The sequence below is a fragment of the Microcaecilia unicolor genome, chromosome 13 (genome assembly GCF_901765095.1).
Source record: "Microcaecilia unicolor chromosome 13, aMicUni1.1, whole genome shotgun sequence".
Taxonomy (NCBI): Eukaryota; Metazoa; Chordata; class Amphibia; order Gymnophiona; family Siphonopidae; genus Microcaecilia; species Microcaecilia unicolor.
The window spans coordinates 99,457,118-100,033,833 of record NC_044043.1 but is presented as its reverse complement, the minus strand read 5'-3'; the positions used below and the strand labels follow the sequence as shown (position 1 = coordinate 100,033,833).

The 576,716-nt window shown below is 44.2% G+C and overlaps 8 protein-coding genes across 13 annotated transcripts; 3 read left to right on the top strand and 5 right to left on the bottom strand.

Moving 5' to 3' along the window:
• Positions 1–3,916: 3,916 nt before the first annotated feature.
• LOC115456865 (protein FAM131C-like) lies at positions 3,917–34,985 on the top strand. Its single transcript, XM_030186214.1, has 6 exons — positions 3,917–3,990; positions 20,699–20,844; positions 24,053–24,146; positions 29,232–29,414; positions 31,144–31,254; positions 34,639–34,985. Exons 1-6 carry the CDS (start codon positions 3,969–3,971, stop codon positions 34,953–34,955), a joined length of 873 nt encoding a protein of 290 aa, XP_030042074.1. The 5' UTR covers positions 3,917–3,968; the 3' UTR covers positions 34,956–34,985.
• Positions 34,986–43,207: 8,222 nt separating this feature from the next.
• On the bottom strand, positions 43,208–94,625 carry CLCNKA (chloride voltage-gated channel Ka). Of its 3 annotated transcripts, XM_030222104.1 has the most exons (20): positions 94,545–94,625; positions 90,529–90,694; positions 83,432–83,560; positions 80,927–81,055; positions 79,011–79,150; positions 74,699–74,776; positions 73,367–73,445; positions 69,702–69,827; positions 68,240–68,324; positions 67,258–67,359; positions 62,327–62,411; positions 61,792–61,965; positions 59,291–59,360; positions 54,631–54,741; positions 51,147–51,360; positions 49,220–49,353; positions 48,280–48,374; positions 47,588–47,671; positions 45,983–46,069; positions 43,208–43,703 (listed from the first exon to the last, which is right to left on the bottom strand). In XM_030222104.1, exons 2-20 carry the CDS (start codon positions 90,629–90,631, stop codon positions 43,656–43,658), a joined length of 2,073 nt encoding a protein of 690 aa, XP_030077964.1. In that variant the 5' UTR covers positions 90,632–90,694; positions 94,545–94,625; the 3' UTR covers positions 43,208–43,655. The 3 variants fall into 3 exon arrangements, with proteins under 3 accessions (XP_030077964.1, XP_030077966.1, XP_030077963.1); XM_030222103.1 differs by lacking the exons at positions 43,208–43,703; positions 45,983–46,069 and adding an exon at positions 47,165–47,463; XM_030222106.1 differs by lacking the exons at positions 43,208–43,703; positions 45,983–46,069; positions 83,432–83,560 and adding an exon at positions 47,160–47,463.
• A 13,768-nt stretch (positions 94,626–108,393) lies between these two features.
• Positions 108,394–119,147, top strand: HSPB7 (heat shock protein family B (small) member 7). Its single transcript, XM_030222107.1, has 3 exons — positions 108,394–108,790; positions 112,033–112,166; positions 118,386–119,147. Exons 1-3 carry the CDS (start codon positions 108,619–108,621, stop codon positions 118,569–118,571), a joined length of 492 nt encoding a protein of 163 aa, XP_030077967.1. The 5' UTR covers positions 108,394–108,618; the 3' UTR covers positions 118,572–119,147.
• Positions 119,148–160,195: 41,048 nt separating this feature from the next.
• Positions 160,196–163,007, bottom strand: SRARP (steroid receptor associated and regulated protein). The gene is made up of 2 exons (XM_030222406.1): positions 162,773–163,007; positions 160,196–160,840 (listed from the first exon to the last, which is right to left on the bottom strand). The coding sequence occupies exons 1-2, from the start codon at positions 162,801–162,803 to the stop codon at positions 160,356–160,358; spliced, it is 516 nt and encodes a 171-aa protein (XP_030078266.1). The 5' UTR covers positions 162,804–163,007; the 3' UTR covers positions 160,196–160,355.
• A 4,885-nt stretch (positions 163,008–167,892) lies between these two features.
• ZBTB17 (zinc finger and BTB domain containing 17) lies at positions 167,893–242,699 on the top strand. 4 transcript variants are annotated; one of them, XM_030222403.1, is made up of 19 exons: positions 167,893–167,956; positions 179,309–179,386; positions 184,251–184,413; positions 184,519–184,606; positions 187,859–187,931; positions 190,845–191,051; positions 191,524–191,715; positions 196,812–196,991; positions 204,080–204,196; positions 206,635–206,855; positions 213,416–213,558; positions 215,713–216,013; positions 217,540–217,627; positions 219,858–219,974; positions 222,710–222,830; positions 226,507–226,637; positions 235,310–235,540; positions 236,911–237,000; positions 242,238–242,699. In XM_030222403.1, the coding sequence occupies exons 6-19, from the start codon at positions 190,847–190,849 to the stop codon at positions 242,528–242,530; spliced, it is 2,430 nt and encodes an 809-aa protein (XP_030078263.1). In that variant the 5' UTR covers positions 167,893–167,956; positions 179,309–179,386; positions 184,251–184,413; positions 184,519–184,606; positions 187,859–187,931; positions 190,845–190,846; the 3' UTR covers positions 242,531–242,699. The 4 variants fall into 4 exon arrangements, with proteins under 4 accessions (XP_030078263.1, XP_030078265.1, XP_030078262.1 ...); XM_030222405.1 differs by having other exon boundaries at positions 184,224–184,413; positions 235,313–235,540; XM_030222402.1 differs by having other exon boundaries at positions 184,224–184,413.
• Positions 242,700–261,695: 18,996 nt separating this feature from the next.
• Positions 261,696–472,682, bottom strand: SPEN (spen family transcriptional repressor). Its single transcript, XM_030186169.1, has 15 exons — positions 472,582–472,682; positions 421,313–421,633; positions 408,058–408,534; positions 371,590–371,750; positions 358,200–358,400; positions 341,682–341,833; positions 314,608–314,733; positions 313,106–313,219; positions 311,522–311,635; positions 309,607–309,707; positions 292,712–300,629; positions 287,461–287,877; positions 279,308–279,502; positions 268,893–269,051; positions 261,696–262,664 (listed from the first exon to the last, which is right to left on the bottom strand). Exons 1-15 carry the CDS (start codon positions 472,662–472,664, stop codon positions 262,533–262,535), a joined length of 10,671 nt encoding a protein of 3,556 aa, XP_030042029.1. The 5' UTR covers positions 472,665–472,682; the 3' UTR covers positions 261,696–262,532.
• A 40,274-nt stretch (positions 472,683–512,956) lies between these two features.
• FBLIM1 (filamin binding LIM protein 1) lies at positions 512,957–551,462 on the bottom strand. The gene is made up of 8 exons (XM_030185903.1): positions 551,441–551,462; positions 542,377–542,629; positions 530,346–530,548; positions 528,941–529,064; positions 527,317–527,486; positions 521,071–521,249; positions 517,045–517,162; positions 512,957–514,705 (listed from the first exon to the last, which is right to left on the bottom strand). Exons 2-8 carry the CDS (start codon positions 542,612–542,614, stop codon positions 514,592–514,594), a joined length of 1,146 nt encoding a protein of 381 aa, XP_030041763.1. The 5' UTR covers positions 542,615–542,629; positions 551,441–551,462; the 3' UTR covers positions 512,957–514,591.
• Positions 551,463–559,823: 8,361 nt separating this feature from the next.
• TMEM82 (transmembrane protein 82) lies at positions 559,824–567,592 on the bottom strand. The gene is made up of 6 exons (XM_030186122.1): positions 567,461–567,592; positions 567,280–567,352; positions 566,124–566,298; positions 564,941–565,349; positions 563,083–563,270; positions 559,824–560,892 (listed from the first exon to the last, which is right to left on the bottom strand). The coding sequence occupies exons 1-6, from the start codon at positions 567,543–567,545 to the stop codon at positions 560,797–560,799; spliced, it is 1,026 nt and encodes a 341-aa protein (XP_030041982.1). The 5' UTR covers positions 567,546–567,592; the 3' UTR covers positions 559,824–560,796.
• Positions 567,593–576,716: the final 9,124 nt, after the last annotated feature.

Genomic DNA, 576,716 nt, shown 5'->3' with positions numbered 1-576,716 from the left:
CATTTAATAACGGTCTATGGACGTTTCCTTTAGGAAGCCGTCCAAACCTTTTTTAAACTCCGCTAAGCTAACCGCATTTACCACATTCTTATTCTGCTATACTTTTTTGGAGGATGCTGATAAAATTGAGGGCACTTTTGGGATAGGTGGGGAAAGCTGAGTTCATCATGAACAAGGAGGTATCAGTGGCTTTCAGGGATTCAGGCTCCTGAGGCAGAAATCCCATAAGCATATGCCATAGCAGTTGGCTTAAATGGAAAAATGGTGAATTTTGCCCTGATACAGTCTCAGACAGGAGATCCCGGATTTCCGACAATCCCATCCTGAAGTTTAAAGGCGCTAATTCTATACAGGATTTCTCACATGTAAAAGGCTTCTTGTGTAATTAACCCATGTGTTACATAGTAAATTCCTTGCAGCGACCATAATGTGAATGCTTTTATGTGACCCATGGGTGGTGTGGTTTGAATAGAGCATGGGCGGAGCCATAAATTACACACATAGGTTATAAAACACACACCTGCACACATACTTCAGCCACATATGTTCACACCTGCTCCTGAGCAGGCTCTGAATTAAGCGGCTGCATTGTGGCCATGGTTGTTGCAGCAGGTTTCATGAAGCTCCATTATAAAGACTGGTCAGGAGGGCCTCACTAAGAGAGGTTTCCGTCCTGTCTGAATATCAATCTTACCGGAATGCTGGAGCTTCTTCCTGGTCAGAGTGAGGCCTTAAACAGAGAAAATGCTGTGGTCCAGGACACAGAAGGGGAGAGCACAGGCCTGACACAGTCCCTCCCCAGCATTGACACTGCTTCTCTTTCCCATTAGTAGTTTTGAACTAGAGGGAGTTGTAATACAGCAAGGAAGTTGCAGTTGGCTTTAGACAAGGGGACCAGGAGAGCCCCCCCCAGAGCTCAAATCCAGGAAACCACAAAACAAGGTCCTCTAAAATGAGAATGCAACCCAACTTCAAAGCGTAAAGACAGAAGGAAGCACCAAGGGACTCGCTGATGAGATCGACTTCAGCAATTCCGAGGTAAAGAGATATTTGTGTATCCTGAAGCCAGTAGAGGAGAATTTACCTCCGCAAACCCACAACTCCTCATACCTGAAGGTGATGCACTGACGCAGGGTCTACTTCCTGCAAGGCAACTATTAGAGCAAAAGGGGCCCCCAGTGCTTAAGAGGTCCTTTTACTAAGCCGCGGTAAAAAGTGGCCTGTGGTTGTGTGTTTTTGGCACACGCTGGGCCATGTTTTTACCGTGGCTGGGGAAAAAGGGCTTTTCAAAATGGGGGCAGTACATAAGTACGTAAGTCAGTGGCGTTCCTAGAGGGGCTGACACCCGGGGCGGATCGCTGATGTGCCCCGCCCCTCGGTGCACGCCGCTGGGGGGGGGTGCCGCGCGCTGGTCAGCTTCGTTCGTTTCCATTCTCCCTCTGCCCCGGAACAGTGGAACAGATAGATGCGGAGTGTCTGTTTACGCTTTCCAAAAATACTAGGACAAGGGGGCATGCGATGAGCTGGAGTGCAGTAAGTTTAAAACAAATAAGAGAAAATTCGGCTCTGGAATTCGTTGCCGGAGAATGTGGTTAAGGCGGTTAGCTTAGCAGAGTTTAAGAAAGGTTTGGACGGCTTCCTGAAGGAAAAGGCTATAGAATGTTATTAAATGGACATAGGGAAAAATCCACTATTCCTGGGACAAGCAGTACAAAATGCTTTGCTCCGTGGATCTTGTCGGGTGATTGTGACCTGGATTGGCCACTGTCGGAGACAGGGTGCTGGGCTAGATGGACCTTTGGTCTGTCTCAGTGTGGCGATGCTTATGTCTTATTCAAATCAGAGGAGGAGGCTTGATTTGGGAGGTACCTGCCAGGGATATAAAACCCTGTGCACTGTTCAGTTCCTGTCTTTGGCTTCTTGCCTTCCTGACCAAAGAAGAGAGCCATCCAGCCTACAGACCCTACCATCCATGCACATTCAAGTATAGGAATTAGAAATACTTGGCTCCCCTAGTCAGGACAATTTCTAAGGAGAAGCCTAAGAGCATTTTCTGTGAAAGCAACAACTTAAGCTCGGTGTTGTGAATGGAACAATGGGAACAAGGAATATGCTGTACTCTGTAGAGGGAAAGCTTGGCTTAGTTGGATATTTCCAGCAAGGTAACCAGGACCACCTGTCATCTGTACCGGTTCCTGGAACATCTCAAGAGGCTGAGGAAGAAACTATTAAACCACTTACAGCTACAAATCTCCTGGGACTATTACACACCCCACCAGGACCATCTAAAGCACTGCTTAGAAGCCTCAGAATCCTTGAGTTCCCCCCCCCCCCCCCCCAAGACTCTCCAGCCAACCCTGGGACTCACATAGTGGATCAAGGCAGAAGTGATCACCTTCCCTCCTACCTGGTCTGGCTCTGGATGTCAAAATGGCAATGTCAATGTAAATTCAAACCAGGACTGGCCAAAAAAGTCTCCCTCCTGGAACTGGGTAACTTAGCTGACATCCGTTTGTTTTCCCTATATCTTTTATGCCCTGCCCTTACCATTGCCCTCTGAATCTGTTCTGGGCATGCTACATCCTCTCAAAGTCCTGGCTACTTCTGCAAGTATTGACCACTCTCGTAGTAAAGAAATATTTCTTCTGAGGCGTTATCTCTTCAACTTCATGTCATGACTTCTTGCCTTAAATTATATTTTTTCTATGAATGAAACATTTTTAGCTTAGAACAAATGATCTTTGAAGTGCTTCCCTCCAGCTAATGATGTTTCTTGGCTGAGTTCCTCCCGAGTGGAAGCTCAGCTGCCAGCCTTGTGCATTTCTTTGCAAATCCTAAAAGTTTATAGGGCTAAAACCAAGATTGACTTAGCCTGTCTGTTTATGACAGAAAGTTTGCTGGCCACAGATCAGCTTCACCTCTTTTGTCACCACTGTCCTTGAAAGACATCACACTTTGAAAATGTCACTCCCCCCCCCCCCCCCAGATCTAGACAGAAAAGAGCATTTGGTAGGGTCAGCCAGTGTGTCCATCTGTGCACTGTGGCCATTAGCTGTAAAATGAAATAAATTTATTTTATTTTTATTACATTTACCCTGTGCTTTCCCACTCATGGCAGGTTCAATGCAGCTTACATATTATATACAGGTACTTATTTGTACCTGGGGCAATGGAGGGTTAAAGTGACTTGCCCAGAGTCACAAGGAGCTGCCTGTGCCTGCAGTGGGAATCGAACCCAGTTCCCCAGGACCAAAGTCCACCACTCTAACCACTAGGCCACTCCTCACCTCTGCATAGGCAGTGCTGGACCCATTTTCCAGAGGTTCTGATCTACTGCGTAGGAGGCTGATCTCTGAAGCTTCAGCCACCTGTTTTGGGAAGACCTCAGAGCTCAACAAGTGTGATGTTTAAGGGTAGCATTAAACCTAACATCCAGATCCCACATCCAGACAGATTCCCTGCACTTCCAGGCAACCACAGAGATGGATGATATCAACCCAACCAGCTGAAAGGCTTTTTCTGTTCTCTTCCCAGAGAAGCAGAAACAGCTGATGGGGAGGGCAGAGAGGGGTGGTACAGGGCAGGCAGGAGCCATGCCTTGATCAGTTCCTCTTTCTCTCTGCCCCCCCCTCCCTCATATGTTCAGTACAGCCCCCCTCTCTCTCCCTCTGCTTCTTCTAGCTGCTGGCAGAGCCATAGCAAGGCATTCACGCCCTCCCCCTACCCGAGTCCCCAGCCCTCAAAGTTTAGCAGGATCCAGAGAAAGACAAAACACCAGGGATTCTTCCAGCTTCATTATTTCTAAATCGGTCTGGGCATCTGACAGCAGTGAGGCAGAATTTAATTCTTTTCTCTTTTTTCCGAAGCAGCAGCGGCTCAGTGTTTGCTTTCAGTGTGGCTGAGGAGGGGGAGATGAACCACTTCGCCTCCAAGAAGAGGAAGAGAAGCTGTTGCCTGGTGTCTCCGTAATGGGCTCCTGCATCTCCAGAGGTAGGTGAGGTGGTGGAGGGTGGGGATGGAATGATAGTGGTGGGTGGGGGTGGAGGAGAGAGAGCTCTGATTCAGATTTACTTTTACATGGAGAAATGAAGTGTGTTCGGGGTGGGGGGGGGGGGGGGGGGTTTGCACTGTTTTCCAGGCTTCAAGACTGACGTTCAAAACATCCATTTTAAAAGGGAAGAAGTGTGACCAGTTCACATTTGAAACCAGTAATTGAACTGGGATTGAACCGTCCCTTCTCAGCACTTGGCAGCTCTGGAGGGTGCATGTGGGATCTGTGAAAGCCTTGGGGGTCCCTGGGGCTGCTTTTGCATTTGTGGGTCTGCAGCTCTGGGGTTTAGAAATGATCAAAGGCCTAGGGTTGGGTCACCTCTCAACGTACCTGATGATTTAGAGGTGTTTTGTTTCCCCCCCCCCCGCGAAGAACCCTCCCCAGGTGTGACGTTACCCCCTTCAGGCTGAATGAAAACAGGCAGCGTGTCCCTCGCTCGCTGTGCAGCTTCTCCAGAAAGATTTCAGGCAAACTGTGTGATTTGTATTGTAGGGTGCTGGAAGCAGCAACACCTCATACTCGGACACATTTTAATATTTCGAGCTTTTCTGCAATTTAATCTATCCTGCTGATGACTAAAATTGCTCTGTAAAAATTATACCTTCACTGGCTGCTCAGTGACAGCAGCTCATTTGGCTGTACATAAAAATTTCAAATAAATAAACTGTTCAAACATTTTTCTGATCCTTTGAGTTTCAAACACAGTTAGAACCAGCCTCTAGTGGATACAATGCAAGGACCAGTTCTTTATTCACTTAATTTTATAAAGCTTCTTCCCTCCAACTCATCTTGCCATTACTGTGACAGCCTTTGGCCAGGGCTCTCTCCAGAAACTAATATGCAGGTGCATCGAGTCTGGCCTGTAGGTGTCACTCTTGTGCAATGGCAAAAACGCTCTTCCTCTCTCACCTTCTGCAGCATCTTCAACCTCGGCCTGCTCTGGAAGCAGAGTCTGGGCCCAGGGATTGATAGAAACAGAGAAAACCAAAGGCAGATAAAGAGCATATGGCCTATTCAGTCTGCTCATCCAAACCATCTACTCTTCCTATCGCTCCCTTAGAGATTCTAGGTACTTGTCCCAAGCTCTCTTTTCAGATACTGTTTTCATCTCCTCCACTTCCACCTGGAGGCTGTTCTATGAGTTCACCAGCTTTTCCGTGAAGAAATATTTTCTTAGGTTATTTCTGAGTCTATCCCCTTTCACCTTCATCCTATGCCCCCTCGTTCCAGAGCTTCCTCTCAATTGAAAGACTTACCTTTTATGCATTTATGTCACGTGACGTAGGTATTTAAATGTCTCTATTGTATCTCCCCTCTCCCACCTTTTTCCAAAGTACACATAATTGAGATCTTTGCCACAATATACTTTACGATGAAGTCACTGACCATTTTAGTAACTGTCCTCTGGACCAACTCCATCCTGTTTATATCTTTTTGAAGGTGCGTCTCCAGAATTGTACACGATATTCTAATTGAGGTCTCACCAGAGTCTTACACAGGGCATCATCACCTCCTTTTTCCTACTGGCCATTCCTCTCCCTAGCTTTCACTGTCGCCTACCTGTTTGGCCACCTTAAGATCATCACATAAATCACACCCGAGTCCCGCTCCTCTTTCATACACAGAAATGCTTCACCCGCTAAACTGCATTGCTTCCTCGAGTTTTCGTAGCCCAAATGCGTGACCCTGCATTTCTGGCATTAAATCTTAGATGCAAAATTCATGACCATTCTTCAAGTTTCACTAGGTCCCTTTTTCCGAACGGTAGCACTGCCACTGACAACCAGGGAAATAGGGAAGGGGTGTTGGCCAACCAAGCAGTCAAATCTCCAGACGTTGATGGTAGCAAAATGTATTGAGAAACCAGATACAATGGACTCGACACAGACCGTGTTTCGGCAATATACTTGCCTGCTTCAGAAGCCAAGTATCTGTTATGAAAGTCCAAATGCTTCAAGCATAATGGAAAAGAACAGGTGTTCGATAACTACTAGTTTCACAATCGTAAAGAGCCGAAATGTTCATACTTTCATGCACTTGGTTGGCCTACACCCCTTCCTTAATTCCTTGGTTGACTGTGTTTCTCTATAGGGAATCCTCTCTTGTTTTTGCAAGCGCTGCCACTGAGCCACCAAGAGAGCCCTAAATTCCATTTTTAAAGCCTGGGCTACTGCATAGTTAAAACGACATAGAAAGCTCAAGATGTATACTCCCTGTATATTTTATTATCAGAGAAGAAGCTATAAGCTGACGTCATTAAACACTGATTTTTCCTGGGTTTACGAAAACATGGATTGTAACCAATAAGCCTCTGCAGATGTGCACGGGAAGCCACAGGGCAGTCACGCGTCTAGTGAACAGCTGTGCACAGGAGCTGGTCTGGTGAGGATTTTAGTATTTCCCAAGCATACTGTTGGGAGGGAGTTATAGAGAGGATGAAATGAAAGGGCAGGATTAAGACCGGTGAGCCTGTCGTTGGTGCTGGACAAAAAACAAAATTACTGATCCTTTAGATAGACACAGCGTAATGGGAATGAGTCAGTGTGGGCTCAACAATGAGAAATGCTGCCTTGCCAATTTATTAGGTTTTTATACAAGGTGTGAACAAAATGGATAATAGGGAGCCAGTTGATAGGCTGTATTTGGATGTTCAGTAGGCGTTTGACAAAGTACCTTATGAGAGACTCTTCAGTAAATTAGAGAGTCTTTGGATAGGAGGCAGAACCTTTTGTGCTTGGAAGTTGTTTTTGATCAAGCCTGTGGCAGCCAGAATGATGGGAAATATTTCTGTATCCTTCTGCCATATGTTCTTGGTCTCAAACTTCATTTCTTGGTACTTGAGGATCTTCCCAGTATGACAATTCTTATGATCTTATGCACTTATGCACTGCTGTCTTTATCGTGGGCAGGGATAAGAAAGGAGGGTAGTACAGCTAGATAAGGGGAGGGGAGGTAGGTGACAGAGAGGAAGTACAGGAGGCGGAGAAAGGAGGTGGCCACCGGAAGCAGTATGGGGGGGGGGGAGTGATTGCAAAGGTGCAATCGCCATTTTTGCCTGCTGCGCCAACGGCTCACCCACCCCAGCCACCCTATGTCAGGGAGGTAGGGTCCGTCGCAGCATTAGGTGGTGGGTCCTACCCTGGTAGAGTTCACAGCAGTATGTCTCAGACCAAAGCAAGGTCAAATGTCAAGTGGCTGTGACTAAAGCAAGGTCAAATGCCAAATGGTTGTTGTCCCATGATAGCAGGGGTATGGATGATGTCTAAGGTTAAGATCAGTTGCCCCTCTTGTACGGAGGGTGGGCCAGTGCCAGAGTAACAAATCACCAACGGTGCTTACCTCAGACTTGCATGGAATGGGGAGGCTGAAAGCTTCAAAAGAGCGTCAATGGTTGCGAAGGGAACATGCTTTTACGACAATCCCCTGAGCAAAGTGTATAGTACATGCCCCAGGCACAGCAGAAAAGATACACTGTGATTAAGGCAAATAGAGGGATCTGACTGTGTGACTCAAAAGGCTAGGCCACTTTGCCCCAAAATGCTCTAGATTGATAATTGAGTTGTATATATCTGATTGCTTAGTACTGTAAGATGTAGACAGGAATGAAATTGTTTGATACTGTGATTGTCTTTACGTTATATAAGTTGGAGAACGCTGCGGGAGTAATAAATTCCACTCTTTCTCGGATGTTGATTTATGTTATGTATGGCTTGGGCATGAAAGGAGAGAACTAGGTGCCACCTGACCCCAGTTTGAGAATTATGGGTAGGGCTGCACTACCGTTTGCCAGTCCAGAATGATCAGACAGATGAAATATATTAATAGAAATGAGAAAAGCTGGCAATTTTGGCAAAAGTATAATAATGGGATTTTAATTACCCCAGTAATGACTGGTTAAATGCCACATCCAAATGGCAGATGAGATTCTACGTGATGCGTATTTTGGAAGAATAATCCAAATTATAGTTATTTAATGATACGTTCCTCCCTAGGAGTCAGCACCCAAGAAAAGATCTAGGTGTCATCATGGACAATACGCTGAAACCTTCTGCCCAGTATTCGGCGGCAGCCAAAAAAGCAAACAGAATGCTAGGAATTATTAGGAGAGGGATTGAAAATAAGACCAAGAATAATATAATGCCTCTGTATCGCTCCATGGTGCAACCCCACCTTGAGTATTGAGTTCAATTCTGGTTTTGTATCTTTAAAAATATATTGCCGAATTAGAAAAGGTTCAAAGAAGGGCGACTAAAAATGATTTAAGGGCTGGAACTCCTCTCATATGAGATAAGGCTTAACAGGTTAGGACTCTTCAGCTTGAAAAAGAGACGGCTGAGGTGTGATATGATTGAGCTCTACAAAATACTGAGAGGTGTAAAAGTGAATTGATTTTTTTACTCTTTCAAAAAGTACAAAGACCAGGGGACACTCAAGGAAGTTACATGATACTACTTTTAAAACGAACAGGAGGAAATATTTTTCACTCAATGAATATTTATTTATTTATTGGGATTTTTAGCCATACAGAAACACTCGCCCTTCCAAGCTTTGCCCCGGTCAAATTCTTTTGCAGCGTTGCATCATTATAATAGTGAAAAAAGAAGTACTGTGGTAGAACCAGAGGCAATGAAAATAGCACAACCCCAGAAACATCCCCCAACTAATGACAGAATTGTGAAAAGTAGAAACTTATTGCTGCTCGGAGACTCCATTATCAGAGGCGTTAACTTAGGAGCACAGTTCAGGGGTTCCAACCTAGTGAAATGTCTTCCAGGATCTTCAGCTACAAGATGTATAGACCAAATACGGAAAGTGATCCGAGAAGACAGCGAGGCTTCTAACGCTGATGTTGTAATTCACCTGGGGACAAATGACCTGGCCAACAATAGCAAGTTTACAGCACAGAGAGCATTCCAGAAGTTTGGTGAGGGACTGAAATCTTTGGTTCGGACTGTGGCTTTTTCTGAAGTAATTCCTATGTTGGGGAGGGGAGAGGAAAGACTACGCAAAACAGAGGAATTCAATAGTGGCTTGAGTCTTGGTGTAAAGAAGAAGGTTTTAGGCACATAGGCGCATGGGGTAATACGTGGAAAAATAACAGGCTGTACTGTAATGATGGGCTACATCTTTCTGGGATGGGAAAAAGGATCCTTGGGGAGAAATTCAGACAGTATGTTTCTAGACATTTAAACTAGAGGGTGGTGGCGGGGGCAGGTCCCTGGGGGACCTTGCCCCAGGCTCGGCCCAGTCTCTCGGTGGCCCTGGATCAGAGTTAGTGATGAGTTTAGACATATCCCAAGATTCCTGACCTGTGATTTTAGGGGGAGTTCATACTTCCAAAAGGTAATTTTGAAGTTGGATAATTGTCCACTTGTGGTTTGGTAACCCCACAAGGATCTCTATTTTGTTTGGGTTCAGGCAAAGTTGTTGTTGTCGCCCATTCCAGAAGTTGTGTTTAGGGCAGGCAGTCAGGTTAACTGCATAGCTGTGGGTAGATCTGGTTCAATGGTTATGAGTAGTTGCACATCATCAGCATAGATTTAGAACTTTGTATCTATTGACCGAAGCAGCTCAGCCAGAGGCTTGAGGTAGATATCAAATAAAATGGGAGGTAGTATGGATCCCTGTGGCATCCACAGTTCAATGCCCAAGGTAATGATGTGATGTTGAAGAGAACTGATTTCTTGCCACTGATACTGTTCTGCCATTCTGTAAGCATGATATTATGATCACAGTGTTGAAGGCTGCCGAGAAATCCGCAACCTAGTATCAAGGAAGATTCCCTATCAGTTTCTGTGAAGATCATCAAGAAGGGACACAAGAACTGTCTCTGTTTCCGTATCCAGGTCTGAAGCCAGATTGACATGAGTCTAGTCACTTACGATCAGTTAGCCAGTTGTTGAGTTGAGTGCAGACTGTCCGTTCTATAAGTTTTGCCAGGAAAGGAATGTTGGAGACTGGTCGGTACTTTTCAAGCTTGTCCTGGTCCAGTAGGGGCACATCACAGCTCCTTTTAGTGTTGTTGGCCCTTCCATAAGAGAGGAGTTAACAATTTTAGTGGCCCCTTCAATGAGCCTGTTCTTGCTCATTGTACAATCTTTGCTAGGCAGGGATCAAGAGGGCAGTTTGTAGGCCGTAGACCTTTCAGGATATTTCAAGAACTTCTTCTGTGACCTGGTTGAATAGTCCCAGATGTTGTGCATGGTGGGGAAGAGGGAGTCTTCTCTTCATTAGCTGGGGGAGCTTTGATGAGACTGTCTGGAGGTCCTGATCGAGACCTTTAACTTTGTTGACAAAGTAAGTGGCAAAATCATTGCTGGTTAGTTGTGACTGGGAAGGCTGGTTCTGTTGTGGGGTTTGTATAGTAGGTTGTTTACTATTTAAATAGCCGCTTGCTTGAATTTATTTTATTTTTGTTACATTTGTACCCCGCCGCTTTCCCACTCATCGGCAGGCTCAATGCGGCTTGTTTTCAGCTTGTTCTATGCATTGAGAAAAATATTGTTTTTTGGCTGTTGTTATGGCCTGGCGGTACATTACCAAAATAGTTTAAGCTCTGGAACTTGTTGCCAGAGGATGTGATAACAGTGGTTTAAAAAAAGGTTTGGACAAGTTCCTGGAGGAAAAGTCCTTGACTACTATTGAGATAGACATGGGGAAAGCTACTGCTGTCCCTGGATCACAGCATGAATCTTTCTACTATTTGTGATTCTATGAACAGAAACAAGGGGGGGAAAAACAATCAAACGCAATATCTTACTCCACTAAGTTATAATATAAAAAGAAAGGAAAAAAACCCTGGGGACATCAGATAATCCATCATTGGCAAGGCTATTAGGTCTCCTATAGCACAAAGCTATTTCAAACCCTTGAGCCTGCTGCATGTAATCAATCTTTTGCCTCCAGTGGCTAAAACCTGTACAATAATATTTAATCTTTATTTTAAACTTGTATTCAAAATGCATTAGACTTACAAAGGTATTGAAAAATTCCTGCAAAAACAAAAATTGTTTATATATAAACTGCTTCTAAAGAATGTTTCATACGAGGCTGTAAACATAAAACCTCATGACAACTGCATTTAAACACATAAATGCAAAAATCAATCAGTGAAAGAAATATGAGGCAGAGAAGGAAAATAGCGTCTATTTATACCGCATTAGCAGGCTCAGCGCTGGCTATGACGCTGTTACACCCGATGCTGATGATCCTATTAAATGCAGCGTTTCAATCAAATGACCTGCTTCTGGGGATCTTGGACTGTCGCTAAACTGAAAACAAAGAGAAAAATCAGTACAAAACATTACTATCAACAGAGAAAACAGAACAGCATCATAAGTACTCACTGCAAATTTAAGCTGCGGCAAGACGCCGTCCGAGGTAACTGACTCAAGGGGCGGGCATTGCTAAATTTAAAAGCCCTGTAGAATGTAATGAGATATACCAAAAAAAACAAGGAAAACATTTTTAAAAAATAAATAAAATAAATGGAAAAGTCATCTTAAAAAAAAACTCTCCCAAAAATATAAAAATATAAAAAGTAAGCAAGTGATCACACATCGCTAGTTCGATTTAGACCCTTAGGTGTTACAGTATCCAAGAACTGTATCCAGCGATGTTCTTTCATACACAGAATGCATCTATATTGCCTCCTTGTGGTGACAGATGAACTTGCTCTAAAGAGACAGTGCTCAATTAAAGTGCAGCAAAATCTCTGCACTTAAGGCAGCTTTTATGTTCCGAAATCCTAATTTTCAACGCACGCATTGTTTCCCCTATGTATTCTACGGAACGCGTGCAACCAAAGAGCATAGGTCACCTGAGGAGAATTGCAGTTCGTAGATGTTCAGTTAAGAACAACTACGAACTGCAATAAATGGGACGATCATTCAAAAGTAATGTAGCTCCTGAAAAAGAATTGCAGCAAACGCTGCACTGTGTACGAGGAACATGTCCAATCACATCTTGAGGCATCGATGCAGTACAATGCGCAGGTAATAAGAAGGAACCAACATATCATGGAGGTTTCTCCCTCTTCTAAATGCAAAAAGTGGAGGAAGATTGCAAATTAGAATGTAGTCCCAAAATATGCCAATTTCAAATAACTGACCGTACTGTACTTGCTCCAGGTGAATAAGGAAGCATACATGTGGACTCAACCCGAGTGTTCATGAGATGATGGTAAAACAAGATGTTCAAGGGCAGCCCATCTAGCTCACTTGTATGCTATGCTCTATTATTATCTAAACCGGGTAGCCACGTTGAAAACATCTGTGAGACATTACCTTTGGCTTGCTCTTAAACTGAGCTGTAAGTGGCACAAAGTCACTTGAGTCTTAAAAAATGTCCCACTGGAATACTCGCATCGATTTTCCGGTGGAATGTGCATTCTGTAAAAGAGTGTTCCGATCAGTGAGATTACGGTAAACTATATAGGCTAACCCAGTTTGTGTCTTAGTTGCCCAAAGATCCAAAAAGGAGATCTGATGTGTATGAAATTGGTACAAAAACTTTAAATGTGAGTCACAATTGTTCAGCCAGGTAAAGAACGTTGTCAAACTTGTGACATCCCCAACCCATAACATGAACACATCATCAATGAAGCATCTCCAAAATAAAATCTGCTGACAAAAAGGAGTTGTAGATAAAAAAAATCTTTCTCAAACTCCGAGATATGTAGATTAGCTTCATCAGGTGCAACAGTGGCACCCATTTCAGTGCCTTTAATCTGAAAAAAGTACTTATCTTGAAACAAAAGTTCTTCGTAAGAACTAGTCTCAACAAACCGATGAGAAACGTCATTGGTGGATGTAAATCCTGTCTTTGAGTGTTCAATATATGTTCTACGACTCGAAAACTCTCTTCTTGGGAATGTTCGTATATAATGCCTCAATGCCGGCTGTAACGAGCAATATCTCCTTAGTTGGATCAAAGGAACAAGCATCTAATTGCAGCATGAAATCTATTGGAATCTTTAAATAGGAAGGGTTACCTGACAAACCAGAGGTCTGAAAAGTGTCAATATAATTGAAAGGGGCTCTAGTAGAGAACCCCTGCCAGAAATAATTTGCCGTCCAGGGGGGTGTTGAAGATTCTTATGAATTTAGGGAGCACGTAGATTACAGGCATAATTGGCAAAGGGACACACAAAAACTGACTTTCCCACTGAGTAATAAACTGGTGTTCCAAGCCTTCTTTAACTACATATCCACTAGAATTTTTATCTGGCTTGTGGGTTTGAAATAGCTTTGTGCTATTGGAGACTAATAGCCTTGCCACTGATGGATATATGATGCCCCCAGGGCCTTTTTCCCTCTCTTTTTTAAGATTGTGTCACAGAGTTTCCTGTTCCCTTGGGTATAATATTTGAGATTCTCATCTGTGTTTATAAATGCGCGCTATAGGCATGTTAGCGTTTTAATGCGTGTCAAACGCTAACGCGCCTATAGGAATGTATTGGCACATTAGAATTTAACGTACCTTAACTTTAAAGGTGCGTTAAAATACGCTAACGCGTATTAGTAACCATACCCCTCTGCCAGGTACTTGTGATCTGAATTGGCCACTGCTGGAAGCAAGAATACTGGGCTAACTGGACCACTTGTCTGACCCAGTATGGCCATTCTTTGGTTCTTATATTTAATTATTTCCTTTTACAAGTCCAAGTTCAAGGAGAATTGCGTATCAGGCATACAAGTTATGTCCTGCCCAAAGAGTCCTTTTAGAAGTAAATGGTACCTGGAAATATCTGTTAAGTCCAAGAATTTGGTCTCTTTCGTAGGCATTTTCTGACTCCTAGGAAGAATGCTGGCTAAGAGGAGAAAGGAGATCCTGTTAAGACAACCCTGTCGCATACCCACCCCTATTTTCCTGCTAAGAGGAGAAGGGAGACTCTGGTTCAGTGAGTGAAGGAAGCTTGCTTTGGACAGAACAATATTCTAAAACAATTTTCAGTCTGGTTTTGAGCTTTCACTGGATTGGGGATGGAGGAACTTTCTGAAGCTTCTACCAGAAATACTTTGTGCAAAGCTGGGGGGGTGACATGTTCATATTGCAGCATGTCTGAGTCAGTCTTTCATCCTTCCAAGGAAGCCAGTGTTATATTTTACATATCCGGCCGGGTGTCCAGGGTTAAGGAGCTGCGTAAGGAACAATTATGTTATTGTGAAATGATTCAGCTGCTGAGGAGCTTGTTAAGAGCCTCAGACAGCTACCAAATGCAGGAGCCCTCTTTATACCTGCCGCTTTCCATTAAAATCAATTGAAAGAGAACAACCTCTCTCCCCCACCCCTTCTCATTTATGCTTTTCCTTGCAGAGGGAGCCTTTCGGGTGAAAGACCTGCTGTGTTTCTGCCTTCTGTACAAAGAGGCCCCCTCCCCTCCCCTCTCTCCAGCCTTTTCAGTTGCTCACTGCCATCAGCCAAATAATTTCAACTGGCCTTCCCTGGAACACAGACCCTGCAAATCCTGAAATGCCCCCACCGGGTGAGGAGGGGGAGGGGGGAACCGGACCTGGCACAATTCCACAAATCACAGGATAAATGTTACAATGGCTGTGAATTCACACATGACATTAGTCCTGAAATGTAAAAGCATTAATCCATACAGGGGACAATACTCTCTAACTGACTAAAGTTAGGCGCTGGGATAATGTGCCCTAAGTGCGAATTCTTTATCGGCAATTGCGTGCGCAAGTACTGCTATGGAATACTAGTGTAAGTGCGCAGTTACATACGAGCAAGATCAGTGGCTGGTGTAAATGCTTGCACCTAACTCCTGCCAGTATTCTACAACCCATGGGGCTATTGCCCTCCCAGGTCCACACCCCTTGAACGCCTCCATGCTCCTCTGAGGTCCATGCTCCTCCCTGGTTCACACCCTAACCTGGCCATGCCCCTCCCAGATCCATGCCCCATGATTCATGCCCCACCCAGGTCCACACCCCTGGCCTGCCCATGTCCCTCACAGGTCCACACCCCTTGACACCTCCATGCTCCTCTGAGGTCTGTGCTCCAACTCACCCATGCCCCTCCCAGGTCCACACCCTAACCTGCCCATGCCCCTCCCAGGTCCACGCCCCTGATTCATGTCCCCTCTCAGGTCCACACCCTGGCCTGCCCATGTCCCTCACAGGCCCACACCCCTTTAGAGGGGGGCAAGATTCCCCCGGCCCAACCTCCAAGGAGGGGGGGGGGGGGGCGGCACTGGGCAAGGTTTCCCAAGGGAGCAGAACCTTCTTCCTGTCTGCCTGCTTCCAGGTCTGTCTTTCTCCTGCTCCTGGTGTACCAGGACCCGGGATACCAAGGAAGATAAGGGGGCGGGGTTGGCTGCCTGAGTGTCAGGGGTGACCCAAGTGTGAGGGGGAGGAATGGCACTGCAGCGGCCCAGGTGGTGGAGGCGGTCCTTCCCCAGCATCGTCTCTTGGTGGCTCTGGAATAGCTCTTAGTGCTCCAGTTTTTCAGTGCCAAATTTTTTGGCCCCATTTATTGAATTCGCTCCTAATTGTAAAGTAGGTTACAGAATTAGGGGAGTTTGAATGTTGACAAGTCATCGGCTGTGTGGATCTCTCGGAAGGAACATGCGTTAAGGGTGCTGCCTGTGATTTATGATAGATCACTCCCACTATTACATGACTTAGTAACTTTGGGCCGATATTCAGACCGCAGGAGTTAGAGCGGCTAACTCTCACGGTTGGCGCTGAGCCTGGATATTCAATGCCGGAGCTGTTTCCGGTGACCGGCATTGAATATCTGGTTTATTTTGGCCAGTTTAAAGATAACTGGCTAAGTTGATATTCAGACTTAGCCAGTTAGTTTTAAACTGGCCAAAGATATACCATGTTTTTCATGAGGGCCAAATATGGCCACTAAACTGGCTTTAAAAATAGGTGGATTGCCAGTTATATCGGGCGATATAACCGGCTATCTGCTAGCCACTAACTGGAGACATTCAGCAGGGGATAGCTGGTTAAACGTTATTTAACCGGTCAGCAGCTGTTCTGGCCAGTTAAATAGCGCTGAATATCAGTGGGGGGGGGGGGGGGGGGGGGGGGGGGGGGGGTGGTTGGGTTTTCGATGTAATGATATGATGAAGTTCAATTTACAGTTCAGTAATGTTGTGAAGTCTTACTTTTTCCGTCTTAGAATGATACGTCATTTGAGATCCGGATTGTTAAAAGTTGTTCATGCCTTAGTAAAAAGTAGGTTTGATTACTGCGATTCTCCTTTTCAAGCACTTAGTTAAAACTGGTGGAGAACAGGGCAGTATGATCAATATTACGCCTGTTTTGCACCAGTTGCGTTGGCTTCCTGTGACAGCACATATAGTTTTTTAAGATTTTATATTTGGTCTATAAGTCATAGCATTGGGATCTTCCAGTTTACATCTCACAGAAGCTGAAGAAATATGTACCTCAACAGACTCTTTGGTTGTCACAAGAGAGTCTCCTTCAGCTTCCAACTCTTGATGAGATCAAAATGTCAGCTATCACAGGAAGGGATAGTTTTCTTATACTGGTCCATCTTGGTGGAATTCATTGCCCAATGAGATTCGTGTTGCTTCTTCTTATTTGGGTTTTGATAAACTTTGGCTTTTTCAGCAGTGTTTTCCTTCATCAGGACTTTTGTAAATATCCTTGAAAACTTGGCGATGTTAGTATAGACTTGACTCTGCATTTAGTGTTGTTTTGCGTTATTGTAACTTTGATTGTACACCGCTTTTTCATTTTGTAAAATTATTAAATCAATCAAATCAGTCGTGTAATGCATCATGGAGCAATTGAAGGGCTTATTTATTTATTTATTTGTTTATTTATTATGTCATTTATACCCCACATTTTCCCAACTGTGTCAGACCCAATGTGGCTTACATTGCACCGCAAAGGCGGCCGCCAGTACAGTAAATTAAGCTAATACATCATTAAACCTGCATAAGACATAAAGGAGAGGATGGGGAAGGAAAGAAAGGAACAGGAAACCAGGGAGAGAAGGAAGGGTGGATGAGTCCAAAATTGCCATTATATTGATGTGACTCAAGAGGTGGAGACACATGCTGAGTCTTTGGGGTAGGCTTTTCCAAATAACAAAGTCTTAAGAGATTTCCTGAAATGTAGATGATTGTGAATTGTTTTTATAGCTTTTGGCAAGGAATTCCATAATTGTGAGCTGATGAAGGAGAAGGATGAAGCATATGTGGATTTATACTTTAGCCCGTTGTGGGTTGGATAGTGAAGGTTAGGTATGAACGGAATAGTCTTAATGCATTCCTCGGTGGCAGGCTGATTAGGTCAATCATGTAGTCAAGGACTTCACCATAGATAATTTTGTGTACTAGGGAGCAGATATCCGCTACGTTTTTAGGCAAAAAACTTTCACAAGGACAAAGTATATTGTTATCTAGCAGTGGAATTAATTGTTGAGATGAAAGGTTTGTTTGTCGTTCACCTGTAGCCAAGTTAAACTAAGATTTGTTTCCCAAATCGGTGAAATCCAGGAGGATGTTAAACCAGTTAAGTCTTGTACTAGGTAGCAGCCAATAATGTGCTACATCACATTGCATTTTTCATACGGTGTTTGATTAGGATCGTATTCCTTTCCTTCGGCTGAGATGCTGGGCATGTTTATTTTGGATCAATATTTTCACACGACCCCTGATGCAGGCGCTGTGCGCTGAATCACGGCCTGTGTCAGGTCATTGATGTACAAGTTTGATCTACGTTGTGAATTAAAATAACTTGTTCTGTTTTTGAAGTCTCTTTCGTGCTTTGGACATATTTGGATAAACAGTCAACGGAAAAATGTGATGCAGTTTTTTTAACCTTAGTTCAATGTTTTTGATATGTTGTTGCACCTAATACATCACATGATTCAATGTAAAGATTTATGTGATAAGACTGGCATAGAATGAAATGCATAGGTTTCTCTAAAATTCAACATGCTTTTACATATATAACACATAACTCATGCAAAATTGTAAACACTTCTAATTATTGTGGGAAATGAAAAATATTTATGTTTATGAAAGACTGATTTTTCTCTGATGCAACTAAAATGGACTTAGTGGGGGGGGGGGGTTGTTGTTACATTTGTACCCCGCGCTTTCCCACTCATGGCAGGCTCAATGCGTAAACCCTTGAATTCTATCTGGTTGATATTGAAAATGATTTAACCGGCCGCTGATTGGCCTAATCGCTTGTTCGGGGTGTATCCGCTTATTTCCCACAGCACTTAACCAAGTATCGCTGCTGAAGGTAACCGGGTAGCACCTAAATGAAAACCAGCTGTTTTTGGGGTGTTCCAGGGGCAAAGTCAGCAGTTGGCTGGTTAAGTGCAGACATTCCGCATGTAATTGTTTCTCCTTTATTAAAATTTGCTATACCGCTTTCGTTGTGAGAAAATTACGGTGGCTACAGATAAAATGACAATAAAACAGGAAACCAGAAAGGAACGCCAGTAACTGGATAGGAAAGATATATTTATTTATTTATTTATTGGGATTTATTAACCGCCTTTATGAAGAGATTCACCCAATGCAGTGTATAGCAGATACAGTTTAACATAAAACTTACAATTTTGTTAACAGCATAACAATAATAAAATAACCAAGAATAAACATAAATACAATAAATGAGGTAAACTTGAAAACAGTACATTGAAAGCTAATAATAGAAGTACCGTGAAACAGTATAAAAAATACACACATTTAACAGCACTGGAATTCAAATACCAGAGATATAATGCAATGTTAGCGATTTGTCGGCAAAGCGTTTTCTTTGCATAGAAACTATTTACTGATGATTTGCCTTGAGGATTTATCTGGGGATACGAACGACATGACAAGTCCTTAACCCCCTGATGCAGGCCAGTAGGGCCGAAACACAAGACATGTCGGGTCTCCCTTGTCATAGAACCCTTTTGAAGATTGCTTTTAATAAAGAGAATTTCGACACCGTCGGCGGGAGGCTTTTTCGTTTTTGTTTCATCTATTGTTTTGTGCTTGGTATGTTCCATCCATGGCATTTGTTTCTTCCGTTTGTGACTGGCCCCATTTATAAACATTTGACATGTCACCTTTCAGTGGAGACAGTAAAAGTGGTTTACACCAGGGGTGTCCAACCTCAGCCCTCGCCAGGTCGGTTTTCAGGATTTCCCCAATGAATATGCATTACTTAATACTAATGAACGGGTTAAACATACAATAATTAGTCACAAAGTATCAACTCTCCATATCATTTGTTCAAAAGATTTGAAAACACACATTTGTACTCAATAATATGCAGTATAACATCTGTAGCATTTATTACCATCAACACATTTCATTCATACACAACCAGTAAAGTCCAAAATATTTCCTTTCCATACAAAAAGTCCCAATAGCAGCTGCAGTAATTATAGACACCAAACAATGTGTACGTACACTAGAGAACAGTCTTGTAATCTCAACACACTTGACGTGTCCACCTTGCACTGCCCAATAATGTGTCCAAGCAGCTGGAACAAATCCCAACTTCAATGAAAAAGTCAATTGTCGAACTTCATCTGGATGTTCCAACAAACAAATAAATGTCTTTCTTTGGTCCCCAAACAACGTGCACAATTACACAAAATCTCATGCAATACAACTCTTAAATATAAGTCAATTTTAGACAAATACCTTAAACAACCTCACTTGACCATCAGGCACACCATAGCTTGCTCCAGCTTCCAGTGTGATAACGTCATCGCATTGCATCAGATGATCCTACGTTAGACCCTACTACCTTTTATAGAGACATTAACAGGGGCCAATCGATCTCCTTATTGAGCCCGTTGGACATTTATCTGTTTGTAGGTGCCTCAATGCCACACAGTAAAAGCCAATTGGGCATGTGGGCTCCTGAAATCTAAAGGCCACAGTTACACCATCCATAGAACTACGTAATGTATACTATTTTGTGAATGGCACATGTGCGTGACCCTGCCCCATATTCTGTCACTTAGGCACACCCTACGCTGCCACTTAACCTCATACATTCACTTGTGTGAGTGATGCCTAACTGCGGATGCCCAGGTCTAGAATCGCCCTTCACACATTTTTTCAGGGATGAACGGGGCAGCAGAGTGAGGCACGTACCACCGGATTCTAGAAAGGTGATCCTGAAGTGCGCAACTTAATTGGTTAATGAGCCCTTAACAAGCAATAATTGGACGCTAACAATCAATTATTGACGTTAATTGGCACCAATTAGAAGTTGCGCATCTACCTGAGCGCTATTCTCTTACACTGACCGCCTGATATTTAAAATAAAATGGCTGCTAAAACGGCCAGGCCACGTTTCGCCTCACCAGAGGCTGCATCAGGGGCGAAAACAGCCATTGCGGTTCCAAAAGCCACAAACACGCAATAGAGCTAAAATCCAATGAAAGCAGCAAGTCAGCCTTGCTCACAGCTTTCGGGGTAGATAAGAAGTACAGGAACCGTCTCCCTCATTTAAGAGTTCTTTTACATTTTTCTTAAATAAAGAGAAATGAATCGGGATATTAAAACATGGCTGAAGTCTTTCCAAAATTTGGGTGCTTGAAAAGCAAGAAATTTATCAAATATATTCTGCTGATACGAATAGTCTGAAACGTCTAGACCTGGACACTGCTTTCTTCCCTGTCCTTTAGAATTCTTCACAAGTACCCAGAAAGAATATTCCACCACCAGCAACTCCATCCACACAGAGTGTCTCCCCACTTCAGCCACAGCCGAGAGCCAGCATCAATCCACAGCTACAGATGGAACTCCGGCCCAGGAGGATGAAGTTAAGAAGGTAACGGCCCGGCCGGGAGGGACTGAACTCAAAGTCAGAAGCCCTCTGGCCAATTCAGCACATAACCTTTAAAAAGGAAAGAGAAAGAAAAGAGAGAATTAGATACTTAGGCAGGAGATAGAAAAGATAAAGTAACAGGAGATAGATAGATAGAAAATAAGGGTGACTAACTTAAGGAGAAACTTCACATGAAGTAAGAAAAAGTGGAGGAAAATGAGCTCAGCACAGATGTTAACATGTCAATAAACACACGTAAAATGGTGCACATGAAATTACCCTTCATGTGAGCATATATGTGATGGACCTTTATGCAGCTTGGATGTAGTTGTATTCTGAGGGGCAGATTTGGGATGAGCATGGTTAGAGTGGCAATTTATGCGTGTTCTTCATAACATATATGCATTTGCATATACTGTGTGCATATATTTACCCCGGCTCCCAAGCAAATGTAAACGTCCACAGGTTTATTACAGCTGAAAGTTTGGCTGCTTTTTTTAGGCAGTTGTACAAAGACACATGGTTCTAGGTGTCTGCTCTTACAGACCGATAAAGACACGTGGTTCTAGATGTCTGCTCTTAAAGGTTGATAAAGACACATGGTTCTAGGTGTCTGCTCTTACAGATCAATAGACATGTAGTACTAGGTCTCTGATGACACATGGTTCTAGGTGTCTGCTCTTAAAGGTGAATAAAACACATAGTTTTAGGTGTATTCTCTTACAGATTGATAAAGACACATGATTCTAGGTGCCTGCTGTTACAGATTGATAAAGACACATGGTTCTAGGTGTCTGCTCTTACAGATCGATAAAGACACATGGTGTTAGGTGTCTGCTCTTACAGATCGATAAAGACACATGGTTCTAGGTGTCTGCTCTTACAGATTGATAATGACACATGGTTCTATGTGTCTGCAGAAATACAGACACGTGGTTCTAGGTGTCTAATCTTACAGACCGATAAAGATGTGTGGTTCTAGGTGTCTGCTCTTACAGGTTGATAAAGACACATGGTTCTAGGTGTCTGCTCTTACAGATCGATAAAGACACATGGTTCTAGGTGTCTGCTCTTACAGATCGATAAAGACACATGGTGTTAGGTGTCTGCTCTTACAGATCGATAAAGACACATGGTTCTAGGTGTCTGCTCTTACAGATCGATAAAGACACATGGTTCTAGGTGTCTGCTCTTACAGATTGATAAAGACACATGGTGCGAGGTGTCTGCTCTTATAGATCGATAAAGACACATGGTTCTAGGTGTCTGCTCTTACAGATTGATAAAGACACATGGTGCGAGGTGTCTGCTCTTATAGATCGATAAAGACACATGGTTCTAGGTGTCTGCTCTTACAGATTGATAAAGACACATGGTGCAAGGTGTCTTGCTCTTACAGCTCAATTTGTAGTAGACAATGAATGCTTTTTAGAGCTTCTTCAGGTGCATGATGAATAAAATGATTTGTTCTTACAGTTAGGCTGGCACTAAAGTGTAGTGAGATATGTTGGTAATGAGATTGTGGACGTCACTAATGGACATCTGTATTTACAAAGCACAGTGTGCTATGTTTAGTGTTTATATTGAGAAATTGCATTTACATAGTAAGATAGTAAATGATGGCAGATAAAGGCCCACATGGTCCATCCAGTCTGCCTATCAAGACAGCCAGAGCTGTACCTGCCACTTGGTGCAGATTACAATCCTTTACGATCAAATACTGACATCGCAAATAGTCAGTGATTCACCATGAAAGGGAAACAGTTTGACACCCGAAAGATGTACAATAGGTGTGTAGATGGTGTCACTAAGCAGGAGAGTAGCCAGGCCTCAGGTTTCTGCCCCTCCCCCCCGAATAACCCAATATACCTGAGTTGGCGGGGGCCCCAAGCCCCACCAGTGGAAGCCCTCCTCCTGCCAAAGCCGCCTCCACCCCTGTGCATGCTTGGTTTTCGCACATACATGGGAGTGGGGTAGACCTCCCTTGCGCATGCTCAGTTTCACAAAAAAACAAAGCATGAGAGATCCTGGCATGGAAGCGGCCCAGGAAATGCATCAGTCTTCGGTTGGTAGAGGGCCTCCACTGGTGGGTCTTGGGGACCCTCGCCAGCCAAAGCAGAAGACAGCACCTCAATTTGGGGGAGGGGGGAACAGGCCCCCAAGGCCCTCTCGTGGCTACAGCACTGGAACTAAGTCTAGGGAAACACACTGGGCTCGAGATCCAGGATCCCTCATTTTCTACTGATATGATGAGCACAAAAAGCATATAGAAAGCAAATTTATTCAGCACAGCAACAAAGATTTTAAAAAAACTTCAAACAGAAATAAAGGTTTCTAGAACAGTCATTTTCCTAACTCTATTTCATAATACAAATACGAGGATAATAAAATGAATGGAAGTCAGAGCACATACTCCCTATTGGCAAAAGCCACCTGTAAACCCAGCTGTAATAGTGATCACAGAACCTTAGTATCTTGGTAGAGTCATCTCCTCAAAGTGATAGTTGGAACAGTAGGGGCTGGGTAGGAGGTATGCATGAGAACATCAAAGCATTTCATTGATAGTCTAACAGGATGGGTGTTGGTAGGTGAGGGAAGAGGGAGATAAACAGAGAAATACAACTTTATGGTTTATAATGGGCTAGAAAACCCAGCTCTTTGTTAAGTCCTGCCTGTTGGGTGTCAAAGTATTCAATCATTCTGACTTCAAAGGTCTTACGTTCCTGTATTGTTTTAAAGTTACCTTTCAGGATTCTTACTATGAAATCACTGGTACAGTGTTCTGGTCTGGTAAAGTGCTGCCCCACAGGGGTAGGAACCCTGCTGGCACCAGTATTCTTCATGTGATGTCTATGTAAATTAAATCTTGTCTTAAACATCTGGCCTGTTTCTCCAATATAGCATCCTTCGTTACATTTTTTACACTGAATGATATATACCATGTTGGAAGATGAGCACGTGAAAGACTGACGAAGTTGATGTGAATTTAGACGAGTGGTCCCTAGCAAGTGATTTATATTTGTTACTGCCCTTATATTGTGGGTCACCTCAACAAAGAACAGCACTGAAAACTTGTTCATGGAGCCCTGATCACAACCAGCCTGAAGTGGGACAGCCGAGGGTTCTGGACAAATCAAACCATACAAGGCTTTTCCTGCTAAGGAACCTCCAGTTGCCTCTAATTGTTTGTTTGTTTCTCTTTCCTCTTCAGAAATGCTTTCAGACTTCTAATGGCTTCCTCTCCGAGTCCAAGCCTGTATCCAATAACTACGACATCACAGCGCTCGCAACCTCCTCTCTGGTGGGTAGGTAAAACGCAGTCTGCCCTTTCCTCGTTCTTGTCTCATTTGCTTCTAGAATATTCTGTGAATATTATCCTTCTCCCCTCCCCTTTACAACATGGGTTCTTCTGCCTGCAGGTGGGGTTAATTCAGGGAGAGGAAGTACATGTAGGGGGACTTGCATTTCTAAATCCCCACAAATACATTTCATTTACATCTGTTTTAGAGCCCCACTCAATTTCCCTTTAGAAATATGCTTGCATTTCCGTAGGTACAAGAGAGCAAGAAGCAGAGCCAGTCAGGAAGAGCAGTCTGGGGTTGCAAAGGTTTATTAAATCACCAACCTAACACGGCCGTGTTTCAGCAAAATGTGCTGTGTCAGGGGTCCAACATCAAACAGGAAGAATCCGCCTCTTATGTAATAAAAGAAGGGATATGCTTCACTGATTTTTCAAGATTGCTTATATATGAGAAGAGCATTAGTCCATTAATGGCCAGCTCTCCAAAGCGTGCAATCCCACACTGCACTTCCAAGGTGGCTCTGCTTCTCGCTCTCTGGTTCCTTCACGGTTCCTTCTGCTTTGTGTTCCTGTAGGTACAAAGAATGCTAGGGAGCTGTGGTCTGACTAAGCAACAGATGAAGGGTAATAATAAAACAATAATGACTAAATATAAAAATATACTTTATTGTTAAAAACTGCCCAATATAATACAGATCATCCTACAGCCCAACGTTTCAGCACACACCTGCATCAGAGGCAGGGCCGACGAGAGGAGGGGCAGGGAAGGAAAATTTCCTGGACATGGCCTCCAAGGTGGGGGGGGGGGGGCCCGGCCACAGCGCCAGCAAGCTTCTTCCTGCCTGCCTGCCTGCCTGTCTGTCCTCTCCTGCTCCTGCGTGCCTTCCAAGACCTGGATGATTGCATAACGTGATATTGCATTAATGCAACCATCTGGATCCCGACTCCTGGCATGGACAAGAGCAGGGCAAGAGAGGACAGAGCGAGGGAGCAGACAGAAAGATGCGGGGGTGGTGGCTCAAGTGTGGGGGGGGGGGAGTGGGGGCCCGTTCCAGAATACGCTTGGCGAGTTGTGCGGCTACATTCAAATCAGTGCCAACGAATGAGAATAATGAACCTCACGCCTAAGCCAGGGTGCGTGGAGTATGATCTGTGCCCATGCCGAAAAGAGCTTCCTTCTGGAGTCCGTAAGATATCGCACGGACAGGCAACCTGTTAAGGTGCGCTTGAAAATTCCTTTCAGTCAAGCCTGTGGCACTGAAAACAATGAGGAAATATTTCTGTATTGTTCTGGCCCATTTTCTTAGTCTCTGACTTCATTTCTTGGTACTTGATGACTTTCTCTCTCTCTTCTCACAATTCACAGAATAATTGCTTGGAACTGACACCTCTATTATCACTACTGTTCTGGTGGGTTTTTTTCTTGTACCACTGTGTCTGGTTTCCTTGTATCCAGCTTTTTATTGGTCGGAATGGGAATGTCCCAGGTGATCATAATCTCTTCATAGTAACATAATAGATGATGGCAGATAAAGACCTGTACAGTCCATCCAGTCTGCCCAACAAGATAAACTCATTCTATGTGCTGCTTTATATGTATACCCGACCTTGATTTGTCCTTGCCATTTTCAGGGCACAGACCGTAGAAGTCCGCCCAGCACTGGTTTTGCTTCCCAATTACTACTGGTGTTGCCACCCAATCTCTGCTAATCTTCTGTGTATCCGTTCTTTCTGAACAGGATTCCTTTGTGTTTATCCCACGCATTTTTGAATTCCGTTACCATTTTCATCTCCACCACCTCCCACGGGAGGACATTCCAAGCATCTACCACTCTCTCTGTGAAAAAGTACTTCCTCAACATTTTTCCTGAGTCTGCCCCCATTCTCCAGGACGTCAGACTCAGAAATAGAAGAGGACCTTGGCTGGCGGGGGTTGGGGTCCCCCGCCAGCAAAGGTAGCAGACAGCGACGGCGGGTTGGCGGCGGGAGGGAGGGTCGAGAGGGTCGTCAGCGGGGGGGGTCCAGGGCCAAATCTACGGGGGCCCAGGCCCCCGTGGCCCCACATAGCTACGTCCCTGCTTGTACGTGTCATAAATTTAAGGATATCCACAGAAAGACTGGCTAAAAAAGCTTCTCTCAGTGCCAGACAGCAAGACAGGCAGCTTAATACAAAGATCATAGGCACAGGACAAGAACTAGAAACACTGAGGGGCCTTTTCTCTAAGCCGCGTAAGCGTCTACACACACCCAACGCACGCCAAAACGGAGTTACCACCCGGCTGCCGCGTGGCTGTTGCAGTAATTTAATTTTTGGCGTGCGTCCGATACGCGCTGCTGAGAAATAATTGCAATTATCGGACACGCGACATGACGCGCGTAGGTCATTACCGCCCAGTTACCACGTGAGACTTTACTACCGCTAGGTCAATGGCTGGCGGTAAGGTCGCAGACCCAAAACGGACGCGCGGCAATTTTGATTTCGCTGCACGTCCATTTTCGGCAAAATTTAAAAAAGGGCCTTTTTTTACAGGCGTGCTAGAAAATGGATTGGCGCACACCCAAAACCCGCGCCTACAAGACCGCAAGCCATTTTTCAGCGCACCTTTAGTAAAAGGACCCCGGAGCTCAGGTTTTAAAGTTTGGTTCATAATCGCTTTGCTATTGAAGAGCTGATTATCACGGTCGGAAGGAGCCGATTATTTGTTGCATTTGTATCCCACATTTTCCCACCTTTTTTGCAGGCTCAAGATTAGAAATGAAATGTACCTAATCTCACATTTCATGCTTTTAAGTGTCGCTCTCAATGCTTAAACTGTTACCTAATTGCAACCTAGACATACCCCGCAAAAACACCCACCCGCACGCAGAGATACGTGTAGTACATGGTGTGATGAAAGGAATTAAAATAGAAGGAAAAACATTTTTTTGCTTCCCACTCCTCAGCCCGGGAGGTCCCAGCAGCTCTTCCCAATATACACGTCTGTCTAATTAACTTGAGAGATGGGAAAATCAATAAATTATCTGTTTCTATGGCAACAACATCGTCTCCCCTTCACCCGTGCCTACATTGCAGGAAATCAAAGATTAACTACAAAAGCTTCTGCAGATGAAACACGCTCAGCACCCAGGGCCCCGGAGCCCCTACCGGACCTGATGGGCAAGAAAATAATTTGCACCGGTGGCTCAGTTTACAGTGAATAAAATCCTTCCTGTGGATCATTTGGCAGAGATAAGGCCAAAGCGGCTTCTCTGTTTTCCCTGGGGACCAGATGGGAAACGTGTCGCACACTCTCACTGTAACCAGTGACAACACCAGACACAGTTCCCACCGGTTTTCATTCTTTCCAACCCAACTGAAGCTGGAAAGAATTGTACAGAATTGGTCTGAGAATGTCAAATCTCTCTACGAAATGGGGGGGGGGGGGGGGGGGGGGGGGGAACCAGGACTGACCCTGCTGTCCTCCTGGAGCAGAAAACTAATAGAGAAACACAGAAAGATGACGGCAGATAAGAGCCAAATGGCCCATCCAGTCCCCCCCCCCCCCCCATCCACAGCAAGTCACTGTCTCCTCCTTTCCCTAACAGATCCCAGGTGCCTGACTCACACTTTCTTAAACTCAGACACAGTACTTGTCTCCGCCACCTGTAAGGAGTGAGAGTTAGTTTCAGGGCTTTTTTTGAGGGGGTACTTGGGGGTACTGAGTACCGGCACCTTTTCTATTGTCTGCTAAAATTGACTCATGGTCCCCAAGTTTTAATGATAGAGCTCAGGCTCTCCACACCAATTCTGTCTTGTAATGACTGGTAGCAGGAGACCTGGCTATTATGGGGTGGGTCCCTCAGTGATCACTCCACTCCTGAAGGGTGGCCTAGCATTTGAGTACCGGCAGCTTTTTTACTAGAAAAAACAGACTGGTTAGTTTTGATGATATCTGATCGCAGGGCCTCATTATTCAGGAGCAGACATCTTTCACATGGAAGTGAGGTGTAACAGTCTTGCTGAAAAGCAGTTTCCAAGCACTTTTAATATGTCACGTATACATTTTACAGCTTTGGCCCCATGCAAGTACTTCAGCAAGTGTTAGCGGTAAATTTGAGAGATCAAGGCCATAGGCCACATACTCAGGCTTAGGAGTGAGGTTCATTGCTGTTGTGATATGCACAAAACTGTTTGATTGTTTTTTTTTCTTAATTAATGGATCACCTAATTGCTGGATTTCCCATTTTATGCATTGTATTTGAAAATGGTACATGCTGCATTAGACAGATGGTCTGTACATGAAGAAACCTAAAAGAACCCTAATTTTTGTATTTATTTGATTAGCACAAACCAACCCAAAAGCTATCCAAGCAGTGTAGGTTCAGGTATGGTAGGTCCCCAAGTTTGTATCTGAGACAATGAAGGATTAAGTGACTTGTCTAAGATCACAGGGAGGTGCCATGCAGGGCTGCCGATAGTGGGGAGGTGGGCAAAATTCCTTGGTCCCGGGCCTCCAAGGGGGGCCCGGCGCCGGGGTCTCTCTCTCTCTCTCTCTCCTGCTCCTGATGGGACCCGAGTGATCGCGTCCCAACAGGAGCAGGAGAGAGAAATCTCCAGTGCCAGGCCCCGCTTGGAGGCTGGGGAGGACCTGGAACATCCTCCAGCTCTGCACTTCTGCCCTTGTTTTTCGAGTATGCCCTGAGAGGAAAAGCAGCCGCAGGGGCAGGCAGTCAGAGCTGGAGGAAGAAGATGTCTTTTGCTGGCGGAGCCTGGGATACCTGCCAGTCAAGGTATTTCAGCAGCGGCAGCGATCAGGGGATGGAGCAGCGGCAGCGATTGGGGGGGGGGGTGGCATGCGCAGCGATTGGAGGGGGGCGGCAGCAGCCCAGCCCCGGCCCCAGTTCAGTCTCTCGGTGGCCCTGGTGCTGTGAGTTTTGAACTGGGCTCTTTCGTTCTCAGCCCACTGCTCTAACCACTCCATTACTCCTTCAATCTAGACTTGGTGAGCCGCTAACCTTTTCCTAGCTTTTCACCGCAGCCTGGGTACAGGATACCAGAATGTGGATGCGTCAGCCTATCTGGGGCCCATTTGCTTTATCTTTCGCACAGGTTTAGTACAGACCATCAAAGACCATATCACCAAGCCCACGGCCATGGCTCGTGGCCGGGTCGCCCACCTGATCGAGTGGAAGGGGTGGCGTGCACGGCAGTCGGGCTGGGACCCCTCACTCCCGGACGAAGACCATTACTCCTACCTCACCGATGAGCTGAAGGAGGCACGCTTTGCGGCAGGTACCCAGCAGGGGCATTGGTGGGGCAGATACTTGGAGTGGCAGAAGGGAAAAAGGAGACAAAAGATCCACAAGGTGGAAGGGAAGAGGAAATGGGAGACTGAGAGTAAATCTGTGTTAGAGCACCAGTAAGGTGAGGGAAACATTAAAGGGAGGGGAGGAGAGCGGACAGGAGACTATTGGTTGATCTGGAGAGACTCAGCTCACCCCACAGTTACTGTCTGAGAGAGTTTCCAGATCCTGTTTAGATGAACATCCTCCAAACATTCAATATATGTGATAGGTGTACAAGACCTAAGCAAAAGGGATTATATTATACTTGCTACATTGGTACAGTTCACAGTTATGCCTGGCAAATTCATCTAAAATCTAGACAGTGTGAGTTCTGCAGATTGGGGTCAAAGGTGCATAAGTACATAAGTATCGCCACACTGAGACAGACAAAAGGTCCATCAAGCCCAGCATCCTGTTTCCAACAGTGGCCAATCCAGGTCACAAATACCTGGCAAGATCCCCAAAAAGTACAAAACATTTTATGCTGCTTATCCCGGAAATAAACAGTGGATTTTCCCCAAGTCCATTTTAATAATGGTCTCTGGTCTTTTCCTTTAGGAAGCCGTCCAGACCTTTTTAAAACCCCGCTAAGCTAACCGCCTTTATCACATTCTCTAACAAGGAATTCCAGAGTTTAATTACATGTTGAGACCTTTCCTATAATCAATGTGAAGGAGTCAGTACAGAAGTTGCCATGGTGATGAAGAAAACTAGAGGTGCTGTAGGTTGTTCTCTCAGCCACTGAGATTCTAATATGCACCGCGTCCGGATGACACGACACAATCAGCCTGTCCTCTGACGCATCTATGATAATAGCACTGAAAGAATAAACAGATGGAGGACTGGAGATGGGGAAGAAGTATTTTTCACAGCTTTGGTCCAATCAAGCTGAGGTCGGGCCGAGTCATCGATTCAGCCTGGAGAGAGGTGAAACATGATGTCCTGTGCAGGAGCTGGAATTACCCTCACCCACAAAACCCTAAGGAGAGAGACTGACTCTGTTACCAGATGCTCCTTAAGAGCTGCTGCATTTATTATCAGTGATGCAAGGCTAGGCGGGAGACTGATGCGAGGGGGGGGGCTAGGGTAGGGGGAGAAATTAATGCAAAGGGGAGCTGCTGGCCACAGGAAAAGCTGATGCAATAGGGATATTTTGAGTTAACGGGGAGGACAGATTAATGCCAAGGGGTGGAGGGGTTGCTGAGGCAGCGAGGAGGGGTGGAATGCAACATTAATGCCAAGGGGGCATTTCTGGGGTAGTGGAAACAGATTGATGCCAAGGGGGAAATTGCTGGTGTAGGGTGGAGTGACTGGTGTCAGTGGGTGGGGGGATTGCTGGGGTAGGGCAGAGAGGAGAGAAGCTGATGCCAAAACTGTGAAATGATGCTCCTGGAACAAGGTTCCAACTGGATCCAGATTCGTACAACAGGAACTTGTGGTCTTGCTTTTCCGAGGGAATGCAATGAGGAAACCCAGGACTGGATCAACCCTGGTGGGTGAATCTGGATACAGTTGACAACCTCTGGAAATATCTCACTCTGTAGCCTTCAGTCACACTCACAGCGGCAGTAAACCTCTCTCTTTAGGATTTGCCGTCCTTGGCGTCATCTTTCCTCTGTATTTTCATTGAGTTGTACCAGATTCTCAGGGAGTCTCTCTGTTTTCTGATATTACAGGTGTAGCAGAACAATTTGCCATTACTGAAGCCACACTAAGCGCTTGGTCCTCATTGGATGATGAAGAAATGCATTGTGGGAACGGCTCCCAAGATGTCCTCCAGCTTCAGGGTAGAGTGTCTCTCTTTCTTTTTGCCTTACTCGGGATCCAGCTTGCAAAATAGTTCAGTCACAGTGCAGTGTGCTACAGTATTGCATGCCAAACCCTGCCACAGTCCCTCTGGCCGGAGCCTTTCCCTCTTTGTACACAGGTATATTTAAGCATATGGATCTGTCCCAGACATTTAATGACCACATTTCTCATCATTTATAAACACTTACTTCAAAAGCAAGTTTGCAAGATTGGCGGTCTGATTGTATCAAGGTTTATCACTTGTTCCATGCAAAACAACTTTTCAGAAGTCAGCTCTAGATGTTTCTCAGGCTCTGATGCTCAGAAGCAAACGCGGGCGCCAGGGGCGTAGCCAGACCTCGCTGGGAGGGGAGGCCAGAACCCGTGGTGGTGGGGCACTGTTTAGCCACCCCCCCCCCTGTCACCCCCCCAGCTGCCGCAGCCGCCACATTGGACCCCCCTCCCGCCACCACCCCCCTCCATCGCCCTCCCCAGTCGCCGCAGCCGCCGCCACATTGGACCCCCCTCCTGCCACCCTCCCCCGCTGCCCGTCCCGCCGCCGCATCAGATACCTCGTTTGCTGCAGCCGAACAGAGTCTTCTTTAGTTCAGCGCCGGAATAGCGCCTTCATTCAAGGAAGTTCCTGCTGTGATCAGCTGTTTCTGACGCCTTACGTGCAGGATCACAGCAGGAACTTCCTTGAACGAAGGCGCTATTCCGGCGCTGAACTAAAGAAGACTCTGTTCGGCTGCAGCAAATGAGGAATCTGATGCGGCGGCGGGGCGGACGGCGGCGGGGGAGGGTTGGTGGCGGGAGGGGGGTTCAAGGGGATCATCGCCAGGGGAGCCAGGGCCAAATCTATGGGGGCCCAGTCCCCCTCAGGCCCCACGTAGCTACGCCACTGGCAGGCACTAGAGGCCATTGGCGCTGGACTAACGCCTGAACTTGCTACCGCCGAATGCTTACAGCCAGTGAGCGAGTGAAATGACGAGCTCGCAGGATCTGAGTGCAATGAGCATGTAAATGCATGCTAAACAGGGCATCACCTATTCCTCCCCAATGCTCAGCGAGCAGCGTGCAAACAAGAACGCTCCTCCCGTGGCAAACCTACGCCAGCTCAGAGCTGGTGTTAGGGTTGTGCCACGCTGTGGGGAGGGGGGATAACCTCTTGTCAAAGCCCTGGTGGTCCATCAAGCCCAGCATCCTGTTTCCAACAGTGGCCAATCCAGGGCACAAGTACTACTACTACTACTACTACTATTTAGCATTTCTATAGCGTTACAAGGCGTACGCAGCGCTGCACAAACATAGAAGAAAGACAGTCCCTGCTCAAAGAGCTTACAATCTAATAGACAAAAAATAAATAAAGTAAGCAAATCAAATCAATTAATGTGAACGGGAAGGAAGAGAGGAGGGTAGGTGGAGGCGAGTGGTTACAAGTGGTTACGAGTCAAAAGCAATGTTAAAGAGGTGGGCTTTCAGTCTAGATTTAAAGGTGGCCAAGGATGGGGCAAGACGAAGGGGCTCAGGAAGTCTGGAGTTGGCAGTAGTGGAGAAGGGAACAGATAAGAAGGATTTATCCATGGAGCGGAGTACACGGGAAGGGGTGTAGGGAAGGACAAGTGTGGAGAGATACTGGGGAGCAGCAGAGTGAATACATTATAGGTTAGTAGAAGAAGTTTGAACAGGATGCGAAAACGGATAGGGAGCCAGTGAAGGGTCTTGAGGAGAGGGGTAGTATGAGTAAAGCGACCCTGGCGGAAGACGAGACGGGCAGCAGAGTTTTGAACCGACTGGAGAGGGGAGAGGTGACTAAGTGGGAGGCCAGCAAGAAGCAGATTGCAGTAGTCTAAACGAGAGGTGACAAGGGTGTGGATGAGGGTTTTGGTAGAGTGCTCGGAAAGAAAGGGGCGGATTTTACGGATGTTGTAAAGAAAGAAACGACAGGTTTTGGCAATCTGCTGGATATGAGCAGAGAAGGAGAGAGAAGAGTCAAAGATGACCCCCAAGGTTTCGAGCTGAGGAGACAGGGAGAATGAGAGAGCCATCAACAGAAATAGAAAATGGGGGGAGCGGGGAGGTGGGTTTGGGGGGGAAAATGAGAAGCTCGGTTTTGGTCATATTTAATTTCAGGTGGCGTTGAGACATCCAGACAGCAATGTCAGACAAGCACGCTGAAACTTTGGCAAGATCCCAAAACAGTACAATACATTTTATGCTGCTTATCCTAGAAATAAGAAGTGGATTTTCCCCAAGTCCATTTCAATGATGGTTTATGGACTTTTCTTTTAGGAAGCTGTCCAAACCTTTTTTAAACCCCAGTAAGCTAACTGCTTTTACTACATTTTCTAGCAAAGAATTCTAGAGTTTAATTACATGTTGAGTGAAGAAATAGTTTCTCCAATTCATTTTAAATTTACTACATTGTAGCTTCATCGCATGCCCCCTAGTCCTAGTATTTTAGGAAAGCGTGAACAGACGCTTCACATCTACCCGTTCAACTCCAATCATTATTTTATAGACCTCTATCATATCTCCTCTCAGCCATCTTTTCTCCAAGCTGAAGAGCTCTAGTAGCTTTAGCCTTTCCTCATAGGGAAGTCGTCCCATCCCCTTTATCATTTTCATCGCCCTTCTCTGTACTGTTTCTAATTGCACTATATCTTTTTGAGATGCAGTGACCAGAATTGCATACAATATTCGAGGTGCGGTCGCACCATGGAGCGATACAAAGGCATTATAACGTCCTCATTTCTTTCCTAATAATACCTAACATTCTATTTGCTTTCTTAGCCGCAGCAGCACACTGAGCAGAAGGTTTCAACGTATCATCAACGACGATACCTAGATCCCTTTCTTGGTTGGTGACTCCTAACCTGGAACCTTGCATGACGTAGCTATAATTCGGGTTCCTCTTTCCCACATGCATCACTTTGCACTTGCTCACAATAAACGTCATCTGCCATTTAGATGCCCAGTCTCCCAGTCTCGTAAGGTCCGCTTGTAATTTTTCACAATCCTCCCGTGATTTAACGGCTTTGAATAACTTTGTGTCATCAGCAAATTTAATTACCTCACTACTTATTCCCATCTCTAGGTCATTTATAAATATGTTAAAAGCAGCGGTCCCAGCACAGACCCCTTAGGAACCCCACTAACTACCCTTCTCCATTGAAAATACTATGGCAGTCAACGGCTTAAAAACCACCGTGGGCTGAATATTATTTATTTATGTATGTATTTATTTATTTATTTATTTGATACCTGTATCCCACATTATCTGAATGCAATTATGTGGCTGGGGGGTGGGGGGTAATAGTACCCCCTGAATTGTCACAGGGACTGTAGAGACTTTTGTTTAATTCTCTCATTTTTCCTTCCAGACCTGGAAAACATTTATCTTCGGGGAAGGCTTCTGAGTGGCCCCCAGGGACTGGGCAGTTCTAATCTGGACGGCAGCCTTCGGACCTACTGCTGCTCTTCTCTGACCTCCCCCATCCTCTCACACCTGCACCTGAGGGCTGAGGAATGGACCTTAGGGGAGGGCCACCCTTCTCTGACGGGCAGCTCCGAAAAGCAGAACCCCTCCCCGGTGGAGAACGGAGAAGCCCCAGTCAGCACCCAGAAGCACCCCATGCATAGCTTCTTCCATTATGTGGACAGTAGTTCCCTGTCGGAGGATGAGGTGTTTTATAACTAGTCCCACCTTCTGCACTGAGATGGAGGGAAGACAGAGGTAAGGATGGTGAAAGGGTGGAACAGACCAGCTGATTCTAGCATCCGCTCAGCCAGCCGTGTACAGAGAGCGGAGGCCAACACCAATCATGGATCTTCATGAGGCAAGCGAGAACTGCTCGCTGAGTCCGTCCAAGTCCAGACGTGCTGGCTATGGTTTGCAATCTCTGTTGGGGGAGGGAGCGATGCTCACTTTTTTTGTATCTCTTGCAATTTTAATACTCCTGCAAGTAGTGCAGGGGGTGCCAGAGCAAACAGGAATAGCACCCACACGTCTGTGGTATCCTGCGTGTGCTGGCAAGGTGTCATGCTGGAAACGCTTGCACACAGAACCAGTCCTGTGGCCATGTTGATTTCACGCTGGCTAGCTCATCCCAGCTTTTCTGTGAATATTTTGCCGGCTTGTGAACGAGTCTTTTCTTGTCAACATTGTTTCTTGCAGGCTCGTAATGTGATGATAAGCCAGATTCTAGCATAGTACACAGGATGCTACATCACCATTTCACTTATGAAACCGGGAGACTGCGCTCAGGAAACATGGCGATCCCCCGCAGATTGTGTAATCCACGCATCAGCAAAAGCACCTGCTGTTATCACAGTCCAGCTGCTCATCACCCAGTGCCATCATCGGACCCCACGAGCCTTAGAGCTTTGCCTGGTTCTTGGAGCTGTGCTGACAGCAGATGATTTTAATGATGCATTTAATCACTTTTATAAAGGCTCGTTCTCTGTGGGTACAGAACCTTCTATAAGGTGTCCCAGTGACTCTGTGTCCTCCCAGTGAAGTCAGCACACAACGCAACGGTTTAGTGGGTCCCCAGTATCAGAGGTATCTTTACTGACATTGGAGAACAGAACTTTGAAAATACCTAGTCCGGCCATGAGGATCCCTGAGCAGAGTACGGATAAATGGCCAAGGTCACCTACCACTTTTACGTAATATTATCCCAGACAGACAGGATCATCTGACATAAAGGCAGGGAAAGCTTCAATTCGTTCTAAAAGCTCTTTCATAGGTCTCTGATCCACACTTCCAGAGGTTAATTTTCAGCCCCTTTTCCACCTCTTTCCTCTTCCTAGGGGACAGAGAAGGTCTGTCTTCCACCCTCCTGTAGGGGGAAGTGTCTCCTCCTAGCTATTAACCCTTTTCATATGCTTAGAGTTTTGCCCTCTGCTGGCAGAACATAGTTATAGGTCTCTCACTTCAGTACTATATTGACCCCTTACTCCTAGTGTATCCCTAAAACAGAGGCACATAATAGTACAAATAACAACCCCTGTGCCCTACACGTGGATTGATATCGCTCTGGGAATGGATTTAGGAGTCTTTACTGAAGAACTGCAGGGGCCAATATTCAATGGTGGAGAACCGGGTAAAACAGGATGCAGCCTGGGTTATGTCTCACGGACTGGCTGCAGGTCCGCAGTGGCAAAGGTGGAGAGCTTGATGTCATAAGCTCTGCACACATGGTTTCCTCACACACATAGAAAATTTGCACCCAGAGCTGTAACCAAATTGTGTTTGAATAATGTGCACACAAGAAATGTGCTCAAATATGAGAGAGCACACTGGACACCTTGGAAATATACACACATGGGTTGTGTCCTAGCAGCAGAATTAATATTTTGCACATGATTTAACTGGCAGCTGAACGAGTGTATTTGACAATTACAAAAACACAGCATACCGCACTTCCACCTTAGCCCTGTGTTCAGCAACACAAACCCCTCGTCTCCTCATCTCCCTGCTGGCCTTTAACCCATCCCCTTCACAAAACAAGAAAAAAGTTGCAGGCAACATGTTCACACTAAGGAGAAGAAACAGACATAAAATCCTCAGTGGTGCTGGGTCAGAGGAAAGAGTTAACCTTTTACCTCTCTTCGAGCCCCACAATAAAGCCCCAGCATTACTGAGCCTTGCACTCATTCTGAGGCCCTCTGCGTACTTCTTTGCATCGGAGTTTAATAGATAATACCTTAAGTACATAAATACATAAGTATTGTCATACTGGGACAGACCGAAGGTCCATCAAGCCCAGCATCCTGTTTCCAACAGTGGCCAATCCAGGTCACAAATACCTGGCAAGATCCCAAAAAGAAGAATACATTTTATGCTGCTTATTTATCCTTTCCCCAAGTCCATTTTAATAATGTTCTATGGACTTTTCCTTTAGGAAGCCAGCCAAACCTTTTTTTAAATCCTGCTAAGCTAATCGCTTTTTACTACATTCTCTGGCAACAAATTCCAGAGTTTAATTGCACGTTGAGTGAAGACTCTGAGGAAAGGGGGAGTAGGAGGAGTAGGCTCTTGAACAACACTAGTAGGCGACGTAGATTAGGAACAATCTCTTTATTTAAATATACACTCGACTCAACACAGCCGAGTGTATATTTAAATAAAGAGATTGTTCCTAATGTACGTCGCCTACTAGTGTTGTTCAAGAGCCTACTCCTCCTACTCCCCCTTTCCTCAGATTCTACTTTTCGTAGGAATTTGTGTACCTCCACCCTTGTGGTGGTTTGGCTTGCACGTTGAGTGAAGAAACATTTTCTCCGATTCGTTCCAAATGTACTACTTTGTAGCTTCATTACCTGTGCAGTGCACTGATGTCTACATGAGTCCTTGTGCACTGATGTCCTGTGTGCTAAACTCCTTTTAGTGTAGGGCTGCCACAATAGTACAGAAAACTGTGCCCAGACCCCGCCTTGTGCTCCGTGATAAGCCTCACGCACTTTGCCTTTGAATTAATAGAGTCTAACGGCCTGTGTTGCAAAGACTGAAGGAGCTGAAAGCAGGTGTTGTGCTTTCTATAGCTTGCTGAATTCAAGCAATAAGTTGTAAAGGGCCAATGGCCACAGACAGTCCATGTTTTCTGAATATTGACAATGAATAGTCAAAAGATTTGCATTTATTTGGTCTGAGAATTTGCATAACTTGGTTACCCAGAAAACCTGGCCTGCGGCCTTTGAAGACCCTCTCCATAGGGTCCGAAGGTGTGTTGTTCCAGCACTGTGTCTAGAGCTGAGCTCCTGCTTTGAGTAGCCGTCCCTGAAGGCACTCCAGGCTTAAATAAATGTCTTGGCAATTCATCTCCCGTCCTGTTTTCCCCAATGCGGTATGTAAGCCTGCCTGTGCTCTTGAGATGTTGTCATCGTTCAGTGCACTGTGATCCTGTGGATAAGACAATGCTACAGAAATATGAATTATTATTGCTTTCTAGATAAGAGCAAAGATGTTGCTTCTGTAATGTGTTTATAGAACAACACTGAGTCAGCCAAACGTCAATGCTACGCTTTCCCAGTAAAGGTGAATAAGGCAGGAGACAGAGATGAAAGGGGTCTTGCCCAACAGAGGAGACCCTGCTACAGGGCATTGCCATTGTCATACCAGTGATTGCTCAGATCACCTCTTAGGAACAGGGTTGCCAGGTGGAAAATTTCTTTCCCACCCAAACCAGCCTAAATCCAGCCCAAAACCCGCCCAAATTCAAACCCCGCCCCTGACACCCCCACCCCTGCCCCCGCCATCATCACCCCGCCCCCGCCGTCATCAACCCCGCCCCCGCCGTCATCGGCCCCGCCTCCCCCATCATCGCCCAGCCCAGAACGTCACTAGCCCCGCCCAAAACGTCACTAGCCCCGCCCCCGCGGCCGAAAAAAACGCCTAAAAACCGCCCAAAAGACAAAAAAGAAGCCCAAAAAACTGCAACCCGCCGCGGGCAAAAATTTCCCGCGGCGGGTCACGGAAAACCGCACAATTGGGCGGTAAAACCGCCCACCTGGCAACACTGCTTAGGAACCCCCCTCCCCCCCATAAACATATACATCATGAATATATATATCAGATATGTGGTTCTTAGGCCTAATGTATGCAAATGTGTCTCACTGAACCTTAATTACATCCAAATGTGAAGAAAGAGGGACAAGTAGACTTTGCCACTAGTTGCATCATATGCCAAAAATATTACTTCAATGTCTTGTCACAGTTCTACATTTATTGACTCATATTGTCATTAGAAATCCACAATTACACTCAGAAAGATAAACATCAGAGCTTATGTTTTGAGCTCGTTTATTTGTTCCTCTTTTCACATTTTGATGTAATTCTAGGTTGTTGGGGATTCACAGTCGATCACTGTTAATATAGAAGGGCATTTTACAGGATGTCCATGTTGAACCATCACATATGAACATCTATGTTTCATGTATTTTAGAACAAGATCTGTCAAAGTATGTCCTGGTCTAAACAGGGCATGCCCAGAAGTGCATTTTGGGAAGGGCCCAAGGGTGTACCGAGGGGGCCAGCTATTCTCTCCCTCCCTCCCTCCCGCAACTGCAACTACAACATTGAGGCATACATTTGCTGGCAGGGATGCCAAACCTCACCAGCTGAAGAGGTCTTCTCCACGAGTCCCGCCTGTGCTGCCAGAGCAGGGCTTAAGTCGGCAGCGGAGTTCAGCCGCTGGCATCAGCAGTCCCGCACATGCTCAGTTCAGTCGCTCAAGAGAGCCAGCATCGGAGGCCAAAGTTCACCTGATGGCTTAAGTGCTGCTTGGACAGCGCAGGCGGGACTTGCAGAGGAGACTTCTTTGGTTGGTGGGGCTTGGCATTAAAGCAGAGGGGGCCTGAACTGAAGGTGAGGGGGCCCAGATCCTCCGAGGCCCCTCAGTGGCTATGCCACTGATTCTAAAATGAACGAGAAATATCCAACATGAGCATCCATTTTATAAAGTGAAACATCCAAATGCTGGATGTGGCAAAACAAGGGATGTGGACACCTTTGTGGCAGCTGAGAAACATCCGTGTCATCAAATGGCCCCACAGATGTCTGTGCAGAGCAGAGGGGGTTCCCTGATGGGGCTGAGAAGCTCAAATCCCACTTCAGCTCTTTGTCATTTTGTTTTAAATTGCGAGCCCTGAACATACTCTGCTTCAAGAGCTTTCGGCCTGGCAGATTTCTTATACTTTCAGGTACAGTAAGCATGTTTCTGTCCCTAGAGGGCTCGCAATTTCAAAAAAATTACAGAGAGCTGAAACAGGATTTGAACCTGACTCCCCTGGTTTTCAGCCCACTACACTAATCATTAGGCTAGTGCTCAGGGCTGTGTGGAGATCTCCTAAGAAGTTAATTTTTAAAAGATTGTAGTACTATGAAGGTCCATAGTTCCTGAGGCTGACATAGAGTCTGGTATCACTTGCTAGTTTCACATTCAGGAAAAGGAGGGGGACAGCAACCCCAAGGAGGGGGGGGGGGATTAAGGAGGTAACTTGCCTTAACCCCTTCAGCGGACAGCTGCTCTTTCAGTGCACCTTTCTTTACCCTGGATGTGCCAAGTACCAGGTCTAAATGACACTGTCTATCTTTTTGGACACACAGGTCCCGTCCCCTTCTGTGATCGGAGTTGGACATTCATATTTGGGCCCCGCACCCCCTTCCATATGGGCGTACTGCAGTGTTAGACAGCTATATCCTGGCTTTATAAAATCGGGCTTTGGTTATCCAAGCAAAATGGATGTCTAAATACTGGTTTTCAGATGTCCACAACATGAATAGAGCTTCTAAAATAAGGGTTATATTCTCAGTGGACCAAGCCCTCTCCCGCTGACTTCCTTCTCCTATGACAAAAAGGCAGGATAACAGTTCCCAGAATGCTTTGCAATTTAGACATCTAAAAAGCAGCTGTCAAGCGACACATACTTTGGGTTACCTCTTGTTACTGGAATTTTGGGATTGTGTTATGAAGTAGTCAGTTTAAGGTGACCAGATAGCTCCATGTCTTATGCTGGAGGCAGTCCTGGTTTTACCCTGTCAATGGATTTAGTTCATTTCTGTAAGAAAGGCAAACCACCGCCTACAAAACCTGGTCTAACCTGGCCTGTCCTTTACGGAGTTATCCGGTCACCTTATGCTAAAGGCAGCCTGCCCACCCCTGGCTGATGAGTCGTTCTGTCATGATATGATAAAACCTGTACTCAGTGAAGCATTGTGTAACAGTTCACAGGATTTTTTAGCCAATGCCATGTTTTCCAAATGTGTTTTGTCCTGGAAATAATTAAAAACATTAAATCAGATCTGTGCAACTCCAGTCTGTGTAGCACTTGCTTTAGCAAAAGCCTTAGGGACCTGATCTCTGTGACACACGGAGCAGAATCAAGGCTCTTCAGAACATAACCATGCTTCTTGTAGTTTTGATTTCCCAATGGTATTCCCTAAGAAAAGCAAGTCTACAAGTCCCCGTCGGTTGTAAGAGAAGTTTAGTCAGCTTGAGACCGATACCCCTGACAGTATGATCCAACTGAGTGGTTCCTGATGAAGCCCTGTTATGGGTGAAACGAATCAGGCCCCGTTGAAAAACAACAGTTGAATTGTGGGGTTGTCAAGTCATCATTTATTAAGCTAAGTTGATGCATGCTATGCTGTAGCTTGAATACTTTTTTGTTATTCAGTTACTCTTAAAATTTGTGCTCTACTATGGGCAATTTTGTATGAGTGAAGCAGGGAACATTTACCCCATGAAAGAAACTAGTCACGGGCACAAAGTCTTTTATAGATAATAGTGTCTCGTTGACCAGACCTTGGCAGGAGCCTTGGTTTCTGAGGGTATTTCCCACTTTACTCATTTCACACAACCCTTTGGATTGTGTTTGGCTGTTTTTCAGTTCTCTGGAGAACTGGGTTCGATTACCACTGCAGCTCCTTGTGACTCTGGGCAAGTCACTTAACCCTCCATTGCCCCTGGTACAAAATAAGTACCTGAATATATGTAAACCGCTTTGAATGTAGTTGCAAAAACCTCAGAAAGGCAGTATATCAAGTCCCATTTCCCTTTCCCCTTTCTATAGTGATCCTGTGTGTTTATCCCACACATTCTTGAATTCTGTCACCGTTTTTGTGTTCACAACCCTCCCACGGGCATCCACCCCCCCTTTCTGTGAAATTGCCCAGTACCTTAAAAGATGGAGCTCGATGACACGGTGGATGCAAAGCCAGCAGAATTTTCTAAGGGCGCAGCGCCATCGTACAGAACTAAACTGATTCTGAGATTTGGGAGATCCATGCAAGGGTTTCCTGATGAGTAAGGGTCTAGCTGGGTGGCCTTGGAGTCCAGTCCCAGGAGATATCAGACAGAAGCAGTGCTGTGATTCAGCTTATCAGATCTGCCTCTTTCTAGGAAGCTTTCACCATTCTTTTTTTGGTGCTTCCGGATAAGTGAGGACGGAGAAAACTACAGCTTTATTGTTCTGACATATAGATTTCAAAAATAACCTGTTATATATGAACATCTTCAGACCGTGTGCATTGTAAATGTTTGCTGCCGTGTCTGCTCTAAAATGTTATGGAGCATCTGACAAGGTGGCTAAAAGCAGGTGGTCATTTCATACCATATTGCAGAATGTTTAACAAATCATTGGGAACAGGATATTATTGTACGTCAAAGGCCACTTCTGGCAAGTTGTCGGTCAGATCATGTGAACCGCAGACAGATTCTGAAATAAAGGCCAGGGAAGTAGCACTGGATAAGCCCCCCTGGTACCATTCAAAGTACCGGGTGCTGGAAGTCTCCGTACAAGGGACACATACGAATAAGGTAACCTAGACTGTAAGGAAAGCACATGGGTTGCACCTGAAAAACCCTGTCCAACTTCCCTTGAGCAAGGTGGAACAAAAGGCCACATACTCACCTGAAAGGAAAATAAAGAGACAGCAGAGCCCAGGGTTCAGGTCATTTGTTCTGGAGTTCTTTGGGCTTGGTAAATCCTCTGATCTTAACCATCTCGAGGGTCCTGGCACCAAGAACCTTCACTCAGAGTTACTGGGAGATTTTCCCTCTGTCTGAATAGATCCACTGTCCCTCCACGGTCTCTAGCCAGTTCATTGCAGCAGAAGGGTCCAAAAGCCGGGAACCAGAGCTCCTCCAGAACCCTACATCACGGGCTCTAAATCCAGTTGTTAGGTGTCACTCGTTATCAAGGACTGTGACCCCCTCCCTCTCCCCATGCACACAGTCCCCAGCCCCACTGAGCCACCAGGGCAACCAACCCAGCTTAATGTCACATTGACAGCACAAAATAGGCATGAAAAGTCATCTCATGACAATAAGCTTATGTGATCCAACACCACTGTTCACAATGACCTTCAAAAGCAAAACTGAATGCCATCATTGTGCAACCAGTAACACAGTATAAAGAGTTGATTTATTGAACACCTTTTGATTGTGATTAGAAGACTTTGGTGACCCCTAATGAAGGAAATACCCGAAACTTGGCCAGGCTGGGTCCTCTTCTGTCTGCTCTCCAATCCCTGAAATGTTCTACTGCAAAATTATCAACACAGCTGAGAGATGGAACATTTTTTAAATTTATATGTTCATTTCAGAGCCAGACTTACAAGAAAGCAGAACAAAAAAAGAATACATCTTAATATGGCTTCTCTTGATTGGGGTGTGCAGGGTTCCTCCAGATCGGATCAGCGCACATTTGGGCTCAGCAGTATCTTCGCTGACTCTGGCTTTAGGGGCTTTTGGTGTGTCAGGGGGGACCTTCTCTCGCACTATGGTTGGGACCCCGAAACAGGCACAGCTGCTCCAGAAGATTGTGAGCTGTACAGAAACTGGGGGGGGGGGGGGGGGGGGGGGGGGAGGAGGGTTGCTCAGACACCACCCTTTCACTTTGGATTTCTGGGATTTGCCAGATCTTCAATTGCCGTTTTAAGCTAAAAAAAGAAAAGAAAACTCCAGATTAATGGCTTCATTGTCTAAAACTCAAACCTCCACCCCTCAGCCTGGGTCAGTCTGTGAACCTAGAACCATCTTAAACCCTAACCTTATCCCCAAAAACCTAACCACAATACTATCCTAACCTTAATCATATCTTAACCCTAACCACAACTCTATCCTAAACCTGACTCTATCCCCATCTTAACCCTAAGCACAAATTTGTCCCAACCTTGACCCAATCCATAACTTAACCCTAACCAAACCCTGACCTTATCCATAACTTAACCCTAACCACAATTCTAGCCTAACCCTAACCCTATCCCCATCTTAACCCTAAATACAAATCTAGCCTAATCCTAACCCTAACCTTATCCTTATCTTAAGACTAACAACTCTATCCTAACCCTGACTTTATCTCCATCTTAACACTAACCACAAGTCTTTTCCCTAAACCTATCCTAATTTTATTATTATTGATTTTACAATAAGATTTATAAATCCTAATAAATAAACAAACAAACATATTGGTTTGATTTGAGTATTTGTACTATTTAGATATCTTTAGAACTATTTTTATTTACTATATTGTATTTTATGTATTGTGTTTAGTTCTTTACTTTGTAATTTTATGTTTTCAAATTGTTGTAATCTGCTCAGAACTCTGGGGGATCAAGTGGAATATAAATTACAACTACACATTTCTGTAACATGTATGCAGTGCTGTACACATTACATGCAGGTACTTTCTCTGTCCCTAGAGGGCTCACAATCTAAGTTTTTGTACCTAGGGCAACAGAGGGTTAAGTGACTTGCCCAGGATTACAAGGCGCCACAGTGGGAACTGAACCCACTTCCCCTGGAGCTCAGTTCTCCTCTACTCCATTCAATTGAAATAACCCTAACAACAACTCCATCCCAACCCTAACATTGACCATAACTGTAAACCTAGTTCTGTCCTAACCCTGCCACCATCCCAGTAGTGTAGCCACGTTGAGGGTGTGGGAGGAGCGGAGAACGGACTGCTGATGGCACCGGCACCAGTCCGTTTGGGGGAGCGGCCACTCCCCTGGTGACCCACTAGCTACAAATCCCAGCTCTAATATTGACCCCAAGCCTCCCATCCTACCCTAATCCCCTATCCCTAGCCTAACCCGAATCAGGATAATCAGACCTGAACCAGGCCAGATAGTAAGCTGAAATCGAGATGTGAATATTTACAGATTTCAGCTGTCTTCAAATGTAGAAAAACCAAAGTAATCGGACAAATCTGTATTTTAAAACATCAGCTCTAAACTGGGTCACAGCGACCCTGACCTTCCAAGTATGATAAAGAGGTGAATTACCACCCCAAAAAATACACTCAGATCAAGCTCTGCCCCCTTCCGACATCAGGTGATGCCACCGCCAACATTCCTTCCATTCTCCCCCAACATTGCTGCCATGAAAGATAACGCAATAAAACTGAGGTTTCAGGCCTGCGGAGTCTCGCAGAACTTGCCCTGCCTCTCGTGTAAGAAACCACAATATTGTTGCACCACTTCTAACGGTGGAAACAGAGAGCAGAACCCCTGTGCACCATACGGGGAGGGAGGGGTATTGGGTCCAGCTCGTACCACGGCTGGCACTCTCTTGTGTTACTTTTCATGCGCTCATGGTTTGCTGATCTGCTTTCGCTGGCTCAGGCGCATGTTTATTGCTGTGTGTGAAAACACAGTGACAAATTCTGAAGGCAGAGCCCAAAAATATTTGCAACATCTCTGAGGCCAAGCCAGGAGCATAGCCAGACTTTGTCGGGAGTGGGGCCAGAGCCCAAGGTGGGGGGGCATATTTTGGGCCACCTCCCTTCTGCCGCCCTCCCGCCGCCACCTCTGCCCCCCCCCAGGCGCCGACACCGCTTCTGCTTGCCCGCCGCCGCTGCTCCCCCCCCCCCCCCACTGCCACTTCTGCCTCCCTGCTGCTGCTCCCGCTCCCCCACCCCACTGGAAGGTACCTTGGCTAAAGCGTTTGTCCCGTGCTGCTCTTACATTGCCTGGTGCCCTGTCCTGCTTTCGAGCATGCTAAGTTTCATTAAAAATGAGCGTGCACGGCGCTGAAAAACAGGACAGAGTGCCAGCAACGTAAGAGCAGCACGGGACAAACGCCTTAGCTGGTGGAGGTTGGGTACCCCGGAGCCAGTTTGAGGGGGCCCAGGCCCCCATGGCCCCCCGAAGCTACACCACTGGGCCAAACCCCTTGGAGATTCCCCTCTCCCTGCCTCCCATAGCACACCCTGTACCTCGTTCCTGGTTACACAACCCACGATTCTTCCAGAGGAGGTCACAAAGGCGTACTGCAGGGTCAGCAGCTCAAAGAGGTTGTGTGCCTGCAGGAGGAAGCAGGAACCACATATTACATCTTTTGCTCTGTGCTGAGTTTATTCTACGGATGTGAATGAGGACTGTGTGACCTGGATCTTCCCCGCTTCCTCTCTGTCCTTCACACCTAGCTCCCACAGTTCCTCTCTTGACAGATCCACCGCTTGTGATATTAGCATTGGGGTACCAGGAGGGCAGAGGAGCACAAACGACAGACATAACCTACTGCAAAACAAAAGACGGGAGGCTTCTATTCTGTGACCCCTTTTTAATCTGAAGACTGTATACTAGGGTATACAGCAAAAATTTGCAAACCAGCCGGTCTGATGTTCAGGATATCCACAATGAATATGGATGAGCTCGATTTGCATACATTGCGAGCCCACTGTATAGGATAATGCACACAGTTAGTTAGGAGAAGTGTATAGTGTCTCCGTACCGGGAATAGCAGGGGATGCCACAGGGCAGGAGTGAGGTGCATTGGCTGAGCTGTGTATGGGGTGCTTCAAGGCAGGAGTGAGGTGCATTGGGGGTCACTGATAGATTTTACCATATGCCTCCATGTCTGTAGGCAGCAGCTCAGTCAGTCCTGGTTTTCTATCCATTAGATGCTTCAACTCTGATTCCCCCTCTGCAGGACAGGACTGAAGTTCATCGGCACTGGGGATCCTGTCCCTAGTCTGACTGTTCAATCCACTTTAATAAATAAATGGGAATTTCAGTGCCAGGAATATCTAAGATACAGCCTGTGTGTCAGATATGAGGCATGGACTATGAGCCTGCAGCCTATCAATCCAGAGCAAAGATTTGGCAGGGGGGGGGGCGGGGGGCGGGGGGAGAGGTCCATGTACAACAGGGACAGTGGGATGGTGAATGCAGCAGTGCTAGTGGGGTTCCCAGTCCTCCCAGAAAAAAAATGAGGACCTGCAAGGTGAGGGAAGGAGAGTGAGAGGGAAAGGAAGAGGTGATCAGAAATATATGGGGAGGGGGGGGGGGGGAATGAATGGGAGACAGTGCACCACACAGAAAAGCAACACCACCCTACCATTTACCCAATCTCTACCCCCTACTCCGTCATGGGGCATTTACTGGAGAAGAGGGAGAGGCAGGGCTGGGTTCCCAGGGGTGTGTCCCTACTTCCTAGGTAATCAGCTGGCTTTTTATAGCTGGCTACTGGCACCTCTGGCTTTTAGCTGGGCACCAGCAATACCCAGACCAATACCAGCATAACTACCCCAATAAAGCAAGACATCCTTTCTGCTGCCTCAATTATCCAATTAGTGGACTGAATATTACAGCGAACAGAGTAACTCCTGGTTCCACCCAGATTCCACCTCGGACCGTCTTGGTGCATTCTGACCCAATCTTCAGCAGCAGTATCCGGGCAAATAGCGCCAAAAATCTGTGAATGGGAGGAAAGAACCTGCTCCTAATTGGGAATGATTGACACTGATATTACTCTGCCCCCTGCCTCCCCTTCATCTCCAGAACCGGACTCTGCCGAGGGGTCAGCAGAAGTGCAATACCTGATGCAGTGAGGTCCAGATGGACAGCTGGAAGGTCACTGGCTCTATGGTGCAGCCTTCACTAAGTTTCCCTTCCAAAAGTTTCTGCAAGAGACAAAGAGACGCAGAGGACACTTAGCAGCAGTGGACAGTACGGTACGTTTATAAGAACCATTCTGGTCAGCATCATGCCATTCTCCCTTGGGCTTTATAATGGTCCCTGACAGTGACTCCCTCCAAAATCCAGGCTGGGTCACAAGGTACCACTGAGGTGTGAATGACTGAGCCCCATGTGCTGCGAACCCTGCCTCCATGGCATCACCATATCCACAGGCAGAAACCCAAGACTTCCATGTGACAGGGCATGGTTTTGCTACTGTGAATGCTTTTTCTAGACCACTGATTCCCAAACCTGTTCTGGGGGGAACCCTAGCCAGTCTGGTTTTCAGGATATCCACAATGAATATGCATATGAGAGATTTGCTCATATGCTCTGATACCCCCCAGCACTAAAGATATCCAGATCCCCACCTTACTCTGATATTCCCCAGCACTATGGATATCCTGAAACCCACCTTACTGTGATACCCCCAGCACTACAGATATCGAGATATGTGTCTTACTCTGATACCCCCCAGCACTAGAGATATTCAGATCCCCACCTTACTCTGATATCCCACCCCCCTCCAGCACTGAGGTTTCCCAATACCTGCCTGAGACTGATTGTCCTCTGGCTGTTGTGAGTCATGAGTCTGGAGGAAGCGGATTAGCTCTGACCTCTTCACGGTGCCCACAAGTATCATCGATTCTGAAGAGAGAAAGAAGCAGAGAGAGAAGCCTGATTCACTGCCAGTTCCAGGTCCTGCCGCCTGCCATCTTCTCCTCATAAATGAGGACTTATCTGTCCCTGAGAACCAGGGGAACTGGGTTCGATTCCCACTGCAGCTCCTTGTGACTCTGGGCAAGTCACTTAACCCTCCATTGCCCCAGGTATACACTAACCTGCTTATCTTTGAACGAGAAGGCCAGCCAACTTCCGACACAAATCGGGAGATGGCCGGCCATCTCGTAAACCCAGCCAAATCGGTATAATCGAAAGCCAATTTTGGCCAGCTTCAACTGCTTTCCATCGCAGGGCCGGCCAAAGTTAAAGGGGGCGTTTTGGCGGGGTACAGAACGCGGGACGGGGGCGTGGTTATGAGATGGCCGGCTTCAGCCGATAATGGAAAAAAGAAGGCCGGCTCTGACGAGCACTTGGCCAGCTTCACTTGGTCCATTTATTTTTAGGACCAAGCCTCAAAAAAGTGCCCCAACCGACCAGATGACCACCAGAAGGAATCGGTGATTCCCTCAAAAGAGGGACATGTCCAGGTAAATCCAGACATATGGTAACCCTATGCTAGGCCCTTGCCCCAGAACAGGAAGTAATGTCAGAGGGGGCAGGGGACCAGCCAAGCCGACAGCTGTGCGTCTGCGCCATGCACCCCTTTGCTGCCTGCACCCAGGGCGGACCGCCCCCACCGCCCCTTCCTTGGTACACTACTGTGTCAATCATATCTCCCTATCTTTTCCATTTCAGTTTTATCACAGCAGAATCAGTGAAACAGAGGGGAAGAAGTGTGGAAATGGAGCCTAACTCTGAAATAAAATCACCTGTGTTCTCTACCACTGGATACTCCAATGCTTCAGTAGAAGTCATGACCTTCAGAACGTCCTCGAAATTCGAATCCTTGGCCACCACCGTGATGTCAGTTCTCATGAACTCTTCAGTGGTCACTTTGTAGGAGCTGAGGAGAGAGATGGTTAAAAGTCTCGTTCCTGTTGTCAGGATAACCCTTTCCTGGATTTAGCCTACCAGGTCTAGCTTAGGGAAAGCAGAATTAAAAGTCCAGGAACTCAATGGGATTAAAACCAGAACTGGTCGAGTTGGTGACTCTGTTAGAGTCCGATATTGTACAGAAACATGACAATGCTTTTCTGATCCACAAGTCTTGCTTTTCATTCCCATTAAAGAACTGGTCAGATTTGCAGTAGGATGATCAAATTCCTTCCTGCACCAAAACCTTTGGGTCTTATCTAATGATCTCTGGCCCATTCACAGCACCAAGAAACTTATTCACAGCTAAGGATCAGCTGTGCCGTAGGGATCATGTGATGGCGACTTGTGGGGGAGGGGTGCATGTGAGCAAAGGAGAATTAGTGAACAGATGCACAAGAGAGTGCAAGAGAGTGTGTGACTAAACGGAACATATATGGACAGATGATTGAAAGCCTCGTGCAGTTCCAAACAGCTCTCTAAAAATAGCGCTGAAACAGCGCGGGAGTTTACCGCCCCTATTATCAGAGATAATAGCATGCAAATTCAAGCACGTTATTCACTCTGATCATAGGGTAAAATTACGGCAGGACTGTGCCAGAGCATGCACTCGGGCACAATCCACCCGCACTTGTTTGACAGGTCTAGGCTGTCATAAACCCAGACCTGTCAAACACAGGGGCTGGAGATCCACGGGACCACCAGATCCCCCAGTACCCCCACCCCGAGTCAAGCGACACCCCCGACACAAGTTCTGGGGGGCTGGAGATCCAGTGGCTCTCCAGCCCCCCTACCCCCCCACCCCCGCATCCCCTCCCTTGAATGGAGCCCTGGTGGCCCAAAGGGCCATGAGTCAATCCCCTCCCGACCCCACCCCTGGTGGTCTTAGAGGCCCTTCCCCACCCTCCCTACCTTCAGTGGTGGAGAAAGGTGGCCTCCCTCCTCTTCCATCGGTGCCACCTGGAAAATAGCAGTGCCCAGCCCTGCCCAGTGCATCCTGGGACGCACTGGGTGGGGCTTCACACCAATAAGGGAACCTGTGTTGGAGGGGGTCCAGCCCCCATGTCGTTGGGGAGGTGTTGAGTTGAGGTTCTTGCTCCTGCGGAGGAGGGGGGTGCATGGGCTACTGCATTGGGGGGGGGGGGGGAATGGGGGGACCTGCTAGCATGCAAATGCATGCTGGACAGGGCTCACCATCCTCCCCAATGGTCTGCAAACCCTAACGCCAGCTCTGAGCTGACGTAGGGTTTGCCGAGGTTAGTGGGCCAATGTTTGGCACACTGGTTGCTGATCATTAGGGAGGAATAGGTTTAGCATGCATTTGCCTGCTACTTGCGCTAAGAGCCCTGTTTTGCATGTATTTGCATGCTAGTAGCATTCAGAGCCCACAAGTGTGTTGTTCATGGGACGGTAGCAAAAGCAAGCAGTAGTATGACACTAACAGCCTCTAGCGCCTGCATTTGCTTCTGATCATCGGCCCATCAGAGAGCACAAGAGTGGGTGAGAGAAAGAGATTCAGCACATGATGGAATCGAGAGTTTAAGTAAGTGAGAGAGGAGTGAGGGTCAGTGGGAGCAGATGGAGGAGTCAGTTAATGAGAACATGATGGGTGAGGGTCAGTGAATGAAGATGTGATGGGAATGAGAGTGAGAGTCTGAGAGGAGACGGATGAGCACGAGGATAAGTAAGTGGATGAGAACACAACGGGGGGGGGGGGGGGGGGGGGTTGGAAAGGAGAACATAAAACATAGGAGAGGAACTCACCCGATATGCCGGCTTCTGATCCGGGGTAAGTACGGCAGCTTCTTGACAATAATAGTGCCTTCGTAGAAGGAGGGCTGAAATTTCTGGGATATGGCATTAGCGACCAGAACTGCCAGGATGACAGGCAAGATATGAGCAATCTGACCCGTGACTTCAAAAACCAGGAGGGCAGTGGAAAGTGAGTGGGTGACAGCGCCAGAAAATGCTGCAGCCCCTAGAGGAAATACCCAGAAACATTTAACACACGGCCCTTCGCTTTATTCCAACAAGTTACTTCAAGAACTTTACTTCCATTCATTTATGAATTATTTACAGATCGTTGTTGATGTGCACAACATCTATCAAGATGAATTTCATTCTTGGAAGGCACTTTCTCTACTGAATTTATAATCCATATTTCAGTCCAGGCAAGAGAAGAGACTTGTCCTATTTTCCCTGACCTACAAGTGAGAAGTGGTGGTGAGATTAGAACCTGGGTCTCAGGTGTCAAAGCAGTGCTGGGTTCAGATCTCCATCACTTCAGCTTGCTGGGTTTCCTGTTCAAACATGGTGCGTTTTTTGGTCTTGTGATACTGGTTGAGTGGGCTTGTTTAGGCTTTTGTCATTCTGATGTCCAGCTCTGGTTGCTGATCGGAACAGAGACACAGAGGAGAGATGCTGGACAGGACAGACAGGGACACAGAGAGAAGATGGATAACAGACATGCAGAGAGAAGAAATATCAAATGGACAGGCGACCCTGAAAGGACAGGAAAAACAGAGAAAAGCAAAGGAGACACTTGGACCAAATTGAATGGAAAATAAAATTCTCAGCTTACAAAGGTAGGAAAAAAATTGTATTTTGAAGTTATCTATTGGGCTTTGGGAAATGTGCATATCTTGCATTTCCCTTTTTGTTTCTCTAATATTACTGTAAATGCAGAGTCTGACTTCTTGAAGTTCATCGTGTTTTGCCTTCATATTTCTTTTTTTTATTTTTTTATTTATCATTTTACTTAATTACATTCACATTTATCATATAAATGTAAGGAAATACAGAAATTAATATAAAAAGGAAACATTTTCTCTCAACAATATGTATTTACATAATTGTCCACAATTGGAAGATCCAAGATCAGGAAAACAATCTTAAAGAAAATAAGAAAAACTCAAAATGGTTAATCTTACACTTCACATTTTCTGAGGGAGGAAGGTTAATCGGTTATTGCAGCCGGTACAGTGGTAACTGAAGGAAGTTGCTGCAGAGGATTCTTCATCTGTTTCCACAAACTCTTATAATTTCTTAGGTTCAAACAAATAAGTAATAAGGAAATAAAACACTTACAAGGGAATCGCGCTAGGAAGGTCCCACCTAGGGCAGTGATTCCTGGCTTAAAAGCCAAGACTTCACACCTCCCCGTCTGCGATTCCCTTGATGTGTCAGGAAATATATGCATCTTTGAACCCAAAAAACTATCAACCATGTATCGGAAATACAATTTCAAAACACTGTTCCTATCCAAATCAAAGACCAAAGTCACTAATAATATAACTCTATCTATAACTTCTGAATTTTCCAAAATGTCAGTTAAACTTACATCTCTTTTCTCTGATAAAGAAGATTTTAAAGAAAATATAATTTTAGTCACCAAAAGGTGGTTATCAGAAGTTGCCTTCATATTTCTATTACTGATCTGTGGTTCCTTGTTTCATATTTGTCATGGGTCTGTCTGTGTATTACACGTGTGGCCAAGGTGTGATATTCTGCTAGCAAGTAATTTCTGTGTACAGATCTTATTGCAGTCCTGTTCTGTTTTCTCACTAGATGGGGTTCTGGTGTGTTTTAGGGTCCAGTGCAATATTTACAGTGCTGCCTTTTCACAGGTTGTTTGCTCTTTGGTCGTTGGTGAGGCCCCACCTAGAGTATTGTGTTCAGTTTTGGAGGCCGTATCTTGTTAAGGATGTAAAAAGAATTGAAGCGGTGCAAAGAAAAGCTACAAGAATGGTATGGGATTTGCGTTACAAGACGTATGAGGAGAGACTGGCTGAACTAAATATGTATACTCTGGAGGAAAGGAGAAACAGGGGTGATATGATACAGATGTTCAAATATTTGAAAGGTATTAATTCGCAAACGAACCTTTTCCGGAGATGGGAAGGTGGTAGAACGAGAGGACATGAAATGAGATTGAAGGGGGGCAAACTCAAGAAAAATGTCAGGAAGTATTTTTTCACGGAGAGAGTAGTGGATGCTTGGAATGCCCTCCCATGGGAGGTGGTGGAAATGAAAACAGTAACAGAATTCAAACATGCGTGGGATAAACATAAAGGAATCCTGTTCAGAAGGAATGGATCCTAAGGAGCTTAGCCGAGATTGGGTGGCAGAGCCGGTGGCGGGAGGCGGGGATAGTGCTGGGCAGACTTATACGGTCTGTGCCCTGAAGAGCACAGGTACAAATCAAAGTAGGGTATACACAAAAAGTAGCACCTATGAGTTATCTTGTTGGGCAGACTGGATGGACCGTGCAGGTCTTTTTCTGCCGTCATCTACTATGTTACTATGTTTGCTCTTTGAGTCCTGGGAGTTAGTGCTGTTATGGTACCATTAGGTTCTGAGTTTGTGCATAGTGTTTTCCAGTGGAGGAATTGGAAAAGGTACAGCGAAGGGCGACGAAAATGATAGTGGGGATGAGACGACTTTCCTATGAAGAGAGGCTGAGAAGGCTAGGGCTTTTCAGCTTGGAGAAGAGACGGCTGAGGGGAGATATGATAGAAGTGTATAAAATAATGAGTGGAATGGATCGGGTGGATGTGAAGCGACTGTTCACGCTATCCAAAAATACTAGGACTAGAGGGCATGAGTTGAAGCTACAGTGTGGTAAATTTAAAACGAATCGGAGAAAATTTTTCTTCACCCAACGTGTAATTAGACTCTGGAATTCATTGCCGGAGAACGTGGTACGGGCGGTTAGCTTGACGGAGTTTAAAAAGGGGTTAGATAGATTCCTAAAGGACAAGTCCATAGACCGCTATTAAATGGACTGGAAAAATTCCTCATTTTTAGGTATAACTTGTCTGGAATGTTTTTACGTTTGGGGAGCGTGCCAGGTGCCCTTGACCTGGATTGGCCACTGTCGGTGACAGGATGCTGGGCTAGATGGACCTTTGGTCTTTCCCAGTATGGCACTACTTATGTACTTATGTACTTATGTACTTATGTACTTATGTACTTATGTGTTGCTCTTACTGGAGGTGATATCAAAACTTTAATTTAATTGTAGTTTGTGATAACATCAGACAGAGTTTGTGAAATAATCATAGAATATACATACATGTGCCATTTTATTTCTCCTGAGATGTCAACTCTAGTGCGGACAGTTGGTTGTAGAGGGGCTGGGGGAGGGAAGGGTGCAGCAAGGGACTTGGGATGGTGTATGGGGTGGGGCAAGGGAAGAACACGGAGCAGGGCAGGTGTCAGGATTTTCTCTGTCAAAAGGTTGACTTACCAGCCAGTGCATACCCTCCAGGGATGATAGGGTTAATTACGCCACCAGCACTAATGCCTGCCGGAAACAGATAAGCTACAATTTCACCGATCAAGCGGCCAATAGCAGCACCTGGATAGAAGAACATTTAGTATCAGGCAAATCCTAGATGCATTGGAAGGAAATTACGTACCACAGCTGACTACAAAAACTCTATGGACACGTCTTGACCCTAAAAGAACTGGAAGAAATGTAGTTTTCGTATTACACGTGAGCGTCTCAGACCTGCAGAAGATCCTAATATCACAATGCCTCTGTTCCCTACCTATTTAACCCATTAAATACTACTACTACTATTATTAAACATTTCTATAGCGCTACTAGACTTACGCAGCGCTGTACAAATTAACATGAAAAGAGAGTCCCTGCTCAACAGAGCTTACAATCTAAATTGGACAGACGAACACACAGCTAGGGGTGGGGAAATTGCAGTGGTAGGGGTGATAAGTGAGGGTGTTGAGTAAGAGAGTCATGGTTAGGAGTCGAAAGCCATTACGGGAAAGTGAATTACGAAGAGATGAGCATTAGGTATGAGCCATCATTTATGTATTTCATTTATTTATTTATTAGGATTTAGTTACCGCCTTTTTGAAGAAATTCAGTGTACGGCAAGAACAATCTGGACACAGGCAACAGACAAATCCATCAGAGAAATTATTCAAATAACAATACGTATTGTGGCATAGTGTACGACTTACAATGTCAACACAACACACATTAAGACATCTTCATAGAGAGTATAGGGTGTAAGAGACAGATAAGAGAGAGGAACAGGAGTTAGTTAGAAAATAAGGGGACTAATTTAAAGAAACTTGCATGCAGAGTCAGAAAGATACATGAATATGATCTCAGCTAGGGTTGGAGTAGATAAGAAAGTCCTACTTGAGTACATGTAGCTTCCTGAAGTAGAGATAGTCTTGCATTATGCAAAGCCTTCCAGGGAGTGTATTCCAGAGGGTGGGGGCTACTCAGCAGAAGGCCCATTGGCAGGTATCACATTGCATAACGTCCTTTGAAGAGGCTGTGCTTAGGGACAGACTTTGGGAGATCTTTTTCTTCAAGTCCTCTGGCCCCTTTCCTTTAAGGGCTTTGAAGACCAGATATTAAATTTAGTCCTGTACTGGTAGCCAATGAAGTTTTTGGTATGTAATGGAATGGTGTGATGTGATCACATAGCTTACAACCTTCTGAATCAATTGGAGCTGGTGCAAACTCTCTGAGTCAGATCAGTGTAGGAGTGCATTACAGTAATCCACTCTTGATGTTATCATGGCATGAATCACTGTGTGCGGAGAGAGACAGCGTAGTTATTGCAGATGATAATGGCAGCTCCTGAAGGTTGCTTGGATTTGGGGGGATCAGTGTAAATATTGTGTCCAGCTGAACCCTCAGGATTCCTGACCTGCGTTCTAAGGAGGAGTTTGTGGCTCCCAAGAAGGGATTTTGATGTCTGCTTGCATTAGGGACCCACAGAAGCTCATTTTTACTTGGGTTTGGAGAAAGTTTGTTGTTTTTAGTCCATTCTTGAACTGTGGTGAAACTAGCAGTCAGTTTATTCAGAGCTACAGGTAGGTCTGGTTTAACAAGTATGAGTAGCTGCATGTCATCCATGTAAATGTAGGACCGAGTGTAGATATTGAGCAGAATAGGTGACAATATTGATCCTTGTGATACCTGGTAGGTCAGCACCCACTGTGGCGATGAGGTACCACCAAACCATATAGATTATTGCCTATCTGATAAATAGAATCTGAGCCACTGATACCTGTTTCTGCCAGTCATTGAAGTTACACGGGAATACGTTTAAAGCAAATAGGAGGGCATATTTTTTCACTCAATAAATAGTTATCTCTGGAACTCATTGCCGGAGGATGTACTAACAGTGGTTGGCTTATCTGGGTTTAAAAAGGGTTTGGACAAGTTTCTGGAGGAAAAGTCCATTGTCTGATATTGAGATGGACATGGGGGAAGCCACTGCTTGCCCTGGGATTGGTAGCCTGGAATGTTGCAACTATTTGGGATTCCACATGGAATGCTCCTATCAATTGGGTTTCTGTCAGGTACTTGTGACCTGGATTGGCCACTGTTGGAAACAGGTTACTAAGCTGGATGGCCAATTGGTCTGACCCCAGTATGGCTATTCTTATATTCTTAAGGCCCTAATGAAATACCCTCATATACCTTCCAACTGAAATAGGCACACTGCCACTCAGTAAGGTACGTTCCAAAATAAATATTTTTATTGCGGTACTTGATACAAATGAATGATCTGACATCGACTCTGTTTACACCTGGTACAATCCATACAAAAAATAAGAAAAGGCAAGAACAGGTCAAAAATCCATGAAACATTCACTGGGAATCTCTGCACCTGCCCCTCCCTATACCAGGTACTCTTCTGAGGAGAGCTCCCCCTCGACTTTCCCCTTCTCTGTACCTGCTCTGAAGGTGCAGCTCTCTGTGGTCTAGCAGATGGCACTGGAAATCCCTGGGCAGCTCCTCTGGCAGGCCATAACTCAGAGGCTTTCCAGAGCTGGCAGTCCTTCCACCGACTCCAACCTGAAACTCCACCTTTTCCAATTCATTGAAGTAAACTCTCAAACAAGATGAAGACTGCAGGACTAAAGATCACCCCTCTTATCCTTCATGGAGAGAGACCCCAAGTGATCACCCTAATCCTAAAGACCCAGTCCCAGGCACTTTCTCAGGCCAGGAGATGAAAGAGAAAGAACTTGAGATCCAGCGGCCGGCACTCATTATAAATAATAAATAAAATGTCAACCCCACTTCTCTGAAGACGCATTCCACAAGGAAATGTCTAAGAACCACTAACCAACCCTGTCTCTGGCCTCAGCGATACTTAGGGTCTGCAAAGTCAAATCTTTCTAGCAGGAGCCACAGATAGAAGACCTTTTCCACAGAAGTTGTTAACTTTTTCCACTTAAAGGTGATACCAGACTGAGTCATTGTATGCTTGTTTAAAGCTTACTCTGGGCTGTTCAAACTGAACCTCTATCTATCATTGGCAAAACCCCTTTATTTATTTATTTATTTATGACATTTGTATCCCACATTTTCCCAGCTATTTGTAGGCTGAATGTGGCTTACATAGTACCGTAAAGGCGTTCGCCAATTCCGGTATGAACAGTAATGTTGTGGTAGAATAAGGTTCGTGTGTACAGACACTTTAGGGAATCGTAGAGAGGAAGAGTTATTTTATGTCTATTACGAGCTTTGGTTTCGTTGTGTTGCAGGGTTCAGGCATTTAAGTTGGGTTGGTAGGGTTTGCCTTTTTGAACAGGTTAGTTTTTAATGATTTCTGGAAGTTTAGGTGATCATAAGTTGTTTTCACGGCTTTTGGTAATGCGTTCCATAGTTGTGTGCTTATGTAGGACAAGCTGGATGCATAGGTTGATTTGTATTTGAGTCCTTTGCAGCTTGGGTAGTGGAGATTTAGGTATGTTCATGTTGATCCTGTTGTGTTTCTGGTTGGTAGGTCTATGAGGTCTGTCATGTATCCTGGGGCTTCGCCGTAGATAATTTATGAACCAGGGTGCAGATTTTGAAAGCAATACGTTCTTTGATTGGGAGCCAGTGCAGTTTTTCTCGGAGGGTTTTGGCGCTTTCGAATTGCGTTTTTCTAAATATAAGCCTGGCTGCTGTGTTTTGAGCGGTCTGAAGTTTCTTTATAATTTGTTCTTTGCACCCCGCATAAATTCCATTGCAGTAGTCTACATGGCTTAGTACCATTGATTGTATCATCTCCTTCCCTCCATTACTACACGTTATTTAACCCAACAAACATTTTATGTTTTTTGTTCTTTTATATATACCAAGAAAACTTGTAGCACACTTATCTGTACCCAACGGGGCCTGTTTCACCCACTGGTTGTGAGGGTTAATTTGGTTGAAAGGTCTTTGCTATTAGGATTACCAAATGACTCCATGTCTTGAGGAACAGGTGAATCCAGTCCTGGCTTCAGCCCATTTCCATTCATGGACTTGTAGTTCTGATTCTCTCATTGAGGGCCCCTTTCACTAAGCCTCGTAGGCGCCTACGTGCCCAAACATGCACCAAATTGGAGTTACCGCCTGGTTACCACGTGGCCCTTGCGGTAATTTCAATTTTCTGGCGCGCATAAAGGACGCACGCCAAGTGGTATTGGACACGCGTAGGTCATTACCACCCAGATTCTTTACCGCTAGGTCAATGGCTGGCGGTAAAGTCTCAGACCCAAAATGGACATGCGGCAATTATGATTTTGCCGCACGTCCATTTTCAGCAAAAAAAGGCCTTTTTTACAGGCGCACTAAAAAATGGATCGGCGTGCACCCAAAACCTGTGCCTACACTACCGCAAGCCATTTTTCAGCACGCCTTTCTAAAAGGACCCCTGACTTTCCTAAGAAAATTACAACTCCAAATCTCTGCAATGGAGTAAAGAAAGCCAGGACTGGGTTAGCCTGTTCCTTATGAAATGGAGCCAGGTGGCAAACCTAACATCTCCTTTCACGGTTAGCACTTAACTATTAGCAATCCGTTCACAAAATTAGCCCTGCATTTTCCTTCTTGAGGTTTGGAGAATGAACTCAACTCAAAAATGATAATACAATTGACTCACCATATAGAAACACAGGCATGAAGTACCCAGCTGGCAGGGGCATCGTGGTGGCCAGTATAAGCATCCAGAACTGAAAGAGAGGGAAAGGGAAATGGAGGGAGAGAGAGAGAGAGAGAGGGAGAGAGAGAGAAGCAGTGTAAAAATGGGAGTCACACAATAGCCAAACCTGGTCCTGGAAGCACCCCAGCCAGTCAGGCTTTCAGGATACCCACAATGAATATTTATGAGAGAGAGATTTGCATGCACTGTCTTCACTGCAGGCAAATCTATCTCATGAATATTCGTTGTGGATATCCTGAAAACCTGGCTGGCTGGGGTGCTTCCAGGACCAGGTTTGAGATCATTCATTTTATTTATTTTAAATTATTTTAATCTGCTGATTCACAAATGTAGCTCTCGATGGAATACAATGATTAAAAAACAAAAATGAAATAGAAGCTTCATCGTCAATTGTGTGCATTTTTAGCTGTTCTCTCTCTGACAGCTTACTACTACTACTACTATTTAGCATTTCTATAGCGCTACAAGGCGTACGCAGCGCTGCACAAACATAGAAGAAAGACAGTCCCTGCTCAAAGAGCTATGTAATAAAAGTGAGCCAAGTATAGGACAATCAAGCCATTGTGACATCACTGATGAGGTTGGCTCTTATTGGTGGCCTGAGGCATTATGACATCACAATATTAGCTCTGGTTACAAGAGACTACTACTACTACTATTTAGTTTCTATAGCGCTACAAGGCGTACACAGCACTGCACAAACATAGAAGAAAGACAGTCCCTGCTCAAAGAGCTTACAATCTAGTAGACAAAAATAAAGTAAGCAAATCAAATCAATTAATGTGTACAGGAAGGAGGAGAGGAGGGTAGGTGGAGGCGAGTGGTTACAAGTGGTTACGAGTCAAAAGCAATGTTAAAGAGGTGGGCTTTCAGTCTAGATTTAAAGGTGGCCAAGGATGGGGCAAGACGTAGGGGCTCAGGAAGTTTATTCCAGGCGTAGGGTGCAGCGAGACAGAAGGCGCAAAGTCTGGAGTTGGCAGTAGTGGAGAAGGGAACAGATAAGAAGGATTTACTAAATGAAGAGAGAGATATAACAGGCATCTCAGAAACCTAGTGGAAGGAGAACTACTACTACTACTACTACTATTTAGCATTTCTATAGCGCTACAAGGCGTACGCAGCGCTGCACAAACATAGAAGAAAGACAGTCCCTGCTCAAAGAGCTTACAATCTAATAGACAAAAAATAAATAAAGTAAGCAAATCAAATCAATTAATGTGAACGGGAAGGAAGAGAGGAGGGTAGGTGGAGGCGAGTGGTTACAAGTGGTTACGAGTCAAAAGCAATGTTAAAGAGGTGGGCTTTCAGTCTAGATTTAAAGGTGGCCAAGGATGGGGCAATACGTAGGGGCTCAGGAAGTTTATTCCAGGCGTAGGGTGCAGCGAGACAGAAGGCGCGAAGTCTGGAGTTGGCAGTAGTGGAGAAGGGAACAGATAAGAAGGATTTATCCATGGAGCGGAGTGCACGGGAAGGGGTGTAGGGAAGGGCGAGTGTGGAGAGATACTGGGGAGCAGCACTGGCCCAGACTCCAGGTCTCTGTAATCAAGAAACCCACCATGAAGTCTAAAACTCCCCTATCCCCAGCCCTAAAGCAGAAACATTGTGTGGGAAATGAGCCTCAGTAAAGGATTTTGCTACAATTACAGTGTGTCCTGGAGCCACCCGGAGCAGTCTGTGAATGTAACAGGCCTCAGTGCCCACCCATGACACTGAGCTCTGGACCTCAGTCCTAGTCTGCACTGGACTCTGCTTTGACATCATGTAGAAAATGTCATCTTGAATGTAGGAAAGGTCTTGAGATGGCTGAAGGGAGATATGAGAAAGGTCTATAAAAGAGTGAGTGGAGTGGAACGGGCAGACGTGAATCGCTTCTTTACTCTTTCCAAAAATACTAAGACTAGGGGGCAGGCAATGTAGTTACAAAGTAGTAAATTTAAAATGAATCGGAGAAAATATTTCTTCACTCAACATGTAAATAAACCCTGGAATTCATTGCCAGAGAAAGTGGTTAAAGCAGTTAGCTTAGCAGGGTTTAAAAAAGGTTTGGATAACTTTCTAAAAGTCCATAAGCCATTTTTAAGATGGACTTGGAGAAAATACACTGCTTATTTCTGGAATAAGCAGCATAAAATGTTTTGTACTGTTCTGGGATCTTGCCAGGTATTTGTGACCTGAGTTGGCCACTGTTGGAAACAGGATGCCGGGTTTGATGGACCTTTGGTCTCTCCAAGTACAGTAACACTTATGTACTTATGTTATGTTCTTATGACTTGGAGAAATAGGTTCTGAATCTGCCACTGACCTTGTTGGCCTGTAATTTCAGTTCACAAAACTACAAAAGGCAACAGCAACATTGTGTTCTTTGGACCAGTACCACCAGACGTCAGCTATGAACCCAACATACCCCTCTGACAGTACACAGCAGACGCAGTCACCAGTACCTTCATCACTATAAAGAATGCAAGAGTGCCGAAGATGGTAAAGGTTGGATCCCACCACTCCAGCCACAGGTTGTCGGGGTCGACTTGCAGAGGCTTTTCCAGCGATGCATTCTGGGAAAGGAGGCTCCAAGTCTTGTTATCAAATAGTGAGGTCAGGAGCTCTTTCATGGTGAGCTGGGGAAAAAAGAGGGAAGACAAATAGCCAGAATGGGAGGAGGAGAAAAGCGAGAGGTGTACAGAAAATAACAGCAGAGGAAGCAGGAGAGGAGAAGGAAAATGAAGACTGGGGGAGAGGAAAGTGGAAGGTACAGGGAAGAGAGGAGAAGGGGAAGTGAATAGTAGAAGCAAGTACAGAGGATGGAGAGACGGAGAGGGGGAGTGGAAAAGAGGGAATGGGAGAGAAAAGTGTTGGAGACATGAGAGAGAGGGGGGGGGGGGGATGGGGAAGTGGAAGGGTGGAAGAAGGAAAGAGAAGTGAGAGAAGTCAAATGAGGATGTGAAGGGCAAGAGAGAAGCAGTCCTACCATTTACTTACCCTAGATGCTAGGAAGTGTCCTAAGCCGGGTGGGAAGGTGATGGAGGCAAGCAGCAGGGCCACCAAGGCCGAATATACAGCTTTACTGGGGAAACCAATACAGACAATGGAACTGGTTTCGACATAAAGACTCATCTCTACAAAACTCTCTGTATGTGGCAAGCAAGTTGAAAGCACATAAATCAGCCAGCAGGGAGGCGCTGTGGATACTGCCCCTTTTAAAAGCCTCTACAGAATAGCTATAAACAGGTGCCCTGCTTGTCCTCCCCTTCCAGGTACCCTGTTATAAAAGTCCTGTCTACTTCTCTGCCTCATTAACATACATTTTAAAATGCTATGACCTGATATCTAACCAGTGCTGAACCCCTTTCTGCATCGTGCCTGGTAATGTGCATGTAGGATCACTCATTTTGAGTGCTCGCTACAAATTAATATGCTCTAACCCCCTAAGACGTTCATTATATTCCTTCGGGCATCTTAGCATTTATCGCACGCTATTGAGCCTTTGTAAAAAAAAAAAAAAACCTCAGTAACCACACGCTTTGTACAGTGCCTGGTACTCACCTCGCAATACAATAAGAATAAATTTACCACCATCAACACACCTAAACTAAATCTACCAGTTTCGGATACCCTGAAAATCCTCGGAGTCACCATTGATCGGCATCTTACACTGGAGAACCATGCAAATAACATAACCAAAAAGATGTTTCATTCAATGTGGAAACTAAAAAGAGTTAGACCATTTTTTCCAAGGATTGTCTTCCGCAATCTGGTACAATCACTGGTACTCAGTCATCTGGACTATTGTAACTCATTCTACGCTGGTTGTAAAGAGCAAATACTCAAAAAACTCCAGACAGCTCAGAATACGGCAGCCAGACTAATATTCGGCACACCAAAATACGAAAGCGCGAAACCCTTACGAGAAAAACTACACTGGCTCCCACTAAAAGAACGCATCACGTTCAAACTTTGCACTTTAGTCCATAAAATCATCCATGGTAACGCCCCAGCCTACATGTCAGATCTAATAGAACTACCACCCAGGAACGCAAAAAAATCTTCCCGCACACCCCTCATTCTTCATCCTCCCAAGTGTAAGGGTTTGAAATACAAATCAATGCACGCACCTACCTTTTCCTATACGAGCACGCAGCTCTGGAATGTGCTGCCACGTAACTTGAAAACGGTCTATGAACTGACCAACTTCCGCAAATTATTAAAAACCTATCTCTTCGACGAGATATATCACAAAGGTCAACATGTGTAATTGTATAATCTTTTGAACTTTTAGTACTGTCTTATAATGTCTTTTGCTTTAACACCATCATGTAATTCACCACCATGTAACACAAACCCTCTGTAAACCTAATGTATATTCACTTCTATTTCCAGTACCCATGATGTATTGTAAGCCACATTGAGCCTGCAAAGAGGTGGGATAATGTGGGATACAAATGCAATAAATAAATAGCTTTCTGCATTGGTCTCTTAGTTTTCAAGGTGTTGTACACCATAAAATGCCATAAAAACCATCCCGACTGGCTTGGTAAACCTCCAGGACAGGGCTGTGAAATTTGATCTTTGTTTATGTTATGTTTTTTTCAAGATTGAATGAATCGCCCACCTATGGCACTGCCAAATCTAGACTAAAAACTACAGGATTATGCATTTGGGCTGCAAAACCCCAAGAGGGCAGCAGAGTATAGGAGGTGAAAAGCTTCTGTGCAAGAGAGAAGAGGGACTTGGGTGTGATCCTATGCCATGATCTTAAGGTAGCCAAACAGAAAAGGCGACAGCGAAACAGGATGGAGTCGGCCCAGTGGTCATCCTTATAAAGTGTATGGGGACAGAGAAAGGTCTCTAAACTTTGGAAGAAAGGCAGGAGAGGGGAAATATTGAAATACTATGAGGCATAAATGCCCAGTAGGCGAGTCTTTCAAGTCCAAGAAAGCTCTGGAGTGAGGGAGGCATAGGATGAAGATGAAAAGAGACAGACTCAGGAGTATCTAAGGAAATATTTCTTTATGGAAAGGGTAGTGGATGCGTGGAATGATATCACACAGAGAGTGACCTTACCTCCCTGTGCCTCAGTCACTGGCTCTCTGTGTGACCCTGGGGTGGGGAGTCACTTTCTCTCGCTGTGTCTCAGTCACTGACTCTCTGTGTGACCCTAGGGGAGTCACTGTCTCTCCCTGTACCTCAGTCACTGACCCTGTGTGATTCTGGGGAGTCACTTTCTCTCCCTGTGCCTCAGTCACTGACACCCTGTGTGATTCTGGGGGAGTCACTTTCTCTCCTTGTGCCTCAATCATTGACTCTCTGTGTGACCCTGGGGAGTCACTTTCTCTCCCTGTGTCTCAGTCATTGTTACTAAGGTGGTGACCAGGTTGCCTGGAGTCCGCACCTTGAATAATGCACAGGTCATTTACCTCACAGCAACATCTTACAAGCATCAAACATGTCACTTTTACCCATAGGTGATTCCCTTCCCCAAACCCCACCACAGCACCTACTCCTGCATCGTCCTCCCTCTGGTCATCTCTTGAAGGTTCTTACTCTTCAGGACTGGGAACTTGTGTTCATGTATCTGCTTTGCATAATGCTGCACACTTTACATGCAATTAAATGAAATGCAAAAGATGCCCTAAATGCTAACACCGATATCCTCTGCAGAGCTGCAGCTGTCTTATGATCTCAAATGCGCCTGCTGAATAATTTAATATAATATTCAGTTTTACAGCCTGACGCTTTCAGTTTAACAAACTGTCCAGAGTGGGTTAGGACAAAAACCAGAATAAGAAATACCCATTCCCCCCCTCCCATAATCCAGAACAGAATAAACATAAAATCATCATTTGGCCACTGAAAGCACACTGTAACCCTCTTCAAATAGTCCGGTTTTCAATGGTTTTCCAAAAGTCACATAATCAGAGAGATTCTTTAATTCTGTCCGCAGTTTGTTCCATATAAGCAGAACCACTCCTGAGAAACATTGAGCCTAACTTTTCATCAATTTAGAGTCCCTTGCTGAAGGAAGATCAGATTACAAACATTCTGAGGACAAAGCACCCTCTTAGGGGCATAAGCTCTCCAATATTTCTTCAAATATTATACACAGCCTCAAATGTCACACATAAAACCTTAAATCATAACTCTAGGCTGCTCTGCCAGCCAGTGCAACGTATACATTAGGGGATACACACTGCAATAGTTGAATTTTTTTTAATTTCTTCAACATATGTAACCCTGCTCCCACTCACAGCAGTTCTGAATGCCGGCTAAGCTCTTTGGGGTGGGTACTCGAACCAGGATTTATAAAAATACATCAAATCTGCCTGGTTAGGGCGCAGACTGGGGCCAGGTTGATCCTGGTAGGTTAAAGGGTATCTCCACCTTGATAAACTGCAAAACTCCTTAATAGTTCAACGAATCATTTAAAACAGTCAACAGTCACTTCATCAAAAATGGTACATATATAAATTGTACAGGGGGAGCGAAAAAAAAAAAAAAGGAAACTGTCACATCCGGATAAACTTTAATCAATGTCCGTTCCGTCCCAGACCAGTGGTTCTGCTTAAAGCTGGGCAAAGTCCTGTTGGAAAGGGGGGCTCCTCCGTGCCCATTCCCCTCCCACCTGGGCTGTCCTTTTCCACAGGCACTTCTTCCCCCCCCCCCCCCTCACAGTTCCCCATTCTGGGAAACAAATGCAGATCTCCCCTGCTCTTTGGCAGAGGCTACTTCAGCCATCAGTGAACAGGATCCACCTCCCCAGCTCTGGGGGTCCCCCTTGGTGCTCAGGGTCTTGGTGGGGGCTGGAAAAGCAAAGATCCCGCTCCAACAGAGCTCCGTTGAGCAGCTCTGCTACCTCCCATTAGCCCAGTGACCCCCCAGGAGATTCTTCCACAGCTGCTCAGCAGCAGAAGCATCTACTCAGGGGGTTCCTATATTTCGGTAAATCCAAGTGTGACCCCCCCCCCCCCTGAAAAATGCCTCTGCTGCAGGACGATGGTGGGAGGACTTTCATGGAGGTCAGGCTGGGACTTTTGTGAAGGGTCAGTCCATGGGGGCAGGAGCAAGAAGCAATAAAAGGCATTGCATGCAGAAAATTCTGGTCTTTGCTAGCCCCCCCCCCCCCCCCCCACACTGAGACCCTGAGCACCGAGGAGGAAGTTCTGGGAACCAAAGCAGGAGGATTTTACAGTGGGTGGTGATTAAAGCCCCTACACAGGGCAGAGGGTGCCTGCAGAGTGTTCTGGAATCCGGGGGGAGTGCTTGGGGGAAAAGACACCCCAGTAGGAGCAGCGGGATCGGGGGAGCCTTACTTCTGGCAGGACGTTCATTGCACATGTGAGAGACAGAACTGAACTGTGATTTCATTTGGAGATTATGTTCGACGCTGTGCTGACCATCTGAAAAACCCTGACATGTACAGACCAAGTTGAATGTTTATGAACTGTTTTCAAGCTACCGTTAGTAAAGCAATTTGCAGATGAAACACGGAAACTGATGACTATTTTGTGTGTGAATGGAAGAAGATCATAAGCGTTGCCATAGTGGGACAGACCAAAGGTCCATCAAGCCCAGCATCCTGTTTCCAACAGTGGCCAATCCAGGTTACAAGTACCTGGCAAGATCCCAAAACAGTACAATACATTTTATGCTGCTTATCCTACAAATAAGCAGTGGATTTTCCCCAAGTCCACCTTAATAATGGCTTATGGACTTTCCTAAAGAGTACCCAGAAGAGAATACCCTTTGGCCTACTGAAATTTAGGCCTGTCCCGGCCTGCGCCCAGCTCGCCCTCCTCCGTTTTTGTACATCTTGGTCCCAGGGTACCTGACCTGAAGAGGTTAGCCGGTGCCTGTGAACAGTGTGAGTGGGAGCAGGGTTACAGTGTTCACTGTTGCCCTTGCAAAGGCCTTACTCTGTGGATAGGAGCTTTGCAGTCAGCCAGTTCCTCCGCACATATCCCAGCAGCCACCGTTGACAGAAGAGGTAGGCACAGGTCACAGCCCCACAAAGTGCCCTGAAAGACAAACACAGAGGAGAAGAGAGAGGATCACTCTACCAGCCTGCGACTGAATGTGCATAAGTGTTGCCATACTGGAACAGACCGAAGGTCCATCAAGGTCCATCCTGGCAAGATCCCAAAACAGTACAACATATTTTATGCTGCTTATCCCAGAAATAAACAGTGGATTTTCCCGTCCATCTTAATAATGACTTACGGACTTTTCTTTTAGGAAGCCATCCAAACCTTTTTTTTAAACCCTGCTAAGCTAACTGCTTTTACTACATTCTTTGGCAACAAATTCCACAGTTTAATTACACATTGAGTGAAGAAATATTTTCTCCAATTTTTTTAAATTTACTAGTCCTAGTATGTGCAGACAGTGTCTCAATGCGACCCACAATCTCCCTAACACACAAGCCTGGCTTCCAAGGAAGGATGGGGTCAACTGCAAGGAGGGGATACAGTTGTGACCTTATTGTCAATGAGCATGGGGTGAGTTTTGGACAACAGCCTCCCTGGTTTTGGGGACTGTGTAGATTATTATTACACACTTTGCTGGTAAAATATGTGAGGGAGTCTAGGTGTTGAGTTAAATTTGGGATTTATTAGAGCGAGGTCTGGAGTAGCCGACCAGGGGAGTAGGCCAGGTATGGAGGGCAGTGGTAGGGTTGGTAGAAGACATGGGAGAGGGCTGTTGTTGGTTTTAAGTTTGATAATATATAAAATGGTAGAGAACCAGAGGGACTGGGTGGGACCACATGATGCAGGACCCCCTACTGCACATACACAGCCCACATGCAACACCCACCACCCACAGAACTCTAGGGTTATAGATGTGTAACTCCAAAGCCTGTCCCAGGTCACAAGCTTACAAACAGGTCTCTTTTCTTACCCAAGAAGCATGAAAAAGAAGGTCTCTGGGAAATCAAAGGGGAAATCAACCTTGAAGTTGGTCTTGAAAAGCGCAGTGATGGTTTCTAGGGGAAAGAAAGACCATGAGTCACTTGGGTCTCAAGGGAAAAGGTCGCTGTTTCCTCTAAGCTGAGCAGGAGTCCTCCACGTACAGTCCTGCCAGTAGGTGGTGCTGTTTCACTATCACATTTTCAATAGTGAGAGACAGGCAAGCTCTGCAGAACTCCAGGGAACCAGCCTGCCCCTAGCAGCAGTGCAATTGGAGGGCTCATGCTCAGCTTAGAGGGAACAGTGGACAAGGCATGCATCATGGAAGGATTACACAGTGTGTCACACCACATATGTACTGTGGGTCAAAGTATAATACTCTTATAATGGGTGCAGTGTAAAGTATGTTGGGTACAACATGCTGCAGTGGGCGCAGTATATTGCTCGTCTTTAGATGCAGTGTAGAATGGAAAGAGAGCAGAGGAGTAATTCACTGGTGCAGTGCCTGATGCAGTGGTTTCAGTATCTTTAGTCTGTATCTGCAGTGTAAAATGGAAAGAGGGCAGAGGAGTAATTCACTGGTGCAGTGCCTGATGCAGTGGTTACAGTATCTTTAGTCTGTACCTGCAGTGTAGAATGGAAAGAGGGCAGAGGAGTAATTCACTGGTGCAGTGCCTGATGCAGTGGTTACAGTATCTTTAGTCTGTATCTGCAGTGTAGAATGGAAAGAGGGCAGAGGAGTAATTCACTGGTGCAGTGCCTGATGCAGTGTTTACAGTATCTTTAGTCTGTATCTGCAGTGTAGAATGGAAAGAGGGCAGAGGAGTAATTCACTGGTGCAGTGCCTGATGCAATGGTTACAGTATCTTTAGTCTGTATCTGCAGTGTAGAATGGAAAGAGGGCAGAGGAGTAATTCACTGGTGCAGTGCCTGATGCAGTGGTTACAATATCTTTAGTCTGTACCTGCAGTGTAGAATGGAAAGAGGGCAGAGGAGTAATTCACTGGTGCAGTGCCTGATGCAGTGTTTACAGTATCTTTAGTCTGTATCTGCAGTGTAGGATGGAAAGAGGGCAGAGGAGTAATTCACTGGTGCAGTGCCTGATGCAGTGGTTACAGTATCTTTAGTCTGTATCTGCAGTGTAGAATGGAGAGAGGGCAGAGGAGTAATACACTGGTGCAGTGCCTGATGCAGTGGGGACGGTTTGTATCTGTCATGTATGCACAGAGTATAATTCCTCTGAAAGAGGGTTATCCTTTATAATTGCACTCTACACATCTAATGCTGATACCATATATCGTACAGGGTTTCACCTTTTTTTTGTGTTGGTCTAAATTAAGATTCTTTTGAGGAGGAGGGATGTTCTGAGTGATTAAGCAAATATATTCCGACTGGATTCCGCCTGCTTTCGAATCAGGACTGCTTCGTTACTCTCACCCTGTTACTTCCATTACCTTGTTCACTGTTGAAGACGGCAAGCAGGCGGAACATGAAGGCCCCACAGGTGGCTGCAAAGAAGCCCCTCCAGTAGTCCTTGACCGCAAAGTGAGAAGACATGACCTCAACACTGAAGAGGACGCCTGCAGGATACAATCAGAAGCGGCAAATTAAGCCCTAGGTAATCGCAGGTTTATTTAGTCATTTGTACTATAAGCTGCTTAGAAAATAGTGGCCGATAATTTGGCAGCACTTATCTGGGAAGCAGCTGCTCCTCCCCAAATAAAAGCAATCGAAAGGATAAGTCATAGGCACCAACATTTCCAAATGATTGCAGGCAGGGCCTTAGCCAGCTATATGCAGGCAGTGCGTTTGAACAGGGCGCAAGGGAGGCGGGGGCACCAGAATTGTGACCTATCCATTGCCTTCCACACTAGGCTGCAACGCAGTGGGTGGGATAGGAGCTCTGTGGGGGGGGGGGGGGGTGCATTTCTGGCTCAGGATGGTCACACACAGTACAAATTCCCCTTCCTGGGCTTACTCAATTCTGGGGGTGCTCAGCAGCCACTGGCCCAATGCTGCTGAAATTCTTTCCATCTGCCCCGTACTATCCAGATAGTGTTAGCAATGTCCAGGGGCAGCGCTGAAAATTATCCCAAGGAACAGACGAGCAACTTGCGTGTACAGTGCAACCTCCAGCTGCACTCAGTGTGAGTAAATATATGCACACTAAAGCTTACCGTTATGCAGTGCATTTTGTCTAGCAAAAAAGGTGGCGGGTACTCAAATGCCAGGCCACCCTTCAGGGGTGGAGTGATTATTGAGGGACTCACCCCACAATAGCCAGGACCCCTGCAACCAGTCATAGAATCTATGACAAGGCAGAATTTTGTATGTAGAACCTGAGCTCTTTCATTAAAATACGAGAACCACGGGTCAAGTTTAGCAGACAGTGGAAAAGGTGCCGGTACTCAGTACCCCCAAGTACCCCCTCAAAAAAAGCCCTGCCGTTATCTATGGGGTAGAGGCCAAGCATAAAATGGCCCTTTTACCCAGAGAAATGCCCTTAGGAGATTTCTCCTGGATCCCGATTTGATACTATGGTGGTCCCTTAGCTCATAATACTGTTTTTTTTAAGTTGAATGAATATCATGTCCTTTTTCTAGAAGGATTATTTAATCTGCATCATTTAAAATATGAGGTTCTATCTCTGCAGCGTAGAATTGCAGGAAACTTCCAGCGTTAAGATCCTGTGCTGGACCCAGTGACCTTGTACGGATTGCTAAACTAGGGTAAAAGCCTGCGGTGATACTGCATAAATATTCATGTGACTGTGTCTATTAAATAGAATGTTTAATTATTATTTTATTTGAGGTTACATTTGTACAGCCGCCTGTTTCTGTAAACAAAGGGAGAGCGGTACTGAAAACAGGTCTATGAACACATTGCCGTGTAGTCAGGACCAGCTTAACCATTTAAGTTCTTTCCTAGGGTGTTTCACAGACAAGAACATTGTCTATCAGGTGTGTCAAAAGCGAAGAAAAGTTAAGAACCACCGACCTGTGGACATTCCCCTCACGGAGGTGGAGGAGGATTCTATAATGCATTTTCCACTGTAAAGTACATTTTACAAACTAAAAATAGCTGTTTGAAGAATTGTACAGGTGAACACGTGTGTTCCAAGCGCATTCACTGACAACAGTGGAGGAGTGGCCTAGTGGTTAGAGCACCAGTCTTGCAATCCAGAGGTGGCCAGTTCAAATCCCACTGCTGCTCCTTGTGATCTTGGGCAAGTCACTTAACCCTTCATTGCCTCAGGTACAAACTTAGATTGGGAGCCCTCCTAGGACAGAGAAATATCCAGTGTACCTGACTGTAACTCACCTTGAGCTACTACTGAAAGGTGTGAGCAAAATCTAAATAAATAAAGATTCCATGCAGAATCTCAAACAATAGCAACATTCCATGTAGAACCCCAAAGAATATCAAGATTCTGGAATCCTAAAGAGTGACAAGATTCCATGCAGAATCTCAAACAATAGCAACATTCCATGTAGAACCCCAAAGAATAACAAGCGGAGGAGTGGCCTAGTGGTTAGAGCACTGGTCTTGCAATCCAGAGGTGGCCGGTTCAAATCCCACTGCTGCACTTTGTGATCTTGGGCAAGTCACTTAACCCTCCATTGCCTCAGGTACAAACTTAGATTGTCAGCCCTCCTGGGACAGAGAAATATCCACCTTGAGCTACTATTGAAAAAGGTGTGAGCAAAATCTAAATAAATAAACAGTACACCGTCTCTGTTTACACATTCCCAGAGCAGTGCCTGGGTACAGCTGGGGCAGACGTAGATCTGTGTGAGAGAATTTGTGGACTTCTGGGGTCATTTAAGAAGCTTAATATGTGCCTATGACACTTTTCAAAAATGCCCGATTTCTCATTGATCCATCGTACACTTTTTTTTTCACTTCTCATTAGAACTTCTTAATCAATATTACATCGAAATATCTTCAAAATCATTTTAAAAAAAAGCACTTAGCTTAACAAAATCTTGATTAAAGTGAGTCCTCCCAACATGACATCGTGTTTCCACCAACTGCGTCACAGTCAGGATAGAAGGTCTCTCACAACGAAATCAAATGTGCAACATACACTAGTGCAAAATTATTGTAAATCTATACTAACAACTATAAGCACCCAGTTAGTATCGAGCGTAAAACAAATCTAAAGACTTGCTTGTTTGAAGGAGAAAAAGACCGAAGAAACCATTTGGATAAAAATCCATAGTTATAACCAGTGTTCACTTAAGCCGGTATCTTGTTTCTATCATCGGGCTCAAAACTCCTTTTTTTATGTAAGCCGCTGAAATATTCCCCCCCCCCCCCCCTGCTGAATGTCCAGATATGCATTTTTACAAGATTGGTCTGGGAGGGGTGGGGTCGGGGTGATCGTGATGTTGAGTTTAATTATCTAACTCTCAACTTATCTCAACCTACATTACCCCAATTGCAAAGGACTCAAGTACAAAACATACTATGGATCCAACTTCTCTTTCTTAGGCAGCCAACTCTGGAATGCCCTCTCCAGACCCATCGGATCTATCAATGACTATCTACCCTTCCGGAAATCACTAAAAACCCATCTGTTCAAGCAAGCCTACGCTTATAACCCAATTTAATCCTATGACCCATCTACCCAACACATATCAAGGTGACAACGACAATGACCCAGACTACATCTCCCACCAAATCTCCCTACGCTTATCCCCTGTCCCATCCCCTCTACCCCCCCTACTCCAATGCTCACCTACCCCTTATTCATACTTCTCCTATTCCCTTCACCCTTACCCATTTCTACCCACCTATCGCTTTTTATTATTCTGCTATAAATATCTTACATTGTCTCTATCAATACTCTGTCATCCTTATTATTATCTAAACCGCATTGAACCTGCTTTGAGTGGGAAAGCGCGGGATACAAATGTAATAATAAATAAATAAAGGCAAGGCCTAACGGTCTAAAGTTAATTGAGGGGGGGGCAAGGCTGAAGTTTTCCAGTAGCACCTAATACCCTTGCAGAGCAGTATCGTTTGTCTATGATCCTGCAGTAACACCTGACAACACCAGAGACCCTTCCCCTCCCCCTTATCTCTTGTCCCTGCTGTTCTGCAGCCACAGTCTTACCACTGATTGGTGCCCCGAAGACCGTAGAAACTCCCACGGCTGCTGCTGCCACCAACATCTCGTACTGCTTGCTCTTATTCTGAGAGGAGAGAAAGGTCAAGGGTCAGGCATTGCTTTACCCTCACAGTGTCCTGGGGAGAATCTGATTCCCTGGGTCAGCCATAGACACTTTCAGCCCTCCCCAGACTGCGCAGAGGAAAAGCAGCGGCGAGCAGCTGTTTGCACTCTTAAAGAAATGTTTATAACAAATCAATAATCATTTCAATTTCAATATTATGTTCCGATAACTAATTGGAGGAAAACAAGACCTCAAATGTCCCGGCTTGGCAGCAAGTATAATGTCTTCAGTGTCAGCACTTACTGGACTCTGATCTTATTATTGGTCTAAAAAAAACCTCCAAAAGGTGAATTTGTTATTTTCTGCATCTTTTTCAAATATCTTAAACTTTTTTTAAAAAATCAAATACTGATGTAATGTTTCTTGTTCAATTTTTCATGAATTATTGAATTATTGCAGCTTTAAGCAAAGAGACGCTTAGCTTAACCCTTGTGCCTAATGGGGCTTCTGTGTTTCAATCAAGCTTCATCAGGAGATTACGGGCTACTTTTACTAAGGTGCACCAAAAAAAGGCCTGCGCTGGTGTAGACACTTGTATTGGATGCACGCATGCACGCACGTTCATTTTTCAGCTTACCTGCAAGAAAGACTTTTTTTCTTTTGGCAGAAAACGGACATGCGACAAAAAATAAAAATTGGCCCACGTCCATTTTAGGCCTGAGACCTTACCGCTACCCATCGACCTAGCGGTAAGGTCTCACGTTTTAACTGGGCGGCAATGGTCTTACGCATATACAATGCCGATTACCGCCCGGATACCACTCTGCGCTGGAAACTTTCCATCGCACATAGTGGATGCGCGTAAAAAAATTTAATTACCTCCCGGGCCTCGCGGTAGCCGGGCAGTGGTTCAAAATTGACCTGCATAGGCACCTACGAGCCTTAGTTAAAGGACCCCTAAGTGCTTCAGTCATCTTATTATTTTTGCTGAATTAGAGTCTTAGTACAAGTTTTGCACTCTTAAAGAGACAGGAATGGTCAAGACCCCCTACTGCAGGCAGGACATGAGCTTTTTGGCTCTGAGTCTATCCAGCTAATCAAACAAGGTGAGAGAAGCTTCTCTTCCTCAGCTCCTGTACCACCCCCACCCCAAACAGGACATTTTGACCCCAGCAGTTTGCCCTGTCCCCTGCCATGGTTATTGAGCCACCAGACTCGCCAGCAGAGGAAGGATCTACCTCCCCCACTGCAGAGTCAGGGGGGTTCTGGCTCACCTCATAATCCCCCATCACAGATGATCTCAATCTTCCCAAGTAGGCGGCAATCATGCTGGACAGATGGACAAAAGGACCCTAGAGGGCAGAAAGCATCAGATGGTTTATAATATGTCCAATGCAAAGGGCAGCTGCTGGGTGATCAGGGGCTCATGTGGAACTCGGTCAGACGCAGGGAAGGACACTTTCTTTTCATTTCTGCAGTTTGAAAATACAGGTTACAGCAAGAAAAAGGGAAAATCTGATACAGCAGCGATTCAACAAAATAAATCTTCAAACGCTCTCAAGTCCGCTTTTAAGAAGAGCGGGACCTGTTCAGGAAACCTAGTAAAGGAAGAGGTATGACTGCCAATAGCATAGCACTGCGTTCTTAATTAACCCCCAATACAGCAAGGCGGAGCTTGCAAAATAGTAAGCGATCAAGATTCTTATGTGCAAGAAAAGTCTCTAACTGCAGGTGGATCTAGAAAATGTTTCACTCTCCCTTGATACCCAATAATGCATTTACAGTGGACCCCAGAAACAAGGCCACAGTTATAGCACCATAACTACATCAGGGAACACAGGAACCCTCTGCCCACGATATACCCCATGGTATGGGTATTACTAGAGTTACCGTGTTAGACTCTTTGGAGGCCCTGGGGGGAGGGAGGTCCCTGCCAGTGGGTAGGAGAGTTGGGATGTCCCTGGGTGGGAGGAAGCCCAGCCCAAGGGAGTGGTATTGGAATAAGTTGCAGAAAGAAAGTGTGTCCCTGTGAAGAGTGACAACAGGGGTGGAGTTGTGGTGAGGTACAAGAGGTCTTTGTTGCCAGGTGGGCGGTTTTCCGCAACCCGCCGCAGGAAATTTTTGCCCGCGGCGGGTTGCGGTTTTTTGGGCTTGTTTTGGGTCTTTTGGGCGGTTTTTTAAGTGGTTTTTACGGCCGCGGGGGCGGGGCTAGTGACGTTCTGGGCGGGGCCGATGACGGGGGAGGCGGGGCCGATGACAGCGGGGCGGGGCCGATGACGGCGGGGGCGGGGTTGATGACGGTGGGGTGGGGTTGATGATGGCGGGGGCGGGGCCGATTACGGCGGGGGCGGGGTTGATGCCGACGGGGGCGGGGTTGATGACGGTGGAGGCGGGGGTGTCAGGGGCGGGGTTTGACTTTGGGCGGGTTTGGGGCTGGTTTGGGGCTGGTTTGGGTGGGGAAAAAATTTTCCACCTGGCAACCCTGGTTGCCTGTACCCATGCCAGGACCCTCTGGAGCATTGGGGGATCCTGCAGTGAAGGAAGTAAATGCAGGCTGGCTACAGGAGTAACTGTTGCTCCTATAGGTGGCAACTGGATAAGGAATCTGAGCTACAAGGGGAATCCAGCCTGGAAGCGGGTCAGGGGAAGCCTGTCCAAAGCTGGAGTGTAGGCCTCAGAGGTGCTGAAAGGACAGTGTAAAGGGTCTGTGCCTTCAGGAGTTCGGGCTGATACTGGGAGGAGTGAAAACAGCCTTGAATTTATTCCTGTCACGAAAAGGATGGGTAAAGGATAGGAGTCTGTGTAAATATGAAGAGATGGAGGTAACGTTTGAAGTTTCAGAGACTAATTTAAAAAGATATAAACAGGATGGAGTCGGTCCAGAGGGCAGCTACTAAAATGGTCAGTGGTCTTCGTCAGAAAGTGTATGGGGACAGACTTAAAGAGCTCAATATGTACACTTCAGAAGAAAGGCGAGAGAGGGGAGATATGATGGAGACATTTAAATATATATGCGGCATAAATGCACAGGAGGTGAGTCTGAAAGGAAGCTCCGAAACGATGGGGCATAGGATGAAGGTGAAAGAAGTAACCTGAAGAAATACTTCTTCATGGAAAGGGTGGTGAATTTGTGGAATGGCCTCCCGGTGGACGTGGTGGAGATGAAAACAGTATCTGAATTCAACAGAGGTTGGGACAAGTCCATAAGATCTCTAAGGGATTGAATTTATTGACTTGACGTCCCGCTCATTACATAATTTTAAAACGGTTTACAATAAAAAGAAAATAACAATCTACAACAAAAATAACATGCAAATGAATAAAAAAAAAAAACAACTTACTGCTATTATTAATAAAGGGAGTGATAGGGAGAGTAGATGGCCTGGATTGGCAGACTGGGTAGGCCATATGGTCTTTGTCTGCCTACATTTCTCTCTGTTTCAGTTGAAGAAAAGGACATTGACACTCATTCAGGATAAGCCCTGTTTAAGCTATGTTCACAGTTTTGTTGTTGATTTTGTTGCCAGTAGTTTCTTAGAAAGGCCATTTGGGAGGAACCTGCCAAGCATGACATGAGGTCAGGCCTTCCATGTTGTCTTACCTATGGTTACCATATGTCCGGATTTACCCGGACATGTACTCTTTTTGAGAGCATGTCCGGGCAACCGGGCAGGTTTTGCCAGCTTGCCCGTTTGTCCAGAAATCCGGATAAACGGGCAGATTGCTAGCCTCCACTCCCCTTACTTACTACTGCCCTGGTGGTCTAGTGACCTCTTCCGCCTTCGGGGCAGGAAAGAGCCCCCTCTTTCCTGCCCGGAGCGCTGCCCTGCATGCATCCTTCCTGTTGGTGATCTCGGCGCCAATTCAAAATGGCCACCGAGAGTTGAAGTGACCCAGAAGAGGTCACTAGACCACCAGGGCAGTAATAAGGTAAGGGGAGAGGGGTGACAGGGAGGGGGGGGCGATGGGGTATGTGACAGGGGGGAGGGGAAAATGTGACAGGGGGCAGGGCGAGGGTGTGACGGGGTGGGGCGAGGGTGTGAAAGGGGGCGTGCGGGTGTGTGGTGGGGGTGGGGCATGTGCCCTCCTTTTTGGGGGACAAAATATGGTAACCCTAGTCTTACCTAAACCCCAGGGAGGCAAAGATTCATAAGAGGATTTGAAAGATAACTTAAAAAGGATTTGTTGTTTCATAAGCACAAATGAGCAGTTCCCAGTTTATGGTTTACTTGCTTTTTAGCACAATTGTGGATGGTAAAGAAAGAAAAACTGGAAAACTGTGTGGGATTTTCTTGTAGCCCTGGCTGGGTGCTGGAAACACTGCAGCCTAAAACTGATTAGGCCAGCTGTGGCAGATAAAGATACAAGAGATGGGCTTTTTTTTTTCTTTTGGAGAGTTGTGCTACACCCTGGACTAAGGCAGTTTAAAAGGCTAACCATCATATCTTCTGGACAAGAACAGACAGGAGAACTCTAAGCTGAAGGAAGAAATTAGTCCAGGCTGTACTGTGTTGGACTGGTTATTTTGAGGCCTCTGTGAAGGGAACTGTGTTCAAGGGCCCAGGATCCAGCAGAGACTCCGATGTTCTTCCCCACAGGCATGGCTATAACCATGTGTATGAAGATTATGGGGGGGGGGGGGGGGGTGGGGGCGAGGGGATTACAATTTATTTGCAGCTGCTGTCATTCCTAGTTGGATGTTTCTGAACTTATATTTTTAATAAAGACTGATTTAAAGCATATCTAGGAAACTGTATTGCCTTCCAGGATTATCTGGTGATCCACCTCTTGATGGTCCAGCTCGGCTCTGAACCATCCCTGTAGGCTTCTGGAGCTGTTCTGCCACCTTGGGTTGGCAGTAACTAAACCCTTTGAAAATGGCCTCTTAATAAATGCCATCATTAATTTCAAGCACAAGCCCTCCTCCAAAGGCATTGGTGTGTATAACTGTTTTCTACTTGATACTCGGATGCTGCACTGGCTTTCAAATTAAGGACCGTATTACCTTCAAACTTTGTACTCTGGTCCACAAAATAATCTATGGTGAAGCCCCGGGTTATATGATTGATTTACTTGATCTTCCGGCGAGGAATAGAATCAGATCATCTCGTAATTATATGAATCTTCATTATTCCATGGTCTTAAATACAAAACCACCTACGCATCTAATTTCTCCTACTTGGGAAAGCAGATGTGGAATGCATTACCGAACTGTGTGAAAACACTGCATGATCATCAAGACTTTAGGCGCTCTTTAAAGACCTATCTGTTTTGTAAGGCCAACCCTACTGATGCTACTCAATAGACTCTACATTATATTGGCTCAAAGAACCATTTTATTCCTTATTATTTTGTACCTTATTTTACACATGTACCCCTCCCTTACCTGACCCTATTTCTTATTGACTTGCAAGCCACATTGAGCCTGCTTGTGTGTGGGAAAATGTGGGATACAAATGCTGCAAATAAATAAATAAATACTTTGACATGTAATTTCTATGATTCTCTGCAGTGATTCGTAGGTGCAGATACTCCATGGAGAGTTACTAACCAACACTCAAGATTGCCAGGGCAACAGACACTTACCACTTTCCCAAGAAAGATGGTACTCCCAGACGCCAGGGTGCAGGTCAGTCCCACGACTTTTGCTCCAAAGTTTTTAATGGTAAGATATTCCTCCAGGATCACCCCAGTGAGAATGGTCTTCAGTTCAGGAATGCCCGAGCCTGTAAGGGGATAGAAAGAGATGCATCTGGGGTGTGACAGGAGGCAGTAAAATATCAAGAAAATAAATGCCAGTAATTTGAAAAGGAGGCCAAGGTATTCTCTCCTCTGATTTGCAGTGGTATCCTATTAGTGGTCAACCCTTTGCAGCTTATATGTTTTAGCCAGGCCCAAATTTCTTTTCCTAAGGTGTGAAAGTACAACGCATGGGGACAGAAAGAACAGGGGTCTCTTTAAATTGTTTCCTTCTCTTGAGCACACTACAGGGTCTTCTCTGTATGGCCATGGAACACGTGCTTTATCCACCACAGATCCAGGAAGGGTTTTCGAAGGCACCAAAGGCAACCAATCCATAAGAGAACGTAGCCATTCACAAGGCCTTATCTCAGTGACCCTGAGTTTGCCCTGGACCAATTCAGAACAAATCGTGCTATGGGTTATATCCTGACCTTGTACTTTTCACAGTCTTGAGTTCAATGTGGCTTACAATATAGATTGAATGAATATAGAATGAAAAACTACATTGGTCATAATTTGCTGGATTGAGTAACAAGGATTAACAGAGTAATAGAAGAGTTATAACAATGTACAGTTTGATAAATACATAGTACAAGCAGAAGATAAGGTTGATTAGATCAAAAAACTTAGACTAATGTGAAAAAATTTGGAAAGAATTTGTAAAGAGGTGAGTTTTTAACTTCTTTCGAAACTGCATATAATTAGAATGGAATTAGGGAGAAAGTTCCAACATTTAGTTCCGATGTAGGAGAAATCTGAGGAAAGCACCGATTTGTAGCAGACATTTTTAAAATTTGTGGGCGGAGTCTGAGGAAATCTCTGGCTCCAAGGAAGACATTACATGAAAGTAGTTCAAGTAGATGGTGCATATCATCTGGAGCTCGTCTGTATATTATTTGAAAGATAAAGTACATAGCTTAAACGAAACCCCAGCTTTAATAGGGAGCCAATGAGGTCTAATTAGTAGACAGGAGACTTTTTCAAAACATGGACCTTTATAAATAAATCGGGCGGCTGTATTTTGAGCAGTTTGGAGTCTTTTTTGGAGACCACGTACGTGTAAGCAACAAATTTTGCTACCACGAATGCAAGTAAGGACTTTTGCAAAACTGCACATCCACGGGAAGTTGAGTAAGGAGTCAACCTCCAAAACTCCAATTTGGGAATTTTGAGGTGGTTTTAAGAGGGAAGTAAGCAGTTCCTCACTCAATCGCTCTTTCAAACCCCAGGTGCAAACAAGCAGATAGCTGAGAACTGCATGTGACTCCTGCAGGTATAAATGCCCAGGGGGTCATTTTCTGAACATGTTTGCCTTGCCATGGCAAGATAGGGAATATATTTATTTATTTATTTATTTATTTAGATTTTGCTCACACCTTTTTCATTAGTAGCTCAAGGTGAGTTACATTCAGATACACTGGATATTTCTCTGTCCCAGGAGGGCTCATAATCTAAGTTTGTACCTGAGGCAATGGAGGGTTAAGTGACTTGCCCAAGATCACAAGGAGCAGCAGTGGGATTTGAATCAGCCACCTCTGGATTGCAAGACAGGTGCTCTAACCACTGGACCAATCATCCACTCAGTGTAAGTTTAAGGAATGACCAGAACATGCTCCCTTCAAATGCTGCTTGTTTATCTGTATGCTGATTTAAGATGTGTAAATGCTTTTTTTTAGATTTGTAAATCTTCTAAAATCCCCTCGTTTGTCCCGCATGAATTCAGAAATAATAGCTCCCTGTCTACAAGGTAGAAATCTCACCTCCTGAATGCGGTGTGATGCTCTGTGCAAAACCAGTGGAAAAGGCCGTCAGGGCAATGGGGTAGACAGTCCAGGACAAGTACTTCAGCAGGACTTGATCTCCAAGCTCCTGGTAAAGCCACCTGTGAGCTGACGGAGGAGGGCAAGAAAGAGCCAATGTTACACTGCGCACTGTGAGGGACAGAAAACATTTCACCTGTAGACCCCGGACATGTGGCTATCCTGCAATTTTAATCTTCACTTATTGAGGTGTAACTCTGATTTCATTCTATACCAATCTTTCTTTCTCATTCTTTCCAGACCTCATACTCTCTTTTCTGTATCGGATTTCAAAACCTGGAGCTTATGTTTCAGAATACTTAGAAAACCGTAAAATGGATTTCTCCTGTTCCCCAACATAATCAAAATATGATCCTGGTGAAAAAATGTACTATTGATGTTGCTGGTATCCATGTTTACTTGGGAGAGGGATCTTCTACTTGGCTCCCATCACTGGGAGATGCCAAGAGAGGAGCCGATGAGGTTACATAGTTAAGAACTAATAACGTTTTGGAAGAAAATTTGCTCTTTTGTCTCGTTTTGCTTTCTAGAAACAAGCTTAGATTATTAACCAGAGAGGGAAGGGCTACAGTACCAGACAAGTCTTGGGGTCCAGTTTAACAAAGAGGAATTTGGGGGATCTTTTGCCCGTTTTCTACCAGACTGAGAAGAGGGAACACACAGCTCTTCAATCAGTGGGATCCTACACTGAAAGGTTTTTACCTTCTTTCACCCTAATCAGTTCTTCTCAACCTAGACCTCAGGATACTCCCAGCCAATGAGGTCTTCAGGGTATCTGTAATGAAATGTGCGTGAGAGAGACTTGCCAAAAATGAAGGCTATGCATGCAAATTTCTCTCATGCATATTTATTATGGATATTCTGAATCACCAAGGACAGGGGTTGAGAATCACTGCCACATGGGGAAGTTGAGCTGAAGCCCTATAGGGAGGGCACGTCCAGCACAATTTGGGTGTCTAGGGAGTCTTGGTATATTCAAGAGAAAACTTTCATGGAGATAGTTTGACAGGAGTCCCTCAAGAATTTAGGGAACCCACAGTGATGGTGGAGCTGAGGTGCTGACTTGATTTGAGAGAAGCTTCCAGAAGAGTGAGGTCCTGCCAAAGGAGTTCAAGGAAGCCTGAGGACAAAACAATGCATTTCAAGCTCAAGAAGAGGAGAATTGAGAGGAAGACTTCAGAAGGCTCTCCATTGTGTGTGTGTGTGTGTGTGTGTGTGCTTATCTGTCTGTGAAGATAGCTCTTGTTTGCCCCAGGTAACCCAGTAGACCATATTTTTATGCTTAGATAAAGGCTGAGACACTGAAGACAGCGAGGTCATCCCACAAAAAAGGAGATAACAAGGAAGGAGGCCACGAGTGTGACTCCCAACTGAGTATTGAATGGAAGGACCCACTGGGATTAGAGTCTCTGTAGAAGATTAGAGCAGTTGCACCACATCAGTATATTGGGCCCTAGGCAACCTTGCATTTATGGGGAGCCCTTCAAGGTATTACACCCCTCCCGTGACCTCCATTCATGGTGTTTCCCCATCTCTCCCCGGGTCACTCTCTCTTGAAGTGGCTTGGAGAAAAGTGCAGGTCCTGGTCCTGGGATCGGTGGTAGTAGCAGGCTGTGAGGGAGTGTGGAGACTGAGCAAGTATCCTGGGAGGGTACCCCCCCCCCCCCCTCAATCATGCTTAGGACCTTTCCTGGGCTGCACTGGAGAGGAGCTGAGGAGGGACTGAAGATCTTTGCGAGAAGAGGGAGTATGAGTGGGTGGGGGATGAGGGGAGTTTGGCACATCTACTGCTAGGGATGCAGAGGTTGACAAATTACGGGTGATTATAATGGCAACCTGGGGCAGACTGACCATTGGGACAGCAGGGTGATTCCTGAGGGTCCACAGCAGTAGAGGGCCCACTCTTCCCTAGCCTCCATTTAGTTTAATCACTTTCGATAGGTGGATAGGGGGTTCATGATCCTTATTGCCCCGGGGGCGCAGATCACTGTCAGTTTGCCCCTGATAACAATTAAAAGGTTTGGCCAATCACTGGCTTCCTTAATACATTCCACTTCCCTTCCCAAACATCCTGCCTCTGTCAGAAGTTCACTGTTTTCAGATCATTTGTTACACAGATAAGCCAATGAGACTGCAAACCAGGCTGAGATCTTGAAACCACAGCATAACATCTTCAAGCAAAGCCTGATACCCCACTCCTGAAGCTGCCTCATTTCAGCTCTAACTCCCAGTCCTGGGATGTTTTGCCTCCCATTCTTGACACACCTAGAATGTGTAGCTTTTCATCTCAGCATGGGAAAAGCTGAGCTACAAGTACCACAATGCACTGGGATGCAGATTAAAAAAAAAAAAAAACAGGCCTGGAACCAAGTCCTCTCCCTCTGCACCTCCTGGCCCTCCCCTCACCAGCCCCCCTCTGCCCCAGAGATCAGAGTTATCAGTTACCGTTTTGCAATTTAGAAACCGTGAAGTCCATACTGAAGCTGAGCAGAGCCATGATCACCCCTAGGGCGAACAGGAAGTACCAGTCTTCTCCGACCCGGAAGAGCTGACGCTTCACCCACCGCAGACCCTCTGTGAGACAGCAAGAAGCAGAGTCTTAAAAACCAGGGGTACAGCCAAAATTATGGACATTAGCGAGACAGTCAGTCAAGGACACTGTCAGAGTTACCATGAAAAGAGAGGGACAACCAGAAATGGGGCACCAGGGGATATTCAGGGACCCCAGTGAGACAGAAGGAGGGACATCTAGGTAACACTGAAAGTCAAGAAGAACAAATAGGAGATGGAAAAGGTCAGGGATACATTTAAAACAGTCAGAGTTAAGGAATCTGGGACACCAGGGAGACATTTAGAGTCAAGGATCGTAAGGGATAGTTGGGATCAGGGCTAGACAGAGGTTGGGTGGAGCTGGAACAGAGCTGGGAGATTTGCCCAAAATGTTAGGAAAATACAGTCAAAGCCATGCAAAGTTAGGGCTCAGAAGGAAGACCTCGGAGAGGATAACCTGCCTCTTTTCCACGGATCACCTAAAGTTAGGCGCTAGAATGATACGTGCTAGGTGCGAATTCTATTTAGCGCAGCTTAGTAAAAAAGGGCCCCTGCATGTATTTATCTGATTTGTAAGTATTATTTATTAAAGGTTCTGGGACCCTTTTACCAAAGCATGGTGGGGTTCACTATTTCTGGAGCTAGAAAATAGTTTTCTGGAATTAATGCAGCGCTGCTCGGTTACTGCTGGGCTCCCCCAGGAAATGGCCATGTGTCAATGCCTTTGCATAGCACATGGATATTTCCTTCCACTTCACTGAAAAAGCTTTATACCCCTGGCGGTAAAAGGGCACCTCGGCACGCGGCAAATCCACACACTGACGCCGCCACAGGGCCCCTTTTACAGCCGCTTGATAAAAGGAGCCCTTTACGATCTGGCCAGTTTATGTTTTGTTGGCATTTATGTTGATCCTTTGCATGATTGTATGTTTTTTTTCTCCATTTGCTCTTTGGTTGTTTGCTTTGGCTTCTTTTGCTTTTTATTATTTTTATGTATTTATTTTTTTTAAGTTTTGTGATCTGGCCAGTTTATGTTTTGTTGGCATTTATGTTGATCCTTTGCATGATTGTATGTTTTTTTCTCCATTTGTTCTTTGGTTGTTTGCTTTGGCTTCTTTTGCTTTTTATTATTTTTATGTATTTATTTTTTTAAAGTTTTGTGATCTGGCCAGTTTATGTTTTGTTGGCATTTATGTTGATCCTTTGCATGATTGTATGTTTTTTTTTCTCCATTTGCTCTTTGGTTGTTTGCTTTGGCTTCTTTTGCTTTTTATTATTTTTATGTATTTATTTTTTTAAAGTTTTGTGATCTGGCCAGTTTATGTTTTGTTGGCATTTATGTTGATCCTTTGCATGATTGTATGTTTTTTTTTTCTCCATTTGCTCTTTGGTTGTTTGCTTTGGCTTCTTTTGCTTTTTATTATTTTTATATATTTATTTTTTTTAAGTTTTGTGATCTGGCCAGTTTATGTTTTGTTGGCATTTATGTTGATCCTTTGCATGATTGTATGTTTTTTTCTCCATTTGCTCTTTGGTTGTTTGCTTTGGCTTCTTTTGCTTTTTATTATTTTTATGTATTTATTTTTTTAAAGTTTTGTGATCTGGCCAGTTTATGTTTTGTTGGCATTTATGTTGATCCTTTGCATGATTGTATGTTTTTTTTTTCTCCATTTGCTCTTTGGTTGTTTGCTTTGGCTTCTTTTGCTTTTTATTATTTTTATGTATTTATTTTTTTAAAGTTTTGTGATCTGGCCAGTTTATGTTTTGTTGGCATTTATGTTGATCCTTTGCATGATTGTATGTTTTTTTCTCCATTTGCTCTTTGGTTGTTTGCTTTGGCTCCTTTTGCTTTTTATTATTTTTATGTATTTATTTTTTTAAAGTTTTGTGATCTGGCCAGTTTATGTTTTGTTGGCATTTATGTTGATCCTTTGCATGATTGTATGTTTTTTTCTCCATTTGCTCTTTGGTTGTTTGCTTTGGCTCCTTTTGCTTTTTATTATTTTTAGGTATTTATTTTTTTAAAGTTTTGTGATCTGGCCAGTTTATGTTTTGTTGGCATATATGTTGAGCCCTTGTAAAATTTTGTGGGGTTTTTTTTCCATTTACTTTTTGGTTGTTTGTTTTTCACCTGCATTTGTTTTGGCTTCTCCTGCTTTTGCTTTTCTTACTAATGCTGGGTGATGTGTCCTGTAATTCAGAGTCTCCGCTCATGATCTTCTTCTTCTTACACACACTGGCTGGAGTATATCCTCCAGGAATTCATGACATCAATGAGAGGCTGATACTATAAATTTGATTCACTAATTTCTCTTCTTTTATTTAGAAATTTATTTATTTATTTTTATTTGTTACATTTGTATCCCACATTTTCCCACCTTTTTGCAGGCTCAATGTGGCTTACATATTACCGCTAATGGCGTTAGCCGATTCCGGTATGAACTAATACATGGTGTGAATAATACAAAGTGATATTTTGGTGGAATGAGTTGCATGTATGGTAGGTTGGATTGGGGGGTCTTAGAGAGGGAGAGGGGAGGAAGAGTCAGGTAATATTCATTAAGGTCGTTGAGAAAACCATTGGAAAAAAAAACAGACACCAGAGAAAGAGAGACAAATGCAGCCACACCAGAGAGACAGCTGAATCATCATGAAATTGAAGGGACGATAGTCAGAGACACCAGTTATACAGTCAGAATCAGGGGAACCAGCGAGACAGTCAGAGTCTGGAACATCACAAGGACATCCAGCAGGACCAGCATCAAGAGGGCAGGCAGGGCGACTGCCAAAGGCCCCAGGGAGCCCTGTGAGGTGGAGTCAGTTCTGGACAATCCCAGGTGCCAGGTTACCTTAATTAACACACAGAAGTTACTTTGACTCCACATTTCCCTTTCCTGAACCTTCCTGGCCAGCTAGGTTCAGTCACATGACTTAAGTCACATGATGTTCCACCGTCTCACAGTACCTGCTGTGTGGTCAAACTGCAAGCTTGAGCCTCGCTAACCAGTGACAGAAGTTTTTTTGGTTTTTTTTTTTGTTACATTTGTACCCCGCGCTTTCCCACTCATGGCAGGCTCATTGCGGCTTCCATGGGGCAATGGAGGGTTAAGTGACTTGCCCAGAGTCACAAGGAGCTGCCTGTGCCTGAAGTGGGAATCCAACTCAGTTCCTCAGTTCCCCAGGACCAAAGTCCACCACCCTGACCACTAGGCCACTCCTCCACTGTTGCTACTATTTGAGATTCTACATGGAATGTTGCTATTCCACTAGCAACATTCCATGTAGAAGTCGGCCCTTGCAGATCACCAATGTGGCCGCGCAGGCTTCTACATGGAATGTTGCTAGTGGAATAGCAACATTCCATGTAGAATCTCCAATAGTAGCAACATTCCATGTAGAATCTCCAATAGCAGCAACATTCCATGTAGAATCTCCAATAGCAGCAACATTCCATGTAGAATCTCCAATAGTAGCAACATTCCAAGTAGAATCTCCAATAGTATCTATTTTATTTTTGTTACATTTGTACCCTGCGCTTTCCCACTCATGGCAGGCTCAATGCGGCTTACATGGGGCAATGGAGGGTTAAGTGACTTGCCCAGAGTCACAAGGAGCTGCCTGTGCCTGAAGTGGGAATTGAACTCAGTTCCTCAGGACCAAAGTCCACCACCCTAACCACTAGGCCACTCCTCCACTCCACAATGAAAGGTCCCTAAGCAAGAACAGAAGAGGAATAGCCATACTGGGTCAGACCAATGGTCCATCAAGTCCAGTATCCTGCTTCCAACAGTGGCCAATCCAAGTCATGAGATCAAAAAGGGTCCCCCAGAGAAGGGGGATCCATCTCAGAAGACATGATGGGAGTGGCTACAATGGGGGCATCATTCTTCCCTAATCACCCCTCCTGCAGTGCAGGGGCTTCTTGGGTAGAAGTAGAGAATGACACGGGGACAAAGTTTGTCCCTGTCCCCGTGGGTTCTGTCTCCGTCCCCGCCCCATCCCCGCAGGTTCTGCCCCCGTCCCAGCTCCCATCCCCATGGCCTCTGTCCTCATCTGCAAAAACCTCAATTATGATTTTAATTTAAATCTTTGTATTAAAGTATAAAAAGGAACAATATGCTGTGCAACTATTGTGTATAAATTAGAAATAGAAAACAATAATAACAGCGAACATCTATAATAACCCTCTTCACCACCACCCTCTACCCTTCCAACCCCAACATTAGCTGACTTATACTATCCCAAGGACCCCTAATCCATCCTGTTAAAATGTCCAGGGGTGCAAAATACAACTCGTTCTGTCTGCCCTAGAGGGGAGAAATATGTCCTATGAAGCACTGTTATGGTTTTTTAATCTGTGGATGAATAAGAAGTTATCAACAATCTCAGGATTCAGTCAAGCTCTTCTGTCTTTCACAGTCCTTCCCGCAATAGAAGATGTCTTCTCAGAAGATGTGCTGGAAGCAGGATGGACAGGATCCCCCATGCAAAGTTTGCTAGCTGTGGTCAGCATGTTTGTTTTTCCAAAAAAAATCAAAATATTGTTGTCTGCATCACTTAAACATACAGTAAATAACAGTCCAGTCCATTAACAGGCTTCAAAGTAGAAAATGACACGGGGACAAAGTTTGTCCCTGTCCTCGTGGGATCTGTCCCCACCCCGTCCCGCAAGCTCTGTCCCCGTCCCCGTGTCATTCTCTAGGTGGAATTACCCCATTGTCACTGGTCGAAGACACTTATATAGGAATGAAAAGTATTCCTGAGCTGCAGTCTGGGAAGGAATGGGGGTATGGGGAGCAGGGAAGGAAGATGAGGTGAAGGGAGGCGCCTTAGTCTCTACGATGGGCCAAAAGGTGTGATGTTTAATGACATCACTCAGCCAAAGTCAGGAATAGTGGCGTAGGGCCCTCAGGGCTAGATGCACTAAACTTAACGAGCCAGCAACGTGGTTTTTAAACTGGTTCTAGCCAGTTTAACGCGTAAGTAGAAAACCGGGACATGCACAAAAGGGCATTTTCCTGTCACGGTAGCAGCTAATGAAAATGGAATGCAGATGAACAAATTAGTATTATAATGTGTATAATTAGTATTATAATGAGATGCACTACCATTTTCCGATCCCCTTACTGTGGAAAACCTAATGGGAGGTCTGCACTTCTCGTCGGGGCTGCTGTGAGGGAATCGGAAGGAAAAAAAAAAGAGAGGTTAACTGAGGGGGGGGGGGGGAAGAGAGAGAGAGAAACCCTGCAAGTATGGTGAGAGAAGGCAAATGGAGCGAGGACAGAAGGATGAAGAGAGACCACCCACTAGAGCACTTTTCCTTTCCCTTGGGTGGTCCTGCAGCCGGCTAGAGCTTTGCGTGTCGCCGGCAGGGAGAGAACGGCGGAAGCCATGAGAAGGAGCTTGCGCCGGTCCTGTGCGGGCTGCACGAGGCGCAGCTCGCGGGACTCTGCTGTCTACAGTGCAGGGAGCTGTGCCTAAGATAAGCAGTGAGAACATCGGAAGTGTGAGCAATTTGGATTCTCTTTGTCTCTACCTTTCAGGCACCCTTGAGTCAGGGCACCCTGCTCATCAGGGACGTCCTTTTTTTTGTTGTTGTTTTTTGAGTGAAGGACGTCCTTGGCATGCGCAGAGCAGCCAGCATAACGCTTGGCTGCTCTGCGCATGCTCAGCTGGCCGACTGGCTTGCAGCGAGCAGCTCATTTGCATGCGATTTCCTTGATGCATGCCCATTTCTTACCGATTCACTAAGGAATCGGTAGGGGAAGGGCTTTAACGTTTTTATTAGTGCATCTACCCCTCAGAGTCACGGACACCAGCGAAGCAACCAAAGGAACAGTCAGAGTAAGCACAGGCGTCTCAGAAGTGAGAGAGGCAGTTCGACATGGAACTGTAACTGAAGGAGATGCTATTTATTTTCAAAGCATTTTTTTTTTACAAATTGTGTCCTACAGGATTCCCAAGCTATGAGTCAGGGTAACAGAGATTAAACCACAAGGTCAGGCTCAGAAAAGGAGTGGAACATACTTGATGTATAGGTTGCTGCAGAAGCAGGTACAGCAGTGGGAGTCAAGCTGGAAGGATTCTGGATAGACAGATTGGGGGAGAAACTTTCCAGTAGTGATTTGCAAAGAAGAAGGGCTCTGGCTGTGCATTTCTGCACAAAGACCTTCCACGTTAATTAGGAGTTTGCTTTCCATTAAAATATGCAGCAAAGGCCTAACTTTTTAGCCAGTGTAATTATTAATCAGTAAGAGCCATTTTCATGTAAAATTATTCCAGCCCGAGGTGCACCTTTTCTGTCCACCTCTCACCCAGGCACATGACGAGCAGCTCTTATTCCCAATTAACAGAAGAAATCTAGAAAAGCTTTTCATTTTAGTGCTTTACAATAGCAGGTGCAGATCAGGGGGGTAAGCGACTGAATGCCAGACCTATTTTTCCTAAACCCATTCAGGGGTTGATTTAGTTTTCTTCACCACTAAAGTCTGGAACTACAAATCCGATGCAAACAGAAGAAAGAAAAAGGTCCCTGTTCAGGATGACTGAGCAAACCATACCAGAAAAAGAAGGAAGGGAGACTGGCATTTATTGATTTATTTCAAACTAGGTTCCGTAGATGGTTATTCAAAAGTCCATACTGAGGTCTGAGATTGTCTCTTGAAGGTGTATTTGTATATCTTGAGGCATAGTTACTACTTGTTGTTTTTTCTTGTTTGGTTTGTTCTACTACAGACTAATTAAAAAAAAATTCTGACTTCAGTAAGATTTGTAAAATGTGCAGAATGCAGATTTATTTTTACCTTTAATTCACTGCTCCTCTGGCGAGTGGGGCTCTGATAGACCTGACTACTCCTGACCAGTATATCTGTTTCTTTTACTACTATACCCCTCCCAGGGGTTATAGTCCCCCTTTTGTCAGTATCATAGTAATTTTATTGCGCCCCCTAGTGGCAGTTTCCCACTGGGTTGATTTTTCCCTAGACTCTTACTTTGCACTCTGTGCCGTGTTTTTGGCCAGGGTTTGAAGAGTTTCTCTCTCACGAGGATCCTCTCCTCCCCACCTCTGTCTCGTCCTCTCTGGAGTCTGCTCATCTCTTCTTGCAGGAGAGTGTTGGTAGCCTCGGATACACAAGGGATCCCCGGTTAAACCATCTTCTGCGGAAGAAAGCAGAGCAATATTGTGAGATGCGGAATCCAGGATGAGATATGTCATTAGCTATTAGCCACAATCAATAGTTGCCAATCCATCCATACTACAGTCTCAACAATGTGGTTTTGTGACCAAGAGAATATCCAGGGGCTCACATTTACACTGTGGCCCAGCACTGCCATGACTGAAATCAATACTGCTCAACTCCATAAGGGGGAGCTAGAGCTCAGGAAGGATCCCTGCCATGACTGAAATCAATACCGCTCAACTCAATAAGGGGGAGCTAGAGCTCAGGAAGGATCCCTGCCACAAGATGTTACCAGCCAGGGCCTGCACCTGGGTGAGGAGGTTTCATGTAGAAATCTGTATCAGGGATTCCTGAACCTGTTCTGGGTCATGCCCAATGAATATGAATGGGTTTCCAAAGCTTGCCAATTAATTACATGCATATTCATTGTGGTTAGTCTGAAAACCCAGCTGGCCATAGAGTCCCCAGGACAGATATGGGAGGTCAGATCTATAGTCTTGCTGCTTTTCCTATAATCCCATGGAAATTAGAACAGGCCTCTGGCTGCATTGGGGGGTGGGGAGTGGGTGAGAAAGTACCATGACTGGTCCTGCCTATCCCTGCTAAGGTTAACTTCTAGCTTCTATTTCTAGAATCATCTTGGTATATCGTATATGCTACATCGGAAAATATACAGACCCTATGCCACACACACCTTCTTAACAGACCAGGAGCTGTATGATGCAACTTACAACAGCACCATCAGAAAAAAAAATAAAACTTTAATTCTGTTGACAGTGCAAACAAAATAATTAGATGTTTTTGTACCAATTTGTATTTAATCTTAAAGGGAGATTAGTGTCGGTACACATTGAGAGCTCCTAGTCATTGCTGCTCAGTGTACAGTGGAGGCTAAGAAAGCAAAATTATTAGAAAAGGAATGGAAAACAAAAATGAGGACGTTATAATGCCTTTGTATCACTCCATGGTGCAACCACACCTCGAATATTGTGTTCCATTCTGGTCACCACATCTCAAAAAAGATATAGTGGAATTAGAAAAGGTGCAGAGAAGGGCGACAAAAATGATAGTGGATGGGACGACTTCCCTATGAGGAAAGGCTAAAGCGGCTAGGGCTCTTCAGCTTTGAGAAAAGGCGGCTGAGGGGAGATATGATAGAGGTCTATAAAATAATGAGTGGAGTTGAACGGGTAGATGTGAAGCGTCTGTTTACGCTTTCCAAAAATACTAGGACTAGGGGGCATGCGATGAAGCTGTTACAATGTAGTAAATTTAAAACGAATGGGAGAAAATATTTACTCGCTCAGGGGCCCTTTTATTAAAGGGTTGGTGGGCTGCAACAGGCTTGACGCACACCAATCCAGACCTACCACCAGGCTACCACAGGAGCCTGGCAGCAGTTCCCACCCTCAGTGTGCGCCATTTCCAGTGCTATAAAAATATTTTCCATTTTTATAGCGCCGGTGCTTACCTGGCAGTAACCCTCACTGCCCGGTTACCACTGGGTTCGCGCGGGAGCCCTTACTACCATCTCAATGGGCGGAGGTAAGTGCCCCCCTTTCCCAAAATGGTCGCACGGCAATTGGTTCACTTACCGTACGGCCATTTCTTTTTGTAAAAAAAAGACAGCCTTTTACCCGCTGTGATAAAAAGGGGGCCTCAGCGCATGACAAAAACACACACTGGTGCTAACGCAGGCCCCCTTTTACTGCTTAGTAAAAAGTCCCCTCAATCTGTAATTAAACTTTGGAATTTGTTGCCAGAGAATGTGGTAAAAGCAGTTACCTCAGCAGTGTTTAAAAAAGGTTTGGCTAATTTCCTATAAGAAAAGTCCATCAGCCATTATTAAGAGGGAATATCTGGGAATGGAGTAGATATTGCGCCGTTCACGGAAGAAAGCGTTTATAAACAGCTTGACAATCTGAATGTGGACAAAGCTATGAGGCCGGATGGGATACATCCCAGGATACTGAGGGAGCTCAGAGAAGTCCTGGTGGGAAATCTTAAGGATTTATTTAATAGATCTTTAGAAACAGGAGAGGTACCGTGGGATTGGAGAGAAGCTGATGTGGTCCCTCTTCACAAAAGTGAAGACAGGGAAGAAGTGGGAAAGTTGTTGGTGAGGCCCCCACTCGGAGTATTGTGTTCAGTTTTGGAGCCAGTATTTTGCTAAAGGCATAGAAAAGAAGACTTGAAGCCGTTCAGAGAAAAGTGACCAAAAATGGTATATGAGGAGAGACTTGAGGACCTGAACACATATACCCTGGAGGAAAGGAGAAACGAGTGATATGATACAGACTTTCAAATATTTGAAAAGTATTAATCTACAAACAAACCTTTTCCAGAGACGGGAAGGTGGTAGAACTAGAGGACATGAATTGAGGTTGAAAGGGGGCCGACTCAGGAATAATATCAGGAAGTATTTTTTCACAGGGAGGGTGGCAGATGCCTGGAATGCCCTCCCGCGGGGAGGTGGTGGAGAGGCAAATGGTAAGGGAGCTCAAAAATGCCTGGGACAAACACAAAGGAATCCTGTTTAGAAGGAATGGATTCAAAGAAGCTTAGCAGAGATTAGGTGGGAAAGCTAGTACAGGGCAGACTTCTACTGTCAAGGATGAATAGATTTGGATGGGTTGGAGTGAAGCTATTCAGGGACTTTGACAACAACTTCAAAAATTTTAGAACAAGGCCAGTGCCGGGCAGACTTCTATGGTCTGCGCCCTAAAAATGACAAGAACAAATCAAGACCAGGGTATACAAATGATATATCACTTCATACCGTATGTAATGAGTTTATCTTATTGGCAGGGCCGCTGAGAGACTAGGCCGGGCCCAAGGCAAGGCCGCCCCGCCTCCACCCCCCCTGCCGCCCCCTGTCACTCCCCCCGCCGGTGCAGTCCACGGTCTCACCTGCCTGCCTCCACGGCTCCGGGCCCCCTGCATTCAAGGCGGCAGTCGCAGATCGCCTCTCTTCGGGCCTTCTCTCCCTGTGTCCCGCTCTCGTCTGATGTAACTTCCCATATCCACATCGTCATTCTCCCCTGCCCCACCGCTGACCCTTCATCATAAACCCTCCATTCGCTGTCAGTATTCAGCTCTGTGAGCTACAGATACATTAATGGTCAACATGGTTTCTGGTAACCTGACTTTGCAGGAGGCTAAACAAATCAGTTTTTTCTTCTTAAGGACATCTCAGCTTTGACTCATAAATAGTCCCAAGTTTGACCTGCTGCCCAGCAGTGTCTACAGCTTCAGAGAGGTGCTCACTGAAAAGCTTTTGGAGATTTCCGGGCAGGTCACCAAGCCAGAACCTTTTCTTATCAGTGGTCCATATGGGCCAGAAGGGAGTCAGTCAGAGGCCCAGACACACCATCAGTGGCCACATCACTGGCCTTCAGCAGCCAAACAGAAGGAGGCACTCTCTCTCCATCTTCTTCAGACACAGCAAGTGAGAGACTGCTGGGGAGGGATTGAGACAGTCTCTCACCACTCAAAAAGAAGGAAGGGAGTTTGGCTTTCTCTGACCCTTTCAACTGCCCCCTTACCTTCCCAAAACATTGCTTATTAAAACATCAGCCCTGATGAGGGGACAGCTGGGGTGCAGGAACTAGACACAAGTTGGAACATTGCTCAGAAAATCCTCGAAGCTCTCCCTCCCACTAGCTGTCCACATCAGTAACTCTAAATTTGCCTCTTTAAATATTGAGTTCATGTTTTTATTTTCACATCCTTCGAACTACAAGTGCTGCAATGTTCTCTGAATAGAGTGTTCTGAAAACGGAGTTCAGCTCTCCCTGCCCTGATGGTTAACAGCAGTATTGACTTACCTGTTGCTGTGTCTCCTCTGGGTTTTAGAGGACTGATCAGTAGCTGTCTCCCTCCTTCCCTCCCTCTCGCCTTCTGTCAGCATACCTGGATTAAGCAGGTATATACTCCTGCAGCCTCTCACACTCCCTCCCTCTGCAGGAGTTTATAGTCACTATTAAAAATGTCCTTGACAAGTCAAGCAGAACAGGCTCCTCTCAGTTTCCTACCTAGAAAATGACTGTGAGCCAGGTAAGAATGGCAGCCTGGGGGGGGGGGGGGGGGGGGTACAAGGGGAATTATTCCCTTCTGCCTCTCCTGGAAAGGGTCTTTGTCCTCTGTGATCCTGGAGCTGGGCAAGGAAATCCCTCAGGACCCTGGGGAGGCAGAAGGGAATACTTCCTCTTGTAGCCCCTGGGTCAGAAGAGACATGGCCCTACGCTGGCACCTCTGGAATCGAGGGCGGAGGTCACTGTCCCTCAGGACTCTGGGGCTGAAGACGGTCATCCTCTCTCAGGACACTACAGCCCCAACAATTTGTGCAGAGTCACCGAGTCAGAACAATATTAGTGAGAAGGAATAATAAAAAAAGGTTCAGACAGCCCAAACCAAAATCTCCACAACATAAGTAATGCCACACTGGGAAAAGACCAAGGGTCCATCGAGCCCAGCATCCTGTCCATGACAGCGGCCAATCCAGGCCAATGGCACCTGGCAAGCTTCCCAAACGTACAAACATTCTATACATGTTATTCCTGGAATTGTGGATTTTTTTCAAGTGCTTCAGTGAAACAAACTTCTCTGTCGACAGAGGAAGACAACGGTGTCCTTCAGGTGGCCGACCTCATGCAGCAAGTGTTCGATGAAGGACTTACACTAAAACACTGTGATAGATACTTAGATAGATAGAGATGTAGATATAAATTTAGTTTCAGCAATGTTTAATAGCACAAAGAGAGCTTAGTCTGACCCTGCCGGCCTCTCCGGGGAGAGGTCAGAGAGGATACTTGTCCACGACTCACTCACAACACCTGTGTGGCAGGGGCGTAGTCAGACTTCGGCAGGAGGGGGGTCCAGAGCCTGAAGTGAGGGGGCACATTTTAGCCCCCCCCCAGGCACCGCCAACCCCCCTGCCATTTTTGACCCCCCCCCCCCCCGCTGCCGCCACCAACTTTGACTCCCCCGGCGCCAACCCTTTCGACCCCCCCTTCCCGTCGCCACAACCCTCCCCCGCTGTCACCATCAGGTACCTTTGCTGACGGAGGACCACATCCCCCGCTAGCCAAAGTCCTCTTCTCCAGCGCAGCCGCGTTGCTGGCTGATCTGCAAAACTTCGTTCTGTTTCTGTGAGTCTGTATGTGCAGGACGTCAGACTCACAGAATCAGAACGAAGCCTTGCAGATCAGCAACGCGGCCGCGCCAGAGAAGAGGACCTTGGCTGGTGGGGGTTAGGGTCCCCCGCCAGCAAAGATACCCGACGGCGGCGGGTTGGCAGTGGGAGGGGGGGGTCGAGAGAGTCGTCGGCAGGGAGGGCCAGGGCCAAATGTACGGGGGCCCATGCCCCCGTGGCCATGCCCCTGCTATGTGGTTACCACACTCCAAAATCAAATGCTCTGAGGCATAGCAATGACCCTGGTCCTCAAATACTGTTTGAAACAATCCCATTCCCTCAAAAAAACTTACTTAGATATAACTCACGGAAGGACTGATGCAGTAACCTTGTGATCGAGCTGTGGGGCACAGTTCAGTGCATGGTTCCCTTATGCAGGCATTATGCCAAAATTCTGCGCCCCAAAGCAGTAACCAAATAGTATGCAAAGAGGCTGAGTGCCAAAAATGTACACTAACATGGGCGATGCATACGCACTAGTGACAACTATATTTTGCCGACAAAAAAATTGTACCAGCACCCAGAGTTGCATAAGTATCCATCAAGTGCTGGAACGCTATACTGTGACTCAGCTAGGCCCTGCATATTAAGGACATAAGTAAATATGTACATAAGTGTTACCATACTGGGACAGACCGAAGGTCCATCCTGTGTCCAAGAGTGGCCAAACCAGGTCACAAGTACCTGGCAAGATCCCAAAACAGTACAATGCATTTTATGTTGCTTATTCTAGAAAGAAGCAGTGGATTTTCCCCAAGTCCATGGCTTATGAACTTTTCTTTTAGGAAGCCATCCAAATCTTTTTAAAACCCAGCTACAAGACGTATGAGGAGAGACTTGATGACCTGACCATGTATACTCTGGAAGAAAGGAGAAACAGGGGTGATATGATACAGACGTTCAAATATTTGAAAAGTATTAATCCGCAAACAAACCTTTTCCGGAGGTGCGAAGGCGGTAGAACGAGAGGACATGAAATGAGATTGAAGGGGGGCAGACTCAAGAAAAATGTCAGGAAGTATTTTTTCACAGAGAGAGTAGTGGATGCTTGGAATGCCCTCCCGCGGGAGGTGGTGGAAATGAAAACGGTAACAGAATTCAAACACGCGTGGGATAAACATAAAGGAATCCTATTCAGAAGGAATGGATCCTCAGAAGCTTAGCGGAGATTGGGTGGCAGAGCCGGTGGTGGGAGGTGGGGATGGTGGTTGGGAGGCGGGGCTAGTGCTTGGTAAGACTTCTATGGTCTGTGCCCTGAAAATGGCAGATACAAATCAAAGTAGGGTATACACAAAAAGTAGCACATATGAGTTTATCTTGTAGGGCAGACTGGATGGACCATGCAGGTCTTTTTCTGCTGTCATCTACTATGTTACTATTCTCTGGCAATGAATTCCAGAGTTTGTTGAGTGAAGAAATATTTTCTCCAACTTGTTTTAAATTTACTACTTTGTAGCTTCATCGCATGCCCCCTAGTCCTAGCATTTTTAGAAAGAGTAAACAAACGATTCACATCTACCCCTTCCACTCCACTCATTATTTTATAGACCTCTATCATGTCTCCCCTCAGCTGTCTTTTCTCCAAGCTGAAGAGCCCTAGCGACTTTAGCCTTTCCTCATAGGGAAGTCGTTCCATCCCCCTTTAAATTCTGCCAGGAAAGGGAGCTTTTTTTCCATAGGGGGTGCAGTACAGCTCCTTTTAATGTTGTTGGCAGCTGCCATTCCACAAGACAGGAGTTAACAATTTTAGTGGCAAACTTTCAGGAGGATCACAGTAGGGAGGGGAGACAAAGTCTGTTCTGTGCTTCCTCCACTTTCCCTAGTGTCAAGAAAGCTTATGTCATATATCTCACATCTCTCTTAGAGATGTCAAGTTACCCAGTTCCAGGATGGGGGTTTGAACTTACATCCCAAAGCAGTCTGGGATTTGAAGTGCCTGATCCTGCCCATTGAAATCATTGCTGCAGGTCCTATAATGCCCCAGGATGGGGCAGTCACAGATCCAGCCTGGAACTTGATAATTTGGCATCGCCTGCTCTCAATCACCAGGACCATTCTGAATTAGGGAAAGCCCACGCCTTTGAAAAGGGATTGATCTGGAATATCGATAGAGATGTGATGTGAACCAGTTTCAGACTCAGACTTCAGGCCATTCCTGACATTTTTCACATACTCAACCCCTCAAGATGCTTTCTGTACCTGTAGTTCCAATTCTGACTAAAGGAAGCAGGACTTCAGTGCACTAGGATTAATATTTTCAAAACCAGAACTGGTCAAAAATCTCCCTCAGGTCTCTGTATTAAGCACCTTGAATAACCCTGCCTGCTGGTCTCTAGATCCAGGGTTAATCCATTCCTGGGTTTACCCCACTGCATGCAGGGGCTTGTAGTTCTGATTTCCCCCATTGCATTCCCTACAAACAAGAAGACTACAAGTCCAGCATGCACTGGGGTGAACCTAGGACTAGATCAACTCTGTCCTGTGAATCTGGATCCAGCTGGCAGCCTTATCTCTAGCTGTATTGCTGCATGTCAAGCACAGGTTGGATTAGCAGAAAGAGCTCTGGATAATATATAGCTACAGAAATTCAGGCAGGCAGCAGCTGTCCTGGCCCTGGGTGTTGTCACCAACAACTTTTGCTGTTAAGACAACAGTGAACATGACGAAGGGAAAGAGAGACCGAGAAACAATCAGCCAGGTACAGAGATGAAAAGACAAAAAGACACAAGAGGTCAGAGCCACAGAAAAAGACACCATTTTGGCATAGAAATTTGGGTGACCTTTCTATAATCTAGGAGATCCTGCTTATTTTGAAACCTAATTAAACATTTGCAAGGAATTTGTAACACAAAAAATTTGCACCCAAGACCAAAGCCTCTGGGTGCACAGCAATATACTTCCTTCTCCAGTCCTGGGAGGTCTCACAAAGATCCAGAAAAATGCAAACTTTTTGGCTGAGAAATGATGCATTCTAGGATATGATCTCTAATGAAGGGAAGACAAGTCACACAAGAAGTGTTGAGTCTTCTCCTTCCAGGTCCTCCAACAGTCCAGAAACATCCAGACAGTCTGCTGACACCTGAGCAGAGGGAGCAGGTCTCTGTCTTCTACCAGTATTACCACAGAACACTCTATAAATCTGGCTTATATAGCACCAAACTTCCTGGAAATATTTCTGAAATAAATCAATCGGTAGTTACAATCAATGAATGACATTAATTGGCACTAATTAGGATTGAGACACAGATCTGCCTACGCATGGCCAGGGGAGGGGTAGGGGCAGGTCAGGGGTGTTCCCAACATTTAGACTAGGGTCATTTATCCACCCAACTGCCATTAGCTGCACACCAGCATTTACTCCAGGTCTCAGCAGGAGTACGTCTAGGCGCATTTACTGAACCTGGCTCTCAGTGTGTAGAGCCAGTATATACACGGAAATGTTCGTTTTCTTATTTCCACACTTCTAGGAGTAACTGTGTGACTTTGACCTTGAATAAGTTAATACATCTTCCTGTCTTAGTCTCTCTTTTCTTTGCTCAGCTTCCTAGTCACATGCATAGTAACTTTTTGGTTCCCACCTCAGACATTGCTCCATGCTCTGACTGCAGATAGGAAATTCAGGACAGGGTGACTTTTCAGCCAATCCTGGTTTAAACTTTCATCCCAAAGCAGTGTGGGATTTGTAGTGCCTGATTCGACCCACTGAAATCAGCACTGCAATTCCCATAATGCACCAGGATGAGGTTGTCAACAATCCAGCACTAGCCTAAAATCTCCCTCCTGGAGCTGGGTAACTTGGAAGTTCTGCATCATGCTGACCCAGAAGTAGGCTTGGAACATGGTAGAACTTGAGGACAAGGGCACAGGATGCAGCAGATCTTTCACATGGGAGTTTGCTCAGCCCAGAGACCTAGCGGGGGGGGGGGGGGGGGGGGCAGAACAGGAAACACTGCAGCCCAGGGTAGGAACTAAGAAGTGGGCCTGGGCAGTACCAGGTGCCTGAAACTCTGCCAAGAGGCCCATTTTGGTGCTGGCACCTGGAACAATTAGCCTGGTTGTCCTCCCCCACCCCTCACCCCTATTTAGTAGATTTGCCAAGTTACCCAGTTCCAGGAGTGAGATTTTAGGCCAGTCCTGGATTTCTGGAAATCTCATCCTGTTGCATTATGGGAATTTCAATAGGTAGCATTGGAACAGAGCCGATTAAGGCAAACTAGGCATGTGCCTTGGGCCCAAGAGTTGGGGTTGGGGTTGGGGGGGTCCCTATCAGATGTGCTAAGGATTCAGAAGGCTAGGATTCCTAAGTGTCTGTCTGGATTTTCCAGGATTCTAAAAATTTGTAAATGACCTGTTTCAAAGCCAAGTCCAAAATCAAATTTAGACAGCATATCAAGAATGCCCCTCTATATCCTTAAAAAACTGATGGTCTGCCTTGACAATTTTTGCACCTTGTCAGTAAAAAAGAGTGAAAGTTAAGATAATTCTTTGAAGAGAGATGTTAAAATTTGGAATAATTTCTGAATTTTGAGATTTATATTCTGTCATAAGTACATAAGCACCGCCATACTGGGAAAAGACCAAGGGTCCATCAAGCCCAGCATCCTGTTTCTGACAGCGGCCAACCCAGGCTTCAAGAACCCGGCAACCCCCCCCCCCAAAAAAAAAAAAAATTAATAATGTTCGATGGACTTTCCCCTCAGGAATCTGTCCAAAACATTTTTTTCCCCCTTCCCTTCCCAACGAAAAAATTTGAAGTTACGTGATGTTAATATTTGAATGATGAAACTGATAATCACCACAATGGAGAAACTCTTACAAGATTTTTTGTACTTACCATAGAATAGCACTTATTTGATGTTTGTGCAATGTATGTTATGTTACGTTATGTTTCATTGAACAATAAAGACTTCTTTCAAATAAAAGGAATCTGTCCAAAACCCCCTTAAATTCCGTAAGGTCAGCTGCTGTCACTATGTTCTCCAGCAACGAGTTCCAGAGTCTAACTACACGCTGAGTAAAGAAAAACTTTCTCCTATTTGTTTTAAATCTACCATATTCTAGCTTCATCTTGTGTCCCCTGGTTTTGTTGTTGTTTGAAAGTGTAAACAAACGCTTCACATCTGTCCGCTCTACTCCGCTCATTATCTTGTAGACTTCTATCGTATCACCCCTCAGCCGCCTTTTCTCCAAGCTGAAGAGCCCTAACCTTCTCAGCCTTTCCTCATAGGGAAGTCGTCCCATTCCCTTTATCATTTTCGTCGCCCTTCTCTGCACCTTTTCTAATTCCTTTATATCTTTTTTGAGATGCGGCGACCAGAATTGTTCACTGAGTAAAATCTCCTGAAATAAATTCAGTATGAATTTAAAGTTAAGAATCCATAATCTTCATTTCTGAGTTAAGAGTTAAAACAAAACTTCCGTTGATCTCTAAACACAGACATTAAAAGAAATTTGATTGTCAGTTAAATTTGGACAAAATAGGCAGTTATAAAGAGCTCTGTGATAATACATAACCAGCATCATCTGACTAGATAGGGATGGGCTTGAGTGTACATTTTAAGGGGCTTCGACGTTAGCTTCAGAACTTTTAGTACAAGAAGAGTGCTGGGCAGACGTCTACGGTCTGTGCCCTGAGAATGGCAAGGACAAATCAAACTCGGGTATAAAGTATCATATACCATGTAAATGAGTTTATCTTGTTGGGCAGACTGGATGGACCGTACAGGTCTTTATCTGCCGTCATTTACTATGTTACTATGTATAGAGAATATTAAGTATATACATAGGCGCCCCATATAAGAGGCTTGGGGAGGCTAAGCCTCCCCAGCCCAATCGTGGACTTCCGTTTGCGATGCAGCCCGCCCCCCGCCCAGCGTATTTTGACCTTTTATTTCCGTGGCAGCGATGACAATGAAGAAAAAGACTACAGGCTTGCCGCCAGCTTCTCCCTTCTCTCTGCACACAGTGTCCCTGATGCATTTCCTGTTTCCGCGAGGGCGGGACACTGTGCAGAGAGAAGGGAGAAGCTGGCGGCGAGCCTGTAGTGTCTTTTTCTTCATTGACGTCGCTGCCACGGAGCGTATGGAGGTAAGCTCCGCCCCCTTTAGCCTCCCCAAACAGTTGGGCTACCGACCGTCTATGAGTATATAATCTGTCAGTTCAGATTTTAATAGTAGGAAAGGAAGTTTTCTGTCAGGGTTTAAGAAACCTGGAACAGTAAAACAGCTTAAGTATTGGTTGCTAAATGAATGAAAGCGGATTGAGGATCACTGTGAAGACAACAGCCCAACCAGAAGACAGATAGGAAGGATCGATACATACATTTTTATTTAAAGAAGATAGGTTTTTTCCACAGTGTAGGTATCCTGATATCCTGAAAGGAACACAAAACCAGAATAAACACTCTCCAAATCAGGCAGTTTTTGTCTTTTTATTTAAAAACTAGGAAAACAGGCCCGTTTCAGGAGCAAATGAAACGGGCGCTAGCAAGGTTTTCCTCCCCAACCCCCCCTTCTCCCTCCCTCCCTCCCTACCGATCCCTTCGTCGCCCCCTTCTCCCTCCCTCCCTACCTACGGACCCCTTCGTCGTTCTTACGGCATCGGCATTGCTCCACATTCCGCACCTCTTGGATGCACCGAACGCCATTGCTCTGCCCTTGACATCATGACGTTTGACGCGATTACGGGGCCCCTAGCCTTGGCGATTTTGGTGGCTTTACCACCATGGTCTTACGAACCGTTCTGGATGGAAGTGACAGTGACGTCACTGTCCTCAGAACGTTGAGGGTGAGTTTTATTATATAGGATAGTTACAGGTCCTGACGTAAGGCTTCTGCATCGGGAAAAGAAGAAGGGCCCCAAGAAAGAAGAAAGGAAAGATGAAATCAGGCAAGTCTTCCTACCATCTGCACATCACATGTATGACACAGAAGAACTGAGTAAAGAAACACTTCAGAGACTTTTTCTAATTTAAGTGAGACAGAAACTAAGAAAAATAAAAGGATTATGCTTATCTGAGAAGGTTTTTTCTATTCATTGGTCAATTTATTCACACCTGAAAAAACAGAAAATAAAACAAACAGAATCAATCCTCTAAAGTTAATATTACCTGAAAGGAAATCTAAATATACAAAGGTCTATGAAATAGATTCAATATTCTTATCTGATATTTGAATGGATTTGAATGAGAGTATCTGTAAAAGAAAAAGAATAGATTCATTGTAAAAAAAAATTCAGATGAATTTATTTGGAGAAAGTGAAGTTTGAGCCAAATTTGGGGTTGTAAAATAAATTTTGCCTTTACTACATTAGAAATATTATCCATACAGTTTATAGAATTCTAAATGAAATTTGTTTTCAAATTTTAAAAATAATTTCAATTTACATAAAAAGTTTAAATCACCTAAGAATATTTAGGAGGCCTTTTGCTAAGCCGTGATAAAAAGTGGCCTCCACTAGTTATGGTGTGTGAAATTGGCTGGCTCTGGGCCATTTTCTTACCACGGTGGGAAAAAGACCTTTTTAAAAATGGGGCAGTAAATGGCCAGGCATTAATATTTAAATTAGCGTGCAGCTATTTACTGCCTGAGATCTTAGCACCATCTAATTAGAATATGGTAAGGGCTCACCAGCTACTTGTGCGGTAATCAGGCAATGTGCAGCAATGTGGCCGCGCTGCCGATTACCGCCAGGAATGCCCCTGTGGTAGAAAACATGGGAAACTGCGCATACCAACTTCAGAGCTACTGATTAAATTATAAAAATGTATACAAAGATACCTGATATTATCTAGCATTTGCCTCAGCTCGTACTTGTTTATGGTGGGGAAGGGGGTCCCTGATAGGAGAGCCGACAAATATATGTTTGCCTCAGGCCCAATAGAAACATTAAATAATATTTTTATTTATTTTATGTGTTTTTTACATTTGATATACCACTAAGGCCCTGCCCGTAGGCATCTAAGCAGATAACATAAGCTAAAAACAAGCAGGAGAGGGGAAAGGGACTATGAAAAGGTTATCGATCAGTAGAAGGGAAATATTCAGGGGTCTTTTATGAAGCTGAGGTAATGGGGGCTGTTTTTGCCACGTGCTGCGGCCCTTTTTACCGCAGTGGGTATAAAAGCGCGAAAATAGCCATGGCTATGCAGTAAGGGGTCCTTTTACTAAGAGATGCCGAAAAATGGCCTGGGCTAGTGGAAGCAATGTCAAGTGGTCTGGTGGTCCCTGTGCGACCATCACGGATTTCTTTTTTTTTTTTTCGACCATCACGGATTTCGATGAAATTTTCTGTGAACAATCTCAGCAAGTATTGCATCGGCGAACGTAAAACTTTACCAATGTTCATTGGGGACATGTATGAATGTTCACAGAAAATTTCATCGAAATCTGTGATGGTCATGCAGGGACCACCAGACCACTTGAAATGGAATGAAGTTTTGGATGCACACAGCCCCAATTTTCAGCGTGCCTGTAAAAAAAAGGCCTTTTTGGGGGGACCGAAAATGGACATGCGGGTTAAAGCCTCCTACACGTATATATTTTTTTCCTTGTATAATTGACTATTATCACTTTTTGACAGTCTGGTGCGATTGAACTTTTTAAACGCTGCCGCTTAGGTAGAGTCGTGTTGGGTTGTTCAATGATTTACAACGAAGATCATATTTTTGAGTAAGCGTCTCCCTCGGTTTTCTTTTGGAACAGCCAGTCTACCCTACTTTTTGGACTTCCAAATTGGGTGGCAGGAATTATACCTGGTTTCAGCAGACTTAAGTCCCTGCTACCCAAATTTGAGCGCGGGAATTGTGCTACACACTATGTTATGAAGGGAGCTCAGCCGATTTTTGAGCACCATTTACTGAATAAGATGAAGTAAAGAGGAAATAGGCCTAGGACGAATCTGAGGAAATACTCTATCACTGAAAGGGTGGTGGACGTGTGGAATGGGCTCCCGGTGGAGATGGTGGAGACAAGGACTGTGTCGGAATTTAAGAAAGCGTGGGACAGGCATGTGGGATCCCTTAGAGAAAGGAGGAGACAGTGGTTACTGAGGATCAGTGGCGTAGCTAGGTGGGGCGCAGGGGGAGCGGTCGCTCCCCCAAATAGATTTCTAAAAATGAATGGTGCCTAAACTTATGCGCTGCTGCTCCTGCCATAACAAATGCTGACTCCCTGCGCCGCTGCTAACGTAACGCCGAATCAGTGACTGCCTCCTGCCCTGCTGCTGCTCTAACAGCACCGCCGGCGCCAGGAAGGGAAAACAGAGCTGCATGCTGAGAACTTCAGACACACAACCCTTACCCGCCGGCGCTCTTGACGTCGATGGACGACTTTACTTCCTCCAACCCCTCATTTCTTTTTCTGACGGACCCGCAGACTGCAGAGCCACCAGCCAGAGCCGACTCCTCTATCCTCCTCAGTCAGGCGGCAGGCCCAGGGGTCGTCGTTCCCCCTCGGGCACACACACAGTGCAGGTCGGCGCAGTGTTTGGCAGGCACCACCAGCACCAGTGCAGACTGACTGTCTCAGCCCAGCTGTAGTGTGGATGCTTGGACGCAGAGCTTCTCTCAGCCTCAGGCAGCTTCAGCTGCTGAGCTCTTCTTGACTCTGAGTCTGACAAGGTAAGGGTCCGCCGCCCTGCTGGCTGGCTGACTGTGTTTGGTGGTCGTGGGAGGGGAATCTGGGCTTCTGCCTGGGGATGGAATTTGGTTCTTCCTAGCTGTTTTGTTTCTCAGGGAGGAGAGGAGGAGAGTGAGGGGGGGGGGGGGGGGGGTTAAGGGAGACAGACACACACACTCTCTGTCTCACTCTTTCTGTCTTCTTCTTTTGCCCATATAATAAATTTAAAAGGGGGGACATAATGGAAATAAAATACACTGTGTGTGTTGTTTGGGGAGGGCAGACCAAGTTAGTCAAAAGAAGAGGGGTCATCAAGGGAAGCAACAGGGAGATTTTGGAGGGGGGGGGGAAGCAAGGGAGACCCAGAGAGAAGGGGGGGCCAGGGAAGCAAGGGGCGATGTCCAAGTAGATTGAAGAAATCAGGAGATGGGGTGTTCCTATCTAGTTCCAGTTGGACAGGCAGTGCCTTAAAAGATGAAGGACAAAGATTTTGTTTTCTTTTTTACTTATTTGATAGCTTTTTAATTTATTCGAAAGCTTCCCATATTTAGATATAAATATCATGAAATAAAAATTGACCATCACTAAAACAGCTTAAAAATTTATAGCTGGTAGAAACCGCAGTTATAATATCTGTATTTTGTGCTCATTTTTCTACACTGTTCTAAAGCAGCCACCAGTGTCCCCTAGGCTTGGGGCGCATTAGCAGTGCCTTGACTTTTCTAGGAATGTCTAGTTGCACCTTCTGTGCTGTGGGATGCTATGGTCGGCCTACCCTTCTGACGCCTATTTTACAAAAGTCTGCTCCCCCAGACATCAAAACCTAGCTACGCCTCTGCTGAGGATGTGCAGGCTGGATGGGCCACACCAGTGGCGTAGCCAGAAGTCAATTTTTGGGTGGGCCAACAGGTTGGATGGGTGGGCACTAGACAGTGGTGTGCTGGTAAATGTTTAACAACAGGCTCTCTCCCCAGTCCACCTCTGCGCCCCCCCCCCCCGTCCACCTGTGCACCTCCCCTCAAAATTGCAGAGCTGGCTATAGCCGGGGAGAGAGCCTGGGGGGTGGGGGAGGCAATGCATTACTCTCTCCAGGAAAAAAAACATTAAATGATCCCAGGTTCCAATCTCATTCATGTTTAATGTGGGATAAAATGCCATAAATAAATAAATATAAACTTTTAATGTTGAGCACCTGATTCTCAAAGTGGACATGTTCCAATCATTATAATGAAAATAAAATGATTTTTTTCTACCTTTGTTGTCTGGTGACTGTTTTTCTGATCATGCTGGCCCAGTATCCGATTCTGCTGCTATCTGTCCTCTTAACTCCGTTTCCAGGGCTTCCTTTCCATTTATTTCTTTACTTTCCGCCTTTCTTCTTCATTTCTTGCTCTGAGTCCTCCGTAGACTTGACTGTCCAGTGGATCCAGCTTCTGCCTATTTTCTTCATCCATGTGCAATTTTCTCCTCTCTTCCTTTTTCCTCATCTCATCTCCTTCCTCACTCTTCCCTCCCCTCCATCTATGTCCAGCATTACTTCTCTCTCCCTTCCCTCTTCTCCATCCATATACAGCAGCCTCCTCTCTCCTGCCCTTCCCTCCATCCATCCATGTCCAGCAACCCTCCTCTGCCCCCTGCCCTCCCCTCCATCCACCCACCCATGTCCAGCAACCTTCCTCTCTCCTCTTCCCTCCCCTCCATCCGCCCATGTCCAGCAACTCTTCTCTCCCCTCCATCCATCCCCAGCAATTCTCTTCTCTCCCCTGACCCCCACCTCCATCCATCCATCCCCAGAAATTCTCCTCTCTCCCTTGCCCCCCACCTCCATCCATCCATCCATCATCCCCAGCAATTCTCCTCTCTCCCCTGCCCCCCACCTCCATCCATCCATCCCCAGTAATTCTCCTCTCTCCCCTGACCCCCACCTCCATCCATCCATCCCGTGACTCTCCTCTCTCCCCTCCCCTCCCGCTCCCATCCATGTGTCCAGAGATTCTCCTTCACCCCCATGCATCCTTCCCTCCCATTCCACCTGCCCGCCCTCTCTCTGACGGCAGCGCTTCCCAGACGCTGCCTACCGCCGCCACGATCTACCTCCTCCCTCTGTCTCACTCTCAACAGCAGTGGTAGCTTCGTGATTCAAACACGCTACCTCCTGCTTCTAACCCGGAAGCGTCTCCTCTGCAGGAGGCAGCGTGTTTGAATCGCGATGCTACCGCTGCTGTTGAGAGTGAGACGGAGGGAGGAGGTAGATCGTGGCGGCGGTAGGCAGCGTCTGGGAAGCGCTGCCGTCAGAGAGAAGGAGGCAGATGTAGGATCAGCGCTGCCTGCTCCCTCCGCTCCGCTGCTGGGTGGGCCTAGGCCCATGCAGGCCCACCCGTGGCTACGCCCCTGGTGCAATATAGTGTTAATCCGGCCCTGAGAGGGAACTCTAAATCCCACGCTACTTTGGGATATGAGTTCAAAACCAGGACTGCACAGAAAGTCTCCCTCCTGAGTAATTTGTCACCTGTGCTTTAAAACTGGCCCCGATCACCAGGATCTCATTTACCACTGGACATATTCAAATCCCAGTGTGTCAGGCCAAGCGGGTTTTCATAGGTCTCCTTTCCCATCCAGGGATCCATCCAACCTTTTGTCTGGATTCTAGCACAGGCCCTGCACCCCCCTCCCTCTCTTCCCTCAGGGGTGGATGGGGAGAAGCCGGCCCTGACTCTTCCTCTGTGTTATCTGGCTCTGATGTGTTCATCAGCAACTCTCTCATCACATAAACTTTCCACAGCTGCTTGGACAATGCAGTGACTTTCTAAATATAGAAGGGGTTTACGAGAGGCTGGATCACTGCCGCAGCCTGACCGATGATGGAGGGAGGAGGAAAGGGGGGGCCTTTTATAAAGCTAAGCCAGGATCCCTGCTTCAGCTCACAAGCAAACAGGGCTTAGCACTCAGAGGTGTCGCTCCAGTGTCTGATCCACATTCAGCCACCAGGATCTAGGGGGTGGTGGGGGGGCAGGAAGGAACGTTTTCTGTTTTTTCCCCCCCGCCTCTCCTTTGATTTTATTTTCTCTCTTGAATAGTTCCTGGACGTCAATGAGCCTCAAGTCCTCTTCTGCCTTCCGCTCACAGCACACTTATCACCACAGCTCGACATCCACCTCCACCACTCCGTCCTGGGAACCGCGCTTGGAGAAAGCGCCCGTCATGTTCTCCGACGACTTTGGCGGCTTCCGCAGGGCACGTCCGGAGCCCCTGGGCTTCACAGGCAAGTGCTGGCCCAGGCTACCTTAGAGATGCTCCATCACTCCTCTGGGGATACAAGGGGGGAAAGAGGGAAGCAGAGGCCGGATGAGTTGGCTTCACATTGGCATTTTGATGTGGTTGTATTAGGAATGCCAAGCTTCAGAAGCGTCCTATGCATTATTTTGTTGTGATTTGGTGCTGTGATGATCTGCTTGGGTTCTCACAGATACGTCAATCAGCGCACATGAGATTAAGAGACACACACTGCATCTTGTACAATAGTCAGTGTGTCGTGCTTCATTATAACAGGATCTATTTTAAGCCTGGCTTTACTGACTGATGTCTGGCTCTTAAGAAGGATATTTTCCTGCCCATGGTCTTAACGTGATTTCATCTTAAAGATATTTTAATCTCATACGGATAATGATTCTCCCGACCTGAACCGAGGACTGGGACCCTGATTATTTACAGTTCTACAGTTCCAGCCTCTCCCAGCAAAAGTTTCTGTAGGGAATGGGGCAGGATGCTGGCTTTTGGGGGTGTTCGTAAGTCTTGGCTACTCTCAGCCGGAGGCTTTGTAGATGATGCTCTGCACAGAGTTCCTGCATCTGCTGTCCCAAAGGATCATGTTGGGAGCCCCACTTCCCTTAACACTTCCTTAGGAAGAAGGTGGGAACAGCATGGAGAAGAGAGAACTGGGGGAGACAATAGAGATGATCAAATCCTGAACGGGCTGGAACAGCTAAATAGGGACTAGGGGACACGCCATGAAACTAGCTGGTAGCAGATTTAATATAAAGTTCAGAAAGCATTTCTCAAGTCAATGCACAGTGCAGCTATTTATTAAGAGTTCTCTGTTGGTTGCTTTCAGTAGAAATCCTGGTAGTTCATGTATGGAATGTGTTAGCTGAGATGTGCTGAAGCCTGGGTTGGAAAAGGTTTGGACAATGTGTCCTGGTGGCTCAGTTCTTCACTGTCATGTGGAAAATCCCCAGTATGCCCCCCACCACCACCACCACCACCATCCACCATCCACTGGTGTCTTCTGTTCCCAAGGTTGGCTGGGGATGCGGTAGTCATCACAGTTCTCCCCGGAAGGTCGTGGTTCATCCTTAAGGTGACATTTGGTGGCTAGATTCAGGGCCCATGATTGCAGGTAGAGCTGCAGTGTGCTGGAATGGTAAATACAGGTTCTTGTGAATGACAGCCAGGTCAGAGTTGACCAGATGGAGCTGCCAAATGACAAAAAAAAAAAAAAAGTTTGAACAAGTTTTTGGAGGATAAGTAGGTTTGAAATTGACACTTCTTAACTTCTTAGTTCCAGGAATGAGTGACAGGGAATGAATGTCCCATTTAGGGCTTGGATTGGCCACTGTTGGACTCAGTGGATCATGAGTCTGACACCGCATGGCATTATCTTCTTATGTACTGTGGTCATCTGCTGTACGTTATGCAAATGCCTCAGGGTACATATGGCAGCCATAAGTGGTGTCATTTTGAGACCAAACCGAGATATAAGGAACGCATTATTTCTCAGTTAAGCTGCTCCATGTACACATAAGGGAAAGATGATGGTTTGATAAACCGCCTTTGCTTGATCACTCAAAATATTGAGATGGATTCTGCCTGTCTCCCTCCCTCCCTTCTTCCCTCCCCCTTACCTGTCACCCCGAGGAGGAGAAGGGCTGTACCTCTGGCCGGGCCCTTCCTCCTTGCTGTGGGGGCTGAAGTAGTCTAAAGGCACCGCTGCTCTCCTCCTACTCTTGGCGTGGACCTAGTGCACGTCCATGTCTGGGTAAGAAATTTCCTGCTCAACATCCCCCATCACTTGAAAAGTCAGCTGTTACTGAAAAACATTGGTGCATACACGCATAGGCCAAAGGAAGTCCACGGCGTTAAGACGTCTTGTTTCCTTCAATATCCTAAAATTTTACACTGCTTCCAAAAGTCCCTGACTTTAAGGTGACGTCTCAGAGATAAAATTATTTCTCTACTGATAATTCAAGCCCTGATGCTCAAAGCTCTGGCTCTATAGCGAACAGCACAGAAAACTAGCCCTTCAATGCTCAAAGCTAATGGCATTCAAATCGTACATGCACTGTGAGACAAAATTAAAGGGAAGGAACGTGCCTGGCACATTCGCACAAGAGTTTCACCATAAGTGCAACTCTTGTACTCATGAGCCAGGCAAACCCTTAAGTGAAGCTCACATTGCTGACACTGTTCTGTGCCTTTAAATATAAGCTTTTTTTAAAAAAATTTCACTTGAAAGGCTTGTATTGAAGCACAGAAGATAGGTGCCGATGTGAGCTTCCACTTTCAGGTTTGCTTGCACTCACACACGTTTCTTTCTCAGTTCTGGCGCTTACAGGCTTGCATGGGCTTCCCTCCGCTTCCAAAAGAAATTAAAAATGGCAGATTTTAAACTAAAAATCAAAAGAAATCCTCTCTTCAAACTGCCTAATGCGAGCTCCGAGCTGGCAGTAGGTTTCCAGGGGTAAGAGCAGGATTTGTGCACTGTTCTCTGAGCATTGGGAGGGGCAGAGCAAATGACCTCATTAACATTCATTTGACTACATCTAAATACAATTTGCAGCCATTTCTGGCATGCACATTTCCTGCTCTATAGCCCTGTGAGCATTCTGCGCAGATTAACACCAGCGCTAGTCCAGCACTAATTGGCTCTAACATCGGCATTAGGTTCAGAGCATTACCCCTCAATCCTGCATCCCGTCAGGAAATGCTGTAAGGAATGATATAGGGGTACTGGCTGTGAGGAAATGCACAGATCCTGCTGTACCAGTTCTTCCCAGCAGGAGGTAGTATAGAAAATGGAACAAGAATGCTGGCTGTGAGGGAGCTCAAGGCTCCTGCAGTACCAGCCTTTCCCAGCAGAAGGTGGTGTAGAGAATGTCACAGGCTGTGAGAGATCTCAAGGTTCCTGCAGTACCAGCTTTTCCCAGCAGAAGGTGGTGTAGAGAATGGCACAAGAGTGCTGGTTGTGAGGGAGCTCAAGGCTCCTGCAGTATTAGCTTTTCCCAGCAGGAGGTGGTGTAGAGAGTGGTGCAGGAGCTGTGAGGGAACACACAGCTCCTGCAGTACCAGCCTCTCCCAGCAGGAGGTATTGTACTGAATTGTGTGGGATCCTGGATTCTGTGGTACACACAGCACTTCTAATGTTCTCTGAAATAGACTCAGCCCGTGGCACTGACTGTGGGACACCTCTTGACTCTCTTTTGAGTCCATTTTTCTTCTTCCTCACAGCTCGTGCAGGTAATGCAGGGAACATTAAGACCCTGGGAGATACTTACCAGTTTGCCGTGGACGTCAGTGACTTCTCTCCAGAAGATATCATCGTCACCACATCTAACAATCAAATCGAAGTGCACGCAGAGAAGGTAAGGTACAGACACAGCCCTGCACACGCATATGGGACACATGGCCACTATTTCTGGGATAAGCAGTATAAAATGTTTTGTACATTTTTGGGATCTTTTGCTGGATTGGCCACTGTTGGAAACCTGATGGACCTTTGGTTTCCCGATATGGCGCATACATACCCTGCAGGGACAGAGGCACAACCTTTCACAGACACCTTTCTTTCTTACATGGGTGTAGCCTCTGTCACAAATGTTCCTGCGTGTACACAGCCCTACACTCACACACACATGCACACATACGCACACACAATTCAAAGCCACCTAACTACCCCCACCCATTCACTGTCCTATACCCTACCCACGTAACTAATCCACACATTCACTTTGCTACTTCCTGCACACCTAACTTCCCCACTCCCACCCCAGCCACTGGTATCTACACTTCACCAACTTATTCCAGTTAGTGAGTGGGTGCAGGTAGGTAGTGAATAGGGATCCCGGGGAAGAATCCTGACTCATGCCCCAGTGATTAGTCTGTCTTTTAGGCTCCAGGGTCAGATGTGGAGAACTGTGCAACTGACATTTCTGGGGTAAGTGTTAGCCGCTGTGCCAGCCTGGTTGCTGTACCTGCAGTTCCCATTGCACACCCAAATCCAGGTTCTCCACACCAAAGAACTGCAGGTCCAGGACCCCAGTGGCCCAGCACAATTGACTGACACCAGCTCCAGCTGCTTCACCTCTGACGCAGGCGTTATTAAAACAAACATGAGTTAGGTCTTAACGCACCTTCCTGCATTAAGCAGTAATAGCCTGTCCATTTATTTAAATGGGATTTTCAGGAATGTGAGGTAATTTTAGCATGTTAAAAAGTGAGTTGAGCGGTGTGGTAGCCGTGTTAGTCCACTTTTAAAGGTAATCAATAGAAATCAAACAAAATAAAACATGGAAAAGAAAATAAGATGATACCTTTTTTATTGGACATAACTTAATACATTTCTTGATTAGCTTTCGAAGGTTGCCCTTCTGTTAAAAGGTGCAGTAACCTTACTACACCTTATTATATCAGAACAGAAATTGAGATATTATTTACTTGACTCTGGCATACAAGGAGTTATGTGTCATAAGGATCCCGGACCAAGCGGGGTTCAAATCAGGTTTCATCTGCTTAGCTTAAAAGAAAAATTCCGTCAACACTGAAATATTGTTACAGACTGGCAGCCACTGGCGAAAGCTCAGCACAAAGCCACAAAGACCTGTCTGCTGTATCCTTATTCATTTTATTTAGTAATTTATTAGAGCCACAGAGGGGGGCAGTCCAACAGCCAGGATTTCTGCATGTGATCTGCACATCACAGTGAAGTTCATGCTGTTCCACACTTCTCATTCAACACAGGCGCTGGGAACAGCATGTCCTGGACGTCAGCCACTTAGCAAGGCTTTAGTATGTCAGCTTTCTGGACAAAAAGAAACCACATTGGCCACTTCACACATTCCACAGGATTAAAACTTGTCAGGCCTGGCAAACTTCTCAAGATGCAAAAACTGGTCTGCTTTTCAATATATTCACAATGAATATGCATGAGATAGATTTACATATAATGGAGGCAATGCATGCAAATTTATCTATGTATATTAACTGTGAAAACCCTTCCTATCTCTGCTCCACACAAACACCCCTAAAAGCTCATCTTCATCCAATAGGTGGCACTGTATGGAACGAGGCAGGAGTACAGACTCTTGGGGAGTGCACAGATTTTGCAGTACCAGTTTGTTCCAGCAGGAGGTGATCTAAGGAATGGTGCAACAGTGCTGGCTTTGGGAAGCTCACAGATCCTGCAGCACCAGCTTCTCCCAGCAAGAGATGTGTGTTATGTTAACCTTAACAGTTCAAGGCGGGTTACAAAAACAAAGAAAACCAGAAACAATCATTCTGGGAGCTACAAGAAATCATTCAAATATTAAAACAAATACCCATTAAATGTATCAATCAAGACTCCAAACGTGGAAACAAAACTGTTTTCCAGTTCTTTCTAAACATTGTGTAGTTTGAACTAAGGGAAGTGAATTCCATAACGAAGCCATTGGGTAGTGAAGTGATGTGGAAAAATGTCTCATTGAGTTGAAAGCAGCAGTGCTTTAAATTGTAAAAGGAATCGATTATGTGTCTGAGAACAATGCAGGAGATTTACTAAATCCAGCATATACAGAGGATCTTAAAAATCATTGTACACACTTTGAAATAAATTCGTTCTTTAATAGGTAGCCAATATAGTTTCAAATTATATTCCTTCACTGAATCACAGTGCTTTAAGCCATAGAGTAATCTAACTGCCATGTTCTCTATGATTTGCATTCGGTCTAATAATTTCATGGAACAGCCGATTAAAGCCAAATTACCAGTGACTGTACGAACAGTCTGAATGTGTCTGTTGCAACTGAGCTTCTGAAATGTAGCTTCTCCCGGCTGGAGCTGCTGTCAGGGTTGGTGCAGTGCTATTAGTACAGAGAGGAGTTTAGAGAGCTACATGGGAACAGGGTTGGAAGGAATCCCATGGTTCCCACTGGGATCCCCTCCAGGTCCATTGGACTCCCGCAGGGATGGACACAGGTTCTGCAGGGTTCCCATAGACCTGTAGTGCCAGGCCAGCCTACCTATCCTTTCCTTGTCCCGTGGCAATTATAATAGCTCTAAAAAAGTTAATGGATATGGTTGATAGCATTGAAATCCTATAATTGTTTTTTTTATTTTGCTCACACCTTTTTCAGTAGTAGCTCAAGGTGAGTTACATTCAGGTACACTGGGATATTTCTCTGTCCCAGGAGGGCTCACAATCTAAGTTTGTACCTGAGGCAATAGAGGGTTAAGTGACTTGCCCAAGATCACAAGGAGCAGCAGTGGGATTTGAACCGGCCACCTCTGGATGTCAAGTCTGGTGATCTAACCAATGGGCTACTAGGGGAAATTATCAACATGGGCTACTGTTAAGTTGGGTTATTTTACTACAAGTCAGGTTATTTTAGTACAGGAGACGGGGCGGCGGGGATGGAGGTGATTACTTGAGGGGATGGGCGGAGATGGAGGAGATTCCAGTGGGGACCGGCAGGGATAGGTTAGATTTTAGCATGGATGGGTGAAATTTCTGTCCCTGGTCAACTCTCTACCTGAGTTCTCATCCCAGCCCTTTAGACACACCCAACCCATCAAGTTTTCAGGATATCCACAATGAATGCGTGTGAGTTAAATCATTTGCATGACCTATCTCCATTATATGCAAATCTATCTCATGCATATTCATTGTGGGTTCTTTAGAAACCTGACCGGCTGGGTGTGTCCTGAGAACCCCTGGTACTGAGAGCCATGGTAGCTGCTAAGGGCCCAGCTTTTTCTGGCAGAAATCAAAGCCGATCCTGACAGCCAGAATCTCCCAAAGCTTAGCAGAAATTTCTGGGCAATCTGTCTTCCACTGCTTTGGAAGCCCCTGAACCTGTCAAAAGACAGAAGAAAAGCATCATCGGACCATCAATCTTCAATGTGTGGCTGAAAACCTGGTGCAAACAAGAAAGCTTTTAGATGCATAAGTGGCTGGGGCAATGTACAGAAAAACAACACCATATTGCAACAATAGCCTACATTTTTCTGTGGCAGGAAGAAGGATTCTAACTGAGAAATTTGGAGTGTTTTACGAGGCATTGAAACTGGACAATGAGGCTGACAAGTTAAAATACATCAATCTGAAGATTAACTGCCAGCAAAAGCAACCTGTCAGTAGGGGAAATAGTCAAAGAAACCATCGCAGTAACTCACTCATCTGCAGCAGGAAAACAGGCAAAACAGAGGCAAGATAACTTAAAACCCCGAGAAAGTAACGAGCAAAGTTCTCGCAGACTAAACCTGAGCTGCAAGTCCTAAAGCTGAAGGAGGACATATATAAGTACCTAAGTAATGCCACACTGGGAAAAGACCAAGGGTCCATCGAGCCCAGCATCCTGTCCACGACAGCGGCCAATCCAGGCCAAGGGTACCTGGTGAGCTTCCCAAACGTACAAACATTCTATACAATCAAGCCATTATGACATCACTAATGAGGTTGGCTCTTATTGGTGGAATGAGCCACTATGACATCACAATAGGTTAAATCACTGCTCTATGTAATAAAAGTGAGCCAAGTAGAGGACATAAGTACATAAGTAATGCCACACTGGGAAAAGACCAAGGGTCCATCGAGCCCAGCATCCTGTCCACGACAGCGGCCAATCCAGGCCAAGGGCACCTGGCGAGCTTCCCAAACGTACAGACATTCTATACATGTTATTCCCAGAATTGTCTATTTAGTAGTTGTTTATGGACTTGTCCTTTAGGAAACTGTCTAACCCCTTTTTAAACTCTGCTAAGCTAACCGCCTTCACCACGTTCTCCGGCAACGAATTCCAGAGTTTAATTATGCGTTGGGTGAAGAAACATTTTCTCCGATTTGTTTTAAATTTACTACACTGTAGTTTAATCTCATGCCCCCTAGTCCTAGTATTTTTGGAAAGCGTGAACAGACGCTTCACATCCACCTGTTCCACTCCACTCATTATTTTATATACCTCTATCATGTCTCCCCTCAGCCGTCTCTTCTCCAAGCTGAATAGCCCTAACCTCCTTAATCTTTCTTCATAGGGAAGTCGTCCCATCCCCACTATCATTTTAGTCGCCCTTCGCTGCACCTTTTCCAATTCTACTATATCTTTCTTGAGATGCGGCGACTAGAATTGAACACAATACTCAAGTTGCGGTCGCACCATGGAGCGATAGATAATATCATTGTTACAGAGTCACAGGAGTGGGACAAACATGGCCAAACGGGGCTATAATCTGCTTCGGAGGGCCAGGCCATCCTTCAGGGGTGGGTTGATCACTGAGGGACCCATCCCACAATAGCCAGACCCCTTGCAACCAGTCACAGAATCTATGACAAGGCAGAATTGGAATGTAGAGCCTGAGCTCTTTCATTAAAATTTTGGGACCATAAGTCAGTTTTAGCAGGCAATGGAAAAGGTGCCGGTACTCAGTACCCCCAAGTCCCCCTCTCAAAAAAAGTCCTGCTAACAGGGGACTGGCTTAGGGGCTGATGCACCAAAGTCCCAGTAAAGCACCGAACACTATCTCCACCTCGGTAAAAATTACCGTGCTGGAAATAGTGAGCGATACACACACACAAAAAAAAATACCGACACAAATAAGCTGCTCGCAAAAACAGCAAACAGCTTGGTAGGGGGGAAGCCAATCAGTCAGCTGAGCACGCACAAAACAGCCAGTCACTAAGCGTTGCTGCTTTACGCATGCTCAGATCAGCGTGTGCTACGGCTTTTGTACACGCATACAAGCAGCGTGCATGAAACACGTGGGCGGAGGGAGGTTGGGAGCTTTACAAAGAGTGCACCCTGTTTACAAAAAGTGCACACTATTTTCAAGAGTGCACCCTGTTTATAAAAAGTGCACACTCTTTGCAATGAGTGCACCCTTTTTACAAAAAGTGCACACTATTTTCAAGAGTGCACCCTGTTTACAAAGAGTGCATGCTCTTTACAGAGTACACCCTGTTTGCAAGTAGTGCACACTATACTCAGAGTGCATCCTTTTTACAAAAAATGCACACTATTTTCAAAGAGTGCACCGTTTACAAAAAGTGCACACTCTTTACAAAGAGTGCACCCCGTTTACAAGAAGTGCACACTATTTACAAAACGTGCACACTCTTTGCAATGAGTGCACCCTGTTTATAAAAAGTGCACACTATTTTCAAGGAGTGCATCCTATTTTCAAAGAGAGCAACCAATTTACAAAGAGTGCTTCCTGTTTACAGAGTGCACTCTCTTTACAAAGAGTACACCCTGTTTACAAAAAGTGCACAGTCTTTACAAAGAGTACACCCTGTTTACAAGTAGTGCACACTATACTCAGAGTGCACCCTTTTTTCAAAAAGTGCACCCTGTTTACAAAAAGTGCACACTATTTTCAAAGAGTGCACCCTATTTACAAAAAGTGCACGCTCTTTACAAAGAGTGCACCCTATTTACAAAGAGTGCGCTCTAATGACACACCAAAAAATGGCATGAAATTAATGATATGGTGAATGTTGACAATTCGTATGTCATCTCAAATGCACTTCCCTACAATACAAGGTATGTAGAGCATTGATCCTTCTGTGAGGTGGTGCAGGCACTAACTCCCTTTCCTGTTCCCTTCTTCAGCTCGCTGCCGATGGGACCATCATGAACACATTCACTCACAAGTGTCAGCTACCTGAGGATGTGGACCCAACCTCAGTGAACTCTGCCTTGGGCGAGGATGGGATGCTGACCATCAAAGCCAAGCGACATCCTGCCAAGCACACAGATCATAGCCAACAGACTTTCCGGACTGAAATCAAAATCTAGGGGCCAGTTTTCAAGGGAGTCGGTGGTAGTGGAAGAGGGCGAGGCTAGTCTGGTGTGGCTGAGTGTCAGCTCTTTAATTAGAAAGACTTTGGGAAGGAGTGAGGTGGTAATTAAAAGAGGGGGGTCCTGGCCATTAGAAACAAGGAAGCCTCCTTCTGGCAAGATAACCTGAAGGAGGAGATGTCATTATCTCCAAAGGCCTTTTACAGAATGTCTGTCTGAGAAATAAAACCAATTTCCCAGGGAAGGATATAAAGGATGTTTTTTGCCAGCCTTGTGGACCTTTCCTGCTTCTGCGATGGTCCCTTGTGGTCACTGCAAACAGGTCTCTCTCCCCAGATGTCATTTTCTGTATTTAGGGTTATCATATGGCTCCAGAAAAAGGAGGACACATCAATCCAGTCCGGGTTTTGCTTCCATTGAACGCAATGGAAGTAAAACCCAGACTGGCTCAATCTGGCCTCCTTTTTCTGGATCAATAACTAGAGCTAGTAGAATATCACTTGGTTGATAAACAGATCATTAACTATGATATCTACTTAATGTTGATATTACTATTATCGGAGGAAAAGCCTGAAACAAATGATGGGAAACTCCTTTGTTAATTCATCAATCAACTTAAGGGAGGCCCATACATTCATCACTGGCACAAAAACCTCCTGTCTTTAATACTCTTGAATGTTTGTACAGACTTTTTCAAGTGGCCCTTACACCAAAATATGAAAAGAAACTTATCTTTCCAGCTATCCAGTCTTCTGCTTAATCTGTTCCCACAAACCACGGCCCAACTTTGGCCAAGGTTTTGACTCCTGCAATTCTCTTGTGTCCATCTGTCCATCCTTCTTATGTGATATCCTTCTGCAAGCCAGTCATTATAGAGTGATAATATGAAAGGTAACAAGCACCAGTCAGAGGCTAAGAGCCAGATGTACTGCAGGAGTCGAAACCTTGGCCAAAGTTGGGCCGTGGATTGTGGGAAGAGATTAAGCAGAAGACTGGATAGCTGGAAAGATAAGTTTCTTTTCATATTTTGGTGTAAGGGCCACTTGAAAAAGTCTGTACAAACATTCAAGAGTATTAAAGACAGGAGGTTTTTGTGCCAGTGATGAATGTATGGGCCTCCCTTAAGTTGATTGATGAATTAACAAAGGAGTTTCCCATCATTTGTTTCAAGCTTTTCCTCCGATAATAGTAATATCGACATTAAGTAGATATTGAAGTTAATGATCTCCTTTTTCTGGAGCCATATGGTAACCCTATCTCTTTAGGCAACAATATCTGACTCCATTCTGCCTGTCACTGATTTCCAGTTGACTAGTTCCTTTAATCACAGTCTCTCAGTAGTTCTAGAAAGCAGAAATTTTCATCACTGTTAACTAACTCCATACCAATAGGAGTCTCTGGGCTGTATTCACTTCTTCTGTTAACCTGTTATCTTTCAACAAGATTTGTTCACTGGTTGTTCCCACCGTGCATATAGATGGGAATTAAACACAACAATGGTTCAAAAGTTTCCCTGGTTTATTGGACCTGGTTAGCTGCGAAGAGGTTGATAGAAATGGAGAATGTGAGGTGAAAGAGCAGGTTGACCACCTTCACAAGAGAGAACGTCCTCTTGAAACAAGGAAGAGGTGTGCAGTGTATTGGCTCCTGGAAAGCCAGGTCATCCTATGAGGAAAACATTGCTCTGGGATCAGTCAAGACCCCCTCTCCCCCTTCCCAGGTTAATTTTATCAACTGCTACATCTAATTTAAAAAAAAGAGGGAAATAAATCCTTGAAGAGAAAATCTAGAAATGAAGAAATGACACTGCATGTTGTCCGTTTGGTAAGCTGATCCTTCCTGACTTCTGTAAGCCCTGTGACACTGGATTCTAGGCCGAACTGTTTTATTATAATAGGAGGGTCGGGGATGTGTTTAGAGAAAAGCCAAGGCCTCTACTGACTGTGCCCAGGCTGGGGTTGGGGCTGAATTTCTGATTAAACAACAGGCAATGTTTCCAGCTTACTCTGCCTGGCCTGGCCTCTAAACAGAAGACCAATGAGCGACCCTGAGGCCTTTAATTCAGCAGGGCCTCGAAATAAAGCACCCTGTTTCTTCCACTGACTGTTGATAGTCCTGCAAGTGAATGGCTACAATGTTATAAAGTGAGTGGCCCCCTCCTCTCCCCCCAATACTTTGGTTCCATGTATCCGGAGGGAAGGGAGCCCGTTCAAACTCAAAGCGACTGCTGGGGTGTTTTGGTATAATTCTATTTCTTAGTTCTTGAACTGAAATAATGTCTGTAACTGCTGCTGTTAAAAGCAATTCTCTTGTGACCATCTGTCCATCCTTCTTATGTGACGTCCTTCTGCTAGCCAGTCATTATCCTATATAATAAAAAGCACCTCCAACGTTCTGAAGCTGACTCCGTGAAAGTGAAGCCTTGAAGCATTCGTGCTCCTGCTATATCCATCTCCTGAAATGCCGTCACGTACTTCCATGTTTGTAAAGACCAATCACTGGAAGGGAACGCTGCAGAGTTGCCAGGCAATGGAATGTGATGTCACACTCATGAGGGTGTTGTCGTCCCTCCCTCCCAGTTCCAGGCCCCCTACCTCCAAATTTTAAAAGTCAACTTCACTTACGAAGTCAGGTTTACGGCGGCCGACAGTAGCAGCGGTAACAGGCATGCAGACTCGACCTTTCTCTCTCTCTCAGCTCTGGTCCCGCCCTTGCGGAAACAGGAAATGAGGGCGGGACCAGAGCTGAGAGAGAGAGAAGGGTCGAGCCTGCATGCCTGTTACCGCTGCTGCTGTCAGCCGCCGTAAATCCGACTTCGTAAGTGAAGTTGACTTTTAAAATTTGGAGGTAGGGGGCCTGGAACTGGAAGGGAGGGACGATGACACCCTCATGCATGTGACGTCGCGTTCCGAGGGGAGGGGATCCTGGAACTGGGAGGGGGACCCTGAAACTCGGACAGAGGGAGGGAGGGGGGACCCTGAAACTCAGTTTCCTGGAACTCGGAGGGAGGAGACAACCATGGAACTCGGAGGGAGGGAGGGAGGGGATGACCCTGGAACTCGGAGGGAGGGTTAAGTACTGCTGAAAATTAATAGATAGCCCCAAACAAGCAATTTAACCAGTCAGCGGCCGCTTCTGGCCGGTTAAATCATTTTGAATATTGACCAGTTAGCAGGGATGTAGCCAGACCTGGCATTTTGGGTGGGCCCAGATTTCAGATGAGTGGGCCTTCCAAAGCACCCTCTCCTTGTACTGCTGCATCTCTCTCCTTCTCCTCAGCGGCCGCCCCTGGATCCAAAATTTGCCCCTGCCCACCCCCGAACCTCCCTCCCCACTCTACCTCAGCAGCAATGCACATCTGCTGCCTACACAACACAGATCCTGTAGGTTTCCCTCTGCTGCTTCTGGCCAGAGAGGAAACAGGAAGTGATGTCAGTGAGGGCGGGATGTGGCAGAGGGAAGCCTGTGGGGTCTATGCAGGCTGCTGCTGCCAGCAAAGGTGCTGAGGTAGATGGGGAGGGGGGTTCAGATGGGGGTCTTGACTGGCTGCAGGTGGGTGCAAATGCTGGATCTGGGAGGGTAGCAGAGAGTGAGAGAGGGGAGCAAGATAGCCACCAGTTTACTGTTTTGGGGGCCAGACCGGGTGGACCTGAGCCAAGAATGGGTGGGTTTGTGCTCACCCAGGCCCACCTGTAGATACTTGTAATTCCACCTCTGTCCTTCCTCCTTTTGCCCATATACCTGAAAAAAGTCTTCTCATCTTGCTTTTACCATTGTTTCTTCTGCCTGTGCTTTTGCTTCCTGATTTCTTTCCTCATCTCTCTCAGCTTTATGCAGGATTCTCTCCTTTTTTCACCTTCTCTATTTTGTCCTTTTTCTTTCTCTCTTTCTTTTTATAGCCACCTCTTTAGAGAACTGTATCAGTTTTCTTTTCCTCTTGTCTGCATTTACTTTCTTCATATAAAGATCTGTTGCCTCTTTTAATGCCCCTTTCAGTTTATCCCACTGTCCTTCCACTTCCCTTATATCCTCCGGCTCTGCCAGTTCCTCCTTCAAATAACTTCTCCATTTTGCTGACGTCTGAGGGTTTGAAATCCAGGACGACTGAGTTTGATGCGTCTGAACTTCACTTTGGCTCTTATATCAAACCGCACTGTGCAGTGATCAGTCGGGCACTTTCTCCATTTGTATTATGCTTATTCAAATTTAATATACCGCTTACCTTGTATAGATCAAGACGGTTTACAATACATTACAAATCAAAATATAATGCAATATAAAACTAATCTAATAAAAAGAACTCCATTGTTTTACATTACATTACAAGAGGCATTTACGTTCCGCAAAGAGCTCCGTGTGGTATACAATGAAAGAAAAATGGGCATTCCCAGACAGCTACAAATATAAACATCATCTCTCTATATGAAAGGCACCACCAACATTCTATGAAGCCTCCAGCCGGAAGTGTGAAGGGGGAGAGATATCCGGTTTCCCCATGAGTGTCTGCCCCGCCCTCTCTGTAACACAAACAGTCAGTGAAGGAAAACACAGCAAAGCACGAAATCAAATCGCTCTCTCTGTAACAGTGAAGGACTCAGAGGGGGGAGGGGAGAGAGGGCAGAGGGCAGGGACACACACACTCCCACATTCACACAGAAGAAAACCTTGCTAGCCCCCGTTTCATTTGCATTAGAAACGGGGCTTTTTTACTAGTTACTTATTAAACAGCTGAAAAATATATGTTGTAAAAGTTTTCCCAAATGGTCTATATTGAATTAGTGTTCTAATATTCAGAGGAAGAGCATTCCACCATTTGACAGACTGAAATGAAAACAGACCGTTGAACACACTTCTATAAATATCTCCTTTCGGACTAGGATATTGTGATAACGGAAGTCTGTCAGACACAGCTCTACGTCTTTGAGTAAGACTAACAAGGTTCCACAAATATTCTGGAGAAAATCCATGCAAAATGAGAAAAGCATAGTACATAATTAACAGGACTATCTCAACTTCAGGAAGCAGGTGAAAGCTTGGCTCTTCAACCAGGCCTTTAATGGAAGACGTAACTAACTTGCTAGTCACACACACAAGGAAGGACACCGGCTGCAGGACATGTTTATCCACTCCTACTCTAGGTGAGATAATGTCCAAGCACCTTTCTGACCTCATGTGCAACTTTCTTTAAATTAGTCGCTTATTTTCTATCTCCTGTTACTCTCTTACCTATCTATATGTTCCATTTTTGCGTACAACCTATACTGTCTATTAAAATGTTTTATTGGGTATTGTATTGACATTGTAAGTAGTATACTATGCCGTACTTTGTAGTGTGGTTTAAATTGCTAACTTTGATGCACAAGGGCAAGTTATAGTAAACAATCAATTATTTGCATTCACTAACGTGATCTGACAAAAATCACCAACGAAATCAAGCTCAGCTTGAATATCATGGACTCATGGGCAAACGCATTTCAACTAAAACTCAACACAGAAAAAACACACTGTCTCATCCTCTCATCCCAATACATTACGAACAAACCCACAAACATAAACACCCCAAATTATACCCTCCCTATCTCAGACAGCCTGAAAATTCTCGGTGTTACAATCGACCGTAACCTCACACTAGAGAACCAAGTGAAATCCACAACAAAGAAAATGTTCCACTCAATGTGGAAACTCAAATGCGTGAAACCATTCTTCCCGAGGGAAACATGTCGCAACTTGATACAATCAATGGTACTAAGCCATGTAGACTATTGCAACGGAATTTATGCGGGATGCAAAGAACAAATTATAAAGAAAGTTCAGACCGCTCAAAACATGGCAGCCAGGCTTATATTTGGAAAAACACGTTCGAAAGCGCAAAACACCTCCGAGAAAAACTGCACTGGCTCCCAATCAAAGAATGTATTGCTTTCAAAATCTGCACCCTGGTTCAAAAAATTATCTACAGCGAAGCCCCGGGATACATGACAGACCTCATAGACCTACCAACCAGAAACACAACAAGATCAACACGAACATACCTAAATCTCCACTACCCAAGCTGCAAAGGACTCAAATACAAATCAACTTATGCATCCAGCTTTTCCTACATAAGCACACGAACGCATTACCAAAAACCGTGAAAACAACTTATGATCACCTAAACTTCTGGAAATCATTAAAAACAAACCTGTTCAAAAAGGCATACCCTACCAACCCAACTTAAATGCCTGAACCCTGCAACACAACGAAACCAAAGCTCGTAATGGACATATAATAACTCTTCCTCTCTACGATTCCCTAATGTGTCTGTACACACGAACCTTATTCTACCACAACATTACTGTATTTGTTCATACCGGAATTGGCGAACGCCTTTACGGTACTATGTAAGCCACATTGAGCCTGCAAATAGCTGGGAAAATGTGGGATACAAATGTAACAAATAAAAAATAAACTATTCCATGTACCCCAGCAGTGCCCTTAGGTCTTCACAGGACTATAAACTAGTAGTAACTTTCTTTAAAAAGAAAAAAAAAAACCAAAGCTGAAAAATTGTTGGCTAGACTGCAGCTATTGCAAAATCCTGCAGTGAGATTCATTATTTATTTGGGAAAATTTGCAAGAGCCTCTCCATTGTTGAGAAGGATATGTTGGTTGCATGTTGTGAGGTCCAGGATCAAATTTAAAATGTACACGTTTGGTATTTAAATCAGTTTATGGCCTTCCTTCAGATAGACTAACTCATTGTTTAAGAATTACTAAGAATTTTTTAGTTGCACAGAAATTAGATTTTCCTACATTTCAAAATATGGGTTGAAAAACACAGCTGGGGTTTACTTTTGCCTATGAATCAGCTTCCTCTTCAAATTAGGCAAATTGATACCTATTTGTATTTTGGTTGAGCTCTTAAAACATATTTGTGTACATCAAATGCTTCATTTTATCTGCTTGTAAGTTCTCTCGTTTCTTGAGACTATCCCAATTGTCATTCGCACTGAACCTAAATGGACAGAAGCAGAATATAAGACTGAATGGAATAGAATAGAATAGCAAAGATCCAATCCAACGCCTTTTTCTGTTGGGCACCTTCTTCCTTCCTTTCTTTTTATTTTTTATTTATTAGGATTTATTTACAGCCTTTTTGAAGGAATTCACTCAAGGCGGTGGACAGCAAGAATAAGTCAAACATAAGCAATAGACAATTACAACAGTAAAAATATTCAGCATCCATAGGAGCCAGCTCTGTGAGTGCTTAAGTACCCCCAATATCCAGCAAACTTCTTAACTGTCCAGGTAATTTCTGTTGGGTTAAGCACCCCCCAATGATTTTGAAAAGTTGACTTCTAGTCTAGCAGCAAAGGGAATGGGACTTGATATACTGCCTTTCTGTGGTTTTTGCAACTACATTCAAGGTGGTCTGTATTGTATATACAGGTGCTTATTTGTACCTGAGGCAATGGAGGGTTAAGTGACTTGCCCAGAGTCACAAGGAGCTGTAGTAGGAATTGAATCCAATTCCCCAGGATCAAGGTCTGCTGCACTAACCACTAGGCCGCTACTCCTTCCCTTGTGGATTCCCACCCCCTTTGTCTATGTAAAACCCCTCATAGGGCATCCAATACCTTTCTACTTCTTTTATGATCGGATAATCTTATCTACATCAGGTGGTCTGAAGTCACCCAGTATCAATATCATCAATGAAGTTTCTATTCATAAGTACATAAGTATTGCCATACTGGGAAAAGACCAAGGGTCCATCGAGCCCAGCATCCTGTCCACGACAGCGGCCAATCCAGGCCAAGGGCACCTGGCGAGCTTCCCAAACGTACAAACATTCTATACATGTTATTCCTGGAATTGTGGATTTTTCCCAAGTCCATTTAGTAGCGGTTTATGGACTTGTCCTTTAGGAAACCGTCTAACCCCTTTTTAAATTCTGCCAAGCTAACCGCCTTCACCATGTTCTCCGGCAACGAATTCCAGAGTTTAATTACGCGTTGGGTGAAGAAACATTTTCTCCGATTTGTTTTAAATTTACTACACTGTAGTTTCATCGCATGCCCCCTAGTCCTAGTATTTTTGGAAAGCGTGAACAGACGCTTCACATCCACCTGTTCCACTCCACTCATTATTTTATATACCTCTATCATGTCTCCCCTCAGCCGTGTCTTCTCCAAGCTGAATAGCCCTAGCCTCCTTAGTCTTTCTTCATAGGGAAGTCATCCCATCCCCGCTATCATTTTTGTCGCCCTTCGCTGCACCAAAGCCTCCCTCCTGGAATGGGTAACTTGGCAGCTCTGTGTTTATGGTGGGGGTTAACTTCCTGAAATTATTTTACTCCTTCTGCCACCCTCTTCTAGTAGTTTAAACAACTGCCCATAAATTGATGGCATTTTTCAGTAAGGATCTTTTTGCCAGTCACAGAAAGGTGTAGCCCATCATTACAGCACACCCTCTTTATGTATTTATTGCATTTGTATCCCACATTTTCCCACCTCTTTGCAGGCTCAATGTGGCTTACATCTTTTGTTTCAGCCACGGAATATCTAAAACCTTCTTATTTACACCAGGTTTGGAGCCCAGCGTTGAAACTGGTTGTGCGTCGCAGACTCTCCTCTCCCTCCCTTTGAACAGGTAGGACTTTGGAAAATGCTACAGTATTGCTTGCTATCTAGAGACCAAAGTGTAGGAAAACCCTGTCAGATGTGCTCAGGACATGGGAGGTTAAGACTGGCAATTGCCTGGCGCTTTTCAGGGTTCAACAGATTTTTGCATTAATGTTCAGAAGGTAAAAGGATGGCTAATGTATTTGGACACTTTTCAGAATTTATAACCTCTATCAGTGGTTAGTGTATCTGGTTTTAAAAAAAGGTTTGGGCAAGTTTCTGGAGGAAAAGTCCATAGTCTGTTATTGAGATAGACATGGGGGAAGCAACTTCTTGCCCTGGGATTGGTAGCATGGAATCTTGCTACTAATTGGGTTTCTGCCGGGCACTTGTGACCTGAATTGGCCACTGTTGGAAGCAGGATACTGGGCTAGATGGACCATTGGTCTGACCCAGTGTGGCTATTCTTATCTTCTTATCGCCAAACCTCCTGGACATTTTTTATTTCCTACTAACCTTATTAACAAAGAAATATTATCCCGCTGTCTGCACTGTCATCCTTTTTAAAACTTTTATTCAATACAATAAGAATCCTAAGACATTGTACATCAGCTTTCAGAACCACTGCGTTCCCTTCTTCAGATGTCACTGTATTGATTCTGGAGAGTACAATGTTTTGGAAAAACCTATCTAATCTTAAAGCTGATAGAATGTTTAGCAAGGGGTTGGATGTCTCCTCTGACCCTGCTGATGCTTCTTATCAGAGAATGAAGCAGATTCGAGCTGTGCTGGTATCATGGAATGCTGTCCCTGGAGCCATGTAGAAGTAATGTTATCTAGGACGCTTTGGAGAGGGACCAGAGCTGGCCTGCCAGCAAGGCTCATCTGGAACCCAGAGCTCCCAGAGCAAATAGACCAGCGCCCGCTCTGCCCAAAGTGAGAGATGAACTGGATCTGAGAAACTGGAGCTTCTGGAGGAAAGCACACAGGCTCCACCATCACAAGGGACCAGGGCCAGTGTTAGACATGCAGGGGCCCCCGAAAGTCTGCCTGCAAGTATATCTTCTTCAACTTGAGGCAGATTGGAGCCCCCTGCGGCATGGGGGCCCAGGGCAATTGCTCGGTTTCATTAAAATAAGCGTGCACAGCGACTGAAAACAGAACAGGGCACCGGGCAATGTGAGACCAGCGCGGGACACAGGCTATAGCTGGCGGGGGTTGGAGACCCCCACCAGTCAAGGTACCTTCACAGTGGTGGCAGTGGAGGGGGGGGGGAGTGGCGGCAGAGGTCGGAGTCGGCGGCAGGAGAGCAGCGGTGGGGAGTCGGTAGTGGCTGTGGGGAGGGACGGAGGTGGCGGCGGCAGGGTGGTGGCAGGTAGGTGGCCAAAATGTGCCCCCCACCTTGGGCTCTGACCCTCCCCTCCCGTCAAGGTAGTAACGAAAGACACTTCTTATAGTCTCAGCTTATGCACCCTGAAAGCTCAGGATGTGTTCTTTCTATAGCTGAGGTCATCAGTCAGTAAGGTAGTGCAGAGTCACTGTCTAAAGATGAAGCTAAGTGTCTGATGGGTGAAATTGCTCTGCGTGTAATAACTGCCCCCTTCTGCCCTCACTGAATACGCAGACATCAGCATGTTTAGACAGTGACTGTTCAAGCTCTAAAGAGTGTCTGAGCTAGTTTTTCCTGTAGTGCTAAACAGAAACCCTTTTGTGCCGAGGAGTAATGCCACACTGGGAAAAGACCAAGGGTCCATCGAGCCCAGCATCCTGTTCACGACAGCGGCCAATCCAGGCCAAGGGCACCTGGCAAGTTTCCCAAACGTACAAACATTCTATACATGTTATTCTCGGAATTGTGGGGTAGATTTTCAACAGGAACCTAAACCCAAACCCTGTGCACACGTTACAGCCTCCGGACACCATCAGATTTTCAAACACAAAGTAGAGTAGAAGTGAAAATTTTTTTTTTTTGCCCTTTCCAAAAAGTACAAAGACTAGGGGACACTCAATAAAGTTAAAAAGGAAATACTTTAAAAACAAATAGGAGGAAACATTGTTTCACTCAAAGAATAGTTAAACTTAGGAAGCCATCCAAACCTTTTTTAAACTCCGCTAAGCTAACCGCCTTTACCACATTCTCTGGCAACGAATTCCAGAGTTTAATTACACGTTGAGTAAAGAAAAAATTTCTCCCATTCGTTTTAAATTTACTACATTGTAGCTTCATCACATGCCCCCTAGTCCTAATATTTTTGGAAAGCATAAACAGACGCTTCACATCTACCCGTTCAACTCCACTCATTATTTTATAGACCTCTATCATATCTCCCCTCAGCCGCCTTTTCTCCAAGCTGAAGAGCCCTAGCCGTTTTAGCCTTTCCTCATAGGGAAGTCATCCCATCCCCTTTATCATTTTCGTCGCCCTTCTCTGCACCTTTTTTAATTCCACTATATCTTTTTTGAGATGCGGCGACCAGAATTGAAGACAATATTTGAGATGCGGTCGCACCATGGAGCGATACAAAGGCATTATAACATCCTCGTTTTTGTTTTCCATTCCTTTCCTAATAATACCTAACATTCTATTTGCTTTCTTAGCCGCAACAGCACACTGAGCAGAAGGTTTCAACGTATCAACGACGACACCTAAATCCCTTTCTTGGTCAGTGACTCCTAACATGGAACCTTGCATGACGTAGCTATAATTCGGGTCCCTCTTTCCCACATGCATCACTTTGCACTTGCTCACATTAAACATCATCTGCCATTTAGACACCCAGTTTCCCAGTCTTGTAAGGTCCTCTTGTAATTTTTCACAATCCTCCCACGATTTAACGACTTTGAATAACTTTGTGTCATCAGCAAATTTAATTACCTCACTAGTTACTCCCAACTCTAGATCATTTATAAATATGTTAAAAAGCAGCGGTCCCAGCGCAGACCCCTGGGGAACCCCACTAACTACCCTTCTGCATTGAGAATACTGATCCCTGATTCTCTCCGGTGGTCAAGTGGTCATTTCAAGCACTTTTTTGTGCCTTAGTCATAAGAAAAACAGGTTCAGGTGAAAACGTTCAAGTGTTCGTCGGGAACATCCTTGCTTTTTTTGATTATGGGTCAAGGACGTCCAAGTGTTAGGCAACGCCCAAGTCCCGCCTTCGCTATGCCTCCGACATGCCCCCTTGAAATTTACTGCATTGAGCAGATGTCCTGAGATGACCTTATAGGTCACTTGCCCTTTATCTGCCCTAATCTACTCTGGGATCAATATTCAAAGTGATTTAAATGGTCTAAAACGGCTCCTGTCTGGTTAAATCACCTGTTTGGGGCTAATCGATTATTTTCAGCGAGATTTATTGAGTTACTAGTAAAAAAGGCCCATTTCTGGAACGAATGAAATGGGCGCTAGCAAGGTTTTCCTGGGAGTGTGTATGTTTGAGAGAAAGAGCCAGAGCGAATGTGCGGGTGTGTGACAGAGTGAGACTGTCTGTGTGACAGTGTGTGTGTGTGAGAATGAGAGTGTGTGACAGGGCCCCCTCCCCTGTTCCTAATGCCCCTCACCCCGTTCCCTCCCCTCCTTTTCCTCCTCCTTCCCACACTTTGGGTTCCTTAAGGCTTTCAAAAGTCTATGTACCCCCGTGGCCCTAATGCCCAGTATCCGGATACCCCAATGCTTTCCTCCTCACCCCTCTCCCAAGATGTAATACTTTCACGTACTTCATTTTTTTAAAAAAGTGTCCTATCTACCCTGTGTACAAATGCCCGGCATTCAGATTGTGTTCCTCTCGTAAATTTTCATTTCTTTCATTCATTCAGAACTCCCCCCCCCCCCCCCCCCCCCGAACACTTTTGGTTCCTTCAGTCTTTTAAAACTGTCCTATGTACCCTGTGTGCTAATGGCCAGCATTCAGATTGTTCCCAAATGTTCATGTCTTTCAGTGGTTCAGAACTCCCCCCTCCCCCCATTTAACACTTTCGGTTCCTTCAGTCTTTTAAAACTCTCCTATCAATCCTGTGTCCTAATGGCCAGCACTCAGATTGTTTTGCTTTGCCAAATTGTCTGTCATTGATGCCACTGAGGTCAGAGCATGCCTGCCTAGCAGACCACTTCCGGCAGGCACGGTCCCAAGCACATCCTGTTGGAGGTGAGAATTATTATATAGGATTGCAGCTGAAAATAACTGGTTAGCGCTGAAATAAAAACAGACTATTTGGGGGGGGGGGGGGGCGTTCCGGAAGTGCCAATACTCATCACTTAAGCAGCCAGGTTAACCACATAAGCAGGATGCATAAAAGTCAGTGTAGGGTTGCCAACTCGATCCAGATTTGCCTGACAGGGATGATCCAGTCCCTGGTTTACCCCAATGCATGTAGGGACTTGTAGGCTGGCATTTCTTAGGGAATCCAATGGGGAAATCAGAACCACAAGTCCCTCGGTGCATCATAGCCAATTAAGGGGTCCTTTTGCCAAGCGGTGGGAAAGAGGGCCCTGCTTTTTGTTCCGTAGCTGGTAAAAGCTGAAAAAAATGGCCACGCGGTGAAATAACTCTTACCGTGTGGCCATGCAGCGGAGAGCTCTTACCATAACCCATTGAGGTTGTGATAAGGGTGACCATGCTAACCTGGCGGTAACTGGGCAGAACGTGGCGAAGCCCAATTACCACCTGGTTGTCTCTGCCCACACCATTTCTGGGGGGGGGGGGAGTTTTTTCCCTCAGAAATAGCGTGCGCTCGGGGCTGGACTACCGCCGGTGTCTGCATTGGGCTGGCAGTAGTCCCGAGAGAGCTAGCGGTAAGCCCGCGTTGGGCTTGCCTCCGCTCTGTGAAAGGACCCCACTGTGCTGAATATTGCACTTAACCGGCTATGTGTTTGCCGGCTCTGGAAATCCAGAAATCCCACGCTGAAGCCTGAACATAGCCTGGCATTGAATTTCTGGGTTTAACGCCGTCGCTGGCCATCAAAACACTGAGCACAGTTGGCTGAATAGCGGGCCTAATGTTTATATGCCCATATAAATGATTATTAATTATAATTATTATGTGCGTTTTTTCTAGCACAAAAGGTGCCGGTACTCAAATGCAAGGCCACCCTTCAGGGGTGGACTGATCACTGAGGGACCCACCCCACAATAGCCAGGCCCCCTGCATCCAGTCACAGAATCTATGACCAGGCAGAATTGGTGTGTAGAGCCTGAGCTCTTTCATTAAAACTTGGGGACCCTGGGTGAAGGTGTCGGTACTCAGTACCCCCAAGTACCCCCTCAAGAAAAGCCCTGATTATTATTGTATTCAGAACCTGCAGACTGTGCGTTGTGCTCTCAACAAGGTTGCTTGCCAGGGGGGGGGATGTTTGAGTAGCTTAAAACTACACCACTTGGCCCTCCTTTGCCCCCCAAACAAGCCATTTTTCCACCTTCTCCCTCGCCTGACGTGCAAAGGTCGATGAGGATTGTGTTTGTAACAGGCACGACAGCAGCTGCAGGAGTCATTTGGACAGCCAGATCCAGTTTCACAACTGTTCCAACTAAGGGTGCATACAAAGTGGCTTTGGCATGACCTTTGAAAAACCACAGAAGGTCGTGGAGACACAGTGCCAGTGGCGGGTATAGCGCAGAAGCCTTATTAGGAGGTTTCACAGGGGCACCAGCTTTGTTGACAGCTCCTGCTATCTTCCTGCTTTGTGACTCAGAGAGAGCTGCTATCATCCACCTCCCTTTTGCTAAAATGTGCAGATGCCTCTCTGGACGGCTGCCCCTGCAATGATGTCACGGTCGCTGGCATGCTGTCCCAGTTCATATCTGAGCTTTTTTTAACAATCGCTTCACTAATAGGCACATGGATTCCTTGAATTGCTCACGGGGAGGGAAAATGTGAAAGTTGTTTCCTTAGGGAGAGATTTATGCATGGAAACTGGCTGCCTGACAATGTATGCATTTTAAGGAGAGGCAGTTCTAGGGACCCATCTGGGAGGGATGTGAAAATAATGCAGGAAGACTAAAATATATTTTCTATGGAAATTCCACACATACAAAATCAGATACAAACACCCCTGGTTAATTTATACAGTGGCGATGCCATACTGGGACAGACTAGGTCCATCAAGCCCAGCATCCTGTTTCCAACAGTGACCAATCCAGGTCACAGGTACCTGGCAAGATCCCCAAACAGTACATTTTATGCTGCTTATCCTAGAAATAAGCAGAGGTTTTTCCCCAAGTTCATTTTAATAATGGCTTATGGACGTTTCTTTTAGGAAGCTATCTAAACCTTTTTTTAAACCCTGCTAAGCTACCTGCCTTTACCACATTCCCTGGCAACGAATTCCAGAGTTTAATTACATGTTGAGTGAAGAAATATTTTCTCCGATTTGTTTTAAATTTATTACAAACAGAGCCTCTTCAGCCTCTGCCTTCTGTGTTGTGCAACAGGCTGCTGGAATACTTCGATATTTCACTTATATATACTGTTATTTATCAACATTTGCTTATTTCTGATCTGACGAAGAAGGGTTACCTTTGAAAACTAATCAAGAAATGTACTAAGTTAGTCCAATAAAAAAACGTATCATCTTATTTTCTTTTCTATGTTTTATTTTATTTCTATTGAGCACACAAAGAAAACATCTTAGGGCTTTTAGAAAGAAGTTAAAATAGTTCATTGAGCAGCGTGAAATAGCTTTGGGCATGGCCAAGAACTGATTGGGTTTTCTCAGATGTTTAAGGCAAAGCTTATCTCGGATGGGGTTGGGTATCAAATATTATTGTTTTCTGTGTCGTGTAGCTGATTTATACCGCTTTGAATGTCATTTGTACAAGAGAAGGCAATATATCGATTCTCTGTAATAAATGAATGCACATTCAGAATCAATCTTCAAGGTTATTACCAGATGGTAGAAACAGCTCCATCACCATCTGACTCTACATCACCCTGTCCTGGTATGTAATGGGACAAAACCAGGACCAGAATAATCTTGTACCTTATAAATAGTCTACATGAATCATGGAGAAAGCCGGGAACCAGCAGAGAAAAAAAAAAAAAAGGTCAGTGGAGACAAAAAAGGCATTTCACTACCCCTCTTTCCTTCCAGGCTACAAGTTCACAGACTCAGACTGACTCCAAAGACTGATATGGTTCTCCCTCCCCACCCCCACCTTCATTTTAGTGCAGAGGGGTGTCAGCTTTGCACCCCTGACCCACCCCACAAATAACACTGAAACTAGAGATAGAATTACACCTCTGTCCTCTAAAGCTGCCTTGAAAATGGACATTATTTTACACACTTGCCTACAAAAAGCCTTTAAAAGTGGACTAACACGGCTACCAGACCTCTCTATACAAAAAGCCAAAAGAGTACCTTAGTTTCTGCAAATAAAGCCCTTCTCAATGTCAGTTTCAGTTTTCTGTACCAGTGGCATAGCCAAGGGTGGGCTTGGGTGGGCCCAGGCCCACCCACTTTGGGTTGAGGCCCACCCAGTAGCAGCATACATATCATGTGGCTGGCAGGGATCCCCAAGCCCCACCAGCCGAAAACTCCCAACAAGTGTCCCTCCTGGATACCTTGTAAGTAGCAGATCTTCGCCTGCAGTGAGCAGTGACATACATACTGCTCGCACCGGCCCCACAGCCTTCCCTCTGATGTATTCCCACCTATGCGGAAACAGGAAGTTGCATCAGAGGGAAGGCTGTGGGGTCGTCATGAGCAGTGTGTATTAGTTGCTGCTCGCTGCTGAATTAAATCTGCTTTTAAAAGGTATACAGGAGAGGGGGGATGTTTGAGAGACCATATGGCATGCAGGCGAGAGGAGAGACCAAATCCCCTGTGGGACGGGGCGAGGTTCTTCTGCCCCCCCATCTTGGGCCCAGGCCCACCCAAAATTGGGTGACTGGCTTCGCCCCTGTTCTGTACTATTTCAGTTTTCTCTCAATAATTTGCGCTGGATTGTTCCACCTTTTTCTAGGGGGTGGGAGATGGGTTTTGACGTAGCACCTTTCTGAGGTTACAATCAAAGTGGTTTACATACTATACACAGGTACTTATTTTGTACCTGGAGTAATGGAAGGTTAAGTGACTTGCCCAGTCACAAGGAGCTGCAGTGGGAATCGAACTGGCTTCTCTTGGTTCTGCTCCTACATATTTATATACACCTTCCTTCCTGCTCAAGTTCCTTTATCTCACAATCTTCAGTCACAAAGATTTTTCTCAGCTTTCCTTTAAGGAAGGTTGTCTTAGCTCATTCTTACAGACCAAAAGCCATCCTGATGTTACCTGCTAAACTCTTCACTGCTCTGAAACACAGCTTTGGATTCATTTCAAAGTGAATGGTTGTGAGGATCATTCCACCCACAGACAGGACACTTTTTCTTTAAGGGGAAGTGTATAAACACAGGAGGGACACCTGTATTTGGGGCTGGGCAGAGGCAGTTTACACTTACCACAAGCCAAGATTTCCATCTACAGCCATGTAATTACCCTTTCAAAGGAAGAAACCTCAAGGTCGTGGTGGAGTAGAAGGAACTAGGTGGGACCATTTCCAACAACCTTCCTAAAAAGAAGGAGAAGGACGTGAAGGGCATCAAAAGAAATTTGCACTTGTTAACAAGAGGTATTTAAACCCATGTCTGCGTCTGGAACAATTGGAATGACCATAAGAAATAAAATAGCAAATAGGTTTAATTCTAATCAAATGATATTTCATAGGCTCTTGTCTAACACCACAATCAAAGCACAAATAACAAAGATATATATATTTGGGGTTTTTTAAAAATTTTTGTGGACCTCAGTGGAGAGTTACTGATGGAAAGTATCGTAACCCATCAGACCAAGTTTCTCCAATATCGTCACTGGTCCAGTATTTTTTATTTTTCAAGTATAATGCTTCTTGTTCAAAATCACTATATAAATCTTCAAACTATCATTCAACAGTGTGAATTGTTAATAAATTCTAAATAATGTACATAACCCTTTCATTAATCTACTATTGAATTACATAGGAGGAAAAGACTTCAGATGCTTAACCTTTCGTTGTTAATACTCTGATTAACTTTATAGGGTTAATGCCTTCAATATCCCACATAGAACTATTTTGCTCTGCTGTGGATATCAGGCTAGCTCGTCACTAGTCAAAAACCTCCAAATTTAACTTTGCTAATTTTGTGTTTCTATATTGTATTATATTCAAAAAGATTAGCAGCACTTTTCTGAGCTGTTAGCAACAGTCTGTCAGGGGACGCTCTGAGCCTAAAAATACTTGGCGTCACAATCGACCGCAACCTTACTCTCTAGAGCCAAGTAAACTCAGTAATAAAGAAAATGTTCTACTCAATGTGGAAACTGAAATGCATAAAACCTTTCTTCCCGAGGGAAATGTTTTGAAACCTAATTCAATCAATGGTCTTGAGCCATGCAAATTACTGCAACGGAATCTACGCGGGATGCAAAGAACAACTCACAAAAGAACTCCAAACCGCCCAAAACACAGCAGCCAGGCTGATATTTGGTAAAACACGATTCGATAATGCTAAACCCCTCTGAGAAAAGTTGCACTGGCTCCCAATCAAAGAACGGATCATTTTCAAAATCAGCACCATGGTCCATAAAATTATCTACGTCTTAGTCCCAGGATACATGATAGACCTAATAGATCTACCAACCAGGAACAGAACCGGATCATCACGAACATACCTAAACCTCCACTACCCAAATTGCAAAGGACTTAAATATAAAACAACCCATGCTTCTAGCTTCTCATACCTAAGTGCACAACTAAGGAACGCACTTCCAAAAGCTGTGAAAACAATCCATGACCACCTAAACTTCAGGAAATCATTAAAAACCAACCTCTTCAAAAAGACTTACCATGCCGATCCAACGTAAAATCCCCACACCCGGCAACACAAAACAACCAATGACCGTACTGGACAATTTACAATCTTCCCTCCCTTCAACCTTCATGGTACCTGAAACGCACCTACTTTATTCGACTACAACATAACCTTGTATTTGTTGTCAACTGGACTTGACGTATGCCTTTATGGTACTGTGTAAGCCACAGTGAGCCTGCAAATAGGTGGGAAAATGTGGGGTACAAATGTAACAAATAAAAATTAAGAAAAAACTGTTGCTCAACCAACTCTCAGGCTAGAAAGCTTAAACTTACACAGAAAATGTAAGAGTTAGGCACATGGATGTTCCTAAACAAAATCCTCCCCCACCCCACAAAACCCCAGATTCTATATAGTGCGACTTAATTTGTATGCGCAAATCCGGTCGTATTCTGGATTTGCGTGTGCAACTTAAATTAGCTAACAAGCCAATCAGCATCGATAATTGCCAATTAACAAATGATAATTGACACTAATTGGCTTTAATTAGAATTTACACACAGAACCGTCTAAGCATATTCAATAATGCGATGCGTGTAAATTCTAAGTCACATAGTTGAAAAGGGATCATGACCACGGACATGGAATTGGTGGATCGTGGGAAATTCTCAAATCTATGCGTGTTGTTACAAAATACATCCGGTCCATGCCTAATTTAAGTGTCAGGATTTACACCAAGTTTTACTTGATGTAACTGCCCGCGACTAAATTTATTCATGTGGACAGGCACTCGGTGCATTCTATAAACCTTCACGGAAATTTAGGTGTATTCTGAAAAGTATGTCTAAATTTAGGTGCACTTTATAGAATAAACTAAGTGTATTTCATGGAGGAGTAGCCCAGTGGTTAGTGCAATGGACTTTGATCCTGGGGAACTGAGTTCCATTCCCACTGCAGCTCCCTGTGACTCTGGGTAAATCACTTAACCCTCTATTGCCCCTGGTACAAAATAAGTACCTAAATATATGTAAACCGCTTTGAATGAAGTTGCAAAAACCGCAGAAAGGCAGTATATCAAGTCCCATTTCCCTTTCCCTTATGACATCACAATATCAGAAGTGAGCCAAGTATCAGGCAATCAAGCCATTGTGACATCACTGATGAGGTTGGCTCTTATTGGTGGAATGAGTGGAGGAGTAGCCTAGTGGTTAGTGCAGTGGACTTTGATCCTGGGGAACTGTATCGGGCAATCAAGCCATTGTGACATCACTGATGAGGTTGGCTCTTATTGGTGGAATGAGTGGAGGAGTAGCCTAGTGGTTAGTGCAGTGGACTTTGATCCTGGGGAACTGAGTTCGATTCCCACTGCAGCTCCTTGTGACTCTGGGCAAGTCACTTAACCCTCCATTGCCCCTGGTACAAAATAAGTATCTGAATATATGGAAACCACTTTGAATGAAGTTGCAAAAACCGCAGAAAGGCAGTATATCAAGTCCCAGTTCCCTTTCCCTTTGGTGCTGATTTTAGGTATCTTGTGTAGAATGTATCCCAAAATGCCTAAACTTAGGTGTGTAAAAAGTGAGTGGAAAAAGTGAAGAGATCGGGTTGGGGGATGAAGTTAGAGATTCATCGTTGATTTCTAATGTTGGAGTTGTAAATTAGAGGTTAAGACTTAGATGAATCAATAGCTGCCCTAAATATTAACACCTCAGTTTTAGGTGTCTAAAGTTACATAAGTACATAAGTATTGCCACACTGGGACAGACCAAAGGTCCATCAAGCCCAGTATCCTGTTTCCGACAGAGGCCAATCCAGGTCACAATTACCTGGCAGAAACCCAAAGAGTAGCAACATTCCATGTAGGACCTTAAAGAGTTGCAAGATTCCATTCAGAATCCCAAGTACATAAGTATTGCCATACTGGGACAGACCAAAGGTCCATCAAGCCCAGCATCCTGTTTCCAACAGTGGCCAATCCAGGTCACAAATACCTGGCAAAGATCCCAAAAAAGTACAAAACATGTTATGCTGTTTATCCCAGAAATAGTGGATTTTCCCCAAGTCCATTTAATAATGTTTCCTTTAGAAAGACATCCAGACCTTTTTTAAACTCCGCCAAGCTAACCGCCTTTACCACATTCTCTGGCAACGAATTCCAGAGTTTAATTACACGTTGAGTGAAGAAAATTATGTACTAGACTTTTACAAAATCTAAATTTTGTAACCACCTTTTTAGCAATATGTAAGCCACATTGAACCTGCTGCACGGTGGGAAAATGTGGGATTCAATTCAATAAATAAATAAATAAATAAATCTATGTGCCAGGATTTACGCAACATTTTCATTGGTGTAAATGGAGGTTCATAGTTTTAGGCGCTGTAATATCAACTAAGTGTATTCTATATACCGCGCCTAAATCTAGGCACCGCTTATAGAATACGCTTAGTCGGCACTGATTTCCGCACCAATTTTTTAGGCACCATATATAGAATCTCCCCCATAACGGATATGTTATCTGTATAGGTCAGAAATGTTTTCCTTGGAGTGTATATGTTTGAGAGAGTGTGTGTGAGAGTGACTCTGTGAGAGAGAGAGAGAAAGAGTGAATGTGCGAGTGTGTGTGTGTGAGAGAGAGAGAGTGAGACTGGGTGCGAGTGTGTCTGTGAGAGACAGAGTGTGTGTGTGAGAATGAGAGTGTGTGCGACTGCGTATCTGAGACACAGTGAGTGTGAGAGAGAGAAAGTGTGTTTCACACAGATACAGTGTGTGTGTGAGAGAGAGTGTGTGTGAGACAGAGTGTGAGAGAGTATGTGTGTGATACACAGACTCTCTGTGAGACCAAGAGAGTGTGTGAGAGGGACTGTGTGACACGTGGTGAATGTGATACAGCTTGTAGTGCTATAAAAGTGATTAGTAGTAGTAGTTTGAGACATAAAGTGTGTGAGAGACAGTGTGTGAGAGTGAGAGAAAGACACTGACTGTGATTGAGAGTGTGTGTGAGAGAGAGTGTATCCCGCCCTCTGTCGTCAACCGTCTGCCCTCTGCATTGAAACCGCAGTCTCACCTCCATGAAAGCAGCGGTGCAGGCAGCATAATGCCTCCCTTCAGGCCTCCTTCTCTTCCTGTGTCCCGCCCTCGTCTGACTCAATTTCCGCAAGGGCGGGGTGCAAGGAGGGAAGGAGGACCGAAGGGAGGCGTTCTGCTGCCTGCAGCGCTGCTTTCAGGGAGGTGAGGCTGTGATTTCAATGCAGGGGGCTCGGCCGGGTGGCGGATGGAGGTGGGGAGCGGCAGTGACCTCGGGAGGGGGGAGCAGTGGCTGCGGCGACTTCGGGAGGGGGGAATGGTGGCAACCCTGGGGGTGGTGGAGGGGTGACCTCGGGGGGGGGTGGAGGGGGGAGCGGTGGTGACCTCGGGGGAGTGGAGGGGGAGAGGGAGGGGGAGAGGGGAGGGAGAGGGAGGGGGAAGAGGGAAGGGGGTCCTGAGACCAGATAGGGAGGGGGGAGCAGTGGCTGCGGCGACCTCGGGAGGGGGGGTGGAGGGGGGGAATGGTGGCGACCCTGGGGGTGGTGGAGGGGCGACTCAGGGGGGGTGGAGGAGGGGAATGGTGGTGACCCTGGGGGTGGTGGAGGGGTGACCTCAGGGGGGATGGAAGGGGGAGTGGTGGTAACCTTGTGGGGGGGGGGTGGAGGGAGAGAGGGAGACAGGGAGGGGGGAAGGGTGTCCTGAGACCAGAGAGGGAGGGGGGTCCAGAGCCTGAGGTGGGGGGCACAGTTTAGCAAGCCACCCCAGCCGCCGCCAACCCCCCTGCCACCGCCGACTCCTCCACCACTTTTGACTCTCCCCCGTTGCTGCCGCCGCCAGGTACCTTTGCTGGCGGAGGTCCCCAACCCCCGCCAGCCGAAGTCTTCAGCACCGGTCTCCGGAGACCGGTGCTGAAGACGACTTCGGCTGGCGAGGGTTGGGGACCCCCGCCAGCAAAGGTAACTGGCGGTGGCAGGGGAGGGTCAGCGGCAGGGGTCGGGGGGATCGAAAGTGGCGGGGGAGGGTTGGTGGTGGTGGGGGGGGGTCGAAAGTAGAGGGGGCCAGGGCTAAATCTGTGGGGGCCTATGCCTCTGTGGCCCCACCTAGCTATGCCCCTGGTTAAAAGTGAAAGCTGCAGAAATAATCAAGTGAAATGGGGCCAGGTAGGAGGAAAATTTCCAGTCAAGCTGTCAAATTTCATTTGGGTGATTAATTCAGCTAAATGTAACCAGGTGATCCCAGCAGAAACACATGACAACACAAATTTTGAGCTGGCAGATGATCTATTCAGACAAACAGCTACTTAACTAACTCACTCAGCGGATTTCTGAATATTAACCCCGACGTATTCAGCTGGAGTACTAGCTACCAAACATAAATCACAGTGTCACAGTTGAGCTGACAAGTACTCTGAGACTGATTTCCAGGGATTTTCCCCATCCTGGGTCTCTTTCTCCTTTCTGGAAAGAAGACCCTGGTTGGCTGGTTGAGGCTACTCACAGATGCCCCAGGGATTGTGGAAGGCAGCTTGTCCACTGGTGTGAAGACAGCGACCTCTTGTGGATACCCTGCAGAATTACTCTGATTGCAGAGGGATAAGAATGACAGACTGGTTTAATCCAGTCCAGCGTTAACAGGTTGCAACCACAGCCCCCAAACCTGCCAATGGTTAAAAGATAGGCAGGTTTTGGGGCCTCCTGTTGCATTTGTGCCCCAGGCCTCAGCAGGTTTAACACTGGCACTGGGTTTATAATATTAACAAGGTCACCCCAAGTATACATGAGAAAGGTTTTATTGCATTTTTCAACTTTAAGAGGTTACTACTACTACTTATCATTTCTAAAGCGCTACTAGACGTACGCAGAGCTGTACACTTGAACATGAAGAGACAGTCCCTGCTCGACAGAGCTTACAATCTAATTAGGTCAAACAGGACAAATAAGAGACAAGGGAATATTAAGGTGAGGATGATAAAATAAGGGTTCTAAACAAGTGAATAAAGGTTAGGAGTTAAAAGCAGCATCAAAAAGGTGGAATTTTAGCTTAGATTTGAAGATGGCCAGAGATGGAGCTTGACGTACCGGCTCAGGAAGTCTATTCCAGGCATATGGTGCAGCAAGATAAAAGGAACGGAGTCTGGGGTTAGCGGTGGAGGAGAAGGGTGCAGATAAGAGAGATTTACCCAGTGAACGGAGTCCCCGGGGAGGAATGTAGGGAGAGATGAGAGTGGAGAGGTACTGAGGAGCTGCAGAGTGAATGCACTTATAGGTCAATAGTGGCAAAAAAACAAGAAACCTACAGGCCCTTTCACTAAGCAGCAATAAAAAATGAGCTTAGCCCATCCTTATACAGCTCTTTCTCACGCACTAAACCCATTTCTAACATAGCTGTAAATTCATCCTTTTTCTGTTATATCTTTTTCTGGCCATGTGCTCAGTGGCGATCCTAGGTCAGCTGCCACCCGGGGCGGATCACCGCTGTGCACCCCCCCCCCCCCCCGGGTGCAGTGGCGTCCGCCCCCCAGAGTGCAGCATGACACCCCTCTGGCGCAATGACACCCCCCTCCCTGGCGCATCAAGCCCCCCCCCCCCCCGGGTGCATTCTTGGCTGCTGGAGGGTACAGAGAGCAGCCGCTCACCTGTCGGCTCCGCTGGCTCCCTGCTCCTTCTGCCCCGGAACAGGAAATAACCTGTTCCGGGGCAGAGGGAGCAGGGAACCAGCGGAGCCGACAGGTGCGCAGCTGCTCTCTGCACCCTCCAGCAACGTGCATGCGAGGCAGACCGCCCCCACTGCCCCGCCCTTGCTACGCCACTGCATGTGCTAATGTTAACATCAGTGTCTGGTTATTTTAAAAAATTCAGCACTTTTCGTCCCCCCTTTAGGAGGTGCTAAGGGCTCCTGCATTATGGATGTGTTAACTAGTTAACGTAGTGGTTATGTCAGCACGCTAGCAGATTAACGCATCCACACTCATTCTCTGCCCCTGACCCGCCCCCTCCAAACAAACTTAAAAAATAAATACCACACGCTTAGATGGAAGATGGCAAAACCAATGTAGAACCAGGGGCGGACTGAGCATTCAGGCAACCAGGCAGAGGCTCTGCCCAGTTGCCCGCCGCTGCCGCACACTACAGCCGTGTCTCGTGGTCCTACCCTGGAGGGTTCTGGTGGTCTAGTAGCTTCTTCAGGGGTAGGAAAGAATCCCACTCTTTCCTGTCCGCTGTCGCTTCTGTGCCCAGGGCCGGTGCCACCATGTTTTCAAAATGGTTGCCGGGATTCGGAGTCTGTGTTTATCAGAAGCTGCTGTTGCTGCTCTGAGCTATCCCCCAGATTTCCTTGCTCTGTACAAATGCACATCTTGCAGGGGCTCTGGCCAGGCCACACATCCACGTCTTCCTTTTCCCCCTGTTTTCCTCATTGTTGTTGGACACCAGGAGGGGCATTTTCGAAAGAAACGTCCAAGTTGCGATTTGGACGTCCTTGCAAAATGGCAAAATCCAGGGTATTTTCGAAAAAGATGGATGTCCATCTTTCGTTTCGAAAGTACCGCCAGACGTCCAAATTCCTAGATTTGGATGTCCCTAGACATGGACATTTCTGACTTTTGGCGATTTTCAAAACCAAACACGTCCATGTGGGAGGAGCCAGCATTTGTAGTGCACTGGTGCCCCTGACATGCCAGGACACCAACCGGGCACCCTAGGGGGCACTGCAGTGGACTTCATAAAATACTCCCAGGAACATTGCTCCCTTACCTTGTGTGCTGAGGCCCCCAAAACCCACTACCCCCAACTGTACACCACTACCATAGCCCTTACGCTTGTTGGGGGGCACCTATATGTGGGTACAGTGGGTTTGTGGTGGATTTTGGAGGGCTCGATATTTCCTCCACAAGTGTAACAGGTAGGGGGGTATGGGCCTGGGTCCGCCTGTCTGAAGTGCACTGCAGTACCCACTAAAACTGCTCCTGGGACCTGCATGCGCTGTCATGGATCTGAGTATGACATCTGAGGCTGGCACGACATATTTTTTGAGGGTGGGAGGGGGTTAGTGACTACTAACGGAGTAACAGGATGTCATCCCCGATTCCCTCCGATGGTCATCTGGTAATTTCGGGCACTTTTTTGTGCCTTTAGTCATAAGAAAAACAGGTCCAGGTGAAAATGTCCAAGTGTTCGTCAGGGACATTCTTGCTTTTTTCGATTATGGGTCAAAGATGTCCGAGTGTTAGGCACGTCCAAGTCCCGCCTTCACTACGCCTACAACACGCCCCCTTGAAATTTGGACGTCCTTGCGACGGACTGCAGTTGGAGATGTCCAAAATCGGGTTTTGATTATACCGATTTGGACGTCTCTGGGAGGACGTCTATCTTCCGATTTATGTCAAAAGATGGACGTCCTTCTCTTTCGAAAATGAGCCTGTAGGTCACCTGCTCTCAGGGTAGTTTTCTGCTTTCAGACATGCAGCAGCTCTGTGACGTGAAAGATCCCTTCCTGCAAGCTGCAGTTGACTTGACATCCATAAATTCATGTTCCTCAGTGGCCCTCTGTCCAAACATACATGTTGAGTTAATTTATATCTTAGCAGATAAAAACAATTGCTTTCAAATCTGAATATATTCTGATGCTTCTGGAAGTCAAAATATGTGTCATCAGTTTTTACTGGGACTGCCAACTAGATGCAGATTTGCCTGACAGAGTTGATCCAGTCCTGGATTTATTCCATTGCATGTAGGGACTTGTAGTTCTGATTTCCCCATTGCACTGAGGGGAGACATGATAGAGGTATATAAAATAATGAGTGGAGTGGAACAGGTGGATGTGAAGCGTCTGTTCACGCTTTCCAAAAATACTAGGACTAGGGGGCATGCGATGAAACTACAGTGTAGTAAATTTAAAACAAATCGGAGAAAAGTTTTCTTCACCCAACGTATAATTAAACTCTGGAATTTGTTGCCGGAGAAAGTGGTGAAGGTGGTTAGCTTAGCAGACTTTAAAAAGGGGTTGGATGGTTTCCGAAAGGACAAGTCCATAAACCGCTACTAAATGGACTTGGGAAAAATCCACAATTCCAGGAATAACATGTATAGAATGTTTGTACGTTTGGGAAGCTTGCCAGGTGCCCTTGGCCTGGATTGGCTGCTGTCGTGGATAGGATGCTGGGCTCGATGGACCCTTGGTCTTTTCCCAGTATGGCATTACTTATGTACTTATGTACTACCTAAGGAAAGCAAGACTACAGGTTGCTGCATGCAATGGGGGTAAACCCAGGAGCGAATCAACCCTGTTGGGTGAATCTGAATCCAGCTGTTAACCTTAGTTTTTAATGTTGAAATTAGTCTCAACCCATGAAGGTAGCTGGATGTGAGGTCTTTTGCTGGAATGGAAATTACTCTTTAGCAAGTAATCTAGAGTCTTTTTAGCTTGAATGTGTTGGATTATTTGTAGTAAATAATTAGCAGATTTTAGTACACACAGCTTCAGCTTTAGAAATGTTAATTTCTTTCTTCATCTCTCTCTCATTCACCCCTGAATAATTCACTGCTGAGTCACTTTAAAGTTGAAGTAACAAAACATCTGTTTACTCACAGTTTGTAGTTAGATTATAATCAGACAGGCTTATATATACATATTACTATACATTTGTATTATCAGCTCCTTCCATGTGCTTAGATGGTAATGGATGCTCACACCACCATAGATCCTCTCAGGTTAGGAGAGATCATGAGCTCCATGTGCTCCATGTGCTGCATGTGCTGCATCTGCCCCCACAGGAAGTTGCATAGCTATGTGACCTCTCTAAGTAATTCACATCAGAGGTCACAGAGTAATCACAGAGAAATAATAGGTGACAGGCAATGCATGTAAAAATACAATTACATTCCAACAAACCCCTTCTCATGCATAACTGTCATGCAATTATTTATTCATACAAAGTCCAAGCTTTATACGCAGATTCACAAAATGTTCTCTGGGTAACGGTTTGGTCATGATGTCAGCTGTCATCTCACTGGTGTGACAATAGTGTAGACTGATGACCCCTTCTTTCGCCAACTCTCGCACGTTGTGGTATTTCGTTGCGATGTGCTTGGTGCGTGACTGAACCTTGTCATTCTGTGACAGTCGGATGCAGCTCTGATTATCTTCCATTATCTGGATTGGTCTCTTTTCAGCTATTCCAAAATCCAGCAAAAGTTTTTCAATCCACATCAGTTCTCTGCACGCTTCCGATACAGCCACATATTCAGCTTCTGTAGAAGACAAACTCACAATACTTTGTTTATGACTGGCCCATGAAATTTGTACATTTCCATACATAAACACATATCCACTTGTGGATTTATAATCAGAATGATCCCCTGCCCAATCTGAATCACAGTAACATATTAGTTTTGGATTACTATTGGCTGAAATCTTTAATTTACAATCAATGGTACCCTTTAAATACCTTACCATCCTTTTAACTGCAGTCCAATCTGATTTGGTAGGTGAGCTGACCCTTCTGCTCAAAATTCCTACTGCATTTGCTATATCAGCCCTGTATGTGGTAGCTAGATATAAAAGCTTACCTATGGCTGATCTATATTGGATGTTATCTGGTAAAGGTTCTCTTACTGTTTCATCCTTCAGAAAATCAGTGATCATGGGAGTGCTTACAACTTGGGCATCTTGCATACCTAAACTTTCAATAAGCTCATTTATTTTCTGCTTCTGGCTTAGAAGATAAGAACCATCATTTTGTTTCTCAATTTCTATACCAAGATAGTATGACACATTACCAAGTTCTTTTATCTCAACATTGAGGTTTTAAACATTTTACAATGTCCTTGTACTCTTGCTCACTTTCGCTTGCAATGAGCAGATCATCAACAAAAGCTAAAATGTATGCATATTGTCCATTTGTGCACCTAGTGTACAAACATTTATCTGCTTCACCTTGCTTAAATCCTAAATTTGTCAATATTTCATGCAATTTTTCATTCCAACATTTTGCACTTTGCTTTAATCCATAAAGACCTTTGTTTAATTTACACACCAGCTGTCTTTGTTTTGTATTTATGAAACCTGTTGGCTGTTCCATGTACAAGTCTTCAGTTATATCTCCGTGAAGAAACGCTGTTTTCACATCAATGTGGTTGACTTGCATGCCTTTTGAGACTGCAATGCTCAGAAGTGTTCTGATTGTCGTGTGTTTCACTACAGGTGCAAACACTTCATCAAAATCTTCTCCATATTTTTGAAGATATCCCTTTGCCACTAATCTGGCTTTATACCTTTCCACTTTTCCTTGTGCATTCCTTTTTAACTTGAATACCCATTTGCATCCTATAGCTTTCTTGCCAGGAGGTAATTTTGTAAGAATCCAAGTATTATTTTTATCCAATGCATCAATTTCTTCTTGTGCAGCTTTATGCCATTCAGCAGCTTCTTCTGCTGGCATTTTTTCAATCTCATCCCATGTTAAGGGCTCTTGAGCTTCTGCTGACTTTGTTAGGTAAGACAGTCTTGGGGGTGGAACACCTTTGTTTTCCCTGGATGAGCGTCTGACTACAGGTTGGTCTGACCTTTCCGCATCCTCAAAATCTGAGAGTTCTTCTCCAATTGATTCCCCTTCTCCAACTGTACTGTCTTCTTCAATGATCCTTTCTGTGTCTGTTTCCTCTGCCTGTTCCTCGTTAGATACAGGTGAGTTGCTTTCAGACATCTGCCTTGGTATGGCATTTATATACACTGGCATGTCTATTATTGTTCTAGTTTCATATTCTGGATGATAAGGCTCATCTGGGATAATCCAGCCTTTATCAACCCTTTTGTTTTCATCAAAATATGTAACATGTCTTATGCCAACAATGCCAGTTTTCAGATTCAAAATTCTATATCCTTTGTGTCCTGGAGCATAGCCAACTAAAATGCCCCTTTCTGTTGTGGAATCCAGCTTATGCCTTCTTTGCTTTGGTACATGAGCATATGCTGTACTTCCAAATGTTCTTATGTGTGTCAGGTTTGGCTTCCTACCATGCCATGTCTCATGTGGTGTGCGCTCAGCGCCTTTAGTTGGCATTCTGTTTTGTAGGTACACTGCTGTGAGAATGGCTTCCCCCCATAGTCTTTTAGGGAGATTGCTATCTGACAGCATACATCTGGTCATTTCCACAAGTGACCTAAATTTTCTCTCTGCAACAGAATTTTGCTCTGGTGTATAAGCTACTGTTGTGATATGCTGAATGCCTTCTTGTTCTAGAAATGTGTGCATGCTTCGTGAAGTGAACTCACCACCATTGTCGGTCTGAAGAACCTTTGGTTTTCTTTCAAATTTATTTCTCACCATGGCTACGTATTTCTTCAGCATGTCTGTGACTTGACTTTTCTCTTTCAGCAAATAGGCCACACAATATCTAGAGAAATCATCCAAGAATATTAGCACAAATCTGTTATTTCCCAATGATGGGATATTAAACGGTCCACATAAGTCACTGTGTATTAAGTCCAGCACTTTATTACTCCTATTTCCTGTGTATGCAGGAAATGAGGGTCTCACACCTTTTTGAGTAACACAGTCTATGCATTTCTCCATTTTACCAGCATCTGCACTTATCTGAATGCCGGTGGCCAGTTGCTTACTGTAAAGATCCTGGATCACCTTAGAATCACGATGTCCCAGGTGGCGGTGCCAGATTTCCAGACTACATTTACCATCATTCTTCCTTACTTGCGCCATATGTGAGGCTTCACCTGAAATGCTCAGTTTATAAACATCATTATGCATAAAAGCTTCAGCATACACTTCATCATTTTTAGAGATTGTGCACTTACTGTTTTCAAAATGAATCGCAAATCCCTTCTTATCTAATGTAGATACACTAAGCATATTGCAAACTGCTTGGGGAATATACAAGACATCACTTACAGGAATTTCTTTAACTTCATTAGACACTTTGCATTTTAAGAATCCAATACCTTTTGCTTGGATCTTAGCAGTCCCTGCGTTTGCAGTTTTAAGAATACCTTCCTCTGGACACATCTCCTGAAAGAAATCCTTACAATTGGTTAAATGGCATGTGCTCCCTGAATCCAAAATCCAAGTACTTTCATTTGAATTATTATTTACCATAGTCAAAGATTTTTCTGCCATTAGAAAGCCCTTGTGTTTATCTTTGTCCTTCATACATTTCCTGGTTTGAAAATTCTTTAGTTCCATTGGCTTAGGTGAGCTAGAGGGAGTGTTTTGTGTTTCCTTACACCATTTAGATACATGTCCCTCCTTTCCACATGAGTAGCAAATCAGCTTGCCCTTGGGTGGAGTTTTCCCATAGCTCCGCCTTCCTCTGTTCTTTGCCAAGAAATTTGTTTCATTTCTCTCTGACTGACTTTGAGAACACATCTCCTCAGAATCATTTATTATGCATTCCTGCCTTAGTTTTGATGTTGTCTGTTCAAAAGATTGCCCTTCAATGGCCTCATTTACAGACCTAAAAACATCAAACTTCTTTGATAGTGAGGTAAAAAGAAATGCTCTTTTCAATGCATCACACATGGGAATTCCAGAAAGTTCTAGCTTTTGAAATGAAGACATAAGATGCATAATGTGATCATTACATTTACTTTTATCCCTTAATTTGGTTTCATTCAACTCTGCCAGCCAAATTGGTTGCTGCTTTGCATATGTAGTTGCATACATAGTTCTCAGTTTATATAAAATGTCCTTTGGTGTATCTTTTCCCTCCACTAATATGGCTTGTTTCTCTGAGAGAGCTTCCAAAAGCATGCACTTCACATAATAGTTTGCATTGTCCCATTCAGCCATATTTTCAGCTGTTCTGTCTTGGTCTAAGCATATATCTAATCTTTTTGCTCGAAGGAAACATATGAATCTTAATTCCCACTGCTGATAATTAAACTCAGTTAATCTAGGCACCTTGAGAGAATAGAACAATGGTGAATTTCTTCCCTCAGCCATTTTCTTAGCCTTCTGTCTGCTGTGTGGGGGGAGAGAGAGACAGACTGAATCTTTCCTTTAAAACTTAAGAGAAAAATGTGGCCTTTTTTTCTGCCTGGTAATATTTCTCTTCTTTTTCAATTCCTGAGCCCTGGGCCCATAACCCTTTTGTTGGATTATTTGTAGTAAATAATTAGCAGATTTTAGTACACACAGCTTCAGCTTTAGAAATGTTAATTTCTTTCTTCATCTCTCTCTCATTCACCCCTGAATAATTCACTGCTGAGTCACTTTAAAGTTGAAGTAACAAAACATCTGTTTACTCACAGTTTGTAGTTAGATTATAATCAGACAGGCTTATATATACATATTACTATACATTTGTATTATCAGCTCCTTCCATGTGCTTAGATGGTAATGGATGCTCACACCACCATAGATCCTCTCAGGTTAGGAGAGATCATGAGCTCCATGTGCTCCATGTGCTGCATGTGCTGCATCTAACCCCCAACAGGAAGTTGCATAGCTATGTGACCTCTCTAAGTAATTCACATCAGAGGTCACAGAGTAATCACAGAGAAATAATAGGTGACAGGCAATGCATGTAAAAATACAATTACATTCCAACAGAATGAATGTAAGCAAGAGTGAGGGGCACGTTTTCTAGAACTTAGTTAAACTAACATGGGCGTGGCAGCAGATTTCTGTCAGTGCATATTAAGATTTATTAAACAAATGCAGAAATTTCCTCAAATAACTTATGCTGGTTTTGTTACAAATCCCCGAGAACACGGATACATGTGATCTATGGGTGTCCAACGGTTCAGCACTTTGGTCTCAGGTCTGGTAATATATAAATGATATAAAGGAATGCAAGCTTCAATTATCTTCCAGTTTAATAGCCATAGGGCTCATTTTTAAAACACTGAGACTTAGAAAGCTACATAGGTTAAAATTGAACTTTGTAAATCTAGTGCTTTGAAAATATGCCTCCACATAACTTTGTAAGTCTAAGGGGCCCTTTTACTAAGCTTTTTAGGTGCCTATCAGGCTTATTTTTGAAAGGGCGCCCATTTTTCGACACAAATCGGGAGATGGGCGGTCCTTCTCCCAGGGTCGCCCAAATCGGCATAATCGAAAGCCGATTTTGGGCACCTTCAACTGCTTTCTGTCACGGGGACGACCAAAGTTCCCAGGGGTGTGTCGGAAGCATAGCAAACGTGGGACTGGGGTGTGCTTAACACATGGGAGTCCTCAGTCAATAATGGAAAAAGAAGGGCGTCCCTGACGAACAGTTGCCCGACTTTACTTGGACCATTTTTTCTTGTGACCAAGCCTCAAAAAGGTGCCCGAACTGACCTAATGACTGTTGGAATGTATTGTATTTTTACATGCATTGCCTGTCACCTATTATTTCTCTGTGATTACTCTGTGACCTCTGATGTGAATTACTTAGAGAGGTCACACAGCTATGCAACTTCCTGTGGGGATTAGATGCAGCACATGCAGCACATGGAGCACATGGAGCTCATGATCTCTCCTAACCTGAGAGGATCTATGGTGGTGTGAGCATCCATTACCATCTAAGCACATGGAAGGAGCTGATAAGACAAATGTATAGTAATATGTATATATAAGCCTGTCTGATTATAATCTAACTACAAACTGTGAGTAAACAGATGTTTTGTTACTTCAACTTTAAAGTGACTCAGCAGTGAATTATTCAGGGGTGAATGAGAGAGAGATGAAGAAAGAAATTAACATTTCTAAAGCTGAAGCTGTGTGTACTAAAATCTGTTAATTATTTACTACAAATAATCCAACAAAAGGGTTATGGGCCCAGGGTCCAGGAATTGAAAAAGAAGAGAAATATTACCAGGCAGTAAAAAAGCCACATTTTTCTCTTAAGTTTTAAAGGAAAGATTCAGTCTGTCTCTCTCTCCCCCCACACAGCAGACAGAAGGCTAAGAAAATGGCTGAGGGAAGAAATTCACCATTGTTCTATTCTCTCAAGGTGCCTAAATTAACTGAGTTTAATTATCGGCAGTGGGAACTAAGATTCATATGTCTCCTTCGAGCAAAAAGATTAGATATATGCTTAGACCAAGACAGAACAGCTGAAAATATGGCTGAATGGGACAATGCAAACTATTATGTGAAGTGCATGCTTTTGGAAGCTCTCTCAGAGAAACAAGCCATATTAGTGGAGGGAAAAGATACACCAAAGGACATTTTATATAAACTGAGAACTATGTATGCAACTACATATGCAAAGCAGCAACCAATTTGGTTGGCAGAGTTGAATGAAACCAAATTAAGGGATAAAAGTAAATGTAATGATCACATTATGCATCTTATGTCTTCATTTCAAAAGCTAGAACTTTCTGGAATTCCCATGTGTGATGCATTGAAAAGAGCATTTCTTTTTACCTCACTATCAAAGAAGTTTGATGTTTTTAGGTCTGTAAATGAGGCCATTGAAGGGCAATCTTTTGAACAGGCAACATCAAAACTAAGGCAGGAATGCATAATAAATGATTCTGAGGAGATGTGTTCTCAAAGCAAGTCAGAGAGAAATGAAACAAATTTCTTGGCAAAGAACAGAGGAAGGCGGAGCTATGGGAAAACTCCACCCAAGGGCAAGCTGATTTGCTACTCATGTGGAAAGGAGGGACATGTATCTAAATGGTGTAAGGAAACACAAAACACTCCCTCTAGCTCACCTAAGCCAATGGAACTAAAGAATTTTCAAACCAGGAAATGTATGAAGGACAAAGATAAACACAAGGGCTTTCTAATGGCAGAAAAATCTTTGACTATGGTAAATAATAATTCAAATGAAAGTACTTGGATTTTGGATTCGGGGAGCACATGCCATTTAACCAATTGTAAGGATTTCTTTCAGGAAATGTGTCCAGAGGAAGGTATTCTTAAAACTGCAAACGCAGGGACTGCTAAGATCCAAGCAAAAGGTATTGGATTCTTAAAATGCAAAGTGTCTAATGAAGTTAAAGAAATTCCTGTAAGTGATGTCTTGTATATTCCCCAAGCAGTTTGCAATATGCTTAGTGTATCTACATTAGATAAGAAGGGATTTGTGATTCATTTTGAAAACAGTAAGTGCACAATCTCTAAAAATGATGAAGTGTATGCTGAAGCTTTTATGCATAATGATGTTTATAAACTGAGCATTTCAGGTGAAGCCTCACATATGGCGCAAGTAAGGAAGAATGATGGAAAATGTAGTCTGGAAATCTGGCACCGCCGCCTGGGACATCGTGATTCTAAGGTGATCCAGGATCTTTACAGTAAGCAACTGGCCACCGGCATTCAGATAAGTGCAGATGCTGGTAATATGGAGAAATGCATAGACTGTGTTACTCAAAAGGGTGTGAGACCCTCATTTCCTGCATACACAGGAAATAGGAGTAATAAAGTGCTGGACTTAATACACAGTGACTTATGTGGACCGTTTAATATCCCATCATTGGGAAATAACAGATTTGTGCTAATATTCTTGGATGATTTCTCTAGATACTGTGTGGCCTATTTGCTGAAAGAAAAAAGTCAAGTCACAGACATGCTGAAGAAATACGTAGCCATGGTGAGCAATAAATTTGAAAGAAAACCAAAGGTTCTTCAGACCGACAATGGTGGTGAGTTCACTTCACAAAGCATGCGCACATTTCTAGAACAAGAAGGCATTCAGCATATCACAACAGTAGCTTATACACCAGAGCAAAATTCTGTTGCAGAGAGAAAATTTAGGTCACTTGTGGAAATGACCAGATGTATGCTGTCAGATAGCAATCTCCCTAAAAGACTATGGGGGGAAGCAATTCTCACAGCAGTGTACCTACAAAACAGAATGCCAACTAAAGGCGCTGAGCGCACACCACATGAGACATGGCATGGTAGGAAGCCAAACCTGTCAGACATAAGAACATTTGGAAGTACAGCATATGCTCATGTACCAAAGCAAAGAAGGCATAAGCTGGATTCCACAACAGAAAGGGGCATTTTAGTTGGCTATGCTCCAGGACACAAAGGATATAGAATTTTGAATCTGAAAACTGGCATTGTTGGCATAAGACATGTTACATATTTTGATGAAAACAAAAGGGTTGATAAAGGCTGGATTATCCCAGATGAGCCTTATCATCCAGAATATGAAACTAGAACCATAATAGACATGCCAGTGTATATAAATGCCATACCAAGGCAGATGTCTGAAAGCAACTCATCTGTATCTAACGAGGAACAGGCAGAGGAAGCAGACACAGAAAGGATCATTGAAGAAGACAGTACAGTTGGAGAAGGGGAATCAATTGGAGAAGGACTCTCAGATTTAGAGGATGCGGAAAGGTCAGACCAACCTGTTGTCAGACGCTCATCCAGGGAAAACAAAGGTGTTCCACCCCCAAGACTGTCTTACCTAACAAAGTCAGCAGAAGCTCAAGAGCCCTTAACATGGGATGAGATTGAGAAAATGCCAGCAGAAGAAGCTGCTGAATGGCATAAAGCTGCACAAGAAGAAATTGATGCATTGGATAAAAATAATACTTGGATTCTTACAAAATTACCTCCTGGCAAGAAAGCTATAGGATGCAAATGGGTATTCAAGTTAAAAAGGAATGCACAAGGAAAAGTGGAAAGGTATAAAGCCAGATTAGTCGCAAAGGGATATCTTCAAAAATATGGAGAAGATTTTGATGAAGTGTTTGCACCTGTAGTGAAACACACGACAATTAGAACACTTCTGAGCATTGCAGTCTCAAAAGGCATGCAAGTCAACCACATTGATGTGAAAACAGCGTTTCTTCACGGAGATATAACTGAAGACTTGTACATGGAACAGCCAACAGGTTTCATAAATACAAAACAAAGACAGCTAGTGTGTAAATTAAACAAAGGTCTTTATGGATTAAAGCAAAGTGCAAAATGTTGGAATGATAAATTGCATGAAATATTGACAAATTTAGGATTTAAGCAAGGTGAAGCAGATAAATGCTTGTACACTAGGTGCAGAAATGGACAATATGCATACATTTTAGCTTTTGTTGATGATCTGCTCATTGCAAGCAAAAGTGAGCAAGAGTACAAGGACATTGTAAAGTGTTTAAACCTCAATGTTGAGATAAAAGAACTGGGTAATGTGTCATACTATCTTGGTATAGAAATTGAGAAACAAAATGATGGTTCTTATCTTCTAAGCCAGAAGCAGAAAATAAATGAGCTTATTGAAAGTTTAGGTATGCAAGATGCCCAAGTTGTAAGCACTCCCATGATCACTGATTTTCTGAAGGATGAAACAGTAAGAGAACCTTTACCAGATAACATCCAATATAGATCAGCCATAGGTAAGCTTTTATATCTAGCTACCACATACAGGGCTGATATAGCAAATGCAGTAGGAATTTTGAGCAGAAGGGTCAGCTCACCTACCAAATCAGATTGGACTGCAGTTAAAAGGATGGTAAGGTATTTAAAGGGTACCATTGATTGTAAATTAAAGATTTCAGCCAATAGTAATCCAAAACTAATATGTTACTGTGATTCAGATTGGGCAGGGGATCATTCTAATTATAAATCCACAAGTGGATATGTGTTTATGTATGGAAATGTACACATTTCATGGGCCAGTCATAAACAAAGTATTGTGAGTCTGTCTTCTACAGAAGCTGAATATGTGGCCGTATCGGAAGCGTGCAGAGAACTGATGTGGATTGAAAAACTTTTGCTGGATTTCGGAATAGCTGAAAAGAGACCAATCCAGTTAATGGAAGATAATCAGAGCTGCATCCGACTGTCACAGAATGACAAGGTTCAGTCACGCACCAAGCACATCGCAACGAAATACCACAACGTGCGAGAGTTGGCAAAAGAAGGGGTCATCAGTCTACACTATTGTCACACCAGTGAGATGACAGCTGACATCATGACCAAACCGTTACCCAGAGAACATTTTGTGAATCTGCGTATAAAGCTTGGACTTTGTATGAATAAATAATTGCATGACAGTTATGCATGAGAAGGGGTTTGTTGGAATGTATTGTATTTTTACATGCATTGCCTGTCACCTATTATTTCTCTGTGATTACTCTGTGACCTCTGATGTGAATTACTTAGAGAGGTCACACAGCTATGCAACTTCCTGTGGGGATTAGATGCAGCACATGCAGCACATGGAGCACATGGAGCTCATGATCTCTCCTAACCTGAGAGGATCTATGGTGGTGTGAGCATCCATTACCATCTAAGCACATGGAAGGAGCTGATAAGACAAATGTATAGTAATATGTATATATAAGCCTGTCTGATTATAATCTAACTACAAACTGTGAGTAAACAGATGTTTTGTTACTTCAACTTTAAAGTGACTCAGCAGTGAATTATTCAGGGGTGAATGAGAGAGAGATGAAGAAAGAAATTAACATTTCTAAAGCTGAAGCTGTGTGTACTAAAATCTGTTAATTATTTACTACAAATAATCCAACAATGACCACCGGAGGGAATCAGGGATGACCTCCCCTTACTCCCCCAGTGGTCACTAACCCCCTCCCACCCTAAAAAAACTTTTAAAATATTTTTTGCCAGCCTCTGTCATACCCAGTTCTCTGACAGCAGTATGCAGGTCCCTGGAGCAGCTTCAGTGGGTGCAGTGCACTTCAAGCAGGCGGACCCAGGCCCATCCCCCCCCCACCTGTTACACTTGTGGTGGTAAATGTGAGCCCCTTCAAACCCCACCAGAAACCCACTGTACCCACGTGTAGGTACCCCCCTTCACCCCTTAGGGTTATGGTAGTGGTGTACAGTTGTGGGGAGTGGGTTTTGGGGGGCTCAGCACACAAGGTAAGGGAGATATGCAGCTGGGTGCAATTTCTGAAGTCCACTGCAGTGCCCCCTAGGGTGCCCGGTTGATGTCCTGGCATGTCAGGGGAACCAGTGCACTACGAATGCTGGATCCTCCCACGACCAAAGGGCTTGCATTTGGTCATTTTTGAGATGTGCGTCCTCGGTTTCCATTATGGCCAAAAACCGGGGACGACCATCTCTCAAGTCAACCATCTCAACATTTAGGTTGACCATCTCTAAAGTCGACCTAAATGTTGAGATTTGGGCATCCCCGACCGTATTATCGAAATGAAAGATGGATGCCCATCGTGTTTCGATAATACGAGTTTCCCTGCCCCTTCATGGAGTCATCCTACGAGGACATCCTAAGGAAAACTTGGGCGCCCGGTTTGATTATGCTCCTCCATGTGTGCCCAACATGTGCCAATTCAAAACTACTGCCCAGCTTCCGCATGGCTTGGGCGGTAATTTCAATTTTTACATGTGCCCACTACGCGTGACATACTGGAACTAGCAAACGCCATAACGGTATTATGTAAGCCACATTGAGCCTGCAAATAGGTGGGAAAATGTGGGATACAAATGTAACAAATAAATAAATAAATATATTTCATTTTCCAGCATGCAGCGCTAACTGGCCTCTAATCGGCATTGTATGCACGCTGATGATTACCACCTGGTTAACGCACGAGACCTTACCGCTAAGTGAATGGGTGGTGGTAAGGTCTCAGGCCCAAAATGGACACATGCTGATTTTTATTTTGCCACACATACATTTTCATCCCCCCCCCCCCCACACCCCCAAAAAAGGCCTTTTTTGCAGGTACGCTGAAAAACGGACCGGCATGTGTCCGATACACGTGTCTACACCAGTGCAGGCCACTTTTTGGAACACCTTAGTAAAAGGACTTCCAAGTGATTGGGTGGCGGAGCCGGTGGGGTGAAGAGGGGTTGGTGGTTGGGAGGTGAGGATAGTGGTGGGCAGACTTATACGGTCTGTGCCAGAGCCAGTGGTGGGAGGCGGGACTGATGGTTTTGAGGCGGGGAATAGTGCTGGGCAGACTTATACAGTCTGTGCCAGAGCCGGTGGTGGGAGGCGGGGCTGGTGGTTGGGAGGAGGGGATAGTGCTGGGCAGACTTATACGGTCTGTGCCCTGAAAAAGACAGGTACAAATCAAGGTAAGGTATACACATATGAGTTTATCTTGTTGGGCAGACTGGATGGACCGTGCAGGTCTTTTTCTGCCGTCATCTACTATGTTACTACTATGTTAAAAATACGCCTTCTTAGGTCTTCACACCTAGATAAGGTGAAAAGTAGATTTTTTTATATTCATCTCCAAAGCTATATAAACTATTTTAGGCAACTGGAAAACTTTATCCATGTTGAACAGTACCTTTTAGTGAAATACAGTATGTCTCACTGGTAAATATGAGAACAAGGCTGCGGAGAAAACCAAACATAACTCTGTATCTCGCATATGGAATCCAATTGATAATTTTCATCTTACCATTCTGGATTAAATGCTGCAATGTTGCCTTTGTTCCTAACCCTAATTATTTTATGTCACAGAATTAATCTCCTCACTGTCTCTACTCATTTTGATTAAAACATAGCATCCTTTCTTACGTTCAATAGTTCTATTTTTATTACTTTTTTTTTTTTTTGCATTGTTTCTTCCATCAAATGTTTGTATATTATGCATTTTGTATTGCAAATTGAAAATCTTCAATAAAAATATTTGAACTAAAAAACCAAAAGTATAAAGCATGCCCGCTGGTCTCACTGACTCCTTTCCCTCCACTCTTCTGAATACATAGGGCCAGATTCAGTAAATGTCGTAACCGTGCTGAGCATCCTTATATAACAGCAGTTAACGCGGATTCTGTGGGTGCAAGACTTACGCCTACTGAAACCTAATGTAAATCCTGGTGTGCATGTTGGATGCGTAACCCTGGCCTTCTATAACTTTGCACCTACATTTTGGCCACACCCCTGACATGCCCAGGCCCCTCCCAAGGCTACTCCCCCTTCACAAGTTCCAGGTATGCAAGCTTCTGTTCTCCAAGGCCAGTTTAACCATTGGACCTGGTGAGGCTCTGATCCAGGGTACCAAAATACCCAGCCTCTGACCTCACTTGGTCTACAGGTTAAGCCTTTTCTCTCTCCCCCCCCCCCCCCCCCCCCCCCCCCCGTCTCTGCTCTTCTCTCTTCCCCATCTCCCTGTAGGTCTGGCACTGCTCCCTCACCTCTCTCATTCCCCTATAGTCAGATGCTGGTGACAGCAGCATGACAGGCTATTTCTGGCCAGCCCCTGGGTCTTCCCTCTGCCACATCCTGCCCACAGGAAACTGCATCAAAGGAGGAGCCTGTCATTCCACTGCTACTACTGCCACTGGTGACCAGCATAGATTTTATAAGATGGCAAGGGAGTAAGAGAGGTGAGGGAGCAGTGCCGGACCCACAGGAAGGGGGACGCACCAGTGCGTATTTTAAATGCGACAAATCGCGTGAAAAATAGGTGCCGGTGTTGTCGGAACTCCATTTGGGGGAGTGGTTGCTCCCATGGCGACCCCCTGAAATGCTATGGATTTACAGCCTGTCTTACTGACACAGACTACCCAATAAGTACCGTGGATTCTTTTGGATTCGTAATAAGTAAATGAAACCTTTATTAGGGAAGCTAAATTCTACAATGATTAACATATATACAATTGATTAGCACATATACAATGATTAGCTCTATAATCATAATGGTTAGCTGTATAAACAATCATTACATCACTGGTCTCTACATCTAAGCAATGCAAAGAGTTCTTAGACCAGGAATTACACTATACATGCAATCATCACTGATCTGGAAGCTCAGGCTCTTATCTCATCAGCCAGGAGGTCCGTTGCGGCGAAAGCTCAGAGTCTCCTTATTGACCAGGAACAAACCTTCTGCACGACACGTCTGCCCACAGATGAACCTCGACCCCCTGTGACAAGCCCTCCCTTTTTATTAGGCTCTGAGCCCATGTCCAGAGCTAAGGAAAGTTAAAGAAAGTTTCTATGGAAAATTACAGAATGCTTCTCTGCTTACATCTTTGGGAACGTGGTCACATGCCTTCCCAAGTCCAGGTGGCCAAGCTGAGCCCGGAAAAACAAGTGCCATCCTCCCCTTCACATACCAAATTAGTTAGAGCTGTGTCTTATCTTCTGCATTCCAACTTATTTTCACACAATCAAAGTTAAACAACCATTTTTAAACAGAATTACGTCTAATCAACAATACAGACCCCGAGTGCACTGGTCGGTCCAGACAGGGTTGAAAAACAATCTTTAAAATTCACTTCCATTACACCCCCCTAGCTACACCTCTGTGCACCAGGGGGAAGAGATGCTGGTCCAAGGGAGGGAGAGATGTCAAACCTGCAGGGGGAGAGGGAGGGGTGGGCACTAGAAGTGTTGTGATGGGGAGTGCTGCCAAAGCAAGTTGGCTCAGGGTGCCACCATCCCAAGAGCCGGCCCTGCTGTTCTCACGTCTCAGGATCTACAGGTTTTAATCCCGATGCCCACAGACGCACATTGTTAACCCATTCAGGAATCTTTTGAATACAGTCCAAGTTGAGTTCTGGAGAGAAGCAGCCACAGGTATACATGGAAGCCGTTTAGCTTGGTGCCATCTCCGTGGATGAGGCTGGCTGGAAGGCACAGGGGCCACGTGAGTGGTTATCTCAGTGGCTGGTGTAGCAGTTACGCTGCGTTGCTGTGCTGAAGCTGAGCTGACTGGTTCTCTTGCTTTGCTTCCTGCTGTTTGGCTGTTTGAATTATTCGTTTGAACACAGAAGATCAGATACGTGTACATAGGAGGCCTGGCTGAAGACTCCAGGTGCCACATGGAGATGCTGTTGCTGGTGGACGGAACAGGATGTGCAGCTGGCACAAAAAGGCTTCTTCCACTCTGGCAGTCTATAAGGAAGGTCGGGCACAGGATAGGTTTGCAGTTTACGCTCCTTGTTGTAACGCACTGACATAAATCTGCATCTGGATAATAAGGACAGAAAATTAAACAGAAAATCACCAGTGGCCCGATGGCTTACAAATGAGAAAACAAGCTTCACTACATGTAAAACTGAGTGAATAAAAAGTTATCCTGCAAGAGAAGGAGCCCCAGCTGAGGAGGTGCTCAGTTCCCTAAACCAGTGTTTCCCAAGTCCGGTCCTGGAATACCCCTTGCCAGTCAGGTTTTCAGGACATCTACAATGAATATGCATAAACTTGATTTGCATATACTGCCTCCATTATATGCAAATCCCTTTAGTGCATATTCATTGTGCACATCCTGAAAAACCTGACTGGCAAGGGTACTCCAGGACCGGACTTGGGAAACACTGCTCTAAACCAGCTCCTGTGCTAACCCAGTGGTAACTGGGTATTTATTTATTTATTGGGATTTATTAACCGCCTTTATGAAGAGATTCACCCAAGGTGGTGTACAGCAGGTACAGTTTAACCTAAAACTTACAAAACAATAGTAAAATAACCAAGAATAAACATAAATACAGTAAATGAGGGAAACTTGAAAACAATAAACTGAAACCTAATAATAGAAGTACCGTGAAACAGTATCAAAAATATACACATTTAATAACACCAGTACAGTGACGACATCCTGTATTCAGCACTGATGAATATGGACAAGTAGCCTAATGATTAGCGCAGGGGCGTAGCCAGACAACAGATTTTGGGTGGACCTAGGCAAGAAGTGGGTGGGCACCAAGTGTTCCCCCCCCCCCCAAACCACAGCTGGCAGGAAAATGCTTTTTTCCACCTTGGCAGTCTGCAGCAGGCATATGCTGAAAACTGAGCATGCGCAGGCGCCAATACTGTGGAGATTAGTGTCTCCATTACCATCAGGGGGAAGTCTTCAGCTGGAAGGGCTTGGGATCTCCACCAGCTACTGCTAAACATGTGCTACTGTTGGGTGGGCCCTGGCCCACCTGTGGCTACGCCACTCATTAGCGCAGTGGTAGAATGCGTCGCTGCCCGATTACCGCCAGGTTAGTGCTGCACTAGAAAACAGCTGGCTATTTTCCCTAGCATGGCGAATGGCGCGTGCCAGGGATGGAACCTACTGCAGGTGCCCGCGTTGGGCCAGGGGTAGTTCCAGGTTAGCGTTGGGGTAATCCCGCGTTGGGCTTACCGCCACTCTGTCAAAGGGCCCCTCAGCTCGTCGCTGATTAGTAGCATCACTTTGTAAAAAGAGCCCCATTGTTTCCAACTATAAAATTATGAAATGAGAACATTTTACAAAGTTAAGGCAGCACCGATGGACTTTTTTTTTTTTAAATGGAAGTGAAACATAAAATTGTCAGCAAGATTCAGGATGCTAAAATAGCCTTTTTACACTCCAGCCCATCCATATACATACAGGTGTGAGATATGGAGAAGTTAGTATTTTCAGCTGAGTTCAGCGTTCTTTTATGTTAATTTCCTTAATAGTCACCTCTGTTATTTTTCTATTCTAGGATTATTGAAGTCTGTAATTCTTTGTCTTGAATGTCGATTGACAGTTACAATTTTACTAAATTGGATTTGATTAGTATTGGATTCAATTTGTTTCTTGATGTTTAATAATATTTAATAAACATTTCAAGACAAAACAAAGAAGAAGGGACCAAGGGTGACTTATAATAAAGTCAGAACAGGCAAAAGGATCATTTTCAGTACCAAGTGAATATTCCATCCATTTTTTCTGGCCTACTTTCCACGTCTGTGGGATATGTGCACGTCAGAGGCATTTTTCTTAATGCATACATCCGATACTTTTGCAGGGAATTTCTCGTTTATGCATCAGCTTTTTTAGTATGTGACTAAGAACTTAAGACACCCAACTGCATAATCTTTCTGTACTAAAGGTTATCTAATAAACATCTCGCCATCACTGTTATAATTACTGTCTGGTTTCTACCTTACCTGAGCATTCCTGCAGATATTTCTGGCACATCTTTGTAAATCGTATGGGGGTTTCTGTTATTCCGTCTCTCTCTTTCCAAATCTCAGCCTGTAAGAACCTGCAATGCACACGATGATAACCTGCTGGTCTGCCTTGATACAGACTCTCCGCAGGCTGGAAGTTTCCAATGAATTTCTGCTGCTGGTGGAGCTAGTACAGGCAGGTTCTCCTAGCTCTGTGTGACTATCTGTGTTTATGGTCTGGACAACCCCAAACAAAAGGAAGCCAATGGTGCTACAGATATAAAGGAGAAGTGACAGTTTTGGTGGACACAACAAAGGCTCATTAACTCTGAGAATAAGGGTGGGGGAGGGGACAGAAAATGTTAAAATTATTGGTCGGATGAACATAGTAACATAGTAAATGACGACAGAAAAAGACCTGCACGGTCCATCCAGTCTGCCCAACACGATAACTCTTATGTGCTACTTTTTGTGTATACCCTACTTTGATTTGTACCTGTCCTCTTCAGGGCACAGACCGTATAAGTCTGCCCAGCACTATCCCCGCCTCCCGCCACCGGCTCTGCCACCCAATCTCGGCTAAGCTCCTTAGGATCCATTCCTTCTGAACAGGATTCCTTTATGTTTATCCCACGCGTGTTTGAATTCTGTTACCGTTTTCATTTCCACCACCTCCCATGGGAGGGCATTCCAAGCATCCACTACTCTCTCCGTGAAAAAATACTTCCTGACATTTTTCTTGAGTCTGCCCCCCTTCAATCTCATTTTATGTCCTCTCGTTCTACCGCCTTCTACCGCGTTCTACATTATGTATACACCTGTCTTGTATTTTTATCCTTAGTGTTGTACTTGTTGCTTGAGCTAATAAACATATCATTAAAAAAAAAACCTTTCTCTGAGAATATTTGCTATTTATATTCTGCCACAAGAGTCCTTGAGAAGCTTCTTTCTACATTATGACCTTCATTCAATTCTCTGTCTTCGGAAGACGTGATCATTGTAATTCTCTGCCTATTTAACAGTTTGCTATCACTTCTCTTAAAAAATCCAAATCAATTTACAATTATACGCATACCCCTCATCATAAAATCACACAGCATAAAAAGAGAATACTAACTCATCTCCCTCCCTACAGCCCAATCAATAGCCAGCCCCATCTTAACAGAGAAACAGAGGGCCTGATATTCAGAAAGGCTTAATTGAACAGGTTAAACCCTGCTGAGCTGACCCTCTGCCGATATTAACCAGGCAGTGCCACCACATACTGGCTCTGACTGGGGTAGCACTGATCAGCTAGTGCTGTGGAGGGCTGTAGATAGAGCCGATACTTACCTGGTTAGCAGCGATATCCAGTTCATTAACCTGGTAAGTAAGCAGATAAATTAGGACAGCAAAAAGGCTGTTTCACCTTTATCCACCAAGCTAACCACACACCAATCTGAATATCGGACAGTATGCTGTGAATATCGGGGTTCGCTTCCAGATGACGGCTGTGACCCAGATACTCAAAGCAGGTGCTTGGCCCAGCATTGATGCCCTGATGCTCAAAACTCTTGCCGAAAAACACTGCAACAACAGCGCCGAGGAATTACTTCCTCATGCTCGAAGCTAATAGTATGCAAATGATATGTGTGCTATTAGCATGAGAAAGTAAATTGAGAGGAAGGGGAAGATTCTACATATACTGTATAGCGCCTAAAAAATCCATGCGGAACACATTTCTGCCTAAGCTTACTCTATAAGCGGCACCTAACATAGTAACATAGTAGATGACGGCAGAGAAAGACCTGCCCGCTCCATCCAGTCTGCCCAACAAGATAAACTCATGTGTTACTTTTTTGTGTTACCTGACCTTGATTTGTATCTGCCATTTTCAGGGCACAGACCGTAGAAGTCTCTGCCCAGCACTAGCCCTGCCTCCCAACCACCAACCCCGCCCCCCAACCACTAGCCCCGCCTCCCCCCACTGGCTCTGCCACCTAGAATATGCTTAGTTGATATCCCAGCGCCTAAAACTCGCACCTCCATTTACATCAATGAAAATATGGTGTATATCCCCGCAGAGGGTCATATTTTATAACAACGTGCGCAAATTTCAGAATGCCCACGAAATTTCCACTTCCCCACCCCTAACCATGCCTCTTTTTGCCTGCGCGCTTTAGGCACTGCATTACAGAATACGCTCAGCGAGTTGAGTGCGTAAATCCTGATTATTGCCAATTAGTGCTAATTATTGCTTGTGGCCAAAACACTATTCGTGTTGTCTTCACTTGCCAACTCATAAAGAATTTATTGACACCTTGATCAAATTGTAAGTGTGTGAATTCATCGCCTTCGCTGTGTTTACTATATTCTACCTCTGCTTGATGCTTTTCTTGGATTTCTCCATCTGTGATCTATCGTTACTCCTTCTGTATTGAAACATTTCTCACCTTCCTTTACCCCACATTTTATATTTTTAAAAAATATATTTTATCTATTGGAATTTCAAATATAATTCAAGTAAAAACATACTTGTAATAGTAAACCGATTATCAATAGTATAAAGTTCTGCAAAATATACACAAAAGAAATCAGTTAACATGATAATCAAACCAGACCAACTATTAAACAACAGGACAAGAGATAATCGATGAGAGGAAATATTAAATACATTGATTTAACGAAATAAACCCTAGCGAGAAGAAAATATGTATAATGTACAAGAATACCTAACCAATCAAAGTTGAGGTTCCTCTGTCCTAGAAGAAACATCTCGGCCAGTAGCCACAATCTTATCACTCTTCAACAAGGCCTACAAAGAAAACCCATAGCCGTACTAAACTACCTCGCCAACACAACCAATCAAGAAAATCTACCTTCTATACATACCCACCCCACTCTCTTCTTTTTCTCCGTACTTATTCTTTTATATCACTGCTATCCTGGAATGACAATGTCATATCAGAACTCTGTAAGCCACATTGAGCCTGCAAATAGGTGGGATAATATTTATTTATTTATTTGCATTTGTATCCCACATTTTCCCACCTATTTGCGGGCTCAGTGTGGCTTACAATACATTGTAAAAGATGGAAGTGCAGTACAGTTATGGATTACATTGTGGAGAATTATATAAGACAGAGTAAGCTCAGGATATTCTTAGGGGATCGGACAGTGGAATATAACAGGGGTGAGTTGAGAGGGGGGCAAAACATAATCGAAGGAACAGGGAGGTCTGACAATTTTGTCAGTGGGTAGGGTTTAAGAGTGGTGAGAGCGCGGGAGTAGAGGTTCAGAGAGTGTATTGGTGCGTGTCTATGAGATTGTGTGGGCTTTATGTGTTTTGATCCTTGCCGTACATTTTCTCGAAGAGATAAGTCTTTAGTAGTTTGCGGAAGTCGGTCAGTTTGTAGGTCATTTTCAGGCTGCGGGGTAGTGTATTCCAGTGTTGTGTGCTCATGTATGTAAAAGTCGATCCGTGCAGTGCTTTGTATTTTATGCCTTTGCATTTAGGGAAATGGAGATTGAGGAAGGTTCGGGACGATCTTTTAGCGTTTCTGGGTGGCAGGTCAATCAGGTCGGACATGTATGCAGGGGCTTCACCGTGAATGAGTTTGTGGACTAAGGTGCATACTTTAAAAGTGATCCTAATGTGGGATAGAAATACAATAAAATAAATAAATAAATAAATCTTGGGCCAAAACCCTGAAGCGCATCAGTACAAACTGTTGTGACTAGCAACATCCGGGAAGATTTGAACTATCAAAGAACAAAAAGTTAACATACGATACTTGAAATATAATTGAAACAACCAATCTCTACCATAGTCCAAGGTCAATGTAACCAATCTTTCTTTTTTTTTTTTTTCCTTTCACCAGTGAGAAAGGAAGAATTATAGCACCTTCTTTTCCCTATCATCTACATACTGGTAGATGCCACCACCTTTGATATCCCCACCCCCCTAGCACCATTATCCATTCCTCAATCTCCTCCTGCCCCATGTACTTAAGCTCTTTCTCCAATCTCCTCCCCCCCTTCCTGTCCTACTGTAATCCGACCACTACCTCTCCTCCTGTTCCCCACCAATGCTGTCACTGTGTCCTCCTCCCACCTCACCCCCCAATCTTCCTGTTTGTTTCCCATGCTGCTCCAGTCCACACAGCTCTCTGTGCCAGGCTCTGCTTTCTGAGTCCTCCTGCCACACACTCCTAGAGGCAGCTCCATGCCCAGTGCTCTTCCCCTCCTCCCCAGCAGAGATGCAGTTACCCAGTTTCAGGCTGGGATGGGCCAGTCCTGGATTTCTGACCACCCAACTCCCATCCTGGTGCATTATGGGTCCTTTAGCATTGATTTCAATGGGCAGGATCAGGCAGTACAAATCCCACACGGTTTGGGGCTATAAATTCCAAATCTCCAGCCTGGGAACTTGGTATTTCTTTCTCCTCCTGCCCCATGTACTTAAGCTCTTTCTCCTCCCCCCTTCCTGTCCTATTGTAATCCGACCCCTTCCTCACCAAAGCTGTCACTGTGTCCTCCTGCCACTTCTCTCTCCTCTTGTTTTTCCTCACCCCCCAATCTTCCTCCTCCTGCTTCTGATGCTGCTCCACACAGCTCTCTGTGCTTTTCTTCTTCTCACCCAGGCTCTGCTTTTCTGAGTCCTACACACCTGCCACACTCCTAGAGGCAGCTCCACACCCAGTTCTCCTCCCCTCCCCAGCAGAGATGCAGTTACCCAGTTTCAGGCTGGGATGGGCCAGTCCTGGATTTCTGACCACCCAACTCCCATCCTGGTGCATTATGGGTCCTTTAGCATTGCTTTCAATGGGCAGGATCAGGCACTACAAATCCCACACGGTTTGGGGATATAAATTCCAAATCTGCAGCCTGGGAACTTGGTATTTCTTTCTTCTCCTGCCAGTAACTGGTTCCAGATTTCCTGCAGAAGATGATCCAATCCAGGCCTGGACTTGTTATTAGGGAAAACAGAACTTACAAGTCCTGGCCTACAATGGGGCTCAACTCCCCCTCCCCCTCCCCTTCTCGTGCTCGTTTTGTGAGAAGGTTTGGGCCACGCGGGTTCCCGTCCGTCTCGCGCCGCCGGCGGAAGTGGCTGCTGCTGAGTCTCGCGAGAGGAGCGCCGGCGCAAGGAAGAGCTGAGCAGCAGGAGCAGCAGGAGGGGGAAGCGCGGGCCGGGCAGGGGTAAGTGACAGCGGGGGCTGAGACTGGGCTCCCTTCTCTTCCTCGGTACCGGGTCATGGGGTGACTGAGTTCCCCCCCGTTGTCTCTTTCAAACCCCGGCGCTAACGGTAACGCGCCCAGCCCCTCCCCCTCCCTCATGCGTGGGGGAGGGGGAGGGAGGACAGTGGGGGTGGGGGACACAGATGAGGAGGAAACCCGAGGGGGGAGGGGGTCATATTTCGCTCAAGGTGAGCTACATTCAGGGACACTGGGTGCTTCTCAAAATTTGCCCCTGAGGTTGGGGGTTAAGCGACCCCCCAAGATCAGAAGGTGCAGAATGGCTGCTTTTTTTTTCCAGGAGGTACTGGGGGACCTTTTCCTGACCCATGATCCCCAAGCTTTAAAGAAAGAGCTCAGGCTCTACAAAGCAATTCTGCCTGGTCCTACATTCTGTGACAGGTTGCAGGGAGCCTGGCTATTGTGGGGGTGGGTGGGTCCCTCATCACCCCCATCCTTGAAGGGTGGCCTGGCATTTGAGTGCCAGCACTTTTTTTGCTAGGAAAAAACCCCCACACCGTATTTACCACTTTTTCACCCCAAGGCATTGTACAATAAGAAGAGGAACATAAGCACCAAGAAATTACGGCATAGTATGCTACTTAAATTATCAAGACAATAAAATGTTTGTACGGCATAGGGTGTAAGCAAAAGTGGAACACGTAGATAAGACAGTAACAGGGGTTAGAAAACGGGACTAATTTAAAGACTTACCCACTCCTCTCAGTGTAGGTCACCTCCACCTCTCCTTCCCTTAGTCCATTCTCTCAACCCTCCAACCCCTGCCTCCTTTTCTGAAATCACTGGAAACTACACATCTTATTTCCTCCTCAAAACTAACTACCTATTCCTCTGATCCTATTCCCACCCATCTACTTAACACTCTCTCTCCAACTGTTCACTTCAGTAGTGGCCTAGTGTTTAGGGTGGTGGACCTTGGTCCTGGGGAACTGAGGATCAGAGTTTGATTCCCGGCACAGGCAGCTCCTTGTGATTCTGGGCAAGTCACTTAACCCTCCATTGCCCCATGTAAGCCGCACAGAGCCTGCCATGAGTGGGAAAGTGTGGGGTACAAATGGAACAAAAATAAAATAAATAAATCCCTTTTATTTGTCATATCCTCAATCTTTCACTGTCCAGTGCGACAGTTCCTGATGCCTTCAAACATGCCGTAGTCACACCACTCCTTAAAAAAACCTTCATTGGACCCTACCTGTCCTTCCAACTATCGCCCCATCTCCCTCCTCCCTTTCCTATCCAAGATACTTGAACGTGCTGTTCACCGCCATTGCCTTGACTTTCTTTCAACTCAAGCTATTCTTGATCCACTTCAATCTGGCCTTCACCCCCTTCGTTCAACTGAAACAGCGCTTGCTAAAGTCTCCAGTGATCTATTCCTGGCCAGATCCAAAGGTCTGTATTCTATCCTCATTCTTCTCGATCTATCTGCTGCTTTTGACACTGTTGATCACAGCCTACTCCTTGATACGCTGTCCTCACTTGGATTTCAGGGCTCTGTTCTTTCCTGGTTTTCTTCTTATCTCTCCCAGCGTACCTTTAGTGTATACTCTAGTGGATCCTCCTCTACTTCTATCCCAGTCAGTTGGTGTACCTCAGGGATCTGTCCTGGGACCTCTTCTTTTCTCCATCTATACTTCTTCCCTTGGTACTCTGATCTCATCCCATGGTTTTCAGTATCATCTTTACGCTGATGACTCCCAGATCTACCTCTCCACACCAGAAATCTCAGCCGAAATCCAGGCCAAAGTATCAGCCTGCCTGTCTGACATTGCTGCCTGGATGTCTCAGCGCCATCTGAAACTAAACATGACCAAGACTGAGCTTCTTATCTTTCCCCCTAAACCAACCTCTCCTCCTCCCCCATTCTCTATTTCTGTGGATAACACTCTTATCCTTCCTGTCTCATCAGCTCCTAACCTTGGGGTCATCTTTGACTCCTTCCTCTCCTTCTCTGCACATATTCAGCAGACTGCTAAAACCTGTCGTTTCTCTATAATAGCACCAAAATTCACCCTTTCCTTTCTGAGCACACTACCAGAACCCTCATCCACACTCTTATCACCTCTCGCTTAGACTATTGCAACTTGCTTCTCACTGGCCTCCCACTTAGCCATCTCTCTCGTCTTTATTTATTTATAAATTTTTATAAGCTTAAATCTTGTATACAGGAAATTCAAAGACCAACAATGAAAAAGAAGAGTAAAGCAAAAACTTTTTCAACTAAGCAAATATTTCCGCTCTTTCTTAGACCACCAATATTATGTTACTTGGGGGACGAACATTATAAAGGATAATATTATATAGGTAAATTAAACAAGCAAAAGGCCTGGTGATTCCACGCTTATTCCTATATATTGATTAATCACAGATCTTCTTTATAGTCTAAGGTCTATTTGGTCAGTTTTTTTTAAATCAAGAAAAGTTCTAAGTTGTTCAGGTTCAAAAAAATAGTATTTGTTATCCATATACCGTATTACACATTTACATGGGTATGCAAGTAAAAATCTCGCTCCCAAAGCTTTTATTTCTTCTCTTGATGCCAAAAAAGGCTTTCCTTCTCTGTTGTGTAGATCTGACTACATTGGGGTATATCCAGATTCTATCCCCATAAAAATTTTTTAATGAATTTTTAAAAGTATAATTTTAAAATGGAGTTTAAGTCCTGTTCAAAAACCAGGGAAACTAATAGAGTCTGATGATTTGTTGCCTCGATAGTTGACTGTTCAGAAATGCTGTAAGATCTTGAAAACCAAGGGAGTAAGAGCGCCAGAAAAGTTTAATGGGACCCTACACGGTCCGTGTTTCGGCCAACAGGCCTTCCTCAGGGGTCTCAGTCAAGTTCTGGTAGCTTATACATCAACTAGAGAGCCCTTACATTACAGGGTGGCTTCTCTCTTTCTGGGACCTCCCTGTTCTGACCTGTGCAGAGAAGCCACCCTGTAATGTAAGGGCTCTCTAGTTGATGTATAAGCTACCAGAACTTGACTGAGACCCCTGAGGAAGGCCTGTTGGCCGAAACACGGACCGTGTAGGGTCCCATTAAACTTTTCTGGCGCTCTTACTCCCTTGGTTTTTAGTCTGTTTTGGTTTATCTTCCGCCATTTTTTGTGGTTTGTTTCGTTTTCACGGGAGATTTGGACCTTTCTTTTGTGTGTAAGATCTTGAAAACCTGGTTCTCGTGGTTGAGTTAGAATTTGTGCTTGTGATTCCTTTTCATGCTCTCCTTGTTTCTGAGGTATAGGTAAGTAGTATATTTTATTTAATGGAGGTATAAGATTAGGAGTGTATTGCAGGATATCAATCAAATACTTCTTGAATAATTTTGTAGTGCTTATTTCTGGAATTATCGGAAAATTTAAAACGCGTAAATTCAAACATCTATTGTAATTCTCAAATTGTTCTATTTTTCGATGGGTTATTATCTTTAATCAAAGATTCCGTAGTAGATTTTAAAGTTACTATTTCTTGTTGGACTTGAACATTATTTTTCAATGTGCCTTGTTTCAAGGTTTCTAAAGCCAATGTTAGAGAATCCATTTTACTCACGATAGATGAAGTTTCTTGAGCAGCCTGTGCAACTGTAGTTGTTAATGCTTGAATCGCATTCCAAATAGACTCTAGCGTTACCACCGCAGGAACATCTTGCTCCAAGCTAGTTTTCTACGCCACCATTTTGGGTAGGCCGCCACTGATTGGTGATCCTGACATACTGCATTCCGACGTATCCAGGTCCTCCGGCCCACCTCTGAGAGCGGCGGGACATGGTGGTGGATTAACCTCCGGCAAGGATAGTGTAGTCTCTGTTCCCTGTGGGGTTAGCGCTCCTCCGTCGACTCCCACTGCGGGATTTCTCAAGCCGGCCTCACGTGGAGTGCTTGTGGTATACCTGTCGAGTGTAGACTGAAACGGTGCCGCAATTTGAGTTGTTGACGGTAAACTCTTCACTACACCCTTTCTTTTTGTACGAGGCATAGTTTTCAACTCATAAAGTTCAAAAAAAGTAAAGCCCAAGAAAAGTTCAGTCCCAGTCGTACAAGCATTCAAAAGCTCAAACCGCCATCTTGACACGCCCCACCAGCCATCTCTCTCCTCTTCAGTCTGTTCAAAATTCTGCTGCACGACTAATATTCCGCCAGTGTCGTTATGCTCATATTAGCCCTCTCCTCAAGTCACTTCACTGGCTTCCTATCCGTTTCCGTATACAGTTCAAACTCCTCTTATTGACCTATAAGTGCATTCTCTCTGCAGCTCCTCAGTACCTCTCCACTCTCATCTCTCCCTACATTCCTCCCCGGGAACTCCGTTCACTGGGTAAATCTCTCTTATCTGCACCCTTCTCCTCCACTGCTAACTCCAGACTCCGTTTCTTTTATCTTGCTGCACCATATGCCTAGAATAGACTTCCTGAGCCGGTACGTCAAGCTCCATCTCTGGCCGTCTTCAAATCTAAGCTAAAAGTCCACCTTTTTGGTGCTGCTTTTAACTCCTAACCCTTGTTCACTTGTTCAGAACCCTTATTTTATCATCCTCACTTTAATATTCCCTTATCTCTTGTTTGTCCTGTTTGTCTGTCCTAATTAGATTGTAAGCTCTGTTGAGCAGGTACTGTCTCTTCATGTTCCAAGTGTACAGCGCTGCGTACGTCTAGAAGCGCTATAGAAATGATAAGTAGAAGTAGTAGTAGGAGTGGGTAAGTAAGCAAGTCCTCGTATAGTCACTATTATTTATCAAACATATCTCGCCCATCCAATCCATCTAAGCGGGTTACAATGTTAACATCCATAAAGCAAAATCATCACATACAATAAAACGTATAACAAAACTACAAAAAAATAAATAATACACCCTAAAACCACACTACAGCATAAAATCCCTAATCAGCAGAAAGCTGATTGTGTGTGCATTAGCTTGCTTCTCTAACCATTAGACTGCGGTTCCACTCTGGTTTGGTTAAACTAGAGCCCTTCACCTAGTACGATAGTGAATGACAGCAGATAAAGACCAAAATTGTTTATCCAGTCTGTCCAGTAGAGATCCAAGTAATTTAGGCAGATGCGCTGCATAAGGAATTCCAGATGTTCGACATCAACTCTTCTCCTACCCCCAAATGTTTTATATGTCCTCTTGACCTTTTCCCCACGACTGTGCCCCACATCCTGAGCGTACCCAGAATTTTCCACAATGATGGCCTCCACTGTTTCTGCTACTACTGAGGCTCTTAACCCGTGGTGCCTGCACCCCAAGGAATGTGAGAAGAGATCAAACAAGGTGTGGAGAAGGGTTTTTAAATCTGAGGCAATTTATTGAAACTTTCTAGACAGAGTGAAGGCAGTTATTGGTAATGTAACTGTGTCCTACTGTTATTTTAGTGACAGTTTAGAAGCTAGCTCTGTTAGCAACGTGTGTAGCTGTCAGTCAGTAGTTGGACACATGGTTTAGGGATGAGCTGCAAGGGTTTCATTGATCATTTAAAGGGGTGGGAGAACCAAATGAGGTTAAGAATCCCTGCACTAGTAGATCATTTCAGGCTCAGCTTTCTTCATCTTTGCTTCATACAAAACCAACACCCCACACAGGCATACTTCCCATTAGCAAGTGACCCTTGGTGGTGACCCTACTACTCTTAGAGGCGTAGATTTTCACTACCTTCTCACTTTGCCCAGAACCCTCAGGCCCAGCATTTTCAGCCTCACCAGTCCCGCCCTCGGAACCCCATCTCTTACCGGTAGGTGGGGGGGGGGGGGCGCTGAATTTTTACAAACACAGGTGGCCCCTTGTAATCTCTGACTGGTGGGTTCTTCAGATAGTCCATCTCGGTTACGCTTTGCATTGTCATCAAAGGCCATCAGATTGCCCATTGAGAGCTTCGTACATCAGCTCTCACCACAGCCCATAGACAGTTCACCCAGCTTTTTGTTTCTTTTGACCCAAACAGGATGGGGTATCCATTGGCAAATGCACAATTTCTAATTGGCTAGCAGATTTCATCTCCTTTACTGATTCGCAGGCTGGGCTGACTCTTTAGGGTCACGTCAAGGCTCATAATGTCAGCCATGGCTACGTCGCTAGCCCACTTGAGGTCAGCCTCCATACAGGAGATTTGCAAAGCTGTGACATGGTCATCTGTACACACATTCACTTCTCATTACTGTCTTGAGCAAGATACTCGATGTGATAGCTGGTTAGGGCAGGCAGTCCTGAGAAATTTGTTTGGTGTCTAGAATCCAGCTCCACCCCCCCCAGGCCCAATTTTGTTTAGTTCCAGGCTGCACTTTCACAGCTAGTTTGTAAATATTTTCAGGTTAATTGACTTTCAAGCCTTGATATTTCGAGTCCCTATTCTCCTAGTATTGTTGTTTTCAGTGAGCCTGGTAGCTAGGGATTTCCAGCTATGAGAATACAAAGGCTTACTTGTCCTCAGAGAAATCAGTTACTCACCTGTTGTAGGTGTTCGTGGACAGCAGGCCAAGTATTGTCACATACCCTCCCACCTCCCCTCGGAGTTCTATTCTTCAGCTGTCACATATTACTGAGGGACCCATTCTCACATGGCGAGCGGGAAGGCACCAGTGCATGCGTGATGGGTCTCTACTAGAAAGTTCTCAGTCTTGCTAGTCAGCGTCCACACCGGGCTGCGTCAGTTGACCTTGCCCAGCTGTGAGAATACTTGGCCTGCTGTCCGAACACCTGGTATATATGAGTAACTTTGCTTAATCACATCAGAGGGGTGGGGGGATTTTTCAAACTGCACTTTTACAAGGGTAAAATCTTTTGATCTTCCATCACTGAAGGCAGGCAGAGGTGTTGTCCAGCAACTCTGGTGGCTGAGGATGATGGCGTCTGTAGTTCCTAGTCAGACTTGAGGACAAACAATAAAATTATTTATTTTGTGTCATTTGTTATACCACCTTTCAAATCAGTATCAAAGTAGTGTACAGAATGTGTTTAAATGAAACATCAGAATATCATTAAAAACAGACAACTACTGACATAAAAAGGGGGGGAGGAGATGCACATTGCACAGCATAATTTACCAATAAATCAGTGCTAGAACACAAAATGAAAAATAAAACTTGAGTGTAAAATAATTAAAAAAGAAAAAGAACAAGTTACCTACTACTCTGTTTCCTAATAAAGAAAACTTAAATTACCTTAGTCCGATAGGTTAATAACCTGCCTAAATAACCCTGTCTTGAACTGATAGACGTCCTGTTGAAGTCAGCAAGAGAATTCCATGTATCAGGGAGAGAGAGCAAAACGCTGAGGCTGGCTCAGGTACCATGGGCTTCTCGGAGGGGGGGGGTGGGCAGTTGTTTATGGACATATATCCTATGTTGTAAAATGTGGGACTGTCCCAGGGGACAATAATTTAACTCCTTAATATATTATCCCATGTTTCTTAACCTTGGATTTCTATGGCCATAGCATTGCATGGATGCCTCTGACTACTGTCTGCCAAGCACTGTTATGTCTCAGACAATACCCATGTCCTCTCTGCAGCCTTAAGATTAACTAATATAGTAACATAGTAGATGACGGCAGATAAAGACCTGTAGTGTCCATCCAGTCTGCCCAACAAGATAAACTCATATGTGCTGCTTTATATGTATACCTGACCTTGATTTGTCCTTGCTATTTTCAGGGCACAGACCTAGACGTCTGCCCAGCACTAGCTTTGCTTTCCAATTACCGGTGTTTTCACCCAGTCTCCGCTAGGCTTCTGTGGATCTATTCCTTCTGAAAAGGATTCCTTTGTCTTTATCCCACGCAGGTTTGAATTCCGTTACCATTTTCATCTCCACCACCTCCCGCGGGAGGGCATTCCAAGTATTCACCACTCTCTCTGTGAAAAAATACTTCCTGACATTAGTCCTGAGTCTGCCCCCCTTCAATCTCATTTCATGTCCTCTCGTTCTACCTCCTTCGCATCTCCAGAAAAGGTTCATTTGCAGATTAATACCTTTCAAATATTTGAACATCTGTATCATATCACCCCTGTTTCTCCTTTCTTCCAGGGTATACATGTTCAGGTCAGCAAGTTTCTCCTCATACGTCTTGTAAAGCAAATCCCATACCATTCTCGTAGCTTTTCTTTGCAGTGCTTCAATTCTTTTTACATCCTTAGCAAGATACAGCCTCCAAAACTGAGCACAATACTCCAGGTGGGGCCTGATACCCAAGAGTCTGGAACAGGAGTGTGGGAAACTTTGAAAACCCAATAATATGTGCTGTTAGAATTCAGGGCATGAAATTGCTCCCTTGTTAGGTTAAGTCTTAGATGTGGATTTACATAGTTTTTTTTTTATTTGTACCCCGCGCTTTCCCACTCATGGCAGGCTGAATGCGGCTTAGGTACTTATTTGTACCTGGGGCAATGGAGGGTTAAGTGACTTGCCCAGAGTCACAAGGAGCTGCCTGTGCCTGCAGTGGGGAATCGAGTTCATTAGGACTAGGGCTTTTCAGCTTGGAGAAAAGGCGACTGAGGGGAGATATGGTAGAGGTCTATGAAATAATGAGTGGAGTAGAACGGTAGACGTGAATCGCTTGTTTACTCTTTCCAAAAATACTAGGACTAGGGGGCAGGCAATGAAGCTAGAAAGTAGTAAATTTAAAATTAATCATCAGAGAAAATATTTCTTCACTCAAAAGTAATTAAACTCTGGAATTCGTTGCCAGAGAATGTAGTAAAAGCAGCTTAGCGGGGTTTTAAAAAAGTTTGGATGGCTTCCTTAAAGGAAAAGTCTATAGACCATTATTAAAATGACTTGGGGAAAATCCACTGCTTCGTACTTTTTGGGAATCTTGCAAGATACTTGTGACCTGGGTTGGCCACTGTTGGAAACAGGATGCTGGGCTTGATGGCCCTTCGGTCTGTCCCAGTATGGCAATACTTATGTACTTATTTTTGATGTTTTCATGTTGTATATGTAAGACCTCTTCTTTTAGGCATTTGTAAATTGTAATAGTTAACTAGGGGCTCTTTGTGGGTAAGAAAAATATCTGTGTTGTCTCACCACAGGTACAGTTACTGAGTACCTATTCTAGTGTTATCCAATCTGGTATATGTTTAATGGCCTTCACATAAAACTATAATTTATTATGAAAACCTTAATCGTGTTTGTTATACACAGGGTTTCTAATTTTAAGTTTTAAGTGATTAAACACCAATAAAACACTGCAATTAAAAAAAAAATTAAACAGGTGTTTTGTCATTTTTTTCTGTTTCTCACTCTCTCCTCTTCCTAGGGGGAAGGGAAGAGAGGTTTCAACCCTGAAGGGAGTTCAGGTGGCTTTGTTGCAGACAGCTGACATTTGCCTTACTTCCCTCTCCCCCCCCCCTTGTATGTGTGTATATATATATTTGTGTGTGTATATATACTTCTCACACACACATACAAACATATGTACAAATATATGCATAACTTTATAATATTATAAGTCAGGTTTATGTTTTTTGTAACACTTTATTTTATCATTTTTATCAAACTGTTTTTTTTCTCTGTTTTTGTGTTACATAGTAACATAGTAGATGACGGCAGAAAAAGACCTGCATGGTCCATCCAGTCTGCCCAACAAGATAAATTCATATGTGTTGTGATATCCCTCTTCTCACTCAGGGTGACCTGGTTCCCACTAAGCAAATTAAACAGGTCTCACCAACTGCATATTTCTCAGGCAATTCTTTATTCCAGCCCCTGGGCACACTTCTTCTAGCTTAATACTTTATACTTTCATAGATCTTCACACTGAGCCTCCCCACACAGATACATGGGCTCAGTACTAGCTTCAATACTTTGGGGGACTCCCAACCCCAGGATTTGCAGCCTGCTTCTCTCAGTACTTTGGACACACAGTCCTCCCTTTGAACACACAGTTCTTTACCAGTACTTGGGACACACAGTCCTGGACACACAGGCCTTCCTTTGAACACACAGTTCTTTACAAGTACTGGGGACACACAGGCCTTCCTTTGAACACACAGTTCTTTACAAGTACTGGGGACACACAGTTCTATAAGTACTGAGGACTCACCGTCCAACACTAATGCTTTAGGGCCTTCTTACCCCAGGATTTTTAGCCTGCTTATCTCCTTTGGACACCCAGTCCACCACAAGTCCATAAGGTTAGCCAGTATATTCCAGGGGGATCTCTCTTCTTCTGCTGCCAGCTCACCACCTTCCTTTCACCACTCAGGTGGGGTATAAAGTAGTTAATTAGCTACACAGGAGCCAGCCCATAACCTCCTACACCTGTGGACATCCCAGGGCTCTCCCCGGTCCTAGCGATCTCCACCTATTTTCCTACTAGCGCCCTCTAGTGGCCTACCCCGGATAGGACAGCCTCTTATCACAGTGTATACCTTACCTTGATTTGTACCTGTCTTTTTCAGGGCACAGACCGTATAAGTCTGCCCAGCAGGATTCCCCGCCTCCCAACCACCAGTCCCGCCTCCCATCACCGGCTCTGGCACAGACCGTATAAGTCTGCCCTCCACTACCCTCGCCTCCCAAACCACCAACCCCTCTTCCCCCCACCTGCTCCGCCACCCAATTTCGGCTAAGCTTCTGAGGATCCATTCCTTCTGCACAGGATTCCTTTATGTATATCCCATGCATGTTTGAATTCCGTTACCGTTTTCATCTCCATTCCAAGCATCCACCACCCTCTCTGTGAAAAATTACTTCCTGACATCTTTCCTGAGTCTGCCCCCCTTCAATCTCATTTCATGTCCTCTCGTTCTACCGCCTTCCCATCTCCGGAAAAGATTTTTTTGCGGATTAATACCTTTCAAGTATTTGAATGTCTGTATCACATCATCCCTGTTCCTCCTTTCCTCCAGGGTATACATGTTCAGGTCAGCAAGTCTCTGCTCATACGTCTTGGAACGCAAATCCCATACCATTCTCGTAGCTTTTCTTTGCACCGCTTCCATTTTTTTAACATCCTTCGCAAGGTACGGCCTCCAAAACTGAACACAATACTCCAGGTGGGGCCTCACCAACGACTTGTACAGGGGCATCAACACTTCCTTTCTTCTGCTGATCACACCTCTCTCTATACAGCCTAGCAACCTTCTCGTTACGGCCACCGCCTTGTCACACTGTTTCGTCGCCTTCAGATCCTCAGATACTATCACCCCAAGATCCCTCTCCTCCTCAGTACCTATCAGACTCTCACCGCCTAACACATAAGTCTCTCGTGGGTTTCTACTCCCTAAGTGCATCACTTTGCATTTCTTTATGAAAAGTGCTGGTGTTGGGGCTGATTTACTGTTTTTTTTTTAACCCTTAACAGAAATTTGAAGACTCAGACTTCAAGGGACAGTTGCTGATATTTGGTGCTGCTAACTGGGACCCGATTGGCCAAAAAGAGGTACCTAATCAGCAAGATAGTCACCCTCATAAGCTTTTAATGAAACTGTTTGCAGTTTAGGTAACATCGGAGTAAAGAAAATAACTCATGATTTCACAATGATAGTGTCTCTTTCACAGATGTTTTCTATCAGTTTATGCCTGGGGCGATCAAGCAAATCACTAAGTCATACTCTGTATTAGAGAATGACACGGGGACGCGGACGCATTAAATCCACAGTAAAAGAAAAAAAATCTGGCCATTTACCACGGATGCGGGAGCAAAACTTTTTACTGCACTGCAGGAGCAGTAAAAAGCTTTGCTCCTGCGGTATAAAAAAAAGAAAAAACCAGTTGCATTTTCCAGTCCAGCATCTCTGTGCCTGCCTTCCTTCCTCCCTCCCGTAGTAGCTCCATTATGCAGCCCGGCAGTGGTGTGTTGGAGCCGGCATGAGCCGTTTTTTAAGGTTGGAAAATATGGCGGAGTTTAAAAAAGGTTTGTACGGCTTCCTAAAGGAAAAGTCCATAGACCGTTATTAAATGGACTTGGGGAAAATCCACTATTTCTGGGATAATGTTTTGTACATTTTTGGGATCTTGCCGGGTATTTGTGACCTGGATTGGCCACTGTTAGAAACAGGATGCTGGGCTCGATGGACCTTTGGTCTGTCCCAGTATGGCAATACTTATGTACTTATGTACATCATATTTAAAAGCATTCACCATAGAATTACTTACAAACTGCTCCTGTTTAGCCTTGACGCTCACCTCGGAAGAACCTTTATACCTTGCTCGCCATCTCATTCATTATGTTTATTTATTTGTTGCATTTGTATCCCACATTTTCCCACCTATTTGCAGGCTCAATGTGGCTTCCATAGTACCGTCAAGGCGTTTGCCCAGTCGGTTGATAGCAAATACAAGGTTGTATAGTGATCGAACGAGGTATATGTGGAGGGTTGGAAGGGATGAAGATTGTGTGTTGTCCAGTACGATCATTAGGCATGCTGTGTTTTGGGTGAAGAGGTTTACGTAGGATCGTTGGGGTGGGCCTTTTTGAAGAGGTTGGTTTTTAGTGATTTCTTGAAGTTCAGGTGGTCATGTTCCCGCTCAAACATTTCGGTCCCTTAATCAAAACCGTCTCTACATATCCAGTCATAGGGAGATTATTCGTGAACTCCTTACCTCCACATCTCCGCCTCCAGACATCTCTTGAATAGATCTGAAAACATTTCTGTTCAAAGATGCTTTTCTTTAACTTCTTCATTGCTGAAGCTCTTATCCCAAGCAGTCGCTGGATAGCACCAGCCCAACCTTTTGTTTGGCCCTCCCCCGCTCTCCTGTCATATTTTATAGTTCTGCCCCCCCTTTCCTCACTTCGCTGTGTTGTATTAAATCACACACTTCTTCCTCTACTGTCTGTAAGCCGCCTAGAAGGCAGCATATCAAATATTTAAAACTTGAAACTCTGACTTCCCTGGTTCTCAGTTGACTACTGTAACCATTAAACCATTCCAAAGGTTAGTATACACAACATCCCCTTATTTTATTTATTTATTTAATGGTTTATATGCCACATGATCTGCTATTCTCGGCAGCTTACAACGTAACAAAGTAAAAGTTAACAGGGGACAAAGCAGGTAAAATAGGTCAAGACATGGCACCTGAGAAAAGTCGATTAAATTATGCTGATTAATGAGATTGGACTTGTAGTTTTAGATTTTCAGTTTCAAGTCCGTGGCCAAATTGTGGTTGTATTTCTCATTTGAATGCTTGTTTCAACAGGTAACGTTTTCAACATCTTCTTGAAGGAATATTAGCTAAAGGAGTAGTGAGTTTAAAGTTTTGGTCTAGTGACACAGAAAATTGACAATGTGATGGTGAAGAAAGATGGTACTTTTAGCAGCTGTTGTAGGACAGTAGTGATGGCTGTAGGGGAATTGTTGCTTGGCACCGTGAAGATGAGAGAAATTACCTTAAATGTGATTCTTGATTCAGTAGGGAGCCAGTGGAGGTTGGAGGGGGCTGGGGAAATGTGTTCCTGTCTTGCTTCTGCCTACATGTATTTTGCAACTGTGCCTATTTCCTGGTCCCTGCACCAAAATCTGTAGAGCAAATGTAGATTTCTGCGTAAGAAGGGAATTCTGTCCAAGTTCTGTGTTTTGTAGGTGTGGAGAATTCGCCCAGTAGTACCTAGTCTGTAATTCATCCCCTCTCCAGACCTTGGACTTTGGTAGTTAATGTTTCATTTCTCCCAGCCTTAGTCTGTGACTCTCTTCTCCCTGTGCTCTGGTCTTTGAATGGGTCTCCCTCTCTCTTCCTCCCTCTGCTCTAGTCTTTGTCTCCTTCCTTGCTCTTTCTGCAGACACTTTCATCTTTGAGACAACCTCTCCCTAAGTCTATAGCGGGATTTTTAAAAGTACTAAAATAGTGCCACCCGGGTTGCAGGTAGGGAAAAGAAAGATTACTTGATTGGGTAGGGGGTGTTGGCCCATTTTTTGTTCTATCTTAAAAAGAATTGCTCTAGTATCTAAGATTCTCTGAGGACAAGCGGGTCATATTATCTCACAACTGGGTGACATCATCCGACGGAGCCTGGTGTGGACGCTGCCCAGCGCTCTGTCTCTTTGAGGCCTTTAGCACTATTCCACCGCAAACACGTGGGTTGCCTTCCCGCCTGATATGTGAGCACGGGACCAGCAGTCTTTATTTTTCCACGGAGAAGAGAGGTCATGGTTTTGATCTCTGTGTGTTTAGTTTCACTCTTGCCTCGGTGCCTTCCTCACATTTAGTTATTTATTTAGTTAGTTTTCCTTTCTTTTAGTGTCCCTAGTCATTTTTGTCCTGTTTTAATGTCCTTAACTTTTTGGCTCCATGGGCCCCCTTAGGCTTGAGCTCTTTCAGGGGTGAGTTGCTGAGGTAGAAGGAGGAAATAACTTTTACACTGTCCCTTTCCAGTAGAGTTTAACCTCGCAGCTTGCTCGCTCCCTCACTTTTACAGTGTAGACCTCCTTAGAAAGTTTCCCGACCCATGGTCTTGTCAGAGGTATAGACACAAAGCCAAGTTAATAAGGTAAAAAAATAAATAAAAGAAACTATGAAAAATAAAACCATGCAGAAAAGCAGTACGTAGCATGGTTCTCTGAGTTTGTGTGCTCATCAGGAGCTGATTGCTTATTTCAGTGGCGTAGGACACACACTGCTTTCAAGTTGATGGTGCACATGCAGCACTGTGCCCCAAACTAATGACCCTGCAGCTCTACCACAAGGTCTGACTGAGCCAGCTGCATGTTGCGGTAGAGTAGCCTTGTGGTCAGAGCAGTAGGCAGAGAATAAGGAAGCCAGGGCTCAAGTCCTTGCAACCTTGGATAATAGAAACAGAGAAACATGACGGCAGATAAAGGCCATATGACCCATCCAGTCTGCCCATCCTCTGTAACCCCTAATTCTTCCTGTTCCTAAGCGATCCCACAGGCTTATCCCATGCCTTTTTAAATTCTGGAACAGTCCTCGACTCCACCACCTCCACCGGGAGGCCATTCCACGCCTCCACCACCCTTTCTGTGAAATAATACTTCCTTAGGTTACTCCTAAGCCTATTCCCTCTTAACTTTGTCATATGCCCCCTCATTCCAGAGCTCTCCTTCATAAGTCACTTAACCCTCCATTGCTCCTCAAGTGTAGGCATTTTTAGAACTGGGAAGTACTACTGAAAAGATGCAAATTAAATAAAAATAAAGTTATTACTGTACTTGCATCCTGCCATACAGATATAGCTGCTAATTAATTCTGTCATCACAGGCTGCAAGATGGATCTGGCCATGCAGTTGTCTGTATTTCTACAAGGACTTGGAATGTTAATTATTATTATTAATTGGAATGTTAATGGTGGTGTTGCAGTCTGCCACGCTGAACCAGCTGTGGGCTTAGTCTCGTCAAATAAAAGAAAAGGAGCAGCCAAAAGAACTAGCCAGTGGCTAACGCACAAATACAATTTATTAAAAAGCAACCTTCAGAAATAAGTGTGCTTGTGTTGTCCTATTATTTAGCCATGTTAATAAAAGCCTGACATGTTTCGGCAGCAGACTGTCTGCATCAGTTCTTACCGTAGGAACATAAAACATAGCTTAAAATGGGGCGCACACAGCATAGAGCAGAGGTTTTAAACCCAGTCCTCAGGGCACACCTAGCCTGTGGTCGTTTTCAGGATATCCTCATTGAATTCAGTGGCTGGGTTTTCCCTAATGACTGGGTTGAAAACCTCTGGCATAGAGGTTGCTTGCCCTGGATTCCTCGAGGCCAGTGTAAATAGAGGCTCAGTCTCTGGCTGTCTTCAAGTCTAGGCTTAAAGCCCACCTCTTTGCTACTGCTTTCGACTCCTAACCATGACTCTCTTACGCAACACCCTCACTTATCACCCCTACCACTGCAATTTCCCCACCCCTAGCTGTCTGTTCGTCTGTCCAATTTAGATTGTAAGCTCTGTTGAGCAGGGACAGTCTTTTCATGTTAATTTGTACAGCGCTGCGTAAGTCTAGTAGCGCTATAGAAATGTTTAATAGTAGTAGCTTCAGACAGTCTGCTGCCGAAACATGTTGGGCTTGTATTAACACATTTACATAATAGGACAACACAAGCACACTTTTATTTCTGAATTCGCTTTTCTAATTCTTATGTGTTGGACCTTTTGGCTGCTCCTTTTCTTTTATTTGGACTGCTGTTGCAGCTTCTTTGTTCCTCTTCCTTTGTGATTCGGGGTTACTTACTTTGCTATTCATTGCAGCAGCCCACATTTGAATCATTTCAGTAGGGCATTTAAAAATGTTTTAAGTCATGCTTTTTTTTTTCTTTTTTCACAGCTAAGGATCCTCTTTGTTTTATCCTAGGCCGCCTTGAAATTTTTTGCAGCTCTAGCCTCTACCACCTGTTCTGAGAGATCATACCACATATCTGTCACCCTTTCTATAAAAATGTATTTCTAGTGTGGCTCCTGCATTAACCACCTCGGAATCTGATATCCCTTGTTTTGGAACTTCCTTATTGAAAAAGGTTTGCATCTTACATATTCTTAATACCTTTCAGCTATTTGAATGTTTGTTATATGTCCCTTACTCTGTAGTGTACACATGTTTAGATCTTTGTCTCAATTCATAGGGCTTTTGGTAGCTGTTTTCTGGACCACCTTCACCCTGTTTGCATCCTTTCAGAAGTATAACCTCCAGAACTGGACCCAATACTCCAGGTAAGGTCTTGTTAGTCATCTGTAGAACATGCTCTCTTTTTTTTTTTTCAATTAATTGTGTCTCTCTCTTTGCACCCCAGCACCCCTCTGGCTGTGGCCATCATCTTTCTGCACTGAAGAGGAAAATTAGAAAGGACTTAAATGCTTGTTTCTAGAATACTGTGTTCTTTGTAGGTCATGAACCTTTCATTCCGTAGCATGCTTACCAGACCAGTCCAGAACCTGTGGGTTGTGCCCATCAACCAGCAGATGGAGACAGAGGCCAAAGACCTGTGAGCTGCCTATAAAGACACCATGCAGCCTTAGTTCTTCAGTATTTCTCTGTTTCCAGCAGATGGTGAAGGGCAAACCATGAAGCTTCTAGTTACAGAGGGAAACTCCTGGGTCAGTTGGAAAACTGGGTACCGTCTAAGCAAGAGGTGCTGCAATAGATGATGTAAACAAACAAAAAAGAAGCTGATTTTTGGCTGGAACTGAAAGGACATATCAGAGGAGTCTTAAGTTTTTTTTCCTCCTCTATAATTAAAAAAAAAGAAAAAGAGAGGAAAGAAAGTGAGAGAGGAATAGAGTTTTGAAACACTGAAGAACCTTTTTCACATCATGGAGCTTCTAATTGTAAGTTCAGAGGTTTCTTGTAGGGGCTGGTGGGAGGTCTCCCTCTTCTCTTGGTGCTTCCTGGGGGAGCTCAGGCAGCTGTCTGCATTTGTATTTTAAAAGAAGAGTCCCGTTGAAGTACCAGGTTTGTTTTCAAACACTGCCAATGTGCCTGCGTAGAACGCCAGATACTCTTGTCATGGAAGCCCAGGCAGAGCATACCAAGCACCCACTTCTCCTGCTGTAGGGGCCAAAGTGCTGCAGTGAGTGACTGCACTATCTGTTCCTTCTTTGATTCCGGACCACAAGGAGAGCCCTGCAAAGAGCGAAAAGGCTATTTTTGGGACAAAATCCAGCTACTACATCTGCTTCTGTTTAGCCTCATGGTTCCTGGGCAGAAGCCATGTGAAAGGCAGCCATGTTATCTGTTTGTTCTTCAGATACTCCTTTAGATATAGTGTCTCGAGACACCTGGCCCTCAGGATGGGAGTTTAGGACAACATGAAAGGTTTTTACAGACAGTGGGATTGCTCAAAATAATTTAGGACCCTGTGGAGATTCTGGAGAATCCCTGGAAGCAGGGGATGCCTTTTTCACCAGAATTTGTTTGTTACTCCATAGTGCTTTTCTCTTAAAGTGCTCTCAAAGACCAGAAATTCTTCCCTCGCCCTAGGTTAACTGTTGGGATCTTCAGCACCAAAGCAAAGATTCTTGCAAGTGCTAAGTGATTGATTGAGAATCTAATTCAGTTATTTCAGCAGCAATTTCAGATCATGCAGGCTCAGTGGGGCTGGAGCAGCCTTGTTGACAGGATAGCTAGAAGAGGAGGAAATCCTGGTGGAGGAAGTGGATGATGACCCTTCTGTAGTTCATCTCTTTCAAAGGGAAGAGCATCTGGCTGTAATCTCTAGGACTTTGGAAATTCCATGCATTTTCCTAGTCCCTGCTCAAGTCTTCTACATAGGATCATATTATCTTAGCCACCATAAAGCCTTCCAAAGCCTTTCCAATCTATGAAGCCATTCAGACCCTTAATACAACAGAGTGGGAAACTCCCGAGTCAGGTTTTGGGTAGGCAGGGCCACAGCTGAACTTTCGTCCCTGAAGAGAAGGAAAGGCTTACGCAATCTCAAGTGGATGCTTTGGTAACAGTGGTTACCCTTTATGATTTGATCAGAGCTTCTGCACAAGGTATGATGGTGGCAGCTTTGCTCTTTTAATTACCCTTGCTCACTGTCGTTTTCTCTTCTTTCCACCGTTGTAAATACGTGGAATGCATCTGGTCTGGGCTTCCAAGATGGTATTTTTAAACAATGTCCATACCTTTTTTAGTGGGCCTTTTTCAAAGGCGCGCTGTTTTTAGCGTTTGCTAAACGGTAGAGATGCCCATGTATTCCTATCAGCGTCTCTAGCATTTAGTGTGCTAAAAAAGCTACCACGCCTTTGTAAAAGACCCCCTTAATGTCCTAACCTTTACAGCTGATCCTTTTAGCTTCTTTTTAACCATTTTCTTCATTTTATCAAAGTCGCCCTTTTGAAAATTAAATGCTGCTATGGTAGATTTGCTTTGTGGCTTCATTCCAGATAGCTCAAGCTTGATTATGATCACTGTTTCCCAGCAGACCCAACACAGTTACCTCTCGTACTATGCTCTGCACTCCACCAAGGACTAGATCTAAAATGGCTGCCTTTTTGTCAGTTCTTGGACCAGTTGCTCCAAGATGCAGCCATTTATTACATCTAGAAATTTTATCTCCTTGGCACTCCCTGATGTAACATTTATCCAGTCAATATTGGGGTAATTGAAATCACTGATAATACCCAAAGGGATAGTAGAATAGTAATTGAAATCACCCATTATTATATTGTTGCCCAATTTGCCTGCTTTCCTAATTTCTTTAAACATTTGTTCATCTGTTCGTTCTGTCCTGGAAGAACTAAGGCTGTATGTTGCCTCGTAGGGCATAGCTCACAGGTCTTTGTTTCCATCTGCTGGTGGATAGGCATAGCTCAACGGTTCTAGAACAGTCTGGTAGGACTAGAGGAAAGATAACTTGTCCTTACAGCAGCATAAGAGTAATTTTAAAGATGCCCATTTCAAGTTCCTTTAGATGAATGTAGCTATTAAAATACTCAGCATGCTGAAAGTGATGCAGTGCAGTAGCTGGAGGCAATAGCTTTTACAGAGCTTTTCTGGAGGCTAAGGTTTTGGTATATCTACATTCACGTTTCTGCACAGAGGGGTCCAGGGTTTGGGAGGCAGGAAACTTGATCTCCATTAGATTCCATGGTCTTCCTTTGCTGATGCCAAGGGCAAGGAGCAGATGGATCACGATAGACTTGGCAATGATGGCAAAGGCGAGCCAGGGAATTTCCATTGCATGCCTTATGAAAAGTCTGAACAGCAAGAAATGTACAAGGTGATTCCTGTAGAGAAACCAGTTAACAAGTTGGGGGAAGATGATGTATGTACACTGTGATTAGGATAAGACCATACGAGGCTAATAGTCTATTCAGAAGCAACAAGATAGTAGCAAGGACAGTGACACTTCTAAGAAATTCTAAGTAGTACAGCCATGGGGAATATGATTAGGAGAAGAGAGAGAATTCTGTAAAGATGGAAAATGGAACTATCATTCTTATTGCTCTGATCTACAGATCTCCATCCCAAAGAGAAATGTTGGACAGTGTTTTAGTGGAAGCCATCCTTAAGATAACAGCTAAAGGGAAGGTGAGAGACATCCATCTGCTCAATATTGATGTGGACATCCTGGTGGTAGTTGCAGTTGGAGTAGAGTGATCTAGCCTCTCTTCAGGGGATATTTCTCTAGCGCTATTAGTAACAAAGATCACAGAAGACCTTGTGTTATTCACAAATGGAGGTGTTCTTGATGTTGTGATGTATGAACAATCTGGTTTCAGCCTGGTTTAGTATAAGAACAAAAGCAGCGATAGCCCTCATGGAAGGGTGAGCTTTTGACTCTAGAAGAGTGAGTATTGTTGGGGGACGGTGATAATGCATTATATATATATATATATATATATATATATATATATATATATATATATATATATATATAATTAAAAATGCCCATTTCTGACACAAATGAAACGGGCGCTAGCAAGGTTTTCCTCGGAGTGTGTATGTTTGAGAGAGTGTATGTGAGAGTGACTGTGTGAGAGAGAGAGTGAATGTGCGAGTGTGTGTGTGAGAGAGAGTGAGTGAGTCTGTGAGAGAGAGTGTGTGTGTGAGGATGAGAGTGTGTGCGAGGATGAGAGTGTGTGCAAGTGCGTATGTGAGACAGTGTGAGAGAGAGAGAGTGTGTTTCACACAGATATAGTGTGTGCGAGAGAGAGAGTGTGTGTGAGACACAGACTCTCTGTGAGACTGAGTGTATGAGACCAAGAGAGTGTGTGAGTGACTGTGTGACACATAGAGAGTGAATGTGATACAGTGTGAGACATAGAGTGTGAGAGAGAGAGAGTGTGTGTGTGACAGAGATACCTCCCCCTCCCCTCTCTGGTGTCAGCCCCCCCCCCCCCCCCCCTCTCTGGTGTCTGAGCGTTACTGTGCAGGACGCTGAGCTCTGGCTGTGCTTCAAGGAACTGACCAGTCCTATTTAATAGAATGCACCTCCAACATTCTGAAGCCGAGAAACCTCGTGTGGTTGGTCACTTCTGCTTGTGACGAACCCGGAAGTAGGTGATGTCAATTCAGGAGATGGATACAGAGAGCAGGAATGCCTCAGCCATGCAGTCAGCTTCAGAATGTTGGAGGTGCCTTTTATTATATAGGAAAGGAACTGACCAATCCTATTTAATAGAATGCACCTCCAACATTCTGAAGCCGAGAAACCTCGTGTGGTTGGTCACTTCTGCTTGTGACGAACCCGGAAGTAGGTGATGTCAATTCAGGAGATGGATACAGAGAGCAGGAATGCCTCAGCCATGCAGTCAGCTTCAGAATGTTGGAGGTGCCTTTTATTATATAGGAAAGGAACTGACCAATCCTATTTAATAGAATGCACCTCCAACATTCTGAAGCCGAGAAACCTCGTGTGGTTGGTCACTTCTGCTTGTGACGAACCCGGAAGTAGGTGATGTCAATTCAGGAGATGGATACAGAGAGCAGGAATGCCTCAGCCATGCAGTCAGCTTCAGAATGTTGGAGGTGCCTTTTATTATATAGGATATATATTTTTAAAGCTGACATTAAGGTTTCTGAGAGCATTGATACACCAAAGAGAATAGAAAAATGAAGAAAGCTTGAGGTGATATAGTCACATGGAACAACTAAGGTGCTGAATCCCAGTGAAGTAGTATATAATAGGGCAGTGTGAGAGCCAGACCATAGCCCATACTCTGGGAAGGGGGAGGGGGACTTGTGTAACTGAAACAGCCTACTCCCCACGCTATCTCCAACTTGTCTTCACACACACATGCATGTACAGTTTTCTGCCATTGTAGAATCCCCCAGTCCAGTCCCAGCCAGTGTTAAGCCCACCTTCATCGCTACCATCTTTTAACAACTAGCTATGCTATTGTTTCAGTAATGTGATTCCTGAGTAATGCTCGGTCTCTTAATTTTTGTAAGCTTCGCTGAACTCCTGAGGCGAGTGTAGGATATAAATGTCCTAATGTACTACCAGTTCGCCTCCACCGTCCTATCAGGTGGGGCAAAAGGTCATGGAATAGAGTTGTCTTCTGGAATTAAGCCAAGGTTTTATTTGCCAATAATATCAACTTATAATACCAAGTACTCCAAATTCACCTGGGCAGAATTATGAGAGTTTGGCTTTCCGCTTATGATCTCCAGGCTAAAAAAGCATGAGCTTCTTTTTCTTCTGACATTCTCCTTTCGACCCTGAAAATCAAACAAAACCTAAACTGAAATAAAATGACCAGAATAATCCCACACTGCTGCTTGAGCAGCTACCTGCTGAGATGTCACTTCTCAGGGTTTTTCGAGCTCTGCTGATTATTCATGATTATTTTACTATTATACTGTTAACAAAGTTGTAAGTTTTATGTTAAACTGTACCTGCTGTATATCGCCTTGGGTGAATCTCTTCATAAAGGCGGTTAATAAATCCCAGTAAATAAACACCAAGAAATGTTGTGGGAGGCTCGTCTGAGCTAGGTGACTCTTCAGAATGCTGCAGACTTGGAAGGATTGGTGGGGAGCTGGGCCAGAGCATTCTCTGTCTGCCTGGCATTTAGCATGTGGTGGTTTCTAATTCAGGACTTTCACCTGTATAACTCTGCCAAGGAAGCAAATTATTTTTATTTATATTCCACACTATCTTTTATCATTCTAGATGGATAACAACTCGACACACTCAATGTGTGATTGCTGGGGAGTAATGGGACAGGATCCTGGTTTTGGGGATCAAATTTGATCTTATTTAGCGTATACACTCTCCCTTTTTAGAAAGGAAATTCAGCATATATTTACTTAATAAATAATATCATTTTTTTATGATTCTAGATCATTCTCCTTCCTCACTAAGGACCTGATTTACTAAGGCTTTTTCCTATTCTCTTAGTAAATGATGCTCTACTTTTTTTTTTTTTATTTTGGAGATGTTTGTTGCTGTTGTGTATTGCTGTTTATGGACTTGCCTTCCTCCCTTTCCTTCTCCAGTCATGGATTTTCCTCAGCACAGCAGACTGGTCTTGGAGCAGTTAAACCAGCAGAGGCAGCTGGGCTTGCTCTGTGACTGTACCTTTGTGGTAGATGGCATCGATTTCAAGGCACACAAAGCAGTGCTGGCAGCCTGCAGCGAGTATTTCAGGATGTTGTTCGTAGAGCAGAAGGATGTGGTGCACCTTGATATCAGTAACGCCGCAGGTATACAGATTACAGAGACCAGAAGAGGTTGGGGTGAAATGCTAAATCCCTTTTAAAGATGTGTGCAGTGCCTTAGAAGACCATTACAAAGGCTGCTTCTTGTGCTTATCTGCTACTGTCCTGTGTATGTTGAAGCAAATGTGGTTGACTTATGTGAACCATCTACGTTATCCAACTAACTTCATAATTACATCCTTCTGTAGCAGGATATACCAGAGTACCGAAGTTTACCGTGATTTTAATCATATTGTGTTGTTACCTTTTCAAATCCTGGCAAAAAGCATATAGCCAGAATATGATGTGATTAAGCCTTAGACCTTTTATAGATAGAGGCTGTGCTGAAAGATTGAACATCTGCTAGCCATTCATACACTGGGGACTGTTCTGTGTTAGTTAACACTTTAATGTGAAGGTTCAGCTCTAATATTTCTTTGTTTCTCTTTGTTCTGCACTTGACATGTGTTGCTTGCAGGCTTGGGGCAGGTCTTGGAGTTTGTATACACTGCCAAACTGAATCTGACCCCCGAGAACATGGAGGACGTACTGACCGTTGCAAGTTTCCTCCAGATTCAAGAAATTGTCAGCGCCTGCAACGCACTAAAGTCGCTCAATGTACCAGCAGAGAAACGTACAGAAAATCAAGAGGCTCCTACAACAGCAGATGGTAAGCAAAACAGAAGCACCCCACCCCACCCCACTGTGTGTTGGAACTTTGGTGGAATCTCAGTATAAGCTACGGTTCAGAAATCTCAGGTTAATACCACCTGCCTCTGTTAGTCTCTGCCTATCTTTCTTCCCATTCTGGAGGTTGTAATGGCTCTAGGGCTTACTTTATATGTTCCTGATCTATTCATTCTTCCCCCAATTCAAGTACCGTATATACTCGACTATAAGCTGAGATTTTTTGCCCCCAAAAATGGGGATCTTGGCATATAGTTGAGTCGGCACAAAGCTTTCTCCATCTTCTCCCCCCCACCCTCCCGGTGACACCTCTTCTCCACCGTAATGACCGGCATTTCTTTTCTTACTGAAGCCTCCTTGCTGCTGACATAGAGTCTCTGAGAGGGTGGGAGCTGGGAAGCCTTGAGCTTGCACAGATGCTCAAGGCCCCACACCAACCCTGCTTGCTTTAACTTTGGTAGCAGCTAGGAGGTATTGGTAAGAAAAGAAAGGCCAAACACCCAGGAGGAGAGAAACACTTGAACATAAACACCCTAGTTTGGGAAAGACTTATCTCAATTATACTCTGATACGTTTCTATTCGAGTAAATTCGGCACTCTTTTTCAGTGCTAAATAACTTCTGATTCAGCTTAGAAATAAAAAACATTTTGTCTTCTCAGCAACATCTCCAGGAATTTTTCAAAGGGGGGTGCCTCTCCCCCCGTACCTTAAAATCACCTCCATTCTTGTCTTGCCCGGGCAGCGGCACTCATAGTCTGCCTGCACCAGGGTTTTCTCTCATTCAGAGCCATCGCACCCCTTCTGATGCAATTTCCTGTTTTGTGACGGGTGGGGAGGTTCAGAGAGAGGGTCCTGGTGCAGGCATGTGCAGCGTATGATTGCCACTGCCTGGGCAAAGACTGGCGTGGAGGTGATTTGAAGATGCGAGGGGTGGAATTGTACAGCTTTGCTGGGAAGGGAAGTGAGAGATATCGAACAGTTTCTCTTCATTCTCCCCACCTGCCCTCCGAGATTCAGATAAACTGTGTGATAGGGAGTGTGTAGGTAACACAAACCCCTTGAATGGATATGCCACTGGATCTGCTTACAAATAAAAGCAATAATTTTTTTTCAATTACAGTGCTCAGTTTACTGGAATTCATGTTTACCGGAAATGAAATTTGATTCCATCAATTTTGCATTTTCACAGATATTTAAAAGCTTATCTATTTAGGCAGGCTATCCTCTTTAAAGCCTAAGTTTTTGATACACTGCTATTGTACCCATTTAATTGTGAAGGAGGAGTGGCCCAGTGGTTAGGGTGGTGGACTTTGGAACTGAGGAACTGAGTTCGATTCCCACTTCAGGCACAGCTCCTTGTGACTCTGGGCAAGTCACTTAACCCTCCATTGCCCCAGGTACAAATAAGTACCTGAATATATGTAAACCGCTTTGAATCTAGATTGCCAAAAACCACAGAAATGTGGCATGTCAAGTCCCAGATCAGCAATGCGGCCACGCAGGCTTCTGTTTCTGTGAGTCTGATGTCCCTGCATGTATGTGCAGTACGTCAGACTCACAGAAACAGAAGCCTGCACGGCTGCATTGCTGATCTGCATGGCAGGCTTCTACATGAAATGTTGCCAGTGGAGGAGTAGCCTAGTGGTTAGTGCAGTGGACTTTGATCCTGGGGAACTGAGTTCGATTCCCACTGCAGCTCCTTATGACTCTGGGCAAGTCACTTAACCCTCCGTTGCCCCAGGTACAAATAAGTACCTGTATATGTAAGCCGCATTGAGCCTGCCATGAGTGGGAAAGCGTGGGGTACAAATGTAACAAAAAAAAAAAAAAAAAACTAAGCTGCTGTAAGTTTTTGTTTTCTTTATTTTTTATATAAAACCAAAAATACTATAATACCTCTGTATTGTTCCATTGTGCAACCACACCTTGAGTATTGTGTTCAGTTCTTGTCACCGTATGTCAAAAAAGATATATCGAAATTAGAAAAGGTTCAAGGAAGAGTGACCAAAATGATAAAAAGGATGGAACTCCTCTCGTATGAGAGAGGCTAAAGAGGTTAGGGCTCTTCAGCTTGGAAAAGAGATGGATGAGGAGAGATATGATTGAGGTCTGAGTGGTGTAAGTAAATCGATTTTTAAATATTTTTTTCACTCAACAAATAGTTAAGCCAGAGGATGTAGTAATAGTGGTTAGCATATCTGTGTTTTTTAAAAGGTTTGGACAAGTTCCTGGAGGAAATGTCCGTAGTCTTCTATTGAGACAGACATGGAGAAGCAACTCCTTGCCATGGGATTTGTAGCATGGAATGTTTTCAAAACTATTGTTAATTAACACAACTATGTGTCATTGCAAAAAAAAAAAAATTATTTCTCTTGATCTCAAAATATAAACATTCCTATAACTAGTTGTTTAACAATAATTCATCCAATCACACTCATCATACTCATTCTACTCATACTGCCAGACGTCCTCACAAATATGTTCATCTGCATCTCATCATATTTGGGTTGCAAAATGTTCTGTGAACACTGGCCTTTGTTAACTCTTGCTGTTCACCCCACCACATCAAAAGGCCATAAATAAACAGTAAATCATATGTGTCTCTAGCTATAGCGTTACCGCTCTTGTTGTCCATTCAGTTCCTTGTACTTGCAAAACATTCCTGAAACTGGCGTCGTGCTGGTAATCCAACCAGCATTGAGTTCGTATTTGTGGACAACTGAGGGCACAATGAAGGCATTGATGGGAATACATAATCCATACATAAGGCATTTAATGGGTTATGGGGGGAAGTGCGTAGGAGATGGGGACAGAGGGATAGGGTGTCTTCTCTCTTGTACATGCAATAGGAACCCAAATTTGGGGCAGGGAGAGAGAATTCCATATTTGGGAGGTGGGAGCAGGTAGGGTTATTGAGTTTTAGGGATGTGCTGCAGGGGGGTAAGGTGAAGAGTTTTGAGACGCCCGAAGGAGATGTGTTTTTCCACTTACAAGTACAGCATTTTGTGGGGACTTTGGGATGGAGGGAGGAGGCACCTCAAGAGATGGAAAGCCTGGAAAACCTGTGGATGATGTTGAAAAAGGTGCCCAGACCCATCTCGGTGATGTATACATTTTTTCAGGGATGGGATCCACAACCATTTAGGTTCCAGGTGGCATGGGAACAGGATTTACATTGTAGCTTTACTGATCAAGAATGGGAAATAATCTGTGGGGAGTTCCAAAAGGCTTCAGTATGTGTCTTGGTGCAGGAAAATGCTTATAAGGTATTACACACCAGAGAGATTGGGGCGGATGTACCCGAGTACATCAGATGCATGTTGGAGGTGTGGGGGGGGGGGGGGCAGTCGGGTACATTCCTGCATATATGGTGGAATTGTCCTATGGTAGTTCCCTTTTGGCAGGAGGTTATGAAGGCTTTGGTGAAAGTGATGGGTGTATCTTTGGTGTGCCTTTTGGGTCTGCATAATGAGAGGGACTCTTGGGAGCAGATGGATGCGTTGGGGGTTGGCAGAAGCTAAATGTCTTATAGCGCAGAGCTGGAAATCAATAGATCCCCCGACATTGGGTAACTGGAAATGCAAAGTGGGACAATTAATAACCAAGGAACGCCTTACGGCATATCATAGAGATGGAACACTACGACATAAAGGGGGGTGGAATCGACTTCAACAATGTCTCCCACGACTTTAGGACGGTTGAGCTCTGGGAGAATGGGTGGGGCGTTTCAGAGCGGAGGGGAGGTGGGATGGGGAGAGGGAGTTGGTCTTAAAGGCTTGGGGACATTCCCAAGTATTGTGGTGGTTCATTAGGGTTGGGGAGTTGGGGAGGGGAGAGCTGGTTGGGGATATTGTACTGTTTTCTTGCAGGATGGCAATCGAAGAGAGAAATATTGCTGGTATGCTTTAGGTGGGGAACCACGTATACTAAACATGTATAGGTTCAGTGGGTGTGGAAACAAAAAACATTGTTGATTAATGTATGTCAGTCTCTGCGAGGCTTGCAGTGATTAAGTTGTTTCTAATATTGTGTGAATTGGAGGTGTTAAAATTACAATAAAATATTTGAAGTGGAAAAAAAAAAGAGTTAACAAAGGCCAGTGTTAACAGAACATGTTGCAACCCAAATGTGATGAGATGCAGATGAACATATTTGTGAGGACGTCTGGTAGTACGAGTATGATTGGATGAATTATTGTTAAACAAGTAGTTATTGGAATGTTTATATTTTGAGAGCAAGAGAAATAAAATTTTTTGTGTTAATTAACAATAGTTTTGAATACATTCCACAGCTATATTGGAATAGTTTTAACCCTAGAAATTGTACATTGTATAGCATGGAATGTTGCCACGTTTTGGGTTTCTGCCAGATACTTGTGACCTGGCTTTGCTACTGTTCAAAACAGGATGCTTGACTAGATGGACCATTGGTCTTACCCAGTTATGGCTGTTCTTATAGTCTGTTTAGGCTTTTACCTTTACCTGCAGATCACTACTTTTCTTGCTACGTTTTCTTTTTAGTACTGTTGGACCAGCATTATAAAAATAACCCAACATCCTAAATGTATTTGGGTGTGAAACAAGCAAGCTCAAGAGCTCTGTAAAAGCTAGAAGAAATATAGGCAGCAGCGCTGGCCTGGGACATGCATGAAGAAAGCCACATGCCCCTGCTTTCGGGTATGAGTGGTACCAGCTGGCATAAGCGTGAAAAGAAGTTAGGTTTCACTGAGCCTTCTGTCATTTTCAGCATGTTCTCTCATCTGGAACCTCTCCAGATCCTATGAGATCTGGAGAGGTGTTGGATCTGCAAGCTTGTTTTTGTTCAGCTGTTCTCTATATTGGGGGAGGGGGGGTTACATGATCAGTGACACTGTGTACACGTATAGGTGAAAGAGGTAGAATTTGAATAGGGTAAACTAAACTTTAACTTCTCTTGATCAGTGATCCCTCCCTCCCTCCCTCCCTCCCCCCCCCCCCCCCAAAAAAAAAAAAGGTTGCTTTCTTTTTAGGTTTTTATCTTCATAACTAACCCTTTGTAGATTAATGTTTTGGTTATTTTTTGTTTGTTTGTTTTTGTAGTTGCAGGGGACAAGAGGCAGACAGCTGAAATAAAAATATCTATTGAGGAGACAGCATCCTCTAGTGACCTTGAGCAAGAGAAGGTGCTTCCATCTTCTGAGCAAGAGAAGGAGGAGACGGAAGGAGATGGGAAGGACTCCAGCGAGCAAGAGGAAGCAGAGGAAAAGACCAGTCCTGCAGGTTAGGAATTCAAGCCCTACTTTGTGCATGAGGTTCTGTGGCAGTGACGGTTGCAAGTGGGTTTTAGGAATAATGCGCATGAGGGATTCTCAGGGAATGAAAGCGTGAAATAGCAGAACACTTTAACCACTTTCTGAAAAAGGCAGTGAGGTGACGTGGTCACAGCACATAGAGACAGAATATAACTGCAGATACAGAGCATGAGCTCATCTAGTCTGTATGGTTTCACTTCCCAACCACTGAGGATCATCTGTGCTTGCGTCAGCTCTAATAATGTTTGCGCTTCACCCTCACTGTGTTCCTTTTTCTTATAAGACTGTTCCGGGCGTCGGTTGCCCCTTTTCTTAGGAAATACTTTCTTATGTTACACCTCACTTTACTCTTGTTCTAGAACTTCCTTTCCACTGAAATATGCTTTCATCTTGCATTTTATTCACACCTTTGAGGTGTTTGGAGGTTTCTGTCTTGCCCCGTCTCTAAAATATACGTGCTTAGATGTCTGTACTCATCTCATAAGGGCTAAGGATATTATTATGCCCCTGTGTAGGGTCCCTGGTGCGTTCTGATCACTCATCCTCAAAAAAGATATAGTGAAATTAGAAAAAAAATTCAGAGACGGGTGACAAAATAGAAAAGGGATGGTGCCAAACTCCCTTATGAAGAGAGGCTAAACAGGTTTAGGCTGCTCTGGCTTGGAGACAAGACAACTAAGAGGGAATAAGAATAGTTTGGTTTAAATCTTCAAACACCTTTAAAAACAAGAGGACACTCCAGGAAGTAATGACTAACAGATTAAAAACACATTGTAGAAAGGGTGGTTGGGTTTTGTGGGTTCTTTTTTGCTTTGTTTAACACAGCACGTAATTTTAAGTTGTGGAATCTGTTGCTGAAGGATGTGGTCAAGATGAGTAATATAACTGGGTTCAAAAGAGGGATTAGACAAGTTTGTGGAAGACAGGTCCATAAAGAATTTGTTAGCCAGGTAGAACTTGGGAAACCATTGTTCATCCTTGGAATTAACAGTGGGAACTAGAACTAACTTTGGGGATCTGCCAGATATTTGCAACCCAGCCTGGTCACTGTTGGGCTCAGTGGAACTCAGTTTGTCTGAGTCCAGCTTTTTTTGTGTTCTTATGTCTTATAACTGCACCATTCTGGTAGCCTTTCTCTGGACAGACCCCACTCTGTTTTTATCAGGCTTGGCAAATAAACTATCCCAATAGTAAAAAGTTGTCAAAATCGAGGGACAAACATCCTTACCCAGTGAATGATATCTCAGAGTTATCCACATTGATGAACGCAAATGGCACGAGCCTACCGAGTCCTGCTCCAATCCACAACTTCTGGGGGCTAGCATGAAACCATTCAAGAGCCCAAGCAGCTTTGTAATACCAGTACACGTTCGGAACGCCCAAACCACCCTTTTTCTGATCCCGATACAGCAATGCTCTAGAGAGATGTGGCCGTTTGTTGGACCAAATAAAGCGAAGGAGACGATCTTGGAGACCTGATAGAAAATTACAAGACAAACGAAGAGGGAGAACCTGGAAGAGATATACATCAAAACGTGGCAACACATTCATTTTCAGAGTAGCAATCCGCCCAAACCAAGATAGATCAATGGAACCTCAAGCCTCCAGATCTTATATAGTTTCCTGCAAGAGGGGAGGGTAATTAGCCCGAAAATAAATCAGAGAAATTCTTGGTAAGATGAATCCCCAAGTACTTGATACTTTGGGCCACCCACCGAAAAAAAAAAGCTTGTATAGATTGTAAGATCGGGCTAGAAATACCAATAGCCATAGCTTCCAATTTAGTCATATTTAGCGTAAAACCCGAAACAGAGGAATCATCCGATAAAAGCTTAATTGTTAGGCAAGGAGAGTAACGGTTTGGTTAAAGAGAGAAGGATATCATCAGCAAACAGTGCCATTATATTCCTGACCACCTACCGTAATGCCCGAAACATTAGGATTAGAGCATATAGCAGTAGCAAGGGGTTCCATAACCAAGGCAAATAGCATTGGCGAGAGAGGACATCCTTGACGTGTCCCCCTAGACAAAGGGAAAGTAGGAGAATTTCCACCATTAACTCGCATACACCGCTCTAGGAGAATTATAGAGGGCTTGAGCCCAATCCCTAAATCCCAACCCAAATCCAAATCGCTCCATAACACTAATCATAAAAGACCAATGAACACGATCAAATGCCTTCTCGGCATCTAATCCCAGAGGACACAAGGGGGTTTTGAACTTTGTAGCTACATGCAACAAATTAACCATATGGCGAACATTATCTTTAGCTTGTCTTTGGGGAACAAACCCAACTTGATCAGGATGAATTAAGTCAGGAAGAATTTTCACTAGTCAATTGGCTAGAACCTTAGCTATAATTTTAACATCAGAATTAAGAATGGAGATGGGGCGATAGGAGGCACACTCCATCCTATCCTTACCTGGCTTTGGAATCACTGCAATCCAGGCCCCCATCATGGAGGGAGGCAGAGCCTCCCCACTCCGAACTCCATTAAGAATCTCGACTAGCAGGGGGGCAAGCTCCCCCCTAAAAGTCCTATAAAAGTCATTCGGTAAGCCATCCAGGCCAGGGGCCTTCCCAGTGGGCAGATCCTTAATAACTTTTACAACTTCATCCACATGATCGGGCCATCTAAAGAACACGCTGCTTCGCTGTCAATGAGGAAGGTCTTGAGGAATGATAAGGCCTCAGCGGCATCCTAGTGGATCGTAGAGTCAGCCGAGGATAAAGACTGATAAAAGACTGAAAAACGCTGACGTATCAAAGATTTAGTCAGCACTGTAATTTTTTTCCGTCTCCAATCCGAAGAATGGTATGGTCAAATCTTTGGCTGCCTCAATTAAGGGCCATGAACGACCCAGCTTATTATAATTAAGAATATTGAAGCTGTTGTTGACCCCGGATAAAGTGCAATTGATCCGAGTAAATATTAATCTAATCTTAACCGAGAGCTTGATCTGCCTCAAAGTAGAGATCGAATGGGAAGATCTATGAGGTCCTCCAGTGGGACAACTGTGAGATGCAGTCTGCAACTTCCTTTCGACTGGCCCAAGCCCGAATGCTTGCCTGTTTTAAGAAAATAAATCATTGTTACAGCCTTTAAGGCATCCCAAACAATCCCCAAGGAAGAACCCGAGTTCAAATTAGTGTCAAGATACTCCCTCAAGAGTGTTCTGTAGTTGGCTAAAACCTTATCCTCCTTCAACAAAGGAAGTGTTTAAGGTCCACCTACTATCCTTATCTTCCTCACAAAAGGATGGAAGCTGGACCCAGGTCGGAGCAATGGGCCGATATGGTTTGGGGGCCAATACCTGAAAGACAACCCCCCTGAATCAAAGAGATATGAACTAGCAAATGATCAGTGCGGGAGTATGAATCATGAGAATGGGAATAAAAGGATAAATCCCGTTCCTTTGGGTGATGTAAACGCCACACATCACATGTAGCCAAAGTTCGGGCCAGGCAATCAACGCTTTCGAATTTTTGACATCTATTCGTGACACTGCACCAGATCTATCCAAAGCTGGGTCAAAAGATGCATTAAAGTTGCCTCCTAATACCAATTTACCATAGGGAAGACCCCACTCTGTTTTTATCCTTTTGGAGATGCTGCCTCCAGAAATGGACCCAGTACTCTAAATAAGATCTCACCAATGATTTGTACAGAGACATAATATCATTTCTACTGGTAACATATTCCCTGTACTTGGTAGCATTTTTCTGGCCCTCACCGTAGCCTTTTTGCACTGTAACAAATAGATGGTCTTATGGACAGATGAGCTAACCCATTTTTTCACACCTGAGGTGGTGGCCCAACATAGGCATCCCTGCGGGGTGGTAAGTGCGGCTTGCCACCACATTTTCTCACTATCTGTCCCTCCCCCCCCCCCCCCCCCCCAAGTGTTGCGGTATCTCTCTTCCTTCTTGCCCTTGCCCAGTGCTGCAGTCCTCCAATTTTCCAGGCCGTCAGTAAGAAAAGCACAAGGCATTTGGCCAGCCTGAAAGCCTTCTGCAGTGTCCGTCCACATGGGAACTGGAAGTTGTAGCAGAGAGAAGGTTTCTGGGACCAGCCAAATGCAGTGTGCTATGCTAGCTGCCTTTACCACATTCTCTGGCAACGAATTTCAGAGTTTAATTACACATTGAGTGAAGAAATATTTTCTATGATGTTGTTTTAAATTTTACTACTTAGTAGCTTCATTGTGTGCCTCCCCTAGTCTTTGTATTATTGGAAAGAGTAAACAAGTGATTTATCTCTACCCGTTCCACTCATAGCCGTCTCGTCTCCAAGCTGAAGAGCCCTAGCTTTAGCCTTTCCTCATAGGGAAGTCATCCCAACCCCTTATCATTTTGTCGCCCTTCTCTGTATCTTTTCTAATTTCACTATATCTTTTTCAAGGTGTGGTCACACAGCAGGGGAGATTGATACTTGCTATGTGTTCACATGCTTCATAATGTTTTCCTATGAACTCTAGGATATGTTCCATGTGTGGGTGCTGTCAGTTGACCTCACTCACATGTGTGACTAATCTTTTTGCTCTCCCCAGAGAATACCCTGTTCCAGGTAAGTGGACTTTGCATGGTTCTTATCTGAAACTGAGCAGTCCTAGGTTGGAGCCCGGGGAGGGTTGGTGTTTGCTGTAGGTCATGCAGTGGAAAGAGATGGATTAGAACCAGGATCTTCGGGTTTTATAGCTGTCTGACCAGCACTGCACAAGCTGTAGCCCTTTTCAGCTTTTATGGCATCAAAGCTACTCAGCAGCTTGTTACAAGGGTAGTTTTGGAAGGCTTCTTACTATATTTAAGTGTAAATCAAGAAATTTGTGATATTGACAGCAGTACCAAATAAGGGGCAGACCAGTGCAATAAATCTAAGGTAGCAAAATAAAAATCAGTTCCTAAATACTGTTCTCCGATATGGATTTCTTTTGCTTTGTGACTTAATTTATTTGCTTTTATAAAAAACTAGTAAAAAGCCCTGTTTCTGATGCAAATGAAACGGGGGCTAGCAATGTTTCTTCTGTGTGCATGTGGGAGTGTGTGTCCCTGCCCTCTGGCCTCTCTCCCCTCCCCCCTCTGAGTCCTTCACTGTTACAGAGCCAGCGATTTGATTTCGTGCTCTAAAAAAGCCCCGTTTCTGATGCAAATGAAACGGGGGCTAGCAATGTTTTCTTCTGTGTGCATGTGGGAGTGTGTGTGTCCCTGCCCTCTGGCCTCTCTCTCCTCCCCCCTCTGAGTCCTTCACTGTTACAGAGCCAGCAATTGATTTCCTGCTCTGCTGTTTTCCTTCACTGACTGTGTTACAGAGAAGGCGGGGCGACTCTCATAGGGAAAGCGGATATCTCGCCCCCTTCACACTTCCGGCTGGAGGCTTCATAGAACGTTGGTTTTGCCTTTTATATAGAGAGATAGTAAAAAAGCCCCCGTTTCTGATGCAAATGAAACGGGGGGCTAGCAATGTTTTCTTCTGTGTGCATGTGGGAGTGTGTGTGTCCCTGCCCTCTGGCCTCTCTCCCCCTCCCCCCTCTGAGTCCTTCACTGTTACAGAGCCAGCGATTTGATTTCCTGCTCTGCCTGTTTTCCTTCACTGACTGTGTTACAGAGAAGGCGGGGCAGACTCTCATAGGGAAAGCGGATATCTCGCCCCCTCACACTTCCGGCTGGAGGCTTCATAGAACGTTGGTTTTGCCTTTTATATAGAGAGATAGTAAAAAAGCCCCGTTTCTGATGCAAATGAAACGGGGGCTAGCAATGTTTTCTTCTGTGTACATGTGGCAGTGTGTGTGTCCCTGCCCCTCTGGCCTCTCTCCCCTCCCCCCTCTGAGTCCTTCACTGTTACAGAGCCAACGATTTGATTTCTGCTCTGCTGTTTTCCTTCAACTGACTGTGTTACAGAGAGGGCGGGGCAGACACTCATAGGGGAAAGCGGATTATCTCGCCCCCTTCACACTTCCGGCTGGAGGCTTCTAGAACATTGGTGTTGCCTTTTATATAGAGAGATAAATTGCATTTTTAAGCTGAATATAATGAGCAATTTTAGGGTGGGAAAACCATGGCACAAAACTGAATTCCCTTCTGAGCTGTGATACTGGTATATAATAATTTCATAGTAGCTGCTTTTCCTATAACTGTGTCTTTATTATACATAAAGGAGACTTGGGGTTAAATGTTGTGGTTCTGTCTAACTGTCACAGTCTATAGAGGAAAAATAGTGACGTTACAATTCCATATTCTTCAAATTTGATAATCTAAGTTTTTAATTTTCTCCCAGTTTAATCATTTTTGCTGTCCCATCCCACTGTGTAGATGGCACACATGGGCAGCTCAAAGAGACTGGATGATGCCTCCTTCAAGCACATCCCTCGGGTCTGTTTGTTTGCTGGTGTAGTCTGCCACGGTGGGCAGTAGTCACTGGCTTTTCCTCCCCTGTTGGTGCCTCCAGGTCCATTGGCCTCAGTTGATGAAAGATCGAAATCCATATCCCTCATTCTGCAGCACTATCACCTGAGCTGCAGGTTATTATTAACTGGACTTCTTTCTTTTTCTAACGAATGTTGCAGTATTAACTCCCAGACAAAGAAAGCTTTGCAATATTGCTTTTATCGTTTTACAAGGTTGCATTATCTTAAGTTGTGAACAAGAAACAAAAAATAAGATATCAAAACACCTGAATAGACACCCTAATTTGGGGGGGGGGGGGGGGAAGTATACGGGGTCAAGATAAACTTCATTGTTATAAGTTTAAGGGAATTGTCCATGTAAAGAAATGCTATTTAACTGCAGTTGTGATCATGAGAGCTGAATATCTGAAAAGAATGGACTGTGTACCATATATTTTCTGCCCAGACAGCTGTACTTCTCCCATAAGGACAGCAAGTCTATGCTAGATCTCTTTTAGTAGGATTGGAAAGACAGAACAAAGCAAACTAGAAATGAATGCAGCCAATGAAACCCTGAGATAAAGGAGCCTTGTGTTTATGGTTTTTGCTTTGTACGTAGCAAGCACCACAGCGCCTGCCCTGATCCTTCTCGCTTCCTTCTGTACGAGCAGGAAACGCTCTGCAGGACGATATCCCTCAAACACCCTGCAAGCATTCGGGAGTCAGCACCAGGAGCAGCCAGTTAACCAGAGCGTCAAATGGACACCACTTGCAGAGTGCCAAGCAAGGTAGCAGCTCAATCCCGTGCTAATTCGAGGGGCCTGGGGGTTCGGAGCTTAAAGTTGCAGTGCCTTGTATTTGCGTGAAATAATGTAAAGCTTTCTGTTACAACTCACCATCAGGTGCTCTACTAACCCAACAGCACATACTCCTGCTGGCTAATAAAAGGTCAGTTTTCAGTGGTGGCAGCTACCGGATTGATTTAAATGCTAACACTGCTACTATTTTAAATGAATGTGTATTCATTGACTCTGCGGGGGCTATTCTACAAATGACACCGTGCAGTGCGCCGGGCACATGGGCACCAGATTCCGTTATGGCATATTCTAACTTAAGTCTTCATCTATGTGCTAACATTTAGTCGTGCCTGTTTATCCTATGTCTATGGCAGGTGTAAATGCGTGCCCGTAAATGACGGTATTCTGTTACATGCTATGGGCTGGATTCAGTAAATGGTACTCAAAATTAGATTATATGTAAATACTGAATCCCAGTAATTTTTGATAGCATCTGTATTCTTTTACCTGCAAATTGTCCCCTATCGGAGTTTCTACAGAAGGAAAAACGGCCTCAAACAGCTCAAGGATATGTTATATCTATAGAGCTAATCGGATCAAACTGGTCCTGTCTTCAACATTGGCCGTAAAAAACCTTCAAAGATGGAGTACTGCCTATACGATATAGTTTTACAGAAAACGTGGTATATGATCCACACTAAATCATTTCTGCTAATTCTCCATGCTAACATCGGGTGAGCTCAAACAGTCAAAGGACACTTATCTTTGTTTGAGGGCCAGTCGATTTTCTTTTTCTGTGCTCGTGCCCGTGCGTTGAGTCTGTGTACAGCGGCTCCACTGCTCACTCTTTCAGCAGTCTTTACCCTCCTGCCCCAAGCCAATGGTGGCCAGCGTTTCGCGCTGCTGCATCAGGGTCTCGGAGTCTGGGTTATGCTTTGCACTACCTGGAGTCCTTTGATTGAGCTCACCCGATGTTAGCAGAATCTGAATGGAGCCTGTAAATTAATCTAGCATGGAGAATTAGCAGAAATGATTTAGTGTGGATCATATACCACGTTTTCTGTAAAACTATATCGTATAGGCAGTACTCCATCTTTGAAGTTTTTTTTACGGCCAATGTTGAAGAGAGGACCAGTTTGATCCGATTAGCTCTATAGATATAACATATCTTGAGCTCTTTGAGGCCGTTTTTCCTTCTGTAGAAATTCCGATTGGGGACAATTTGCAGGTAACAGAATACAGATGCTATCAAAAATTACTGGGATTCAGTATTTACATATAGTCTAGCGATCCCATCCCTTCAACAATAATTTAGTGGACTCAAAATTAGATGCCAAGTGTGATTTTATAAAGGACGTGCACCCTTTATAGAATCGCACTTAACGTCAATTCCCGCACTTTAAGTGCCTTCTGAAACCTTGTGTAAATAATGGCGCCCATATTAGGTATACTGAGGCTGTATTCTGTAGTTCCATTCGCAGGAATGTCCGTGACACACACCCGTTTTAGTTACATGCTACTAGAGTTAGTGGCCAAGCCTTATAGAATAGTACGCATTTAGATATGTGTGCAGATTTTAATGAATGCCAATTAACATCAATCATTGGTTGTTGGCACCCAATCATGATTGGTTATTTACTCAATTTGCGCATGCATCTCGGGTGCATGCGCAAATTTGGGCATGCAATTCTGGTCGCTTTATATACAATACAGTGGTATATGACTTGTGCGCTTGCATTACAGAAGTAACCACCTTTGGCACACGTAGCATTTATGGTCATGAATGAGCTGTTTACATGCATAAGTGCTAGTATTCTGTAATCTTAGCACACAGATAATGCTAAAGTTATAGAATTAGTGGGTTTATTCAAAGTCAGTGGCACTGAATATATATATATATATATTGTGCAATCACCACCACTGCTATACATTTAATTTAGACCTGGGGAATAGAATACAGACCGGTGACATCAAGATTACTCAAGCTAAGTGATGTATGAGAGTTAATTTCACCGCATATGTGGCATAGATATTAGCCTCTACCATATTGTATTGTTAAAGGTGTGTGTGCAAGTATTTCATGAATAAGAAGAGTGGAGTTTTTTTTGTGATTGAAGAGGAGTTCTCTAAACTCTGAAAGGTGTTCCTTTAAAGAGATTTCTCCATGGTTTCTGAAGTCTTTTTTTCTCCACATTTTTGTCATGAATATTCGTGAATTAACACCTGCTATACAGGGTTGCATTTGAAAATTACCCATTCAAAATATGCTATTGTCAAACTAGGTAGGCACCTTGCAGAGGGAAATGGCCGTGCCCTTTAGCTTAGAAAGAGCTTAGGCACTAAAGTCGTAGGGAGATACTTTGACACAGCACAACAGGAAGTTTTTCCCGTTCTGTATCTGCTTCATTCTTTCTCGCCCTTTTGAATAGATGTAGAAGCAGGAAACAAGAGTGCACAGGAGGACGAGGAAGAGGAGGCCACAGAGGAAAGAATGGAAAATGGAGACACCAGAGACGAGAACGAGGATTCTGTGGGCACAGACTCGGGGCAGGAAACCATGGGCGAGTCCCGACAGCTGCGTTCAGGAACAATAGCCTATGCTGATCGTACTGAATCTCGTGCTTATGGATCCATAATACACAAGTGCGAGGTATGGCTCTGAGATATGTAGCTTTCTTTAAGATGGATTGTGTGTTTCTTGCCAAACTTATTTCTGAGGGCAGCATCTCAATGTTTCATTTTTTGCATACTATAACAGTAATGTTGTTTTGGGAATTTTCTCAATCTCAAGTTTACTGCAAAGGCGCACAAGTATTAGGTCCCAGCTTTTCATGTAGACCCTACAACCTTTGATTATTACTTTTTTTTTGAATTACCTCTGGCCTATCTATATCCTTTCAGAAGAACAGCCTCCAGAACTGCATATTTATTTTATTTATTTATTTTTTTGTAACACTTATACCCCGCACTTTCCCAGTTATTAATAGGTTCAATGCGGCTTACATAGGAGCTCATTTTCAAAGACTCCATAGGTTCCTATGTAACTTTATAAGTCTAAGTGCTTTGAAAATGAGCCTCATAGTATAATAGGTTTACAAAATAAACAGAGAATGGATACAGTTGTCAAATAGTGAAAAGAGGTAGTCAATTAGATGTCAATTAGATGTCAATTCTGCCTCGCCTCACCCTATGCTTGGAACAACCTTCCTGAACCTTACGCCAAGCCCCCTCCCTGCCCATCTTCAAGTCTTTGCTTAAAGCCCACCTCTTCAATGCTGCGTTCGGCACCTAACCCTTACCGTTCAGTGAATCCAGACTGCCCCAATTTGACTGCCCCTATCAGACCGACCGTTCACTTGTCTATTAGAGTGTAAGCTCTTTGAGCAGGGACTGTCTCTCTTTGTTAAATTGTACAGCGCTGCGTAACCCTAGTAGCGCTCTAGAAATGTTAAGTAGTAGTAGTAGATGTGGGTAAATGAGATGGGTGAGGTAGGAGAATAGTCGAGGTAGGGAGTGGAAGAAGGGTGAGTATTGGGTAGCGTATTGTAAGTAAGGCAAAATAGTGAGGGATTGGAATAGGGATGAATTTAGAGAGGATTGAGTAGGGGAGCATATTCCAGGTTCTGTCTTTATAGTCTGATCCAGGTATGATTTTGAGTTTGTCAGGTCATTTGTGTAGGCTTGCTTAAAGTACTGCAGAGGAGGTTTCATCGATAACCTTAATACAGTTATCTCCTCCTTTTGTATTTTACTGGTAATGCCTTTCCCTGTGCACCTCAACATCCCTCTGAATCTGGCCACTGTTGTATTATATTGTTTTGCTGCTGTGAATCTTTAGATTTGATCATCTTTGCTTGTGTCCTGATTGCCGCTCACAAATTTCCCCCTGACCCTCCTCAAAATCTAGTACTGCTCCATAAGTACAGGACTCTGCATTTTTTTTTTTTTTTGCATTGAAGTCAGCAGCTACTCATTTTTTTTTTCATTCTAATTGTTCAGGATTCTTCACTCTAACCCCTCTACAATATCCCTTACGTAGATACAGAATAGAATTGGCCCCAGGACTAATCGCTGAGACGCTCCAGTAATCAGAGTGTATTCTGTTGTCTATTACTTAACCATTTTCTAATCCATTCTATTACCTTGGGACCCATCCCCAGGTTCCTTGATTTATTAATAAGATTCTTCCTTAGCGACCAGACCAGTCCAGAACCTGTGAGTTATGCCTGTTAAACCAGCAGATGGAGCGAGAGAGAACATGAGCTGTGAACTCTGCCCTATGAGGGCACTGTGCAGCCTTACCTCTTCAGTATTTCTCTCTATCTGTTAGGGATTTAGGGATGCAAAGAGATATAGGTCAGGGCAATCTTGGTAAAGTCAGTGTTCTAAAGTGCAGACACATCAGTCTTTTGCTTAGAAAAAAAAGCTGGTGTTTCCAGTTTCAGATGATTGACAGGTCAGATCTTCTTTATCATGATAACCGGTTACATGAAGTTAATGATTTGATAAAACATACTAAAACAACATAACATTATTTATTTGGATTTTGCTCACGCCTTTTTCAGTAATAGCTCAAAGTGAATTACATTCAGGTACCCTGTCCCTGATGGGCTCACAATCTAAGTTTGTACCTGAGGCAATGGAGGGTTAAGTGACTTGCCCAAGATCGCTCATCATTCCCATTTCCAGATCATTTATATATATGTTGAAAAGTGCTGTTTCCAGTACAGATCCCTGTGATACTCCACCACTTATCTTCCTCCATTGAGAGAATTGACTACTCTGTTTTCTCTTTTACCCAGTTCCCAATCCACAACAGGCCATTGCCTTCTATCTCATAGCTTTTTAATTTCTTCAATTGTCTCTTCCACCACTATTGCCTTCCTGGCCTCTCGGACCTCTTCCCACCAGTGTTCGCTACATCTGTCTCAAGCATCCCTCTCCCTAGTATATATATATATGATACTAGGGACAGGTTTTCTCTGTGCATGGAGAACATTCAAATTGGGCTTTCACAAACCTGTTAAAATTAAATTCAAGTAAAACTAAGATTTTATGGTTTTGTCTTCCTAGCTCAGGTGCTCTTGCAGGGATAACCTTGTTGCAAAATATTTCTTTTCCTGTTTAATCTAAAGCCAAAGTACTTGGAGTGCTGTTAGACTCTTCTTTAACTTTTGAGGTATAAATTACTTCTCTCTGGAAGAAAATGTTCTTTAAGCTGATACAACTAAGGCTAATAAGATCTTAGTTTGTCTGCATACACCTTGTTTATACAAATGTTAGTTCTCACATTTAGATTACTGTAATTTACTGTATTTGAATCTGTCTGTTAAGTTGGTGAGAAAAATGCAATTGAGTCAAAATACGGCCATAAGGTTGATATTTAACCTCAAGAAATGTGATAATATTTCGTCTTATTGCATTCAATTGCACTGGCTCCCAATACATCAGAGGATATTGTATAAATCTCTTTGCTTGTTTCTTTCAGGCGGTGTAAATGGTTTCATCCTTGCTCACTGATTTGATCTGTGTAATGTCAGGTCAAACTTCAGAGAAGTTGTATAGTTTTGCTTATATTCTGCTGAGTTGCCTTGAAAGGAGTTTGATTCCATAGGGTAGCGAAAATGTTTTTTTGCTGATTTTGATACCTTTCTGGAATGCACTTCCTACTAGCAATAGAACAGTAACTGATTCTCTTCCCTTTTGGAAGAAAATTAAGACCTATTTGTTTTTCTTAACCTTATCCTGTTTATGACGAAATGTAATTGATTTTATGTATTTTTGTTTTGTATTGAATTATGATTTGTTTTAATTGTAGATAATTGTAAACCACCCTGGACCTATCTGGGGAGGGAGGCGGTATATAAGTATGTATTGACATTGATATGCCCAGAATCCACCCCAGTATACTGCCTTCCATCTTCTACACCAGGGGGCAGAACCAGACTCATTCATCCTCCTGTGCAGTTCTCACAGGCCCAACAAATTAATCCAACAACCATGTCCTGCTGTGCATCCCCTCGCTAAGCTGTGTAACAATCCACACAGCTACTAAAATTAGTAAGACTCTCGTCCAAAACATTTGGCCAGCCATACATATTGATGTTGAGTTTGGTTGCTTTGTACAGGTTTTCTCAATCTAATCAAGGTCTCTTTCTGGGGCTGATGCAGTAATTTTGTGTTAGAACTGTGTGCTGAAGGTTGGTACACATTTCGCTAATGCAAGCTCAATGCAAACATTTTGTTCCCCAGTGTAATAAGCAAATAGTATACAAATAGGCCAAGCACAAAAATGGGCACTGCTGGAAGACCACACGGGATGCATGATCACAGAGGCCTCCACTAATGGAAGAGCACACGGGATGCATGATCACAGGGACCTGCACTAGTGGAAGAGCACACGGGATGCATGATCACAGGGACATGCACTAATGGAAGAGCACACGGGATGTATGGTCACAGGGGTCTGCACTAAGGGAAGAACACACGGGATGCATGATCACAGAGGCCTCCACTAATGGAAGAGCACACGGGTTGCATGATCACAGGGACCTGCACTAATGGAAGAGCACACGGGATGCATGGTCATATAGGTGTCTGCACTAATGGAAGAGCACACGGGATGCATGGTCATAGGGGCCTGCACTAATGGAAGAGCACACGGGATGCATGATCACAGGGGCCTGCACTAATGGAAGAGCATACTGGATTCATGGTCACAGGGGCATGCACTAATGGAAGAGCAAACGGGATGCATGATCACAGGGGTCTGCACTAATGGAAGAGCACATGGGATGCATGGTCATAGGGGCCTGCACTAATGGAAGAGCATACTGGATTCATGGTCACAGGGGTCTGCACTAAGGGAAGAGCACAAGGGATGCATGATCACAGGGGTCTGCACTAATGGAAGAGCATACGGGATGTGTGGTCACAGGGGTCTACACTAAGGGAAAAGCACACGGGATGCATGATCACAGGGGTCTGCACTAATGGAAGAGCACACGGGATGTATGGTCACAGGGGTCTGCACTAATGGAAGAGCACACGGGATGCATGATCACAGGGACCTGCACTAATGGAAGAGCACACGGGATGCATGGTCATATAGGTGTCTGCACTAATGGATGATCACATGGGATACATGATCACAGGAGTCTGTACTAATGGAAGAGCACACGGGATGCATGATCACAGGGACCTGCACTAATGGAAGAGCACATGGGATGCATGATCACAGGGGCCTGCACTAATGGAAGAGCACACGGGATATATGGTCATATAGGTGTCTGCACTAATGGAAGATCACACGGGATACATGATCACAGGAGTCTGTACTAATGGAAGAGCACACGGTATGCATGATCACAGGGACCTGCACTAATGGAAGAGCACACGGTATGCATGATCACAGGGACCTGCACTAATGGAAGAGCACACGGGATGCATGATCACAGGGGCCTGCACTAATGGAAGAGCGCACGGAATGCATGGTCATAGGTGCCTGCACTAATGGAAGATCACATGGGATACATGATCACAGGAGTCTGTACTAATGGAAGATCACACGGGATGCATGATCACAGGGACCTGCACTAATGGAAGAGCACACGGGATGCATGATCACAGGGACTTGCACTAATGGAAGAGCACACGGGATGTATGGTCACAGGGGTCTGCACTAAGGGAAGAGCACACGGGATGCATGATCACAGAGGCCTCCACTAATGGAAGAGCACACGGGTTGCATGATCACAGGGACCTGCACTAATGGAAGAGCACATGGGATGCATGGTCATAGGTGTCTGCACTAATGGCAGAGCACACGGGATGCATGGTCACAGGGGCCTGCACTAATGGAAGAGCACACGGGATTCATGGTCACAGGGGCATGCACTAATGGAAGATAACACGGGATGCATGATCACAGGGGTCTGCACTAATGGAAGAGCACATGGGATGCATGGTCATAAGGGCCTGAACTAATGGAAGAGCATACTGGATTCATGGTCACAGGGGTCTGCACTAAGGGAAGAGCACACGGGATGCATGATCACAGGGGTCTGCACTAATGGAAGAGCATATGGGATGCATGATCACAGGGACCTGCACTAATGGAAGAGCACACAGGATGCATGATCACAGGGACTTGCACTAATGGAAGAGCACACGGGATGTATGGTCACAGGGGTCTGCACTAAGGGAAGAGCACACGGGATGCATGATCACAGAGGCCTCCACTAATGGAAGAGCACACGGGTTGCATGATCACAGGGACCTGCACTAATGGCAGAGCACACGGGATGCATGGTCACAGGGGCATGCACTAATGGAAGATAACACGGGATGCATGATCACAGGGGTCTGCACTAATGGAAGAGCACATGGGATGCATGGTCATAGGGGCCTGAACTAATGGAAGAGCACACATGCATGATCACAGGGGCATGCTCTAATGGAAGAGTACACGGGATGCATGATCACAGGGGCATGCACTAATGGAAGAGCACACGGGATGCATGATCACAGGGGCCTGAACTAATGGAAGAGCACACATGCATGATCACAGGGGCATGCTCTAATGGAAGAGTACACGGGATGCATGATCACAGGGGCATGCTCTAATGGAAGAGTACACGGGATGCATGATCACAGGGGCATGCACTAATGGAAGAGCACATTGGATTCATGGTCACCATGCATATAAAATTTTCTGCTGTGGACCGATGTCAACCCAAGTTTTTGCACACAGCTTGTGTGCAAAGCTTAGTGCACTTTATTGCTTCGGCCCTTCTGTGGGTAGAAAATAGGAGAAAAGTATTTGGAATTAAGGTATTAAGACATTTCTCCTGGTTTCTATCTGTGACAAAAGCTTAGAGACTAATTTTCAAGAGCTCTAGGAAACTAGCACCTGAATGCCTAAATTGAGGTGCCTTAAAAGGAATGGTGTCGGGAGCAGGAGAAGGAAGTGAAGTGCAAGCCCATACCAGGTGTGACTTTAGATCTTCCTTTTAAGGTACCTAAAGGAAAATTAAGACTCTTGTATTCAGAAATGTGTTTATAGTGCCCCTGCTTTCTTACATAGATGCCCATGGCCCTTTTTGAATATGAGTCAGGCCCTTTAATCAACTAGGCCCATGTTGAAAATGGTTGTTGCTGTGTTCGGTGTCTTTGTTGTATTTGCTTTATGTTATGGGTATTTCTTTTTAGGATTGCGGTAAAGAGTTTACTCACACAGGAAATTTTAAAAGACACATCCGGATTCACACTGGAGAGAAGCCCTTCTCTTGTCGGGAGTGCAGCAAGGCGTTCTCTGATCCAGCTGCTTGCAAAGCCCATGAGAAGACCCACAGGTATTAGAAAGAAGCTGGGAGCTGATGATTGTGAACTGAATGAAAGGAGTGTGAGAGCCAGAGAGGGAAAACAAATAGAAGGAAGATCTCTCCTTGTTCCTGCTTTTATTTATTTTTTTATTTTTGTTACATTTGTACCCTGCGCTTTCCCACTCATGGCAGGCTCAATGTGGCTTACATGGGGCAATGGAGGGTTAAGTGACTTGCCCAGAGTCACAAGGAGCTGCCTGTGCCTGAAGTGGGAATCAAACTCAGGACCAAAGTCCACCACCCTAACCACTAGGCCACTCCTCCACTTTCAATTTAAAAAGGGTTCTCCCAGCGGTTTGTGCATACAAATTCTTTTCTTTGCTTTTTCTATTTCAGTTGGACCTTTCTCTATTTTATTTGCATGACTTCTTTTCTCTGCTCTTTTCCTCCAGTTACATTCTGTCTCACTGTGGCCTGTCTCTCCCCTCTCCAGTGATCCTTATGTTTAACTCCCTCTGATCTGTGTGGCAGAGCTTGGAGTACATTCTTACCACTTAGTGTCTCTCTTTCTGTCTTCCGATTTTGAATTGCATGGGACACCATAATCCTGCGGGGCCTACTGGTGAAATGGTTTGAGGAGCACCAGATGGTTAAAACACAGTTGCTGGTCTCCTTCTAAGATCAGCAGGAACAGTTCATCCACTGAAATGTTTCAGCCTTTGCTTCTTCCTCCTCACACCTTTCCATCATTCTCTTTCTTCCCTCAAGCATCCCCTCTCCTGTTCATCTCCTACCTCTCATTCTTCCTGCCTGCTGTCTCTAACCGATCATACTGCACCCAGAACAGTGATAAAGGTAACATTAGAGATAGGGGGCATCTTGCATATGAAAGGAGGTTTGAAACATTTAAAAGTACAAACTCTGACCTCTTTTGTAGTTTTAGTTTCAGAAAATGTGGGACCGTTCAATTAATTATGTCTTTTACCTTCATTAAATAAAAATTTGGTGGTAATGTTTTGGGAGTTGAATGACCCACTACAGACATTCTTGGTTTGGAAAATATGTCCCCTCTGTTTTTCTGTAGAAGGCTAGTGCTTTCTCTGACAGATGTATAGAGTGTGTAATATTTACTGTTCATCTTATTTATATATCTGCAGGCTGTTGAGTAAAAACACGATTATGCACCTCACACTTTTTCACATCTGGTAGGATTTTCACATTTCTGATGTATTTACTGTAAAATTAAAAAAAAATAGAGGAAATTTTGGATATTTATAAGCAGTTTTTGGGATCTACTGTTCGAATATTTTCTGATCTTTTAAAGTAACAATCAAAAAGGGGAAAAAAAACCCGCTTCACTTACGGTACTACAACAAAAAAATAGCGGGTAGAGTCAAACTAAATGCATGACAATGGGAAAAATAAAGGAAGGGGGGAAGAGAGACCTCAGACTGGCCACATATAGCCAAATTAATGGGATTATTCGTGCGAAAATGCAGATATGCACCATCACCATGTTTTAATCACTGGTCCTCGACCCACCACCTCCCTAGATGTTGAACCATATTTGTTTTTATAATCAATTTCATACAAAAACGTGCTACATATACCCTCTCAGGACATAAAAAGCAGACATGATAACTTATCTTATGGCAGCTTCAAAAACGGGCCTCCCCAACGGTCCGTTTCGCCAATCACAGGCTTCGTCAGGGGAAGGACGCCCTAATGAAGAACACTGCTCAAAGAATAAACAGCAACGTCAAACTACTTGTCCTGCTGTCCGCTCAGAAAGGAGCACAGTGCTCCAATTTCCTTTGGTTTATTTCTATACTTGCCTCTCCTTTTTTGTGGACGAACATAATTGGAAGATGTGGTTTAATGATTACCTGTAACTATTTTGCTGATTTTCTTTAATAACTTTTATGAGGTGATGTTGTTAAGAAAAAAAATGAGTAAACGTTTGTGTTATGCTGCATTTTCTGATACAATTCTAGTCGAGTTGAAAGGCATCTGGAATGAAATTTTGTTGTACTGAATTATATCAGAAAGTTTATCATAATATACACAGACGTGGTTTTACCCATTCTCAGCAAAAAAAAGCAGCTCTAATATAGCAATTGAGTCAGCTGAGCTAAAATGAAAATTTTAATATAGTTTTGCTTTGGACTGGCCCATTTTTCACAGCCCCCTGAAGCCATACAGCTGTAACGATTGTGGGAAAAGCTATCGACTGATCAGCCTTTTGAACCTGCATAAGAAAAGGCACACAGAAGATGCTAAGTACTGCTGCAAGGACTGTGGCAAACTGTTCACAACCTCTGGCAACCTGAAGCGTCACCAGCTGGTGCACAGTGGAGAGAAACCCTACCAGTGTGATTACTGCGGTCGTTCATTCTCTGACCCCACCTCCAAGATGCGTCACCTGGAAACTCATGACACGGACAAGGAGCATAAGTGCTCTCACTGTGATAAGAAGTTCAATCAGGTGAGGAAGTGCCAGCAGAGACTCATTCAAGTGATACATTTATAAGCACTTTTTATCTTTTTTTTTTTTTCTCATTCTGTCTTTTTTTTTCTTCCTCTTCATCCATCGCGCTTCTTACACCTTTCCTCATTGCTGTTCTTCTGTAGCTTTTTCTTTTCATTTAGGCAACTGTATTATAAAGTTTGGCAAGGGATAATAGAAGCATGCACTAGAACCAGAATAAGAGGCATGGGGCCAGTGTTTTGTGCTGGGGTCTGGGGCTATGAGTTTTGATTTAAGAGCTTGCCAGGGATTTTTCACTTTTTATCTCTGCCTACTATGATGGAGTGAGTAGAATAAACACAGTTCCCATTTAAAAAAAACCAAAAACCTAGCTAGACTGTTGAGGTAGGATGGTGGGGGGGGTACAGCTAGACAGGATGAAAAACCTAGAGCAAGAACCAAATGGGGAGGCCCAGAGCAGGAAATGAAGGATTCCAAGGTATCTCAAGGACCCAGGGAGAGCAGACCAGAAAGCTGATTTTAAATAGGGAAAGGGTTTTCTTTGTAAGACTGGGTAAAGTCTAATTCTTAGGCTTGGCAGTGTGTAACTGCCGACCCTCCTGTGCAGTGGTGGCTTGTTGAAGCCCAACAGGAATAGTTATTCCTTTGTTTAGTTAAAGTTGAATTGTAAATCTGCCTTACGTAACTACCTGAGTTCTATGCCTGAAGAGAGAACAAAAAAAGGCTTGTGCACATGTTTGCTTTAAATGTCATCAAAGTGTTTGATTTTCCTATATTTTGTGGTTTGCCTGCATTTATGAAGGTTCAGTGCCCAAAACCCCACTCACACTGCCACACTTACCTTACTTTATCCAATCATTTTGTGATAGTTCTCTTCTGGCTGCATGGCTTTCTATTGTTTTGTTCATATCTAGGCTATTTCTTGGTAATTTTCTTTAGCCTTTCAGTCTTAGCAAGCTTTGCCTTTCACACTGCTGGATAAAGAGCAGTGGCATAGCTATGGGGGCCTGGGCCCCCACCCCAGATTTGCTCTGGGACCCCTGGTTTGGCTGGCGGGGGTCCCCAACCCCTGCCAGCTAAAACATTTGTCCCATTCTGGTCTCACATTGCCTGGCGCACCCTGTCCTGTTTTCAGTCGCTGTGCACACTCGTTTTAATGAAACTGAGCATGCACAGCGACTGAAAACAGAACAGGGCGCCAGGCAGTGTGAGACAGCGCAGGACAAATGTTTTTGCTGGTGGGGGTTGGGGACCCCCACCAGCCAAGGTACCTTCGCAGGGGCAGTGGGGAGGGGGTGGAACCGGCGGCAGGAGGGCGGCGGCGGGTAGGTAGGAGTGGCCGCGGAGGTGGTAGCAGGGACGCAAACCAAAATGTGCTTCCCCCCCTACCTTGGGATCTGGCACCCCCTCCCATTGAGGTCTGGCTATGCCCCTTGTAAAGAGTGACTGGAGTTGTCTGAAGTAGAGTATAAGAAAAACAATCTTGTGCATTCAATGACGTCTCTGTGTCTGTCTTTCTTTAGGTTGGCAACTTAAAAGCGCACTTGAAGATTCACATTGCAGATGGACCCCTGAAGTGCAGGGAGTGTGGGAAGCAGTTCACCACCTCAGGTACTTTTGTGGGGCTGGCAGGTTACTTTTGCATGGGTTAGTGGAGCTCAATTATCCTGAGCAGTATTTGTGGAGCTGCCTCTGTCCTGCAATGTAGAAGCTATAGAGTGAGAAAACCTCTTCTCAACCCAAATATTTTAACCATCCATCTATTTTTCCATCTTTTTTTTAGTTTATATATATTAGGATTTATTTACCGCCTTTTTTAAGGAATTCACTCAAGGCGGTGCACAGTAAGAATAAATCAAACACGAGCAATAGGCAATTACAGCAGTAAAAATATTCAAATAGCTATAAAAAGAATGCCATAGTATTCTACTTACAATGTCAACACAAAACGTAATAGAACATTTTAATAGACAGCATAGGGTATGAGCAAAGATGGAACATATAGATAGGTAAGAGAGTAGGGGGAGTTAGAAAGTAAGGTGACCAGTTTAAAGAAAGTTGCACATGAAGTCAGAGAGATGATTAAATGTTATTTCAGCTAGGTTAGGAGTTGGCTCTGTCACAACTGCACTTGCCTCCTTTGCTGTCTATTAAGATATTTCATTATGGGCATCATATCTGTTATATAAATGCTCTAATGTATGCCTGTTTAAGTGTGTCATTTGTGTTGTGCTGACACAGGTATCATATCTGTGTTATATGAATGTTCCTCCATGCTGCCTGACGTTTATCATATTTCTGTTATGTGATTTTTCTAATATGCTGTTTTCATGTGTATATTTCTGACACTGTATCATGTTCCTGTTAGGATTCAATTTGCCTGTCTCCAAATTACCTCATTGATTGTGTTTATCCTTATATTTGGTCATTTTACTATTGTTATATAAATCCCAATAAATAATCAAAATTCCCTATCTGCAGATTTCAACATTAACAGTTAGATATTTAAGATAAACATATTTATTTATATAGTGTTGTCTTTGACAGTAGTACTGTACAATGTAAATCACATAAGATCCCTTCTGAGAAGTTGATATAAAAATAAACATTCCCCTCAAAGGCCGAGGGAGTAAGGTACACAGTGACACAGCAGGAAATGTGACGTTATCAGTGTGTATTGAAGAATATTTTATTGAAAATATTAACACTTAGAAAATTGGTTCCTCCAGTTGCAAACTGCTGATTGGAAGGGCATTCCCACACTCTTCAGCTATGCTCACTGCCCAGCTGCAGCCATCATGCACTAGGAAGCTCAGCTGTGCTCCCACCACTTCGTCCAGGAAGTTTACCAGAGGTACTGGCCCATGGGAGTCTCGTCCCACACAGTCTAGAGGACTCACCTGGCCCTGGCCCTCATTTTCCAAGGACCTATGCATGTACCTGCCCCCACCTTTCAGTGGACTGACAAGTCCCTGCTGTAAGTGCGAAAACACATCAACTAACAGGAGCGAGAATAGGAAAAGGGAAGAAAGACTTCAGAGACTTGACCCCTTTCTAGAGTAGGGGGGGCAATCAAAACTGATTCTTCGGTTTCAGCAGAAACAGAATTTCAGCCAAAATTTGCTGATCGGTTTCAGCCGAAGCCAAACCTGGCCCAGCCCCTGAATGAGAATAGCCCCCACTCTCTTCTCCCCCAATCCAGTCTGAAGGAGCTCACTTCCTCCCTCCCCTCTGCAGATCACTCCTACAGGCTCCAATCCCAAAATGGCTGCCGTGACCTCTAACAGCAATCTCATGAGACTGCCACGGAAAGTTGCGGCAGCCATTTTGATTGCGGTGATGACATGGGTAGGAACGACCGGGGATCACTCCTGTCTCTACAAGCCACTAGACCACCAGGGTAGTATAGAAGGTAGGGGGGGAGGAAGGGCTAAGGGTGCAGGACAGGGGAGTACTTCTGTTCAGGGGGGCAGAGAGGAAGTTGAGCTGCTTTGATTCTGGGAGGGGGAAAATGGAGAACCAAAGATTATAGGATCAAAAGTTTTGGTTTCAACTGAAAATACGTCTGCATATTTGGCTGAAACCAAAAAATCCTGAATGCGGCTTTCAGGCCAGTTTCTGCACCAAAACCAAAATTCAGTTGGCCTCTATTCTAGCGCCTTCTTCCTTTCTTAAACAAGGCGAGGATGTTTGGAGGAGTGATCTGTTTAATGCTATAGGAAGGACATCAGGGTGTTTACAGATGTAACGTACACTTGGACATAGTGGAGAAGGAGACATGTAAAGAATGGGACCTTATCAAAGTTCTTTAAAACTGATGGGATTTGTGTTTTACACACAGGTAACCTGAAGAGGCACTTACGGATCCATAGTGGGGAGAAGCCCTACGTATGTGTCCATTGCCAAAGGCAGTTTGCAGATCCTGGGGCTTTGCAGCGTCATATCCGTATCCACACAGGTACTAAACCAGAGATCACTTTTAGTATTCAGGTAAAACAGGGTCTGTTACAGAGCAAGTGTACTGAGATTAAGTGCCCAGTTCTGAGATCATTGCAGCAATTCCTTCTATGTGTTACTCCCACAATGAGCCATCACTCTTCTTGGCCCTTAATATATCTCTCTCCATAGCTTGCTTGTTCTCTTCAGAAAGCAAGAGAATCAGACCTGAGGCTTGTCTAGTCTTCCTCTTTCTTAAGACTCTTCACAGGGCCAGGCACTCTATCTTTAGTATAAAAAGCACATAGATGTTCCATGGTCTTATAGAACTCTCAGATCAGTTCCAAGTATGAGTCTAGGTAAGCTGGTTCCACACAACTAGATACTTAACATGGTGAGAACGTGGTCAGTATTTGGAAGCACCACTAAAACATTTCACTTTTGCTCTCCCATGCCATCCTTGCTGTAACTTACCATACAATAGGAGGAGAAATTCCTGGCAAGATTGGAGGGTTCTACAGAACTCTGGTACTTGACTGTAAGATTTTTTTCATGTTGTCAGAGCACTGTAGCATGTCAGTCTGTACTGTGAGTTGTTTTATGCAATAGAGCACAATTGTGGAAAAACCTTTATTTCCTTATTATCCTTACCAGGCCAGGCCAGAAAAGTAAGTTATGTTCCCCTGCCAGCAGATGGAGACAGAGAAATATTTTGAGACTTGAATGCCTGCCCTATAAGACTGATGCACCATAGCTTCTTGCCAGTATTTCTCCATCTCCAGCAGTTAGTGCAGATGGTCTGAGGAGAATGCAGGGGAGGCAGAGGATATCTATTTTTATTTAAATTTAGTTCATGCTTTTTCAGTAACAGCTCAAGGTGAATAACAGGTATTTTCCTGTAATGGAGAGTGAAACCACTTGCTCAAGGTCACAAGGAGCAATTGTGCAGCGCTATTGTTAGTAATGTAATTTATTTTAAAAATCAAGCATGGTACCAGAATATTGGAGGGTGGCCAATGTAACACCAATTTTTAAAAAGGGTTCCAGAGGTGAGCTGGGAAATTATAGACCAGTGAGCCTGACATAGGTTCTGGGCAAAATGGTAGAGGCTATTATAAAGAACAAAATTACAGAGCGTACACATAAGCATGGATTAATGAGACAAAGACAACATGGGTTTAAGTCAAGGGAAATCTTGCCTCATCAATCTACCTCATTTCTTTGAAGGGATGAATAAACGTGGATACAGGTGAGCCAGTTGATATTGTGTATCAGGATTTTCAAAAGGCATTTGACAAAGTACCTCTTGAAAAACTCCTGAGGAAATTAGAAAGTCGTAGGATAGGAGGTAATGTCCTATTGTGGATTAAGAACTAGTTAAGAGATAGAAAACAGAGAGTAGGATTAAATGTATTCTCAATGGAGAAGGGTATATAGTGGGGTTCCCCAGGGTTCTGTGCTGGGACCATTGGTTTTTAACATATTTATAATGATCTAGAGGTAGGAATAATTAGTAAGGTAATTAAATTCGCTGATGACACAAAGTTATTCGAAGTTGTTAAATCACAAGAGGATTGTGAAAAATTGCAAGAGGACCTTACGAGACTGGGCATCCAAATGGCAGATGATGTTTAATGTGATCAAGTGCAAAGTGATGCATGTTGGAAAGAGGAACCTAAACTATAGCTATGTGATTCAAGGTTCCACATTAGGAGTCACCATCCAGGAAAAGGATCTAGGTGTTATCGTTGATGGTACATTGAAAACCCTCTGCTAAGTGTGCAGTGGCAGCTAAGAAAGCAAATAGAATGTTAGGAATTATTAGGAAAGGAGTGGAAATAAAAAACGAGAATGCTATACTGCCTTTGTATCGCTCCATGGTGTGACTGCACCTCAAATACTGTTTGCAATTCTGGTCACCGCATCTCAGAAAAGATATAGCGGAATTAGAAAAGGTACAGAGAAGGGCGATAAAAATAAGTGGGATGGGATGACTTCTCTATGAGGAAAGGCTAAAGCAGCTAGGGCTCTTCAGCTTGGAGAAGAGACAGCTGAGGAAGATATGACAGAAGTCTATAAAATAACTGAGTGGAGTGGAAAAGGTAGACGTATTTGGACTAGGGTGTATGCAATGAACTTACTAAGCAGTAAATTTAAAACAAATCGGAGAAAATATTTCTTCACTCAATGTGTAATTAAACTCTGGAATTCATTGCCAGACAATGTGGTAAAAGCAGTTAGCTTTCGGGGTTTAAAAAAGGTTTGAATAATTTCCTAAAAGAAAAATTCATAAGCCATTATTAAGATGGACTTGGGGAAATCCTCTGCTTATTTCTAGGATAAGCAGCATAAAATCTGTTTTACTGTTCTGGGATCTTGCCAGGTACTTGTGACCTGGATTGGCCACTGTTGGAAATAGGATACTGGGCTTGATGGGCCTTCAGTCTGTTCCACTATGGCATCACTTATATGCTTATGTAAGAAGCAGTAGTGGGATTTGAACCTTGGTACTCAGCATGCTGCTCTAACCATTAGGCAACTTCTGTTTAAGGCTGTAACTGCCAGTCCATGCACAAAGCTTATCCTAGTATAACAATGGCAGTTTCACAGGGTCCAGCTTTTTCTAGTCCTGTACATGCCCTGCTCACTCTATTGCTTGTTTTTTTATGCAGATGTTTTGTGCGCCTTACTTTTTCACCTGGGTCAGATCAGCTCTCCTGCCTTTATCTGACCTGCTCCTCTCTTGACCTTTTTCAGGAGAAAAGCCCTGCCTGTGTCTTATCTGTGGGAAGGCCTTCACGCAGGCAAGCTCACTGATAGCTCATGTACGGCAGCACACAGGGGAGAAGCCATATGTGTGTGAGCGCTGTGGGAAACGGTAAGAAACAGCACCAGCCTTTCTTTGGACATATGGACCAAATCTCAGGTGAGGTGTCCATAGTACAGCAGCCCAACCAAAGGACGACCTTGTCACAAACATTTAATAAGGCACTTCTCATGTAAAATACTGATTTATGTGTGTGCAAAGGCCTCATAAAATTAGATCACACCTAGAAAATACAGTCAGAACCAGAGAAAAACCCTACGTAGATAGAGATCCAGAATGAAAGAAAGGGCAGGACAATGGCAAATCCACAAGGAGCCAAAAGGGAGGTCCATAACAAGAGGTTTATTGATAAAGCACCACAACTAAACAGACTTGACATGGAGCCGTGTTTGGCAAAGGTCGCCTGCCTCAGGGATCGCAGAATTTTATGAAGTGCTGTGCTATCAGAAGAACTCGATGTATAGTTCCAAAACGTCCACCGCAACGCTGAAGGAAAAGCTACTTTACTGAAAGTACCAAGGCTTCAAACGCATTCAGTTGTGGTGCTTTATCTTTCTTTTGGCATGCCTGAAAGTGCACATGGTGCAAGGGCAGACTGTGAGTGGAATCACTGTTTATGCACATAATATACAACTGCTCCCAAGAAAACATGAATGTCAGCACATGCAGTCTGCGTGTGACTTCTGTAGAATCTCTACTAGTGTTTTACAAAGACTCATAAGCACCTGTGTAAAATTGGTGCCTTCCCACCTTATTAACCTAAGCTACGGAGAGACTTTTCATATCGCTCTTTTTAAAATTCTTTTCAACTCATTGGATCTTGTATAGAATTAAAGAAAATGGGTCAAGAATATCTGTCTAACTGGGGGCAAAATAAGAAAATAAGCGTTGCCATGCTGGGACAGACAGAAGGTCCATCAAGCCCAGTATCCTGTTTCCAGCAGTGGCCAATCCAGGTCATAAGTACCTGGCAAGATCCCAAAAGAGTGAAACAGATTTTATTTTATTTATTATCTTATTTGTACCCCACAGTTTCCCAACAGTGTCAGGCTCAATATGGCTTACAATGCACCACAGAGGCAGGCGCCAATGCAGTAAAATGAAGCTAATGCAGCAAATCTACAAGAGATAATGGGGAAGAATAGGAATGGATGGAGAGAGAGGGCAAACTGTGAGGGAAGAGGGAAGGGGGATATGTCCAAATGTCTCTAGATCAGTGTGCTTCCAGCAGTGGAGTCACTGGGGGAGTCCGCAGGGTAGGCACTTCTGAATAACATGGTCTTCAGCGATTTCTGGAAAGTTAGATGATCTGTAGTGGTTTTGATGGACCTCGGTAAAGAGTTCCAAAACTGTCTGCAGTTTCTTAAGCAGTTGCCGTTTACATCCAGCATACACTCCGTTACAGTAATCCAGGTGGCATAGGACGATGGATGGTATGAGGCTGCGGAAGACCTCTCGAGGGAAAAACGGTTTAATTCTTTTTAGTTTCCACAGCGAGAAGAACATCTTCTTTGTGGTGGCGTTAATGTGCTGCTCGAGTGAGAGTGAGCGGTCCAGGGTGACTCCTAAAATTTTGAGGCTATGCTGGAGGAGTAGCCTAGTGGTTAGTGCAGTGGACTTTGATCCTGGGGAACTGAGTTCAATTCCCACTGCAGCTCCTTGTGACTCTGGGCAAGTCACTTAACCCTCCATTGCCCCTGGTACAAAATAAGTACCTGAATATATGTAAACCGCTTTGAATGTAGTTGCAAAAACCTCAGAAAGGTGGTATATCATGTCCCATTTCCCTTATTGAATGGAAAGGAATGAAACTTAACAACTGGGAAAAACAGGTTAGAAAAAGACATCTAATTAGAAAATGGGATAAGTGAAACGGGAGGGGTGTAGAAAATAAGCCCCCTCCCCTCCCCCCCTCCACACACACACACAAGTGGTCCAATGTATTCTAATGGGAGAAAAAGTTCCAGCTTCTGTAGCGTAGAAAATGAAACAGAATAGGATGAAACTCAACATGGGAAAACCAGTAAAAGGACACATCTAATTCAAAATAGGCCCAACCATACCAGGGTTCCATTGCTCCTTCCCTTAAATGTCTGTAGCATGGAAGCTTACATAGGGTAAAACATAACAATTAAGGCATTACAGCTTTCAGACTTTCCTGTCCCATTCTCTGCTCTTCCAAACTACCCCTACATTCCAAAAACTACCCACCTGCAACTGCCCTACCATCCTCCAACTGTCCCCATAAGCTGAAAGCTATCCCTTTTCAATGGCCTTCTACCCAGCAAACTGCGCCCACCCCAAAAAACTACCCTCTGCAACTGCCACAACATCTCACACCCACATAATACCTCCTACTACTGTTACAGTACCCCGCAAACTTTCCCATCATCTGAAACTACCCACAATACCCCCAAATTACTCCTAGAAACTAACCCCCACTAATTTGCCATCCTTTATACTGCCCAGCTCCAGAATTCTAGCTGCCCATAACTATTTCACTACCCCTGCAACTGCCTCTATCTCCGCACTAACTGCCTCATCCCCAAACCCCCCCCCCCCCCACAACTACCTCACCACCCTGCAAACTACCACAACCCTAACACCACCTCTTACAACTGTCCCATCCCCCACCACCAGCCCTCGAACTTTCACCTAAAAAGAAAACTATCCCCCAAAAATGCTCCCCACCTCAAAAATACCCTTCACCAACTACCGCGCAACCAAATCTAACCCCCCCCCCCCCCTCCACATACTGCTCCTACCCCCAAAAATGACCACACTGTGGACTACCTCCCACTCCCAAAACTAACCCCCTGCAATTGTTCCACTATCCTGCAAATTATCACCAGCGCCAAAAACTACCCCTTGCAACTGCCCACACTCCCCAAAACTACTGGCCCACCACCCTGCAAACTGTTCCTACTCTCAAAAACAACTCCCCTACAGCTGCACCATTGCCCCTCCCCCTACAACTGTTGTCCTGCAAACTTTCTCACCTTCCCCAGCTACCATACTACTACTACTACTATTTAGCATTTCTATAGCGCTACAAAGCGTACGCAGCAAAAATACAACACATGCAGAACACATACCCACATACATGCACTTGCATTCACAGAAGGATTGTAAAGAATTCACTAAACCGTGCCCTGCGTGCTTTCCCCACTTGTTTACAATGGAAAGAACTGTGAAAACCTTGGGTGATTTATAATGAGGGACCAGAGTCTCTGCCTTCTAAACTGATAGCTGTGCTTGTCTCACTAAAGTTGCCCGTGCTGGTATTCTAATATAGTAAGAATTACCAGTCCCAGCCCATCTCAACTTTTTGTCCATAAATCTACAAGAAAACCGCCTTTCCAAGGACAAGGCAAATGCCTCCCTCATACTTCCTTTGACACCACCAACTCGTGCGTTCTGGAAATTGTTACACATGTCGCACTCACAAATCCTGAAATTACTTTTGTGGGAAGGTATATTCTCATAAATATATATTCCAAACCTTTGTGCTCACACCAGGGGAAAGGAGAGTTGTTTTTCTTGATGGACTGGGAATGAAATATAACAGTTATTTACAATAGATTTGCTGGAGTGAGTGAGAGAGCGTGTGTATTTTTAAATGACTTGTCTCTGCCCACCATTCCCCCATCCCTAACCTTGTCCTTGAGCTGCAGGGGGAGGAAGAAGGGGTATAACCACTGAAGAGGACTCTTTTCTGCCTTCATAGGTTTGTTCAATCCAGCCAGCTGGCAAATCACATCCGCCACCATGACAACATTCGACCGCACAAGTGTAATGTGTGTAACAAGGCGTTTGTCAACGTGGGGGATCTCTCCAAACACATCATCATCCATACCGGTGAGTCTCTCCAGGACATGAGCAGGGTAAATCTACAGAACAGTCTACTTGCAGGACGTGCATTTAACAGGCAGCAGGCAACCTGTCATGGGAGGCCAGGATGGGGGAACTACATGACTACATTTTCAACCTGAGAAACCAAAGGCCAAAGTAAAAAGGTGGATTTTATGCATGGCTTTAAATTTGGGAAATAATAATTGAGCACCAGAATCAGGGGGCAGATCATTCCTAAAGGCTTGAGCTATCTAACCTATAAATGTACTCACTCTGCTGCTCCCCAGTATCTCTCCACACTCGTCCTTCCCTACACCCCTTCCCGTGCACTCCGCTCCATGGATAAATCCTTCTTCTCTGTTCCCTTCTCCACTACTGCCAACTCCAGACTTCGCGCCTTCTGTCTCGCTGCACCCTACGCCTGGAATAAACTTCCTGAGCCCCTACGTCTTGCCCCATCCTTGGCCACCTTTAAATCTAGACTGAAAGCCCACCTCTTTAACATTGCTTTTGACTCGTAACCACTTGTATCCACTCGCCTCCACCTACCCTCCTCTCCTCTTTCCTCTACACATTAATTGATTTGTTTGCTTTATTTTTTGTCTACTAGATTGTAAGCTCTTTGAGCAGGGACTGTCTTTCTTCTATGTTTGTGCAGCGCTGCGTACACCTTGTAGCGCTATAGAAATGCTAAATAGTAGTAGTAGTAGTAATTCACATGTATATGTGGCTAAGTTACATGGAACCAAGTTCTGAACATTGGAAAACAATCTGTGGGGCTGTCAGGCCTAGGAGGTATGTTGTACCTTGCGGTCCTTTGAGCTGCTTTGCACAGTTTGCCTTTGAAAAATTGAGCCAGTAGGGGAATGTGGTTACTTTGTACTTGCTTTGAAGCAGATGCAAATAGACTTGTGAAGGTATGGACAGCAAATTTAAAAATGAAGTACCTGTGAATACTTTCCCTCCCTAACCAACTTCTGTCCATTATCCCTTGGATGCACACACTCTAACAACAGTGCAAGTACATTACCTGCTCTGAAGTGGAGGGCAAGGCAGTTTTCAAGCTGTCAGAAAATTATCCCCTGACGGGGCAAATTCAGCTTCCCTGTGGAACTGCAGGTAATTCAAATTTATTTTCAACAAAATCTCCCCAGAGCAATTCTACTACTACTATTTAACATTTCTATAGCGCTACAAGGCATACGCAGCGCTGTACACCATACACAAAAAAGACATTCCTCTTCAACCCTCCAGACCGGTCAAGACGCTTGGGTTATGCTCGCCTACCAGCAGAGGGAGACTGAGAACACTAACTTCAAACTATGTACATATAACCTGTGCCTAGCCACCTGACGTCAGTATCTTCTCAGTCTCAGCAGAGGGTAGACAAGCAACCTGTGCAGCTTGTCCGGTCTGGTAGGATTCAGAGATTATTTAGAGCTTCTTTGGTCTGTTTTTCAGTTTTATCCTCTGTGCCTGGAAGACTTTAGTGTGCTGGGGGTTGGTGGGTCCGGTGGGGCCTGCCATTGTCCCCTTTGGGGTGTCACACCCGGGTGGCCGGGTCCCTCCCCCTAACTGGCTCTCCCGTTTGGGCAGCTTTGTGCCTCGGCTGCAGTTCTGTGCTGCAGCCTTGAGTGCCGTTTAGTTTTAGCAGCAGCAGGGCTCAATTTCAGGCTGCAATAAAGTTTGTTGAAAAAAAAAAAAAAAAAAAAAAAAAAAAGAGATCTCTCACAGATCGAAGGCCCAAGCGGTGTGGAGAGCTGAGCGAGCTGCAATCTGGGGTTCCAGGGGTGTTCAGCTGCTTTGGGGCGCTGTTTTGCAGGCTTCTGGTGAGTGGGCTGTCAGCTGTTTGTTTAGGCGCGATGGCGGGAAAGCCGCTACGATGTAGATTTTGTGCGCGCCGGGGGGTTGAAGTTGTTGGCGGTTCTTGCCGTTTCTGCGGCGAACCGAAGTCTTCTTCCTCCGCTCCGCCGGTGTTAGCGGCGGAGGTTCCCGCGTCGGGCCCTCCAGAGCCGGCAGTGTCTCAGGCTGGTAGCGTGGCGGCGGTCCCGATTTTGGCGGGAACCGCCGCCATTTTGGAATCGGCACCGCAAGGCCCGGAGTTGGTCGGAGGACCTTTGGGCTGTCAGTTGTCCGGTTTTTCTGGGGGGGACGGTCCTGGTCGGATGGGTTTCCCGCCGGATTTTATTTGGTCTTTGTTCCAGGCCTGGCAGGCGGGGCCGACGCGAGCAGAGCCCCCTAGTCTTGGGACGGGGGGTGCCAGTGTTAAGAGACCACGTTTGGAGTGGTCGGAGGACATGGAAAGTTTTTCCCCTCCGGAGTCAGAGGGCGATTTTAGTCCCCTGGAGGAGGATGAGGGGCCGTTGGCTGGTTATGAGAAGGAGCTTGCTGTGCCTGGGGAGGACCCTTCGGTGGTCCGCATTTTTCACCGCGATGAGTTGGCAGAACTTATTGAGCAGGTGTCATCGACTCTCAAGTTTGAGGCGTCAGCTCCAGTGACAGCCGGGTCGCAGGATCCTTTGGTGAAGGGGATTCGGCAGGTATCTCGCACTTTCCCTATGAACGCGGATCTGAGAGAAATGATTACCCAAGAGTGGCGTTCTCCAGAAGATCAGTGTAAGGTGGCTCGGGCCATGGCTAAGTTGTACCCGCTTCCGCAGGAGGATAGAGATTCCCTCCGGCCTCCAACCGTAGATGCCGTGGTGACGGCTGTGACTAAGGCTACGGCCATTCCGGTGGATGGGGGGGCCGCGTTGCGGGACCCGCAGGACAGGAAATTGGAGACGTTTCTCAAGCGGAGTTTTGATTTGTCTGCGTTGGCGCTGCAGGCGTCGGTTTGTGGAGGCCTGGTGGCCCGGGCTTGTTTCCGCTGGGCGGAGCGGCTGCTGGATAGCCCGCCGGCTGATAGGGCCTCAATGGTTCAAGATTTGGCAAGGTTGGAGATGGGGTCGTCCTTCATGGCTGATGCACTGTATGATTTGTTACGGGCTTCGGCTAAGAACATGACCCTGGCGGTGGCTGCTCGTCGGGCCCTGTGGTTGCGGGGCTGGATGGCTGATGCTGCTTCTAAGGCAAAGCTGTGTTCGCTGCCGTTTAAAGGTTCTTTGCTTTTTGGGGAAGAGTTGGATAAGTTGGTGAGGGGTCTTGGTGATACTAAGGTTCCTCGTCTTCCGGAGCTTCGTCCTAAGGCTGCTAGGGGGTCCGCGGTGCGCGGACGGTTTCAGGAAGCTCGACGATATCGGCCTGGCAGGTCCTCCGGGGGGACTAGGGGTCGTTTTTTCCAAAGAACTCAGTCCTTTCGAGGTGGCCGCCGTGGAGGGCGAGGTTCCTCGTCGGGAACGCCCGGAGCGTCCCGTCCTTCGCAATGATGGTGTGGGGGCCCAACCTCTGGTTCGCGTGGGGGCTCGTTTGCGCTTGTTTTACCAGAGGTGGGTCCAGATCACCTCAGATCAGTGGGTACTGCAGATTGTGCGAGACGGCTACGCGTTAGAGTTCGACGGTCCTCTGCCCGATTTCTTTCTCGTGTCCCCTTGTCATTCCAGGCGCAAGGCGAGAGCAGTGCGAGAGACCTTGGCGCGTCTGGTCGAGTTAGGAGCAGTAGTTCCGGTTCCTCCAGGAGAGCGAGGTACGGGTTGTTATTCCATCTACTTCGTAGTTCCCAAAAAGGAGGATGCTTTTCGGCCCATTTTGGACCTCAAAAAGGTCAATGCGGCTCTGAAGGTTCCTTCCTTTCGAATGGAGACGCTGCGCTCGGTCATTGTAGCGGTTCAGGAAGGAGAGTTTCTGACGTCTTTAGATCTGACGGAGGCTTACTTGCACATCCCCATCCTAGAGGCACACCAGCGTTTTCTTCGCTTTGTGGTGTTGGGGAGACATTTTCAATTTTGTGCTCTGCCGTTCGGCCTGGCGACAGCGCCTCGCACCTTTTCCAAGGTCATGGTAGTGGTGGCGGCAGCGCTGCGTTTGCAGGGCATTTTGGTCCATCCGTACCTAGACGACTGGTTGATTCGAGCCAAATCAAAAGCAGAGAGCGAGGAGGTCACCGGTCGGATGGTGTCCTTTCTGCAGTCGCTCGGTTGGGTTGTCAATCTGGCCAAGAGTCACCTCGTTCCGTCGCAGTCCCTAGAATATTTGGGAGTCCGATTCGACACGAAGAGAGGCCGTGTGTTTTTGACAGCGTCTCGCATCTCCAAGCTACAGTCTCAGATCCGGCAGCTCCGAGCTCAGAGGGCGCCGTCGGCGCGGGAGTATCTTCGGGTGCTGGGTCTGATGGCGGCATCAATAGAGGTGGTACCTTGGGCCAGGGCCCACATGAGACCGTTACAGGTAGCGTTGTTGTCTCGCTGGTCTCCTCAGTTTCAGAGTTTGGAGGAGAGGCTCTCCCTGCCGGAGGTGGCTCGGGGCAGTCTTCGCTGGTGGCTCCTCTCTCCGAATCTAGCGAAGGGCATGCCGTTGGACACGCCAGACTGGGTGGTGCTGACCACGGATGCGAGTCTGTCAGGATGGGGGGCGCATTGTCTGGGTCAGGTGGCCCAAGGGCGTTGGACGTTGGAGGAGGCGAGTTGGTCCATCAATCGCCTGGAGACGCGAGCTATTCGGTTGGCTCTTCGGGCTTTTCAGAGTCTTCTGGACGGCAAGGCAGTCAGGGTTCTTTCAGACAATGCCACGGCCGTCGCTTATGTAAATCGACAGGGGGGAACAAAGAGTCCCGGGTTAGCGGTAGAGGCGACGGAGTTGCTGTCATGGGCAGAAGTTCATCTGCAGAGTCTGTCAGCGGGACACGTGGCAGGGGTGGACAACGTGAGTGCAGATTATCTGAGCAGGCATACGTTGGATCCCGGAGAGTGGGCTCTCCATCCCTCCGTGTTCGAGCAGATAGTGTTGCAGTGGGGTCGGCCAGTGTTGGATCTTATGGCGTCGGCCGACAATGCGCAGGTCCCTCGGTTCTTCAGTCGTCGAAGGGATGCTCGAGCCGAGGGCATCGACGCGTTGGTGCTTCCGTGGCCACCTCAGCAGCTGCTCTACGTGTTCCCGCCGTGGCCGCTGGTGGGCCGCGTGGTACAGCGGATCGGTCGTCACTCGGGATTAGTGGTTCTGATAGCGCCCAATTGGCCCCGGCGTCCGTGGTACGGAGATCTGATGCGGTTACTGGTGCAGGATCCGATTCCTTTGGGGCCTCGGGTGCGACTGGTTCAGGGGCCGATAGAGATGGCAGATCCCTCTCCGTTCTTGCTTACGGCTTGGCTCTTGAGAGGCACCGGTTGAGAAAGAAAGGGTTTTCACCCAGAGTGGTTGATACGATGTTGCGGTCTCGCAAGAGGTCTACTTCTTTGGCGTATGTGAGAGTGTGGCGCACCTTCGAGAACTGGTGTCAAGAGCGGGCTTATGTCCCTTTGCGTGCTTCGGTGGTGGAAGTTTTGGATTTTCTGCAGGATGGCTTGGAGAGGGGACTGTCGCTCTCTTCCCTGAAAGTGCAGGTTGCTGCCTTGTCTTGTTTTAGAGGTAAGATTCGGGGAGTTTCCTTGGCGGCTTCTCCTGATGTGGGGCGGTTCCTGAAGGCAGTGAAGTTGATTCGGCCGCCTCATCGTCCGTTGGTTCCGCCTTGGGATTTAAATTTGGTTCTGGAGGCGTTAGTGGCACCTCCGTTTGAACCCGTGGCATCCATTACATGTAAGGATCTTACTTTGAAGGCGGTTTTTCTGGTGGCCATTTCTTCGGCGCGTAGGATTTCAGAGCTTCAGGCTCTGTCTTGCAGGGAGCCTTTTCTGTCATTTGCTAAGGAGAAAGTGACTTTACGGACGGTTCCTTCCTTTGTGCCTAAGGTGGTGTCGGCTTTTCATGTCAACCAGGTGATTTCCTTGCCTGTGTTGGGGGATCGCGCTGGGGACCTTACGCAACGTCGGCTGGCTAAGTTGGATGTACGGCGCGTTTTACGGTCGTATTTGCGCAGAACGCAGGATTTTCGAGCATCGGATAGGTTGTTTGTGTTGTTTGGAGGTCCCAAAAAAGGGGCAGCAGCTTCCAAGGCTACTCTGGCTAGGTGGTTGAAGGAGACCATTGCGTCGGCGTACTTGTTGAAACGCCGTGCCGTGCCCTCGGTGCTTAAGGCTCATTCTACTCGGGGGGTAGCTGCTTCTTGGGCGGAAAGTAGTTTTATTCCTCCGCAGGATATTTGTAAGGCAGCGGCGTGGTCTTCCATCCATTCCTTTGTGAAGCATTACAGACTTGATGTTCAGGCAAAAGAGGATGCTCGGTTTGGAGCGGCTGTGTTGTCTTCTGCTTTTCGAGGGTCCCACCCTTAAGTTTCTACTGCTTTGGTACTTCCCAAGCGTCTTGACCGGTCTGGAGGGTTGAAGAGGAAGGTGAAATTAGGCCTTACCTGCTAATTTTCTTTCCTCTAGACCCTCCAGACCGGTCAAGAGCCCGCCCTGTGTATTATCAGAAGTGTGTATTATCAGAAGTGATTTTGAGCCGTGTTCTGCTATGACTATTCTTTCAAGTTTAGTGTGGTCGGAGAGAATTTCTTTGACTCTAAAACAGTACAGAGCGGGACGTTTGGACGTTCCGTCTGTGGAAGCACACTGTTGGTGTTTGACTATTGGTTTTCCAGGTACAGGGGTTTTGTTTCTCGTTTTCAGGTTTTTGGTTTTCTGCTTTGCTAAGCGGATACTGACGTCAGGTGGCTAGGCACAGGTTATATGTACATAGTTTGAAGTTAGTGTTCTCAGTCTCCCTCTGCTGGTAGGCGAGCATAACCCAAGCGTCTTGACCGGTCTGGAGGGTCTAGAGGAAAGAAAATTAGCAGGTAAGGCCTAATTTCACCATCCCTGCTCAAAGAGTTTACAATCTAGATAAGACAGGTAAACAGACAGAGCAAATAATTCTCTTTAAAAACCCTGCTGCGAATGGAGGATGCGGGTGCTTTTGGTATGCACGTAGTTTGAACCAGGTGCAAAGTGCACATAGAGATTCAAAATTAGATCTTACGCTGCCCCTTTTTCCGTGTAAGATTGTAAGTAACCACATGTGCATTGTTCTAGCAGAAAAGCTTCTGTCATGCTGGATATTTAAGAGGCTGTGCTCTGAACTGCATTTTCTTTATTTCGTGACCTGGGAAATTATAAATAATCTCTTGTTTTGTGTCCTTTATCACTTGTGCACTAGGTTTGTGAATTTTCAGGGACTAATGAAAGACATACTGAGTCATTACTTGAATGGGAGGTTTTCAGAGATGGCTGATGTTACAGAAACGGGGCCAGTCTTAGCAATTGCGGGACCATGTGCAGACCAGTTTGGTGGGGCCCCCCACCTAGCTCCGCCCCTTGTTGAAAAGATGTGTTTTCAAATGTTTTTATTTCAAATAAAGACAAATCAAGCAAAACTTGTACAGAAAAACTAATTCAAATATGCACAATGCTATCATAGGAAACCTTTGTGTTTATAAAGCAAAACCATGTGCATGTAAGGACTGGATAATTAAAACAAATCCCTTTAATATGTAATACTTGGTAGCAGTGATGAAACAGTGATTGAATATTCAGATAGCAAGCAGCCTGAGCCAACAGATTTATTTTCCACTGAACATAATTAACTTTGTATGAACTTGGCTGCTAATAGTGTGCTGGACTGGACAATGTTGGCACATTTAGACTGGACAGTTCTGGACAGTTCTGCATGAAGGAAACCCTTCCCTCATTAATCAATACCTTCTCTGTGAAATAGTAGTAATAAAAAAAAAAGGCAAGGGCATTTTTTTAATATACCACTGCATTCCACAAAGCAAAAGGAGCAAGTTCCCACATGCCATCTTTTTTTTTTTGTTTGTTTTGATGTAGGCACAGGAAAAAAAAAAGATTTTAAATGCTCCCAGGTTTCAACCTAATTCATATTTAATGTGGGATAAAATGCCATAAATAAGTAAATAAACAGATAGAATATAGAAACTCTGAATGTTGAGCTCCTGATTCTCATAACATAATGTCGGTTTAGTGGCCCTTTACCAAGAGAAAAAAAATCTCTGCACGAATATAATAGAACTAGGGTGTCCCTTTAACCAGCCCCTCCAAATGACACACTGACTACGATTTATAACAAATTACTAATCTACCTATAAAAAGTTATTCTGTTATTATACTTCCTCCGTGTACAATCTGCATGCACAAGCGAGCATGTTTGAAAATCTAAGTGAGATTAAATAAAAATTCCACCTACAATAAAGAAAGACAACGTGGATGGAGCAGCTCATAGGTTTGCTTACTTGTTTTTGAGTGCACAGGGATCCGGCTACGTGTTTTGTTTGGGGTTTTTTTTTTTTTAATTACAGTATCCTCCTCTCTCTCCTATCCACATACATATTCCAGACCTCCTCCCCAGTCCCCCAAGCCTTGGCACATATCTGAAGCCGTCCCGGTGGTCTAATGGATTCTTCTAGGCAAGAAATATCCCCCGTCTTTCCTGGCTACTGCCGCTGACCCTCTTACTGCCGCACCTCCTTTAAAATGGCTGCCGAGACTTCCAACAGCGGCCTCGCAAGACTTCTGCACAAGTCTCGGCAGCCATTTTTAATAGGCAATGCAGCAACAAGAGGGGCAGCGTGACTTAGTATATTTTCATGATGGGAACGGGGGAAGGAATGTGCTTGTGAATTTGAAAGGTAACAGTTGTCCTCCTATTTTAAGCAGGGGAGAAACCCTTCCTGTGTGACAAGTGTGGCCGTGGCTTTAATCGAGTAGACAACCTGCGCTCCCATGTGAAAACTGTACACCAGGGCAAGGCTGGTATGAAGATCCTGGACCAAGGGGAAGAGGAGGAAGAGGACGACGAAGTCAACATTGTTACTGTTGCTCAAGATGACATGGTCACATTAGCCACAGAAGCATTAGCTGCTACAGCAGTCACACAGCTCACAGGTGAGTATAGGCTGCAGGGGGGGAGGGTGGGGAGTCTGGACAGGAGACAGAGCACAGATCACAAAGAAGATGGGAGGATTCCGTCCATTAGCAAACAAAAGTTCAGGATGGTTTCCTTGGGATCCCTCAGGGGACTGGCTGTGTTCTCTAGATCTAAAGGACCCACAGGAAGTATCTGTGATTCATCCAGCACATGCACACACAATTCTTTTTTTCCATTCAGACCTGTGCACGGAACAGTAACCCCCTCTCCCCCCCCCCCCCCCCCCCCCCCCAAATCTGTCTTAAAAATTTGCTTGTACTGTTGTAGCAAAAAAGAAACTGTCATTAAATCCTCACAGATACTGATGAACTAACCCTTCTGCTCCTCTTCAGACCTGGCATTCTGCATTGTGGTAGAATAGCCAACATTAGCATTCATTTTAATATGCTGTGAGGTTTTGTGCAAGGTTAACGTCTGTACAAAACTCTTTTCTGTATCGCGGGTCCAGAGAATTGTTTGCAGGTGGCATGCTAACTCTGCTCTACCATCTGCGGTAGCTTTCTGCAGCAGTTCCCAGGTGCAAGCTTATTGTCTTGAAGCAGATTTTACTGTATGTTTCCTGCCTTATGGTAATCACTGGGTTTTTGACCGTTTCAGATAGAAAGCTATCAACATGTAGATTTCAGGATTTTTTTTATTTTGTTGGTTTATTTCTTTTTATTGGTTTATGCATGTTTTAGTTCTACTCCAGCTAGGTATAAGCAGAATATTTTTAATTAGAGCTGTACCAAATAGCATATTTTACTGTTATGCAGAATACGAATAATGAAAAACATTTGGCCAAGTACGAGTAATAGGCATTGATCTTTAACTTAACAAATAATTAAAAAAGCAACATGAAATTAGAGATAAGGTGTTTAGTTCAGTAGGATTTAGCACAGTACAGCCCCGGATTATTTGTATTCAAATTTAAATCACTATTTAGTGGAATACGAATAATGAATTTGGGTACTATTTGGGACCGAATCGAATATGAATATTCAGTACAGTCCTAATATTTACTGTAAATAAAGCAGAGGTACTTGAAGCAGAGGGTGAAGTGAGTTACTCAAGGGTCTCAAGCAAGCCTCACTGGGAAAAACAGTATTTGAACCTGGTTTCCTGGTTCTCAATCTGCTGCTCTAACACTAAGCTGCTTATTTATCGACCGTTGCTACCCACAGTTCTAGGCAATGTACATTGAAAACGCACATCATAACAACAAAATAAAAATAGCAATGCTGTAGGAGAGAGGCTGTGCCTGATGTTTTTATGGTAAGACCTGGACTGGAAGGAAGAGAAAACAGACTGATACCCTGTGCTGTATGTTTGATCTCTTGTTTTGCAGTGGTGCCTGTGGCAGCTGCAGTGACAGCAGATGAGACGGAAGCACTTAAGGCAGAGATCACGAAAGCAGTGAAGGAAGTACAGGAAGCAGGTGAGGAGACGGCGGTGGCAGAGGGCAGCTTCTGCAGACAGGGAGGTAGAAAAGGAGCACCCGCCAGGGTCCCTGGGCTGAACTGACTATAGTAGTAATTCCTGGGGGTTCAGCTAAGAAGTATCATCGTAGTTTTTCTAAACGGGCAGACGTAATAGGTTGTATGATCTGTTTGTCTGTCTTTAAGACCAAGCTCCCTTCCATTCCACACTCAGGCTGTTAGAAGGATTTGTACTGGCTCAGGCTTCTGCAATGGGGGAGGGACAGCTGGACATCCTGTTCTGCTTTCTCCCCTGGTTGTTGAAGCACGTGTACCCTTGTTCAAATGCAGAACAAAGTAATTTGTGAGAAAAACAAAATTAGATAAGCTTTCACTTCTGAAATGTCAGCAAAAGATAAGCTGCAAAGCTCCTGAACAGTTGTAGAGAAAACATGTCTGAAAAAGGCAAACAAACGGGGCCAACGTGGTCAGACTGCAGAGGAAATCCAGTACAGGAGGAAGAAACAAATGCAGAGGAGGTGAGGAGATCAGACAGGATCAAACAGACTTCTTCAGGCAGCACTTGCTCTGGTCTTACTCCCATTCTTGGGAGCCGTTGAATAGCACATCTGATACTGCCCCTTCTAAATATTTAGGCCCTAGGCATTTTCCTACTTTACCCTGTGCCTTAATGCTGCCATGGTCCCTTTCTCTGTTGTGAAGAAACAGTTGTAAACATAACCCTGGCTCCACCACACACTAGCTCTTCAGGTCAGCACCCAAAACCAAGGTCACAGCAAAAGTTTTCGTTTGTTTGTGAGCTGGGTGCAGGCCGGGGCTGGTAGGGTTTTCAGCCACACTTTATTCAGCTTTCTTTATTAGTCCAGGAGCAAATAAACTTTACTCTCACTTCAAAGAAATGCTCCAGTCCATGGTTGGGACAGCGAAAAGTCCAGATACTTGTCCAGGTCTGAATAGTGCTCATATGTGCTGGCACTGTTTGTACAGGCATCACTGATTATGTGGGTATCTTAAAAAACCTATGGTGATTGCCATGGGCTGAATGGTGGGTGGGGGCAGAATCTGAACCCAGGAGTTTCAAAAATGTATTGAAAGGCAACTTATATGTCCGTGTGCCAGACCAGGGAAAGGACTCCAGGACCCTGAGAAGGGCAGGCATTGCTCCGCATTCTTCCCTAGGTGTGTCTAACAGCCTCTTTGCACTGTCTGTCTTTCCATCAGTCTCCACAAGCCTCCCTGTCCCTCTGCTTCAAAGCCTTTGCATATCACAATGCCAGCCACCAGTGGGCTTTACTGTAGAGATGGTGTGGGGCAGGGCGATATCCTGTGATTGTTTCACATCCCACATGTCACTTGCCATTGAGACTAGAAAATACAATAAGACTTGGACCCCGCAAAACCCTCAGGAGTTCTGTGCGGCTTACGAATTTAAGAGGATTGGACAGTCTCCAGAAATACACAAATATTAGCAAAAAAATCATTCACTTTAAAAAAGCTGGATAGTCTCCAAAGACTATAAACACATTAGCAGGAATCAGTCAACCACTATTAAACAATTTAAAAAGTTGGTCTTCAAAGCTTTTCTAAAAGTTTTATAATTATCTGATTTCCTCAGACTTAAACACTGTTTTATAATGCACATTTTCAGGGCAAGGATGTGACAATAATAATGCAAGAGCGATCCCTAGATTAACCCATTTAAACAAATGTTCAGGAAACGTTCCTTGTAAAATAAGGAAAACCATAGTACGGAGCGTGAAGATAATCCAAGCTCTGACTGGGATCCAATGCAAATTCCTCAAAAGAGGGGAAGCTGATTCAGATCTTGAACAGATGTAAATTAGGCGAGTGGCCATATTCTGTAGGGTCTGTAGCTGTTGGTTTTTTTGTTTTTTTTTAACAAAACCCTCAGACAGCCCTACCAAAGTAGCATTGCAGTAATCTGTATGAGCTAGGATTAAAGATTGTACAATGTTCTTAAATGCATTATGATTGAAATGAGTTCTAATTCTTCTTAATTTTTTCATGGTGTAAAATACCTTTTTAATTACTTCATTTACATGGGGTTCAAACGACAGGTGTTCATCAGATATGACTCCCAATATCTTCAATCGCTTTTCCAACTTAAACTCAACCTGCTTTGTCAGAAGGGTTTGTTCCGTATATGGCGAGAAAGAATTACTTAAGACCAAATATTTGGTCTTTTCATTATTCAGTTTTAATTTAAACATTGACATCCGATTCGTCATAATTTCTATTCCCTTTGCAATTGAAGTATTAATAGTAGCCAAAGACTCATCAAAAGGTATCATTAGCATGACATTATCTGCATAGATATGAGCACCAATGTCAGCACGTGAGAGTTTAATCACTATTTGCGACATTAGCACATTAAAAAGAATAGGAGAAACCAGGAATCCTTGTGGCACCCGATATTCTGAGGTTCAAGAAAAAGAGATGTCATTCGCTCACTTAACTTGATAGGATCTGTTCCGCATGAAGCCTCCAAACCGATTAATAACAGACCCAGTTGTCCCATAAAAGTCCAGTAATTACAATAAAATATCATGGCCAACATGTCAAACTGCATAACCAGAACCCTACTTCCTACACGCAATTCTTGTCTGGCATCGGCTAAAAGCAACGTCACCACAGTTTCAGTACTGAAGTTACTTCTAAAACCAGATTGAATGCTGGGAAGGCTTTCAAAATGTTCAAGAAACTCCATTAATTGTTTAGCAACAATACTTTCCATCAATGTAGTCAGAAGAGGAACAGAAGCTATGGAACAATAATAGATATGTCAGAAAAAGATTTGGATTTTTTGGAATGATAGTCAAGACTATTCCACCCATTTCTTTAACAAAAGAGCCTGTTATAAGTACGTTTTCGAGGCAACATCTTAAATAGTTAAGAAATATTGGTGATGCTGCAGTCAAAGCAAAGTGCTGTTAAAATCCAGGATACAAGCGCACTGCTCCTGATAAGAGTTTTGATTAGTTTGGGGTTTTTTTTTAAATCTATCAGAGTAGTGTGTTTGTATCCTGGATTTTCGAAGCACTTTGCTTTGACTGCAGTGCAGATGAATCCATCTGTTTTTGTTCCTTCGGACAACATTAAAACCTTAATTGTGACCACCAAAACAAAACCCATGTCGGGTCCCTAAAGCTGGTGCTTTTCTTCCTTCCCTATGGCTACTGACAGAGGATTTCCTGTTTGTGCTTTGGACTGCGCTAAGAAATGTGCTCTGGGCAATGCACCGTTAGGCATCGCCTCAAAAAGAGGACTGCATCTGACGTCTGTTCATACCTCTTATCATCTCCTACATGAAGGTCATATCCCCTAAGTATTTCTTTTTCAAAGATTATGCAGCCCATTGCTGGCTTTTCTTCACAGTTACTTCCTTCTTGCCACCTCCTCTTACAGAGTGTGTTTGTGGAATTATCTGGAAATTGCACGGTCAATGTTTTTCCTGGTCTCAGCTAGACACCAATGTAGTTTGTTTCTAGTAATCTTAGGCCTCGGCAGTTTTCTTAATCTATGGCTATGACCTTTGGAGGGATGGCCTGATTGAGGCACTATCTGACAGTGCCCTAAGGGATAGGCCCACACTTTGACGTGTTCTTGTAGCCTTTTCCCGGTCTGTGCATCTAAAAAGTTTGATCCTGAAATTCTTTGGGCAGCTTCATGTTCAGCATGTTTAGACCTTTGCTTCAGGTTCAAGTCATACAACAGAAACACCTTTGATTATTCATCCAGCAACTGAAATTAGACATAGATGCACTCTAACCTTTTTCCCAAGGGAAGTATTCCGCAGCCTAGTACAATCAATGGTGCTAAGCCATCTAGACTACTGCAATGCCATTTATGCCAGATGCAAAGAACAAATCATTAAAAGGCTTCAAACCCCTCAAAACACGGCAGCCAGACTCATATTTGGAAAAACAAAATACGAAAGTGCCAGACCCCTAAGAGGAAAACTACAGTGGCTCCCACTAAAAGAATGAATTGCGTTCAAGGTCTGCACCCTGGTCCACAAGATCATTCACGGGGAAGCCCCAACCTACATGTCAGACCTAATAGACTTGCCTACTAGGAACGCAAAAAGATCAGCACACACATTCCTTAATCTCCACTACCCTAACTGCAAAGGATTAAAATATAAATCCACATACGCGACCAGTTTCTCATACATCTGTACCCAGATATGGAACGCACTACCAAAGACCATAAAAACAACGCAAGACCTAACTATCTTCCGAAGGCTACTGAAAACAGATCTGTTCAAGAAGGCGTATCATAAGCATCCATCTTAAATACTAAATAATAAGACTATACACGACCTAGACACAACTGATACCTTATCACTTGACTGACTAACCTCTTTGCCATTAGTGAACAAATACTATCACTACAATCTTTATGTCAAATACGGTCTCTCCATAGTCGATGGCCTAATGTATGTTATAATCCAATTATCACCCAGGAACCTTCATGCAATACCATAATGTATTCTTCTTTACCATGTATGTATGCACACGGTATATATATATACCATGAACTGTTCCACGTATGTAATGTTCCATCTAGGTTACCATGTATGTATGCACCTTAACGCAACACCATTTGTAATTTTGTTACCCGGAGATGGCAACCGCCACTATGGCAAATGTAAGCCACATTGAGCCTGCAAATTGGTGGGAAAATGGGGGGATACAAATGCTACCAATAAATAGGCCTTGGTAAAGTCGTTTTTGGAACTGGACCTAATTTGAACTTGCTGTGGCAAAGGTGTGGAAACTTATGCAATCAAGACTTTTCTGTTTCTTAATTACTTTTGGAATATTTCTTTAACTGTTCTTTCCCACTGAAAGTGTCAAGTGTGTCGTGCAGTTATTTGAAAAGAAACCTCATAATTTAATTCCCTGCTTTGAATTGTATTTTTTTTTTACAAGCAGAGATGTGGAGGTTTTAACAAGGCAGTAAGGGATCTCACAGTGTGCCACTGCAGCATAGCCAGTTCTGATTGACCCTGGAATACAGCCCAGGTCCTGTGCATGACAGTACATAGCATAGCCACTGGGTTAGGCCCCCTAACGTCTCAACAACAAGGCTCCACCTTGTAAAAGCAGCTTCAGCTGCCACATCCCTCCCCTAGAATTGTCATGCTTGTGGAAGGGGTTAAACGAGAGAGATCTTTGCTGAAAAACTTCTCTTTTTTTTCACCTCTCTGTAGATCCCAACACCCAGATCCTTTACGCATGTGACTCCTGTGGGCAGAAGTTTCTGGATGCCAACAGCCTGGCTCAGCACGTGCGCATCCATACGGCACAGGCTTTGGTCATGTTCCAGGCTGACACAGACTTCTACCAGCAGTATGGTACAACCACCACTTGGCAAACAGAGCAAGTCATCCAGTCTGGAGAACTGCTCTTTCGAGCCCGGGAGGCTGTGGAAGCTGTGGATGTGCAGCCCACTGCTCCGGAGGCTACACAGGCCGTGGACTGCCAGCCAGCCCCCACGGAATGACATCCAAGAACAGCACAGACTGGTAATCATGAAAGTGTGGCTTGCTGAGAATTCAGCAGAGACTGAAACGTGCACACAGTGAGGAAACCTCCCCTCTCGAGCTTCTAAAGGACCTATTATTTAAGGTGAACCCATGTAAAATACCTTCCAGAAACTGGCCTCTGGTGAAATCTAGATAAAATAAAATTGTATTATTTTCTAAATGGATGTGGTGAGTGAGATGCTGGATGTCAATGTCCCAGATGAATCACAGATGTACCAGCAGATTCCTCTGTGGCTTCTCTTGGGATTACATGTTATAACACCAGAGACTAGAAGGGTTGATATGAATGATCCTTACGGGCTCTTAAGAAATGTTTGAACTCTTCACTTCTGTGAAAGAATTCCATGTATAATATGGGGGACTAGTACCCTCAAAACACCTAGATGAGTGAGGATGGGGAATGTCGCAGAAGTACTTCAAAATAAATCAGGCGTATTCATCGCTAATAATGTCAGGGGCTGCACAAAATGGAGAATAAAGAGCAGGTGTTTCACATTTCTGCCCTGTGTAGCATTGGACTGCATCAATATAAGCAGATAATAGCTGGGTGCCCCCAAAGTGTTCAGGATTACCACAATGAATGTGCCTCAATCTCTCTAATGCATATTATCTGCAAATCCAACTGGCTAGATTTGCCTTCAGGAGAGGGTTGAGAAGAACCCTGAACCTCTTTTCTGTTTTAGAAGCATTGATCCTGCTTGGGTGACAAGCCCGTATATACTACAAGATGTGATTCTGAACGAATGACGTTTCCCCAGCAGCTAACGCTGAAGTGAATTGTGCTTTGTGGTATCCTTAACTGAACTGTAAAATTTGGCATTAACAGTAAATCTAAAAAGTGAAGGCAAGGACTTTAATTCAATCAGATAATCACATATGCCTGACATGGCCACATTTCTCCATAAGGCTGTGTCGGAGGTAAAATCAAAAGCCAACAGTCGAAGCAAAACCTCCAGAGTTTCTCCACATTAGAGATTCATAAACTGCACTCCTCTGGTTTATGGGTAAAGACCTGTTTGAACCCGTTGCATTAGATAAAGGTCACATGCTCAGTGAGTTTGACAGTGTTTCTTCCACAAAGGTGCAGAGCTCATGGATCCGTTATCCATTAAACCACTGCACTACATCACAGAGAATCTGGTTTCCTTCAGGCAGGTTGACAGTTGAACAGCTAAAAACCCCTGCTGTAAAAACTTAGACAGTGGGAAAACACCCTTTCCCCCAGGAAAATCTATCACTTACTTTTTGTGCCCATGCTGAGCTAATGATGCCAAAGTGACAGAAATGTATGTTTCATTCCACTGGAAAAAGGAAGGTAGGTAGCTAACAAGGGTTCCTGTGTCATGAAAACACCACTAAACACTTATTTTTTTGTACTTTCAACTTAACTGGAAAATAGCAAAATGTATAATTTAGAAACACCTCAGAATAGACCCCCTAATTAGAGCCAGCTGCTGCCTGAGCAGAGGATGCAGCTGACAATTTAGTTTGCCACAGTGGCACTTGTCATTTGCAGTGAGTGTGTGTGTGTATATATATATCTATATATATACACACACCAACCTTAAAGAAAATCAGAGAGTCAGTCTTCAAGTTTCTCTTCACCATTGTTTTCTCAACTTTTTCAAGCCCAAAGTGCACATTTAAAAATAAAATGTGTATACACCAGTCTCTGCAGGGATATAGGCTCATATAGACTCAGGAGACGGAAACAGGGAGGTGCTTTTGTGCGGTGTGTGAGCTGAACAAAGAAAAGCCTGTCTATCTGCGTCCTCCATACAGCCCATTAATTCCCATGCTCCAGGACTGATACAATGGGGGAGGGGAAAGCATGTGTGATTCCAAATGGAGTTCTGACTCATTCTCAGAGACAGCACTGAACACAGCCCAAGTGCTGATCTGCATCTGAGCATTAGGTAGTGGTGATATTTCTCACATATAACACCATTTGGGAAAAAGCTCGTCTGCAGTATGAGAGCAGCCAATGGATTCAGTCCAATCCCCTTTCAAAGCCAGTAGTAAGTGATAATCTTTTTCCTACCTGTTTTAAAATGTCTCCAGCAGGCTGCAGTGTGGAACAAGATTATTACCTAATTGTATTGTCTCACTGCTTCTGCTGGCCACAATCTTGTGAGCACAGTAGTGAGAAGGACCTCAATGGAAAGAGCTCGGTTCCAAAAGCTGTTTTCTGGATAAATGCTCATTTTCATTTTTCACTGAATATCAGATACCCTTGGTGCAGTGATGACAGGAGGGGCAGAAACAGCAGGACAGATGCTGATTAGGTGTACGAGGATGAGGACAACAGGAATCCATGGGGATGAGGACAAAAAAGTCATGACTACTGTGAGGATGGCAGGGGATGGATTGGAAGTGAATGGGGACCAGATGGCCCCATGTACACCTTGACTCAGAAACTTGACCCCAACACCTCGGGTAAAAAAATAAAAAAACTCTCCTTGATGAAAACTAGTCCATGTGTTGATCAATTTTGGCAATGAGGGAGACCACTGATAAACTGGTGAGAATATTCATTGGTTTGTTTTTTTGAGTGTTCTGGCAGAGTATAATCTCCACCAAACTAGTCTCATCTATGTAACTAATAATGCAGCTAATATGAAAGCAGCATTTCGTGATGAGGTCTGGCTAGGTTGCGCAGGTCATAATCTCAATCTCGTACTCTCGTGGACTTCAGCCATCAAAAACTGAAGTTGATCTGAATGACCTCCCCAGTGAGTTAAATGAACTTATAACACTGTGCAAGGAGGCGATTACACTCAGTAAACAAACAAAAGTCAGCTGTTTACTGAAGAAAGCTCTCAAGCAGTGTGTGTGAACTCGGTGGAACAGCCTTCTACTGACACCGAAATCTGTGGCAGAGAATATGGAGGAGCTGCATGTAGTTGCCACTGAACCAGGTGCAAACAAGCAGTTCCTGACCAAATTGTGCGCAATGGATGACTCCTTGTTATGGTGTTGGAAACGATCAAAGAACTGTCAACAGATACTAAGCCTTCATTACATCTTGTGGCCCCGACGATATATCAGTTGAAATGGCATTCGACAATTGCAAGCTGAGCCAGCCATGTGATAGCATCCTTAAAGAATCATCTTGCAGATAAACTGGATCTATATTTTACAGACACACTTGGCTGCAATGTTGCTGGACCAAGGCTGAAGGGAAATGAGATTGAAGGGGGGCAGACTCAAGAAGAATGTCAGGAAGTATTTTTTCACGGAGAGGGTGGTGGATGCTTGGAATGCCCTCCCGTGGGAGGTGGTGGCGATGAAAATGGTAACAGAAGTCAAACATGCATGGTATAAACATAAAGGAATCCTGTGCAGAAGAAAGGGATCCTCAGGAGCTTAGCCTAGAATGGGTGGCAGAGCTGGTGGTTGGGAGGCAGGACTAGTGCAGGGCAGACTTATACAGTCTGTGCCAGAGCCGGTGGTGGGAGGCAGGGATAGTGCTGGGCAGACTTATACAGTCTGTGCCAGAGCTGGTGGTGGTAGGCGGGGTTGGTGGTTGGGAGGCAGGGATAGGGCTGGCCAGACTTATACGGTCTGTGCCCTGAAGAGGACAGTACAAATTAAAAAGTAGCACATAGGAATTTATCTTCTTGGGCAGACTGGATGGACCGTGCAGGTCTTTTTCTGCCGTCATCTACTATGTTACTATGTTTACTATGTCATTTAGATCCGATGACAGTCAGAGGGTGGACCAGTGCCATAAACAGACTGCAAAACTGACAGTAAGTTGTAGTCAAGGTGCATCCAATTGCTTTAATGCCAACAAAACCTCCAAAATGAGAAGAATCAGAGGAGTTTTTTTGGGGGGGGGAGGGGGTGGGGGTTGGAGACTTATTCAAGAGCCAAGTGGATACGTACACATCAAGCTTGGAGAAGGAATTCTGCTCGTCTCTTACTGGCAAACGAGGTCTGATGTGTGGCTGAAACTGAACGGTGTTGCCTACTCTGCCTGGGACTCCTGCCAAAAGCACATCCTCAGAACATATTTTTCAGTTGCAAGACAAACGATCAAGGAACATAGAATGGAACTGAGCTCTGGCTCTGTAGATGGTTTTGAAATTCTTTTCTCACAGTTCATGTTAACAAAGAAATGTTTTTCTTACATATTTAACAAAATGATGCCTATTTTGTGTTAAATTTTAACAAGTTATAGGATAGTTCAACATCAAAAACAGTTTGAAAAATACATTATGTAGATGTCTCTCTTTGTTATTAGAGAATTCAATCAACGAATTCCTTACTTGTAGATTAATCAACAAGGAACCTCAAAGCTCCTAATAGGGAAAACACCAAAAGTATTTGTCAAACCCCTATTAAAATCAGGAGTAGAATACTATAATGGGTCCCAGTGAAAGGAGCTCTCAAACTGTTTTTGATGTTGAACGATACTGTATTAGTTTGAAAATCCCTGGTTTAATATAGAGTTTAACAAGTTATAGGATACATTTTGGTTTGTTTGCATTTACAAGATCTTTTAAATGCAGGTTGAGTACGGGAATGGGAAAGAAAACTGTGGGGATTGAAACCACTATGATAATAATAAGCACACAACTTTGGAACACACTACCAAAAGCCTTTAAAACAACGTATAACCACCTAAACTTCCGGAAATCACTAAAAACTTACCTGTTCAAAAAGACAGACCCTACTTAAATACCTGAACCCAGCAACACGACAAAACCAAAGAACGTAATGGACATAACTCTTCCTCTATATGATTCCCTAATATGTTTGTTTGTTCCACATGAACCCTATTCTACCATAACATCACTGTGTAACTGTTTATACCGGAATTGGCGAACGCCCCTATGGTACTATTGTAAGCCACATTGAGCCTGCAAATAGGTGGGAAAATGTGGGATACAAATGTAATAAATAAATGATGGGGGTGGTGCAGGAATAAGAAAAAATTGACGGGGGATGGTAGCAATATGATGGGGATGGAGTGAGGATGTATAGAATGAACTGAGGATGGGGACCACATTATGTCCCTGTGCATACATCTAATTCTGATCTCACAACCCAGGAATCTCCTATGTGCCTCTTACTGTGTACACATTTGTGTCAAGAAGTAAAAACTAGTACAGAGAACTTGTCCAACTGGCTGATCACATGGAGATTTATGATGTTTGCCGATATCCACATGGATGGTGAGACAGCAGCTAGCTAGGTAGGTAGGTGAAGTACAGACTTGGATAATAAAAGGTCATGAATTTGATACACTGCTTTTCCATGGTACAACCGAAGCAGGTACTTTCTGGGCTCACAGACTTAAGGCAATGGAGGGTTGAGTGACTTGTCCGTTATTGTGAAGCAACTGTATATTTGTGACCCACTCACCAGCATATTTCAGTTTGGGAATAGCTTTTGTAAGAGAACTTGTTATCGAACAAAATATTCCAAGTGATTGCATAGAAGATGACCTTGGGGTCATCTTCGACTCCTCTCTCCTCTGCACGTATTCAACCTGTTGTCTTTTTCCCTATAATATTACCAAAATTCGTCCTTTCTTTTCTGAGCACACTACCAGAATCCTTATCCACACTCTCATCACCTCTCACTTATTGCAACTTGCTTCTCACAGGTCTCCCACTAAGCCATATCTCTCCCCTTCAATCTGTTGAAAATTCTGCTGCACCACATATTCCACCAGTATCGCTATGCTCATATTAGCCCTCTCCTCAAGTCACTTTATTGGCTTCCTCTGTGTTTCCACATACAGTTCAAACTCCTCTTACTGACTTTCAAGTGCCTTCACTCTGCAGCTCCTCAGTACCTCTCCACTCATCTCTCCTTACACTCCTCCCCGGGAACTCCATTCACTGGGTAAATCTCTCTTATCTGCACCCTTCTCCTCCACTGCTAACTCCAGATTCCGCTCCTTTTATCTTGCTGTACCATATGCCTGGAATAGACTTCCTAAGCCTGTACGTCAAGCTCCATCGCTGGCTGTCTTGAAATCTAGGCTAAAAGCCCACCTTTTCACATTGCTTTTAACTCCTAACCTTTACGCACTTGTTCAGCACCCATTTTTATCATTCCTACCTTTGTAACTCCCTTATCTCTTATTTGTCCGGCCTAGTTAGATTGTAAGCTCTTTCGAGCAGGGATTGTCTCTTTATGTCCAGTGTACAGTGCAGCGTACGTCTAGTAGCGCTATAGAAATGATTAGTAGTAGTAGTAGATATAATAATCAACAAGTTTTAGGTGAGATATTACTAGGCGAACGCAATACGAGTGTGACTGTCTCTGCTCTGGGGCTCTTTTACTAAAGCTTAGTACATGCTAACAGAATTAACACACACTAAGCTTTAGTAAAAGAGCCCCAGAGCAGAGACAGTGGTGGATTAACTAAATCACCTGGACACCACACTGTAAATGTCAGGCAGGTGACAATTACAGTTCAGAAAAAAGGATGCTTTTGGGGGGGGGGGGGGGTTGACGGAGGTGATAAGAGACTTTCCCTCCCCACCCTGTAATTATAACATAATTTACAAATTCTGCTCTTATTCCTTGGCTGTACTATTTAAACCCAGCCTAACTATGCATAACTGACATATAGCTGAAGCTATATGTTAGTTATGCAGACCTCTCCACTGCAGCTTCTCATCCCATGTAATAAAGCCAGTCGTATGCTACAGAGCAGGAACAGCAGATGTGTGTGCCCTAACTTTAGTTGGGGGGGGGGGGGGGGGTAGAGAGATTTTCCACTTACACAAAGTCATCTAGTCTAGGGCAGGAAGGTCTCTCACCCCTCCTGTATAGCCCTATCAGTTCTGCCCACTACCCAAAATAAACCCCAAACCCATACAAAAATACGTAGGGTGAAACAAGGAAGAACAAACATCAGGCACAGTACTCCACCCAGTGGCCATCATGTGGTAGTGCGCTGGTTATAGAAAAACATACTGTATGATATTACCCAGGTTGGTCCTGGTATACACCCTAACCAGGCTGGTTTTCAAGATAAATGTAAGGAATATGCATGAGATAGATAGATGCTCATGCACTGCATCATAGTGTTCTCCATTCCTTTCCAAATAATTTCCTAAATTTCTATTTGCATTTCACAAAGTAGGTCTTTATCTGCCATCATGTACTTACTATGTATGTTACATCATGAAAGACTCCAGAGGAAATTGGAGAGTTATGGGCTAGGAAGTAGTGTTCTATTGTGGATTACAAACTGGTTAAAAGATAGAAAACAGAGAGTAGGGTTAAATGGTGTGTTCTCAATTGAGAAGGGTGGATAGTGGGGTTCCCCAGGGGTCTGGGACCCCTGCTTTTTGACATATAAATCTAGAGATGGGAGTAACTAGTGAGGTAATTAAATTTGTTGATGACACAAAGTTATTCAAAGTTTGTTAAATCACAAGAGGATTGTGAAATTTACAAGACCTGGGCATCCAAGTGACAGATGATGTTTAATGTGAGCAAGTGCAAAGTGATGCATGTGGGAAAGAGGAACCTGAATTATAGCTACATAATGCAAGGTTCCATATTAGACATCACCGACCAGGAAAGGGATCCAGGTGTCATTGCTGATGATATGTTGAAACCCTCTGTTCAGTGTGTTGCGGCGGCTAAGAAAGCAAATAGAATGTTACATATATTAGGAAAGGAATGAAAAAAATAAGGAAGTTATAATGCCTTTGCGACCGCACCTCGAATACTGTGTGCAATTCTGGTCACCCCTGCTCAAAAAAGATACAGTGGAATTAGAAAAGGTACAGAGGAGGACAACAAAAATGATAAAGGGGATGGGACGACTTCCTTATGAGGAAAAGCTAAAGCGGCTAGGGCTGTTCAGCTTGGAGAAAAGACGGTTGAGGGGAGATATGATAGAGGTCTATAAAATGAGTGGAAAGGGTAGATGTGAATACTAGGACTAGGGGGCACACAATGACGCTACAAAGCAGTAAATTTAAATCAAATCGGAGAAAATATTTCTTCACTCAACGTGTAATTAAACTCAAATTCATTGCCTGAGAATGTGGTAAAAGCAGTTAGCTTAGCGGGGTTTTAAAAAAAGGTTTAGATAGCTTCCTAAAAGAAAAGTCCATAAGCCATTATTAAGATGGACTTGAGACAATACACTGCTTATTTCTAGGATAAGCAGCATAAAATGTACTGTTTTTGGGATCTTGCCAGGTACTTATAACCTGGATTGGCCACTGCTGGAAACAGGATGCTGGGCTTGATGGACCTTTGGTCTTTCCCAGTATGGCAATACGTATGTACTTATGAGCTGTCTCAAGGGCAGTCCCCTAAAAAAAGAAAAATTATATAGCTAGGATCTCTACATTAGAATCGCTATAAAAATAATAAATAGTAGTAGTAGTAACATCATTCTGATAGCTTCCATCAGATAGCTGCTCCCCTAAAATTGCAGGGCCTCCTGAGCATACACAGGAATTCCTGCCCTCCCTGTCTGACCCCTCCCAACTCAATAATATAGCTAGAAAGACAATTGAAGGAGAAGGGAAGACCAGCACATCAAGAAAACAGACAACTGATAAAAATCACAACAAATTCGAACTCAAGGAAGCAACACAAATTAATACAAATAGGATACACCAACGCCAGATCAATAACCAAGAAAACTACAACGTTAGCTGACTGGATAACTGCAGATAACCTTGACTTCCTTCTCATCAATGAAACTTGGATCCATAATTCCAAAGACCCGATAATCATAGAGCTATGTCCACCAGGATACAAAATCACTCATTGGACAAGAGAAGGAAAGAGGCGGAGGCATAGCTATAATTTATAAATCCCAATTCACAGTTACAACAACAGCTGCATCAATCCTTCCCCAACTCGAAATAGCTACAGTTAGAATCACCCACCCTAACCTACTTGATCAACTAAACATAATCCTATTCTACAGACCCCCGGCTAAATGGCAAGACGCACAGACACACTTCACAGACTTCATATCAAATACTTGTCTGTCCTCCCAAAATGTCCTCATAGCAGGAGACATAAACCTCCATCTTGAAGACACAAACTCAAACAATGTACACGAATGCAAGGAATTCCTCCAACTATGGGAGATCCACTGGCCTAACATGCAACCCACCCACAAAAAAGGTCACACACTAGACATCATAACTCATAAATTTTCATCAGAAGCTAACCTATTCAGGGATACAAAATGGGACAATCACACCATGGTCAGATCACTACAAGGCAACCACCTCCCTCCTCTGGAAAACAAAAGAGAAACAACAAAAACAAGAAAAGAAAACCTACATTACGAGAGGCAAAATAGACCCTCTAACATTCTGGCAACAAATATACACCGAGGAATGGACTACAACCACAGAATCACCCCAATTCCTACAAGAATGGGACAACAGATGCAGAACAGTGCTAGACAAAATAGCACCGCTCCAAACGAGAACCTCACATAGGAACAACTCAATCCCATGGTTTAATGAAGAACTGAAAAAACTAAAAACACAGGTCAGAAGACTAGAAAGGGTATGGAGCAAAAAAAAAGATGAACACACACTCAAAGAGTGGAAACAAGTACAAAGAAAATACAAATACAAAATCAGACATACCAAAAGAACGCATTACAAAACTATAATAGGACCAAACTACAAGGACACGCACAAACTCTTCACTTGTAAATAATCTCCTAAATACCACACGGGTCACCTCGAATAGCACAGACACCCCATCAGCAACCAACCTAGCAAACTATTTCAACGAAAAAATTACAAAGTTACGACGCCTGATACCGAGCAATGCCATTGAGTACACAAGCATCCTTGAATGCTTAGACCCAAATCCTGGGGAATACCCAGCCGATCGATCATGGTCCAATTTTGACCCGATCTCAATAAATGAACTCACACACTGGCTCAGTAAATACGCCAAATCTCAATGCAAACTTGACACTTGCCCTACCAGCCTAATTAGATCCGCACCCAAACAATTCAAACAAGACCTCACGAACCAAATAAACTTTAGACTCATAAATGGGCTCTTCCCCACCGAAAATGGAAACATCTTACTCACTCCTCTGCCTAAAGATACCAAGAAAAGCACAATGGACTTAACCAACTACCGACTAGTCACTTCCATCCCACTCACAACAAAACTGATGGAAGGCATAGTGACGAAACAACTCACGGAATACCTGACCAAACACTCAATTCTACATGAGTCTCAATCAGGATTTCGATCAAATCATAGTACTGAAACTGTACTAGTGACGGCAATGAACACATTCAAAACAACGATCGCAACCGGCAAGAACATACTCATTCTACAATTCGATATGTCTAGTGCCTTCGACATGGTGGATCATGGAATACTATTACACCTACTAGAGTACTTCGGAATCGGAGGCCCAGTTCTCAAATGGTTTGAAGGATTCCTCACCACCAGATCCTACCAAGTAATAACGAATACGGACAGATCACCACCTTGGAGACCAGAATGCGGAGTGCCCCAAGGATCCCCCCTCTCACCAACTATCTTCAACCTAATGATAACACCACTAGCCAAACTCCTAGCCAACCAAAACCTTAACCCATACATATATGCCGATGATGTTACGATCCATATCCCGTTCAAAAGCGACTTAAATGAAATAACCAACGAGATCAACCAGAGTTTCCAGACTATGCACTCTTGGGCGGACTCATTCAAGCTAAAACTCAACGCAGAAAAAACTCAATGTCTAGTTCTCACCTCCCAATACAATACAAACAACTACCTTACCATAACCACACCCTACTGCACACTTCCTATCTCAGAAAATCTGAAAATCCTTGGAGTCACAATTGACCGAAACCTCACTCTCAACACCCACGCGAAGAACACAACGAAAAAAATGTTCCAATCGATGTGGAAACTCAAAAGAATAAAACCTTTCTTCCCAAGAAACATCTTCCGCACCCTAGTACAGTCACTAGTAATAAGCCACTTGGACTACTGTAACGCTCTGTACGCAGGCTGCAAAGAACAGACCATCAAGAAACTCCAGACAGCCCAGTACACCGCCACCAGACTCATTTTTGGAACACCTAAATACGAAAGTGCGAAACCCCTCAGAGAGAAACTGCACTGGCTCCCGCTCAAGGAACGTATTGAGTTCAAGATCTGCACGACTGTACACAAAATCATTCATGCAGATGCCCCACTCTATATGCTAAACCTAGTGGACCTACCGCCCAGGAATGCCAAAAAATCGGCCCGCAAATTCCTCAACCTGAACTTCCCCAGCTGTAAAGGAATGAAATACAAACAGGCGTATGCTACCACCTTTGCGTACAAAAGCACACAATATTGGAACGCACTACCCATGGCCCTGAAAACCGTAACCAATCTAACAAGCTTTCGCAAAGCTCTGAAAACACATCTCTTCAACAGAGCCTACAAAAGTCACCCTCAATGAAACATATCATTCCGCAAACTACATAAGGCACCTACAACACCCCTCACACGACCTTACCTAACACCTTTCCATCTGAATTCCTCTTTCACCTCAGCTTATGATTGACTGTTTTTGTTCTTTCAAATCATGCGACGTTTTCATTTTCCATACTCTGTGAGCCTGCAAAAAGGTGGGAAAATGTGGGGTACAAATACAATAAATAAAATAAAATAATATAGCTGTGTTTTCCTGTTGTCCACACAAAACTCCCATTATAGGTAACCAATTCTTATTTTCTCCATTGATAAGCTGGGAAAAATGCCACCACATAAATGGGTGAGTCACAAGCTTAGGATTCCTCAATAGGCAGGCAGCCAGCCAGTCTATTGTGTTCAGGTGGATAGAGAAAGGGTTGAGTTCCTTAAAAAGATTCTATACTATGGCTTAACCAAAGATACTTAAAACTGCAAAATGATCACCACCTGTTCAAGAGGCTGCTGAAAACCCACCTATTTGGACTGGTCTATTCCCCCCACACTCTTCACGACCAATAGTCCCACCTCCTCACCCCTGTAACTGTTATGCCCCTTTCCCCTTTCTTGTCTCTTACCATTTTCCCTTATTGTACTGTCATTTTTACTTCTCCTATGTTAGCCACATTGTGCCTGCGTGTGTGGGAAAATGTGGGGTAGAAATGTACTATAAATAAATAAATACTGTCAATCTACACAATATGAAAGCGTGGACTGATGAACAGGTAGGAACCGTCCATAACAGAGGTCAACTTGAGGTTAGCTGTAGCTGCCAGGGTGCCCTGATGGGATGCCTGCTGTTTATCTTGTTGGGCAGCCTGGATGGACCATACAGGTCTTTATCTGCCGTCATTCACTATGTTATGTTATGAAACAAAGCAATAGTCAATGCAGTCTAATATCCTGTACAATAGTGTGCACCTTGTAAATGCAGGATACAATTGAGAGAGGCCTCTCTTGTATTATTTCATCCTGTTCAATTTAAGAGCATTCATTCAGAGTCATTCATCTAGCAATGCTGGGATAAATAATGCTACCCAAGCTTAGGGAGTATAATATATGCCAAGTGAGTTAGCACTTATTTTGCCCTGTGGTTATACTATTTCTAGTTCTAGGTCACTCCTTTGCATTGTAGGCTAAGATTGGAGTGGAGGAGTGGCCTAGTGGTTAGAGAACCGGTCTTGCAATCCAGAGGCAGCTGCTTCAAATCCCACTGCTGCTCCTTGTGATCTTGGGCAAGTCACTTAACCCTCCATTGCCTCTGGTACAAACTTAGATTACCTTTTAAACAATACAGGAACGTAAGACCTTTGAAATAAGAATGATTGAATATTTTGACACCCAACAAACAGGACTTAATAAGGATCTGGGTTTTCTAACCCATTATAAACCATGAAGCTGTATTTCTCTGTTTATTACCCTCCTGTCACCTACCAACACCCATCCTGTTAGAATATCAATGAAATGCTTTGATGTCCCCATGCATACCCCCACCCTCCCACTCTGTCAGACTGTCAAAGTGATGCTTTGATGTTTCTCTTATATATACTATCTGCCAACACATTTGCTTATTTCCGATCTGACGAAGAAGGGCAACCTTCGAAAGCTAATCAAGAAATGTATTAAGCTATGTCCAATAAAAAAGGTATCATCTTATTTTCTTTTCCATGTTTTATTTTGGTTTCTATTGATAACCTTTAAGAGTGGACTAACACGGCTACCACACCTCTCTACTTTGGGAAAATGGAAAAACATTTTGCTTGGTTCCTCTGCAATGAAGTTAATGGCTTCTAATTCTGAAATACTGGGGATCTTGAAGGGGCTGTGCAGAAGTCCAGCATACATTATTATGGGATATACTTCTTACATTAGACTGGCACTTAACTTGTTTTTTGAACATAAGTGAACTTAGTTCCTTCTGCCATTGGAGGGCAGTACAGAGAAAGCATTCATAGGAGAGGGAACAAATGCCCTGAAAATGGCAAGGATAAATTAAGATCAAGTATACATATGTCCCAGCTGCCTATGATCAAGCTGAAGCTATCCGAATCAGAGAATTACGCCAGAGTTGACCCCTGCTTTGTGCTCCTTACCTAGCAGGTCATCCTTGAGGATCTGGCACTCACCGGACCACTGAACATAACGCCCGAACCTACCCTTGGCGGCCCTCGATACCCAGCTCAATCAGAGCACCGATCATAAAGCTCGTACTTACCTTCAGAAGTATTAACTCTCTACAAGTCCGAGCGGAGCGGGAAAAAGCCCTGCTTGAAATACCCAGATTCGTGGGGTAGATTGTCAGGGGAGACGAACGGCACCTCCATCCTCTGTTGTACCCGACAAACTGCTGTGAGATCCCGCTACCGAACCCGAGCGTCTACATATTCCCCAGCACCAAAGCCACGTGGCAGCAGACGCTGCAGACAGAAGGCACAAGATCGAAGAGACAGTGGCGCTTAGAATCAGACCTACACTCCAGTGCACGTGGTGCAAGCAAAGGATCGGCACTAGTGGGAGAATAAAGCTGCTGCGGTAGATGGGAGAGAGCGGCGACCAGCGAAATTCAAGAACGGTGATTAGGCGAGAAGAAGGAATCAACTGCAGAGCTGAGAAGCCGCGAAGTGCGTTGGCACCATAAGGAGTCTCCAGGCGTTTTGGTGTGCTGTGGTCCCAGAGGCGTTTTCCTGCGGGTGAAAGTGGAGGCCCATAGCGATTGACCAGGAGATCATCGCCTCCCCAGGCCTAGTGGCCCTACGCTTCCTGCACGTAGATACACCCTGAATCGGACCATAAGACCGACGTAGATCCAGGCGAACTACCCCTTGCCATCTCCTTAAGGCCATTTGACATACATGATCGTTTGTATTATATTTCCACCATCCTGATACTATCATTCTATCATAGAGCACAAGAGAAGGGAGAACTTCACAGGTTTTTTCACTTGATCTATTCGATATTGCACTGTAGTATACTCATATTTATGTGTATATTCTCATGCTTTATCAAACTACTTAATGTTTCTAATTATTTTATATGCTGCAATGTGTATGTTCTGATGCTATTTTTCACTGCAGAATACTTATTTACAGCATACCTGTATGTGTATATTCTGATGCTTTAATGTTTCTAAATATTTTATATGCTGCAATGTGTATGTTTTGATGCCATATTGCACTGCAGAATACTCATACTTGCTATATTTGCTGTTGAATGCTCATATCTTGACACGGTTTCCAACTTTGAAGATTGTTTATAATTGATGCTTTATATTGCACTATATCTTGACACGTTCTCTATTTCCTTGTCCTAACTACACAAAATATATACATTTATTGCGATCCTTACTAGTTACATCACTTATCTACTGCCTCCATTACCCTTCTGTTTTCCTCCAACTCACCCATCCCCAAACATAACATCTCACCAACATGCTCCTCCTAAAAATACTTATCTTCATCCACGCAACATTCATCGCTACCCCCTCGGAATTCAATGTTATTCCAGTTCTCCACCACCATAAAAGAACTAAGCCAATCACATCTCCACGTACTATCAACAACCAAAGAAACCAATCACTACGCAGACAGTCATCACTTAATACAAAAACAATCTTACCTTAACCCAAAATATCTACAAGACAACTCATCAACATCCACCCATCAACCCTAACAGATGAGCCCTATCTAACCATATGTGCAGGATACATAAATGCAAGATCTGTAGTTAACAAAACTGAAATCCTCACAGATTGGATTAAGTCTGACAACCTGGACCTCTTACTTATAACTGAAACCTGGATCCGTGACCCAAAAGATCCTATCATACTCGACCTATGCCCCCCTGGATATAAAACACTGGACCAGAAAGGAGAAGAGAGGTGGAGGCATAGCGCTCATCTACAAATCAAGCTTCTCCGTGGAACCTATGTCTAAAATAATTGGACCACAACTTGAAATTGCTTCCATCAAACGTCATAGTCCTACGTTATCTGACTATCTAACCTGTATCCTGTTTTACAGTCCTCCCTCCAACTGGAACATCATCCAATCTACCTTCATGGACTTTATATCAAACATCTGCATCAATAATTATAATGAACTATTAATTGGGGACCTGAACCTACATTTAGAAGATCCTAACTCTGCTCACACTCACGAATGTAAGGATCTTCTTCATCTTTGTAACCTTGACCTCCCTCCTATACAACCTACCCACAACAAAAGGTCACTCGCTCGACATCATCTCTTACAAATTCTCTACGAACCAAAACATCTACATTTCTGATGTCAACTGGTCTGCCACCCCCTGGTTGGATCATCATAAAACGACACTATCCCTACACTGGCGAAAAAAGAGCAAGCCTAAAACGCAGGACCCTGTAACAATCATCACTAGAGGACGGATTGACAAGGAAAGATTTTGGCATCAAATATACTACAACAATTGGTTTACACAACCCAACTCAAATCACTTCCTTTCTGAATGGGACAACAGATGCAAACTTATACTGGACAAAATAGCTCCATTACGTACTAAAATTCTACCCAGACGCAACCCGTCACCATGGTTTAATGACCTACTAAAACCCTTCTACAGCAAGGTTCTTTCCCAACTGAACATGGCAATATACTACTTACACCAATACCTAAAAACCCCAAGCAACCAGCGAGTGATATCACCAACTATCGCCCTATCGCCTCCATTCCTCTGATAATTAAATTGTTGGAAAACAGGGTGACCTCCCAAATCAACGACTATATACAAAAATTCTCCATTCTACATGAGTCGCAATCGGGTTTCCGTCCAGCCCACAGCACAGAAACCATCCTACTCACTTTAATAACCAAATTCAAACAGGAAATTTCATTTGGAAACAACATCCTCCTTCTGCAATTTGATTTGTCCAGTGCATTTGACATGGTAAATCATAATATCCTAACCAAAGTACTGGACAAACTTGGAATTGGCGGAAATGTCATTAACTGGATAAAAGGCTTCATCACCTCAAGATCTTATCAAGTTAAATCAACTTCAATTATCTCATCTCCCTGGTCACCGAACTGTGGTGTGCCTCAAGGATCCCCTTTATCACCGATACTCTTCAATCTGATGATGATCCCCTTAGCCAAAGCTTTATTCAGACATGGTCTCAACCCTTTTATTTATGCTGACGATGTCACTATATTCATTCCCTTCAAATCTAACCTAACAGAAATTTCCGACAAAATATCCACGGGCATGGACATCTTAACCTCTTGGGCCAACGCCTTTATGATGAAATTGAACAAAGAGAAAACACAATGCCTAATCCTCTCATCCCAACACTCCACGCTCCTTCAAACTAATCTTATCACCTCTGACATTACAATTCCCATTTCAGACAACCTGAAAATCCTTGGACTGACCCTAGACAACCACCTTTTGCTCGAAAATCACGCTAAATCCATTACAAAGAAAATGTTCAATATGATGTGGATATTGAAACGTGTAAAACCTTATCTCCCCCTGAAAACATTCCAGAACTTGGTGCAGTCCACGGTTCTTACCCGTGTCGATTATTGTAATAGCATTTTCTTAGGCTACAAGACCCATATCCTGAAAAAGCTTCAGACTGCCCAAAATACAGCAGCAAGACTTATTTTTGGCAAATCACGTTTTGAATGTGCAACACCTCTTCGTGTAAGACTTCACTGGCTCCCCATCAAAGAGCAAATCAACTTCAAGGTCCATACATTAATCCATAAGATTATCCATGGTGAATCTCCGGGCTATATGTTTAACCTGATTGACCTTCCAACCAGAAACATGTCTGAATCCTCGCGAAATTACCTCAACCTGCATTACCCCAATTGCAAAGGACTCAAGTACTACTACTACTATTTAGTATTTCTATAGCGCTACAAGGCGAACTTATTTTGGATCCAACTTCTCCTACCTGGGCAGCCAACTCTGGAATACCCTCCCCAGACCTATCCGCTCAATCTGTGACTATCTACCCTTCCTGAAAGCACTAAAGACCCATCTATTTAAGCAAGCTTATCCAAATGACCCAGACTAATCTTATGAACCCATCTATCCAACACATACCCAGAAGACAACGACATTGCTCCAGACTAAATCTCCCACCTTCCTCCCTTCCACATCACCTATCTTTACCTACTTATCTCTTTTATTACTGTTATATTTGTTATATTATATTGTTCTTCCCATTACTATGTAAACCGCATTGAGCCTGCTTTGAGTGGGAAAGCACGGGATACAAATGTAATAAATAATAATAATATGTAGTATCACATCATACCTTTTGCTATGAGTTTATCTTGTTGGGCAGAATGGATGGATAGTACAGGTCTTTATCTGCCATCAGCTACCGTGCTACTATGACCTGGAAGAACAAGAATCCCACCATCCCAGGTTCATAATGTGCAAGCATCCTTAAGTGATGTGATGGCTGGTCTAAATGGGTGGGAAAGGGGGTTAAAAAATTCTGTGTGTGTGTGTGTGTGTGTGTGGTGGGGGAAGAATTGGGTGATTGAGCCTGAGGAAGACTGTTGTTATTACTGCGGTGACCCCCTCCAGTCAGAGTGGTGAAAAAGGCAAGTCTCACCAAATGCAAGGACACATCAGTCATCTGGATGTATCTTCTGACTGGGAGATATCTACAGAGAGCACAGATGATTAAAGAAAATAGGGAGGGGGTAAGAAAGGACACAAAAACAACTCTGGGTAAGTGTGAATGAAGGGTCATAGTGCCATAGCACTTGCAGAGACCAGTTCAGATTAAACTGGACACCATAAACAGAGGAAGCTACTAGCTGGGAAAAATCATCACTTTGGATTCATGCAGAAAATTCATATGCTTAATTATGCTAGACAAATTATGCAAGGCTGTATCAACAAATATGATAAATACTTTTGTGAATTAACAATTTGCATTCTTTTACATATCTAAATTCATCAATCATGGTGGTCGTTCCAAGCAATGATCCAAACCTTTCTTACAAGTTGTTAGGTTGTTTTTTCTATTGTTGTTATTTATTCTGTGTATCAAAATTATAAGTGCCTTTGACATTTCCCATGAAAGAACTGTTACTTTAGAGATGTACAAATATTTACATCATAAGTCAGAAACCTGGATACCTGGTTGTTAACTTCAAACTCAAACTAATGCTTTTTGAACAAGATACACAATACCCTTCGCTCCCCATCCCTTTCAGAATTTAGAAAAAGCAGCTCTATGCATAAATACCACAGTTACTTCCAGAAAGTGGCACTGCATAACCACCTGCAGACTTCAACATGCTTGGAAAAATCTGTCTTCTTTCTTCCACACATTGTATGCCACTCCTAAGGGATTTGCATTCAGCCTTTTCAGAGTGTTCTAGATTTGTTTTTGTTTTTTTTTTAATAAAATTTTTTTAATCCAATGGACACACAAAACAAGAAGGAAAAACATCACAAGGTAAAGGGGGGATGGAAGAACAAAAACAGAATTCCATAAATTAATAAAAGTGTTGAAGGGAGAAGGATGCCCAAGAAGTTAAAAAGTCTTTAGTACAAGTGTATAACACTTCCACATATTATGAGCTAGACAAGAAATGGACAGGGAACAAGAAGGCAATGTTTCAATGAAACGCATTTACAAATGAGCAACGATACAAAGTCTGAGTATGAAAATAAGATTCTTTTTTGAAAACACATTTTTGGCACAGATTAAAAAAAATGTATGTTGTGGGGATTTGACTTCCTTAAAGTCAGTATTATATATATATATTTATATATATATATATTATATATATTTATATATACACAGACACACGCACAGAGTTCTGCATAATGTTACCAGGAAGGAAAAAAATCAAGCTCCCTTTTGTTTTGTTTTTCTTCTATGTAAACTGTCAATCCTCAATGAGGTGAAGACATTTGTGGTGTATGAGGATTGCTGGGGGCGATGGAGGGAGGTCACATCCACAAGCAAACAGAGGAGTCCTGTGAAATGATTCTTGACCAGACAATTCTCTTTTCTTTAATTTAACAGAAGTAGTTCCCAGGTTCCTATGTTTCAGTTTGCAACTTGTTTGATGTGTGTCAAGACAGCCAGATATCACAGCAGGTCTTCCAAAAAAACAAAAAGGAAGAAAAAATAAAATAAAACTGTACAAAGGTCCAAGTCACTAATTTAGTGCAAAGGCAAGTCAGGTTCTTTTTTCTTAAAAAAATAAACAAAACAGAACAAACAAAACAAACACAAGTGTAGCCGTGTTGTCATTTAGCAAAAAGAGGCCAAGGAGACCCGGTCCCACTCCGCCCGCTGAGCATATCCGCTGTTATGTATAAAAGGGAAACATGTAAACATCCAGGGTAGCAGCGCCACAAGCACTACCCACTTCAAAGTTTAAACGAGGTTCATGAGGGCAGGCGGCTAGTGGTCTGGCAGCATTGTCTTGTGCCACTTTGTTTTAGCCATAGGGCCACGAGGTGGTCAATAATGTAGTACGTGGCTCATACTGATGCAATGACAATCATAAGGTGAGGTGAGATGTTGGAGATGCTGGCGAGTAAGTCTGGGGCCAGACGAGAAAGGTGACTCTCAGAAAATTCGCAGGGCGGGAAAATCTGCAGAACATAAGCAGGCTAGAAAACAAAAGAAAGCACATCAAGGAAGAGCAAAGCAAACAAGATTCTCAACAAAGTTCCATGCTATTATTTCATGATTTATATTACATTATTTTTAAGTGCTGTAAACTCACCACGGATATTACAAAATGTCAAAGCAAAAAGGAAAAAAAAAACCCCAAGCCAACCCTGCAAATGATGATGATCACTACGCCACACACTTACTTGTCAAGTCATTCCCACATTCAGCAGTCTTTAATACTGTCCATAGTGCTACCCTGCTATTTCAGCACAGAGTACATACAGGTTTTCCACTTTGAGGTGATTATTCAGTCAGCAGCATTTGTTTTTCTATTCTTGGAGTGGAGGAGTAGCCTAATGGTTAGTGCAGCAGACTATGATCCTGACAACCTGGGTTCGATTCCCACTGCAGCTCCTTGTGACCTTGGGCAAGTCATTTAACCATCCATTGCCTCCCCCCCCCCCCCCCCCCCCAAAAAAAAAGAAAAACCTTTAGATTGTGCGCTCTCTAGGGACAGAGAAAGTACCTGCATGTACTGTGTAAGCACTGCGTACATCAGCCACTGGCACTGAATATCCGGATTTATACGGCCAGCTATCCCTTATGTGGTGAAGTGAGATATTCAGCACTTAATCGCATAAAGATATGACTGTCCAATTTAACTGCTAAACTTAGGCAGATAAGTGCTAAATATTGGCACAACCACATAAGTGCTGACTCCGCCCCCAGTCCGCCCACAAAACATTCAGCTTTGAAGTTTAGCAGACTGTGGTGATATTGAGCAGTGGTAACCAGTTAAGTGCCACTGAATATCAGCGGATAGTCCTGATCAAGTGATTTCACCAGCCAGGAGCCGTTCCTAGCTAGTTAAATCGCTTTGAATATTGCCCCTTTGTGTTCACTGCTTATCTATGTAACAGATAAAGCTAACAGTATGCTCAAGTGCCTAAGGAAGTCATCTTACCAAGGTTCTGCCGCCCTTGCACAGGTCATTTGTGAGACTGAACACAGTATTGACGGTGCAAAGATCTTAGGGAAAGGGAAAGGAGATAGGAATTGCTATACCACCTTTCTGCACTTGCAATCTAACTGGTTCACACATTATGTGCAGGTACCTATGGAGGGTTAAGCGACTTGTCACAAGGAGCTGCAGAGAGACCTGAACCCAGTTCGCCTAGTACTGAGGTCACTACACTAATCATTAGCCTTCTTCTCCACTCCAATAAGATGCAAACAATTCAAAGAAAGACATGCAAAATGGTTAAGAGTTTTCATCACAAATAATAGAAAGGCAAAGCAAACTCAAAAAGTGCACAGAAGTGAAAGGGGTGATATGGCAGATCACCTGTAATCATCAGGATAAATAACGCATCATCTAACAGCACTGAACACGACTGCTTCTCTCAGAGCACATGTGTGCGCTCTGATGCATCCACTACCTCACAGGTCCAATCAGTGTAGTACAGAGCTTAGAAATCAACTCTTCCAGGAGGTGGGGGGTTGTGTGTGCATTCTCCTGCTTTCTACCAGTAACTCCCCTTCGGGTAAGCATCTATGTTTTGCTAACGAGCATGAAGAATCAGCCACATAAGTTGGGATTCCCAAGCTGAGGGCGGCCTTACTGTTCTTCTGAGTTCTCAATGTGAATGACAACCCATAACTCAAAAGAACAGGGTGAGGCCTTCTGATTAAAGAAGCCATTTAGTACTGCTTACCCAAACCCACTGAACTTTCAGGACATACTGTCTAAACAGAAGTAGGATATCAAGTATTAGCAGATGACCATGAGGCGAGCTCCCCTATTTCCTCTATGATGTAGACTGATACTACAATAGACTTAACTTGGTGTGCTTTTACTGCCATAAGCTATAACCATGCCAGGCTGAAAAAGTAGAATATTCATTCTACTAACCAGTTTGAATTTGTTCTTTTGAGTACCTTAATACTCAATCTGTTCAGATCAAAGGAAGTGAAAAGCTGTGTGGAGTAGTGATGTGGGGAGCAGGTTGGGACTTTTGGGTCCTTTACTATCTAAGATTAGAGCAGGAGGATAGAGGATGCCTACAGTTTTGAGAGTAGTAGGTTCTTCACTGCCCTTTGATAAAATGCCTCCTGGAAGAGGAGGCCAAACTAGGAGTGAGACTGGAGAGGGTTTTAAGTGCGTCTAGTGCTGCTTGATAAGAGTGGCAGCCTCTTGCATCTCTTCTCTGAAGAGATTCTCTCCATTGCACAGTATGCAGGCATGTAAGTCTGTGGACTCCAGTTCCCTCTGCGGAGGCTTTGGATGCTGTATCAATAATATCATGTCTCTCTGACCACCTATTTTCCACACTCCTGGTTACTAGCTGGCAAGAGTTCATTGACCTTCTCCGGGGAGAGTGTGTCAACAATTCTGCCACACAGTGCACAATTTCTGCAAGTGCATGCTCATGTATAGCTGGTAAGAAGCTATATAGGCTATAAGCATAGTATTCTGCTGAAACGTTTTCCCCAAAAATTCAAAGGTCCTTGCTTCTCTCTCAGGGGGCACTGAGGAGTGAATCGTCATATTTTTGGCTCTTTTGAGAGCAGATTCAACCACCATGGAATGGTGAGGAAGTTACAACTTCTCAAATCCCAGAACCTTTTGGACTCTGTACATACAGTTGACCTTGTTCACCTGCTGTACAGGGGGGGGGGGGTCTCCAACTTCTTCATCTGTATTTGCTTATGGATTCTTTTTATGGGCAATGATGCAGCTTCCTTAGGGTGGTCACTGAACTGCAGGATGTCCACAGTTTCTGCCCTGGCTTCATCCTCAATTCCTAAAGGAAACAGGAAGACTTAGCTATGTTTTTAACAAAATCTTCAAAAACAAGAGCCCCTTTGGTAGAGATTTTCACCTCTTGAGTGGTGGGGAGGGTTCTGAAGGTAGACCCAGGAATCCCTCCTCTGAGAAGACTTCTGGTTCTTCTTCAGATGCCCGTTAAGTTGCTCAGCCTCGAACTGAGCCTAGCGCAACTAACCTCATGGTCAAGGCTGGGCCTGAGCCAGTAGCACTGAGACAATGGGGATATTTTGTATATCAGGGAAGTTTTCTCTCCACTTCCAGTAATACTTACACTAGTATAGAAGCTAGTGCTGATGGCTTAGACATGGCTAAAAAATTATCCTTCAAGAAGGAGTGGAGGAGTGGCCTAGTGGTTAGGGTGGTGGACTTTGGTCCTGGGGAACTGAGGAACTGAGTTTGATTCCCACTTCAGGCACAGGCAGCTCCTTGTGACTCTGGGCAAGTCACTTAACCCTCCATTGCCCCATGTAAGCCGCATTGAGTCTGCCATGAGTGGGAAAGTGTGGGGTACAAATATAACAAACAAAAAAAAAAAAAAAGAACTTACAGAATAAATCCTTTAGAATTTTGTCTGATTATCACCCCTGTAAGCTGAAATACTCAATGACATCCTTGCCAAGAAAACATCAGCCTTGAGAGTATTAGGAAAGGGATGGTAAAATAAGAAAACTATAATGCCTCTATATCACTCCGTGGTGTGACCTCACCTTGAATATTGCATTCAATTCTGGTCGCCATATCTCAAAAAAACAAAAAAAAAGATATAGCGGAGTTAGAAAAGGTTCAAAGAAGAGCAACCAAAATGATAAAGGGGATGGAACTACTCTCATATGAGGAAAGGCTAAAGAGGTTAGGGCTCTTCAGCTGAGAGGAGATATGATTGAGGTCTACAAAATACTGAGTGGTGTAGAACAAGTAGAAGTGAATAGTTTTTTTACTCTTTCAAAAAGTACAAAGACTAGGGGATATTCAGTGAAGTTACACAGAAATACTTTTAAAACAAATAGAAGGAAATATTTTTTTCACTCAACGGATAGTTAAACTCTGGATGTGCCAGAGGATGTGATTACAGTGGTTAGCATATCTGGGTTTAAAAAAAGGTTTGGACAAGTTCCTGGAGGAAACGTTCATAGTCCGCCACTGAGATAAGACATGGGGAAGCCACTGCTTGCCCTGAGACTGGGAACATGGAATGGTGCCACTATTTGGGTTTCCGTCAGGTACTTGTGACCTAGGTTGGCCACCACTGGGGAAAGGATACTGGGCTAGATGCACCACTGGTCTGATCCAGTATGGCTATTCTTATGTTCTTATGAAACAAATGCTGCCTATTGCTGAGGGTAGAAAAGTTTTGGTGCTAGAAACTTTGGCACAAGTTTTATTTCTGATGTTGAGGTGACTTTTGGTGCCACTAATCTCTGAGAAGAAATTAGTGGCAAATATAGGGACCTTTTTTGCACTAAAGACATCACTGACATAAGAATGTCTATTGTGTCTATGACAACGGGATCTTTATCTCCTCGTTTCCTCCAGGAGAGTGGACGTTGTACTTTAAGGTTGAAACTTTATGGCTACTGTACGTTTCTTGACTTGATAATCTATTTGTGTTTCCAGATAAATCTGGCTCAGTATTTCGCAAGCCCTGCAACTTACAACTTTTCACTATCCTTGCTGTTTGGGATATTTTGATATAGTTGACGCAATCAAGCATAACATGGTCTGAGTCCAGATAATGACAACATAATGAGAGATTGTTGATAGACATTTTCCATCCACAGGTGGGGCATCTTTTGAAATCACTCACCTGTCTCAACACTGGGAGAAAAAAAGAAAAAGAGCCTAAAAAATTAAATAAATAAAAAATAAGGGGGGGGGGGGCAGCATTAGAGAATCAGAGAAGCTCGAGAGATAAGGCAGAAGAAACTGCAAAAAAGAAAGGAAATCCTCTCAGCAGTCAAAAACATAAATACCACAGAACTGCATCTGATTACAAAAAAAAAAGAAAAAGAAACACTAAAAGAACCTGTAATGCAGTGACTATGTAGGAACTTCTAGAAATGGTCAAAAAAGCTGAAAGGTTTGGCAGCTCTATTCAAGGTTTTTCTGAGCACTAAGAGAACTAGCCTGTGTTGGTGCTATTGAATAATGGCACCTATTTGTGTAGATGATTCGTCCTATTTCACAAAGTACATTAAAATGTTCACTGTGTAATGGCAGAAGATGGCATCAAACATATAAACGGCGAGTGACCGTACTCACTCGCAAATGCGCAGTAGAGACTTCCCTCTCTGTCCCGCCCCCGCGTCAATACGTGATGACGGGGGGGGGGGGGGCGGGACAGAGAGGGAAACTGCGCCACCGAGGTTGCTACCGCTCCCCCCCCACCCCCACCCCTCCACCCGGCCCGGGCCCTCTCTTCCCTTCTGAACTTACAGATCCATTCGCCGAACGCAGCAACGCACATCAGCTGAGCTGCAGTGAGCCCTTCCTTCTTTGCCTGTGGCCCCGCCCTCCTGTGATGTAACGTCAGCGAGGGCGGGACACACACAGGCAGAGAAGGAAGGGGCAGCTCAGCTGATGTGCGTTGCTGCGTTCGGCGAATGGATCTGTAAGTTCAGAAATGAAGAGAGGGCCCGGACCAGGTGGAGGGGTGGCGGCGGCGACGACTTCGAGGGGGGGGGGGGGGGGGGAGGGGAACGGTGGTGACCGCGGGGGGAGGAAAACCTCTATACCAGCCTGTTTTTACGGGCTCAACGGCTAGTCTTTCATAAAGAGACATTCAAGTACAGGAGGTCATGAAATGGGCAGAAACTCAGGGAAATATGTGGAGATAATTATTTTCTGAACAGGGAGTGAATGCTTAACAATCTACCAGCAGAGGTAATAGTAACCAACACTAAAAGCATTAAAGCATGTATGGAACACACATGAGGAAAGTATCAAGGGCAAATAATGGAGCAGTAAATAAAAAGTGTGATGGGGTTTTGTTATGGAAATCTGTGTGCTCAGTCTCCTGGAATATTAGAGGGCCACAAGGGGGAGAAGACAAAGCAGGCTTCAAGAGTCATGACAAAACTGTACCAAGCTCACTCACATAAAGCAGCAGAAAAAAATGATACATTCAGAAAAATAATTGAGAGGTGGCATGATTTATATTACCCAACTAGAGAAAAAGTCTAAATTTTGCAAGCAAGCAAGCTTATATGACCAGAGATCCTTAGCATACAGGGTAAAGATAAGAAAGGGAACGAACCAAACAGCTTGGAGGAAGCCTGAACTAAAACAGGCGAAGGCCACAAGATGACTACTTGGGCCAATTGGTTCTCACCCGCTACTACTTTTACTGTACTATGCCCGCTCCTGCACCCTCAACTCCTTTCATCTGCATAAATACCTGATTAGAGCCAGGGTTAGGAACATTGATAATCCCTGCCGCTTGTTTAGCCTGCAGGTAACTGATGAATGCAGCCTTCAGCGACTCTGTTTGATTCACCACATCTTCCTGATCACGTCCACAAGGCAATGCCAATAAAAGGCAGTAATCACTTTCCACCTAGGAAAGAATTTGTAGCTTTGTGAGTGGTAGATTCAAACACTGACACACAGAAACAATTACTCTAAGCAATGTAATTACTAACCAGTGTTGACTTTGCAATCAATGAACTAATAGTTGAAGAGACAGTTATGGACATCTGTCAACTCCTACTGTGCAAAGCAAATCCTCTCTCTAAAGCAAAAGCTACATACCTGTAGAGGGTATTCTCCGAGGACAGCAGGCTGATTGTTCTCACATGTGGGTGACGTCCAACGGCAGCCCAGGATCGGAAATTCTTCCCTAGCAACAAAAGTTTGCTAGCCTCGCGCTTCTGTGCGTACCGCGCCCGTCTTCCCGCCCAAACACGAGCGTGTTCGTCAGTCCAGTACAGAGCTAAGACAAAACACAACTCCGAAGGGGAGGTGGGCGGGATTGTGAGAACAATCAGCCTGCTGTCCTCGGAGAATACCCTCTACAGGTATGTAGCTTTTGCTTTCTCCGAGAACAAGCAGGCTGCTTGTTCTCACATGTGGGGTATCCCTAGCCCCCAGGCTCACTCAAAACAATAAACATGGTCAATTGGGCCTCGCAACGGCGAGGACATAACTGAGATTGACCTAACATGTTAACAACTAACTGAGAGTGCAGCCTGGAACAGAATAAAAATGGGCCTAGGGGGGAGGAGTTGGATTCTAAACTCCAAACAGGTTCTGTAACACCGACTGCCCAAACCGACTGTTGCGTCGGGTATCTTGCTGAAGGCAGTAATGAGATGTGAATGTGTGGACAGATGACCACTTTGCAGCCTTGCAAATCTCTTCAATAGTGGCTGACTTCAAGTGGGCCACTGACGCAGCCATGTCTCTAACATTATGAGCCGTGACATGACCCTCAAGAGTCAGCCCAGCCTGGGCGTAAGTGAAGGAAATGCAATCTGCTAGTCAATTAGATATGGTGCGTTTCCCTACAGCCACACCCTTCTTGTTGGGATCAAAAGAAACAAATAATTGGGAGGACTGTCTGTGGGGGCTCATCCGCTCCAGATAGAAGGCCAATGCTCTTTTGCAGTCCAATGTGTGCAGTTGACGCTCAGCACGGCAGGTATGAGGATGGGGAAAGAATGTTGGCAAGACAATTGACTGGTTCAGATGGAACTCCGACACCACCTTTGGCAAGAACTTAGGGTGACTGCGAAGGACTATTCTGTTATGATGAAATTTGGTATAAGGAGCATGAGCTACTAAGGCTTGAAGCTCACTGACTCTGCGAGCTGAAGTAACTGCCACCAAGAAAATGACCTTCCAGGTCAAGTACTTCAGATGGCAGGAATGCAGATGCTCGAAAGGAGGTTTCATCAGCTGGGTGAGAACGACGTTGAGATCCCATAACATAGCAGGAGGTTTGATAGGGGGCTTTGACAAAAGCAAACCTCTCATAAAGCGAACAACTAAAGGCTGCCCAGAAATCGGCTTACCCTCTACACGGTAATGATAAGCACTGATAGCATTAAGATGAACCCTTACGGAGTTGGTCTTAACACCAGACTCTGACAAGTGTAGAAGGTATTCAAGCAGGGTCTGTGTAGGACAAGAGCGAGGATCTAGGGCCTTGCTGTCACACCAGACGGTAAACCTCCTCCATAGAAAGAAGTAACTCTTTTTAGTGGAATCTTTCCTGGAAGCAAGCAAGACTCGGGAGACATCCTCTGAGAGACCCAAGGAGGCAAAGTCTACACTCTCAACATCCAAGCCGTGAGGGCCAGGGACTGGAGGTTGGGATGCAGAAGCGCCCCCTTGTTCTGAGTGATGAGGGTTGGAAAACACTCCAATCTCCACGGTTCTTCGGAGGACAACTCCAGAAGAAGAGGGAACCAAATCTGACTGGGCCAGAAGGGAGCAATCAGAATCATGGTTCCGCGGTCTTGCTTGAGTTTCAGCAAGTCTTCCCCACCAAAGGTATTGGAGGATACGCGTACAGGAGGCCCTCCCCCCAATGAAGAAGAAAGGCATCCGACGCTAGTCTGCCGTGGGCCTGAAGCCTGGAACAGAACTGAGGGACCTTGTGATTGATCTGAGTGGCAAAAAGATCTATCAAGGGGGTGCCCCATGCTTGAAAGATCTTGCGCACTACTCTCGAGTTGAGAGACCACTCGTGAGGTTGCATTATCCTGCTCAACCTGTCGGCCAGACTGTTGTTTACGCCTGCCAGATACGTGGCTTGAAGAAACATGCCGTTCCGGCGAGCCCAAAGCCACATTCTGACGGCCTCCTGACACAGGGGGCGAGAACCGGTGCCCCCCTGCTTGTTGAAATAATACATGGCAACCTGACTGTCTGTCTGAATTTGAATAATTTGATTGCACAACCGATCCTTGAAAGCCTTTAGAGCGTTCCAGACCGCTCGTAACTCCAGGAGATTAATCTGAAAACCGTTTCCTGGAGGGACCAACTCCCTTGGGTGTGAAGCCCATCGACATGAGCTCCCCAACCCAGGAGAGATGCATCAGTCATCAGCACTTTTTGTGGCTGAGGAATTTGGGACGTCCCAGAGTCAAATTGGATCGAATTGTCCACCAATGCAGGGATTTGAGAAATTTTGTGGACAGTAGGATGACATCCTCTAGATCCCCCGTGGCCTGAAACCACTGGGAAGCTAGGGTCCATTGAGCTGATCTCATGTGAAGACGGGCCATGGGAGTCACGTGAACTGTGGAGGCCATGTGGCCCAGCAATTGCAACATCTGCCGAGCTGTGATCTGCTGAGATGCCCATACCCAAGAGACGAGAGCCAAAAGATTGTAGGCCCTCGGCTCGTGAAGGTAGGCACGAGCCATCTGGGAGTCCAGCAGAGCTCCTATGAATTCTAGTCTTTGAACTGGAAGAAGGTGGGACTTGGATAATTTATCACAAACCCCAGTAGCTCCAGGAGTCGAATAGTCATCTGCATGGACTGTAGAGCTCCTGCCTCTGAGGTGTTCTTCACCAGCCAATCGTCGAGATAAGGGAACACGTGCACTCCCAGTCTGCGAAGAGACGCCGCTACTACAGCCAGGCATTTCGTGAACACTCTGGGCGCAGAGGCGAGACCAAAGGGTAGCACACAATACTGAAAATGCGGTGCTCCCAGACGGAATCGCAGATAATGCCTGTGAGCTGGCAATATCGGGATGTGAGTGTAGGCGTCCTTTAAGTCCAGAGAGCATAGCCAATCGTTTTCCTGAATCATGGGAAAAAGGGTGCTCAGGGAAAGCATCCTGAACTTTTCTCGGACCAAATATTTGTTCAGGGCCCTTAGGTCTAGGATGGGATGCATCCCCTCTGTTTTCTTTTCCACAAGGAAGTACCTGGAATACAATCCCAGCCCTTCTTGCCCCGGTGGCATGGGCTTGACCGCATTGGCGCTGAGAAGGGCGGAGAGTTCCTCTGCAAGTACCTGCTTGTGCTGGAAGCTGAAAGATTGAGCTCCCGGTGGGCAACTTGGAGGTTTTGATATCAAATTGAGGGAGTATCCCAGCCGGACTATTTGAAGAACCCACCGATCGGAGGTTACAAGAGGCCACCTTCGGTGAAAAAACTTTAACCTCCCTCCGACCGGCAGATCGTCCGGCACAGACACTTTTATCTCGGCTATGCTCTGCTGGAGCCAGTCAAAAGCCCGTCCCTTGCTTTTGCTGGGGAGCTGCAGGGGCCTGAGGAGGCGCACGCTGTTGACGTGAATGAGCGTACTGGGGCTTAGCCTGAGCAGGCTGCCGGGAAGGTGGATTGTATCTGCACTTATTACATAGTACCATAGTAGATGATGGCAGAAAAAGACCTGCACAGTCCATCCAGTCTGCCCAACAAGACAACTCATGTGTGCTACTTTTTGTGTATACCCTACTTTGATTTGTACCTATGCTCTTCAGGGCACAGACCGTATAAGTCTGCCCAGCACTATCCCCGTCTCCCAACCACCAGCCCCACCTCCCAACCACCAGCTCTGGCACAGACCGTATAAGTCTGCCCAGCACTATCCCCGTCTCCCACCACCGGCTCTGGCACTGACCGTATAAGTCTGCCCAGCACTGTCCCTGTCTCCCACCAGGGAGCAGTCCTCCAACCTCCGAAAAAATGTCTACCTGTAGAGGTAGAAGCTGAAGGCGCCCGGTGGGAGAGCTTGTCGTATGCGGTATCCCACTTGTGAAGCTGATCTACCACCCGTTCGACTTTCTCACCAAAAATATTATCCCCCCGGCAAGGAGCATCCGTAACACGCTTTTGGACTCTACCGTCTAGGTCAGTGGCACGCAGCCATAAGAGTCTGCGCATCACTATACATTGAGCGGCAGCCCTGGATGCAACATCAAAAGTATCGTAAGCACCCCTGGACAGGAATTTACGACACGCCTTCAGCTGCCTGACCACCTCCTGAAATGGCTTGGCCTGCTCCTGCGGGAGCTGATCAATCAAACCCGCCAACTGCCTCACATTATTCCGCAAGTGGATGCTCGTGTAGAGCTGGTAAGACTGAATCTTGGACACAAGCACTGCAGAATGATAGGCCTTCCTCCCAAAAGAATCCATAGTTCTAGATTCACGCCCCGGGGGCGCCGAGGCGTAATCCCTAGAACTCTTGTTCAAAAGGGCCAAATCCAGAGTCATGAGGCAACTGAGTCTTCATCAACTCCAGATCCCCATGGATTCAGTACTAGGACTCAATTTTCTTGGGAATGTAGGGATTAGTTAATGGATTCGTCCAGTTCGTCAACAATGTCTGCTTCAGGACATTATGCAGAGGAACAGTGGACGATGAGCCAGCCGCCGCCTCCCTCGACTGCACCGTCGGCGCATGCACCGACTGCATCGAAAAAGACGGTACTGATGGCGCAAGCACCGACGGTACCGTAGATGGGCGCAACAGCTCCCCCAGAATCTCTGGGAGAACGGCTCGGAGGCTCTCGTTGAGAGTGGCTGTTGAAAAAGGCAAAGGCGCCGGTACAGGAGAAGATGTAAGAACCTGTCTGGAGCGCGGAGGCGATACTGGGCTGTCCGGAGATGAGCGCACGACACCTCCTGAATAGAGGGCGAGCGGTCCCTCCGGCATCGGCGCTTCTCGGGTGCCAACTCTTTCGGAGTCCCGGAGCTCTCAGCACCGTGTTGGAACAGTGACCGATGCCGATGCTTCTTGGCCTTAGCTTGGTACCGGTACCTCCTGGTGCAGAAGAGGAGGATGTTGAATCCAAACGACTCCTCGGGTCCGGGTCCGAAGAAGGTCGGTCCCGGTGGGCCTGTGCAGCAGGAGTCCTCGAGGCAGGTGGAGACCCACTCGAAGGCTCACTGCTACCAGCATGGGGTCTCTAAACAGCCATTACCTGCGCTCTGGAGAACGATGCACCCTCCGATGCCGACATCGATACCTGCACCTGCGATGACCTCGGTACCACTGGCGCTGTCAATGCCGAAGGACCGGACCGGGCTCCGAACAAGACGTTCCACTGAGCCAAACGCACCGCCTGAGTCCGCTTCTTCAACTGAAGACAGGCGTCAGGTCGATGACTCTCACCCAGGCACCGAAGACACGAAGCGTGTCTGTCAGTAAGGGAGATGGTCCGGCTGTACTGCGTGCACCTTTTGAAGCAGCTGGTAGGCTTCGAGGACATGGGCGGAAAAATCGCGCCGGCGAGGTCGAATGCGATGGTGCCTGAAAAAAAAAAAAGACACCAAAAAAGAGAAGATCCGCACGGGCGGCCCAAAATGGCCGCGAAAGAAAAAAGAAAGTAAACTTAAGGGGAAAAACTAAGAAAAGTAAGGGTTTTTCTTTTTTTTTGTAAACAAAAAAAAGAAAAGAAAGAAGAGTCAGAGACTCAAAAAAGAAAATCACTGAAAACGGGCGAAGAAACAAAAAGCGCAAGAGGAATCCTAGGCAGAGAAGCAGCAAAGCAGCGTTCCCGAACCACGGAAAAAAGAAGACTGACGAACACGCTCGCGTTCGGGCGGGAAGACGGCCGCGCATGCGCGGTACGCACCGAAGCACGAGGCTAGCAAAGTTTGTTGCTAGGGAAGAATTTCCGATCCTGGGCTGCCGTTGGACGTCACCCACATGCAAGAACAAGCAGCCTGCTTGTCCTCGGAGAATTCCCTTTTCACACAAAACCAGGCTCTAGGCATTAAACACAGACTAAATTCTTCATCGGAAGGGATAGAGCAAAGCATGCCTAGGAATCTCAATCAGCTCTCCAATGCAGGGTTCTTACACAAAATCTCATGCCTGCTAGCCAGGGTTCAAACACACCATCTTGTAATGACACCAGATGATCTGCTGACATCAGTATCAAAATAGCTATAGAAAACAGTCACTCTTCTTGATTCTGTTATTTAAGGGTCTATATTTCCTAAGAGGGTACCAATATCAGGAACACATATCAATGCCTTTTTTAAATGTAAACAAAGTGGAGTGGAAACAATGGGAATACTGCAGAGTAAGAACTGTGAGCAGCAGTCTTTAAAGGCACCTTCTAGAGGTTTCAGATTATGGTCTGTGTTTGAGATGAAATGTCTTGAGGAGGGTAAGGTAGAATCGCCACATGCACTTACCTTTAAGGGGGGGGGTGGGGGAGAAGCAATTTACAACGGTCATATTTCAAGAACATTTCAGAATTACAGCACAGGCAGTTTTACTACCACAATTGGACTACTGCAATTCACTCGACTCCCAGATCTCTGCCAAACAGTTAAAGTGACTGCAACTGATGTAAAATACAGCTATTAGATTAATAAGTGGTACTGGGTGTTAAGTGTATCCCCTGTATTTTGCATCTTACATTGGTTTATTTATTAGGATTTATTTACCGCCTTTTTGAAGGAATTCACTCAAGGCGGTGTACAGTAAGAATACATCAAACATGAGCAGGAGGCAATTAGAGCAGTAAAAATATTCGAACAACAATACAAAGTATGGCATGGTATACTACTTGCAATGACAACACAATATGTATTAGAACATTATAGTGAGGGGTAAGGCAAAGTTGTAACACACAGATGAGTAAGAAAGTAGGAAGAATTAGAAAGTAAGGTGATTGATTTGAAGAAAGTTGCACGTGAGGTCAGAGAGATGGTTAAATATTATCTCAGCTAGGGTAGGCGTGGATAAACATGTCCCGCTGCAGTATGTGCAGCCCGAGTCAATCCTTGTGTGTGTGAGTGAGACTAACAAGTTAATTACTTCTTCCGTTAAAGGCTTGGTTAAAGAGCCAAGCTTTCACCTGCTTCCTGAAGTAGAAGTAGTCTTGTGCTAAGCGGAGCCTTTCAGGCAATGCATTCCAGAGTGTGGGGGCTACTCTGGAGAAGGCTCGCTTGCGGGTATCACATTGTGTAATGTCTTTTGGAGAGGGTGTAGTTAGTGAAAGTCCTTGGGAGGACCTTAGTGTCCTTGGCGGTGAGTGGAGGATCATCCTATTCTTCAGAGTCTGGAGTTAGCAGTGGAGGAGAAGGGTACAGATAAGAGAGATTTACCCAGTGAATGGAGTTCCCGGGGAGGAATGTAGGGAGAGATGAGAGTGCAGAGGTACAGAGGAGTTGCAGAGTGAATGCACTTATAGGTCAATAAGAGGAGTTTGAACTGTATGCGGAAACGGATAGGAAGCCAGTGAAATGACTTGAGGAGAGGGCTAATATGAGCATAACGACACTAGCGGAATATTAGTCATGCAGCAGAATTTTGAACAGACTGAAGAGGAGAGAGATGGCTAAGTGGGAGACCTGTGAGAAGCAAGTTGCAATAGTCTAAGCGAGAGGTGATAAGAGTGTGGATGAGGGTTCTGGTAGTGTGCTCAGAAAGGAAAGGGCAAATTTTGCTGATATTATAGAGAAAGAAATGACAGGTTTTAGCTGTCTGTTGAATATGTGCAGAAAAGGAGAGGGAGGAGTCGAAGATGACCCCAAGGTTACGAGCTGAGACAGGAAGGATGAGCGTGTTATCCACAGAAACAGAGAATGGGGGAGGAGGAGAGGTTGGTTTAGGGGGAAAGATGAGAAGCTCAGTCTAGGTCATGTTTAGTTTCAGATGGCGCTGAGACATCCAGGCAGCAATGTCAGACAGGCAGGCTGATACTTTGGCTTGGATTTCGGCTGAGATTTCTGGTGTGGATGGGTAGATCTGGGTGTCCTCAGCGTAGAGATGATACTGAAAACCATGAGATGAGATCAGAGTACCAAGGGAAGAAGTATAGATGGAGAAAAGAAGAGGTCCCAGGACAGATCCCTGAGGTATACCATCTGACAGTGAGATAGAAGTAGAGGAGGATCCACTAGAGTATACACTAAAGGTACGCTGGGATAGATAAGAAGAAAACCAGGAATGAACAGAGCCCTGAAATCCAAGTGAGGACAGCGTATCAAGGAGCAGGCTGTGATCAAGTGTCAAAAGCAGCAGATAGATTGAGAAGGATGAGGATAGAATAGAGACCTTTGGATCAGGCCAGGAATAGATCATTGGAGACTTTAGCAAGCGCTGTTTCAGTTGAATGAAGGGGGTGAAAGCCAGATTGAAGTGGATCAAGAATAGCTTGAGATGAAAGAAAGTCAAGGCAACGGCGGTGAACGTTCAAGTATCTTGGATAGGAAAGGGAGGAGGGAGATGGGGGCGATAGTTGGAAGGACAGGTAGGGTCCAATGAAGGTTTTTTTAAGGAGTGGTGTGACTATGGCATGTTTGAAGGCATCAGGAACTGTCGCAGTGGACAGTGAAAGATTGAGGATATGACAAATAAAAGGGATGACAGTAGGAGAGATAGTGTTAAGTAGATGGGTGGGAATAGGATCAGAGGAACAGGTAGTTGGTTTCGAGGAGGAAATAAGATGTATAGTTTCCTCTTCAGTGATTTCGGAAAAGGAAGAAAAGGAGGCAGGGGTTGGAGGGTTGAGAGAATGGATTAAGGGAAGGAGAGGTGCAGGTGACCTGGTTGAGAATTCAAGTTTAATCTTGTGAACCTTACCATGAAAGAACTCAGTCAGAGTCTGGGGGGAAAGTGAAGGGGGGGTTGCAGGTGAAGGCACCTTGAGGAGAGAGTTCAGTGTGGCAAAGAGACGTTGAGGGTTTGAACCAAGAGAATTAGCCAACTGGATGTAATAGTCCTGTTTGGCAATTAAAAGAGCAGACTGGAAGGAGGTCAGCAAGAATTTGAAATGTATGAAGTCAGCATGGGCACGGGATTTCAGCCAAAGGCGTTCGGCAGAGCGGGCACAGGAACGAAGGTAGCGGATTCTAGAGGTCAGCCAAGGCTGGGGTTTGGTACGTCTTACAGAACGGGGAATGGGAGGAGCAAGAGTATCCAGAGCAGAGGAGAGAATAGTATTATAGGAAGAGACAGCCTCATTGACAGACTTGGATAACATAGTGGTAGAGAAGAGATTAGAAACATTGGAGGACAGAGTAGAAGGGTTAATAGCCTGAAGATTCCTAAATGTATTGGTTAAGATTGGATGGGACTGGGGAGGAGAGTGTTTAAGTGTGAAAGTTATCAGATGATGGTCAGAGAGGGGAAGAGTTGAGGTACAGAAACTGGAGAGTGAGCAGTTTGAGGAGAGGATAAGATCAAGACAGTGGCCATTCTGGTGAGTGGGGGCAGTGGAACACAATTGAAGATTGAAAGAGGATGTTAAAGCAAGAAACTGCAAAGCATAAGAGTCAGAGGGATCATTAGCATGAATGTTAAAATCCCCAAGAATGAGGGAAGGAAATGAAGATTCAAGAAAGAAGGAAAGCCAAGCATCAAAGTCAGTAAGAAAGGGACTTATCAGTGGGTCGATAAATGACTGCTACTCGGATAGGCAGAGGAGCAAATAGATGGATGGAGTGGACTTCGAAGGAAGAAAAACAATGAGACTCAGGTAGAAGAAGAGGTTGAAATCTACAAGAGGGTGAAAGTAATAGCCCGACACCACCGCCACGGCCAACCGGGCGAGGAGTATGGGAGAAAAGATAACCTCCGTGGCATAGGGCTGCGACTGAAGCACATACAAGTGACTGTGTATACTCTGTACCAACAAGAAAAAAAACCCTACATGCATATTTTCACTTTGAAGACTGGTATAAAGCATGCAGGTAAAAAGTACACAAGGTCTATGCTACAATGTGAACAGTTTTGAAAATTGCCACATTAATTAGTACTTGGTGAAAGTACTGAACAAGTTTTGAAAGAGAAAATGCTGGGGGATAAAACAAACCCATCAGCATAATGATGGCTTCACTATTCCCTGATCCGCCAGGTTAATCATGGTGCAGTAAACAGTTTCTTACCAGCATCCTGCGTGCTACACCCTCTAGCTGTGAAGCCTCTAGCCTCATGCGTTGGGCAATTCTCAGTGGAGGTCCTCCCTCTGGTGCTGGCAAAGACCGATGTGCAAGAACATTGTTACCAGAAACAAAATGAAGCTGAACTGCAGCAGTGTCATTCTTTAGTGCCAGAAGACCCTGCCACACAATTGGGTATTTCTGCAAAAATAACAAGGAAAAAATGATCTAAAAGGAGAAAACAGATTGCCAAAATCATTCTGTGAGATTATGGGAAAATGGCTTTGATTTTTAATAAGGATAGGAGGACCAGTCTTACAAAATTGCATATGATTTGGAGACTAAAGTAAGTTTGTTAGCTCAAGTAATATGACATCAGAGTTCATCATCATCATATAATCTGTAAATCCTTTACTAGTTAATGTGAAATTCTTATGAAAATTAAACTTTGCATGACTGTGAGTACTGTCTGATGTTTAGCTTAAACTGCTTCATTTATGGGATAAAATGGAAGTTTATTTACCTGTAGAAGGTGTTCTCCAAGGACAGCAGAACAAGTATTCTCACATGTGGGTGTCACCAATAGAGCCCCGGTACAAATGCTACCCAGCATTCTCTAACTTTCAGAAGCCTTTGGCAGGCCCACACCATGCATGATCATGTGCCTTCCTGCCTGCCTGAGTTGCACAGGACCTGCAGTTGAATAAAACAGCACAGAGAATGCAAGTCCTGGGGAAGGGGGGGAATGCGAGAGAATTCTTGTCCTGCTGTTCTCAGAGAGCAACTGCTACAGGGTAAGTAACTTTGTTTTCTCCGAGGACAAGCAGGACATAATATCTCACATGTGGGAATCTCTAGCTACCAGGCTCACCAAAGACAACAAACTACACACAATCGGATTTACAACAGCAAGGTCAACAAGAACCAATAACAGTAATAATAAAAACAGTCCTGTTGTGAAGGTGCAGCCTGGAGCAAAACAGAATGGGCCTAGGAGAGCACAGCTGGATTCTAGAATCCAAACAAATTCTGCAGAACTGTCTGACCAAACTGGCTATCATGTCAGGTATTCTGCTCAAGACAGCTGCGAGATATGAAATGTGAATGTGTGGACTGAAGACCACATTTCAGCTTTGCAAATCTCTTCAGTGGAAGTTGACCTCAAGTAGGCTACTGACTCAGCCATGGCTCTGACATGAGAGCCTCCAGAGCCAGTCCAGCTTGGGCATAAGTGAAAGAGATGCAGCTGTTAACCAGGATAAAGGAGAAATTAGGCCTTACCTGCTAATTTTCTTTCCTTTAGGGTCAGATGCACTAAACGTAACGAGCCATTAACGAGCAAGTAGTAAACCCTGGCATGCACTCAAGACTTCTTTCCGAGGATGGTAGCAGCTAACGAAAATGGAATGCAGTTGAGCAAATTGTGTAGAAACCCTAATGTAATGAGATGCACTAACCTTTTCCGATTGCCTTAAAGCTGGAAAATCTAACGAGAGGTCTGTACCTCTCGTTAAGTATGCGCACAAGCCAGACAAATAAAAATGCTTTATTTAGAAAGGCAAGCGTAAAACGGAGCAGTGAGAGGAGGCAGAGCAGAAGGAAAAATCACGTTTAGCTGCACAGCCACAGCAAGAGAGGGCTCAGCAGTTCCCCTTTCACAGGTTCCCTCCGTGTGTGATCGGGATCCAAGAAGAAGGCACAGCTCCCTCCTCCAAGTCTATCTCAGCCAATCACAGCGCGTTTAGCTCCGCTAAACGCGTTGTGATTGGCTCAGGGACTTCCAGGTCTCAGCTGAGTGAAGCACTGCCAAAAAAGACGTTTTTATTATTGCAGGGGGGAATGACGGCCAAAATGGACGTTTGTTTTTTGGATGAGCATCCATTTTGGCCGTCATCCCCCCCCCCTCCCCCACAGTAATAAAAATGTCTTTTTTTGGCAGTGCTTCACACAGCTGAGACCAGGAAGTCTCTGAGCCAATCACAACGCGTTCAGCCAAGCTAAACGCGCTGTGATTGGCTCAGAGACTTCCAGGTCTGTCAGCTGAGTGAAGCACTGCCAAAAAAGACATTTTTATTATTGCAGGGGGGAATGCCGGCCAAAATAGACTTCTTTTTTTTGGATGAGCATCCATTTTGGCCGTCATTCCTTCCACCCCCCCCCCCCCACCCCCACAATAATAAAAACGTCTTTTTTAGCAGTGCTTCACTCAGCTGACAGACCTGGAGGAGGGAGCTGTGCCTTCTTCTTGGATCCCGATCACACACGGAGGGAGGGAGCCTGTGAAAGGGGAACTGCTGAGCCCTCTCTTGCTGTGGCAGTGCAGCTTTTCAGTCCGAGGTACAGGTTTTTAAAGTTTTGTTTTTTTAAAGTGAAGCACGTCCATAAAGGACGTTCTTGGCATGCGCAGAGCAGTCAGCATAACGCTTGGCTGCTCTGCGCATGCTCCACGGGCGACTGTTTAACGATGGGATAGAGAATGCAACGAGCAGCTCATTTGCATTCCTATTCCTTGATGCATGCCCTTCCCTTACCGATTCGTTAAGGGAATCGGTAAGGGAAGGGCTCTAACGATTTTTTTAGTGTATCTTCCCCTTAGTCCCTTCAGACCGGTCAAGATGCTTGGGTTATGCATCCCTACCAGCAGAGGGAGACTGAGAACCACTGACTTTGAACATCCTAAATCTAGCCCATGCAAACCCCCAGCCAGCCAGTTATTTAACTAACAGAGCAGAGAAGAAGGAAAGACATGTAAGAACCCTGTACTTCAACCATAACAAAAGATTGCGCTTCCTCCAACAGAAGACTGTCAGGCACCACTCACAACCCGAAGAGGAATAATAGACATGGAGTCCAATCCACCTTTCCCCCCCTTCGAGGTCTGCTGTTATGATTTTTGTCTTTTTTTTTTTAAATAGTAGCATCATGGTGCGAGAACATGAATTCATGAATCCTATTAAACAACTGCAGCAAGCTTGCACAAGAAACCACAAATGAATGAAACAGGGAGGACTCTTGACCGGTCTGGAGGGTCTAAAGGAAAAATAATTAACAGGTAAGGCCTAATTTCTCCTTCCTGAGAAACCCTCCAGACCAGTCAAGACGCTTGGGAAGTATCAAAGCAGTAACCACTAAGTGCGGGACCCCCGAAAACCGAAAGCCAAAACAGCAGCTCCAAAACCAGCATCCTCTTTCATCTGTATGTCAATTCTGTAATGCCGCAAAAAGGAATGCAAGGAAGACCACACCGCCGCTCTACAGATATTCTGCGATGAAACCAAACTGATATCTGTCCAGGAGGCTTCCACCCCTCTCCCCAAGTAGAATGTATCTTAAGCGCCACTGGAACATTGCGACCCCTGAGCAAATACGCAGAATCAATCGCTTCCTTCATTCACCAAGCAATAGTCGCCTTAGAAGCTGCCGCCCCCTTCTTGGGGCCACCATGTGGCACAAACAACTGGTTTTAGGCGCGGAAATCCTCCGCCCACCTCAGATAATGATTCAAAATTCTCCTCACATCCAACTTCGCCAAATGACGCTGTTCATTATTCTCTTTCCAATCTCTAAGAACCGGCAAGAAGAAAACCTGATTCGAAACCACCTTGGGCAAAAAAGAGGGAACCAGCTTCAAAGAAACCTTTTACATGAAAAAAAGCAAAAAAGGTTCCCTAGAGGACAACACCAAAAACACAACCTTCAAGGTGAGATCTTTACAGGTGCAGGACTCCAGCACCTCAAAAAGAGAATCAATCAGAACCTCCAAAATGAGATTCAAATCCCAAGGAGGCACAAAAGGACATTGCAGAGTACAAAGAAGCTTCACCCCGTGAAGGAACCGCACCACATCCGGAGAAGAAGCTGAAACCCCCTGAGCCATAACCCAAAAGCACACCAAGGCTGCCACTTGCACCTTCAAGGAGGACAAAGTCAGACCTCTGTCCAGACCATCTTGCAGAAATTCCAAAATCTCTGCAAGAGAAGCCCGAAGAGGCCGATAAGACTTATCCTGGCACCAGTTCTCAAAAATGTGCCACACTCGAACATAAGCCAAAGAAGTCGACTGTTTGCATGACTGCAGCATCATAAAAAGCACCTGGACAGAAAATCCCTTCTTCCTCAGGCGAGCCCATTCAAGAGGCAAGCCATAAGCAAGAATGGAGACAGGTCTGGCATCACAATCAGGCCCCGATGCAACAAATTCTCTGGCCCTTGAAAAGGCTGAGGATCCTGCACCACTAGATGAATCAGATCCCCATACCACGGTTGATGCAGCCAATCCAAAATGACCAGAATCACTAGACCTGAGTGTCGCTCTATCCGCTGCACAACCAGAACCACCAAGGGCCAAGGCGGAAACACATACAGCAGGACTCAAGGTAGCCATGGCAGAAACAATGCATGGAGCCTTTTGAAACTAGGATCCTTTTGATAACCGAAGAGACACACCTGAGAATTGCTTGCCATTGCCATGAGATCCACCTGAGGCATACCCCACTTCTGTACAATGCACCGGGTGAAGAGACCACTCGCCAGGATCGAGCATATGCCTGCTCAGGAAATCTGCCCGCACGTTGCAAACATCTGCCACACGAACCTCGAACAGGTCTTAAAGATGGGACTCCGTCTACTGCACCAGCAACACTGTCTCCTCTGCCATAGCCAGACTCTTCGTGCCGCCCTGCCGATTGACAAAGGCCACGGCCATAGCGTTATCGGAGAAGATCTACACAACCCTGCTGACAAGAAGTGGCCGGAACGACTCCAACACCAGCCTGATTGCCCACATCTCCAACTGATTGATCGACCAGCGAGGCTCACCCGACAACCAATGGCCCTGAGCCACCTGACAACTTACAACAACTTAACATTTCTAAAGCGCTACTAGGGTTACGCAGCGCTGTACAATTTAACATAAAAGGACAGTCCCTGCTCAAAGAGCTTACAATCTAAAGGTTACAATCTAAAGGTTAAAGCTTACCTGACTGAGACAATGGGCTCCGCAGCCCACCAGACTGGCAACCGTGGTGATAACTATCCACCACGCGTGAGGGTCGGTACTCGAGATGGTCCGGTTGCAGCGAGTACAGCGTTTGAAGCCGCTGGGAGTCTTCAATGACATGGACGGGAAAATAGCGTCTGCGAAATCAAAAGGCTCGATTGTGCCAATTAAAAAGGAACAAAAAAAGGGAAAAGGACAGCCGCAACGAAAAAGAAAGGAAACTTGGAAAAATTTGAGAAAAACCTAAAAAATTAAGGAAAAAGAATTCCTTTTTTTTCCGGAGAACAAATTAGTAGAGAAAGAAAAAGAAAAAAAAAAAGGGCGCGATAAACACGAAAAAAGCGATCTCCTGGGCAACAACACGAGGAGCAGAGAAAAAAATACCACTCCTTCGCAGCGTGGAGAAAAAGAAACTGATGGAAGCGCGCGGGCGTCGCCAGCGGGAAGTCACTCGCACATGCACAGTGTGTTGTCCCCATGTGCGCCGCACCGCTCTGGAACCTTCTAAAGCTTGTTTGTTATACTTCCGGTCTCCTGGGCCGTCGCAGACGACAACCCATGCATGATGATATCCAGCCTGCTTGTCCTCAGAGAACTATCCATTCCAGTGCTCCAGAGGCATGCCCTTCTCCAGATGGGCCGTGCACAGCCACAATTGCAGACTGCGACACGGAATCCCTCGAAGAGGGAGCTGCACCTCCAAATCCTGCCTCTGTGGAGACCAGCAGGAACGCAGAGATATCTGTAGAGGCCTCATGTGAGCCCTAGCCCATGGAACCACCTCCAGTGCAGCCACCATCCAGCCCAGGTCCTGAAGAAACAAGCAGACTGAGGACACCCAAATCAGCCCTTGCAGCTTGTGAATCCAAGCTGGAGGCAAAAACACATGCACTACTGACATGTTGCAAATAACCCTCAAATATTCAAGGGACTAAGTCAGTTGCATGTGATTCTTGACAGTGCTCACCACGCAGCCAGAGACTCCAGGAAACTGACTACATGGGCTGTGGTCCTCTTGTCTTCTAGACAGGACTTCTCATGATTCAACCAATCGTCCAGATAAGGGTGGAGCAAAATGCTTTGTTTCTGGAGGGCTGCTGAAACAACCACCATGACCCTGGAAAATGTCCGTGGCGCTGTTGCAAGTCCTAAAGGCAGCGCACAAAACCAAAGGTGAGCTGGGTGAACAGGAATGTGCAGATATGCCTCTATGAGATCCAGGGACATAAGAAACTCATAAGAGTAGTCATACTGGGTCAGACCAATGGTCCACCTAGCTCAGTATCCTGTTTCCAACAGTGGCCAAGCCAGGTCACAAGTACTTGGCAGAAACCAAAATCGTGGCAGCATTCCATGCTACAGATCCCAGGGCAAGCAGTTGCTTCCCATGGCTGTCTCAATAGCAGACGATGGATTTTTCCTCCAGGAACCTGTCTATACCTTTTTTAAACCCAGATACGCTAATAGCTGTTACTATATTCACCGGCAAAGAGATCCAGAGCTTAAATATTCGTTGAGTGAAAAAATATTTCCTCCTATTTGTTTTAAAAGTATTTCCATGTAACTTCCTTGAATGACTCTAGTCTCTGTACCTTTGGAAAGAGTGAAAAATCGATTCACTTCTACTCATTCTACATCAATCAAGATTTTGTAGACCTCAGTCTCCTCATCTGACTCTTTTCCGAGTTGAAGAGCCCTAACCTTTTTAGCCTTTCCTCATATTCGCCGTGCTGATCTGCAGCAATGACTGAGAGCAACATCTCCATGCGGAAAGACAGGACCTTGAGGGTCCCATTGACTCTCTTAAGATCCAAAATGGGGTGATAGGAGTCCTCCTTGGGAACCACAAAATAAATTAAATCTAAGGGTTTTTTTTGTACCATTAGGCTACTCCTCCACCGGAATGGTAGTCTTTTTGGTCACTGCTGTCACCAGTACACCCACCGTGGGAGGCTTCAGAGAGTCCCTATCTTCCTGTGGAAACAGATAAAGCCTAGCCATGGCCCTAGCCACCTTACAGGGTGTATCCGGAGAATTCCACTCTGCTAAAACAATGTCCCATGGGAAAAGACCGGAAAGGACGCCAGATCCCCTTCAACAATTGGTCCGCCTGTTTAGCATCCCCAGATGGAGACTCAGCAAGTTCAAAATTAAGAGTAGAGGAAACTTGGTCAATAAGTTCCGCCAGCTCCTCCCGATGAAAAATCCAAACTACCTATGGGTCTTTCATGGGCAACAGGGCCCCCCTATCATGCTCCTGGGGCACTAAGCCTTCCACTTCTAAGTCACTAAGAGCCTCATCTGAGAGAAGCGAGAATTCCTCCACATCTTCAAGCCCAGTCCATGCGAGGCCGCTTAACCACCGCCAGAGCAGCCCCCACTCCAAAAGTAGCAGCTAAGGCAGGGCCACCTGCTTTCTACTGGTTTGTCCTGCCTCTCGGTTTTAATGTGAATAGCGTGGGACTTTCTTCTTTTTTCTTCTTCAGTTTTTGTTCTCTCTCTTGTTTTTTCTTAGTTTGTTGCCAATTTTCCATGCTTCCATCATCTAGCCCAGTATCCTGCTTCCAGCAGCGGCCAATCCAAGTCACAGGTACCTGGCAGAATTCCCTAGAAGGCAAAAATCTCTTGTCAGAGAAAAATCACTCGCTTCAGCAAAAGAAGATGCTTTTCAGCTCTACAAAGAAAGTGAAACTGTGGGTTCAATGCAACTCAGGCAGGCAGGAAGGCACTCACAGATGTGCAGTGGGGGCCTGCCAAAGGTTTCTGGAACTTAAAGAATGCTGGGCAGCATCTGCAGAAGGGCCTCATTGGTGACATCACCCACATGTGAGATACTATGTTCTGCTTGCCCTGAGAGAAATCAGTATTTCACACACGCAAAGCACTGTGAAAACAGATCTTACAGCTTATCATATTTTATGTTTCAGTAAGGTTGATCTTCTTTAGCTGATGTTATCAGGTATAGCTGATATTAGGCAGGGACTGTTCTGTTGTCTAATAACTGTATCACAAGGTTTATATTTAATTTTGTGTATGTGCAATAACGAAGTGTATTAAAAAAAAAGGTTTGGACAATTGTGTTATGTTTTCCCAACACACCAGTTACTAAAACAAGGAGCACTCAGACAGTTCAACCAGAACATAAGAGACAATTACCTACCGTTAACAGTTGTACCATATCTACAGGCCTCTGTGAAACTGAGTGAGAAGACTGTTCTTGCTTCAGAACAGATTGCGGTTCTGAGCGAGGGATAGACAGTGCAGGAGTTGCCCCAGGACCCAAAGAGTTTGATATAAATAAAGACTGCTTTTGAACTGCCTGAGTCTGATGTGGTGATGGTAGCTCCTGCTTCATAGAAATGGACACAGGTGATGGGTAAGTAGTTTGAGCAGTATCTACTTGGGATCCCCGAAGATGTTGGATAAGAGGTTCCATTTGTCCTGGATGTCTGGTTCCAGAGGTGTGGTGAAACTGTTCACTTCCTGCAGTCTGAGGCCCCTTGGAGTCCTGAGAAACTTGAGGTGTTTTGCTTCGTACAGGCTGACTAGGGTGTGAATGCTCGCCCTCTGATAAACCCTAAAAAGTGGTTTAAACAAAATAAATTGAAGTTAGAAAGAATGGATAAAAGACTTTTTACCAATGCTCTCACATAGGATGACAAGCTCAGCCTTCCACATCTTTTGTGGCATCTGTTGAAAACTTTTTATAACATAGCTTTGTAAAATGAACAAATAGATTGAATTTCAAAATTCCTTGACACAGAAAAAGAGAAGTCATTTGGAAAGACAAAACATGAAATAAAGTTGTCAAAAAACTCAAATCCTAAAATTATTACTAAACAAAATAGTCAGTGAGTGTCCCAGATTCAGAGGGCTGTATTGGACATTCATTCATCTATTTATAAAGCATTTATACACAATCTTACTAAATAGTCATTAAAATAGCTTACGATTTTATAACGTACATACAATAATTACAATAAAACAAATTAAAACTACCTTTCCTCCTCTCCTTGTACTCAATTACCACTCCCCTCTCACCAAGGCTATAAAATGCCTTTAACTGTTTCCTAAATGACTTTTAAGTTGACTGTCTCCCCTACATCATCCGTGAGCCTGTTCTCTGTTTCAGGTGTCAATACCTTAAATGCTCTAGAGCACCATGTGGTTTTCTGCACAACCTTCACCATAGGAATCTAACAAAATTAAAATAAAAAAAAATTCCTCTCCTAGAAGTACAATTTATTTCTCGGCCCATAACATGTAGAAGTCTACATAGGCGGTCAGTGGCCCAATTGTTTGGGGAGGCTAAAGGGGGTGGGGTCAGGGGCAGAACTTACTTCCATAATTGTCTGACAACACACAGAAAAAAAATAAGTAAAAATAAAATAGTCACAATTAATACCTTTTATTAAATTTAGATATTAGATATGTATCATATGTCAAAGAATAAAGTGGTTGCTCAAAGCATATACTAACCACAATCGCTCAACTGTAAAACACTATGCACAACTTTGTGCAAAAACACACTCAGAACCTTACTGTACCATAAATATTACACTGGGCAGACCCTAATACACTAATATATCACCCATACGGAAAATGCAGACCGTCAACAATTTGAAACAAGGGATCATAATATCACAATTCTCATGTAGAGCCACAAAACACCCTTTTAGGGTAGATAGTGTTCACAATGAGCTCCTTTTATTAACAACCATATGTAGATCCTTCAAAAGGTAGTGTGTCATGATTTAGGCTCTACACCCTTTCTGATGTTTTGGTGCCACCTCAGTAAGGCCAACACACAATCTCTCCACTGCAAAACACTATACACAAACTTGTGCAAAAACACACTCATAACCTTACCAAACCATAACAGCACTAATTCCAAGGACAACACGAGCTACAACCTTATGTGTGGAAAGGCAGATCTGCAATTACACCAGGCTCTAAAACACCATTACACTACGTGAAAAAAACAAAACAAAAAGGGCTGCAAATACTACACGCTAGCAGAATACTGCATCTTGATCACATATGAAAAACACATGACAACAGATATGAAGGCAAAATACTGAACTGGAAAGTTACCTCAAGAAGTCAGACTCAGCATGCAGCAATACTAGAAAAATTGAAACTTACATGCAAAATATCACAGATACACATGGTTAATCTATAAGGAAGTTATTTTAACATTAACGGTTTTTCCAGCTTAATTAGCGGGTCATCTACTGGCGATATAACAATGAGTAGAAAATTTTTTTTGAAGACTTGTTATATACTTTTTTTGAGGACGTTGTATACCTCTATCCCTGTTAGTTGTCAGATACAGCAATAATATACATAGAGATAAATCAGAACACATTTTAAATCTCTGTAACTATTGTTGGCAATACAATTGCTATAAATAGATTACATTAACAAAACATCATTTTTATGATTTAAAAGTTTTAGATTTTTTCTGATCAATGTGGTTTATACACGTTTTAAATAGATGTTATCCACGGGTAAGATTATCAACCCCGGTTCCTGCAATAGTCAACACACTCTTGTATCTGGCGATGCTGCAAAATTTAGTTTAAATGTATATTCACACGTCATGATGTCTTATAACCAATACAATTTATTATGGACATCACAATAAAGATGATAATCAAGGCATTTTGATGGGTCATGCTTGGCCATTCAGATGTGATATACGTATATACCTAAAATTTATCACGTAAGTTCATATGAGATCAGCATTTGGCATCTGGGTGTTCTAACAACCTGTATGCTTTTTACAATCATTTTCCATTTTTCACTCACTTTAATTTTTTTATTTAGGTACATGCTGTTTGTGCTGGTTTTTTATACATATTTTTATTCTGATATGCAAATTATAAGTATTATATATTTTACATACTTTTTGCATTTTTTGTCTTATTTTTTTATTTCTTGACGTTTATTTAATTTTTCATGTTTCTTATTCTCCACCGTTTTAAATGGTATAACAATTTATTTTCAAATTACTTTTAATTTTTTGAATGGTATAACGAAATGTTTTTTGTTTTGTAGTTGTTCTTTTTTAGAAAGATACAGACTAGGTACGTCCTTTTATAATTTCATGTCATCATTTCATTCAATTTTTCATAAATTAAATTTGGTTTTCACATATATATACGTTTAGTTTGCATAAGTGCCCTTTCTTTGCTGTTAACGCACATTTATATGTACTTACATACTTTTTTAAAATGTATATATTTTATATTTTTTTATGTTAAGATATGTGTTATCGTATTAGATCATTATATTAGTATATAGATAAATGCATCTTATATGATTTATATGTTGGTTTTTATTTATATTTATGTAATTTTATTTATATGGAGTTGAAATCCAAAAGCAAGTTTTATTAATTGATGATTCATGTCTATGCGTCACATATATATTTTATATTTTTATGTTTTCTAATTTTTAATATTATACATGATTTATTTGGGTATAATTTATGATTTAATATGTTTGTTTATTCTAGCCCCTGACGCAGCCCTTTGTTGGGCGAAACATGGCCTGTGTCGGGCATTTGTCTTGTATATGGTATCTTGAATAAAATATTTTTTTTATGTTATATTGATCTGCTGGCTCATTCTCCACGTTCTGGGGGTAAGGGCAGTTACGGTGTTTGGAAGAGCAAGGAATTCCACTTAACTACCTTGTCCTGTTTTCTATAGATTATAAGTCTTCAATCTTTTCTGTTGTCGGTCCTCTTTTGTGGAATACTTTTACTACAGGACTTGCATAGTTTAACTTCTTTTTTTGCATTTTCTGAAATGATTGAAAGTATCTATTCAGTCAAGTGTTTCAGTTAATCTTTTAAGGATTTTGAAGTTTATTTTGGCTTATTTCTTATGCTTATATTAACTTCATTTTATTGTCTGTTGTAAGCCACTTAAAATGTATTATAAATGGTTGAAGGATAGGAAACAGAGTAGGGTTAAATGGGCAGTATTCACAATGGAGAAGGGTAGTTAGTGGGGTTCCTCAGGGGTCAGTGCTAGGACCGCTGCTTTTTAATATATTTATAAATGATTTAGAGATGGGAGTAACCAGCAAGGTAATTAAATTTGCTGATAACACAAAGTTATTCAAAGTCGTTAACTTGCGACAGGATTGTGAAAAATTACAGAAGGACCTTACGAGACTGGGAGGCTAAATGGGAGATGACGTTTAATGTGAACAAGTGCAAGGTGATGCATTTGGGAAAAAAGAACCCGAATTATAGCTACGTCATGCAAGGTTCCACGTTAGGAGTTACGGACCAAGAAAGGGATCTGGGTGTCATCGTCGATAATACACTGAAACCTTCTGCTCAATGTGCTGCTGCGGCTAGGAAAGCGAATAGAATGTTGGGTATTATTAGGAAAGGTATGAAGAACAGATGTGAGGATATTATAATGCCGTTGTATCGCTCCATGGTGCGACTGCACCTCGAGTACTGTGTTCAATTCTGGTCGCCGCATCTCAAGAAAGATATAGTAGAATTGGAAAAGGTGCAGCGAAGGGCGACTAAAATGATAGCGGGGATGGGACGACTTTCCTATGAAGAAAGACTAAGGAGGCTAGGGCTTTTCAGCTTGGAGAAGAGACAGCTGAGGGGAGACATGATAGAGGTATATAAAATGAGTGGAGTGGAACAGGTGGATGTGAAGCGTCTGTTCACGCTTTCCAAAAATACTAGGACTAGGGGGCATGCGATGAAACTACAGTGTAGTAAATTTAAAACACATCGGAGAAACCTTTTCTTCACCCAATGTATAATTAAACTCTGGAATTCGTTGTCGGAGAAAGTGGTGAAGGTGGTTAGCTTAGCAGAATTTAAAAAGGGGTTGGACGGTTTCCTAAAGGATAAGTCCATAAACCGCTACTAAATGGACTTGGGAAAAATCCACAATTTCGGGAATAACTTGTATAAAATGTTTGTACGTTTGGGTAGCTTGCCAGGTGCCCTTGACCTGGATTGGCCGCTGTCGGGGACAGGATGCTGGGTTCGATGGACCTTTGGTCTTTTCCCAGTATGGCATTACTTATGTACTTATCTAAGTTTTTATGCTACAGAAACTGGAACTCTCTCTCCCATAGAAACGGTTTGGGTTATTTGGCCCATTTTCAAAATCACTGTCTTTTTTTACTGGTTTTTCCCTCATGACAACTTTTATCCCATTCCCTCATATTTTCAGAGTTATTTTGCCCCTTGACAGAGAGACAAACATTCTCAATCACTCCACTATAATGGAATGGAAAGAATAGTTAAAAAAAAAAAAAAAAATACTGCTCCCTGGCTGGCCTGCTATTAAACCTCAGAAGATGTCCTGTAGACACACACTACTATATAAGAGAAATTATCAATTCAGCCATAAATATCTTACCTGGGATGGTGTTATGCTGCGGGATGAGAGGCCAATGGATGATGCACCAGGAAATGGAGTATGCGCTAGTTGAGTTGCTGTATGGTAGGATCTTATGTCACTGTACACAGATCGATAATCATGAAATGAGCTCCCAGAAGGATGGATAAGAGGTACACCATGGGGTACCACAACAGGTTGAGTTAAAGAAATGCCAGTCAGCTGAGAGCTTGAAGGGACACTGATAAGCCGGGACTCGCTGTGTGGAGAATGGGCCATTTTTACTTCAGGTGCTTTGTCTTTCCCAGGCTGTGGTGTTTTACTGGCAGGCGGCGTTTTCACAGACCCTTCTGGAGTTCTGGATTGCCTTGTTTCAGGGTGATGATCACCTACAGCTGCCAAATGAGAATGCATCATCATCCTTACATCTCGGGAAACACTGTATGGATCGAGTCTCATTCCTGAAGAAGGGAGATGGTAGTCTGGCTGCATCACTAGTACATCAGACTGTACAGGTGCTGATCCTCTGCAGACAGAATGGTGGTAGTGCATGTCATCATCCGGGGGATGCTGAGAAGATAGTGGAGGCATGACCATGTCTCTGATGGGAGCTGGCTGAGGTGTGCTTGACCTTTGGGGTCTAATGTCAATCTGAGGCTGTAGAGCTGCTCTAGGAGAATGTAGTGCTTCTGGTCGGATGCCATATGGTATTCCAGGCAGTGGTGGAGTATTCATTCTTACATCACCTTGGGACAAATGGCTGAGGGATACTGACTGGGTCACACTATGAGGGGGCATAATAACTGTCTGCTCTGGATGCATGTTGGATATGTATTGAGGCACAGAGATTCCTGGACCCAGCGTAACAGTATTGCTAGTTAAGGCAGCAGAAGAGGTAACGCTAGGATGACAAGCCCTGGGAAATGGAGACTGAGAATGTCCACTAGTACGAGGAGAGTGTGGTTCTTGTTTCACTACCCCTATATGAGGAAGGGCACGTTCTGCTGGGGTGTTGGGTCCTGAACGGCCAAGATTAACTTCTGAATGAATTTTACCAGATATGGAAGAGTGATGTGGACTGAGGCCTGGGCTTAAATTTGTTGGCTGTAGCACTTTAGAGTCCACTTTTAGTGCAGTAGGATCTACAGCCTTTTTATTGGTAGAACATACACTTTGAGAGTGCACTATTTGGTTATGTACTAGAATAGGTGGTGTGTTCACAGGCTGAGAAAGAACTTTAACAGTGCCAGGTTGTGAAACAGAGTTTAGGCTAGAAATGTGGCATGATTCTGTCTTTTCAGAGGAATGATCCTGTTTCACAGATATTACAGGTGATCCACTATATGGTTGAGATCCTAAGACCAATGAAGAATGGGTAGCAACATAAGCTGAAGATGTTGGAGCACCTTTTGATGTTGGCTGAGATGGTATAATAGGTTCCTGTTTAATCTGAGATTTAGATACAGACTGCTGAAACTCTATATCTACAGCACTGGCTGGGGGAATCTGACTGATCTTGGCACTAATTCGTTGAGGCCCTTCTGTCTTCTGCCCTGAATGACTCAATACCACAATACCCTCTGAAGTCTTTACTCGCAAGCCTGGACTAGAACCAGCTTCCACAGGCCTATCTTCAATAACAGACATTGCTGATTTCATGCAGGACCTGTTGTCATTTGTACTTGCCCTCTGCTTGTATTTTGGAGAAGGGATGATGGGGGGCGCTGACTGAGGTGGTTGCTTTACCAATGTTATCCTTGGATTATCATCAAAGTCGAAGCTATGGGACATCCGACTGATAACTGAAGTGGCTTTTGGAGCAATGACTGTGGTTATTTTTTCCTTCTCAATGAAAACAGGTGCCTCAGCTGCAGGAGGAACCACAGCATTGGTAGCAGGAACGGCTGTTTTTTCCTCCGATATTGGTTTTATGGCCTCTACTGGTGGATGAGATGGCTCCTCCACACGAGGTGCACTAACTGGCTCAGCTATAGAAGTAGTAACAATTGTAGATGTAACACCTGCTGGTGAAACATATTTGGGCTCCATTAGAATCTTCCTCAAGGTACTAGAATTTGTATCAATATCAGAAGCCTTGGTGTCAGGAGGCATAGCTGGTGATGGTGGTGTAGAGCGAGCAAGAGATTCCTCATGCCTTGACATCCATTCTGAAATAATTCCAGTACTGGAATGATGGGGAACTAATCCAGCTGGGACAGGAGTTGGTAGTTTTGCTGCTGAGGCAGAAGGACCTGTAGGACCAGTTAAATTTGATGAACTTGCAGGTGTTATGGATGCATTTTCAATACTTGACTGTAAGTTGAAACTTGTTTGGCTTACATCATCCACTGAGAGAGAGAGAGTTGGCAGGTCCACAGGAGTTGTTCCTTCAGCAGAAACCTTTTCCTCGGTATCAGGATCGAGAGAAATGGTCTCAGTGACTATGTTCATACTTTGTTCAGAAAGTGCTGGAAGCGTGCTTTCGTTATTCTTTTCATCTTGCAGAACTTCTTCTGATACTGATTTGACTTCCTTCCTGATTGGAGACCTGCCTTGTGTGCTTCCAAGATCAAAAGCACTGGTATCCAGAGTTTCCACTTTCTTGTTTGCATTCCTTCTACGCCTCTGGCGAGTTGTCTTTGAACGCCCCTTTTCTTTTCGAGGAGCATCAGCCTCTTGCAGGGGTTCTGCTTCTTGTGCAGAATTTGAAGATTCACTAAAACTTGTATATCTCTCTTTAGCCTCTGTGGTTTCTGGTACTGCTATAGAAGCAGAAGCAGTTACCGAACTCTCTGTGCCGTTAGCTTCTGATTCTAAGATATTGCTTACTGCCTGATCAGTTTCAGGCTCCATTTCTTCTTGCTGTGATGGCACCACCACAGTGCCTGCTGGAACATCTGAATCAGCAGGATATGTTGGTGCAGCTGGAAAGCTTTCTGCATCAGTAGAAATATCAGAGATAATGGAACCAATTGCTGCCGCAAGCTCAGTTTCATTAGCTTGATGTGCAGGTTTGTCTCCTTCCTCCTCCTGGCGAACCTCAGACACATCAGTTGCCTGATCCTTATAAGCAGGAACAGTTGGGGTTTCAGTGAGCTTTGCAATGTTCTGAACAGCCTGTTCAAGTTCAATTTGTCTTGCTAACTGGGCAGCTTCAGGAGAAAGCTTGGGTTCATGTATTACATCTATTTCAGGTGCATCTGGGAATGATATACCTGGCTCAATTTTTATGAAAGGGGGTGACACATTGTCTTCTTTTATGGGGCTTTTTATTTTCCCTGGGGACTCTGTCATAGGTTCAACATCCTCTTCACTTGGCCTCAAAGCACCTTTAACTTCATCTACATTGAGACGTATTTCTACATTTTTTAAACGCAGCTCTTGCTCTAAAGTTGTTTTTGCACTTCTAGGTCTCCCAATTTTGGATTTGATAACCTTTTCAGGTGCTTTTTTCTCAACAATTTCAACTGAAGAGACATCGGGAGTACTTTTACCTGTCTCTGCTTCCTTTTTATCACGTTTCTGCTCTGATGCTGGTTCTTCTTTCAGAGACTTCACTTTATTGCTATCATTACCCTCCTGAAAGGATTTTTGGGTAGCATCTTCACTTGATTCTGCTAAAATATCCTGTATTTTTGTTTCACTTTTCCCTTTTTTCCCTGTTTGACTACTAGTAGATGCAGGATGATTATGTGTCTGTTTCTGAGACCTCGGAGACCTCCATCCCTCTACAGGTTTTGGTATATCAATTGTTTCTTTAGTTTCAACCTCTTCCACCTCTTGTTTTGCTTTTTCCACTTTGATGGGTAATATTTCTTCTGTAGGTTTGCGGCGTGATTTTGGAGGTCTTCCTCTTCTTGGTGGGTTATGTACAGTGACAACAGTTTCTTGTGGTTCTTTTTCTATTCTCTTTCTGGTAGTTCTTGGTGGTTCTACTGGCTCTTTTTGCAAAGTAGGTCCATCACTGTCTCCTGGGCTAGCATACACTGATCTTACATTTCGACGCCTAGTTCGACCAACCGGTAAACTCAGCTCTGTGATTTCAGGCTCCACTGCAGAGCTAGGTTGTTTACCAGCATTTCTTGAAACTTTTTCTGTCTCCATTTTCAGTTCTAAAAGTTTCTGGGCCTCACCACGTGGAGAGGTTGATCGATTACGTTTTTCACGGTCAATTCTTTCACTCTTCCTTGTGGCAGGTTTTTCAGTTATTTTGGCAGCTAAAGTCTGTACAGGAGTCTTTGAACGTTTGCTTTTGTATGATTTTTTATCTTTTACAATTACAGAGGGTTCAATTTCCATGTCATTGTCAGAAACATGAGGTGGTATCTCTGTTATACCCTCTAATTTCTGATTTGCACTATGATCACTATTAGCAGTAGTCAAAGATTTTTCTTCCTTAGACTCACTAGGCTCCTCTTTTTGAATTGGTTTGGAAAATTTTATGCTGGGCTCTGTTAATTCAGGTTCTGCATCCACACTGATGTCTACCTCAGAAAATGATGTGCCTGGGGTAGGTGGCTTGGCATCTAAATATAAAGCATGCACCATTAGCGTGGAGTCTTCAGGTGGCAGAGGTGCTAAAACAATTTCTTTTTTTTCTTCCACAGCTGCAGCAGGTTTTAATAACTCTGGAAGATCAACTGTAATAGAAGTAGCAGGCTCAGGTGCAGGTTTTAATTCTTCTGGTATACGCTCCAGTGGTAGTTCTTCTCTTGTTGAAAGTACATCACTTGATGTTTTTTCACTTGCAGCTTTCTCAGAAATCAATGGTACTGACTCTTGTGCTGGAGCTGTAACTGAAGGTAATGATGGAGCTACAACTGGCGGTGGTAGTGGAAATGTGATTAGACCGGGTGCAGCTAATGAGGAACATTTAAGTTCTGGTTCTTTAGTGTCAGATGGTGAATCTGGTGTCTTAGGTTGGATCACTTCTTGCTTTTCAGCTTCTTTGGGTTTTTGATCCTTCTCCTTTTCTTTTTGTTGCATTCGAGTGAGTTCAATAAACCTGCTATGAAACAAAACAACTGGCTCCTGCACTAAATCAGATAAACTATTTGCTCCATCAGAAGACATTTGCCTCCCGCAAAGCCTACCGGATATGAAGTCGACTTCATCATCTTTTCTTTCTAGATGCTGTAAGCGTTTGGAATCTTGTTCAAAGATGGAGCTATGCAAAAATCGGGATGCAAACAATTCTTGCCTTTCTTGCTCTTCCTCTTTGTGATCCTCCTTCTTATCATCCAGCTTTCCTTCTGAATCTGTTCTAATTTTTTTCTTTTTCATATACCATGATGGGATAGGTCTTGGAGCAGAATCAACCTTCTCTTTGTCTTTGTTGTTTCTAAAACTAGCAAACCTGGAGTCCCAATCTAAAAAAGACCAATTTTCTTCTCTGGATGAAGAGAGAGATTTTGCTCTTTCAAGAAGGGCCTTGGTATCTGGTGTGATTGTTTTATCCAATGCAAAAGAGTAGAATTTGTTTCTCTCCGAAGAGCTGGAAAGCCTTTCATCTCTTTCACGGGGCTTCTCATCTCCAACTCGTAGCAAATAAGAAAATCTGGAGCTTTCCAATAAAGAAGACACTTTAGGAGAATAGGATTTACTATCATTTTCCTCCTCAGAGTCTGATGGTACCTCTCCAGGTTCCAGATCCCGTAAGGATCGTTTTCGTATGCTCTCTCTTTTCACTACATTGCTTGGGAAGATAACATCCCTATTAGGTTCCTGCTTCACTTGACATTCCCATCTGTGTGATTCTTCTTCAGAACCCAGAATGGAAACCTTGACTTTATCTATTATCTGCTCTCTCTTGCTAGAATCATATGGGTTAAATTTCAGGGAATCCTCCCTGACAGTCACATTAGTACAAGAAAGGCCCTTTTCATCTATTTTTGGTGACTCTTTGATTTCTTTCACTGGTAACAGCTTAAGGGAATCTAGTGTCTCTTCATCATCATGATATGGAAAAAGCCTAAGACTTGGAGAATATGCAGACTTTTCAGAATTCTCAGTCTGGCGAGAGCTTCTATAATTTCTCTCTCTTTTAGCGCTAATTTCAAACTCATAATGATCTGTCTTTTTCCTTTTACTAGGAGGAGAATCATCTGTAACATCTTGGGGTGGTTTACCCACCTCATGAACAAGACTACGTTTCTCATACTCATCTATTTCTTTCTTAGGACTGCCAAACTTCTCAGATTTTGCTATCTCTATTTCCATCTGCTGTTTAAGCCGTCGGCTTTGCTCCATTTGCTTCCGGTAGCTTTGTGTGTGATCAATGTCTATGCCTATCTTTTCCTCTAGATCTGCTGATACAGGCTTCTCTTGCCCAAGCTTATGATCAAGCAACTCTTCAGGAAGTCCAAAGTAATTTTTTCTACCACTTTCTTTAGTTAGTTCTTTTTCTATTCCTTGATCATCCATTAGCCTATGCTGTGGTTTTATGAGTTTCCTGACAGGGATTTCTTGAACTTCTAATAGCTCATCAGCTGTCTCTACCAATCTTGACTGCAGATCTAAACTGGTACGCAAACCCAACCCTACTACACTACTAGCAGATTCCTGACCTTCTTTGGGGCTGGTACTAGTAATAAACCTTTCGGGTTTGATTTTTCTTAATTCTCTTTTAAGCAGTTCTTTCCTCAAGGGTTTTCTTTCAGACTCCACATCCCTTAATGTGGTGGATTCTTTGAACGAATTGGTCATATCAGGTTGCTTTTTTAAGACCAGGCGTGCATCTTCTTCATCTTGGCTGCTTCTCTTTACTTCTAGTTTTTGCCTTTCAGGTTTTAGGCTTACATCAGCAAACCGTCTTTTACGAGCTTCTAGTTTGTCCAGATCTACTGCATTAGCTCCTTCTATAGTTTGCTCTCCTTTAATGTGCTTCTTGGCTTTTAGTTTTCCTTCTTTGTCTACTACCTCCACGTGGCTGGCAAGCACTTTTTCTTTTACCATTTTACTCCTGATAGCTTCTGGTTTACCTTGGTCAACTTTTGGTTGTTCAACTCGAGGTATCTGGACTTTTTGTTCAAGAGATGGAGACTTAACTGTATCATTATCAAGTTTTCCTCGCAATTTATCCAGAACAGGTGGATCCACAACTTTCCCTTCCTTTTCTTTTACTCGTGTTAATACTACACATGGCATTAATTCTAAGCGATTTTTAGATGATGTGCCTTCTTTTTCAACTTTCTCCTTAACCGGCTGTTTACTATTGCCTTTTATTTTTTCAGGTGTGGGCTCTCTCTCATTTTCCTGGTCAGTTTCAGATGACTGAGAGCTTGGTGAATGAATTTTTGCTTTTCGTTTTAATTTATCACTTTTATCCTTTTCAGTTTTCTCAGGCTTTTCTTTCCTCACTATACGTTTTTCCTTGTCACTCCTTTCTTGGTCAAAAGGGCGTTCTTTATCTACTTTTTCATTCTTGACATAACGTTCTACACGGGTTTTGTCAAGTTTATCAAATCTTGGAGGAGAAAGTGAACTACAGCTTCCACTGTGATCTGAGGAGCGGCTGTATATTCTACGTTCAGAGTCACTCTGCAGTCTTTCAGACTGTGAAGGTGATGCTCCAGGGCTCTGAGGCCGCCTTGAATGAGCCGGACTTTGACTGCGTTCAGCTGGTCTCCTTTCATGATCCCTATCCCGGTCAGATTCAAATCGTTCTCTCTCTCTTTCACGTTCCCTCTGTCTGTAACTATACTCCCTTATGTCTTGTTCATAAGGATCTCTGTAATCCCTATATTCCCTTGGGTCCTCATAATATCGAGGATCATAATAGTCTCCTTGGTAAGGATCCCAGTCTGCATAAAATTCTCTGCTTCGTGCTGGGTATTCTCTCCTAGGGTCTTCCGGGAATGTGCCTGGTGCTCGAACAGCGTCATAATATGTACGATCTGCGGTATACTCATGATATGATCCTCTTCGGGTCTCTTCTCCTCTGCCAACAACAAACAAAAAAAAAAACCCCCAGTGGTCAGATTTGTCTATTTTCAATGTCTATTATATGTCATACTACAATTTAGTTCTGGTACACCACCACTTTGATGATATACTTGAAAAGCATTATATCAAATCAAGCAAATAAAAATTATACTCCACAAGCAGAAGTATCCAGTGTTGGTGGTTTATAATAGAAATTCAAACTGCAGAAGAGAGGGATTCCAAAGTACACAGCACAAGGCAAAATAGAAGAAAAAAGCACCACGGGCCTCCAAGGTTGGGATAGCAAAGCAGTTCTTTAATGAGAGACCTGGGCTGTGTTTCGGCATAATTGTCAATTATTGAAATCCACTCTGCCTATAAACACTATCCAAAAGGTTTCAGAGTACTAAGGACATACTAGATACCCTTCCCCATAGGCTGTGATGGGCTAGGGGTCTGGATGCCTGCCAAGCAAAATTCCTGACTGATGAAGGAAAAAAGCGCATTTTAGATATCCCAACCTTGAAAGCCCTTGGTGGTATTTTCGTATAATAGAAATTTACATTCACCACTTTAAACATTTGCCTTTTTTTATGATTCTTTCCTCCATCATTCTCCTCAAAAGGTAGATAGAGAGGGCAGTGCATTTAGGAATAGTGGAATTAAAACAGTGACAAATCAAGGAGATTTAAAACAAATTCAGCAAAGGTGACAAAAAAAAAAAGTCCCAAAGCAAATGGTGTGGTGCAGAAATTTATTGGTTGGTATCAAAGACACAACACTGCTCATGGTAAAATTATGTATAATCATACCTGATAATTTTCTTTCCATTAATCATAGCTGATCAATCCATAGACTGGTGGGTTGTGTCCATCTACCAGCAGGTGGAGATAGAGAGCAAACTTTTGCCTCCCTATATGTGGTCATGTGCTGCCGGAAACTCCTCAGTATGTCGATATCAAAGCTCCATCCGCAGGACTCAGCACTTAGAGAATTACACCCACGAAGGGACACTCTGCCCAGCTCACCACCGCCGAAACGGGGGAGGGGAATTAACCCAGCTCATCCCCACACAAGTGGGGGAGGGGAATCCGTCCAGCTCATCCCCACGGAGCGGGGGAGGGACACCACACCCGCCGATGCGGGGGGATCTGTCTTATCCTGCAACCGCAACCGCGGGAGGAGCTGACTGACCCTAACACCGCCGAAGCGGGAGGGGTACAAAACTGCCCTACAGCCGCACGAAGCGGGAGGGAGTGCCGGCAGAATTTTAAGTCTCAATCCAGCCCCGTAAAACGGAGGGGAGAGGAATGCAGCAGCTCACTGTAACACAAACTCGTCTTAACTCTTGAAGAATCCAAGTGAAAAAACTTGAACACGAAGTCTTTCTGAAGTAACTGAAGACTGAACTTGAACCTGAAATGCAACCAGAATAAAAACAGTACAGATATCTGGGAGGGGCTATGGATTGATCAGCTATGATTAATGGAAAGAAAATTATCAGGTATGATTATACATAATTTTACCTTCCATATCATCAAGCTGATCAATCCATAGACTGGTGGGATGTACCGAAGCAGTACTCACCCAGGGCGGGACATAGAAATCCCTGACCGCAACACTGAAGCTCCAAACCGGGCCTCCGCCCGAGCAGCCACAGTCAAGCGGTAATGCTTGGAGAATGTATGGGCCGAAGCCCAAGTTGCCGCCTTGCATATCTCTTCCAAGGAGACGGAACCGGCCTCTACCATCGAGGCCGCCTGAGCTCTTGTGGAGTGAGCCTTCAGCTGGATAGGCGGCACCTTCCCCGCGGCCACATAAGCCGCTGCAATGGCTTCCTTGACCCATCTTGCCACTGTAGGCTTAGCAGCCTGCAGACCCCTACGAGGACCTGCATACAGGACAAACAGATGATCCGATTTCCGGAAATCATTGGTCACTTCCAAGTATCTGATGATGACTCGTCTCACATCCAGATATTTAAGAGCAGAGTACTCCTCTGGGTAGTCCTCCCTACGAAAGGAAGGGAGACAGAGCTGCTGATTCACATGGAAGCGAGAAACAATCTTGGGCAGAAAGGAAGGCACTGTGCGAATAGTCACTCCTGCCTCAGTGAACTATAGAAAAGGCTCTCGACATGAGAGCGCCTGGAGCTCGGAAACTCTTCTGGCTGAAGTGATAGCCACCAAAAAGACTGCTTTCAACGTCAGGTCTTTCAGAGATGCCCTTGACAAGGGTTCAAACGGCGGCTTCTGCAATGCTCTTAGCACCAGGTTGAGATTCCACGCAGGCACCACTGAGTGCAGAGGAGGGCGCAGGTGATTAACTCCCTTGAGAAAGCGCACCACATCTGGCTGCGAAGCCAGGGAAGCACCCTTCAGGCGGCCCCTGAAGCAAGCCAGAGCCGCTACCTGGACTTTAAGGGAACTGAGCGACAGGCCTTTCTCCAGACCTTCTTGCAGGAACGCCAACACTGAAGAAATTGGAGCAGTGAAAGGAGAAAGTGAGCCTGCTTCACACCACGCTGCAAAGATACGCCAAACCCTGGCGTAAGCAGTAGAAGTAGAGCGCTTCCTCGCTCTCAGCATAGTGGCGATGACCTTGTCTGAGAAGCCCTTCTTCCTCAGACGCTGCCGCTCAATAGCCAGGCCGTAAGACCAAAGGGGGAGGGATCCTCCATCACCACGGGACCCTGATGTAACAGGCCCTGCTCCACTGGCAGCCGCAGAGGATCGTCGACTGAGAGCCTGATCAAGTCCGCATACCAGGGACGTCTGGGCCAATCCGGACCCACCAGGATTACCCTGCCGGGATGCTTTGCCACCCGGTCTAGCACCCTGCCCAACATGGGCCAGGGCGGGAACACATAGAGAAGCTCTTGTGTCGGCCACTGTTGGAGAAGAGCATCTACTCCCAGGGATCGAGGGTCCCGTCCTCTGCTGAAAAAGCGCGGCACTTGGCAATTGGCCGATGATGCCATCAGATCTAGGCTCGGCTGGCCCCAGCGCTTCGTGATGTCCAAGAACGCCTGAGCAGATAGCTGCCACTCTCCGGGCTCCAAGGTATGGCGACTGAGAAAGTCCGCCTTGACATTCATGACTCCGGCAATGTGGGCCGCTGACAGCTGTTCCAGGTTCGCTTCTGCCCACTGGCATAGACTCATAGCCTCCTTGGCTAGAGGGGCGCTCTTGGTACCTCCCTGGCGGTTGACATAGGCCACAGCCGTGGCATTGTCCGACAGGACCCGTACAGGCTTCAACACCAGTACCGGGATGAACTCCAAAAGCGCCAACCGAATGGCTCTGAGTTCCAGGAGGTTGATAGACCACTTTGCCTCTGCAGGAGACCAGAGCCCCTGCGCTGTCCTTCCCAAACAGTGGGCTCCCCAGCCCGACAAAGAGGCGTCCGTCGTGACGACAATCCACTCTGGGGTCACCAGAGGCATTCCCGCAGACAACTTGTCTGTCTGCATCCACCAGCTCAGCGCCTTGCACACTGCTGGATCCAAGGGAAGGCGCACAGCATAATCCTCCGACATCGGAGTCCAGCGCTGCAGCAGAGAGTGTTGAAGTGGTCCTCATATGAGCCCTGGCCCAGGGCACTACTTCCATCGTGGCCGTCATAGAGCCCAACAGCTGCACATAGTCCCAAGCCCAAAGAGGAGAGGCTACTAGGAACTGGTCCACCTGAGCCTGAAGTTTGACAATCCGATTGTCTGGCAGGAACACTCTGCCCACTTGGGTGTCGAATCGAACTCCCAGATACTCCAGGGACTGAGTCGGGCGCAGCTGGCTCTTCTCCCAGTTGATGATCCATCCCAGGGAGCTCAAAAGAGCAACTACCCGGTCCACAGCTTTGCCGCACTCTGCATAAGAGGGGGCTCGGATCAACCAGTCGTCCAGATAAGGATGGACTTGTACTCCTTCCTTTCGCAGGAAAGCCGCTATGACCACCATTACTTTGGAAAAGGTCCGCGGAGCAGTAGCCAACCCGAACGGGAGGGCTCTGAACTGGAAGTGTCGGCCCAGGACTGCAAAACGCAGAAAGCGTTGATGAGGAGGCCAGATGGGAATATGCAAGTATGCTTCCTTGATGTCCAAGGATGCCAGGTACTCCCCTGCCTTCACTGCCGCTATAACAGAGCGGAGAGTCTCCATGCGAAAGTGCCGCACTTTCAAGGCCCGATTGACCCCTTTGAGGTCGAGGATAGGCCGGACAGAACCTCCTTTCTTTGGTACCACAAAGTAAATGGAGTAACGCCCCTTGCCAAGCTGACTTTCTGGCACCGGAACGACCGCACCCAGGCGGATCAGATTGTCCAAAGTCTGCTGCACTGCCACAGCTTTGACCGGAGACTTGCAGGGAGAGAGTACAAACCCGTCTCTTAAGGGTCGGCAGAACTCTAGCTTGTAGCCGTCTCTGATGACTTCCAGCACCCAAGCGTCTGAAGTTATTGTGGTCCACTCGCCCAGAAACGAGGACAGCCGTCCTCCAATCTGCACTGGGGCGTGGACCAAGACCCCGTCATTGGGTACGAGACCCTGGGGGAGGACCGGAGGGAGCACCTCCGGGACGGCGGTCTCTGCGAAAGGAATGCTGCTTGGGGGAGAAATTCCTCTTAAAGGAAGAGGGGGCAGAAGAACCCGACCTGCCCGGGCGGTACCGACGGGCTTCCTGAAACCGTTCTCTGGAGGTACCGGGACGAGCACTAGCCCGAGCCCTGACCTCTGGTAACTTCTTGCCCTTAGACGTGCCGAGATCGGTCACGATTTTGTCCAGCTCGACCCCAAAGAGCAGCTTGCCTTTAAAAGGCAATCTAGCCAGGCGGGATTTAGAGGCGTGGTCAGCAGACCAATGTTTCAGCCAAAGCCACCGCCGCGCAGAGACTGTCTGAGCCATGCCTTTAGCTGAGGCTCTCAAGACATCATACAGCAAGTCTGCCAAATAGGCTAAGCCCGATTCCAGGGCCGGCCAATCAGCCCTCAAGGAATGATCCGAGGGGGAAGCCCGCTGCACCATAGTCAGGCACGCCCTGGCCACATAGGAGCCGCAAACTGAGGCCTGCAAACTTAAAGCAGCCGCCTCAAAGGACGACCTTAAGGCCGCCTCCAATCTTCTGTCTTGGGCGTCCTTTAGGGCCGTGCCACCTTCCACCGGCAACGCCGTTTTCTTAGTCACTGCAGTGATTAAAGAATCCACGGTAGGCCACAGATAGGCCTCACGCTCACTCACAGCCAAAGGATAGAGGCGGGACATAGCCCTAGCCACTTTAAGGCTCGCTTCTGGGGCATCCCATTGAGCCGAAATTAAGGTGTGCATGGCATCATGCACGTGGAAGGTTCTAGGCGGGCGCTTCGTCCCCAGCATAATGGCAGAGCCAACAGGGGCTGAGGGAGAGACGTCCTCCGGAGAGGAAATCTTCAAAGTGTCCATGGCCTGTAACAACAGGTTGGGCAAATCCTCTGGGCTAAAAAGCCGCGCTGCAGAGGGGTCATCCGCTCCAACCGAGCGGGGATCCGTCTCCTCCAAGGAATCCGCAAAGGACCGTTGGGAGACCTCAGACACGCTGCCCTCATCTACATCGGAGGAGACAAATTCCTCCAAGGCCTGGGAATCAACCCGAGGGCGTTTGCCTCTGGGAACCTCAACCTCTTTACCAGACGAGGGAGCAGGGGCAGCGTTGTGCATGAGGAAGGCCTGATGCAGCAGCAAAACAAACTCGGGGGAGAAACCCCCCAGACTGTGCACTTCCGCAGCCTGGGCAACAGCCCTAGACGCACTCTCAACCGGTGCTCGAAATAGCGGGGGAGAGACATGCTGCGCATCCAAAATGGCGTCCGGCGCGAAACTCCGCGAAGGAGCCGCGCGGGAAGAACGGCTCTTAACATTAGCCGGTTTTGTGCCGTCGCCCAAATTAAGGGCGTTCATGGCATTAATGTCTCCAACCTCAAGGGCGGCCCCCGAAGAAGCCGTCCGAGCCGCGTGGCCGGCCAAGATGGCGGAGGCGAGGAGCGGGGGATGGGCGTTTATGGCGGGAAAAACCGCCACGCCGGAGGAAGGACCGGGACATTCATCGGTCACTAAACTGTCACCCATCAAGGGCGAATCAGGCTGTAAAACCCCCGCATCCCCTCTAGAAGCGCTCCAGCGATCCGGGGAGCGACCCTTTGCGCCCTCGCCCTCCGACGCCATATGCCACGAGGAGAAGAATCGGGGAACCCCCTGCCCGCTAAAAAAAGGTAAAATTACCTGCTTGCCGCTCCGAGCTGTAACGAACTGGTGTCCCAGTGAGTAGCTGCAATGAACGTTTAAATAAACGTCAAAATAAACGCCTTTAAAGACGTTTAAAATTTTTTTTTTTTTTTAAACGGAGCCAGCGGGAGGGGGGAGAAAAGGAGGGACCTGGCACCACCAGGTTTGCACTTGCTCAAAAGAGCCCTCAACCCCAGGCCTCAACAAAACCTAAGGATTAGGCTTGGAGGCCTAGCCAGAGCTGCTGCTGTGTGTGACCACCACCTGCTGAGATAGAAAACATACTGAGGAGTTTCCGGCAGCACATGACCACATATAGGGAGGCAAAAGTTTGCTCTCTATCTCCACCTGCTGGTAGATGGACACAACCCACCAGTCTATGGATTGATCAGCTTGATGATATGGAAGCTGAGTATTTGATACCTACCAACAAATTTCTGCAGCGTACCATTTGCTTTGGGACTTTTTTTTTTTGGTCACCTTTGCTGCTGTTGTTTTCATTTATTTTATGCAAAGGCTAGTTCTTCCCCTTGTTTTGTGTTAAAACAAATTAACCATTTATCCATATAAATACAGGCTAAAATAGTCTCTTGGATGCTTGAGAATATTGTCGGAGGCACTCAGAATATCAAACACACGTCATCCCAAAGACAGCCCCACAGCCCCAAGATGAGTTACACAGCTATAATAAAAGATACTTCCTTAATTTAGTAATGCACAGGTGCAAACTGAGAACTGTTGCCTTTTTCTCATTCTCCAACCTGAAATTTCATTTACATAATCTTTGAAAATTTTAGGGCCCCTTTTATAAACAGCAGTAAGCCCAACGCAGGCTTACCACTTGCTAAACAGGAAGTACCACCGGGCTACCACAGCAGCATGGCGGTACTTCCCACACCCAGCACGCTGTACCTGGCAGTAATCAGGCAGTGCCTCATGCTACCCAGTTACCGCCAAGGTTAGCGCAGGAGCCCTTCAATGGGTTGCGGTAAGAGCTTCCCCTCTCCCTGAAATGGTCGCACGACAAATGCTTTACTTGCCGCATGGCCATTTCCTGCAGAAAGGAAAGACTACCCTTTTATCAGCTGCGGTAAAAGGGGCCTTTAGCTTGTTATCAGTTTCCCCAAGAAAACTAGCACTGGCAGTTCCCTAAGGAAAGTCAAAGGCTCTTTTCATAAACCAATAAAAATACATTTCATGGAAGACTGTAAATTGATATCCAATTAGCTGTCAAACATCACCAAGAGACTTCAGTGAATTAACATTTATTGAATCTTTTTCCTCACATCCTTTACAATGCCATCTTATCTGAGAACAACTTAGTAAGAATGGAACGATCCATAACAGCCCAGTGATTGTCAGAGTTTCTTCCTGTCACCACAGAACTTACACAGCATAGGATGCAGAAATGGAATAAATCTACATAAAAAAATTATATTGTCTGAATTTTAACACACCATTGATGTTCCTACAGTGAGGAATCAAAGTGTATAACTCTTTAAAGGTGTGTACAATGTATGATCTTTTCCTAAGTAGGATAACAGATTTAAAAACCAGAATGTGCTGACAGGGCAGAGTAAGTTGCAGAGAGAGGTCAGAGAGGATGCATATTTATCACAAATGATAACCAGCAGGGCTGGAGTTGTTAAACTTGTACTGACTCCAACTTCAAAATAAAAACTCACATTAATATATATATATATTTTTTGTGTGTTCAGGTTATTTGTTCAAACTTCAAGTAAATATATTTTGCGGTCACTTAGTCCTAATTTTGTACATAAAGAAATAACATATTTCTGAAATTAATCAAATTTCTCTTAGATTTACTATATATAGTAGGAGTCAGTCAGTAGAAAAATGGAGTCAAAGGTTTGGTGTACTGACTCCACAGCCTTGATACCCGGACCAACTATTATAGGATTTCAGTTGAAAATATGTTGCTATGGGCTTTAAATATGACCTCCAATAGATAATAATGCCCTCCATTTGTGAGCTCAAGTTTAACTATTTCAATTCATATAACTTTTTGGAATTTACAGGATATATTCTTGCTACAACAACCACTACATTATTTAAGATGCAGAATAGAGAACTACTGTTGAAAAAGAGGGAGAGCGGAACCTACTGCCTACGCTTCACTTTCTTACATCTCCATTTTTAGATGAAACTATGGTATTACTGGAAGCGCCCAACTCCCTAATAAAAATTTATAAAGGACTCTTTTAGAATTCCTTAAAATCAACAATAACAAGTGCATCTTTAAAGCAATTTTTAATAATTCAATTGGGAATTAAACAAAATAAAATTTCCTTTTTCAATGTGACCTGCATAAGAGAGGTCAGTGTTCACATTTTTTCAGAAGCACCTCCCACCATTACAAATCAAAAGAAATGAAGGTATAAAACTGTTCAGATTATTAGAACCCCATGGGGTATCATATTGAGGTATAAATTATAACCGTAGTATGTGCAGTTTAAGAATAAACTTGGAGCTGGAGATTTTTAAAAGACAGTGTTTCACCATACAAAACGTTATGCCACTTAAAAGTGTAAAAAAACATATTTTACCTTTCAGGATTATAAAATAGCAATTCTGTGTGGCAGATTATTTTGTGGAGGATAATAATCCATTAAGTGAAGGGCTCTATGGTGAACTGCACTATTATTCACAGAGCCACATTTAAAAATCTAGCACCAACAAAGGCAAAAATGTTCCTAATGGGAATTATTTTATGCCCATACCTTCTTTCTGCTAGCATTTCATAGAAATCTCGTATATCTTGACCCGACGACTCCATGGAACGATAAAAAGCCAACTGACTCTCTCTGTTTGCAAAATCCACCTAAAAAGAAACAGATGCCAAAACTGCATTAAGTAAACAAATTACATTGACAGCAATGTAAAGTTACCAAATCAGAAAAATCCTTGCTAAAAACTTTCTTTCCGAAAATGATTTTTAAAAGGCTCAACTCTTTTCAAACAATACACGGGTAAGGATGTAGTTAGAATGAAATCCCAGTCTCAATAATCATGCACAGTGAGCGTCCCATATTACTGAACATCTTTCCAGTGGCCTAAGAAATCAGTAGCACGTCAAAATGTGCCTTTTATGTCAATTGAATATATGTTTCTAGAATTTAATTTACTACAGCATGGATTTATCTAGTAATTTCATTTGCATGCCTGTACATATTTATGCTCCAGACAAGTTACATAGTAACAAAGAACAAACTTTTAAGACAAAACAAATATAACGCTATGTTCCATGTCTTGGATAAAAGGACATATGGTCCCAACTATTTGTCACACATCTGTCACCTCAGACATGGAAACCTGGAGGAGTAGCCTAGTGGTTGGTGCAGTGGATTTTGATCCTGGGTTCAATTCCCACTGCAGCTCCTTGTGACTCTGGCCAAGTCCCTTAACCCTCTACTACCCCAGGTACAAATAAGTACCTGTATATACTATGTAAACCGCTTTGAATGCAGTTACAAAAACCACCATTTCCCTCTTTAAAAATAAAATCCTACTGTAAAATTACCTACCTAATAACTTCCCTTCTTGATGAAATATGAAGTTAAATTTTTTTAAAAGCATATTTTGGAAACAAAGAATATGCTGAGAAACCTAAGGGGATAACTACTTTTTTTCTTCCCTAGGTCCTACAGATACTCCAAATGGCAGCCAAGCTTGAGAAAGCAGGATCTATATCGAAATGAAGCCTAGACAACTGCAAGGAACACATATGCATGTTTGAAAAGACCATTGGTGTCTCTGATTTCATCTTGTATGTGGACCAAGAATACTACTGCTACCTACCACCATCAATATAAAGCTTTGTTTTTTGGGGTTTTTATTTTTAAATAAGGAATGTTTCCCTCCAAATCCTAATATCCCAACCCCACTTCCATATATTTACTCAACACTTCCCCTGTGATATAAACCTTCCCTCTCAGTATATATACACACATGTACACATACAAACACTCAGTCTGCTGAAGCATCAAGCTTCACTTTCATGTCACAAAATCAGTGTATAATAGAACAGAATATAAAAACTATAGTCAAAAAGTTCAGATATTTAAGGGAAATAACAGTGCCTCCTCAAATGCTCCTCAGTTTACTCAGAAGCCTCATTATTCCTTGCTGTACCCACCTCCCCCCTCTACTAGCCCAGCAGTCAGTACAGCAAAGTTTGAAATGTCCAACTTCGGTTCAGAAACCAGTTACTTTGTAAAGTGAACCACCATCTGGTGTGAGAATATTGTATGCCTACTCCTCCTATCTGTCTGACGCTATAAGTTACTGGATGAACAGATTATGTTCCATTAAAGCTGAAGTGGTTCTTACCCTATTTTGTTAAAGAATCAGGTAATTCAGAATTTGAACTCCTGCATTACCTTGATATAAGCTGTGTAACTGCTTACCAGTAACAACAGAACTTAATATGAAGATTGCCACATCAAAAAGCTTATAGACTTAGTTTTGATTAAGAACAAACAAAGAAAAATAGATCTCATAAGTTGGCGGGAGGAGAAGGCTCTAAGACTAAAAACATTTGGATTTTTTTTTTAATGTTATGAGATCGTAAAAGGCTAAGAGTAAAAATTAGCTGATTATCTTTTTAATTTGTTTTCTTAAGGTGGTTCTGCACACCTTAATTTTATTCCCATCAATCTTCCTCCCCTTGGTCTCTTTTACAGCTGCTTGTGCATATTCAATTTCATTGTAGAGAACCAGGGCCATGCCTTTTAAGCGATCAAACACCACCTGTCAAAAAAAAAAAAAAAAGGAACAAATAAGAGCCTTATCCACTCGGGAGTGGGTTAAGGAGATCCTAGCCTGGATTTCGGTTTGCTCTAATGATGGCTGAATTATTACTGGCTGCCTCTTATCCCGTGTAGTGAGACAGGTCCAGGCATTGGTTATCAATAAAGCTAAGATTTAAAAATTCATCCCAACAAATAAGTCATCAATCCTCTGTACAAAAACAGTTTTTATTTTTAGAACTAGGTTTATTTTAGGCTCTCTTTTAAGACATGTTGTAGTGGAAAGGTTTGTTTAACGAAACAGAAAGTACAAACTTTGGAGAAGGTTTTTTTTTTTTTTTTTTTGTATTATTGTTACTGGTAAGACAGCTGAATTTTAGGTACAAATAGTAGTACCACCTGAACAGCAGAAATGTTTAATTATATGTATGATGCACATTGCACACTCTTTACTGAACTGTTGCAGTCAACTTTCCCCAAACTTAACTTCCCTTAGCCCTTCCCCTTCTATTAAATGGAAGAAGTTACATAAACTAAGGTCTTTCCCATGTAGTCTTTACAGTTCCAACATAGCTGCAATTGTTGTGTTTTGCTACATTTTTTTCTGTTGTTCGATAATACAGAATGCAATGAATTTCAGTGCAGTTAAGTACAATCTTCTTTTGTCTGCCTCAAGTTTTGCATCATTTTTCTAATGTTTTGGTGCAATTCAGGGCACCTTGCAGCCATGGGATTATGCCTGGGAAGAAATCTACAAATAGCAGCAAGGTAGTTCTAATTTTGGTTAACTACAGCCATTGAGAAGGAAAATATATATACATATCTTTTAGGTAAAGGCTCCACTTATTAAAACAGTAATTACTTAAAGTCACTGCCAGGTAAGCTCCCAATCAAATGAGAGGAATGAAGCGGAGTCCTGAGCATGACAGCAAGTACAACTACAAATAGCTTTTTAAAACAATTGCACTTTCGATTAAAGAACAAAACAAACACTAACATTAAGACCCAACAATTTCAGATACTTTGAAGCCTGTGAGGACTACTTCATACAGTTTTCAAATTCCCTTCAAGGACCATTCTAAAAGTACAATGAACACCACAGTGATAACCTCACTCAGGGAAGTGTTACAAAAGATGATGCAGAGTATGCCTGCTGTGTGTACATCTTCACTGGGCATAGATACAGATACAGCCAGACCTGGATACTTTGAATTTATCCATATGTTTATATATAGCAGTATATACTGACACAAATTCTATGCGTTATTCAAATTTTAAAATGTAGAGGGGTATTTCCCCATTTGGACTGAATAAAACAACTTCATAAAAATATACAAAATGAACCAGATCTGATCGTAGATATAATACTTGAAAAGGGCAGGATCCAGGAAAAGGAACATAATTTACGTTAAATGTTAAAATAAAATAAAAAAAGAGGGAGAAAAGAAAAGAAAAGCAACTTCTCACCTACCTTTACCACAGGTCCATAGCGGCAGAAATGACGTGTTAAATACTGGTCTGTGATATTAGCAGAGAGTCCATCTAACCACACACAGTTGGTGGGCATGCTCTTTCCAAACCCAAGCTAAAAACAAGCAACAGAAATTTCATCAGTATGCACCATAATTCTTCATGTGGTGCACACTGAATTTCAGAGTAGAAATTAGAAATAAACACAAAATGTATTAGAATGCTACAGAGCTCTTTCATGCATATCAGACATCTCACATTTCAAGACTAGCTATTTTTCACTTTAAAATTCTCATCATGTTACATCTTGTCAAGATCCATTTTGAGAATTCACAGAGCAAGTTTCAAAGAACAAAAACCTATGTAAACCAAATTATTTCTGAAACGATTTCAGTGAATATCATGACCACAGCACCAGATTCTGACACCTATTTATAAAGCAGGATGAATGAGAGGTGACAATACATACAGTATATCTGTACAGGGTCAATTTTAATATGGTTAAAGGTAGAGAGTCCATATATCGAGCTCTGCCATTGATTTTTCTGTTCAGTACTACTTCCATTAGACTACTGCAGTTTCAGAAGTTATTACTTTTATGTATATTCTTGTATTTATAAACTAGAGGCAACTGACTAGGGTCCATCTATCAGAGTGTAATCAAGTCCACTGAAAATCACATCTGAACAGTGTTTTATACCCTGGAAAAATTTGCAGCTGAGGTATAGACAGCCAATCCTCCTCTCAAGTGTTTTCTGTCTCTGCCTGTAAAATAGTGGTTTATGATAGCATGGTAATGGTCACTGTCTGACAGTATCCATGCCAATGTCCACAGAAATTCATCATAAAGGCTTATATGAAAGCTTCATGGTAAAAGCATAATCTGTGAAACTTGTATACACTAGCTCACAATTCAATTTTTCATTTGTTGTGTGATCTTGTTAGCTTTGGGCCATATCAGCTATATCCACTGTAAAATGTTCTCCATTCCAAACCTTTGTTATATTCACCTGGATGATTTGTTTTCATTCTACTTTTATTTCATTATATATAAATTTTCCCATTTAGTTCTTCTATACCTATTGGGGTTTTTTCTTTTCTTCGCCTTCCTTCTTGAAATCTTTTGGGTTTTTTTGCAATTCTGTGAAATATTTCACCTTGTTCATCACTACCCATTCAAACTCTTCTCCCATTATTCCCACCAAACATCTCCCTGCCATTATATTCAAATGTATTAGTACCATGCAGGCAGCTTAAGCAGTAAAGTTTCTTATGCTGCAGCTTAGATTCTGTGTGTTTTGGGGGCTATTATGTGTAAAATAATGAGAATTATACAACTATTAATTCATCTTTCAATATACATTTTACAGCCTTAAAATCATAGTAGTTTGATTCTACAGCATTATCCTTTACTCTTGAGATAAAATGTACACTTATTTTAGGATACAAATATTACATATCAAATGGTTAGTTAACTTACAACATAACCAATCATATCTTTACCTTCAGTCTGTTATTCCCAAGGTATTCTCCATCCATCTTCTTAATAGCTTTGCAGACACTAGCAATATCACAGTACTGTAGGAATGCATACTGAGGAACTCCATTTACTTTCTTAATGTCAATATCCTGAAATAAAGGCAATCAATAATGCTCAGCAAGTTGTTAGCAGGGAAACAGCTTTATCTATGTGAACCAGTGCTAAATGGATCTAAACAAGAAAACTAAAAGCATTCAGCACAGCAAGCAATGCTTAACGTTTAAAGTCACTGAGAGACTAACCATTCGTAGGCAGTGAGATGCCTCAAAAGTCCAAGATGCCAATGATGGTTAGAGCTACTCATGGCTGGAATAAAATACCCTCAAGTTCTTAGTGGCTACCAGACTCTGGACAGGATCCTTAAACATTGAAAGCTCAACCTTAATAAATAAACCACCTCAAAATCTGATCCAGATTTAGGTCAATTTTTGGAAGTTTGCTCACTATAAAATTGTAAAGAAAAAACTCTCCATTTTTACACAGCTTTAGACTGCCCTGATGGATAATTGCTTTCAGTGACTTGAAACCATCAATCTGGACAAAAAGGTTAGCTTCTATCCAGGAGGCACAGCTCTCAATAAAAAAAGTTTACCTCTTCTGTTGGAATTATTCTCCTTTATCTGCTAATGAAACTCTCAAGCCTCCTTTTCTATCAGAGTAAACAGTAATATTTGGTATTAATTATACACTGCTTATTTCTAGGATAAGCAGCATAAAATGTATTGCACTGTTTTAGGATCTTGCCAGGTACTTCTAACCTGGATTGGCCACTGTTGGAAACAGGATGTTGGGCTTGATGGACCTTCGTTCTGTACCAGTATGGCAACGCTTATGTTCTTATCATTTCTATGGACCTAGGCAGCACTATGTACTAAATATACCCTGCACTGTCAATTAAAATGTTTTATTATGTATTGTGTTGATATTGTAAGTAGAATACTAAGCCATACTTTGTATTGTTATTTGAATATTTTTACTGCTGTAATTGTCTATTGCTCATGTTTGATTTATTCTTACTGTACATCGTGCCTTAAGTGAATTACTTCAAAAAGATGGTAAATAAATCCTAATAAATACATATAATTGACTGTTTTGAAGGCATTTATTTGAAAATGACCCCAAATCTGAACAATGCTGTTGAAAACCTAATAGTGTAATTAGTATTTTTGCCAGGTGAATAAATGTTAAGGCTAAGGAAGTCTACACATAGGTTTGTTTACCTTTGTCTGCAATCCATACAGCTTTACATTTAGAACATGTTTTTCTACTTCTACAACCAGAAAATATATTTCACGTTCTGCTCACACATCTCTCTCAATTAAGAGAAGCTACTACACCAGAAATGTCTGTTTTTATTTACACACTAGGAATTATATATAACTAAGTCCACTATGTATTTTGGGAAAATTCCTAACTGATACAGAGGCTGCCAGAAATCAGTTTTAGATAACATAAAGAACCACTTCTGTGAGTTATCTGTGAAAGTGAAGGTACTTACCTGTAGCACGTATTCTCCAAGGACAGCAGGCCTTATATTTTCACAACCAGGTAACGCAGCACCACGTTGCCTGGTCTAGAGCTTGTAACAAGCTTATTAGAGCTTTGGACCGTGCAAGAGACACACTCCATCGTGCGTGCGCGAGTGCCTTTCTGCCCACCGCAAACGCACAATTACCGTAGTTAAATACTACAGCATAAAAAAGAAAAACGAGGACACAACTCCTAAGGGAGGTGGGAGGGTTTGTGAGAATACAAGGCCTGCTGTCCTCGAAGAATACCTGCTACAGGTAAAGTATCTTCACTTTCTCCAAGGACAAGCAGGCCATTATTCTCACAACTGGGATATCTCTAGCATTCAGGCTCAACAAAAACAACAAACACTGGTCAACTGGGCCTCACAATGGCGAGGACACAACTTAGATTAAACCTGAAACTATACACAAACTGGACGAGAGTGCAGCGTGGAACAGAATAAAACTGGCCTAGGGGGGTGGAGTTGGATTCTAGACCCCAAACAGATTTTGCAGCACTGTCTCCCAAACTGACTGTGTGTCGAGTATCCTGCTCAAGGCAGTAATGAGATGTGAATGTGTAGACTGAAGACCACATCGCAGCCTTGCAAATTTCTTCAAAGAAGGCTGACCGCAAGTGGGCTACCGATGCAGCCATGGCTCTGACACTGTGAGCCTTGACATGACCCTCCACAGAGTCAGCCCAGCCTGGGCATAAGTGATCTTGTGCATGTCATTTAACCCTCCATTGCCTCAGGGACAGAGAGATACCAGTGTGCCTGCATGTAACTCACCTTGAGCTACTACTGAACAAGGTGTGAGCAAAATCCAATAAAATAAATAAGTAAAATAATAAGTGAAAGAAATGTAATCTGCCAGCCAATTAGAGATTGTGCATTTCCCGATGTCGACCCCCAACCTGTTGGGATCAAAAGAAACAAAGAAGTTGGGCAGACTGTCTGTGGGGTCTTGTCTGCTCTACGTAATAGGCCAATGCTCGCTTGCGGTCCAAGGTGTATAAGGTGCTCTCGCCAGGATGGACTTGAGGTTGGGGAAAGAATGTTGGCAAGACAATCGACTGGTTCAGATGAAACTCCAACATGACCTTAGGGTGCGTGCAGAGGACTATTCTGTTGTGATGAACTTAGTATAAGATGCATCCACTATTAGAACCTGAAGCTCGCTGACTCTATGAGCTGAAGTAACAGCCACCAAGAAAATAAATTTCCAGGTCAAGAACTCATATGGCAGAAAGTCAATGGCTGAAAAGGAGCTTTTATCAGCAGGGTAAGAATGACATTGAGGTTCTATGACACAGACAGAGGTCTTGACAGCGGGCTTTGACAAAAGCAAACGTGTCATGAAGCTAACAACTAGAGGCTGTCCAGAGATGGCCTTTCCCTCTACATGGTGATAAGTACTAATTGCACCGAGGTGAACCTTTATGGAGTTAGTCTTGAGACCAGACTCGGAGAGGTGTAGAAGGTATTCAAGCAGGGTCTGTGTTCAGCAGGACACAGGATGTAGGGTCTTACCCTCACACCAGAGGGCAAACTTTCTCCATTTTGAAAGAACAACACCTCTTAGTGGAACCTTTCCTGGAAGCCAGCAAGACCTTGGAGACACCCTCCAACAGACCCAAGGAAGCAAATTCTAGGCTCTCAACATCCAGGCTGTGAGGACCAGAGACTGAAGGTTGGGATGCAGGAGAGATCCCTTGTTCTGCATGATGAGGGTTGGAAAACACTCCAATCCCCACAGTTCTTTGAAAGATAACTCCAGAGGAAGAGGGAACCAGATCTGCCATGGCCGGTAAGGTGCAATTAAGATCATGGTCCCGTGGTCTTGCTTGAGTTTCAGCAAAGTCTTCCCCACAAAAGGTATGGGAGGATACGCATTCAGAAGACATCTGATTCTAGTCTGTCGTGAGTCTGAAGTCTAGAACGGCACTGAGGGACCTTGCGATTCAGATGAGTGGCAAAGAGATCCACCGAGGGGGTGCATCACGCTCGGAATATCTTGCAGGTAACACCCATGCTGAAAGACCACTCGTGTGATTGCAAACTGTTGTTTTTGCCTACCAGATAAGTGGCCCAAAGGAACACACCTTGCCAGCGAGCCCAGTGCCACATCCGGACGGCCTACTGACACTGAAGGCGTGATCCAGTGCTCTCCAACCTCTTGGTGTAATACATTGCAACCTGGCTGTCCATTTGAATGAGCACAATTTGGTGAGACAGCCAATCTCTGAAAGTCTTTAGAACGTTCCAGACCAGAGCTCCAGAAGGATGAGCTGAAGGCCTGTTTCCTGGACGGACCAGGCTCCTTGAGTGTGAAGCCTGTCTACATGAGCTCCCCAACCCGAGAGATGCATCTGTCATCAGAACCTTCTGAGACAGGAATCTGGAGTGATCGTCCCAAAGTCAAATTGGATTGAATGGTCCACCACAACAAACAAGTTCTGGTGAAACTCGGATGACATCTTCTAGATCTCCCATAGCTTGGCTTCACTGGGAGGCTAGAGTCAATTGCGCTGATCTCATGTGAAGGGATGTCATGGGAGTCACAAACTGTAGAAGCCATGCGGCATAACAGCCTCAACATCTGCGGAGCCGTGATCTGCTGAGTGACTCGAACCTGAGAAGCTAGAGCGGCTAGAATGTCTGCTCTCTGTCCTGGGAGAAAGGCTCAAACCTTCTGCATATCGAGCATGGCTTCAATGAAATCAATGTGAACAAATGCAAAGTGATGCTCTTAGGGAGTAGAAATCCATGGGAGACATATGTGTTAGGCGGTGAGAGTCTGATATGTACGGACGGGGAGAGGGATCTTGGGGTGATAGTATCTGAGGATCTGAAGGCGACGAAACAGTGTGACAAGGCAGTGGCCGTAGCTAGAAGGTTGCTAGGCTGTATAGAGAGAGGTGTGACCAGCAGAAGAAAGGAGGTGTTGATGCCCCTGTATAAGTTGATGAGGTCATCTAGCGGTCCAACCAATTCTTTTGCCGGCTTCCTGCTTTTAATATACCTAAAAAAAATTTTTACTATGTGTTTTTGCTTCCAACGCAATCTTTTTTTCGAAGTCCCTCTTAGCCTTCCTTATCAGCGCTTTGCGTTTGACTTGACATTCCTTATGCCGTTTCTTATTATTTTCAGTTGGTTCCTTCTTCCATTTTCTGAAGGATTTTCTAATAGATTCCTTCACCTCACTTTTTAACCATGCCAGCTGTCGTTTGGTCTTCTGTCCTCCTTTTTTAATACGTGGAATATATTTGGCCTGGGCTTCCAGGATGGTGTTTTTGAACAGCACCCACGCCTGATGTAAATTTTTGACCCTCGTAGCCACTCCTCTAAGTTTTTTTTTCACCGTTCTTCTCATTTTATCATAGTCTCCTTTTTTAAACTTAAACACTAACATATTTGATTTCCTATGTATACTTACTTCAAAGCTAATATCAAATCCAACCATATTATGATCACTGTTATCAAGCGGCCCCAACACCATTACCTCCCGCATCAGATCATGCACTCCACTAAGGACTAGGTCTATAATTTTTCCTTCTCTCATTGGCTCCTGTACCAGCTGCTCCATAAAGCAGTCCTTGATTTCATCAAGGAATTTTACCTCCCTAGCGTGCCCTGATGTTACATTTACCCAGTCAATATCAGGGTAATTGAAATCATCCATTATTATTGTGTTGCTCAGTTTGTTTGCGTCCCTAATTTCCTTTAATATTTCTGCATCCATCTGTTCATCCTGGCCAGGCGGATGCTAGTACACTCCTATCACTATCCTTTCCCCCTTTACACATGGAATTTCAACCCATAGTGATTCCAAGATGTTGTTTTGTTTCCTGCAGAATTTTCAATCTATTCAAGGCTCTCCTTAATATACAATGCTACCCCTCCACCAATGCAATCCACCCTATCACTACGATATAATTTGTACCCCGGTATGACAGTGTCCCACTGGTTATCCTCCTTCCATCAGGTCTCAGAGATGCCCGAGTCCTCTTCTTCATCCGAAGACAAAGGACATAGTTGGCAGGGCTATGGTCGGGCCCTAAGCACTGAAGACACCAAGATTGGGTGAGATTGTCCCATTGCACCGGGTACAGCACTTAAAGCCACTGCTACCAAATCAAAAGACGTGATGGTGCCTGAAAACAAAAGGGCAGAGAAGGGACTGAAGCCCAGAACAGGCACAGCGAAAAAATCATGACAAAGCCAAAAAGGTACCAAAAATGAAGCTCTTCCAGACCGGGAGTGAAGAGAAAGCACAAACGTAACCTCTCCTCACCTCAGTAGAAAACTGCGGCAACCGTGCCTTTGTGGCGAGCGGGCAGGCACCCAAGCATGTGCAGTGGAGCATGTCTCACACTTCACAAAGCTCTGTTAAGCTTGTTATAAGCTCCGGACTGGGTAACACAGCACTGCAATACCCAGTTGTGAGAATTAATGGCCTGCTTGTCCTCTGAGAAAGATGGTAACTACTTACATAGAAAATGATGGTAGATAAAGCCCATATGGCCTATCCAGTCTGCCCATCCATACTGTCTGCTATCTCTTCCTCTCCCTAGGAGACCCTGAATGCTTGTCCCATACTTTCCTGCCAAAGGGTAGTATGTGGTACTGGAAGTGGCATTTTCCCATGTGAAATCAAAGAAACTTACTGTGACTGGAAAGTATCTGAACATGGGTACAGGCATCATTCAAGTACAGAGATAACAGCCAATTGTTCTCCTGAATCATGGGGAGAAGGGTGTCTAGGAAAGCCATCCTGAACTTTTCCCTGACCAGATATTGCTCAGGCTGCTCAGGTTTAGGATGGAACGAGATCCCCCATTTTCTTGGGCACAAGGAAGTACCTGGAATAGAATCCTTTCCCTTTTTGCCCTGGTGGAACAGGCTCAACCACAATGGCCTTCAGAAGGGTGGAGTGTTCCTCTGTAACTATTTCCTTGTGCAGACAGCTGAAATAAGATGCTCTTGGTGGGCAATTTGGAGGACATTTTCACCAATGGAGTGCATAACCGTGGCAGACAATTTGGAGAACATATCGGTTGGAGGTTACAAGGGCAAAATTTCTTAGAAAACATTCAGCAGGTCATCTGGAGCAGCTACTTGGATGGTGGCTATGTTCTCTTGAAGCCAGTCAAAAGCTCGCCCCTTCCTTTAACTGGGGAGAGGGCTGGGGCTCCAGGGTGCACTGCTGCCAAGGCTGGGAGTGCTGAGGCTGGGCCTGTTGGATGGGGTGGATAGAAGGAGTGAATCTATGCCTACAAGAGCATTAGGTGCTCCTCCGATGTCCAGCCAAAAATCTCTGAGTTGAGGTGGTCGCAGAAGGAGGCTACTAAGAGAGGGACTTGATGGTATCAGAGTATTTCTTAATGAGGTCCATGACTTCATCTACCTTAGCTCCCATTGTACCTGGTGCTTAGTAGAATCTATGTCTTTAAGGGAGAGGCTGCTTCCTTGGAGAGTTGGGAATTCCTAAGAAGCACACACTTTATGTTTTGGAGCACTGCATTCCTGAAAGCTAAGCTTTTCTGAATTTATATTTTCAGGTTTCGGTGTTTGGTTTGATACACAGATTCTAAACTGCTCTCGTGTGTCCCTCTCTTAATTTCTTCCTGGAAAATCTGCTGACTTTACCTTCACCTATCCTATACAGAAGAAAAAAGATCTTAAAAAAAAAAAAGCTTCCTTTCCTCTGACTTGCAGAGCTGCTAGCTCCTATAATTTGCTATATTTCTGTCCCCTACTACTACTACTTATTTCTATAGCACTACTAGATGTACCCCTGCTGACTTGTGGTCCCTCCATTTCCATCCCTCTCCACCCACCCCTATGCTAGCCCTCCCTATAAAGGAAAAACCAAGTCACAATTATCTTCAATAAACCATCTCTTGGACAATCCTGCTCATTAATATCCCTTAATATAGTGCACCTCACACTTGTTAATCATAGCAACAACTTGTCTTTCATTTTATGCAATATATGTTGTGCCTTAGTCCCAAGACAAATCATCTGGAACCTTAGTGCTTGCCCCATCTGTCTCCAAATATCAGCTATGAAAGATGACATCAACAAACTCAAGAAGGAATTGGCTGTAATTAAGGAAGCATCCAGGACTTCCCAATTCCCAGGCAATTTATCACCACTAATGCCATAGAGTATAAAGCCCAACAAACAGTAGACACCACATTCACTCACAAACTATTATAAAAAGGGGTGGGGGGGGGGGGGGAATCTCATTTGTCACTGCGACATGATATTGATTATCAACACCAAATAAATAGGTGGATCCCACTAGTGACTATTATAATCACTGACAAAAAACACTCCTACCTAAATCTATATATTATATCTTTTTATGTGATTATTAGGTTTTGTCTTTCTTCCCGTACTTCAAAATAAATCATTACCTAAAACCTAAACAGAATGACAGGCAATTGGCACAAAGCTCTCAAGGTACAGTATCGCTGTAATTTCATATTTCAGTTCTTTCAGTACCCTAGGGTGTATACCATCCAGTCCAGGTGATTTACTACTCTTTAATTTATCAATTTGGCTCAGTACACCTTCCAAGTTCACTGAGATTTCTTTTGGTTCCTCCACATTGTCACCCTTGAAAATCATCTCTGGTACAGGTAGATCTCATACATCGTATTTATTTATTTATTGGGATTTATTACCCACCTTTATGAAGAAATTCACCCAACGTGGTGTACAGCAGGCACAGTTTAACATACAATTTTGTTAACAGTATAACAACGGTAAAATAACCAAGAATAAACATAAATACAATAAATGAGGTAAACTTGAAAACAGTAAATGGAAACCTAATAGAACTACCGTGAAACAGTATCAAAAATATATACATTTAACAGCAATGGAATTCAAATAACAGAGATATAATACAATGTTAGCATAATACTAATGATACACCTAATAAGCATGCATTAGAACATTCAACTAACATAAGATATGATGCTGAAGATTTTCTACAATACGGCTTTATCACTTGGCAAAAAAGTTTTTCGGTATATTAAAAGCAGGAGGCCGGCAAAAGAATCGGTTCGGCCGCTGGATGACCGAGGGGTTAAAGAGGCGATCAAGGAAGATAAAGACGTAGCAGACAGATTGAATTAATTCTTTGCTTTGATCTTCACCGAGGAAGATTTGGGTGGGATACCGGTGCCGGAAATGGTATTTCAAGCGGACGAGTAGGAGAAATTTACTGACTTCACGGTAAACCTGGAGGACGTAATGGGGCAGTTCAGCAAACTGAAGAGTAGCAAATCTCCTGGACCGGATGGTACTCATCCTAGAGTACTGATAGAACTGAAAATGAGCTTGCGGAGCTACTGTTAGTGATATGCAATTTATCCTTAAAATCCAGCGTGGTACCGGAAGATTGGAGGGTGGCCAATGTAACGCCGATTTTTAAAAAAAGGTTCCAGGGGAGATCCGGGAAATTATAGACTGGTGAGTCTGACGTTGGTGCCGGGGAAAATGGTAGAGGCTATTATCAAAAACCAAATTACAGAGCACATCCAAGGACATGGATTACTGAGACCGAGTCAGTAATCCAAACATGTGGACAAAGGGGAGCCGGTTGATATTGTGTATCTGGATTTTCAAAAGGCGTTTGACAAGGTACCTCATGAAAGGCCACAGAGGAAATTGGAGGGTCATGGGATAGGAGGAAATGTCCTATTGTGGATTAAACACTGGTTGAAGGATAGGAAACAGAGAGTGGGGTTAAATGGGCAGTATTCACAATGGAGAAGGGTAGTTAGTGGGGTTCCTCAGGGGTCTGTGCTAGGACCGCTGCTTTTTAATATATTTATAAATGATTTAGAGATGGGAGTAACTAGCGAGGTAATTAAATTTGCTGATGACACAAAGTTATTCAAAGTCGTTAACTCGCGACAGGATTGTGAAAAATTACAGAAGGACCTTACGAGACTGGGCGGCTAAATGGCAGATGACATTTAATGTGAGCAAGTGCAAGGTGATGCATGTGGGAAAAAAGAACCCGAACTATAGCTACGTCATGCAAGGTTCCACGTTAGGAGTTACGGACCAAGAAAGGGATCTGGGTGTCGTCGTCGATAATACACTGAAACCTTCTGCTCAGTGTGCTGCTGCGGCTAGGAAAGCGAATAGAATGTTGGGTATTATTAGGAAAGGTATGGAAAACAGGTGTGAGGATGTTATAATGCCGTTGTATCGCTCCATGGTGCGACCGCACCTTGAGTATTGTGTTCAATTCTGGTCACCACATCTCAAGAAAGATATTGTAGAATTGGAAAAGGTGCAGCGAAGGGCGACTAAATGATAGTGGGGATGGGATGACTTCCCTATGAAGAAAGACTAGGGAGGCTAGGGCTTTTCAGCTTGGAGAAGAGACGGTTGAGGGGAGACATGATAGAGATATATAAAATAATGAGTGGAGTGGAACAGGTGGATGTGAAGCGTCTGTTCACGCTTTCCAAAAATACTTGGACTAGGGGGCATGCGATGAAACTACAGTGTAGTAAATTTAAAACAAATCGGAGAAACTTTTTCTTCACCCAAACGCATAATTAAACTCTGGAATTCGTTGCCGGAGAAAGTGGTGAAGGCGGTTAGCTTGGCAGAGTTTAAAAAGGGGTTAAGTCCATAAACCACTACTAAATGGACTTGGGAAAAATTCACAATTCCAGGAATAACATGTATAGAATGTTTGTACGTTTGGGAAGCTTGCCAGGTGCCCTTGGCCTGGATTGGCCGCTGTCATGGACAGGATGCTGGGCTTGATGTACCCTTGGTGTTTTCCCAGTGTGGCATTACTTATGTACTTATGAGAGACCAAAAGCAGATATATGATGGGAACAAGATGCGTGGTATAGAGTCAGTTGGGATAATTTGATGGTTAGCTAAAATCAAGGCAAGTTCTTTGTATAGTTAAGCAAGAGATAAAGAACTGATCTAAGTTACAGTATGTAGCAAGCTAGTCCAGGTGCAGAATGAGTCACCCTATGTATTAAAGGCCTGGAAGAACAGTCAGGCATTCACCTGCTTCCTGAAGTAGTAGGTAGTCGAAGTACACATAGCCCCCCCCCCCCCCCCTGGGAGTAAATTCCAGAATGTGGGGGCTACTCCTGAGAAGGCTCGCTAGCGGGTATTACATCGTACAATTTCTTTTGATGAGGGTACAGATAGTGGAGAGGACCTTACAGGTCTTAAAGGTGTGTAAAGGGTTAACTTATTCTTTAAGTAGTCTGGCACATTTTGTCTGAGGGCCTTGAAAATCAGAGTTTTAATTTTAGCCCTGTAAAGAACTGGTAGCCAGTGTAGCTTTCAACAAAAAACAGAAGAAAAAAAGTCCCTCATAAAGCACAGAAATAGCAACACAGTGAAGGTGACACCCAAAAAAAAAATGCTAGATGATATAAAAAAAAGAAACTGATATTTTATTAAAACCATCCAAAGACTTGACACGAATCGTGTTTCGTCCATAGAGGCCTGCCTCAGGTGTCTTCAAAGGTGGATGTCCTCTAGTATTCTATTTTTTCAAATCTAGAACGAGAATATACCTTGAAGCATGTAAAAACTATCTAAAATAATAGTCGGTACTGCTGTCGACTCGAATGTAAACAAACCAATAAAACTCTTTTTGGTTTGGCCAGTGTACAGGGTATTACAGTATTCTAGTCGTGATGTTATCTTGGCATGAACCATTGAGGTCAGACTCGATTTTTCAATATATGTAGAGAGATTTTGTAGCTGCCATAGGTGATTGAGACAATTTTTGAAGGTTGGTTGAATCTGTGGGATCAAAGTGAGTGAAGAGTCTAGCAGTCTCCCAGGATTCCTGACCTGTGATTTTAAGGGGGGGGGGGGGGGGGGAGTTCGTACTTCCAAAAAGGTATTTTGAAGTTGGGTATTTGTCCACTTGTGTTTGGTACCCAACAAATCTGTTTTATTGGGTTCAGGCAAAGTTTGTTATTGTTTGCCCATTTCTGAGTTGTGGTTAGGCAGGCAGTTAAGTTTACTTCGACATGGTTGATCACGGAATACTACTACATATCCTCGAGTACTTCAGAACTGGAGGCAACGTTCTCAATTGGTTCAAGGGATTCCTAACCACACAATTATACCAAGTGACATCTAATTCGATTACATCAGCTACATGGATACCTGAATGTGGAGTTCCACAAGGATCCCCCCCTCTCACCGACCTTATTCAACTTAATGATGATACTCTTGACGAAACTACTATCAAACCAAAACCTTAACCCATACATATACGCAGACGATGTAACAATCTACATCCCATTTAAACAAAATTTAAAGGAAATTTCCAATGACATCAACCAAAGCCTACACATCATGCACACATGGGCGGACGCATTTCAGCTGAAACTCAATGCAGAAAAAACCCAATGCCTAATACTCACCTCGCAATGCAACACAAACAAATTCACCACCATTCACACACCAAAATTGAATCTTCCAATTTCGGATACCCTGAAAATTCTTGGAGTCACCATTGATCGACACCTAACACTTGAGAGTCACGCGAAAAACACAACCAAGAAGATGTTCCACTCAATGTGGAAATTAAAAAGAGTAAGACCTTTCTTCCCAAGGACCGTCTTCCGCAATCTGGTACAATCAATGGTACTTAGTCATCTAGATTACTGCAATGCACTTTATGCTGGCTGCAAAGAGCAAATAATCAAGAAACTTCAGACAGCTCAGAATACTGCAGCTAGACTCATATTTGGAAAATCAAAATATGAAAGTGCTAAATCCCTACGAGAAAAGCTACACTGGCTCCCACTCAAAGAACGCATCGCGTTCAAAATATGCACCCTAGTTCACAAAATCATTCACGGAGACGCCCCAGCATACATGTCAGACCTGATAGACTTACCACCCAGGAATGCAAAAAAATCATCCCGTACATTCCTTAATCTTCATTTCCTCAACTGTAAAGGTCTAAAATATAAACTAATGCATGCATCAACCTTTTCCTACCTGAGCACACAATTCTGGAATGTGCTGCCGCGCAACTTAAAAACGATCTATGAACTAACTAACTTCCGCAAACTACTGAAAACCCATCTCTTTAACAAGGCATACCACAAAGATCAACAAATATGAACTCTTATACAAATATCCAGAACTGCCTTATAATTTATGCTTGTTAAACTACTAATATGTCTTATCATTATCATGTTATCAAGATCCTTCTGTATGCTAAACATATATTTTCTTAAATGTTTCCACTATTCATGATGTATTGTAAGCCACTGTTACGTCCCTCACCTGTTCGACGCTCCTCCCGGCTAAGTCATTCCGCACCTCTGTCCAAAAGGGACAAGGTTCAGTCTTAGGAGGGTCTGTTTCAGTTTCCTAAGTCTGGCAGCCGTCATCCGGCTTGGAGCAAGAGCAGCAGCCATCTTGGCTAGCTCAGGAGGGGGCAGCCATCTTGTCTAAACGAGAACAGGAAGGAACTCCATATCTGGTCGTGGGAGGATCTCCTATGGGGGCTGCCATGTTGGATGCACCTGAGTTTGGTTTGCTCTGATTGCTTCACTATTTAAAGCACTGCCTCCAGGCCTTCTTTGCTTCGGCCTCAATTGTTCTGAGGAGTTGCTGTCGGAGTGCTGTTTGCCGGCTATCTTCTGTTCCTGATTTCCTGTGTACAGGACCTTGGCTAGTTCTTGGATTTTGCTTGTTGGCTGCCTGCCTTGACCCTGGACTGATTTTTGTCTATTCTTGCCTATTTGGAGTTCTGGTGCTGGATTGTGTCTGTTTCCTGCCATCCTGGTCAGCGGCTGTGCAACCCCGCCGGTTCCAGAAGTCCTGGTGGCCACCTGCAGCTGAGGGCTCAACTCTTGGTGAACGGTGGTCGCTTCCCAGGTGAAGCTAGGGGTTTGTCTGGCTGCCTGACCGAGTACAGCATCACTCCATCTCAGCCGTGCTCAGTCGGGGCACAGGGGCTCACTACTACCAGGTCATAACAGCCACATTGAGCCTGCAAAGAGGTGGGAAAATGTGGGATACAAATGCAATAAATAAATAAATAAATAAATAAATACTCAGAGCTGTGGGTAGATCTGGTTCAATGGGTATGAGTAGTTGCACATCAACAGTACAGATGTGGAATTTTGTGTCCATTAACCGAAGCAGCTCCAGCTAGTCTTCTGGTAGATATTAAATAAAATGGGAGACAGAATGGATCCTTGTGACACCCCACAGTCCAGTGGCCAAGGTAATGATGTGCTGTTGCTGAACAGAACTGATTGTTGTCTATCTGACAAATAGGATTTGAAGCAAGTAAACACTGTGCCACTGATACCTATTTCTGCCAGTCTTGTAAGCATCATATTATGATCCACAGTATCGAAGGCTATCGAGAAATCGATCAACATTAGTATCGAGGCAGATCCCGTCACAGTTTCTGTGCAGATCATCAAGAAGGGACACAAGAACTGTTTCTGTTCCATACCCAGGTCTGAAGCCAGACTGACATGGGTCTAGCCAATTACTGCTAAAAGAAGATGACCCGACATGGCCGTGTTTCGGCCCAAAGGGCCTGCCTCAGGGGTCTGGTAAATCTCTGATGTTGTAAAATCTTTGTGATGTCCACAATGGGACAGAAGCACTAAAAAACAAAAAGCCATCCAACCTCCTCGCATCCACCTCACTGTTTTGTTTGCTGTTCGTGTTTACGTAAGGTTTGCAACGCCTCTTTGCTTTGTCTAGCCAATTACTTTCAATTAGCCAGTTGTTGAGTTGACTGCAGACTGTCCTTTCTATAAGTTTTGCCAGGAAATGAATGTTAAAGACTGGTCGGTAGATTTCGAGCTTGTCCTGGTCCAGTGAGCTCCTTTTAAGTAGGGGACACACCACAACTTTAGTGTTGCTGGCAGCTGCCCTTTCATAACAGAAGAGTTAACAATTTTAGTGGCCCCTTCAATGAGGGCTGTGCTTGCTCGTTGTACAATCTTTAAGGATATTTTCAAGCACTTCCTCTGTGACCTGGTTGAATAGTCCCAGATGGTTGTGCATGATGGGGAAGAGGGAGTGTTCTCTTCATTAGCTGGTAGGAGCTTTGATTAGACTGTCTGGAGGTCCTGATGGAGACTTTTAATTTTGATGTCAAAGTAAGTGGAAAAATCATTGCTGGTTAGTTGTGACTGGGAAGGCTGGTTCTATTGTGGGGCGTGTAGTAGGTTATTTATTTTAAATAACTGCTTGGTTGAATTTGCAGCTTGTTCTATGTGTTGAGAAAAATATTGTTTTCTGGCTGTTACGGCCTGGTACATCGCCATGTGTTTCTTACAGTTGAGCCTATCTTAATCTAGGTGAGATTTTCTCCATTTTTTTCAAGTTAGTGTCCTTGACACTTAAGGATCCGTAGTTCTGGGGAGAGCCATGGGCAACATTTGTTTATGGAGCATAGGGCCTTCTTCAGAGGGGCCGTTTTTTCCAATGCCATTGCTAAGCATGCATTCCAGATATCAACCTGTTCTGACACAGTCATCATCTTTTCATCCACATGGGGGTAGGGCAAAGCCTCTAGGAAGTTTTCAGCAGTTAGACTTCTTCAGTCAAGTCTGAGGCAAAGAATTCATTCAGCCTCTCTGCTATGGCCCTGTCCTCCCCTAGTACCCCTTTTACTCTTTGATGATCTAATGGTCCCACGGATTCCCTCACAGGCTTTCTGCTTCTGATACACCTGAAACAGCTATTAATATGAGTTTTTACCTCTGAGGCAAGGTTCTCTTCATATTCTCTTTCCGCCTTCTTTATCAATGCTTTGCATCTAACTTGCCAGTGCTTATGTCTGTTTAATTTGGATCTTTTTTCCATATTCTGAAAGATGTTCTTTCGGCTCCAATAGCTTCTTTCACTTCTCCCTTTAACCATGCTGGCTGTCATTTGCTCTTCTTTCCACCTTTATTAATACGTAAAATACATCTGGTCTGGGCTTCCAAAATGGTATTTTTAAACAATATCCATGCCTAATTTAAAGTCTTAACCTTTGCAGCTAAGCCTTTCAGCATTTTATTTTAAGCTTTAAAGATTTTTACTGTAACCATACATTGTGTTATCTCTGTAATACCTTGTATCCATGCTTTGTAAGCCGCACTGAACCTGCTATTGAGCGGCAAAGAGCGGGGTATAAATGCTACAAATAAATAAATAAACAAACAATAAATGCAGTCCAACAAGCCAAAAGCATCAAAACACAGCCTACAGCAATATAGAAAGTATAACAAGTAAAAACTCAAAATCAGTTTTGTAACAGAGTATTGCCTCCCTCCCCCCAGTTATGTCTACCCAACTCCCCTCACTGCCGTAGCACCGACTCCCCCCCCCAAAAAAAAATACCAAACCATACGAACCTGCACTATAAGTCCTTCAGTGCACAACCAAGTAAAACAGCCAAAAAAAAAAAAAAGAGATTGGAGCAGGCCCAGTCTTCGGATGATTCCTTGCATTCTGCTTTACACACCATTGCCCCACCTAAATTATATTATTCCTCACCCCCATACCACCATTCTGGACTCTGCCTTTTAAAACAATCAGTCTAGAAGGGCTGCGTGCCAACAGCAGAAGTATAAATATCCTGTCATTTTATCCCTCTGTGGAAAATGGCAACACTATAGCCAAATGAAACTTGCAAAAGACTATTAGGCATATTTTCAAAGCACTTAGCCTTCCAAAGTTCCATAAGGTTATCAATAGAAATCAAACAAAATAAAACATGGAAAAGAAAATAAGATGATACCTTTTTTATTGGACATAACTTAATACATTTCTTGATTAGCTTTTGAAGGTTGCCCTTCTTCGTCAGATCGGACGAAGAAGGGCAACCTTCGAAAGCTAATCAAGAAATGTATTAAGTTATGTCCAATAAAAAAGGTATCATCTTATTTTCTTTTCCATGTTTTATTTTGTTTGATTTCTATTGATAACCTTTAAGAGTGGACTAACACGGCTACCACACCTCTCTACTTAAGATCAAAGTTCCATAGAAACCTACGGAACTTTGGAAGGCTAAGTGCTTTGAAAATGAACTCCTAGATTACCAAAATCCCTCAAACAAAATCTTTATTTCACCATTTTTAACATATTTTCTTGCTTCTGATCATTCCCTTGTTATTCCCCCTGCAGAAGAGTTTGCTAGTAATTTTCTACTAAAATTACTTATCTTCAGTCTACCTTGATTTTATACTATTCAGCTATTTGTGGCAAAGAACAACATTCTGATGTTCATACTAATAAAATTCGAACATTTAATTCTTGAAACTCTTTTCAAATTCTATTATCAAATTTACCATCTAAAGCCCTTGCTACCATGAAACCTACTACCTCAGCACGACTTAAACAGGGCCAAAGCAGGGCCTTTTCCCTTTAGCTCTATTCTCATTATCTATACATTTCAGGAAGGTCTAGTACCCATTTCACGAAGAAGAGCAATTGTATTTCCTACACTAAAAAAAAGAAATCACTTGATTCTACTGCTTTAACTAGTTGCAGGCCTATACTGAATTTGCCTTTTATTTTTAAGTTGATAAAACTGTTGAGAGCTGGATTACTGGACAATCTATTTATCCAACAATTGTTCCAATTTTGTTTAATGCACCTATCCCTACAGTTAATTCCTTTCAATACCTGAGGGTAATTATCAACTATGATAACTTCTCTAAGGTAACAACTTAGCTTGTAGATAATAAGTTGAAGTTAAACACAGAAAAATCCAAGGTATTCTTGTTCTCTTATCCTCCCTCCTTGACATTCCCTGCTCCACTTATACTTTGTAATGTTCAAATACCACTGGTCCCCACTATAAGACTTCTGGGAGTCTTGCTTGACCACTCTCTCAATTTTCAGCCACAATTTTCCTCTTTAATTTTATTTTTTTTATTGTTACATTTGTACCCCGCGCTTTCCCGCTCATGGCAAGCTCAATGCGGCTTACATATTGTATACAGGTACTTATTTGTACCTGGGGCAATTGAGGGTTAAGTGACTTGCCCAGAGTCACAAGGAGCTGCCTGTGCCTGAAGTGGGAATCGAACTCAGTTCCTCAGTTCCCCAGGACCAAAGTCCACCACCCTAACCACTAGGCCACTTGACATTGCTTCTTTAAATTATGCTTGATCCTATCATTCAGCTCACTCCTTCATCCCTCTGCCATACAAATACTAGTTCATGCCCTTGTTCTTACACAAAGAAATTATTGCAATTCACTGTATAAGGGTTTGAGGCAAAAAGACTTACCGGTATGTCAAATCCAATTAATTCAAAACACCTCTGTTAAATTGATCACAGGCTCAAAGAAATTTGATCACGTCACCCCTCTTCTCAAAAATGCACACTGGTTGCCAGTTCAGCATAGAATCACATATAAGATTCTTCTGTTAGTCTTTAAGATCAAGAACTCTAGCACTCCTTTCTTAGCTCATGTCATGACTCCCTATTCCCCACTGCGTGCTCTTCGTTCGTCTCAACAGCACCTCATGGCAGTACCTACATTCCGACATATTGCATACAATACTACACATCACTATCTTTTCAGTTGTTGGTCCCACTTTATGGAATGCCCTTCCATTGCATCTTACGCATTGCAGACCTCTCTGGTGAAATTTAAATCTGACCTTAAAACATTTCTCTTTAAAGATGCTTTTGTACTTTAAGGCTGTCCCTGGGCCAGGCCTACGGGTCATATCAGATTTGATGCTCTAATCCCTCATTGTTCTCTGCTGCTGCTCTATCTTTCCTGTAGTTCATTGTAGTTCCATTCATCCCTCCCAGCCTATTCCCTTTACTTCTTCTGCTTTTCTGTGATCACTGGATGGAGTGGTTTAATACTGATAGGTGTGGAGAGGGTTAAATCAAAAGTGCAGGTTGTAGACTTCAAAAAAACTAACTTGTAAGATGGGGGATTATGTTGTCTGAAAGGGAACATTTGGAACAAGCAGCAAAGCACTGGGCAAAACTGAAAGGAGCTATTATAAGGGGACGTTTTTGTAAGAAAATTAAATAAAAGGAAAAGAAGGCTGCTTTAGTTTCAAAAGTAGCAGATGAAAAGGTAAGAAAGAGGTTAGCCTTCGTAAACTACAAGAGATCGCAGAAAGAGGAAGACAGGTGACAATATCTAGAAAAACTAAGAGAAGCTAATAGATTAGAAAGGAAAGCAAAGATGAAAATGGAAGAAGAAAAAATAGCCAACAGGCTAAAATGGGGGAGGGGGGGACTAAGACATTTTTTTAAGATATGTTAGTTATAGGAGGAAGTGCAAAAGTGTCATTGTGAGAGTCAAAATTGAAGGGGAGCAATACTTAAACGCTGATAAAAATGAGGCAGAATTGCTTAACAAATATTTCTGTTCTGTGTTCGCAGCTGAAGGGCCTGGAGCAGGACTGCAGAAGACAAACACAAACAGGAATGGAGGTGGTAATCCTGAAGACTTTTCAGAGGCCTGTGCTTGTTAAGAACTAGCTAAACTAGAGGTGGACAAAGCGATGGGCTGGATGGCATACATCTGAGGACACTGAAGGAAATTAGGGAAGTTCTGGCAACTCTGCTGGCTGACCTTTTCAATGGTACTCTAGAGTGGGATTGGTCCCGGAAGACTGGTGGAAAGGTAGATGTGGTCTCTCTCCATCAAAGTAAAAGTAAGGAAGGGGCTGGAAACCACGGAGGGTAAGTCTGATTTCTGTGGTAAGCAAATTAATGGAAACACTTTTAAAACAGAGAATAGTAAAGTTTTTTGAATCCAATGGATTATAGCACCTAACACTTCACAAGAGGAGGGTCCTGCCAGACAAATCTGATTAATTTCTTTGATTGGGAGAACAGAGAGTTGGATCAAGGGACAACATTAGATGTGGTGTATTTAGATGTTAACCTTTGACACAGTCTCCACAGATGACTAATAAATAAACAAAGGGCCAGATGCACAAAGCTTAACTTGCTATTAACGTTTGCTTTAGACTGGTTCTAGTCAGCAGCCACCGAGAACCCCATGTAAATGTATTCTAATGAGCTCATTCATAATCTAATGTGTATTCCATAGGATGCACAGCTCCAGAGCAGCTGTAAAATTTCCTCATTAAATTAGGCCTGCTCTGGAGCTGTCAAGAGATGCACAAGTAGGAAGATATAAAAGCTGCCTGCTTGTGCTTCCTACCTCTCTCATCTCCCGGCACCACCCCCCTTGAATTTTTTTTTTTTTTTTAATTTCCTTGATGGTCCAATGCCCTTGCATCTTGTTATTTTGCTGGTGCTCCAGTGGATCCTGACCCCTCCCCCCCCCCCCAATCTTGTTTTTAACTTTCCCTTGTGGTCCAGTGGACCACGACCCCCCCCCCCCCAGAAGATTTTTAAAAAATTTGCCCTGGTGGTCCAAACCCCTTCACCTGAGCAAGCACACACCCCTCTCTCCCTCCTTCGCGCACCTGATCCATATCCCCGCCCAGGCCCTGCCCAGTGCACTCTGGGATGCACTGAGCAGGGCTAAACACCATATAAGGGAAAACCCTCCTTATATGGTGTTTAGCCCTGCCCAATGCATCCCAGAATGCACTGTGCAGGGCCTGGGCGCTGCCATTTTGTTCCGGGCAGGAGGCAGAAGCGACTGCTCCTGCCCTACTGCCTCCACCACACTGTAAAGGTAAAGGGAAGGGCGGGGTGTGGGTCGGGTGCGGGAGAGGTATGTGCCCACAAAGGGGAAGGGGTTTGGTCCTGCGTAGGGGAAGGAGTTTGGTCCACTGGATCACCAGGGGAAATTGTTTTAAAAAGGTTCCGGTGTCATTGGGGGGGGGGGGGGGGGGGGGATTTTAAAAACAGGTGGAGGTCTAGTGTATCAGCAAAAATGCACAAAGGGGGATCTGTGCAGCTCATTTGCATGCGAGCCCCTTTGTGCATCGCTGGGTGTTAGCGATTCGCTAAATTTTAGCAAGGCAGTCTTGTTACGGCTGCCGCCTGAGTGTCCTTGGTATGGGTCCTAAAGTGACTAACTGGGTAGGAACTAGTTGAGTGGAAGGCGACTGAAGGCAGTGGTAAATGGAGCTCACTCTGAGAAAAAGAATGTTACCATTGGTGTGCCACAAGGCACAAAAAAAGATTGATTTTTTTGGATGCGAGGTTAAACATTAGGCAAGGACAGCTGCGTACTACTGTCTTTCATAAAGGGGTGGCTAGGAACACCTTATTACATTTTCAGAGTTAAATTAAGAGCTAGTCTTCCAATTACCCAGTATCTTAGAATATGGCAAATTTGTTCTACGGATAATGATTTTGAACAACAAGCAAGGGAGTTACATGCTAGATTTTTAGCTAGGGGTTACCCTAAAAGTTATTAAAAGGGCATATCTTAGGGCTAAATTTGCACAGAGGGATCTCCTTTTATAATATTTTGATAGAGGTTCTGAAAGCAGAGTGGTAGCGGTGTTACCTTATGTGACAGGTAGTTCTAAAGTTACTGCTTTAATCTATAAATATTGGGAGATTTTATAGGTTCATGCTGTGTTGCAGGAATGCCCCCTGACAGCATATCAGAGGGGTAGAACCTTTGGGGAAATGCTCACATATAAACAAGCAGATTATTTGCAGGGTGATGAGAACCTTCTTGGCAATGTCCAATATGGTAACTGTCAATGGTGTGCACTTACTGTGGAGGGAGTTAATTGGCAGGTGGCAGGGACTATATGAAACACTGTTGCTAAAAATAATACAAATTGTAATAGCAACAATATGTATTTGATACAATGTCCTTGTCAATTCAATTACATAGGCAAATCTAGAAGACCTATAAAACAGAGACTGAATGAAGATGTCTCCTATTAATGCTGCTGCTTTGACAGCTCCCATTGTGAATCATTGGCGGGAGGAAGTAACACAGATGGAATGTTACTGATCAGATAGAAATGGGAAAGGAGGGAGCAACATTGATGGTCTGCTCAATTATAAAGAGCAATGGTGGATTTTTTCACTAGGGACTGTGACCCCAGCAGGTTTGAATTTGGAAATAGATTGGACTGCAGCTATGTAAACTGATCTGCTGATGTCACTGCTTTTAGTAATTTTATTGGTGCAAAAGGGTCAGGGGATTTATTTAAAATTCGCTCAGTGTCGGTGTGTTAATAACAGTATGAGGCAGGCACTGATGTAGTATGTGCGATTTTTCAAGTATAAGGAACGTGTGTTTCACTTTATGTAGTCAATTTTAAGCACAGTTTTCTGACTGGTGTTTTTATTTTGTAGTTACGGCGGACCACACCCTGAGGCAACATTTGCGAAACATGCCACATGCTGGTGGAGGTGTCCGGGTTATGCCGAACATTTCCGCCATAGCGCGGCTCCTCTGACTTTTTTTTAAAACCAAGAACAAAAAACAAAAGCCGACCTCCGCAGAGACAAACTGGAGGAAAGCCTCAGTGCAGTGATTCTGGTGGACAAAGAGTTGCCCTGCTCGTTCATGCCTTTTTTTTTTTTTTTAAACGGCTGCTTCTCCTTAAGCTGCAACTCTCTCCCACTGAAATTCAGCACTTCCCAGCACCAAATGAGCAATTAGCACTGCCGTGGGACAAGAGGAAAATAGGGGGAGGGACCCGGTACCCCGAGTGTAGCACCCCTGAGGCTAACAGAGACCCTCACAGACCTCAGCCTCTAAGCTAGAAAAATCACCAGTGCACAGAAGCAGACCAACAATATGAAAAACCAAAATCCCCTCTCTCGGGTTTTTTTTTTTTTTTTTTAAATACAGAGAAAATAAAGGAAAATAGAGAAGAGACTGAAGGGCTCACCTGCTGGAGATTGAGAATACTGAATCTAGGCCTAGTTGGCCAGGGCTCTTATTGGCTCTCTAGAGTCAGAGTTCTCAGTCAAGTTGACCCCAAGATATCGTATACCTCTAGGCGCCGGAAAACTAGTTTTTAATAAGGCTACTTGATCATCAGGGATAGTCACATTCAAAGCCTCTGATTTGTCCATATTAATTTTAAAGCCTGAAACCTGACCATAGTTGTATAGAACCAAGGTTACTACTGGAAAGGACACACCTGGGTCAGTAGAGGTTAACAATATGTCGTCTGCAAACAACAAGATTCGAGTTTCAACCTCTCCTTGTTTCAATCCCTGAATATCTGGATGCATGTGAATATATATGTACATAAGTACATAAGTACATAAGTAGTGCCATACTGGGAAAGACCAAAGGTCCATCTAGCCCAGCATCCTGTCACCGACAGTGGCCAATCCAGGTCAAGGGCACCTGGCACGCTCCCCAAACGTAAAAACATTCCAGACAAGTTATACCTAAAAATGAGGAATTTTTCCAGTCCATTTAATAGCGGTCTATGGACTTGTCCTTTAGGAATCTATCTAACCCCTTTTTAAACTCCGTCAAGCTAACCGCCCGTACCACGTTCTCCGGCAATGAATTCCAGAGTCTAATTACACGTTGGGTGAAGAAAAATTTTCTCCGATTCGTTTTAAATTTACCACACTGTAGCTTCAACTCATGCCCTCTAGTCCTAGTATTTTTGGATAGCGTGAACAGTCGCTTCACATCCACCCGATCCATTCCACTCATTATTTTATACACTTCTATCATATCTCCCCTCAGCCGTCTCTTCTCCAAGCTGAAAAGCCCTAGCCTTCTCAGCCTCTCTTCATAGGAAAGTCGTCCCATCCCCACTATCATTTTCGTCGCCCTTCGCTGTACCTTTTCCAATTCTACTATATCTTTTTTGAGATACGGAGACCAGTACTGAACACAATACTCCAGGTGCGGTCGCACCATGGAGCGATACAACGGCATTATAACATCCGCGCACCTGGACTCCATACCCTTCTTAATAACACCCAACATTCTATTCGCTTTCCTAGCCGCAGCAGCACACTGAGCAGAAGGTTTCAGCGTATCATCGACGACGACACCCAGATCCCTTTCTTGATCCGTAACTCCTAACGCGGCTAAGGGTTCAACCACCAGTGCAAAAAGGAGAGGGGATAAAGCACAGCCCTGCCTCATACCTTGAGATAGAGGGAACAGAGGAGACCTTTAGCCATTAACTCGGACTGAGGCACAGGGGCCAATGGAGAAAGGAACTTGTTATACCCGTTCTTTCCAAAACTGCAAACATGAATGGCCAATGTACCCTGTCAAACGATAATAAACATAAAGGCACCTTCACAGTTTCGGCGTAATACAACAGATGCAGGGCTCGACGTATATTATCAAATGTTTGACGACCGTGAATGAACCCCGCTTAATCTTCATGAATCAACAGAGGGCGATAGTACTGTAATCGAGAGGCCAATATCTTGGTAAAGATTTTGTAATCTACCCCTAGAAGAGAGATTAGATGATAATATCCACACATCTGGGGATCGTTACACGGTTTGGGTATAACTGTGATGGTCGCCAAGTTTCACATCTCAGGAAGCACCTGGCCTTCACTAAAGGAATTAAATACCCGCAAGAGCAGTGGGGCCAAAAGCCTATAAAAGTCTTGTAAAATTGATTAGTGAAGCCATCCTGCCCTGCTGCCTTCGTAGGAGACAAGGCGTGGATCGCTTGTAGAACTTCATCTAATTCGATAGGTCTAGAAAGTAGTTGCTGAGCCCCAGGAGGAAGCCTAGGTTGGGGAACTTGATCTAAGAAAGCAAATATAGCTGCCTCCGAAGGAGCAATATCCAGGTATAAAGTCTCTCATAGAACTGCCGAAATAACCGCTGTAGATGTAACTGGTCTGAGACCACCACGCCACATTTTCATCTTTAAGACTTGTACTTATAGCTTGGTTTCCAATGCAGAAGTGTGATTCAGAAGCAACTGATTTTGTCAATTTTTGTCTGTTGCAGGTTTATGAATACTGGGCTTTTGCATAATGCAATTAAGTCAGAAATACTATGGTTGGGGAAGAGAGAGTTGGTCCCCTCTCCCATATTAGTTTGAATTTGGTGGTTAACTGTTCAGTAGAGAATAGGGGATTTGGGATTCATCTTAGATGAACTGAACATATAGGTGTGACATATCACAATTTGTTTAAAACTAATTTCTAAACTGGCTTCTCACTTGATGTTAAAGTTGACCATCACAATACTACAGAAGTGCACATATCAGGATCAAGTTAGCTTAAGTTCAGGAATCGATAAGAGGAGGGAATAGAGGAAAAATTGCTTCAGAAAGCACTGGATTTATAGACCTCAATCTGTAATTCCTAAAGGTCACAACACACACAATGAATGGAATGCATTCCTGTGAACTTTTCATGCATTTGTCTTTAACCGTTTAAAAAGCCCTGATTGGTACTTGGTATCTTTTTAAAGCTGTGAGTGCCATCTTTGTTATTCTCAGTGGCTGAATGAGCACAGGAAGGACAGCTGACATTGAGAAAGGTATTATACAGCTAGAAATTCATAGAGTTCGTTATGGACCACAGTAAAGTCTTTAGGAACTGGGTATCATTTTTATTGTAGGACCTTTTGGTGAAGGTACAAGTGAAGTTCTTGCGAAAGCCAGTACAAAACAGTAGCACCCTCTCAAGCAGACCTACAAGCCAGTTAAGTTGCTAGCTTTCAACCAGATTCCTTGCAAGTAAAATAAAAATAATGTTAAAAATTGCTTAATGAATGTAATAATATTGCAATATTAACAAAAGGATAAGGAGGTTTTTCAGACCCATGATGAGAGAGCTCAACAAGTAACTGTCAAACAGGCAGTCACCGAAGTTCAAGATATTTTCTCTTGATAGAAGTAGTTGAGCATCTGAGGTCTTTTCCTCCTTCCTCCCAGTAATATAAGTAGACTCCTAATATATGCACTTGCATAGTACTGTGAATATCACCATTTGTGGCACTTCCTTCAGGGTTCTTAGAACTGTTCCCTAGTTACATTCTTACCTTTCTCAAGCTGGTTTAACTAACCTGATGCAAGCACTGATAAAGTCTTGATTACCTTACTGTAATTTGATTTTGTCAGGCCTGTCTAAAAAACTGATTAAAAGATTGCAGTTAATACAGAATACAGTGACCCAGCTATTGCCAGGGCTGAATATGAGGGATCATGTGACATTTGGGTTTAATTCATCTGCACTTGCTAGCAGCAACAAGAATTGTTTTAAAAATTCTGTTGCTAGCATTCAGAGATGTGCAGGAATAGATTTCATTTGTACATACCACTGAGACCGTTAAGGTCTGCAAAGAAAGGGCTACTGATGGTACCAGACTAGTCAGAAGTGAGGCTGGTTTGTATGAGCCACTGTGATGTTTCTGTTGTTGCTCCAGTATACTGGAACGCTCTTCCAAAGCATATGTGGACTGAAGAAAATTATCTTTGCTAGCAAAAAAGAATAAAAGACCTGGTTATTTCATATTATTATAGGGGTTGAGTGTTTCTGTTTTAAATTTTATGAAGTTTGTAACAAATGTATATGTGTATTTTATAGCTGTATATCACATCGAGAGCCTTGACTGAAATCATACTGATAAAAATAAATGAAATGCCAAATTTTTATTTTATTTTCTCTCTCTTTTTTTTTTTTTTTAAACTAGAAGTGAAATAGAGTAATTCTTAGGTGATCCCTACCATGTTATGTAATTTGCTACCAGGAAATCTTCTTACAAGCTGTATCTGTTTACAATATCATTTAGTAATAAAGGAGCACCTAGGGTTAAGCTAGTTAAGTGACTGCCTGTCCTCAAAACCCTTGCAGGTATTTATCAATAATAAAATAATAATTTAAGCACTGATCTGACTTATTTCCGAAATGTGTACCTCGTATTTGTACTGACCCAAGATTAAATATTTTCAAGTAAAAGAAACTTCAATTTCATACTGTACAATAAATATGAATAATTTAATAATGTGCAAATAACTAGCTCTTGTTATTATTATTTTAGCATTTACAGAACACCTTAAACCAGATTAAAGTAATAATAAAGTGACAAACAATGCTTGTATTAGCTCCCTGTTTGTGCCATCATATTCTGCACCATAACAATAACAGTTGTACTTTAGATATGGTTCATACAGAAGGTTCTACTTGTTTCATGAATTGATCAGTGTCAGAGGTCATGTTTACAGGAAGAGGAAACAAAACAGTCTCCTGATATTCAGTGTGAAAGCAAACTCTGAAGCAGGCTTCCAAAATCCTCTCCCTACTCTACAGAACTACCAGAAACCAGCTTTCTGAAGCACATTAACATAACCATGACACACATCAACTCTTATCAATACATTTTACCTAGGGATTCCCAACCCAGTCCTCAGGATATACCTAGCCAGTTGGGTTTTGAAGATATCCACAATGAATATGCATGAGATAAGAGTTGCATGTGCTACCTGCACTGTATGCAAATTTGTCTCATACATATTCATTGTGGGTATCTGGAAAACCTGACTGGCTAAGTGTGTTCCGAGAACTGGACTGAGAACCGCTGCATTAACCTATCCTAAATCATGGGTCTAAAGTGACTCACATTCCAAGAACCACCACATACCACTATCTCTCCAAAGCGCTGAAAGATGTTGCGTAGGTCATGATAGGTGGTTGTTTTTTCCAGATTACCAATGAAGAGAGTCCTTGTTGCTTTAGGGTGAAATTCATCTATCCTTTCATCCAAAGGCCGAAATTCATTTTCACTTTCTGTTTCTATAGAAAAGATATATAAACATATACCTTAATTTCTGGGTAAAATTTGATTGACTGAGTGAAATACTACCACAGTTTGTATATCTGGTATCAATTTATTATATTGATGGCTCCTACAACTCCTGGTTTTCATTTTGTGATTTTGAAATAAATCTGTTGTTGTTGTTAAGTCAGTCACTGGCATGTTTTCTCTGCACCCTACTCTGAGCTATTATACAGAGGGAATCCAGAGAAGACACACATGACAGAGTATCAGGGTGAGAACTATTGTCACCATAATGGCTGCACCTCATTGATAAAGATGCTATACTCAGGATGAATACTGACATCTATTGACAAGAACTATTCTTTCTGATGAAAACAAATGGAGGGCGAGAGGGCAGAATGTGATCACTATAGCCCCCCCCTGAATGAATTCAAATCCAACATAGCAGAGTGGGAAGCAGTCTGTACTGTCAGATCCATCAAGACTGAAAAATCACCAGGCACTATCCGGTACTAGACCCACTGGTGTGGGAACTCAGCCTTGTTTATGTTTATTGAAAGCTTAATATGCCGCCACTTCTAAAAACAAGATCGAAGCGGTTTACAAAATAAAACAACAGTCAAGAAAACAGAAAGGAACTTCAAATACGGACAGGAAAGAAAATATCAATCAGCAGGCACAATAATAGCAAGTACAGAAAGAAGGATCTGCAATGTCAGACCTTAACTGGTCTGGGGAGAAACACCGAATGCAAGGGTAAAAAAAAGTGAGTATTCCCCAAGGGGGGAGGGAAATCAGTTCCAAGGAATAATTATTCTTACCTGCTAATGTTCTTTCCTTTAGTCTTACCAGACCAATCCAGAAGATGTGGTTATGTCCGAAAGACAGACGGAGACAGGAAAATGTTCTGTGAATTCCCAATAAAGGCACTATGCATCCAAAGCCCCTCAGTATTTTGAATAATCAAGCAATAAAATGATGATAATATTCTTTAAAAGGTAAACCAGAGTTGTATGTCACCCACCTTTGTTATTTTGGGGGCAATTTTATAACTGGGCACCTCCAGTTAAGCACACCAAGGCTGCACATTGAGCAGCAACTATATTATGGCATATGTGCACAGATGTAATTACAGAATATTAGCGCAAGTTAGCGCTAGCGTGCCTAAAGTTAGATGTGCTCATTGACACCAAGACAATGGCAGGCATAAATGGACATGCCTTACTGTTCCATATTATGAATGTTAACTGATAATATGTTATGAGTTACATGCATAAACTGGAACCACGCCCATGCCCCCACTGCAGTTACATGCTACCTTACAGAATACCATGTTCTTCTCCATAGTCCTCCCTCCAAAATGGAGAGAACCCACTGATTTATATGAAAAGGAGAGACTACTTTCAGAAGGAAGGAAAGGACTGTCTTAATGGAAACTCTCTGAAGGAGAGTGCCAGCAGATACTCTATGAGCCAATGTTACAGCTAGAAAAAAAGATTGTATTCAAAGTGAGATCATTAGGTGTAGCTTTCTTGACAAGCTCAAATAGCATTTGCCCCAATGCTTTGAGGATCAGATTTAACATAACATAGTAGACGACGGCAGAGAAAGACCTGCATGGTCCATCTAGTCTGCCCAACAAGATAACCTCATATGTGCTACTTTTTGTGTATACCTGACCTTGGTTTGTATCTACCATTTTCAGGGCACAGACCGTAGAAGTCTGCCCAGCACTAGCCCCGCCCCCACCACCGGCTCTGCCACCCAATCTCCGCTAAGCTTCTGAGGATTCATTCCTTCTGAACAGGATTCCTTTATGTTTATCCCACGCATTTTTGAATTCCATTCCAGTTTTCATCTCCACCACCTCCCGCAGGAGGGCATTCTAAGTATCCACCACTCTCTCCGTGAAAAAATACTTCCTGACATTTTTCTTGAGTCTGCCCCCCCCCCCCCCCTTCAATCTCATTTCATGTCCTCTAGTTCTACCGCCTTCCCATCTACGGAAAAGGTTCGTTTGCAGATTAATACCTTTCAAATATTTGAATGCCTGTATCATATCACCCCTGTTTCTCCTTTCCTCCAGGGTATACATGTTCAGGTCAGCAAGTCTCTCCTCATACGTATTGTAACGCAAATCCCATACCATTCTCGTAGCTTTTCTTTGCACTGCTTCAATTCTTTTTACATCCTTAGCAAGATACGGCCTCCAAAACTGAACACAATACTTCAGGTGGGTCCTCACCAAGACTTACAGGGGCATCAACACTTCCTTTCGTCTGCTGGTCACACCTCTCTCTATACAGCCTAGCAACCTTCTAGCTACGGCCACCGCCTTGTCACACTGTTTCGTCACCTTCAGATCCTCAGATACTATCACCCCAAGATCCCTCTCCCCGTCCGTACATATCAGACTTTCACCGCCTAACACATACGTCTCCCATGGATTTCTACTCCCTAAGTGCATCACTTTGCATTTCTTCGAATTGAATTTTAATTGCCAAACCTTAGACCATTCTTCTAGCTTCTGCAGATCCTTTTTCATGTTTTCCACTCCCTCCCAGGTGTCCACTCTGTTACAAATCTTAGTATTTAGGAATCTACAGGCTATTAACCCTTCTAACCTGTCCTCCAACATCTCAAATCTCTTCTCTACTGCTATGTCAACCAAGTCCATCAATGAGGCTGTCTCTTCCTATAATACTATTCTGTCATCTGCTTTGGACACTCTCGCTCCTCCCGTGTCTCGTCCTGTTAAACGTACCAAACCTCAACCTTGGCTGACCCCTACACTCTTGTGCCCGCTCTGCTGAATGACTCTGGCTTAAATCTCGTGCCCATGCTGACTTCTTACACTTCAAGTTCTTGCTGACCTCCTTCCAATCTGCTCTCCAGCTTGCCAAGCAGGACTACTACATCCAATTAACTAACTCTATTGGTTCAAACCCTAAACGTCTCTTTGTCACGCTTAACTATCTCCTTAAAGCGCCTTCTCCTCCAACTCCCCCCTTCACTTTCTCCCCAGACTTTGGCTGATTACTTTCACAATAAGGTTCACAAGATAAAACTTGAACTCGCAACCAGCTCTCCTCCACCCCTTCTTCCCTTAGTCCACTCTCCCAACCCTCTTACCCCTACCTCCTTTTCTGAAATCACTGAAGAAGAAACTTTACTTCTTCTTCAATCCTCAAAACTAACCACCTGCTCCTCTGACCCTATTCCCACTCACTTACTCAACACTATCTCTCCTGCTGTCACCCCCTTCATCTGTCATATCCTCAATCTGTCACTATCCACTGCGACTGTCCCTGATGCCTTTAAGCATGCCGTAGTCACCCCGCTCCTCAAAAAACCTTCTCTGGATCCTACCTCTCCTTCCAACTATCACCCCATCTCCCTCCTTCTTTTCTTATCCAAATTACTAGAACGTGCTGTCCACCGTCGCTGCCTCGACTTTCTTTCTTCTCAAACTATTCTTGATCCGCTCCAATCTGGCTTTCATCCCCTTCATTCAACTGAAACAACACTTACTAAAGTCTCCAATGATCTATTCCTGGCTAAATCCAAAGGGCTCTAATCTATCCTCCCCCCCCCCCCCCCCCCCGTGAGATCCGTCTTCTTCCTAGGTCCCCCTCTCTCCCCCAGCAAAGTGTGTCCTCTTCCCCCGGTGAGGTCTGTCTTCTTCCCCGGGTCCCCTCCCTCAGCAAGGTCCATCTTCTTCCCTGGGCCTCCCTCCCTGTCCCCTGTGAGGTCAGTCATCTTCACAGGTTCCTCACAACCCCCCCCCCCCCCAGCAAGGTCAGGGTCCCCTCAACCTCCCCACACAGCTCCCTGCCTGCATGTCTGATGTGTAAGTCAGATCAGGCATGCATGCAGACAGGCAGTCTGGGGAAGGAGACAAGACAGATGAAGTCACACAGGCTATGAGTGACTACATCTGTCTTCCCCCCTCCCGACTTGCTGCTTGTTTGCCTTACCTGACTCGCAGATAAGGTGTGCAGCACACAGACTGGGGAAGACCCCTAGGGGGGGGGGGGGGAGACAGATGCAGTTATTCACAATCTGTGTGACTGCATCTCTTCTCTTCTATCCCCTCACAAGACTGAGTGCTCCCTTTTTCTCAATTGTGCGATTAAAAATTTTAATTGTGCAATTGATCATGATTGACAATTTTAATCAAAATGCAGCCCTAATTTTCTACACTCCAGTTGCTTATTGGCCAACTTGTGAACCTCTTCGGCCTGCTCCTGTGGAAGAGAATCCACAAGACTTGGTGTACTGCGGACTAAAGACTGCAAAAAAAGCAGCCAATAAGCATTGAGGCTCAAAAGGCTTTCCTCCTAAACAAGTCAAGTATCCAAGTCTCTCTACCTGGGGGTGCCAAGACATGAGTCGTAACTCCTAGCTCGTTTGAGGGCAGATTCGACCACCAGAGAATGGTGAGGCAACTGGGCCCTCTCGAATCCTGTAGCCTTCTGGATACAATACAAATATTTGAAAGGTATTAATCCGCAAATGAACCTTTTTCTGAGACGGGAAGGCAGTAGAACTAGGACATGAATTGAGGTTGAAGGGGAGCAGACTTGGGACTAATGTCAGGAAGTATTTTTTCATGGAGAGGGTGGTGGATATGTGGAATGCCCTCCCGCAAGAGGTGGTGGAGATGAAAATGGTAACGGAATTCAAACATGCATGGGATAAACACAAAGGAATCCTGTTTAGAAGGAATAGTTCCGTGGAACCTTAGCTGAGATTGGGTGGCGACTCCGGAAATTGGGAAACAAAATGGGAGCTGGGCAGACTTCTACGGTCTATGCCCTGATTGTGACTGAATAGACAGGGATAGGCTGGATTGTAAATTTTAAGGGGCTTCAACGTTAGCTCCAGAATTTAGTACAAGAACAGTGCCGGGTAGACTCTATGGTCTGTGCCCTGACAGAGGCAGGGACAAATCAAATTTGGGTATACATATAAAGTATCACATATCATGTGAATGAGTTTATCTTGTTGGGCAGACTGGATGGACTGTACAGGTCTTTATCTGTCGTCATTTACTATATTACTGCGTATCCACCTTCTTAGGTGCAACCTGCAATGAGAGGGGGAGATTCCCAGTTCTTCGTCAGTGCATCTTTAAAGATAGGGTGCAATGGCATTGCGATCCATTTCTTAGGAGGAGTCTCTTAATCTAGGACAGTTAACATTTCTGCCCTAGGCTCTTCCTCAGTCTCTAACTTAAATGGGATGTCAGAACACATCTCTCTAACAAAACCAGTGACACAGACTCTCAGGTGGGGACGGATCAAAGGGTATCCCATAAGACTCCTCCTCTGAGAAGTAGTGTGAGTACTCTCTGAGTCCCACTCAAGACTTCCACCATAATCAGACCTGGCTGAATGAGTCTGTGCCTGCCTTGGCTCAGTGGAAACATGTACACGCCCCAAAGAGTGCCGAGTACAGCCCTACCCTCCAACTCAGATGAAGCTTCCTCTCCCGACGTCGAAAGCAGTACTGTATGTGTCGAGGACAATACTATTTCAAGGTGCCGGTCTCAAGGATCTCAGCACAGGCATGGACTCAGCCTCAGGAAGAATCTGGGGCTCATCCGCAGTTGGCACAAGTACCCTTGTTGCCTGAGAGGTCTGCAGCTGAAACATCTGCACCAGCTCCTCCCAGAGCGTGGCTCAGAGCCTCTGATTGAAGGATGGCATCGGCAAAGGCGGGGGAGCGGCAGCCTGCAAACGCATTGGTGCCAAACTGGTAGCAGGGACATGGCTGCCTAGAGACTTGCACACCAGCACCTCTTCCAAAGAGGGGGAGTACTCCTCCAAGTGCCGGCACCTTCTCTGGTACCAAAGCTGATGCCCCTGGCACCATGTGTCGATGAGGACCAATGCTTGTACTTCTTGAGCTTCCCCTGATGCTCAGCATCGCGGTCCTATGGTGCCGACGAGGATGACATTGAACCCATATGTATCCTTGGTGTCAGGTCCAATGCTGACCAATCCCGGGGCCTGTTCTCAGTGCCCAATGTCAAGAGACCTTCTCGATGCCAATGCACTCCCAGTGGATGTCGAAGCCTTGGCAGCCACAAAGGTCGATGCTCCCAATGCCGATGACAATGTACTGGCCTTTGAGGAGCCAAACGTTTCTCTTGTTGGACCCCCTGCATCCTCTGTGTCAACTGCATTTTTAAACAGAGTGCACCAAGAGTGAAAATGTGACAAAAATCACCTGATTTCATTAGGTGTACCTCTTGAAGCCACTGAAAGGTCTTCTAGATCATCAAGAACAGAACTGCGGCCAAATTAAAATCCTCAACTGTGAGCCGAAAAAGGGGCAGTGTTCAAATTGAGGTTGGTGCTCTAGCCTAAACGGGCTTAGCAGCTTGCGAAAAATAAAGGAAACCTGAAAAGCCAAAAAAAAAAAAAAAAAAAACCTATTAAAATAAAGGGAAATTAGAAAAGAAAAATAAGAATAAAAAAATAATAGCCTAGAAAAGGAAAAATGCTCACATGAAAAGGCACTGCAAAACAAAGAGAGAGAGAGCGCTCTATGCAGAGAACACAAAACGTGTCCTCCCTGCTCCGATGAAAATAATGACACTGAGGGGACCTGTGCTCGTGCGGGCAGGCAGGAAGGCACCAGTGCATGAGTAGTGCGACGCTACTAGAAAGCTCTCAGTCTCACTCGTCAGATAACGTCACCCAACTGTCAGAATACAAAGGCTTGTTTGTCCTCGGAGAACTCATGGCTCCTTCAATAATGGCAAAATTTCCAGGCCCTAAGGCAGCAAAGCATCCCCCACACCATCACATTTGACTGTTGGTATAATGTACTTACTGTATTTGCTTTACACCAGACATAATGGGACCTGTTTCCAAGTTTATTCAACATTTAATATACCACCCTTGGTAATTACCATCTCAGCGGTGCACAATAAAAGTCAAAATAAGATAGAAGAAAGTTACAGGTCTGAAAGAGCATACAGAGGGGTGAGAAAAAGAAAACAGACCACTGTTTAAAATGTATATCTACAGATTCCAATGCCAACCCTCCTAAAGGAAGACTGGGTTAAGGTCAGATGTCAAATTATTAAAAAAAAAAAAAAGTGAAAGGGAATGGGACAGGTTGAGCTATCTGTGAGTTTTCAAGCAGCAAGATTTTGGAAAGATTTCTCATTTACCTTTCAGATATCAAGTTCTTATTTAGATTTTAGAAAAAATGTTAAAACTGTTATTTTGAAAATTTGAATTATGAAGTAATCTGTAATTTCTGATATGGCTATGTACAATTTCAAATTTTCTATGTTTATATTGTATTATTCATTGTTTTGAATTTATTCTGGTTATAGGTTATTCCTGGAGTTTGCTCCAGCTCTTATATTGTTAACCACTTAGAACTACAAGGCATTAGCAGTCTACAAGACTTTTTTATGTTATGTTATACTTCAGGAGAATCCCACTCCACTGAAATAAGAGCTTGAGTAGCTTAATGTAAAGAAAAAGCCTTAGAAGACTTCTTAATACCTTCCAAGATAGGATCTCCCCCCCCCCCCCCCCCCCCCCACAATCCCCGAAGAAGACTTCTGCACAGGAAAAATCTAAATACTTAATGCTTCTAAGGTCGTAGAAATAATAGAAAGAAGTTAGTACCTCTTAAAAAGATTTACCACCGACGACCAACCCCTTCTGCCATAGGAATTTCTACAAAAAGAGGCTGACCTAGAAACAAGAGATCTTGGCTGGTCTGAAAGTGCCTCTGACAAGACAGACAGATTCCAGCTGAATCTACACACCTTCTCTTGGCTGAAAAATCAGGTTCCATAGCAGCAGATATAGAGGGAGGTACCTCAACCTCTTGGGCCCCCTAGGACTGTTTAAACAAGAAAGCAATCTTTGGGTGAAAAAGGAAGCTCCAAAGCAGTAGACTACACAGACTCTGAAACAAAAAGCAAGGGCAGATGCTGGCTCTGCTACCACCCCGGGTGGAACTATGCCAAAGTGCTGGAACATTGGCACCCTGATTACACGGAGGAACACATGCATGATGCCCAACACTTCTAAAGGCTAAAATCGAAGGCGGAACCAGACAAGAGAAAACCACAAGGACACAGCTGTAATGCTCCGAAATCAATTACTTTCAGAAATACATCAATCGGTGACCCCCGAAACCAGGTAGGAACAGAAAGACAACTTAACAAAATAATAAGAAAATCCAACAGTCAGCACAAATCAAAGTCCCGAAACAAAATCCTTAGACTAGAAGCGATAGCAATAAGGATGCAACACCTAATCACATACTCCAATCAAAGAACCCAGTGCTTTCAAAACTGCACCCTGCTACACAAATGAATACCATCAAACTACTCCTAACAATCTACTCCCTATCACTGATTCACCCAACACTAACCACCCCACACACAGAAAGAAACATCATACCCATACTACACATAAGTACATAAGTAGTGCCATACTGGGAAAGACCAAAGGTCCATCTAGCCCAGCATCCTGTCACCGACAGTGGCCAATCCAGGTCAAGGGCACCTGGCACGCTCCCCAAACGTAAAAACATTCCAGACAAGTTATACCTAAAAATGCGGAATTTTTCCAAGTCCATTTAATAGCGGTCTATGGACTTGTCCTTTAGGAATCTATCTAACCCCTTTTTAAACTCCGTCAAGCTAACCGCCCGTACCACGTTCTCCGGCAACGAATTCCAGAGTCTAATTACACGTTGGGTGAAGAAAAATTTTCTCCGATTCGTTTTAAATTTACCACACTGTAGCTTCAACTCATGCCCTCTAGTCCTATTATTTTTGGATAGCGTGAACAGTCGCTTCACATCCACCCGATCCATTCCACTCATTATTTTATACACTTCTATCATATCTCCCCTCAGCCGTCTCTTCTCCAAGCTGAAAAGCCCTAGCCTTCTCAGCCTCTCTTCATAGGAAAGTCGTCCCATCCCCATTATCATTTTCGTCGCCCTTCGCTGTACCTTTTCCAATTCTACTATATCTTTTTTGAGATACGGAGACCAGTACTGAACACAATACTCCAGGTGCGGTCGCACCATGGAGCGATACAACGGCATTATAACATCCGCACACCTGGACTCCATACCCTTCCTAATAACACCCAACATTCTATTTGCTTTCCTAGCCGCAGCAGCACACTGAGCAGAAGGTTTCAGCGTATCATCGACGACGACACCCAGATCCCTTTCTTGATCCGTAACTCCTAACGCGGAACCTTGCAAGACGTAGCTATAATTCGGGTTCCTCTTACCCACATGCATCACTTTGCACTTGTCAACATTGAACTTCATCTGCCACTTGCACGCCCATTCTCCCAGTCTCGCAAGGTCCTCCTGTAATCGTTCACATTCCTCCTGCGACTTGACGACCCTGAATAATTTTGTGTCATCGGCGAATTTAATTACCTCACTAGTTATTCCCATCTCTAGGTCATTTATAAATACATTAAAAAGCAACGGACCCAGCACAGACCCCTGCGGGACCCCACTAACTACCCTCCTCCACTGAGAATACTGGCCACGCAATCCTACTCTCTGCTTCCTATCTTTCAACCAGTTCTTAATCCATAATAATACCCTACCTCCGATTCCATGACTCTGCAATTTCTTCAGGAGTCTTTCGTGCGGCACTTTGTCAAACGCCTTCTGAAAATCCAGATATACAATATCAACCGGCTCCCCATTGTCCACATGTTTGCTTACCCCCTCAAAAAAATGCATTAGATTGGTGAGGCAAGACTTCCCTTCACTAAATCCGTGCTGACTTTGTCTCATCAGTCCATGTTTTTGTATATGCTCTGCAATTTTATTCTTAATAATAGCCTCCACCATCTTGCCCGGCACCGACGTCAGACTCACCGGTCTATAATTTCCCGGATCTCCTCACAGACCAATCAGACACACAACACCTCACCAAACTGCCAATAACCTAGATAAAACAAGAACTTCAGCACACGGACAACAACAACAGAAGTGAAAGAAAAGTCCCAATAAGCTCACAACAACAAAGAAACGACAACTAACAAAAATCCAAATAACCCCAAACACAGAAGACCCATACCAAAAAATTCAAGTGGGTTACATCAACGCCAGATCCGTATTAAACAAAACAACAATAATTACAGATTGGATCTCATCAGATAACCTTGACCTACTCTTCGTCAATGAAACCTGGATCCATGATCAAAAAGACCCTATAATCACCTATGCCCTCCAGGATACAAAATCACACACTGGACCAGAAAGGAAATAAGAGGCGGAGGCATAGCACTAATCCATAGATCCCACTTTACCACTGAAACCATCGCTGAATCTATAATACCCCAAACTGAAACTGCATCAATAAGAATCCATAACAAAACCTTTCCCGATCACCTGAACAGTGTCTTGTTTTACAGACCACCAGGAAACTGGCATGAATGCCAGACAAACTTCATGGACTTCATTGCAACTACATGTGCAACTAACTCCAATATATTAGTATTAGGAGACATTAATCTCCACCAGCGCTCGAGAATGCAAGGAATTCCTCTAACTATGGGATCTCAAATGGCCACAGATGCAAGCAACCCATGTCAAAGGACACACACTCGACCTTATCTCCCACAGACTACCAACAGACCATAACCTAATAATAACAGATATTACATTTATTTGTTACATTTGTATCCCACATTTTCCCACCTATTTGCAGGGTCAATGTGGCTTACATAGTACCGTACAGGCGATCGCCAATATCGGTATGAACAAATACAGAGTGATGATGTAATATAAGACGGTTCATGTGTTACAGACACATTAGGGAATCTTAAGGGGGAAGAATTAAGTTAAGTTCAGTACGAGCTTTGGTTTTGTTGTATTGCATGGTTAAGGCATTTAGGTTGGATTGTTAAAGTATGCCTTTCTGAACAGGTAAGTTTTCAGTAATTTCCGGAATTTTGGGTGGTTGTTTGGACAGAAACACCATGGACTGATCACTACAAGCTAAACGTATCCCTAAAATGGCGAAAAATAGGCTCACACCACAAACCAGAACATACAACATACAGCACAAGAGGTCAAGTAGACACGAACACATTCTGGCAACAGATCTACAACAACAAATGGTCAACACAGACTCCATATATTACCTCACAGAATGGGACAACAGATGTAGAAGCACACTAGACGAAATCGCACCCTTACGTACTAGAACCTCATGCAGGCACAACTCAATACCATGGTTCAACGACGAACTGAAAAAAACTAAAATCCCAAACCAGGAAATTCGAATGAGCATGGACAAAAACAAAAGATGAACACACTCACAAAGCATGGAAACAAATACAAAGAAAATATAAATACGCAATAAGACAGACCAAAAGGACATACTACAAAACCAAAATTGGACCAGACTACAATGATGCGAAGAAACTATTTAATCTCCACCTCGGTCACTTCATCCAATACAGACACACCATCTGCAGATAAACTTGCCAAATACTTCAATGAAAAATTTGCAAATCTACGCAACACACTACCTCGGGACAATACCGATATCGAAAACTTCATTAATGGTTTGGACCTAACTTATGGCGAATACCCTGCTAACCGAACCTGGTCAAACTTCACCCTCCTCACCATCGACGCAGTGACCCAGGCGATTAGAAAATTCTCCAACACTCACTGCAAACTGGATGCCTGCCCCAGCTACCAATTAAAATCTGCCCCTGACCGTTTCATATTAGACCTCACATTCCACCTAAATTATATGCTTCAAAATGGCCTTTTCCCTACAGAAAATGGCAACATCCTACTCACTCAAATACCAAAAGATACCAAGAAAAAAGCTAATGAAATTACTATCACCCAGTAGCATCAATCCCAATGGCAGTCAAGCTGATGGAAAGAATGGCAACCAAACAACTTTCTGACTATTTCTACAAATTCTCAATACTACACGAATCACAATCAGGATTTCGCCCTCTCCATAGCACCGAAACAGTACTAATCACTCAGGCAGGAAATAGCAATGGGTAAAAGCATACTTCTCCTCCAATTCAACATGTCTAGCGCATTCGACATGGTAAACCATAATATACTGCTAAGACTACTAGATTTCTTCAGGATTGGCGGAAACATACTTAGCTAGATCAAGGGTTTCCTAACCACTAGAACATATCAAGCGAAATCAAATTCAAACTTATCAGCACCGTGGAAAGCAAACTGTGGTATACCTCAAGGATCACCACTATCACCGATTCTCTTCAACCTAAAGATGGCCCCACTAGCCAAGACCTTATCCACCCAAGGCCTGAACCCCTTCATCTATGCAGACGATGTCACACTGTACATTCCCTACAAGCATGATCTGTCAGAAATCATCAACGAAATCAAGCTCAGCTTGAACATCATGGACTCACGGGCAAATGCATTCCAACTAAAACTCAACACAGAAAAAATACACTGTCTCATCCTCTCATCCCAATACAATGCGGACAACCCCACAAATATATACACCTCAAACTATACCCTCCCTATCTCAGATAGCCTGAAAATGCTTGGTGTTACAATTGACTGTAACCTCACACTAGAGAACCAAATAAAATTGACAACAAAGAAAATGTTCCACTCCATGTGGAAACTCAAATGTGTGAAACCATTCTTCCCAAGGGAAACATTTCATAATCTGGTACAATCTATGGTGCTGAGCCATTTAGACTACTGCAACAGAATTTATGCGGGATGCAAAAAACAAATATTAAAAAACTCCAAACCACCCAAAACACGGCAGCCAGGCTCATATATGGAAAAACACGATTTGAAAGCGCAAAGCCCCTCCGTGAAAAATTGCACTGGCTCCCAATCAAAGAACACATTGCTTTCAAAATCTGTACCATGGTTCATAAAATCATATACGGCAAAGTCCCGCACTACATGATAGACCTCATAGACCTACCTACCAGGAACACATTCGGGTCATCACGATCATATCTAAATCTCCATTACCCAAGCTGCAAAGGAATTAAATACAAATCAACTTATTCATCCAGCTTTTCCTACATAAGCACACAACTATGGAGCGCCCTACTAAATGCCATGAAAACTACATATGACCACCTAAACTTCCGGAAATTACTAAAAACTAACCTGTTCAAACAGGCATACCCTACCAATCCAACCTAAATACTTGAACTCTGCAACACAATGTAACCAAAGCACGTTTAACCACAACAGAACTCTTCCGCTCCACCATTCCTAATGTTCCTTTTTACATCAACCTTATCCTACAACATTACAACATTGTATTTCTTCATTCTGGAGATGGTGAACGCCCCTCTGGAACTATATAAGCCACATTGAGCCTGCAAATAGGTGGGAAAATATGGGATACAAATGTAACAAATAAATAAATCTATCCTGTGAAGGCACTGCTGCTGAATCAGCCCGTGAGAAAAGAAGACTTAAAATGGCCACCATTCCTGTGGTCTATGTGAAAGTAGCCCTTGTGAGAGAGTACAAGGCTGCATTCAGAATCTGAAGGAAACTGAGAATCAAGCCGTCTGGCTTGACAATAAATCTGGTCTTTCAGACCACAAAGGAAGCACAGCCCAACAAGCACTGCATTACCCATGGTCCCACAATAACTGCCATGTTCTGCAGGGACCTCCATTACCATGCTGCAAAACTATAGTAAACCACCATTAAATGACAAAGAACAACTGGCACAACAAAGAATAAAAATGAAACTGCAACACAGAAGTGTGCCAAATACACTGCTGCTTATATAGCCAGCCCATCCAAGCTCCCTTGGGGCCACCAACCAAGAACCCCTACCCTCTCAAGAAATAAATTCTCTCCTCTAACTGAATTTGTTGTGCTGTTCCTCAGTAAATATGTATGTGTGTGTTTGGGGGGGGGGGGGGGACCTGGGGGAGAGATTCCATTCCTCTAAGTAATCCCTCTTTAAATTCTTTTCATTTTTTAACTCACCCCATTGAGTAGATAAACTGGAAATCAGTTTTCCTAGGTGATTTCCTCTGACTGTTCCAAGTGCTGCAAGGGTAACCAGTCACCATTCGTTGGAGACAGAAAAATACTAAGGGGCTTTAGATGCAAGGTGCCCTTATTAAACAAATTATAACCACAACTTCTGGACTGGTCTGGTTACAGATGATAAGGAAAGGACTGTTGCCTGTAGAATTGTTGCCTGCAGCATCCTATAAATTCAGTCTACACTCCATAGAGATTTTGAGCCTACAGCCTTCCCAAGAACAGCCTATTCGTAGTTGCTGTACCAGGTTAATAGGTAGATGATCAAAAGCACCGCGCTGTTCCAAACAGAACTCTAAAAATAGAGCGGCGCTTTAGCAGACCTATGATCAGAGATAATTGCATGCAAATTTAAGCATGCAATTCTCTCTGATCATGGGGTAGAAGTGCGGGAGGTCCCACATTTGACAATCTTCCCGCACTTGTTTAACTACCCCCGCCTGAGCCAAGCAAAAAGGGTGCTGGAGGTCCGGCGGACTTCCGGTCCCCCTGACCCCCGCCCCCCCCACAGGATGCACTGGCAGAACTGGGCACTGCCATTTTGCAGGCGGTGCCGATGGAAAAAGCCACCTCCCTCCTCCAACTGCAGGTAGGAGGGTGGGGATTTACCTGTGGCCCACTGGGCCACCAATGACATCGGTGAGATGCTGGAGGGGTGGTTAGGGGGGGCTGGATCTCCAGCACCCGTGAAAGTGTGTTGGGGGGGGGGGGACCAGAGGTCCCCCGGACCTCCAACCCCCTGTTGCTGGGGGGGGGGGGGGGGGGGGGGGGGTTCGGATCTGGGTTCCTGCCGGGGCTGCTGCATCGGGGGGAATGGGGGCCAGCTAGCATTCAAATGTATGCTGGGCAGGTCTCACCATTCCTCCCCAATGGTCTGCAAACCCTAACGTCAGCTCCAAGCTGGCGTAAGGTTTGCCGCAGCCAGTGAGCCAATCTTTGGTGCGCTGGTTGCTGATCATTGGGGATGAATAGGTTTAGCATCCATTTGCATGCTACTTGCGCTAAGAACCATGTTTTGCATCATTTGCATGCTAGCTACGTTCAGAGCCCGCGAGTGCGTTGTTTCACGTGCTCGTGGGCGCTGATCATGGGGCAGTAGCAAACACAGGCGCTGGTATGGTGCTAACAGCCTCTAGCGCATGCGTTTGCTTCTGACCATCGGCCCATCATTGTCTACACCATCTGGGTAGTCAGAGATCAGATTCTGACCTAGAATTGGAGAAGGTGCAGAGAAGGGCGACGAAAATGATAAAAGGGATGGAACGACTTCCCTATGAGGAAAGGCTGAGAAGGTTAGGTCTCTTCAGCTTGGAGAAAAGGCAGCTGAGGGGTGATATGATAAAAGTCTACAAAATAATGAGCAGAGTAGAGCGGACAGATGTGAAGCGTTTGTTTACACTTTCAAACAATAATAGAACCAGGGGACACAAGATGAAGCTAGAATATGGTAGATTTAAAACAAATAGGAGAAAGTTTTTCTTTACTCAGCGTGTAGTTGGACTCTGGAACTCGTTGCCGGAGAATGTGGTGGCAGCGGCTGGCCTTATGGAGTTTAAGGGGGGTTTGGACAGATTCCTGAAGGAAAAGTCCATTGAACATTATTTTTTTTTTTTTTGGGGGGGGGGGGGGGGGGTGGTTTGCCAGGTTCTTGAAGCCTGGATTGGCTGCTGTCAGAGACAGGATGCTGGGCTTGATAGACTCTTGGTCTTGTCCCAGTATGGCGGTGCTTATGTACAAGATGTGCTTAGGCAGAATACTGAAGCTTAATTTTGTCCAATCACTTAATGCCTTATATTTTCTCGCTTACTTATCTGGTATACTTCAACTCTGACCTATAAAGTCACCTTCACATAATTCTGTTTCTTTGGTATTTTTCTCAAATATTCATCATTTGCCCTTTGTAACCTCCTTCCCTCGAATACTCATCACTCATACTTGTCCTTCACTGAAAATGTCCCTGTGTTTGTTTGAAGCAAACAAACAGACACTTGTTAAAGTTTATGGCCCATTACTAGGGCTAAGCAAGCCTGTCTATGGTCTATGAGAAGACCAAGAAGACACAAGCTAGTTAATTACCCTATTAGATCATAAATAAGGGAATGTTATATATACAAAGCTGACTGATGTACACAACCAGACAGCTCTATACAAAATCATTTACCAGACTTGCAGAAATTCCTTTCCTTAAACTGCAGATAAGTATGGTTCTTTTATTTGACATTTCAGACTACATACTATTTATACATGTTCACCTGTACTGTGATTTTCCTGGAACTGTTTAAAAATGATTTGGGCTTCTGCCATTCTTACCTGGGCCTATCCATGCAGTCACCTCAATCTGCATGCCAAAGAAGAGTTTCCCTTTGGAGGCATTAAGGGCTTTTTCTTGATCTTCCTGCTGTCGAAAGAATACCAGGCCATATCGTTCTTCAGAAGCTCCATGAATCTGCACAGATGTTACTTTCCCATATTTCTTGAACTCATGGAAGAGACCATCCTTAAGGCTTGTATCTAGATTCCCATTGAAAAATAAGCAGAAGTAGACAGAAAGGTAAAATGTTATTTCTGTGTTATTTTTCATTTCAATAACAAAAGCAAATATGGTGAAATTTGTTTGCAGTGCCACAAGAACTTTATCTTTATTATACCACAACATCACTTTGTAAACACCTCTCCGGCACTATGTAAGCCACATTGAGCCGGCAAATAGGTGGGAAAATGTGGGATACAAATGTAACAAATAAATATATAATTTCTTTCCCTTGAGTCCTGCTACACTAGTTTATGACTATAGGATAGGAACTACTATCAGCAAATGGAGAAAGAGACTGAAGATTTTGATGACATTCAGGGACATTCCAGTATCCAAACACCAAAGCCACTGGACAGAGACAAAACAATGAAGATGAAAACAACCCAAGAGATCCAAACTCAACCTACAGCAGAGGCCCCATAGGTATACTTTTGCAGAACTGACTATATACAGACAGGTGGCAGACCTAGGATCCAAGAACCTATAGAATCTCTCAGTCCTGGACAGGTCTAGTACAACTCAAGAAAAATAAATTAACAGGTAAAAACAAATTTCATCTTCCTAACTATCCTGCTAGACAGTTTAGAACTATGGGTTGTACCAGAGCTTTTAACCCACAGGGCAGGAGAAAGTAAGTATTTTCTAGGATTGTCCTACCAAAGGCCTAGCCCAAACACGAAGCTTATAATGTTTGACAATGGAGGGAGGAACATGTTGCAACCCTGCAAATGTTTTCCAGTACAATGGCCCTGCTTCAGCCCAGGATGCAACCTGCAACCTATAGAGTGAGCCCTAAGGCCTGAAGAACTGTTTTATTTGTTTGTTTTTTTAAGAATGTAGGCCAACTCAATAGTTGACTTACACCAGCCTGCAACTGAAGACTGAGGCATTATGTCCCTTTCAAGAACCACAAAAGAGGACAACAACATCCCACAGCTGAAAAGGATTAGTGACCTCCAAAGTAGCAGATAAGCACTCTGCAAATGTCCACTCTGAGGACCTCTGAAAGGTAGGAAGAAAAACGTCTGGCTAAAATCAAAAGGAGAAATCACTTTTGGCAGAAGGAAGGGATAAGTACAAACCCAAACAACATCTCAAGAGGAAGACAAGTAAAGATCCTTACAAGCGAGCGCTTGCAGCTCCAAAATCTTTCAAGTTGAACAGATTGCCACAAGGAGAATTGCTTAAAGAAGGAAAAATTATATATTACCTGATAATTTTCATTCCTTTAATCGCAGCAGATGAATCCAGAAACTAGTGGGTAGTGTCCATCTACCAGCAGGTGGAGATAGAGATCACTGACTTGAACACAGTGATATAGAACAGGTAGCTCTCCAAAATGTCAGTATGTCATCTACCAAAGCAGTGCACCAAGTAAGGCCCCAAGTCGCCCTACAATAGATTGGGCAGCACCTGCTCAACTTCCATTGATCAAGTGTTAGATCTCTGTTTCATGAACACCATGTGACTCCTTGCATTGCTGTCCAAGTTGCTCTTCGTTGTCTAATGCAACTTCCTTTTTTTTTTCCAAAACTTATGTAGAATGAGAAAAAGAAACATGGCGCCCAACTACAGCGTTAGCATCAACCCCTACATCAAAACAAGGAGAAACTAGAAACTCACAAAAAAACAACACAGCAGAGAGGTGGGATGCTGGATTCATCTGTTGCGATTAAAGGAAAGAAAATTACCAGGTAAGATGTCCTCCAGAAAAAAATCCTCAACTCCACCCAGGAAGTCGCTAAAGCGCGAGTAGAATGTGCCTATAGCGCCACTGGGGCCTGGCGGACCACATGCAGATAACGTAACAGACACGGTAGGCTCCTCCATGGGTAATGGACCATGACAGAGAAGATCTGGAACCAGCAAAGAAGAAATGGATTGTCCATGAGCAGATGGACCAGATCCGCATATCACGGTCATCTGGGCCAATACAGAGCCACCAGACCCGGACTCTCGGCCCCTGCTGAAAAATCGCACCACCTTGGCATTCACTCGTGTCACCATCAGATCCACAGACAGCATGACCCAATGTGCTGAGATAGAACTGAGCACCAGAGACAGCTCCCACTCCTGTTGAGGAAATCTGCCTGCACACTGAGGCATCCCACAATGTGAGCCACAGAAAGGAGCTGCATATGGTGCTCCATCCATGCACAGAGAACCTCCACAGTTAGTGCAACACCACTTGTGCCCCCCTGGCGATTGATGTAAGCTACCGCTGTCGTGTTATCAGAGAGCAGCCAAACTAGCTTGCTCTCCACTAGGCGCCAGAATGCTTCCAGAGCCCTGGCTACAGCCCAGAGTTCCAAAAGATTGATGGGCCACTGCGCCTCTGTCTCTCTGTCCAGCACCCCTGCACACTGCACTGAAGATATTGAGCTCCCCGGTCCACCAGACCTCTTGCTCCAAATCAGCCAAAATCAGCCAATCCCTTGAGGTAGTATGCAAAGAATGTCAGAGTCACCAACCACTACATTGGTAAAGATCAAAGAGGCTGTATCAGGTCAAACAGGAGACCTCTACTGAGATCACCATGGCATGGTTTACTTCTTTTCTTTCTAATCGTACTTATAGGGTTATTATCTCTTCTTCTACATGCTCTCTAACTTGCAGTGTGCCAGAAGGATCAGTCCTGCCATCTCTCCCTTTTAACCTGCTGCAACTAAAGGAAAGAAAATTATCAGGTAAGAAATAATTTTTCATTCCTTAGCGTCAGTAGCAGATGAATCCAGAGACTTGTGGGATGTAGCAAAGCAGTACTGAAATAGGGTGGGAACCTAAAGCTCCCACAGATAGCACCAATACTCCAAAAGGTGAATCTGACAGAGCACAGACATCCAAACGGTAGTGTCTGGAGAAGACATGCAAGAAAGGCCATGTCGCTGCTCTACATATTTCCTCCAGGGAGAACAGACGGGCTTCCGCCCAGAAAGTCATGACAGCTCAGGTAGAAGGTACCTGGAATTCAGTCGGAAGTGGTTTACTAGCTAGTAAATATGCAAACACGATAATCTCCTTGACACAGCAAGCTAGCATGGTTTGGAAGATGAATCACCTTTCTGAGGTCCCAAACAAAACATAAACAACGGAACTCATTGGTCACTTCCAAACAGTGTAGGAGCACATGGCGAACATCAAGGAAGCCGGAAGAAACAAAGGTTGAGACGAAAGGTTGAGATGAAAGGCAGAAACCACCTTAGTAAGAAAAGATGGGCCTGTGCACCCTATCACCCCTTCAGGAGAAATCCGGAGTTCTCGACAGGACGAAGCTTGGAGTTCCGAAACCCTGCTTGGACAGATACCTGGATCTCTAATTAAAACTAGTCTGCCCTGGACGATAGCCCCTGAAATCTTTAAAACGAGGATCAGCCTGATCCGACTGGAAAGAATATTTAGACATGTCCACACGAAGATGCTGAGTCTTTGAGTCACCCAGATCTTTCACCAACTTCACTAAATCCTCACCAAACAGCAGCTTGTCATTAAAAGGGAGCTTAACCAGCCGCTGTCTGAAGCTGCATCTGCTGCCCAGTGGCGAAACCACAGCAAACAACAAGCTGTGACCACCAAGACATGTGCTTGGTTGACGCCCAAATCAAGGCATACAAGGAATCTGCAAAAATGCTAGTCCTGTCTCCACATCTGGCAATTCAGGAGGTTGACTGTTGAACTTCTGGAAGGAACATGAAATCTGTTGCACCCAGCTAAGGCACGCCCTACCTGCAGAGAGAAAAAACTTCTGAATTGTCAGAGGAAGGCTGTGCTGAATCCACCTGTTGAAGCTGAGTTTGGCTTGAAGGGTCCAAGAGAGATGGAGTCCAACAGCTGAGAAGGAATCCCTGAAGTAGACTAAAGTGGAATCTGGCCCTTGGAAGAATGTCAAACAACAGGAAGAAATGTCTTCCCTAAGCCTATGTCGAATATCACTCCCAAATACAACACGATTTGAGTTAGAAACAACTGTCTCTTGGTGAAATTGAATACCAATCCTGAGGACTGAAAAAGAGCAGCTATCTTGGATGAAACTTGCAGACTCTATTGAAAGGATGAGTTGCAAATCAGCCAATCATGAGGTATGGATGAACCTGCAATCCATCCTTGCTAAGGAAAGTTGCCACTACTACCATGACCTTGAAAAAATATCCATGGTGATGTGGAAAGGCTAATGATATGGTCATAAATGATAACGTTCACCAAGGATTGCAAATCACAAATCTTCTGTAGGAAGGTGAAATGGGAATATGAAAGCACGCTTGAGATCCAGGGAGGTTAGAAACTGTTCCTGCTGGACAAACTATTACCGACTGGAATGTTCCCACTGTAAAATGTTGAACCTTTGACTTTTTTGAAGTCCAAACTCAGGTAGAAGGAAGCTCACTTCTTTGGAACTACAAAGTAAATGGAATAACTTCCTGTTCCCCAATTGCAACTGGGGACAGTCTCGGCTGTGCCTAAATGAAGAAGCATTTGCGAGGTGGCTTCAACTGCTTGATATTTGGGCTGCAGCTTGCAAGGAGATTCCAAGAAAAAATCTGCAGTGGAATGGGAGAACTCCAGCTTGTAACCTTGCTTTAGTATTTCCAAAACACATTGGTCTGAGGTAATTTTGGTCCACACCTCATGGAACCTGGAGAGGAGTTCTGCTATTATGAAACCCAAGGAGTGAACTGAGACCCCATAATTGGGAGATGCAGAAGGCATTGGTAGACCTGGAGTTTGAAGCAGAGTTCTTTCTGGCAGAATGAAAGGCTGCTTGTCTTTGTTGAAGTGGGAACCCTGAAAGGGTAAATTAGACCTTACCTGCTAATTTTCTTTCCTTTAGTCCCTCCGGACCGGCCCAGAATGTGACTGATGGGTTGTGTACGCCTTCCAGCAGGTGGAGACTGAGAAAAAAACTGTGACTGTAGCCAGCCAATAAGAGCCCTTGCCAGCTAGAGAAAGATCCAGTAACAAAGTACCAAAGCAGAAGGAAAGTCATAGAAGACATAACAGACCTGTGCATCCAAAAACCTGAGCAGCCACCAGCACTTTGCCAATAACGGGTGAGTGCCTTTAAAGATATCACGGTCCTTTAAAACCAGACAGTTCAGTAAAATCTTTACTGTGTTTTTTTGTTTGTTTTTTTTTTTTAAACCTACATAAACCAACCAACTAACAACACAGCTCCGAACAAACACAGATATCTAGAGGGAGGGATCTGGGCCGGTCCGGAGGGACTAAAGGAAAGAAAATTAGCAGGTAAGGTCTAATTTACCCTTCCTTAGCATCCCTCCGGACCGGCCCAGAATGTGACTGATGGGAAGTAACAAAGCAGTGAAAATATGGGAGGGACCCTAGTAGCCCCACCGACAAAAGCGCGCGCTCCAAAAGGTATCTGGCAACGACTGAGGCATTCGAAACGACAGAGCTTAGAAAAAGGAATGCAGACACGACAAAATCGCAACCGTATCACTGTCTTGTGGAGGCACCAGACTATACTCTGTCCACAAGACAACCTGACCTGTTGCAGAATGAACTTCAACATGCTCTAAAACAGGTTTCCTCGAAAAAAGAATAACTACAGAAATCAGTAGTTAAAATCATCAAGGAAAAATAGGGGTTAGAGGCCATGAAACCCCGTACGCCTATCATTAAACAGAACAAATGATAAGAGTGACGTATGTAATCAGAAGAATAAAAAATAGTGGTGGAACGCCCATTTGACAGCGAAAGATCTCAAATATCGCCGTTCCTCTGAGCCACAAAAAGAACGTAAGCCAGGCAATACCACCAACCAAGAAGCATAAAGGGAATATACCACTCTGGGAAGAAAGAAAGGAACTGGTCGAATCACTACGCGATCGGAACAGAAGTCCAAGAAAAGCTATGTACACGACAACGCCTGCCACTCCGAAACATGCCTAGTGAAAGCAACGGCCAGGAGAAATATATTGTATATTAAGACAAGTCTTTCAGAGGACAGGACGATAAAGGCTTGAAGAGAAGCTTAGTTAACCAAAAGAGAAAGAAGTATAGAAAAGACTGAGACTGAAGGGCTCACCACCTTCCACCTGCTGGAGACTGAGATTACTGGATCTTTCTCTAGCTGGCAAGGGCTCTTATTGGCTGGCTACAGTCACAGTTTTTTTCTCAGTCTCCACCTGCTGGAAGGCGTACACAACCCATCAGTCACATTCTGGGCCGGTCCGGAGGGATGCTAAGGAAGTTAGATTTGCCTGGCCTGCACTTGTCCTCATGAAACCTAAGATGAGACTGAAAGCATTAAAAAGAATCTTTAGACATGTTCTCTGGCAATCTCCGAGACTTGGAGTCCCCTAGGTCTTTACTCAACTTCTCTAGATCTTCTCCAAACAAAAGTTTACCTTTAAAAGGTAGCTTGCTAATTGTGACTTAGAAGCCAAATCAGCTGTCCAATGGCTAAGCCAAAGCTATCTTCTTGCTGAGAGGGTCAAGAATGGCTTGTGTGGCTGTGCATTAGAACTGGCTGTTCACTGGAGCTAACAAGTGTAGCTGAGAGCCAGAGCTAGATGGTGTAGCAGAATATGGCTGCCTGTACCATTGTGAACTATTGATGGCAAGGTGCTCACTCTCAGCTGGTTGCTTTAACCATTAAGCTATTCCTCTACATTGAAGTAGCAATGTAATAATAGCTAGAAGTCCAATACAATGAAAAGGTGCAAAAGTGCAATAGAAGCATTTAGAGACACAACATACAGCTAGTGGTGCTGCTGATACGTAATAGTTTTGGCCAGTGCCAGTGTGCAATTACAGAGAGCAGAGCAGATGTGGCAAACCAACATAGCTAACCTTTATGACTGTAGTGTAGTGTTAGCTGTCCCGGCCATGCAATAAACTGCTTGTCAAGGCAAGCAAAATGGGAGAGTGAAGTAAAATATGCCCCACAGCTTCTAAAATGATGCACAAACCAGCCTTAGTGCTGTTGGCTCCATGTTTCTGGGGCTAGTGCTCTGGTCTCCATGGTAACCGTGGAACCTCAGTGCTGCCACGGGGGCATTTGCTCCAGGTGCAGTGTTGACAGCAAAATAGTTTTATTCTGGAAGGTGGCTGGCTTTCAACCTGAAGGTCACAGGCTGTTCACTGACTCCCACACACCAACTCAGGAACTAGAAGTAAAATCTTAACTCACCACAAACAGAATGGCCTTTTGGTGACTGCTGCCACTAACAAATCCATTTTAGGCAAACATAGCTTTTCCAGCTCAGGCGGGGAAATGGGGTAAAGACTCGACATAGCCGCCGCCAATTGAAGGGCAATGTCTGGGTTGGGGTGACCCACTGAGCAGAAATGACTTCCTGCATAGCCACATGTACTGAAAACACTGAAGCGGTCTTCTAGTGCTCACCATTTTAGGATTAGCAGATTAAGAACCTTTTGTGCCTTAGGAAGGCAACTCCTCCTTATAAAACACCCACACTGTGGTGGGATCATCAGAGTCCTCTGTAAATAGCTCCCCCTCCTCCAATTGCTCCTGCATTTGTGCAGAAAGGGGCTGCCCTGAAATGAGTCCCTCAGAATGATAGGAATAAAGGGGAGCAACAGACCCTACTTCTGAGCTGGAGTGAAAAACGTCTCCTCTTCAGGGCAGGGTCCATCAGTGGAGACTGAGGCAGGGAACAAGCCAGAAATCTCCAAAGGCTGAGCTAAATAGGAACTGTCAGTTCCCCCTATCAGACTTCTGCAACATATAGACATTATGGAGCAGCAAAATGAACCTTTTTTTTTTTTTTTTGGGGGGGGGGGGGGGGGGGTCAGAAGACCCCAGCACCGGAGAAACCCCCAGAGCGGCTGACATAAGGACCTCTGAAGGTAAAGGAGCCACCAGCAGCACTGCACCTGAATCATACTGCTGTATAAAACCAATGAATCGTATCTGAATTGGCAAGTAATCTGATTGCTTTCTCATAAGTAACCATGAGTCTTTTATATCTACTAATTGGCTTTGAGTGGTAAAATATAACATTAAAGACTCAGACCCAGAAAACACCTATGTGTAGCTGGGGTACTATCTACTATAATAAAACTCACCCTCAACGTTCTGAGGACACTGACGTCAGTGAAGCCAAGCCCTGACTTCCTTCAAAAAGGTTCGAAGGTTCGTGGTGGTGAAGCCACCAAATCGCTCCGGGCCCCGCCCTCGAGGGCGGAGCAATGGCAGAACAACAAAGGGGTTGGCAGGGAGGGAGGCAGGGAGCCCGGGGGAAATCGCTCCGGGCCCCGCCCTTGCGTCAAACGTCATGACGTTGGGGGCAGAGCAATGGCAGAACAACGAAGGGGTTGGCCAGGGAGGGAGGGGGTGTTCACGACGAAAACCTTGCTAGCGCCCGTTTCATTTGCTCTGAAACGGGCCTCTTTTACTAGTATTCCCATAACCAATTGATTGTACATGTCTCTTGTATATTCTTTGGAGTCTCAGATATAGAGGTAATTTTATGTAGCAATATTCTGTACTCTCAGTGAGATATCACTGATCTGTTAATTGTACAAATACTCAATGAGGTATCCAATAAAGAGCAATCTGGGAAGTATTCAGATATTGTGTTAACTGATTCAGTCACAAGTCTGAGCTTACTATGAGAAATCCGATGCTTATATTGCTTTTCCTATTGATCCTATACTGCATTTATTTGGTGAGTAATAAAAACTTTATAAGATTATTTCTCATATCTGTAGTTTTCCCTTACTTACTTAGTTTCTGTATTACTCAGAGTGCGTGCACTGCTCTGCTGAAGCAGAAGTCTAGGTATCACAGAGAAATAGATGTAATTCCCCATAATAACGGACACATTACGGCAGCCTTGGGTGTTCTGTTCCTTCTAAGGTATTGTGGCTGAACCATAGAGCTGGGAGGGATAGATATACCCTAAAATATATACAGAGGATAATAAGCCCTCATCTCTCCCACATGGGAAACTAACAAGGCCTCCTCAAACACGGCTCCCTTTACCAGAGGACAGATTGCACAACCATCCAGACACTGTCCCAATGCTGCTCTCTGTTTACCACAGTGGGAGTAGCTTTTAACAACTTCAGCAGCCATTGCAAAGAAAAACAAAAGTAAAACCACAACTAACCCAAAGGTGAAAGAAAATGTAAAGATACACTCACCCTGGGAGAGCTAGCCGTTGGGAGTCCTGCCTGTTGAACTCAGTGCTGCTGGAAGCACACTCACATCCTCTCCATTACTAAGCCCTTTATGCTGGCCCAAACCAGTATCTCTCCTGCAGCCAAGGCTATGGGCTTTAAAGAATTATGCCCCAATATTTTTTATTTATACCTGGGGTGACCAGGTGTACCCCCTAAAGGTGGCATCGCTCAGCCGCACACCCCAAAGCTCTACTGAACTGAGAGACCCAGAACAGGAGCCACCATCAGATGAGACCAGGAGCTTGTGAGAGACCCTCCACCCACCTGCTGGAGATAGAGAATACTAATTGACCAAGGAGAATTCCATCCTGTAAGACACCGCAGTTCAGCACTCTCTATCTCCACCTGCTGATAGATGGTTACAACCACAAGTCTCTGGATTCATCTGCTGCTGATGCTAAGGAATACACTGTTAAATCCTCCCCTTTCCCCGGCTCTTGGTCTAAGTACTGTCACGCTCCTTTTTCCCCTTTTTCCTCTATTTACCCTTCACCTTTGACTGATTGTGCTACTGCTGAGCGATACTGTCTGTCCTATCAAATACTGTAGTTATTTAAAATATTTATAGCCCACCTACTAACTAAGGTTACCAATAAAACACAATACTCCAATAAAATACTCCAACATAATCAGCATGTACTACTACTAGTTAACATTTCTAAAGCGCTACCAGGGTTATGCAGCGCTGTACAATTTAACAAAGAAGGACAGTCCCTGCTCAAAGGAGCTTACAATCTAAAGGACAAAAAGTGCAGTCAATCAAGATTGAGGCAGTCTAGATTTCCTGGATAGAGGTACAATGGTTAGGTGCCGAAAGCGACATTGAAGAGGTGGACTTTGAGCAAGGATTTGAAGATGGGCAGGGAGGGGGCTTGGGGTATGGGTTCAAGGAGTTTATTCCAAGCATAGGGTGAGGCGAGGCAGAAAGGGCGGAGTCTGGAGTTGGCGGTGGTGGAGAAGGGTACTGAGAGGAGGGATTTGTCCTGTGAGTGGAGGTTACGGGTAGGAGTGTAAGGGGAGATGAGGGTAGAGAGGTAATGAGGGGCTGCAGATTGAGTGCATTTGTAGGTTAGTAGGAGAAGCTTGAACTGTATGCGGTACCTGATCGGAAGCCAGTGAAGTGACTTAAGGAGAGGGGTGATATGAGCATATCGGTCTAGGCAGAAGATAAAACAGGCAGCAGAGTTCTGAACGGACTGAAGGGGGGATAGATGGTTAAGTGGGAGACCAGGGAGGAGTAGGTTGCAGTAGTCAAGGCGAGAGGTGATGAGAGAGTGGATGAGAGTTCGGGTGGTGTGCTCGGAGAGGAAGGGGCGAATTTTGCTGATGTTTTAGAGAAAGAAGCGACAGGTCTTGGCTGTCTGCTGGATATGGGCAGAGAAGGAGAGGGAGGAGTCGACGATGACTCCGAGGTTGCGGGCAGATGAGACGGGGAGGATGAGGGTGTTGTCGACGGAAATAGAGTGGAGGGAGAGGAGAAGTGGGTTTGGGTGGAAAGACAATGAGCTCGGTCTTGGCCATGTTCAGTTTCAGGTGGCGGTTGGACATCCAGGCAGCAATGTCGGATAAGCAGGCCGATACTTTGGCCTGGGTTTCCACAGTGATGTCTGGTGTGGAGAGATAAAGCTGGGTGTCGTCAGCATAAAGATGATATTGGAAACCATGAGATGAGATCAGCGAGCCCAGGGAAGAGGTGTAGATTGAAAAAAGGGGTCCATAAGTACATAAGTACATAAGTACATAAGTAGTGCCATACTGGGAAAGACCAAAGGTCCATCTAGCCCAGCATCCTGTCACCGACAGTGGCCAATCCAGGTCAAGGGCACCTGGCACGCTCCCCAAACGTAAAAACATTCCAGACAAGTTATACCTAAAAATGAGGAATTTTTCCAGTCCATTTAATAGCGGTCTATGGACTTGTCCTTTAGGAATCTATCTAACCCCCTGAGGAACTCCAACAGAGAGTGGGATGGGGGTGGAGGAAGATCCAAGAGAATGTACTCTGAAGTTACGGTGTGAGAGATAAGAGGAGAACCAGGAGAGGACAGAGCCCTGGAGCCCAAATGAGGATAGTGCAGCAAGAAGTAAATTATGACTGACAGTGTCAAAAGCGGCGGATAGGTCGAGGAGGATGAGGATGCAGTAGTGACCTTTGGATTTGGCAAGGAACATGTCATTGCAGACTTTAATGAGTGCTGTTTCTGTCGAGTGTAGAGGGCGAAAACCAGATTGAAGCGGATCGATGGCATGAGAGGAGAGAAAGTCAAGGCAGCGGCTGTGAACGGCGCGTTCAAGTATCTTGGAGAGGAAGGGTAGGAGGGAGATGGGGCAGTAGTTGGAAGGACAGGTAGGGTCTAGTAATGGTTTTTTGAGAAGTAGTGTGACTACAGCATGCTTGAAGGTGTCAGGGACAGTTGCAGTGGAGAGAGAGAGGTTGAGGATATGACAGTTTGGGGGGGGGGGGTGACAGTAGGAGAGATGGTGTTTAGTTAAGTTGGTGGGGATGGGATCAGAGGAACAGGTGGTGCATTTCGAGGAGGAAAGAAGGTGGGCGGTTTCCTCCTCGGTGATATCAGGAAAAGAGGAGAAGGAGGCCTGGGTTGGTTGGTTGAGGGAGTGGGTTAAAGGGTGAAGAGGAGGAGGTGGCTTGGTAGTGAATTTGAGGTTGATCTTCTGCACCTTGTCACGGAAGTAGTCAGCTAGTGATTGAGGAGACAGTAAGGGGGGTGGGAGCTGAGGACACTTTGAGGAGGGAGTTAAGGGTAGCGAAGAGACGACGAGGGTTGGAGCCGAGAGAATTAGTCAATTGGGTGTAATAGTCCTGTTTGGCAAGGAATAGGGAGGACTGGAAGGAGGATAGCACGAATTTGTAATGAATGAAGTCGGTATGGGTGCGAGATTTCCTATAGAGGCGTTCAGCAGATCAGGCGCAGGAGGTCTGCATCTTCATAAAATATAGAGACACTGAATTAAAACCCTAAATATGCCTGTGCAGATAAAAGCGCCTTAAGGTATTTCTTAAAAATATCAAACTTCTGCAACAGACGTAATCTTAATGGTAGTTTATTCCAACCCCTGGGGCCAGCATAAGATAATGCTGTCTCTGCTACAGAAGAACGAAAGCACTTAAATGATGGAACAATCAAGCGCTATGTATTTTCAGAATTTTTCTGGTTTTAGCCAGTAAACTGTCCAGATCTGCCAGTTAGCTTAGGCGGTATATAGTAAGTGCAGATAAACTATAAACCAAATGATGGCCTTTGGTGACATCCTTGCACAGATGCTGCACTTGGCATCAACATGACACTCATGCAGACATTTATAGCAAAGCATGTAAAGGTTTGTGACCATAGGCTGGCCACTTCTTGAAGCCACTGGTCATCCTCTCACACATGTGAGAAGAAAAGCCTCAACACAAAATCAAGACAAGAAATGACTACATTAACAGAAAGACAACCAAGAGAAAAGGGGGAGGCTTTGTCTCAAAGGTCCATCAGAGGGCCACAGGAAGGCTTTTTGTTTTTCTTCCTGTGCTATGCCTAATAAATGAAAACCTGAGAGGAAAAAAAGGCACACTTGAAAAAGTGACAACACAGAAAAAAGCTCAGTGGGCTAAACTTATCTAGCACCCATGCACAGAAAGAAGAATATGGCACAATCAGGAATGTAACTGATTGGGAGCTAGAAAACTCTGGAAATGAATGCTAGGATCAATGCCATGAGGATGACATCACCCAGTTTTGCGACTGGTGACCTGCTGCACCACACAAAAAGTCTTACAGCCAACATTTTTATTGCAAATTCAAAACACCTTCTCTGACACCAATTGCTGAAAGTGATGGCTCATTAATCTGTTTGTGCTTCATTTGGGGGGGGGGGGTGTCACTTTAGTTAAATCTTTTTAACTAAAGTGACACCCCCCCCCCCCCAAATGAAGCAATTAGGGGGGGAAAAAAAAAAGCTCATATACTGACAAAAGTTTTAATACCCAGATTTTACCTGTAGAGCGTACTGGGAGATTCTGAACCTTGATGCCAAAACTTTTGCGGGGCTCATCTGTCTCCAGAGATGGAGGTGGTTGGGAAGGTGGTGCTGGAACTGCTGTGGATGGTACAGACCGGGCTGGAGATTCGTCACTTGAACTACTGCTTGAATCACTACTGTGTTTTTAAAAAAAAAAAAAGGAAGGAAGAAAACTTAATGGTGTTAAAATGAACAAAAGATCAGAAGTTGTATTATACAAAGCATGTAAGAACTCTGAATGATTCTATCAAGTACAAGTGCAAGAGCTTTACTTGTACAAACAGCTGATGATACTATGGAAGCAGCTCTCTTGCTCTTCCTCCCCCAAAAGGCAACACCTCCAATGCCCTCTGATTTCTACACTGCCACTGAAAAGCATACGTTGCTCCAGAGCAGGGTATTCATTAGAACCTTCCCTACATGGAGTCATATCTACATCTTGTGTATAAGTACTTTAATTTTTTTTTCATCCTAAAACTTTGACTACTTACTGCTCTACATGATTTTAATATGTGAAATTTTGGACATAACGAAGCCTTATCCAACTAATACTCAACTGGCATCTGTTTCCTCAAATCCATCCCCTACCCCCCCCCCCCCCCCCCCAAGCTTCATGCTTCACCCTTCCCTATTTCTACCCACTTTCCACACAAAGACAAACCTCACATTTAGGATATCACTACTAAGCTTATACAAAAATGATTATAACATATATGAGCCTATTTAACAGCTTAAAAGTGGCTGTGTTGATGGCTGGTATTATACATATATGAGAGACCTCTTATCACTTGATATCACATATGAAATGGATTCGGAAAAGCTCTTATCTCCATATGTAGAATACAATTTTTGTGTCTCTCTTCTCTCCAGCATCTTACTTCACCTTCATCTGTTTGATGCCACCCCCCCTCAAAAAAAAAAAAAAAAAAAAACACAATCTTGTGTCTGTAATTCTCTTCAAACACCTCCATATGATTCAAAGCTCATTTACTATTCCCTGGCCTCAAAAAGGCATAAAGTCTACTTTCACTTAGCAACTTTGCTTCCAATGGCAATCCTTCAAGGTTGATGATACTGTAAAATTTAAAGACCAGTAAAGTCCAAGTAGCCAGCTGAGCCTATGATGACTACAACAATTAGGCCACACTGGCACATCAGTAGGTACCATGAAACTGAATTTCAGAAGCACTTTTTACTTTCTGTAGGCAGGCTGGCTGTCTACATGTCTCACAGTAGTCACACTATTTTGACTACTATAGCTAAAATCAGTACCTAAATATAAAATAGGCCAGAGATGTGAATCCACCCAAGCAGCCCCTCCATTGTGAGGTTGATACAGCTTAGTAGTTACAGTTCCTCAAAAGTAGTCGGCATGGTAGGACAGAGACAAAGCATAGAACACTGTTAAACTTTGCCACACTGTTAAGGGATAAAGCCTGCCAGAATTCAATGTGTGTACTGCAGAGCTTAATCTGACTAAGCCTGAATCACAGGGCAAATCCATCAACTTGGACTCTATCAGAGATGTTCACTGCATTACATCTGATCTGAAGAAGGGGGGTTACCTTTGAAAGCTAATCAAAAAATAAGTTATTTTATTTAAAAAATGGTTATCTTATTTTATTCTCTGTGTTCTGTTTTATTTCTATTTATTACCTTTAAAAGTGGACTAACAAGGCTACCATAGCACAAGGACTATGAACCTGAACCTGCACAGTGCCCTATATAAGACAGAGTTCACAACATTTTGTTCTCTGTCTCCATCTGATAGTAGAGGCATAATCCATATGTCTGGACTTGTCTGGAGGAAGATAAAGAAATCTGGATTTGCCACCAACTGTTGGACTTAATCTGTCCTAAGATGATTAAATAGTTATCCAAATAGTGGTGCTGACCATCACTGCTATTCGGATAGTGCTGGGGTGGTCTGCAGTGATTTTCAGTAGCATTCTCTGGAAAATGCTGCTGAAATTCAATAACTGGCCCCACTCAGCAGCACTTCTTCGAGTTGCAGGTGGTGTTAACTGGATAAGTGTTTTCGAATACTGGGCCACATTTTTGCACTGCCTTCCTTACAAAAGAGTTTCAGTTAATGTATCTAGTCTGTGTATATTGACTACATTGTAAGCTCCATTGAACAGGGACTCTTATATGTGTTTGTACAGCCCTTTGTATTGTAGCACTATAGAAATAATCAATTCAGTGCTGCAATCCAGATAGCAGCCGGCACTCAACGGGGAATATGTTTAAACACCACACCTAGAGTAGAGGAATAGCCTAATGGTTAGAGCAGCAGGCTAGGAACCAGAAAAGCCAATTCAAATCCTACTGTCTCATTACGATCTTGGGTGTCATTTAACCCTCCACTGCCTCAGGTAACAAACTTACCCTCCCTATTTTACAAAGCAACATTGCAATGCTAACACAGCCCATTCACTTTGAATCACATCATACCTTATACTATTAATTTATCTTGTTGGGCAGACTGGATGGACTATACAGGTCTTTTATCTACTATGGGCTGTGTCGGAATTACCACACCGGCAGTCGTCAGTGCAGCTTTGTAAAGAGGGGGGGGGGGGGGGGTTAGATTTTAAACCCTCTAGGGACAGAAAATACCCAGTACATAAATATAACTTGCCTTCAAAATACTCAGAAAGGCATGATCTAAACCAGTGATTTTCTACCCAGTCCTCGGGGACCACCTGGCCAGTCAGGTTTTCAGAATACCCACAATGAATAAGGCATGAGAGAGATTTGCATACTAAAAAGACACTGCATGCAAATCTCTTTCATTTATATTTATTATGGATATTTTGAATATCCGACTGGCCCAGGAGGTCCCTGAGATCTGGGCTGAAAACCACTGATCTAAATCCAAATTTCCCTTCCCCTTTCCTTTGTGCCTTAAAACAAATGTTGACCAGAGAGTTTAAATACTGACCCGATAATATAAATAAAAAGTGCCATGAACAGAATAAAACAGGGTTTAAGTTGTAAAATAAACTCCCAAAAGCTTCTTTTTTTTTTTTAATAGTTTGAGGGAACGTATGCACCCAGCTCAGTAGTCAATTCCAGGCATTTGGTGCAGAAAGGTGGAAAGTACATTCAAAAGTGTCACAAGATCAATAAAGGTCACCTACAGGGATCAAGTCTGCTTAATTTTTACATGTTGTTTTTATAGATGAAAAAGGCAAACATTATTTTAGCATGTTATGAAGCTCACACACCATGAGGCGTATTTTCAAAGCACTCAGACTTACAAAGCTCTATAGTAATCTATGGAACTTTGTAAATCTAACTGCTTTGAAAATAAGCCCCTATTTGTCCCTTTAATTAAAACAAATAGTTACAGCACTTTGCCAAACACACCACTGTAAGAGCTATCTCTCCAAGAACGGGGGGGGGGGGGGGGGGGGGGGGGGGGGGGCGACACGGACCTTTGTTTCCTTAGAAAACAGGATATGGGGGTGGGAAATGTCTGCAACCATATTAAGAGTTCAAATTAAAGGTTAAAATTTAATAGCGGGGGTAGATCAGCAGCATAGATTCTAGAATCCCAGCGCACAACCATTCATCAGAGCACGCAAAAGTTCATTTGTGTAAGCTATTTCATTATATCATTATACAAATTTTTTAATAATGGTTTTCGATTTTATTTTTTAATAATAACTTTTTTAATGACTTGTTTCACATAAAAGCATGTCTCATAGCTCATCTGAATCCTCATCACCCAACAACACTTTAATTAAACTTTGAAATGCACTTGGAAAAATAGCTTAATACGCTCACAATGGTCGTGCTTATGAGCTAAGTATTAAGCTATTTTTTCAAGTGCATGTCAAACTGGTGTTGAAGAGGACACTGGGTAGTTGCAAATGGACACTCATTGCACAGTAACCCTAGGTGGGTCACTTCATTTGAGCTAGAAGCTCAAAGGAACAGAAAATGCAAAAAATTCAAATGTTAAATTCTATAACACAATTAAGAAAAGGTGAGGGAAAGTTAACAGTACTTGTTTTTAATATTCAAACTCCAAATAAAGTTCTCACAGACAGCACTTCCCGAGGTATAAAAAAATGAACTCAATCATTGAAGTGAACAGAAAGCTGGCATTGTGCTGGACTACTTCTGCCAAATTTCTCAAACTGTTCTTAAATATGGAATTTCTACAGTCCAGAGAGATTTGGAAGGATCAAATCTCATCATGCCTATGGTATACTGACTATTAGGTCATATGGTAATTCCCAATTTAATTCATTTATAAACCTCATTAAAAAAATATCTGACTAGGTCTTCTTGAGAAACAACTCACTTAACATATGCTACACAGTCTTTCAAGAATTTCCATGCTAAACAAACAAGTATTGCACCAAAATATTTTTTCTACAGCTAAATTCTTAAAGCTGCACCTGTGTTGTGTTAACTTACTGCTATCATGTTTGCAAAAATGTCAGAAACAAGGAGAAATTAGTTCTTACCTGCTAATTTGCTTTCCATTTAGTCCCTCCGGACCGGCCCAGAATGTGACTGATGGCTTGTGCATGCCTTCCAGAAGATGGAGAACTTTGACTCTAGAGAGATAGCCAATAAGAGCCCTGCCCAGCTAGAAACAGAGTCAGTATTAGTGTGCCAAAGCAGAAGAAAAAGGCCCGTTCTGTGCACCCGAGTAACTTCAAGAGTCTCCAAGACTCTTACTAAGACTTAGTAAGCATGAGAATTTGCCAAAATTCACTGCCCCTTATCATTGGGCTTTTCCAAATCCAAAACCTGTGCCACTGAAGAGTGAAATGGAGATACATTCAAATCCGCACACCAAGCCTCAAACACTTGCCAAGTCCTGATATAATTGAGAGGCTGACCTACGTTGCAACCGAAGCATAGTGGCCACCACTGCGGCTGAGTAACCCCTCTTCGTCAACCACGCCCACTCAGAGTGGGGCCGTAAGACAAAATCGAACCGGATCTGGATGAACCACCGGATCCTGGAGTAGGAGATCCTGAGACTCCGGAAGTTTCAGCGGAGAGCCAACAAGAAGGCGCTGGAGATCTGCGCACCAAGGCCTGCAGGGCCAATCTGGCACCATCAGGATTACTCGACCCCTTTGCGCCTCAATCCTCTAAATTCACATGCCCCAGCAGAGGCCAAGGAGGAAATGCATAGAGAAGCCCAGGAGACCAATGCTGGAGAAGAGTATCCATGCACTTCGCTTTGATATCTCTTCCTCTACTGAAAAAATTGAGGCACTTCTGTGTTGAGACTCATGTTTCAGGAGATCGTAGCTCACTGGGAGCTTCCAGTAATGCATCTCTTATCCATGCATGACTGGAAGCCCCCAGTGAGCTACGATCTCCTGAAACACATACACACCAAGAGCCTATTCCCTGGTTCCAGAGTGTTGCGACTAAGAGTGTTGCGACTTACCGTTCAGTGAATCCATACTGCCCCAATTTGACTGCCCCTATCGGACCGACCGTTCACTTGTCTATTAGATTGTAAGCTCTTTGAGCAGGGACTGTCTCTCTTTGTTAAATTGTACAGCGCTGCGTAATCCTAGTAGCGCTCTAGAAATGTTAAGTAGTAGTAGTAGTAGAAAGTCCGCCAGAACATTCACCACTCCCACTACATGAGATGCTGAGAGGGCGACTAGATGAAATTCCACCCAAGACACGAGCTGCGCCGTCTCCAGTTCCAGTTGTCGACTCCTTGTCTCCCCTTGCCGACTGACATAAGCTATTGCTGTGACATTGCCTGAAAGGATGTAAAACCGACTTGCCTACTAACAGCAGGCGGAACACTTCGAGCGCCAGATGAATTGTTCTGGTTTCCAAGAGGTTGATCGAGAAGTAAAAATCTCTGGACAAGACCAAAGCCCTTGCACATACTGTCCCTGACTGTAAGCTCCCCAGCCCTTGAGGCTGGCATCTGTTGTGACTACCATTCACCATGGCAGTTCTAAAGGCACCTCCTTGGCCAGATTGGTTGTGTGAAGCCACCAGCAGAGGCTGCTAAGCTCCCAAGCCCACAGAGGCAACCCTTCCTGAAGGGGGTCCCTCTGAGACAAACATCTGGCCAGAAAGGACTTCTGCAAAGATCTCATATGCGCCCTGGAAAATATGGACAGCATGACTAGACATTTGAGTATTAGGAAACTGAATTTTCCACATGTTTATTCTATGGTGCCAAAGGACTTATTTTATAAATACTTAAAAGACGTTTCCAGATACTACATTACCACCTTTAAATAATTTTAAAGGTGGTACTCATGGGAAAGAGAGACATGAACATCAACTATAGATGTGACTGGCTTATTGGAAGCCTCCTGGGAGATCTACTTTTGTTGTATCCTTCTTTTTCTCTCAAGACAAGGACTCTGTCATGTGTTTATATTTCGCTATCAGAACATTGATATTTTTGGTGCTAAATTGTGCATTTTTCCTGACATAGGTAAAAAAAAAATCCCAGATGAGGTAGAAGGAGTTCCATGCCATGTGACAGCAGGTTCTCATTCTGGAGGCAAAATTTTTCCTGCATTTTCCTTGTAAATGCAGGATACAATTGAGAGAGGCCTCTCTTGTATTATTTGATCCTGTTCAATTTAAGAGCATTCATTCAGAGTCATTCATCTAGCAATGCTGCGATAAATAATGCTACCCAAGCTTAGGGAGTATAATATATGCCAAGTGAGTTAGCACTTATTTTGCCCTGTGGTTATACTATTTCTTTAGAAATTCTCTGAGTTCTAGGTCACTCCTTTGCATTGTAGGCTAAGATTGGAGTGGAGGAGTGGCCTAGTGGTTAGAGAACCAGTCTTGCAATCCAGAGGCAGCTGCTTCAAATCCCACTGCTGCTCCTTGTGATCTTGGGCAAGTCACTTAACCCTCCATTGCCTCTGGTACAAACTTAGATTGTGAGCCCTCCTGGGACAGAGAAATATCTAATGTACCTGAATGTAACTCACCTTGAGCTACTACTTGAAAGATGTGAGCAAAATATAAATAAATTTGCTTTTCCTTTATATTGTTATTTCTTTTCCTGTTAGATTGGCAGGGATTTATAATTCTTATTATTTGGAAAATTTCTAATCAAGATTGTAGGACTTGTTAGAAAAATTGTAAATGTTATTAAAAAAAAAAGAAAGACAGCCAAACGCTGGGAATGAAAGGGGAGGTGCTGTTGCTGGGAGATTTCAACTTTCTGAGAAGTTCTGAGAGAAGAGGACATTTCTGTGGGTAAGTGACATTATTTTATTCTGTGTTTGGTAATTTAAAGATTGGGTTTAAAAAAGGTATTGTAGGATATTGATAAACACAGTTAGAATTAAAAAAAAAAAAAAAGCAAACTTTACTAGCTAGTCACCAGTTTTAAGACTTGAATTTTTGTGTCACAGTAGGGCCTAGTTCAGTCTTTGAAAAAAAAGTAAAAATAAGAGAGAAGAATTATTAACTAGCTTCCGTAGTATACAACCTTTTTCCTCATAGTTTTAAACTGAAACTTTCTCTAGAGGTAGAAACTTCACAGCCAAGAGTATAAAAATGATAGTTGCAAGGTTTAAACGGTCCTAAAAGAAAGTTATTTTTTGTTCTTTCCTGCTGGAGAGGTAGCACTACTACTGACCTAAATCAAGTGTTAATTAAGGTGTGAGGAGCTTCAAAGGTTTTGTTTGAAACAGTCTCCTTAGAATCCAGTATGGCAACACTTATATATTTAAATACTTTCTTGGTAGTTTAAAAAAAATAATAATTTAGATAGAGCACATTGTTTTGCAGTTCAGATAGTTTGTTGGCAGCCTAAGGGGTGTATTGACCTTTCTGTTTTGTGCACCTGTGTGTTAAACTTGTCTTAGTCTGGAGGCTGAAGCCCGTAGAGGTCTCTTCTAGCCTTGGGGGTGCTACACTTGGGTGGCCGGGTTCCTCCTCCCATCCTCCCGTTGACTCCTGGCGGCACAGTACGCTGCTGTGGGTCTGTCTACCTCCTTCTCTTTGCGGGAAGAGAAGTTTGAGGGCTGGGAGAGGCAAGCTGCATTTAAAAAAAAAATTAAAGCAAATTTCACCGCTGATTGAGGTACGAACGAGCAGAGTATCTCTGTTCCCGCTTTTGAGCGCTGTGGCTTAATTTTTAAGGGCTCTGAGTGGTTTAAAAAATAAAGATGATGGCAGAGAAACTTCGCTGTGATACAGTGTGTCAGCAGTGAAGGCTCAGAGCAGGCGTCCAGACCAGCAGACCTGAAAAAAACTGGTACCTTGGCATTGACTTGAGTCGCCATCTCTGGAACACCCCACGTTTGACAAACCAGACAAAAGGCGTCCTCAGGTAACATCCACTCCGCTGGATCTAGGAGATGCCGGCTGAGAAAATCTGCCTGCACATTGTATTTCCCCGTAATGTGAGCTACCAAGAGATACAGCAGATTGGCTTCCGCCCAATCCAAGAGACGAGCCACCTCGAAACAGCTCTGTTCTGTATGCTATCCTTGCGATTGATGTAAGCCACTCGGACCGACTTGTTCACCAGCAGAGCCTGAAACTCCCATAAGGCATACATTACTGCCCGCAGCTCCAGTCGATTGATCAGCCAAGCCACCTCCCGCATGGTCCAAGCGCCATGAGCATACCGATGGAGACAATGAGCACCCCAACTGGAAAGGCTGGCATCCGTCATCACGACTACTCACTGCAGAGAGGCCAGCGGCATCCCCTTCATTAAATTGTTGTCGAGGAGCCACCAGGTCATACTGCAGCGGGCCTAAGGAAGTCACAGAAGTCAGAGTTAATAAAGCTGGGAAACCGGTGGTCACTGACTCAGGAGAGACCATTTCAAAGGTTGCATGTGAGCCCGAGTCTACGGGACCACCTCAAGAGTGGTTGCCATGGAACCCAACACCTGCACAAGGTCCCAGACCTGAGGGCTCAACAAACAAAGAAGATTGCGAATCTGAGACTGCAACTTGATCCTCCTGTCCTCCGGCAAAAACACGAGGCCCTGGACCATGTCAAAGCAAGCTCCGAGAAACTCTAAGATCTGAGATGGGACCAGATGACTCTTGGGAAGTTTTATAACCCAGCCTAAGGACTGTAATCGAGCTATAACTCGATTGGTAGCCTGCTGACTCTCCTAGAGGGAGTCCGCCCAAATCAGCCAATTGTCTAGGTAAGGATGTCCTTCCACCTGAGGGCCGCCACCACAACCACCATGACCTTCGAAAAGGTATGCGGGGCAGTGACCAGACCAAAAGGAAGAGCTCAAAACTGAAAATGGCTTCCCAGGACGGCAAAACGCAGGAAACACTAATGGGAAGTCCAAATAGGAATATGTAGATAGGCCTCCTTGAGGTCCAACGTCGTGAGAAATTCTTCCGGCTGAACCGCTGCTACCACCAAGCAAAGTGTTTCCATGCAAAAACATCGCACTCTGAGGGACTGATTGACCTTGTGTAGCTCGAGAATAGGACGAAAGGATCCCTCTTTTCGGTGAACCATGAAATAAATGGAATAACGCCCCATGCCTACCACTGAGAGAGGAATCGGAACCACAGTCCCTAAGTCCAACAGGGAACGCAGAGTGGTGTCGACAGCCGCCCACTTGGTGACAGTAGTGCACTTAGACACCAAAATGCCTCACTGACAGGCGCAGCAAATTCGAGTTTGTAATCGCCTCTGATGATATCCAAGGCCCACTGGTCTGATGTAAGATTTGCCCACTCTTCGTAAAAAAAAAAAAAAAAAAAAAGGTCAACTGACCCCCTATTCTCTGGAACGAAGAGAGGGCCAGCGTCCCATCATTGGGAAGAAAGTCCAGGGGCTCCTGGATGAGTTGTGGCAGCAGCCAGTTTCCGGTCCTCCACCAAAAGGACGACCACTGCTGAAATCTAGGGCGCTGAAAGGAAGTCGCAGGGCGATCCGGCCGGTACCAGTGGGCCTCCTGAAGACAAGGCCGGGAGGTCCCGACCCGAGGGGTGGACCTGGATCTATCGTTTGGAAGACGTTGACCCTTGGAGTCCCCCAAATTCTTAACAATCTTCTCCAGGTCCACACCAAATAGGAGCTTGCCCTGATAGGGTAATCTAGTGAGGCACTGCTTGGAGGCCAAATCTGCCGGCCAATGGCAGAGCCACAACTGATGTCAAGAGGATGTTGCCAAAGCCATCTGCTTGGCTGAAGTATGGGCGAGATCAGAAAGGGAATCTGCCAAGTAGGCCAATCCCAGTTCTAGATGAGATCCTACGGAGCCCAAGGCTGAAGCCGCATCCGCATACTGCTCCAATGCCTGCTGAAACCAGCTAAGGCACACCCTGGCTGCGTACGAACTACAAATAGAGGCCTGGAGGGCCAAAGCCGAGACCACAAAGGCCCGTTTCAAGGAAGCCTCCAGACGCCTGTCCTGCATATCCTTGAGAGCTACACCACCCTCCACAGGGAGGGTAGTCTTCTTCGTAACCGCCGTCATCAGCGCATCCACTGTAGGAAGACCAAACCTTTCGGTCCAACCAGCGGTGACAGGGTAAAGACAGGCCTTAGCCTTCACATCCTGAAGACCTCCATTGGGGTCCGACCACTGAGCTGAAATGAGCTCCTGAATAGACTCATGCACAGGGAATGCCTTAGCAGGCTTCCTGGTGCAGGCCATTTTAGGATTAAACACAGTAGCTGTAGCCACCTCAGGATCAGTGACATTCAATGCCGCCAAAGCGCTGGAGATCAGGGAAGGCAACTCATCTTTATGGAAAACACGAATAGCAGAGGGATCATCAAGTTCCTCCTGAAACAATTCGCTCTCCTCCAATTCATCCAGACATGAAGGGTGGAGAGAATCCCCTGAAAAGGCAGCAAAAGAAGGTGGGTGAAGAGACCACCGACCACCCATCTTCTCTTCTGGGCAGAGGATCCCAAATCCTGAGAGGAATACCCTGAGGAAGAATTAGCCAGGAGCTGTGCCTGAGGGAGGGTCCATTTTAATATGTAAGCCTGATGAAGCAGCAGAATAAACTCAGGAGAAATCCCTTCCCCCACCCCACCAGCTCCACTAGAAGGGCCAGAGGTAGGAGCGAGGGAAGAAAGAGGAGCCCCAGACAAACAGAAGTTCAAAGTAGCAGAACTGCAAGGAGGATCCGACACTGCCATCAGCTGATCAATAGCAAACACAACAGAACCTGCAGACAAGATGGCACGCATGCTGGACGGCTCAGGGCGGGAACTCAGGGACCCCGAAGTTGCTATCTATATCTAATGATCGAATCACCAATTACAACAATGGCCTTCACCACATTTTCTGGCAACAAATTCCAGAGTTGAATTACACGTTGAGTGAAGAAAAATTTTCTCTGATTCATTTTAAAATTACTACTTTGTAGCTTCATCGCATGCCCCCTAGTCCTAGTATTTTTGGAAAGCGTAAACAGATGCTTCACGTCTACCCATTCCACTCCATTCATTATTTTATAGACCTCTATCATATCTCCTCTCAGCTTTCTTTTCTCCAAGCTGAAGAGCCCCAGCCGCTTTAGTCTTTCCTCATAGGGAAGTCGTCCCATCCCCTTTATCGTTTTCGTTGCCCTTCTCTGCACCTTTTCTAATTCCACTCTATCTTTTTTGAGATGCGGCAACCTGAATTGAACACAGTATTCGAGGTGGGTTCGCACCATGGAGCGATACACAGGCATTATAACATCCTCATTTTTGTTTTCCATTCCTTTCCTAATAATACCTAACATTCTATTTGCTTTCTTAGCCGCAGTAGCACACTGAGCAGAAGGTTTCAACGTATCATCAACGACACCTAGATCCCTTTCTTGGTCAGTGACTCCTAACGTGGAACCTTGTATGACGTAGCTATAATTCAGGTTCCTCTTTCCTACAAGCATCACTTTACACTTGCTCACACTAAACATCATCTGCCATTTAGACGCCCAGTCACCCAGTCTCGTGAGGTCCGTTTGTAATTTTTCACAATCCTCCTGCGATTTAATGACTTTGAATAACTTTGTGTCGTCAGCAAATTTAATTACCTCACTAGTTACTCCCATCTCTAGGTCATTTATAAATATGTTAAAAAGCAGTGGTCCAAGCACAGACCCCTGGAAACCCCACTAACTACCCTTTCTCTGTCCATTTAACCCTACTCTCCGTTTTCTATCTTTTAACCAGTTTTTAATCCACAATAGGACACTACCTCCTATCCCATGACTCTCCAATTTCCTCTGGAGTCTGTCATGAGGTACTTTGTCAAACGCCTTCTGAAAATTCAGATACACAATATCAAGCGGCTCACCTTTATCCACATGTTTGTTCACCCCTTCAAAGAATTGTAATAGATTGGTGAGACAAGATTTCCCATCACTAAATCCATGTTGGCTTTGTCTCATTAATTCATGCTTATGTATATGACTCTGTAATTTTGTTCTTTATAATAGTCTCTACTATTTTGCCCGGCACCAATGTCAGGCTCACCGGTCTATAATTTCCTGGATCTCCTCTGGAACCTTTTTTAAAAATAGGCGTTATATTGGCCACCCTCCAATCTTCCAGTACCATGCTCGATTTTAAGGATAAATTACATATTACTAATAGCTCCGCAAGTTCACTTTCCAGTTCTATCAGTACTCTGGGATGAATACCATCCGGTCCAGGAGATTTGCTACTTTACAGTTTGTAGAACTGCCCTATTTCATCCTCCAGGTTTATAGCGAATTCATTCAGTTTCTCCGACTCGTCAGCTTCGAATACCATTTCTGGCACCAGTATCTCTCCCAAATCTTCCTCGGTAAAGACCAAATCAAAGAATTCATTTAATCTCTCCGCTATAGCTTTGTCTTCCCTGACCATCCCTTTTACCCCTTGGTCATCTAGCAGTCCAACCAATTCTTTTGTCGGCTTCCTGCTTTTAATATATCTAAAAAAAATATTTTTACTATGTGTTTTTGCCTCCAATGCAATCTTTTTTTCAAAGTCCCTCTTAGACTTCCTTATCAGCACTTTGCATTTGACTTGGCATTCCTTATGCTGTTTCTTATTATTTTCAGTTGGTTCCTTCTTCCATTTTCTGAAGGATTTTCTTTTAGCTCTAATAGCTTCCGTCACCTCACTTTTTAACCATGCCTGCTGTCATTTGGTCTTCTGTCCTCCTTTTTTAATACTACTACTACTATTTAGCATTTCTATAGCGCTACAAGGCGTACGCAGCGCTGCACAAACATAGAAGAAAGACAGTCCCTGCTCAAAGAGCTTACAATCTAATACGCGGAATATATTTGGCCTGGGCTTCCAGGATGGTATTTTAGAAACAGCATCCACGCCTGATGTAAATTTTTGACCCCTGCAGCCGCTCCTCTAATTTTTTTTTTCACTGTTCTCATTTTATCATAGTCTCCTTTTTTAAAGTTAAACGCTAACATATTTGATTTCCTATGTATACTTAGTTAAAAGCTAACAATATGGAGAACAACCACAGGAATGGTTATTCTTGCAGCAATCAGCTAAAACAGCACAGCATTCTCCATATTGTTTCTTAACAATTCTATAAAGTTGTGACCCGAGGAAGGCACATAACAAACACGGTCCGTGTTGGGTCTGAACTGTTTTTGCAACTTTTATTAGAGAATAAACTTTTTATGCTTGAAGACATTGGACTTCTGGTAGTTCTTGGAACTTTCTTCTTCCACTCTGTGCTCGTCTGATACATCGTAATACATAAGAACATAAGAGTAGACATACTGGGTCAGACCAATGGTCTATATCTAGCCCAGTATCCTGTTTTCCAAACAGTGGCCAAGCCAGGTCACAAATACATGGCAGAAACCCTTATCCAGGAATTTGTCCAAACCTTTTTTTTAATCCCAGATACGCTAACCGCTGTTACCACATCCTCTGCCAGAGTTGCAGAGCTCAACTATTTGTAGAGTGAAAAAATATTTCCTCGTATTTGTTTTAAAAGTATTTTCATGTAACTTCCTCGAATGTCCCCTAGTCTTTGTACTTTTGGAACAAGCAAAAAAATCAATTTACTTCTACTCATTTTACACCACTCAGTATTTTGTAGACCGCAATCATATCTCCCCTCATCCGTCTCTTTTCCAAGCTGAAGAGCCCTAACCTCTTTAGCCTTTCCTCATATGAGAGGAGGTCCATCCCCTTTATCATTTTGATTGCTCTTCTTTGAGCCTTTTCTAATCCTGCTATATCTTTTTTGAGATACAACGACCAGAACTGAATGCAATATTCAAGGTGCAGATCACCATGGAGCAATACAAAGGCATTATAGTATTTTCGGTCTTATTCACCATCCCTTTTCTAATAATTCCTAGCATCCTGTTTGCTTTTTTGGCCACCGCCACACACTGAGCAGAAGACTTCAGCATATTATCTACAACGACACCTAGATCTTTTTCTTGAGAGCTGACCCTCAAGGTGGACCCTAGCATTAATAACTATGATTCAGATTATTCTTTCCAATGTGCATCACTTTGCATTTGTCCACATTAAATTTCATCTGCCATTTGGACGCCCAGTCTTCCAATTTCCTAATGTCTTCTTGCAATATTTCACAGTCCGCAAGTGTTTTAGCAACTTTGAATAGTTTTGTATCACCTGCAAATCTGATCACCTCACTCATCATTCCGATTTCCATATAATATGTAAATATGTTAAACAGCACTGGTCCCAGTACAGATCCCTGCAGCACTCCACTGTTCACCCTCCTCCATTGACAGAAATGACCACTGAACCCTACCCTCTGTTTTCTGTGCAATAACCAATTCCTAATCCACACCAGAACCTAGCCTCCTATCCCACCACTCTTTAATTTTCTCAGGAGTCTCTCAAGAGGAAATTATGAAAAGATTTCTGAAAATTCAGATATACATGAACTGGCTCACCTTTATCCACTCCTTCAAAGAAATGAAGCAAATTGGTGAGGCAAGACTTCCCTCGGCTGAATCCATGCTGACTCTGTCCCATTAAAACATGCTTGTCTATGTGTTCTGTAATTTTATTCTTTATAATAGTTTCCACTATTTTGCCAGGCACAGACATCAGGCTTACCGATCTATAATTTCCTGGATCACCCCTAGAACCCTTTTAAAAAATATCCGCGTCACATTGGCCACCTTAAATATACAGGTACTATGGATGATTTTAACAACTTGTTACATATTACTAACAGCAGATCAGCAATTTAATGCTTGAGTTAAGTACCCTTGGATGTATGCCATTTGGTCCAGGTGATTTTAATTTGTCAATTTGGTTCAGTACATCTTCCAGCTTCACTGCAATTTCTTTCAGTTCTTCTGCATCATCACCCTTGAAAACCATTTCCGGTACAGGTAGATCTCTTTCATCAAGACAGAAGCAAAGAATTCATTCAGTATCTCCGTTATGGCCTTGTCCTCCCTGAGCGCCCCTTTTGCTCCATTACTACTTTCTGCATTACTCCCTTCTTCTCATGGTTCCATTGCTTCTCATCCTCATTCTCCTTTCCTCTCTCTTTCTTGTTACTTTGACACTGTAGAGGAGGAAAGAACAGGACTTTGAAAAGATAAACAGAAAGACAACCATGAAGGAAGACGTAAGAGAGTATACATATGACCTGGAACAGAAGTGGAAGGAGGAAAGAGGAGAAAACATTGAAGTACACGATAATTATGAAGTGTATGTAGTCAAACGTTAGGGCCCAGCATAAATTCCAGGCCTCTATCCAGCTTCACTCAGACTCTGAATGGCTTTTCAGATAGGTCTCCAACCCACATACAACCCAAAAACCACCAACTCACATACATGAAAAATTAAGACCTTTAGCGCAAGTATCCTATATCAGCATGACGATTAAAATACTGAAGTAGCAGAACCAAAATGAAGAAATCATGAAAAGCTCTTCTTAAGATGAGTACCTGTCTGCCCAAGTAACAAATGGCATACATGGCAAACAAGCTTACAGTGAAAACACTTCGAATATGAACACTAAGCTCACAAATGACATTTCAAAAGGTAAAATTTATTCATACCTTTTAATTTCCTTCTAGACCAGTCCGCTAGAGGGTTGTTTTCTCTTCCCCACCAGCAGATGGAGGTAGAGAAACTAAACTGTGCCAGTGACATGACCAGTATAAGGGGTGGTGCAGACTAGAACACGAAGAATACACAAAACAGCAATGCGAACGATGGTTGGCAGAAGATCTTTATTCAATAAATATGACCCAACACGGACCGCATTTCGGTTCTAGGCATCTGCAAATTCAACACTAAAATATAATATCTATCAATGTGTGATAAATATTAAGTTCAGAGTCATGAAGAAGTATGAAAGCATCAGATTAATGAAATTCAGGTATCAGAGCATATCTGTCGCCAAACGTCTGCTCCTGCCAACATTAAAACAAAAAGCTTAATCTATTCCTCATGAGAAGAATCAAAATAGCCTTGATGGTGGTCAATTGCTCCAAATCCCAAAGCACAAGGAGGCGAACTGCCCACTCATTCAATATGGGACCATAAGAACGTAAGTAGCCATACTGGATCAGACCAATGGTCCATCTAACCCAGTATCCTGTTTCCAACAGTGGCCACAAGTACCTGGCAGAAACCCAAATCGTGGCAAATGTGAGCTGCTTCCATTTTGCTGCTATTTCACCACTGCTAACGTTATCAATAGAAATCAAACAAAATAAAACATGGAAAAGAAAATAAGGTGATACCTTTTTTATTGGACATAACTTAATACATTTCTTGATTAGCTTTCGAAGGTCGCCCTTCTTCCTCAGGTCAGAAATAAGCAAATGTGCTAGCTGACAGTGTATATAAGTGAAAACATTCAAGCATTACTATGACAGGGTGGGAGGATGGGGGTGGGTCGGAGGTATGCATGGGGACATCAAATCATATCATTGATATTCTAACAGGGTGGGTGTGGATAGGTGAGGGGAGGGTGATCAACAGAGACATACAGCTTTATGGTTTATAATGGGCTAGGAACCCCAGATCCTTAAGTCCTTTCTGTTGGGTGTTAAAATATTCAATCATTCTGACTTCAAAGGTCTTGCGTTCTTGTATGGTTTTAAAGTTACCTTTCAGGATTCTCACTGTGGAGTCACTGGTACAGTGTCCTGGTCCTGTAAAATGTTGACCAACAGGCGTGGGAACCCTACTGGCACCAGTATTGTTCATGTGATGTCTATGTAAATTGAATCTTGAGAATCCTGAAAGGTAACTTTAAAACCATACAAGAACGTAAGACCTTTGAAGTCAGAATGATTGAATATTTTAACACCCAACAGCAGCTGTCAGAGGAGAACCCTGTGCTGCAAAAGCAGATAGCGGCGTTAGAGGAGACGCTAGAGGATGCTGAGAATCGGTCTTGCATTGGGGGACCGTGATCTCTGGAGATTTTTGGAAGAATGGCTCCCGGAGGCGGCGGGGTTGACAGAAATGGCGGGAGAATTTCGTGTTGAAAGAGCACACAGACTGAGACAGCGTCGAGTGGAGGAAGCTCGTCCTAAGGTGGCGATTTTGAAAACCTTAAACTATGCGCACAAAATACAGATCTTGCAGGTTTAGCGAGGAGGCAAGCAGCTGTGCTATCAGGACAAATGAATTTTATGTTTCCAAGATTACTCTGCTAAGGTGGCGGCGGCGGCCCGAAAAGCATTTGTGCCAGTGTGTTCTAAATTACATGAACTAAAAGCTCGCTTTAGTCTTTTATACCCAGCAAAGCTAAAAGTAATTGACGGTGATAAAGTGTTTTCTTTGAGCAGGTGGAAGAGGCAAGAGCTTTCCTGGAGAAAATGGCGACCACGAGATCAGAGCCTGCATGAGAAGGAACGTGGAGGAAGTAGATTCAAGAGTGAGATCAGCAAATGTCGTTTTAGGCGTGTTGGCGAGCAGTCACGGCTGAAGATTCAGATGGGACAATTGATGATAAACGGTTGTGAGTTGGTGGGGGAGGGGGTTATACTATGTATTGGACTGGGGTGTTACAATTTTGAAATGTTCACTGTATGGTTACAGCTTGGGCAGCTTTACATGTAAATTTTGGTTGGAAGGGGCAGAATATAAAGCCTGTTTTAGAGGTATGATGATGGATGATTGTTGATTAGGATGTGTAAGGGCCACGGGGCCAGTGAGAGGAAGGGAGAGTGGACGATGAAGCTCCTGTTACATGCAGTCCTAGATAGTGTAAGTCTAAGAGTTTTGAAACTGAGTCCCACAAGCATAAGCTGTGGGTGCTGAAGGCCTCCCCCTTAACACCATTTTTATTCAATGAACTTCTCCAGCCCTTGGGCACAGCTCTAGTTTGAAGTGTCAATTTTTTATTTACGGATGACATCACTATTCTGTTTCCTGTGACCAATGGCTAGGCTACAACATTGAAGGATATTACTGTCTGCGTCTGTCTGATTGAAGAATGAATTACAGCCCATAGATGCAAACTGAACCGTGAAAAAGCAAAGTTTTTAAGGTTGGGTCCATCTGACTTGTGACCATCTGCAGAGCAGTGAGGACGCATGTGAGCCCTCGCCAATGGAACCATCTCCAAAGTAGTGGCCATGGTTTCCAGAACCTGAACATAGTGCCAGGCTTGGGGAGTCAGCAACTGCAGGAGATGAGAAATCTGAGAATGGAGTCTGTCTTTCCGCTCCTCTGGCAGGAACACACAGCCTAGGGCAGTGTCGAAGCGAGCTCCCAGGTAATCCAACGTCTGAGATGGTACTAGATGGCTCTTGGGAAAGATGATAACCCAGCCCAAAGATTGCAGCAGAGCAATTACTTGGTCAGTGGCCCTGCTGCACCAAGTCTGCCTAAATCAGCCAGTCGTCCAGATAGGGCTGAACTCTGATCCCTCTTTCTGTAAAACCACCACCACAACCACTACCATAACCTTGGAAAATGAAGGCAACACTGGTGCGGAGGCCAAATAGGGATATGGAAATAAGCCTCTTTGAGATCCAATGCCATCAGAAACTCTTCCGGTTGAACAGTTGAAATGACGTTTCTATGCAAAAATGTCAGATCTTCAAGAACTGATTCACCTCGTGGAGATCAAGGATAGGACGAAATGATCCTCCTTTTCGTGCACCATGAAATAAATAGAATACCATCCTGCCGGAAACTTGGGGGGGGGGGGGGGGGGCAGAACTGGCACCATGGCCACGATCTCCAAGAAGGAACATAGGATGACTTTGACCGCTGCTCTCTTGGAGGCGGTGGTGCAACAGGACTCCAAAAATGCCTATGGGCGAAGCAAACTCTATAGTCTGTAGTCGTCTTTGATAACATCTGGCACCCATTGGACTGAGGTAATCTTGGCCCACTCTTCGTAAAAGAGTCAGTTGACCCCCAATTCTGATTACCGGAGAGTGGACTGGTGCCCCATCATTGGGAAGAACGCCCCACAGGTCCAGAATGCGTGGAGGTAGTCATTTATCCCCTCAAAAGGAAAAGTGCTGCTGAAAGCGGGAATGCTGGAAATTACCCGTAGGGCAATGAAGGCGGTAACGACAAGCCTCCCTAAAACGAGGTCTGACAGACTCAGTCCGAGGGGTCGCTCTGGGCTTGTCCTCCGGGAGCTGTTGACCGGAATCCCCCAAATCCTTCACTATGAGCGCCAAATTCTCTCCAAAAAGGAACTTGCCACAAAAAGCAACCTAGTGAGGCACTGCTTGGATGCCAAATCTGCTGCCCAATGACGTAGCCACAAAAACCGGTGAGAAGAAACCACCAGAGCCATCTGCTTGGCTGAGGTCCGAACCAGATCATATAAGGAATAAGCAAGATAAACTGGGCCAGACTCCATGTGGGGTACAATGGACCCCAATGTAGAGGACGCCTCCTGGTCCTGTTCCAGAGCCTGTTGAAGCCAACTGAGGCAGGCCCTGGCCGCGTACGAACTACAAATTGAGACCTGGAGAGCCAACACGGAACCCTCAAAGGAACGTTTAATAGAAGCTTCCAGACAGCGGTCTTGCATTAGAGAATGGCACAGGGATGGGGATCTGCAGCAACCAAGGGGATGGGGACAGAGTCTGTGAGGACAGGGACAAACTTTGTCCCCGTGTCACTTTCTACTTTGATGCCTGTTAATGAATTGGACTGTTATTTATGTTTGATGCAAACAACAATATTTTTATATTTTGGCAAAACAAGCAAACATGCTAGCCATAGCTAGCAAAATTTGCACGGGGGATCCTGTACATCCTGCTATCAGCACATCTTCTAAGATGACATCTCCTATTACAGGAGGGACTGTGGAAGACAGGAGAGCTAGACTATATCCTGAGATTGTTGATGACTTCTTATTTGTCCACAGAATTACAAATCTCCCCTCTACAGCATAAAGAAAGGGTTGTATTTTGTACCCCTGGAAAATTAAACAAGGTGGATTAGGATTCTTTGGGGTAGTAGAAGTCAGCTTTTTGTTGGGGTTGGAAGGGTAGAGGGTAGTGGTGGTGGGAGGGTTATTATAGCTGCTAGTTGTTATTGTTTTCTATTTGTAATTTATAAACAACAGTTGCAGAGCATATTATTCCTTTTTATACTTTAATAAAAAGATTTAAATATAAAATCATGTGTTTGAAGCTTTCGCAGATGAGAACAGAGTCCACGGGGATGGGGTGGGGATAGGGTGGGGACAGGGACAAATTTTGTCCCCATGTCATGCTCTATCATGCATATCCTTAAAAGCGACACCCTCTTCTACTGGAAGTGTGGTCTTTTTGGTAACTGCCGTTACTAGAGTCCACAGAAGCAAGAACAAACCTCTCTGCCTTGTCTGTAATGACAGGATAAAGGCGAGACATTGCTCTAGACACTTTGAGGGTTCCATCAGGATCTGACCATTTTGCTGAAATAAGTTCCTGGATGGCCTCATGCACTGGAAATGCCTTAGAAGGCTTTCTTGTTCAGGCCATCTTAGGATTAACCAAGGCAGCAGCCGCCTCTGGATCCACAATATTTAAAGCTGCAAAGGAATTAGAAATAAGAGCCGGCAGCTTGTCCCTATGGAACACACAGACAGCAGTAGGGTCGTCAGGTTCCTCCTGGCCCAACTTTCCCTCCTCCAGATCATCCACCCAGGAGGGACGGAGGGGGTCCCCAAAGAACAGGCAATGGAGGGAGACAGGGAACCAGGCCCCAATGACGCCACCTCCGAAAGAGAGGAGATTCGCCTTCTCTTTAGGGAAGGGTCCTCAGGGAGACCAAGAGGAACAGGGGGCCAAAAACTCAGCCACATTAGCTGACGGCATAGCCGGGGCCTGAAGCTGAGGAAAAGTCTTTTTTAACATGTAGGCTTGATGTAAAAGGAGGACAAACTCTGGAGAGAAAGCCCCCCGAGCCCCCCCCCCCCAAAGCGGAGGGTCCCGCAGCAGCCGCCAACATAGAGGGAAGACCGGCAGGAGAAACAGAAACGTCCGGCACACCACGGACCGGCTCTGAAACCGCCATCAGCAGGAGCCGCGTCAGGAGAGGAAGCCAAAATGTACACAAGAGCAGTTCCTTACAAGAAGGGGAGTAGAAAAGGCCCCCCTGAATCCGCACTTAACCAAAGGCTACCTCAACCCTAGTACTTTGAGGCTTCGTTCTAAGGGGATCCTGGTTTGGCCAATTATAAAACGGCTGCAAGATACTGGCCAGAAGGGACTTGTCATTACTAAGAATTCAGTCTTCTCTCTATTCAGTTTTAACTTGAATGTCGAGACACATGTCTTCATGATGTCTAGGCTCTTCTGGATTGTATTTGTGATGTCTGTTAGGTCTCCTGAGAAGGGGATATAAACCATGACGTGATCTGCATATATATGTGTTTCTAGAACATTCTCCTCAAGTTTGGCTCCCCTTGGCTCCTGCGAGGTTGCTTACTGGTGTGTCTAGGACTACTCATATCACCCAAATCTTGAAACAAATACATTGATTACCCATGCAGTTTTGGGTCCAGTTTAAAGTCCTATGCTTTGTCCATCAGACAATATACTTGTCTGCTCCACAGCATTTAAAAGACTGTTTTTATGTTTATCATGCTAGTAGGAGATTACGATCAGGAACAACAATGTGCCTCTCACTTTAGTTGCTCATGTTAGATATCATTTCACGAAGCTTGCAGCCTTTTCTATAAGTGGGGTTTCATTAAGGGGCAGCTGCGTTCATGTGCAGAGGATTTGCAGTTTAAGTGACTTTTAAAGACCTGTTTGTTTGATGAAGCTTTTCTGTTAGTAGGACTGTGTTAATTTTTGTGCAGTTTTGTAACAGTATGTCATGATATCAACAGATTTACTACTTTCTGTTTATATATTTTAATGATTGTTAGTGTTGTTTTTAATTGTTTTTGTAATTTATTTTTGCTTTGCTTCATTGTACACCACTTTGTTTTAAGAGGTATAGAAATTTGAAAAATAAATAAATAAAATAAATATGTAAGCCGCATTGAACCAAACATTATTTGGATAATGAGGAACATAAAACAAAAATTAAAAAAAAATTAAAAAAATAAAAAGAAATGCAGGGACAACCACATCACTGCTCTGCAGATATCTTTCAGAATGACCATTTGGGCTTCAGCCCAAGATGATGTCACCAATGCCCGTGTGGAATGTGCACAAAGACCCTGCAGAACAACCCTACAATTCACAGTGTAGGCCACTAGATAGTCGACTTGATCCAGCATGCGATGGGAAACTTGGACGCTGCCTCCCTCCAGTATGGTCCCTAAAGCAGCACAGAGTCTGTCTGATTTGCAGAAGGTGCTTAGCACGACCCTATGGACATCCAACTTGTGAATCTTCCAATCTGGATGTCCATAGGGTCTTCCATTTCCAAGTCCTTCTCCTCCACAGGGTTCTCATTCACCCATCTGGCTGCACACCCAAGCACCTCTTGAAGCTCCTATGGCCCTGTGGGTAGAGGCCCCCTCCCACGGGAGCAAAGATGCCCAATTCTTGGCCAAGGCCCCAATGCTCAATGGCCGGGACCCACTCTGGCCTATGAGCACTCGGGGAATTTCCCTATGGAAGTTCTACTTGGGGGAGGGGCAATGCGTTCACTAGCAGTTGTCTCTCTGAACACCCTTCATTCCAGCTCACCACTGGCAGAAGTCCCCGTCACACTCCAGCTGGTTGGCGCCAAGATGGCCACTGTACCCATCAAAGTTGGAAAAGGCGCAGCCACTATGCTGCCCACATTTGCTGCAGGTCCCGAAACTGCACCCCTGGCAGGGTCTTCTGATATCATGGAAGGGAGAAACCCCGAAGGAGCACTGGTGAATTTGGGGCAAAAGGAGCAAACAGCATTGCTAAGCTACCGGATATTGTACGACTTCACTTCCACAGGCACGACATGTGTGGAGGAGTGACCTAGTGGTTAGAGCACTGGTCTTGACATCCAGACATGGCCACTTCAAATCCCACTGCTGCTCCTTGTGATCTTGGGCAAGTCACTTAACCTTCCAATGCCTCAGGTATGAACTTAGATTAAAGGACAGAAATACCCATTGTACCTGAATGTAACTCACCTTGGGCTACTACTGAAAAAGGTGTGAGCAAAATCTAAATAAATAAATAAGGAAGGGATCCTCAGGAGCTTAGCCTAGAATGGGTGGCAGAGCTGGTGGTTGGGAGGCGGGACTAGTGCTGGGCAGACTTATACGGTCTGTGCCGGGGCTGGTGGTTGGACGGCGGGGATAGTGCTGGGCAGACTTATATGGTCTGTGCCAGAGCCGGTGGTGGGAGGCAGGGATAGTGCTGGGCAGACTTATACGGTCTGTGCCAGAGCTGGTGGTGGGAGGCGGGACTGGTAGTTGGGAGGCGGGGATAGTGCTGGGCAGACTTATAGGGTCTGTGCCAGAGCTGGTGGTTGGGAGGCGGGGATAGGGCTGGCCAGACTTATACGGTCTGTGCACTGAAGAGGACAGTACAAATAAAAAAGTAGCACATATGAATTTATCTTCTTGGGCAGACTGGATGGACCGTGCAGGTCTTTTTCTGCCGTCATCTACTATGTTTAATAATAAACAACAATAATGAGTGCAAACTCCCTTTAAAACTGCCCAGCTCAATTTATTTACAGAGATGGAGAGGCATTTGCCCCCTAAACCCAAAGCCCTGGTTCCCGAACAGGACACTGACTCCTCAAGAAAGGTGGCTGGCTATTTTTTTTTAATACCCTTTATTGTCCCAGAAAAGCCTAAAACAAAAAAGAAGCCAGTAGACACATACTTTTTTTTGTGAGATCTGCAGTGGGCTTCTGGGAAGTGGGGAGGGGGGGGGGGGAAATATATGACACCACCACCCCTCTCCCTGATGACAGGGGCCCTGCAGGGACCTGTGCTAACAGTCCAACAAGCAGAAGCCTGTGGGTTGGTGCTCAGGGCTAGGAGGCCCGAACAATAAAACCTCCTGGCTCTACTGTGCTAAGGGCCATGGCTCAAACTCCAGGAGCTTCAGACCCAAGGCCTTTCCCACTGTGGCATAAGCTATGGGGACTCCACCCCAAGGAGTCAGACTTAACCAGCCCAACCTTACCATCTGCTGGAGGTAGAGAAATACTGTTCTAGTCTGCACCAGCTCTTATACCAGTGAAACCACGAGAACAGTTCAGTTTCTCTATCTCCATCTGCTGGTTGGGAAGCAACAACCCACTGGTATGGACTATCTAGCTGAGACAACAAAGGAAACAAAATTATATTACATAGTGCAGCAGGTCCCAAACCTGTCCAAGAGGAGCCCAGCCAGTCAGGTTTTCAGGATATTCTCAGTGAATTTGATACACTGCCTTTTTGTGGTACATCCAAAGCAATTTACAGTTATATGCAGGTACTTTCTCTATCCTGGAGCAATAGAGGGTTAAGTGACTTGAATATGTATGAGATTTATATGTGATGGAGGCAGCACATTCAAATCTCTCATATAATTCATTGTGGATATTCTGAAAACCTAACTAGCTGGGGGTTCCCCAAGACAGGTTTGGGAACCACTGACCTAGTGCATTTAAGAGTGTCCATTTGCTGAAAGCACATCATTGCAACAGAATGCAAAAGTCAGATTGATACTCCCAGGATAAATTAAGTCTAATGTGTGTGTAGTAACTGAACGTGCAGAAAAAGTGATTTTTAATTAGAGATACAAGTTGAAGTCATATATAATACATATCAAAGACCAAAAGTATCACCAAGCCATTTCCTAGGAGTGGAAGAGAAACCTAATGGGTTACAGCAGCAGGCTAAGAACCAGGGCAGCCCAATGCAGCTCCTTGAGATCTTGGGCAAGTTACTTAACCCCTCCATGGTGTCTGACCTCTGGCAGGTAACCACAGCTCGTAGCTTAGTCTATATTACTGCTAGGAAAACAAAAAAATGTGTAGGTCTTAAACCATTCACTAGTCAGTTTAAATAATGAATACGAGTGGTCGTTCTAGACTGATTTTTATAACACATACCTCTAAATCCTGTAATATTTTATTGTATATTTATGTGTTATAAATATACTTTAGGATTTTAATATTTCTTGTGGCATTGTAATATAATTAAAATTATAGATAGGCTGTCAAATACTTTAAATATAAAACACCATATACAAGTCTTGCAGACCAATGCAAGGCCCAAAGAGAGAAAATACATTTCACCATACTTTCTACTGTCCAACTCAATCAAATAGAAGGATCGCAGTCAGCAAAGCAACACTGTGAGGGTAGCAGTAAGTTCAGTGTCTTAACATGCTGATATCTTGTGGGGGGAGGGGGGGTTAGGAAGGACATGTGCTGGACACCTGGGAGAAGAGGAGGGAAGAAAAGAGATGCTGGAAGCTTCGGCAGTTATAGCAAACAGCGCACACCCCAAAGCACAGAAAAATGACCAAATGCTCAAAGCTAATGATATTCAAATTATATGCATGCTGTGAGACCAAAACTAAAGGGGAGGAACATGTCTGGCACATGTGCACTAGTATTTCATGGTAAGTGCAGCTCTTCAGCGCATGAGCAAGGGAAACCCTAGTGCAGCATGCATCAACACTGTTCTTCTGCGCCTTTAAATATAAGCTTTTCAAAACTTTTCCCAGTTGAAAGGATTATATTTAAGTGAAGAAAACAAGCGCTAATGTGTGGTTTCACTTTTGGATTTGCCTGAACTCACACAGTTGTTTTTCTGTACTAATTCTTCGAGGCTTGAATGAGGTTCCTTCCGCTTCCAAAACAAATGAAAAACGACAGATTTTAAAGAGAAAATCACATGAAATCCTCTCTTCAAACTTTCCAATGCCAGTTCCAAGCCAACGTTATTTTTACAGCCGTAAGAGCAAGGTTTGTTTTGTGCTGTTCTCTAAGCATTAGGAGGACATAGCAAATGACCTCATTAACATCACCTGCTTAAGTTCTCACCATTGGCCCCCTGGAGGGAGGAGGAAGGGAAAGAAGAGAAGAGATATTGGACACCTGGGGGGAGGAGGAAGGGAAGGAGAGATGCTGGATGTGGGGGGGAGGAAGGGAGAGCAGGAGAGATGCTGGACAGGTGGAGGGGGGAGAAAAAAGGAGGAGAGATGCTAGATACATAAGGGGTAGAGATAAGGGTGGGATGGATGAAGGAGAGATGCGAAAAACCTAGGGGAAAAGAAGGATCCTGGACATCTGGTGGGAGGGGAAGGGAAGGGAAGATGGGAGCAAGGGAGAAAGCTCTTTCGTCATCTTAGACCACTGGATGTGCATGGCACCACAGACAATAACCAGCATCTCCCCTTTCCCCAGGTGTCCAGCATCTCTCCTTCCCTTCGTCCCATTTCCACCCCCACCCCCACCCCCAGGTTGCAGCATCTCTCTTTTCATTCCCTCTCCCCCCTCCTCTACTCGCTGACCTCCAGGACTTTGTCAAGAACACCATTTTCTTTGGTGCTGACAAGGGTGTTACTGATCAGAAACCTCAGTAGCAGTATATATGGTAGAGTAAGGAGAAAAAAAAAGGGGAAGAGAAGTGGAGTGGAGATGAATTCTCATATTTTTAACCTCAACATGCTTTTTTTGGCTCAAAATCCCCAAATGACATACACGAATATAAATGGTACGCTCACTCTTTTCCCATGATGCTTGGTATCTGCCCTTTTATCACTACAAAAACAACTACTTATGCCTTTTCCTCTTTCACCTTCTCATGACTCTTGCTCTGCATACAAAAATGCTGATGATTTTTACTATGTCTACCAGATACAATAACTAGCCCGAGGCTACAGGACATGGAATTTTTCACAATGTCAATCTCTTTATAGCTCTTAAGATATGCAGTGAAGCTGGTTAGATCAAACAACATGTGAAATTATTCAAGAAAATACCAAATTTAAAATTCTGTCCAACTCAATTAGCCCCAAAGTTTTTACTTGCTTGTAAGACATTCTATCTGATTTAGTACTTACTAATGAAAGCATAGAGTTCTCAGTTTTACAAGCTTCAGAAAACACAAATTAGGCTGCAGTTGAAATATTTTCCACTCTGGAAACTTGCTCTGCTTATTTAGTATATAGCATTTCAAATTATTCTCCTCTAATGTGAGCTGGTTACATAACTTTAATGTACAGTACTGCTGGGCTACCGATCCTATCCTTTTCCCATATTTATTAAAAACTACAATTAAAGAATTTTACACTAGTCAGGAAGAATTACATTTTTGACTACATTCACAAATCTCTTAATTGAAGAAGCAAGAGGCAAAGCAAGGCAAAAATTGAAGCCTTTTTTGTTTTTAATGGGTAATTCAGGTGGTAAATAGAAAAAAAATTGTGAGGATTACTGGGGTTTTTTGTTCTAATGTTGGCAATTTCCTCATATCTAATAATAAACCATTGCAAATTTGGAGTTATGCTCATGACTTGAAATTTAAGTAGAACAGCCAACTAGTGTGATCCCCTACAGAACCCCTAACCTGTATAAAAAATAACAACAGCATCAACAGCTGAAAAGGGAAAATTTAGACAGTGACATTGTTCTACACAGATAGGTGTTATCCCTTCCAATAAGCAGGTGGAGGCAGAGAAAACTGAATTCTACTAGTGACATCACCAAACTGGGGTGCTCCCTGTAACAATCCAGTGTGTATCTACCCAAGCACAAGAAGTTCCCTTTGTAACGCATCCATGCCCCTCCAACCACTGCAGCCGAAATGATAATCAAGCAAGCAAAATACCACAGAGTGGCACTCACTACCCTGCATATACCAGGAACCCTTTATTGCTGCCAATCACAATATGAAATGATTGTCTTTTTCATCTTTGTATTGTTCTGGTTTTTTTAAAGACCTGAAAAGAATCACAGAGCATAACCCAGAAATCCCGGCAGAGGTCTTCCACTGGCGGGATTGGAGAAGTGTCGCTTACTAAAAGAAAAAAAATTAATCAGGTAGGACATAATTTAAGAATATAAGAACAAAAGCACTGCCATACTGGGACAGACCAAAGGTCCATCAAGCCCAGCATCTTGTTTCCAATAGTGGACAATCCAGGTTACAAGTATCTGGCAAGATCCCAAAACAGTACAATACATTTTATGCTGCTTATCCCAGAAAAAAGCAGTGGATTTACCCCAAATCCATCATAATAATGGCTTATGGCCTTTTCTTTTATGAAGTTATCCAAGCCTTTTTTAAACCAGCTAAGCTAACTGATTTTACCACATTCTCTGGCAACCAATTCCAGAGTTTAATTACACGTTGTGAAGAAACATTTCCTTCGATTTGTTTTAAATTTACTACTTTGCAGCTTCATTGTGTGCCCCCTAGTTCTAGTCAAACATATAAAGGGCGAGTGACCGACTCACTCGCAAATGCGCAGTAGAGACTTCCCTCTCTGTCCCGCCCCCGCGTCAATACGTGATGACGGGGGCGGGACAGAGAGGGAAACTGCGCAAAGCTGCAGAGGTCGCTACCGCCCCTGCCCCCGCCCGAGGTCGCCGCTACCGCTCCCCCCCACCCGGTGTCGCCGCCGCCAGCCCTCCACCCGGCCCAGACCCTCTCTCCACTACTGATTACTTACATCCATTCGCCGGAACGCAGCATGCACATCAGCTGAGCTGCCGTCCGCCTTCCTTCCCTGCCTGTGCCCCGCCCTCGCTGACGTTCTGTCACACGAGGGCGGGACACAGGCAGAGAAGGAAGGCTGATGGCTGCTCCGCTGATGTACTGCGTTCCGACGAATGGATGTAAGTTCAGTAGCGGAGAGAGGGCCTGAGCCGGGTGGAGGGCTGGCAGCGGTAGCAGCGACCTCGCGGGGGGGGGGGGGGGGGGGGGACGGTGGCGACCACGTGGGGGGGGGGGCAGCATCGACCTCCAAAAACCCCAATACCAGCCCATTTTAACGGGCTCAACAGCTAGTATTATTAGAAATAGTAAACAAGTCCTAGTATTATTGGAAAGAGTAAACAAGTGATTCACATCTACCCGTTCCACTCCATTCATCATTTTATAGACCTCTATCATATCTACCCTCAGCCTTCTCTTCTCCAAGCTGAAGAGCCCTAGTCACTTTAGCCTTTCCTCATAGGGAAGTAGTCCCATCCCCTTTATCATTTTTGTCGCCATTCTCTGTACCTTTTCTAATTCCACTATATCTTTTTTGAGCTGCAGTGACCAGAATTGCATACAGTATTTGAGGTGTGGTCGCACCATGGAGCGATACAAAGGCATTATAATGTCCTCATTTTTAATTTTCCATTCCTATCCTAATAATACCTAACATTCTATTTGCTTTCTTATCTGCTGCTACACACTGAGAAGAGGGTTTCAACGTATCACTAACGAAGACACCTAGATCCCTTTCCTGGTCGGTGACTCCTAATATGGAACCTTGCATCACGTAGCTATAGTTCGGGTTCCTCTTTCCTTAGCATCAGCTCCATTTTTCTCCATGGATGGGATGTACCGAAGCAGATCTAGTAAGTGGGGGGAAGTCAAGCCCCCCCCTCCCCTGAATGACTGTTCTGCCAATGTCCAAGTGGACTCTGGCCAACACATCCAATCTGTAATGCTTAGCACAAGAATGGAGCGATGGCCAAGTGCCGCCATGCAAATCTCCTCAGGGGACACCACCCGGTCCTCTGCCTAGGAAGCGGCCTGAGCCCCAGTGCAGTGGGCTTTAAGCCCCTGAGGCAACAGAGGATTCTTTCAGATGCAGGCAGACTCAACAGCCACCTTGATTCACCATGCAATGGAGGCCTTAGAGGCCACGTGGCCCTTGTGAGGGCCATGGAAAAGCATAAAGAGGTGGGTCAGAGACACAAAACTCATTTATTTCCTTCAGGTACCAGAGAAGCATCCTCCTGATATCCAGCTTGTGGAGCCTCCGGTCCACAGGGGTCAAACCCTCAGACCACTTCCCTATGCAAGACCTGAGAAGTGCCCTTCACTTTCCCCTGAAAACTGGACAGAGCAGCCACCTAAAAAGGGAAAGGGAACTCAAAGTCCGGCCCTGATCCAGGTCTTGCTGCAGGAAACCCAAAATATCAGGAATCTGAGCCCTCCAGGGAAACAGGGATCGTTCCATGCACCAGGACTCAAATACACACCAGACTCAGACATAAGCCAGGGATATAGAGAACTTCCTGGAACGGAGAACTGCAGAGACCACCTGGGCTTCTCTAAACACCACCTCTCATTGGTTAGACCATAAGCCAGAAATATCCAGATCTTCCATTTCCACCGGACCAGGCCCCAACCACCAGGCAGTGGACGAGGGTCTTCCACCAGCAGGCATCGGAAATCCATATACCAGGGTCTATGAGGTCAATCTAGAGCCGCGAGGATGACACACAATCCTGTGCAACAGATGGCCTATCAGCGGCCATGGAGGGAAGACGTAGACGGGTTCCAGTAACAGCCAAATTTGGAACAGGGCATCTATCCCCTGGGAGGCAAGTTCCTTCTGTTGACTGAAGAAGGGCTCTGTCTTTGCACTGACTCTAGATGCAATGAGGTCGAACTGAGGATGGCTCTAGCTATCCACAATGAGTTGAAAAGCCTGTTCCCCTGGTTTCCATTCTTGTGGATTCAGGAGAGAGCAACTGAGAAAGTCCGCCAGCAATATGGACCGCTGAAAGAGCCTGTAAATGAATCATTGTCCACCAATAGAGACATGCTGCCTACAAAGCCACTGCCTGACTCCTGGTTCCACCCTGCTTGTTGATGCAAGCCACCACCATGGCACTTTTTCTTCAAGGAGCGCCCAAACCTCCCACAGGGTCAGGCGGACTGCCCAGGTCTCCAGACAATTCATGGACCAGATTGCCTCTTGCCTCAATCAGGTTCCTTGCGCCACTCAACCCAGATAGTGAGCCCCCCCCCAACCAAGCAGACTTGTGTCCATGCTGACCAGAACCCACTGAGGAAGATCCAGTGGAACCCCTCTCAACAAATGACCCAGAATGTCCGACCAGGCCAGACTAAGCATTGCCTTGACATGAGAGGCAGAGGATGATGGAAGTCCTGCGAGGCCGGAGCCTATCGTGACAAGACGACCCACTGCAGAGGAAACACTAAGCCATTACCCAAGGCGCCATCTCCAGAGTCACTGCCATGGAGCCTATAAATAATCCCAGACCGTGGGCCCTGGAAGTTAAACACAGCTTGCACAGCTGTGCCCAGAGCTTCTCTGCCCACACTTCCGGTAGGAACACCATTTCCCTGGCCATGTCAAAATGGACTCTGAGGTACTTCAAGAACTGAGAGGGAGCCAGATGGTTCTTGGACCAGTTCACGACACAACTCAGAGAATCCAGGAGGAAATGGCTTGAGCAGTGACCAAACTGGCCTCCACAGCCAAGTTAGCCCAAATCAGGCAGTCATCAAGGTAGGATGAACCCAAATGCCCCGACATCGGAGGTGCGCAGCCACCACCATCATCACACCTTGGAAAAACATAGCCAGGCCAAAAGGCAAAGCCTGAAAATGAAAGTGCTGCCCCCACACATAGAAGCGCAGAAATCTCTTGTGATGAGCTGCGATGGGGAAATGGAGGTAGACCTCCGTGAGGTCCATGGAAGTTAAATACTCCCCAGGCCTCACCAATATGGTGACTGAGCAGAGAATTTCCATCCAAAATTGCTGGAATCGCAGACAAGCGTTTGCTCCCTTAAACTGCAGGATAGGGCAAAAAAAGCTGCCCTTCTTTGGAACCACAAAATAAATGGAATACTGTCCAGGCTGCACTCCACCGATAGAACAGGCTCTACCACCCTGAGATTGCACAGACGTTGCAGAGTAAGTGTGACAGCTGCCACTTTAGGTCTGAACTATACAAACAGGCAATGAAGGCATCAGGAACTAGGCAGGAAAACTCTAGAAAATACTCCTTCTTGACCACCTCCAGGACCCACTGATCTGAGGTAAGGTGAGCCCACTTGTCTCAAAAGAGAGACAACCTGCCCTCCCCCACTGAGACTACCATGGGGCCTGGTGCACCCTTACTGGGCCAGCCAAGTGGCCAGCCAAGTGCAGTCCCCGCCTGAGGGACCCAAGGGTCCAGCTCTTTTGGAGCACTGAAAGGAGCCCTATTTGAAGGACCTACCATGCCCCCCCCCCTCCCACCTGGACCTGAATGCACCGAATGGACTGAAAGAGGCCTGCTCCTTTGGAGCGCCCACTGGAGACAGAGGATCACTGAGCATTCTTTTCCTTCAATTCAGGGCGATGTAGAGGTCACACCTCTCCCATGTCACTCACTAAATTTTATAGGTCTTCACCAAAGAGTAAGTGCCCCGCTAAAAGTCAACTGACTCGAATGCTTTTTAGAAGTTGCATCTGCAACCCATTAGCAAGCCACAACCAACATCGCTCTACCACTGAGTGGGAAGCCAGGTGGACCAGGTTGTAAATGTCTGCCAAAAAAGCCATTCCAGACTCCAGACATGTGACCTCCAGAGATTCCGGAAGCAGCACAACATGGCCCAAGCAAAATAATAGCCACGCATGGTGGCCTGAATGCAGGATGCTCCCACTGAAAAGGCCAGGCAGAGCTACTGCTCCACTTTCTTCTCATGCAGCAACTCCCCCCCCCCAAAGACGATTACAGCGGTCGTCTATTGTGACTGCTGTAACCAGCGTATTCACCTTGGGGAACACCCAGTACTTCGCGACCTCCTCATGAGCGAATGTGTAAAGATGATCCCAGAGCTCTGGCACCCCTCCTGCTGCTGAGAAGCAGCAGCAGTAAAGCTCCTGATGGAAAATGGCCACTGTTTCCACCAAAGTCATCTAGACCACAAGTCCCGATGCTTCAGCTGGGGCAGACTCAGCAGCACCACACACACCCCCACCCCCACCCACAGGGGAGATACAGCTGCCAGCTCTTGCTAACCTTGCAGCACCTGCCAGTCCCAACCACGTGGCAGGCACACATGGGCTTGCCTGTCCGATCGGGACTGTCTTAGTCTGGAGCTCCAGCATCTCCGTCATTCCCCAACTCTCTGTGGATGCCTCTAACAGGGAAAACCTCTGTTTGATCTTGTCAGGAATTCCCTGTTCTTTTTTTTGGGGTGGGGGGGAGGTTTAAAGATGCAGTAGCATCTTTATTCTTTAGAATAGCTTTTTAAAACCGAAGCAGCAGCTTTATTCTTTAGAATAGCTTTCTTCCCTTAAACAGAGAATGAAGATAACCAGGCCAGAATTTTTTATTTTATTAAAACATGGGAACTGCAGGGGGATCCCAGGGGAAAACACCCAAGCAGGGTGTACGGGAAAGATGGGGGGATGGAGACCAGCATCCCTCAGGCAAGGCCCCAAAGGACTGAGCCACAGCTTCACAGTTGCACTAAGGAGTGCGACTGGGGGCTGCGAAGCAAAACTCCGCACTCATTCAGGTACAGCCCTGAGATTGTGAGCCTGGGAGTAGCCGTTAGGCTAAACCTCGGCCAGCAGAGCGGGGAGCTAGACCAGGGACAGGAGCACCATCAGTACAAGGTAGCAAAAAATACTGGATTATTTCAGGGAGCACCCCAGCTTATACCGGTGATGTCACTGGTAGAATTCACTTTTCTCTACCTCTACCTAATGGTAAAATGGGATAACACCCATCTGTATTGAACAGTGGCGCTGACACTAAGGAAATATAATCTAGGAAGGAGAATTTTTAAAATAGGGAAGTCTATTTTAAAAATTCATTAAAAAAAAGTTTCACCCCTCAAAGTGTCAAAATAGTTCCATTTTGGCAAGATGGCGGATTAGAGTGGATGTGTGAGAGTGAGCTCCTGACTTTGCGAGGTGTTCAACTGCTGGTGAGCTAATCCTACCCCAGGAGATGGGGAAAAGGAAGGGGAAGCCCAGAGTCCTGTCCTCCTCAGCCCCTGGAACTGTTCCCGCTCACTGGCAATTGACCCTCGACCAAGTTGGCGTTCTTCCACGGGTCATGCAAACACCCACTTTGAATCGAGCCACGGAGGTTTCAGTGGTTCACAGCGATGGAGCGGTCTCGCTGAGCCCGCTCGAAAATGCAGCCCCTCCGCGACCCGGAAGTAGTTTCATCTCCGAGGTAGGATCGCCTAGTTCAGTTCCCGAACTGGAGAGTAACGAAGCACTCCAAGGAGGAACCTCGGCGATTATGGCCCCGATAGTGGGAACAGCTGGAGACTGGAGGGTCAATGCGACCTCGACCCCCACGCTCTCGGAAGCTACAACCGTAGGCGTAACGGAGATGGTAAGACCGGCTGTGGTTACTTTGGACTCTCTATGGGACGCAATTCAGGGGATGAACTCCCTATTAACAAAGGTAACCAACTCTTTTACAAAAGACATTACAGACTTAAAACAAGTACAGCAGAAGATAGAGGATAAAGTTCAAGATCAAGGGAATCAAGTTGGAACTTTAAGAGCTGAACTCTCTACGTTGCAGGTGTTTGCAGGAGAAGTCTCTAAAGATAGAGATATATTGAGGAGAAAATTGGAATTTTTGGACAATCAGGGGAGGAAGAATAATTTACGATTTATTAATTTCCCTAAAGCCCCTTTGATCTCACCAAGTGATATGCTACGTAGATATTTCCAGGAAATATTAAAAATTCCAACAGAGGGTCTTCCACCTATTAATAAAACTCAGTATTTAACTGGGATTAAAAAAATCGACCTCCCCGGCTGCTCAGAATCCAGCAGATAATTTAACAGATTTTTTGGAGAACTCACTGGACAATGTAACAGAGAGAGAACGACTCTTTTGGTGTCATTTGCAATACAGTTGGATAGAAATAATATTTTCAAATTATACTTTAAACATTTAAATGAAAAGTTTCTAGGGGAACAAGTTCGTATATATCCAGATTTGAATAAAGATACTCAAATGCGGAGAACAGAATTTATGAGTCTTAGGCCTAGGGCAGTAGCGCTAGGAGCTGTATTTGTGTTAAAATTTCCATGTCGATGCAGTGTCTTTAGAATCAGTGACTTATATGTTTCTTGAACCTCAAAAAATGAAAGTTTTTATCAGCGCTAGAGAAAATAGAGGAGATCAAACCTGAAAGTTCAATAGAGTTAATCGCTGATATTCGGCTGTAAGTAGAGCGCATGTTGCTGCTCTTAGACTAAAAATGTATTTCCATGTTCTTTATAATTTATTCCTTGTATCTTGCCACAATTTTTATAGTGGTCTAAAAGATTTTGAACTATTTCCTTTGTTAAATAATCTAATGGTCATTTTGGTTTCCTTCTTCCTGACATTTAAGTTGTATGACTGAATGTAATATAAACTCAATAAAGAAAAAAATAAAAAAAAATAGTTCCATTTTCTCAGATTATGATCGTTTATGACCCAGTCTATGCTTACAAAATTATGTGGCACTGAAATACAGTATTAATACTATAATGTCATACTCCTTACAGAATGGTTTCTTCTGAGCTACATTTTTCTGAAGACTGAAACCAGGATCTGTATAAGGACTTCTTTCCCCCTTCCTCCTTCTACACAAATCACTGATTGTACTTTAACTTTAAATAAAAATAGCAAAATTACATCAACAGAAGAGATAAAATAATTATTTTTGTAGGTCAACTAGAAATGACAAGGGAGACACTGAGCCTTGATATTTTAATCCACTATTGCTCATGCCAGACTTTGCACCAATTTTCAGGATATACTTAATGAATATTAAGTGAATTCTATCTATAATCACTGAAGGCAGTACATGCAAAAATCTCTCATGCATATTCATTAGAGATTTACTTAAGCCCAATGACTACTTTGAGCAGTACAGCTTTAATGCATCATCAGTACCGTCATATGCGCAACTTGCAAAATCACTCCTATATTAATGTAATAGCACATATGTAAGTATTTATGTACATGCTATAAGGAAATCTTAAAGGGAGGGTTCAGTGCACTTAGGGGGTCTTTTACTAAAGCTTAGCTCGAGTTATCTGCAGCAGGGCCCATAGGAATAAAATAACTCGAGCTAAGCTTTAGTAAAAGACCCACTTCGATTTTACTCTAACAGTTCTGCTTCAATACTGTTGAAACCTACCTGTCACTACTGGTACTGCTGCTGCTGCTGACTGAATCACTACTTGAGGATCTACTCCTAGAGCCACTGCCACTAGGAGACCGTGTGGGTCTAGATGCTTGGCTAGCCAGTCTTTGAGGTGACTGGGTTCTGGACTGGGATGAATGTGGTGAACGACTCCTGCTGTGCTGGTAATTCCGATCTGGCCTTCTGCCTCGTACCTCCCGAGTAATATCATCCCTGTAGATATCCCTGTGTACCACACTGGATAACGTAAACTGTTCTCGAGCCCTAGGTTCATAACGAGGGTCATGAGCTTCAAAGCGGTTTGGACTTCGACTCCGAGAAGTATAATATAGCCCGTGTTGTAAATTCCGCTCTCGAGGGTCTCTATAGTAATCCTGGTCATAATGTCTTGTCCGATCAAATGCTCCAGTCCCCCGTTCATGGTGTCCATAGGCACTATGTTCATAAGCACGCTCCCTGTTATCTGAAGCCCTGTATATTGAAGAAGAAAAAATATTTGAGTGAGAGCTAGTAGGAAACAAAGCAAACAAGTCAACATTTGTTTTCCACAAACTTTCTTCTATATATTTTTTAAGCCTACATCTCAATAATCAACAAATGTTTAAGAATACATCGGCAATGAAATAATTTACTACACCCCAAAGTTCTGTTCTTTTATAATGGAGAATGTCACGTCTATTTTAATAATCACAGAATAGGCTTTCATGGCCAATGTACCAAAGAAAGGAAGAAAAAATGAAAAAAAGAAATGCATTTTCTTCATGCCATTAAAAAGTTCCACATATTAGAGACAGGGAAGCTAAAAGGTAAACTTTACCATTGAACAGTTACTTTTTCTGTCAGCAAATTTCTTAGGTATTGTTTATATATTTTCTGTTTATAGTTAACGTCTGTGGATTCCAGATCAGAATGCAGATACCAACATTACCTATACATTTATTTAAAACCAGCAACTTTCTTGAATTTCTCTTTAGATGGTGCTGATGTTAGGACTCCAATAAGTAATTTGGAGGCACTTAAAAAAAAAATTACACCAAATGCTGAAATGGCTCAACAGTTAAAGCCAGAAAAAAATTTGTTTTCAGCCATAAATGAAATGTCCCCTTTTATAAATGACCTTTAATCAACAAAAAGCTTCTTAACTGTTGCTTCAAGTGGGTTTCACTACATATCCTGTGCAAGCCTGATTTTAAACTTTTGCCATATTCAAGTTATTAATAAGTGAAATAGAATTTGAAAAAAAAATATTTATTCAGAATTTGTTGAGTATTTTAGTGATGTTTCTATTATCTTTTGCAATGCTCTATGCTCATTTAAGAAGTATCTGCTCCATATTGATAATATGGTTCTAACTTTAGACTGCCTACCAGGGAGAGTAAGTTACCAACTGTCTTGAGTGTTCATATAAAAAGCTAGCCGCATCCATTTTGCCTCTCAATGCAATACAGCTACATTTTTAAGCAAATGAAATACTAGAATAAAAAAAAGCCATATCTTTATATATTAGTCTGTTTATCTTATCAGCTATTTCTTCAGTCTAAAGCTGGACGCTGAAGTACAGACCATTGTAACAATTCTGAATACGAGTCCTCAAAGTTCACAAACAGGTCTGCTGATCATAGTAACCAATATAAGCCCTTAAGTCAGACTTTAGACATTTTGCACTAAATGTCCCAAATCTGAATAGGAAATTTGCCCGTTTTTGAAATAGCAACATGTAACAAGTTTTTGTGCTGTGCATTTATCTTTTCGGTCCATTAAAAAATAAATATATATATATGTGCAAGTGGAAAATGCAGAAAATCAAACCATTGGGATTTAGGAAGAGCCAGCGTTCTTGTAGATTAGTCACACAGACATCCCAGGAGAGCAATGGGGCACCCTAAGGGCATTGTTATGAGCGTCATATAAAATCTCCCAGGTACACATCTCACCATTACCCCCTTATCTTGTCTGCTGAGCCCTTCAAAACCCACTACCCCCAACGGTACACCACTACAATAGTCCTTATGTGTGAAGGGATCACCTATATGTGGGTACAGTATGGAGGGCTCAAACGTTTCACCACAAGTGTAACATAGTAGGATATGGGCCTGGGTCCCCCTCTCTACAGTGCACTGAATTGACCACTTTACTACCCCAGGGATCTGCTTGCTGCTCTACCAGAACTGCCTATAACATATGCAGCTGTCATAGAGGCTGGTAATATTTTTATTCACATCCTTGGGGGGGGGGGGGGGGGGGGGTCATCCCTGATTACCTCCAGTGGTCATCTGTTCATTTAGGGCACCTTTTTTTTTTTTTTTGTTACATTTGTACCCTGCGCTTTCCCACTCATGGCAGGCTCAATGCGGCTTACATGAGGCAATGGAGGGTTAAGTGACTTGCCCAGAGTCACAAGGAGCTGCCTGTGCCGGGAATCGAACTCAGTTCCAAAGTCCACCACCCTAACCACTGGGCCACTCCTCCTTCACAATTAAATGGGTACAAAGTCCACCACCCTAACCACTAGGCCACTCCTCCTAAAAACAGGTCTAGACCAAAACGTTGACGTTTCAGCCCTAGATGTTTTTGTTTTGTTCATTATGCTAAAACATCCAAATGTTAGGAACGTCTTCGCCCCGTCCTAATCCCACCTCAAATCTCTAACATGCCACCTTGTGATTTTGATGCACTGAAGACAAACTGCATAGATAAACATCTGCAAAACAGGTTTCAAAAATACCGATTTGGACGTATTGAGAAGAAATTTGTCCAAATGCTGCTTTATGACACTTTTTGGATGTTTTTCTCTTGAAAATGAGCCCCAAAGTGTAAAAGACATTCCCAAACTAACAGCCCAAATGTTATCAATTCAAATTTAAAATACACCTCGATCCTGATTAAAAGCTTACTTAAAAATCCAAGTTTTAAGGGCCATTTTAAATTTAAAGTAGCAAACTTGCTTGCTGATCAAGCTCCACAGGAGAGAAGAGAATTCCAGAGTGAGATAGTTCAGTAAGGACAAATAAGTTTTTAATAGTACCAAAGAGAAAACACTTAAGGCAATAACTAGCTGGATAGGAAACATGGGACTGATTCCCAAAATTAGATTTGTTTCTAGTTACCCTATAATAGCAACACTTAGGAGGGGTAAAAGTTAAGTTTTTATCACACCTTAGTTACTGTGGGAGCCATCAACCTGAGTTCTCAGTACCGCAGGTTAGTGACCCCTGCAGTACATGTATAATGTTGTTTGAGACCAACCTCGCAAGTTACATTATTCATACTACCTGGGAGCATTAGGCCAGTAACCCATGGTCTGATGCTCCTGTGCCTGCATTTTTAAAGGGTCAGCCATGAAGAGATTAATCTCCTTCTCCCCCCCCCCCCCCCAAAAAGTATCCCCCCCCCTCTTGCTCAAATACAACTCCTCCCAAAGATGCCCCCACTCAAGCACACCACACATCCCCTTCACCAAAGACCCCTGCCATCACACACCTCTTCCCAAAGACTCCCTATCACAACTCCAGCCCCCCCACCTACAAAGTCCCTCTTTCTCCAAAAGAACTCCTCATCCTCCTGGATTTACCTGTTGGAATTCCTGGTATCTAGGGATTTCAAGAGAGTAACAATCCCCCGTCACTCCTGTCCCTGCTTGCACCAGGTTCAAAATGGCACTGGAGACCCCTAGCAGTAGTCTTTTCCTACTAGGTGCTGGCAGGGACAGGAGAAACTGGGGATCACTCCTGCTCTAGAACCTCTAAACACCGGAGATTTCAACACGCAAACCCAGGGGGCCCTTTACGGGGAAAAAGGAGAAATTATGCCTTACCTGATCATTTTCTTTTTTTTTAGTCAAACAGGTCTGCACCAATGGGTTATTACCCCTTCCTACCAGCAGGTGGAGGTAGAGAAAAGACTGAATTCTACCAGTGACATCATCAGTAATAAGCTATGGTGCCACCTGGAAGATTCCAGTATGCATCTGCCAAAATAGAAAGTCCCTTTGTAAAGCAACCATGCCCCATCAACTACTGCAACCACAATGGGCAGCAGGCGAGCAAAACACCAAGGAGTGACACTATCCTGTATACACCAGGGAAAAGCCAAATCCAGCTACAAATCAGGGAAAAAAAAAAGCAAATAAAGAATTGTTCTTTTTTTTGTGTGTATCGAGCAAATGAGAGAACACAGTGCACACCCAGACCCTGGGCCAAGGTCTTCCAAGGGCGGGACTGCAGAACGGTTTCATTGACTAAAGAAAAGAAAGTTATCAGGTAAGGCATGGTGTTATCAGGTAAGGCATGATTTCTCCTTTCTCAGGGTCAGCTCAACCGTTTTGCACAAATAGGATGTACCGAAGCAGATCTACCAAGCAGGGGAAGAGAAGACCCCTGAATGACAGCCCTGCCAAAGTCCAACTGGGCTCTGGCCAGCATGTCTAACCTGTAATGCTTGACAAATTAATAGACACCTTAATCCACCTCACAACGGAGGCCTTCGAGGACTCCTGACCCTTCTGAGGGCCATGGAAAAGCACAAAAAGGTGGTCAGAGATGAAACATTCATCTCTCTCAGGTACTGGAGAAGAGTCCCCCAGACATCCAGCCTGTGAAGCCTCTGATCTGTGGCCCCTGAACCCCCTTCCACAAAGGAAGGCAAGCAAATCTCCAGATTCACATGGAACAGCAAAACCATCTTTGACAGAAAGGAGGGAACCGTCTGCAAGGACATGGAATCATCCAAAAAGTACAGATAAGGGTCACAACATGAAATAGCCTGGAGCTCTGAGAAACTCCAAGCCAAAGTAATGACCATCAAAAAAACACCATTTTTTAAGGGTGAGATCCTTAACAGAGCCTGAATGCAAGGGCTCAAAAAGAGCCTCAGAGTCCCCTGAGCACCAGATTGAGGTCCCATGACAGAAAAGAAGGCGGAAGCAGAGAAAGCACATGTGCCACCTCTCCATGCAAGGCCAGAGAGACGGCATTCACTTTCCCCTGGAAACTGGAGAGAATCACCACCTGAACCTTCAGGGAGCTAAAAGCCAACCTATGATCCAGGCCCCACTGCAAAAATGCCAAAATATCAGGAACCTGACCCCTCCAAGGCAACAAAGTGTGCTCCCCACACCAGGATTCAAAAATGTGCCAGACCCTGACATAGGTTAGGGATGTAGAGGACTTTCGGGAGCAAAGCAGCATAGAAATCACAGTGGGAGAGTACTCTCATTTCTCCAAGCATCTCCTTTCAATGACCAAACTGAGCCAGAAGGGATCTAGGTCCTCCACTGTTACCGGTCCCTGCCAAAGGAGACCCCAACCTACGAGAAGACATCTGAGGTCTGCCTACCAAGGTCTGCAGGGCTAATCGGGAGCCACCAGCAAGAACAGATAAGGAAAACGTGCAATCCTGCACAAAAGACACCATATGAGGGGCCACAGAGGGAAGACATAAAGCTTAACCAGACCATCGAGCCCCAGGAAGGCTAGATCCCTCTGCCGACTGAAGAAGCGATCCACCTTCATGTTGACCCATGTCACCATCAAGTCAAAGAACGGGGCCCCCAGCGGTCCAGAATGAGCTGAAATGCCAGTGCCTGAGGCCTCAGCTCTCACTCCCCTGGATCCAAGAGAGAACAGCTGAGAAAGTTCACTTGCACATTTTTTCTTGCCCGCAATGTGAACCGCTGAAAGGGCTAACAGATGGGTCTCCATTCAGGTACAGAGACTCGCCACCACCTAACGCTAGGTACCTTCCTACTTGTTGATGTACGCCAAAGTGGCATTGTCCAACATCACTATGAACGCCTTGTTCTCTAGCAGCGGGTGAAATTCCAGCAAGGCCAGACACACCGCCCAGGCTTCCAGGCAGTTGACTGTCCAAGCCAAACTCCTGGTTCGAGCAAAAGCTACACAATCCAGACAGGGAGGCCCCCCAACTGAGGAAGATTTGCATCCATGCTGACCAAAACCCACTGAAAGGGATCCAAACAGATCCCTTTCAACAGATGGGTCCGTACTGTCCCAACAGTCCAGAGTGAGCCTTGCCATGGGCATTAGGAAAAGGACTGTGAAACTCCTGACCGAATGGGCAACATCACATCAAGAGGGCCTGCTACAAAGGAGGCATTTAGGCCCTCGCCCAAGGGACAACCTCCAAAGTCACCACCATGGAAGCCCAGAAGCTGAAAGAAGTGCCAAACTGTGGACATCTGAAGCTTGCACAACCGTAGCTTCTGCTTCCACTCTTCCAGGAGAAACACCATCCCACAGACACTCCAACACTTAAGAGGGCACCAAGTGACTCAGAGCAATTCACAACCCAGACCAAGGACTCCAGAAGAGAAATCACCTTAGCCATAGCTTGAACAGACCTCGCTAGTCATCCAGATACAGGTGAACCTGCAACCCCCCCCCCCCCCCCCCCGGTGTCTCAAGTGTGCAACCACACCCACATAACCTTAGAAAAGGGGTATGGCGCTATAGCCAAGCCAAATCATGGAACTGAAAACGCTGCCCCTGCACACAGAAGCACAAATACCTCCTGTGGAAATCTACAATGGGGATATGCAAGTAGGCTTCCGTGTAGTCCAGGGAAGTTAAAAACTCCACCGGCCAAATCAAATGCGATAACAGAGTACAGAGTCTCCATGCGAAAAAGCTGAACCCACAGGCAAGTGTTCACCCTTTGGAGGGTCAGAATGGGCTGGAACGAGCCCCCTGTTTTTGGGACCACTAAAGATATGGAATAGTGACACTGACTGCCAGTGGCACAAGCTCTACCACTCCAAGAGTGCAAAGGTGCTGAAGAGTGAGTGTGACTGCTTGTTACTTCAGAGCTGAGCTACGGGGGAGGCCATGAAAGCATCGTGAACTGGACAGGTTAACTCCAAGGAGTAACCCCTCTCTATCACCTCCAGGACCCACTGATCCAAGGTGATGCAGGCCCATATGTCCCGGGAGAGGGACAACTTGCCCCCCACCAAGACCAGACACACCTGGCTCATTGGGTGGGCTAGGCAACTGTGCTCCCCAGACAAACCGGCGGCACCGGACTTGTGAGGACCACAAAAGAATTGCCATGACCCACCACCACCATCGAAGTGGCCAACAAGCAGGAAGCAAGGTGGACCAGATCATAAAGAATGTCCTCCAAGAAGGCAGCACCAAACTCCAAGCAAGCACTTCCGATAACTCTGGGAACTGCTGCAACTACCACAGCATAGCCTGCATGACATAGCCCCCACAGATAGCTGCCTGGACGCTGGACACCCCAACTGAAAATGCAAAGCGAAGCTGTTGTTCCACCTTCTTGTCATGGTACTCTTCCTTAAGGGCACAACCCTTAATCTTGCTGATTCGGGACAGCGGTCGCCTTTGTCACTGCTGCCACCAGGGTGTATACTTTGGGGAACGGCCAATACTTTGCCACCTCCTCCGAAGCAAAGGTATAAAGGTGGTCCAACACTCTGGCGCCTCAAAGAGGGCCATCCAAAACTTTTTACTCGGCCATGATCATGTAGACAAGAGCTTTGTGCAAAGGAAAATGCTTGGTAGGCCCAGCGAGCCACAGCAGCAAAGGGTCCGTCTTCCACGGGATCCATATCTGCGGTCCGCACCATGACTAGAGTAGTAACATCATCAATGAGACTAAACAACTGTCTCTGAAAGAGCCGGATAGCGTGTGGCCATTCCTCCTCCGGCTCCGGAGGCAAGGGACCCTCCACATCAGAATCCGGTGGGGAGAGGTAGTCTGACAGGACCTCCAAACACCCCCACATTTGTTCCCAAGGTACCGGCGCATCCAGAAGTGCACCTTCTGCCCTGTGCCATTTGGCTCACAGAGCGGGGACCCCACCGTCCACCACTAGGGCCTGCTTGACCATCTGAGCCAAACTCTGGAGCCAAAAACTACCTGGGACCCCAAAGATGGAAACCACCCATCCCAATTTGGACACACCGAACCAGCAGCTGTATTAAGCTGCCTGTTCTTGCAGGATCCACAAACCGGCATTTCCAATCACATGGCAGAAGTAGGGGGCCTGCCAAAAGATGCTTCCCAGGCTCTCCTGGGGTGCTAATTGGCGAAATCTCTCACTGGCAAATACAAGGGATTTTCTCCAATTAAGCTCTGTGTTCCTTTTTTTTTTTTTTAAACAGAGCTCTTAAAACTGTTCTACTCCCTACACAGGAAAGAGCTGACAGCCCCCCCCCCCCCCCCCACACACACACAAAAAGGAAGCTGGGGTTGCAAAGGAGCCCAGGGGGGATGTTCACCCCACAGTAGGGAGGGTACCCACACCCTCAGGCAAGATCTCAGGGGATCAAGCCCAAAGCCACAACCAGTAGCACTATCAAGTGCAAACTGGGGGCTGAGGAGTCAAACTCCATGCTCAACTAGGCACAGAATAAGTCTGTAAGCCTCGGAGTGGCACTTAGGCTCTGCTGCACGGTCATGACTAGCAAAGCAGGGAGCTAGGCCAGGGACTCAGGGGAACTGAACAGCAACTTACTGCCTGATGTAGGTAGAGAAAAACACTGGAATCTTCCAGGGGATACAACAGCTTATTACCAGTGATATCACAGGTAGAATTCAGTCTTTCCTGTACTTCCGCCTGCTGGTAGGAAGGGATAACAACCTATTTGTGTAGAATGGTTGTGCTGACACCGAGGAAAAAAAAGGAGGTGTGAAGGGGGGGGAAGATTAATCTTTTCATGGTCAGCCCTTTATGAAAGTGGCCTAGAAACATCAGGCTGCGGGTTACTGTAGCAGTGTAATACTCCCAGGCAGGAAGTGTAGCTGGCATTATTTTACTAGGAATAAATGCAGCCTGAGGTGTTCTCTTAGGCTTCCGCAGCTGGCATCATGATTGTTGAAATTGTCCGAGTCTTGCTGCGTCTGAGTAAGTGGAACTAATGTTTCAGCCATCACGCTGTGACTTTCTTCAGTGTATGCTATGAGATCTGCAGTCTGCAAGAGGACCTCACAAGACTGGGAGACTGGGCAACCAAATGGTAGATGACATTTAATGTGAGCAAGTGCAAAGTGAAGCATGTGTTAAAGAGGAACCCAAAGTATAGATACGTGATGCAAGATTCCACACTAGGAGTCACTTAAGTGTCATCATTGATGATACATTGAAGCCCTCTGCTCAGTGTGCAGCAGCAGCTAAGAAAACAAATAGAATGTTAGGAACTATTAGAAAAAGAATGGAAAACAAAACTAAGTATATTATAATGCCTTTGTATCGCTCCATGGTACGACCACACCTCATACTGTGTACAATTCTGGTCACCACATCTCTAAAGAGATATAGAATGACAAAAGGCCCATGAAAATGATAAATTCCTAAATTCTACCTAAATTCTACAAATCAACTCTGAACCATCTAAATTTCAGGAAATTACTGAAGACCACCTTGTTCAAGAAGGCCTACTTTCCTGACTCATCCTAATTTACCTCTTCTTTTATTACAGCAAAATCCATGGACTCTATCTTTCTTACTCACTCTTATTATCTTTGTTGTTGTCTATACGATACGTAAACGTTTACTATTTTACTATTACATTGTTTAATTGTATTTTAATGCACTGTAGTCTTCCCTACAGTCCTGTGTAAGCCACATTGAGCCTACTACTAGTGGGAAAATGTGGGGTAAATGTGTTAAATAAATAAAGGGGAAAGGACGACTTCCTTATGAGGAATAGCTAAAGAGGCTAGGGCTCTTCAGCTTGGAGAAGAGATGGCTGAAGGGAGATATGATACAGGTCTATAAAATACTGAGTGGACTGGAATGGGTAGGCGTGAATCACTTTTTTACTCTCCAAAAATATATAAGGACTAGGGGGCACGCAATGAAGCTACTACGTAGTAAATTTAAAACAAATCAGAGAAAATATTTCTTCACTCAACATTTGGAATTCGTTGCTAGAAAATGTAGTAAAAGCAGTTAGCTTAGCAAGATTTTAAAAAGGGTTGGATAATTTCCTACAAGAAAAGTCCATAAGTATTAAGATGGACTTGAGAAAATCCACTGCTTGTTTCTAGGATAAGCAGCATAAAATCTGTTTTACTGTTTTGGGATCTTGCCAGGTACTTGTGACCTGGATTGGCCACTGTTGGAAACAGGATGCTGTGCTTGATGGACCTTCAGTCTGTCCCAGTAAGGCAATACTTATGTTCTTAAGATGGCTGAAACATCAATTCCAATTACTCAGACGTGGCAAGATGCGGACAACTGCAACAATCAGCAGCTTGAGGTGTTTACCACAAGCTATATTATTCGATTTATATGTAACGAGATGGACTGCATACAATTGTTTGCTTTGCATTCAATATTATGTATCCCACACTAAGTTATATTAATGTAGCACATGTTAATATAACACAAGTTATTGCCATTCAATGTGTGTAGATTAACTGCCATAATGCACCTTAACAAATACCCTCCCCTTAGAGTCTTGGCTCAAAGCTGTTCTTGTTCCACATTTCAAAGGATAGAGTGAGTGCGAGTGTGCATGTAACATTGCTGTACCCACTTTTTTTTTTTTTAGAAGACCAAAAGAACCTTTAGCTGCTGTATGTTTAACTGCTGAATCAATGAGTACACAGGATTTTATATTCTTCTTATAATGTTAACTTTTTAACTACTGTCCAGTCCCCATTTCATTTTTCCACAAACAAATTAAAGTATTTTAAAGGCTGAATTTCAAATATACTTCAGCCAGTCTTCCTATACAATATGGATTTCAAACAGAGACACTATAAGAAAGCAAAGTGAGGGCAGTGCTGTTTCAACAATTAAAAATTTATCCTAGTTAGGAAACAGTAAACGTACTGTGAGAATGTTAGTGCACAGGCTACCAAGATAAAAAAGAAACGATGGGATATTAACACTCTTCAGTAGTCTAAAGGCCCTGTTTACTACGCTGCGCTAGAGGCACGTTAGCATTTTTAGCACGTACTAAGCATTAGCATGCACTGTATAGTCACCCATAATATTCTTAAAACGCTAATGCACATTAGTAAACAGGGCCCTAATTTTGTTAATTAAAAGTCTGGATGATCTGGCCAGGATTGGGGAGGGGGGGGGGGGGTTGTCCCACAACAAATCTGTTAAACAAATGCTTAAGAATAAGAGGGGATTTTCTGATACTCTCCAAAAGATGTAGAGAAATACAGTTAATATGCCAAACTTTTCAAAATTTAGTCACAACTTATCTTAAAAGAAAGCATATTTGAATTTACCCTCTGCTTTCTTCCATATTTTTCCTTGAAAATTAATGTTCAGTTCCATGCCATAATTCATCTCCAGCTGTAACACTTCACTTGTCTAATCAAGATGTAAGATGTATGGTTTATTGGTGGTATTTGTTCATACTTGTTAGTTTCTTTTCCTTGATCCATCCTAGACAAATCTAAACCAAAAGGAAACTCCATGAATTCAGGAGAGATAGGAGAGATTGGAGATCTCCAAGTGTAGAATCAAAACTCTATGGGTGTCTAATTTATGGAGTTTCCTTTTGGTCTGGGCAGGATGATAAGAAAACACTTTTAATGGGTCTTCCAAGCTGAATACCAAAACATACAAAAATCTTCCTTAAATTTTGAATTGTTTCAGCACAGTGACCTTTCTCTGTTGTTGCTCCTCCTCCCCATGTATGTAAAAGTGAATTATTTAGGAGGCACACCATACAAGCCTTTCTGTTTTGATTTGGGTCTTTTTATGGGTGCAGAAAGAAACACACATTTTGTGATGGCAATTTCCAGGCTAATTTAATCATTAAATCAGGAGAAACAGTACTTCTAAAATTAGACATGAAAAAAAAGTCCTAATAAGTTAAAAAGGATACAGAAGAGAAAAACAAGAACTAGCACAGCTGCAATGCCTGATTTGTAATGTAATTATCTATTAATACTAGATGCTACTAGAGTTAGTGGAAAGAGAGAGTTTGATTTGGGTTAGAAGAGGAGCTATATACACGGCAGGACATACCAACCTTTTCCAAGTGCGGACCACGACCTATTATCCCAATTAATCTAGGGAGAGAATTGTGAACATAACTTCCCCAATTTTGGCCTCTCTTACAGGGATAATCCACCTTCTTAATGGGCAAGGGTGTCAAATGGCATTTTAGATGAGCCAACAAGAAAAATATTCTCAGTAATACCATCAAAAAATAAAACGAAAAAAATTCCATTGGATACAGTATTTTCAGACTGACAATTTTCACACCCCAGACGATTTCTTTGGACCAGGAGACACCCTTTTACTGCAGCCATTATGGGATGTTTTTGGCCCTAACTGTGACTCAAGCAGTTGGTAACACGAACGTTAAAAGGATCATCCTCCTCAACTGATCAACACAAGTAATCTTGAGGGTCCAGTTTTATAGCCATCCAGTGAATTTTTGATTGATGTATCCACAAGATTATTAACACAAAGTCCTAATACGATTTTTAGAAAAATTCCATAAAGTTTTAGATAGTAATAATCCAGTCTTCCTTTAGAGGCACACAATAGCATGATTCATATTTGTGGTCCTTATTCCAACTTTTTGAAGACAAATAGTTGTACATTCCAAAATTGTCCTTCATCTCAAAAAGGTACGTTGCGCCAATATCATAAAGGAAATTAATTCCAACAGGAAATCTGTGTAGATCCATTATGGAACCATGCAGTAAACTGCCTTCAGTCTTCACAATCTAATGAGATTCCATGGCTAAATGTTGGCTGTAGAATCCAAAGATGCTCCACAGCAAGGAAACCCTTGAGAACACATTTTTCAGAATGACAATCCAATTAGGCTGCAAGATGTAAAAATAAAAATAAAAACCGATAACCATGCTTCAAGCTTGCCCAAATTGGAACATTAGTACTCCTCGGACACTCCATACAGAACTTCAATCCACGGTACAGCACTATAACTCCATGTGGCAGAAGGAATAGATCCAAGAAGGCCTTAATGTTATCCAAAATAAAGGAAGTAGAATAACTCCATAATTACCACTGAACAAAGAAACGCCTCCATCTTTAAATCATCATCTTATTTCAAGGGAAGATATCCAATCAGCTGTACGAAACATCTTCTATGGCTCCACAAGACACCAGCAACTGGGACTGAAATTGCTTCCATTTCCAACCCAAAAGAAGAAATAATAGAATTCCCAAAATTTTACATCCATCTGGGGGCCCTAAATATGAGGTTCTGTTCCTCACCATATCAAATACACAATACCTGCCTAAAGAAATCTTGGAACTTACCCATCAAGTCTCCGCTCATAGCGTCCTTCCCGTGCATGAAGTGATGGTGGGGGGCCATAAGTGGGCCCCCCACCACCTCCTCTGAACCCAGAAACCTCTCTACTACGAGATGCTATGGAAACTGTATCATCCAAGCCCCGAGCAGCACTCGGAATAGTGCCTGGTTCATTGTAATCCGTCCGTAGGTCCCTATCTCCCATTTTGTTGACAGAGTTGTGAGCCTTCTGTGCACTTTTGATGTCCACAAAATCCACAAAGGCCGCCACTCCACCTTCTGACCCCCGTTTGGGCAGAATTTTGACACTCTCAACGCGTCCATACCTAAGAAGGAGAATGGAAAGAACAAAAAAAAAAAAAGTATTAGCATTGATAAGAACAGATTACTACAGATAAAATTCTTGTTACATGCCCATTACAAAAATTACCAATTTCCAACAATTTCACACTGATTAGCACAACTTCAACACATTTTAATAGGACATACGTAGACATACAGAATGATAAAAATCACTTTTTTGCAGTTATTGACCCTTAAATTTCAGCTAAACTACATACTATACTATAGAATATCTTGTTTATCATAATCATATTGCTTGTTATACTATCTTGCTTTTCATTATCATATTGCCTAAGATTCCTCTGTAACACTAAATGTCTATTTGCTAATGTCTTCCATTTTTCAAATGTATTGTAAGCCACATTGAGCCTGCAAAAAGGTGGGAAAATGTGGGATACAAATAAAATAAATAAATAAATAAATAAATATTCCACATTTTGTCTGTCAGGATTCAACGCGGATTACAATTTTAAAAAAAAGGCCTCCAACAAACGGAGTGAATTATAACTCAAACTAAAAAGTATACATTAAACTACTCCATATCATTTATAGAAAATAAATACATTTTTAGATATTTAGGAAACAACTAGATCTATTAATTTTAATGGGCTAGCTATTCCAAATGTTTGCACTTAAATATCTAAAAGGATGTTCCAGATATTTTTTTTAATCTAACTCTAAAACTTGGAAAAGCCAAAGTTAAATTCTGTGTAGAACGGGAATCATTACAATTATTAACAAGCATGGAATAGTTTGCTAATCTGTCCAAATTTTGGCCTGCCAATGATTTATAAATCACAGAACTATCTTGAGATCTATTCTGGAATTTATTGGCAACCAATGAAGACTCCTTAATAAGGGCGAAGCTTTCTCAAAGTATCACCCTAAAAATCCATCTGTCCGCGGTATTTTGAAGCACTTGTAACTTTTTTTTTACAACTTTACAGATATTCCCCATATAATGAATTACAGGAATCCAAATAAGGTAATACTGCTTCAGCAATACTTCTGAAACTCTGAGGACAAAGAAGATCAAACATCCCTCAACTGTCATAACCTCAAAACAACATATGCTTACCAAAGCATTAACTTGATCCTCTGTCATCCTAGAATCAAGAATCACACATATAACTTTTGATTTATTTTCTATCTGTGAAATTTCTCCTATATCCAATATCTCTCTCTCTCATATAAATATATATTTATTCCAAATTACATCATCATCTAATCTGAGAACAAGATTAGGCAGTGTACAATACATTAAATAAGTTCAAAGAAAGAAAAGCTCCATAAAAAATTGTAGTAATCAACGTGGCTTAGTACCATTGATTGTACCAGGAATAGCACTTGATGTGAGGACTTACACCAACTGAAACCTGGTGTAAATCTTGTGTGCAGCCCCCAAATTCTTAACACTGTGTGTAATTCTGTGGAACACCCCTGACCCGCCCATTCCCCTCCCATATCAATGCCCCCTTTTGGATTGCACACAAGACGATTTGGGCACAGAACTTTATAGAATCGTGTGCAGCCAGATCCACACACAAATCCAAATTAGAGCCAATTAACACCAATAATTGTTAATTGCGTATTAACTCATTTATTTGCACACACAAATCCAAATTAGAGCCAATTAACACCAATAATTGTTAATGGCGTATTAACTCATTTATTTGCACACACAACTCAGGATCATGCTCAAATTTGAATACCATTTATAGAATCCAGGAAATAGTCTTTTCCAGGTTTTAGCAATACTGTAATCTCTGCTATTTTCATAGAAACACCTGTGGTCTCTGCTTTTAATATTATTGAACTATGTATTCTCTAACCTTTGTACCCATCTAGCCCACAGTACTACCCTCCACTCTCCTTAATTCTCCAGTGGTTATATCCTGAAAAGTTCTTTTTATTTGTTCTCCCTCATACAAGTTCTCCAGCATTTTATTCTTTATCTTCAATATATGCAATTCATATACCTGGATTTCATTTTATGTGCCAGCAGCTTGTCCACATTATTTTCTTGTTCAACATATAGATGCTTAACACTGTCTAACTGATGGGATAGCTTAGAAGCCATTAAAGCTTGCAATTCCCATTTCGCTAAACTCTAATTGCCTATACATTTGAAAGGACAATGTCCCATTGTGCTATGGTTTATTAGTATTTAATTGAATGTGCCTTGAAAACGCTGTCTTGCAAACATTAATTCATGCTTTCCTTGTTTCTTGTTTGGATTACTGCAACATGATATACATAGGTCTTTCTAAATCAGAATTGAAAAGGCTACAAACACTCAAAATACGGCCATTTGGCCATTGTTCACAGATTTGACCATTGTTTTCCTTTACTTAAATCATTACACTGGTTATCAGTTTGTTACCGTATCCAGTTTAAAATCCTATGGTACTACATAAGGCCCTTCATTCAAGACCCCCCCCCCCCCCTTTATTTATCCAATCTAATTCTTCCTATCCCTCCATTCCTTGGTTATCCCCTCACGTGTACAGGCTTACTATGAATCTACCAGGCACACAGCCTTTTTTTTCCTGGGTGCCAAACTTTGAAATAACCTCTCCCCAAATATTTGTGGTGAACTCTCATTTACTAAATTTAAGTGGACAATGAAACACTATTTGAAGAGATTTTCTGTTGACCACTCCTTGCTGGGAGCTTGCGGAGTCTGCAGATTGATAGTGCTGTGCTCGAGGACCTGTTCTCTATCTAGGTATGTGTGAGATTTCATCCTTTGAATGTATAAAGTTATCTGTCCTATTTTTATTGGTGTTCTTTTCATTCTTTTCTAGCCTGTAAACTGCACTGACCTATTTCTGGAACGGCGGTATAGTAAGTCCTTGAATAACCAAACATAATATACTGCCTTATTATTTTTGTAAACCACTTTAAAACCTTGTCGTATTAAGCGGTATATCCAGTTAATAAATCAAATCAAAGCAAACAGGTTTACAACAAGTTAAAATAAATCAAAGCAGGGAAAGAAATGCATAATAAGGATAGCATTTTAAAAAGACAAAAAAAAGGACACAAAGAAAACAATTAAAAAATGCTGTAGAAAGTCCTCTCTCAACTAAAATTTATCTGGTGTTAAATGTGTGCAGGTTATTTACGGTTTAGCTCTATATTCTCAGGACTATGGAATTTCCGTTGTGTTTGCTTTAAAAATGGACTGTTGGTATCTCCAGGTGTCTTCTCCTAGATGTGGACTAGATTTGATTATATGTATATTGTTTTCTTTTTGCTTGTTTGATTCTTACCACATTTTCTTATGTTACTTTTGAATGTAACATTTAAAAACTCTTAACTTAAAAAAAAAAAATAGTTCCCAGATACACTCCACCTCCCCCCATTCTCTTTTTACAAACTATGTTCAATGGGAAACCCCATCAGCATCAATACCAACATTTAGTGTAAATACTCTGCAATGACTTTGTTGACTTTCTCACAAATCCCTTTATCATTCTACAATTGTTCATTTGGTCTACAGAATTGGTGGTTGACCATTCTCTTCTGAGGGGTACAGAGGCATCCATTTGAAGACCAGACATAATATCCCAGAGGAGTGCTGTTTGCCAGGTGCCAAAATGTAAGATGTTACAGAGAGCTTGCCAAGATTCATCAAGCCTAATAACTATTATCCAATGCTGCTCAACCATGTTAGCACAAATCATACTAAGTACCCCAACAAACCTATCAAAATTGATTTCATGGCTCTGGAAGAGGGTGAAGGACACAGATGCACATAAAATTAAGCCTTACCTGATATTTTTCTTTCCTTTAGATTCAGGGGAGTAGCGAGACCTTGAGGTGGGAGGGGGCCAAAGCCCAAAGTGAGGGGGCACATCTTGGTCCGCAACTGCCCCCCCCCCCCACCGTCTCGCCGCCCTGCTCCTCCCCACCCACTGCTGCCGCTGTTAATATATCTTGGCTGGTGGGGGTCCCCAATCCCCGCCAGCTGAAGCACCGCTGAAAACAATACCTTGGCTAGCAGGGCTCCCCAACCCCTGCCAGCTGAAGCCTTAGTCCAGCACTGGTCTCCAGTGCCGCCTTATTGCCTGCGCTGCTCTCTCTTCCCCTCACGTCCAGCATGCTCAATTTCACTAAAAGGAGCGTGCCGGACGTGAGAAGAGAGAGCAGACAGGCAATGCGGCGGCGCCGGAGACCAGCGCTGGATGAAGGCTTCAGCTGGCGGGGGTTGGGGACCCCCACCAAGCAAACCAGGGGACCAGAGCAGGGATAAAGGAAATCAATTGCAATGTAGTCCCTTCCTCACAGACACCAATCCAAACTGAGTCGATAACAAAAATACAGGAACTGCAAAGAAGAAATCTGTCGATCATTTCTTGGGGGGCCAAGATGGCGTCTGAGTAAGTTGTGCAAGAAACAGCTCTGCGTCTCACGACACATTGTTTCTTGAAATCCGATTTTCCTGTTTATTACTATGCCTAAAAGGAGGGGTAAACAACGCGTCAGCCCCGCAACGCCTGCTTTACCTGCTGTGGGGACGCTGGACCGTTTCTTTTTGCCAGGAACTATGGGAGGAGCTTCTTCGCTGTTGGGGACTATGGGGAGAGGACTACCATTTCCCTGACTTGAAGACGAGACATCTTTCAGCCTCGAGTCAAGAGTCCCTCCACCTATGCCAGCATTAGACCCGAGGACTATCCAGGAAACTTCTGAAGCGATTCAATCGACAGGGTTTCCTGGCACAGGTACCGCCCCGAGTTCAGAAACGCCAACGCTTCCCGCAGAAGAAGGGGCGGGAGAGATAGGAGGAGAGGAAACCCCTGGGGAAGATCTTGGATCCTTCGTGGCACAATCAGCGATAACCTCCACATCAGGTTTGGATATCCTAAGTCAGTCATATTTACCTACTAAACCTCAAATAATAATTTTGGACAATATATGGGAAGCATTGTTGGGCTTAGAGACTTCTTTTTCTCTCAAAAATTCAAGCTCCTTAACCAGCAATTTAATCTTGAGAAGGAAAAAGTGATTGCTTCAATTTCTTTACCCACTGTTAGCCTTTTTTTATTTATAGCAAACTCAAAAAGGATACAAGATAGTCAACAGATTCAAGTAAACCTTATAAAAGAAAATCTTTTCCTGCATAATAAAATTGAAATTCTGGAAAACTATCAACGTTCCAATACTTTAAGATTAACTAATTTTCCTAAACAAATTTCAATTTCACCCTTGATAACTTTTAAAAAATATCTAAGTGAGGTACTTAAAATTCCTGAGGAATCATATCCTCCAGTCTCAAAGATATACTACATACAACCTTTTCATAAGAAGGAACAACAAATAGAAGAGGGGACAGAACATCCTGTAGAAACCTTAGATATGAACTTAACCCAGATACTTCAAGATGATAAAAAGGGCTTGACAACAGCTACGCTTAAAGTGACTTTTATTTTACAGCCTGACAGACAACTGGGTACTTAACGGTATTTTCTCCATAGAGAACAACTTTTTCTGGATTGTAAAATACAAATGTACCCAGATGTCTCAAAAACCACACAAAAGAAGAGACAAGAATTTCTTAAACCGCCCCAAAGCTTTCCAAATAGGTGCTTTGTTCTGGTTGAACTTCCCTTGTAAGTGTGTTTTCAAATTTAATTCTATCAAATATTTTTTTTTACTCAAAACAATTAAACTCTTTCTTGGAGGCTAAACTGGCAGAGTCACCTAGACCAATTCCAAGAACATTAACAACTTCAACTCTGTGAAAGTAATTATTCCTGGTAGCCCTTCTCAGCCACCTTTTCATTTCAAGTTTAGAAGCTATTATGTTATCTTAGATTTCTGATTTCCTCTACTATTGTATAATGCCCCCAGATATTGGACTAGAGATGAGTAATAGATCAATATTTTGAATGATAATATATTATTGTATTTTCCTGTTTGCTTGTTTCTTTTGACTTAAAATCATCTTTTTCTATTTTCAAGATGTATGCCGAGACGCCCAAGTAGCAACCCGGCAAATCTCCTCTAGCAGGAGGACCGCCATCTCCACCCTTGAGGTCGCCTGTGCCGGAATAGAATGAGCTCTCAAGGCCTCCAGCAGTGCTCTACCTTCCAGGATATATGCCGAAGCAATTGCCTCCTTAAGCCATTGCGCAATGGTGACCTTGAATGCTGCACCATCCCTTTGAGGCCCTGAAAGAAGAACAAAGAGATGATCCAAGCATCGAAAACCATTCGACATCTCCAAGTAATGCAGGAGAACTCGGCAAAACGTCCAGAAGACGGAGTTTCGCAAACTATTCCGGAAAATCTTCCTTGTGAAAGGAATGAAGAAAAAGTGGTTGATTGAGATGAAACGCCAAGAGGACTTTCTGTAGAAAAGATTGAACCGTACGCAGCATCACGCCCACCTCTGAAAATTATAGAAAAGGGTCTCTACACAAGAAGGCCTAAATCTCCAGACCTGCTGTGCAGAAGTCATAACCACCAAGAACAAAGACGCTGAACACAAAGGTTCAAAGGGTGCTTTCTGCAAAGCCTAAAGCACCAGATTGAGGCACCATGGCTGACAAGGTCAACGAATGTGGGGGGGCGAAGATGAAGAGCCCCTTTCAAGAAATGAACCACATCCAGATGTATCACTAGGAAAGCGCCAGTCATGCAATCCCTGAAGCAAGCAAGGCCCACTACCTACACCTGGAGCGAATTATAGGCCAAGCCTTTGTGCAAACCATCCTGGAGAAAGGCCAACATGTGAGCAACAGATGCTGTGAAAGGCAACCATGAGTGTAAAGCACACCACGCCTGAAAGGCATGCTATACCTGAGCATACGCCGTAGTGGTGGAACACTTCCTAGCCTGAAGTAACGTAGCTATAAGCTGCATCCGAATACCCCTTTTTTCTCAATCTTGCCCTCTCAACAACCAGGCTTGGAAGACCACAGCGGGAGGGATCCTCCATCCAAACCAGGCCATGTAGTAGATCTGAAGTCACTGGCAGTCGCATGAGTTTGTCCACCAGGAGACAAACTAAGTCCACATACCAAGGACGGCATGGCCAGTCTGGAGCCACCAGCACCACTAGCTCTCTGTGATGACTGATGCGGTGTTGCGCTCTCCCTATCAAAGGCCAAGGTGGAAAGAGGTAGAGCAGCTTTGCTTGAGGCCACGGCTATAGCAGGGCATCTAACCCTGTGGACTTGAGCTGTCTGAAGAACTTGCCCACCTTGGCATTCTCCCGGGTCACCATCATGTCCATCTCCAGCATACCCCATTGCTGGCAAATCAGGAGTACGTTTCCAAAGACAATGCCCATTCCACCAGATCCAGAAGCCACCTGCTGAGGAAATCCATCTGCACATTGTCCTGGTCCGCAATGTGCGCTGCCGACAGGCACTGCAGGTAAACCTCTGCCCACTGTAGATGACTCGCTTCGGCGGCCAGAGACAAGCTCTGTATGCCCCTGCCAATTGATGTTAAGCTACTGCAGTCATATTGTCGGACAGAACTTGGACAACCCTGCCCTCCAGCAATTCCTAAAATGTCAGTAAGGCATTCACTATCGCTCTGAGCTCCATGGACCAAGTCGCTTCCAACTGTGAACAACGCTTCTGAGCGTACCATTGAAGGCAATGAGCTCCCTCATCCAGACAAACTGGCATCCTTCACCACCACAGCCCACTACGGGGAAACAAATGGTATCCCTCGTTATAAGCTGGAGTCATGGAGCCACCAGGCCATGCTGCACCTCACCTCTGGCAATCACAGAAGCTGTCACTGATAGTCTTATCTGAGCCCCCAGTCCGAATGTATTTAAGATAAGTGCTTTAAGTTAATATATAAACAATAGAAGCCGATGAAGATTTCAGTGCAGTTTAGAATTGCCATAAAATTAAGTTTTGGCAATTTTGCACTACTGAGGCAAGAATTTAAAAGTTTTGAAGATTTACTGAAAACTTGTAATGTGTGAAGAAAGGAGGGAATAAGATCTGGGATGGTTGAAATTGAAGGGTGAAATATTGATAGTCTTGTGTCACTGGGGACTATATGGATAGAAGAGACAGCTGCAGAGGGCGAATGTGAGCTTTCACCCACAGCACCACTTGCAAGGTGGCCGCCATAGACCCCAACACCTGAACATAATCCCAGGTTCTGGGTCTGGTTAAATTCAGCAGGCCGTGCACCTGCAAGTGCAGCTTGACTCTCCTGCCATCTTGTAAGAACACTTGACCCTGCAACTTGTCGAACCAAACTCCCAGATACTCCAGAGATTGAAAGGGAACCAGATGACTTTTCACAAATCCGTCTGCACATTGTCCTGGCCTGCAATGTGCGCTGCCACCAGGTAAGTGGCCTTGAGAAGCATCCCATGCTAGAGTGCCCACTGCCACATCTGGATGGCCTCATGATACAGTGGGCGTGATCCGGTACCCCCCTGCTTGTTGGTGTAGTACATTGTTTGAATGAATACAATTTGGCTGGACAGCCGATCTCTGAAAGCCTATAGAGCTTTCCAGATTGTACGTAGCTCCAGGAGATTGATCTGAAGGTTTGATTTCTAAGCTGAACAAGCACCCTGGGTGTGAAGCCCATCTACATGAGTCCCCCACCCCAGGCGGGATACATCAGTTCTCAGCACCTTCTGGGGTTGAGGAATTTGGAATGGAAGTCCAACAGTCAAATTAGACCAGATTGTCCACAGAGACTGAGCCAACTCCGGTGCTACTCGGATGACATCTGCTAGGTTCCCCAAGGTGTGGCACATTTGGGAAGTTAGGGTCCACTGGGCAGATCTCATGTGAAGACATGTCATGAGCATGACATGGACAATGGAGGCTATGAGGCCAACATCTTCTGAGCTGTGACTGTTGGCTGGCTCAGACCTGAGTGGGAAGAGCGAAAAGAATGTCCACTCTTGGCACAGGGAGTAAAACCTGCACCTACTGCATGTCTAGCAGGGCTCTGATGAACTCCAAATGCTGAATGGGATGCAGATGGGACTTCGGATAGTTTAAAATGAACCCTAGTACCATAGTTCTCTGCATGGACTCCTGAGCACAGTCCTTTGACATGCTCTTTAACAGCCAATCGTCCATGTAGGGGAACACAAGACTCCCAAGTCTGCGTAATGATGCTGCAACTACTGCAAGACATTTGGTGAAAACCCTGGGAGCAGAAGCGAGGTCAAAAGGCAACATGCAGTACTGGAAGTGATGTATCCCCAGCTGAAATCAAAGATACCTCCTATGCTTTGTAATCTTAGGCCTACTTGCAATACAGCTCTCTAATTCTGGAATTCTTCCCGTAATATGGATAATCTCATTCTGTGTAGTTGCACTCCTGCCTCTTCTTCAGTCAGCCCCAGTAAGTGATTTTACCTCTTAACTTAGGACTTGTCAATGCTTGCTCTATTTGGAACAAATCTTCACTAGTGCAAGATCTCTTCGCCACTTCTTCTTTGGATCTTTTAACTATAGCTGAAACTTGGCTTCACGATGGCAGAGGCCTATTTATATCAGGCCCTCCCCTCAGGGTTTACAGCATTTCATACTGCCCACTCTCCTCGGAGAGGGGGGCAGTGTGGCCTTCTGTCTTCTTCTTTTCAATGTGTTGAGCTCTCTGCCAGTACTTTTCCTTACCCATAACTTCTTGCCGTATCTATTATGGCCCCTATTTCTCTTACAATTCTTGCTTGTTATTGTCCTCCTTCTATTCCATTGCACCTTTGGCCTTCTTTTGAACAATTGCTCGTTGATGCATACCTCATACCTCCTCTTTTTTAACATTCTTGGACAGTATCGGTCTCTGTCAGGCTGTTACTGTTTTCCTACTCACACTGCAGGTCACACTATCTTATGATACATAGCTCCATCTTCCCACTCCTTTTCAGTCTCTAATATTCATTCTCTGCCTCTGACATGGACAGGTCAATTTTTGGTTACAACGGCAGTCTTGCTCTTCTTCCTTTATTTCTCCTGTCACACCCAGTTACATTCTGTTCTTTGGTATGCTTACCATTATCCCAATTCTACTGTTCCTTTGGCCTCTTTATTCCCTGATGATTTTTCATCTTTATCTCTTGAGGATATGGTCTTTTCCTGGAATTCGGTTTTATCTTCGTTTTTTACTATCCCCTCTGCTTACCCTGATAACCGGTCCAATTTGTTTTGAAAAATAAATTGTCCATGGTTTCACTCTGGTCTACATTTGCTCAGACGTCAGCGCGAATTTGGCGCAAGCACCGTGATACAGATACATTCTCACTTCTTCGGGCTGCCCAAAACTTGTTTAATATGAAGCTTAAGGACGCTAAGCATTATTATTTTTTCTCTCTAATAACCAAATCTAATTATTTTCTTTTGTTTCTCAACTCACCTCTACTACAATGAAGTATTTTCAGCCTTGTTTATCTGCTGAAGTCCTGGCAGATTTCTTTATTTCCAAGGTCCACAAGCTTGTTGGTTCCTTACAGCTGATTTCTGTTGGTCCTTGTTTCCTTGGTTCTTTTAATTCATCAGTCACTCCCTTATCAGTTGTGTTTCCCTCTAAATGGGAATCCTTTTCTATTCCATACCTTACTTGAGCCATAGGTGTCCTTCATGCTATGCATATTACTTCTTGCTCACTCGATCCATCTAAATGGTTGACATTTTGTTCACATGGTTTGTTACCATTAGGTAGTCAAATGATTTCACAGAGCCTTATCTCTGTTAGTGTTCCTGACTCTTGGAAAAATGCAATCGTTTCTCCTCTCCTTAAGAAAGCTTCTCTGGATACAACTGACCCTGCCAATTACCTTCTGGTTTTGAATTTGCCCTTTATTGCAAAACTGTGAGAGATTTGTCTTTGACCAACTCCTCAGTCACTGTGATTCTCAATCTATTCTGCACCCTCGTCATACAGGATTCAGATCCCTTCATAGTACAGAAACAACTGTTGTGGCACTGATCAGTAAGTTACACTGTATCCTGGATTATCGTCAAATCGTGCTGGTCGTGTCCCTGGACCTATCTGCTGCTTTCAACCTTGCTGTCATTCATTACTTCTCAAAGGTTACAAACAATTGGTTTATGTGACTCAATTTTACAGTGGTTTAGTTAATTTCTTGAGAATCAATCTTTTATCGTGCAGACTTCAACTTCTACTTCCTCTCAGCATCCTTTGATACGTGGTGTTCCGCAGGGTTCTGTCCTGTCTCCTCTTCTCTTTAATATTTACCTAAGCCCTCTGGCTACTCTGATTCAAGATCACAATATCTGATATTTTTTACGCAGACAACATTTTGTTAATTTACCCTACCTCATTTATGTCATCTGCTCTCAGTCAATTTCAATCTTGTCTGACAGCTTTGTCTACATGGCCTGCAGAGCACCAACTTGTCCTCAATACATCTAAAACTATAGCAGCTTGGATTACGGGTACTCATCCATGCCCTAAGTTCAACTTAGTTCTCCTTGATAGATCCATTGCTTCCTGGGTAATCAGTTAGATTCTAAATTGTACTTTGAACCCCAAGTTACTAATGTCATTAAACAAGGATTTTTGACTCTTCATAAACTGCGTTCTACTCGGAGTTACACTGATGCCTCCCTCTCTCCATATTTTCACAAATGCTTTTTGGTTTCATGTCTAGATTACTGCAATGTAGTGTACGTTGGTATCTCTAGCTCTGTTCTCCGTTGCCTTCAATCCCTACAAAATTCTGCAGCCCGTTTTCTCTTCAGAGCATGGACGTTGATCATGTAACACCTCTATTGGCATTTCTCAACTGGCTCCTAGTTTTCTTTCGCTCTCAATTCAAACTGCTTTGTTTGACACATCGCGCTCTTCATACAGGCTGTCCTTCCTATTTGGCATTCCCTACTATTCCCTATATTCCTGGCCAAGCACTGAGATTTCTTGATTCAAATCATCTTGTCCTTCCTTCTCACCGAATGGCTCACGTTTTTCTTTTTCCTAGCACCTTATCTCTGGAATGGTCTGCCCCCATTTATTAGAGGGATGGGTTCATTGATTGTTAAATTTAAGACTCTTCTAAAGAGAATCTTCTATGATTACTTTTCCCAGACCTATCAGCAAGAGCCACAGCAGGACAGGCTTCCTCTGGAGGACTATTTGAGAAACACGGGCCTCCCGACACTTTCGAGGGCAGCTAGAGACCAATTGAGTGCCCCCTTCCAGGCCTGAGAGATACAGCAGACCATAAAATCCTTGACTTTAGGCAAGGCCCCCGGGCCTGGAAGGGTTCTACACAGAATATTACAAACTGTTAGTAAACCAACTGAGTGTTCCCCTTACTCTGCACTTTGAGGAAACAGTGGTCGAGGGAAGATTGCCCAGGAGAGTGAATGAAGCACTAATCGTTCTCATACCTAATCCAGGTAAACCTTCAGACCTACCAGGGTCCTATCGCCCGATTTCGCTCCTCAATGTTGACACAAAGATCTTGGCCAAAATACTAGCGGATAGGCTCGCCCTTCACCTTCTGGCTCTGGTGGGACATAACCAGGTGGGATTCGTGAGGGGGGGCGACACCCGGGATTGAATGTGCGTAGAGCATTATTAGCCGTTGCCTATGCTGAGTCGACAGGCCAACCACTGCTACTGGCAGGATTGGATGCCACGAAAACTTTCGATCAGGTCAATTGGGACTCTCTCTTTGAAGTACTTCGTTATGTGGGCCTGTCCGGCTGGTACTTGCAAGCAGTGGAAACGTTGTACTCCAATCCAGTGGCTCGAGTTTTGGTGAATGGGATGTGCACTCCAAGCTTCCAGGTACGCCGTGGCACCAGGCAGGGCTGTCCGCTGTCCCCGCTTTTGTTCCTGATAAACTTAGAGCCACTATTGCGTAATATTATAAAAGACCCAGGGATTGTGGGGGTGTAGCTACCTCAGCTTAATATCACATTAGCCTATGCAGACGACATCTTACTGGTCCTAACACAGTCCCAAAGATCATTAATGGCAGCGTTAGAGCACATTGAGGTATTTGGATACTACTTGGGCTTTCGGCTGAAATTACAAAAGTTGGAGGCAGCCTCCATTTACCACACAAAACCTGGGAAGGAAATGCACTCTGGCGATTTTCTCCTTTCCTCTGGAGGGAGGGGTCAGATGGGATGCCACAGGACTTCTCCTCTGAGAACTACCGCAGATCCTCATCTAACTCCCATGAGCGTTCATTGGTGTTGGCAAAAAACTCATGGAAGGGACGAGACCGAGCCTGCCTTGAAACAGAGGAGCCATGTCCTCAAGAACGGCTTCCTTCACTGCCCACACGGGTGGCTGGCTACATCAGTGCCACACAAAATACTGGCGTTGGCGTCCTCACTGCAGGCTGAGGGCCTTGCAGGGCTGCAGGAAGTGGCATAGCTGGTGCAAGCACCCCTGATGCCGATGCACACTGCTGTAAAAACTCCGTCAAAGCTCAGGAAGCATAGCCCAGATGTGCTCATCAAGAAAGGCCATCAGGAAAGGCTGGGGTGCTGGTCCAGAGACTACTAAACTGCTGGGGTCGAGACGAGTGCCTGGTCCTGGCTGCATGGAGACTTACCCATCAGCACCTCTTGAATGAAGTAGAAGCAGTCCTTCCAGCGCCAACGCTTCTCAGGGCCCGAATTCCTCAGTATCCCTGAGCTCCTGGTATCGTGCATCCAGGAGGATCAATGCCAATGCTTCTTGGCCTTTGCCCGATGCCAGTTATTGATGCTCCTAGTGCCAACAAGGACGCCGAGTTGTCGGGTCTAATGCTAACCGGTCTTGGAGGCCCTGCACAGTGGACGGAATTGAGGCAGGTAGAGACCCACTTGATGTACGTCCATTCCCAGTGTCTGAGGCAGGCCTCTCAGCCATACGAACTGATGCACCCAATGCTAATGCAACATTAATGCAGATAACGAAACAGAGACTTCAAACCAGGCTCTCTGGCCAGCTGTGTTCTTTTCTTCATACGAAGGCAAAGAACATAGCTGGGAGGGGTATGTTCAGGTCCCAAACACTGAAGACACCAAGAATGAGTATCATTGCCAGAGAAGGTCCTACTGCACCGGATACAGTGATTAAAGCCACTGGGAACCTTCTGTAACAAGAAAGGGAAAACAGCAGAGGCCAAATCAAAGGCTCAATGACGACTAAAATAAAAAACAGCACACACCAGAAACTACCCAAGAGTGCCTACTGAGAGTGCCAAAAAAAAAAAAAAAAAAAACCTAACAGTGGGTAAAAATAAACTACAAATATACAGGAAGGAAGAGGGACCTTTCCAAAAAAAAAAAAGAAAACAAAAAGTCAGGGCACAAAACACCGAATGGAAGGTACAAAAATCAAAAAAAGTATGCTTACACACCAGACACTGAGGATCGCAGGACAATCGTGTTCTCTCCTCACTGTGGATGAGAAGAAACCGATGTTCAAGCACTTTCGCAGTGGGCAGGAAGGCACTTGTGCGGTGGAGATGCTGCGTGTGCTCTTAAAGCTCTAATAGCTTAAGCTCCGCACCGGGCAACGTGGATGACGTCACCTACATATTAAAATATGGCCAGTTGTCCTCAGTTACTAGCATACAAAGGTCTCTGCCTCCACTCTGTAAAACAGGGGTTCTTGGCCCGGTTCTTGGGACACACCTGGCCAGTCAGGTTTTCAGGATGCCTGCAGTTGAGTGTGCATGAGATGGATTTGCATGCACTACCTCCATTGTATGCGAGTCTGTCTCATGCGTGTTCACTGTGAGGTCTGGGGGCGTGTCTGGCTAGATGTGTCCCGGGGACTTGGTTGAGAACCCCTGCTCTAAAATGTGTGCTGATTCCTTGATATGCAAGAAGACTGTAGAATGAGGGGGTGGGGGTTGAGAAGTGTCTAAAGGGCCCTCAGTATTCACTATCAGAGCAGCTCCTGCTTAATGTCAAGTGCTCAACTAGAGGGCTGCCCAATTGAGAGGGATATAATGTGCCCTGCAAAGTCCCAGTGGGAGTCAAACCTGCCACCCCCAGGATCCAGGCCGCACCCCAAACCATTATTCTATGCCTCCAGAAAAAAAAAATGTTAATTTGTTGCGCAGACTGGATGGACTGTTCAGGCCTGCATGTTAACCATGATCAACGTCTTAATTACCGATCACGATTTTAAAAATTTAATAGCAATTAGTTATTGATTGCATGCTGCCCATTTTGTGCCTCCTCCCCACTATGCATAGTCCGGCATCGCTCCACTCCCCTCCCAGACCTGTCCACGGCTTTCCTTCCCTTCCCCACCCAGTGTACCTTTTTAAACAGCAAGTCTTTGACCCTGCATGCCAGCGGCAGCCGTACACAAAGGCTGCCTGCAGCCTGCATGGGCCTTTCCTTCTGACCTGGCCTACCCCTTCTAATGCAACCGTTTTCACAAGGGGCAGGCCAGATCTGAGGGAAAGGCCCAGTGCAGGCCACAGGAAGCATTTGCGTACGGCTGTTGCTGTTTACAAAGGAACACTGGGTGAGGGTGCAGGGAGGACCTGATAAAAAGCTGCAGTCAGGTCAGGTAGCGGAGGGGGATATGCTGGACCATCAGGGGGAGAGGGAGGGAGGGAACTGAGAGACAACCATGGGCACCATGGGGGGGGGGGGGGGTGAAGGAAGGAGAGATTGAGAGAGAACCACGGGCACCGGGGGGGGGGGGGGGGGGGAGGGAGAGTGAATTGACACACATCCATGGGCACCATGGGGGGAAGGAGGGAACAGAGAGAACCATGGGAACCATGTGGGAGTTGGGCGGGAGGGAGAGAGGAAATAGAAAAAAATCGCAGATACAGTGTGGAAGTTGGAGGTAAAGGGAGGAAGGGACTTGAGGGACCACCACGGGCACCATGTGGGTTGGGGGGAGGGAGAGAGAGAAACTTGTGCAGTATGTGGGAGTGGGGGAGGGAATTGAGAGAGAAAAGCGAGCATCGTGTGTGGGAGGGAAGGAAGAAGGGAACTGAGAGAGATCCGCAGGCTGGACTGCGCGGGGTGGGGAGGATACAGAGAGATGCCAAACTAAGGAAGAGAAGGAGCGAAGTAGAGGGAGAAGAGGGAAATATGCTGGGCTGAAAGGGAGAGAGATACAGATAGTGGACCTGGGGTGGAGAGGTTGGAGAGAAGGAAGAGAGGTATTGGTCTCAAGGGGGTGGCGGAGTTGGGGAAGCCACACATCAAAATCCTGAAAGGGGCTCACCGAGACAATGCCATCTGAAGAGGGCATATGTGGGCCCTTGCTCATGGCATCACATCCAGAGTCACTGCCATGGAACTGAGCAGTCTGAATCGGTTCCAGGCCCGGAGGCCTACTATACATTCAGAGCTCTCTTCTGGGCCTGCAAGTTGATTATGTGCTCTACTGGGAGAAACATAATCCCCAGTCTTGTGTTGAAGTACATGCTAAGTTACTCCAGCTCTTGTCCTCATAATTCACCATCCAGTCAAGCCACTCCAACAAGCAGATCAATGTCACTATTGCTGTCACCCTCACCCCCTCCAGATGAGTCATCCAAGTACAGCGGTGCACTGCCACCACCAACATAACCTTGAAAAAGGTTTGGGACAATGTGGCTAGGCCAAATGGAACTGCCTTGAACTAATAATACCTGTCAAGAAAACAGAGCAGCAGCAACTGTGTGTCTCCCTGATCATAATATGCAGAAAGGGCTCCATCAGATCTAGGGAGGCGAGGAACTCAGATCTCCAACTGCAGTGTCTCCATGTGAAAGTAAGGGATACACAGGGAGGCACTGACACCTTTCAAGTCTAAGATGGGGCAGAAGTCATCCCTCCCCCTTCTTGAAACAACAAAATTGAGTATCAGCCTCACCCGTTTCTGAAAGGGTACTGGCTTCACCATCCCAAAGCAGAACAATCGTTTCAGAGTGACTTCCACTGCCTCTCTTGAGGGGAACAAGAGGGAGATGATATAAAGGGGGTTCTTCAAACTCTAGGGCACAACTCTACTGGACCACCTACATGATCCACTGCTCAGAGATTATGAGAACCCACTTGTGGTAAAAGTGACATAGCCTTACCCCACTTGAACCTCCAAGGGAACCTGCTGAACCTCACTGGAGCCCTCTGACTCCTGCCAAGGAATACAAAACACCCTCACCCTTTGAGCCCTGCTGAAAAGGCCTACCCCTTCTGTAATTTCAGGGGTTACAGAGATAGCCAAGAACTGCCTGCCCATGTGATAACGGCCCAGTACTTAATCGGTACCTGCTCCTAACAGGTTAAGGATGGTCCTCTGGGAACTGCTGGAGCCTGGCTTTCCTGTAATCTTTAACAAGTTTTCTAAATCCTCTCCAAACATCAAGCAATTCCTAAAGGGCAGGTTTCTCAGACCTGTCTTGGAGGCTATGTTAGATGCCCAATGATGAAGCCAGAGCCACCACTATGGATGCCACCAAGCAGGAGACGATGAAGACCAGACCATAGAGCTCATATGCTAGAAAGGCCACTCCACATTTCAAGTGAGCAACCTCCGGAAACACCATCAACTACTGAAGCCATTATGAAAGAGCCTGAACCACACTGCAGTCAGAAATGGTCTGAAGCTATTAAGGCCACAGGGGCCCTCCTAGGAAGCCCTGACATCAAGGCCTCAACCGGAGGGGAGTGGGCTCTTTCACCTCATGCTCATCATGGTCTTCCATTCTGCCCACACTTTGGTAGATCAGTATTAAAATGGCTGCTATTCCCACCAAAGAAAGGAAACCCATGGCCGGCACTGGGGGACAAATGAGATGAGGCATCATTGCATTTCTCCTTCAACAGGCCCCTGGGCTCCCTCTGGGATGAGACAACAGCTGCCCCAGTAAATGCAGGGCAAAAGGAACTGGTGGCACTGCTCTGCTTCCAATCCCTGCAGGCCATGCATCTCCTGCCTTGGAGCATGATGGTCACTGCTGATTAGGAGTGTGACATTTGTGAGTCCTTGGCCCAGAGGCGGCTGCGTGAGGATCACTCAACCACCTCTGGGTAGACAGAGTCCAAAGAGTATCCCAAATAACTGGACTGGATTGCAAGTGGAGGTGAACTAAGGTAGCTTTAATGGCAGCAAAAGAAACACAAAGCAAAAGGCAAATGGCTCAGCAAAACATAAGAAAACAGAGGACAATAAGCAGCCTACCTGCACATCCTAACACTAGCTAAAGTAAACATAAAGCATACAGAATATAATGTCAACTAGTAAGACAGTCTAGCTGTACAAGAAAAGCAAACACAAGAGCACAAGAGTCTAGACAACAGGCCCGCCCTGGCGGGGCAACGAAAAGCAAAAGCACTTAGCTGGAAGCGATGAGACCGCTGGCAGTCAGACAAAGGTTCATTCTGTCAGGACTCTCATGTAAGCTGCAGGACCTCCCGCGGCAAGCTCTCAGAAGCAAGAGATGAGCAGCAGCAAAGCAAAGGAACTCAAAATAGTCTCTTGTAGAAACAAACAGTCTCTGAAATGCCTGAGCCGAATGCTCCCAAGGCAAGAGACACACAAGCACAGTGCAGCAAACAGGAACAGCCCACGTGGATCCCTCCGCACGTCCAGCATGCACAGTCCAAAACTTGGTACAGAGCCTACTCACTGCAGCCAGCAACCAGGGACTCACAGTGGACGACTGGGGACTCAGCTGAAGGCAAGTAGCTCTCAGGACTTCAAGGCAAGGAAGCAGGCTTCACTGGAACAGAGCACAAAGAAGAAGCTACAAAAGCTTCAGGCCATGGCCTGACAATGAAACAGCAGACGGAACTAGCAGAGCCTCTGGCAGGCCCGAGCTCAATCAAGGATTATTGTCAGAACACTGAGTGAACACAAAAGCCAACTTAAGAAGGGCTCAGCACTGATGACATCACCAGCTTGGCTTTCACCACTCTACAGTGATCCCATAGGTCACTGGCTAGAACTGCAGGTAAAACTAATGGGTCTTGAAGGAATAGGGCACTGACGAGCAAGGCACGAATGTTGACGACCGTGACAAGGAGGCCCCAATCCCAAGATTCACCCCACTGCTATCCCCCCTGCTGCTGCCTGCCCTGACCAGCAGCCTTGTTCCCCCATAAGTAGTTTCTTCTCTCTCCTTTTTTTTTTTTTTTTAAAGTAATTTTCATTCCTTAGAAAACAGCTAGGCAAATAACACTTGTCACCCAAGGTAAAATTAGTCCTTACCTGTTAATTTTCTCTCTCTAATCCAAGAAGATCAATCCAAAGACTTGAGGGTTATGTCCCCCTCCCAGAAGATGGAGATAAAAAGAACATCAGATCTGATATACCTGGTCCTATGAAGCAGCATTAACCTCAGTATTTGGTTGATACCAGAGCAGTGGTGAAAATATCCTAGACCCAAGCAATATACTGCCTCCAGAAAGAAACCCCAGTGCCCTGAACTCCCGCCGCAGGACAACATTCCACTGGGACCAAGCACCAAGTCAACCTTTGCTTTTTGTTTTCCATAACTTCCAGGTTGGTAGGAACCAAAGAACACGAACAGAACGCGAAGAAAAAAAAACACAGAACAAGTCATAGTGATCAGACGGGCAGGTCTCTGGATTGATCTGCTGGGACTAATGGAAAGAAAACTAAAAGATGATGACTAATTTTGCCTTCAATAATGTCCACAGATCATCCAGAGAATTGTGGGATGTACCAAAGCAGTCCTCAAGTGGGCCAGGAAACTGCAAGCCCAGCGGCCAAGACCGAAGCCCCAAATGCAGCGTCCTCACATGCCAAGACATCTAGCCGGTAATGTTTCGAGAATATGTGGACCAAACACCAAGTAGTCGAGCAACAAATCTCATCGACACAAATTGGGTCTCTGTGAAGGATGTCACTTGCGCCCTAGTTGAATCTGCCCAAACGTGTAGTAGTAGCGACTTCCCCGTGACCATGTAGGCAGAAGCAATCGCCTCCTTCAGCCAACAGGCCACCATGGCCTTAGAGGCCTGGTCCCCCTTTTTGCGGCCGGCAAACAGGACAAAAGGATGGCAACCACCATGACCTTGGAGAAGCTCTGGGGCGCTGTTGCAAGACCAATGGGCATCACCTGGAACTGAAAGTGCTGGCCCAGCACCACAAACCAGAAGAACCGCTGACGAGGCCAACTGACATGCAAATAAGCCTCACTGAGATACAAAGAGGTCAGGAATTCCCCTGGTTGCACGGCTGCAACAATGGACCGCAAGGTCTCCATCCAAAAATGATGGACCCGAAGTGACCTGTTCACAAACTTGAGGTCGAGCACGGGACAAAGGGACCCAAAATAAATGGAGTAACAGCCAAGGCCATGCTCCGACAGCAGAACGGGAACTACCGCCCCCAAGTGAACCAAGGAAGAGAGAGTTTCTTTAACAGAAATCATCTTTGCGGGAGCCCTGCAAGGAGATTCCATGAAAAAGTCTGACAGAGTCCACGTAAACTCCGTCTCATATCACTTCCAAGACCCATTCATATGATGTAACCCTGGCCCACTCCACCAAAATGGTAGCCATCCCCCTATGACTGGCGGGGGATGGACCAGGGACCCATCATTGGGATGCTCGGGCAAGCTGGTGCAGCTTGAGAGGTGGTGGTGCCAGGGCACCTGTCCTCCCAAAGGGATTCTGCTGAAACCGTGTTCTCTGAAAGGCACCGGAGTGGCCTGGACAGTAATGCCTAGCCCCCCAGAAATGGGAATGTGACTGCCCAACTCGGAAAGCAGCCTTTGGCTTGACCTCAGGCAGACGCTGTCCCTTGGACTCTTACCAGGTCTTTAACAATCTTTTACAAGTCCGCCCCAAAAAGCAATTTGACCTGGAATGGCAAACGAGTCAAACAAGACTTCAAGGCCATATCATCTGCCCAGGGCCAGGGCAAGCAGCAAGCCATCACCACTAACGAAATCTTCATGGCCAAGGCCCTGAGGAGATCGGCCAAGTAAGCCACACCAGCCTCTAAGGCAGCAACAAACAAACAAGCTCTTCTTAGAGGCTGCCTTCTGCACCCAGGAAAGGCATGCCTGGGCCGTGTAAGAACCACAAACAGAGGGCCTTAAGACACAAAGTAGTCACCTCAAAGGCCATCTTGAGGAAGGATTCCAACTTCCGATCCTGCACATCCTTAAGCGTCGTGCCACCTTCCAGGGGCAAAGTGGTCTTCTTTCTAACCGCGGTGGCTCCATGGCAGTGGTAGAGCCATGCCATGGCCCACGCCCGCCTGCAACCCAACACCTGGAGTATCCAACTGTGCCAAAATAAGGACCCTCAAGGCCTCATGAATGTGAAAAGTCCTAGGAGACTCTTCACCCCGACATAATAGAAGGAGCGGATGGCTCGGCAGACCAGGAGTCCAGCAATGAAATGTCTATGACCTCCAACTCCTGGTCAATAAAGACAGGAAGCTCCTCCTTACAAAAAAGCTGCGCTGCCATGGGGCCATCACCTTCATCTAGCAGCAACTCCCCCTCCTCCAAGAGATCAGACACGGTCTGCAGAGAATCATTGGATAAGTGACCAATCTGATGCCATGGAAGCCTCATCAAGGTCTCAATGGGCCTTAAACACTGAAGGCCCCCCAAAGACCCTAACCTGAACATATGACCCCCAGGCCGCTTCAGCAAGAAATCCTTATGAATCAGAAGCACACATCTGAGGCGAAATGGGTGTCCTCACCACAAGAACCTTCGCTGTACTCTGAACCACCCACTATCCTGCGAACCAGCCGCAAAGCCACTGCTGCACCCAGTTGATCTGCTTGCCGCTGGTGCCTCAGGTTCACCACTTGAGGTGAGGGAAAAAACGGTGCCCACAGGTGCACGAGAAGAAGAGAGTCCCGAGGATCCCGCCAAAACTACATCCCACAACCCGCCACATGCAAACACACAGGACAGACCCTGATGCTGCTCTCTGGTTTCCACACTAGGAGCTGCGCTTCACCAACTCAGGTGTCACCATGACACGAGAGCCACACACATGCAGAGGGAGACCTCTGAGGCAGCCTCAACACGGTCCCCCTTGCTCTTTTTTTTTTTTTTTTTTTTATAAAGAGAGGCCTTCACTCAACAGCAGAGAAATTAGACCTTACCAGCTAATTTGCTTTCCTTTAGTCCCTCCGTACCAGCCCAGGGTTGGACTGATGGGTTGTGCACGCCTTCCAGCAGGTGGTGACTGAGAAACTTCTGACTCTAGAGAGCCAATAAGAGCCCTGGCCATGGAACCCTAGCCTCAGTATTTTCTTAGTCTCCAGCAGGCGGTAGAAGGTAAGCCCATTAGTCTCTTTTTCTACCTTAAAAAAAAAATACCCTTCTGTGCCTGGGGAATCCAGTATAGAGGCTAAGAAGAGATCAATTTTTTCCTCTCCAGCCTCTGGGGTGCTAAACTCGGGTGTCCCGGATCCCTCCACCACTTCCTCCCCATCTCCCTTTGGTGCAGAGAAGGGCTAACCCTTTCGGAGGAAAGTTGTTTAGCCTTTGGGAGAGGCAGCCACTTTCTTTTTTTGATTGAAAAATTAAAAAAAAGCACCATTTGTTACCTTTCCTCTCCCCAAGGCACAAACGAGCAAGCTGCTCAGTTGTGCTGCACTGATTTGTGAGCCTGCTTCACTTCCTCTCGTCTCCTGTTTTGAAAAGAAAAAAAAAAAACCCGTAGAACGAACGAGGCAAGCAGCTCCGCCATGATTGCTGGTTTCTTTTCAGCTGTCTCTCTTCCTCGCGTTCAGCATTGGCTGCATTTCTAAAAAATAAATAAAAAATTCACAGGGGCATGGAGCGATTAACGACACTATGGCAGAGAAGTTAAAGCGTTGTGCTGTGTGCCAGCAGAAGCTTACCTTAAGGTTTTTTTTTTTTTTTTTGGGGGGGGGGGGGGGGGGGGGGGGGGAGTTAGTTTTGTTTTTTGGTGAGGGAGGAGACTGACACAGGAGCCAAAATCCCAAGGGCACAAGCACCCCGGGCAGAAAGAGGGGTTCGACGGGAAAGGAAGGAAGGGACCTAAAAAAATCCCAGATCAGAGATGCCTCAACCCCAGGAACTCAACTCAACCCAGGGGACAGTCCAGGAGCCACCTCAATCCAGAGCTGCACAGTTATGACCCTCCACCTGCTAGATAGAGAGAATACTGAGATTAATGCTGCTGCACAGAACCGGGTATGACATATCTCTCTATCTTCACACCTGATGGGAGGGGAATATAATCCACAAGTTTCTGGACTGATCTGTGGGACACTATGGAAATCATGAGTTTTTATTTTGTTTTACATGATGATCTGCAGGGGCACCTGTGTGGGGGGAGGAAGACCACACCCCCCCCCCCCCCCCCCACACGTAGGAGTCCCAATAACGACCCTGCCAATCAACCCCACCAAATGCAAGCTCATGTGCTAAGGCTCGGGGCTCTGGAGGGTCAGATCCCTCCAAGCTCAACTGGTGTAAGGATTTTGGCCTGAACCCCAAGAGCAATCTGTCCATAGGACTCAATTGCAAGGGACACAGGCCGTGGTCTGCAATCAAGCCTAGAAAAACAAACCTGTTACACGAGGCCAACCTACACCATCTGCTGGAGGTACAGAAAGACTATATACATGAATAAATTGTGATTTTATTGGAAGAATGCAGGTTCTTTACATCCACCTGCCTGATGGGGGACAATACCCTTTCGTATGGATTGGTGTAGCAAGATGAAAAAGAAATGGAGTGGAGTAGCAGCCTAGTGATTTGAGTGGATGTCCATTCAAGTCCCGCCACCGTTCCTTGTAATCTTGGACAAGTTACTTATATAAATCCTCCACTGATTCTGGTACAACCTCAGACTGTGAGCCCTCCAGGAAGAGAACAGTATCTACTATACTTGAATATACACCTCTTTGATAGCTTTTGGGCTTGCAGGTGGTATATAAAAAATTAAATAAAGTATTCATATTAAGTTTAAAAAACTGTTTCAACTGGATGCCATAATTATTACAATATTAACTAAAAATCACTGACAGAGGAAAATCCAAGTCCCAGAACTCATTTCTAGTTAAAAGTACTACTACTACTACTTAACATTTCTAAAGCGCTACTAGGGTTACGCAGCGCTGTACAATTTAACATAGAAGGACAGTCCCTGCTCGAAGAGCTTACAATCTAAAGATAAGCCAGTATAAGGTCAAAAAGGTTTATTGGAACAGTACCCGACATGGTCATGTTTCGCCCTCAGGCTGCGACAGGGGTAAAACTAAAAGCAAAACAAAATTCAATAAGACCATACATACAAATAATATAACATTCTGCTTCCAAAACCAACGTGAAATATACTATGCTAGAAACATATATAGATCATTACCATATTAGTGGGTTTGTTCATATTGTATTGGGATGAGAGGATGAGATAGTGTGTTTTATCTGTGTTGAGTTTTAGTTGAAATGCATTTGCCCATGAGTTCATGATGTTTAAACTGAGCTTGATTTCCTTGGTGATTTCTGTCAGGTCATGTTTGTAGGGTATGTATATTGTGACGTCGTCTGCATAGATGAATGGGTTGAGGCCTTGGTTGGATAAGGACTTGGCTAGTGGTGACATCATTAGGTTGAAGAGGGTCGGTGATAGTGGTAACCCTTGAGGTACTCCGCAGTTGGCTTTCCACGGTGATATGTTTGAATTTGATTTCACTTGGTATGTCCTAGTGGTTAGGAAGCCTTTGATCCAACTAAGCATGTTTCCACCAATACCGAGGTAAGCTAGGAGCCTTGGTAGTATGTTATGGTTTACCATGTCAAATGCACTGGACATGTCAAATTGAAGGAGAAGTATGCTTTTACCTGTTGCTATTTCCTGCTTGAATTTGGCCAGGAGTGTAATGAGTACTGTTTCAGTGCTATGGAGGGGGTGAAAACCTGATTGTGATTCATGTAAGATTGAGAATTTGTTTATGTAATCACTGAGTTGTTTGGTTACCATGCTTTCCGTCAGTCTGACTGCTAGTGGGATATTTATTTATTTGCATTTGTATCCCACATTTTCCCACCTATTTGCGGGCTCAGTGTAGCTTACAATACATTGTGAATGATGGAAATACAATTAATTACAGTACGATTATGGATTACATTATGAGAGTTAAGGGAAGACATAAAATTCAGGATATCATATGGGAATAGAACAGCGGGATATAACAGTGGTGAATTACGAGGGGGACAGAACAGTATCAAGGGAGCATAAAGGTCTGACAATTTTATCTGTGGGTAGGGTTTTAAGAGTGGTGAAGATACGGGAGAAGAGAATACATAAGAGATGTTGGTGCGTATCTATAAGTTTGTGTGGACTTCATGTGTTTTGATCCTTGCCGTAGATTTTCTCAAAGAGTAAGTCTTCAGTAGTTGCGGAAGTCGGTCAGTTCGTAGATCGTTTTCCAGGTTGCGTGGTAGTGTATTCCAGAATTTGTGCTCATGTATACGAAGGTTGATATGTGCAGTACTTTGTATTTTATACCTTGCACTTAGGGAAATGGAGATTGAGGAAGGTTCGGGACGATCTTTTAGCGTTTCTGGTGGCAGGTCTATTAAGTCAGACATGTAGCGGGGCTTCACTGTGGACTAGGGTGCATACTTTAAAGGTGATGCATTCCTTGAGTGGTAGCCAGTGTATTCTCTCCCTTAAGGGTTTTGCACGTTCGCATTTGGTTTTCCGAAGATGAGTCTGGCTGCTGTAATTCTGGGTCTGTTGAAGTTTCCTCATTTGTTCTTGCATCCTGCGTTAATGAGTTGCAATAATCCAGGTGACTGAGTACGAGTGATTGCACTAGACTGCGGAAGACAGATCTTGGAAAGAATGGCTAATTCTTTTCAGTTTCCACATGGAGTAGAACATTTTTTGGTTGTGTTGTTCGCATGAGTCTCGAGTGTTAGGTGGCGGTCAATAGTAACTCCAAGGATTTTTAAGGGTTTCTGAGATTGCAGATTTAGTTTAGATGTGTTTATGGCGGTAAATTTGTTTGTGTTGTATTGGAGGTAAGTATGAGGCATTGAGTTTTTTCTGTGTTCAGTTTCAGTCGGAATGCATCTGCCCAGGTGTTCATGATGTGTAGACTTTGGTTGATTTCGTTAGAAATTTCATGAATGTCTTTTTTGAATGGAATATATATCGTTACATCATCGGCATATATGTATGGGTTAAGGTTATGGTTTGATAAAAGTTTGGCCAGGGGGGGGTCATCATTAGATTGAAAATAGTTGGGTGAGAGGGGGGATCCTTGCGGTACTCCACAATCAGGTGTCCATGCAGCAGACGTGGTTGAGTTTGATGTGACTTGATATGAGCACTTGATAGATGCTACTGGGCAGTAGTTGGTGAGCTCACTTGTCTTTTTCTTTGTGTCTTGGGAATTGGGGTGAGTAGGATGTTGCCATTTCCTTAGGGAAGAGACCTTGTTGGAGTAAGTAGTTTAGGTGGGATTAAAGTCTGCTATGAAGCAGTCAGGAGCGATTTTAATAGGTAGCTGGGGCACGCATCCAATTTGCAGCGAGTGTTGGAGAACTTATGGATCGCTTGGGTAACTGTTTCGGTGGTGAGGAGAGCGAAGTTTGACCAGATTCAGTCCGCTGGGTATTCTCCAGGGCTTGGGTCCAGACCGTCAATGAAGTTTTCGATAGCAGTATTGTCGAGAGGGAGTGTGTTGCGTAGATTTACAATTTTTTCATTGAAATATTTAGCGAGTTTGTCTGCGGATGGGATGTCTGTGTTGGTAGTGGTGACCAAGGTGGTGTCTAGTAGTTTGTTTACGAGTTGGTATATTTCTTTGTGTCTTGTAGTCTGAGCCTATTTGGTTTTGTAATATGACCATTAGGCCTGTCTTATGCATATTTTGTATTTTTCTTTGTAATTGTTTCCAAGCGTTGAGCGTGTGTTCATCTTTAGTTTTTTTCCATGCTCTTTTGAGTTTCCTGGATTGTGTTTTTAGTTTTTTCAGTTCATCGTTGAACCATGGTATTGAGATATGTCTTGGTGATGTTCTTGTTTGTAAGGGTGTTATTTCGTCTAGTATGCTTCTGCATCTTATGCCCCAGTTGGAGAGATAGTGTATGGAGTCCGTTTGTGTTGTCCATTCGCTATTGTATATTTGTTGCCAGAATGTTTTCGGGTCTATTTGGCCTCTTGTGCTGTAGGTTGTGTGTTCTTGTATATGGTGTGAGCCTTTCTTCTGCCAGTTTAGGGATAGGTTTAGTTCGTAGTGGTCGGTCCATGGTGTTTCTGTCCATTTAATATCAGTTATCATTAGGTTTTGGTCTATTCAGTCACGATCAGGGCACAAACCGTAGAAGTCTGCCCTGCACCGGTTTTACTCTTCAAATACCGGTGTCGCCCCCAATGTAACTGTCTAACTGCTTCAACTTTTGCTTGACTATGCTTTTTATAAAATTACACATACTGTGTACTTCTCCTACAGTAGAGATCAATCTATCTGAGCCACACCCTTTGGCTACTCTCTGCACTCCAGGCTTGGCAGCTGCCAGGGAATTGCACTTCATTCACGCCATGTTTTTCTAGCTCTGGGAGGAGGTAGAAAACGGTATCTGCAGTGCTGCATCACAAGACAGGATTACTGCAGTAGAATACATTAATAACATGAGCAGTAGCAGCAATGGTTCTTAACTTTGTAAAAAAAAAAAAAAAAAAAGCAATGTAAAGGATAACAAGCTACCATAAAATGGCGAGTGGTTGCTCTAGGCCAGTAACAGCTGATGAATAATAAATGGATTGGTTTGTGTTAAGGTTTCACAAAGAAGTTCACAATTATAAATCACCGTGTTTCGGCTCTCATCCATTCAACTACTTGTAAACAACCTTAAATTATTTTACTAAAAATAATGCACAGCTAAACCTGCTCAATAATTTGCTTCACAATATTCCATATGCAGCAATAAAAAAGGTACTATTGCAGAAAAAAGTAATTGCCCTACAGTCCTCTTGCCTTTAATTATCACTCTAATCTTATGAAATGTACTGGCAGCATATTATTAACCCACTAAAAAAAATATATCAATTCCTTCCTCCACCCCCACAAAGGAGAACCTTTACAAAGTCTGTAAACACAAAATCTGAGAGACTTTTTACTTGATATAAGAGTCATTGTACTAGCTGACAACTAGTCTAATCCTGCGTTTATTCTGAGTAAAGATGAATTAGCACCTCTCCATTATTGCTTTTACTCATCCTGTAATTGGCAGCTGTGATTTTTCCGGCCTTTTAGCATTTTTTTCACTGCTGTTTTCTTCCTTATCACAAACAATGGCTGCCATTCACCAGATATTTGCCTGCTGTAGACTAAAGTGTCAGTAAGACAAAGCATACAACTCCCCCTGGAACAGCAGCCTGCTCAAGTCAGTTCTCAACAATTTTCTTTTGGAAAATAAGAAGTAGATGGCATCAGTATACGAAGACGACTCAAAATAGCTAATGCTCCTAGATTTCTACAAGATGTATGGAATTCTGTAGCTTGTGTCTGCAGTGAAAAATCGGAAGTATTTTGTCACATACACAGAGAAAAGTCATTGACTATGGAGAAAAACACATTAAATATTGAAAATTAGGTTACTATTCTATCAGGGGACTTGGCTCCTACATGTGCTGGTTCCAACCGCGAGGTAGCTGGAGGAACTCTCAGCAACACTTTCTTCTGCAGCAGTACACAGGGCAGGAATGAGTGGGGTTCATTCCTGCCCCCAAAGAATTCACTAGACCACCAGGACTTGGGGGAGGGCCTACCAGTGTGGGGCAGGAAGGGGGCCAGGATGTAATCGCAAGGGGGGAAGTAATCGAAAGGGGCCTCCGCCAAGGAGCAGGGCTTTTTTGGTTGGGTGTGGGGAGGGGGGCATTTTTGTTTATGGTTTTGGTTTCAACCAAAACTGAGCAGCCAATTTCAGTCACAGATTCAGTTTTGGCAGAAACCAAAAATTCTGGGTTCGGTCAGGCTCTAATGTGCTATAAGTGAAATTCTTCCCTCTTTTAAAATGATGTCACAGAAAGTCTCGGTATTTAAGCCATAGCAACAGTGATGAAAACAAACCAACACCATGCTTGCAGCCACAAAAACAAGCAATTGGGGCAATTAGATCTCCATACATATTGGCACTAAATAAATAAATAACTTGTCGTAAATAACCTGAATGATCCATTAAGATATATGTTTAATTCCGTATCTCATAGTATTAAATAGAAAATCCCTGCACAAATAGATGACTATTCAATACAAAAATCCATTATAAAAATACCTTCCAATCGATATACATATCAAACCAACAGGCCCCAGAGCATTCAGCTGATTAATGCAACCTCAAAAAAGATTTCTTCCAACCACCTCCATGCAAATCATGTAATACAGTCTACTGCCATGCACTACAGATTGAAAACAACCCTCATTATTGCTAAGGCAAGTGGTTCTCAACCTTTTTTCCATTGTGACACACCTGAAAGATGATGTCATATCAGTGACACACTGAACACTACAGTTCATGAATGATAACTAACCTGTTTGAAAAGGCATACCCAACCAATCCATCATAAACGCCTGATCTCTGCAACACAACATACCTAACTTACGAAATGGGCATTACACAACTCTTCCGTTGAACGATTCCCTAATGTGGCTGTACCACATGGACTCTATCTTACCACAACATCACTTTGTATTTGTTTACACCGGAGTATGCCTCTCTGGTACTATGTAAGCCACATTGAGCCTGCAAATAGGTGGGAAAATGTGGGATACAAATGTAACAAAAAATAAATATATAAGGGATTTTTTTTTTTGGTTCATACATTGCTGAAATTGATGCAAAGAAAGGTGGCGACTGCTGGGTGGGGAAGATCAGACTTTTCCAGTTCAGGCTGGTGGCAGCAGTGAGCATTGTGGGTAATAGTGAAGCAGAAAGGACCAGTTATGTGATTTCAAACACCTGATTCCCTGATCTGGTCTCCAAACCCGCAGGCACAAATAGTAGTTAAAGGAAAGCAAGGATTCCTATCTGCCACAATTTTGGTGACACACGTGTGTCCCGAGACACTGGTTGAGAGTCACTCTACTAGACAGGTTGCCATTTTTAATGAGGAAAGAGTTTCACTTGTAGGACATAACAATATAATTCTTATGTACCACATTAAATGTACTTCCTGCTGAAGCAGCTTTGGTTTGAGAACAGCGACCAAACAAGTTAGTCAAGGGATGCTAATGGTACCAATTTCATTCTTCCTCACAGTATTGCATACCTGCAGCTATAATGAACATGCGAGAGGTAGGGGCTGGGCATGAATTTGGACTATCTTGGTGCAGGAACTTTGAGCTTTCTGGCTGAGCTAAACTTCCCTGAAGCAAACGGTAAGAATAGCTTAACCGCTGGCCTTCGTTGGAGTAGCAAGACACATTGAAATTTTGAGCTAAAAGTGCTTCTTTCATTGTGTTGGTGAAAGTTTAAAGAGAATTTTGGTATTGAAGACTGCATTCAGGAAGTTTTTAGCCCAATGACTGTACATTGACCATAGTGGATGATCCAGAGTGCTCCGAGGCTTTTTCTTTCCTGAATAATTTACTATATTAAAATAAAAGTAAAAATATATTAAAAAGATATAAAATATATTGTTTTTGGATATGTTCACACACTAATTTAAGGAGTAATGTATCATTTTGATTGATTTGAATCTTTTACTTGTATCCTTTATTTGTATTCTGTACCTTACATATTACAAATAAATTAGGGAAGAACGCCCAAAACAGCTCAGCCAGTCTTGCCAGCAGAGATCTGTCCACTTTGGGTAGATACACATACAAATTCCCACATGAAATACATCATTCTTCAAAAATACGCCAACTGCACGAAGCCCCTCATCTGAATTGCAACATGAAAAAAAGTCAGTAATATCACACTGATTAAAACTCTTCAATCAGCAACATACACACTGCAAATTGGTATCATCTGTCAGAACTTAATCATTAGAGCAGAAGGCTGGAAACCTGGGAAGCTTCTCCCACCATCATGCCTTACTGACCTTGGCAAGTCATTTCACGATCTACTGCCTCAGGGACAAAACTTAATCTGTAAGCTCTCACGAGCAGGAAATTCATACTGCACTTGTACATAACCCATACGCTTTTAGCTCAAATTTGGAAAGACAAGTAATTAAATGCACAATCAAAATCCAGACACATGGCTCAAGCCCCATAAATGCCTTCTAATGAAAATCTCTACAACTGAACTAAAAATCTGGCAAGCAACATCACCAAAAGACAAAAGCAAAATTCTGGAGAGCCGTTCTATCTAATTAGCTTTATTTAAATCAACTGTAAAAGTTTATTTTTCACTAGGATAATTAGTGCTGGTTGTAGATGTCACTGATTAATGCGCCTCTCCATTAAGGCATCCAAGTATTGTGTAATCTGTAATCAGAAATGTTGCATTTTTGGACATCTCCACAGAACATGGGAGAAGGTACCTTCTGCCCCTCTACACAATGCAGCATACGGATGAGACAGTGCTACCTGTGTGCTTGTCTCTATGAAAAGTATGCTCTTGTGATAGTTCAAAAAAGGAATTCACGTACATCATCACTGCAAGTTATAACTGAACCAGACTCGGTAACAGAATAAACTTCTCATTGTTAATCTAGGTCAATGCTGTTTAATACTTTTAGCAGAAAGATCCAATTGAGAAGACTTAAAATGGTGTTTATTATTCGTTTCACCTCTGGGCTTCCTGTTTGGAAAGATAGTTCTAGCTCTTTATATAATGGGGAAATACACTTATTGGTAAAGCTTGGATTTGGGGGGGAAAATGTATTATACAATGTTGTATAGCAGAGAGTTTCCCTCCTCACTGGCAATGGAGGAATGCACTATACACTCTTATGACATTAGAGGGTAAGGATGCTGTCACGCTTCAATCGGACTTCTAGGTAAGTGAGCCCTTGGGCCACTGCCGAGAGCGGCAGGAGGAATCACCCAAACACAGGCAAGGCAAACGGAACTGGAACACAGTGGACTGGAGCAAGGCTTCACCTGCACTTAGCCACCCTTCACCAAGAGTTGAACTCCAGACTGCAAGCGGCCGGCAGGACTTACCAGACAGGACAAGAAGGAGCAACTGCAGGACACAGCCGCCGGCTGACGAACAGCAGGTCACACTAGAAACACGCTGGGGTCCCAAGCAGACAGCAGGCAGATGAATAGTCCAGAAGCAAGCTGGATCTGGGCAGGCAGCAGGCAGGAGAATAGTCCAGGAGACAAGCAGGGTCAAAAGCACAAAAAGGGAAAAAATAGCACAGATGCACTGCAACAACTCTCACCAAAGGAAACACCTCTGAGGACCTCTGTTGCAAGGCAAACTAGAGACCTACCCAGGTGGTTAGTAAAGGCAACCTACAAGGGAGGTTACGAAGTACGGGTACTGCTTGGTTCCAAAAAAAACCCCAAAACACTCGGGAAGGCTGGAAGATCCGGACCGGACCAGCATATCTTCTGGCACATGGGAACCGGTATGCCATCAGTTCCCAGCACCCGCCAGGTTTAACCACCGGGGGGCCGAGGTGTCTGTACGCAAGGAACCTGGGCACAACCGTGACAGATGCGCACCTCACCCTTAACAGGAAAAGGCTCTTGCCTCACATCTCCGTATAGAAATCTCCTATCCAAAATTCAAATCCTTGATAAAACCCCACCATTGTGTTTTTAAAAATTAATCACGCTGCAGTGTCTCCGGTCTCCTTCAAACATCTCTTCTAATCTCTTCCACTACCAACCCCTGTTCTCACGCAATCTGACATCTTGCCGCCCCCCACCTGCGTTTCAGCATACCCACCCCTGCACCAGTCTACCTTAAAGGTAGTCTTCTGTTGATCCTTGCCAGTGGCAGTGTTGCACATATGCTGCCTGCAGTGTGGTCCAAAGCTTTCCCTATGACTCATCCCAACCATGCAGAAAAAAGAAGGGACGTCAGAGGAGGCAGGACAACAGGCCCGAGGGAAAGCTTCTGGGGCAGGCCACAGGCAGCATATGTGCAATGCTGCCACTTCCAGGGACCAACAGAAGACCACCTTTATGGTAGATTGGCAGAGGGGATTGGGGGGGGGGGGGAAGCGAACCACCGAGTAGGGGGAGGGGAGGGAACTACAGACCCACAAGTAGAAATGGAGGGGCCACTGATGGAAGCTATGTCCAAGGCAGTGAGCCTCCAGCAGCCACGAAGAAGAGCTTGATGCTGCTCACCACCAAGTTTGTGTCGCTGCTTACGGAGGTGGAGGGGAGGAAGGGAGAGGTACTGGACAAAGGAGGGTAGGAAGGAACGTAAAAGAAAGAGAGAATGGACCCCAGGAAAGTAAAAAAAAAAAAAAAAAAAAAAAAAGAGATAATGTATCTGGGAAAACAGGAGAGAGAGGAAAGAGAGAGATGTTGGATACAGGGGTGCGGGGGAGATTATCAATCGTTTAGGGAAGGGAAGGGGGTAGGATTTGATATACTGATTTCAGTGGTTACAGTCAAAGCAGTTTACATATTATATACAGGTACTTATTTTGTACCTGGGGCAATGAGGGGTTAAATGACTTTCCCAGAGTCACAAGGAGCTGTAATGGGAAATAAATAAGTAAATAGAACGCATTTAATTGTGCAATTAATCGCGATTAAAAACCTTTTGTGTCCTGTGATTAATCAAAAATCACCCCTATTTTTCATATTTTAAACTGTGGGCATATAATAATAATAATAATATATTTAGTACTACCAGCTACAGTACATAGTAGGATCTTAAATGAGTTGGTACTGCAAGTTTTTTTTTTTTTTTTTTGGGGGGGGGGGGGGGGGGGGGAGTTGTGTTGATTAAAGGAGGATTTGTTGGACAGCAGGAGTTTAGAGTGAATGAGGATCAATGAAAACCAGAATTGTTTGTTGCTACCATGTTGCCTATTCTGATGGCTTTCTAATGTAAGAGTTTATTCGTTCAATATATCTTCCCTATAACCTTGGTAAACATTCTTAGTCAAGGATCAACCAAAAAATGGAGGAACGTAGAATACTACGAGAAGTGGTCAAGACAAAAGGAGTAGTGTAGTCAACAGGACACTTCCAGAAAAACACACCTGCCCCAATTATCTAATGAACCCTCCCCCCCCCCCCCCCCCCCCCCCCCCCCCCCGTCCCTTGATTCATCAAGCTTACCTCCCTCCTCAACTTCTTGTTCCAGCATGGCATATTCCCCAAAGACAAAAGGTAATATACTACTCACACCATTACCAAAAGACACCAAAAAGAAAACTAACGATATCACCAACTACTGACCTGTGGCATCCATCCCACTTACAACCAAACTGATGGAAAGCATTGTAGCTAAACAACTTATTGAATACATCGACAATTTCTCAATCCTTCATGAATCACAATCGGGCTTCAGATCTCTCCACAGTACAGAAACCATCCTGGTAACTCTCCTAGCCAAGTTCAAAAAGGAAATCACATTAGGTAAAAACATACTCCTCTTGCAATTCGACTTGTCAAGCGCATTCAATATGGTTGACCACTATATACTATTAAGAATACTCGACAAGTTAGGCATAGGAGGGAATATACTCAAATGGATCACAGGTTTCCTAACCACGAGATCTTATCAAGTAAAAGCAAACTCAAACATATCACCATCATGAAGTACCGATTGCGGAGTACCCCAAGGTTCACCTCTCTCACCCATATTATTTAATCTGATGATGATCCCCCTTGCTCATGCCCTATACAAGCATAATCTTAATCCTTTTCTGTATGCGGATTATATCACCATTTACATACCGTTCAACTCTAATCCAACAGAAATCACTGTTGCAATAAAGACTAGTTTAAGCTTAATGGATGACTGGGCATCTGCATTCAAACTCAAACTCAACAAGGAAAAAAAACTCACTGCCTTATTCTCTCTTCTCACCACAAAACAAACCTCCCTTCATCCATAAAAACCCCGGAACATACTCTCCCAATATCGGACAAACTGAAGATCCTTGGAATTACTATCGACAGCAACCTAACCCTGGACAGCCAAGCCTCTGCCACCACAAAGAAAATGTTCCATGCAATGTGGAAACTCAAATGGATCAAACAAGTCTTCCCAAGGGAAACTTTACGTAACATAATTCAAACAATGGTACTATCGCATGTTGACTACTGTAACGCCATATATGCGGGATGCAAAGAACAGATCTTAAGGAAACTCCAGACCGCGCAAAAATGGCCGACTCATTTTCGGAAAGACAAGATTCAAAAGTGCTAAACCCCTACGCGAAATACACCACTGGCTACCAATCAAGTAACAAATAGCCTTCAAAATTTGCACTCTGGTCCACAAAATAGTCCATGGTCTGGCCCCAGCCTACATGACCGAACTTATCGACTTACCAACTAGAATCATCATTGAATCATCAAGAATGTTTCTAACCCTGCATTACCCAAACTGTAAAGGACTAAAATACAAGGAAAAATTAGATCTTACTTGCTAATTTTGCTTTCCTTTAGCCCCTCCGGACCGGTCCAGGAACTGACTCATGGGTTGTGTACTCCTTCCAGCAGGTGGAGACCGAGAACTCTGAGAGAGCCAATAAGAGCCCTATCCAACTAGCCTTAGATTCAGTAAACAAGTAACAAAGCAGGAGAAGAATAAAGAGAGAAAAGAACTCCCCCCACCCCACCCCCACACACACACGTCCTCTGTGCCACCGGGAATGTTAGCAGCTAATCCATTTAAAGCAAGATAGCGACACCTCCGTGCCGATCTGTCCAGTGGAAAATGGATTCCTTGCTATTATAATTTTTTTTTTTTAATGCAAACTACAAAACAGCTCCGAATATGAACCAAAAAAACACACCATATGCAACAACCAAAACAGATATGCACAGTACACAGATCTGGGAGGGATCTGGACCGGTCCGGAGGGACTAAAGGAAAGCAAATTAGCAGGTAAGATCTAATTTCTCCTTCTTTAGCGACCCTCCTGACCAGTCCAGGAACTGACTTACTACTACTACTACTACTACTATTTAGCATTTCTATAGCGCTACAAGGTATACGCAGTGGGAAGTAACAAAGCAGTACAATTTAAGGGAGGGACCCCAGCAATCCTGCCCTGAAAACCGCTTCCTGACAGCACTGCACATCCAATCTGTAATGATTCGAGAACGAATGCAAAGAAGACCAGGTTGCCGCCTTACAAATCTCCAACGGAGGAACCAAAACACGTTCGGCCCAAGACGCCACTTGCCCTCCAGTAGAATGAGCCTTGATCCCTCGCAGAGCCTGCTTGCCTGAAAGAATGTAGGCAGACTCTATCATCTCCTTCAACCACCTAGACAGAGTTGGTTTAGAAGCTGCTACACCTTTACGGAATCCCCCGATAAGGAGAAAGAAATGATCTGAACACCTGAAATCCTCCAAAACTTTCAGATAGTGCCTAAGAACCCGTCTGGCATCAAGAGATCGCAATCTGCGTTGATCCTCGGAACCCGAGGAAGAACCCGTTACGACTGGGGATGTGAGCCCTTGTGCCCCGACTGAGCACAGCGAAGATGGAGTGCCACTGCACTCGGTCAGGCAGCCAGAGAACCCCTAGCTTCACCTGGGAAGCGACCGCCGTTCCCCGGGAGTTGAGCCCCCAGGTGCAGGTGGCCACCAGGACTTCCGGAACCGGCGGGGTTGTACGACCACTGACCAGACAGGCGGAAGTGCAAACACAGTCCAGGAGCCAGGGAAACAGCAGCGCAGCGAATAGTCAATGAACAGTCCGAGGTCTAGGCAGGCAGCAACACAGCAGAAAGTCAAGAAGCAATCCAAGGTCAGGAAACACGGGAAACACAGGAACGAAGATAGCTGACTGTGGAACACAGACTTGGATCACGACCTCTACACAATAGAAGCCGAAGCATGGAAGGACTGGAGGGAGGGCTTTAAATAGTGTAGGAATTAGGCTCAAACATGTGCAGCTGTTCCAAGATGGCTGCCCCCATCAGAGGAGATGCTCTATGCCCAAATATGGGCTTCCTTCCTGAAGATGCCCAACTCCAAGATGGCTGCCACAACCTGAGACGCCCATCTCCAAGATGGCCGCCCTATCCTGGAGATACTCACATCCACGATGGCCGCCGCATCCTCGAATGTCCATACCCTGCGCAAGCAGACTGCATCTCTGGAGGAGTGTAGCAGAGCGTAACAGAACCTAAGACTGGCAAAACCACAGACTGAGAAACATGAAAACCGGAGACCACCTTAGGAAGAAACAAAGGCACCGGCCACAACACCACACGCTCCTTTGAAAACTCCAAAAACGGCGACCTACCCGAAAAAGCCTGCGACACCCGTCTGGCCGAGGCAATGGCCACTAAAAATACAGTCTTGAGCGTCAAATCCTTAAGAGAACAATCTGTTGAAGGTTCAAAGGGAGGCCTAGTAAGAACAGACAAGACTAAATTAAGATCCCAAGGCGGGAACATCACTCTCGATGGAGGCCGCAGGAGACCTACCCCTTTCAAAAAACGAGACACATCTGGAAGGCTCACCAAGGACTTGCCCTGTACGCACCCGCGAAAACACAATAAGGCCGCAACTTGAACCTTAAGGGAAGCAAGAGCCAAACCCTTATCAAAACCATGCTGCAAAAAATCCAACATCTGCGGAACCGAAGCACATAAAGGAGAAATATCTCGATCCGCACACCAGGCTTCAAAAATTTGCCAAATTCTGATATAATTAAGAGACGTAAAACGACGACATGAACAAAGCATGGTAGAAATGACCTTGGAAGAGTAACCCCTCTTCGTTAATCATGCCCTCTCAAGAGCCAGGCTGTAAGACAAAAATCGAGCTGGATCTGGATGAAGAATCAGCCCCTGATCAAACAGGCCGGGATGATCCATCAACCGAAATGGGGGAGCATCTAAGAGACACAGAAGATCCGTGTACCATGGTCGGCGAGGCCAATCTGGAGCTACCAGGATCACCTTTCCCTCATGCGCATCAATGCGCTGGAGAAGTCTTCCCAATAGAGGCCACGGAGGAAACGCATACAGAAAACCCTGAGGCCATGGCTGGAGGAGCATCCACCCCTTCCGCCCGTGGATCTTTTCTGCGACTAAAGAAACGACTCACCTGAGTGGCTATTAGGTCCATGACTGGCCACCCCAACCAATCCCCAACGATCCTAGAGCCCACTCTTCAGGATTCAGAAGGTTGCGACTGAGAAAATCTGCTTGCAAGTTTTCCGTTCCTGCCACATGCGACGCTGAGAAAGCGCTTAGATGAGCTTCCACCCAGGACATGATTCTCGATGACTCCGGATGAAACAGCCGACTCCTCGTTCCTCCCTGCCGGTTGACACAAGCCACCGCAGTCGCATTGTCCAAAAGAATGCGAACCGACCTGCCTTTCATTAGGGAAGAAAATGCCTCCAGAGCTAGACTGATCGCCCTGGTTTACAGGAGATTGATTGATAAGGACATCTCCGACGGAGACCACTGACCTTGAGCAAACTGTCCCAGGCAGTGGGCACCCCAGCCTTTGAGGCTGGCATCCTTAGTTATTACTGTCCAGCTGGGCTGATCTAATGGCATGCCTTTGATCAAATTGGATGTCCTCAACCACCAAAACAAGCTGCTGCGCTCTGGCATCCGCAAAGGTAGCCTCACGTGTACTAAGTCCGTCTGAGGAGACCACCGGGACAAGAGCAATGCCTGAATACTGCGCATGTGCATCCTGGCCCAAGGTACCGCCTCTATCGTTGCTGCCATGGAGCCCAACACCTGCAAATAATCCTGAGCACATGGGATTTGGTTGCGCAGCAAGGCGTAAATCTGAGATTGGATCTTGAGAATCCTCACTTGAGGAAGAAAAATGCGACCCTGTGCCGAGTCAAACAAAACTCCCAAGTACTCCAGGGCTTGAGATGGCACCAACCGACTCTTGGCTGAGTTGACTGCAGAAACTGAACCATTCGATTTGTGACCTGAAGGCTCTCTTGATATGATTTTGCCCGAATCAACCAGTTGTCCAGATATGGATGAACCAAAATGCCTTCCCATCTGAGCGCTGCTGCAACTACTACCATGACCTTGGTGAAAGTACGCGGCACCATGGCTAAACCAAAGGGAAGCACCCAGAACTGAAAGTGCAGTCCCAGGACTGCAAATTGGAGGAATCGCTGATGCGCTTTCTGAATTGGAATATGCAAATAGGCCTCCGTCAAATCCAACGCCATAATGACCTCTCCCGTCCGGACCGCCACTATCACCGAGCGCAGAGTTTCCATCCAACAACTGGGAACCCGGAGTGCTCGATTGACCACCTTGAGATCTAAAATTGGCTGGAAGGAACCTTCTTTCTTTGGAACTACAAAATAAATCGAATAACGACCCTGCTTGACGTCTGACAGAGGAACTGGGCAAACCGCCTGCAGCTGGAGAAGCCTTAACAGAGTGTCCCGAACTGCACCCGCCTTTAGCCGAGAACGGCAGGGAGACTCTAGAAAAGCATCGGAGAGAGGACGAGCAAATTCTAAGGCGTACTTGTCTCGAATAACCTCCAAAACCCACTGATCTGAAGTGATTTGGGCCCACCTCTGAAAGAACAGAGCTAAACGAGCTCCCACTGGAACCAGAGGCAAGGCCCTCGCACCTTCACTGGGCTGGACAGATAGTGGATTGAAAAGAGGAGTGGGAATCCTTACCTCCCCGACGGGACCCACGAAAGGACTGATTCCTCTGAAAGAAATGAGCGCGCTGCGGTGGAACACCCCTGATGGACCTAAGACGACGGAAATCTCATCCTCAACCACAACTAAAACCAGAAAAGCGCTGAGGAGCTGTACAGCGATCTTCTGGAAGACAAGGCACCTTGGTATCTCCCAAACTATTTACCAGTTTGTCCAATTCAGGGCCAAACAAAAAGTAACCCCGAAACGGGAACTTACTCAATTTAGACTTAGACGCCGCATCTGCAGACCAGCCTTTCAGCGACTGAAAGGGCCATGGATTTCGACGACGCCCTCGACAAATCATATAAAGCATCTGCTTAAAAAGCAGAACCCATCTCAATCTTAGCCACTTCTGTATCAACAGATATCAGAAGACCTGTCCAAAACTCGCTCAGCCCATTGAAAACAGGCTCTAGCTACTAAAGAACCACAAATAGCCGCCTGCGCAGCCAGAGAGGAGACATCAAAAGCACTCTTCAAGAGGGCCTCGAGCCTACACTCCTGCACATCCCGAAGAGCGGTACCACCGTCTACTGGAACTGTATTGCACTTAGTGACCGCAGAAACTACTGCGTCCACAATAGGCACCTTCAGAAGAGATCTATCAACCTCAAGAACTGGATAAAGCCGTGCCATGGACCTTGCTAACCTAAAGTGAGAATCCGGGAAACCCCACTGAGCCTGGATGATATCCCTAATTTCCTGATGCATAGAAAATGTTTTTCCAGGGCGTCTAATTCCCTTAACCAGTAAATCAACCTTACGCACCTCAGGAACTGCGAAATGATCTTCCTCAAAATGCAAAGTGTTGGCCACTAAAGAAATGAGCTCCTGAAGGTCCTCCTTGTGAAAAATATGAACCACCGACGGATCTTCACCTGGAAAACCGGAATCTGACCCTGCCTCGGCGGGACCAGAGTCCTCCAACTATGACTCATCCAAAAACTCCATTTCCTCCAAAGTGGCCATCCAAATCTTGATCTGAAGCCTGATCTTCGAGACCCCCCAGACTCTCTAATCCTCTTAACAGGAATACACTTGGGCGCAGGGTCACCTGAAGAAACAGAATGAATCAAATGGAAACCTGACTGCTTCAGAAGAAAAGTCTGGTACATTTGAGTACCAAATTCTGGGGGAAAACCTCCCTCCTGAATACCTCCAGAAGAGGGAAGCCCTGCAGCACCCTAGGCCGGTCCTCCAAAAATGCTGGGGCTGACAAAATGGCCGCCGTTCCCACCAAAACGGGAGCGTGACCCAAATGTGAGCAGTGCGAAGACCCGACCGCCGCCAACGCACCCGAAGGCTCGACCGACCCGGCCGAAGGAGAAAGAACAGCCGGAACAGGTACATCAGCTGTTTCCACGGCAGTGCAGAACTTGCAAGCGCTGGAGGATACCCCCCCCCCCCCCGGCGATGACAAACCTGACAATGGCACAGCTTCTCGGCCATCATGCGGCCCCACAGCTGCGGAGCTGAGTTTTCCTTTTTCTTTTTTTTTTTTTAACGACCCGAGTCTGAAGTCTCTCTAAGGCGATCAAAACGCACACTCCCAGAGCTGCTGTGCCGTTCGCTGCTAGAAGTCTGTACTCTCCCGATTTTATTTTATTCAATTTAAAAAGGCTACCTCTCCTGAAGCTTCAGTGCTCTTCCGCCGAAGAGACTGAACTGTCCCCCGATAAAGTAATTAGAAATGGCAGGGACCTCAGGAGGTATAGAGCAGGAGGGACCCGGTTACCCCCCGGGTGTAACACCCCAAGGCTGACTGAAGTGTACACTGCACCCAGTCACAACAAAGCCTAACCATGGGGCACAGAGAGAAGAAACACAGCCTCTGCCCTGAACAAATAAATCTACCGTTAAAAGTTTTAATAGAAAACCTAATAAAGAAGACAGAGAGGAGACTAAAGGGTCACCTCCTTCCACCTGCTGGAGACTGAGTTTACTGAATCTAAGGCTAGTTGGATAGGGCTCTTATTGGCTCTCGATTCAGAGTTCTCAGTCTCCACCTGCTGGAAGGAGCACACAACCAACGAGTCAGTTCCTGGACCGGTCCGGAGGGACGCTAAGGAAATCAACATATGCATCCAGCTTTTCCTACATTTGCACCCAGCTCTAGAATGCTTTACCTCGAAACATTAGAAGTGTGAACACCCATCTAAAATTTCAAAAAGACCTCAAGACTCACCTCTTCCAGAAAGCCTACCCAGCAGACCCAAACTAATTCATAACAATGCATCACATCTTTCGATCTAAGAAATGAACAATAAATACCCCTTCCACATAATCCTATTACTTCAAACTGTACAAATTTTACCACTCCCGTTATAATTAAGTGTACTTCTACCCTTATCCTACTCTTATCCTTATAGACCGGTGAGTCTGACGTCGGTGCCGGGCAAGATGGTGGAGGCTATTATTAAGAATAAAATTGCAGAGCATATACAAAAACATGGACTGGAGACAAAGTCAGCACGGATTTAGTGAAGGGAAGTCTTGCCTCACCAATCTAATGCATTTTTTTGAGGGGGTAAGCAAACATGTGGACAATGGGGAGCCGGTTGATATTGTATATCTGGATTTTCAGAAGGCGTTTGACAAAGTGCCGCACGAAAGACTCCTGAAGAAATTGCAGAGTCATGGAATCGGAGGTAGGGTATTATTATGGATTAAGAACTGGTTGAAAGATAGGAAGCAGAGAGTAGGATTGCGTGGCCAGTATTCTCAGTGGAGGAGGGTAGTTAGTGGGGTCCCGCAGGGGTCTGTGCTGGGTCCGTTGCTTTTTAATGTATTTATAAATGACCTAGAGATGGGAATAACTAGTGAGGTAATTAAATTCGCCGATGACACAAAATTATTCAGGGTCGTCAAGTCGCAGGAGGAATGTGAACGATTACAGGAGGACCTTGCGAGACTGGGAGAATGGGCGTGCAAGTGGCAGATGAAGTTCAATGTTGACAAGTGCAAAGTGATGCATGTGGGTAAGAGGAACCCGAATTATAGCTACGTCTTGCAAGGTTCCGCGTTAGGAGTTACGGATCAAGAAAGGGATCTGGGTGTCGTCGTCGATGATACGCTGAAACCTTCTGCTCAGTGTGCTGCTGCGGCTAGGAAAGCGAATAGAATGTTGGGTGTTATTAAGAAGGGTATGGAGTCCAGGTGTGCGGATGTTATAATGCCGTTGTATCGCTCCATGGTGCGACCGCACCTGGAGTATTGTGTTCAGTACTGGTCTCCGTATCTCAAAAAAGATATAGTAGAATTGGAAAAGGTACAGCGAAGGGCGACGAAAATGATAGTGGGGATGGGACGACTTTCCTATGAAGAGAGGCTGAGAAGGCTAGGGCTTTTCAGCTTGGAGAAGAGACGGCTGAGGGGAGATATGATAGAAGTGTATAAAATAATGAGTGGAATGGATCGGGTGGATGTGAAGCGACTGTTCACGCTATCCAAAAATACTAGGACTAGAGGGCATGAGTTGAAGCTACAGTGTGGTAAATTTAAAACGAATCGGAGAAAATTTTTCTTCACCCAACGTGTAATTAGACTCTGGAATTCATTGCCGGAGAACGTGGTACGGGCAGTTAGCTTGACGGAGTTTAAAAAGGGGTTAGATAGATTCCTAAAGGACAAGTCCATAGACCGCTATTAAATGGACTGGAAAAATTCCTCATTTTTAGGTATAACTTGTCTGGAATGTTTTTACGTTTGGGGAGCGTGCCAGGTGCCCTTGACCTGGATTGGCCACTGTCGGTAACAGGATGCTGGGCTAGATGGACCTTTGGTCTTTCCCAGTATGGCACTACTTATGTACTTATGTACTTATGTATTGCTCACTAGAAGCTGTAGTCCCATCCCCGGAGACTTATCAGCCTCATTGGGATTATTTCTCTCTATATGCTACTATATATTCGTCCCAGAGTTGTATTCTCTTTTCTGGAACCTTATCAGCTTCCTTACCCCTTGTGTTACTCTACTTTCCATTCTGTATATATTCCCGGAGTTGGTACTCTCCTCTCCAGAACCTGTAAGCCACACTGAGCCTTCTGCTATGCGGGAAAATGTGGGATACAAATGTAATAAATAAATTTGTTCCACCAGGCATTTCAGAAGTGGCTATCACAATGAGCAACATGTAACCTTTATTAAACAGTGGCTTTTAACAACATTTATTTCTAAATAATAATTGGCATTGGTGACATATAATTAAAGAAATATTTGTGTTTGCTTACTGTAAACTGCTTAGAATTTGATAGGCAGAATGTTTTTTTTAATAAAAATAAAATTTACGTACATTGCTACATGTGAAAATATATCCTTATACTGTTAATAATCCAACCAACAAAAATCTCCAGAAGATCTGTTCTCAAGAACAAATCCTGCACTAAAACATAGAACAAAGCTCTAGTCTGTCAATACATTATACAATCCATTTACTAAGCCTCGCTAGCGACTTCCGCACACCACTGCCAATGCAGCCCATTCAAAGTGAATGGGCTGTCAGCACTAGCGCACAGCCAAGCCATGCCAGCGGATTAGTAAACCCCAGCGTATATGCCGCAGCACAATACTACCTACTAACATAGTAGCCTAAAAAAAAAAATCAGTGCTAATTAAGCGTATTCTATAATCAAAATTAAGCATGGAAAAAACTAGATTTCTCATCATTTCTGGTCCTAACAACTTCCACAATCAGACGACTTAGCCATTGGAAAATAATTTGAAAATTCTTGAGATCATGGACCAATTCCTATCATGCCAAGGTCAAGTTGATTCCGTAACAATCAAAACCCTTGAACTTTATGGGAGCTAAAAAGAATCAGATTTTTCTTCCCGTTTTCTACTTTTCGTTCCCTTGTACAAACATTAGTCATTTCACAATTGGATTACTGCAACTCAAGTCTATTGTACATTTGTCCTTTAGATTGTAAGCTCCTTTGAGCAGGGACTGTCCTATGTTAAATTGTACAGCGCTGCGTAACCCTAGTAGCGCTTTAGAAATGTCAAGTGGTAGTAGTAGTAGTAGTATTGAGGGAATAAGGAATCCCTCATCAAAAAAACTTCAAACTACCCTAAATACAGCAGCTAGACTCGTATGCAAAGCTTCAAAATTTGATAGGGCACCCCATTATCTAAATTACATTGGCTACCAATTAAAGCCAGAATCATCTTTAAAAGATGTACATTCATCTACAAAATTATCAATGGAATGAGCCCACATTACATGATAGAGTTGATAATTTCTTGATCTAGTAGATATATTTGAAGGTAGGTAAATCTCTCTCCTACATTTTCCTAGCTAATAAAAACATCAGATATAAATCCATATTGAAAAGAGATTTCTCACATAAGTTCAAAATGGTGGTGGAACTCCATCCCTAGAGAGATAAAAAGGATTACAAACTATCTAATATTTTCGCAAATTCCTCAAGGCATTCCTTTTTAACAATTTTTGCATTGTTAGACAATGAATGCAGCAAATGTTATGATATTTTTATTTATTTGCTCTTTTCAAAATCTCACTGTTTATGTTTTCTTCACACTTGTAAAATTATATTGTATGCATTCCTAGTCTTAATTATTATAAGCCACATAGAACTGAAAAATTAACATTCGGATTATATGGGATATAAGCACCAATAAATACATTTACGTACATGTGAAAAATGCTTTACCAAATTAACCCCAATAACAGAGAAAAGGATGTCATAAAATCAAGCCTTCAATGCTTACAAACAAGCTCATTTTCAAAGCACTTAGCCTCCCAAAGTTCCATAGAAACCTATGGAACTTAGCCTCCCAAAGTGCTTTGAAAATATGCCTCAAAGTATTTTAGGATGCAGAAACATATGGAAGCCCCTCTTTACACCAGAGTTTTAATTACAACATATCTGATCTTTACTGCCACAAATTATTATTTTTTTTTTTACCATTCTCAAATTTTTTTGTTTGGATAAGGAAGTGACTAGCCCAGCGTTTGCGCAAAGAATGAACAATTAAATAGCATACATTTGCTCTGACATGTTTAAATCCCTTGGTTGCTAAGCAAAACAAAGAACTATACAAAGATGTAGCAGTACTGTAGAGGGGAGGAGAGACAGTTTTGCATTGTTCAACTGCAGTCTTCTGAAGCAATATATCCAAGCCAGCTACACAATTGCACGATGGTGGAAAACCTCTAGGAGGAATAAGGGAAATGATAAACCATAAAACAAGCCAGCACGTGAAAAATCTCACAGCAAACTTCAGATCATCCATTTTCAGAGGTCTTTTCTCAGTGTAAATTCATCACTTTGAGACTCTTTCATTAAAGTGTAGCTACGTTTTTACACCTACTGAATATTAATAAAGTGCAGTAAATGCCAAGTATATGCAGTAATTGTTCAGGGTGTGCCCAGTGTGTCCTTTGCAGTTAATGCATAGAAGTCATTTATCATATGTTATTCTATTTACAATTAGCACGGATTAACTTAATGCTTCCTGTTGAGGAGGCAAGTGCACCCACATAGCTGTAGAAGTGACAGTCTGCAGTAAGTACCACCCTGCCCCACCTCCATTCTTGCCCATAACCTGCCCCCTAACACAGAATGCATTTAATACACAAATTTGCACATGCTGTCATGACAGAACAGGAACAACATATGGCACATTAATTAATGCACTTCAGTGAAAGGGCCCCTTAGTCTTGAAAAATCAGTTTTGTCTAGAAAATATTTTTTTTATTGATGAGAGGGTAAGGGAAAATCTACTTCAGTATTAACCGTTCACAGGAACACCTGAGATCATCAGTTCTTTTACAGGACAAAGGTCTCTTCATTTTATGCAACACAAGCTAACCACTATATAAGAGATACATTCAATCCAACCCACAAATAAAATTTTTTAAAAAAAAGTCATCCGCAAACAGCAAGAGAAACCCATCCACATGTCCTTTAAATTTAATCCATTTTATTATATTTTCTTCCACTGGCAACCAAAGAAAATGTAAATCTTATGTTTTAAAGAAACAATGTTTTTATTCTTGTAAATAACAGTACTAAAACATAAAGAGAATTTATATCCCTAAAAAGACAAACAAACCTGAAGTGTTTTACATAATTCATTCCACAACTATAACAGGATTTTCATCATCAGATGTTTTACATTCCACAACTGAATACAGGAAACAAGAAAATGAAATAAATCCCACACAGTGCTCTTCTCATTGTAAAGTGATTTGTCAGCAAAGGCTTCCAATAAGCTATATTGTCATTATAGAGAAATGCTCTACCAGTAAAATAACTCAATTTATGGCTTCTTACCTAAACTTTCTAGTATTTCTATAAACCTACAGTAAGGATGCACAAATATTTATGTTCCCATTTATACTGTTATAGTGAAGAATAAGATCATTCAGCTGCAACACAAAATAGGCTCTATTATTTAGCCTTTTGAATAACTGTCCTCAGATCTTTGTCATATGTGGAAATCCAGCTAAAATATTAATTTCTATACTACTGCAATGTGGTCCAACAAGAAAATTCACAGATTAAATTATGGCTCTGTTCCCCACCAACTAGTGCTAAGATTCAGTTACCTTTCTTCTAAAGCAGGTTTTAGACAAAAGTCCCTAAAGGTTTCTGCACAGAATGTTATGAATTGCCATCATCAAACTTCCAGTGGAACAGAGGAACAGCCTGAGAACCAGTGAAACTCAATTTGATTCCCACTGCAGCTCCTTGTGACTTTGGGCAAGTCATTTAACCCTCCACTGCCCCAGGTACAAATAAGTACTTGTGTGTAATATGTAAAACCACTGATTGTAAACACAGAAAGGTGGTATATCAAACCCCATTCCCAAACTGAACCTCTCCTCTCTGCAAACCTAAAGGACAACCCATATACTAAGCAAACACTTGAAAAACTTCACCATCGTTAAAATAGCCAAAGTTTTTCCACGCTAGAGAAGGGATGTTTGGATTTAGCACACAGCTAAATGTAACATTTTCCTGTCCTCAAAGGCTGTTTATCACGTCAGTTTACCCTCATACACAGAAAACTTAATTTATGTTTTAAATTACTGGTAACCAGAAGTTACACAAAGAACTAATGAAGCCTATTTCTGAAAGGTGTACTCACATACTCAAACCAAAAATACTCAACTCAAAATATTTTGTGTGGACAGGACACAAAAAAGCAGTTACATGCAAATAGCAAGCCAAAAATAAAAACTACATGACCTTAAGAATGCATGCTCATAAGACTTGTGTTCAAATTAAAATGGATCTCCTATAGTGAAAATGCATAATTAAATATTAAGATTATGTCAGTGTTTCAGATAGGTTCAATTGCCCGGTGTGTCCAAATGTCCACTATTTAGGAGCACATTTTGACAAACTCTTTTCTCCAAGAACTTCACAAGCAATTCTGCCTGCTCAGCTGCTTTGCATATCCTTTACTCTAGTCACACTGGGGGATGGGTGGGAACCTGATAATTTGCTTTAGCCAGCTTCACTCTAAACAAAAGCACTCAAATCTTCCTTTCTGTAAGACTTAACTCACATAACCTGTATAATCATATATGCATGCAGAAGGCTATTCAGTGAGTACTATGTACTAAACGTTGTTCCCATTTAAGAACAGGCCATGCAACATAGTGGAAAAAGAAAAAGCACTATAAACCTAGACATCTTGATACAGGTCTTTAGACAGACATTCAGTGAGCTTAATCAAATCATATCACCTAACCAGTAATACATTCTCAGATGAACACAGTAACTACCTGATATATGGCACTTTACAAATGCAATACTGCCCCACTGTTCTCCCTCACCCACACAACTGCCTGAACCGAAACCAAAGGAGCTTCTCCTTTGATACTGGGGTTCAAAGAACAGTGCTAGCAGTAAATCTAAGTGAGGAAGACCACATTCATTCTTGTCATGGTCTGTGCAAAACTAGTCTATCTGGTGACAGTGCCCTATGAAAGAAAACGACGGCAAGCCCTACAATAAAATCTGTATCTTCCAAAGCTCTACAAATATTTCAATGCAATCATACATAAATTCAATGGAATAAGGCTTTGTAGAAACAAGTCAAATAAATATAAAAAGTTACACTAAATCAGAAGAAAGCTAGCTCTCACACTTTTTGGATTCCATTCTAAAAAAAACAATGCTCAGATTGAAAAAGGTCATTAACCACTGGGACTTTGCCATTTTCCAGCCCTGCCTTCAGCATCTCTAAAGCAAGAAACAATCCCATGGCAACTAAAGTCTGCAACATTTTATGAACTGTACAGCAAGCAGCTTCAAAGAACACTTAGGGCAATTGTAAAATACATGCCTGTCAAGATAGTTTCTGAAGCACGAAAAGGTAGAGTGATTCGTTATCTAATATTCATAATTTCTGTTCTGTTACTTCGCCAACCCCTAGTTTCTCATCTGGTATCATCAGTTTTAACTAACGCAGAATGCAAAACAGGCAGGTAAATAAACTGCTTCTGTTTCACAGCAACCTGAATTTGTGGTGGTAAAAAAAAAAAAAAAAAAGCTGCCAAGGTTGATTTGTAATCATGAAGCCCCAGAGGACAAAAGAGAGCAGCGCATTACAGAGATTGAGGAAAATGTGCCTTTCAGAAGTCAAGCCCTCTTCTTCCCTCTGTGCAGTGGAGTAAGGAAGTCTGCCTAGTGTTTCCCACACACCGTCCTAGACGCCATTTTAGAAATATCATTCACATCAGCCAGGCGGTCCCGTTGCACCGGTCCCGGCCGAAAGAAACAAAAAGAAGGGCACGTGTGAGCTCATTTTCCTGCATGTGAATTACCCCACAGAGTGAAAGCTAATGCAACACCGTCCTAGACCTAAAGCAGATCTAGGAAGAGAGAGTTCTCACATGCAAATCCGTTTGCACTCTCTCTCTCTCTCTTATTTCATAAAGGCTGTTAATGCATTTGCTAAATGCACATTTGCTAAGATGCAGGAAAATTACCTCCCTTCACATGGAAATCTTTTCATAATTATTCCCTTTTATTGCTTACGTGCTTGATTGCTAATATTTTACAAAGTTGCATTTCCAGTGGTAAATTATTGTCACCATTCCCTCTCTTCTTTAAAAGAGACCACAAAATATAAGAAGAATATGTACGATCTTATCTGTTAAGGGAAAAAAAAGGCATAATTGTTTTTGCTATAGCTTTCCTTAAAGGCAGAAGCTCCCAGTCTATTTTTCCCAGGGTGACTCACTGTTAACGATGCTCCGTAATTTTCTTGCTCTAAATAGCAGCAGCAGGAGCAATCACGCCAGTGAAAGACAAATGTTTTCATCTTAAACAGATGAAATCGGGTCAGGGATAGAAAAGTGGACCTTATGACAGAAGGGAAAAAAAAAAAAACCTTTTATTCACTTTTTCCCTATCATAAAATCCCAATTTACAAGCAAACTGCTGGGCAACGTTTCAAAATGAATGAACGATCCCCCCCCCCCCCTTCCACCAAGAAAACGAAATCATTGCACTTCATTGAGAACAGAAATTGGGGCAGGTCATTTCTTAATGGTTCAGATTTTTTTCTGCGGACAAATTGTAGAAGAGATGAAATAGAACATGGAAAATCGGTGCACCTAAAAATGTCAAGATAAAAAAACATCGAGAGGGAAAACAACTCCAGTGTGTGTGTGGGGGGGAGGAGGGGATTCCAGATATTCCTATTCCTTTTCCAGCAGCTCTAGCAACAATGTCCACCATTCGTGCTGCAAAAAAGCAGACAGTGAGCCTCAGCCCGCCTTTTAGAGCAGAAGATGTCAGTTCGTTTGCAAACAAAAGGCAGCATTAAAAAAAAGGTGAAAATTAAAACCATGCAAGAACTGCATCGCAAGCCCTCAGTTTTATCTTTTTTTTTTAGATCTTTATTTTTCTTTGCAGCAGACTCATGCGATTGCACTTTCTGTCCTAGATAGCATCTTAGGAAACTCCTCAGCCATTATAAACATTCAAAGGGCAGACAATTCACATGTCAAAAAAAAAAAAATTTTTTTTTGTGAAATAAATGCCACATTGCTTTTCCTGTACTAAAAGCTCCCCCCCCACCCCATCCCCCAATAAGGAATAGGGGGGGGAAGCCTCCCGTTTCCAGCAATTCCGCCATCCCATAGTGTGCAAGGAGTTGCTATGATACTGTAATTTCTGCAAGAGGGATTTTCTCCCCCCCTCCCCCCCCACCACCGAGCATGAGGGGGGGGGGGAGCAGAAGCAGCAGATCGGGCGGCCACTCACCGTTTAAAATGTTCGATGATTTTTTCCTCGCGCACGTTCTCAGGTAAATTGCCCACCCAGAGGTGCCTGGTTTCCCGGACCATGCTGGGCTGATGTCCCGGCGGCGGCTCCTCTTCTTCCTCCTCCTCCTCCCCCTCCCTCCCCTCCCCCTGCAGCGCGCGCACACGCGCGCGCCTGCCCGTCGCTGGAGTGAGTGAGTGACCGCGAGCGCAAAAAAAAAAAAAAAAAGAGCGTGTGTGTGCGCGCGTGCCACCAAAGCGCTTCTTAAAACGTTGAAGAGACAGAGGAGGAGGAGGGGGCTAAAAGCCAAAAGCCAGGCGGCCGCCCCCCACCATAGCCCGGGCGATGGGTTTCTGTAATTCCTTCAGCGGTGACGGTTGCTCCTGTTTTTCTTTTTTTTTCCTTCTTGCCGGTGGTTTGCCGGAGGGACGGACGCTTGTGCTGTCTCGGCTGCGCAGTCTCTCTTCTCTCTCTCTCGCACACATACGTACGCAGGATTCGGAACTCCTCAGCTCGCGCGCTCCTTCTATCTCTCTCTAACACACACACACACACAAAACCGAGCCCTCCCCTCCTCCTCCTCCCTCGCGCCGCAGCTTGTGCGCACGCGCGGAAAACTCGGTCTGCAGGGGGGGGGGGGAGGAGGGACTGTACTGCCAAGCTGTTGGCGGGTGGGAAAGGGGTGGTTTAAAAAAAAAAAAAAAAAGGAGAGTGTGTGTGTAAACTGACAAGTCGCGGGGGAGGACGTTCCAATTTGGCCGATCTGTAGCGCGCATGCGTACTACTGTCGGTTGGCTGGGAACGTCGTTCTTGACACTACTAGTACTGGGAAAGGAAAGCAAGTTCGGCCTGCGGTCACGAGCCTGTACGGTGCATAATACTCTATTCCTTCATTCCTGTGTCCTCCGCCCAGCCCAGACACACCTCCGCGTGACCTGTGCAGGCCGGCGAAAAGGGCGCACGCAAGCGCAGAAGTCAGGGCGCGCGCTGGGGGAGCGGTTGACTGTGTCTGACTGTCTTCCCGCCGGGCTGGGGCCTGGGAACCAACCTAGGCCGCTCCGTTTATTTCTTTATTGCATTTCTGTCCCACCTATTTGCAGGCTCAATGTGGCTTACATTATAGTACCTTAAGGCCATTGACAAGACCGGTAGGGAAAAAAATATATAAGGTGAAACTGTGGTCAATAAAAAGTGCATTTGAATCAGATACAATGGGGGTCAAAGAGAGGGAGGTTAAATAATGTTCAGGGTGTTGCAGAATGTAGACATCTATGTTGGCTCAGTAGGATATGCCCCTCTTAATGATTTCCTGAACTTTAGGTGGTCGTAGATTGTTTTTCACAGTTTTAATCCGGGGTGGGGGCAGCAGGAGCCGGTTTTTTTGGCCTGTCCTGCACTGTCAGAGACTCTTTGAGGCTTTGTGCACAATTCCACTGCAGGTTTATCTCTGTAGCAGCCTTAGGACAGGAGGGGAAGAGTAGCCTAGTGGTTCAAAAAAATCCCCCCCCCCCCACCACACTGATGGATCTTGGCAGTGTTAATTCGCCTGGAGCCGGTACTAGGATTGGTGCAAATGTTTAGTGGCGCTAAATTTTAGTAAAGAAAAAAAAAAAAAAGAAAGCCCTAGAGAAAGTGAGCAATTTCCAAAATCATTTGCCCAGATAAATAGGCTATTTGAAAATTGTCTACCCGCCTTACAGGTAAAAAGTTGAGCTTATGATGGTCTGACACCCGCACAACTTCAGACCAGAACTGTAGCTCTCAGGCGCTCAAATCTCCCTAGCGTGCCCAATATTTAGGTTTATTGATTTTTATTATATTACCTTTTTCATGTCAAAATACTTCACAATAAACAAGATTGGGGAAGAAAGAAGAGGCCATGCAGAAAGGTTAGTCCACCATGTTAGTCCACTTTAAAGGTTAACAAATACCACCTTATTTTCCTTTTTACCTTTTAATTGGACCAATTTACTGTTTGTTTTTTTACTAGAAGCTAAATGCCTTCCAGAGCTAAGGACAGTATGAGCCAAGATGTCACTATTAGTATATATACATTATAAAATACTGCAGTGTCTCATGGGGAAAAAAATGAGGGTGGGTGATCAAAAGATGATAAATTGTGTTGCTTATAGTGTAATAGGAAACCCATATATTTGATGAGGTACTTAGTAGCCTGCTCTTTTTTGCCAAATCTGTATCATGCATACAAGAAATGGGAGGCCAAGGAAGAGTAGTTTTCATACTATTCAGAAGTCCAATTTGATTTATTAGAAAAGGTCCATATCTTATAATCCACCTTCTCCAGTACCTTGGAGGTGAAAGGAAGGGTAAAGACCTGAAGATAGTTTGAAGCCTCTGCAGGAGTTGGATTACCTTTCTTTAAGTGAGGGGTAATTCAAACTTTTTTTTTAATGTTCAGCAGGTACAATACACTGGTTTAAACAAGAGTTGAGCATAGTACAAATGTCAGAAGCAGGTAGAGGCTCAGAAAATACATTTTATGAGTTAAGAGAAGATAATATTTGTTCTAACGGTGGCCACTGACCTGTTGTTCAAGACTTGAGGCTTTTACAAAGCCACGCTAGCAATTCCTACTTGACAAATGAGAGAAAGCCCATAGGAACAAAAAAAAAAATACTATTGAGCAAAATCACAAGAAAGGCCATGATGGTCATCATTGACCAATTCTGCTTTGGGTTGGTGAGGTACTACGTTGTTAAGAGTTGCTTAGGAGGTTGCTTCTTTTAAGTGCATTGTTAGTAATGACTGCAATTGAAGAGTGGGAGCAATGATTAAGGACTTTTGGAAAATGTAAAACCATGGAATCTTCTAAATAAAATTTTGTCACATTATTTATTTAATGCATTTGTATCCCACATCTTTGCAGGCTCAATGTGGCTTACAGTACATCATGAATAGTGTAAATATTTTTTTTGTTACATTTGTACCCTGTGCTTTCCCACTCATGGCAGGCTCAATGCAGCTTACATATACAGGTACTTATTTGTACCTGGGGCAATGGAGGGTTAAGTGACTTGCCCAGAGTCACAAGGAGCTGCCTGTGCCTGAAGTGAGAATCAAACTCAGTTCCCCAGGACCAGAGTCCACCACCCTAACCACTAGGCCACTCCTCCACAGTGTTACAGAAGGATCTTGGGCAGCATAATAATGATGAAACATAATAGTAGAATAACAAGCAGATATTGTAAGACATTTAGTGTTACAGAAGGATCTTGGGCAACATGATAATAGTAGTATAACAAGCAGATATTGTAAGACAGTTCCAACTATATGTGAAGGAGTGTGTATATTCACATTGGTAGATCTTTGTGGTATGCCTTGTTAAACAGATGGGTCTTCTGTATGCGGAAGTTCATTAATTCGCTAATGGTTTTTAATTTGCACGGCAATGCGTTCCATAACTGTGTGCTCAAGTAGGTAAAGTTTGACGCATGCATTAGTTTGTATTTTAGACCTTTGCAGTTAGGGAAGTGTATAAAAAATCAATAATTGCAGATGATAAGATGACACGAGCCATCATGAAGAGCTACGGATGGTTCACATATTTTGTACATTATTTAGCATAGAAGTTATTGAAAGTTAATTTGGGCGTTGAATGGTGAAACTTTGAGCATCTGTATGCATGCTCAAGGCCTGCTCCCCCTGTCCCTTCCCACAAGACATCAGAAGGGGTGGGACACTGCAGGCCTTGAGAGCATGCTCCTGTGTGCATCATTGTAAGCTGAGCTCTAGCAATGGAGGCAGGGGAAGATAGGGGATGTTGGACACTTTGGGAGGAGGGAAGGAGAGATGTTAGACTATGGGTTGGGTGAGGCGCAGGGCTGATGGTTTGCTTTTCTCTGTCATTGTGATAAATGGAGTCCATTTCAAATTTCCCTTGATTGTAAACTGTCTTGCTGTGTCCAGTGAAAGGTTGGATATTAAATAATAATGAAATATTTGCATAGTCATCAAAGGAATTATGGTGTGACTTGATTATTCTGTGAATAATTGTGTGACATGGTTATTCATTTTAGATTACATATCAGTATGATTTTTTGTTCACAGCAGCATGTACAATGTATGACATTTCAGAATATTATAAGTAAGCACAAGAACTAATGTGAATCTTTACAAATATAGTGCATTGGTAATCTCAAGAAGGTCTTTATCTTGATCAGCTTTTCCTTCATTGTCTACATCTTCAGAGAGCTTAGCATGCTCAGAGCGAGTCACATTATGCATAAGGAAACAGTCGGTGGAAGCATCTTTGCATCCCAAGTTGCCATCTATATCTGCTGTAATCAGCGCTGTTGTTTCTTAGTCAAAAACAGAGTGTAATTTGTATTAAACAACTTTTTTTGTTTATTGTTGTGTTCCCTATTTTAATCATGTATCTAGTCTTCAATATTAAAGGCATTTTAGCTGTCAGACAAAAAAGTCTGAGATATTAGTGACCAGTGAAATAAGATATAATGAAGCCTTGCTGTTTGTTTTAACTGATTAATTTGTTTTTCTAGCTGCTTTTTATACATGAACTGGGCAGTTTCTTCCACCCCAATAACTATCATTTATGTATTTTTGTAAGAACTCAAGAAATGGCTTGTGCCTTGAACTTAACTGGGGAAAAAATACAGGCATAGTGTGTGGTTAGTAGAACCAAGAAGGTCCTCCCTTCTCCTTCAATCTCAGCTCCATCATTAGCTCATGTACAATCATTATAGTTGGGTACTTTCAAGTTGTGATCACCCACAGATCATTTGGAATTACCATTACTAATCATTTCTATAGCCATACTAGATGTATGTAGTGCTGTATGCACAGACATAGGTAAAAGACAGTCAACAGAGCTTAGTCAGATAAGGGATTTGGAAGTTTCATTTATTATGGGAATGATTAAAACAACAGGCATCCTGAAAGGGTGAAGAGTTAAAAGCTGCCTTAAAACGGTGGGCTTTTTAGCCTGTATTTGAACAGACTCAGAGAAGTACATGTAATACAGATGGAAGGAACGGAATATGGAGTTGGTGATGGATATTGCTGCTGTCACAGAGACATTCCCATGAAAGGGAGGCTAGAGGTCGTGGCAGTCATTTTGAAAACATTACCGACATGGTTACAAGCAACCGGAGATCGTTCCTACCCCCATTACACCACTGGCCAATGTAACGCCACTTTTTAAAAAAGGTTCCAGAGGAAATCCAGGAAACTATAGACCGGTGAGTCTGACGTCTGTGCCGGGCATAATGGTAGAGACTATTATTAAGAACAAAATTACAGAGCATATTCAAAAGCATGGATTAATGAGACAAAGTCAACATGGATTTAGTGAAGGGAAATCTTGCCTCACCAATCTACTACATTTCTTTGAAGGGGTGAACAAACATGTGGATAAAGGTGAGCCGGTTGATATTGTGTATCTGGATTTTCAGAAGGCGTTTGAGAAAGTACCTCATGAAAGACGCCAGAGGAAATTGGAGTGTCATGGGATAGGAGGTAGTGTTCTATTGCGGATTAAAAACTGGTTAAAAGATAGAAAACAGAGAGTAGGATTAAAAGGTCAGTATTCTCAATGGAGAAGGGTAGTTAGTGGGGTTCCCCAGGGCTCTGTGCTGGGTCCGCTGCTTTTTAACATATTTATAAATGACCTAGAGATGGGAGTAACTAGTGAGGTAATTAAATTTGCTTATGACACAAAGTTATTCAAAGTCGTTAGATCGTGGGAGGATTGTGAAAAATTACAAGAGGACCTTACAAGACGGGGAGACTAGGTGTCTGGCAGATGACATTTAATGTGAGCAAGAGCAAAGCGATGCATGTGGGAAAGAGGAACCTGAATTATAGCTACGACATGCAAGGTTCCAAGTTAGGGGTCATGGACCAAGAAAGGGATCTAGGTGTTGTCGTTGATGATACGTTGAAACCTTCTGCTCACTGTGCTGCTGCGGCTAAGAAAACAAATAGAATGTTAGGTATTATTAGGAAAGGAATGGAAAACAAAAATGAAGATGTTATAATGCCTATGTATCGTTCCATGGTGCAACCACACCTCGAATATTGTGTTCAATTCTGGTCACCACATCTCAAAAAAGATGTAGTGGAATTAGAAAAGGTGCAGAGAAGGGCAACGAAAATGATAAAGAGGATGAGATGACTTCCCTATGAGGAAAGGCTAAAGCGGCTAGGGCTCTTCGGCTTGGAGAAAAGGCAGCTGAGGGGAGATATGATAGAGGTCTATAAAATAATGAGTGGAGTTGAACGGGTAGATGTGAAGCGTCTGTTTACGCTTTCCAAAAATACCAGGACTAGGGGGCATGTGGTGAGGCTACAATGTAGTAAATTTAAAACGAATCGGAGAAAATTTTTCTTCACTCAACGTGTAATTAAATTCTGGAATTCATTGCCAGAGAACGTGGTAAAAGCAGTTAGCTAAGCAGGATTTAAAAAAGGTTTGGCTAGCTGCCTAAAAGAAAAGTCCATAAGCCATTATTAAAATGGACTTGTGAAAATCCACCTCTTATTTCTGTGATAAGCAGCATAAAATGTATTTTACTGTTTAGAGATCTTGACAGGTACTTGTGACCTGGATTGGCCACTGTTGGAAACAGGATACTGGGCTTGATTGACCTTCGGTCTGTGCCTGTATGGCAACACTTATGTACTTATGACTTTAAATAGTTGAAGTGTATTAATATACAAATTTTTTCTAGAGATGGGGAAGCAATATAATCAGAGAAAATGAACTGAGGTTGCAGGGTGATAGATATAGGATTAAAATCAGGACATACCTTTTCACAGAATAGTGGATGCCTGGAATGCCCTCCTGATGGAGGTGGTAGGGACAAAGACAGTGATTGAATTCAAAACTACATGGGATAAACATAGAGGCTCTCTGTATAGCAAGAGGATGGAATCGAAAGAAAACTGAGCTGTGCTTAGATGATGACTCCAGTAGGTGGAAAATAAAGCCTGGGCTGGGATCAAGCATGCATATTTTATGTCACATTCATACCATATACTATAAAAGCAGGTGGTGTGTATCTTCATGGGAGAGAGGATGGTATCTTAAGGTTAAAATTAGCAAATAAAATCTTGATAGCAATATTGTTGGTTTAATCATGAATTAACAATGAATGTGACTGTGCTGAAGCAGACCTCTTCCCAGATTGCATTATCTATAACTGCCTTTTTGTGGCTGGCATTGCGGTGAACTGCTGACTGCCCTGTTTGTGATGCCAGTGTTTAATTGTGAAGGAATGTAACCTGCACCGAGTTCATGTACTACAGCAGTGTTATGATTTTGAACATTTTCTATTATGATGTGAGACTGCAGTCTCAGTTCATGTTTAATGTAGTTTAAAAAAATCTTTGAATGACTTATCTGATGAATGGAGTTCCCAGGGAAAGGTAAGAGAGGAGAGATACTGAGGGTCTGCAGAATGAATGCATTTGTAAGTCAGTAAGAGGAGTTTGAATTGTATATAACAAATAATAATAATATAGAAAGATATAGGGAATCAAAGTGATTTGAGGAAAGGTGTTATGTGAATGTAGTGACACTGGTGGAACATAAGTTGTGAGTAGAATTTTGAACAGATTGAAGGGGAGAGAAATGGTTTAGTAGAAGTCTTGTGAGGAGCAAGCAGGCCTAGCTTAAGTTATGGGCCAGGTAAGGCAGTGGCTCAGGCAGCCAAAGCTTAAGGGGCCTGAATTCTTGCCTGACAGCAGTAAGAATGTGATCCTTGCATAAACCCTTGAGTCAGCAGTTGCAGTAGTTTAAGGGGGAGATGAAGGGTTTGGTAGTGTATACAGAAAGGGGGGGGGGATTTTGGCGGCTATAGTGAAATACATGACAGCTTTTTTAAAACCAATTTTATTGATGACATGCACACAGTACATCAAATAATATCTCACATCACGCTGTGACATGTCAGTAAGTGAACATCACATAATAAATACATGACAGCTTTTAGCAGGCAGTTGGATGTATGCAGAGAGAAGTCAAAGTTGATCAAAAAGTTGAAAGCTGAGGTGACAAGAGAATAGGAATATGGGAAGGAGGCTTTTCAAGTTCCTCTCTTCTACTCTATCTCTGCTATTCCCCCTACCACACATGGGATGGAATCATTGAGCCCACCATGGCCCCTCCACTACTTGGCCAGCACATCAGCTATCTTTTTTTTTTGGGGGGGGGGGGAGGGGTAGTGGAGTGGAGAGGGTAGGAGATTGGCTTCGTTGGACCCCTGCAGCCAAAACGATGTTCTACTATCCCTCCTCTCTTTCATAGGTACCAGCTTTTCAAAATGATTGTGGTGCTAAGTTACTCTCAGGCCTGGGCAGAATGTAAAATGTGGTCATCAATTCCTTTGCATCCAGGGATAACCTACGGATAGATTGTCCTACCCCTTATACACCCATTTATCTCCCCCTCCTCCTCGCTGTGGACGTACTGTAATCTATTACTGGAACAGAGCTTGCTCTGGGAGGGGGGAAGGCATGCGTAGTGTAGTGTCTGGGTGGGTGTGGCGCGCATGCGCAGGAGGAAGTAGGAGGAGGGTTACCGGGGCTGGGACAGTGGTCTGCGCATGCGCGGGGTGGAAGGCGGAGGCTGCTGCGAGATGAGATGATGACTGCGGCAGCCAAGCGGGGGAAGGAAGAGTTTTGCACTTTGTTTGATGTAGAAACTTCTGGACGCGCTGCAGCCTAGGAGAGGAGTCCGTACTCAGCAAAGGACAAACATACAAAACTAATAATAAACATGGAACATACTGGCATTTAGACATTCACGAGGAAGGGAAGTCATTTAGAAGGTGGATTACATAGATGGTGGAATGAATGAGGACATTCTTGCTGGCTTTTAAGGAACGTCCTTCTGCTTTTTTGGGTTCTGGCTTGCTTTTTAGCTATACTGCTTTGAAAAGTTTTGGTCCTGGCTGGAATTTCCTTTGAATTGGTGGCTCCGCATTTTTTTTTTTTTTGGTTCTGTTTTCCATTAACCCCACCGTCCATGGAAATCCGCGCTGGAGGAAAAATAATGTAATAAAAGCAGGATGGCCAAGGGGTGGATTTGTTCTGTAAAACCGGGGTTTCCTTTGTCTGCATTATGGTAGTGTAAGGACTGAGAGACGGGAAGAAAATAAGGTAACAAAACCCCCACGTATATAAGTTTACGGGTAAAAGGGGAAGAAAAAGCTGTTCCTTTGATGTTTTTAAAGCCGAGGAAACGTTCTTTTGTTTGGTCCCCTGACCCTCCCCCACTCTGGGCGCCATTTTGTGGCGTCTGGAATGTTCGTTGGGCTTCGGACTACCATTTTGTGCTGAAGGAGTGTGTAGGGCGGGGGCGCGCGTGTCTGCGTGCGCGCGGAAGGTCAGGTGAGGCCCAGGTCCCCGCATGCGCACTGGCGCTGCCCCTGGGAAGGAAGGAAGGAGCGCGTGGAAGATTGAAGCGTCTGATGGACGCGGTGTCGGCTTTTGTTGCTATTAAAAAAAAACAAACCCAAGCAGGACACAGTACAAACAAGGTCCCCGTGTAATGGCCTGAAAAAGATAATGCAAGAAGTGTGTTATTCATATGGGGACCTACTGGGAATAATAACGTTGATTTTTTTATTCATAAGGCGACAAAACTATTTTTAAAAACCTTGGTCAAACTTGTAGGTAAAACATTTTTTTGATGCGATGGCTATGAATAATGAATACAGATTTGACACTGAAATTTGCATCGATTATGTAATAAAGATTTTTAAAAAAACGTTTGCACTTTGGAGAATAGCACTGCTTATTTTCCACGAATACAGCTGAATAAATGTTAACTCGGGAGTTAACTGTTAGTAATTTGTTCCAAAGTAAGATACATTTATTTGCTTTTGAAGGCCGTACCGTCCTCAGATCAGGAATGAGCAAACGTTGAGAAGGTCTGGTATTTGCCAACATTGCTTATTCCTAATGTGAACAAGAAGGCAGCATTGAAATCAAAAGCTAATAAAAAATGTATTGTCCAATAAAAGGTTTCATTTTATTACATTTACAAGTGGATTATTAACATGGCTACCACACCACTTTATTTCAAAACCCATGAGCAGAATTTTGGGGAAAAAATGTATGCTTAAGAGGTTGAAGGTTTTTATATAATATCTATGTGGTATCAGAAAATTATGAGTCATTAAAAAATGTGGACAGATGGTTTCTATTTAAACATTGTTATTTTAAAGAGGTGCCAACTGGGTTCTCAAACAATAGGCTTAGCCAGAGTTGAACTGAGAAAATGGGCCTTGAAGCAGGGCTTATATCTTATCTCAAACATGCTGCTCTTTGTACAGATATACTCAGTAAATGGAGACACATCCATAAATGGTTCAGTTTTCTGTTGCAGAGAACAGACTCATTTCAAATGATAAATCATTTACAGGACTGGTTGCTAAGGGTTTGTTTTGTTTTTACTCTGGGCTGCCTGAAATGAGATAACATGTTAAATGAATACTTTTTATTTATTTTTAACAAAGGTAGCATAGCACATGTCCAAAAAAGGCTAACGGCACATCAGTGTGAGGCCCTGTTTACCAAGAATCTGTGCCACCGCCGGCCTTTTGCCAGATGTAGAGAAAAGAGGCAGGCTGAGAACCAGAAAATAGAGAAATACCCAAGCACTGGGTCGGTCCAAAGGTCCACCTAGCCCAGTGTCCTGCTCCCAAAGGAAGTAACAGTCCATGCTATCTGCTTTATGCTGAAATGAAATAAATTATGTGAAAATTATTTTGTGTTTACTGCTGTCCGTTAAGAAATTCTCAGGAGTGTTATACATATCAGTTTTTTGCTGCCGATTATTTTTAAACCAATCATGCAAAGTGACTACTACACTGGTAATGTGGTGTCTAATTTAGTTTATAGGAGGAAAAGCCTCAGACACAGGTAAATACTCCTTTGTTGAGTCCAACCTTAGGGAGCATTACTGGCTAAAAAACCTCCTCTAGCAATGTAACCCTCAGCTACCTCTAATCCATATAATGATAACGTTTCTGTGAGGGTTACTTATCTTTTCTGCCGTTTAAGCAACTGTGCAGATTTTTTGTGCAGTCATTCAGTCTTCTAAACCCCATCCACGGCCCAAGTTTCGCCTCCTGCATCAGGGTCCGTGGGATTTTCTCGACTGATATGTCTGCAAGAAAACATAATTACACCACTCGTAATTAGACACCACATTACAAGTGTAGTAGAGGTGACTTTGCATGATTGGTTATAGATTAACTAGAAGACACTCTACAAGCTCTTGGTTATTTCTAGAAGATTATTTTTTAAAGTCAAGAAAAACTGTTTTGTTTTCACACCACCGGTGGAAAAACCTATTATGTATTATTTTTGTAATTTCTTTTTCCCTATGTTCTTGATTAACTTAAAAGTTATATTTCTATATGTTTCCAAATGTGAGTTGGCCATTACTAGTAACAAAAATAAATCCAAGTGCCAAAAGCAACGGCTGATGGCAAACAGACTTCCTTTTTTAATCTGGCATACTGCCTTTGCTTTCTAAACTACTTTCAACTCTCATCAAAATAGAAACAACTGTTTTTATATCAAAACACATTCCTTTTTTTCTGTATATTAAATCTGACAGGGTAAATGATCAACTTATAAGATTACTGGCACCTTTTCATTGAGCAGAATTTTCCATATGGGATCATGAAGGGCTAGAAATCAGGCAGGATTTATATATTTTTTTGAATATCACTGATTCTTAGCCTTAAGCCAATGGAAAGACACATTGACATCGACACATACTCATTGAGTTTGTTCCCTGTTTAGCCTGCTTGTCAGGCCCTGATAGTTGCTAGTCAGTGTGAAAAAACAAGCACAAAGGTCAAGTGAATAAACCAACATGCTCCTTGCACTTTGGATAGTATAGCAGCACTTTTCATGGCCTTTTTTTTTTTTTTTGTCCACCTCATCTCCTGGTCTTCAAGTAACTTGTTCATAGTCTTCCTCCAATCCATGCCATGGGCTGTTAGCTGGCATAGCATCCTGACTTGGAAGAGTGAGACTACCTAACGGGTGGTCATAGTTTGGCCGAGCCATCTTATCACATAAAGCAAGAGACAAATGTATACAGTTAAGAAATTTTCTTTATAAATCATGTTTGTATTTTTCATCCACTTCCTTTTACAATCCATCCCCCAATAACTACAGACTGTTCCCATTCTAAAAGCCAGCTCCTTTGCCAGACAGGTTACTGCTCTACTTGTTCTGTCCTTACCAGGTTTACAACACAGTTCTTGTAGCTTCTCCAAGCCTCCTTCCAGCAGCATGGGTCCAAACTCCCTACTCCCTCCCTTCCCCTCCATCAAATACACACACCTCACTGTCACCTTCTCACAGACTCCTATATCAACGTGTATGGGTGTCTTCTCCTTATGCTGCAGAACAAATCTTTCTCCTCTTCCTCCTCCTCCTCTGTTTATACTTCCTCTATAGTGTTGTCAATTTTATTTATTCATAAAATTGTATATACTGGTCCTTCTTAACAACATGAACCAGAGCAGTACAATAATTATAGGGTTTATAGGCTATTTTACCCAGGGCTGGTACAAGGAGGTATGGCGCCCTGAACCAACTTTTGTGAGAGCAAAAGAACTTGCTTACATGGCTTTGGGAGCTCTTAGCCAGTGACTTAATGTTTATCCCTCCTATGACAAAAATGGCAACGTGTGCTCAGGAGATGATGTTTTTCTTTGTGGACATTGTTGGATGCTCATGAACTTCTTTACATCAAGTGATTTATTGGACAATCTGGACTTGGGTAGCTGTGTTTTTTTCCATCAATCATGGTTACTATTCTGGAACCAGATAAGTTGGATATTAGTAGATGAGTTTTGCACAATTATTTGTGATTATTGGAATTTCATTATATATGTGATTGTTGTTGGAGATTACTCATCAAACAAACATATCATCAGATTTATTGTGCGTTAACCAGTATTTGTTCTGGTCTGAAAGTGATCAGTCATACTTGGTTTTGGTTATTGGAACATACGATGTGCAGTGATGGTGATGCTAAGAAGCCCATAAGTATAAATTTTGCTTCTTAGTATCAGCGTGTGCTAATAGAATTAGTGTACACAAAACTTTAGTGAAAAAGGGCCCCTTTGTTTCTATCAAAAATGTGACCAAGAGTGACTATCTTCAAGGTCCACAGGGGTGAGAAGAAATCTCAATAGCAATTAGAAACATAGTGAAAGATGGCAGATAATGACCGACCAGTTGGCTCATCCAGTCAGCCCAGTGGAGAGTCTTTCTCCTCATTATTTTTTAGTACTTTGGGTAGATAACTATATAGGAGTTGAAGCCTGTTTTTCATGCAGAAAAAGTATTTTATAAAAGCATGTACCCGGTTTTACGAGATGTATGCATGTGTGTTTCTAGAGGTGTAGTTTAGGCAGAGCAGCGGTGGTGTTGCAATGTGCATTTTTAATTACTAGATATAACTAATAAATTAAGAAAAAACACTTGAATACAAAAGTTTATACAGGTCAAACCAGATACAGTAATAACATGAGGAATAAGATATACATAATCAAGTCCACAATAGAAGGTGAAAGCGAAGTCCTTAAATGTTAGGAAACCAGAGTTCCTTGGCTGTTTTATCCCAGGGCAGGGGTTGCACCTCCATATCGGTCTCCTGGTAGTAATGAGGATAAATGAGCTGGTTAAAAAAAGTGTATTGTACAGAATGAAATTTCATACTACATTTACAAGGGACCTTTAGGAAAAACAGTGCTCCCAGCTGTACCTCCCAGGGCAAAGACAAATAAATTGTTTCCTTTTTTTCTGAGTTTCTTTAGAGACCACCAGGAATATACAGATTTTGAGTTATAAAATTTACTTTGGATATTTTTCAAAAGTCAAGAGAAGTTCTCTTTATCTGAACTCAATGCCAAAATGACCATCAATGTAGTTTGCAGTTGACCAATCCTAAGTTAAAATACTCTAATAGTGCAGAAACATCTAGAACATAATTTCTTGCAAGGAGTTACCCACTCCCTGAGATTCTACTTTTGGTTTTTTTTTAAGGGTGGCAAGTAGTAAACCTTAGCTGCTGGTGGTATTGATTCAACAGGTGCAGAAGGAAGAGTAAGGGATAACACATGAGCATAGAATTCAACTTGTTAACCCTTTAAATGTATTTTAAGATGAGATTGTGGACACACAGAGAGCATTGAGATATTGTAAAACACTTTGAGGAATTGTGATTTGTGTTTGCTGGACTTAAGCCCACAAGTTAATATCCTTGAGAAAAGTAACTTGTATCATCTGAGCTCTCTCCAACTCTTTTTCTTAACGAGCAATTATTGACACAGGAGCTGGCCAGACTTCTAGGGTCTAAGCCCTGATTGTGACTGAATAGATAGGGATGGGATGGTGTAAATTTTAAGGGGCTTCAACTTTACCTTCAGAACTTAGTTCAAGAACAGTACTGGGCAGACGTCTACAGTCTGTGCCCTGAGAATGGCAAGAACAAATCAAACTCGGGTATACATATAAAGTATCACATACCATGTAAAATGAGTTTATCTTGGGCAGACTGGATGGACCGTAAGGTCTTTATCTGCCATCATTTACTATGTAACAGTGTGGACAGAAGTATTCCTAGCAATTTGTTTTCCGTACTTTGAAAATTCTGAGCGAGGAGATTAATCTTGGGGACTACAGTTTAACACAGGTCAAAAAAAGCTTACAAGATTGTCTAGGGGCAGGGCTAGTGAGCCCAAATTGGGGAATTAACAAACCTGAAGTTGCAGCCACATTAGCCTCCAAAGGGGAGAGGAAAGCATCACTTTTCCTTCCACAGCTGCCAGCCTTTACCACCAACCTTTGGTGCTTGTAACCCAAAACCTTGGGACTGAATCTTGATTCCATCCTCTCCTTTTTCCTCACACTGCCTGTATTAGTGCAGCCAAGGTGACTGGAGAGATACTCATTTGCTGTTTGAAAGAAGTGCCCTCATATCCAGGTGATCTCATGGGTCCTTCTGCCTGCCATGGTGTCTCCAGGTGGCAGGGCTTAAGTTACTGTATTCCCCACTGCTCAAAGAGATTGCACTGCAAGGAAATGTGATAAAATAAAGATGTAAATGAATGCAGGCTCTCTACATCTGTTTGCACCTTTGAAGCAGGTATAAATTTGTGCGTTGGCATTTGTTTGCTATTGGATCTGGATCTGGGAACCTATTATAAACCCTCATAAGTACCTGTATTGCCTTTTATAAATGCAAATGGCGCCAGCTAAGCCTAAGAGAAAAAAGTCAAGTGGCCCAACCAGTAGGAAACTTCCTGCATATTACCTTCCACATCTTTTTTCCTTATACATACAAGTGCTCCAGAACCTATGCACATAACTTTAAGCCCCTGGGGGGGGGGGCAGTTTTTAGCCCAGAGAACTTAACACCCATGTTGCCTCCACTCTCTGTATCCTCTCAGGGGCTCCAAAGAAAAGTTAAAATTAATGCTGCCTTTTTTCAATTGCAAACAATACTTAAATTTCCCTGTTATAGCCTGAATATAGTGACTGAAGAATCCCTTTGGCCTTCAGTCTTACTCTTTGGGATGGTTTGCCCATTATATCTCTGCTTTTAGTTTAGATTACTGTAACTGATATACCATCTTAAAGAAAATGCAGCAAAGTGTCTTAAAGTAAACCTTTGCACTACATATCTGCTGGTAAAAAATCAAGAAAGATGGCCACAAGACAACTAATCCAAAATCCAGGCCTCCTCCTGTGTTGTATTATCAAATGTTGCAATACTTCACAGAGCCATTGTAGTTAGTGAGGCTGTTAGTCAAAACATCTGGCCTCCCCAGTGCTCACCCACATGGTTACTCCATGTAGTAATCCCAGCATTCTTGGAAGCCCAGACCAGTTGCACTATAGGTGTTGTAATTGTCTGTCAGCATGTGGTAGTCACTGCTGAGGAGCAGGGTGATGAATATTTTATGTCAAGTTAGCTCTCTCCTTTTATTGTTGTGTTCCTAACTTCTGCTCTCTCTCTCTCTCTCTCTCTCTCTGATTCCTTTGTTTCTCTCTACTGCTCTTCCCTCAGTCCCTCTGCCTTCAGTGGCTTAGCTCAAATTGCAAGGTGCAAATAATGTCTTCTCCCATATCCCTTGGTTTCCCAAGGTACCATGAACCAGTCAGCTGCAAGAATTGGGAGAGAACCATAAGTGTACTCACACAATTTCCTCCTGCTCCCATAGGTCAGCTTCTGTGTCACCAATAACTACTCTCCTCGTTGGTATACCTACTCTCCTGCATAAAGTGATTTCCACTCTTATTTTTTGTGGCTTCCTTCACAGTGATTCTGTAATACTGTTCCACTTATAAATGTATGCTACATACGTGAAGCTGTGTAAAACACAGGTACTGATCTGTACATTGCAATTTTAGTGTGGCTCAGCTGCTATTTGGATGTTATGTCCCTGACGTTATACAATTAAAATATGGGGAAAGGGAATGAGATTTGATATACCGCCTTTCTGTGGTTACAATCAAAGTGGTTTACGTGCTATGTATAGATACTTATTTTGCACCTGAGGCAATGGAGATTGTAAGCTCTTCTGAGCAGGGACTGTCCTTATTTGTTAATTTGTACAGCGCTGCGTAACCCTAGTAGCGCTCTAGAAATGTTAAGTAGTAGTAAGTAGTAGTAGTAGATTAAAATAAATATATATTTAATTTGGCAAGAAAATGGCTATTTGGGTATCTGCCTTTACACATGAATATAGCTTTGCTCCATCCTGGCATTGAATGGACCAGCTTTAGAAGATGGTGGATTGTGATCACTTTCCAGGCTACATTGAGTGCCCCGTGAGCTGTCTTTGATGCAGAATGCCACTTGGATATTTTCAGTGCTTTCATGCCACAAATTCTTGATTGGATTCAGTCTGGTGATTGGATTAGCCAATTGAGGGTAGAGATTTTCTTGGATTTCTTCCAGTCAACAACTTCTTTTGCTCAAGGGCATGGGGTATTGTCATCCTGGAATATATGGTCACCTGGAAAAAGTTTTTCTGCTGATGGAATCGTGCATGCAGTTCTGCAGTATCTCAGTGCAACCCCAAGCCGAGATCTTCAACGGATGTTCCCAGAGACGTTGAAACTCTTTCACATTCTTCACCTGGAAATCACATTACTTATGTGCGAGCCTAGTCTCCAAAGAAGTCAAGTACATTTTTCCACTTTGAGTACTTCTTTGCTCACTTGATTCTGTACTTCTTGCTTTGCATCCCCTCAATCCACTTTCCAGGCATCTTCTACCCACTGTAGATGAAGGAACTGGCACTCCACAGTTGGCAAACCATTGCCTGAATAGCTGAAGTGAGGTGAGCTTGTGGTCAAAATTATGTAACTGTGATTGGCTGAAGTTGGATCCATTTGTTTTGGGTGGGGGTTTTTTTTTTTGTTTTTTTGCAGGAACCGATTCTGCTTAATTTTACTATTTGCTAAGCAGCAGCCAACGTAAATACAACTAATTTTGTACATTAGTATATATTTGAAAGAGGAGCGAACACTGAAACACATACCCCCTGGTTTTATAAAAGTCGCCAAAAATAGCACGCACAAATTTAGGTGCGTTCCTGATTTGTTTGCACAATTTAATAGAATAATGAGCCAGTTAGTGCCAGTAATTGGCTTAACAAGAAATTATTGGCCCTAATTAGATTTAATTGGGACCTGCACGCATAAATTTAGGCACGGGATCCCGAAAAAGGTTGGGAAATGGGAGGGTTATGGGCGGTTTGGGGTGAATTGGGGATGTGGTTTTGAGTTTACGCAGGTAATTATAGAATTAATAGTGATCCACGTATAAATTTAGGCATAGGCATTTGCACCACGTTTTCGTTGGCGCAAATGGCAGTGCTTACATTTACATGCAACCTCACCACTTAAGTATTAATTCTATAAACCGTGCCGAACTTTAAGCACAGGTTATGGAATGCTGCTTAAGTGGGTTTTTTTAGGTGCCTTATATAGAATCTAGCTTATAATGAATGCTGTTATGTGAAAAATAGCACATCAACGCTTCAAAACAGCATTAAGAGCTTCTTGCAGACTTTTGCACACCACCGTACTGCTTGTCCCAATGACAACCCACGGCCACTGGTAGTGGACATTTCAAAGACTAGATCCAGTGTTCTTTGGTTTACAGGCCACTGCACCAACCACTAGATGACTACTCTGAGCTGTCATTATGTGGAAGGCAGATTTTTAATAAGTAAATCGCATGCCTCAATCAAATTACAAGAATTGGTTTTATTGTGGCCACTGTGTGGGTTTAGTAACCTGAAACGCGTAAGACATCTGTTGTCTTGGGGCAACAGGCTAGTAGTTTCATATGTTGTAGATGAATTAATTCTGTTCACTAAGGGACCATTTTACTAAAGCTTATCACGTTCTATAACGGACATTCCTTAGCCTCTGCAGCAAATGAATCCAGGAACCGGTGGGTTGTGTCCACCTATCAGCATGTAGAGATAGAGATAACGAACTGAAGGCAGTGATGATGCCAGACAGCCAGCTCTTTCATTCAGTATATCTCTATCTCCAGCAGGTGGTACACAGCTCATCTGTAGCTCCTGGATTTGTCTGTTGGCGCTGCTCTTGGGTCCTGTGGGCCAGTTGAGTGTAGGGGTGTGTGTGTGGCTGGTAGTACCGATTTTGGACGCATACTCAGCCTTCTGGGTCCCTGCTTCACCTTATCCCCTTGCCTCCTGGTCTTCTAGAGCTGTAGCCTTCCTCACCATTGCTAAAAAAGAGAGCTCCTTTGCCTTTAATACAATGTTTTGAAAAAAATGTTCGAAGTGCCATGTGGCCCATAGGTATAAAATAGGACAATGTAACATTTAGTGCTCACTAATTCCATTAGCGCAGGCTAAGCTTTAGTAAAAGGGCCCCTAAGAGTTTTATACGTCAAAGTTCAGAACTTTGAGAAATCTACTGTGTTTAGGAAACAATTATGATTAGAGATTGTGCAGCCCTTCTGCGACACAACAACGCCAAAGTTCGTAATGGCCATCACCGCACCGTCGAACGTTTCCTTTATGTGGTCCTACCACATGAACATCACCCTATCACAACTTCACCTTTGTGTTTGTACACACCGGAGACTGCAACTGCTCTCCGTCACTATGTAAGCCACATTGAACCTGCAAAGAGGTGGGAAAATGGCGGGTACAAATGTAACAAATAAAGTGCACTAGACTTCTAATACAGGATTTTTACCACATGATAACTGGAAATTTGGAGGGTTTTCCCAGGTTGTGTGCTAGTGTTACAAAGTAACATAGTAGATGACGGCAGAAAAAGACCTGCACAGTCCATCCAGTCTGCCCAACAAGATAAACTCGTATGTGCTACTTTATGTATATACCTGACCTTGATTTGTATCTGTCATTTTCAGGGCACAGACCATAGAAGTCTGCCCAGCACTAGCCCCGCCTCCCAACCACCAGCCCCGCCTCTCCCCACCTGCTCTGCACCCAATCTTGGCTAAGCTTCTGAGGATCCATTCCATTAGGAGTATCTCCCATTAACGCTTACTAGCAGGGTAATACTTCCACGACCACTCTCTGCCCATGGCACAGTCCCTCAGACAAAAATTAATGTGCAGTAACCACCAAATTACCACAAAACACTTTAGCATGTTTATGTTACCGCACACTGACCTGGTGTTAAGAGCTTAAACCCCTTTAGGAAAAGCTCCCTATGTATATTTCAGGATAACTGAATGAGTTGTTTTGGGGGGTTTTTAATAAATACCAGCCCACCTCACTCTCTGAATTGCATAATTGTCTACTTCATTACAAGACAAATGATACTCATTATCTCAATATGCTTAGTCACTGGCCTGGTGTCGCCAACATTTGGAAATGGGTGGTGGAACCATCTGTGTTAAAGGCAAGAAGAAAAAAAAAACACTTTTCCTACAGTTCAGTCACTGCACTGCCTCGTTTGAATATGCTCAAAACCACTTAAACCCATTTCTGTAGCTAAAAAAAAAGAAATGGGCATATTTTGTTCTTGGTAGGAAAAAAAACCCTGTCATAGATAGAAGGAAGTTAAACAGGACACTGTGTATTGGTTAAGTTTGCAAACATGTTAAAAGGTACACTGTTCTCAGCAGCACATCTTAGCAATTTACAGCTCTGAAGCAGAAGGCCCTTTCACTCCTTCTGGACTAATTTGGTTTATTGAAATAAACTGGATGAGCTTTGCGGTCTTTAACTGCTGTCATTTGTTTTCTGTTTCATCAGTGTCAGGGTAGCATGAACTGATGGTTCTACATAACATGACAGGAAGTGGCCTAGTGGTTACAGCAATGGCTTGAGAACTAGAAAAACTAGAGTTCAAATCCTGTTTCTGCCACCAACATTCCTTGGACAAGTCACGTGACTTACATAGTAGATGACAACAGAGCGAGACCGATACGGCCCATCCAGTCTGCCCAACAAGATAAACTCATATGTTCTGCTTTATGTGTATACCTGACCTTGATTTGTATCTGCCATTTTCAGGGCACACAGACTATAGAAGTCTTGCCCAGCACTAGCCCCACCTCCCAACCACTGGTCCCGCCTTCCAACCACCGGTGCTGCCACCCAATCCCTGCTAAGTTTCTGAGGATCCATTCCTTCTGAACAAGATTCCTTTATGTTTATCCCACACATTTTTGAATTCCGTTACCGTTTTCATCACCACCTCCCGCGGGAGGGCATGCCAAGTATCCACCACTCTCTCAGTGAAAAAATAGTTCCTGACATTTTTCTTGAGTCTGCCCTCCCTTCAACCTCATGTCATGTCCTCTAGTTCTACTGCCTTCCCATCTCTGGAAAAGGTTTGTTCACTTCTCATTATCGCGGGTATCCTCTTAAATTGTAAGCTGTCAGGGACATATGATAGTTGAATACCTACAGTACTATGCATGTACACTGGTACTATATTAAGAAAAAGAGCATAAGTGTTGCCATACTGGTACAGACTGAAAGTCCATGAAGCCCAATATCCTGTTCCCAACAGTGGCCAATCCAGGTCACAAGTACCTGGCAAGGTCTCAAAAGAATAAAACAGATTTTCTGCAGCTTATCCTAGAAATAAGCAGTGAATTTTCCCAAGTCTATCTTAATGGCTTATGCACTTTTCTTTCAGGAAATTATCCAAACCTTTTTTTTTTACCCTACTAAACTAACTACTTTTACCACATTTTGTGGCAATGAATTCCAGATTTTAACTACATGTTGAGTGAAGAAATATTTTCTCCAGTTTGTTTTAAATTTACTAAATAGCTTCATTGCGTGCCCCATAGTCCTAGTATTTTTGGAAAGAGTAAACAAGTGAATCACATCTTCCTGGTCCACTCTATTCAGTATTTTATAGACCTCTATCATATCTTTCCTCAGCTGTCTCTTCTCCAAACTGAAGAGCTCTAGCCACTTTAGCCTTTCCTCATAGTCTAAACTGAGCCTTAAGTAGAGGCAGGTACAACCCTAAGCAAAGGCACAGAGTGGGTAACCTGCATGTTCTGTACAGAGCAGCCGGTGCAATCCTAAACAAAGACAGAGAGGAGGTAACCTACATGTTCTGCATGGAGGGGTAGGTAGAGTCCTAAACAAAGGCATAGAGGAGGTAACCTGTGTCTTATGTACAGAGCAGCCAGTACAGTCCTAAACAAAGGCCAAAGGACGTAACCTGCGTCTTCTGTACAGAGCAGCCAGTACAGTCCTAAACAAAGGCCAAAGGACGTAACCTGCATGTTCTGTACAGAGCAGCTGCTGCAGTCCTAAACAAAGACAGAGAGGAGGTAACCTGCATGTTCTGCATGGAAAGGTAAGTACACACCTAAACAAAGACATAGGGGAGGTAACCTGAATGTTCTGCACAGATCAGCAACTAGCCACCTTGCCAGGCAGACTAGGATGATGCTGGTCTTTATCTGCCATCTACAAAACATCCCGATGGAGGGGCGGGGAAACCCGTATTATCGAAACAAGATGGACGTCCATCTTTCTTTTTGATAATACGGTCAGGGACACCCAAATCTTGAAATTTAGGTCGTCCTTAGAGATGGTCGTCCGTAGACTTGGTCGTTTCTGTTTTTCGGCGATAATGGAGAGGTGTGGTAGCCGTGTTAGTCCACTCTTAAAGGTTATCAATAGAAATCAAACAAAATAAAACATGGAAAAGAAAAGATGATACCTTTTTTATTGGACATAACTTAATACATTTCTTTATTAGCTTTCGAAGGTTGCCCTTCTTCGTCAGATCAGAAATAAGCAAATGTGGTAGCAGATAGTATATATAAGAGAAACATCAAAGCATTACATCTCAGAAGCGGCCAAATGCAAGCCCTTTGGTCATGGGAGGAGCCAGCATTCATAGTGCACTGGTTCCCCTGACATGCCAGGACACCAACCAGGCACCCTAGGGGGCACTGCAGTGGACTTTATAAATTGCTCCCAGGTACATAGCTCCCTTACCTTGTGTGCTGAGCCCCCCAAAACCCACTACCCCTAACTGTACACCACTACCATAGCCCTTACGGGTGCAGGGGGACACCTAGATGTGGGTTTTGGAGGGCTCACATTTACCACAAAAGTGTAACAGGTAGGGGGGGATGGGCCTAGGTCCGCCTGCTTGAAGTGCACTGCACCCACTAAAACTGCTCCAGGGACCTGTATACTGCTGTGATGGACCTTAGTATGACATTTGAGGCTGGCACAAAATATTTTGAAAGATTCCTTTGAAGGGGGGGGGGGTTAGTGACCACTGGGGGAGTAAGGGGAGGTCATCCCCGATTCTCTCTGGTAGTCATCTGGTCAGTTTGGGCACCTTTTTGTGCCTTGATCGTAAGAAAAACAGGACCAAGTAAAGTCATCCAAGTGCTCGTCAGGGACGCCCTTTTTTTTCCATTATGGGTCGAGGACGTCCATGTGTTAGGCACGCCCAAGTCCCGCCTTCGCTACGCCTCCGACGCCCCCGTGAACTTTGGTCATCCCCGTGACGGAAAGCAGTTGGGGACACCCAAAATCGACTTTCGATTATAACGATTTGGGCGACCCTGTGAGAAGGACGCCCATCTTCCAATTTGTGTCGAAAGATGGGCGTCCTTCTCTTTCGAAAATGAGCCTGTATGTGAGTTGATAACTCTCAGCCTAGTACCAGACTTCTCAAAAGTTGAAAAAAAAAAAAGTAAGGCTAGCATGCTGTTCTCCCAAGCACAGGCTGGTGTTCCTTTTGCTTCTTTCTTCGCCTCCTCCCAAAATGGCTCTTGTTTGTCTTCCCTCCCATCTTACTGGCAAGAGGGTGGTAACAAAGTACTATGATGACCTGCATACTATCACAATGAAGTTATATAACCTACTTTTTTTGCTAGACTGCTGTAGCCACCGATGTGGAAAAGAGCAGTGTACAGGCTAAAACAACAGCAGGAAAAAGGGAGCTACAATCAATGATAGTATGCAGGTCATCATAGTACTTTGTTACCACCCTCTTGCCAGTAAGATAGGAGGGAAGACAAACAAGAGCCAGTTTGGGAGGAGGCGAAGAAAGAAGCAAAATGAGCTTTGTTGAAACTTTTTGGCATACAGCCATCCCGTTCTCACAGATACCATGGCTGATGATGTCAGCAGCAGCTGACTAGGAAAGTGAAAGGAAGAAGAGCCCAGCACCATATTCTATCCTGCATTTAGAGAAGGGTGCTACCTTGGGGGAAAAGCACAGACAGGGCTTTGAAGGAAGGGGCAGTTGCAGCAAAGTGATTTTCATTATATAAAGCTCTCAGGCTGTTTGCATCTGGAGCCACACCCTGAGCTTGCATACTGAGTGCACAGGTTGTTTCTCTGATCAAGCCATAGCAAATTAACTTGTTATAAAAATCTCTCAGGCTGTCTGGGTGTGGGTAACAAGGCTGATGGAGGAAGTCCTGCACATATACAGTGACCACTCTAGAATCTCTGCAAACCTTATTTACATATTTATTTAAATGCATTTTAAAAAGCTCTTGGTGTAGATATTCCAAGGGATTTAAGCGAGCAGGAGACATACGAGCCAGCTCTGTGCATGCTTCAGCACCCTCTATTGAGCAAACTCCTTGGTGGTTAGCGTTGGATTTAGCCCGCCCAATCATTTTGAAAAGTTGCCTGCTATGGCAGGAGGGGCTTCCGCCTGCGTAAACCTCAATCAGCGGGCAGGGAGGGAATATTCAGGCACCCAGGTTCTGCCACATTGTCTCGGGATGTTTAAGTGCAGTGCCTAGTTATAGAATTGCCCTCATAGTGGGCATTTATGCGGTAGTGAAGCTGGTTCTGGGTGGCTGGCCTAGAAATAACTCACCTTTGTAGACTCCTCACATAGGCACCCTCTTAAAACCGGGCCCTTTTAAATTTGGTACTGAGCTGAAGAAGTCTATTTAATGGATATGGCTATGGTATATTTTTTTAAGTAGATTGTACTGAATTGTTGTTTGTGTGATTATGAATGTTTTTTAATTGTAATCTGCCAATAATGCACAGTTTCAACACCAACATGAACCTATTGTTTGCTCTCACCACCATTCACCCTCTTTCAATCTACCTCTTTGTGTACCTGAACTTCTAATGTGCCTTGAATATGGATTTGGAAAGGTGAGACATTAAATCTCAGATCAAAATTCTTTTTCCCAATCCCCCTCATCCTTACCAGTCTCTTTTTCCCGCCTTGTCCTCACCAGACTCTCGCTCTCAGTCCCTCTTTGTCCGTCCATCCATCCCCCCCCCACCCCCCGTCTTTTGTCTCTTAGCTGCCCTCCTGCACAAATATCAGAAATGCGGAAAAATATTTACTCCAAGGAAATGACATTCTTTACATATCAGTCCAAACTATAACATCATATTTTCCTGCCATATCAATTCTAAAAGATTACTGAAAGCAACTTACAACAAAGAAAAATGCAATATATAATCCAAAATTCAATAATTACTTACAAAAATTACAAATACAAGAAAATTAGCAATAATCATAATCAATAATGAAACATAATTGAAACCCACTCCTTACTCTTACTAGGAAATAAGCTAACTGTGTTAGATTAAATTATACAAAGACAGTGTTAATAAATAAACAAATTATTAAAATTAAGGCATTCCTACTGAAACAATCCCAAATCCCAATCCAGCTAATAAATTACAGCTCATTCTATATATAATCTGGTCTCCTTCTGACTCCCCAAATTTACCCAGCACTAAATTAATCTTGATGCGTCTTCCTATCATGGATCAATTCAGCCCAGTAACAAACCCACTTGGTACCTCAGGTGACCCACGGGTTCATTTAAACTGAGCTCCTGAACAATACCTGAAAAAGATTGCATTGTTAGAGATGATACCTTTAGCTCTGAACCTTTGAGTGTGTTCCGTATTCAAATATATTTTCACCACATTCAGACATGTTTTCTATTTTAACCAACACAGTAAATCCCTCACGCATCACTTCCCGGAGTTTATTACAGTTTTTAGGTGTTAGCTTAGTTTGGCAAGTTGCGCTTTCTACATTCATTAAGGAGATCATACTTCTAAACTTTGTTGCTGGTAATTAAGAAGATAGAATTCTGCATTCAGTACTATAGTGTTTCTTCATATGCAGAGAACAGACATTGCAGTAATAGTTGCTACGCTGTATGCATGTTAAGAGTGTAAATACCTCATCCAAATATTGCTAAAAAATAGAACCAGTTGTATGCAGCCTCAGTCCAGGATAGACTTAAATTTGGGCACAAACAGAATATCTGAGATGCCTGCCTTCTCTCCCAGAGTTCAAAGAATTACACGGTTTAATTTTGTGGACTTGTATTCCATGACTTGCATCCTTATGCGACACGATACTGTTGTTATATTAGTTCAGATATTTTCCATATAAGAGGGAGAGATAAAGGATCCCAAGTCATCTGACCACTTATTAAATAAAACTCTATCACTGCCTGCATTTTGAGGGATTAGTAATCTATAAATAGCAGCCATTTTTGGATAGCTCACCACTCGTGCTGGAATCCAATGCTCCAAGGCAGACCAGTTCCTTTACTGCTTCTCTCATAAAGAGCCTTGTGAAATGTAAAGCACCTGTTTTGAACATGGAAATAAGGAATTCCTTGTCATCTAGCAGATGAAGCCATTACGTATGGGTTATGTCCATCAACCAGCAGGGGAGATAGAGAGCACTCAAACTCTCACAGTGCCCTCTTGGCCAGCTAGCTCCACTGCCTCTTCAGTATTCTCTATCTCCCTTAGCAGGGTGGCTGCAGCTTGTTCGAGCTCCAGAAAAATCTGCCGGGAGGTGGTTCCTGGCTTGCCAGTTGTTAACCGGGGTGTTGGAGGCTATAGCAGCTTCACTTTAAAGGCACATAGGTTAGCCCTTTCCCTGCCTTACCCATACCTCCGTGGATGTGGACTTTGGGTGATAAATATAGTTAGAATTGGTAAAAAAAAATAATAAATATTCATTTACTTGTATTTATTATTATTATTATTTTTTTTTTAACCAATCCTGGGTATGGGTAATATATGGGTGTATATGTATCAGGGAAATCATCAGTCAGTAAACAGCTGGAAAATCCTGTTCAGGTGCATGAAACATCTGTAGGTTTTACCGAGATGGTGTCTGTTGAAAAGTTCCCATGTTTTCATTCCAAACTAGTTCTAGTTCCTTTAAAAAGGCAGGAGCAGGATGTACCATGCTGTGCTAATGTATTTGCTGAGCAATCAGACGTTGTATGTTGAACACCAGCTCTAGTTCATTATGCCATATGTGTTTCTCTAATTGGTGCCACAGAAATTCTCATAGGATCAATGCTTCATGGAGTTAAACAGTTTTATCCTCCAGAGTTAGCATATGTCGAATTGTCATGTGCAGGGCTCATCTTCTGAGGCAGAGTTGCCACACTGAAAATCAGCTATACTGTATAGCAGAGCAACTGTACGACTACTTTTAAGCCACCTCTGCTTCCATGAATCACAATGAAATCTCTTTATTCCCAGGGGGAAAATATTGAGGGGCATTTTCAAACGGGGCCGGCCATCTCTAAGGGTGCCCATCTCCGAGGACGGCGCCGCGAAGGGGCGGGGCCAACCGTATTTTCAAACGAGATGGCCGGCCATCTTTCGTTTCGAGAATACGGTTGGGGCCGGCCAAATGCCTTGGATTTGGCCGGGTTTGAGATGGCCGGCTTCGGTTTGTGCCCATAATGGAAACCGAAGTTGGCCATCTCAAAAACGAACAAATCCAAGGCATTTGGTCATGGGAGGGGCCAGGATTTGTGGTGCACAGGTCCCTCTCACATGCCAGGGCACCAACCGGACACCCTAGGGGGCACTTCTAAAAATTAAAAAAAAACACATTAAAATAGCTCCCAGGTGTATAGCTCCCTTACTTTGGATGCTGAGCCCCCCAAACCCACTCCCCACAACTATACACCACTACCATATCCCTAAGGGGTGAAGGGGGGCACCTACATGTGGGTACAGTGGGTTTTGAAGGGCTCCCATTTTCCACCACAAGTGTAACAGGTAGGGGGGGAGATGGGCCTTGGTCCGCCTGCCTGAAGTCCACTGCACCCACTAAAACTGCTCCAGGGACCTGTATACTACTGCGATGGACCTGAGTATGAGATTTGAGGCTGGCAAAAAAAGTTTTTTAAGTTGTTTTTTTGAGGGTGGGAGGGGGTTAGTGACCATTGGGGGAGTCAGGGGAGGTGTTCCCCGATTCCCTCCAGTGGTCATCGGGACTTGTCTGGAATGTTTTTACGTTTGGGGAGCGTGCCAGGTGCCCTTGACCTGGATTGGCCACTGTCGGTGACAGGATGCTGGGCTAGATGGACCTTTGGTCTTTCCCAGTATGGCACTACTTATGTACTTATGTACAAATAAAGTGGACCAAATTCTCGTCAAGGCCGGCTTTTTTCCATTATCGGCCGAGGGCGCCCATGTCTTAAGCACGCCCCGGCACGCCCCCGGGAACTTTGGCCGGCTCTGCGACGGAAAGCAGTTGGAGCCGGCCAAAATCGGCTTTCGATTATACCGATTTGGCCGGCTTCAGGAGATGGCCAGCCATCTCCCGATTTGTGTTGGAAGATGGCCGGCGATCTCCTTCGAAAATAAGCTGGATTGTGAGCTTGTCAAACTAGCAAAATTCTGTTCTGTTTTTTAGGGGTTTTTTTTTATACCACCTTCATCCCCAGCAAGGGAACTCAAAGCAATTTACATTATATAGGGTAAAATGCATCAATACAGCATAGTATAAAGTACAAACTAATCTAAGCAGTCACTAATACAGGCCCTACTCATCCCCTATTCTCACTGCAGAAGGGATGGAGAATATCAGAACTGTGCAGTAACGCTGTGTCCCAATTAAGATGAAACCCTGGTCACCCTGTGCTAGACGGTGATGTGTGTGCGTGGCAAGTGTACTGTCTATTTACTATTCTATAAATATTGCCATTTTTAAGATTCTAATATAGAAACCTCATTAAGAAACTTCACTTGTGTTTTCTCTGCTGGGGGCACTTGTTTTTGGAAAAAGATGACAAATCATATCATACGGACTGGTATCTAATTAGTTCTTTAAGTTTATGCCCCAAATGGACCGATAAAATTCACAGTGATGTAGTAAATGACAACAGATAAAGACCTGCATAATTCATCCGCCCTGCCCCACAGGCACATTTATGGTAGATGACTGCAGAAAAAGACCGATTCAGCCAATCTAGTTTGCCTAGTATGTTGGCTGATCTCTGACACACTATGTCCCTTTCCCCAGGGCTTGATGGAAATTGCAGGGGACCTAGAAAATAGTTTTGGGAACAAGAAAAAAAACAAAACAAAATTGTGAATGGTCTGTTATATTCTAATTTATGTTTCATTCATGTGGAAATATTTGTTTAAAGTGTTTGAAAGATTCTTATATTTGATGCTATGAGATTAACAAACTCTGGGAGCTATTGGACTGATCTTTATTATTTACAGAAGGTTCCACAAATTATGGCCCAGGATCCAGAATTAACAAGTAGAAATACTCTCAGCCAATGATGATAACAAGAACTAAGGGATCCTTTTAAAAAGGCGGCTGAGGAGAGATATGTTAGAGGTCTATAAGATAATGAGTGGAATGGAACAGGTCGATGTGGAGCGTCTGTTTACGCTTTCCAAAAACACTAGGGCAAGGGGGCATGCGATGAAGCTGCAGTGTGGTAAATTTAAAACGAATTGGAGGAAACGTTTCTTCACTCAATGCGTAGTTAAACTCTGGAATTCGCTGCCAGAAAAGTGGTTAAGGCAGTTGACTTACAGGCTTATTTTCGAAAGGGATCGCCGGTGATCTTCCGACACAAATCGGGAGATCGCCGGCGATCTGATCCTGGCCAAATCGGTATTATCGAAAGCTGATTTTGGCCGGCTTCAACTGCTGTTTTGTCGCAGTGCCGGCCAACCTTCAAGGGGGCGTGGGTACAAGATGTGCAAAATCAAAGGATGAGAGAGAGTGAGATTGAGGTAGGGTTACCATATGGGAAGACAAAAAATAAAAATGGTTGCTATATTTAATCATAGCAAATGTGTAAATGGCTTTCAGTTAATGAACACACATCAATCAGTGAGTGATTTACAGTAATCCACTTTTCAAAAACTTCTGGATTTGAGTTTGACTGAGTGAGTCCAAGAGTACTTATCAGAAGAACGGATATCTCTCAACAACGTTGCTTGGCTTCTGAGAAACCTGTGAAAGTCTTTGCATGACATATAAATTCCTTTGTAAAACAAACAGAAAAGTGGGCACAAAACCAGGAGTCCCAGAGACTGGATCACAGTAAAGCTAAAATCAAATTTTATTAATTAGTATATTTGCCATCAGCTGTTTCTTCAGATTTACTGCTGAACCCTTCACGCAAGTGATCCGTTCCACGATTGGATACAAAGGTCTTTTTTAAGACCATTTATAGACTATTCGCCAGTATTTCTTATTCTGGATCATCATTAGCTGTCTACCTTAGTATTTAGACTCCTGATGCAGGCCTTTTGGCCAAACACAACGGTTGTGTCGAGTCAAATATACTAATTAATAAAATTTGGTTTTAGCTTTACTGTGATCCAGTCTCTGGGACTCCTGGTTTTGTGCCCACTTTTCTGTTTGTTTTACAAAGTATCCGTGGGTCTTCTTTGAGTTCTCCACGCTTTGTGGATTCTCTATTGAATATAAATTCCTTTGACAGATTCAACCAGCAGGGAAACAGAGATGAGATCAGCAATGCACTTCCCTTTTTAGCACCCCCATGTGTCCAGACTGACTAATAGGCCAGAGATGATTTCTCTCATTATGTGGGTAGGTGTGTTGGCCATAGATACATAAAAGAAAAAGAAAAAAAGATATTTTCCTAAAAAAAAAAAAAAAAAACCTGGCGGACATATCTGAAGAAGTTCAAAAGGAGGACATGTCTTCTTAAAAGAGGGCGTATGGTAATCCTAGATTGAGGAGATCTAAGGGCTAGCCAGCAGTGCAAGGGGGGGGGGGGGGAAGGGAGAGGTAGAGTGAAGAAAGCGGAGATGGAAAAGATGTTTTAACTTTTGGTCAGTTAAGCATGGGGCCCTGTATGGCCACACCTGTTGCCTTTGCTTAAGGCTGGACCTGCTTAGCCCAGGATGGTTTCAGATAGTTCCTGTGATGTGGGGTGAGCTGAAGCCTCCGGAGTGGGGTCAGGCTGCTTAGCCAGGAAGTCCTTCAGAGTGTGTTCGCAATTTTTCTGGCCCCAGAGGGACATCAAAGAGCAGTTCTGAGACACACACCTCACCGGTGTTTATGACATTCATCCTCTTATCACACAGCCTGGGCAGTTTTTTACAACCCAGCTTGTGCTTGGCTATCCTTGAAAGTTTGTGATCTTTCTTTAGGGTATCTTTACTGCAGAGTTTTTGTCATCTTTGTTGGTAAAAAAAAGGAGAGAGCAGGAGAATCCATCCATTTGGCAGGGTGGGTAAAATAAACTGAGGGAGTAAGTGAGCTGACTAAGATTAGGGTTACCATATTTTGTCCTCTGAAAAAGAGGTTTATGAACACCCAGTGGCTTTTTGTAAGGATAGATACAAATGTGATCCCTGTTTTTGTAGAAGCAAGGACGTGGACAGTAAAGTTTTGGATGTGTTCAAGTCTCAAAAGTTAGGACTTGAGCAGGTCATAGATCAACAAAATCACAGGTAATAGTCGGGTGTGGCAGATAGGCAGTGTTGTGCAAGCACAGCAAGATCAGGAAAAGAGGTGACAATTGTGAGATCAGATATTTTTTAATGAGTTCACACACACACATAGATATAAAATAATCTTTCACTTGAACAATGACCATGTGCATCATCACTTTTCACCTTAACAAAGAATAGCGATTCCATTCCCCTTCTCAGGTAGATTTTAAGCTCATGGCAGTGAGTGGCTGGCAAGCTGCTTCCAGCCGTGGGTTGGCTTAACCCAAGATATTCAGTGCCAGGGCATGCATGACTCTTGGCACTGAATATCTGTGTATGACCATCAACTTGGATGTTCATGGGCACCAGCCAGTATTCAGATCGGTGCCCAGTTAATGTCACATAAAGATGGGATGGCTGCTTTTCTGTCCTGACTTTATGCAGTTATTTTGCCAGTGAGTGGACTTAATATCTCAACTAACCGGCTAAGGTTCCTCTGTGCCCTATCTCCGCCCTTGGACTGCCCATAAACTAGCCGGTTTTGGTATAGATGGTTAGAGAGGAATATTCGGCAACATCCGGTTAAGTGCCTCTGATTATCCCCGGATAGACCTGCACAAGCCATTTTTTACGAGTAGTTTTTAGAAGATTGTGTATGTATAACATGTACAGATCACAGGAGGTGATAAATTTAAGGATACAAATAACAAGAAATAAAAAAAAAATAGAAGAAGGATATCCACATCATTTTCAACACAAGTGCAATCATTAAGGAGGCAAAAATGGAACATTACCAAGAAATGACAAATGCAAAAAGGAAACAAAGATAAGCAATACAGAACCATAACCATTAGGATTTACATATTTCAAAATGAGACCTGATCAGTGTTACATACTCCAACATCAGGAGGCTTTCTAGAGGCCAGAAAGTTGGTCAAGTGAGTCAGATAGAAGAAAATCTATTGAACAGACTGGTATTTAATTACACATTTGCAAGGAAATTTAACAAAACATAATGCTCCCAATTGTATAACTCCAGGTTTCAAAAGGAGAAACTGTTTCCTTTTTTTTTTTGTCAGCTATCTCTTGAAACATCTGGAAATATATTGATTCTCAAAGTCAAAAAAGATCTAGCTCAATGCCTAAAAAACATCTTAAGAACCTATTTAATCATCTCTCTGACCTCACGTGCAACTGCCTTTAAATTAGTCACTTTACTTTCCAACTCCTCTTACCTATCTATATGTTCCATCTTTTCTTATATCCCTATGCTGATAATTACAACGTTCTATTGCGTATCGTGTTGACATTGTAAGTAGTATACTATCACGCCATACTTTGTCTTCCTACATAATAATTTGCACCTCCAACATTCCATTGCTGTCTGGCTGCCTGGGTTCTGTGAGCTGGTCACCTTTCCAGGACCTGGCCAGGGCTGACCCTGCTTAGCTTCCTTCACACACACAGTCACGGTTGGGCTCCACACTTCTAGGTAAGTCCCCAGGACTCTGCCTCAACCACAGGGGAGCTCTCTGCCTCCTCTTCACTTCCACAAATGTTCACCAACACCAGGCTTCTTATAACTAAAGGTTTTATTAGTTGTCATATTTATCATATTTCTGTTATATGATGGTTTTACGTGTGTTTCTGATTCTGTATCATGTCATTGCTATTACTAGGATTCAACTTGCCTACTGATTATATTTTATGCTTAACATTTTAATATTGTTTTTAATTTGTATGAAGTCTTTATTTACTTTGATAACATGACGAAAGCTTCAATATGCAATACATATGACATATGAAAACTTCACTGATGCAAACATATAACATAAACTTTTCTTGCCCACATTATCAACATCCATATGTGAACCTGAAGGAACTTCAAACTTTTAACTAATGAGTAATTCAACCCCCCCCTCCCCCTAGAGTGAGCAGTGAGAGTTGTAAGACCGATGCAAGGAAGGATGTGCTAGGGACCCATCCACTGAACATTTTAATATTGTTCCACTGTTAATTGTTATGTCAATATATGTCTGTTATACATTCCATGGGTGAATCCCTTCATAAGGGCGGTTAATAAATCCAAATAAATACATAAATAAATATAATAATTAAGGAAATAAAACAAGCAAGTACACATTACAAAACTTGGCCAGATGTGACCTCCCCTCCTCACCCTTTCTCTGGCACACACAAAGAGGTTACTGCAAGCCAATGGCGTCAGCAAGGTGCTGTTTAAGCAAAACATAAGCGATTGCTATGTAAACTCCACTCACCTTGAAAGGGTGCAGATGCCATGATTCACCTTGAGCTGCAATTACTCCTACAGGGCAGCATATTTGTACCGTACATTGCGATCTCATTAGTCTTAAGGAGTAGCCAATTTCTTTCCTGATTAGTCAGTGATGTCACTACCCTGCTGCAGATTATTTTCTGGGTATCTCTATGTTTCCCAGTTAATCCAGAACAGTTTTGCGATTTGACTCCCAGGCTCACCAGGTCTTTTTTAATAGGGAGTGGAGAATCGTGAGCAGAAGGAGGTTAGATGATTTGTTCAAGATCACATAGCAGGTGGTGGGGATTAAAAAAAAAACAATATGGGAGCAAGTTCACATTTCACTGCTCTCTGCATTAATAGCTCACGAAATTAGGCAGTGAAGCTGGCTCTGTAAGAGACAGTAAGGGAGTGGTTATTGTTTTTCTCAAGTACAAATATGTTCACATTTTCCTGGGGTAATTTTTGAAATGCAGTAGATCTCTCTGCCACCCTTCCACCCCCCCCCCCCCCTGTATTTTTAAAACTTGGGATATAATAACCTTACCACCATAGACCAGGATAAATGGGCAGACTGGAGCTGATTGGCCTTTATCTGTCATTAATATGTAGGTTATCCTTCATGTTACCATTCATTGGGTGTGTCGCTAGGTAGCAACACACACCTCCCACTACTTAACAGTGCAATTAAAACTTTTGCATCGTATTATAATCACTCATAAGAACACAAGAATTTTCAACCTGGCTCAGAGCAAGGCTACATCAAGCCCAGTATCCTCTTTCCAACAGTGGCCGATCCAGGCCACGAGTGTGTGGCAGGATCCCAAAAGTGTAGTAAGGTTGATGCTATTGACCCCATGGATAAGCTGTGGCCTTCCCCAGATCTACCGTAATAACAGTTCACTGACTTTTATTCCAGGAATTTGTCCGAACCTTTTTAAAATGCAGCTATGCCTCCTGTTGTTACCACGTACTCTGGCGATGAGTACCAGAGCTTAACTATGGAGCCCTTTTACAGAGCAGCGGTAAGCCCAACATGGGATTACCACTCGCTCTTTCAGGACTACCGCCGGCCCAATGCAGCCACCCTCGGTAGTCCTGCCCCGAGTGTGCGCTGTTTCCGGGGGGAAAAGAAAACCCCTGAAATGGCTTGGGTGGCGATAACCCAGTGGTAATCGGGCATCGCCCCGCATTGCCTGGTTACCACCAGGATAGAACGGGAGCCCTTTTTGCCACCTCAGTGGGTGGTGGTAAGGGATACCATGATCATACCTAAACCTACACTATCCAAGCCATAAAGGACTTAAATACAAATCAACTTACGCTTCCAGCTTTTCCTACATATGCACACAACTGTGGAACGCGCTACCAAAGACCGTGAAAACGACGTATGACCACCCAAACTTCAGGAAATCACTAAAAACTCATCTGTTTAAAAAGGCATACCCTACCGATCCAACTTGGACAACGGATCCCTGCAACACAACAAAATCAAAATACGTAATGGACATAACACAACCCTCCCAATTAATGATTCCTTAATGTGGCTATGCCACATGAACACTATCTTACCATAACATCACTTGTATTTGTTCACACCGGAGTCTGCAAATGCCACTCCGGTACTATGTAAGCCACATTGAGCCTGCAAATAGGTGGGAAAATGTGGGATATAAATGTAACAAATAAATAAACAAAATGTCTTCCAGCCTCCTTAGGTTGGGCCATTAAATTTCTCCACTTGCGTATTTTGTGCTTTTTTTCTTTGTCCCACTCGTTGCTGTTGTCGTTTTCCCTCACGGCTCTGATTCTTCAGAATTTTTCCGTGAGGTATGTATCCTTTTTCTGTTGTTTTTTTTGCGTAGTGAACTTCAATGTCCCATGTCTCTGTTAGATCTTTCTATGCTAATATTGAATAGTTTGGCCTTTTAAACTTCAAATATTTGACGGTTCTGGATTGTTCTGAATAACCATTGTGGTATCCTGATCATAAGGTCATTTATGGCAGTAGTCTAGTCCTGAAATTCCCCCCCCCCCCCCCCCCCCCAAGGCATTACTAAACTTCTAGAGGGGTATTCTTGTCTTTTTCTGGCCTATTTAGTTAAAGCAGCACCCCCTCCTCAAATTGTCTGCCTTGAATAATATAGATTATATTAGAGGAAGAATGGGACTGGTTTTCCAGTGCGGATCATGTGTTGGCACAGGTTGCAATGCAGTGTGTTAACAGGTTTGTTCCATTTTCTGTTGAAGCTTGTTTCTTGCTGGGTTTATGTTTCAGGTTCAGTGGTCACTAGAAGGTCAGTACTGGAGAAGCAAGAGCTATTTTTTTGTAGTTTATCCTCTAGGAGTGAATTCAATTTTACTCTAATCTAGAAGAATTTTTCTTTTCTCTGGAAATTCCACCTAAAAGTGTAAATTCCTGAAGAAGCACCTGAATGTCATAGCTGAATCCTTCAAACAAGACTCTGTCCGTAAAATAATCCCTGGAAGATTGTTCCTTTACTTAAAACACTCAGGACAAACCTACTGCAATGCACAGAAAGTTGAACCACCGAATGGTAAAGGCGGTTAGCTTAGCAGAGTTTAAAGAAGGTTTGGACGGCTTCCTAAAGGAAAAGTCCATAGACCATTATTAAATGGACTTGGGGAAAATCCACTATTTCTGGGATAAGCAGTATTAAAATGTTTTGTACTTTTTTGGGATCTTGCCAGGTATTTGTGACCTGGATTGGCCAATGTTAGAAACAGGATGCTGGGCTTGATGGACCTTTGGTCTTTCCCAGTATAGCAATACTTAAGTAATTATGCTTTTAAGAAAGTCAAATATAACTCAGAGCTGGAAAAAACTAAGAAAATCATATAAGAGAAGCTAAACTCAACCTATCTCACAGTTTTACCCAGCCTGACGGATATTTTGTGGGTCATGGCCTGGGATTGGGAACTCCGGAGTAGAATTCATCTGGAGGAGGCAATGGGACGGAAGTTAGCCTTCCCTCCCTCAAAGCAGTTACCTTGTCCCCGGAGACATAGAGCCTGCCGGCACAGCCACATCCACCAACACTTTTGGGAGATGGCGTCAAGTTGAGTGGCGAAGAGAGTCTGCAGCAGGGCCACGTGGAAGGAGAAGAACCAGCGGCTGCAGTGGTGCAGGGGAAATCAGTGAGTGAGCCAGCAAAGCAGGAGTTATTGTAGTCTGAAGTGATGTGGTTGCAATAAGTTGTCACTTCTGGAGCTACAGGCACTCAGTTGTCCTTTGTGGGACCTAGGACTGAATTAACCTCCTTGCAGAGATTGATATGGGAGGTGATTTCATCCCTTCAGTCTTCACTGGGCACCCAGATACAGTCTTTATCTGCACACTGTAGCTTAACAGTGTCTGAAACGCAGGTTATGAGAAATAAAGTTTCAGATTTGGAAAAATAAAACTGAAACTATAAGCTTCAAGCTTTGGCCACTAGAGGTAATACCTGGATAAAAGACAGTGTGAGAATTCGTAATAAAGTCAAGTCACTTCACTGGCTTCCGATCAGGTACCGCATACAGTTCAAGCTTCTCCTACTAACCTACAAATGCACTCGATCTGCAGCCCCTCATTACCTCTCTACCCTCATCTCCCCTTACGCTCCTACCTGTAACCTCCACTCACAGGACAAATCCCTCCTCTCAGTACCCTTCTCCACCACCGCCAACTCCAGGCTCCACTCATTCTGCCTCGCCTCACCCTATGCTTGGAATAGACTTCCTGAGCCCTTACGCCAAGCCCCCTCCCTACCCATCTTCAAATCCTTGCTCAAAGCCCACCTCTTCAATGTCACTTTCGACACCTAAACATTGTACCTCTATCCAGGAAATCTAGACTGCCCCCAATTTGATTGACTGCACTTTTTTGTCCTTTAGATTGTAAGCTCCTTTGAGCAGGGACTGCCCTTCTTTGTTAGATTGTACAGCTCTGCATAACCCTGGTAGCGCTTTAGAAATGTTAAATAGTAATAGTAGTAGTAATTTGCAAAATGCTGACAGGTGTCAGAATTTAAGATTAATTAATTTTCCTAAAGTATTTTCACTATCAGCTTCTGAAAATATATCTGAAGTGTTAAAGGTTCTAGAATCTTCTTATTCCCCGATCTCGAAGATTCATTACCTTCCTGTTGGGAAAAAGAAGAATCTTCTTAACCAACAAGAACTTTCTGTGGATAATTTGGATTTAATAAATTTCCTTGAACGGTCGGATACAGAAGCTCTGGTTCCAACAACTGTACTGGTGCATCTGGCTTTGGACGCTCACAGGGAAAGGCTTTTGAAGCTATTCTTCAAGTATAAAGATATCCTTTTTATGAATTGTCAACTACATATGCTTCCAGATGTATCAAGAGCAACCCAGAAGAAGAGAAGGGAGTTTTTATTATTGAGGCTGCAGGTTCTGCAATTGGGGGTGAATTTTGTCCTTCGATACCAATGTCAATGCGTGGTCACGTTGCAAGGGGTGCATTATGTTTGTTTTCAACTCCTTGTAATTGTCTACTTTTGTGACTGGTAAAGGTGTGGTTGCTTCCAGTACCCCTCAAGGACCGACCTCCTAGACTTCGTAGTATGGAAATACCCAGGGCCATCTTCAGTCTCCATCTTTAGTTTCCTGAAATTTCTATTTTTTAATTTAATTTTATTTATTTAGGATCTGCTTTTTCTTTGCTCTCTCTCCCCCCTCCCCATAGTGGTGAACTAATGGTAGTCTAGGATTTTATTCCTCTTTTTTAGTAATTTTTATTTTAATTATGTAATATTTATTTCTTCTTTTCTTCATGGACTGTTTATTTCTCATTGATGATGTTTTGTCATATTTATATTGTAAATTAATAAATAACAATTAGAAAAAAATATGTAGAACCCCATACCATCAGCAAAATAGAACCCAATATGTACAATTATCAAACTAGAACCCCTGGATAATTCCAAGACCAGAAGAGTAGAATGAGTTCCAGTATCCTCTTCAGATGCCTCATATATATATGTCAAATGAAGACTATTTACTGAACGTCCGTCTTGAATGGATCCCTTTTATTATGTCTCCATCTGTTTTGGCTTTTTTGTTTTGTTTTTTTGCTGGGGATAATAAACTGTAGTCACTGGGGAAATGGTCTCCTTAGGCATATTCAAAATCTCTCCCAAGTATCTTTTGAACATTTCAGCTGGTGTCATGCTTCGTCTTAGGGAAATTAAGGAACTATAAAGTTAGTTTCCTTGTAGCATTGTCCAACCTCTCTTCTCTATGACAGAGAGGTTTCCAGATTTATTCATATTTTATGTTCTGCCCATTGGCTGACAAAAATGTATTTTATAAAGGGCATAAAAGAAAGAGTGGAACTTACAATTTTAATTAGAAGAGGATAGGTAGGTAGAAGAAGTAATTTGCTTCCGACAGACTTAGACAATCCTCCAAAGACCTCATCCATCCATCCATATAAGGAGCAATAGCATGTAAGCCATATGCATTGATATCATAGACATTACTTTTCTCTACGTGGGGTGGGGGAGGGGGATATGGACAGGTGTGTGCAGTGGGCTGAGAACTTGGAGAACTGGGTTCAATTTCCACTGCAGCTCTTTGGGATCCTGGCCAAGGCACTTAACTCTCCATTGCCCCAGGTACAAAAATATAGATTGTGAGACCACTAGAGACAGAAAAAGTATCTGCAAATATGAATGTAAACTGCTTTGGTTGTACCACAGAAAGGCAGTATATAAAATCCATGATCCTTTTACCCTTTAAACAGATACAGAAGGGAGATAGGTAGGGATGCAGAGGCAAGATAGATAGTGGACAAAGAGAAAGAAAAAATGTCAAATGGACAGGAGACCCTGCAAAAACATGAACAAAGCAGAAAAGAGACACTGGGACCAAAGTGAATGAAAAAAATCAAATGCTCAGACAACAAAGGTAGAAACATTTTCCAATCTGAATTTACTTAATTGGAATATTTCAGTTTTGGTAAAATGTGCACCTCTGATATCTTGCATTTCCATTTCTGTTTCTCTAGTATTACTATATATGCAGAGTGACTTTTTGAGGTTTCAAGTTCATTTTTTTGCCTTCATATCTCTATTACTGATCAGTGGTCCCTTATTTCATATTTGTTGAGGGCCTGTTTGTGTTTTGCATGTGTGATCAAGGTGCAGTACTCTGTTAGCGTGTAGTTTCTGTGTAGAGATCTTGTAGCAGTAGGTGGTGTATTGGTGTTGTAGGACCTTTACATTTTCACAGATAAGGTTGCTCTTTGAAGCCTGGGAGTTAATGCTGTTATGGTATGAGTAAGGTTCTGAGTTTATTTTTGCGCAAATTTGTACATAGCATTTTGCAGTGGAGAAATAGTGTGTTGGTCTTACTGAGATTACATCAAAACATTAACATAATTTTAGTTTGTTATATCAGATGGGGTTTAAAACCTTTTGCTTGATCTGATGTGTGTTGACGTGGTTGCCTTTATAGCAGACTTGTGTCTGATCAGATTTAAAGTATGAAACACTGCCTCTTGAAGGGTCTTTTAAAAAATAAATTTTAAGCAGTATAAAGGCATGACGCTGCTGTCTAGGTCGCACTGCTGATGTCTTTCTGTTGTGGGCTTCCTGTTTCTGCGGTGTAGAACCAGCAGAGTCATCAGCGGAGCAACCTAGACAGTAACTCTGTGCTTATATGGTGCATTCAGCAGAAGTGACTTGGCTGGCAGGGGGCTAAGGAAGCTGCTCTGTTGGACCAAGAGGCTCGTCTACACAGTTGGTTAAAGCGACCCTGGGTATGCATCATCCTCATACATATTCAATGGGGAGACACTGGAAGCCTGGCTTGGTTTGGGAAGCTTATCAAACTTTCTGTGGCCACGGCCATGGCTGCAGAAAGAACTTGGCCCCCAGAGCCATAAGCTGATGACATTTCTGTTTACAAGCCAGTCCAGATCGTGACCCTGAGTTTGGGAAGCCCTTTCTTACAGGCTGCCTTGGGCATGTCTAGCAAAGAGCTTAGTTGTGGTGACCTTAATGTGATGGAAAAAAAAAACATTTGTCTCTCATGAAAGAGAGTAAGAACCTTGAAATTTGGAGTAGGAATTAAGCAGGGTTTAATATCAGTGATTTATAAAGTGCTTTTAACCAAAGCATATTCATAACACTAAAGATAATACAAATTTCATAGCACAATTAGAGATCATATGTACAAGGTAAGAGTTATAAACCAGTGTGTAAACAATATTTGAAGCAGGCAAGTCACAAAGGCCTTTTTATTCCAGCTGCTCGATGGAACTTCCAGCTCACTTGAAAGCAGTGGGACTTGGTACAGTTGCCCAGAGAATTATTCCCCTACTTTTATCCTTCCTGCCCCAAAATACCTAGACTGGTCATTGCACCGAAGGCCTTCAGCCAGGGGTCATGAGCTAGAGCTCTTTCTAGAAGCCATGAATCACAGGACCTGAATGCAGCCACTAGGTGTCACTCTTAAGCAATGAACACAACTTCCTCTTCCCTCTCCTCTTCCCAGCCAGAGCGCCTTCTAGAACCCAAGAGTCATGGGATCTGAATGCAGCCACTAGGTGTCACTCTTAAGCAATGAGTACAAATCCCTTAATCCCCCTCCCCTCTCTAACCAGAGCTTCTTCTAGAACCCTGGAATCATGGGATCTGAATGCAGCCATTAGGTGTCACTCTTCACCAATGAACACAACTTCCCCTTGTCCCTCTCCTCTTCCCAGCCAGAGCGCCTTCTAGAACCCAAGAATCATGGGATCTGAATGCAGCCATTAGGTGTCACTCTTAAGTAATGAACAGAAATTCCCCTTAGCCCCTCCTCTCCCCAGCCAGAGCTCCTTCTAGAACCTGGGACTTGAATGCAGCCACTAGGTGTCACTCTTCACCAATGAACACAACTTCCCCTTGTCCCTCTCCTCTTCCCAAGAATCATGGGATCTGAATGCAGCAACTAGGTGTTACTTATAAGCAATGAGCAGAACTTCCCTTTATCCCCCTCTTCTCCCCAGCCAGAGCTCCTTCTAGAACCCAGGACCCGAATGCAGCCACTAGAGGTGTCATTCTTAAGAAGAGCACAACTCTCCTCCCCCCACCTCCAATACCTTCCCCCAGAGACTGTGAACACTGCCTTCACAGACCCAATTAAGGGACTGAACAGTGTATAATATGCAACACTGAGCCATCAGGCCAGCTACATAGGTCTGTTTTTAGGACAAGACCACCCAGTGTTCTTTTCAGATTAAAGATGGTTCTACTTCTTAGAGATCTGAATTTTTCCAGCAAGTGTGAGGCATGGTTGCTTTAAATTATTAAGGGGTTTTTGTTTTTTGTAAATCATCGTTGGCACACTGCTGATTCACAACTTGTTCAGCTCCTGCAACTTAAAGACAACATGAATAAATTTCAGTGAAATCAGCCAGTGAGGCTGAGACGGAGCCGCAGTTTGGTGTAAACGGATGAGTGAGTGCCTAGGCTTCCACGGACTCCCTTAGCAAGAAGATTCCACATTCCATGCTAGGTGGCAGGGCTTGCAGAGGAGGTGGTTGTCCAGGGGGTAGCATCCCTTTTCTGTTGGTTCAACGGAGAGGGGGATCTTGCACTTCTGCAAAGGATACAGAATGAGTTCAAGATGAGCCTTGGTAATGGAACAAGCTTACTGAGGGACCCTTTTACAGAGCGGTGAGCTCGCTCTTCCGGGACTACCGCCGGCCCAATGCAGCTACCAGCAGTAGCCCCGCCCCGGGCACGTGCCATTTCTGGGGGAAAAGAAAACCCCGGAAATGGCTTGTGTGACGGTAACCCGGCAGTAATAGGGCTACTGCCAGGTTAGCGCAGGAGCCCTTATCGCCACCTCAACGGGTGGTGGTAAGGGCTCCCCGTCGCATGGCCAAGCGCTAAGAGTTCTCTTACCGCATGGCCTTGTGTGTCTGGGGGCTTTTTTACCCACTGCAGTAAAAAGGGCCCTGGCAGACGGGAAAAATGGCCCCTGCCACCAGCGCAGGGCCCTTTTCCCCCCACAGCTTGGTTAAAGGACCCCTGAGTTTTGACACTATAAGGAGATTGCCACTGAATATCCTTAGATCACCCAGATAGCTCTGGGGTGGTCTATGGACGGGACAAGGGCAGTCCCTGGTCAGACACAGCACTGCTAACGGATAACTACTGGGTAAAGTTAGGAGAGCAAAAAGACTGTCCTAAGTAACCTTATTCTGAATAGCAGGCTCAATATCGCCCTTATTCAGATAACACCGGCACTCAATGCACCAGGTCACTATCCAGACTCCAGTTCTGGATCTAATTCAGCTGTGATGGCTGTTCTTTTAGAAAAAAAAAAATTTGACCACCCAGATGGTATATTGACTCACAAATTTGTGAAGAAGGTTTCTATATTTACAGATTGTATACAGTCATTCCCATGCACTGTGGGCTGGATAACTTCTCTCTCTCCAGGTATGTGAATGTTCTTAACATGTTATTTTATTTTATTCTGTTATGTATGACGATTTATTGTGTCTTGTTAGTTTCCATTTCAATATTTATTGTATGCTCATGGATTGATTGACTCTGGTGGGGACTTTAGGAACCAACCAAAGGAGTGGACCAGGCCTTTAAAAACCACAAGCAAAGTTTAAACAACTTTATTGACAACTTTATTGGCACAGTCTGTGTTGCACCATCCAATAAAGTTGTTTGAGCTCTGCTTCTGGATTTCCTGCTTTTTGTAAGGTCTGGTCCGCTGAAAATATCCTCCTAAAAGAGGGTACTGCACTCCCAAACACCTAATTCTGAGCTGCCTCTATCTAAGGAACTATTTTCTTACCTCTGCAACGAGCTGATCCGGGTTAAACTTCTACCTTCTCTCCACTGATACAGCTCACAAAACCACAGGATTCCTTTGTGTTTATGAACATCTAACTGTGAGTAATCATCTATGTTACGTAATAAAGGAGCTTCAGAAAAGAACAAGAGATTTAGGTGTGTTGATGTGCTAGGGGTTTATACTTTAAGATATTGAGACTGATAGCTAAATAACTTTTAAGAAACAGCTATACAAGCCTCGAGAGACTTGATAGTGAGGAGATGTGGAGGAGTGGCCTAGTGGTTAGGGTGGTGGACTTTGGTCCTGGGGAACTCAGGAACTGAGTTTGATTCCCACTTCAGGCACAGGCAGTTCCTTGTGACTCTGGGCAAGTCACTTAACCCTCCATTGCCCCATGTAAACCGCATTGAGCCTGCCATGAGTGGGAAAGTGCAGGGTACAAATGTAACACAAATAAAATAGATACTATTGGAGATTCTACATGGAATGTTGCTACTATTAGAGATTCTACATGGAATGTTGCTATTCCACTAGCAACATTCCATGTAGAAGGCTGTGCAGGCTTCTCTTTCTGTGAGTCTGATGTACGTGCAAGACGTCAGACTCACAGAAGCAGAAGCCTGCGCGGCCACATTGGTGATCTACAAGGGCCGACTTTTACATGGAATGTTGCTGGTGGAATAGCAACATTCCATGTAGAATCTCAAATAGTAGCAACAGTGGAGGAGTGGCCTAGTGGTTAGGGTGGTGGACTTTGGTCCTGAGGAACTGAGTTGGATTCCCACTTCAGGCACAGGCAGCTCCTTGTGACTCTGGGCAAGTCACTTAACCCTCCATTGCCCCATGTAAGCTGCCATGAGTGGGAAAGTGCGGGGTACAAATGTAACAAAAATTTGGTGGAGTGGCAGTTCTCATGAGATCTTTAGGAAGACACAAAGGAAACAAATTTGTGATCTTAATTTTTTTTTTAAATTCTAGAATTTTTCCACCACCACAGCTGCCCTCACCCCAATCTTTGTATAATTGATACCACCACATACATGCCCATCAAACAGTCCAATGAGAGACAGTAGCCATTCATTTTTTTGATGCTGTATGACATACCAGTAAGATCCACCTACCTCACATCGATAGCAGTTTTCATGGAAACTTCGTCCTAAGCATTCAATTTTGTACAAGTCCTTCCCATCCACAGGGATAATAGGATCATGGCAGACATCGCACATTGAGGCATATTTCCTGGAGGAAATGGGAACCAGAACTTATCATAACTTGACTATCTGCACAAGCTGATAGTAGCAAAGCAGGCAACCTCCACTAGAGGACAGCTGCTGTGATGGCTGAACCAGGAGTGAGAGGAGGAGAAGACTCAGCCTGTTACAAATTAAACTTATGCTGTCATAGCACCAATTCAGATTCAGCTGGAATCCCCCCAAATGAGGAGGAAACAAGTGGGCAAAAACCATCAAAGCTTTCAGGGACTCGTGGACTGAAGTGGTCATGGGCTACTTGATGGGAAAAATGAAGACAGAAGTTGCAGAGACAAGGAAGGATTAAGTGCTAGACACAAGGTGTATGGTCTGGCTTTTAGACGTTGAAAACAGGAGGTTTAGTCCAGACTGTAGCATCTCAAGCTATTCTTGATCTCCTCCAGCCTAGCTTTTGCCCTCTATGTTCTACAGAAACAGCCCTTGCCAAAGTCTCCAGTGACCTGTTCCTGGCCAGATCCTCATCCTTCTTGACCTATCCATTATTTTGACACTGTTGATCATTGGCTTTGGGGGCCCTGTTCTGTCTTGGTTTTCTTCTTACCTCTCCCATCGCACTTTTCTGTTTAAATAGTTTTTATTGAAAATAAAATGCAAAAAATAACAAGCAAACAATCAGGGAGAAAAACTTTTGTCTTTTGTGGTTTAAATTTATATGAATTTATCCCCTCCCCCCAACTCACAAATTATAACCATTTCCACCATTACATTAACATCCAAATGCCTCCCCCCATCTCCAATTTCTAGTACAGCAGCAAAATGTCTGGGTTCTTATGACCCTCTGAGCCTAAAACCAAGATTACAGCAGAAAACTCATCCCCCCTCCACCCTCTCCCACTGCAAGAAATTCACCAGCTGGAAATGTCTTCCTCAATCCCGTTGCACTTTTAATGTGGGCTTTAGTGCCGAGGTTCTCAACCCAGTTCTTGGGACCAAGCCAGTCGTGTTTTCAGGATACCCACAACAAAATATGCACGAGGCAGAGTTGCATACAGTGGAGGAAGTGCATGCAAATTACCTCATGCATATTCATTGTTGATATTCTGCAAACCTGACTGATTGGGTGTGTCCTAAGGACTGGGTTGAGAAGATCTGCTCTAGTGGATCCTCCTCCACTGGAATCTCAGTACCACTCATTTTACCCAGTGGCATAGCAAGGGCGGGGTGGTGGGGGCGGTCCGCTCCGGGTGCACACTGCTGGAGGGTGCAGAGAGCAGCCACGTGCCTGTCGGTTCCGCTGGTTCCCTGCTCCCTTTGCCCCAGAACAGGTCACTTCCTGTTCTGAGGGAGCAGGGAGCCAGTGGAGCTGACAGGCACGCGGCTGTTCTCTGCACCCTCCAGCAGCACCTGGGGGGGGGGCTCGATGCGCCGGGGAGGGGGTGTCATTGTGCTGGGGGGGTGTTGTGCTGCACCCTGGGGAGACAGACGCCGCTGCACCGGGGGGGGGGGGGGGTGCAGCGGCAATCCGCCCTGGGTGGCAGCCAACCTAGGATCGCCACTGATTGTATCTCTTCTCTTCTCTCCTCTCTCTGGGGGTCTTTTACTGCTCGCTAAACAGGAAGTACTGCCGGGCTACCACAGCAGCCCGGCAGTGGTTCCCATCCTCAGAAGTGCCACGTGCTGTCTGTTTACTACCAGATGGTGGTGGTAAGTGCTCTCCCCCCCTCCCCCCCACAAAATGGTCATGCGGCAGTGCTTCACTTGCCACACGGCCATTTTGTTTTTTAAAAAGCCAGCCTTTTACCTGCTGCGGTAAAAGGGGGCCTCAGCACATCAAAAACATGTCCCCTTTTGCCGCAGCTTAGTAAACTCACTTTATTCTCCATTGCCTCAGGTACAAAGTTAGGGGTCCTTTTACTAAGCTGCGGGGAATAGGGCCCTGCGCTGGCGGCGGGGGCCGTTTTTCTTGCAGCCAGTAAACCCCCCCCCCAAAAAAATGGCCACCTGGTGAGATAACTCTCACCGCGTGTCCATGTGGCGGGGAGCCCTTACCGCCACCCATTGAGGTGGCGATAAGGACTCTGGCGCTAGATGCGCTATTACCGCCGAGTTACCGCTGTGCTAGTTATTTCTGGGGGGTTTCTTTTTCCCCCCCGGAAATGGCGCATACTCGAGGTAGGACTACCGCCAGTGGCCGTCCCGAAAGAGTGAGCGATAAGCCCGCATTGGGCTTACTACCACCCTGTAAAAGGGCCTCTTAGATTGTGAGAAAATACGTACCGTACCTTGAGCTACAACTGAATATAAAATAACCTGACTAAAACTACAAGTCCACGTGTACCACCGGATCAGATTATGAAAACAGAACCTGGAATATGCTCCCCCTATTTAATCCTTTAGTATATCCCTCTTCCTACCCTTCCCTTACATTTTCCCATACTAAACTACATGTTAATTTCAATACACACCCTCCTCCCATTCCCCTACCTCTTCCATCCTCCTTCCTTGCCCATCTTACCTACCCACACATAAACGACCACCTCTTTACTTACTATATTACAGCTGCACCTATTCTATTTCACTTTGTTAACCTGATTTAATATGTAAGCCGCATTGAACCTGCTAATGAGTGGGAAAGTGTGGGGTATAAATGTTACAAATAGATAAATATAAAAAAAATCTAAGTACTGACTGGGATACAACATGCTGGGGCTCAGGGACCTTGGGCTGACCCAGAAGAGCAATTGTTGGCTTCTTTTATGTAGCCCAAAGCGTTAACTTCCTAATCACAATCCCAGTTCTGAATCAGGAAAGATGACTCAGCCCTTCTCTATGGGATGCAAAACTGGTCTAATGTGATTCTAGAGTTGTTTGTCATAGAAAATCCTCAGGGGATCACGACACAGTGCTGCAGAGCTATTTCTGTACTGCAGAAGCAGTGATGTAAAAAAAAAAGGACTATATCTTAAAGACTGCTAGTAAGGCGATCAGGGTCCCCTTGTCCATTATATTTGAGACCTTGTATAGGGGAGATCCCATCTTTTTGTTGAACATAGGAACATAGTAGATGATGGCAGATAAAGACCTGTACGGTCCATCCAGTCTGCCCAACAAGATAAACTCATTGTATGTGCTGCTTTATATGTTTACCTGACCTTGATTTGTCCTTGCCATTTCCAGGGCACAGACCATAGAAGTCTGCCCAGCACTAGCTTTGCTTCCCAGTTACCGGTGTTGTCACCCAATCTCCGCTAAGCTTCTGTGGATCCATTCCTTCTGAACAGGATTTCTTTGTGTTTATCCCACGCATTTTTTAAATTCTGTGTGCCTGAAATCCATTTCCAGTGAGTTGGTGCAATGTTCCATGGGAGACCCATATTCAGTGCCCCAGACCTGGATGATCCCCAGGTACTTTGTGGCCCTGGTGGTCTAGTGGTCTCTGTGGGGGGGGGGGGGGGGGGAACATGTTCTTTCCTGCCCGCTGCATTGCCGCTTATTCCCCCACCTGCCAGTGCCAACGTGTTTTCAAAATTGGTGGCCGAGACTTCCCACGGTAGTCTCATGGGTCTCGACAATCTTGCAACACTTCCACAGGGTGTCTCAGATGCCATTTTTAAAGTACGGTGATGCTGGGCAGGGGGAATAGCTGCAGCACAATGGGCATAAAAATAACATGTTCCCCCCCCCCCCCCCCCCCCCGGCAGAGGCCACTAGATCAAAAATAGGACCGGGGAGGGCTGAAGTGTGCGGAGGGCATCCGGGCCAAGCCTCTGGACCATCGGGTAGTGCCCGGTTGCCTGAATTGTCAGTCTGCCCCTGCACATGGGGATCTTGAACGCACCTCCTTTTTCCCAGGGAGGCTCAGGGGCAGGATTAGTTTAGGATCAAAACCCCATTGCTATTAGAAAGCATTTTGACCCACACAGAAGCCCCTCATACCTGTAATAGTCGTCTACACAGTACACCTCATTCTGGTCATCCACAGCAAAGCTCTCGTCTGCTATCCTGCGGTGACACACTGCACAGGTGAAACAGCCCAGATGGTACCCACTTCCCATGGCACGAACGATCTTCTCAAAGATAACCGCCTGACACCTTGCACATTTCTCTAGTGTGGCCTAAGGAGATGGAGCAAGAGAAGGTAAAAGTGAGTCACTCAGGTCCAGCTTCCCAAATAGATTTATCAGTAAGAAGTACGTATGTGACAAACAGGCACACGTTACGATCATCATGTGGTAATCAAAAATACATCTGATCAGTGAACAGTAAGAATGGCAAGAGACGTTCCCACACATTCATCAGGGAGAGGAGAAAGAGGACACTTCTGTATCTTCAATGCTGATCGGGAGAGAATTTGCCCCTCATTAATCTTCCTGAACAATTAGTCTGGTCAACTATCAGTGCAGAAAATGCAAATACAGGAATTTAGAATTATTTATTTACTAGTAAAAAAGCCCCGTTTCTGATGCAAATGAAACGGGGGCTAGCAAGGTATTCTTCTGTGTGCATGTGGGAGTGTGTGTGTCCCTGCCCTCTGCCCTCTCTCCCCTCCCCCCTCTGAGTCCTTCACTGTTACAGAGAGAGCGATTTGATTTCGTGCTTTGCTGTGTTTTCCTTCACTGTTTGTGTTACAGAGAGAGCGAGGGCGGGGCAGACACTCATGGGGAAACCGGATATCTCTCCCCCTTCACACTTCCTGCTGGAGGCTTCATAGAACGTTGGTGGTGCCTTTTATATAGAGAGATTTATTACATTGGCACCCCGTGCTTTCCCACACAATGCAGGTTCAATGCGGCTTACATAGTAATTTGAAATACAAAGTCTTATAGTGAGAGAAATTTAAACAGTAATGAATCATGATAAAGTTGAAGCTTGATAATGTATGATTAGGATAAGGGAGGGTAGACAAGATAGGATAGTATAGGTTGGGGGAAATGGGGTAAGGAGGAATATAGTAAAGGAGAGATGGAGAGGAGAAGGTTGGGATGAGTAGAGGGGGAATGGGGAGGTGGGGTAAGTAAACCAATGATGATGTCGGTATCATATTGAGTTTGTCATAGATTTCAGATAAGTTGGATTTGAAGGGGATGGTGACGTCGTTGACGTATATGATGGGATTTAGGCCATGTTTGTTTAACAGTCTGGCCAAGGGGATCATCATGAGGTTGAAAAAAATGGGGGAGAGTGGAGATCCCTGTGGTACTCCGCATTCAGATGACCATGGGGATGATAGATTTGTAGTCCCTTTGACTTGGTAGGATCTAGAGGTAATGAAGCTATTTATCAAGTTGATAATGTTTCCACCGATCCCAAGTTTGTCCAAGAGTTTATACTTCACTTTACTCTTAGTGATCGCAAGATATTATCAAGGATGTTTTTATTTGTTCATTTTGAAATATCTATTGATTCACCTGATCAATTCATCAATAATACGTTTCATGGTGGAGGGCGCCCTCTAGTATTACTCTTTGGTGCTGCACCCGGACACTTCACTGAGGGCAGGTTGTGAGATGCTACAGAGTAGCTACATGTAATGCTGGTGCTCCAGTCTTTTACATTAATATGTTTGTTCTTATGGTTTCATGTTTTGATTATTTCAAACATTTATTGTTCCCTGCTTGGCATTTTGGATCATCAAGCTGTAAATCATTAACTATTACACAAAATATAGCCGTCTGACTGTCTCAATAAAGAATGTAAATACTCTGGATCCCGTATTCTTAAGAATCTTATTCTTATCGTGAGTATGGGTGGGGCTTGATTGATTGATTTTATTTGTATCCCACATTTTCCCACCTTTTGGTAGGTTCAATGTGGCTTACATGGAACAATGGGGGCGGTTACAGAGCATCGAGCAGGGTTAGTAGTTTGAAGAGACAATGAAAGTCTGTGGAGCTTCCTCGCGGAGAGTATTGATCTTGGTTAGGAACAGAGGAGATTCTAGGGGGATTACCTGACAAAATGTAAGAAAGTTATAGGAAAGGAGTCGAAAAAGAAGAGTACATAGTCGAATAGGGTTACATCATTGGTCAGGCAGGATTCTAGATCCGGTGGACAGAGGGTACGTAATTCGTAGGTTAAATGGGTTGGAGTCTTTGAAGGGTGTACTAGATGTGTGGCTCTGGTTGGTCAATCTGAACTTTTGCTCTTTCCGTTTAAACAGTCATTATATGGTTGGAATTCAATTGAGCCTGTGGATGGTTAAGTTGATTCAGAAGGGATGTGTTTCCTGAATAGGTGGGGCCTTTAGGTGTTTTCGGAAGATTAGATCATTGCCTTTCAGATTTAGGTCCTTTGGGAGTGAGTTCCTTGTGGTGATATAGGAAAAGCTTGTTGCGAGAGTTGATTTGTATTTGGTGTCTTTAAATGATGGGAAGTGGAGGGTAAAGTAGGATCTTGCTGATTTGTTAGCTTTCCAGATTGGTAATTCTATTAGGCTGGTCATGTAGTCTGGTGAGAGGCCGAAGATTATTCTGTGTAGCAGTGAGCAAATCTTGAAGGTTATGCGGTCCTGATCAGTAATCAGTGTAGTTTTAGGAGGAGGAGTTTGGCACTGTCGAATCTTGGGGATGTGAAGAGATGTTCTTCAGATTGTTACTCCTTTTCCATTTCTTGTAGCTTTAGGCCACGTTATTATAGTTTGTTTTTGCAAACCGCCTCAATGTGCTTTTGGTTTTAATTAATAATAATAATAAGAAGAAGAAAGCACATTGTGCAAAGCCTGAACATGGATCGATCCAAAGCATCCCACAGTGCCACAGGGATCCATACTGTCTCCCATTTTATTTAATATCTACCTCAAGCCTCTGGCTGAGCTGCTTCGGTCAATAGATACAAAGTTCTAAATCCATGCTGATGATGTGCAACTACTCATAACCTTTGAACCAGATCTACCCACGGCTCTGAGTAAACTGACTGCCTGCCTAAACACAACTCAGGAATGGGCGAACAACAACAAACTTTGCCTGAACCCAAACAAAATAGAGATTCTTTGGGTACCAAAACACAAGTGGAGAAATATACCTTTTGGGAAGTATGAACTCCCCCTAAAATCACAGGTCAGGCATTTTGGGATACTGCTAGACTCACCGCTCACTCTGATCCCGCAAATTCAAACAACTTTCAAAAATTGTCCCTATCACCTATGGTAGCTACGAAATCTCTCTGTCCATGATAACATCACAACTAGACTACTGTAATGCCCTGTACACTGGCCAAACCAAAAAGAGTTTGCATCAGCTTCACGTAATTCAGAATGCTGCAGCATGACTGATAGAAGGATGTAAGTGGTATGACCACATCACACCCTTCCTTCAAAAGCTACACTGGCTACCAGTAACTTTCAGGGCTAAATTTAAAACTGTTTGATTTTCAAGACCCTTAGACAAAATGGGCCAGAGTATTTAAAGAATAAGTTAGCCATTTACACACCTTTGAGACCTCTAATGTCCTCTCAAGGATCATCACTATCTGTCCCCTCATCAAAAGAGCCTTCTCAGGAGTAGCCCCCATGCTCTGGAATTTACTCCCAGAGGGGCTACATATAACTCGAGACTATCTCTACTTCAGGAAGCAGGTAAAAACCCTGGCTCTTCTCCCAAACCTTTAATACGTAGGGTGACTGACTATACACTCATTCTGCATTTGGACAAGCTTGCTACACACACTGTAACATTGATTAGTTCCTTATATGTTGTTTAACTGCAGAAAGAAGTTGCCTTGAGTTTAGCTAACCATCAAATAATCCCAATTCACTCTGTCCCTCGCATTTTGTTCCTATCATATATCTGCATTTGGTCCCTGAACTATATGGTAAGCCGCATTGTAGAAAATCTTTTGCATCATATCTATGTTAGTTGAATGTGCTGACGTCTGCTTATTAGGTTTATCATGAATATTATGCTAACATTGTATTATATTATATCTCTTGTATTTGAATTCCACTGCTGTTAAATGTGTATATTTTTTATCCTGTTTCACGGTAGTTCTATTATTAGGTTTCAATTTACTGTTTTCAAGTTTACCTCATTTATTGTATTTATCTTTATTCTTGGTTATTTTACTATTGTTTATGCTGTTAACAAAATTGTAAGTTTTATGTTAAACTGGACCTGCTGTGCACTGCCTTGGGTGAATCGCTTCATAAATAAATACATTAACTCCCAAGAGAAAACACATGCAAATGTTAATGGTAAAATTTCTCTTTACAAAGTCAAGATCCTTAGTAATGGCACAATTGCAGTGATTTATAATCTATTTAAAATATTTGTAACCCACAGATCTGGTCAAAACTGTTTCATTAAAATATTGATGAGTGCATAGGAACCCCCCCCCCCCCCCCCGAAAATATATAAAGAAAACATTCAGAATCAAACAAAATTAAATTTGAGAAAGGGGAACTAGATCAGAAAAAGGACAGTTTCCTAATGCTTCCCGAATTGCAAATACATGCCACTTGATTCTGGAAGGGATTTTCCACACCTCGGGATCCACCACTGAGAGCAGCGCAGCAGTACAGATAACCCCAGGCCTGGCCATCTCAAGGGACAGAGCCAAAAACAAGCTGGAAGAGGCTAAATGAGGGGGCCTGAGACTGTCTACATGAAAGAAGGACTTCCCTTAAATAGCTGGGGTCAGCCTTTTTACATTGAATCCTCTGTACTATTGGAAGCCAATTCAATGCTTCAAGTACTGGAGTCATTCGATCATGATAACTGCAAGCGAGCAGCAGCTTTGTCTGCAAAGAAACAAGATTAAAGGAAAGATCTACAGAGTAACACAGAAACATGTACAACAATGAAGGGCTGCTCTAAAAAGCACAGGCTGCAGAGCAGACAAGATACACTTGAGCAGGGTAACCCATTTTCACTTGTAACAGGGCCGCCGAGAGGGGGGGCAGGGGGGACAAGATTCCCCGGGCCTCCAAGGGGGACCCGGCGCCGCAGTCCCACCCGCCCTCCGTTGCTGTCCATCTGCCACCGGGCTGGGCCCCCTGCATTGAAATCACAGCACCTCTCACCTCCATGTGAAAGCGCTGCAGGCAGCAGCAGATCGCCTCCCTTCGGGCCTCCTTCCCTCCCTATGTCCCGCCCTCACGGAAGTTATGGCAGACGAGGGCGGGACACAGGGAGGGAAGGAGGCCCGAAGGGAGGCGATCTGCTGCTGCCTGCAGCGCTTTCACATGGAGGTGAGAGGTGCTGTGATTTCAATGCAGGGGGCCCAGCCCGGTGGTGGACAGAGGGGGCGGGGCCAGGGGGAGGGGGAGCGGTGACCTCGGGGGGGGGGGGGGGCCCAGCCCAGTCTCTGGGCGGCCCTGCATGTAAATGGTCTCTTCGACAATGAGGTCCCGCCTTAGAGTAGGGCAGGAAAAAAGCTGGCAGGCACTTGTTCAGTAAGGGGGTCATTTACATTAAGCTCACAGTAGAAATCAGCTGGTGGTGCTAACTTAGTGGTTAGCCCTGAACAAGCAATGTAACTGTCCAGGAGCCATTTCTGGCTAGTTAAACGTTTTGAATATCAACCTGATAAGTTCTCAGCTCCTAAATTAAAATTAATTTTCAACTGAAAACGTAGGTTCCTGTTTGGCTGAAATCAGAGCTTTTGCTGGATATGGGACCCTTTCTCATATTTTGGAAGTGAAATAGTTGTAAACGGATTGTAAAAGCAGCTGGTCTCTTCTAACCTGGCACATGCAGTCTGGACGTGTGCATGTTTTCCCCAGTGGCATAGCCAGACCTTAACAGGGGGAGGAGAGGGGTTTGGGCAGAGCCTAAAGTGTGGGGGGGGGGGGGCACATTTTGGCCCACCTCCCTGCTGCACCACCTCCTGCTAACACACAGCTCTGCCGCAGCCACATCATCATACCTTGGCCCAACCCCCGTCAGCTGAAGCGTTTGTCCCACACTGGTCTCGCATTGCCTGCCCTGCGACTGAGAAGAGCAGGGCAGGCAATGCGGCGAGACCAGCGCAGGACAAATGCTTCAGCTGGTGCCAGTGAATCCAAGGGCCCCAGAGCCAATTTTTTTGGGGGGGCACTGGTCTTTGGATGCTTGAATAAAGGTTCTGTATGATCTACACATCATCCAGCTTCATTTTTTGGTATCACCTTTGCCGTGTTTGCTTGATCTATATACAGCAAGGGACTTTGGTTCTTAAGTGCACACAGAAGTCTTGTCCGGGCTTTACCTTGTAGCAGGGATCACAGATCGGCCGTCCATCCTTCTGGTAATAGAGTTGCCCTGCTAGCTGGCGATTACATGTCCTGCACGTGAAGCAGTCTGCATGGTACTGCTTCCTCATCGCTTCTACCGCACTGACATGGAACGCAATGGCCTTGTGGCAAAATGCGCAGATACCTGGAGATATAAAACACCACCTGAACGGAGGCATTCTTTCCAACTTTTCAACAACAAAATAAATTTCCACTGTTTACAAAGGCGCATTAGTGCCTGCAAAAAATTAGCGAGCACCGACCGTGTAGATGCTGATGATATTCCTATGGACATCTACACGGTTAGCGTGCAGTAAAACCGCTAGCACACCTCTGTAAACAGGGGCCATAGTTAATAATAAACTGATAGAGACACCCCTCCCCCCCCCCAACAAAATAATATCCATGCAGAGAAGGGCGACAAAGATGATTAAGGGGATGGGACGACTTCCCTATGAGGAAAGGCTAAAGCGGCTGGGGCTCTTCAGCTTGGAGAAAAGGCGGCTGAGGGGTGATATGATAGAGGTCTATAAAATAATGAGTGGAGTGGAAAAGATAGATATGGAGCGTCTGTTTACGCTCTCCAAAAATACTAGGACAAGGGGGCATGCGATGAAGCTGGAGTGCAGTAAGTTTAAAACAAATAAGAGAAAAATTTTCTTTACTCAGCGCGTAATTCGACTCTGGAATTCGTTTCCGGAGAATGTGGTTAAGGCGGTTAGCTTAGCAGAGTTTAAGAAAGGTTTGGACGGCTTCCTGAAGGAAAAGGCCATAGAATGTTATTAAATGGACGTAGGGAAAAATCCACTATTCCTGGGACAAGCAGTACAAAATGCCAGAGCCGGTGGTGGGAGGTGAGGCTGGTGGTTGGGAGGCGGGGATAGTGCTGGGCAGACTTATACGGTCTGTGCTGGGGCTGGTGGTTGGGAGGCGGGGAAAATGCTGAGCAGACTTATACGGTCTGTGCCAGAGCCGGTGGTGGGAGGTGGGGCTGGTGGTTGGGAGGCGGGGATAGTGCTGGGCAGACTTATACGGTCTGTGCTGGGGCTGGTGGTTGGGAGGCGGGGAAAATGCTGGGCAGACTTATACGGTCTGTGCCAGAGCCGGTGGTGGGAGGTGGGGCTGGTGGTTGGGAGGCGGGGCTAGTGCTGGGCAGACTTATACGGTCTGTGCCCTGAAGAGGACAGGTACGAATCAAGGTAGGGTATACACAAAAAGTAGCACATATGAGTTGATCTTGTTGGGCAGACTAGATGGACCGTGCAGGTCTTTTTCTGCCATCATCTACTATGTTACTTTGCTCTGTGGATCTTGTCGGGTGATTGGGACCTGGATTGGCCACTGTCGGAGACAGGGTGCTGGGCTAGATGGACCTTTGGTCTGTCCCAGTGTGGCGATGCTTATTTCTTATTTATTTATTAGGATTTGCCAATCTCAAAGTAAGAAAAAACTGAAATTCTCAGGTATAACCTCCCATCCCCAACAACCACACCATCAGTATCTGAGCAGAAGGCTTAAGGAAGGTTTCCAAAACCAGTTATGGGGAGCTCTAACCTCTTCCCTGAACAACTGCTATAGAGTTTGGGTCTTGCCCAGTACCTGCCAAACTCTCCACCTGCTCGTTCTGGGCCATGTTCAGTGCTTGACTCCGCTCCGCTTGCTTGAAGCTGATGGGTTCAGTTGTCTGTGGCTTCGATTCCACGGAGAAAGCAGAGGAAACCTGCTGTAACAATAAGGAAACAGTCTCGGCTGTCAAAGGTGGAGAGTACAAAGAGGCTGGTCTGCCAACCAGAGCCGAGGAATACCTGAAGGCTGGTAACATAGTCCAGGGTAACTTTGAGGCCTCAAGACTCATGTTCTAATCCCACACCTACTACTACTACTATTTAGCATTTCTATAGCGCTACAAGGCATACGCAGCGCTGTACAAACTCCTTTTGAAGGTAACTTGCATTGTAGAACGGGAGCCCTGAATCTGTGTAATTTAATCATTATTCAAAACTGACATAAATAATTTCTAGCATTTATGTCAGAAAAGATGCTGGCACTCAGAAGCTCTGTTATACGCTGGGGCTCTTCAGCTTGGAGAGGGCACATGATAGAGGTTTAAAAATCATGAATTGTGCGAAACACAGTAATTTATCTTTCAAATAATACCAAGGCAAGGGGACACTTCCTGAAACAAACTGGTGGCAGATTTAGAATGAATTTTAAAGATGTTTTTTAAAATCAATCCACAATTAAACTGTGCAATTTATTGTCAGAGGATGTGCTTGAGGTTAACAGTGTAACTAAGTTTATATTTTAAATCTTTTTATGAAATTAAAATAAAATATTTTCTTTACAACAAATTGGTACTTGTAAACAAATCTCATAAACAACAAATATACATTACCAGTCAGGTACAAAACTTTGATTAACGATTTAATAAAACCCACATCCCTTTCCCCCTCCCCCTTCACCCAAAAAACTGTTTTGGACGACAAGTCCATTAACAGGTATCAGGCAGATAAAGAGGTAGAAAGAGTGAAAGGTCTGACCAATAGGTACCTTTGCTGGCGGGGATCCCCAACCCTCGCCAGCCTTAGTCTTCTTCAGTGCCGGTCTCCGGCGCATTCGCTCACTTCGCTGACCTGTGCTGTGAGTCCTGATGTCCAGCATGTCCTGCACGTTCCTTTAAGTGGGAATGCGAGGTGAGCGAATGCACCGGAGACCGGCACCAAAGAAGACTAAGGCTGGCGGAGGTTGGGGACCCATGCCAGCAAAGGTACCTTGCGTCAGCGGCAGGGTGGGGGGTCGAAAGTGGCAGGGATGGGTCGGCGGCTGGGGGAGGTGGGCTAAAATGTGCCCCCCACCTTGGGCTCTGGACCTCCCTCCCGCTGAGGTCTGGCTACGCCCCTGAGGCCAACCATCGGTATCCTAGGAAAATATGAAACTATATCAGGGCATGCCGAGAACGTAACTGGACACTGCTCTATTTATGCGGGATATGTGGGCGTAATACCTGCAGATTTGGTGGTGGGGATGGATCGAGCTTCTTTAGACCTGGGTTGACTGGTTCTCCTGATATGGGGGGAGAGAAATCTGCTAAGATTAGGCGAGGCAGGGGTTCTGGAATCGGAGGGGGTGGTGGCGGAAGGTCCGGGCTGAGAAAGTCTTCAACTGGGGAGAAGTCATCCAACACTGGGTGAGGAAACGATACGATTTCTGGAAAAAAAAACCCCAAACAAAACAGAAAATCTCATCAACGACATGATGCTATGATAACTTATGGCCTAGATGCAGAAATGGCTCCAAAATGTACATTCTGAGGTAGAATCTGCTCAATACATTGTAATATTTTATACAGACATTCTTAACATAACATAACCTAACATAGTAGATGACGGCAGATAAAGACCTATACGGTCCATCCAGTCTGCCCAACAAGATAAACTGATAGTGTAAGGTATGATGACTTGCATTTGGGTGTAAGGAAAAAAAATATATGCTGTAAAAATAATCAGGACGATTGTCTAAATCTAAATTTACACTTACAACCCATTTATTCTCTACAAACATCCGAAACAGCTTACAAACTTTAAAGATGGGGAACTGAGGAACTGAGTTCAATTCCCACTTCAGGCACAGCTCCTTGTGACTCTGGGCAAGTCACTTAACACTCCGTTGCCCCATGTAAGCCGCATTGAGCCTGCCATGAGTGGGAAAGCGCAGGGTACAAATGTAACAAAAATAAAATAGATACTATTGGAGATTCTACGTGGAATGTTGCTACTATTGGAGACTCTTCATGGAATGTTGCTACTATTGGAGATTCTTCATGGAATGTTGCTATTCCACTAGCAACATTCCATGTAGAAGGCTGCGCAGGCTTCTGTTTCTGTGAGTCTGACGTCCTGCCTGTGCCTGAAGTGGGAATCAAACTCAGTTCCCCAGGACCAAAGTCCACCACCCTAACCACTAGGCCACTCCTCCACTGTTGCTACTATTTGAGATTCTACATGGAATGTTGCTATTCCACTAGCAATATTCCATGTAGAAGTCGGCCTTTGCAGATCACCAATGTGGCCGCGCAGGCTTCTGCGAGTCTGTACGTGCAGGACGTCAGACTCACAGAAACAGAAGCCTGCGCAGCCTTCTACATGGAATGTTGCTAGTGGAATAGCAACATTCCATGTAGAATCTCCAATAGTAGCAACATTCCGTGTAGAATCTCCAATAGTAGCAACATTCCATGTAGAATCTCCAATAGTACCTATTTTATTTTTGTTACATTTGTACCCCACGCTTTCCCACTCATGGCAGGCTCAATGCGGCTTACATGGGGCAATAGAGGGTTAAGTGACTTGCCCAGAGTCACAAGGAGCTGCCTGTGCCTGAAGTGGGAATCAAACTCAGTTCCCCAGGACCAAAGTCCACCACCCTAACCACTAGGCCACTCCTCCACTGTTGCTACTATTTGAGATTCTACATGGAATGTTGCTATTCCACTAGCAATATTCCATGTAGAAGTCGGCCTTTGCAGATCACCAATGTGGCCGCGCAGGCTTCTGCGAGTCTGTACGTGCAGGACGTCAGACTCACAGAAACAGAAGCCTGCGCAGCCTTCTACATGGAATGTTGCTAGTGGAATAGCAACATTCCATGTAGAATCTCCAATAGTAGCAACATTCCATGTAGAATCTCCAATAGTATCTATTTTATTTTTGTTACATTTGTATCCTGCGCTTTCCCACTCATGGCAGGCTCAATGCGGCTTACATGGGGCAATGGAGGGTTAAGTGACTTGTCCAGAGTCACAAGGAGCTGCCTGTGCCTGAAGTGGGAATCGAACTCAGTTCCTCAGGACCAAAGTCCACCACCTTAACCACTAGGTCACTCCTCCACTGTTGCTACTATTCCACTAGCAACATTCCATGTAGAATCTCCAATAGTAGCAACATTCCATGTAGAATCTCCAATAGTATCTATTTTATTTTTGTTACATTTGTACCCCGCGCTTTCCCACTCATGGCAGGCTCAATGCGGCTTACATGGGGCAATGGAGGGTTAAGTGACTTGCCCAGAGTCACAAGGAGCTGCCTGTGCCTGAAGTGGGAATTGAACTCAGTTCCTCAGGACCAAAGTCCACCACCTTAACCACTAGGTCACTCCTCCACTGTTGCTACTATTCCACTAGCAACATTCCATGTAGAATCTCCAATAGTAGCAACATTCCATGTAGAATCTCCAATAGTATCTATTTTATTTTTGTTACATTTGTACCCCGCGCTTTCCCACTCATGGCAGGCTCAATGCGGCTTACATGGGGCAATGGAGGGTTAAGTGACTTGCCCAGAGTCACAAGGAGCTGCCTGTGCCTGAAGTGGGAATTGAACTCAGTTCCTCAGGACCAAAGTCCACCACCCTAACCACTAGGCCACTCCTCCACTGTTGCTACTATTTGAGATTCTACATGGAATGTTGCTATTCCACTAGCAATATTCCATGTAGAAGTCGGCCTTTGCAGATCACCAATGTGGCCGCGCAGGCTTCTGCGAGTCTGTACGTGCAGGACGTCAGACTCACAGAAACAGAAGCCTGCGCAGCCTTCTACATGGAATGTTGCTAGTGGAATAGCAACATTCCATGTAGAATCTCCAATAGTAGCAACATTCCGTGTAGAATCTCCAATAGTAGCAACATTCCATGTAGAATCTCCAATAGTACCTATTTTATTTTTGTTACATTTGTACCCCACGCTTTCCCACTCATGGCAGGCTCAATGCGGCTTACATGGGGCAATAGAGGGTTAAGTGACTTGCCCAGAGTCACAAGGAGCTGCCTGTGCCTGAAGTGGGAATTGAACTCAGTTCCCCAAAGTCCACCACCCTAACCACTAGGCCACTCCTCCACTGTTGCTACTATTTGAGATACTACATGGAATGTTGCTATTCCATGTAGAAGTCGGCCCTTGCAGATCACCAATGTGGCCGCGCAGGCTTCTGCTTCTGTGAGTCTGACGTCCTGCACGTATGTGCAGGACATCAGACTCACAGAAAGAGAAGCCTGCGCAGCCTTCTACATGGAATGTTGCTAGTGGAATAGCAAAATTCCATGTAGAATCTCCAATAGTAGCAACATTCCATGTAGAATCTCCAATAGTATCTATTTTATTTTTGTTACATTTGTGTCCTGCGCTTTCCCACTCGTGGCAGGCTCAATACAGCTTACATGGGGCAATGGAGGGTTAAGTGACTTGCCCAGAGTCACAAGGAGCTGCCTGTGCCTGAAGTGGGAATTGAACTCAGTTCCCCAAAGTCCACCACCCTAACCACTAGGCCACTCCATTTGGCAGTCCACTTTTACCAGCAAAACCCCCAATCTCCAACTTTAACGTGTTTGCATTGATGCCCCGGTCTCGGAGCACCTTCGGTTGAACTTACAAAGGAGATCTGAGGTCTGTAGGAATAAAGTTTGCAATTTCTATTCTTAAAAGAAAGGTTAACACACAGAAAAATATAAAGGAGATACATTTTTTATTGGACTCAATACATTTCATTACCAATGAAAACATCTTTTTCAGTCTTATCCTGTGATTTTCCATTTGCCAGAGGGTCATTTAACTACACGTTTAGCACTGAAAAGTGGTACAAACTAAGGCTGTGGATTTGACTATGCTCAGAATCGCCCCCCCCCCCCCTGCAACGAGTGAGGAGATTATTATCTGTGTTTCTCGTGTACCATGACCCTCGACATAGAGAGAATACGAAAGCCTGTCCCCGTGGGAGATGCACCTATAAACAGAGCTCATAGCAACATCGTTTGCTGTTCGGACTAGTTTCCACAATAAACAATGATGAGTCTGTTCCAGAGGACGGCTTGTCCTGTTTTAGGTGGCAGGTCGCTTATTCTAAATTACCCTTCAAATGTGAGAGGGAAAATGGTTTCAACACGCACAGTCTCACACCATTGACAGTGGACAGAGATGGTACACAGCACCTGTATAATGAAGTCCCTTCGCAACCCTCTGTCGCCCCAGCCCCTCCTTCTCTTCACCCCCTATTCCCTTTATTCCCTTCCCTACTCCACTTTTTATATCTATATCTATCTATCTATTTATGTTTATTGTAAACAGCTATGATGTACCATGGATAAATAAACAACCTAGCTCCATGCTCCCAAGCACCACCTTAAAGGGGCCAGCCCTGTCAACAATGCACACGGTATCTTGATGGGGGGGACGGACTCTTGCACCGTGTACATTGTTGACAGGGCTAAAGAGTCCCCCCCCCAAAATACTCCTAACCCAGGCCTGTCAAAATGCACACAGTATAGGAGTCCCCCCTCCTCCACCCTGAGCCCAAAGTACTACTACTACTACTATAAATCATTTCTATAGTGCTACCAGTCGTACGCAGCGCTTCACAATTGAACATGAAGAAAAGACAGTCCCTGCTCAAAAGAGCTTGCAATCTAAATCACCCCCCCCCCTCAATAGCGGTCTATAAAATAATGGAGTGGAATGGGTAGATGTGAATCACTTGTTTACTCTTTCCAAAAATGCTAGGACGAGGGGGCACACAATGAAGCTACAAAGTAGTAAATTTAAACGAACCAGAGAAAATATTTCTTCACTCAACGTGTAATTAAACTCTGGAATTCATTGTCAGAGAATGTAGTAAAAGCAGTTAGCTTAGCAGGGTTTAAAAAAGGTTTGGCTAGCTTCAGCTGCCATGCTGCCTGCCCTGCTTCCCCTCATGGCGTGCATGCCTGTGAGTATGTGCAAAGCCTCGTACATGCTCAATTTTACTAAAACTGAGCATGCAGGTGGTTGGGCGAAGGGTGGCAATTAGTCAAAAATATATTTTGAGGGGAAAAATGTTCAAGAATATTCTTTTAGGTCAAAAGCAAAAGTGTGATATAGTTGAGAAAGAAATGCATCAACACCGATGTGGTACCAACCGGTTAAGTCAGTCTCTGACACTCAATATTTGTCTTTAAACATAGACCCAGCTCTCCTTTGGAGAAATGCCATACCCTCAGCACACCCCAGGTAGAATATTGTATCCCCTCCCTGGCTCCTTCACAACACTCCCCACGGGGGGGCCCCCTACAGCCCCTGGCACTCCCCAAGTCAAAGGGATGGATTATGATAAACTGCCTTTCTGTGGTTACAGTCAAAACGGTTTACAAATTATATTCTACTAGTAAAAAAAGGCCCGTTTCCGGAGCCAATGAAACAGGCGCTAGCAAGGCTTTCCTGTGGCCCCCCCACACCCCCACACCCGTCGTCGATGTTGGTGCATTGCTCCGCCTCCGCCCTCAACGTCATAACGTTTGACGCGAGGGCGGGGCCCAGAGACTGTGATTTTCGAGGCTTCAGAGCTTCGAACATACGAACCTTGGCTTCAGTGACGTCAGAAGCCAATAGAACGTTGAGGGTGAGTTTTATATATATAGATGAGCAAAATATGTACTAATCATTCTGGAACAACAATACACAACACAATCTCATTTAAGAAAAGAACTAAGACACACCTTTCTCAAGAAACCCACTGACTATTCCATTCGCACTAATAGTTATCTTGCCAACCACTGTAAAACACAGCATCATAAACCTTGTGAATGTAATTGAATCAGTGTCATCTCTGTTAAATGTAAGCCACATTGAACCGAAACTCGTTTTTGGATAATTGTGGGATACAAGCATGAATAAATAAACATAAGTACATAAGTATTGCCATACTGGGAAAGACCAAAGGTCCATCGAGCCCAGCATCCTGTTTCCAACAGTGGCCAATCCAGGTCACAAATACCTGGCAAGATCCCCAAAAAGTACAAAACATTTTATACTGCTTATCCCAGAAATAGTGGATTTTCCCCAAGTCCATTTAATAACGGTCTATGGACTTATTTTGTACCTGGGGCAGCGGAGGGTTAAGTGACTTGCCCAGGGTCACAAGGAGCCGCAGTAGGAATTGAACCCAGTTCCCCAGGATCTCAGGTGACTTCACTGACCATTAGGCTACTATTTTAAAACCACATCCACACGTAAACAGCAGCATTTCTGTGGGCATAATCACATCTACCTGCAAATTAAATTGAGAAAGCTGCAGATTCACACCGCACACAGATCTCAGGGGGGTGTGGTGTCCGCATGGTGTGGGCGGGTTGTGTTTTCCCTGTTTTAGAAACAGAATCCACGTGTGTACGGGATAAAATTTCCATTTACAGCAATTAAAGGGAAGCCTGGGTCATTTCGGTTAGGGCTTTGTACAAAGGATTAAAGGAGTCGCTGTCCTTAATCCTATCTAGATTAATTCCAACTCCCAATTAAAACCAAGTTAACATTTTGGCTCACTGCTCAATAAGCATCTGTAGGTTTGTAAAGGGGGGGAGGCAGCTACCCAAGGCTGAAACACGTTTCCAGATATAACACACAGATGTTGGAGGATGCGTGGTGAGAGAGGGGATGTGGGTCACTTGGAGGGGCATAATGGAACAGAAACGCCTATCTCCATGGGCGTTTATCTCCGAGAACGGATCCGTGAAGGGGCGGGGCGGATCGTATTTTTTAAAAGAAAAAGACGCCCATGTTTTATTCGTCAAGGTGTGAGCTGGGCGATTTTGCTTTTCAGCGATAATGGAAAATGAAATCGCCCAGCTCAAAAACGAATAAATCCAAGGCATTTGTTCGTGGGAGGGGCCAGGATTCATAGTGCACTGGTCCCCCTCACATGGCAGGACACCAACCGGGCACCCTAGGGGGCACTTTTACAAAAACCAAATAAAAGGTAAAAGAGCTCCCAGGTGCATAGCACCCTTCCCTTGGGTGTTGAGCCCCCCAAATCCCCCTCAAAACCCACTGCCCACAAGTCTACATCATTACTATAGCCCTAAGAGGTGAAGGGGGGCACCTACATGTGGGTACAGTGGGTTTGGGGGGGTTGGACGACTAATAGCATTAAGCAGCACAATTGTAACAGGTAGGGGGGGGGGATGGGCCTGGGTCCACCTGCCTGACGTCCACTGCACCCCCTAACAACTGCTCCAGGGACCTGCATACTGCTGCTTGGGAGGAGGGTATGACATTTGAGGGTGAAAGTAAAAAGTTGTGAAACATCATTTGTTGTGGTGGGAGGGGGTTAGTGACCACTGGGGGAGTCAGGGGAGGTCATCCCCGACTCCCTCTGGGGTCATCTGGTAATTTAGGGCACTTTTGGGGGCCTTATTCGTCAAAAAACAGGGTCCAGGAAAAGTGTCCTAAATTCTAGCTCAAAACTGTTCCATTATCGGCGAAGGGCGCCCATCTCTGTTCGCCCGATAACCACGCCCCAGTTCCGCCTTCGACACGCCTTCGACACGCCCCCGTCCACTTTGGCCGCATCCGCGACGGAGTGCAGTTGAAAGCGACCCAAATTCGGCTTTTGATTATACCGCGTTATTCGTTTTTGTGAGATAAACGCCCATCTCCCGATTTAGGTCGGAACTTGGGCGTTATTCTCGTTCGATTATAAGCTGGATAAGGTTAAAGTGTTCTGTGGGATGATCCACTTTAAAATGCAGCATGTAATTGGGTTGGATATTTTTCCTCTTAATTTGAGGGGGGGGGGGGTGGAGGCATCAAAATGCAAAGGAGAAAGATTAGACATTTTTTGAACCCAGCTAAGCTGGAGGCAGCAGCTTCTTGAAAGGAGGTAAGAACAGCCGGTGGGGCTCAATAGCTCACTAAGCAGTGAGACATTAGAAAGGTCAAAGCGGCTTGGAGAAGAGACGACTGTGGGGAGATATGATAGAGGTCTATAAAATAACGAGTGGAGTGGAACGGGTAGACATGAATCGTTTGTTTACTCTTTCCAAAAATTCTAGGACTAGGGGGCACGCAATCAAGCTACTAAGTAGTAAATTTAAAACGAACCAGAGAAAATATTTCTTCCTGAATATGTGTAAACCGCTTTGAATGTAGTTGCAAAAACCTCAGAAAGGCAGTATATCAAGTCCCATTTCCATTTCCCTTCCCTTTCACTCAATGTGTAATTAAACTCTGGAATTCATTGCCAGAGAATGTGGTAAAAGCAGTTAGCTTGGCAGGGTTTAAAAAAGGTTTGGATAATTTCCTAAAAGAAAAGTTCATAAGCCATTATTAAGATGGATCAGAAACGTAGCCAGGTTTTGATGTCTAGGGGAGCAGACCTTTTGTGAAATAGGTGCTGGTGCGAGGCTGCAGGCCTAATCTGCATAAGCTCCATTTTATTCAAACTCTGTTCGGGGAAGCGGCTGCTCCTTTTGCACCCCACCTAGCAATGTCTCTGAGATGGAGTTGGGAAAATCCACTGCTTATATTTAGGATAAACAGCATAAAATGTACTGTACCGTTTTGGGATCTTGCCGGGTACTTGTGACCTTGGATTCTCCACGGTTGGAAACAGGGTGCTGGGCTTGATGGACCTTCAGTCTGTCCCAGTGAGGCAACGCTTATGTTCTTACATGGAAATTTTCACAGCCTTGCACAAGAAACCTTTAGTGAGGTTTCACAGACCCTTTCATAGGGTCCATGTGGCATGAGGGAAGAGGGAGGAGAGAGAGGAAGTGAGTGGCAGGAGAGGATATTTTGAACTGTCAGGAGGATCTTAGGGACACAGACAGTCGCTGGTGAGCAGGTGGGGTTGGGGGATATATTATCTAAAAAGATAAGTCGGATGTACGCAGTGCTGATGACCTTCACCACCTTGAAACAAATGTTTGTGTAACTGGTTCAAGTATTTGGTTATGACCCTCATACAAAAAATCAGAAAGAACCCATTAGGACAAAACAGAAACCCCACAGCATGGAAATGATGCAGCTCATGTTTTGACACCTCTAGTTAGTAATGTAGATCTTAGAAACTGTTTTGAGCAGACAGATACAGTCCTCAGGTCTGTTATCACATAAAATGCCCAGGTCATACATTACACTGTGGCTTAACCAGACTCTTCCAAGATGACGGAGCAGCAGCCCAGGATGAGAGGCTGAGAACCTTTAAACATAGGAGCCGGCTCGGTGAGTGCAGGGGGTGCTGAGTATCCCCGCATTGGACAAGCTCTAAGACTGTATCCAGAGACAGATCTGCGTTGTATTTAGTGTCCCCTATAATTGTAAAAAGTTGGTGCTTATAGGTTCGGATAGGTGGCATCTCATATGCCTGGCAGGTGTCTGATCCTGGTCCAGTTTCCACACCTGGGCATTTGGGCAAACTGCAGATCCTGTGGTTGTCAGAGTTTGGAAATGATCCAGGCCCCGTGGCTGGCAGGATTTGGGGATTGGGGGACACTCCAGGTCTCATAGCTGGTGGGTTTTGGGGACATCACTGACCCTGTGATTGATGGGATTTGGGAATCTCCAGGCCCTGTGACTGGCAGGATTGGGGGACATTCCAATTAAAAATGAGCTTGCGGAGCTATTGTTAGTAATATGTAATTTATCCTTAAAATCAAGCGCGGTACCAGAAGATTGGAGGGTGACCAATGTAACGCCGATTTTTAAAAAAGGTTCCAGAGGAGATCTGGGAAATTATAGACTGGTGAGTCTGACGTCGGTGCTGGGCAAAATGGTAGAGACTATTATTAAGAACAAAATTACAGAGCATATTCAAAAGAATGGATTAATGAGACAAAGTCAACATGGATTTAGTGAAGGGAAATCTTGCCTCACCAATCTACTACATTTCTTTGAAGGGGTGAACAAACATGTGGATAAAGGTGAGCCGGTTGATATTGTGTATCTGGATTTTCAGAAGGCGTTTGAGAAAGTACCTCATGAAAGACGCCAGAGGAAATTGGAGTGTCATGGGATAGGAGGTAGTGTTCTATTGCGGATTAAAAACTGGTTAAAAGATAGAAAACAGAGAGTAGGGTTAAATGGTCAGTATTCTCAATGGAGAAGGGTAGTTAGTGGGGTTCCCCAGGGGTCTGTGCTGGGACCGCTGCTTTTAAATATATTTATAAATGACCTAGAGATGGGAGTAACTAGTGAGGTAATTAAATTTGCTGATGACACAAAGTTATTCAAGGGAGGATTGTGAAAAATTACAAGAGGACCTTACGAGACTGGGTGTCTAAATAGCAGATGACGTTTAATGTGAGCAAGTGCAAAATGATGCATGTGGGAACCCGAATTATAGCTACGTAATGCAAGGTTCCACGTTAGGAGTCATGAACCAAGAAAGGGATCTAGGTGTCGTCGTTGATGATATGTTGAAACCTTCTGCTCAGTGTGCTGCTGCAGCTAAGAAAGCAAATCGAATGTTAGGTATTATTAGGAAAGGAATGGAAAACAAAAATGAGGATGTTATAATGCCTTTGTATCGCTCCATGGTGCGACCGCACCTCGAATATTGTGTTCAAATCTGGTCAAAACATCTCAAAAAAGATATAGTGGAATTAGAAAAGGTGCAGAGAAGGGCGCCGAAAATGATAAAGGGGATGGGACGACTTCCCTAAGAGGAAAGGCTAAAGTGACTAGGGCTGTTCAGCTTGGAGAAAAGGCGGCTGAGGGGAGATATGATAGAGGTCTATAAAATAATGAGTGGAGTTGAACGGGTAGATGTGAAGCATCTGTTTACGTTTTCCAAAAATACTAGGACTAGGGGGCATGCGATAAAGCTACAATGTAGTAAATTTAAAATGAATCGGAGAAAATCTTTCTTCACTCAACATGTTATTAAACTCTGGAATTCGTTGCCAGAGAATGTGGTAAAGGCTTAGTGGTGTTTAAAAAAGGTTTGGCATTAGACAGTTCTGGATACAATTACTGACAGATATCGGCCACTGGTGAAAGCAGAAAGTACTGGTTAACCCATTGATTTTGTTCGATGTCTTCACAATAAAGAAGCCCACACCATCTGGATATGTTGGATTTTTACAAAAAGCAGTTGCGATTGGGAAAACAGTAATTTTGCTCAAATGGAGGGAAGAGCAAGCACCCACAAAAGAGCTGTGGAAATCGAAAATGACAGAGCTATTACACTTGGAATTATGTGGATATACTCCCTACAGTGGAGGGAAGAAAGACTCGTCCGCTTTTAGGAAAGTCTGGGAGAGATATTGGAACACACTTCATCCCATGTCAAAACGGAGAATTTTGCAAAAACTGGATGACAGAGACCAACCCAGGAATGTAGGGACAGACGGTGGAAGACACCTTGACCACTCAGCCATTACGAGCTAGGGAGGGAGGGAGGGGGTGGGAGTGAGAGAAGAATATGAAGGGACAAAGGGGAAGGCATGGGGTAGCAGGGCGGGATGCTTAATCCCAGTAGAGAATTTTTCTAGAAAGTGATTACGATGAGGAAGTGGCATTTCTATTTGCTCTGCAGTATATTTGTTTTGTTATCACTTAAAATGTTTGGCAAATATAGAAGTGATACGGGATGTAAGCTGGGTAGCAGGGGGGAGGGAGCGGGAGAAAAATTAAAACTGTTTAATGATTCTTAGTCACTGGTAGGAATTATTGCATTGTATACCTAATTGAATTGTTGTTATATTTCTGCTAATAAAAAGATTTAAACATAAAAAAGGTTTGGACGTCTTCCTACAGGAAAAGTCCATAGACCATTATTAAATGGACTTGGGGAAAATCCACTATTTCTGGGATAAGCAGTAAAAAATGTTTTGTACTTTTTTGGGATCTTGCCAGGTATTTGTGACCTGGATTGGCCACCGTTGGAAACAAGATGCTGGGCTTGATGGACCTTTGGTCTTTCCCAGTATGGCAACACTTATGAACTTATGTAGTTATGTCTCATAGCTGGTAGGATTTGGGGACACCAATGGCTCTGAGGCTGATGGGATTTGGGAATCTCCAGGCCCTGTGACGGGTAGAGATTGAGGATGCTGCTCTGGTGATGTGGCCTTTATCCCCTGAGAGAGAGGCTGGTCATTTTCAGATGCTAGTCCAGACTAGGAAGGAGACTCTAGTTGCTTTCAAGCCCTTAGCTACCCAGCAGATCTTGTTCTGCCAGTGAGGCAGTTCAGGCAGGTAAAAGTGAGTCTATTCTGGTTCTGAGTTCCCTTACCTTCACTGGAAAAGTCGGAGTATTCTGGCCCGGACTCCGCAAATCTGTTCACCTCATGGCTTTCTGGGCTGTGATTCTCATCAAATCCCTTTTCTGCTTGTTCAGACCTGGGACTCTGGCAGGGCTCATCTCCTCTGGTTTCTGCTTCCTCCAGTTTCTCCTTTCTCGCATCGGGCACACCTCTCCATGGGGGCACCAGGGTAATGTACACGGAAGAGACCATCCTTTTTTCAGACATCTTAAAAGCGGATGTCTACAAAAACAAGCAAAAAAATAAACAAGGGAAAAACACAAACAAACCCCGAAACAGAATAATCAAATGAAAAGCCTAAGACTCATTATCTCCCCTAGGACGCAGGAAATTCAGTAGACCTGCACTACACTGGCTGTCCCTGGCTGCTTCCAGGATCTAGGTGTGTGCTTCTGGGTGTGGAGGTGGAAGGCAGGCTCCCTGCAGCCATCCCCAGCTCTTACTGTAAAGCCCCAGAAGTGCACTTTGGTCTGTGTGCAACTTATATCTCTGCAGTCCACACCCTGCTATCCAGAATTGCTCACCCTACACAGCTACCTGTAGAAACATGACTGGTAGTGACTTGTGAAAGAATACAGATTCCATATGTCCCTTGATAAATTCAGAGTCATGTCTTGTGCAAATACAGCTTCTGTCCCCTTATCTGTCTACCAGCCCTGCATCCTGTTTCAGAGAACTTCAGGGCTACTGAACACCTGTCCAGGTTTTCTCAGTAATTCTGGTAGGAGAAATGCAGTCCAGCTCCGGTCATGGAGGAACCTCTGTCCAAACCCTGAGGTGGCTTCTCCCTGCTGCAGGGGGTTTGGTAGAGCCAGTTTTGAGGGCCATCAGGGAGCTGAGGAGTAGCCCAGTGGTTAGTGCAGTGGACTTTGATCCTTGGGAACTGGGTTCAATTCCTACTGCAGCTCCTTGTGACTCTGGGCAAGTCACCAAATACCACATCACCCCAGATACAAAAACTAAGATTGTCAGCCCAGTAGGGACAGAGAAAGTACCTGTATATAAGAAATGTAAACCACATTGATCATTACCACAGAAAGGTGGTTTATCAAATCCATGACCCTTGTTTTCAGGATACTCCCAGTGCAGGGACACACGGACACACCCACTTAGTCAGATTTTCAGGATATCCACAATGAATATGCATGACATAAATTTGCATACACTGCCTCCATCGTGTGCAATATGCATTGTGAATACCATGGAAACCTGACTGGCTAGGTATGCCCTGAGAACTACTGCCATAACGAATATGTGTGACAGAGATCTGCATTCCTACTATCTCCACTGCATGCAAATTTTTTCATGCATATTCATTAAGGATATCCAAAAAGAACTAACCCGGTGGAGGATCTCAAGGACTTGGAGTTACCATTGATCGAAACCTCACACTCGATGCCCATGTGAAGAACACAACGAAAAAGATGTTTCACTCCATGTGGAAACGCAAAAGAGTGAAACCTTTCTTCCCGAGATACATCTTCCGTACCCTGGTACAGTCAATGGTAATAAGTCATCTGGACTACTGCAACGCACTATACGCGGGCTGCAAAGAACAAACTATCAAAAAACTCCAAACAGCCCAGAACACCGCCGCCAGACTCATACCTCAACAATCCACACAGTTATTACAGTTCACCTATATCCTACCTAACACCTTCCGTCTATCTTCCTTTACTTAATCTTCAAACTTTAATAACTGTATCTGTTTACCATGAAATGATTATGACTATCTTCCCTTACCTATTCTTCAAACACTAGAAATTGTACCTGTTATCACGAGATGATTATGTCATAGCTATACTCTATAAGCCACATTGAGCCTGCAAATGGGTGGGATAATGTGGGATACAAATGCAATAAATAAAATAAATAAATAAATAAATATTTGGAAAAAAACTAAATATGAAAGTGCAAAACCCCTAAGAGAGAAACTTCACTGGCTCTCACTCAAGGAACGCATTGCGTTCAAGATCTGCACGATGGTACACAAAATCATTCACGCAGATGCCCCAATCTACATGCTAAACCTTGTGGACCTTCCTCTCAGAAATGCCAAAAGATCATCCCGCAAATTTCTGAACCTACACTTCCCCAGCTGTAAAGGACTAAAATACAAGCTGATACACTCCACCACCTTCTGTTACATGAGCACGCAGCGGTGGAATGCATTACCAACTGCCTTGAAAACTACTGCCGAAATAACGAACTTTCGCAAATCTCTGAAGACACATCTCTTCAACAAGGCGTACAAAGAAAACTCATAACCAACAAAATACCTACGAATCCACCAGCTTTGACAGTCCACCTTCTATACTATCCTTCCTAAAAACTTCCTTATCTTTTCCCTTACTTAACCTTGACTTAACCTTTGTATACTACCAATTATATCTGACATCTTGTAATGACTATGGCATAACAAAACTCTGTAAGCCACATTGAGCCTGCAAACGGGTGGGATAATGTGGGATACAAATGCAATAAATAAAATAAAGAAATAAGACACCTGGGAAACAGATGAGTGATCTAAGGCTGGGATTTCCTAATTTCACACCTAACCAGTCAGGTTTTCAGGACACCCACAATAAATATGCATGAGATAAATTTGCATACCAAGGAGGCAGTGCATGCAAATCTATCTCATGCATATTCATTGTGGATATCCTGAAAAGCCAACAGGACTGGGTCAAGAACCTCTGTGCTAGAGAGCAGCACCTGGGAAACAGAAGAGCAGTCTAATGACCCAAAACTCAAAGCCAAAAGCACAAGAACAGCACAAAAAACTAGTCCTGCGATGCTCAAAGCAAACGGCATTCACATTTTATGTGTGCTAGTAAATTGAAAGCAAAAGAAAAGTCTATAAGCAACTATTAAGATGCACTTGGGGAAATCCATTGCTTATTTCTAGGATAAACAATATAAAATCTGTTTTAGTGTTTTGGGATCTTGCCAGGTATTTGTGACCTGGATTGGCCACTGTTGGAGACAGGATACTGGGTTTGATGGACGCTTATGTTCTTATGAGTGGAATGTGCCTGGCGCATGCGTAGAAAAGTTTTGCGTTAAGCTCAGCTCTTCTGCACGTGCCCAGGCAACCCTGGCACCCATCGGCACTGTTCTTCTGCATATTTCAAAAATTGTTTGCACTTACATTTTTGAAAGGCTCATATTTAATCGCAGAAAACAAGCGCCAATGTGTGCTTTCACTTTCGCTTTTGATCGGACTCGCACGCAAGTTTGTTTCTCACTATCAGTGCTCAGATGCTTTGTGGGCTTCCTTCTGCTCGCAAAACAACACAAAACTGGCAGCTTAATGTCAGAAATTCAGAAAGAAATCCTCTCCTCAAAACCTTCAGTGCCACTCCAAAGAAGGCGGTAAGTTTTCAGCGTTAAGCCCAGCATTTCTTTCTGCGCTGTTGTCTGAGTATTGGGAGGGAATATCGAGTAACATCCTATTTCAATACATTTAAATACAATTTGCATCCATTTTTGGTGTGTATGTTGACACATGCGCTAAAGCCCTCTGAACATTCTGGGCGCATTAACTTACGTGTTAGTTTGCCGCTATTTGCTTTTAATGCTGGCGTTAGGTTTTGAGCATCAGCCCCTAAGGCAGGGCTTTCTCAACCGAGTCCTAGATCCACATCCAGCCAGTCAAATCAGGATATCCACAATGAATATGCATGAAACAGATTTGCATACAATGGAGGCATCAGATGCAAATCTCATGCATATTCATTGTGGGTATCCTGAAAACCTGACTGGCTGAGGGTGTCCCGGATTGAGAGTCCCTGGTCCAGTTGGCCTTCCAAACAAGCCAGGGTTTTTGCATCCATTATTGTTTCCTCAATCCTGTTGGTAATGTGACCCACAGTATAGGAAAAGTAGGTCCAGTGATTTCTGCAGAAATGCAAAGAGCTGGCAAGTCATCCTGATCCAGGATGGAGATTTTGGGCCAGTCCTGAATGTCTAAAGTCCCCATCCTAATGCATTATGAGACCTGCAGTGCTGATTTCAAGGAGTAAAATCAGGGACTACAATTCCCACAATGCTTTGAGACGTAAATTCAAAACCAGTACTGGATAAAGAGTCTGCCTCTTGGATCTGGACAACTTGGCAACAGCAATGTGAGCAAAGTGTGCCGTAAAGAGGTGGAGGTAATTTTATAACTGCCCACACTGGTGAAAAATATGTGCGTATTTTTCACACTACGGACTTTGCAGGATTTTAGTGGTGCACAGACATTTTCTGACTAAATAAATTAGTGCATATTTTGGAAAATTCAAGCGTATGTGTGTTGCTCCAAATCCCCACTCCTAGGACAGCCTCCCCTACAGGGGGTAAAAGTATTTCCAGATTAGCACGATGCACATGCTTATATCTGCACACAGAATGAGCAATTTGATAAAAGCAAGTATCTGCCTTAAAAATGACACGTCCTCTGTTCTGATTGTTAATTATTTGCAAGGAGGTGTTTGTAGTTAAAGTTTCTGTATCTTTGCCACTCCTGCTACAAATGAATAAAAATAATGTGAGGAGGTGGGAGTGGGGGCTGCTGTGCTGATTATCATCAGCCTCCCCCACACAGATGTCACACTGATACATATATAGTAACATAGTAAATGACGGCAGATAAAGACCTGTACGGTCCATCCAGTCAGCCCAACAAGATAAACTCATTTTACATGGTATGTGATACTTTATACGTATACCTGGCCAAGTTTGATTTGTCCTTGCCTTTCTCAGGGCACAGACCGCAGAAGTCAGCCCAGCACTGTACCCGTACCAAGTTCTGAAGCTAACGTCGAAGCCCCTTAAAATTTACACTCCAGCCCATCCCTATCTATTCAGTCACAATCATGGCGTAGACCGTAGAAGTCTGCCCAACTCCCGTTTTGTTTCCCCAATTACCAGCATCGCCACCCAATCTCCACTAAGATTCCACAGAACCATTCCTTCTAAACAGGATTCCTTTGTGTTTATCCCACGCATGTTTGAATTCCGTTACCGTTTTCATCTCCACCACCTCCCGAGGGAGGGCATTCCACATATCCACCACCCTCTCCGTGAAACAATACTTCCTGACATTAGTCCTGACTCTGCCCCCCTTCAACCTCAATTCATGTCCTCTAGTTCTACCGCCTTCCCGTCTCCGGAAAAGGTTCGTTTGCGGATTCATACCTTTCAAACATTTGAATGTCTGTATCATGTCACCCCTGTTTCTCCTTTCCTCCAAGGTATACATGTTCAGGTCAGCAAGTCTCTCCTCGTACGGTTTGCAACGCAAATCCCATACCATTTTTCTAGCTTTTCTTTGCACCGCTTCAATTCTTTTTACATCCTTAGCAAGATACGGCCTCCAAAACTGAACACAATACTCCAGGTGGGGCCTCACCAACGACTTGTAGAGGGGCATCAACACCTCCTTTCTTCTGCTGGTTATGCCCCTCTCTACGCAGCCTAGCATCCTTCTGACCATGGCCGTCGCCTTGTCACATTGTTTCTTCACCTTTAGATCCTCAGACACCAACACCCCAAGGTCTCTCTCCTGAGTCGAGCTTACTAATCTCTCTCATATAAAGTAGTATGAATACAGCACAGACAGCTGAAGAGTGACTCTTCATCAGAGTCTCATGCAGGGTTTACAATGACACATATAAAGCCTGAATACAGCACGGACAGCTGAAGAACGGATCTTCATCAGAGTCCCATGCAGGGTTTACAATGACACATATAAAGCCTGAATACAGCACGGACAGCTGAAGAACGGATCTTCATCAGAGTCCCATGCAGGGTTTACAATGACACATATAAAGCCTGAATACAGCACGGACAGCTGAAGAACGGATCTCCATGCAGGGTTTACCCTGACACATAGAAAGCCTGAATACAGCATGGACATCTTAACTATGGATATCCATCAGTGCCCTATACAGACATGCAAGGAACCAACTTTTCAGAATGATTGGGGGGCCTGAACCCATCACAAATTACCCATACTTGGGGCAAAGTGAAGGCATTTGATTAATATTGTGAAAGCTCGATTTCCATCCACTCTTCTTGCTGCATTTAAGAATTAATATAGCACAATATTTCTTACAAACGATGCTGCGAAGTTACTCAGCTGTGACCTTGATAGATCCAGAAAGACCTATTTTTACCTCTGAACCAGACACCACTGGCTGCTGAGTCAAAGCGTTTGATGTCTCTGCCTTCCACCTCCACCTCCCATAGAAATATGGTATTACTTACTTAAAACTGATAAACCATAAACCATGTTGTGAATTTCCTATTTCCCAATATCATCTCTCTGTGCTAGAAAAGCTACTCAAGCAATCATAGAGCTCAGGATCTTACTGGTCTGCATCGCTTAGCAAGCAAACAGATCCTAACAGAAAAGTCCCGTCCCTGTTACTCCCAGGAATGTGGAGAAATCCGTCCAGCTAATAATTTTGTGTGGGTCTGACCACCAGAACCTTCTCCAGACTGGGGACAGATTTCCGTTATGGGTACTTATAAAAACACTAGTTGGGAAGGTGCAGGTTTGAAAAACAGTATCTGACCCTGCCCTCCAGGTGCCTCTTCATGGACAGATTTGAATGATTTTTTTGCCAGGAAAAGACTTTCCAAACATCTGTTCATGGAAAAGGCTCCCTCTCTCCCCCCCCCCCCCCCCCCCCCCACCATCCCCCAGCAGATACATACATACAGACACCCAGCAGCAGCACCACCATGCTTTCACTTGATGGACCTAAAGATCAAGGATTATGCAAGAAATACAGGAATGTGATTGTTTATGGAGAAGTCTATACTGCCCCCTACTGGACTACAGGCAGATTACACTTCTGTACCTGAGAGAAACCCTCAATTAGTCATCAACTGGATTCATCTGTACATCCTGGAAATCTAGGCCAGGATTGCTCAAAACTCCAGCACTAGAGGCAAGAGTGCACATCCCATAGTGCACGAACAGTGCTGAAAACCAACCCCTCCCCCCCCCCAATGTCCAAAGCAAATGGATGCAAATTTTATGTGTGCTAGTAATACGAAAGCACGAAGGAGGAACATGACTGACACATGTGCACAAGAGCTGCACTTATCGTGAAACTGTTGTGCGCATGCACTAGGCAAAACAGGGATTGCAAGAACTTATCAGCGCTTCCCCCCCCCCCCCATATTTTAGCAGTTTAAATCTCTGAGATGCTCACACCAGTGCTCGCCCCCACCTTCGGCTTTGCTTGGCCTTGCAGACGTGTTTTTTTCTTTTCCTCACTATTAGCACTACAGGCTGCACTGGCTTCTTTCTCCTTTCAAAACCAGAAAAAAAAAATGGTAATTTAATGTGAAAAATGCAAAACCCGAACACCTTCTCTGACCTGGCGGCGTGTTTTGAGGTTAAGGCCAGCATCAGTTTCTGCACTGTTTTCTCAGCGGTGGCGTGAATACCTAATCACTTCATTTGAATCCATTGTGCTGATCTTCAGTGCACAGATTACCACGTGCGCTGGAGGGTTTTGTGCATGCTGCGCATAGTAACATGTATGCAGTTCTGGCGCTAATCGCTCCTAGCACTGACGTTAGGTTTGAGCCTTTGGGCCCTAGTGTAACCTTAATTACAGGAAAGAAGTTATACACCCTCATGATCAAAAGCAAATGCCAGCGCTAGAGGCTGTTAGCGCCATTCTAGCGTCAGCGTTTGCTAACCCCGCATGATCAGAGCCCTCGAGCACCTGTAACAACGCACTCGAGGGCTCTTACCGCAAGTAGCATGCAAATGCATGCTAAACGGGGCTTAACGCATTCATCCCCAATGATCAGCGACCAGCGCGCCAAAGATTGGGTCGCTGGCCACGACAAACCCTACGCCAGCTCGGAGCTGGCATTAGGGTTTGCAGATCATTGGGGAGGAATGGTGAGCCCTGTGGCAGGCCCCCATTCCCCCCAATGACACAACCCCCCCCCCCCCCTAGCGACAGGGGACTGGAGTGAGGGGTTAACAGAGATTAATTACAAATTAAACCTAGGCTCTGGTTTTTCAGAATATTCTCAATGAATATTCATCATATATCTGAGGAAAAGGTGTTCAGGGTAGGTATCTAGAATGAATTTGCAGGAGAGAGATTTGCATACAGTGAAGGCAGTCCATTCAAATATATCTCATGCACATTTGCATATCCACCGCCTCAGGACCAAGACTGCCAGGGGGTTACCAACAAGGAAGTGGGGTTGAAGATTCACTGGCAGAGCAAACACTCATCATGGCAGGGGATCTGCTGCTGTCCAAAGGGGGAATCAGTACAGCAACAGCAATCCCCATAACCATGCTGAGGTCCCAGGCGAGTGAGCTGATTCCATCCCAAACGCTGAAATGCACATTTTTCTTTCAGGACACAATCTCAGATACAAGAAAGGGCAAATCATTTGCAGAAGTGACTGCAAATGCAACTGAATGCTAGAGTGAATGGCCAGGAAGGACCTAGAGATGAATTCACTGCTCCAGCAAGGTCAGTGGTAGCTGATGCTGGCTCCCTGTCATTATCCGGTCCCCGGGCTTTGCACCCCTTACCCCTCAGCCCTTGTTGTTCTAACAGCCTGGGTAAAGCACAGGGGCTCAGGGTTCCTGTGGGGACACTGGGAGAATGATCGTCCAGACACTTACCCTGGAGAGCCAGGGGAAAAGAGATGCAGGACCAGCTCCCTCTGTATTACAAACCCACTCCCTGTCCCCGAGAGCATCCTTCTGCAAGAGAAGTCGCTCGTGGAGTTACGGACACACCTTCTTCCGGGGTGGAAAGACCGACTGCAGAGTGTGGGCTGTGGAGACACAAGGACACAGCAGGAGAGAATGGGGGGGGGGGGGGGGTGGCTGAGAGACCCTCTGATACCACCTTCCTGCCCCACACCGGAGGAGGGGGTTATTCCTCCTGGGATCCCGTCTGCCCTATCTTTGGCACGTACATTAATCATACCGGGAGAGGGGGATCATGCACACCCAGGGGGGGCCCGGGCCAGCAGCAGGGCTCCAAGCTTTACCTGGCCTTGGGCTCCTCTGATCCTCGGCTCTTTGTCTCTCTCTCTCTGCAGAATCGGAGTGACGTCACTGCCCCTCCCCCTGCATTCCTGGGCATTGACACATCTGGAAGAGGGCCAGACCTCCCCCCCCCCCCGGGTCCTGGCAGCATCCTCTGCCTTTCCTGTCCTGCAGGAGATCCCGGGCCAGAGATAAACACAGCAGCTTCTGCAGGACATGTGCCCAGGATCATTTACCAACCACCCCAGGGCTGGGTGGCAGGACCTTCTCCTCTCCTGCAGCTGCAGCTGTGCCAAGTTGCACAGGGAGCCAGAGCCAGTATCTTCCCAGAGTTACCGAGAGGGAGATTTCAGGTAGCCCAGCACAGATGTCAAAGGACTGCAAATCCCTCACTGCTCTGGGTTATGAGATTAAAAACCACGACTGGCCAAAAATTCTCCCTCCTGGAACTGGGTAATTTGGCAGCTCTGTTTTCTCTTTTCACTTCAACCTAAAGTGCAGGGCCCTCAAACTAGCTTTATATGTGCAAAGAGCAGTTTTTAAAGCAGAGATATGTGTAAAAAAATAGCCATCCCATGCATATTTACATAAGAACAGCCATACTGGGACAGACCAAAGGTCCATCAAGCCCAGCATCCTGTTTCCAACAGTGGCCAATCCAGGTCACAAATTCCTGGCAAGATCCAAAAAAGTACAAAACATTTTATGCTGCTTATCCCAGAAATAGTGGATTTTCCCCCAAGTTCAATTTAATAATGGTCTATGGACATTTCCTTTAGGAAGCCGTCCAAACCTTTTTTTTTAACTCTGCTAAGCTAACTGCCTTTACCACATTCTCTGGCAACGAATTCCAGAGTTTAATTACACGTTGAGTGAAGAAACGTTTTCTCCAATTCGTTTGCAAAGCATTCAAATTCATGTAAAATACTTTATTATTATGTGAACACCACAAGCCACATTATAGCTGGAAAAATAACCTCAGTCCCCCAACCCCACCCCACCCCCATCCAGCCCAGTATCCTGCTTCTAACAGTGACCAATTCATGTCACAAGTACCTGACAGAAACCCAATTATCAGCAACATTCCAGAATCCCAAAGAGTAGCAACATTCCATACTACCAATCCCAGGACAAGCAGTGGCTTCCCCATGTCTGTCTGAAGAACAGACTATGGACCTTTGTGTCTGGCAGAAACCCAAACTGTGGCAACACTCCATAGTACAAATCCCAGGGCAAACAGTTGCTTCCTATGTCTGTCTCAGACTATGGACTTTTCCTCCAAGAACTTACATAAGTACATAAGTAATGCCACACTAGGAAAAGACCAAGGGTCCATTGAGCCCAGCATCCTGTCCAGGACAGCGGCCAATCCAGTCCAAGAGCACCTGGTGAACTTCCCAAACATACATTCTATACATGTTGTCTAAATCTTTTTTTTAAACCCAGATATGCTAAGCACTGTTGCCACATCCTCCTATTTGGTTTTAAAGTATTTCCATGTAACTTCCTCAAGTGTCCCCCTAGTCTTTGTACAATTGGAAGGAGTAAAAAATTGACTGGTTCTACACCACTCCCTTTATAACAGGTTGCCTTTTATATGTGTACTAGCTCTCTCCATTTATGTGCCTGGTTATAAAATTACCCCATGCAGCCCGCAACCACAATCTAGCCTTCTGGGAGGCCAGTGCATCTCTTACTTACAGTCTATATCACCTGCTGCAGGAGTTTTGATACTGAATGATTTTATTGTTCTTGTTGATGTTAGGAGTTTCTTTTGAAGTATCATTGCTTTCACTATGTTCAAACCATTAGGGGTATAGTGTTTGGGGAGGGAGGGGGAGGGGCAGGGACTTTAGAAGGGAGGAGGGGAAAGGGGCAGGGGTTTGGGGAGGAGGGAGGCAGGAGCTTGGGGGTAGAGGGAAGGGTTTTTGCTAGGTAGACAGTTATATTTGTCAGTATTATTAGTGGAAGTTTTAAGAATCCAGGCTTCTCGCTACTTTTCAATAGTGATCTACCGTTCATTTGTGTAACTGTTTATTACTGTCTCAATAAAAAATGTTTGACCATAAAATTACCCCCATGCTGTGCTGCTATGCAGCTAATTACATTGCCAGAAGAACTTAAGTAAATTGGAAGACTAGACATCCAAACAGCAGATGAAATGTAATGTGGACAAATGCAAGGTGATGCACATTGGAAAGAATAATCGGAATCATAGTTACCTGATGCTAGGATCCACCTTGGGGGATCAGCACTCAAGAAAAAGATCTGGGTGTCTGATAATATGCTGAAATCTTCTGCTCAGTGTGTGGTGGCAGCAGCCAAAAAAGGAAACAGGATGCTAGAACTTATTAGGAAAGGAACGCACAATAAGACCAAAAATATTGTAATGCCTCTGAATCGCTCCGTGGTGCGACCTTACCTTGAGTATTGTGTTCAGTTCTGGTCGCTGTAACTCAAAAAAGATATAGCGGAATTAGAAAAGGTTCAAAGAAGAGCAACCAAAATGATAGAGGGGACGGAACTGCTCCCATATGAGGAAAGGACCTGCCAACCAGAAACACAATAGGATCAGCTCGAACATACCTAAATCTCCACTACCCAAGCTGCAAAGGAATCAAATACATAGTAACATAGTAGATGACGGCAGAAAAAGACCTGCACGGTCCATCCAGTCTGCCCAACAAGATAACTCATATTTGCTGCTTTTTGTGTATACCCTACTTTGATTTGTACCTGTGCTCTTCAGGGCACAGACCATAGAAGTCTGTCCAGCACTATCCCCGCCTCCCAACCACCAGTCCCGCTGCCCACCACCGGCTCTGGCACGGACCATATAAGTCTGCCCAGCACTATCCCCGCCTCCCAACCACCAGCCCCGCCTCCCGATCTTGACTAAGCTCCTGAAGATCCATTTCTTCGGCACAGGATTCCTTTATGCTTATCCCACGCATGTTTGAATTCCGTTACCGTTTTCATTTCCACCACCTCCCGCGGGAGGGCATTCCAAGCATCCACTACTCTCTCCATGAAAAAATACTTCCTGACATTTTTCTTGAGTCTGCCCCCCTTCAATCTCATTTCATGTCCTCTCGTTCTACCACCTTCGCATCTCCGGAAAAGGTTCGTTTGCGGATTAATACCTTTCAAATATTTGAACGTCTGTATCATATCACCCCTGTTTCTCCTTTCCTCCAGAGTATACATGTTTAGTTCAGCAAGTCTCTCCTCATACGTCTTGTAACGCAAATCCCATACCATTCTCGTAGCTTTTCTTTGCACCGCTTCAATTCTTTTTACATCCTTAACAAGATACAAATCAACTTATGCATCCAGTTTTTCCTATTTAAGCGCACAACTATGGAAAGCACTGCCAAAAGTCGTAAAAACAACGTATGCCCACCTACATTTCCGGAAATCAGTAAAAACAAACCTGTTCAAAAAGGCATACCCTAATGATCCAACTTAAATGCCTTAAACCAGCAACACAACGAAACCAAAGCTCGTAATGGACATAACTTAACTCGTCCTCTCTAAGATCCCCTAATGTATCTGTCACACATGAACCTTATTCTACCACATCACCACCTTGTATTAGTTCATACCGGAATTGGCAAACGCCGATACGGTACTGTGTAAGCCACATTGAGCCTGCAAATAGGTGGGAAAATGTGGGGTACAAATGTAACAAATAAGTAAATAAAATAAAGAGGTTAGGACTCTTCAGCTTAGAAAAGAGATGGCTGAGGGGGGATATGATTGAGGTCTACAAACTCCTGTAAATTTTAAAGGCCATCTTTGCGCCCCAGGAATACCCTTCTCCAGGGACAAAGGGTCTGCGCTTCCACTATCTGTTGGGCCGCCTGCCTAAATTCTTTTGATATTCCATCCCAGTGATATTTCTGTTGTGGAGGCACCAGAAGGCGTAACTCTAGGATAATGGCCATGACCTTCTGTCTATCAGGATCTAAGTGAATCCTTGGTCATCTATGTACCCACATGCATTCTATTACAATGCAACAGTATTTTATATACACACTAAGTGTCAGTTGTGTATGTGGCTTAGTTTGTAGTATCAATAACAGGTGAAGAATAGTTGAAAATAAAGACAGAGATAGATTTCAGAAAGAAGGCTTTATTCTTACCAAGTTTTCAATTTAGTACAGACATCAAACAGATTCTGGGTTCAATCGCATAGGGCTCCGCCATCTGAGAAGTGTTGGGGAAGACTCCAACTCTCTCTCAAAATCTTATCTCTTTTATAGCCCCAGGTCCCAATTCAAGTCAATTGTGAAGTACCTTTTTTTCTAATCTTTCTCAATTTCTGAGATCATACTTTCGTATCCGGCCAGATGTTCATCTGTACCCATTTCTTTTCCGTTCTATCTATTTCTAGAGATTGCCACACTTCCGTAAATGTCAACATGTTTTTGGAACAATTTGTTTTTCTCGTTTACTAAAATATCTTTATCAGTTTCACATCTTCCTTTTGTAATACCTTTCATAACATCTTATGATCTGTGTGCCATCTTATGGAAAATAAGTCCCATTTTAAAAACCTCATTTTATTCCTTTTACCCATTATTCTTTCATTATAGGTGCTATATTCAATTAGAAAGTTGTACCTGGTTGTGTTAAGACCCATTGTTCAGACCTGCTTTTTGCAGATTCTCAAATATGACATCATTAGCTTGTTATTTGGCCTACTCAGTACTTTTCAGTTGCCTTAGGCTGTGTAGCTTAGCCCACCACTATTCCAGTGGTAGGTCTGAGGCCAGGCCACATATTAACACTCCTGAGTGGTGCAGAACGAGTAGAATAATTTGATTTTTTTACTCGTTCCAAAAGTACAAAGACTAGGGGACACTCCAGGAAGTTACAAGGAAATACTTTTAAAACAAATAGGAGGAAACATTTTTCACTCAAAGAATAGTTAACTCTGGAACTCGTTGCCAAAGAATGTGGTAACAGTGGTTAGCATATCTGGGTTTTATAAAAGGTTTGGACAAGTTCCTGGAGGAAAAGTCCATAGTCTGTTATTAAGATAGACGTGGTGAAGCCACCGCTTGCACTGGCATTGGTAGCATGCAATATTGCTGCAATTTATGTTTCTGTCAGGTACTGCTCTGGATGGATCACTGGTTTGAGCCAGTATGGCAATACTTATCCTATATAATAAAAGGCACCTCCAACATTCTGAAGCTGACTGCATGGCTGAGGCATTCCTGCTCTCTGTATCCATCTCCTGAATTGACATCACCTACTTCCGGGTTCGTCACAAGCAGAAGTGACCAACCACACGAGGTTTCTCGGCTTCAGAATGTTGGAGGTGCATTCTATTAAATAGGATTGGTCAGTTCCTTGAAGCACAGCCATGCTCAGACACCAGAGAGAGAGGGGGGGGGGGCTGACACCAGAGAGAGGGAGGGGGAGGTATCTCTGTCACACACACACTCTCTGTCTCACACACTCTCTCTCTCACAGTCAATGTCTTTCTCTCTCTCACTCTCACACACTCTATGTCTCACACTGTATCACATTCACTCTCTATGTGTCACACAGTCACTCACACACTCTCTTCGTCTCATACACTCAGTCTCACAGAAAGTCTGTGTCTCACACACACTCTCTCTCTTGCACACACTGTATCTGTGTGAAACACACTCTCTCTCTCACACTGTCTCACATACGCACTTGCACACACTCTCATTCTCACACACACACTCTCTCTCACACACACTTGCACCCAGACTCACTCACTCTCTCTCTCTCACACACTCACACATTCACTCTCTCTCACACACACAGTCACTCTCACATACACTCTCTCAAATATACACACTCCGAGGAAAACCTTGCTAGCGCCCGTTTCATTTGTGTCAGAAACGGGCCTTTTATACTAGTGTTCTTATGTTCACTTTAGTCATTTAAAAATGACAGAATATTCCCACTGCAGCTCCTTGTGACTCTGGGCAAGTCACTTAACCCTCCATTGCCCCTGGTACAAAATAAGTACCTGAATATATGTAAACCGCTTTGAATGTAGTTGCAAAAACCTCAGAAAGGCGGTATGTCAAGTCCCATTTCCCTTTCCCCTATATATTTTGGGAAAATATAACCCCCTTTTACTAAGCTGCTTGCTAATGCCGACACAGCCCGTTCATTTTGAATAGGCTGTGTCAGCATCACTGCGCGGAATCTGCTAGCACAGCTTAGTAAATGGGGGGGGGGGGGGGAGTTAGGGAATGCCCTGGAATACCTCCCAGAGCACCTCTGGTTCATCTGGGCAAAGTTGGGTGCCCTAAGGGAACCGTAAGCCTTACCCTCCCCTCCCCCATTAACTTTCAGGTCCCTAGCCTCCTCCCTCTCTGCTTTTGATAATTAAACCAAACAACCATGATCCTCACACAAAAATCCTATAAAATGCAGTTTAAAGTGTCCACTGGTCTGAAAAGAATAATACAATGAAACCAAGTGTGATAATATATTTAGCCATTAGATGTCACTGTCAACAGATTTCAAAGGATAGATTTTACAGTTTAACCACAAGGTACCACTTACCCAAGGCTTTTTCACAACTGACAGGCCCAAAACACAGAAATGTCAGCATCTTATATTCCATTTTAATTTCCTTGGCAGTGGGAGAACGGACAACATGTCATTTAGATGCCCTTTTACTAAGCTGCATTAGGCGCTAACGTGTACTGCGGGATGTGATCAGGCGCCCTGTGGTAAAAGCCAGATGTGCTCACAGTAACCATGTGCTAAAATATTAATTTCACTTTTTTTTAGGGAGCATATCTGGGGGGGTGGAGAGTAAGCACTCCCGTCCTAATTAGTTAACACAGGTACATTACCACACGCTGATTAGCGCAGGAATACCATGCGAGCCCTTACCACCTCCAAAATTAGTGCTGGTACGTGGACACGCACTGTTTTTTTTTTTTTTACAGACTATGCCCTAATTACATTAGTGAATAGCCTTAATAGAGAAAGTAGAAAAAAGCCATTTTACTGCTGTAGTAAAAACGGCCTTAGCTTGTGAGAAAAAAACCCCATTCTAAGGCCACTTTTTACTGCAGCTTAGTAAAAGAATCCCTTAGTGTTTCACTGCATTTTGTCATTTTTCATAAATCCTGGTGGGTCTCCACAGCCCTCCCCCGACCTGCTCTTACCCTTTCTGCGAGTCTTCCGTTACTCCTGTCCCACCACTGCCAGTTTTAAAAATAGTGCCAGTGTTCGCCAGCGACATTTTCTTGTACACAGAGTCTGAAACATTTTCAAAAACACGGGTGAGGCAGGAATGACAAGGTCTCAGTCCTGCCCACTGAAGAACAACAGACGGGGTAAGAAGAGCCAAGGAGGTCTGCGTGTTTTGAAATCTTTGGGGGGGGGGGTAGGGGTTTAGACTTGCCACTTTCTTTCTGGTTTTTTTTTCCTTTTATTGTCTGCTGTTCAAAAAAGCAGAAAACAATAGCAAATGAAGTGAAAGAAAAAATGTTTGAAAAATGTTCATAGCGCCGCCCTAGTGCACAAATCACTGATGAGTAATTTTGGTCTTTATCTGCCATCATTTATTATTATTATATTTTCTGAACCAGACATTCATTCTTCATAGGCTTTTGCTCCATTTCGTCACCTGTATGTTTTTCTTCTTAAGTGTCTCCATGACCAGGGACAGTGCAAGGGTACTGGGCACCCTAGAAGAACCTTCTGCTTTACACCCTCTCCATTCATTTTTAGGGCCCGGCTCCCTCTCCACTCTTTTGATAAATAAAGCCTACACTCAATTACCTTACAAAGTTCTATAAAAACGTGTAAATGGACAACAAGCTTCTAAATACTGGTCAACATTTGTCTGGCTGTCAGGACTTACTGTTCTGCTTTGACTGCAGCTGGGTTTTGCTGCCCCCTAGAAGCTGCTGCCCTAGGCAGCCATCTGGTTTTGCCTAATGGTTGGGCCAGCCCTGTCCACGGCACTTTCTTAAAAATCTGTTTTTGTTGTACTACAATTCAGTAAGTGCCAAGAAGGTCTGCAAGAGGACACTCGGGTACTAAACCCTCCCTCCCCCCATTCATGGTCTCATAGGTGAAACAACCACAGTGACTCTCTCTGGTGACCATGAGGGGAGTCACTTTGTCTCAGCCACTGTCTCTCTGGAAGAATCACTTTCCCTGTCACCGATTCTCTGTGTGACCCTGGGGGAGTCACTTTCTCTCAGTCATTGACTCTTTCTTGCATGACCCTGGGGGAGTCATTTTCCCTGTGCTCAATTTTCTCACCACCAACATTGAAATTCTTTTACAAAAAATACTTTTCCCCACCCAACAAATTAGGATAACTCCCTTTCTAAATAAAGTCCACTGTTTATTTATTTAAAAAAAAAATCAACCTATCACTAATTGCCACACATAAAACATGAACAAAATAGACCATAATAACAATTCCATCTCTCTGTCGCTTTGAATACTGTCGTGCAATGTAGGTACAAAAACACCACACCCTTGAGGTGGCCGCATGTATGTGTCTGATACCTGAGCGTGAGACCTGTACCGTGATGTGACACACGTGAGCAGAACAAAATTCCAAACTGATTATGCAAATCAAAATGAGTGTTCATTTTTTGTTCATTTCTGGACTGACTGTTCCAGATGTTGGGGAGGATTTGTATTTCAGGCTGGTTAACGCCACTGACCTTGGTGTCATCCTGGACCTCTGAAGTTGCATTAGACTTGCTCCGAGGTTCCCTGGTGTCGCTGGACTGTAAATGTAGAGTGTGATGGAGTTGCCCTGTTTACCCCCTCCTAGTCCTTTTCACGGGTCTACTTGTCACCCGTCTGCCCTTTATTACGAACGTAGAAGACCATAAGTATTCTTCACCTCTTTATGCTGTATCAAACTTTAGACATCTCAGTGTGTCGATGCTTCCTCCTCAGAGGTCTCTGATCAGCTGTTCCCTTTGGATGTCTCTAGATGATGCTGTGTTCTCTCCTGCAGTCTCTTTATAGCTAGTGATGGCTTTATTCATACTTAGCAGTGGTAGGATGATGTCATCACAGCTGTGATGATGATGATCAGGACAGTGGCACCCCATCTTCACTGAGTTTCTTTCCATCCTTACTCTTATAGCTGTAAGTAATGTTTGGTTTGTTTTTTTAGATGAAAAAGCAGAGGAAACATTCTGATCTGGTCTCTTCTAAATCCGAGTCAGAACACTTTCAATGTCAGCATTCACTCTCTCCAGTTTCATTTTATTCTGCATGTCTCCACTGTGTCTGTCCCTGCCTTACCCCACCCAACCTTGTCCAGTGATATAAGGGACACTGGGGTGGGGGGTCCTAGCTTTGACCTCTGACCTCAGGAAGTTCCTGCCATGCTGGAACTTGGTTTGGGGGTTTGGGGTGTCACATTATAGCTTCTGGGGGTGGGTTTGGAGAATCTCTGTGAAAAGTCCTAAACAAAGGAGAGAGAAATAAAATGTCCATTAATATCAAACCAGGAAAAGGGTTCCACTGGAATTAGAAGAGCCCCCTCCCCCCTTACCCTTCTCACTGTACTGGGCTGCTAAAGGCTTTCTTTCCCTCTGTGTACCATAAAAATGACAGAGGCAGGCAGGATGGTATGAAGTAACTTCTAACTCTTATTTCTTGTATCTCTTTCAATTTATTTCACCACTCCTTCGCATTTTTTAAGTGCCCCCAGCTTACACAGCACTGTACAGAAACGTTGAGAGTTCCTGCTTCATGAAGCTTACAGTCTAGTGATGACACACAGTGACAGGAAAGAAAAAGGCACAGCGAACCTGTCAAAAGTGGGGAGGCTCTGATGCAAGGGAGGAAGAGGTCTGGGATTTAAAGCAATCTCCATGAGGTTATGGGTGGATTTGAATACAAGCAGAGGTTGCTCTATCAAATGCTTCCTTAGCTGGTGGGACAGTGTCTGTGGCTACGTTTGAGAACAGTTTTCAAACTGGTCGTTTTGGGGCAGTGAGTGGCTGCTTTTTATCTGTGCACATTGCACTAATTTTCAGAGAGAGAAACTAGATGCATATTTTAACTTAGAAACCTTGTTTGTACAGGTACCTTTTCCATAGAAAATAATATCCATAGAATTGAAAATGCAATCCTGCTCCCTCCGTGTGGACACCCAGTACATGAGCACAGATCACACATGTAAAGAGTTATTTAACTATAAAAGTGGCTTAAAAAAATCTCCTTCCTGGGTAACTGTGCCAGTGGGATTCAGACTAGGGTTGCCAACTAAATCTAGATTCGCCTGACGGGGTTGATACGGTCCTTGGGCTTACTGAATTGCATGGATGGATTTGTGTTTCTGATTTCCCCACTGGATTCCCTATGAAAAACCAGACTACAAGTCCCTGCATGCATTGGGGTAAGCCCAGCACTGGATCAACCCTGTTAGGTGAATCTGCATCTAGTTGGCAACCCTAAATCAGGCTGTGATCCAGGAAGAAAACACACAGGAAGGGCAGCACAGGCTCCGAACAGGGGTGGGTGGGTCTTTATCCTTCAGACAGTACTGGTAAGCTGTGGAAATTGTTACTGGAAGAACTGGTTAAAACGAGGTCAGATACATTCCTGGAGAAGAACTCCATAAACCATTATTAGCCAGGGAGACTTGTGTCCCAGAAATAAGCAGCGACTTTCCCAAATATTTACACAAACATCAGCCATTTAAAACATGAACTAAAATCAGAGTCACTCCCCCACTTGGGAGTAAGGTGCAGCATCGCCAACCCACATCACTCCCCTTTGTACAGAGGTAATGGTGAGGAAGGTCGAGGCATCTGAACTAGTTCATGTACATTTCACTATCCCTAAACACACCTCTGGGCAGGTCTCTGTTTTACCAGTTAAAACCTGCGCACAGTAGGGAAGCTATGTGGATGTTTAGGCAGGCAGAGGGAAGCGATTTCAGAAAATCAATTTACCCCAGTAAATTACTTGCAGAATTGTGGATTTGTTTAATACCGTTGTTTCTCACGTGCTAAATTATTGTGTGTTATTCTTCCGCTCTGATCTGCAGGGGAAGCTCTGTCCTTGCTATTTTCTCTTTGCAGCTGTATTTTGCACCAGCTGTGCAGTTCAGTATGCATTTAAGGTGTCTTATGATGACATTTTACATTTTAATGTATGCATGTATATAATTTATTTTTTACTTTGTATGTTTGATTGTGAACGTCCCAGAACTGAAGATGGAGTGGGGTACGAGTTTTAAATAAACAACTGAGCACTGCAATAATTCAGCTGGGTCTGTGGAAGGATTTTAAAGAGCTGTCCCTCCAGGCACATCCCAATTTGCCAGCCATGAGGGGGAGATTTTTATCCCTTTCTTTACTTTCTAATTTTTATATTCCACAGGAACTTTCAAAACCAGCTGAAAACTATTCCAGAAATCCCCCGTCCGTTCAACCTCCATAGAAGGTTCAAGATATCAAATCTTGCTGGGCTAGCGTCACTTCTTTTCATGGTGTAAAAGTTCTCATATCATGCACTAAAGTGTCTTACAGAGTTTCAGCATTTCTAAAACCAAATTGAGTGGGATGTAAAATATTTAACTAAGTGGCTGGAAGCAGTAGCTCTTTCACACACAAACAACCTCACGCCTCTGTCTTGCACTCACCTGCTCTCGACAGATGTCCAGCATGATTCCTGCCCGGACCAGGCACCAAAGCTCTCCAACCAATGAGATGAAGATGTGCAGGATGTCCATCCATAAGCCCACGGTCAGCATGAGGATAAGGAGTCCCCCCATCCTGACAAACGCTGTCTGATACACCATCTGCTCGCTGGGGTTCTGCCTCTGCTCCTCTGTGAACACAGAAAAGGACAATGAGTGCCAGCCCCGCTGTATCATCTGCAGAACATCCAGAAAGAAAATGAGAGGGTTCACAGTTTACAACTGAACCTAGTCAGAGCAACATCTTCAGTGAATATTAATACGTCTGGTTCTGAATCATCTCTGGTCACAGTGACGGCCTTATCCAGAGGGTCAGAATATTCCAGGTCTTTAGATCGTGTCTCCCACTACAATCGGCTCTATATAGAGTTACCATATTTTGTCCCCCAAAAAGGAGGACACATGCCCCGCCCCCAGCACACACCCCGTCCCCTTTCCCCTGTCACACACCCCGTCACCCCCCTCCCCTTACCCTGCATGCATCCTTCCTGTTGCTGATCTCGGTGCCGATTCAAAATGGCCGCCAAGAGTGGAAGTCTCGCGAGGTCATGTCAACTCTCGGCGGCCATTTTGAATTGGCGCTGAGATCAGCAACAGGAAGGATGCATGCAGGGCAGCGCTCCGGGCAGGAAAGAGGGGGCTCTTTCGGGCTCTTTCCTGCCCCGAAGGTGGAAGAGGTCACTAGACCACCAGGGCAGTAGTAACTAAGGGGAGGGGAGGATAACGATCTGCCTGTTTGTCCGGATTTCTGGACAAATGGGCAGGCAGGCTGGCGGGAGGGCCATCCTATAGGACGGCCCACCCACCAGCCTGCCCGTTTGTCCAGAAATCCGGACAAACGGGCAGATTGGCAAAACCCACCCGGTTGCCCGGACATGTCCTCAAAAAGAGGACATGTCCGGGTAAATCCGGATATATGGTGACCCTAGCTCTATAGGAATAACACAGCAGCCAGAGTCAACATTTTATATAATATCCCTGGGGAAAATGGTTTAAAAAAAATCCACCTCAGTTCAGTAAGAGACAAAATGACTAGGCCTTGACTAGGAAATCTCAGGCCTTGTTTTGGTTGTAGCTCAAGGTGAGTTCATTCAGGTTTAGGTATTTCCCTGTCCCTGGAGGGCTCACAATCTGAGTTTGTACCCGAGGCAATGGAGGGTTAAATGACCTGCCCAATATTGCAGGGAGTTATAGTGGGATTTGAACCCTGGCTTCCCTGGTTCTCAGCCCGGCTGCTCTAACACATGAGCCAAACATGAAACTAGGAAAAGGGGATCTGGGGAGGTTAAACTCTGGAATTTGTTGCCAGAGAATGTGGTAAAGGCGGTTAGCTTAGTGGGGTTTAAAAAAGGGTTGGACAGCTTCTTAAAGATAAAGTCCATAGACCATTATTAAAATGGACGGGGAAAATCCACTGCTTATTTCTGGGATAAGCAGCATAAAATGTTTTGTACTTTTTGGGGGATCTTGCCAGGTATTTGTGACCTGGATTGGCCACTGTTGGAAACAGGATGCTGGGCTTGATGGACCTTCGGTCTGTCCCAGTATGGCAATACTTATGTTGTCCAGTATTTCACCAATAAACACCTCTCTCTTTTGTAATGGGGATGTTTTTATCAGTGTTAACAACTATAACCTAAAATCAGAAGCTATTCCCATAATAAACCACCACAGGACATAGATGGGAATGCAAGCTCCAGCCATGCTCTGCCTTTCCCAGGGCACCAGTGAGTAAATGCCCTGGGGCTCCAGCTGCAGATTTCACCCTATGCCTGGAATCTCATTGCTATCTTCAGCTTACCTTGCATGTAGATCACCAGAAGCGTGTAGCAGATGGTGAGGGGAGTCCAGAAGCGGATGGCCTCGGAGGTGCTGAGAAAGTCCTTATTTATAAGAGCAATAGCAGCCAAGTCAGCTACCACAAAGGTGATCTTCAGGGCGCAGCAGAGCATGCTGGGAATACCATGCCAGTTGGTCAGCAGAGTGATGCAGATCCCACAGTATTGCTCACGGCTGTGGAGCTCATACATGGTGCAGATATGCTTGGACAGTCGGCGTGTGTACCACGTGATCAGACCAGCCAATCCCACGGCCAGGATCAGGTTCCAAGTGCGGTGGGGTGCCCCCTCCTGGAGGTAATGGAGGCTGCAGGTGATGCCACACCCAAGAGAGTACTGGCACATCAGGAACAACTGGCTGTTCTGCAGCCCCTATAAACCAACCCAGCAGGGTTATTTCAAGCAGCAGCAATACAATCAGAAAACATGCTACAAACCAAGACAGAATTTTGTTTTCTCAAAATGGCCACCCTTTATTTTCCTCCAAAAAATAAAGGAAATACCTGCATTAGATTGGAAGAGAGGAGAGTTTGAAGACCACCAGTATTTTGTAGACTGCTGGTAGCATTGCTTTTGGATGACAGGGCCAGTAACTGTAAATCACAGCAGTGCCCCAGACCCAGAAAAATATTAGAGAGGTACTCAAGATGCAGAGGAGGGATTATTAATTTAAAACAAATCGGAGAAAATAGTTCCTCACTCAATGTGTAATAATAATAATAATAATAATTGACGCTGGAATTCGTCGCCAGAGAATGTAGTAAAAGCAGTTAGCTTAGCAGGGTTTAAAAAAGGTTTGGATGGCTTCCCAAAAGGAAAGTCCATACACCATTATTAAAATGACTTAGGGAAAATCCATTGTTTATTTCTTGGTTAAGCAGCATAACATATATTGTACTGTTTTGGGATCTTGCCAGGTACTTGTGACCTGGATTGGCCACTGTTGGAAACAGGATGCTGGGCTTGATGGACCTTCGGTCTGTCCTAGTATGGCAATACTTATGTAGGTTACGAAGGTGCCCAAGACCAGAAGGACGATTATTAAATGACAGAGATAATGAAGGTGCCCGAGACTCAGAGAATAGTTTATTAATCCCTCAACTCCAAGACAGGTGTCGATCCCTGAAGTAAGGAAGATGTCTTTACCTTATTTAGTGAAAGAAGCATGGACACTGCTCTCAGAGAGAATTCCAGGACCACCAGAGCAGCCACACGAGATCCCACCACAGTGAAAATACCGGTGAGGAGGCAGAGGTGCAGGTCCTCCAGGAGAGACCTTTGCGCCCGGATCTTCTCTTTCTGTGTTCTCCTGTCTGGGTCACTGAAATACAGAGGGAAAAGCGTTCACACTCCTTCTAGCCATTCAGATAAATCAGAGCAGATAGGGACAGAGACAGTGAAATGATGGGGGCTACCGGGGCCTTGGCCCAACATAGCATTGGTAACTAGAGAGGTTGAGGAAGGGGCTAGAGACTTGTTTTCCGAATACCCACAATGAATAAGCATGAGATAAAGTTACATATTCTGACTTCAGTATATACAGATATGTTGCATATCCATTGTCAATATCTCAAAAACCAGGCCTTTCAGAGGGGTGCATGGGACAGATTTGTGAAGCCCTGTTCTGGAACCCCCTGCAGGCATCCCACTGATACAGCTAAAGCATGAATACAGCACAGACAGCTGAAAAGCAGACCTTCATTCAGGGCCGCCAAGAGCCAGAGCCGGGCCCGGGACAGGGCCGCCCCCGGGTCCCCCCTCGAGGTCGCCGCCCACCCGAGATCGCCGGGCCCCCCCGCCGCCCACCCACCCGAGGTCGCCAGGCTCCCCCTCCACCTGCTACCAGGCCGGGCCCTCGGAACTAACCTTAAGCCTCCTTTCACTTCACAGCAAGCAGCGGCAGGGCAGACCTTTCCTCCTTCCTTCCTTCCGTGCCCCGCCCTCGCGGACGTTATGTCAGGCAAGGGCGGGACACGGACAGAAGGAGTGGCCTGCCCTGCCGCTGCTTGCTGCGAAGTGAAAGGAGGCTTAAGGTTAGTTCCGGGAGTGACGGAGGGTGGGCCAGGTGGCGGTGCCGGGCCCCCCCCCGGAGGCCCGGGCCCGGGGACTTTTGTCCCCCCTGTCCCCCCCTCTCGGCGGCCCTGCCTTCATTAGAACCTCAAGCAGCTGTCACACTGAGACAGAATGTAAAGTATGAATACAGCACAGACAGCTGAAAAGCAGATTGACAGGCAGTGGGACTGGGGAGAAGGCATAACCCCCTTCCAGTTGAAAATCTCAGTGCCCCACTCCCAGCACTTACTTCAAGCACGTGATGAACAGATGAACCTTCATCAGGCTGCAGAGGGTAGAGACAGCACAGGCCCCCACCACACCTGGAAAGAAGAAAATCAAGAGGGTGAGAGGGAGGCAGAGTCCAGACAGCACAGGCCCCCCACCACACCTGGAGAGAGGAAGAGGGTGGCAGAGTTCAGACTGCCTACCTTGCAGGAGTGAATCTAGGGGGCTGCTGGATCCCCAGAAGTTCCAGGGCAGCTGAGGGAGGAGAGAAGTGAGGAAGCCAAGCATGTCGAAGTGCTGCAGCCGGGACTCTGCTTTGCCTGCTGGACGGTTCAGGCAGGCTCAAAGGTCAGCCCAAGGAGGGGTGGGGAAGGGGAAAGGAGTGCACTCAGCAGCAGTTAAAGAGACATGCCATTTGCAACCTGCCTTTTTTCCCATGTCTCCTTAATTTGCTGTTCTGGTGTGGTTTATTTTCATTGCTTCTATGTTTTCAGATGATATTTATCAAGCACCATGTGTGTAACTTGTCTCTGAGCCACAGGATCTCAACCCAGTCAGAGTTTCAGGGCTAGCCACAATGAAATTTATATCTCATGCATATTCATTGTGGGTATCCTGAAAACTGTACTGACTGGGTGTGTCCCAGGGAAATGGGTTGAGAACCCCTGTTCTGAGCCATCCTAGTCCTCCCTGACACGCCTAACCAGCCAGGTTTTCAGGATACCCACAATCTGCATGAGATTTGCATAGAATGGAGGATATGCCTGCAAATTTATCTTGTACATATTCATTAGGGATATCCTGAAGACCTGACAGGCTGGGCGTGTCCTTCTAAGTGGAGCACATGAGCGATTGCTCATACAATTTAGGGGTGTCGCTCACAGATTTTACATGGTTGCTCCTAGTGTGGAATTTTGCATCACGTAACTATAGTTCAGGTTCCTCTTTCCCACATATATCCCTTTCCACTCGCTCAGATTAAACGTCGCCTGCCATTGGGATGCCCAGTCTCTTAAGATCCTCATAAGGGAATGAGCAATCCATGAAAGAAATGTGCTAAATCCCAAATAGATTTGGAAAGGCAGTTGTCACTCAAACCCTGAAGATTATGACACCGGCAAGGAGCTCTTCAGCTGTCTCTGCTGTGTTCTCACTTCACCTGTATCAGAATAACACCTGAACATCTGAGTTTCGGCTGTCTGTGCTGTGTTCATGCTTTACCTGTATTAGCGTGATACCTGCATGAGGCTGTATTGAAACTCTGCTCGTCTGTGCTGTGTTTGTGATTCCTGCATAGGGAGGTTCTAATGATGATCAGCGAAGTTGCATCCTTACTTTTAATTAAATCAAGAGCATTGGAGTTTCCATAAGCTGTTGAGGAATTAATTAAAAAATAAAGATTTTGCTGGGCTGGTTTATCAAATTAAGGGTCTAAAATGTTTGCTAGTATAACTGATTTAAAAAGCACTGAGGCAGCCAGTGAACAGAATGGTGAACAGTGCTGCCGAGAGACAGAACCGGCCCGGGGCAGGGCTGCCGCAGCCGCCACCCACCCCCACCTGGAACACAGCTGCTGCTGCCGCAGCCGCCCCTCGCTCAGGCCGCCCGCCTGCCCCTACCCTCCTGCGTTTGTGTGTCTGCTCCTCCCCCGTGTCTCCTGCTCGTGTGTGTGACGGGACTGGGTTATTGTATTAATGCAATCACCTGGGTTCTGACAGCAGCAGGAGAGAGACAGACCCTAGCGCCGGGGCCCCCTTGGAGGCCGAGCCCGGGATATTTTGCCCCTCCTCTCGGGGGCCCTGAAGGTGAGAGGCCTGAGAGAGCAGCATTTCTTCCAGCCTGTACACACATCCCCAGGACCCTGTCCCTGGCCTTCAAGGAAGGTCTCTTATCTCCTCTGCCCTCCGTTGACAAACAAGGACCAGGCTGAGCAGACAATTCAGCACTCAATTCCCCTCCTTCAATCTGATTTTTATTGCTCTCCTGAGGACAAAACAGAGATGTTTCTAAAGGGGTTTTGGAAGCTCCGCTAGCTAAGCCTGTCCCTCGATTATGAATCCAAGCACAAAATAGCACATGTGTCCACAGAATTGAAGGTTAACCCAAACAGAAAGGAGGAGGTGAAAGATCTGGTGCTTAGCTTTTGGAACCTTCTGGTTCCTTCCACAGGAAAGACCTTAGAAAGGGCCCAGAAGCATGTCAAGAAATACATCATGTTCAATATAGAGATGGCGAAACCTTAGGCTCTATCTGTATCGGAGGTTCTCCACCCATCAGGTGCGTCTGTGTATTAAAAGAGGTACAAAACTCTTTTCATCAAATAATGTAAAAATAGTACATAGGTATTGCCATACTGGACAGACTAAAGGTCAATCAAGCCCAGCATCCTGTTTCCAACAGTGGCCAATCCAGGTCACAAATACCTGGCAGAAACCCAAATAGTAGCAACGTTCCATGTAGAACCCCAAAGAGTAGCAAGATTCTAGAATTCTAAAGAGTGACAAGATTCCATGCAGAATTTCAAAGTGTAGCAACATTCCATGTAGAACCCCAGAGTATCAAGATTCCATTCAGAATCCCAAGTACATAAGTGTTGCCATACTGGGACAGACTAAAGGTCAATCAAGCCCAGCATCCTGTTTCCAACAGTGGCCAATCCAGGTTACATAATACAATACACCTTATGTTGCTTATCCTAGAAATAAGCAGTGGATTTTCCCAAGTCCATCTTAACAATGACTTACGGATTTTTCTTTTCGGAAATTATCCAAACCTTTTTTAAACTCTGCTAAGGTAACTGCTTTTACCACATTCTCTGGCAATGAATTCCAGAGTTTTAATTACACATTGAGTGAAGAAATATTTTCTCCAGTTTGTTTTAAATGTACTACTTAATAGTTTCATTATGAGCCCTCTAGTCCTAGTATTTTTGGAAAAAGTAAACAAGTGAATCACGTCTACCTGTTCCACTCATTATTTTATAGACCTCTATCATAGCTCCCCTCAGCTGTCTCCTCTGCAAGCTGAAGAGCCAGAACTGAACACAGTATTCGAGGTGTGGTCTGGTCACACCATGGAGTAATATAACGGCACTAGAACACCCTCGTTTTTGTTTTCTGTTCCTTTCCTAATAATTCCTAACATTCTATTTGTTTTCTTAGCTACTGCCACACATTGAGCAGAGGGTTTCAACGTATCATCAATGACGACACCTAGATCCCTTTGCTGGTCAGTGATTCCTAACGTGGAACCTTGCATCACGTAACTATAATTCAAGTTCCTTTTTCCCACATGCGTCACTTTGCACTTGCTCACATTAAACATCATCTGCCATTTGGATGCCCAGTCTCCCAGTCTTGCAAGGTCTTGCAATTTTTCACAATCCTTTCGTGATTTAACAACTTTGAATATCACTAGTTATTCCCATCTCTAGATCATTAATAAATATGTTAAAAAGCAGTGACTCCAGCACAGACCCCTGGGGAACCCCACTGCCTACCCTTCGCCATTCAGAACACTGACCATTTAACCCTACTCTGTTTTCTATCTTTTAACTAGTTCTTAATCCATAATAGGACACTACCTCCTATCCCTTGCCTTTCTAATTTCCTCTGGAGTCTTTCATGAGGTATTTTATCAAATTCTTTTTGAAAATCCAGATACACAATATCGACTGGCTCACCTTTGTCCAAATGTTTGTTCACCCCCTTCAAAGAAATGTAGTAGATTGGTGAGGCAAGATTTCCCTTGATTAAATCCATGTTGGCTTTGTCTCATTAATCCATGCTTTTGAATATGTTCTGTAATTTTGTTCTTTATAACAGTCTCTACCGTTTTGCCCAGCACCGATGTCAGACTCACCAATCTATAATTTCCCAGATCACCTCTGAAACCCTTTGGCGTTACATTGGCCACCCTCCAATCTTCCGGTACCATTATAAATGATGGGGTAGGGGGGAGTCAATAAGAGTCATGGACAAAGCTGGTATTTTCATGACTAAGGGCCAGTGTTAGGGGTCACAGGGGCCCCAAGTGTGCCCGAAGTGGAAGGAGGCACAGGCTGTAGGGGCTCCCTCAGCAGTTTCTGTTCAGGGTCCTGTCCGCCCTGTGATGACTTCAGCGCTCAGCTTTACTGCGCCCATGTGAGGTTGGAATAAGCAGTTTTGCAGCAGCCAGGGTCTGTCATGTGACACATGATATAACATACGTTACTACTGCATCTCTGTATTCTGGCGGAGTGAAAACATAGCCTGATTTGGTCAAGTTCCTGGAAGAAAAGTCTGTAAACAATTAGTAGTAAGGTAGCCTTGGCAAACCTTTTGCTTATCCTTGGAAATGAACTGTAGGAAATAGAGCTACCTTTTCGGTTCTGCGGGTTCCTGTGGCTCAGACTGGCCATAGAAACTGGATGCTGGGCTCGCTGGCCCTTAGTCTGACTTAGCATTGCTCATTTGATGTTTCTCAGGTCACCCTTCAGCTCACATCTTGAGTTTCCCAGACAGACATTCTAACAGGGTCTCCCACAGCAATGGCTCTTGATAAACACAATCACATAGATCAGGGGTGGGCAACCTCGGTCCTTGAGAGCTGCAACCCAGGTAGGTTTTCAGGATTTAACCATTGATCAAGTACTTTACATCACATTCATTGTTGATTTAATCATGAATTGATAATGAATGTGACAGTTGGGCAAACTGGATGGACCGTTCAGGTCTTTATCTGCCATCACTTACTATGTTACTATGAATATGCATGAGATTAAACAGGTCTTATAAATATTCATTGGGGAAATCCTTAAAACCCACCTGGGTTGTGGCCCTCGAGAATCAAGGTTGCCCACCCTTGATATAGATAAATCAAAAATAAGGTTAACAAACAGGTAGGAAGTGTCACCTTAGTCTAACTCAGGGGTTCTGAAACCTATCCTGGGGGAACCCTGGCCAGTCAGGTTTTCAGGATATCCACAATGAATATGCATGAGATAGATTTGCATACCAAGGACAGGTTTGGGAATCATTGTAGAACCACAATACTTTATTCATAAATATTCAGCAAATGTTGTCAGGCAGAACTTGCTTATCCGAAGAATGTAAACTAATGGGATTTGGCCCCTTTCTCTGGCTCATTTGGGACTGGTGGAAGATGGGTTTAACAGATTAATGGCTCTTTTCCCTCCTCTGTTCTTGAAATGCAGAGAGGATAGGATTTTGGTGTGTGTGTGGGGGGGGGGGGGGGGGGGGGAAGCTTGTACTGCTCTTTCTGCTGTGCCTGTGGAGTTTGGTCTTCTTCCCATTTTTCTTTGCTGAGTTGGATGTATTTGGGCTACTTTGCTGTCTTGAGAACCAGAAAAAGAAGCAGATTAGTCCGGTGCAGGCATTCAGTGGCCATGTCTGCCTTTCCTTAACAACACTTCTTTACAGGATCGTATCCGATTTAATCGCTTTCTATGTCTGCCACTTGGCAGGACTTCTCCTTTCCAGTGTCCAGTATGAAATCCACCCTCCCAATCAGCGGTCAGAGGGAAAGAGCAGAGCCTCAGCACAGAAAGAACAGGAACACAGGTGCTGCCCACTATTTTGTCACTCCAGGTGGCCACTTAGTTTACCTAACAGAAGTTCTGGCCCTGGGTAACATTACATCCCCTGTAAATCCGTCATCTGAAAGGCGCAGGGACTTGTAGGTCAGCAGTAGAGGAAAAGCTGCCAGGTCAGTGGCGTAGCTATGAATGGGCCCCAGGCAGAAAATTGAGATGGGTCCCCAAGCTAGTGTGGGGTGGGGGGGGGGGGGGAGAGAAATAATGCACATTTTCCACAGCTGACCTATGGATGGTCTTATGGACAAGTGGGCTGTCCCTCAATTTTGCTGATTTGTGGCTTTTTTTGGACCTAGTGCATCAAGCCATCAATAGTTAACTTGATTTGGATGGCCTCATGGCCAAGTGAGATGGCACATTTTTTCACACCTTTTGAGATATCAAATAAATATTGATGGCTTGATGCACTAGATCCAAAAGCTGCATATTGGCAAAACTGAGGGTAAGACCATCCCTATTACAATTAATAAATTCAGAAAATAAATTTTCTTCTCTGCCATTGTGTCTAAGTATTGCTTTGCTTTTCCCTGTTTTGACTTCTCTCTCCAGGGTTTTCTGTCCCTTTCAAACATTTCTTCTTTCTGTATCTGCCATTCGTCTTTCCTCTGTGTCCCCATCCATTCTGTTCAGCATCTCGCCTCTGTGTCTCTCTTACTCTGTTCAGCATCCCCTTTGTGTCCCACTCCTTATCTTTCCCCTGTGTCCAGTATTGCCCCCCCCCCCCCGTGTTCTTGTCCCAATGTTCCCTCCATAGCTAGCATCTCTTTTGTGTTCCTGTCCCTCCCCATATCCAGCTTTTCTTCTCTCTCTCTCTTTCCTTCCTCTTGCACCCCCACCCACCATGGTCTGGTGTCTCATTCTCTTGCCCTCCGTTGGTCCAGTATCTCTTCCGTCACTCCCCCCAGTCTAGAATTCCTCTCTTCCCCTCCCCCTTGGTCCGGGTCTCTTTTGCTCTTCCTTTCTACACTCTGCTCCCCACAAAACCCCTTGGTAGGTTTGGCTTCTCTCCATCCCCCTCCATTGCACCTGGATCTAGCATCTCTTCATCCCCCTTGCCCTCCCTATGCCAGCGTGGGTCCAACATCACTCTAACTCACCCTCCTTGCCAGTCCCCCAAATGTTGCAGCGGTGAAAATGGGCTGTCTCTGGACTCACTGCAGTCACATTGCACCAGTAGTTCACTCATTGTCACCAGGGTGGGTCCTTCTGTCCCTTCTACTTAGAGGCTTATCAGTCCCCTCTGGTAAATTTAGGACCCCTCCTCTCACGGCATCTTCCAAGCCTCCTCTGCAGTTTTGGCTCCCTGTGAAGCTCTGTTAATTGTGAACAACACACCAAACGGATTTGACCACTTGCATCTTATATGCTGTTTGTTGAAATATCACAAAACCTCTCTAAGGTCATAGTAACATAGTAGATGACGGCAGCTACTACTATTTAGCATTTCTATAGCGCTACAAGGCGTACGCAGCGCTGCACAAACATAGAAGAAAGACAGTCCCTGCTCAAAGAGCTTACAATCTAATAGACAAAAAATAAAGTAAGCAAATCAAATCAATTAACGTGTACAGGAAGGAGGAGAGGAGGGTAGGTGGAGGCAAGTGGTTACGAGTCAAAAGCAATGTTAAAAAGGTGGGCTTTCAGTCTAGATTTAAAGGTGGCCAAGGATGGGGCAAGACTTAGGGGCTCAGGAAGTTTATTCCAGGCGTAGGGTGCAGCGAGACAGAAGGCGCGAAGTCTGGAGTTGGCAGTAGTGGAGAAGGGAACAGATAAGAAGGATTTATCCATGGAGCGGAGTGCACGGGAAGGGGTGTAGGGAAGGATGAGTGTGGAGAGATACTGGGGAGCAGCAGAGTGAGTACATTTATAGGTTAGTAGAGTCCATCCATTTGCTCAACAAGAAAAGGTATGATGTGATACTTATGTATACTTGATCTCAATTTGTCCCTGCCACTTCCAGGGCACAGACCATAGAAGGCTGCCCCGGCACTGACCTGATTCTCCAGCTACTGAAGCTGTCATCGAAGCCCCTCTCCAGCCCATCCAAATTTCTGCAGCCATGATCAGGGCACAGACTGTGGAAGTCTGCCCAGCACTGCCTTTGCTTCCCAATTACTGGTGTTGCTAACTAATCTCTGCTAAGCTTCTTTGGTTCCACACCTTCTATACAAGATTCCTTTGTGTTTGTCCCACACATTTTTTAATTCCGTTACTGCGTCTCCACCTCCTGTGGGAGGGGCATTCCAGATATCTATTACCCTTTCAGTGAAAGTACTTCCTGACATTATTCCTGAATCAGTCCCCCCTGCAACCTCAATTCACGTCCTCTTGTCCTATCATCTTCCAATCTCTGGAAAAGGTTTGTTTGTATATTAATACCTTTCAAATATTTGAATGTCTGTATCATATCACCCATCTCTCCTTTCATCTAGGGTAAATCTTCAGTTCATCAAGTCTTTCGTCATACGTCTTGTGGCGCAAACCCCATACCATTTTCATTGCTTTTCTCTAAACCACTTCAAGTCTTTTTTACATCCTTATGACCTCCAAAAGTGAACATAATACTCCAAGTGGGACCTCACCAACGACTTGTACAGGGGTATCAGGTATTTCTTCTGCTGGTTATACCCCTCTCTATGCAACCTAGCATCCCTCTGGCCATGGCCAACGCCTTGTCACGTTGTTTCATCATCTTGAGATCCTCAGACACTATCACCCCATGGTCCCTCTCCTGAGCTGTGCCCATCAATCTCTCTCCTCCTATCTCGTACATCTCCTTTGGATTTCTGCACCCCAATTGCATCACTCTGTACTTCTCGGCATTAAGTTTTAACTACCAGAACTTTCACCATTCTTCTATTTTTTTTTGAGATCTCTTCTCATGGTTTCTACTCCCTACGGGCTATCCACTCAGTTGGCAATATGTATACATTATTATTAAAACTTATATTCCACATTATCCATCGTTCTAAGCAGATTACAATAAGAACAGTCATAGTAAAACAGAAGACATAATTCAGTAAATGAACATTGTAGGAAAATCACAGGAATAGGTTGAAACACGATGCAGTTCCGCGTATCTTACATTGAACATTTAGTGACAGTCGCTCAGGTTTCTCCCCAGCTGTAGGCATATAAAAAGAGTAATGTTTTAAGTTCTCTTTTGAATTCTATGAAGCTGGTGATATGTCTGATTCTCATGGGTAGCTTGTTCCATACATGAAATAGATTTGCAGACCCAGGACAGTCTTGGGAATCACTGACCTGCTGCAATTTATTTATTTATTGCATTTGTATCCCACATTTTCCCACCCATTGGTAGGTTCAATGCGGCTTGCACGTTTCAAGAGAGACGGTTACAGATTTCAAATTAGTTTGATGCAGAGCACTTAGTACAAATGATCAAAGATTGCGTGGTCTGTTTTTACAGTATGTTTGGGGCGGAATGGGCTGAATTGGCGAAATTGAGGTTTACATTGTTCCTATCCATTTATGTGGGTATTTCAGGTATGTTTCGGTGGTCTCAAAAATTAGGTTGATGCTGAGGGGAGGAATATGCATGAAAGAGATTTGCATATAATGGCGGAGGTGCATGCATATTCATTGTGGATATCCTGAAAACCTGACTGGCAAGGGGTACTCCTGGACTGGACTTGGGAAACCCTACTCTAGAACAGGGGTTTCCAACCCCCGTCTTCGAAGGCTGTAACCCAATCAGCTTTTCAAGATTTCCACAATGAATATGTATGAGATAAATTTGCATGAACTGCCTCCACTCTATGCAAATAGATCTCAAGCATATTCACGGTGGAAATCCTGAGAAACTGCAAGGAATGTGACCCTCTAGGACTGGGCTTGGGAACCAC

Excerpts from the sequence above, each read along its gene's own strand:
- HSPB7 (XM_030222107.1), top strand. The coding sequence starts at position 108,619 with ATGAGCCTCAAGTCCTCTTCTGCCTTCCGCTCACAGCACACTTATCAC. Across the intron at positions 108,791-112,032 it reads GGAGCCCCTGGGCTTCACAG|CTCGTGCAGGTAATGCAGGG; the intron begins GCAAGTGCTGGC and ends TCTTCCTCACAG. Across the intron at positions 112,167-118,385 it reads TCGAAGTGCACGCAGAGAAG|CTCGCTGCCGATGGGACCAT; the intron begins GTAAGGTACAGA and ends TCCCTTCTTCAG.
- FBLIM1 (XM_030185903.1), bottom strand. The coding sequence starts at position 542,614 with ATGTCTGAAAAAAGGATGGTCTCTTCCGTGTACATTACCCTGGTGCCC. Across the intron at positions 530,549-542,376 it reads CTCCGACTTTTCCAGTGAAG|AAATCGTATCGTTTCCTCAC; the intron begins GTAAGGGAACTC and ends TTTTTTTTCCAG. Across the intron at positions 517,163-521,070 it reads TGTGTAGACGACTATTACAG|GAAATATGCCTCAATGTGCG; the intron begins GTATGAGGGGCT and ends CATTTCCTCCAG.
- SPEN (XM_030186169.1), bottom strand. The coding sequence starts at position 472,664 with ATGGTCCGGGAAACCAGGCACCTCTGGGTGGGCAATTTACCTGAGAAC. Across the intron at positions 314,734-341,681 it reads AGCGCTTTGGAGAGATAGTG|GATATTGACATTAAGAAAGT; the intron begins GTATGTGGTGGT and ends CCTTTATTTCAG. Across the intron at positions 309,708-311,521 it reads TTGATGGGAATAAAATTAAG|GTGGATTTTGCAAACAGAGA; the intron begins GTGTGCAGAACC and ends GTTTCTTTTTAG.
- LOC115456865 (XM_030186214.1), top strand. The coding sequence starts at position 3,969 with ATGGGCTCCTGCATCTCCAGAG. Across the intron at positions 3,991-20,698 it reads GGGCTCCTGCATCTCCAGAG|AATTCTTCACAAGTACCCAG; the intron begins GTAGGTGAGGTG and ends CCTGTCCTTTAG. Across the intron at positions 24,147-29,231 it reads CGCAACCTCCTCTCTGGTGG|GTTTAGTACAGACCATCAAA; the intron begins GTAGGTAAAACG and ends TCTTTCGCACAG.
- CLCNKA (XM_030222103.1), bottom strand. The coding sequence starts at position 90,631 with ATGAGCAGACTCCAGAGAGGACGAGACAGAGGTGGGGAGGAGAGGATC. Across the intron at positions 49,354-51,146 it reads ATCAGAAGCCGGCATATCGG|CTCCTACAAAGTGACCACTG; the intron begins GTGAGTTCCTCT and ends CTCTCTCCTCAG. Across the intron at positions 47,464-47,587 it reads TCTGGACCTCACTGCATCAG|ATTTTTGGCGCTATTTGCCC; the intron begins GTATTGCACTTC and ends TCCCATTCACAG.
- TMEM82 (XM_030186122.1), bottom strand. The coding sequence starts at position 567,545 with ATGCTTGGCTTCCTCACTTCTCTCCTCCCTCAGCTGCCCTGGAACTTC. Across the intron at positions 565,350-566,123 it reads TGCTTCTTTCACTAAATAAG|GGGCTGCAGAACAGCCAGTT; the intron begins GTAAAGACATCT and ends GTTGGTTTATAG. Across the intron at positions 563,271-564,940 it reads TCTGGTGATCTACATGCAAG|AGGAGCAGAGGCAGAACCCC; the intron begins GTAAGCTGAAGA and ends CTGTGTTCACAG.
- SRARP (XM_030222406.1), bottom strand. The coding sequence starts at position 162,803 with ATGTGCCAGAAATATCTGCAGGAATGCTCAG. Across the intron at positions 160,841-162,772 it reads ATATCTGCAGGAATGCTCAG|ATGCAGATTTATGTCAGTGC; the intron begins GTAAGGTAGAAA and ends CTTATTATCCAG.
- ZBTB17 (XM_030222403.1), top strand. The coding sequence starts at position 190,847 with ATGGATTTTCCTCAGCACAGCAGACTGGTCTTGGAGCAGTTAAACCAG. Across the intron at positions 206,856-213,415 it reads CCATAATACACAAGTGCGAG|GATTGCGGTAAAGAGTTTAC; the intron begins GTATGGCTCTGA and ends ATTTCTTTTTAG. Across the intron at positions 222,831-226,506 it reads TGTGAGCGCTGTGGGAAACG|GTTTGTTCAATCCAGCCAGC; the intron begins GTAAGAAACAGC and ends CTGCCTTCATAG.